We start from the raw sequence: 576716 nt of genomic DNA on the forward strand, positions 1-576716 counted from the left end.
TCCCAGATCATTTTTTATTCTCCAGGCTCACTGAGTTTCTCTAAAAAGCATTTGCTCCTAACCCTCCATCTCTCCTTTCCCTATGGAAATGGGTATATAAGTATCTGCACTCCATTGGGTTTTGGGGCAATCACTATCTTGCATTGACCCTCCCCGCACATTGCAATAAAATTTGTTATGCCTTTTATTTATCTTAATTGAAACTTGACAGTTGATTTTTCAGTGAACCTTCAGAGGGTTGCAGGGGAAGTTTTCCCTTCACCCCTACACAAAACATGCCCGCCCCCAAAAGAAACAGTAAGTTCTCCAGGATTTTAGAGGACTGAGGAGGACTGGCCAGGACTGGCTAAGGCATCAGCAATACAGGTGGGAAGTACTTCATGAACTTAAATGTCCGATGAATACTTCAGAAAGATGAGTGGGGAACACACAAGCAGGATTAGTGCATACATTCACTTTAGCAGACTCATACTGCACAATAGGACTAAAGCCCTCTAGGGGAGGAAAAATTGCTTCCTTCTGCCTTTCTAGGTAGATACTTTGGCTGGTCTACAAATTAAATTAACATAAGACAGATTAATAGGAAAAAAACAATTTTAATTACATATGCTTAGGGATTCCACAAAACTATGAGACTCAAAGAAGCAGCCAGATGATTGAGGCTCATATACCACCCTGAGCCATTCATTTCCTCCCCTCACCATTTCATTTTTGTCTTTACCACCTCCCAGAAGCCACAAACTTCTATTCCTTTCTGGAATGAATGGCCAATAAAGATTACTACATTATGCCCATAAAATCTCTAAGGCGATAAAAGTTGTCCCAAAGTAGCTCTCTTCCTGGTATAGATACCCGTACTAATAAAAATTTCCCTTATAAATATACATTTCTTTATAAATGGGCAACCTTTCAGAGCTTATGTGTCTGCAGTTTCTCAAAATAACCAGCTCAAAATAATCAACATGCCAAAAAGTCATATTTTATGGTGGCATATTCTGGTCTCCTACAGTCATACTTCGGGGTGGTATGTCCTGAGCCCTACTATCTACATGTTGTTTATTATATGAAATGATGCTAATATTTTATATTGGATTATATCACAGTAAAATTCTAGTCAGTAAATTTCCCTCAGAAATTGTTTTGTGGTGAAATCAATTCACAGCTATCAGCCAACAAATATTTTGAGGTTCTTTTAAGGACTTTCTGTGCCTGTAAGTCATACCTACTGCTGTTCCCTTTTCCCCCTTAGAGTCATCACTAATCATTATGACATTCAGTATCATGTAGAAACAAGAAAGAGAAAGAGAATATGGCACAGCGTCTAAGAACTCTTACATTAAGCCCAGACAGACCTCTCTGGCTTAATTCTAACTAGGTTTGAATTCTAACTCTATCACTTACTAGCTGTGTATGGTGTCCCTGGGCAAGATACTGAGGAGGATTTAAAAGCCTCAGTTTCTTTCTTTGTAATAAAGGGGTGATTATAGTGGTTATTGTGAGACATATCCTCACCCATCCGATGCCAAAGGATGGCCGTGGAGACACGAGGTACAGTGAAGCGAGACTTTAAAAATGGCCTTGCAAGTCCAGGTCTCTGTGAATGGGACAGGCACATGGAAAAGGGCTGTAGCAAGCAATTTATTCCCTAGTTCACAAGTCCCTCCCCCCACTTCCTCATTGGCTGAGTACTATGGGATGCACAATCTTCCCAAATGATGCCTAAAATTTATTATCCCCTTGCAAGGAATTCCTTTGTCTGGGGGCTCAGGACAAGCCCACAAAAAAGGCCCACTTAAGCCCTGTGAAAGGAGAAACACCAGGGAATGAAGAAAACCATGGGGTCTAGTAACTAATTACCATCTCAAGGAGAGCTCTGTTTGAAGAAAACAATAGAGTCTAGTAACTAATTGTCATCTCAAGGAGAGCTCTGTCTGTTCAGAGACCCTCAGGGAATGGGCTGGACTGGTCAGACAACTTTCAGGCTGGGCCCAAATCAGTTAAAACACCCTCAGATAAGTCATTTCTGAAAATGAATCACTTAGATTATTTTCTTACAGTTATTCCATAGAATTGCTGTGAGGATTCAATGTGTGAAATTGTGGAAAACATTTAGCACAGTTTTGGGCACACAGTTGTGCTCAATAGCATTTGTAATTTTTATTGTTGCTTTTATAATCTAGATGACTATACAACTTGCAGTGGGATAGAAATATGGTTGAGAAAATAAGATATATGGTTAAGCAAAACAGTATTCCTGATGTTCATTTTAGCTCTGGCTGTACTTTAATTTTTTCCTGTTTTTTAATTAAGACTTTGGTAGGGTTAGAGAATCTATACAAAAATTCCCACTGTTCCCTTAATAGAATTCCAACTTAAGACATGTATGAATTAAGCTGACATTTAAGATATAAAAACAGCATCCTTCAGACTAAAAGATTTGGAGTTCTTGTGGAACCTTGTAGGTTTTATCCCGTAGCCCAGTTTTCCTTGCCTTGGTATTCTTATTAACAGTGGATCAATATGTCATTTTTGTCTTTATGTGTGAACATTTTACTTTCTGAGAGGTAAATGCAATCCATTAGACATATTTTTTTTTTTTCGTGATAGAACCCATCTTTAATTTTATAAAGGAACATTGGAGCTAGAATCAACTTAGTCACCATCTAATCTAACTCATTCATTTTATGCAGGAAGGATTGAAATATACAGAAATTAAGTTGCTTGTCTGTGTCATACAGATTTGCAAAAGATGTTGGTTGGATAAAGAAATAAATGAATAAATGCTAAAATTAGAATTCAGGCCATCTGCCTTCAAAACTGTTGGGGTGCAGAAAGCTGTTATTCCAAAGTATGGTGCTTTGACATGCTGGAATAAAGAAGCAGCCTGGAGGTCTCTCTGATCCACCCCCGCAACACCCCTCCCCATGTCTCAATCCTCTGTCTCTCTCCAAAGCACCAATCCTAGCAAAGAAGAAGACAATTACCTCTGGTCCTTTCCCTAAGTTTTCATTAACTTAAATCATATCACAGGAAGGAAGACTGGAGTCTGTGAACACACTAGACTAACTTTTGTCACAGACTATTATCTTCTATTTCAGTCCCATTCAGTATTTTAATGAGAATCATTTACTGGTCATTGTCTGCTCTGTGAGCAAAGTAGCCTTTGTCCTGGGCCATTGTATGTCCTCCAGGCGCATTGTATCCCCTTAAGAACCATTCACTCGTGCACCCCCATCTCCCTTTTTCCTATGGAGATGGGTATATAAGCTCTGCACCTCAATGGAAAATTAGAACATTACTCTCTTGTGATTTCCCCATGCTTTGCCCCCTTTCCCAGCACGTTAAATAATAAAATTTGTTATGCCTTTTCTTCATATTAATCTAATGTTGTCATATACATTCATACATATCTAATTTTGGCAGTGATTTTTATTAATGAAACTTCAGGGGTAAAGAGGAAGTTTTCCCTTGGCCCCTACAAAACCAATTTTCTTTTGAGTACTTCAACAATAACAAATAAGTTTAAAAATAAATAAAAATTTTGCAGACAGTTTTTCTAGGCAGCATCTAGGCCTTTCAGTGTAAATACGTCTTCAACTTTGATCAGCAGTGACAAATCCAGTTGCACAGAGAGAAAGAAATAAAAACTCAGACTAAAGCCCTTTGCTTTGACCTTGGATCTGTAGGAGTACTCAAAAAGAGACTGAATTTTGCAGGTCGCCACTAGTTGTTTTATTTAAGACTGAGTTGAATAAGTTATCTGTACTTAACCTCAGGTTTTCAGGAGTCTTTTAACACATTTGAGACCTTCTTTTAATTGTATTCCAAAGACTCATGAAAGTGTTTGAAGCTTCCTGACTTTTATCGTAAACTAAGTGTTAAAGAAAAGTGGACAAAACTTTCTCCCCAGGCCGGAGTGCTGGTTACTACATCATGGTGAACTGGCCTAACCTTTCCTACCCATTTTTAGCTCCACGCCCTCAGTACCGGGTGGAAGGCTTTTCCTGATTTATCCAGGCCTGTCACTCCTAACACTTGAAGGAATTTGTGGAATTCTAAGGGCATTGTTATTGGCACCCAAACACAGGGGAGGAAATGACCGTTTTAATCAGGAATTGAAATTAGTTCTCAGACCTTGAGCCTGAGAAAGAAAGAGACCTGCAGACAATTTGGCCTCCTGTGGTTGTTCAGTTCAGGGCTGGCACTGAATTTCTACATTCTTCTATAATTCATGGTGCAAATTTATGGCCATTGTGTTCTGCCTAGGATCAGGAAATTCCCTGCTGGGGTTTACAAGGAGGATTGTTAACCATGGTGATGCCTGATTAGTTTCACTGAATTAATAAAATGAACAAGTCACTAGCCACTTTAGTACTGAGACACTGCATACAATCGCACAAGGGCAGGGCAAGGACAGATGATACAGTCCACTGGGCCATAGCTTTGGTCTTTATTCTGCTTTGACCTCCAGTGCCTACTATTCAGAGCTCCAGACATGTGTTGCCAACTGCCTCCTGAGCCGAATGTCTCCCAGCAAGAACCGTATCCAATTTTGTACTAATTTAAATATATAGAGTGCCTTCTCATTTCGACCCCTCCAGACAGCGGTAATCTATCCAAAATTAAATTCATTTTTCAAAATCTGCCTTGTCTTCTTTATTCTGTACCGTGGTGGTCATGATCTCCCTCTCCTCGCCTTCCCCATTCAATCTGCTCTAAAGTTCCCTAACTTATGGATTCTGAACAACTCTTGGCTACATTTTTCCTGTCCACTTACATTGCCCTGAGCCTTATTCATAGATGTACTAATTTGTATACCTTGTAGGGCCAGGAAGGTGTGGTACGTTTCCTCACCCATCATAAGAGTCACAGCTGACACCCCCATAACAAAAGACAGATTAACAGGAGAAAAGCCTAACAAATTTATTTAATCAAAGTTTTACATGACACAGGAAACTTCAGAAAAGAAAACCCAAAGACTGAGGGAAAACTGTCTATTTTTATGCTTAGGTTTGGTGAAGAATGGACAGCTGTGTAGAAATGTGACAAAAGGGACATGGTCTAATGGTAATAGACTGAGGCGGGAAACCCAGCAAGCCTGTCTGTTCAGTTTCGTCCCTGTGTAGTATGGGGCAGGACCCCTCTGGAATAAGGGTCTTCAAGGGAGGAGGATAAGAGTGACCTTTCTAGGTTTCATGGCTTGATTTGGGGAGAGGAGTCCTGGTTTCTATGACTCACTTCAGGGGAGAACAAAGGGGTGGGAGATAGGAGGATGGGAAAAGGTCAGAAAGACCTTAATTCTGAGGCCTTTCTAATTTCATTCAGTTCAAAGTACTGAGTATGCCAAAGTGCCATACTTTGAGGTATTGTGTGCTTAGCCCCCAGCATTCTGGTCTGTAACAACTGTTTCATAACTGTTCTGCATTTTTCTCCTTTTATCTTATACAGATTTACATTTGCTAATTTTCTGAGTGTTTACTTTTTGCTAAATATGTAAAATATATTTTCTCAATTAAACCAACAAAATCTGGGGGAGAAGGGAACTTTCCTATAGTAACCTGTATTAACCGCACAGCTTAATGGAACCAAGAACTAGAAGTGTCTCTATCAACATTACATTACTATTCTAGGACATTCTCACCCAGGAAGGAAAAGTTATAAATAATGCTATTGTCTAAGAAACTTCCTGAAAATCCATTTATCTGAACAAGAGACTGCACAACTAGCCCCATCTTCAGACAGTAGATGGCTCATCAGGAGTCATAGCCCTTGTGGAATAATAAAAAATATATTTGGTCTTTGTCTCTGGTTCCTGGTACCGAGCTCCTAAAATCCTTGGAATTCCTGGGTTATAGGAGTGTCTTTTGTTATTCATAATAAACTCCTTCCAACCATTCCTGACTATGCTAAGGTGAGGTGGGGAGCCCTAGATAACTTCAGGACGGGGCTGGTCACCAGAGGAACGAACCACATGATTAGAGGGCTGGAATTTTCAGCCTCACTCCCAGAATCTGTGGAGGGGAGAAACACTGGAAATTGAATTCAAATGCATGGCCAATGATTTGGTGAATCATGCCTATGTAGTAAAACCCTATATAAAAACCCTAGAACAAAGGGTCTCAGAGAGCTTCCTGGTTGGTGAACACATAGATGTTCTGAGAGGGTGATATGCCCAGAGAGGGCAGGGAAGCTCTGTGCCCCTTTCCCCCAGACTTTGCCCTATGTTACCTCTTCATCTGGCTATTCATTCGTATTCTTTATAATAATTCAGTAATCGTGAGTATAGCACTTTTTTGCATTCTGGCAAATTATAAAAACCAAGGGAAGGTTGTGGGAACCCCCAGATTTGTAGTTAACCTACCAGAAGCAGGGTAGATTGGGGACAGCCAAGACTTGCAGCTGACATCTGAAGTGGGGGCAGACTTGTGGCCCGGAGCCCTTAACTTGTACGGTCTATGATGACTCCAGGTAGTTAGTGTCAGAATTTAGTTAAATTTCAAGACACAGGGTTGGCTGTCAGATCCTGGTATTGAAAGACCACTTTAAAATACCCCCAAACGTGATAAATATCCTCCCTCATTCTTCCCCTTCTGAGACTGACTTGGTCGAGATGGCGCTTTCTCCTGGAATTAGGTAATACACTTGGCTCTGTTTGATCCATATGTTATTTTGGTGGTATTTTTAGGAAGTCAGCAGCCTACAAATCCTATGAAGAATTATCAACCTTATTTTAAAGTTTTGAAAACTGTGTCACAAATTCATTAAGAAACTTACCCAAAGTCATATACCCAGCAAGTGATGCAACCCTGCTTCAAGCCCAGGTTAATACAGCTCTAACTCCAGTTTCTTAACCCTCCAAATGTGCTGCTTCCCTTCTTGATGCATCCTCTACTCATGTCATAGGCAACTGTATTGTGTGTTTTCTCATATTATGACTTCTAATATTCTAATATTATGAATTTTAATATTAATACAAAGAAAATTTCACTATTTGGATATTAAAAAGTTAAAAAAGAAAAGAGGATGGATAAGGGGGCAGCTGTCTATAAAGATGGTGTATTAGTCTGTTTCCTATTGCTTATAAGAGAATGACTGAAACAGGGTAATTTACAAAGAAATGAAATTTCTCTCTTACAGTTTTTGAGATTGGGAAGTCCAAGGTCCAGGGGGCACATCTGGTAAGGGCCTTCTTCTTGGTGGACACTCTCTACAGAATCCCTTGGCAACACAGGCAATTATATGGCGAGAACGGGGAAGAACATTCTAAAGTGCTCACTTGTTCTCCTTTTGAAGCCATCAGTCCACACCCGTGATAACTCATTAAACCATTAACCCATTACTCCATTAATGGATTAATCCAATCATGTGAGCGTAGTCCTCCCAATCCAATCACCTCTCAAAGGCCCCACCTCTCAACAGTGCCGTCTTGGGAATCAAGCTCCCACATGAGCTTTGGAGGAGATAAACACGAGGACCAGTGTGGGTGGTATAGAGGAAGATGATCTAGCTTTCTGGAACAGGCTATCTGATCATTCGTCACATGACTTGCTGGTAGTTCATTCTCAAAAGGTAGGTGCAAACAGAGATAAGTATTCATCTTCTCCTGATTCTAACCAAAATAAAGGCAGTGTTAAATGAAATGAGCGTGTCAGAGCTATTGGTTTTCATTAGTACTCAGTTTTTTGAGTGCCCAGTAACCATGGTCACCAGTTAGAGTTTTATCCTGCCATTCCAGGTTATATAAGCCATCCTTCTAATAGCTTAAGCTAGCTCAAGTTGAGTTTCTGTCACTTGCAACTCAAAAGTCTTTGACCAATTCAGAAGGTACCAGAAATCTTGAAAGAAATTGATGGTTGGACAAATATCTTGTATTTTTTTTTTAATAACAATCAAAAGGAATTACTCATTTCCATTTTATTTTTATATTACCCACTAGACAAAATGCCCTTCAAATTAACAAGCTCGGAAGTATTGAAAATCCAAAATAGCAAAATGATAATGAGACAACACTCAGTCGCTTTATCTAAAGATAAGACTCTATGTCCAGATAGAACACACATCAGGACTCTGAAAGTAATGGCAGACCTGTTCGTGATCCCATTACCAAGAGCATTGTTTGAACAATCCTGGAGTGAGATAAGAACCTTGAGCATAGCCCGTCTCTTACACTTCACTGCAGGAAAGGAGATTGCAGACATTTCATAGAAAACTGGGTATGCTCCTACGGTCAGAGACTCTAAAAGGGGTGACACCTCAGGAGGGATTAGAAACTCTAAAACAAATTGATTCTGTTTCCATATGCCAAAGTACCTCCGTAGAGAGGAGAATAGAGTTTGATATTAAATTAGAAGATGATTTCGAGGCACAGATCACCTTGTCATTTTTGTTAAATATTTTAATTATTGATCTAAGTGAAGTTATTAGAGACATACATATCAAGTTTGTAGATGACACATAGTTGACATCTTGTCAGCATCTCAGAGGACAGAATCAGGAATCCAACTGACAAGTTAGTATTAGCAGCCCCAATCAACAAGATGATTTAAGATCCATTGCCCACTGCCACTGCCCTAAATCACATCCTCATCACCTCTCATTGGGATGACTGCTCTTCTACTCCTGCAGGTCTTTGCACACACTGTTTCTGTAGCCCACAGTGTTCTCACACCCCTTTCCACCCGGAAAATCTATTCATCCTTCAAGATGGGACTGGATGTCCCTGCCCATGAGGACATTTCTTTGCTCCTTTAGCCTGTTGGTTGGCCTTTCCCTTCTCTCTGCTCCCAGAGCATTTTTCATTAGTTCAGATTTTAGCACTTACACATACTATATCTGTTTTCCTGCCTGCCTCTTGAAGTGGATCATGAGTCCTTCCAGAACATGAATGAGATGATTTTTGTACAACGCAAGAGCCAGACCACCTGGATTTGACTTCTACTCTTCCATTTCCTAACTGTTTGACTTTAGCCAAGCTACATAACTGCTCTTTGCCTCAGCTTTTTCATTTATGAAATGGCAATAATAATAGTGCCTGATTCACATGGTTATTATATGGATTAAATGAGCCAATATGCATCTGACTTGCCAATATGCGTTCAACTTTGCTGGCAGGTCTCCAAGCCCTTCAGTTTCACTCTTTGAGCAAGGGCTTCTTTGAATTTTTTTTTTTTCTGTTTTGTAGGAACTGGGAAGGTGCTAGTGACAAAAAGCCCCCAGGAAACTGGTGAGAGTAGAGAGGAAGAGAGACTTACAGAAAACTTAGAGAGAAGATAGGTAGCCTTGCTATGGATGAATGAACAAATAAATAAATCTCGACAACTAATAGGTTCATGTGCGGAGGAAAAACCATGACACTTTGAGTACTGTGCAGAGTCAACTATTTTGCTTTATAACAATAAAAATAAAAGATTATATATATTGAGCACTTATTATACATAACATCATTCAAAATGCTCTATATTTATTATCACATTACATCTTCACAATACCTCTGTTGCAGATGAGAAAACAGCATCAAGAAGATAAGTAAATTGCTCCAGCTCATACAACTGGTAAGAGTCAGAACTGGGATTTGAACCAAAACAGACTAGACTCTTACAATTCAAATATATGTGAACCATAAATTCATTCGGAAATCTCAAGTGCTTGAGAAAAGGCACAGCTATTAATGAGTAGGTGCCAACCACAAATATGCATTCTCAGGCTTTAACATTTAATGTGACCCCAAAATGAAGCAAATTGCCTCCAAAATTCTAAGATCAAATTACCTGAAATATCAGTAGTCAGATGTGCTTAGAATTTTCTGATGGCCCTTGTGTGTGATAGAGGAAGAAGAAGGCGAGGTGGAGAAGAAAAGGAGGGACATGAGAAGGATTAGCTGTCACAGTATTATAGCTCTTCTGAGTCAATGGCTGCTTCCTACCAGACACAATAATTCCAGTAAGCCTCCAACAAGGCAGCAACTATTATAGCTAACGTTATTTCGTTTCACCAGTTCTCTTCAACACACACTTACTGAGCATCTACTAAGCACAGTTGTACTAAGCACTGCTGATTCAGTAGCATAAAGAAGCTCAGCAACAAGAGGGAAAAGAGATACATAAACACACACATAGCACTCTGGCAAGTGCTTTGATGAACGGACAGGAAGGAGAGGAGCATCCAAAGCAATCTGTGCCCAAGGGAAGCCTTCCTGATGGAGGTGATTTTTGAGCTAAGCCCTCAAGAGTGTATTGATGAATAGAAGAGGTGGACAGTAGAGTTGGGGAGCTGCCTTCAGGGCAGGGGAAATAGTTGAGCAAATGTTTAGAAACTTGGTATGAGCGAAGGCCTCCAAGCTCTGTGATGCAGAGTTCTTTTGCAACATTTGTCATGCCTCGTACTCCAGCATCTGCTGACCTTGCCCTCCATCCAAAAACATCTGCCAAACCAGAAAGGGGTGAGTCCTGTTTAGGATTACTCCCACTTGAACACAGTGAAGAGATATGTATATTATTTTTCTTCTTTTCTCCCTTTTCTGTTCCCTCTTGTGGAACTCACTGATTTATCTTTGTACAAAAGACATATAGAAGAAAATTAATTCTGTGTAAGAAATCTGTGATTTCTATGATTGTATGCCCTTTAAAGTCCTTAAAATATCTATATCATGGAACTACAATTTGCATACTTGATCTGCTTCCAGCACTGTTGAGTGCTGTTTAGGTTTAGCAAATATGCAATGGCTCTGTGCATCTGTTCTAAAGGATTTGTGTCTGTGGTAGAAAACTCTATTCTGGAGGAAATCCAAGGTGCTACTTATCAAGGGATCTTTAGGTGTTTACATATTTTTAACAAAGAAATTCATAATATCTCTTAGTTGTGCTATTTTGCAATCTTGACATATATGTCTATTCTTGTGGAATCCTTTGTTTAAAGTTGAGAATATTAAAGTTCTGGGTAATCATTTGTTTTGAAGTTGGGCTTATTCTATCTAAAGTAACTTGATATCTACCCACATCCACTGAAACCAGTGGCAGAATTTTTAAATGACTAAATCTTTTAGTTTATGAGTATAATAAACATTGGTTGACTGCCTTGCTACCATCCATTTTGCTCATCCGCTTGCATAAGAGTCCCCAGATCTTCATTTGGTTGTCTCTCAATGCACAGTGTACTTGGTGCATAACTGACCCTGTGCCTACCTGTATGGATGGCCTTGACTGTTATAACCCAATCAAAGTGGTCTAATTTTCCTTGCCACCAGAAGCCCAGACTAAGACAGTAAATGTATGACATTCCCCTAGGTAGAAAGATTAATTCTGAATGGAATTATGACCCAATTTGTTCCAATAAAAGATAAAGGAGATTTTCTCGAGACTTATTAGGAAGAGAATTCTTTGCTCTTCTGAGAGAGCTAATAGAAAAGATGCCCTCCTTCTGGTCTGCATGTGATGTGGTTGTGAGATCTGGAACTGCAGCAGCCACTTTGTCATCATGAGGAAATCTGGCCTGAGAATGAAGCCAATATGCTGAGGATCGTAGGGCTGAGAGAACCATAAGAGAGAAATAGAGCTGGTGTCAAACCATGCCTGAAGCCTACATTACACATAACTTTTCACTTTTATGAGTCAATACATCTTCTTTTTAAAAATTTAATTCAGTTTATATTCATAATAAAAATTCCTCAATTAATTACAGATATTGGAAAATGGGATGTCCCATTTAACTGAACGGTAAATACACGAATGTTGGAGGAAGATGGAATGACGGAATGAGGAGAAATTCTCTCCACTCTCCTGGGATAAAGTTTTAAATTTAAGATCTAACTCAATCTCTTCCCCCAACCCCAGGCTTGGTTGTGGAGAACACTTCATTTGGTCATGTTTCACAATGGTTACTCTTCTCTCCCCCTGCAGGAGATTTTTCTCAAATCCTTACCAGGAGAACCTGGTGGGGTTCCTGAAGGGAAAGCCCATGAAAATGAGACTGCCACTTCCAGGCATTTCTTGTTCTCATGTTAGTCCACAGCCAGCCTCCAGCAATTCATCAAAACGTCTGTTTATGTGTATCTACCAGTTTACACCTCTAGCAACTTCTGCTCCAAGTAAGTAGACCTCTCTTGTGACATTTTGGATGTACCTGCCTCACTAGAGTTCAGAGTGGCTATTTCACCTGTAATCTCGGTTCTCTGATGTGTCCAAGGAAAGTCATTTATTTTCAACTTGTCCAGCTTTACTCATTGTAAAAATGGAGTGACAACTGACAAAGATTTTTTGCTCGGCCAAAAAAGGTTCTGGACCTCCCCGTGGGCTCACCTGTGCATTTCCTTGTAAAATCCAGTTTCAGCAATCCCTACTAAGTCAATTTAGCAAGAACTCCCATCCTCGATATCTGATGAGGTTCTGATGCCAGAGGAGAGGGTCTGGGGAGGCTTGATAGCTGGCCTCAGCCCACCCCATCCTCTAACAAGGTTCTCGACTCTGCCACAGGAAAGAATTCAAGGTTAGAGTCACAGTAGAAAGTGAGAACAGGTTTAATGTAATAAATAAGAGATATGGATTTCACAGAGACAGTGTAGCCTAGCTCCAGAGACCCAGCAGGGCCCACACCAAGTGTAATAAAAAAGTAAGAAATACACACTTAAAGTTTAGTACAGAGTATAGACCGGCTCAAGAGAATGAGCAGCTGCTTGCTGAAAGTAAGTTTGATACAAAAAAAAGGACACAAACCTTGGCCATTGCCATTAAAGTGCAGGTTGGCCCCAGGAAAATGTGCAACCACTGCAGCAAGTTTAATACAAAAGTAAGAAATATACATTTGCACACAAAGAGTGGGCTGGCCCCGGAGTGAACGGCAGCCTGCTAAGGGAAAGTTTGATACAAAAAGGAAGATACACCTTTTGGGTGAAGTGTGGGCTGGCTTCAGGGGAGTGACCAACAACCCTGCCTTCTGCCAGGATTCCACTTTCATAGTTTCACTATCTAATACACACTTACACTACTTAATGAATATTTAACTAAGGGGGTGGTTCCCTGTTATGTAACATAGTCTTGCACATGCTCAGTTGGTCTCCTTTTAGGGCATGTTCATTGGTCAAATCCTATCATGTGCACCAGAATTTTATTCAAGAACATTCTGTGCTCTTCAGCACCTATTTACTGAGCATACGTGGCTATTAGGGTTCTATAACCCCTCTCTACTGAGTATGCCCAGCCACTGGATTTGCATAAATCAGCACCCTGAGGTCTCAATTTCCCTGTGTTGGTGCCAAAAACAGGTCCAACAGGCAACAGTAACTCTTCTCGAGGGGAGGACCTAGAAGAGGGGCCTGAGACCTTGGGGAATAGCTTGAAACTCAAAGGAATGTCTAGAAACCTGAACCCATGGAAACTGAGCACCTCCTGTCTCAGTTCCTCATCCTCCACCACACCCCAGGTGATGTCTGATCACTCTGGCCTGTCTTCAGCAAGAATCCTATTAGGTTGGCTTAGCCAGAATCCCCCACACCCCTGATGTTCCCTCTTAGTAACTTTCCAGCCACTGACCCCCCACTTGCCCATGCTGTATTTGAAGTTGAGTCCAATCTCTGTCCCCCATCACAAGACCCCATTTCAAGGGTCCTTGTGCGTGTCTTGATGATCCAGAATAATGTCTTTCTTGTTGTGCTTTTAACAAGTATAACTGAATAATTTTTTTCTTTAACACAACTTCCAAACTTTTCACATGTTGGAGCTGAAGCTGTGAGTCAGAGCTTCCTTTCTCATTAATTAGTATATTTGGGGGCTGAAAAATTGCCAGTCGGTATTCTACATGTGTATGGGTTTACAACACTGAGATTGATGCCAAATAATCACAGATTGGGTAAGATCGAACTGATGACAGACAAGGTGTACTAGGTCTTAGAGAAAATTTTATTGACCAGAAAAAAGGCTTTTATTTAATAGAAATTTCCGTTCTGTTTTTCCTGTCTTTTAGTCTTCTGTTCCATAATAACAACAAGAAATTTGAAGATGGAGAATACAGACATGAAAGTGATTTGTCACTGAGTCTTTTTATTTACTGCATGAACAAGGGTAAGAAGAATCTTCTCTCTTTTCCAGCTTTATTGCAGTATAATTGACAAATAGTAATCATATATATTTAAGGTGTGCAACTTGATGTTTTGGTATATGTGTACACGGTGAAATGATCGCCACAGTCAAGCTAACCCATCACCTCACATAGTTACCATTTTCTTCCTTTCCTTTCTTTCCTTTTTTTTTTTTCTTTTTGTGGTGAAAACACACAAAAGCCACCCTCTTTGAAAATTTCAAGTATACAATACAGAATTGTTAACTGTAGTCACCATGCTGGATCATTAGAACTTATTCATCTTGTATAACCGAAACTTTGTAAGAAATAACAAGATTCTTTACTTTTTTCTTTTAATTGTAAATTGACTAATTATATGTGTATATATTTATGGGGTACAAAGTGATGTTATGATTTATGAATACAATGTGGAATAATTAAATCAAGGTAATTAACGTATTCATCATCTAAAATAATTATTTTTTATGGTGAGAACATTTGAAATTCATTCTCAGTGATTTTGAAATGTATAATACACCATTATTAACATATTCACCACGCTGTGCAATATATTTCAAAGGAAAAAGAAAACACTTATTCCTCCTGTTTAAATGAGACTTTGCACCCTTTGACCATTTATCCCTTCATTCCTGCCACCCACCAGCCTCTGTCACTACCATTCCACTCTCTGCTTCTCTGAGTTCGACTATTTTAGATTCTGCATGTAGGTAAGAACATGTGGTATTTGTCTTTCTGTGGCTGGCTTATTTCCTTTAGCATAATGTTCTCCACTTTTATACGTGTTGTCACAAATGACAAAATTCCTTTCATTTTAAAGGCTGAATAGTATTCTGGTGTGTATATATACCACACTTTCTTTATCCATACATATATTGGTAGACACTGAGGTAGATTCCATAGCTTGGCCATTGTGAACACAGCTGTGATGACCATGGGAGTGCAGACATCTCTTTGACATACCAATTTCAAATCTTTTGGGTAAATACCCAGAAGTGGGACTGCTGGACCACATGGTAATTATATTTTTAGTTTTCTGAGGCACCTCCACACAGTTTTCCATAACGGCTATACTAATTTACATTTCCATCAAAAGTATACAAGAGATGCCTTTTCTCCAGGAAGATCCTTATATGTCTACTTGAAGCATTCCCTCAGTGGGGAGGTGGGGAATGGAAGCGTCCCACGCTCACCGCCTTGCCCATCTCCTTAGTCCAGAAGCAGAGAGCTCACCACGTTAGCTGTCTGGTTGCCTGTTCTCCAGGTTATACAGTTTCCTCTGCAGCTGTCATCCTGGAGAAAAGGTATTTAGGATATGATGCCAGACAGAGGAGAATGTGGATGAAGATTCTGGTTCAGGCTGTACCCAGCTCAAACCTCTCCCTTCGGGACATCCTGGTGACAACTGTGGAAGTTTTAGTAGCTGCTAAGGAGTTCTCTGAGCAGGGCTAGAGAATTAGCTCATTGCAGGAACCTTTCATGAAAGCCTTCTACCTTCCAAGAGACAAGTGAGAGACCAAAAAAACGAAACCTTAGTCCTACCACTTGGACAGATATTAGAAAGGATCTCTCCCTGATTGAGGCTTTTGTATATGCTACTCAGCTCATGCTCTTTCAGCACTGAGAAAGTAATAAATTTACTTATTTAGTAATTGTTCATAAATAGATTTGGCTATTTGAGCTATTTACTAATTTTGACCACAAAAAGTTAAAATGTTGATTATAGCATAGCTGAGCCCGAATATGTCAATTGGGCAGAAAAATGTCATAGACTGTCCTTGTAAATGATAGGCATAAATTCTTACCATGCACAGAGGTCATATGGTTTATGGTAAACCAGAGCATATGACCTCTATTAATTTAATAAAAAATATTACCTAAGGTGGAATGTGTCTCTTGGGCTATGTTTTTACAAAGCATAAAGCCCTGTTCTGGTCACAAAATGACTGGAGTAGAGTTTGCTTAAAACAGGCATTCTCTAATAAAACAAAGTAATGGTTAATATAAATGTGTTCTGAATTTGCATGCTTTTCAAATGTCAGGAATTTCTGGTGCTTCCCACTGCCTGGAGCTCCATCACATGCCACGTGTGCTCTTTAACAGACCCAGTAGTGATGGATGGTCATGTATGTTACCCCCATGTCAGGACAGATAGAGGATTTGGGGTCCAGACTTCTTGGAGTATAAAATAAATATTTTTGTTAATTTTCATGTCCTTGAAGATATCTCAGTTTTCTAAATCTCCACTTACCAAATGGAGAGACTCTAATTTACTTACTTACCTCTGTGGTGCTGGGTTTGCCTGACTCAGGCTATAGTGTCCTCAGGCAACACCCTTGGGTCTCCTATTTGCTGCAGAGACATAGTCACCTAAAACACCCTTGAAATTCTTTGTTTCACCTTTGATTCTAAGAGCATGAATGAGCACAATGAGTGGCCGGAGAACGGTGGTTGTCTTTGGCTGCGGGACCTACAGCATATTGTAAACACTTACATTCCCACTACACGGGGTGACAGGGAAGGTCTTGCAAGCAGGGACAGTGCTGTGTTTACATTTGTAAACCTAGATCCTAGAACAGTGCCTAGCACATAGGAGGTACTCATAAATAGTTGTCAAACCAAAGAGTAAAACCCACCTCCCAGTTAACACCAGCCCTGAGGAAAAAAAATCCTCAACCAATGGTGAAGACTTCAGCAGGCTACATGGTTACCAGAAGGAGGGCACACCAAACCCCCACACCAGGAGCTGGGTGAGGCTGAGAGCCAGCGACTGGAGGATGTGCAAAGGAATTCTATAGTAGGCTCTGAGAAAGGAAGAGAGGAAGGGTTTCCATTCTCCCTGTTCTAAAAATAAAAATAATAATAATAATAATGGCAGTCCTGGTAGTGGATAGGAGAGAATAAAATGCTGAGAATCCACTTCACCATTAACTTCTTGGTGACCTTTAGTTAAGTCACAAATCCTCCCTTCTTTCCTATTTCCTCAACCTACCACCTTCTCCAGGGACTGACAGCCTTCACTCTCGACTGGCTGAATGCTGCTCCTCACTTACAGTTTTGCCATTTATTGCTACTCTTATTTACAGTCCTTCAGTAAGCTGTGTTCCAAGACAATTTAAATTAATTTTGCAAATGAGATTTCACAAGACACTGCATATTATGCTTCAATAGGATCAAAACATATTACATTTACTGTTTATCAAATTAGCAAATTAGCTTTTGCACAGTTTATAATTCATTGTTTTACCTACGCATTTCATTACTTCTCTCTCTTTTTTTCTTAATTGTACAAAGCTTCTGAATTATAACAAGTGGCTGTTGAATAATACAACATCTTCTCATGTTACAGCTCAGTAGAAATTTTTCAGACACATGCCACATGGGTAATACTGAGCTGTGCAATTGTGTAGGAGTTCATTAAAGTCAAACTCTCAAAAGCAAGTCAGAAAGGAAAATCATTTTATATAAAATATATATATATAGGGTTCTGGACTCAAAATCCAGGAGGAAAAAAAAATAATCTTAGGCTTGTAAGAAAATTTTCCAAGGATCTTTAACTCATTTTGACATTTATGACAGCATCATGCCTAAGAGAAAACTGGTTAGTGTCTTATACAGACTCAGTAAAAATGACTAGTATCTGAAACTAAAAGGTGAAATACCAAAGCATGCAACTGCACACAACGAAGCTGGTGCTTGCTGTTCGGCCTGTCAAATTATTGCTGCCACGGAAGACTAAAAAATTAAGCTTCAAAGGGGAGGCAGGCTTCGTGGCTATGATATCTATAGTGACTCTGCTCTATGTGAGCATTTGTGGAATTTCTGAGCATCGTAAATGAGGTCAACGTGTTGATCTCGGTTTGTTAGTCTCTGTGATTACATACAGCCCTAGTTAGCCCTTGTTCTAACTCAGCAATAGATGTGATCTGTGGCCTCCAGGGAAGGGCAGAGAAACTTCCGAGCTTGGCCTTGAACAACTCACTTGTAACCTAGAAAAATAAAGGTGGGTTAGGAAAGGCAGATGGCGTGAGGAGCACTGATGTTTCTCCAAGTTCTTTTTTTGTGCAGGTGTCTATTAACCTGCCAGACAACAGCGGCACAGCTGCTTCTGTTGGCACCTCTACTGCTGAAAGCCAAGTGTTGATAGGGGATAGGATGGTGAAGGAAAACATTTTTACGTATGTGATCTCTTCAGCTTTTGAAAGGTGCTTATCATCAATCTATTCACAAAAGATGCCTCAAAATAACATAACTGGTAGCAAAACAAGGAGGTCTGAATCCCTAAGGAAAACCTGTGCAGGATATGCCCATACTCTCCATCTGGGAGACAGTGTGGTATTGAAGGGGACACCTCCCCCACCAACTTTTTTTTTCAAATCTTGGATTCACTTCCTATTGAAGAGAACCTGGACAACTTACTTAAACTTCACAAGCCTCAGTTTCTCATCCGTAAAGTAGGACTTAGATTACTTGCCTTTCCGTGTTGTTATGACATTTGGTTCACTGCTCAATAGATAATTGTTGCCTTCCTCTCACACTAGGCATCACCAGTGCCAAATAATCAGCCCCTGAGAACCCTCTGTAGTGTATAGGGGAAAAGAGGTGACCGCAGATTATTCTATCAACCACTTCTGTAGCAAGACAGGTTAACTGTTACCCATGTTGCCTGGAGATACAGAAGTAGTTACTGTTCTTAACAAGAACATTTCTGATGAGTGTTTAACTTCTGCAAGATGAGGGTTACCCAAGTAGATGTTAAGCATGAATGTGTTTTTGAATCCTGGGATAGCAAGGTCCACAGGCCACTCTGTTGGCTTCCTATTTGTCCTAGTTATTAAATTATCACTTTTGGTTCCAAACTCATTCTTGAATTCTCTGCTTTGCAAAGCTGGAGAGGGGAATCAGACAATCACATTTCTGTTTTGCCAGCTGGTCCCCTGTTAGACTCTGTCAGTAGCGGGAACTAGAGGAGACTGCAAGCCTGGAAAAGGAAGGAAGGCATGCTCCTTCCTGTCGGCTCCTGGTGGGTTTCCTGTGGTTTCCTTGTTACTGTTAGTGCCACCTCAGAACATTCATCCCTTCAGCAGCAGTTCCTAGCAACAGCTGATCAGTGTTTGGTTTTTGCAGCACTTGTAAAACCAGCTACATCATGCCTCCCTCTGCCCAGAGACAACAGCACCAGCCTAGCTGTACCCTCTCCCTGGAGATCTGGGACTCCACAGGGTCCCTCCTCCAAGTTTCTAATTTTTAGTAATTCCAACCTTTTACATTTGTTCCTTCAGCCCTAGAGGTATCTCCACACAGTAACTATCTCCATGAGCCCTAAGTTTTCCTTTTACCCTTTTAGTTACCCATTACAACTTTATGCCTAGTTAACCATTCTTTACAGTAAATTTTCTCTGTTCAAGTAACCAGTGTGGTTTCTGTCTCCTGACTGGAACCTGACTGATTGTATTAGTCCATTTCTGTTGCTTATAACAAAATACTTGAAACAGGGTGATTTATAAAGAAAAACGACATTTACTGCTTATACTTTCTGAGGCTGGGAAGTCCAAAGTCCATCTGGTGGTGGCAACAGTGACCCAGGGGTCTCATATCACAAGATGGTAGAAGCAGAAAGAGCAGAGAGAGAAAGACAGACTCTCCTCTTCTTTTAAAGCCCTCAGAACCATGCCCCTGACCACCATTTTTAATCCATTCACTACTGCATGGTCCTACAATCCAATCACCTCCTCAAGGCTCCACCTTTCAACTACTGTAATAGTATTTCCCACCCTCTTAACAGTCACGGTGCAGTCTAAGTCTCTAATACATAAAACCTGGGGGACGCAATACAAGCATCAGTGAATTTGGGGGAGACATAATTCAATACACTGATGTACCTCTGAAATGTCATTTTGTTGAACAAACAGAGAGATGGGATGTACCAAAAGTTAATGATTCATTTCTTGGAGTTACAAGCTGAGTGATTCGGCCAAGTCATGTGGTGGCTGTGAGTCATTAGCGCTGGTGGTAGCTGAAAAAGGCCCCAGTGAAGTGTCATGACACCACTTTTAGAAAAGCCTCACAAGTCATATGAGGGTCTTCAAAAAGTTCACAGAAAGCTGTGTGTTATCTTTTATTCTATTTTTCTATGAACTTTTTGAAGCACCCTTGTACAACACTTGGATTGTTCCTTTACTTGCCTGTCTTCTGGACTGAAAGTTCTGGGAGGAGAGTGATGGTGTCTGTACTGTTGATAGTTTTATCCCCAGTGCTAATGCATATTTGTTGAATAAATGAATGAATTTTAAAAAATTAAGCACTTAGTGCAGTTTTAGGTGATATCAAATTTAACAACATGTCCAAGTATTTTCTTCTACAATGCGAGTTTGAAAATCAGGCTATAATGGAAAAGATCCCCTTCAAATATTTAAAAAGATGGACCCTCCATATTTTTTTGTCTTCAAAATCTCTGCCTTCCCTCAGTTTATAGGCATCACTGTGATCTCTTTAGGGCCTTGATTCTTGTAGCACTATTAATTACCTTAAAACATCATTCAACTATAGCAGCCTTGGCAATCTTATTATCTTGGAGGGACAAAGAGCAAAGATTAGTTGTTTTATCATTTAAGTAATGAGAATTTTACACTTCTCTAAAGAGATTTATGAGAGTAATTAGTCTAAGCAGGAGTTTCCAGCATGAGTGTTATTAGGTGTAATAATTAACCCTAGCAGGGTTAGTTACTGCCTAGCAACTTAACAGTCATTGAGGATGGCATAAAATTTCAGTTTCAGGCATTTGGAAATACATACAAATATATGTTACTAATAATTATTTAATAAAACACTAAATTTAATTATAAAATTATCAATATAAAACATTGTGTGTCGGCAAGTTTTATGTATCTAATCACTAGCTTACTTTTTGTGTGTTCTTAAAATACAATTATTTGTCAAAGAAATTAGAAGGCAGCATGCTAGCAGAGCGCTGGTCTAGGAGTTAGATCTCAATTCTGCCATTTACTGGCTCCATGGCTCTGGGTAAGTCATTTGAGTTCCTAAATCTCAAGTTTCTTCAACTTCAAAACGGGGAGTAGAAATAGGACCTAAGGCCCCACCCAGCCCTAGCTATCTATAAGTGTATGACACAAACATTACATAAATGAGGCAGCAGGAGTTAATACCTAGGCCACCAGGCTATGAGGAGTCCTTTATCTCTAAAGAGAAGGTAAAATTAGCATTTGTGAAGTGCCTACTATGTGCTACAGTTTTTCACATGTATGATCTCAAGTGAGAGTGATACCTCTATCGTATAGAAGAGGACACTCAGGAGATTTGAGGAAATTGCATAGTGGGTAAGATTTTGTATGAAACTGAATATGTTCAATACCAGTTCCATTGCCTACTGTTCAACATTTGTAAATGGGGATAATCATAGTTTCTACCTTTGGATTTCTGGAGGGGAGGGAAATGACATTATGCATGCAAAGTTTTTAGCAAAATATCTGGCTCAGAATAAACATTCTGTAAATGTTAACTATTATTATTATCATTATTGTGATTATTTTTTTAATGTTATAACTACAAAATGGCAGCCAAGTTTTGAAACTAGGTCATTTTGATTGTTAACACCATGTGGATTCAATTACACCATCTTCATAAACTATGAGAACTTAGAACTTTTTGTTTTTATCACTATGCATTTTTCTCCCTATTATCTCCCAGCTAATACTTTATGCCTTAATGCATTAACAGGCATTGAATTTATTGTTAGTTATAAAACAAAAGCTATCTCTCCATGCTACTTCCTATTCCATTTGGTCAGATTCTATAATTCATAAAACATTTCCCAAACGTAATAAAGTTAGCACTTTAAAAGAGATTTTTAAATAAATTACTGTAAATCTAAAACAGAACTCAAATTTAATTTCAGTTCTTTGGTTTAACAAAGCCCTTGGTAACACCACAGAAATCACAAGACTTAATCAGTTGGTAGGGGAAGAGACTATTGAGTGTCTGCTGAATGTTAGGCATAGTGTTATCACTTTTAACCAATATCCAAGTCACTTGGCTTAACCTTTCCCATTTTGGATTCCTCATCTGAGCCACAAAATACAGAAAATTATTGAAGTGATTATTTTCTGTGTCTTCCCAAAGGCGATACCTAATTAGAACTACGGAAGATTTTATTTTCCAAAGATAGAGGCACCTATATATCCCATCCCACATGCTTTTATTACAGTGTGACACTCCCCCATTGAGAGATGGGATTTATGGTTCCCTCCTCTTGAAGCTGGGTGGGTCTGTGTCTCCAGCAGAAGTGACACTATGTGACTTCTGAGGCTAAGTCATAAAAAATTCTTCAACTTTCTCCAATTCACTTTTTGGTCTTTATAGAAGCTTATTTGTGGAACCCAACCGCCGATCTGGGAGGAAGCCAAGCTGCTGCAAGGAAAGATCATGTGTAGGTGTTCTGGCCCCAACCCCAACTGAGATCCCATCCAGCAGCCAGGATCAAGTGCCAGACATGTGAGACTTTAAGATGATTCCAGCCTCCAGCCTTTGAGCCACCCCAGCTGACTCTGAGTAGGAACAAGCTGTTTCTACTGAGTACTAGCCAAATGCAGAGACACGAGTGAAATATATGTCCCTGTTTTAAACCACTAAGTTTTCAAGTGGTTTGTGATATAGCAAAGATAACCAGAAAAAGCACTGTTCAGGATGCACTGTATTACCTACAATGGATACCTTAAAGTATTAGGGCTTATTTTTCATTAAAAAGTAGTTGAATGAGCTTTAGACAAATAATGATTGTGATCAAATACATTCTTTTCTTCTGCAGTGGTCTTACTCTTTACATAGATATTCACATAGATATGGAGATAAAAGATATAGACTAATACTGTGTGAGAGGAAAATAAATTCTAAGATTGTTTTTAAGTTGCAAAAAAAAAAGTTTATAAAATGTGTATTTTTTTAAATATTAGAGACTTCCAGCATCTTGTCTTCTTCTAAAGATAGAATGGTGTGATAACATGCAAGCTATCAGTAATTTAACAAATGACCCACGAGGTTCCGGTCAAGATGGCAGAATCAGCGGTTCCCAGCGTCACTCTCTCCCACAAATCAGCCAAATTTACAACTATAAAAATGTAACATCAGCCAAGCCAGGGCCGCTGGAGCTCAGGGGAAGAGGAGAAGAGACCTACGGCGTTCATGGAGGCAGGAGAAACTAGGATGAGAGAAAGAAAAAGCTGCTCTGAGCATTTCGAGCCATGGATGCTTTAAGACTCGAGCTGATGAGCACATGGAGCAGGAGCTGGCAGAAGCCGCAGCTGTGCCCTTCAGATGGAGTTACTTGGAGGCAGCAGGAGAGAAGAGGGCCTTGGCGGCCCCCAGGACAGCAAGACCACTAATAGGGTTCCCATGGACCCATGCAGGAGCGAGGAGCCAGAACAACCAGAAAAATGGAGCCATTCAGAGGCTGGTGAGTCATCGCCAGGGACAGCACCAGGCCGGTCCCATGGGAGGTGTTTGGAGCACTGGCGGTGGGTGAGATGGGAACACCAGGAAAACACTGGGACACAGCAAGGACAGACAACCTGCCCCCCAATCAACACAGGACCGCTCAGAGGAGACTGGTCAGGAATGCAGAACTGCATGGGGTGATGAAAAAATCCAGGCCCAGATCAGAGATTCTACAGAATACAGATCCACCCGGTCTCTGGAGAGCTGGAAGTACCTATAAGGTCAACCATTAAACCCTGAGCTGCACAAAAAGCCTTCCCTAGGGAAACGGCAGCAAAGTAGCAATTTAAACAACCACACATTAAAGTACTGGTTCCCACAGGAAGTTCCCCTGTGTTAGAAGCAAAGGACAAAAAATTAGTTCTGGCCCAGGCACACCACCAGCACCTTGGGGCCTGCCTATGAACTGGAGGCTTGGATCTGGGGACTGGACCCCACTCCCACTTCCAGGTAAACTGTGCCAGTGCTTCGGGGCCAGCCTGAGGACCTGAAGCATGGAGAAGGGGACCAGACCCTCCTCCCACAACCAGGCACACTGTGCCAGCACCTCGGGGCCTGCCCAGGGACCCAGGGTATGGAGAAGGGGACCAGACCTCTCTCCCACAACCAGGCACACCTAGCCAGCACCTTGGGTCTTGCCCAGTGACCCGAAGTATGGAGCCCGGGACCAGACACTACTCCCACAACCAGGCACACCATGCCAGCACCTTGGAGCCCACCCAGGGACCCAGGGAATGGAGAAGAGGACTGGACCTCTCTCCCACAACCAGACACACCACTCCAGTACCTCGGGGCCCACCCGGGGTCCCAAAGCATGGAGAAGGGGACTGGACCTCTCTCCCACAACCAAGCACACTGTGCCAGCGCCTTGGGGCCCACCCAGGGACCTGGGGCATGGAGAAGGGGACCAGGCCGCCCTCCCACAACCAGGGACACCATGCCAGTGCCTCAGGGCCCATCTGGGGCATGGGGACGGGGACTGGACCCTCCTCCCACAACCAGGCATGACATGCCAGTGCCTCGGGGCCCACCTGGACACCCGGGGTATGGAGAAGGGGACCAGACTGCCCTCCCTCAACAAGGCACACCATGCCAGCACCTAGGGCCTGCCCCAGGGACTTGGGGCAGGGAGAAAGGGACTGGACCCCCCGCCCCCAACCAGGCACAGCAAGCCAGCTTCTTGGGTCTCACCCGGTGACCCGAGCCATGGAGAAGGGGACTGGACACACCTCCCACAACCTGGCACATGGCACCAGAGACTTGGAGCCTGCCCAGGGACCAGACACATGGAGAAGGGGACCAGACACACCCCACAACCAGGCATACCGCCAGTGCCAAGGAGCATACCAGAAACAGCACCTCCACGTACGTGGCCCACTGCAGTCTCCACAGTAACCATGGCTGTCGTGAAAGCGACTAGACACCACAAGCACCACGCAAATGGTCATTGACGGAGACCAGCTCCAGTCGAGTTGGGGGTCTTTGAAAGAGGGATGGAGAGGCGGCGAAAATAAAAAACACAGACAGAGGGCCGAGCCCGTGGCGCACTTGGTAGAGTGCGGCGCTGGGAGCGCGGCGACGCTCCCGCCGCGGGTTCAGATCCTATATAGGACTGGCCGGTGCACTCACTGGCTGAGTGCCGGTCACGAAAAGGACAAAAAAAAAAAAAAAAAACACAGACAGAGACCTCCGTTCCTCTGAAGCATGTTCTCACCCTGCGGGCCATCAGCGCTGTCGCAGCCAGAGCAGCTAAAGCAGCTAAAGCAGCCTTTAGACTGAAAACAGCATTTTTATTTGTCACACAACACGGGGGCGGTTAATGTGGGCATTTTAACTACATAAACCTTTAAAATTATTAAACCAATAGTTAAACGGAAACTTTTCTTAAAATTACGTAAGTTCTCATAAAATTAATAATCCACAAAGTTAAATAAAGCTCGGTGGTCAGCCAATTCTTTCTGGTGATTATATCTGTTGTGGTTGATTAGTCCGTGACTCACTGTTCTTGACGTTTTTCACCATTGTGTTTCTTTTTTTTCTTGCCCTCGTATTAACCTTAAACTTATTACTACCAGCAAGCATAAATTATATGTCTGACTCAAAATTGAGACGGCAGCGATTGCGGTTTCAAAGTGTTAAACAAACCTTATATATATTTTTAACTTTGATTTAATGATTCTCATATTTCTATAGGCATGAACCTATTGCTTATTTGGAAAAGGAATAAAGGATATTTGAACAGCTTTATCATGCATGTACTTAATATAGCGGCTGTGTGGCCCAATGTAAAGTGTCAAAGTGCACAGCACCATCCCTCACAAAACCAGGTGCATTCTAAATTCCATCTATAATCTTTATCTTTAGGAGGGAAAGTTGTGCATCATATGTTTTTGTCCCAATATCTTACTAAGATGTTTTTATTTAACTCAGGACACCAATGAGTAACAGGGTTTCTATGCATACTTTCTCATAAACTTAATTCTTTTTATAGTATCTTTTTCCATTAATTCCAACCATTCTCTTACCATTAATATAATCCCCTGTAAATGACGTTTGCCAACTTAAGTCATATTTAGGACGTCCCCTAGGAGGGTGCCAAATTTTTCCTTTTCCCATTTTATAATCCATATAACCATTTACCCAGATGGTGGGAAGAGGATGGGGATTTCTATTGTTTATTAATTTCTTCAGTAAAAACAATTGCTCATGGCTACTCATAAGGTGTTTTCAAAACATCCGTTGGTGTAATAAATTGACTCAAAAGGGACAATTTGGAATTGTTCAATCTTCCAGGATCTTTTGTGGGATAATCTAATTTTATGACAACAACTGTTTGTGTGTCATTGTTTGCATCTTTTGGAAACTCAGGAAACTGCCACGCTGACCAAAACATCAAAAGAGAAAGCGAAAGCAGCTCCACTGTGCCAAGGCAGAGATCTTTACAGTGAAAGCAAGTGCTGGTAGCTGTGGCCCTGCCAGCAGCTCTCCCTCCGGGGCCTTGCCAACTCGGAAAGGGCAGCGCAGGCTATTCTTTTCAAGACCCCCGCCATGGCATGGACCGCAACAGTCCACCAAGCACTGGAGTGCATTCACACAAGGAGAGTCACCAGCAGAGACAAAGAAAAGAAGAGGATGTCTCTTTCCACAAAGCCCATTTCAGAGTGACAGAAGCAGCATCTGCTCTATGATAATATTGGGGGACTTGATCACATCTCTCAGCACTGGACAGATCATCTAGGCAACAAATTAACAGAGTAACCATTATTCTTTCAGAAGGAGAGAAGAAATCTAGGGCAATTGTGGGGGGGAGCGAATCGGGGAAGGGGAGAGATTGGACAAGGGGCATAAAGAATAATTACGATTTGTAACAATACATATGCTAGTAATATTGAGTTGATCAGCATATCTCAATGTTCAACCTCCAAAATATGTATAATTGATTTTGATTCAATAAATAAAATAAATTAAAAAAAAAAAAAATGACCCACAAGATTTAGATGATCTTTGATGTGGACAGAGTCCAGTGAGAAATGTGCTTTTCTTCTAACCTGATGTGATCTCCTTTTCCAACACTGCACTGTGAATTTTCAACAAACCAACCCTCTTTTAGGTATTTCCACTTACTTGTTATTCCTGTTCTTACAGAAAGAACAGCTTTAACATAGAAATTTTTTCTTTTCTTTTCTTTTTTTTTCTCCTTCTTTGCATTCTTATCAGCTTCAATCCTGGGCAAAATTCTTTATGCCTCTCCAAGGCCTGTACCCCATTTTTGTATACCCTACCCCTTTGGGTGCTGTCTTCTAGGTTTTAGCACATCTCCCAAGTTCTTCATTTGTGCTTTTTCCCCAGACTGCTTACACATGTCCAAAAGATTTTCAACCTAAATCTGCTTTCCAAGTCTTATCAATGTTCCAGAACATTCTCTTTGCAGTATTTGAAATGTTTATGCTTTGTAGAGTTTCAGGGAGACTTAAGACCCATGAGGGATTCATTTTGCTCTCAGAAGGGGCTAGAAATTAGTCATTTCTCCTGGGATAAGGCCATGGTGAAGAGTTGTTTCTTTTTTCATCCAAAGTCTTTTCTTGCTGTTACCCAGTGTTCAAGTGATTATGGGTTTCTGAAGGTTCCCAGCACTCATTCAAAACTGAGTGTCACTCTTTCATAGCTTTTTGCAGATAAAACGTGTGTAGTTTCTACCATATGTAACAATTCACTGGGCTCTCACAAGTTGATGCTAACCAAGGAGCCAGTCACAATGCACTTAGACTTTCTTCATTTCCTTTATTGCTAGGTGGTGATATTGCAAAACATATTGCAACCAGAAAGAGTAAGAGAGAAACAGAAGAAAAGCAATTATAATAATAAAAGAAAAAGAAAAGAAAGTCATACATTACCAAATTGCCTGAGCATTAGGCTGCCTCTTCAGGGGTTGGGAGAGTCTTAAAACTATTAGTGTCTCCATCAAGAACTATTTTGATTTTGGAATGACATGGCCAACCCAATAAAAATGATAAATCATCTGATGTTTCTTTTTAATACCCTTATCCTGCCTTTTTCATTGTTTCTTGCCTCCCACATGTTCAGAGTCCCCCCATTATTATAATCCATCAAGCCTCCAAGAGGCTTATCTGGTCAAAGACATAAGGAGAAGAGGGAAAGAGGGGGTTAAATCAGCATTTAATCTCTATAACTCAGCTATGATCCAATAAAATGACATTTTTATACACAATTGAAGAGCTAACCATAGTAACTTGAGACCATAGAATCTTCTGACATATTACTAAAACCCTGGGTGATAATAGAGTACGATGATGGTTAGGAAGTTTATTGGTCTTTAAACAGAAAAATGCTCTGAATACTGATTCTGATTGTTTCTGATTAAGTGTATCACTTAAATATGCCTAAAGGAAAAATGTTACTATAGAGTTTTTATTATTCTCCATGATTTTATTTCTGTATGTCTTTATTTTTAATGTTTTACTAAACAATAATCTCATAAGGATTGTTGTCCAAAATGTAATTTGTAATCACTTTTAAGAGATCTAGTTGTTCTTAGTGACCTTCAGTAGGTAAATCTGCCACCCCCTTCAAGAGGCATGTGTGTAGCTGCTTTTATTTTGGATGTCTCAAATCAGGTAGAATTGTCTGGCATTCCCCATCCCCAGCATCTGATTAAAGTTACTCCATGGAAGAGAAAGAGAATGTAAAATGTGGGCAATATCATCGGGAATTGATCTATCGTCCGCTACAAACAATTGGCTCTGAATAATTGATCTGAAAAACACAGTGATGAGGTTGAGTTACATGGGCCATTCTGAGAGTAAAATGATACACTTTCTGTAAGACACCTCCTGCATAGACACCAGCTCTGTCAACTGCAGAGTACCTAATTTCATCTGCCCTAATTAATTTGGTTACAAAGGTAGATGGCACATCCCAAATGGTAATCGTCTGAACAAATTCAGCAGCTGCCTTTGTTTACAGGCTGGGTACACAAAATCCGATGAAAAGATTCTAAAAAGAGCAGTAAATGGCAATCCACATGGATAATGAACTGGATTAATGTACCAATTAAAGTTTATTAAAATGAAATATTACCCTGAGACAGAACCTGGCCATGATGTAAAAGCTGAGGATCTGCTTACAAAAATTGAGCAAAGGAAATTTAAAGTCTCGAGAGGTTAAAAAGTCTATTGTGAATATGAATAGCCATGCTGAGGCAGCTGGGCTTTAAGAAGTAATTTCAGAAGAGTGAAGCATTTAGAGCAATAATAATTAAATATTTCTCATCTGGAGATAGCTTTCCTTTAGAAAAACGGTGCCAAGTTTTCTGCTGATAAAAGAGTCCCTGGGGGACTAATGTTTTGTTCTTACCATGAGAAAGAAACTTGTAAATTAAAGTACCTCACCTGAAATACAAAAAGCAAAGAAAAATTGTAGCGGAAAAGGGAAGGGAGATGATGTATAAAATATTTTATAAATGTAAAATGCATTGAGAGGTGAGGGAAGGCTTGCAGCAAAGTTAATAAGCCTCATTCTTAGGAGGCAAATCCCATTACACAGATTATACCCAAAACTAAGTGTAACCAGCTCTCTGAATTTTTTCTGTTACTTTTAATTTAGATTTCAGGGGTGGAAGGAAAGTACTCTACAGAGAACAGCAGACAAATTTCCCCAAGTTGTACTATTTCAAATTTGTCAGAGTTTCATTATGAAATTTTCTTCTCTGCTAGAGGTTATTGTCATTGTATCTGGCTTGTTATCAGTGATATAAAAACATGAAGCAGTTTTATTTTTCTCTACTCATCATCCCCACTAATGCTGTGTTGAATCCCTCTTCCTGGCTTGGTGGTAGCTCTCCCAATACCTTATGCAGAAAACATTGACTTCCAAATTCTTTTAGGTCTAATTTAAAACTTCATTGATTCAAACCTTCCCCCACTTGGCCAGATTTGTAGTTTGAGAGACCAGACCTGGTAACGGGGTAGGGCCTGGTTTTTGGTTCCTACTTTCTCATCCCTACCTTGAAGCAGAGAAAGGATTTTGTTCTGCATCTGGAATAGCTCTACAACCACCTCTTACAGAATTTTTTCAAGTTTTCAGCTCTAGCTGCTCATGACCACTATCAAAGACCTTCTAAAAAATATCCATACCAGGGCTCCTCCCTAGTCTCATGCAGGTGAAAAGCGGGTGGCCATTGTTTCAAAACCTACTGATATTGTCCTCTATGCTAGTTTTGACTAGTTCTCACGGTAGCATTGACTGGTGACAGGGTTCAGGACATACCGCTCCAGAATACAGGACCTTGGCATTTGAGAAAACAGCAGAAGCAGGAAGGTCTCTATGACTCCTCCTACTCTTCTCCCCTGCTGCAGGCCATGAAAGAATTCTCTGACCTTCCTTTAAAGTAGGTCACAAGACTCACATTCCAGAGGAGACCTCCCTATACTTGCAAAAAAAGGAATGAAGAAATAGAGATGCCAAGAAAAATCTGAACAAACAGGCCTTACTAAATTCCCCTCAGTTTATTACCATTAGATGATACCCTCTTTTACCCTGACTGTCCACAAAAATGTACAAGTTTCCCTGTTCCTTTGGGTCTTCAATTCCGAAGGTTTTCATGTCATGTAAAACTTACATTAAATAAATATGTTATGTTTTTCTCTTGTTAATCTATCTTTTGATGTGGCGGTCTCAGCCATGAACCTAGTGATAGGTGAGGAAAGTCTTTTCTCCCTTACACTGGCCATTGATGTCCTCTAGGCTGCAGGCAACCCAATGGCGTGGCTGGGGATGGGGGGTATATTTGGAAAGAGTGCCTTCAGCTGACCTCCCCATTACATAGAGAGAAATGAAAGATTTGGTTCTAGCCTGACCTGTTCTAAACCTCCTAATTCCCTCTCCTGATACCTCTAGAGTGCAATCATTGGCCTTTGGCTGCTGCAGTCTCCTTGCCCTAAGGCCAGCTCTCTTGGATGGGTAATTGGCAAAACTGCTCTTCTGTAGCTATCCTGAATACAGGCAAAATGATGAATGGGTGAGCACATAGCCCACTGATGCCCTTTCTCTCTTCTCTGCTAACCTTCTCCAAGTCTCTTTTCCTCTGCTTAAATAGGAGCAGGATGCATATTAGAATAGCCTCTGTATAAGCAGATGAACCACTGATGAGATGCCATGCTCTGCTTTTGGAGCACCCAATCTTTACAACTGGTTTGGTCCATGTCACCTTCAATTGGATAGAAGTGGCATGGGATGTTCATGCCGTTCTTATTCCAAACCCTAATATCTTTTCACTAGGCATGAATGGAAGTAAAATAAAATGAGAACACAGAGCTCAGAAGGAAAATATTGGGAATGTTTAAGGTTAGCAGTCCCACCACAGAAGCCAACTCCAGCCACATCCTTGCCATGTTATAATCTGAGGGGACTAACATTTCTCATTCATTTGCCTTGAACAATTTCATTCTCTGTGTTGAATGAAAGCATGAACCCAAGCAATATTTTTCAAGCATAGGACCAATAGTTAATTTAGGCATGATAAAAAAAGTAGGAATAAAAATTGACTGCCTACCCAGTTACAGGATACTTGATAAAGTAAGAAATGGCATAGTTCCCTGTGCAAATGTACAGGTAGTATAATGGGCATGTCCTTTGGGGGAACTTTAATATGTATGATAATTTGTGAAGCTTCACAAAACCATTAATCAAGTACAATGTCACAGTGACAGGTTCATTCGAATTTGTTTTAAGATAGAAGAAAATTTCAATAAGTTGATTATGAGAAGTTTCATTTACACTGGGAGAAAAATTTCACTGGAGCAGTGTGGCATGGAATTCTAAAATGTGTCCTAATATACAGACCTGAGAAGGATTTCCAATCAACATCTCCTCAGGGAAACAGCAATGCTTTTAACTCATGCAGCCAGTAGAAGGCCTCATGAGGAGGTGATGTGGGTTGAATTGTGTCTCCCAAATTTTGTATTAGAAACTTAATCCACACTGTGACAGTGGTAAGAGGGTGGGAAATCCTATTATGGTAATTGAAAGGTGGAGCTTTAAAGAGATGATTAGATTGTGAGGACCATGCCTCAGTTAATGGATTAATCCACTGATGGTTTTATGGTGGTCGTGGACATCGTTCTGATGGCTTTAAAAGGAGAGCAAGTGAGAGAAACAGCTCTCTCTGCTCCTGCCGTGTTCGTCATGTGGTACCACGTGTCACTACAGAGCCACCACTACCAAGACCCTCACCAGGTGTGTTCCCCAAACTTTGGACTTCCAGCCTCTGAAACTGTAAGAAATAAATTCTGTTTATTTATAAATTACCCAGTTTTATGTATTTCTGTTATAGGCAACAGAAATGGACTAATACAGAAGGTTTTCTATGAGATTTCTATGAGAAGTGGGAAATTTCACTATAGGGATAACACAGATGCAAGCAATCAAAAATTTATGTTTGAGAAATAGGTATTGAAACTATATATAGAATTTCATAAATTAGAATAATTTTTTTAAAAAGTTAGTGAGAGCACTTCTCCCAGTAATGGCAGGCTAGACTATTCAGATCAACTCTGCCACCAAAAACCGGAAGATACAGAGAAAATATTTAAGAATTCTTGGCACATTGGGAACAATGAAGCAGACAAAAATGACAGTGACAAGGTTAGGGAAAAGAAGCCTGTAACTGAGGCTGCTTTTCCCACAGGGGTGCCTGTCAGTTCTGGAGGAAATGGCTGAGAAACAACAATACTTGTGATAGTCAAACAGGGCATAGGGTGAATTTGGAGTTCAGGCCCACCAGGCAGGAAGGATCCCATCAATTCCTCAGGCTTTAGACTGGGACCAGAAGGCCTACACCAATGACTAAGGGAAAACCTCAGGTCCCTGTTGTGATGGAAGCCTAGATTTGAATACTCTCGAAGCCTTGAAATTATATTAAAGTGATCCCAAGTTTACATCTATCCCCAGTTACCTGACCATAGCTATTGTAAATCCTGTATCAAGGAAGATGATATTACCCAGATCCTCAAATTATTTTTATAAATTTTCATGCATAGTGTATAATATATTATCAAATATCAAATCCCAAGCCAAGATACTATAAACAAAACCCAAAAGAAATAACAAATAGCAGAAACACTTCGGGGGCTTTAACTTGTCGTTACTGAGGACCAACTATGCTTACTATGCTCAAGGAAATGAAGAAGAAAAAACGACAATTGGGGCAGCAAATGAGGGATTATTAAAAAGAATTAAATGAAAAGTTTGAAAACAAAAAAAAATGCAATATATAAAATTTAGAACACAATGGATGGGTTTAAAAGCATATTAGACATGGCTGAATAGAGTTAATGAACAGAAATAGAATAGAGATTTAGAGAACAGATAAATACCCCAAATAAAGCACAGAGAGATTAATGAATGAAAATGCAGACAAGAACATAAAAGATGTAGGAGATGGAACAAAAAAGGTGGTGAAAGAGAGTTAAAACCATAACAGGGCTCATAAGGTCAGGGGTTCAGATGCCCTTTCCAGCCAGCCACAAAAACAAAAACAAACAAATAAAAAAACATAGCAACCAAAAGATATGTAAAACTTTTTTTCTCTAACTGGATGTAAAGTAAGGCAAATCATAACTAAAGCCAAAATGTTTCATTATTTTAGTTATACTAAGTTTCCATTTATATTGTCAGAGCTAGGGCACTGACCCTTCAAACCCATTGTACAGACTGGGTCCCTAGACCCCTCACACGCAGGTCCATGCTAGGAAACTGGGAACCAGAGCTGTTGGCAGATGACTTGAGCTCAGTCCTCAGCAGCAGCAGCTTACAGGTCCAGTAGCTTACAGGTCCAGAGGTGGTGGTGGCCTCCGGGAGGGTCCTGGGGGCACTAGCAGCAGCCGTAGTCGCCTCCCCAGGGCCCCCCTTGGGGACATCCCAGAGGTGGAGGGCACTGTGGATCAGAGCCACTCATCCTTTATACTTAAGCCCATAACCCAGGTCACCTGAGTGCATGTGTGCAATTACACTAGAGGATAACCAAGGAACACCTGAGCGCACGTACCTATTTACATCAAATGCTCGGCAAGATTCTGAATATCTGAGGGGCCCTGACCATTTTCCTATATTTTCCCAACACTGGAATAAATCAATTATAAAAAGCCATATTTGAGAATATCAGGGAAAGCAATAGAGGACACAAAGAAATTGTTGTTGATTCTGTTTTGTTAGACATGAGAAGGGCATCAGGGTTAAGTTAGAAAATGACTCTGTTTTTGGACATGCATTATAAGTATTCAGGGGTAAAATGTCATGGGACAAAAACTACAAAATAGAAAGGATGAAGTAAATGTGGCCTAATCTTGGTCTTGGTAATTGTTGAATCTGGATTTTGGATTATGAAGTTTCGTTATAGTCTTCCTTGATATATGTTTGAAAAGTTTCACAGTACATTTTAAGTGAATATATTTCCTGGAAGTAGAAACTCAGAGTGTTATAATAATTAGATATCCATTCAGGCACGCATTCTTGCTGCAGAACTTGCACACCCTATAGGTAAGGCTCTATTCTAGGGTACAGTGGTCAATGAGACTGACCCCCAGGCCTTTGGCCTCACAAGCTTACAGTTTTGTGAGAAGTGAAGGTGAGTGGAGAGGAAGGAGAGAGTATAAAGAGTGTATAGAGAAAACACAGGAAAATGGTCAGAGCTCCCTCACATGTTTGGAATCTTGCTGAGCATTTGATATAAATATGTAACTCTGCATGTGCACCCAGGTGTTCCTTGGGTGTTGTCTTTGGATGCACGTGGGCACCAAGGTGTTCCTGGGTTGTCTGACTCACACTCAGGTGTCCTGAGTTATTGGACTTGAGTATAAAGGATGAATAGCTCTGATCCACAGTGCTCCCCACCCCTGGGATGCTGCAGGGGGGTCACAGGGAGGCTGCTACTACTGCTGGAGGCTGCTGATGCTGCCAGGGCCCCAGGGACCCTCTGAGAGGCCACTGCCATTGATGCTGAAGGCTGCTGTAAGCTGCTGCTGCGGCTGCTGCTGAGGAAGCTGAGGACTGAGCTCGTGTCATCTGCCAATGGCTCCCAGGATCTTTCCCAATTACCTAGCTCATGCACCTGCATGTGAGGCAGCATCGGGTAACACAGCCAGGCATGTGAGGGGTCTGGTGACCCAGGCTGGCATGTGAGGGGTCTGTGACCCAGTCTGTATATGAAGGGTCTGTGGGACCTAGCCCTAACCATACAATTGGCTACATCGGCAGGATTCCAACAATTGTCCTAGCAAGACACACACACAAACACATATACATGTCTCTCAGTGCACCTCAGTTTTAGCTACTCTGAAAGAAAAACTGTATCTTTAAGGTCAACCTCTTTGCGGTTATCAACATGAACTTTGCACATTCTAGATGGTTTACACTTTGAATACGCATTTCCTGAATACACACTTCACCTTCGGATATAATCTACCTAACCAGTTACACATGATGTGGTAACAAACCAATCAACACAATCTGTATTTTCTCTACACAGTTTTAATTCTAACGACAATCCCATGGTAAAAGCACTGATATCCCCATTTTACAGATGAGGAAATAGTTCAAGAAGATTAAACAACTTGTCCAAAGTAATGCCCTGAGATTTTTGTGAACAATATCAGTTATTTACCTTAACCCCCACCAACAACACCCATCCAAGTGTATCCCGTCAGCATAGAGTCATACTTGAAATGGCAGCTGAAACAGAAATTGGGTTTGTAGTTTCCAGTATTAGATACAGGGATATGATAAGGGCTGGTATTCTTAGCTAGTTGAAGACCAACTCTTGCAACATGTCTGGAAGTGCTGGTTGAAATAGAATGTCACCATGATCAGGTACAAGGCAGCTTAAAAGAACTATACTGAGCAAGTTAACTTCTACTCAATTCATGTTAATCTTCCTCATAAAAATATGCCCTGTGACTTCATAATCTAATTTTTAAGGAAATGTATGTGAGAATATCACCCTTCCCTTCTATCTCAGCTTGGGCCATCCCTTATGTCCACTGGACCTTGATTAAACTTGAATCTCCAGTGTGGTCCCTGAATGTGTGGAATACCTTCCCAGATAAATAGACATCCAATTCCCAGGAATGGCAACAATGATTATGTAGTTTAAATAAATACAGCAACAGTAGTTCCAACACAGTCTATTCCCATGGTGAAAGTAATTTAGCATCCCCTGTTCAGACATCTCCTGCTCTCCATCAATTACCACATCAGCAAGAATCACACATTCCAACTGAGCCACCTGGATAATTATAGAAGGCGTCTGTGCTTGTTTAACCCAGACAACTGCTAAGAAAGATAGGGCTGAAAAAGTTCCACTGCAGCAAAACAGACTTAGTCCTATTTTTCTTTAGAAGCCTAATTCTGGTGCAGTGAAGCCAGGAATAAGTGGCATTTAAAATGCAGGAGAACATTCTTCAAATCAGAATTGTTAGTGATATGCTACACCAACAATAGATTCCACTTCAGGGTGAAGCTAGAATATTCTTTATCAATAAAGTAATAGTGTCAAGCAGTTAACATTTATTAAATGCTTACTGCATGATATAGTTTGGATATGTTTGTCCCTCCGAAGCTTATGTTGAAATCTGATCCCCAATGTGGCAGTATCGGGAGGTGTTTTGGGTCATGGGAGTGGATCTCTCATGAATAGATTAATGCCCTCTTGGAGGAGCAGCGGTGAGTTCTCATTCTATTAGTTCCCATGAGAACCGGCTGTTAAAACAAGCTAGCACCTCCCCTCTCCTCTCTCTCTTGCTTCTTCTCGCCATGTGATAAGCTTGTACCTGCCGGCTGCTCTGACGCTTTCCACCATGAGAAGTGGCAGCCTGAGACCTGCACCAGATGCAGTTGCCCCAGAATCCAAATAAACCTCTGTTCTTTATCAATTACCCAGTCTCAGGTATTCTGTTATAGCAACACAAAAATAAGACTAATACACTGCATGTACATTATCTGATGCCTCACAGCAATCTTATCAAGTAGGTTTTTTTTATATCTTCATTTTTACAGACAAAGAAACTGAGGCTTAAGAAGGTTAAGTAACTTATTTAAGTTACTGGGTGGCTGAGCCTGGCTTCAAATTCAAGTGTTTTATTTGACTCAAGAACCTGAGTGCTAAACAAACGTGTTATACAGGCCCTATATGTGGTACTTAAGGAAGACCTTGCCTCTATCACTCATTTAGGATGTGTAAATGCTGAAAGTAGCAGGAAACCCAGTTAGCAGCTTAAACACCAGGAATTCATCACCTCACTTCACAGGCAGTCGAGTTTAAGGCATATCCAAGCTCACTCAGAGGATGCACCCTGTCGGCTGGGATCCAGGTTCCACCCATCCTTCTGTTCTGTCATTACGGATGCTATGGATTGATTGAATTTGTCCCCAAAGTTCATATATTAAAAGCATAATTCCCACTGTAACTGTTGAGGGTGGAAAGTCCTATTATGGTAATTGAAAGGTGGGACCTTGAGGAGGTGATTAGATTGTAGGACCATGCATGAAATGATTGGTGAATGGATTAATAATGGTGGTCAGTTCTGAGGGCTTTAAAAGGAAAGTGCATGAGGAACTATCTCTCTGCTTTGCCATTTTTTCTACCCTGTGAGACTCCCGCATTGCTGAAAACTCACCACTAAAGAAGGCCCTCACCATAAGTATTCCCTGGACTTTGGACTTCCCAGCCTCCAAAACTGTAAGCAACAAATTTTCTTTTTTTATAAATTATCCAGTTCCAGGTATTTTGTAACAGCAACAGAAATGGACTAACACAATGAGTCAGAAGTGCCAGGAGAGTTGCCAGGTGTCTGTTCTCCCACAGCCTTTTCCAGAGGCCAAAAGAGGTAGGAGTAGGGTTTCTCCACACACCTCTCTTTTTTACAGGAAAGTCTTTTCCAGAGGTGTCTTGGAGAGTTCTCTTGTTGCCTAGTTGGCCAGAGTGTAGTCACAGCCCATACTTAACTAATGACTGTTGAAGATCATGACTTTCCTGTGGACTGGCTTAGTCTTATCAAAGTTTATCACCCTGGGTCTAGGGAGAAGACCCATGAAACACATGGATTCCTAATACCAGAAGCAAATTGAAGTCTAGTACCATGGCAGTTCACAGTAACAGGAAGCAGAAAGAGATACTGGATATTCAACAAGTTTACCACCTTCAACTCCTTTGGCTACCCAGTACCCATACATGCCGTTCATTGTGCGTGTGCTAAAATACCAGCCTCACTTACATCACGTTCACTCTTCCCTTTCCTATGGGGAGCATCTGGCTCCAGGTCCTGGACATCTGGGTGATGTAGAGTTTTCTTCATTTATTCCATATGTGCAGCCCTGTGGCTAAAGACAAGTTCTCTACCCATAACATGAATGTACACTGAGAAACAGATGAAGGTAACTGCCATGATAACTTACATTTGGACAGGCACAGAATGAGAAACAATACAGAGCCCCTGGTATGTCCTCATCCCTACCCATCTGGACAAGAGTCCCAAGGACTCTATGCCCAGACAGTGCAGCCACCTATGAGGACAACCAAACTGGAAGCCGAGGTTCTGCCCTTTGAGAGGATGGTGCTTGTGCACAGTCCTCTGAACACCTGGTTCTGCTCTCTGGGCAGCTCGTCCTCCCTGACTGCATCCAAGAAGAGCAATGTAAAGCAGCTTTCCTGCAAGATGCACAGATGTGGATCCCCACTTTACATCGGTGCCGGTATAGAGGCTGCAATTCACCAATCAAGCATTCATAAGCTGTTCTCAGCCAGGGTCAGTGTTTCTTTCACGTTGCAGTAATCACACAGACTTGGCAGACAGTCTATTTACTTCCAGTCAGTTTCATGGGTCAGTAACCACAGCTAAAATTTGTGATTGGACATGGTCACTAATTCTAAAATTTTTGTTCCTCACCCACTCTCTGTCCTGTGACCTCTGTATCCTGACCTTTCCCTCTCCATTGGTTTGATGGCCCCTACCTTAACACCTTTGAAAGGTGTGGACTTTGTTAGGAAAGCACCCGTCTTTACTCAGTCTTTGCAGATAGACTTGCTTTTCTTTCACTTAGAAGTAATTAATAAGGGGTGTATTTGCAAAAGGCCTGAGGCACCAAACTTATTAATTTTATCTTCTGATTAATTTCCTGTTTTCCTGCTGCTTCATAAATTGGCTTTAGCTTGGGGGTAGGAGAGGGGGTAGAAACCAACTTTTCTAACAATGCAAGACTTCGCATTGAAAGATTCTCCGTCAACTCAGTTTCAGCCTGTAGGCATTAAATGCCTCTCTTAGCAAAGTCTTTCTCTTCTCACGTGGGCCACATTCAGATCATTTGTCTGTTTCTTGTAGAACCTTATTGAAGGAGTCTATAAAACAGCAACCAATCCCCCATATACTGAATTTTCTTCTGATTTCTTCTAGAGCCAAATGAGGATGTAATCTGCATCACAAGAAGCAACTGGCAGTCAGATGAATAGTTTGAGACTGCATAACAGGCATCTCCAACCTCCCAGCCTGAGTGATACAATCGTCTCTATTTTCCATCCTATCTAGTTCATTCAGCAAGTTCTGTATTTTAGAGTTTGTTCCTTATAGCATTCAGGAACAAAATTTTTACCATAAAGATGATATAAGCTTTAAATACCAAGGTATCTAACTAAAAGTATTAAATTATATGGGGCTTATTATCTCACTTAAAAGTCCAGAGGCCAGGTATTTCAAAGGTTATTTTCATCATCCACAATGTCATCAGGAACATGTATTTCTTCCATCTTTCTTCTCCATCATCTTCAGTGTTTAGTGACTCTCCTTACACCACAATATGGCTTTCATAGCTCCAGGCTGTCTCCCCTCACAGTTAGGGGCAAAGAAATTAAACAGCCATGGCTTCATGCATTCCTCTCTTCTGAGTGAAAAACTTTCTCAAAAGACTTACCATTTTATCTCATTGACCAGGGTAACTTCTCATGCCAATGCCTGTCAAGTGAATGGAATTATAGTTACGGGCTTGATCTTATCAATATTCATCCTCTTGAACTGGAGAAGGCTCATAATTCTCAAGAATCTTTTAGTTAAAAAGGCAGTGGGGGAGGAGAGGTTGTTGGGTAGGTAACCACATTTTCCAGTCCTCTAAACTCTTTTTTTCAAACAATGTTTCTCAAAGTGCAGTCCATGGATCTGGGCCCCACCGAGACCTAAATGAACAGACTCTCCAGGGTGAGGTCCAGGAGCCTGCATTTTAACAAGCTCCCCTGGTGATACTTTGGCACATTAAAGACTGAGACCACTGCAGAAAGCTTTGGGATCTCATCTGATTCAAACTCATATCCTCACACCTTCTATACAGAATGTTGTTCTTGGCAGATGCTTAACAGAGTTGTTTAATTATTGTCATATTTGAAACTGATTAACATTTTTTTACATTTTTTATTTCTTCTATTTCCAGCAAAAGCCATCTAGCTCCTTTATTACTTCCTATAGAATTAAGTACTTCTCTCTGTTCACTGTGGGAATTCAATAAATGCTAGTTTAAAGGGTTCTGTTATTTCTTCTTTTACTAGTTTTATTCCCCAAAAAAGAAGTAAAAGAAAATATTAAAAACAACAACAAACTAAAAGAAAAACAGAAGCTAAAAATAAGTTTTTATTTCATTTTATTTTTATAATGAAATAATTTTCTCTGTGCTTCCCTTGATGAAAACTGAGATAGAATCTAGATTGGGAGTGAAATGGAGGAAATATCATAAAATCAACAATTTTTCAATGTTAGTCCTTTGATGGCTGCACAGAGCACACTTTTGCAAGGAAAGCCCACTTCACCTGCCACCAGGAGCTATGCAAGTTCTACATCCATTGTGAATGATCAATTTCATGCCATAGGGCAAAGCAATCATAAGACAGAATAGTGCTAACATAGCACTTACCATGTGCCCAGCACTGTCCGGGTGCTGTATTTATATTAACTCAGTTAATCCTCATACCACCAATTTGAGGCATGTATTCTCACTATGTCATGAGCTTCATTTTACAGATAAGGAAACCGAGGCAAAAGAGATGAATGACCCACTCACTCATGAGTTATGGGGTGGGCATTTGAACTCGATGTCTGGCTTCAGAAACAGTTTTTGCAGCAATGATGCTATCACTGCCTCTCAAATGTGAATTACCGATGGCTTGTACTGAGTTCTTAAAATTTTGCAATTAGTTTGAAGCATCTAAAAATCAATAGAATATATTTTAAAATTCTGAATTCTGGCCTTTACTGAAAAATCAGAAGATTTATGCTGGCAATACTAGGCCAGGAACATCCACAGCAACCAACAGCTGTGTGTGAGTCAAAGCTGTCCTGTTTAGATGGGTTTTGAATTCTCTTGTTTGCAACAATTTCCCCACTTCCTATTACTTCCCAACAGTGAAGCTGAGAGCTTATGCTATGGCTTTGATCACAGTAAAGGAAAGAACCCACAGCTCTAAAGAGGCAATGCACTGTAGTGGTTTGGTTAGGCACATTGTTTTAGGAGCCAGGGTGCTTGAATTTAAACTCTGCCAACATGTATGACCATGAGAAGTTACTTAACCTCTCTATGCCTCAGTTACCTCTTCTGTAAAATGGGGGAATAATAACATCCACTCAAAAATTTTTTAAGTTTTATTAAACGAGTTAATGTATATAAAGTATTTAAAACAGTATCTGGCACAGAGTAAGTACCATGCACTTCTGATGGGAAAATAAAAAATGAGCCAGGAGAACCCTATGCTTAATAGAAAATGGAAGAGAGTATATCACTTTGGGTAACTGAAGAATCTTGCTATGTGATGTTCCCTATGCAGACAAGGTTCATGACCCTGGCAAAGGTGGATTGGGTCCAGGTCTACTGCGTGACTCCAGCTAACTCTTTAAAGGCAGAGCAGGGGAAGATCTCCATAAGTCTCCTGGAAGTTTCCTGTTGAACAGGCATTATTTCAAACCATATTTATGTCTGTGGAGCTGGGGCTCAGAGAGCCCTGTGATTCACCTAACATAACACAGACCAGCGATTGCAGAGGCAAGACTCAGCCACGCCACTCACTCCAGAAGCAAGGGTTCCTTTTACCAAGCTTTACACTCTGAAGTCCTACCGCCTCCTTGAGACTTACTGTCAAATGTATTTGGTGCATTTAAAATCATATTTCGTGCATTCTGTTTATTTGAAACTCTAGTTCACTTGTAAGTGACAGAGCTGGATATTTTGAGCTATTTGGCTCCTAGATCCATTTTTCTATCAGTATTTAAAGATGAATTGATTTGCTATGGGGGAATAAACTTTACTCTGTTTTCAAATGTTATACTTTTTTTTTTCAACTTTATCCAGAAGTTTGGAAGCTATCTGGTTATGCCAATCTCCATGTAAAGGTGCTGCAGAAAGTGATGTTGAAGGAGGTCACAGCTCTTTGTGTTCACTTCCAGAATCCACACAAAATGGATAAAATGCATGTCTTTTAGTAGTTCAGACACTGCCATTTCTGAATGGCATATTTTTGCTTGTCCTTTTATCCCAAAATCATCTTAGTTAAAACATTACTATTCTCAGTTTTTTAATATGCTGAGAAGCTAATAACTGGAAGAAAATGTCAGGATCTAATGTACCCTCACAGCATATAAATTTTCCAAAGAAAAAAGTTTGGACAAATAAACTTACAGAATAAATGGTAAGGCCTTAACTTATTGGTTTCATATTTAAGACCCTCCACAATCCACCAGCATACGCCACACTGATCCCCACGCATACCTCACAGCACCGGGCACAAAGGCTCCTTTCCTGTGCTATGGACCCCGCCACCGGCGTTGCTCCCCTTGTCCACATCCCTGATATTACTGACTCCAGGAAGTATTTCTGGACATTTCCTTCCCACCCTCACAGGGTTCATTATCCCCTCCTTTGTTCCAGCTTTTACTAATTACACTTAAAGTGTACCCATAATTATGTGTCCCCCACCAGACCATGAGGCCCCTGAGGGCAGAGACTGTGTCTTCAGTTTCTATTTAAAATTGTTTTTATTAAATTTGTTTTTGTTTTATAATCTGTACTTATCATACAAATGTTCTTTCAAGATAAATCAAAAGACACATCCCCTCAAATCCTCTCATATTGATTAAATCCCTGTGTATTTTCTGCTGGCCTTTCTAACTTCACTACAGGTGTTTACATAATTGCACGATGTTCTGGCACAGTACAGATACCATATTAATAGCTGATATTTATTGAACTTGAACTACATGGGTCAGGCATTCTCTGAAGAACTTAGTATACGTTATCTCATTGATAATGAGGTAAGAGCTATGTATCAACATTCCCATGTCCAAGATGAGAGAACTGGGACTCAGGTGGTTTATACAATGTGCCAAGGCATCTTTGATGGTGGGATAGGAATTCCGAGTCCAAAGCTGTGCTTTCTCACCACTGCTCCACACAGTCTCTCAAAGCAATCTTTGTAATCTGTCCTTTTTACACTTGACGTTGTATCAACATTTGTCATATCACCTAGCTTTTCAGTAATTTTCATTTATATTATTGCAATGTAATCATTTCTAAATCAAAAAAAAAAAAAAAAACCTGTTAACACCAAAAAGCACAAAACCACAAGATCAAGGAATCTCTTATTTTGTTGCTCTCAGCACATAACAATGCTTTTAACCTGAGTCATTGAAATCTGTTAATTTGATCAGCTTAGATTCTTATAGGACAGCACAGAAACCTTGCCTAAGAGGAAGTATTTTCCCAAGGAGACAAAAGCTCCTCAGAAGAGCCAGCAGCATGGTTACTGCAGACTGGATATTGCTCCTTCATGCAACCACTGCAAGGCATGGCACATATTCTTCCTCTAATTCACTCATCCATCCGGCCAAATCAGTCTCGGAAAAGACTGAAATTTTGGACCGATCAAATCGAAACATTTGCACCGTTAACAAACATCATGTATGACTCTAAGAAATTATTTGAAATCACACATATTTGTGACCTTGGAGAAGTCTTATAAACCAGCTTCCTACTGTCTATTGCTACATCTTTCCTCTTCCTTCATGCCATTTAAGGTGACAAGGAAACAAGCTGAGTGCTCTTGGTTTGCTGACAGTGCATTCAGTCATGAGTGTGTTACTCAAATCCAGCTTTATCAAGTTACAAGTAATTACCATGCAGCACATCACCTGGAGTGCCATTATGCAAATTTGCATATGGCTCAGCTGCACAGTTTAGACAAATATTTATCATTGTCCTAAAGCCTGCCTTGCAAAAGAGAAAACAGGCCAAGTGGTATTTTATCATTGCACATTCCCCTTTTTTTAAACTAGAAATGAACTAGGCTGTGCTTATCTCTGACACAAACTCTCTGGAGGAGGTATCCTCTTATGAGTCTTTCATGGAAGAAAGAAGTTTTAAGGAACCTTTGGTTAACCTTAAGAAGAGACAATTCGGAGAAAACAAGAAAGCTGTCTTCAAATATTTGAAGGGCTGTCATGTCGAAGAGAGAACAAACGTGATCTCTATTGTTCTGAAAGGTCATATTGGCATGTGTGGGTTGGAAACTCAGAATTACGAAGAGACAGCTCTCAATCCAATCGAAGGTGGAATTATTTTTTTTAAAACCAAGGGGACTATTTTTGAAAAGTTGGACTTTTCTTGCTGTTTGTATATATGAGGTTTATATACATTAAATTTGTGGATTTTTTTTAAACCAAATGAGTCAGACTTCCAAATTAGTATGTTGCTTTCAAAATTGTCATCCTGCTAGAGTGCAGTCTTTTAACACCAAGGTCACAGCTTCAAATCCCCATACCAGCCAGCCACCAAAAAAAATAAATAAAAATTTTAAAAATAAAAATAAAAAATTGTCTCCTTGCAAGGTTATAAACTTATTTCAGGGAGGATGACCCTGACCAGGACAGTTTTAGAACACCTTTTTGAGAAAAGCCTTTACAGCCTGTAGACTATTTTCTCCTGAAATGCCTCTGCAATGGTAAATCCACAATATTTCATTCTTGAGCAGGTCAAAAGGTATCTAGACCCATATCTCTCTCATAAATAATGTGATTAATAAAGGTGGATGATACTTTTGAGGAATAAGAAAGTCAAAATCAAAGTGTTACTATGAATTTTAAAATGGAGTCACTTAGGTTTCCTAAAAGCATTTATTGCTGAGATGCCTCCCTAACCCTGCTAACTAACTTGAGAATGGAGGGTCACTCGGGCAGGAAGAATTTTCAGTGTGTTCTTTGCTCATGACTCAAACCAAAAATGGAACAAAAGAATGTGGCACCCCTTCCCCTGGATGCTCTATGAGCTCCCAGGTATAGAAAGAGGTACAGTGTGGCAACTGGAACTGGGTTCCAACCCTGGTTCAGCCAGCACTAGCCAGATCACAGGAACTCATAATGTTCTTATGCCTGTAAAATTTGAATGACAGTAAACACCTCAAAGGGTTGTTTTGAGAATTTAGATAATATTAAGCTCTCAAAAGGTGCATTACTATTACCATTGTTAGTAGTGTTGTTTTCATTCTGAGACACCCTTTTCATCACACTTCCTCACCTTGTTCATTTTGCTTTCCCTGATTTTAAAATTAGTTTGCATAAGACATTTTAATTACCCTAATTTCCAATCCTCTATAATCTGCTTTAAGGGACTTTGTCAAATTATGTGTGACAGCATTTCTATACACAACATAAGGATTAAAAAACAAAGCTGTTTTTAAAACACGTTTCATCATCCAATGATATACAGACTATACTAAGTTTTCAGTGCTATCACAATATACAAGCTAATAAAATTTATAAAGAAATTTTTAAAAGATTTGGGACAAGATTGTTGGGTTTCCTGTGAACACAAGACCAAGAGTGCAGACACTGAAGCAGACTCTCTGGGACAAAATCCCCTCATCAGCTCTCTAATATTGGGCAAGTTGCTTAACCTCTGAGTGCCTCAGTTTTCTGATCTTTAAATTGGGTGTAATAATATGAGAGTACTTCAAAAAGTTCATGGAAAATAGAATTGAAAGATTAATATTAATCTTTCCATGAATTTTTTGAAGTACGCTTGTAGAATCTACATTATAGGGTTGGTGTGAGAATTAAATGAGTAAAAACATTTTACCCAGGAGTAAAATGTACTTAGAATAGTGCTTGGCATGTGGTGAGAACTAATAAGTGGTAGCTATGATTATGATTGTTGGTGGCCCATTGTAGCAGAGACGTAATGTTTAAACTTACAGAAGAAAAATAGAATAGTGGATGGCAGATATGATTTCACAGAAAACGGGTCTCATTGTGGTATCCAAATTAGCTCTTTAAAGTTCCCTGCACTTGATTAACTGTGGAATACAATCCAAGGAGTCTGGCACACATGCTAGACAGGGTTGTACACGCCACAGACATGCAAGGCTGCCAGCTGAGTTAGATCCTCAGAACTCACAGCCAAGTCCAACATGAACTACCTTTGAAATCACTTTTCAGCATTCATTCAATATTGTATTAAATGTTTTCCTCAAATTATATTTTTATATATAATGCATGGAAATTAGATACAGGGTTTAGCAATATAAAAAAGTGTTGATTTGTGAGTACAGCAAAGATCGATGTTACACATTTACAAAAAGGGAGAACGTGATGAACGGAGTTCCACAACCTGGGTTTAACCCCCAGGTCTATGAGGAGTTCACTGAGTGACCTTGGCCTAGTTATTTGTCTTTTGGGCCTCAGATTCCCCAGCTGTGGAAAGGAAAAATTAGATGACTCATTGTTTTCTAAACTGTAGTCATCCATAAGAGCCTTATGATTAATTGCCAAATGCATGTATGTATTCACCCTATACAGTACCTTTAAAATCACGGTTGTCTTGTACCATTTAAAATTTTTATAATATTAAGATATTTACCTATTTATACTTTAAAATTAAAAAATAATTCACTCGTGTGCAATCTAGATCATATTGTGTGCTGTATAGGAAACAGAATAGATGATCACTGAGGTCCCTTATAATGTGCAGACTCAGTCATGCTGTACCAGAAAAAAAGGAAAGAAAGTAGGAAGGAAGGATAGTATGCAAGTAAACAATCTTCGGCTTTGCAATGTCTGCATAATTTTTTCATTTTCAGTTAGAGGAGACAGACCCAAGCAGACTATTATCTTTCAATGTGGAAGATTCCACTTCATCTCAAAGTCAATGCTTTGGCCAGCCATATTAGAGACTATTAGATACAGCAAGAAAATTGAAATTCAAACCACAAGACTACCAAGAGAACTGAGTCATCCCCATCAGTCCAAATGAAGGGCAGGATAGCATGACTCAAGTTCAAGCTGGAGAAGAGTCAAGTCTTACGTGACAGGAAAGGCGAGGCGTTTCCACAGAAAGAAGCGAGGAAGATGTAATGTGAGGATAAGGGGGAAACAAAATGTTTGTTCCTTTGCATTCTCCCACTTACTTTTTCTCAATTGTCATCTTTGTCACGTAAAATTTACTGTCTCAACTGAATCAGAACATCGAGTAGGTTGTTAATGACCTTCATAAATCAGGTAAATTAGATATTTTTTTTTCTTACCATTTTTCTTCTACAATGATTGTGATCAATTGACGTTGCCTCTCATCCAAAGGAGAAAGGAGAGGCCCTGCCTTCTCTGTGTGAAGAAAAGGCAAATATAAGCCAAGGGGCTCGCGCTCCCAGAAGCTGCTCTGTCGTTCTTCAGCCTCGAGGTTCCCTCTGTCCATACTGCAGACTGTCCACAGCACCACAGGAGCCAGAAAGAGAAGTGAGTTCCCCTCTGAGAGCTAAGGCTTAGGCTGTGGTCTTGTGTGACATGCAAGGCTCAGCACGCAGGGGTGTATAAAAATCAGGAGAGCAGGAAGGACCCTCTGCTGTCCTGTCTATCTGGTTTAAGGCAGGGGCCTCAAGTTCTCTGCTTCTTTATAGTCTGCGTCCCCAAGCACTGTCAAGTGGGATCCTTGGATCCCCATGAGTTATCTTGTTGGATCTTTCAGAATACTTAAATTATTTATGGCAAGGGAAACTTGGTGAAAAATGTCAGCCTCTACACCAGAGTCATAGAAAATCCAGGGAAAAACTAAACCCACAGCTGGACCCTAAGAAGGAAGATGTCAGTTTCGCTCTCGCTGCTCAGCTGCTGCTGCTTACACAGTGGCCGTGGATTAAGCTTCCCCTTCAGAGAACTGAATGTAAAATTTGCTCACTCTAACATGTGGATTATCAATCTGAAGGACGCTGTGAAGATTTTTGAGTGTACTTTCCTGATGGTTTTCTTTCCTGAAATTAGTCACCACAAATCCTCTAGAGTACAAGTGAAGGGATAATATGCATATTCTGGACTTCCAAGGGTTCCAAGCATTTTCCACATGTCGGGGTTCCCAACACTGTTGTAAGTTATGTTTTAGTTTCCTACAGCTTGAGGTATCCATGGGAGTGTACAGTCTGAAGTACACATATGAAGGTACTTGAAAAAGTTCATGAAAAAATAGAATTGAAAGACAATACAAATCTTTCCATGAGCTTTTTTTTTTTTTTTTTTTTTTTTTGGCTGTTGGTCAGTAGGGGGATCCGAACCCTTGACTTTGGTGTTAAAACAGCACACTCTAACAGACTGAGCTAACCAGCCAGGCTTTATGAACTTTGAGGGCCCCTGGCAGTTGGTGTTAGACCTGTGCATCGTGGAGCTGCCGCAGTGGTGGCTCCTAGTCACCGCTCTCTGCCTCCTCTTCCCCGAGAAACATCCCCTCCTCCCATCCTAGGGAGAAGGATTTACCTACAGACTGTGGGCCTCTATTGTATTTTACTCACCGATGGCTTTTAGACAGAGGGCAGTTGGAGCCTTTGTTTTATAAATGAAAAAATCGAGTCATGGAACAAGGAGAGAAGCCTTCCCCCAAACTCAAACTCACCCAAAAGTTGCTTCTTGCTCTTTGTATGTCTCATGGCTCCTCTGTCCTAGCACTCACTCTACCATGAGTAGCATGAAACTACCATTAGGGTTTAAGTGGACACATCAAATTCCATATGATTCAAGGAGGGGGGGTAAGCTCCAACTAGGGAGAGAATAACATGACAAACATAACTCAATTTTTGTAACCACCATTTCCCAAATAGGCATTGCTGTTTCAAGTTTTCAATACACCATTTGTGCTGTCTAAAATGTCTTTCTCCCGCTCCCTTTCCTATCAAACTCCTACCTACCCTTCAGAACCCAAGTCAATGTTACCTTTCTCAGTGAAGCTCCTGTTGGCTTGCACCTGTGCCTCCACTGCCTTCTGTTAGTGTATCTACTGCAGCAGTAAGACAGTGCATTATAATCTCCTGCCAATATGGATGAGAACCCTATAACACTGAAAATGTTCGAATTTTGTCCTCACTACAGGCAAACAGCAAACCTAAAACCTTATTCAGAAATATGACTCCACCTAATGAACATTTCAACTCATAGTAATCTAGCTGGACTAGGAAGCAGATTGTGCAAACATGCACAATTAGAAAGCCAAATTATACACCACTGGGGATTTGTAAAGTGAATCGTTGTCAATCACTGTCCTCCTTCTCAACAAGATGATAATAAGTACTATCCACAGCTCAGTACTGCTCAGGGAATATATTGCAGAACATGCAAGTGATATTAATTAGGAAAGAATGTAGTATGCCGGGATTTTACAACTGAAAAAGATTCTGGAGGTCACTCTACCTCTTTAACAGGAAGGCCTCTACACTGCCTTGATGAACATACAAGCAGCAGGTTCCATTTTCCACTTGTGAATACTAAAGTCATATTGTTATTTTCAAAGAACTGCACAGAGTGATTTGTAGAGCCTATTTTTTCCTACCCTGTAGTTCAGTAGGCATGAGCTTGCAGCCTTAGGAAAGAGCAGGCTACACTTACCAAACCGTTGCTGCATGTGGAATCCCATAAATAGGTGAACAGCATCCCAGAGAAAGAGATAAAGGATTTATGTGCCTTCAGAGAAGCAACGCATTGACTTGAGGTAACAGGCCTAAGTTATGAGTGGGCACGATCCATGCCATCCCGATGGATGGCTGCCCTGTGAGACCTTTAAGAAACACAGCAGGACGATAAGAAACACCACAGAGGCAGAGCACCAAGGTGAAAGCTGCAGCTTTCCCCTTCCGGCTGTCAGCATTAGTTCCCGCTGTGCTCATGTGGAGCCACAAAACCCAGGCTCTACCCACTGTGGAGAGGATGGTCTGCAGCTGTCATCACTCACGCAGAGGTAATTACCTTTCTCTCCGTTCACTGTCCTGCTGCTCCTGCGGAAGCTCAGCTTCCCGTCGTGATGTACTGTATTGTCCACTCTTGCCCCTCTTTGCTGCCAAAGGCCACTCTCGCTGTTCCAGATGAAACATCTCTCTGTAATCATGGTAACTGGTGAAGCAATATGATCATTAGCCAGCTCATAATCTTAGGCAAATAAGCTTGATGACGTGCATAAGCACAAAAATTGTGGGCTCTTTTAGTTGACAGTGCTAAAAGTTATCCTGCTATGTTTCTTTGAAAAGCTTTTCAGATCATTTTAAAACAGTATGCGGGTAGTTTTCAAAGGCAAGTAGGCTGCCAATATCTTGTGGGAGACAACTGTGAATGCACCATGGTATGGTGGAAAGAATTCACAGTCAACAATCCCAGCTTAGCCCCTCATTAAACTATGACTTTTGATCAAGTTGCTAATGATTTAGGTCCTGGTTTCCTCATCTGTAAAACAGAGGTACTGATACCTTCTTTCTAGGGCTGTTGTGCAAGTAGTTTACATGAAGTTTTGACCACAATGTTGGCACACAATAAATAATAGCTTTTAACATTATTAGTAGTAGTATTACCTCCCACTTCTTTCCCCAAATTTACATCTACATCTAACAAGCCATGTCTTCTTACCCCTCGATTATAGTTGAGTGTATTTGTAAAAGCAGTTCTGAGAATCATTCTAAACTTAGCTTCTAGTAAAAAGCTTCATAATACCAAATTTTATAATCTTGGAATTTTCAATATTAAGGTACTATCTTACTTGTATTACAAATTAGATGGTTAAAAATATAAACCATAGACATAAAGTAGAAGGGAGAAAGACTCCCCCAACAGACCACTGGAAGCCATCAAGGAGTTTTGCTAGCTCCAGCTAGCAAATTCTTTGCAAAGACCAAGAATTGGGAGCTGGAGCAAAAGCTATGCTGGAAAAGTTCTTGGACTTTTCTTATAATATGATGCAAGCAATATAATAGAGACTTTATATTATCCAAAATTTGTGGAGCACCCGCTACATGCCAGATACTGGCACTGGGAATAAGCAGCGAACAGAAACAAGTTCCTGCCTTTATGGATCTGACCTTCTAGTTGAGGGAAACAGACAACAGATAAATAAACGCATAAATGTGTGAAAATAAGTGCTGCAGAGAAGTAAAGCAATGAAATGGGGCAGAGATTCAGTTGTTTGGGGGGTAAAGTTGCTGTCACACGGGAGCCCCAAATCTGAGAGGACACTTGGCGTAGTGTTTATCTGTTCTGAAGAAATCACCCAGAGGTCCAGAGGGTAGAGACACTGGTTTATTAGACTGATGAGAAGCACCGATAGTGGCCAGTGAGAAGTGCACACACCACAGAGCGCACACAGCAGTTATATAGTTAACAGATCAAAGGAGGAATGTAAATCACTTTCATGTGCAGGCCCTCAACCAGCTAATGTAAATCATTTTTACATACTCAGTGTCCTGCATCTTCCAGCATCCTATTTATCTAAAGGGGACATACCTTTCCTTGGGTAACTGTCTTGGCCAGGGGCAGTCCCCCAGGGAGGAGGGAAGGGAACTGTGAGGAAAATGGAGACAGACTGGTCAGGCTCCCTCAACTCCTATCCGGCTGAGCATGGCTCAGCCTGTCTGTTGTAAATTCGTTAATTGTGCGTGTGCGCCCAGGTGCACCTTGGTTATCTCACTCTAGTATAAAAGACAATGGCTCTGATCTGCTGGGGGCTGAGCTCGTGTCCGAATAAAGCATGTCAACCTTGCCAACGGCTCTGGGATCTTTCCAAATACCTAGCTCGCAACCTGCATAGGAGGGGTCTGTGACCCAGTCTGCACAGGATGGGTTTGAAGGGTCTGTGACCCAGCCCAACAGGAACTCTGGTATGCAAGGCAGGGGGGAATAGGGCTATGTCCAGCATCTCCCCTACAGTTGCCATTTTAATATGATCATTAAAATAATCAGGGAAAGCCTCACTAAAAGGGGGCATTTGAGCAGAGACCTAAAGGAATTGAGAGACAAGCTATTTGGATATCTGGGGGGAAAGGGGGTCAGGCACAGGAAATAGCAAATGCAAATATCTTTAGGAAAATTTGAACAGAAGAATACCGTGGTATACAAATGCACTTCAAAAAATTCCTCTGGATGCTCTGTTGAGGGTAGATTTCATGTCAAGTTCAGAAACAAGGGGACCAGTCAGGAAGCTAATCCAGAAAAGAGGGTGTCATGACCCAGAGTGGTAGTGGGAAAGTGCTAAGAAATACAGCGTTTGGATGCATTTCGAAGGGGAGTGTAAAGTTATGCTACTACACTAGCTGTAGGGGTAGGTAAATCATAACTAAAGCCATAACTAAAGTTTCATTATTTTAGTTATATAAGTTTCCATTTGTATTGCCAGGGCTAGGGCTCAGACCCTTCATACCCATTGTACAGACTGGGTCACCTGATCCCTCACATGCCAGGTTGGGTAGTGTCGCCAGACCCCTCACACACAGGTCCATGCTAGGTAATTGGGAAAGATCCCAGGAGCCATTGGATGTGCAGTGTGAGAAAATCATGGTCAATGCTAACACATTAGGCTTATGTATCCAAAAGAGTGAAGGTGCCATCTACAGAGTTGAGGAAGATTGAGAAAGGAGTAGATTTGGGGGGAAGATAAAAGTTCCAACCTAGACATTTGAGAGGCCTGTTAGACATCGCAGTGGGGATGTTGAATACTCAGTTCTTATTCAAGTCTAGAGTTTAGGGGAAAAGTCTAGGATGTAGATATAAATTTGGGAGTCATTAATCTATAGATGATGTTTAAAGCTGTGGTACTGAATGAGATCATCTAGTGAATGAATAGAAAATGGCAAGAGAAGTTTGAGGACTCAAATCTTGTTAAGCAGCCAAAACAGAATGAAAGGGAAATGGGATATAATGAGAATCTCCCCACAGCTTATGTGGTGTGGAAAGGGTTCCAGAACTTCTGCATGCTCTGGGGTGAACATGGAGAGTCATTGATGATGCTGACTGGTCAACCTGTAAGGGAAGGTGACTGCACTAGGAGCAAAGTGGTCCCCAAGCGAGAGCCACAGCCAGATACCAAGGAGACACTCAGCCCAAGCAAGGACCAGGGTGGTAGACTGAATCTTTAGGCTTTGACTCTACCAGGATCTGATTAAACCAAGAAAGAAAATCTCCCAACTTCATAAGCTACAGACTTAACCATCAGATGCCAGCAGGACACCCACTGACCACAGGAAAAGTGGCATCTCCTGGAACTAGAGGAGCCAAGAAAATGCTACAAAGACATAGGTACATAGCTCCAGAGCTGCTCCTCTTCTCTGCTACCGTGAGGTCATATAAGCTTCCTCTCTTATTCTCAGATCAGAGAAGCAGAGATGGGGGAGCATAAAAACAAAGATTCATCCAAAAAGGACTGAATCATATATCAGATGCTACTGAAATTACAGGATTCAATGGAGTGTACTGAATGGGACTAAATTAAGTATTCTCTCCCCTCTGCTACCGAGTAATGAGGGGGCTTCTTAAGATGATTCAATGAATTATATAAACACAGAAGCTGTAATTTCTTTTTATATTTGAACGTGAATGTAAATTTACAATCTGAGAAATTTATAAAAGCATCTTGTCAACTGTAAAGTATTTAGTGTGAGAAGTGTAGGAGTGTGGGGTATCTAGGAAAGCCCCCAAAGTGTCAGACAATGGGAACCCAGAACACATATTTAGAAGTTACTACAAGGCAGTGATTAGATAAAACCACTAATATGTATATTAGACTTCATTGCCTGGGAAGATAATGAAACTAAAGAGAAAATATCTCAGGAAATTAACAGTCACATCAAATATTATATATTACATTAATTATATGATGTGCTTAGGGCTATTCTTTCAGAAGCAAAACTGATTTACAGGCACCTCCTCAATTTAATGAGTCTTTCTAGATCACCTTTACATTGTGTGACATAAAATCTCCCAGAATTCCCACACAGTAGGAAAGAAGAGATGTGCCAAACGTATGGCTCTCGTCCTGATTTACTAATGGAGCCATGGGTCAAAGGGCAGTAAAGCTGTGGTAGTCAGTCTCTTCCTGTTAACCTTGATCCCTTATGGTGTTGTTCCTGAGAACACAACCCAGTAACCCACCTGAACACAAATCTCCATCTCAGAGTCTGTTTCCTGGGGCACTCAACCATGACACATGATTGATGATGTTTTAACTTTAAAAGACTTATCCAATTTTTCTTCCCCCAACTTCATCTTCCATTGGTTGCCCAGATTCTGTGTAGCACTGAACTGTGCAGGGACTTGCTCTTGGACAATAAAAACTTTTCTCCTTAGTGCTTAATCTTTGATCTCTGTGATGGTTAATTTTGTGTGTCAACTTGACAGGGCTAAGGGATACCCAAATAGCTGGTGTTAAATCAAACAAAAAAATTTTTGGCCTCCAATAGCCTCCGTACTCACTCGAGCAACTGCAACCTAAAACTTGGCACATAAGCACATGGGCAAATTGAAAACCTAACTTAGAAATGAGCTTCTGTGCTTATAGCTGAATCCCAGCCAATTGCAGGCAGTCAACTGTACCTCACTTCCTTTTTCTGTACTGTCACTTCCTTTTTCCTGTCTATAAATCTAACTGACCATGCACTTTTTGGTGTAGTCCTTCTGAATCTGTGCCTACTCTAAAGAGTGCCTGATTTGCAAATCGTTTTTTTTTGTTTTGTTTTGTTTTTTTCTTGCTCAAATTCAATTTGTTAAATTCAATTTCCCTCAGTTTATTCTTTTAACAGATCCGTGTCAGAGAAGTGGGAGCTAAAGTAAAACTCCAGCAACCTCCAGGAACATCAGGTGATCAGTTGAGGTCCCTGTGGAGCAAATTATGCTCACTACTCTTTTGTTTGCAACTGGAGGTCACGGGTGAGTTTTCTCTTGGATTCAGAGCTCCACTAATGTTGTGTTCTGAGCACTCCAAGTTTATTTGAGCAATATTTCGACTGGGCCATGTCCAGGGTCGGATTGGATTTGATAATTTAACTGGATTGGATTCAGTTAGAGGTCTCGAACCTTGGGTAATTACCTTTTAGATAAAGGATTCATTTCAATCCAAGCGGTCGGGATTCTATCTTCTGGGACTCCAGCTAACTTTATGTATAAAGATTGTGGGCCTAACATATGTGCATTTTTAGAAAAATGGGTTAACCTTACTAGAGATAGCTTGGAATTAAGATGGTCACAACGGGGGAATTTTAATTTGGACAAAATTGTCTATTTGCAAGGTATATTAGAAAAAAGGGAATCAAAAACTCCACAAAAGCAATGGAATGTATTCTTTAATTGGCATGCAGAGGCATGTAACAGAAGAAATGAATCAAAAATTGCCTCCTTAAAAGATTCTCTGCAAAAAGCAAATGAAAATCGTAAGCAACACACTAAGGACAAGATGAAAGAGAACTGCACTTTAAACTAATCCTAATGTTCCTTCTCTTTATCTGTCTCTACCTAAATACTCTGAATCCACTAAACTTTTTGATAAATTACCCTTTCATCCTGAGGATGATGAAAAAGAAGAGGTTAGAGAGATGCCATGCCCTCCTGCTATAAGCACCTTTACTCAGTGGTCTTAAACTGAACACAGAGTCAATACAAAAGATTTCCCTAACCCAAGGGAAAATCCTCAACAACTTTACTAAGAATTTAGAATCTTGATAGGCACTTACAATTCAGGACTCTCTGACCTTTGCCAATTTATTCACAGAATATTGGGTCCTGGGAAGCTCAAAAATGGATGGCAGCAACAGGTGGGACAATCCTGAGGAGGATATTGAAGACCCTCCAAGCCTCCTCATGAGAAGGGTTAAAAGGAGCTAGAAGAATTGCTTAAAACCTTTTAGATTCAATTCCTAATATTTTTCCACAAAAACATTGATTGGTCCATCATACAATCTTGCAAACAAACAAACAAAAGATGAAACAGTTTCAGATTACACAAGTGCTTAGAAACACTGTGAAACATTCCAGGCTCAAAGCAGAGCACCTAGTGTTTGCTGTGGACTGAAACAAAACTAACTGTGCTATTTATAAATGGACTTCCTCCTGAACTTAGTAGCTTGATTAAAAAGCATAAACTGGGATAGGAAGTTACAGATATGACTGAATTTGGTGGCCTTAGCTGAACATTTCAAGTGGGCTCCAGAGCAAGAAAAAAACCCAGAAAGTTAACAATCTTATGTCTCTCCAATTACAACAGTTAAAGGAGTTGAGCCCAAAGGGACCTTCTCATGCTTATTTTAAACCACAAGCAAGAGGTCTTAGAATGAGAAATTCTTTGCCCTGAGATGTGAGCCTTTTTTGCAAATGGCCAGGACACCAGAAGCATGGCTGTTTCCTTTTACATTAGTCCACCAGTAAGTCTCCTCCCTTTAGGTCAAACTATTTCCCCACTTGCAGCAGCCAAAGAGATTTTATTCCTCCTGATGATAATCAGCATTGACGAAGCTCTGAAGGATTCTCTGGTAAATTGCTCACCATAATACGTTTAAATAAACGTGGAGAAACAAGAGTTGAAATTAATGGGGAATGTTGTACAATATTGGTGGACACCACAGCCACTCCATCTACCAGAAACCCCACTTTAGTAAACCAACAAATCCCTCAGAGTAAAAAGGTCTCTTCTGTGGTGGGAGTTTCAAATCAAGTTCAAGAGGTTCCCACATCTGAACCCATCTAATTGATTCTGGGGCCATTTTCAGAAAAACATACCTTCTTACTATGTGATACTGCTCTGGTAAACTTGCTAGGGCAAGACTTACTTTCAAATCTAAAAGGGCATATAAAATTCTCCCCAGAGGGAGAAATAATCTTAGAGTTTCTTGACTCTGCTGAACCAGAACTGTTATGCTCTCTATAGGCAGAAATTGATAAGATCAAAACTCAGGCCTGTAATACCCCTGACCTTTCTAAAATGCCAGAATGCTTATGGTCTTCTTCCTCAACTGATAGGGGAGGGATTAAAAATGTGGAACCTCAAAAGGTCCAAACAGATCATTCTAAACCTTTGCCTAAATTATCCCAGTATCCAATAAAATCTGAAGCAATTCAATGGCTCTTGCCAATTAGAGAAGATTTAATTAAACGTGAACTCATAATTCCATGTAAATAAATCAAAGGGTCAAGGTTGGAGATTTATTCAAGATTTGTGAGCAATTAATAAAACTGTGATATCAAGGTTTCCTGTGGCCCCAAATCCTAATAATTTATTATCTAATGTTCTGTTGATGCAAAACGGTTTACAGTAATAGACCTCTGCCCAGCTTTCCTTAGCATCCTAGTTCATAAAGAGAGTCAATATGTGCCTTTACTTGGAAAAATCAACGGTACACCTGGACCATAATGTCACAAAGATTTTCTGAAGCCCCTTCGTATTTTTCCCAGGCACTGCATCAGGACTTAATAACCCTAAAGTTTCCTCCAAATTCCACTCTTACTCAGTATGTAGATGACTTGTGCTCTCCCACTAAAAAGTGTTCTGGAATTGACTCAGTTTATCTTTTACAGCAGCTTCAAGGGAATAACTTCAGTTCTCAAGACAAAAAGCCCACGGTTTGGGACATGAGTTCACGGCTGAAGGGATTTCTCTGTCAACTGAGAGAATAAAAACTGTTTGAAGTTTTCCTAGGTCATCAACCAAAAGACAATTAAGGGTTTTTCTCAGACTTGCAGGATATTGCAGATCCTGGGTCCCAAATTTTTCTTTAATGGCCTTGCTATATATGAACTCACTCGAACTGCAATAACAGAGCCTTTACCTTGGGAGGATAGTCATGAGCAGGATTTTAACCAGGTGAAATTGGCTTTACAAGAGCTCCCAGCTTTAGGATGTCCAAATTACTCCAAACCTTTTATCTTGTTTGTTCATGAATGTAACAACCAGGCATTCGGAGTTCTTACCCAAGAACACGTAGGGAAACATACAGCCATTGCATATAGCAGCTTGAAATTAGACCCAGTAGCTAAGGCATATCCTAATTGTCTTAAAGTAGTAGCAGCAGCAGCCATGTTGGTAGAAGCTCCATCTGAGCTGATTTTAGGGAATAAACTTCATTTGCAAGTCCCACATGCTATAGGAAATCTATGAAATTCCAACCAAACAACATTTTTCAGCAAATAGACTAACCTACTATGAAATTCTTCTCCTATCTCTTTCTAATCTTCATCTGAAATGCTGCAACTTAGCCCTGCTACTCTATTACTTCTGACTGATGATGTGAGGACCACAATTGTGTAAGTATAGTATCAGAAATAGTGGCCAAGAGTTTGGATATGTTGCCTTCCCCCCCCAACTCATGTCAAAATCTGATCTCCAACTTGCAGTGTTGGGAGGTATTTGGGTCAGGGTGGGGGGCAGTTATTTCATGAATGGATTAATGCCCTCCCTGGGGGATGGGTAATGAGTGAGTTCTTACTCTATTAGCTCCCATGAGAGCTGATTGTTTAAAGGAGCCTGACACCTTCCCCTTCTCTCTCTCTTGCTTCCTCTCACCATGTAATCTCACACCTGCTGCTTAATAAATTACCCAGTCTCAGGTATTTTGTTGTAGCAACACAAAAATGGACTAATACATGGCCCCTTGTATTGATTTACAAGATACTCCATTGGATAATCCTGAGTTAATAATCCATCAGTTTTTGCTGATGGATCCTACGACAAAAACTCAGAAGGAAAATATCAGGCAGGGTATGCTGTTACCACCCAAGATGAGTTAATAGAGAGGGGAAATCTTCCTCAATTTCAGTCAGCTCAAGCTGTGGAGCTTTTCGCTTTCACTTGAGCTTGTCAAACTCATAATCCTGGGAAGATAGTAAAAACTTAAAGTGGTATATTTCCACCACCTGTTGGGCCATTTGAACATTTACAGATGGACTTCATTAAACCGCTACCCTCGATGGGATTTCAATATATTCTTGTAATAGTTTTCATGTTTTCTAGCTGGGTAGAGTCTTCCCCATGCAGAAAAGTTGATGCCATACCAGTGGCTAAGAAATATTAAAAAATATGTTTCCTCTGTGGGACATTCCTGGAGAAATCTCCAGTGATAGGGGAACTCATTTTACTGTGCAAATTATAAAACAGTTCAATAAGGTGTTATGAACATGATGACACTACCATTGTCCCTGTCACCCTCAGTTTTCTGGAAGGGTTGAAAGAACAAATGCCATCTTAAAACTAAAATTGGTTGTTAGCTTTGTTGATTGTGTTGCCTTGGCCAAAGATACTGCCATTGGCTTTAATGGCAATCAGATCCATTCACACTGGAAAACACAAGTTGATCCCTTATAAAATAGTCACTGGAAGACCTATGCTCCTAATAATAGAACCTTATGGATCTCCTGCTCTCCTAAACTCTGATATGACTACAGACTGCAAGGCTTTAATGCATGATGCCAAAGTGTATTTTCAACAGGTAAAGGGAGCTTTTCTTGGTCCACCAACTGAGGACCACCAAGCTCTTCATAGTTTGGAACCCAGAGACTAGGTCTTTGGAAACATCAGAGAAAGACTGCCCTTGAACGTCATTGGAAGGGATTGCACCAAGTTCTTCTTACCACCCACACTGCAGTGAAGCTTCAGGGCCTTAAAACTTTGGTCCACATCTCACAACTCAAAAGTGCCCCTCCAGACTCTTGGAACTGTACACCTGTTGGAAACTTTAAGGTAAAGCTGACCAGGGAAAATTTTCCTGCAAAGCAGACAGCATAATAGAATTCTATGGCTTTCCCAAGAACACAGATCAAGCTTTCTCTGCTATCACGAAAACAAAAATGACTTTTTTCTTTTTTCTTATTTCCTGTTGTTCTAATCCTTTCCTTTTCTCCACAGGAAAATCCATGGGACCATAATCAGTGGATGGCTTTAGCTCAAGCTTATGCTTTAGCACAAAACCAGAGCAATTGTTGAGTCTGTGCCCTCATACCAAAAAATCAGGAAACAATTCCACTGCTACCAATACCTCTCCATGTTCTCAATGAGAGTCACCCTGAAACTCTAAAGGAAGAGTGGAAAACTATCCTTGATATTCTAAACATCATTGCTACTTGCTTTCCTGCACTCACTAGAAATAAAACTGACTTTTCCAATTAATAATCTGGTTGTTAAAAAATATAGAAAACCTATCCAAGTGATACCAGTGAAATCGAGAGTTTGACCAAAAAGGGGGAATTATTAAATCAAATGAAAAAGTTTTGGCCTCTGAAAGCCTCCATGCTCAGCTTTTATGTACAAATCACAACCTCAGTTAGGACGTAAGCACATGAGCAAATTGAAAACCTAACTTAAAGTGTGCTTCTGTGACAACAGCTGAATCTCAGCAAACTGTAGGCAGTCAACTGTTCTGTACCTCCCTTCCTTTTTCTGTACTGTCACTTCCCTTCTGTCCATAAATCTAACCTACCGTGCGTTTTTGGTGTAGTCCCTCTTAAACTGTGCTGACTCTAGGGACTGCCCAATTCATGAATTTTGTTTTTTTCATTTCTTTTCTTGCTCAAATTAAACTTTGTTCAATTCAATTTGCCTCAATTTATTCTCTAAACACTGGTAAAACATAATTTCTAGGTGCGTTTGTGAGGGTGTTTCCAGAAGAGATTAGCATTTAAATCTGTAGACTGAGTATAGAAGATCTGCCCTCACCAATCAGCATGGGGAGGGAAATCATCCAATTCTTGGAGGGCCCAGAAAGAACGAAAAGGCAGAGGAAGGGCAAATTCACTCTCACCTTGAGCTGGGACATCCATCTGCTCCTGTCCTTGGACATCAGAGCTCGGGTTGTGGGGGCCTTCAGATTCAGGGATTTACATCAGACTGTGGAGTTTTGATGTGGGTTCTCAGGTCTACGCCACTTCAGACAGGGAATTTCACCATCAGCCCCTCCAAGTCTCAGGCCTTTGGACTCACACTGAATTCACCACCAGCTTTCCTGGTTCTCTAGTGCACAGACAGAGTATGGTGAGACTTCTCAGCCTCCATAATCATGTGAGCCTATTCTCATAATAAATTCCTCTTACGTATCTATATAACAGAAACCAACCCTAATGGTTTTGCTTTTCTGAAGAACCCTAAGACAATCTCTTACTCTTTATTTTGCTTTCCAAATGCTTCAGGGAGATAGAATAAAGAACCTAACCCATCTATTTCCAGTTGCTTTTTCTTCTGCCACTTTCACTGTGTCCCTGTTAAAACCTGATGATTAATCTTCCGTAATTCCATATTTGTCCACACCTGAGATTCAGGCTCTTGCTGGTATGGGAAAGCAAAATATTTCAGCCCCCCAATATATTTTTTTCAACATATTTCAAAATGGCTAATTCAGAGACTGGAAAAAAGAGATTAGCTAGAAGGTGATTTCTTTGTGGAAAGAAGTTTACATCTGCACATGCAAACAGCCAGGCTTCTTCTGAGGCAACCCCCTTTGGGCAACTATGTATTTTTTCTGAGCAGCTGTGAGATTACCTATTTTCATTTGCATTCTGACTTCCTTCTTTCACCTGTGACAATACCTCCCCGCAGAAATTCAGGGACACCTGGTTTCAGACCATTGTTATGGGGCTCCTACATACCGCCACTGTCTCTCATGAACACTGGTATATAAGCTTTGTTACTCCCTCTGGAATTTGGGACATTACTCTCTTGTAATTCCCCCATGCTTTGCTTTCTCCCACCATGCTAAGTAACCAAATTTGTTATGCCTTTTCTTCTATTGATCTAAATTTGTCAGTGATTTTTACTAATGAGCCTTTAGGGATGAAGTTTTCCTTTGGCCCTGTGAGAAATGCCCTTGCCCATCCAGTACCAAAGGATGGACACGGAGACACAAGGTACGGCAAAGTAAGACTTTAATTATGGCCTTGTAAGGTTCGGGTGTCTGAAGGGCAGGCACACAGATGGTTATATTGAGCAATTTATTCCCTAGCATGCAAGTATCTTCCCCCAGTTCCTCATTGACTGAGAGTATTATGGAATGCACAATCTTCCCGGATGACGCCTAAGATTTATTACCCCCTCGTAAGAAACTTCTTTGTCTGAGGGCTCAGGACAAGCCCATGAGAAAGGCCCACTAAAACCCTGTGAAGGAGAAACACTAGAAGAAAACAATAGAGCTAGTAACTAATTACCCTCTCAAGGATAGTTCTATCTATTCAGCGACCCTCCAGGAATGGGCTGGACCAGTCAGACGACTTTCAGGCTGGGCATGAAGCAGTTAAAGCACCCTCAGATAAGTCATTTCCAAAAATGAATCACTTAGATTATTTTCTTACAGCCCCTATACTGGTTCTCCCCACTTTAGCTTTTTAGTTCAAATCCAGTTCTCAAAGGGAGCCACTGTGCCAGGATGGCTGGGCCTGCAGGGTGTTTAGGTACAGTCACCAACTGCCAAAACCAAGCTTCTTCTGTTCCTTATATCAGCCAAGATTCTAAAGACAAGTCTACTGGCACCTGCCTTGGAGAGTTTCCTCTTAGGGCTCCTTTTTTTTTTTTTTTTTTTGCCTTTGAACCTCATCAGGAACTTCTAAACTTAGCAGTTTCCTTTAACATTAAGTTTCAAATATTTCCAAAGTAAAAGATTTGGGGGTCTTAAATGCATTTCTCCCAGGAAGTTTCAAGGACCTATATCAATTCACTGATTCCCTCCCCAGCACTCTAGGAAGAGTATTAGAGAGAGAGGAGCCTATGTAGCTCATATTTGCATAACTAAAAGGACCCTGCCCATGACTCCAAAAACAGCACCCAAAAAGTGAGACTGGCAACTTTTGAATGGAAACTTCTTCATTTAAAAACAACTGTGAGGGCTGGCCCTGTGGCTCACTCAGGAGAGTGCGGCACTGGGAGCACCGAGGCTGCGGGTTCAGATCCTATATAGGGATGGCCAGTGCGCTCACTGGCTGAGCGTGGTGCAGTCAACACCGTGTGGAGGGTTGCGATCCCCTTACTGGTCAAAAAAAAAAAAAGAATAAAAACAACTATGAAGTTCATTACCTTACTAAAGACTGAGTTCTGCCTAAAAACCAAAGCTTTAAGTGTCAAATAATAAATCGATTAACTGATCCACTGTTTATGCTTAATTTCAATTTTTTATTTGTGTAAGTCATGCTCTAAGTCTTCTTGGGGAGTTTCCAATAGAAAAATGTGGACTAAACGTTTTTCCTCTGGTGAAAAATTAAAGATTTACAGAATAAAAAAACAATTTAACTAAGTAATAGATACTAATGGCCCAAAATAAACTCATAATCTCATCTGCTAATTACCTTGTTTGTTTGATTTGTAAACAACAGTTAGTTTATGAATGTGTTTAGTATTGTTCCCTGCAGTGGATATTAATCTATCCTTGGACTTTGCTTAACTTTTTCATTTTAAATCACTGAATAAAAACATGGAGAATGATAAATAAATAGGGAGGGAGGGAAAATATGGTAAGAGATTTTGTTGTTGTTGGGGTTTCTGTTTTGAGGCAAGAGACTGAATTCTATCTCCAGCTTCACAAACTGGAACTTTTCTTGCCTTCTCCATCTTGGTAAATAGCACTATTCATCCCAAGCAAGAGACCCAGCTACAATTCTCTCTATCTCTTTCATGCATCAGATCTTTCACCAGCTCTGTGTATGCCATATCCTACAGACTTCATCCATTCCTTCCTCCCCACTCTGCCTTCCTTCAGGCCCTCCCTCCTCCTCAGTGCCCTAGATTATTGCAGTTATTTCCAAACTGGCCTCTTTGCTTCTAATCTAATCTGCCTCCAATCTTTCCTCTACATTGCCATTCAACTGATCTTTATAAAATGCAAACTGACATTGAGATCGTGGGTTCAGATCCCCTACTGAGTACCAGCCAGCTACTGGCTACTAGTACTGCCTACCAGTACTGTCTTTGTCTTTAGGTTCTGACATCCTTAAGGATTGGGGCAAAGTTTTGGTCTTTAACTCCCAATGCTTAGACAGAGCCTAGTATTTAATAATTCCTCAGTAAAAATTTCTACAATAAATAAAGAATGCAGCAAGAATACAATAAGAAGATGTCTGGGTTTACATTACTCATTGCCATCTGATATATTGCCTTTTCGTTCAGCAGAAAACTTGATACAATAGTGAAAAAAATAGGTTGCTGTAAAAATCTTCACCATGAAGGTGTACATATACACATTCTTACAGGTACACACACACAACACAGATAGACTTTCAACTAGGAAAAATAGTCTATCAATGTACAATAGGAGCATATCAGTTAGGAACTTAATTTGTCTGCTAGTTACAAGTACTCCAGTGGCATAAGAAAGTAAAGGTTTATTCTCCTAAAGAAATGAAGTTTGAAGGCAGCCTGTCCAGGGCTAATAGTCTGGGTCTAGTGTAGCACTTCCATGAAGTCAGCAGAGCCCTTGGCTTTTTCTGTTTATCTGCTCCACCATGCATGGTTTCCAGCCTCCAGTTCATCTCACGGAATGAGACAGCAGCTAGAGCATCACCCATTACATCCACATTCTAAGCAGAAGGAAGAAGAAAGGGAAGAAGAAAGCTTTACTCCTCCTTTTGAAAGCATCTTCCCAAATATCCTACTCGACATTTCAACTTATATCCTATTAGCCAGAACATAATAACATAACCATATTAGCCACAAGGAAAGATGGAAAATATAGTTTGTCATTCAAGCACATTGCCCTGGACATCTGTTTTATATCACTTTTAGTAATAATTGTATATTGTTGTTTCCAATTAGGTTCTTGGGTCCCAAAGTCACAGAAATGAACAGTGCACCCAGCAGTAAAGCAAGCAATGCTTTATTAAAAGAGGAGATAGACTTATGCATAGGAGGGGTAGCTACAGGAAAGCTACCCCCCCGAACCCAGGGAGTTGTTCAGGGTCCTTTATAGGGCAAGAGGTTAAGGGGTGCAGGCCAGCATCATCATTCTGGAGAGTGGTCCATTCTGTTCTTCCTGGTTGCATCATGGGCACATGCTCAGTTAGGGCTTTGATCCTTGCACCTGCTCAGTAGGTCCAAGATGGTGGAATTGGTCCTTATTGTCACCCCAGGAGGGCCATTGTAGAGGTCACCTTGAAGTTTTGTGTGCATGCAGGAGTTCCTAAAGGGGTCTTAAGGTTAATCTGTAATTTAATTTTTACAATTATGGGAAACAATCCTTGGGGAGGGGGTTTTGCAACTCAGTGAATATCTGTTCCCTTCTTATCTCAGTTTATTTTGTCAGGGTTTTTATGCCCTATGTCTCTTTCAGTTACTCTTATCAGGGCCATGGGGTAATCATGTGCCCTGGGGGGTCTCCTGAATGAGGAGTAGAAAAGTAACAAAATGTCCTCTACAGGGAAAATGGAGTCAGTTTGGTTCACAGACTTAGCCCTATCCTGTCTCATTATTATGCCCCATTGTGTTACTTATACTAGACATTTAATGCTCACAGCAACCTTATGAGGTAGTTATATGATTATCCTCATTTTTGTAGATGAAGAAACTTAGACATCAGACACAAAAAGGGGAAATAATTTCCCCAAGGTCACACAGCAGATAAATGTTAGAAATTTGAATGTAGGTTTGTACCAAGGAAAGGCATTTAAGAAATTTTGGTTTGTTCCTTGGCTAAGGAGATCTTGATCTCTTATTCAAAGTCTGTGATTATTTCTGGAACAAATATTACTAAACATTTATTATTCTCCAGATTATGTGTTAGGTTTTGGAAAATAGTGAATGTGAGATAAGGTTTCTGCCCACATACAGTATACATTTCAAGAGCAGACAACGAAGAATAAACAAACACATAAAAAGACAATAGATTGTAAGCAGTGCTATACATAAGTAGTTAAGTAGTTAAAATGATTTGATATGAAGTGTATCAGTCAAGATAGGCTAGGAGGTTATGCTACAGTAACAAATAACCCCTTCCCCTGCCCTTCCAACCCCAAAGAAGTTGATTTCCCACTCATGTTACTTGGACATTGTGGGTTAGCAGGGGAGCTCTGCTGAGAGTGACACTATCTCCAATCTCCACAATTACTTCAGCAGAGAAAAGAGTGTCTTGGGTCTCACACTGGCAATTAAATACTTTCTCCCAATATGTAAAGGGGACCATGTTCCAGGCATTGGAAACAAGAGTAGGAGAGTGACTTGTTCTGATGCAGGACAGAAGATGCACTTCTGCCTCTCCATCTAGAGAGTTTGGCCCTTCCTCTTCCTGGGCACCCCTCTAAATTCACTAATGATACTCCTTATCCCTGGATTGGATATGCTGATTAGGGTTTTATTTGGATATTTTTCTATAAACAGAGAAAGGGGCAGTCATACCTAGAATTCACCCAGTCTGCATTCCCCACTTTACTCTAAGGGCTTGTCATTATAGCCTATCAATTCATCCAATAATATCTCTGTAATCTTGGCTCTGCTGGTCTTTTTCTCTCCCTAAATCTACCCATGAGAATCTGGAAGAAGCAATTCGTCATTCTGTCAACTGCTTTTACTGAAATATAGAAAAGGGATTGTCAGTAGTCACAGTGACTGCAGTGGCTTCCTGAAGCTGCAATGTCAATGAAGTTTTGCCTTGTTGTGTGTAGCCTTCACGAGACTCATTGCTCCATTCTGGAGAATATTTTATAATCACCATTTAAAGTTTCATTGGCAGGATGTGTCTATGTTCCTACTGCTTCCTTTGGGTTCAGTAAGAGGGAAATGATTATCTCATTTCTTGTGGGGTATAATTGGCCTATATCAGTAATTTCACTAAATGGTTTCACTACCTGGTAGCTTATTGTATCTTTTTGGAAAACCGTGATAAAATTTATGAAGCCATTCATCTTCTTTTGGTGCCTTTCCGCTCTTTGAGTCTCTAATAGTTTCCATTATTTCTTCCCTTGTGATATACCCTTCTAATTTTTCTTTATTGCTCTGTGCTTACTGGTGCATTGCTGTTTTTGTAAAGAGATTGTGAAAGCTGCTATACCCTACAGGTTTTTGTTCTGATTTATAATCATTTGTATGAAATGTTACTAAAGCAGGATTAATTTGAAATTGGCCAATTTGAAGCATTCCAAGACCCACTTCCTAAAACTGGAATTGGAGCCAAGTATTTCATTTAAAGAAACAGAAACAAATTGAACAAAAATTTTCATGTTCCATTAATGAAATGCCAATGGATTGATTTTGCCCTAAAAATAATTATTTTGTCTTTCAGCATTTGCAGTATGACTCACTTTAGCTGATGCCAGGCTCAGTGATATGGTGTAGCCTGAATGAAATACACATTGTGTGAGACACTGCTATTTGTCTAAACAGCTATTCTCCACTTTTCTCACAGAACCCAATTATGCTCTAGTGGACAATGTGCCCACCTAGGAACTATGTTTCTCAGTTTCCTTTGCTGCTAGAATAGCGATATAACCAGTTTTGTCCAATGGGAAGTAAGTGTTAGTAACTGGACAGGACTTCTGGGAAACCTGCTTGAAGAGTAGGCTGACTCAGACGTCTGGCATATTGGCCCTTGACCTTTTCCCTTCTTCCTTCATGGACTGCAAACATGATGATGATCATAGAGTAGCTATCTTGTGTCCTTGAAATTATATCAATTGCTTAAAGAAAAGACAGAATGAGGCCGGCCCCTGACGACATCATGGAACTGCCATAACAATGATGGACAGCTCACTTCCAGAGTTCTCATTAGATGAGATAAACAAAACAAGTAATTCATTTCAGCTACTGTTTTTCAAGTTTATATTACCCAGAATCTAAAGATCAATTTGAAGAGACCTACCATCTCAACAATATTGAGTCTTCTAGTCCAAAAAACATGGAATGTCTCTTAGTTTATTTAGATCTTTGATTTCTATTAACAATATTTTATAGTTTACCATGTACATGCCTTGCACTTATATTTGTTAAATTTTTATTTCTAAGTATTTCATTCTTTTTGATGCTATAATAAAAGGAATTATTTTCTTAATTTCCATTTTGGCTTGCTCATCAGTAGGCTATAGATATACAATAGATTTAGGTATATTGATCTATTAACATGGAGTATTAAGTTAATTGATTTTAGATGTTTAATTAACTTTGGTGGACAGAATCTTAATATGACCCCCATGATCCCCACATACTGTTGTTCATCATAATTACAATCACATCCTTGTGCAACTCTCCCCTCTTGAGTATGGTCAAAACCTGTGACTTGCTTCTAATAAACAGAAGACAGCAAGTATGACTCAATGTATGAGATTACATGATGACATTCCATAAGATTGTAATGCCTGTCTTGCTTGAGTCTCACTATTTGTTGCTGGCGTTGAAGAAGCAAGTGGCCATGATGAGGAACCCAATGTGGCAAGGAAATACAGGCAGCCTCTAGGAGCTGAGGGTGGCCTCCAGCTCACATACAGTAAGCAACTAAAGCTCTCAGCCCTATAACCATAAGGAACTGCCAAAAACCTGAGTGAGATTACAGGAAGATCCATCCTCAGTTGAGCCTCAGATGAAACTGTAGTCCCAGATGACATCTTAATTGCAGCCTTGTGAGATACTAAGCCAAAGACCCAATTACTGTGTGCCTTGACTCCTGATCTCACAAAACTTGTGAGATAATCAATGTATGTCATTTTAAGCTGCTAAATTCATGGTAACATTATTATACAGGATTAGATAAGTAATATGCCAATCTTGCATTTCTGGGATAATTCCACTTCATCAAGGGGTATAATCCATTTAATATGTTTCTGGATTCAATTTGCTAATATATTGTTGAATATTTTTGTGTCTGTATTCATCAGTGATCTTGACCTGTAGTTGTCTTGTGATATCTTGTTGGCTTTGTGATCAGCGTGATGCTGCCTCAGCGAATGAGTTGAGAAGTTTTTCTTCTGTTTTCTGGAAGAGTTTATGAAACATTGGTATGATTTATTTTTTAAGATTTTGATATAATTCACTGGTGAAACACCATCTGGACCTGATCTTATCCTTTGTGGAAAGATTTGTAATGGCTAATTCAATTTCTTTACCTGTTACAGGTGTTTTGGGGCTTTCTGGTTTTTCTTAAGACCGTTTTAATAATTTGTTCTTCCTAGGAACTTGTCCATTTCATCTAAGTTGTCAAATTTATTGGCATAATGTTGCTCCTTGTATCCCTTTATAATGCCTTTAATCTTTTTTTCTTGGTCAAAGTAGCTTAAGGTTCATCAATTTCATTAGTGTTTTCAGAGCACCAACTTTTGCTTTCATTGGTTTTCCCCATTGTTTTTCTGTTTTCTATTTCATTGGTTTCTACTCAGATTATATTTTTTTCTTCCTTCTGTGTGCTTTGAGTTTTGTTTGCTCTTTTTTTCTGGTTTCTTAAAGTGAACACTTAGATTATTGATTTGAAATCTTTCTTTTCTATAGACCATTAAAGCTATAATTTTTATCTAATCACTGCTTTAGCTGCATCCCATAAAATTATACATTGTGTTTTCATCTTAATTCCACTCATATTTTCTAATTCTCTTGTGTTTTCTTCATTGACTGATGGATAATTAAGCAGTGTGTTGTTTAATTTCCAAATATTTTTGGATTTCACTTAGTGGTCAACCAATGATTAGTTAGAGTTGGTGCCTACGTACCTTGAGCCAGCAAATCTTATCTCCCACCCTTCATCGGTGGGTCTTTGTTTGGGTTAAACAACACATTCAAAATTCAGGCAGTTTTCAAGTCTCCTTTATTTTTCCTGTGTTCAAGGCATCATATTTAGCCAGGGACACATACACAGTCACAGACTTCTTCAGGCTCTTCTGAGCACATATGCAGATATTTGCATGCTCACAGCCTTCCAGATGACCAGGGAGATATAAGAGTTTATTGAAGCCCACATTTCCCTGTTAAATTTTTGGCTGGTCTTTCGGTCTGTTGTTTGGCCTAAATGCCATCACAACCTCAGGCTAGCTTTTATGTTAAATTGTCCTAAATACCATCAAGATACGGCTATTATTTTCAACATGGGTTTTTCCCAGGTAACGTCAGGCCTATCCAGCAGCAGAGCTCCCAGTCCTCCAGCCTGTTCTTCCCTATTAGAAGCACTGTGCCATGGAACTGGGGCAGGGAGGGTGAAGGTAGCACCGTCCCCGGGCTAGAATGGCACAGAGTCCACTGTTATTACCAAGGTTTTGTAGTTGTTCTTAAATAAAATCTTCTTAATTTGTTGTTTGCTTTTGGTCAACATTCAGAGGCCTGAAGTGGTTGTTTGTGCCATTTTTGTTTTATTACTGCTTTTTGGTAAGAGAATTTACAGACTTCTTTCATCAGCCATTTGAGAAGTTGTCTTCCAACTTTTCTCTCATATTTTTGAGAGCTATGTGGTCTCCTTGGGCTACTTTTGGGGAAAATTCCTTGGCTCTATTTTTCAATCTCTAGTGAAGTCCATTCACTTATTCATCCTTTTTTGAGGTTATTTTGTATGTATGCGTCCGAGGGGGAGTGGAAGAGGTGGCAATTGAGAGAGAGAGAGAGAGATAGAGAGAGAGAGAGTGTGTGTGTGTGTGTGTTAAATTTCTAAGATGTCTTTAGTATTTCCCTTTTTATGAAGTCCCATTCCAATTTCATGTTGAAATATCCTCTTGAAACTCTCTAGGTAGAATTTTTAACTTCTGTTTTCTGCACTAACTTTGCTTCCTTGGGGTTTTTATCTTCTGTTTAATCCATTTGCTGCTTCTTTTTTCATACTGAACATAGCTGTCTCTTTCAGTGGCAATAATACTAGTACCCCACTCTATCCACAAGGAAAGGATTTTACTCTTCACCTATACGTCCTTTGCAAATCATGGCACAGGCCCCAACTGCTGCCGTAAGAGTTATTCTGAAAGCCTATAGTGCAAGGACTGATCTCAGAATTTAATGCTGAGGAGCTCCCTGCATAAGCCAATTTTTATGTGGCAAAACTAGTTATCCAACAACTTCCTGGGATCTCTAGGCTTCTCCATTTTCCCTCAACTATAAGTACAATTAGGAGCTACACTTATTTTCTGCATAATTAAAAGGAAGCATTGGTGGTAATTCCCAGAACAAACAGAATAGTCCACTGTTGGGTGCAGAAATTCTTGTAACTCTTTTTTATACTTTCTACTTCTTCAGAAAATATTGTGGTATAGTCTATTTGGGGTACAGTACCATATAAGTTTGCAATCCATTTTTTAAATGGAGCATTTGGGGACATATTTCAAAGAAACTAATATTCTGTGGAATATATTTCAAAGAAAGCTAATATATAGAATATATAGCTATACATTCATGATTTAAAGACTACTACCAAGCATTAAATGATTGCAATATTCTCAATAGTCCAGATTAGATCAAAGGTAGCAAAGTGTTCACCTGCCCCGCCCCCCCACAAATGACTGTGATTTGAAAAATATAATGTCTAGAACAATAACTTTGAAGTTGATTTGCAATTATACATTCATATGTAAACTGCAGGCATTATAGAATGAGGCAGTCTTACATCTCAATTTCTCAGTGAAGGAAAGAAAGCAATTTATAGGTTTTCATGGCAAAGGTATGTTCTGACTGATGCCTGGTAAAATGACTAACAACCATGAAGTTCCATAATCTAAAAGTTAAATTATTCCTTCATACTTGTTTCAAGATTCCAGAATTCCAGAGGGAAATAAAACTCAATTTCAAAAATAAACTTTGCAGTTAAAATGAGAGCCAGCAAGCTTTTCTCTCATGTAGAAAGAGCTATTTCTAAGCTATGGTGAAATTAATCAACTTGTCAAAGGGTGTCATTAATAGTCAATGCAGGACTTTCATTGAACAAATATCTAGGGATGCCTTCTCTGCGTGAGACCCCTAACCTCAAGCTTCTCACTGGAAAATTGCAAGAATAAACTCAAGCAAGTCGTGGTAAGTGCCTTAGGAGCTAGATGCACTAAGGGAAGAGGACAGAACATTTAACTGGAATGAGTAGAAAAAGCATCCTGGTAGAAACAACATTAGAAGTGGACTTTGAGTCACAGCATCAAAGAATCAGGGAATCTTAGGTTTGGGGATCCAAAGGTAGCAAACTCAGATTCCATTCAGGTAAAGATGTAAGCTAAAGCCAAATTACCTGGGAATATTAGGACTTCAGGGAACTACAGGTTGCTTCCCCTGTTTAAAGGAAATAATCTGTTTTTAGCACCATCAATTGTGGCTAAAAGGAAATTCTGGCCCAGGGCTACCATATTTTCTGATCTTTTTTTCCCCAAGAAAAGCAAAATTTTAGATTTTCATGCAAATCTATTGATTCATAAATATCTATTGTAAAGTTGACATCACATAGACCATATTTGTCCATGAGCTACTGGTCTGCTACCGCCACTTTATGTTCACCTGGCTCAACACTTGCACACTTCAGATACCTCAACTTTTCCACCAAGTCATCGTCTACCTTCTGCTTTAACTCCTGTCATGGGAATCTTAATGGCTGGCAAGGCAAGTTGTAGTCACTGAAGCTTTCTTTCCCATATTTGTCCTTAAAATTGTCCTAGTTCTTCCTAGGTACTACAGAGTTCTTCTTCATAAGGTACTTAAAGTACTTAAAAACCGCCATTATGTTCCTCATAAATTTTGTCTGATGCCTTCAATTCTTGTACAACTATTATGGTTTTAAGTTTTTCACCACCTTGGTCACTTTCTTCTGGGTCAGTTCAGTGATTTGTTTTCCTCAATGCATGACACACAGAACAGAAATGGTCTAGGTGAAGAAGGAATATTGCCACTCTGGTTCTAGCTTATTAGAGATTGATTATATCAGTCAGTTATTGTAACAGGCTGAACAGAAGTAACTCCTTTTTGTTAAATTTCTAAATTAAAAAGTTATTTTTTTTTCTTACTCTTGTAACCTGAACTGCATAGCTTGCAGCTGGACATTAGAATACAATGATTCTTGTTCACACAGTTGCTAGAACATAATGATTTTTTGCTCACACTGTACACAGAATCATTATAAAAGAAATTATTAACCCAGGTGGCCACTCTTTACTTGCTTACTAACTAGATTTTTTGAGGTTAACAGGAACTGAATCTGTGACTTGACTTCATGGAGCATGGTCACCATGAATCAGCTCTCACCCAAGAAGTTCTTTGATGTTTATCTGCAATTTTATGATTATGCCTGTGCATCCCTGTTTAGATCATCATGAATCAGCTCCCTACCACTTGTCCTTATAAAATCCTTTGGCAAGTCTGGGAAAAGTGGAGATGGTCTTTGAGACATAAGTCCATCGTTTCCCCAGGCTGTTGGCTTCCTGATCAAAGCTACCTTTCCTTACACCAATGCTTGTCTCTCAATTATTGGCTATTGAGCAGTGAGCAAATTGTCAGTGCATGAAATTAAAATCACTGTAGGCATTTGGGGTAGAAAGAAATTTCCATAATATAAAATCATTAGAAGAACTGAAGGAGAGGGAGCTAGAAGCCACCAATGGGCTTTAAGTTTGAACAACGACCAAACTGTTTTCCAAAGCAAATGCATCATTTTACGTTCCCACTGGCAATGCAGGAGGGTTCCAATTTTACCACATCCTCAGCAACACTTGACATTGTCCACCTTTAGTTTATTTATAATTTATTTATTTAGTTAGTTTAGTTTATTTATTTAGTCATATTTTAAATGTTTCATGTAGATTCCACCATGGAAAGGTAGACAAATACCACTGTTACTCTATCAATATTTTTGTGAGAATTAGTCTGTGTTGAATTGCTGACTTCATTGCCATTACAAAAACAAAACAAAACAGTAACTTGTTTCCTTTCAACCACAAGGAACTACCTCATTCAAAGTTTCGCCCCATCCAAGGGACATCCTTTCATCAAAAACCTGCTTATGCAAACATGCAAGTCTTACTCCCTTTTCCTTAAGTTGGGACAATTCTATTGTTACCCTGGCAACAGAGCTCTCTATAAGACTGACTGTGCCCCTCAGTTGTGATAGCACTGAAAGTTAGCTTCTCCCTCTGCCCAATCCTGTTCTTATGTCCTTAGAGACATGAGAGAGCAATTCATAATAAACCTTATGAACAAAATTTTCCATTTTAGACTTTGTTTTCAAGAACCAAATCTAAAATATTTAGCACTTTCTGTATCTTAACTCATGATTCATTAAAATGAGGAAATAAAACCTTCCCTGCAAAATTACTTTGAGTGGAAATTTGTTACTTCTCTGAATCCTTTTCTAGGTGTAAGAAATTGGTATGGTATAAAAACTGTCTCCCCAGGTAGGAACTGAAAATACTAGATAGTTATTTTTCTAAACATCTTTGTAGTGAGGGTAGTGCTAAATGGTGTCAGCTCTTCAACATCTCACTAATCTCTCAGGAACTGGCAGTGCAGCAGTAGTAACAGAGGATGAAGTTTCTTGAAGCAGAAATGACCAGTAACATTAACAGTGCAAGAAGCTGCTGTAAAGTTCATTTCTAATATAGACATTGATAATGATGTAACAAAATCTAGTTTGTGGCAATAGCTATATATTTTTTTCATCAGAATAGTTTATGTGGTGTGAGTGTGGTTCTAGATCGTGTGGTCTTGAGCCTGATTCTTGAGGGCTCTCCAAATGTTTCTGTGATCTACCCAAAGTGGTAGATCTCTTTTTAAAAACCTTTTCTTTTAAGTTGGTTAGAGTTTGTGTCTGTGTTTGCAACTAAACACCAGATTGATGCAGTGAGGATTAAATGGCATAATGTGTACAAAGCATGTTACATATAGTGCAAACAGGTAGTGCTCAATACACTGCAAATATTATGATTTTATAGCTTTTCTTTGGCGGCTGTGTGGTTTTCAAATCATGGTGTTGGTCACTGTAGGAGTAATTGAATTAACACATGGAAAGCACTAGAACAAAGGCTTGCACATAATAATCATTCAGTACATGTTTGTTATTAACATTATTGCTATTTTATCATAGGATCTTCCACATATACTAAATTGTTAACTCAGGCTAGGTAAGGGAGTTTGAGGCTTGGACTGAGCCAAGATGGCTTTGTCTTGACAAGGTGTCAGAAGTGGGATCTGAGCCCAGCTTTCCTCAGGGAGACCTGATTCCCAAATGAGCAGTGTTCACTGTTTAGCTAGTACTCTGGTGCCAAATTCTGCCATCAGTCTCTATCCTATGTATTTGAAACTCAAATCTTTATAAAAAAGAAAATCAGTCTGTTTACTCTAAAGCCACAAGCTGTAATGTCATCAGGTACTGTGGATGAGATGTAGATGTTCTCAAAGTTCATTTACAAACTTTATACACTTTCTGTGCTCTCAGTGTTGCCAGAAAGAGCTGGGAATTTTTAACATTCTTTACTTACCACCAGAAAACTTATTTAAAATTACTTTCAGGAAAGTTTGTAAATCAAACATTTAGAAGTTATCTCTTTGATGGCTGGTGTCCTAGATTTCACTAAGCAAACTCTTTCTGTTTCCTAGAAAATGTTTTACCTTTATTTTTTCTTCATTGAGATATGAATTTATACAGAGGTAAACTTTGCCAAGGTCAGAGCAACAATCTTTAACATGGATCTTAATCAGAAGGCATGATTCATCGGTCTTCATTTCCAATTATGTGAACAGGAAAAAAAGACCTCAATTAAAACAGAGGAAGAGAGCCTCTCCAAATTTAATCAGCTTGTCTTTGGCACTCAATCTGAGGATGTGCAGAAAGAAGTGATTTTAAGTGTGTTTACTCTTCTTGAAAGTGGAAGTTTTAACAATCAAATGTGTTTTCAGAAATATTAATATACTGAAGTACAAAGTAACTAAATATTTCAATTACATTTTAAGTGTAAGATGTTGCATATGCTTTGAATACAGTATAATTATTTAATCCAGCCAAATTAATTTTTAAATTACAAAATAATGGGACATTCTGCTCTGCTTCCTCCATTTGTTAAGTGACTACCCTGGGGACATGAACTAGGCTTGTCCAGCAATGGTGGTCAGGCTGTTTATCAGGTGTCCAGTATTAAGAAACCCATGGCTGGCACTCATCTAAGGCACATTCAACAACAGTAGTCAGTACTAAAGCTGAAATTTAACCTCCATTTGTCCAACTCTCAAGTGTATCTCTGTTAATTCAAAACTCAAATAAGGAGTAAAGAGTATAATTTTGTTTCCTCCACAAACCCCAACACCAAGGTCCCGGTGACATCACTGAACTGCTGAATTAACCAACCTGAGATATATACTATCTCTGGACCCCTTGTTTTGTGAAAATAGTAAGTTCCACATTGCTTAAGCACTTGAAGCCAAAAGCAAGTGAATGGGTACACACAGCATTCTTCTGTACCTTTCCCCATGCCCTCTTCACTTTCCTACTTTTATAACACCCAGCACAGAATTCCACCTCTCCTACTTTTTATCCATTCAAATATTTATTGAACATCTTCTGTGTTTCAGGCATTATGCTTCCCATAGAATGTTACTTCATCAGCATTCCCCTCTTCCACCTACATCTTTAACTTTCCCATCTCAATGTTTTCTTATCTCGCAGCTTTAAATTTGCTTTTCTATCAACCCCTGAAAATTTCCAAAAAAGGTAATTTGATTGCATACTATACTACACCCATGTCATTTCTCCCTTTTCCTTTAAGGTAGGGCTTACTTTAAGAACTGTCTATGCTCACTACATACACATTCTTTTCAGTCTTAAGGACATTACATCTGAAAAGACCCCAGAGTTCTACTCCAATTGCTCTTCCAGACTCATCAATGGTTTTTGAGTAGCTAAAAAATTAACATCCTCTTTCTTCCCCCTCTTGGCATTTGGCCTCATTGACCACTTTCTGTGTGAAGCTTCTCCTTCCTTGTGTTCTAAGCAAGCACTCCTGATGGTTCTGCTTCCACCCATGAAGTCCCCCCTCAGTCATCCTCATGGGATCTTTCTCCTCTCCTCATTCTGTAAAGGTTGGTGTTACCCCATTTCTACTGTCCACGTTTTCTCTCTCTCCCTTACCTTTTACATTTCTATTAAAATGGGACTAAAAATGCCCACCAAGTCTCCCTTGTCAGATTGTTCTGAGAATCAAAGAGATAAAGTGCTTTCAAGTAAGTAAAGTACCTTATAGACTATCATGGAACAAACACAGATTCTTCATCCATATGCAGGTTCTTTAAGTTGCTTTTTCCCCTGATGACAAAGGGGAGCACATTTCTGAGTGTGTTCAGATGCTAAACTAGTCTATTGATTTTGTGGAGGGGCCCCTTTTATAAAGGTGTATGGTGAATAAAAGCAGTCATCAATTTTATTTTAATTTTTTTAGTTCCTAAGGAGTATATCATCAGAAGACATTCTGGTCAAGGTGAGAAGCTGAAGTAATGTAAAAACATACAATAATTCTGGATAAAATATAACCCCCTCCCTAATTAAATATAGTACTGAGCTCAAAACCAAGAAAGGAAAATTTCCATGTGCCAGAAATATTGTAGTGCCTGAAGAAGAAAATAGAAAAAACAAAAAAAGGGGGATATTCCAAGAGATAATAGCTAAAAAATTTCCAAAATTCATGAAAAAACATGAATACTTAAATTGAAGGAACATGCCAAGACTTGAGCAGGGGGAAAAACGAATCTGTATGTGAACACACAGTAGTAAAAAAGTAAACTCTCAAAGTCAAAGTAATGAAAGTAACTAGATAGTAACATGAAACTTGAAATGCTGATTGTCTTTGCTAATGAAAGTAATGCAAACCAATGAATTACTCAAAAATCCTTCTTTGTAGTTGGTGGTTATATTTAGTATTCTATCAGATTATTTTTAATAAATGAGGAATTTAAAAATAAGTACCATACGCATACTAATTGGCAGCTGGATCTTGGTTTAATCACAAACATGCTGTCCCACTATTTAGTAAAATTCTCTTTGGTCCTTAAAATTGTGCTGAAAACTGAGAGGACCACGTGGTCTTATATAGGAGAAATTTGGTGTCACCCCCGCCCTCCCCATACCCCCCCCCCGCAAAAAAAAAAAAAAAGCCCTGAGCCCCACTGTGAAAGATTTTCTGTACATGAAAGATCTCCCTCAGAATGTCTCCCCTTGAGCTGGTCTTGCCCACAGCCTCAGAACTGTGGGTCCTGATCTGTGGTGCTGCAGGTGTGGGGGTCAGCCTCGCTACTAGCACAGTACGCCTATGTAGTAGGAAGGAGAGAAATGCCACTTCATTTTTTACTTGGAGAAATAATTATAATCAGAGGAGCTGTGGTTCCCAACTTCTGATTGGGGTTTTGTCTGAAGAAGCTAAGTGGTGACTGGGATATTTTCCACCCAAGAGTTAGAAACAAAAACTTGCCTTCCTCCCTCCTTCCTCCCTTCCTTCCTTCTTTCCTATTTTGGAATTGGCAAACCAAAGGGAACATCTTATCGCCATTTTTTAACTGCCAGAGAACACTGCACAGATACAAATCCCTGGACGCCCCATGGCTTCATTTTCCTTTTCCATGTTGCTCTTCAGTCATTAGTATGCCACACGGATCTTCCTAATGTCATTCATTATTCTTGGCCATAGCCAACCCTCCCCCTACCCCTGCTCCCGCTGATGAGTAGGATGTGGAGAGACAGGTGATTTAATTATGTTCTCTTTGGAAAATCTGATTTGGGGAGTGATTTTATGTTATCCCATAACACTACTGTAAAACAAATTTTAGGAATTAATGGGCTTGGGTAGACCCCATTCCCTCCATCACCAGATGGGTTGGGTGAGCTCAGAGAGGATGCAGGGGGCTAGTGATGGCTTTCCCAAGACAGAAAGAGAGGGCCGAGGCAAAAGAGAGGGCCGACTGCAGGGCCAAGCAGTCCTCACAGAGAGATAGAACTTCTATCCTAAATCACCATGAATTGACAGGGAGTTTATACCTTAGTAACTAACCTGCTTGTTTCTTTTCTAACCCATAACCCTCTTCGTGTGTGGAGAAGTGTAAGAATGTTAAGATTGAGAAAGACCAGGGAATTTACACAGGGTAAAAGCCCTTAGTGTAGATAAGAGATTTGAGGCAGAACAGGGATTATTCAAAGGGCAAAAGCCCTTAGCACAACAAACATCTTCAAGGATGTTCTGCTGGATTAGACAAGGACATTAAGGTCATTTCTTATCCAGCTTCACTCCCTTTCCTTTGTTTCTCAAGGTGTTTTCCAGAGAATGCCCCATAGCCAATGTCTTTTCATTCCTTTGATAAATGGTTGATTAAGTTGTTTTTTCTCTTGTATTTCCTTGTCTTTACAATAAAAGCTGAAGCAAATACAGACTCCTTGGGGCTGGTGATTCCTTTCTTTAGGGAGTTTTCTCAGTGCAGCCTCTTTGGGCTTCTCGTTGCTCTTAATGTTTGGGCTCTGAGTAATCTTCGCCTCTCCATCACACAGTGAGAAGTGGCATGCATGAGTCTGATTGACAGGCTTCTGCATCGCATATCACATGGAGGAGGAAGAGGGGTGGCTCTGCCATCAGACTTCATTGCCAGTGGGAAGTGTTCACCTCTTGCTCACCTTTCCTTACACGCTCACCTCTCAAGTCTCCTGGTAAGAAGAATGCTCAGACTTGTCACCGATAACTCAGAGGAAGTGGACAAGTCCTCTGTCCTCTGACAGAGGTCATGGACCGGTGATAGTAAATGTCCTCTTTTGCCTGGGGGCCACCTCTGCGTTCCTAAGCTAGACCTTATTTCTAACAACCACTCGACCACCACCATTCTCTGCAATTCTGTTTTCTGCTTCCCCTGCTATTTTTGTCCCTGTTTCTTCTGCAGCAAAACATAAAAGAATGCTTTACCTAATATGCATTGCCTTGGATTTTGTGATCAGAGCCTTCCTCTTATGTTTGGGAAGTGAGGGAAGCAAAGAGGAGAAAGGAATGGTTTGTGCACATTTCTTTGGTAACTTAGAGAATCTGCAAATATTTAGTGTAGTTAAAGATGCAGAATATAAGATTCACATCAGAGAGATATTGAAGAACAAGAGGCTTAATGCTTCCCAATATGCCCTTTTTTTTTTTTTTTTTTTAGGACAGATGTGTTTGGAGAAAAGTGTCATACCTTCTCAGAGAGATTTGCTGAAACCCAGGACTCATGGAGCAGCTGATAGTGCTGGTATAATCAGTGATGAGCAGAGTTGAGTCCTGTTGAGAGCAGAGGTAGGAAAAATGCTAATGTAATTGCTTTTTGGAACAATACCATCTAAGTGAAAACTCACATCTTTATTTACAGTAATGCTTCCAGCTCTAGACTCCAAGAATATAGCCAGATTCTATGTTGAGATGAAGAAGTATGCAATTTCCTCCCAACTAGCTTAGAGAGCACTCTGGCCATCACAGCTTCCAGCTCTTGGAAATCTGACAATGCAGCTCCAGATTTACCATTTACGAAATGTAATGTTTTGAGTAGTGTTCCAAATGCAATCTTGCTCTTTTCACAGAAACACAATGCTTAAACTTCTCTTGCCTCCTCCTGAGAAAGGAAGGAAGGAAGAACCTCCAATAGTCTGAGGACACCTGGGAAAAGATGCAGCCAAGAAGTGTATGCTGCAAGGAAATTCAATAAGAGAAAAATTGCTCACCAGGCTCACTTCCTAAGAAGTTCTAGCTCAGCAGTACAACTAGAGCTGGCAATGAGCAACCATTTTCTGTCCACACCTCTGGAAGAGATTATCCACTTCCTCCACAGCATCTCACCCCATCACTCCAACCTTCTCAGCCACCAGACTCCTCCGCAACCCAGCTGGTTTAGCTTTTAACCTCCATTGTGTCTGTACCAGTGCCTCTCCATATTTCCAATTGTACCTTATTGATCCATATCAGTGCTGACTGTTTGACACTGAAACTAGTAATTTGTTCTTGCACTCAGTTTTTGTGTTTTTGTTTTTGTTTTCTTTTTCATTACATGTAGTCATTCAGAAAGCTAGACTATAATGTCTCCAAAGGCACGACTCTATTAAGTTTTGCTTTTGTGCCTCTCTGAACAGCGTTGGGCTGATGTAGATGCAGTAACACACTGGTAAACTCACTCTTGGGGAAAAAGGAAAGCCTTGATTCTTAGCATTTGCCAGTCTCTGTGGTGTTAATACACCTACAATAGCTAGATATAAGCTACAATGTGATGTCCCTGCACACAGAGTTGGAAGATGTGCACAATCAGCTTTGCGAGCCATTCCATGCTGGCTCGAGTGCACCATGTCTCACAGGCCGCTTACAGTGACCCTCTGAGAGCTAAATTACTCTATTATGGGAATGTGAGGGATTCACACTCTAGATGTTTTCCCAAGCTCGGTTCAACAGTTTTCTTCCCTTTCTTCATCCCCAACCCTTTGTGTGTGGAGGCCAGGGATGGAAATGGAAGGAAGAGACATTAACCATAAGAGTAGAAGGGATATTAAATTCAACTAATTTCATTTTGCTTTTTCTGTTAAAAATACTACTTTATTGGTGGCAGAGCTGAATTGTAAAGTGATGGAGAATCCATCCCCGAGTCCCTCTTCATCAATCCTATTGCACCCCCTATTTTAAGCTCCAGTCAGGCTGACTGTGGTCTATCACAGATTGTCATAAACTCTTTGACACTCCTCCCACCAACAGATGGGAGCTACATCCCTTGCCCTCTATAACTGCTTAATGTAGAAGAACATGGTACAAGTGATGCTGTGCCAGTTTCTGAGCCCAAGCTCTACAAGGATGGTTCTCCCACTTCCTGGCTCTTGGAAACACTCGCTTGTAAGCCCACCTGCCATGCTGTGAGGAAGCCGCAGCACCCCCACGGACAGTTGTGTGAGAGGAGCCAGTGCTCCTGCCTAGCTGACAGCTGCAATTGGCTGAACTTCCACTCAGCAGCCAGCACCTACTTGCCAGCCATGTGAGTGAGTCCTCTTGGAAGCAGATTCTCTAGCCATGGTTGAACTGTCCCAGCTGAGGCCATGTGAATCAGAGATGAGCTATCTCCAACATGTCTTGCCCAATTTGCAGATTTGCAAAGTGAAGGATTGTTGTTGTTTTAAACCACTAAATGTTGGGATGCTTGCTCTGCATCAATGGATAATCAGAATATTGACCAATCTCCCTCTTCCTCTCCACCCCCCCCATCACCCCACCAGAATTAGCTCATGCAGGGAAATCTGTCTTGAATGCACCTCTTCTCCTTCCCACTCATCTTCCAGTTCCAACTCTAACTTGTATTGATTGTCGTGAGACATCGCAAGTGCCACTGTCTCTCCTCCCCAGCACTTCCCCTCACCCCACCTGAGTTGTGTATCTTCCCTCTCTGTTTTGTAATGCTGAGAGAATCACTTACCATGTTGTGCAGATCCATACCTCTTACCTGAAATCTTTGGGACCAGACGTGTTTTGAAATTTATGATTTTATGTATTTTAAAAAGATGATGTGGTGCATATACTGGATACCATATAGAATTTGCAGTGGGGTCTGCAGCAGCATCTTATAATCAAATACAGTAATACGTCAGCATGACAAATATGTAAATATTCACCTTCAGTGGTATAAATAAAAATTATAAATAGCCTTATGTTAGTTCAGTCCAGGTTATTACCAAGTGAATTATTTTTTTTAAAAAACTGTCAGTTTTCAGAGTTGTCTGGATTTAAGAATTGCACATAAGGTATTTTGGACCAGTATTCTTGATCAGTGAGACTATCTGCCTCCTCCACTGGGCACTGAATTCTTCGAGGACATGTCAATCTGCTAATGATATATTTCCTCTGCTTGGAACACTATAGATTCTCAAAAAAAGAAAAAAATAGTATGCTGCATTCATCACACACACATATACACGCATGCACACATACACACACACCCCACCACTACCACCACCACCGTCGTCGGGGTTATTGATATAGCCTATAGTTGTAAAACCATGTTTGTTTCTGGGAAGGCTGCTGAACCAGAAAACACCTCGTATTTCTTGGACTAGTTTTGATTAATTGCCTGAACTAGCAATCCTCTAGTTAATTTGAATAAGATTTGGTGATGGGATTGGAATTGAGAAGGGAAATGAGATTGTCATAATATACTAATAAAAAGATGAAAATCTAAACCACTAGAAAATATAATCCATGATATATGCTATGGTTTGAATGTCCCCCTAAGCTCATGTTGAAGCTTAATACACAATATAGCATATTAAAGGTGGGGCATTTAAGAGGTGGTTGGACAATAAGGGCATAGTTCTCATGAATGGGTTAATCCATTCATAGATTAATGGGTTAATGGATGAATGGGTTATCATGGGAGTGGCACTAGTGACTTTTTAAGGAGAGGAAGCATGCTCTTGCTCAGCCCTCAGCATGTGAGACCCTGCATCACCATGGGACTCTGTAGGGAGTCCCCACCAAGAAGGCCCTCACCAGATATGCCCTGTGGACCTTGGGCTTTCCAGTCTCCAAAACTGTAAGAAATAAATTCTGTTTCTTTATATATAACTCAGTTTCAGGTATTGTTATAAGTAACAGAAAATGGACTAATACAATATATCTCCAGGATTTTTTGCTTCACATTACATATGCTTAAACTTCATTTGGTAATCATGGTTTAGACAATGATTTCAAATCAATAACTGTGTTCCATATAACTTTGTGCCTCTATAGATAAAAATATCATTGGAAATTCATTGAATAATTCCCTCGAAGTACTTAGATGACAAAAGAAATATTTCATCACCCATCTCTAGCTTGTCTGCTCTGTTTAGTATACATTACCTTAATATTTAATGGAAGATATTGAATTTTTACCATTTGAGAATGGATCATTGCAAAACTCAAGCCCTAGAATTTTCAAGGTCATCAAATCCTTAAATATTGGCCTTATTTGTTCATCAAAGTGAATTCTATTTCCATGTGATTGATATTTGAATTGTTTAGTGATGACCAAAGCTTTGTCAAACTTTTAATTAAATTCATTTTTTAAATTATCTGAAGTACAAACAAGAATAAGAATAAAGAATTTATAGATCCTGAACGTTTGTAAATTCCATTTATGTCTGAGTAAATTTGGAGAATAAAATGGGAGGGGGGACAATGTACACTACCATAATTAAAACAGGTTTCATTTGAGCTTCTTATGACATAGGGAAGATCACAGAGCCAGATTTCTTTTTGCAATCTTTATGGAAATTGCCAGAAAGAATCATTCATAGACCATGCCTGGCTTGCAAAATCAGGTAAATTAATCAGCATCCTGGCACACTGCCAGGTTAAGATACTAATAAATTAACTTACGGTGCTTCATAGAGTTTTTTACTTCATTGCAATCATATAAAGCTCAAGTAGGTTTTTACGATTTAGGAATAACTTCTAAATTACACAAAGTGCTGTCTGTGAGCAGTCTCATTTTTCCATATCAGCTGAATATTCAGGTTTTTGGTTTAGTTCAATTAAAAAAAAAATCAGTCCTGGAAATGGTTTCTATAAAATCATGAGAACCAAATCTCAGAACTTCATCACTCTAAAACTAGAACAGAGTGTATATAAAATTGCACACACAGAGAGAGTTTATAATCAGTCTTCTGTGTATCCCACTCTGTTCTAGATGCTGTACCAGACAAAAAAGAGATACATATAACTTGGGAAACCACAAAGTCAGTGTTGGTTGCTCTTCTAGAAGCTATAATTTGAAGCTGCTAGTCTTCCTATTTATATTACTCTAGAATGAGGAACTGCCTGAGACTGGACATACCCATTTGTCAGCTAGGCCCACTTCACCTCCTGGTTCCCAAAACCATCCTGACTTGACACAGGACATACAGCATAGGTGTGTCCTCTGCTCTCCCTCATCACACCAACCGCCTGGGCCCTGGGCCACTCTTGCCCTATATCAGACCCAAAATCAATGGGCTCAGTACGTCCTTACTCTGTTCCTGAATTCCAATCCCCCAGTGACCAGAAGGGAGACACTGGATTCCTTTCTCATTGTGCCCTATACATGTTCACCCACACCCTCTCAGGCGCTCTCACACACACACACACACACACACACGTGCTCACCCTGGTTCACGCACATGCATTCACACATACCGTCAAACACATGTGTGCTCACATCACACCCCTCCGGCAGTGCTCCCAAGGCATGGGCCTCTTGATCCAACTCCAAGTCATCCATTTAACATGACCTCAGTTAGGAAGATGAACTACGCACACAGAAGTTCACTTTACTCAGCCTTATAATGGAATTTCTGCTCTGTCGGGTCTTTGCAAGGGTTAAAGAGGTTAATATCTGTAAAATGCTTCGCACTATACATAATAAATGCACAAAAGTGGTCATCGTTATTAGCAGCTCTCTAATCATACTTGAGCCTCAAATAAGCCTGTCACCGGCCCCCCAAAATGTGTCTTTGTTCTCTAAGTGGGTTTCTTATTCCATTCCAAAAGTTATTCCCTTTTCCAATATGAGCTTGATACCCAAACTCCTCGGTGAGAAATAGCGTCTTAGTTCTCTAGGACTCTAGTTGGTGGTCTGTTCCCTTGTGGAGATGCTCTCATGCTATCTGCCTATCTTAACTTGTAAATGTCACCTGCTGCCTCTACTGGCAACCTGGTGCACTGGGCCAACATTCCCAGCACCTTCGCCCTCACACAAGAAGGGGAAGGACCTGGGCTTGGTCTCTCCCTGTGACAGTTTCACCTCTCTAGGACCAACCATGAGCTCCCAAATCCTGAGACACAACACCTGCCCTTAATGGTGTAGTCAGAAGAGAACTTGCTATTTCTAAGCTATATTTTTGTTCACTGACAAACAAACAAACTACAGGATTCTGATGAGCAGAAAGACCTGTGAATTAGAATAAATTCCATTTTGTCCAGAAAGTTTTAAAAATGGGATACTCAGGAACATTTCTTTTTAGAGAGATTCCATGCAAGCTAACTGTTAAGTCCCTGATTTTCTAAGAGTTATAATTCAGAAAACATGAAACTAAATCTAAAACTCTATTAAATACAATTATATTAATTTCTAATGATTTAAGAGGTGCTTTGTTATCTTAACCATTGCTTATTATCATTAACCTGTAGATGAAAAACACTTAGCTCAATTGGGCCTAATCCGTACAATTTAGAGAGTATATCAGGTGTTTCCCAGTGTGGTTTTTAGGCCACCTGCCTTAGAATCAGGTAGGCCTCACCTCAGGTTTATTAGATTTGAGCTTCATGCTTATGTAAAGCATTAAGATAATATTGAGTCTGTTGGCCATTTCATTAAATCCCTAAAATAATTTTTTAAGTATTTACTGTGTAATTACTCATCAGTGTGGTATTGGAGATACCAGAGAAACACACAGGTATGTCTTTGGCCCCGTCATTCTAACCAAAGGATCTGCTTGTGGAGATATATTTTTAAGCCCTTTCACATCATTACTCTAGAGAGTCAAACAGAGTAAAGGGAAACATGTATGAGTTATTTAGAAGAAGAAAAAAAATCAACAGAACTAATAACCTGGGGAATTAATGAAAGGAATGAATCAAGAAGTTTCCAAATTGAGCTTAAACATTTACTATGAGATGTATTTATGAGTCTGACATAAAAATCTGAAGAAGGATACAGTTTTATATCCACTGATTAATCTAACATATTCTCTCACAGCAACCACACAAAATGTGTAAGTTGCATGGCTAGAAAGACTCGCTATGAGGGTCCATTCATCTGAAGAATGTGAACTTAATCCTTAGAATCTTAAAATTCGATGTTCTCTGGCCTTCCCCATTGAAAATTCCAGTTGTCTACCTTTTTCTCTATCCCTTTTTCTCTATTCCTTTTCTGCTAAAAAAAAAAAAAAAAAACGTAGCATTAATGTCATGACAACTACCTGACAGTTAACAGGTATAGGAACAAAAGTCAATAGGACGTAGGTTACACAATCACTCTCAGTATAGCTCCAACCTGAAGAACAGCAGACTTGCTCATCAGGACAAGGAATGTGGCTTTTTGATTTAAAGATGAGAGTGACTGAGTTCAGCTATCCTTCTGTGGTTCTGACATTGCATTGCCCTCTATGACATTATAATAAAACAAGCATGGAATTTCTCCACATGTAGAAGATACACAGGTTATTTTCTGCGGTATAAAACAATGTGGTGTGTAGCCATGCCCAGAGCAGTGGCTGCAATGTCGAGGGGGACTGATCACAGCCTTTGAAAAGGACTTCTAATGTAAATAAAATGACTGTCATCATTTTCAAGTTGTTTGGCCTGTGAATTTGTGAACAGTTTCTGAGCAAAAAAATGTTTCCACTTGTTAGGGTATTAGGGTTCTCCAGAGAAACACAACCAACAGAGAGGGGAGAGAGGGGGAGGGGGCGAAGGAGGGAGGGAGAGAGGGAGAGAGGGAGAGGGACATGGGAAGAGTTGTGGGGGGAGAGATTATAAGGAATTGGCTCCTGTGATTATGGAGGCTGACAAGTCTCAAGAACTGCAGTGGATAAGCTGGAGATCCAGGAGAGCTGATATTTCAGTTCTAGTCTCAAGGCAGGAAAAAACCAATGTCCCAGCTCAGGGCAGTCAGGAGAAAATTCCCTCTTACTCAGGAAAGGATCAGCCTTTTTGTTCTACTCAGGCCTTCAACTGATTGGATGAGGCTCACCTGCACCAGAGAGGGCACTCTGCTTGACTCAGTCTACCAATTTAAGTGTTAAACTCACCTGAAAACACCCTGAGAGAAACACCTACCGTAGTGTTTGACGTGAAATTTTGGCATCCCATGGCCCAGTAAAATTGACACATAAAATTAACCATCACAGTTAGTATTTCCATTTGATAAGTGACTTTTGGTAAACAAACTCTTCAGTCTGGTCAATGTCATGACTAGAATTTTTCCATTGTAAATCTGGACATCTGACCCATGATTAGAGTTGGTGAAATGAACTGTCAGCATCAATATTGTGCCTAGGAAGAGCTAAGAGCCCAAGACTTAGGGAACATGCAAGAGTCTATGGCAATGAAGAAGGAGGCAGAAGAGGTAGAGCTCAGGACCCCAGAAAAAGAGAGAATTGTTGCAGCCTCACCAACCCCCTAAGCAAACCAAATTATGCAAAGGAAAGAGAATCTTTTCATGTTTTATATCCACAATCACACTGACAGAAACTAGATTAAGAATCACATATTCTTGTCATATAGACCTGACTCGAAATATTTTCATCTGGTGAGGTTCCAAACACAAGAAACTGAGCATTCTTTTATAGCCTTTACTGAGCATTTACTGAATGTAAGAATGATGTCACTCGAGGAGATTTGTAAGATATCAATGTACCATAGTTTCTCAAGGGGTTTCTTCTCTCCTTCAATAGGACCAATAGCACTGGCATATCTATATCAGTTGTTAAATACATTGATTATTACCCTTGATATGTGGAAAAACAATAGTGGTGACATCATCTATTTATTTATAATGTGTCATGCAAATGCTGCTATACACCAACCACACAAATTAGGCTGTGATTCACAGACTCCTTTTTAAAGGTGAATGTATACAAGCAATTTTCATCTTCATGAAATACTGTATCCTTAAAATATATACAAAAAGTGATTTACTGAAAGTCGAAGAAATCTGTGTGTTTGTGCACACATGCATGTGAGGGAGGTGATTCACATGACACTTAACATTACAAAAGTCTTAATAACAATGCCATAAATTGAACAGATCAGATCATCTAGCCTTCTGGAAATAATCTTCAACATATTTCCAACATTTAGCTTATTTCTAAATTTTAATTTTGTTCCTTTCCTTCATAATTAATATAGTCAGCCAGTTTAATTCATTAAGCATCTAACTGAGGCTAAAAAGCCACTGCTTCAGCTCATCTAATGATTAGGTTGAGTTTATTAGAACTGTGATGTTTAATGCTAATATCAGCACTTTCCTTTTTCCCATTATACATTTATTTTTCTAAAATAAAGGCAAAAGGCATTAAAATATTCAGATAACCACACAAACACTGAGAAATAAAGATGGGCAGCCAAGTGATAGTTCAAGATGCTTATCAGCTCAGGACCAAAGTTTGAATTTTGAAAAAAGGCAGTTGGGTGTCAGTGTGCAATTGAAAGGGCAGGTGTTCAAAAGTCTATAGTAAAGAGGAATCAATGAGCCACTCCATAACCACGACATAAATTAGCAGATCAGACCATAAGGTCTTTCTGGCTGCTGTCGAGAAGAGTATTCAAAGGACTTCGGGTATTTTGACTTCAATCAAGAAAACTTCCTCCAGCCATAATTATTCTGAATGACAAGCATATACTTTAAGAATAAGATCAAAGCTGTACATATTCAGAATATAGTTATCAAAATAATGTATTTATTAAAATAGCAAAGAATAACTATAAAGGCTTCACCTAGTATGAAATCATAAGAAGTAAATTGTTAAAGCATATCTTATTGAATGCCTCATTTGTTAACTGACTGATTCTCAAGTCAAGAGCTCTGGGCTAGCTGGGGATGGTGCTGGGGATGGTGCTGGGGATGGTGCTGGGGATGGTACTGGGGATGGTGCTGGGGATGGTACTGGGGATGGTGCTGGGCACCTCCTTACAGCAACATACCAAAAACACAAGGATGTGGTTGGAGAATGCACACTCTAGAGTTATCTTTGCTTTGCTATGTTTTTAGTTACAATAGCTAACTAATTTGTAAACTTCAAATAACATAACGGAGAGTGTCAGTATTTAATGTTTGCCAAAAGAAGGTTATATTTGAAGAACTGCTGAGAAATACTGCACTACTCCAATATAAATCTCTGTCATCAAACAGTGACCCTTTGGGGGTGCTTCTGAGTTCCATAAAATCTAGGATAGGACAATTTTATGCTATACTGTATAAAGGCAAGAGTAACATATAATTTGTCAAATAATCTACTTTAAAGCTGGTTCTGTCCCCAATATTAGAGAGATACTTTAAATGTACCAGGAATCTTACCCAGGCTTTGGCATGAGGATGAGATTTCCGGGGAAATCCTGAATCCTGATGAGAGGAAATTAGGATCAATTTCATAGGTGCTTTGGTTATTTTAGATGGACGGTGTACTATTACAGTGCACCCTAACCAAAGCTACTCCACATGAGCTGGGAGTGGACTGGAAATAGGGAAGGCTCCATTTTACAAATGCTGAAGCATTACTCCAGAGTCACAAATATTTACATCTCTGTCTTTCTCTTTTCCTGCCCGTCCATCTTGGTTTTTATCTTATTTTTAAAGTTCTTCTTCCCATTTTTGATACCATCCATTTTGAACTTCTAAATCTTAAATCGCGTGTCCTTTCTCTCTGCCCATAAACCGCTCTGGCTCTGTATTCCTCTATACTTAAGATCCCTTTGGAGAGACACAAATGGAACCCATTATCCTTTTCTTTTTTTTTTTTTTTTTCCTGACACACTTCAGTGGAGAAGTTTACTCTGCCCTCATGGTCCTGGCAGTGCCCCCCAACTGTTCACCTAGCTGAAGGCAGCACTCAAAGCCACAGACTTGAACAAAACAGGCCTGACCCTAACCCCATTATGCATTGCACTTGAGGCTGCATTAGCAAAAACAGATGGTCTGGCTGCAAAGCCACAGACGCCAATCAGGTACACTGTCGGCAAACATGTTCTCTAATCAGGATCCTTTCAAATGGCATCTGCTTCTCTCTCCCTGTAGGTATAGGTAATGATTCAAAACCTTCTGCACATTTCCTATTGTGCTTGGGTCTAACAACATGCCCACAGAACATAGTTCCCAGTCTAAGATGGGCCAGCTCACCCAGGCTGAGACAGAAAGGCAAGCAGCAGGGCATTAGCCCAGAGTCTGTGAAGGACACTTAGATATGTGGCCTCTTTCCCTGTGGGCAGAGCTGGAGTCTGGGAGGGGACAGAGTGAAGCAGAGAGGGGCAGTGTCATAAATTTGTTTAACATGGCTCCTGCCTCAGCATCCATCTTTAGCCTGACATAAGTTACTTGAAACCCAGTCATACTGTCACGTTTGGCCTAGTTAAAACGTCCTCTCTCTGTGGGGTTGTTTGCAATGGACCCCACCTGTTCCTCATCCCACAGATCCAAACCCAACACATCCCTCTGCTGCTGGCCATGATAATAGCTAATGGTCAACACCAGAGGCATGTAAATGAGCTCCCCCTTTGCACGTGTTTTCTTTGAACTAGCCAATCAACAACTTAGGAAAAAGCCTACAGGAGATGCCTGTGGACCTTAATAAAGAAACAGTCCTGCAGGTCTTCTCTCAGGCTCCCCAATCACTGGTCGAGCTCTCTGCTGCTTGTGGATTTGCCATCAGCTTCCCATCTGCACCCTTGCCCTCTCTGGGATCTGTAAGTAATAAATGTCTTCTGTTTCATGCGTTTTCTTTTCACCTCCTCACCTCTCACCTGACCTACATACCCAAACCTAACTTTTCCCTGGTCAGGGCTCTCCCAGAGAGTGGCTGTCTTGGCTTATGGCAGCTCTCAGCAGAGAGACCTCATGACCAAATTAAGAAGAAATCATAACAATTAAAATCATAACACAGCAGCAGGGGTTGTTGCTTCTGGTATCAGAGGATGGCCCACCAGCCTAAGGGAAAGAATACAACACTGCTAGACTAGAGGATAATGAAAAAGAATATATCCATTCATTTGTTTAAGAACAGGCAAAACTAATCTACCATTATAGAAATCAGAACAGTCATTGCTTATGTGGAATGAGGGTTGACTGGAAAGGGCATGAAGAACTTTCTGGGGTGATGAGAAGGCTTTGTATCTTGTTTGGTTGTCAAAATGCATCAAATTGGACACATAAAACCTGTGCATTTCAATGTATGCAGACTTTGCCTTAGAGGAAAACAAAAAGATGAGAAGTCTTTAAAATATATTAAAAGAATCTCATCTCCCCCCACAAAAAAGTGAAAAAAGTTATTTTCTCAGAGAAGCTTTTCCCAACTGCCATACACAATCCACTACTCGCCCTTTGTTACAGATTGTCATTTTACTGTATTTTCTTACATAGCCTTATCAAAATTTGTGATATTAATTGCTCATATACTTTGTTTCAGTAAATTTAAGCTTTATGAGAACTAGGACCATCACTCTTTTTCACCATTGTGTATTTATACCTAGCACAGTGTTTAACACATGGCAGATATGTGATAAATATTCATAGGAAGAAAGAAAAGAGGGGAAAAAAGGAATAAAAAAAATTAAAGAAATATCTTTGCCCATCAGTAAAAAAAAGCATGCTATTTGTCAAAACTCACCCCAGCTTCCATCTTTATTTCACTGTATTAGCATTAAAACTTTCAGCCTGATTGGGACAAGCACTACCAGGTAATAAACATATTATCAAACGACCGTAATTAAAACAATGTGTTAGTTACATCTAGATGCTATGATGATGAAAGTATAGACAGCACACTTTTAAACAGACACCATACTTTTAAATCTTGTCAGGAATAACGTCCCTTCCAGTAATATTTCTTTTCTTAAATTTTGATTGACAGTTATATATTTATGGGGTACAAGGTGATGTTTTGATATACATTTACAATGTAGAATGATTAAATCAAGTTAATTAAAAAATCCATTACCTTGCATGCTTTTTTTGTGTGTGTGTGGTGAAAAAACTTCAAATCTACTATCTTGGCAATTTAAAAATATACAAAGTCGTATTTCATGAGTCAGAACAAGTCACATTGTCTAGATTGATATCAGTGATGTCACAGTGACTAATACAGTTTACCACAATACGAATCTTTCAGTGTCAATGTTTATAAAGAATTTATAATGATACTAACAATGTCTTACTGTTAAAGAAAAAGGGATGTAATCCCATTTATCTATTTTTCCTATTGTTGCCTGTGCTTTTGGAGTCAAATCTAAAAAATCATTTTCCAAACCAATGTAGTGTAGTTTTTTCCCTGTTCTCTTCTAGTAGTTTGACAGTTTCAGGTCTTATGTTTAAGTCTTTAAGCCAATTTTTTTTTGGCAGGGGGCAGGGTGGCAGGCAGCTGGCTGGTGCCAGGAACTGAACTTATGACCTTGGGGTTATAAGGCTGTGCCCTAAGCAACTGAGCTAACCAGCCAGCCTTTTAATCCATTTTGAGTTAACTTGTATATGTGGTGTGAGATAAAAGTCCAATGTTCTGTGTGTGGATATCTAGTTTCCTAGCACTATTTATGGAAGAGATTGTCCTTTTCCCAGTGTGTGTCCTTGTCAAAAATTAATTGACTGTAAAAGTGTGGGTCCATTTCTGGGCTCTCTATTCCATTCCATTGGTCTATTTGTCTGCTTTTTATGCCCGTACTGTGTTGTTTTCATTACTATCACTTTGTAAAATAGTTTGAAGTCAATTGGTGTGATACCTCCAGCTTTTTTTTTTCTCATGATTTCCTAGGCTATTTGGATTTTTTGTGGTTCCATATGAATTTTAGAATTGGTTTTTCTATTTCTATGAAAAATGACATTGGAATTTTGATGGAGATTGCATCAAAATCTGTAAATTGCTTTGGGAGGTATGGACATTTTAGCAATGTTAATTCTTCTAATCCATGAACATGGGATATCTTCCCATTTATTTGTTTTTCTCAATTTTTCATTAACATTTTGTATTCCGTGTACAGGCATTTTACCTCCTTGGTTAAATTTATTCCTAAGTATTATTCATTCATTATTTGACGGACACTTGACTATTCAAGTTTGTGCTTATACAAATAAAACTTCCATGAAGATTTGTCTATAAGTGTTTGTGTGGACATGCACATTTCTCTTGCCTCAATACCTAGAAGTGTAATGGCTGGATCATATGGTAGATTTATAGTAAACTTTTTAGGAAAAATGTCAAGCTGTTTTCCAAAGTGATTTTACTATTTTTACATCCCCACTAGCAGTTTGAGAATTCTAGGTACTGTACCATTCTCAAAACACTTGTTTGTTCAGTACTTTTGAATTGAAACATTTTAGTGGGCATCTATTAGTATCTCATTATGGTTTTAATTTTAAATAAGATGCTGAAAATCTGTGTGCTATTTGTCATCTGTATATCTTACTTAGTGAAATGTCTTCACATTTTTTTGTCTGTTTTTATATTGGGTTATTTGTTTTCTTATTGAGATGTAAGAGTTTATTTTTCTAAAGTCATATTCAGATTTATTGTCCAAATGTTTTATCTTAGGTAAAGGTTTGTCACTTCATTTCCATAACATGGCTTATGAACAATAAGAGTTTAAAATCTTTATAAAGAACAAATTAAAAATATTTACTTTTACAGTTTAAGATTTTGCATCTTCTTTACAAAATCTTTGTCATATCCAAGACTACTGAGAATATCTCTTATTTTCCAATAGTAGTTTTGTAGTTTTAACACTTACATTTAGATCTATGATCAATATCAAGCTAATTTCTATGTCCGAAAAGAGGTAAGGGTCAATGCTCATTTTTTTGTACATGGTTGTCTAATTGTCCCATACCATTATTGAAAAGATTTCTCTCATTGAATTGCCTTGAATTTTGTCATATCTATTGACTATATATTTGTGTGTCTATTTCTGGATCTATAGTTTCTTCCAATGATCTCTCTCTATATATATATATTTTTTATGCCAATAACATATTTTTTATTATAGTTTCATAATATATCTTAAATAATGAGTTTCAACTTTCTTAACCTGTTGACTATTCTAAGACCTTTCATTTTCTGTACAAATTTCAGAATAAGCTTTTAATTTCTACCAAAAAAAAAAAGCCTGCTGGTATTTTGATTAAGATTACTGTGTATCTATAGCTCAGTTTGGGGAGAATTGACATCTTAACAATATTGAGTCTTCCAATCCATAAACACTCTAATTTCTCCATTTATTTGGGTCTTCAATTTCTAAGAATACTTTATAGCGTTAAAGTGTCTTACACATATTTTGGCACCCAAACTGTTAAATGGGCATCATGAAAGCCCGTATCCCGTAAGGTTATGAATTCTGTAAGAATATACACATAGAGTGCATCATAAGAACGTAGCAGCCCCACCACCAGCACCACTTGCCAAACAACCAGAGGACATATTGCAATGAAGGAAAAAATCTTAAAGACTGAGTATTTATTTTAAGAACTATTTGACAAAATGATTTAGCAAGTCTAATATGATTCCAAATCTGCTCTTTTAATCATTGTTATTCTATCTTCCAATCAAAGAGTGGCACTCCACCTTATTGTATGCTGTTAGGATTTGTTAGTTAATGACTTCGATTCAGAAATTTAAAATATTTTTGAATATAAGTTAAAATACTTTCATTGGCTTCTCCACTCTCTTACCTCAGAATTCCACCATCACTCACACCTCCCACTCCTTCGTCCCTGTTGTCACATACCATGTTGTACTTATTTATATTAATAATCTTTGGTTCTCTATACAATTACTCTTTCTTTCAAAATAATTCTTTCCAAACAGAAATGCTAACGTATGTGACAGCTTGTAAGACCTTCTTTAACAGACTAGAATAGAATGCTCTTATTCTTTAAACACAAGAAGGTTAAAAGATCTATGGTCATGGGCTGCATAACAACATTTCTGCCAATGATAGACCATGTATATGGTGGTGATCCCATAAGATTACAATGGAGCTGAAAATTCCTATCATGTAGTGACATCACAGCACAAGTTTATTGTTTTCTATAAATTTGGTGGAGTATTTATAAATTCTACAGTAGTGCACAGTAATGTCCTAGACCTTCACAATCACTCACCACTCACTCACTGACTCACCCAGAGCAACTTCAGTCCTGTAAGCTCCATTCATGGAAAGTGCCCTACACAGGTGTGCCATTTGAAATCTTTTATACCATATTTACTGTACCTTTTTTATGTTCAGATATGTTTAGGTATACCTACTGGCCATTGTTACAACTGTCTACAGTATTCAGTACACTTTTAAACGTGCCACACAGGTTTGTAGCCTAGGAGCCATAGGCTATACCATATAGCCTGAGTTGTATAGTAAGCTATACCATCTAGTTTGTGTATACATGTGATGATTGCACAACAACAAAATCATCTGACACATTTCTCAGAACCTATCCTCTGTTGTTAAGTGACCCATGACTATGATATGCTTTGTGCACTGAATTTCTAGCAATATACTCATAACTTAGATGAATTACTATCTTCTATAGTAAAACAGTTTATTCAGAATAATCTAATGCTCTGATGCCATTCCATGAAAAAGGTACATTTTATTCTTTCCTGTGGAATAAATTTTCTCTTCTGCAGATTCCCCAGGGTCTAGTACAACTATAGTTTGTAGGCACACTTCAAAGGCATGGCTTAAATGCATGTTTTTCCATTCTGAACCATTCTTAAAATTTTGTTTTATGTCAAGTTTCTTATCAATTTGTCTCCTAGGTGGATGCTTAGACACCATACTCTTCCAATATGTCCCAAGCCAAGTTTCTAAACAAGATTGTATCAACAGATTGTAGGCGCAGTCGCACCAAATTCACAGAAGATCAATTGAAAATTCTTATCAATGCCTTTGAACAAAATCCTTACCCAGGTTATGCTACCAAACAAAAACTTGCTTTAGAAATCAACACTGAAGAGTCAAGAATCCAGACTTGGTTTCAGAATCGAAGAGCTAGGCACCAACTTCAGAATAGGCACCAACTTCAGAAAAGACCAGACCTTGGGAAGACTTTAGAATCAAGCCAAAGCCATGATCACCTTGAAGAACAGACTCAAAGTAGAGAACCCAGGCGGTGTCGTACCAGTTATACCTCCTCTCAATTACACACCCTCATTGAGGCATTTATGATCAACCCTTACCCTGGGTTTCATTTCAGAGAACAACTTGCCAAAGAAATTGGAGTTCCAGAGTCAAGAGTCCAAACTTGGTTTCAAAATCGAAGAAATAAATTACATGCCTGGAGAAAAAGAGAACTACATGAGTCCTTAGAACAAGACCAGGGACAAGACTTCTGAAATGAAGTTCAAGGTATACAAGGTACACAAAATGGCACCAACTTCACTAGCAACTCTTATTTCTCTGGAGCCAGAACATGAACAAAGAGACAAATTCAGTGTATTTGATATCATCATCCTGGAACCTATATCTGTCTTCCTGGGAATCTACCCTTCTGAGTCTGCCAGCTGAGTTTTCTGGAGATGGTAAACAGAACTTCAGGAGGCAGAGACTGGTACAAGAGACACCATAGAGCCCTACCGACCCAGCCTGGCTCCAGAGTTCAACAGACCTTGAGACAATGAAAATAAACTTAGTAATAATATTTTAGTCATCACAGTCATGATTGATTCAAGCAAAAATCATCAACTGATGTTCAAACCTTAAAGTCTGTCGAAGACATATATACATCATCTCAAAGAATCTCCACACATACCTTTTTTTAAAAGGAAAACTGGTAATTTTGCAGTGACAAAAACTGGGCTCTACCTTAACCAAGTGGCTGAAATTCACTTCCCCAGTAATGGCACAAACCAGCATGAGGTGCCTGCCAACATGATTCACTAGGAAGGACACAAGATGCAATGTTATAACACCAAAGTCAAGGGTTCAGATCCCCAACCCCACCAGCTGCAAAAAAAAAAAAAAAATCTTCTGTGTTATTGACAAAGTAAGCTGAAATCACAAGGAAGCAAGAAGCAAACTCAAATTGAGTGACGGTCTACAAAGTAACGTCCCTGTGCTCTCCAACAATGAATTGAGTAACAACAGAAATGGAGAAAAGGCCAGTTGACTCAATATTTAGAAAGTACATTTTCTGAAGAGCTCTCTTATGCATAGCGTATGCTACCACTTATGTTTTAAAAAAAAATCTGACGTGTTTGTTCCTAAGACTGTGTCCATTTTCCTTAGAGAAAACAGAATTTTTTAAATTGTGGTAAAGCATATATATGACAATTTAATCATTTTCAGTATACAGTTAAGTACATTCACATTGTTAAACCTCACCACCATCCATCTCCAGAACCCTTTTGATTTTGTAAAATTGAAACTCTCTACCTATTAAATAATTCCCCATTGCCCCCTCCCTCAGCCACTGGCAATCACCATTCTTTTTGTCTCTGCAAAGTTGAATGTTCTAGGTACTTAATAAGTGGGCTCATGCAATCTTTGTCCTCTTGGGTCTGACTTATTTCATTTAGCATAATGTCTTCAGGGTTCACCCATATTGCAGCATGTGACAGAACTGTCTTTTTAAGGCTAATATTTCATTGTATGAATGTAATATTTATATGTATTGTACAACACATGGGTTGTTTCCACCTTCTTGGCTATTGTGAATAACGCTGCTATGAACATTGGTGTACAAGTATCTGTTTTACTTCTCTCAATTCTTTTGGGTACTTACCCAGAAGTGGAATTGCTAGACCATATACTAAATTTTTAAACAGATGTTATAAAGCAAAAAAGCTTATCTTGACTGTTTCTTACAAAATAGAAAGCAACCCATACATTCCTGGCAGCTGGTAGCCTTTTGTACTGTTAATATTAAAGCAACTTCTGTTTTAGCTGTTCTAGAAGACAAAATTATTCTTTTCCTCAGTGTTTTCCTCAGCTTTCTCAAGGTAACTTTGCCAGTTTTCAGGCCTCATGAAAGATTGTAAGAAGAAAGTGACCCTCAGGAGTCCACCTTTTAACTTCTCTTACAGTTAGAAATTAAGTCCACAAGGACATATTCTACCCCTAGTGTCTGCTGGGCTTGTTGCGAGAAGCCCTGAAAAGGCCTTTAGGATTTGCTCCAGTGACAATATGAGGGGTCTTCAGAAAGTTCATGGACAGTTTCATATTATCTTTTCATTCTATTTTTCCACAAACTCTATGAGGTGCTCATACAGGTCAGCAGAGAGATGCAGCAAAAGTAACCTTTCTCCAGAGGATTCAAACATTGACTTTTGACCATATAATGTTAACAGGCTTAGAAATTTGCAAAGTTAAGTTCCAGGTAAGCATGCCCCAGGATTCCTGCTGGTGTGCCAAGTGTCTTATCACTTAGACATTGCCAAGGTCAAGAACCAGCTATGTGTTCTTAACCCTTTCTGCCACATCTTCTGAAGTTTTCTAGAACTCGGAATTTACTCAAATGTCACTACATTTTTCACTTGTTCGTTCAGTTGGTTTTCTTTGCAGGGTACTAGGGATTTAGAAACAAGTACGTCAATGTCTTACACTCAGGCATTCACAGCTAGTCGAAGAGTCAGACTGTGAGCAAACAATACAAGCTTGAAATTAGACAGTCTGGATTCAAATTTTTGCTCCATTAGTCATTATCTATGTGACCTTGGACAAGTTCCTGGTCCAAAAGCCAAGGTAAGAATCGTATCTGAGAGGAGATTGTTCGGGGGTGTTTCCCTAGGTCATCCTATGTCACCAGTATATATTAAGCCTTGGTTTCCCCATCTATAATATGGAGATACTTCAAGATCATGCAGTAGGTGATTTCATTAAGGATTAAAGGAGAGGATGTAGAAAAAGTTAATGGCAATACTATGTGTGTACTATTAACTATACAATAGGTAATAAGGGCAAGATAGGTGTGGTTGAACATGTGACTGGGATCAAAGGTGACATTTGAGCTGCAACCACACAGTTTTGGCAGGTAGAGGGGAAGGAGGAAATATGCTTGGCAGGATAGTATTTCTTCTGCAATGCAGCAAAAGGGATGAAAGAGGGCAGTTGTACAAACTGATGCATAGAAGTCAGAAGCCAGAATGAGGGCTTTGAATGCCACGAAATGGAGTCTTAATTCATTAGACAATGGGAAGTCATCAAAGGTTTCTACATGGGGGAAAAGGGCATGATAACAGCCATGCTTAGGAAGCTGAGGCAGGTGACCATTTAGCAGGTTGCTGTAAGAATCTAGTAAGGTAGTAAAGAGGCCTGAACCCAAGTGAAAAATGTGATAACAGAGAAGGGCGATAAAGCTCTGGAGGAATGGCTGGAATCTGAGCTGCTTGAGAGCGGGACCCTGCTTGTTCATCTTGATCTGTCAATGGCTGGCAAATGGGTATTTAGCAAATGTTTACTGAATGAAGGGAAGAGGGAAAGATGAAAAAAATGAAAATGTCTAGGAGTAGTAACATGTGATGAACCATAGAACGGGATCATTCAAAATTAGGATAGACATCTTCCTGCATACTAGGGAAGAAAAAGATTCGATTTCCTGCATCAGTCGGGGTTTAAAATATATACATTTGTGTGTGTGTACACAGGCACTAAATGCAGAGAACACGATTTATAATAACTAGAGAACAAACTCATGTAAATGGTGGTTTAAAAGTCACTCTGATAGTGGTGCATTGACTTCTATTGCATTTTCAAAGACAATATCGGAGCCACCTACTCCTAACGGTCTTAGTGGAATGCAACATCCACCAATTGCACACCCCGTCCAAATTCCACCAAGACCAAACCCACAGAGAAAGGAGTTGTTTCCCTGTGGAGCTTATTCCCAGCCACTGTCATGAGACTGCAGCATCAGGTAGTGGTAAGACTCCGGGCCTTAGCCTGCAAAGACCTAGAACTTCAGCTCTGACAGTTTGTAGCTCTGCAAGCTAGAATAAATCATTTCGCCCTCTATAAAATGGAGATTGCAATCCCTGTCTGGCAGAGTAGTTGTGAAAACAGAGTAGGATGACACTGCAGGTGAAACAGGTGACAATAATCACAACTTCCAATATCACTTCCACACACAGGCTTGGTTCTGTGTGTCCTCCACACACTAACTCTTGTGGCCCTAAGGTAGACGCTGTTTACCCACTCTTAATAATAAATGCTCAGTTAATGGCTCTGATCATGGTTTTTGTGGGTTTTTCCATAAATTTTATCTCCCAGGATGGGTAACTTCTTAGTTTTGCTGCTGCTTATGTCACCACAGTCTGCCACCCCTCCAAGTATAGTGTAGCATGGGACAGGACATGTCTTACAATTGCTTTAGTACAGGACCTTAACTGAGAAAAAATAAAACATAATGAAGATCCTAAAAGCACCCTATATTTTTCCCTTCAATGGTTATTGGAGAGTCTATGTCCTGACTCTAATCTCTAAGTAGAAAGAGGATGATTTGTAGGGGTTTTGTGTTTTTGATGTAATAAAATCAATATTTTACTCATCAGAATTGTAGGGTTGCAGAGGACAGATTAGCTAACAATGGCTTCTCCTCAAATGAAAAGCATCTGGAGCAGAGAAACTAGATTCTTCTTCCCAAGGGGCCTCAATGAGAGTATAGGCTTTTGCAAGGGATGGGTCCGAGCGGGCGCAGCCACAGGTGAGCAAGAGAGAAAACGGGGCTGGAGGCCAGCATGGATGGCGTGTGCTCACACAAACCTGCAGTGACACCTCCCTGGAAAGACAAAAGCTATGCTCCAGGATGACTCTAGGCACGATAGACAATGCCAAGTGTGGAGAGATGGAGAACTGGCATCGAGCAGGGTGAGACTCCAGAGGAAGTCTCAGGGAAAAATCCTTGCCCACTCATTGGTAACTATTAGTGATCTGGGAATGACGCTCCTGTGGAACTTAAACCCCACACACGTGATATTTCAACTTCTTCCTAAAATCACAGGTTTGTGCTTTAGTTCAGGAGAGCCAAGGTTTCCAGTACAACATCTATTCTTTCCATGAAAGGGACCTCAGCCCTTTGTACCAAGTCAGAGTTCACCAAAGACTTATGGACAGAGGAGAGGAGGGGCTAAGTGTTGCTACACTGAAAACGTGGTGAGTAGCCCCCCGAGGGGTCTGCCTTGGCCAGGTCAGTTTTTTACCCCACATTGTCTCTTCTGCTTCCTTCTGAGTTCTGATGACCAGACTCCCTGCCCCAGTGGTTATGCCACCCCTGTACCTGAGGCCAGCTCCTAACCACTGAGAATGGATTCTCAGCACTGAGGAACACAAAAGACAAGGACCACGCAGGCCTGTCCTCTAAAAGCTTATGACCATCCTGTGTGGGTAGAGACGTGGAACCAGCACTTGACTTGGAGGCAGAAGGCCTGGATTCTGGTCCTGATCCTGACACTTTCTTAAAAGTTAGCTTGGGATCATTTATTCAACATTTCCAAACCTCAGTTTCCTCATTTTAAAAGGGTAATTAATCAATTTGCCTCAGATTTATTAAGAGAACCAAATAATACTAGTAGCTGATGCCTATATGGGACTTACTCTATGTTAAGTGCTGCTCTAAGTGCATAAGTCATTTGATCCTTAACCCTATCGTTTAGGTACTGTTATCTCCATTTCATAGATTTTTTAAAACCTGAGATACATAGAGGATAAGTCACTTGCACAAAGTGACAAGCTCGCAAGAGGCAGAGCTGGGATTTAAAAGGGACAGAGCTGCCTCAGGAGTGGGTTTAACTACTGAAAACTGTAGAACAGTATTCAGATGAGGCATCATTGTTTCTGCAAATTGGGATGCGGACAGTGAACAGACGTTAAAGGACCAAATATGAATCAGCTAGCACAAGGTCACATGGGCATATGATGAGATGCTCCCATCCTCAGGAGACGCTGCAAACATTTCAGAAGTGTTTCCATCTTGTGGCATCTCCTATCAGATAAAAGTGGAAAGATCTGGAGAGCACTTTCCTTGTATAAAGCTGTCCTTGGCAAAACAATCTGAGGTACCTCAGTATTTGCCACAAAGGCTCTTTTCCCAAATAGCTTTTCTGCCATGGAAACAGTGCTTTAAAGCTGTGATTTAATATCTACTATCCAAGTAGAAAAAGCATGAGCACTTCCAATTATGTGTTCTTCAGTAGTTTGCAAGCTCCTTGTCTGCAATAGGTGCTCAGAAAATCAATTTGGAGTGAGGCTGAGAAGGAGGCAATTCTTTGAAGCCCAGGAAGGCATTAGCAGGACACACAATCTGAAACAAATAAAGCCTTAGCAAGTTTATCATCAGTCAAGACACATAGGATTTGTTCGTAAGTGGGTTCCAAAGCAAGGCAAGTGAAAGATTCTGGGTAAGACAGTATCTGTTAAATAATCTGTTTTTTAATCTTATTTTCTGGACTATGAGTTGGGATATATGCTTAAATTTACACACCCCCTCATTCGAGTCCTTCTATATTCGATTAAAACGTTCGATTTTGATTGAATTAGCAAGTGAAAAATCATTGTGAGGATGTACAACTTCCGTATGCTTATAAGATACTATGCATTTACAAGGAAGGTGATGTATTTGTAGGTGCTAGACAGAATTCTCAGAAATATCTCTGTGTATGTACCATTTTGTGTAGGTAAAGTTTTACGCAGGGTAGACTTTAGATTTAATCAGACTAGGAACAAAAAGATTTTTGTTTTCCCAAAACACACACACACACCCCTACTGTGTATGAAACGTGAGTCAGGGGAGAAGTGGGTGACGTTGGTTGGTGAGGTCTTGATATAAGTGTCAGTGAGGAGCAGCCTTACTCTCCTCCTGTCACATTGTTTGAAACAAAATCTTTCTCCCTGAACCCTCTGACTGCAATAACCTCGGTGGCAATCTTGCCAGTTCTGATGGAACAAAAGGTCATGACCCTCGATGGCACAGATTTACTTGTCATCTCCACCACTGATTCATTCTGGCCCAGTTACCGGGCTCCAGACATCTGTCATCCACTAATCTACTCAGAATGTCAGGGAAAGCAGTGCTGAAGCCTTGACGTGTGAATCTTCCCTCCTGAACGCTCTCTGCTGGGCTCTGAAGAATCCCTCAAGAGCTGGCAGCTGAGAGGAGTTGGGATGAGCTGTGCTGCTGCGTACCCACTCGAGCTTCAGTGAGACTGTGCGCTGTCAGTCAGCTGTCTCCTGGGGGCCCAATTCTCATTTAAGCTTTTGTGTTTAACGGGAAACTCAGAGTTCTCACTCTGGAGTTTCAAATGAAGTTCAAATCAGATGTAATTTACAGTTTTATGAAGGCTATGGAATATTTTCTGACTCTGGAAGTAGCTCAGAAACGGAATTGCCTTTAAGGATTATAACTTCTCATTCTCAAATTTGCATTAATGTGTGCTGCTTAACTAGATAAAAACATTTCTCCACCAAGCACATCCGTATGGGCATTACGCTCATGCACGTTCGTGTTCCCAGGTACGGAGCTGCTTCATTTTCGATTCTGTGGCTTAACTTCCACTGTTTTAAGGGCAATTTGAATGCATGGGATTCATTGGAATACAGATGTGCTCTCCCCATCTTTCAAAACAATCAGCAGTTAGATTATAACAGGCTGTGATTAATGTCGTGCTTCCATAGAAATGCAAGGCGTCCTGTGCCTAGCGGTTGAGCAACAAACGTAGACATTGCTATGGAAATTAACATTCTTTTTAAGAGCCACGTCAAATATTGTGTCCTGGCTCTACAGGCCACAGGCATCTAGCAGTCCACAGGTACTACTGTTTCCCTCTAGAATAACTGTGCTATTTCAACATAAAAAAGGTTTTTGGTTGGGGGGAGTCTGCGGATTTTTAGCAAGGTCTTTAAAAAGTTTTCAGTGTTGCTTGTCTTACACACACACTGAAATTTAATGTCAATACAACTTAACGACATAAAATTTACCTCTGTATAGAACAATTTCTGTAGAAAAGACGTACTAACAGAATATTAAAATCTGAATTAGGTAAGAGCAAAGAATGTTTATCCTCTCTCTTTAATGGTTTTGAGTACATCTCAATATGTAGGTTTCTGGCTTTGATATTTTGACATCCTCTCTTTGAAATACAGCTGGACTTTCCTGATATCCCTTAAAAGCCCACACCACCCCCCACCTTAACAGAGGGGTCCCTGTTTATACAACTGCTTATATGAGAAGTCAAATAAATATCATAAGCAATTTAGGATCAGTAAGTCCACTCAGGAAAAAAGAAAGCATTCCAGTAGTCATAAGAAAAACTTAAAGAGAATTGATTAAACAGGTAATGGAGAATTGAAACAGTAAAAAAATGAAGACGGAGGCAATGGAGACAGTGACTGTCAAAGGCAGCTTCCACACCACAGGGTCAGGGGGATTAAGGGAAGACGTTGGGCTCACTAGAACCTATTAGTCTGAACCAGGGCCAGCTTCCTGGGCGTGCACCCCATGCAGTTCCATAGCACCCCACACTCAGAAGGGTTTGGCTTATGTTCTGCAGTCCCTGTCTTCTAATTCTTAACCATTTTGAACAAGGGACCCTCATTTTCATTTGCACTGGGCTCCATCAATTATGGAGTTGGTCCTGGTTTGAATCATATGAAATTGCTCTGTTTTTAAATCAAAATCTTCAAATATTGACAATTTTATATGGTTCGACATAATAAAAGCTTATAGAAGGGCCATGTAAAACTGGGACTTGAAATGCCAGGAAGAAGGTGCTGCCTAGCCAGTGCTGAGGGACACATGAGACTGACTGGAGTATGAATAAAACTGAGATTTGAAGTCAGCAGCTATTGAAACCAACTGCCCCTGCCAGGAAAAACCATCGCTGTGGCTGGCAATGACAAGAGCAGGAAGCAAACAGGAGTGAAGTTGTCCCTTCCTCCACTCCAGTCATCCACTCTTCCTCAGTGTCTTTCTATTGCAAAATTGGACAAGGAGAAAAAGGAGTTTGCAGAGGCCCAGGACCAGCCTCAAAAGGCTGAGAAGGGTAGGCTTGGAGCCTGCTATAGACTGAGTGTTTGTCTCCCCCCAAATTCATATGTTGAAATTCTACCACCCAAGATGGTGTAAGGGGGTGGGGCATTAGAAAGGTGAATAGGTCATGTAGGTGCAGACCTCATGAGTGGAATTAGTGCCCTTATAAAAGAAATCCTGGAAAAATTCTTCTCCCCTTCTGCCGTGTGAAGGCACAGTGAGAAGATTCCATCCGTGAACCAGGAAGTAGGTCCTCGACAGACACCAAACCTATAGGTACCGTGATCTTGGACTTTCCAGCCTCCAGAACTGTGAGAAATAAATACCTGTTGTTTAGAAGCCACCCAGTCTATGGTATTGTGTTTTAGCAGCCTGTACAGACTAAGACAACCCAGAGACAATAACTTAATAATGAACATAAAAAAAGGTAGCTTAGAGGACACTAAGCCAAACAAGGACAGGTGGTTCCTGTGAAGTCAGAGTTAAAGAATAAACATGAGATAACTACAGTAAATAGGTAAATAGAATCCTTAAGGTGATACAAATAGAGAATATAAAAGAGTTTCTGGGAAGTTTAAAAAATATTTTTAACTTTGAAAAACTCAGGAGACTGGAAAAAAAAAATGGTCACAGCTGAAAATTGCTCTATTGTTCTGGAAGATCAGAAAGAAGAAATATACCACAACGAGAACATAAGTATAAAGTCATACAAAGCACTAGTGAAAAAATAAGGGCCATAAATGATAGATTCAGAAAATATATGAAAAACAGAAGCTTCAAAGCACAAAAAGACATAGTATATAAATTATATTCGAAGAATAAATACAAGAAAAATTTCTGGAGCTGAAAAATCATGGAGATTTGACTCATTGAATCAAAGGCAAAATTAATGAAAGAGGATACATACCTAGATATGCAAGTGAAATTCCTGAACTCCAAAGAAAAAAAGACAACTTTTACAAGTTTTCCAATCAGGGAGAACTGGTTGCTTACAAAGGTAAGAAAATTAGAATAGCATCAAATTTCTCATCCGCCACATGGGAAACCAGAATGCATTGAGCATGTAGACTTTAGACAGCTAAGGACAAAGATGTCTATTAAAATCAGGAACAAGAGAGGCAAATTTTACTTCTCTGAAGTTTATGTGATTGTATATGTAACAAAATTCAAACAGCTCAGCTAGCAACCTATGAAAGGGGACATTAAAAAAGGGAGACAGGAACCAACCTGAAAGAACTCCCAGAGGCTCAAACGGAACAATTCAAGCAATAAAATGAATAGTATAGCATCATATCATAACCCAAAATAAATACCCATAAGTACATATTTGTATAAGTAAATAAGCAATTAAATAAATGCCTAAATATATAAATAAATGAATAAATAAACAGAAAAGAGCAAAACTTTTTACAGAACCATTACAAACAAGATATGCAGATACTCTCCCTTTTAGGAGATGGAGCTTAACTCTTCTCTCTCCCCTCCCCTTGAGTGTGGGCTGGACTTAGTGACTCCCATCTGAAAAATAAAGTATGAAAAGGAGGAAAAAAGTCTCTTAACAGTGGAAAAACCTGACAAACACTGTTTTGGCCAGATGATCAAGGTTAATATATGACCAGTGATAAATCATGTTGATAACATGTCGCTAATGACAGGATGTGATAAGAGGACCGCTAACCTCAGCCTACTCATGGGAAAACACTGGACAAACGCAAATTGAAGAACAAATCGAAATACCTGACCAAATACTCCTCAGAACAAGGAAAGACTGAGAAACTATCACAGACCAGAGAAGACTAAGAAAACATGAAACTAAATGTGACGTGTTACCTTGGACTGGATCCTAAAACAACAACAAAAAGACATTAGTAAAAAACTTAGTAAAAGCCATATAAAGTCTGTACTTTAGTTAACGTACCAGTGTTAGTTTCTGAGTTGTGAAAAATATGTAAGATATTCACAATAGGACAAACTGGGTGTGGGGCATATTTTCTATAAATCTAAAATTATTCCAAAATAAAAAGATTATTTTTTAAAAACTTGTTAGAATTATTTTTTTTAAATGCTGTTAGCTAGATACAAGAATAAATATAGAAAAATCAAGAGTTTTTATTAATATTAGCAAAAAAGTTTTAAAATACAACAATTTTTAGTGACAAAATGTCCAGAAAAGTTGTGAAATCTATAAAAATGGGAAGATATAAATATGTGGAATATTGTGGCATGTTCTTGAATAAGAAGATTCAATATAAAAATCATTAAGCCTTTCCCAATTAATACATGTTTAATTCCAAAAAGGTTTTTTTTACTTAACTATACAAAATGACAATAAAGACCAAATGTGGTAATCTTTATGAAAGAATTGGCAAGAAAACTTTGAAAACATTAATAGTCAAGGGAATTTATCCTGACAAATATTAAAATTTACTAGTAATTTCCACTAATGAATATAATTCAGGAATAGATAGAAATAGATCGGTGGAACAGGTAAGAATGTTCAGAAACAGATCTAAGTAAATTCCTGTAGAAGAACATGAAATTTCAGTTAAGTAGCCAATTAGTTAAATAAGTATTCAATCCAACAATTGCCTAATTAATGAATCAATTCAAAAAATATTTGTTGCATGCCTACCAAGTGCCAGGTACTAGTCTACAATACAGAATAAGACAGACTATGTCTGTTTTTAGAAAATGTTAATCTTGGTAGGTGAAAAAGACAATAAGCAAATATAAAAATAGGTATACAAAATTTTACCAGGTGACTCTATGATGAAAAACAGAGCATGTTAAGAGAATTGAGAGTAGTAGGGAAGTCGGAATACTGCCTTTCTGGAGGTGACATATGACAGAGATCTGAGCAAAAGGAATAGGTAATCCTTATGAATATTTGGGTGTAGGACATTTCTGAAATAAAATAAAGTACTATAACACAGAGGCGGGTGAACCCTGTCATGCTCCAGGAACAAAAATAAGAACAAGCAAGAACCATAGGAGAGGAGATTGGAGAGATTGGCCAAAGTCAGAAAGTTGTATGCCTTGCTGGCTTTTACTTTGAGTGAGATGAGAAGCTTCTGTAGTGTTTTGAGCAGAGGAGATGTAACATATTGCAAGTTGACCACAGAAAATCAAGAGTGGACCTGGGGAGACCAGTTGGGAATCTATTACAATATAACAGAAGAAAAAGATAATGGTGGCTGGGTCTAACTGTTACAGATGATAAAAAGATAGACTTGCTTAAATGATTGGATGTGGAGTTTGGGAGAAAGAGAGGAATCCGAAATGATTCCAAGCATTTTGGCTTGAGCCACTGGATAAATGGTGGTGTCTTTTTCTGAGGTGGAGAAAATGAGAATGAAACCAGTGTTGTTTTTTTTTAACTAGTAGAAAGGGGTTGGTGGGTACAGTAAGAATCAAGCACTCAATTTAAATTTGCCATGACTTTTAAACATTCAAGACAGATGTTGAATAAACATTAAATATGAATCTGGAATTCAGAAAGTATAAATCTGTGAGTCTTCATCTAAAGACAAAACCAAAGGATTAAGCCTGATATCCGTACATATAGAGGTTGAAAGGAGAAGGTAGATTTATCAGCAGAGGCTGGGAAAGATAGGCCAGTGAGGTGGAACCAAAGCCAGGAGCCTCTGGTATCCTTATGGCCAAGTGAATAGAGATAAAAGGAATAATCAGTGTGTTAAATGCAGCCAAAAGATTGACCAAAAGAGAGACCAGGGCTCAATCTTTGGATCAGCAATGCTGAATGATTTTTCCACAGATATCACCATCACAACCTGTTAATAAGACAAAGCTGAATTTATTGTTTACTGAGTGCTATGGTTTGAATGTTACCTCCAAAACTCATGTTGAAATTTAGTTGCCTTTGTGATGGTGTTAGAGGTGGGACCTTTAAGAGGTGATTAGGTCATGAGGGCAGAATGGATTAATGCCATTATCATGGGAGTGGGTGATTTGTAGAGTGGGCTCCTGATAGAAGATGAAGTTTAGCCCCCTTATTCTCTCTGTCTTGCATGCTTGCTTGCCCTTCGTCTTCTGCCACGGGATAACAGCACAAAGGCCCTGCCAGATGCAGGCACCATGCTGTTGGACCTCCCAGCCTCAGAACTGTGAGCCAAATAAATTTCTGGACATTGTAAATCCCCCAGTCTGTGGTATCTGAAAACAGACCAAGATGCTGGGGTCAAGGGGAGCACCACCTTGCCAGAGTTTGGGGGCACTGTATGTGGTGTGTTTAGGGTAATGGTGGAGGCAGAATCAAATTTTATTAAAAATTTAAAGTTTGTTCAAGGCAGTGTTTTCAGTGCAGGGACTAGATTAGGACTAAGTAAGGATCATGACGTAACTATTCAGGAGTGGTGGAAACAGCAAGGTGAGGATTTTGAGGCAAGAGGCATGAAGAGTCAGGTTAATGCTTACTATTAAAAAGTTGATGGGTCTTCTGGGGAAGTTCCTGCAATTAACAGTCAAGTTATTTGCTGGGAAGAATCCCCTTGATAAAGATATGTTAATGAAGACCACAGAATAGTGAAGTCACATTAGCAAAGACTGTAAGCTGTGTGGCAGGTAGGTGGTTTTGGTCTTCACTGTCCAAGCTGTGTAGAAGGGTGGGTGATTTCGGTTCTGAGCAACGTGTATTAACAACCGATAATCTCGATGAGAGGAGTTCCCATGGGGTGGTGGGCAGGAAGCCTGACTGGAGTGGATTCTAGAGAGAACGCAGGGGAGGGGGACAGTGGTGACTGTGCAAAAGACAATACTTTCTAGGAGTTTTGCTCTAAAGAAATGGTAGCTAAGAGGGGATTTGCAGTCCAGGTTGTTTTGTTTAAGATGAAAGATACAATATTATAGTCATCAGCTCATAGAAATAATTACAGAAGAGAAAATTAGTATTTAGGGAGAATGAAGAGATGATTGCAAGAACAAATTTCTGGAATAGGCAAGAAAGAATGAGGTCAAGTCACAGTTCAAGTTTGGGAATAGATTAACTATTCAATAAATTTTCTGGACACAATTGCCTATTCATCCATAGATTTATCACACATACACATCATACACAAAAATTTTGGATTAAAGCTCTAATTGTGCAAAATCAAACTAAATTATAGTATAATTTTTCTATTAATATAATCTAGGAGGTTGAAGTGAAAAGGGGGGAGAGTAATTCTTAAGCCAAGAAATACAGAAGTCATAGAAGACAATACTAATAAATTTTACCTCATAAAAAATTGAAATTTTTCACATGGCAAAAGACACTGAGCCAAGACTAAAACAAAAGATAGACTGGGAAAAAATTAATTGGAAAACATATGGCAGGCAAAGGGTTAATAGCACGACTGATAGAAGGATTCCCAGAAAATCCTTCATATCAGTAAAAAAGATACAAAAGAAAATCTAGTTTAAAAAAACAGCAAAACAACCTGGTTAAATAGTAGGGAAAAAAATGCACCAAAGAGAAAATGCAAATCTCTAATAAATATATAAAAATGTGTTTAATCTCACTAAAGTCTCTTAGTGCAAATTAAAGCAATAACGACTCATGAATATCAGCATATTTGCAACAGTTGAAAAGATTGATTACATGCAGTGCTGGTGAGGGTATAAGAAAATGGACTATCTCATTTATATTGTTATTAGGGTGAATTGCTATTTTATTTTTGTAAATTAGTCTGGAAGCATCTATTAAAATTAATTGGTACACACAATTTGATTCAAAATTTTAGTTGTGGTTATCTAACTTTAGACAAGTAAAAACATTTACCTACCGTAATATCGTATTGGAGCATTGTTGTTAACAGCAAAAAAATGAAAAAAAAACCCTTGAATTCAATTAACATAAAAATAATAAATTATACCAGATGCAGTCTACAGAATGTTATTTTGCAACTACATAAAAGAATGCACTAGTTTTGTATATAATGACCCATGAAATGTCCATGATACATTTTTAACAGCTTTACTGATATATGAGTATAATTTACATACCATAAGATCCACTCATTTAAAGTATACAGTTCAGTGGTTTTAGTATATTCACAGACTTGTGCAATGAGCGGCACTACTTTCAGAGTATATTCATTACCCTAAGAAGAAGCCTTGTACCCATTAATAGTCACCTCCATTTTCCTACCCCCCCCCTATCACCACCAAGCCCCAGGCTACCACTAATCTACTTTCAGTTTCTTATGGTGTCTTAGTTCATTTTGCTGTAATAAAATACCATCAACTGTGTGGCTAATAACAGAAATTTATTTCTCACAGTTCTGGAGGCTGATTGGTGTCTGGCGAAGGCTTACTTCTTGGTTCATAGATAGTGTCTTTTTGCTGTGTTCTCACATGGTGGAAGGGTGAGGGAGTTCTCTGGGACCTCTTTTATTAGGGCTCTAATCCCATTCATGAGGTTGGAGCCCTCTTGACCTAATCATCTCCCAAAATCCCCACCTTACATTGGGGATTAGGTTTCAACATATGAATTTGGAGGGGACACAAACAGTAGTCTATAGCATATGGTTTTGCTGATCTGGAAAGTTTATGTGAATGGAATATTAGTACATGTAGTCTTTTGTGACTGACTTCTTTCCCTTCACATAATGTCTTTGAGGTTCACCCATGTTGTTGTATCATGTATCAATACTTGGTTCCTTTTTTATTGCCATATAATATTTCATTGTATGAATATACCACATTTTAAAAAATGCATTCATCAGCTGATAGAAAATTGAGTTGTTAATGCTTTGGGGCTATTATGAATAGTGCTGCTATGATCATTTGTGTACAAGTTTTTATATAGACATTTGTTTTCATTTCTCTCGGGTGTATACCTAGGATTAGGGCTGCTGGGTCATATCACAACTCTATTTTAATGTATTAAGGAATGGTCACACTGGCTTCCTAAGTGGAGGCATCATAATACATTTTTTAGAATGAAATTACTGTATAACAAGTTAACGTATAGTCAAACCCCATTTCTTTTTAAAAATTTTAAAAACCATATGTGCAAATGCACATGTAGGTTGATGTATATATCAATCAATCTATACATGCACATGTATAATGCCTGGGAGAGCATAGGATAATCTACCATACTATCAACATAAATTACATCAGGGAGGAGGCATATCTATGAATGGTTGGAATTGTTACAATGGGCATATATTACTGTTGAACAAAGTTTTGGGGAGGCCATTGTTTTGGAGTGGACTCCTGAGCTAGGCCTTAGTAGACCAGGCCAAACGAGAATGGAGTCACTTGTGCTAAGGGTCAAGTAATCATACCAAACTTTGAAATGAGCCAGTTTTACAAAAAAACAAAACAAAAACAGGAGATTCCAGCCAACTGGACTCAGCATAATAAGGAAGTCCCCTCTGTTTTGACCCCATAGGGAAAGTAACTTTGAAACAACCAGTTCTCACTTTTTGTTCTGTTTCTGCTTTCTTCAGCCACCTCCTCTGCTCAGCTCATTGGAACTGAGCTTTTATAGAATGAGGTATTGCTTGATTCTAGAATAACAAAAGCCAACTATGTCTTTAAATTTGTTGAAACTTTCTCTTTTAACATTACTTTTACAGTGAAATAGAAATGTCGTAAAATATTTTTTTATTAAAATCTTAAAAATTTATTTTTCATAATATATTTTTGAAGGGAAAAAACACCTTTAAAAATTACCTGAATACAGAATGACAAAATCATGTCATTGTAATCATCTAAGAGTTTTATGTGTAGGGTGTGAGTGTATGTAGTTCCATTATAGGCTTCTATTAGATAGATTTGTATGAAGTTGTATTATATAAGATCTGCTGATTGATAATGGGCTCAATCAGCATTAATGTACCAAACACCTGCTGAGGCCTATGTCAGACACATGTACACCTCTGATCCACTCAGCCTTGCCTGACTCATGGGCTTTGACCTCTTGTCCCACTGTTTTAGATACGGCTACAGAGACCAACTCTGAATAGGCTTGAACTCACTTCAAATGGCACAACTTGATAGCAGTAGGACACTCCTCTCCCATTGAGATGTCTCTGTTGGACCCAAAGATGAGATAGCCCAAGTCCTGCTTAGTGCATGCAAATGGAAAACCTGGAGTGTGAGCAGTTTACACCTTGTAGGGTATGAATTAATCTACAGTTAATTGGTCAATGGAAGACAGGAGCCAGCAGATAAATCCTCCTCCTTTACTCATCCGCAGGACGGACTATCCTGAGATGCAGCAATTCAAATGGCCTCTTGGGAGATGGTCTCCCAAAATAGAGCAACTGGTTATGATTAACCCCAGGCAATCACCCCCTCAGTAACATACCCTTGTGTTGTCTCTCTCCTTCCTTCCTCAGTGCTTGTCCTCCAATCCCTGCTTCCCTAAAAAGTAGCTGCAAGTAAGCTTTTGCCTCGGGCTATACTTTCTGGGGATGTTCAGGCTAAATCCTTTATCAGTTTTCTATGTTTTAGTGAAAAACCATCCCTAAAGTCAGTGTTTTCAACAACAATTATTATGTCTCAGGATTCTGTCGATCAGCTGGGTGGTCCAGCTTGGGTTAACTCATGAGGTTACATTCAGCTGGTAGTTAAACTAGAGGCTGGATTGGACTAGTTCCACTGAACCAGCCGAGACACTCTCTCCACTGGGTCTTTCTCTCCTGTGATTGCTCTTCCTCTTGGCAAAAAGGAAGGTAGCCAGCTTTGTTCATAAGCTAGTGGCCTAAAAGAATGCAAGCTGAAGCAGCAATTTCTAAGGCTTGGCCTCGAAAATGGATGACGTCACTTGTGTTGCATCTTATTGCTGAAAACAAGTCACGAGGCCAGGCCAGACTCAAGGGAGGGGGGAACAGACTCCACCTCCTGAGGGAAGGAGCAGCGGTCACAGTGCAAGGGGGCTTGGACACCAGGAAGCAAGATTCAATGAGGGACATTAACTAATCTGACCCAAATCCCCTCTCACAAAAACAGGATTTCATTTTTCCCCTTAGCAACTTCTTTTTGGTGAAAGTCGTCCGGCACAAGTGATGATGCAGCTTCTCCAGGAACACATGCAGCAGGATAAGAGGAATAAGGGGAAGTATCACCTGCTTAGATGGTCAGATCAGGCAAATCAATTCTGGCAACAGATGGGACAGGTGCTGTCACAACCATGTAGCCCTAAGCTGCGTCATTATTGTCCATCCTCAAGGCTGATCTCGAGGAGATTTAACAAAGTAGCTGATGTTATTTTTTAAATCTCTTCAGTTTTTAAAAAATGGATGACCATAGTAAAAAACAGAGGGTGCCTCAAACTAGCTTGTAACTTAAAATCTGCCGGGAAGCATTTGATTGACAGTTGAGTAGATGAAGTGGCTGGAAGTGATCGAGACTCTCTGCCATCACTCCTGGTCTTTGACCTGCTACCGAGCTCACTCTGCAAACGTGCAGAGTTTTCCACTGAAAGCAAATTGCTAGAATGACATTTTAAAGCCGTTTTCCCTATGGCCAGTCAGAGCCATTGGTTGCACTGGTGAGAATCAGAGTGTTTGTGACAATTAGAAAGAGGTCCAGTGCAAGCTGGATTCCAGACCCCCTCACCACTCAGCCAGCACAACCTGCACAGTCAGAGGCAATGGCCCTGGCCAGGCTGCCAAGGATTATCAAAGTAACCTAGAGAAGGTGTGAGAGAAAGAGGAATAGCGATCTGACTCCTATGAGGAAGTGGCAGTGCCAAAGAAACGGGAGTCGGCAGAAAGGAATTTGTATGTCAGCAAGTTCTAATCCATTAGGCAGGTTCCTTCATGAAAAAGAACAAAACATATAATCTAATGAAAATATCCATAATCTATTTTCGGGGAGATAGAAAATAGCAGCAAAATTATGAAACAGCAAGAGATGGGGACAAATTCCACAATAAAACAAATATTCATTGAAATCGTGAGTAGCAGAATTAATGTTTCAAAAATGGATTAATGAAACAGAAAATAGACTGTAAACATACAGACTGCAAGAGAAAATAACAAAAATGATAGTTCAAGAGAGGATAACAAAATTATAGCAGACAGTACATGAGGAAGCAACCCAAGATCGATTGAATTTCCTAAAGGAGAATACTGAACAAACAGGAGAAATTTATCAAGAGTGTAATGGAAGAAAACTTTCCAGAACTTAAACAAAAAAAATGCCTAAAAACTTAAAATTGATATCTAGGTTCCAGAAGAAAAATGCTAAGCAGACTCCAGCATTAGAACACATTCTAGTCACATTCTTCATCTTCAAGAAAAAGAAATTCTTCTTACCCTTGAACTAAAAGGAAGAAAAAATAAAGATTTGCAAAAGTGACTTTTTTTAAAAAGGGTACCTTAAGCGGTTTAAATGGCTAGAAGAAACAGGTTTAACGTTACGGATTTATTAGGGAGAGTGTGACACAACAGTTCTGTAGAAATAAAAATTATGAATCGTGTGAAAAAGTGGCAGAAAGACATAGATTTTCAGTTTCAAACAATTTTGCCATCAGTTTTTTTCTTCAGAAAAAAGTGGGGTTACAATCTAGGAAGCAATCTGTTGTTTACCTCCACTGCCCTCCACTGCTTTAAAACATTTTTTCTCCCCAGGAATTCCAAACAACCTCCTAATTGAAAAGCCCAGTTGTCAGTTTTCACTCCAGATTTTATTTGACTTTTCTATGGAAAATGACAATATTGCCTACTTCTTTAATGAAAATATTTTTCTCCCTTGAATTCTGCAACTTTCTCCCTACTATAGTGATAGTCATAAGAATAATCTGAGAAGTTCATTAAAAATTAGATTCCTAGGTCTCACTTCCAAAGATTCTGATTCTGAAGGTCTGGGCTGGAGCCCAGGAATCCAATAAACACCTCAGGTATGTCTGAGCGTGCAAGATACCTTTGAAAATGTGCTTTATTAGTTTTCTTCCTCCTCTATTGCTGCTTCTCACTGTCTTTGGCTCCCTGGCACCAGCCTCCTGAAAACAAGCCTTTAGGATTCTCTGCCTACCCTGCTGAGGCTCTCCATTCTGCATGGGGACTCACCCACTCCCATGTTATCAGCTGTCACTGATTTGTCAGTGATGTTCACACTCTTCCTGAATCCCAGGTCCTTTTTTCCTCTTGTCTTTTGGACATCTACAAATAAATAGACCACAGGCACCTCATAATCAGTACATTCAAAGCCAGGTCATTAATCTTACAGCCTTGAACCTCCTCCTGCTCCTCTATGCTCTGTCCCAGACAGAAACAGCACTCTTCACCCAAGCTGGACACCTCAGTTTCATCCATGCCCAGCAAAACAGTCATCAGATTTTGTTAATTGCTCATAAATATCTCCCAAATCTTTGTCTTCACCCTTCCCACCCGTTAACATTGCTGCCACACCTCAGGCCTCTTTTTCTTTCTTTCTTTTTCTTTCTTTCTTTCTCTCTTTCTCTCTTCCTATTTCTCTTTCTCTCTCTCTCTCTCCCCCCTTTTAAAAAAATGTGAACAAGAAATAAACTATTATTGTAAGTCACTGATATTTGGGGATTGCTTGTTACCCCAGCACAATCAAGTGAAAACTGACTATACAGCAGCCAGTGACCATTTTTCCTCTCTCATATGGAGCACTGATAGGTAGTCTTCTATTTTCTAGGAGAGAGAGAACAAAATAACTACATGCAAAAGTTCTCAGGATATCATGCAAGGTAAAGTATATCAAATGCTTTTGTTTCATTTCTCTTGTTATGAATTATACGTTATTTCCTGAAAAAAACCTGGTTAAGCCTTGCCGTACCGTACCCTCTTTCCCCCCAGCTTTACAGTTATAAAGCATAACTGAGAGATAAAAATTGTAGTGGGTTAGAAATCTTGATTTTCATTTGATTTTAGAATAAGGTTTTTAGGTAAATACATATAGGGCAAAAGTCCTCGGATAAGAGACCAAAGTCTACAGATAGAGGGCAAAAGCCCATTTAATCAATTCTAATTAAATAATGTTGATTCTCATTTGACTTTTAGAATACGGTTTTTAGGTAAATATATATAAATATATATAAATAAATTATACAAATAATTATATATAAATTTATATAAATATATATAACGCCCTCGGAGTAGGAGGCAACGCCCTATAGCCAGAGGGCAGCAGCCCATCTAATCAACTCTAATCACTGCTTAGCTATGGGATTATATATTTGAATGATTTTAGAGCTGACAGGTGGTTGTCAAACCGATACTGTTAAGAATTTTAAGAATGGCTGAAGGAAAAGATGCGAAGAGATATATTTGCTAGGGGCAAGCTGTCTGTTGGGAGAAACTTTAGAGATAATTGTACTTAGATTTTATCATAAGAATGTAACTTTCACTTAAGGAGAGGTCATACTTTTGATGATGAGCCGGTCTGACCAGCTTAGCTTTTCACTAATTGTACTTTGGAATGTCACATTGTTAATTTTACCGATGTCACTAGTTTCCATTGCTTAAGGGAGATTTTGGATAACTTTGTAACACTGCCCATGTCCTTGTGTCCTTTTGTAATGATTTAATCAACTGAATTTTCTTGTGAAACTTCCTTGTCTTTACAATAAAAAACAGAAGCTAACTTTGAATGGGGGCTGTTCCCATTTTCTGTGGGATACAGACCCTCTGGGCTTCTCAACGCATTGATGTTGCTTAGAGTAATTCTTCCGTGTCTCTGTTACACAGAGAGAAGTGTAACAAAAAGTAGTATATATTGAAGTTTTACAACATGAGCATTTGATATATGTATACATTGTAAAATAATTACCACAATTAGATTAATTAAAACACCCATCACCACATATGCCATGAGGGGGTAGGGGGACAAAGTTAGGATCTATTCTCAGCAAGTTTTAATAATACAATATTATCAACTATAGTCACCATGCTTTATATCAGATTCTCAGAACTTATTCATCTTATAACTGAAAGTTTATTCCTTTGACCCACATCTCCCCATTTCGCCCACACCTAGCCTGGGTTTACCACCGTTCTACTCTCTGCTTCTCTGCAACGGGCAGGGGAGTGTGGATATCTCTGTGACTTACTGATTTCATTTCCTTTGAACATATACCCAGAAGTGGGATTGATGGATTATATGGTAGTTCTAGTTTTAATTCTTTGAGAAAACTCCACACTGTTTTTCATAATGGCTATACCAGTTTACATTCCCTTTTCTTGACACCCTCACCAATTTGATATATTTTGTTTTTTGATAATATCCATATTAACAGGTGTGAGGTGCTTGTGGTTTTGATTTGCATTTCCCTGATTAGTGACATTGAGCACCTTTTTTATACCTGTTGTCCATCGTGTGTCTTCTTTGAAAAAATGTCTATTCCAGTCCTTTGCCCATTTTTTAATTGAATTATTTGTGTGGTTTGTTTTCTTTTTTGCTATTGAGTTGTATGAGTTCCTTAAATATTTTGAATATTAACCCCACATCAGATATTTGGTTTGTAGATATATTTTCTGTCATTCTGTATGTTTGGTTTTTTTTTTTTTCATTTTGTTGACTGTTGTGCAGAAGCTTTTTAGTTTGATGTAGTCTCACTGGTTTATTTTTGCTTTTGTTGCCTGTGCTTTTGGTGTCATATCCAAAAATTCATTACAAGACCAATGTCAAGGTACTTTTTCCCTATGTTTTCTCCTAGGAGTTTTACAGTTTCAGGTTTTACATTCAAGTCTTTAAACCATTTCAAGTTAAGCTTCGTATATAGTGTAAAATAAGGGTCCGATTTCATTCTTTTACATGTAGATAACTAATTTTCCCAGAACTACTTATTGAAGAGACTAAGCTTTGCCCGTTGTGTATTCTTGGTGCCTTTGTCAAAGATTAGTAGACTGTATATGTTCGGGTTTATTTCTAGGTGCTTTATTCTGTTCTGTTGCTGTGTGTGTCTGTTTTTATGCCAGTTCCACACTATTCTTTGTTCTACCGTTTTGTAATATAGTTTGAAATCAGCAAGTGTGTTGTCTTCTGCTTTGTTCTTTTTTCTCGAAATTGCTTTGGCTATTTGAGGTCTTTTGTGGTGCCATAAAAATTTCAGATATTTTACAAATACTGCATTTTACATATATCTGTGAAAAATGCCATTGGAATTTTGTTAGGCAGTGAATTCAATCTGTAGATCACTTTAGGTAGTATGAACATTTTAACAGTATTAATTCTTCATTCCACGAATATGGAATATCTTTCCATGTACTGGTGTCATCTTCAATTTCTTTCATTGGTGTCTTATATTTTTCAGTGTACAGATCTTTCACCTCCTTGGTTAAATTTATTTCTAAATATATTTTGATGCGATTGTAAATAAAATTACTTTTTTCTTAATTTCTCTTTTGGATAGTTTATTGTTAGTTTATAGAAACATAACTGATTTTAGTATGTTGTTCTGTATCCTACAAATTTACTGAATTTATTTATTAGTTCTAACAGTCTTTTGGTGGAGTGCTTAGGGTTTTCTATATATAAAATGATGCTGTCTGCATACAGAGACAATTTAACTTCTTTCTGACTTGACTGCCTTTTTCTTTTTTCTTGCCTAATTGACCTGCTAGAACTTCCAGTGCTATGTTGAATAGCACGGCAAGAGTGGGTACTCTTGTTTTCTTCCTGATCTTAGAGAAAAAACTTTCAGCTTTTCACTGTTGAATAAGATGTTAGCTGTCAGCTTGGCTTATCATATATGGCCTTTGTTAAGCTCTGGTACATTCCTTCTTTGCCTAATTTGTTGATAGTTTTTATCATAGAAGCATAACTATGAATTTTATCAAATGCTTTTTTTTGCTTATATTGAGATGGTGGTATGATTTTTGTTCTTTATTTTGTTAATGTGATATATCCCATTAATTGATTTGTATCTGATAAAGCATCCTTGCTTCTCACGGATAAATCTCATTTGATCATGGTGAATGATCCTTTTCAACAGCACATGAAAAGGCTGTTGAATTCAGTTTACTAGTATTTTGTTGAGGATTTTTACATCTCTGTTCATCAGAAACGTTGGCCGGTAATTTTCTTTTCTCGTAGTATCCTTGACAGTCACTGATATCAGAATAAATCTGGCCTTATGGATTTGGAAGTTTTTCCTCCTCTTCAATTGTTTTGAAAAAGTTTGAGATGGATTGGCAGTAATTCTTCTTTAAGTACTAGGTAGAGTTCACCTGTGAAGCCATTTGGTCCTAGGCTTTTCTCTTTGGGGAGGTTTTTGATTATTGTTTCAATCTCCTTATTCATTATTGGTTCATTCAGATTTTCTGTTTTTCATGATTCAGTCTTGGTAGATTGATTATATGTTTCTAGGATTTATCCACTTCCTCTAGGCTATTCATTTTGTTAGTGTATAATTGTTCATAGTAGTCTCTTGTAATCCCTTGTACTTCTGTAGTATCAGTTGTAATGTCTATTTCATTTATAATTTTATGTATTTGAGTCCTCTTTTTTGAGCTGGTTAGTCTAGCTAAAGGTTTGTTGATTTTGTTTATCTTTTCAAAAAGCCAACTCAGTTTTGTTGATCCTTTCTTTTTTTTTTCTTATCTTCATTTCATTTATTTTTGCTCTAATCTTTATTATTGCATTCCACCTGCTAAATATGGACTTAGTTTGCTCTTCTTTTTCTAGTTCCTTGAGGTGTAAAGTTAGGTCATGTATATGAGATCTTTCTTTTTTCTTAATGTGGGAATTTATTGGTATAACCTTCCCTCTGAAAACTGGTTCTGCTGCCTAGCAAATGCTAAAGCACGATAAGAAAGCATCAAACTATTTTCAGTTAACTCAATTAAATCCCAGAACGAAGTCCAAGAATATTTATAGAAATACAGAACAAAAAATCAAGAATTCATAAAGATAAAATTTGTCTGGTGTTTAATCAAAAATTACTATACATTCCAACAATCAGCAAAGTATGACCCATAATCAAAAGTGACAGTAACTGAAACAAAACTGACACAGATGTTAGAATTTGCAGACAACTACATTAAAACTATTAGTATGATTATATTCCATATATTCCAAAATTTAAGTAGAGATATGTATGATACAAGAAAAAAAGACCCAAATCAAATTTCTCAAGATAAAACCTAAAATGTATGAGATGAAAAAGAAACTGAACGGGATTAACAGTAGATTAGCTAATGCAGAAGAAAAGATTAGTGATCTTGAAGATATAGTAATAGAAAATATCCAAAATGAAACATAGAAAAAATAGTGAAAAAATAAGATGAAAGGATTATCAGTGAACTGTGAGATGACTTCAAGCAGCCTAGTATACATATCATTGGAGTCACCGGAGGAGAAGAGAGAAAGGGCAGGACAGAAAAAAATATTTGAAGAAATAATAGACAAAATTTTTAAAAATTTGATAAAAACTGTAAATTCACAGATTCAAGAAACCCTAAGCACAAGAACATGAAGGAAATGACACAAAGGTACATCACAATACAACTGCCCCAAATCAGTGTAAAAGAGGAAATGCTAAAAGAAGCCAGGGGGGAAAAAAGATACCTTACATACAGAGGAAAAAAGATGAGGATGACAGCAAATTCCTTGAGGACAACAATGCAATTGCAAAGATAATGGAACACATCATTAAAGTACTGCGAAAACAAACCCTATCAATGCAGAATTCTATACTCAGTGAAAATTTCTTTCAAAACTGAGAGTGAAAAAGTTTTACAGGCACTGGATTTAAAAGACGGTTTAAAAAATAAAAATATCTCAGGAATACTTCATATTGTTATATATTGAAATGATAAAATATTTGGTATATTGGATTAAATAAAATACATTATTACAATTAATTTTACATCTTTCATTTCTATTTATTGAATCTGTATACTAGAAAATTGAAAATTACATTTGAAACTTTCATTATATTTTTACTGGACAGCACTGGTACATTGAATTTATTTGCTTTCTTTTCTGAAAAAAAAAAACATAGTAGCATTCATTTCTATCATCCTCCAATATATGTTACTTTCTTAATTATTCCTTAAGTATTGCTCATGTTGGTTTGGTACATTCCTCTGTATATTGCCCACAACCTGATTCCAGAGGGCAGGAATTGTTTGAAGCAGGTGAATGAATTCAGAGCATCTTTTTATAAATTCAGTGTTTCTATTGCTTCTAAGTGCTATTACTCCTCATAAATAGTTTGGTCATTGTCTTTAATAAAGAAGAAATAATCAAAACAGGTGTTGATAATTTGCAATCATCTACTACAGGATTCTATAAATTCCAAGTAGTTTTTATCCTCTTTATTCTGAACAGAATGTTAAAAGCCCCTTTTCATTGCTTTTAGTATTTTCCACAAGACTCTAGTTGTAGCCTGCATAGTGCATTTTTAATAAGTCTGTGCCATTCATATTTGTCCATAGTTAATGATGCCTTTTCCATCTTTTGGAAATATTCCTGTTTTGTTTACTTTTATGGAGTTTTTAAAAATCTGGTTTCTAAATAGACTATGTACAGTTTACAGAACATTCAAATAGTACACAAAGATATATTTGAGCTTAAAGGAAAGCTCCTGTGGTAGCCATGGAGGAGCTACAAGTAGTGCAGGGGGCTGACATCTAGTTATTAGCACCTTCAGGTCTAACATTCTCTATTTTTGTAATTCTTATGTCCCTTCTTGAAATCTCTTATCTTCCATAGGTAAAGATAATTAATTTGTTCTCATTTTGGTAAGGGATTTAGAAAATCAAAATGTTATATTATTTTCCAGTTAATGTTTGAAAAGATTTTTTTTTCTTTCAATTGATTTTGTTACATCAACCTCTGAAATTCTATACAGTAGTCCCCCCATATCAGTGATTTCAGTTACCTATCGTCTGAAAATTTTAAATGGAAAATTCTGGAAATGAACAATTTATAAGTTTTACATTGCATACCATTATGAATAGCATGATGAAATCTCATGTGTCCCTCTTCTTCCTGCCTGGGACATAAATCCTCTCTTTCTCCAGCATATTTATGCTGTCTATGCTACCCGCCTGCCTGTTAGTCACTTAGTTGCCATCTTGGTCATCAGATTGACTGTCGTGGTACTGCAGTGCTTGTGTTCAAGTAACAGTATGATCTTACCTTAAGATCATAGGTTTGAATCTATTCTTTTTTACATTTTAAATTGGAGCTAAATGCTGCTATGGGTTGAATGTATGCCCCAAAGTTTCATGTATTAGAAACTAGTACCCACTGTGACAATGTTAAGAGGGTAGGAAATACTTTTATGGTAATTGAAAAGTGGGGCCTTAAAAAGGTGATTAGATTGTGAGGACTGTACCCTCATGAATGGATTGATCCGTTCATTAAGTAATAAGTTGATGGTTTAATGGGTAGTAATAGGTGTGGTTCTAATGGCTTTAAAAGGAGAGCAAGTAACAAGCTTAGCTTGTCATGTGCTCAGCCATTCTCACCATGTGACACCCTCATTGCTGTAGAGAGTCACCACCCACCAAGAAGGCCCTCACCAAATGTGTTCTCTGGACTTTGGACTTCCCAGCCTCTAAAATTGTAAGAAATAAATTTTATTTCTTTATATTTACCCAATTTCAGGTATTCTGTTATAAGCAACAGAAACAAACTAATACACATGCTGTAATAAGCCTAATACTATTGAAAATTATAAATACATAAAATACCAATTATAAAATACCTAAACTTTCCCATACATAATTCCAAATCTTCTCAGAGTTAAATATACATATGCTAGGGAAAATAGTTACATCTAGATACCTGAATGGCATGACCAGAGATTTCGATGACCAGAGATTTTGGCTGAGGGAAAGCCTGGACTCAGGTATCTGAGTGTTTCTGTCATTATCCTATCTGTCACACTTAGCCTTTTATCTCCATCACTATATCATAAGCTTCAAAACTTAACTTTTACACAGGGAGCCCTTGCCTATGAATGCAAGTTATACAAATTATTTTCATTACTATCTATTTTTAAAAGTCTGCAGTTCAACTCTAGGGCTTGATTGGATTTTTCATTACTTTGGCTTTGAGATAGTTACAGGTGTTTTCAGTATAACTCTAAAGACATTTGAACATGATATCTTAAGACATGTAAATTTTCTACTTCATGATGAAGATCAGGTCAAATTAGGGGAGTCCTAAAATATGCAAATGTGCAAAAAAGACCTTTGAACTGACAAATTGTTTGCTTAACAGAAAGAAAAAGCATGTATAGAGCTATAAGCACATGTGAGATTTGGCAAGACGGCTAGCAATCAGGAAATCAAGCAATCATTTCTCAGAAGAATGACTAGAATTAGTAGCAAAACAAATTGTTAGTGAATTTATGATTATACAAAACCTGTGCCTCTACTGTACTTTCTATACATAACCCTTCATTCTAAGCCTAATTTGAGCCTGCAGGCATTTGTTTTTCTGCTTTGAAAGTCCTGCACCAGTGATCTTACCCCAAAACCTATCCACATAGAGACATCCCCAATGTGTTTGTATGAAGCTTTCTGCCTGGAGGTTAAAATACTGCTTAGAGGAAATAACTTCTGCCTAATTGGCATACATGAAGGAGAGGAAAAAGGAAGAGATGTAGAAAGCATAGTCAAGGAAATAATATCTGAAAAGTCACCACGTATGGAGCAAGATGACAGCATCCAGGTTCAGGAAACTGTAGTGGGTTGAATTATGTCCCCCCTAAAACTCACTGAAGCTTGAATTGTGTCTCCCAAGTTTTATGTATTAGAAATTTGGTCCCCACTGTGACTGTTAAGAGGTTGGGAAATCCTATTATGGTAATTGAAAGGTGGAGCCTTAAAGAGGTGATAAGATTGTAGGACTGTGCTATAGTGAATAGATTAAAAATGATGGTCGGGGGCATGGTCCTGAGGGCTTTAAAAGAAGAGAGACGAGAGTCTCTCTCACTCTCTCTGCTCTTTTTCCCCTCTCTCTGCTCCACCATTTTGCAATGTGATACCCTGCCATCACTGAAGTCACCATCAAAGAAAGCCTTCACCAGATGTGTTACCTGGACTTTGGACTTCCAGCCGCTGAAACTGTAAGCAATAAATTTCATTTTCTTTATAATCACCCAGTTTCAAGTATTTTGTTAGAAGCAACAGAAATGGACTAATACAGAAGCTCAGAGGTTGCCAATCAAATTCAGTCCAAAGAGGAACACCCTGAGGTACATCATAATCAAATTAACAAAAGACAAAGACAAAGAAAGGATACTGAAAGCAGCTAGAGAAAAGAAACCCATAACATGCAATGGAGCCCCAATATGTCTCTCAGTAGATTTCTCAATAGAAACCCTACAGGCCAAAAGAAAATGGGGTGATATATTCAGGGTGCAGAAGGAAAAAGACTGTCAGCCAAGAATTCTCTATCCAGCAAAACTAACTTTCAAATATGAAGGAGAAATAAATTCTCTCCCAGACAAACAAAAGCTAAGGGAATTCATCATCACTAGACCTGCCTTACAAGAAATGCTAAAGGGAGTTCTTCAGTCTGAAAGACAATGATGCTAAGGAGCAGCAAGAAAACTTTTGAAGGTGAACAATTCATTAGTAAAAGTAAGCTCATAGACAATCTCAGAATACTCCAATGTTGAAAGGGGGAGAAGTGGTGAATAAACCCCTTACATCCTTAGTATGAAAGACTACAGGACAAACCTAATAAGACAGCAACAAGTACAACAACAGTATAAGAGATAGGCAATATTAAAATATTAACCTGAAACAACAAAATGTCAAAAAGTCAGGGGAAATGACACATAAGTGCAGAGTTGACTTTGGTTCTTTTTTCTTAGATATCAAAGTTAATTTGTTGTTAGTCTAAAATAATCTGTTATAACTATGACATGTTTTTTGTAAGCCCCATGGTAACCATAGCACAAAGACTAATGAGACATACAAAAAATAAATAACGAAATAAAAATAAGTCAGGCACAGAAAGACAAATAGTGCATCGTCTCTTATAGAAGTAGAAAGTAGAATAATGGTTACCAGAGGCTGGGAGGGGAGGTAGATGGAGGGGGTGGAGAAAGGGTGAACTAAGGAGTAAGCAACTAAGCTATCTATGCTAAGTGAATCATTGTGCAGTATATACATGTATTGAAACAACACAGTGCATCCCACAAAATATAAATAAAATTGAAAAAAAAACCACTTAGAGCTCACTTTGTCAGAGTTTTTATTTCTCCTTTAACAGAAATTAATGGTGTGGCATAATATGAAATATATTTGGTCTTTGTCCAGGTTCCTGTCGCAGAGCACCTAAAACCCTTAGAATTTCCTGAGTGATAGGAGTATATTTTGTTATTCATAATAAGCCTCTTTGATCACACCTGAGTTTATGCTAATAAGGTGACTTAGGGTGGGGCTCCTAGATAGCCCAGATGGAGCCAGTTACCAGAAAAGCAAGGTGATTGGAGGATTAGAGGATTGGAAATTTCAGCCCCACCATGAACCTATAGGAAAGAAGTCGGGGAGACATGCTGGAGATGAAGCTCTATAAAAACTCTTGAACAACAAGATTTGATGATCTTCCAAGTTGCTGAACATGTGGAGGTGCTGGGAGGGGTAGCAAGCCCCAAGAAGGACAAAAGTTCTGGGCCCATCCCGCCACACCTTGCCCTGTGCATCTCTTCGTTTGGCTGTTCATCTGTATCCTTTATAATAAACAGGTAAACTTTAAGTAAAATGTTTCCCTGAGTTCTGTGAGCCATCTTAGAAAATTACCAAACTCAAGGACGGGGGTTGTGGGATCCGGATTTATAGCCCATGGGTCAGAAGCATAGGTCACAACCTGGGACTTGCTACTAGTATGTAAAGTAGGGGGTCATCTTGTGGGACTCAGCTCTTGACCTGTGTGATCTGATGCTATCTCTGGGTAGATAGTGTCAGAATTGAATTCAATTATAGGACACCTGTCTAGCTCTTAATCCTGCTCATGATGCCAACTGTAAAGCTAGGCGACCACACTAGTTGTCGCGGCTCTTTTACCCACTGGTAATCCTGTACTGATTGGGCCGATGGTTGAGCTAGGGCTGGGTCTGGAGCTCCCAGACCCCTCAAGCCCATTTGCAGACTGAGTCACAAATCCTTTGCACTCCAGGCTGGGTCACCAGACCCCTTCACACAGGTCTATGAGCTAAGTAACCTGCCACACAGTCCTTGGAAGCTGCAGGTCTAGAAAAAAACATGGCCATGCAGGGCAGGCAGGCACCCGAGGTAGTAAAAACCAGCCAAAGCGGTGCAGCCTTGCAGGCACACTTACTCCACCCACATATACAATGTTACTGAACCACCCTGATCCGGCTCTGAAGCGAGGGTAGCCTGACCAAACTATTCCATTTTCCCAACAACACCTAGTTGGTGTCCACTGGAGAATTGCTTGGTGTGTGGAGAGAACCCCACACACATCTTGCCACAGATGTGCTCAGTGTTGAGTGTGACAACAGAAAGGAAAACTGTTTTTTCCTTCATAAATGGACCCTCGCATTCTTTCATTTTCTTAGGACCACATAATTGCTCCAGATATCTAAAGTGACATGCAACTGAATTTTGGATTTGCACATTGCTGGCTTTATCAAACTTCAGGTTACTGTTTGGGCCATTATACTAATAAAAATCAAAACATTAAATTAGTTGGGAAAAAACGTTGTACATTTTAATGACTGTGCTGGGAGAACATGAACCATAGAGAAAGGCTAAAAAATTCTATTGCATTTGAATTAAAAACTTTTATTCATCAAAAGTCAACATAAAAAAAAATGAAAGGAGACGCCACAAACTGGGAATACGTATTTTAAAAAGCATATAGTAGACAATGCATTAATATATATTTACAAATGTATGTGAACATTTAATTCCAAACAATCAAAAGGAAAAAACAATTCAATAGAAAAAAAGCGGTCAAAGGTAAAATTAACATTTCACAGATGAAAAGTCACAAACGGACAGCAAACATAAGAAAACCTTATTAAATTTATTCGTAATTAGGGAAATGCAAATTAAATGTAATGCCATTTTATACCTACCAGATTTGCATAAATTTTAAGTATTGATGAGGATGCAAAATGACAAGAACTCATACATTACTGGGGGAACGTAATTGGTTCAACTACATCAATAATTGCAATAGCAAACTTACTACAATTATTATTGTAATATAGTGCTTACTAGTGCTAGGCACTCTTTCAAGTGCTTTATATATGTTAACTCATTTAATCACTTGGAAAATAACTTGGTATTATCTCATTAAGTTGATGGTTTTCTTACTAGAGACTCAGCAATTCCAATACCAAGTGTATACCCTACATAAAGTACATCTTGTGAATGCATGTCAGGAGACTTACTAAGAATGTTTACAAAAGCATAATTTATAGTAGTAAAAAAACAGAACAATTAAAGTGTTCATAAAAAACTGGATAAATAAATTGGTTAATTCATAGGTTCATACTGAAAAAAGAAGGGTCACAAAATTTGTACAGTAAGATATCATCTGCATAAAAATAAAAACTGTATAATCATGATGGGGACAGTCCAAGATTGGAAACAAATACCTGTCAAGTTAAGTAAAAGAAGCATGATTTAGGGATTCATTCATATTCAGAAAAACTATGAAGAAATCATCATGGTTCTCCAGACAAACAGAACCAAAAGGGGGTATATGCCACCAAAGCAATCCTTTCTCACTGGTGATGTGAAGCAGACTTTGGAAGGCTGGACCCCTTGGAGAGTGTCTGGCTATGTTGCTGTCCCTCTTGTACCAGGATGAGGAAGGCTGCATGGATGATTATGACGATGAGTGGGAGAATTTTGAGATCAGTGACTGGGATCTCCAGAATGAGTTCAACTTCAACCAGCAGCACCACTGGCAGACCAAGGAAGAGGCCTCCTATGGGGTGATAGAGCGTGACTCTGATGATGAGAGGCCCAGCTTTGAAGGCAAATGGGTGGCAATTTTAAGCCCAGTCAGAAAGGTTTTGCAGGAGGAAAGACCCAAGCAGAAACAAGAAGCAGCCCAAATATTCATACAAAACAGAGAAGAGTTGAAGGCTAAGGGCAGGATTAGCAAGAAGCTCACTGCTCTCCAGAAGAAGATTTCTCAGGTCAACGTCCCAGATATAACAGGCCAGGAGCAAAAAACGTCTGCTACAGCTACAGCCAGATCAGTCACAAGCACAACGTCCCTGACAATGGACTGCCTCTGCAATCCCCACAGCTGCCACAGCCCAGCAAAGAGGCTAAGGTGCCCAGCTTTGCAGTGCCCAAGCTGGAGCACAACCTGCAGCTGCTCATCGACCTCATGGAGCAGAAGATCATCCAGAGTGACTGGCAGCTGCAGTAGGAGGGGGACATGGTGGTCAATTTCTCCCATGAGCTGCAGAAGATGTCTGAGGTCCTGGACCATGAGGAGTGGGTCATTTCCATCCTCACCAAGGTCTTGGAGATAGTGGAGTGCAAACTGCAGATGCAGCCCAAATACAGCAAACCTGTCACCCTGGATGAGTGCTCGCACCTCTTCAAAACCCTCCAGGACAAGTACAACAAGGACTACAGGGTGTCAGACAGTGTGGACCTCATAGTGACCAACCAACATCTACCCTCTTATGAAGCAGTACTTCAAGGAGTGGGATCCCCTCAAAGGCTGCATGTAGACACCAGTTAGAGAGAGAGAGAGAGAGAGAGAAGGAGATTTATTATGGGAATTGGCTCACACTATTATGGAGGCCAAGAAGTCTCAGAATATGCCATCTGTAAGCTGGAGAACCAGGAAAGCTGGTGGTAGAAGTCATTCTGAGGCCAAAAACCAGGGGAAGGAAGAGGATGGACTAGTTTAAATCTTGAAGTCCAAAGGCCCGAGAACCAAGGGAGCTTCTGTATTCAAGGCAGGAGAAAAGGAATGTCCCAGCTCCAGAAGAAAAGAGAACTCATCCTTCCTCTGTTTTTTTGTTCTGTCTGGGCCTTCAATGGATTGGATGATGACCACCCATAATAGTGAGGGTGGATCTGCTTTACCCAGTCTACTTATTCAAATGCTAATCTCTTCTAGAAACACCCTCAAACACACACCCAGAAATGATGTTTTGTCAGCTATCTGGGTACCCCTTAACCCAGTCAAGTTGACACATAAAAGTAACCATCATACCAAGGGAATTATACAAAACAAAATCAGGGTAATTGTTGCCTCTAGGTGGAGAGTGGGAAATGAGATACTGAAAATATATCAGGCAGGTTAAGTGATTTTAGTAAAGTTCTCTTTCTTAAGCTGCATGCTAGGAACAGGTGCTTATTCTATTATTCTTTATACTGTGTGTGCCTCTCTCTCTATATATATATATAGACACACACACACTATATATATATCTGTCTGATATATTTCATGGTGTTCTTTATAAGTGAAAAAAAAAGCCTTGATTTCATTATTCCTTTTATACAGTGTCTGAAAGCCCTCAAGAACCCTAGGCAGTACTGTGCATGCAGAGATCACTCAGTGTTTGGAGTAAAGGAAGCTTTAGTTGATGGTTGTGAGAGCTAAGTTCACAATTCAAAGCATTTTCCCCCTTACTCTCTTCCCAAGGTTTATAGAGGTGACTCTTCAATGAAGATATGTAATGTAACGAGTATCTCGACTGGCACTGTCGATTCATTTTATCTTCTTGCCAGAAGCTCATCTGTAGCAAATATTTGTCAAGATGAAGAACTGATCACTCTGTGGTTCTGAAATATCCTTACTTATTCCTCTCGGCATACTCACTTCCAAGATGATACGTGCTAGAGAATTCAGCTTTGCTGAGTTTGTTCTTTGTGGGGGTGGGGGTGGGGGTGTGGGCTAAAACAGTGAGAGCTTTCTTTCTTGCCACTTTACCAATTAGCTGAGCAAGACACTTAACCAATGTCTCGGTTTTCTCATTAGTAAAATGGGCATTATAGTATGAGATGATAAATGTCTGTCTCTCTTTTTCTCTATCCCTTAGAGCAATGCCTAGCACGTAGTTAACATCTTAGCATTTAAATTCACAAGCAGTCTCAAGATAATGATATAACAATAAATTAAATTTAAATTATACTAGTTTATGTAATATCATATAGCATTTTATTCAATCTTCATATCACACTTCAAAATGGGAATTATAATCCACATTCTATAGGTGAAGAAAACTAAGTTCAGAAGGATCAGATATCTTCGCAAAAGTGATGGGGCCAGATAAGACTGACAGTCTGGTGGCCTAACTCCAAGTCCAGGGCTCTTGCCACCATGAAAGTGTTGACTCACCACCTTTCTCACTTAAGATACTGAACTTTGAAATTGCATAATTTCTGATTGCAGCTATATGCCAAGGTAGAAATGCCATATTTGCTTTTTAATCTAAAATAATTTTATCAAATGCCTGTTATATACAAATACCAATGAACCCCTACTTGAGGTTATAAAAAGTTGAGTTAAATTCTTCAATAGCAACTCATACTACAGATTCATTAGAAAGCTTGCAAATAAAGAGACCCTGACGGGAAGTATCTTGAAATACGAAGAGCCAGCTTCTACACATTCTGTTTTTTAAGTTTACATTTTCTTTAATTTTTAAAAACGAGTGTTTTGTTTGGATTATGAAAGCAATACTTCTCATTATAACAGTTGAAAAATGTAAAAAGCACTTTGGGGAGTGAGGCAGGTAAATGCTTAGCTTCCACATAAGAAGTGCAGTTCTAAAGGTGTACACAGTGTTCCTGGAAAGAGTTTTATTTACAATTTTTGGCTCCCCCAACCAAGTGGGACCTGCATCAGTCAGAGGTCACAGGTTGAAAGTGCCTCCAACTTAGGGTTCCCAGTTCAGTCTGAATACTTGGGAGTAGTCCTTGTTTTTGGAAAGACTGTCTGTGGGCAGTCAGTCCTGTTTGTCCACACCACAAGCCAGCTGTCATTTATCCACCCCACCTAAGATTGCAAAATCTCTCTTGTATAAATGAAGTCCAGAGTTAAGTGGTCCAGGGGAGGGATCTGTATTCCACAAAGTCCCCAAAGACCCATGTCCAAGTTGGCAGTGTCCCTGTTCTAGGCAGCAGAATAGAGGAATAGCTGAAGAAGAAAGAAAATGGGGTATGAACATGTCCTGTAAAGAAGGATCTAGGAAGCTGCCATAGGATATTCGTGCTCACATTCTTTTGGTTAGAAGTGAGTCTCACATGGCCACACTTGAATGAAAAGGAGATGGAGGAATTGTAGATTTTATTCTGAGTATGCCATAGTCAAGTTAAACATTGTATTATTATGGTAATAGTGGAGAATAAATATTGGGAGACAAGTAGCAGTCTCTAACGCAAAAGAGTTGTACTTTATATGTGGGAAGCAACTTTAAAACTACAAACAAGTTAGGAGCCACAGCACTGTTAAGGATACATCCATTACTAGCAGACCCAGCTATAGTCACATAATTCCTATTTTAATGAAAATTTATTTCAAATAGAAACGAAGCTAACTTCTAAAACACATAGGTGTCATTGACTTTAATAATTAAATTTTATATTTAGGCTATAATCTGATTCCATTATTTTTTCTATATAGTTTAAGTTGCTTTCCAATCTTCCCATAAAACTCAAACTTTGTTTTATTCTTTATTCTTACTTTGCTAACCAATAAGTAATCCACTTTTAAAAACGAGGAATTGAAGATTATTTACCCATCGTGTTGCATATCAACACATTTCACCTTCTTGTCTCTGCTTTTACCTCACTAGGGTTCTATTGCCTTACTTCCTTCTGAAATGGTGCTCAGGAACTGGAAAAAAGGGGAAGGATAAATTTAGGCCTGGCATAATCCAAATTTGTAATGGTTATAGCATAATATTTTGGTTTATGCTTGTTTTTCCCTTTTCTTCTGTAAAAAGCAAAACATTGATAGCCATTGCCTACATGTATGGAAAATTACCTTTATTACCTCTATTATTTAGCATACTGTAGGACAGTTTTATGTCTCCCTAGTCAGACTCTTCATTCATTCAGCAAATATTTGTGACACCTACTGTGTGACAGGTACTATTACAGGGAGTAAGGATAGAGCGGTGAACACGACTATGAAGATAAGGACATATTTAATGAATCCTGAACCTTCAGTGCTTAGCACAGTGTCTGGAATATGACACTCAATAAATATGTATTCATTGAATAAAGATAAATAATAGTTGCTGAACACAAAAGCATGTCAGTTCCAATGTATCACCTCTTGACTTACGCTTTGGTATCTGCTCTGCAATAATGCACAGAATCCCTTTAAGGTTTTCCTTTTACAATCAATGAGGAGTATGATGTTAAACATTCTCAGTAGAGCAAGTTGGAGGGACATTGCAGGAGGAAGAGGCTGCTTCAGCTGGTTGCAGAGATTGTAGCAGTGGTCAGTGGTATCAGTGGGAGGACAGTAGAACTTTGTCCCTGCCACACACCCAGAATGTGATTTTTTGTTAATGGTGCAGCCCCAGCCAAGTCTAGTGATCATTTTGCAGCTCACTCACCATAGAAACTGTGTGAGATCCAGTCCTCCTGCCTGCCTTGGAACTCCCACTCCCTTTGGATGCTCACAACCCACCCACACTGACTGTGGCTTGCTTTTGCCTTAGAGGGTTGTTTCCTGCTTTCCCTGCAGTCTGTGACTGCAGACAAGCTCTGGCCTAGGAAAATCAGTAAACTTCTCTGCCATCAGTGGGCTATGACTATATCTTCCTCAATGAAGTCTGAACTCCAAGCTCTGGGAAGTCTCCCTTCCACATTTGTTTTGCCTTAGATACTCCCATTAGCCCTAGGGTACCAAATATTTGCAGAGTTTTCTTAAATCTTATAGTTACCCTTTTGTCATATCTTAATGAATTTCTACATTAAACTTTCCCTGTTTAAATCACAGTGTGGTATTTTGTCTCCCGACTGGACTTGGATGGATACAAATGGTAAAGCATGAAAATTAGTGATGATTTCTGAATCCAACTCGGTTTGCTCATAAACTTTAAAATTAGAATATGAAATATATTTAAGCTTCCAGCCATTACAGAATCTGTTTCTTAGAAACAGATGGTATAAAGTTATATACATGGGAAATCATCATTTTTTACCATTTGATTATTCTTTTTATAAAATTCTTATCCTGGCTTCTGTGCTATTATTTCTCATTTCTTTAGGATTATTTTGAGATGATATTACTCTGAATTAATATTCTTTTTAAAAATATTTTTTTCCTTTTATTTTTTCCTTTGTTTCTCCTCTGAATATATAACTTCTTTTCAATGATATGATTCATTTGTTATAAACACCTATCAAAAATACAGGCCTCAGCTCTTAGAATTTGTTGCAAGGATATAGCAGGAAATAACTTTGTAGGTTACTGAAGAGTTTATCATTCAACTGAACAGTATTTTTGGATCCATTCATTTCAGGGAATCTTGCAGAGATTAAATAGCTCTTGTAAAAAAATTAAAAATATAAAAAAACAATGTTTAAGAACGTAACCAGAATTTATGTTTCCACTATTGTCTCATCAGAATTCTTCATTTATTCATTACCTTAAAATATTAGTTATAATTATACAATATATATTTATGTAATATTATATGTGTAATATATTATATGTAATAATAAATCACACAAGATACAATGTATTATGTATTATAATTAATATAGTATAACTATATTAATATATGTATAAATTATACATTATAACTTGAAAATATAATACATTCTCCAGTTAAAAGTTGTATATATATTAAAAACCATGAAAGACTGAGAAAAATTAATAATCTTATATTTTTATTAAATAATTATGATGTAAAAGTGATAGCCAAAATATTTATTATTGTTTCCTTAAATACAATATTTTAAACCTCTTACCTAAAACAAATTTTTGAGCCACTGGAAAAGTGAACTTTCTCACAGAAATATTTAATGTTATCAAAGGAATACTCAATTTTGACATTAACTACATTAAAAGGTGCACAATGCTGTTATTACACATTATAATAAAAACTGAATGAGATCAACAGAGTAACTGTATGCTAATATTTTGAACTAACATTTCAAATGTAGACTGAGAACATATTTAAAGCTTATACAATAAACGTTCCATTTTGCTAAGACAGACTTTGTTGTCATTCAATTCTACTGATTTTTCAGAAACAGAGCTGCTCCACACTGAATCCACTGGTCTTGGTTGCCCCCACACGGAACATCGATATTGGTTACCACACGATCCCTTTCAGCGCTTGTGTAAACAGGCAAAGAGATGCACTCATCAGGGGAATATGGACCATATGCATCCTGTTTTAAAAAAAAATTGTTTCAAAATACAGTCTTATACTATTTTGAAGCAGATTATTAGATAACCAAAGAAACAAATACAAAACCCTCCAAATAATAAGTTTTATTGAACATTTTATTATTAAATGTTTTAAAAATAAGGACTAATATAATAAACCTCTATCATGCCACTGCAACAATTATCAGCTCATAGCCAATCGTGTTTCATATATAATCTCCCCCAGCCCCAAATACTGGAGCATTTTGAACCAAATCCTGTAATTATAAACTTTCATCTATAAATACTTATATATATATCCCTATAAATAAAATATATACGTTATATATAATATATAGAGAACAATAAAAAATAAAAAAATAACCATAATGGTTTTATCAAACAGGAAAAATTAATAATTCCTTAATATTATCATATATCCATTATCTTATTATCCCATAATTTAAAAAAATTTGTTAAAATTATAATTCAAATAAAACCCACACTTTGCAGTTTGACATGTCTCTTAAGTCTCCTAAATCTATAGGATTTTTCCTTTTTTCCTAGCAATTTATTTGTTGAAGAAACTATACCAAGGAGTCTCTCACATTCTGATTTTTGTTGGTTACGATCCCAAGGTATGATGGTCCTCTGTTCCTTGCAAAGTTCATAGAAAGATTCATATTATCTTTTAATTGCATTTTCTCATGAACTTTTTGAAGTACCCTCATATCCTGTAAACTGAGTCTAGAGGTGAGCTCAGATTCAATTTGGGGCAACAATACTGCACAGGTGGTACTATATATTTCGATCGTGAGGCATACAATGTCTGGTTGTCTTTTTGGATATTAGAGGCTATTGATGATCATTATTTCATTCAAGATTACAAAATGGTAATCTAATTCTACTATTCCTTCTCCATTTCCAAACAGGAATATAAAAACTTCCACTTATCAATTTTTTTTATTACCACAAGGTACAGTTCATATAGGAAAGGCCGGATAAATACTAATTTTCCTTTTTGTGTTTTCAAAATAATGAATTTGTTTCCTAGTATACACTAAAGGTGATCAATGACCACCTTCTCTTTGTTAAACAGCATTATGAACTGGTGGATTTAAACATATTTGATATGCTTCAATGCAATGCGGTTATTATCTTGATGTTCAAATTGTCACTCTTTGCTCAGTGGGAACTCTTTAAGTTGGCTCCTGGGTTTTGATATGTCCCTAGTCATCATTTTCAACAGCTTCCTTGTTTTTCCAGTATGTCAACATGTTACAAGCTTATTATATTTCCTGTCCCCAAAATCAAATTACTCATTACTCCGATGATCCCCAATTTCTTTCAAGAGAAATGGTATGAGAGACCATAATTTGGGTGCTATGATTCTAGGATTTTTCAGTCACTGGAGCTTACAAATACGTATTTTTAAAAGAAAAACAAGTTTAGTTCATAATGATACTTCTAATTCAAATTTAGGATTAGTGTTTTACTGAACTTATACAATTTTATTCAACTAATAAATTATTACTGCCTATTTTTTAGAGTTGAAATGGAACTTGAGATAAGCCAGATCCACTCTAGAATACTATAAGTGATGATTCAGAAGCCTGTAGAGGATTTACCCATGGTAACCTAGTTAGGAAGTGGTAAAGCTGGAAAAACATTTTGGTATATGAATATTATCATCAATAGACTCTGTTATTCTGTTACTTTTCAAAATAGAAGAAAAAGCATTTATAGAAAGATATGGCTTTCAGGCTCTGAAGTACTTAGGCACCTGACCCTAAGTAGCGAACTCACCAAGCATCACTTTCCCTATTATAAAAGGACAAATGACACTTGTCCACCTCACAGGATGTCAAAAGAATCAGATGATATATTAAAGATCTCAAATATAAATATTATTTATCCACATTTCTAATTCTTTGGCCTGCCTTTTCCTTACTGCCTACTAATTCTCAAATCAACTAGAAAAACAACCCTAGCTTTTTAGCACCTACTACATGAGCTATGGTGCTATTACAAAGAGAAATAAAATATTTTCCTTCATGGAAAAATTAAGACAAATATTCTACTTTTAAGTCTAAGTGGGCATTATATGAAATTTCAATTTTCCAATCCTCCTCCTCTCTCTCTCTCTCTCATGCACACACCCAGGAAAATACTGTTCTGACTCTTCTGGTCCTTGATATAAATCTGTTAAGATCCTTTGAAAAATCATTCATCCCTGATATTCCTAAATCTTAACCTGATTTACATATAACAAAATTCATTCTTTATGTAGAATCATTCCCCGAATAGATAAAATACATCATCCATCCTCAATCTTTCTAATTATTTCTGTTTACACTGATGATGCTATCAGTTATTCAGACATTCATTTAACATTTTATATGCTAGCGCTTTGCCTAGAATTGCAAAGGCTAAGCATTTCAGCATATACGCAAATAGAGAAAATAATGATTTTCTTTGAGTCTTAAAATTTAGATTAGAAAACAAAATATGCACACATCAAATACCTAGAATATAGTATTTGGAAAATTTGTACTTTAGAAAATCAAGATAAAGGAAATACTACTCTGGGATATGTTAACCTAACAAGGATTCATGAAGAGAATAAATCCTGAGCTGGGTCTCAGAAAACAATGTAGGATTTTGAGTGAAGAGAATTTTCAATCATTATCAGTCACTGACTAATCTCTTCTCTTCTTCAATTCTACTTAAATGGCAAAGCTTTAGGATTCAGAAACTACCGTAATTGTCATAACTCCTTGGCCAATTCTAAAGGTAATAACGTAGTGCAGGCTTTTTCTGTTGTTGCCTCTAAATTCTTTAGCAAAGAGCAGAAAAACATTACATATTTGCTGGACTGAAGTGATCTGAATCTATGAATGCCAGATCCCAGAAAAGGTCTTAAATTATCTTTTTCTGCCACCTGATATTTGCTTTGCTTCCCATTATTTCTATGATCAATAATGAAATAGAAATATCATATTGAAAAGTTTTACAATGCTATTCCTTTCTAGTCAGGAGGTTTTCTGTATATCTCTTCATTTTAATGCTAAGAAAATTTCCTTTTACATTAGGAACTTAACAATAATACAAAATTCTTTGCATATTCACCATAAATTTACTAGTTTTTGTATGTATTTACAAATCCTTCCAAACCTGCTTTTAGTTGTAGACTTTCTTCTAAAGTGAGGGTACAAATCTTCCTTCTCAAACCTATGATATTTTATTGATTCATTTATTCATTCATTTATTTTCTGGCAGCTGGCCAATATGGCGATCAGAACCCTTGACCCTGGTGTTACAAGGCTGTGCTCTAACCAACTGAGCCAAGCAGCCAGCCCCTACAATGTTTTAAAGCAAAAAACCACAGTGACTTCTTGATATTTTGCTAGTCACTTCCCACAATCTCTTAAGTAATAAATGTTATTACTTCTGTAAAAAAGTTAAATGTACTTGCTCTTAAGTCACTAATAAATAATTGGTCCAAGTAGAAGCAGAGCTAAGTATTTTTGGCATTCTCACTATACTAAGAACACAATACACATGCATATAAAAGTTCCATGAACATTGTTTAACTGAATTAAATTCTTATAACCCAATTCCCTCTTTCATATGTTTATCTTGAGGCAAAGCTAAGACCCTGCCAGGATGAAATATCTGAATGAATCTAAAATTTTATTAATAACTATTAACAAATACATTGTGTTCAATTAATGCAAAGAAGGAAATATATTAGGAAGACTTCAAATAATTCACATTATATTACATGAAAACAAAGTTTTATGTAATTAAAATTTAATAGTTAAAAATCTTTATATTGTGATTACTTTGAAGTGGTTTATGTGTTTATATACTATACATTTATTAAAATACAAACTGGTCTAGTTAGCTTAGTTCAATAATGAGACTGAAACTTAAAATTTTATACTCATTTGGACCAATTAGCTTTTCATAGATAAAAATTGGTTTATATGGACAAGAATCTTGCATAATTTTTCCATTTGCCTAAAGTGTCCAAGAAAAGCCTAAATGTCTCACAAAAAATTAACTTTCCATGCCCTAATAAAGTGACTTAAAAGCACACATGTTCTACAAATAGCAAGCAATATGCTAATATTTGAAAGGTGATAATGCATTTTACAAAGGCAAGATGGTGATATTACATTATCACTTAGCCAACAAACCAAAGAAAGCAACAAAATAACAAAAAATAAAACAAAATTACTAGGTTAATTATGTTAACTATTTGGCTAATGCAACTCAACTTCATTATAATAAAACACATATGAAGGCAAAACAAAATATATTTCTCATTAGTTTATGCATAGTCCAACTAATTCTAACACATATTTTCTGAATGCTTATGAATCAACTCAACAAATAGTTCTTTTTTAGAAAAGGAGAGGATAGAAAATAAGAGCTTTAATGAATGTATACATGACATAATTTAGCAGTGCAACTCTGGAGAAATAAGTATCTAAAAACAGAAAACAAAACAACTTGCCACCAATGAATATTTTGAAAGACTTTGTCAAGAATGTCTAGCTACTCTATAAGATGTATTTTGGAAAAGAGAAACTTCCCTCAAATTTCTCAATAACATGAGGCTAATAACGTTACTTTCACAATAAGTGCCTGAAGAGAAAACTATCACACTGAAAAGACAGTAGTTAAATATTTGTTATTTTTAAGCCAGAACACATACAAGGCAGAGCTTTTTGCACTTATCTTCAAATATACATGACAACAATATTTTAATGTCTATAAACAGTAACATAAAGTAATGATTTTTTTCTGAGTGGCTTGTGGAATCATTTTAAGGTTGTATTTTCTCTTAGAATGAAATTGCTCCTGAAGTTGAACTATCAATTGTGGTGCCTGTTGGAAGGTCAGAACTACTATGTTACTGTAGAGCTGACAGACCCTAACTAGCATTCTTTGCTGAAAAGACAGAACAAAGGTACACTGACTTCCTGTGGAATGCCAGAATGGGGCATCACCTGATACCAGTCTACATCATAAAGCTGTGCTTCCCAAATCCTATTACATGGAATACTAGATCCTGAAGGAGTGTGGGATGTAGGTGCATGAAAAGGTTGTGTGATAGGTGATCTTTGGGACTTATCAGAGCTTTTAATACAAAAATTTCTAAGGGGGAAAAAATACTGTGTTTATTAAATTTGTTTATTGAACAATTTTCTTTTATAGAGAAATACTACGGAATAATGTATAGAAACATGTTGGGAAATGCTTTGGAAAAAAGCTAATGCTTCTTTGGGTAAAATCCCATAGGGAAACCTTAATTTGGACCTATATTAATTTAACCAACAGCACTGAGCCGGAACTGGAATAACTGTTAAGAATCTGCATCAAAAATGAATGAATGTGTAAATCAACAGTGTGAATGTCAGTTATACTTGTATCATCTTAGTACACATAGACAATTGTAAATAGAAACACAGGAAAAATATTTCACCAGCATTTTACTTACTTTCAATTTTCCTTCAGAATTCGTAATTCCAATTTTGTTAATTCACAAAGTACATTGCATTTAAAATAAAAGCAATCATGGAGCTTCCTCCCCCTGCCCCAAAAGAAGTCTTAAAATTTGTTGCTGATATCCTTTTCTAAGTATTGCCACATATTAAAACAATGTCAAAAGTTTTTTTCAATATTTTGTAACCTAAAATGTTCTTCTTTGAAAAATAGAGGCACTGTCTACTTCGAAACAACGTTGTTTAAATGACTGGGTTAGTGGGCAAGTTTCTTCTGGAATAAAGCCATTCCTGGTGGGGAGGGGGGTATTGGGTGTCAGATAATACTGTGGAAATAATTTGTGCCAACACTTTTTAGCCTAAGAAAGTTTAGTCACCAAAGTTATGAACTGTACTATTTCGTCCAAGGTTATTAGAGAATTCTGAACTTTCTGAAACAAAGCAGCTGTAGGACTCAAAGGCAGAAGTAACTTTTTCTGGATTATATAAAGTTGATGCTTGCTTTGCTTTTACATGCTCATTCCTTCCCTCCTAGTAAAAAATGTTTATTAAAAACAGCCAAAGTTGCCCTAAAAAAACCACTTTCTTGAAGAAAATAATATTTAATCTAAGCAGAAGCTGGAGAGTTTAATAGTTTATACAGGGTTGGCAAACTTTTTTCATAAAGGGCCAGATAGTAAACAGTTTAAGATTTGTGGGCCAGATAGTTCTGCGATACAACTACTCAGTTTTGCCACTGTAGTCTGAAAGCAGCCATACACAATATCTACACAAATGAACATGGCTGTTTTCCCCCAAAAATTTATTTATGGACACTAAAATATGAATTTCATATAATTTTCACATCATGAAATATTATTTTGATTTTTATCACCTTTTAAAAAAATGTAAAAACCATTCATAGCTCATGGCTATACAAAAACAAGAAGTATGGTGGATTAGGCCTATTAGCCATAGTTTTCCAAACCCTAGTTTATACTGTTAGTGAGCTCAGTATTAGGCCTAAGGTCTAGGAAAGACCCCTCGATTTGAATCTTTTTTTGTTTGTGTGTGTGTTTGTTTCTAAAATGCTTTCATTTTCTTTTCTTCTTTTTTTTTTTTTAATTTTATTTTGTTGAAATACATTGTGGCTGATTATTGCTCCCCATCACCAAAACCTCCTTCCCTCCTCCCTCCCCCCTCCCCCCACCGATGTCCCCTCTGTTTGCTTGTCCTGTCAACTTCAAGTAATTGTGGTTGTTATATCTTCTTCCCCCCCGACCCGAGGTTTTTTTTTTGTGTGTGTGTGTGTGTGTGTGTGAATTTATATATTAATTTTTAGCTCCCACCAATAGGTGAGAACATGTGGTATTTCTCTTTCTGTGCCTGACTCGTTTCACGTAATATAATTCTCTCAAGGTCCATCCATGTTGTTCAAATGGCAGTATTTCATTCATTTTTATAGCTGAGTAGTATTCCATTGTGTAGATGTACCACATTTTCCATATCCACTCATCCGATGATGGGCATTTGGGCTGGTTCCAACTCTTGGCTATTGTAAAGAGTGCTGCGATGAACACTGGGGAAAAGGTATACCTTCGACTTGATGATTTCCATTCCTCTGGGTATATTCCCAGCAGTGGGATAGCTGGGTCGTATGGTAGATCTATCTGCAATTGTTTGAGGAACCTCCATACCCTTTTCCATAGAGGCTGCACCATTTTGCAGTCCCACCAACAATGTATGAGAGTTCCTTTTTCTCCGCAACCTTGCCAGCATTTATCGTTCAGAGTCTATTGGATTTTAGCCATCCTAACTGGGGTTAGATGGTATCTCAGTGTGGTTTTGATTTGCATTTCCCGGATGCTGAGTGATGTTGAGCATTTTTTCATATGTCTGTTGGCCACTTGTATATCTTCCTTAGAGAAATGCCTACTTAGCTCTTTTGCCCATTTTTTAATTGGGTTACTTGTTTTCTTCTTGTAAAGTTGTTTGAGTTCCTTATATATTCTGGATATTAATCCTTTGCCAGATGTATATTTTGCAAATATTTTCTCCCACTCTGTTGGTTGTCTTTTAACTCTGTTAATTGTTTCTTTTGCTGTGCAGAAGCTTTTTAGTTTGATATAATCCCATTTGTTTATTTTTCCTTTGGTTGCCTGTGCTTTTGGGGTCGTATTCATGAAGTCTGTGCCCAGTCCTATTTCCCGAAGTGTTTCTCCTATGTTTTCTTTAAGAAGTTTTATTGTTTCAGGGTATATATCTAAATCCTTAATCCATTTAGAGTGGATTTTAGTATATGGTGAGAGGTATGGGTCTAGTTTCATTCCCCTGCATATGGATATCCACTTCTCCCAGCACCATTTGCTAAAGAGGCAGTCCCTTCCCCAGTGAATAGGCTTGGTGCCTTTGTCAAAGATCAGATGGCAGTAAGTGTGTGGGTTGATTTCTGGATTCTCTATTCTATTCCATTGGTCAGTGTGTCTGTTTTTATGCCAGTACCATACTGTCTTGGTTATTATAGCTTTGTAGTATAGCTTAAAGTCGGGTAGTGTTATGCCTCCAGCTTTATTTTTTTTGCTCAGCATTGCTTTGGCTATGCGTGGTCTTTTATTATTCCATATAAATGTCTGGATAGTTCTTTCCATTTCTGAGAAAAATGTCTTTGGAATTTTGATGGGGATTGCACTAAATTTGTATATCACTTTGGGTAATATGGACATTATCACTATGTTGATTCTTCCAATCCAAGAGCATGGGATATCTTTCCATCTTCTTGTATCCTCTCTAATTTCTCTCAGCAGTGGTTTGTAGTTCTCATTATAGAGACTTTTCACCTCCTTGGTTAAGTCAATTCATAAGTATTTTATTTTATTGGTGGCTATTGTAAATGGGCAGGCTTTCTTGATTTCTCTTTCTGCATGTTCACTATTGGAGAAAAGAAATGCTACTGATTTTTGTGTGTTGATTTTGTATCCTGCTACTGTGCTGAAGTCATTTATCAATTCCAAGAGTTTTTTGTAGAGGATGTAGGCTGTTCGATATATAGGATCATGTCATCTGCAAACAGGGACAGTTTGACTTCATCTTTTCCAATCTGGATGCCCTTTATTTCATTCTCTTCTCTGATTGCTCTGGCTAGTACTTCCAACACTATGTTGAATAGGAGTGGTGAGAGTGGGCATCCTTGTCTAGTTCCTGTTCTTAAAGGAAAAGCTTTCAGCTTTTCCCCATTCAGGATGATATTAGCAGTGGGTTTGTCATATATGGCTTTAATTATGTTGAGATACTTTCCTTCTATACCTAGCTTGTAGAGGCTCTTTGTCATGAATGAGTGAACTTTATCAAATGCTTCTTCAGCATCTATAGAGATGATCATATGGTCCTTGTGTTTGACTTTATTAATATGGTGTATCACATTTATTGATTTGCATATGTTGAACGAACCTTGCATCCCTGGGATGAATCCCACTTGATCGTGGTGAATAATTTTACGTATGTGTTGCTGTATTCTGTTTGCTAGTATTTTAGTGAGGATTTTTGCATCTATACTCATCAAGGATATCGGCCTGTAGTTTTCTTTTTGGGTTATATCTTTACCTGGTTTTGGTATCAGGATGATGTTTGCTTCATAGAATGTGTTTGGGAGATTTGCGTCCGTTTCAATCTTTTGGAATAGTTTGTAAAGAATCGGTGTCAATTCCTCTTTGAATGTTTGGTAAAATTCTGCTGTGAATCCATCTGCTCCTGCGCTTTTCATTGTTGGGAGCCTTCTGATAACAGCTTCAATCTCCTTTATTGTTATTGGTCTGTTCAAATTTTCTACGTCTTCATGGTTCAGTTTTGGGAGCTTGTGTGTGTCCAGAAATTTATCCATTTCCTCCAGATATTCAAATTTGTTGGCGTATAGTTGTTTATAGTAGTCTCGAATGATTCCTTGTATTTCAGATGAATCAGTTGTAATATCACCTTTTTCATTTCTAATTTTTGTTATTTGAGTCTTCTCTCTTCTTTTTTTTGTTAGCCATGCTAATGTTTTGTCAATTTTATTTATCTTTTCAAAAAACCAACTTTTTGATTCATTGATCTTTTGAATTGTTTTACGGGTTTCAATTTCATTCAGTTCTGCTCTGATCTTAATGATTTCTTTCTGTGTGCTAACTTTAGGTTTGGATTGTTCTTGTTTTTCTAGTTCTTTAAGGTGAAGTGTTAGGTTGTTCACTTGCCATCTTTCCATTCTTCTGAGGTGAGCATTTAATGCAATAAATTTCCCCCTTAATACTGCTTTTGCTGTATCCCACAGGTTTTGGTATGATCTATCGTTATTTTCATTAGTTTCAATAAATTTTTTGATTTCCTGCTTGATTTCTTCTTGGACCCATATGTCATTAAGTAGAATGCTGTTTAATTTCCATGTGTTTGTATAGTTTCCAGAGTTTCGTTTGTTATTAATTTCTAGTTTTAATCCATTCTGGTCTGAGAAAATACATGGGATGATTCCAATTTTTTTGAATTTATTGACACTTGATTTGTGACCTAATATGTGATCTATCCTGGAGAATGATCCATGTGCTGATGAGAAGAATGAATATTCTGAGGTTGTTGGATGGAATGTTCTGTAGATATCTGCCAATTCCAATTGGTCTAGAATATTGTTTAGATCTTGTGTTTCTCTACTGATTCTTTGCCTAGATGATCTGTCTAATATTGACAGTGGGGTGTTCAGGTCCCCTGCTATTATGGAATTAGTGTCTATTTCCTTCTTTAGGTCTAATTGAGTTTGTTTCATAAATCTGGCTGCTCTAACACTGGGTGCGTACATATTTATGATTGTTATGTCTTCTTGATGGATCAGTCCTTTTATCATTAAGTAGTGTCCCTCATTGTCTCTTTTTATGGTTTTTAGTTTAAAGTCTATTTTATCAGATATAAGAATAGCTACTCCAGTTCCTTTTTCTTTTCTGTTTGCATGGTAAATCTTTTTCCATCCTTTCACTCTTAGTCTATGTGAATCTTTATGGGTGAAGTGGGTCTCTTGCAGGCAGCATATGGTTGGGTCCTCCTTTTCGATCCAGTCAGCCAGTCTGTGTCTTTTGATTGGGGAATTTAAGCCTTTTACATTAAGAGTTGTTATTGAAAGGTGTTGATTTATTCCTAGCATTTTATTGGTTGTTTGGTTGTCTTAGGTGTCTTTTGTTCCTTGCTTTCTGATTTACTGTTTGGTTTCTGTGTTTCTTGGTTCCTTAGGTTGTAGATAGCCTTTTTGTTTGTTTGTTTTCTCTTCATGGATGCCATTTTTATTATACTAGTGCGTTTTGATTTTTCTTGGGTTTTTATGGCAGTGGTAGCTATTTTTCAGGAACCAAACCCAGTACTTCCTTGAGGATTTCTTGTAAGGGTGGTCGTGTGGTAGTGAACACCTGCAGTTTTTGTTTGTCTGAGAAATATACTATTTGCCCTTCATTTCGGAAGGATAGCCTTGCAGGGTAGAGTATTCTTGGCTGGCAATCTTTGTCTTTTAGTATTTTGAATATATCATCCCATTCCTTTCTAGCTTTTAGGGTTTGTGATGAAAAGTCTGATGTTAGCCTGATTGGGGCTCCCTTATAGGTGATTTGACACCTCTCTGTTGCAGCTTTTAAGATTCTCTTTGTCTCTGAGTTTTGCCAATTTGACTATGACATGTCTTGGGGAGGGCCTTTTTGGGTTGAATACGTTTGGAGATCGTTGAGCTTCCTGGATCTGATGATCTGTGATTTTTCCTATACCTGGGAAGTTTTCTGCCACTATTTTGTTGAATATGTTTTCAATGGAATCTCCATTTTCCTCCCCTTCTGGAATACCCGTGACTCGGATATTTTTTGCGCTTAAGGTTGTCTGATATTTCTCTCAGATTTTCTTCAATGTCTTTGATTCTTTTTTCTTTCTTTTTGTCTGCTTGTGTTATTTCAAACAGCCCATCTTCAAGTTCAGAGGTTCTCTCTTCAACTTCGACAAGCCTGCTGGTTAAACTCTCCGTTGTGTTTTTTATTTCACTGAATAACTTCTTCAGTGCAGCAAGTTCTGCTACGTTTTTTTTCAGGACATTGATTTCCTTGTACATTTCCTCTTTTAGGTCCTGTATACTTTTCCTCATTTCATCATGATGTCTAGCTGAGTTTTCTTGTATCTCATTCAGTTTCCTTAGAATTATCACTCGAAATTCCTTGTCAGTCATTTCAAGAGCTTCTTGTTCTACAGGATCTTGAGTTCGAGATTTATTAACTTTTGGTGTTGTACTTTCTTGATTTTTTGTATTTCTGGTATCTTTTTTTTGATGTTTATTCATTGTGGCAGGGGGTTTCACAGTCCACCAGTTTGAGACTATTGACTAACTAAGATGTTGCTGTGGTTGCCAGTTTGGTATGGCTACCTCCAGTGACTGCTCAGTTGGCCTCTAGTGCTTTGTGTGTATGGTTGCCTCGGGTTTGGGCCTCTCCGGGGAGTCACCTCTCTGGTCAGCTTGGACTCTGCTGCGCTGCTGGATCATGGGGCCGTAACGCAGGGTGTGTGGTCTCTGCTGAGCTTCCACTTCCCGTGCAGGAGTTCTCCCTGTTGCGTGCGCTCTGGCCCGGGCTGTTGGATCGTCCAGTGGCGGCCCCAGAGGGTGTGTGGTTTCTGCTGAGTCTCCGCCTCCCTAGCTGGACGTCTCCCTGCTCTGAGTGCACTGGGCTGGGCTGTGACGTGTCTTCTGCAACCCTCGTCTATCAGCTGGGCCTTCAAGACCCTGCTTGGCACCACCTCGCCCAGGAAGTCTACCAGGTGTCTGCTAGGCGCAGACGACCGGTCTCTCTGGGTGCATTTGTAGCACTGTGTAGATCTTTCTCAGGACTTATCACCTTCCTCCTGGTATCACGGTTATTTGTGTACTTGTCTTATCTCCCACACCAGAGCGTGAGCTCCTTGGTGGAGGAGCCCACAGCACACGGTTCACCTTTGTATCCCCCCGGCGTGGATAGAGTCCGGTGTTCGCCCGCAGTCAGCTCTCCGGCATGTTCAAGCGGACTTGGGAACTCTCCACCCACACTATTCCTAACCCGAAATCGGTTAGGCGTTTTTCCGAACTGGTGGCCACAGAGATTGTATCTGCCTCCCAGTGACAGGAAGCTTACCGAGGGCCGGAGCCCAGGGTGCGGTGGATTGACAGTCGGCCCCGCCCGTAACTCCTTGCCCTCCCGACGCTGGCCGGGACACCCCACGCCACCAGCCCCGCCAGAGAACCGTGGAGGGTGTGGGTGGGGAGGCCAGCCCACAGACCCCGGGAAGCCCCGCGCCGGGGCAAGCAAGTTGGAAGGCTCAGTGAGTAGTCGAGCCGGGCGAGGAGGCCAGGATTGGCTGAGCCGGGCTGGAGCTGCCACCACCTGAGAAAATCAAGGCAGCCCTCGGGGCGGTGAGTGGCCCGGTGACGCAGGCGGAAGCCAGGCGGGCGTCTGCCCCCCGAGCAGGGCCGGGCCGGGGGTCACTCACAGGGCTGTGCCGGGTCGGGTTGCTCCCTCTCTGCCTCTGCTTTGTCTCCGTCCTGTTCTCGGCCGCCGCTGCCTCGGGCTGCTCAGTCGGTCCCGCGGTACGGCTCGGGCGCTCCCAGGAATCTTCTTTTATGCCGGCCTGAAACCTCGAATCCTGAATAGGGCAGCTAGCCGCCTTCAGCGCGGCCCCGGCCTCCGGGATCCTGGCTGCATCAACACCAGCCCTGGCGCTGCGTTCCCTGTTTAGAGACTCGCTTTTGCAGCTAGGAAACGGTTCTTTTCCTGCTCTGTACTTCACAGCTGTTGCCTGTAAACGGGGCAGCCTCTCCTGCCATAGGCAAAGTGGCAGTCAGCCCCCACGACCGGCCACGAGCAGTGGTCCTCCCTTAAGAGACGGCAAGAGGAAGGTCCACAAGTTTCCCGGCTGCTTAAGGCCCAGTGGCCACCTTTTCCACCTCAGCTACTCTGCGCCAACCGCCGCAGCCACTGCCATCTTGAAGCCCCCCTCAATTTGAATCTTAACTGCCTACCTGTTAACTATATGACTTTGGGTAAGTTACATAATCTTTTAAGCCTCAGTTTTCTTAGTTTAAAATAAAGATGGTAATCCTTATTTCAAAAATTTTTGCAAGTCTTAAATACCTTGTATTTTAAACACTTTGCACAGTGCTCATAATCAGTACAAGTAAATGCTGATTATTATTGTTTAAACGCTAATGCTACCATTCTGGGATCCATACCAAGCAACTTAACCCACCTGATTCTCAGTTTCTTCATCAGCAAAGCAGAGAGAACCCGCTCTACCAAACACATAGGATTGCTATGAAAGTATAATTGTATTTCACCCTGTGCCAATCTATTATTCACCCTCTCACCACTAGACTGATTTTCTAAAACTACAAATCTGATCTTACCCCACTCTTGTTCTAAATTCTTAATGGATTTCAACTGAGTATAACGTGGTCTAAACTCCTTGGCATGGCTACTCAGCTTTATCATACTTGGTCTTGCCTTCCTCTCTGACCATACCCCCCTACCACTCTTCTAGATGTACTATACTCACACTTCCCAGAATAACCTAAGATCTTTCATACCTGCATGCACTCACATCTGCTGTCCCTTCTATCTGAAATGCCTTATCCCCTACCTTTTTTTGAATTTGTCCTTGAACTCTTACTACTCATACCTCAAGTCACAGTTCAAGAGAAGCTGCCATCTCTCTCTGTGAGGTCATCTGACTTTCCCTCATCTGCTCACATATGGCAGTTAAGGCCTCTTTCATCTGCCAGAGCACTTTATATTAACCTCTATAACTGCTTATAATTCAGACTTATAATTCTGAACTGTAATGGTTTCTTTACTTATTTGCTCCTCCAGTCAACAGAATACTCTTTGATGAGAGAAATTTGTTTATCTTTGTAATTGCAGTGTTCAGCATAATATCTACTACATAAAAAACAAGTATTTAATGATAAGTGAAAACACTAGTAAACTATAAAGCACTACATGAAATAAGATAATTATTATCACACCACTATAAAAACATTTAAAAATATTAATATAATATTACTATTATTATAAACAGGATAAATTAGACTTGCCATGCATGAGTCACTGTGCCAGGTAATTTACACACATAGAGACTTATTTAATCCTCAACATGGTCCTAGACAAACATTATCTCCATTTTCAAATGAGGAAACTCACTCAGTGAGGTTGGGTACCCTGCCTAAATTACTTAGATCATAAGTTTGGGAGGTGGAACTGGAACTGGAATTCAGGTCTGTTGTACTCTAAAATTTTGTTTTCTGAAACACTTAGCAATATGTCTCATTGTATTTTTTTCTTTCTTAGAGGATACGGGAGAGACAGTTTAAAAGCAGTAGAACTGTACGGAAAGATGAGGCCCACTGTAAAGGAAGGAGGGAAAAAAGGAAGTAGGGAAGTGGCAATACGCCCTTCCTTTGCATGTCATGAAAAAGTGCAAAAGCCTAAAGGGAAATCCTTATATAAAAACAGTAAAAAAAATTTGTATTACCTTTTAGCTACTTATTTTATAGGCTAAATACACAATTCACCTTACCCTTCTTTACATGAGCTATTTTTCAAATTGAATTATTTTTAGCTTTTTTTAAAAAAAAATTTATCCTTATTTTTTATTTTTGTTTGTTTGGGCAGCTGGCCTTTACAGGGTATCTGAACCCTTGACCTTTATGTTATCAGCACTGCTCTCTAACCAAGTGAGCTAACCGGCCAGCCCTATTTTTAGCTTTTTCTTCCAATTCTGATTTTTTTAAGTATGATAAATAAAATTGGCTAGAAATGATACATGAAGTACATGAAATGTACTTGAAATGATACATGAAGTAAAAAACTGCAAAGGTATCAATTCCTAGTCCTGTAACGTCACATTGCTTTTCATACAACCTCATAACAAACTGTCTTTGCTCATAACAGCATTGAATCCCTAATTTGTACTCAGTTTGTGGTTAATTATGTAGGTATTGCTCCAGGCCATTTTCTCCTACATTTGCTCTCCATGCTCTTATTGTTATTGCTGAGGTTTCTCCTTAAGTGAACCAGTTTATACTTGTCCTTTGCTTCCTCCTCCTCCCATCAAGGTCATTATATGTATTTTAATTTTATTTGCCAGAGAATTAGCACTTCACATAATTTGGATTCATTAGTATTTATTTCTGTCATCACACAACTTTATAGTTATAACCCTTGGCAAATACCAACCTTAACTTTTGTATGTAACTTTTAATTTGGTTCACACATCTAAGGTCAAAATATGTGTAATCCATAATTTACAAACTTTTTGTAGAAATTCCTTATATGAATTAAGAGCAATATTGAAATAAAATAAAGGTTCTTTGACTTCTCTCTTCATTTGTCAGTTATTCTAATATTGGAGAAAATTAAGCTGATATGGGGAAAAACTGGGGGCTTCACAGCTCTTTTAGGTCAGAGGTTACTCTTATAGCTTTCTAAGCAATGACTGCTAATTATTGCTACAGTTTTAGTTAGTTTTGTTAAAAAATAAATACTCTGTTGCTTTTGATTTTCATTCTGGGAAGAGAATTACAATAACTACAAAATTCAATGCACTGTTTTCCAATTTAAAAAATTCATTTTTCTTGTAGTGAGCAATATATGAAGTAGTTTTGTTGCACATTAGATATAGGATCAAAAATTCAAAGTTTATTCACATATATTCATATTTGCATTCTTAAATATCATTGTTAAGAAACATTTTGTGCTTCATCTATGACTATGTCCTATCTTAAAGTCATATATGCCCCAAGATTTACTGTTGAAAGTTCTTACAATAATTGCAGGTTTTAAAAGGGGACAGAGTTAACCAAATAAGTCTTTGTCAAGATTTTCTTCATCTGCCTATCAGCAGCATGACATGATGTGATATAAAGCCATGTATTAACACCCTGGTTCTGTCACTGTCTGTGTACCTGTGGGAAGTCATCTAACAACCTCCGTGGGCACACACTTCCTCATTTGATAATGGGAATAATAATATTAGACTTGCACAGCTTCTCTGAGGAGTATTTGAGGTAAAGTATATAAAGCACCTAGAACATTGCTGAAAATAAGAGGAACACAATACATGGTAGTTCTTATTATCATCATAGGCTTTTTTTCTTACTAGGCTATAAATTCTTTAGAAATTAAACTGTTATTTCTTCCACAGCAAAGTGAAGGTTTTAAATGTCCTGTACATCTTAAATTATAAAGGATAAATATTTTGACTCCAAGTTGTCAAATGCACGTGATAATAGAAAGCAAACAAAAATACATAGGCCAAGCATATCATATTGAAAAGATAAACTCTAAGAGTGATTTGATGAAATTAAAACTTGTGCCTGTTAAGAATGTATTACCTGTGGAATCCAGCCCATAAAACAAGGGAGAACTGATGACACACTAGGAGAATCATGCTGATTTTCAGAAAGTCTATTTCCATCAAAACTGCATCCTTCCAAGAATAAGCCACTAATCTGCCATAGAAAAACATAAATAATTAAAATATGTATTATGTCTTAAGAACAAAGGCAACACTTTCTATTGTGGCTATGTATTCCGAATACTATAAAAACAAAGATTATGGTATTAGAGAATAAAGAAGGTAAGACCTGGGCCAGTGTTTACTGTAAACTTCCTTTAGAATGAATTCTCATTTTTAGCAAATGTTTTAGAAAAAAATACTTGCAAATGTCATCACTTATATAACTGCAGGTGCCTTGGCATTAGATAAATAGAAATGTACCAGCAAAGCCAAAAAGTTATTATTTCTCTAGGAAAAGGGGAAGAAAAGCATAATTAGAGAGCAAATGTGTTCCCTGCTTGGAACTCTGACATCATCTTTCAAAGAAGAGAACGAAGTTCAGAAAGCTTAATGAAAAAAATTCTGACATGGCAGGGCAGAGCTGAAGAAAGAACAAAAAAGGAGAGGAGAAAGAGTTAATGTCTTTCTCGAATGTAAACTCAGTGTAAATTTAAGAAATTCTGAAGATAAAATATAGTTCTTCTGGTAATATTAGCTTCATATTTCTTCTTTACACATGTTCATTCTTTTAGTTTCTGCTGTGTTAATCTATCCCATCTAAAGGCAACAAATGTAGACTCAGTATTTTGCATTCACAGCTCTTCCAACATTTTGCTTCAGAGCCACACCCATATTCTCCTAATTTGAACTTGGTACAAAATAGAAACAATCTCATAAATATTATATAGTACTTTCAAGTTTTAACATACTAAATGAAAGAAGAATTGAATTTAGAGTCAAAGGAACTTAAAGTTGAAAGAATTAAAATCATTTTCAGCTATATTATAGTTAGGGAATGGTTTGGGTACTAGGAGGAACTAAAAGATAGTTTTGAATAATCATTTCATACCTAACTTTACAGTAAGATTCCTGTTGCATGGAAAAGATAAGCAACTTTACTGTTAGTGAAAGAGCTAGGATAAAGTTCAATATTCTTTGTATTATACCACCAATGTGATACATATGTCACTTTAAGAGTTTGTGAAATATTTTGACCTTGAAAAAAAATGCAGAGTCTATATGTAAAATTTAGAGTCTTGCTAATTTCAGTGATAGAGACTCTCCAGGCAAGATAATTATTCTAAGGCCTACTCTAGAAATTTCATCAAGTTTTGAGCTTCATTAGTCTGCACAGAAATATACAAAAGTAGCCCCCACTGACAGTGCCACACTTTGAACAATGTCACATAGACATACTGAGATACAAGCTCATCATTTTCCTCTTCTAACCCAGCCCAGGGATGGCGGGGGGCGGGGGACGGAGACGGGGGAAACTATTCTCTAGGGCCTTATTTCAATAATTGACACTATTTACCATGTAGTTGTCTAACAGACACCAAGAAGACATTTTTGGCTCCTCTCAAACTTCCCACATGCTTTCAATTATCATGTTCTGCCACTTCCAATAAACATCTTCTGAAGCTGTCCTCTCTCCACATCCTCTATCACTACCATAGTCTGGACACTAAAGTTCTGGTTCCAACTACCAAATGGCTTCCTAACAGATTTCCTGGACTCTGATCCTCGGTATCTTCAATCTGCTCTTTACGTTGCAGTCAAAGCATTCTTTCAAAAACAAATCTGATCATGTCATTGTCTTGCTTTTTACAACCCTTCTATAGCTTCCCACTGTCCTTAAGGTTAATCTCCAAACATGACTTAAAACCCTTTGTGAACTGGCCACTGCCCACCTCTCTAGTGTCAGTTTTCCTTTTCTACTCTATGGAGTACTCTAACCTCACTTGGTTTCAGTTCAGGCCTCGAATGCACATGTTCTCTCATCTCTAGACCTCTGTACATATTCCTTCGGCTTTGAATCCTTATTTCTTACCAACATTTCTTGGCTAGCCCTTGCTTATTCTGCAAATCTCACCTTAAACCTTACTTCCCTGGAGATTACAAAAACTGGAGTTTTTGTGTGGATATGTTTTTATTTCTCTTGAGTATATGTCTAGGAGTGAAACTGCTGGATGATATGTTAGCTCTATGTTTATCTTTTTAAGGAATTGCCAGACTGTTTTCCAAAGTGGCGGCACCATTTTACATTCTCACCAGGAATATATGAGGGTTTCGATTTTGCCATATTCTTGCAAGTACTTATTATTATCTGTCTTTGAATATAGCCATCCTAGTGGGTGGGCAGTGGTATCCTACTGTGGTTTTGATTTGCATTTTCCTGATAACTAATGATGTTGAGCACTTTTTTATGCTTACTGGCAATTTTTATATCTTCTTTGGAGAAATGTCTATTCAGATGCTTTGCCCATTTTAAAATTGAGTTGCCTTTTTATTATTAAGTTGTAAGAGGTTATTACAGGTTCTAGGTAGAAATCCCTCATCAGATATATGATTTGTAAATATTTTCTTCCATTCTGTGGGTCAAAATACAATATTTAAAAACAAGTTTAAAGATATTACACCTTCTGAAAAATATAAAAAATAATTTCTGGCCTCATATATATCACATAGGGAAAACAAGATTGAAAAGAGACCCAAAACTTAATTATTGTAACTGTTGGTTTCAAATTTGCAAGATGGGAAAAGTTCCTGAAGAATGTTGTCATAGCAAAGACTGCTCTTGATTTTGTTCATGAAGAATCCATTCTCACTTCTGGTGACAGCTTCTTGACTCCTTTTTTGAACTCACTCCTCTTCCACTGGTGCAGCACTGATAGGACTCTCAGCCAAAGTACCCTCTTCCTAGTAAATGGGGATAGGGGATGTGATCCAAGGCAGGCCAATCATTTCCTCTCTTGGAAAAGAGCTGAATGCAGCTGACTCATTCCAGTGGTGTCCTCCGAGGAGACCGCTCTTTAGTCTTTGCCATTAGAAAAAACTTAAATTCCCAGAGCTGCTCTTGTTCTTATCCTTTTTGAAGCTTGCTTCTTTAGCTTTTCCTTTGGTTTTTGAGTCACCCCAAATCTTTTCACTACAATAAATCCTCTTTCTTAGATCATCTAGAGTTAGTTTCTTTTAACTGCAACCCAATGATACTTTTTTTTTTTTTTTTTCCCAAATCCCCATCCCAGTACCATCTCTCATCAAGCCAAGCACTTGAGTATCATGTACGGAAAAATGAAAGCAAGCTCAGTTACTCTTTGATCCTAAGACATTTTGGTATGAGTCTGAACATTGCAGGGTTGTATTTTTTATCATGTACTTATTTAATTTCTACATACAAATATTTTTATTTGCGTCTAGGTCCAGAGAATTCAAAGTATGGCTCCACTGTTAAAAGCATAGGCTTTAGAATCAGGCTTCCCAAATTTCCTCAGTTTCCTCATCTATAAGATGGAAGAAAAATATTATTTAGCTTAACTGATTATTGTGGAGATTAAATGATTAATAGGGATTGGAATGGTATCAATACATTACACTCTTGTTCCAACTGGAGTTCTGCATTAAAGGAAGGAATAAAAGCAGATAGATGCAAGTGATTACCTTTATTGCTGAGAAAGATAGCTTAGAGGACATAACAGTTATCTAGACAAATGGACTTCCTATTATTAAATGCAAGAATTAGGCATGCCTAATTTCTACTTACAATAGTGCTAAACTAAGGAGAAATTTGCCCTAGGGGCAGAGACTTCTCTGAAGGAGCACAGCAGAATGTCTACACTCAAAACAAAAGCACAAGGAAGGGGCAGTGTTAGGTACTGGGTTCTTTACCAAAACTCATAGCCAGATGAAGGGACTCCTCTGGGAAGGGAGGAGTGAGGGAGAAGGTAGAGAGAATCTAGGAGTATCAACATCAGTAAATATTCCTCCACATATAAGAAAACAAAGAGTGAGAAATAAGAATTCCTCTGTCACAGTTTTTTAGATACTTGGAAAATTGCTTCTTACCTAGTAAGAAGTTAAGTTTTAGCTATTATTCATTTAATCTAATCTAATAATTTTTAGACATTTAAAATTATTTTAAATAGACTGTATCCAGTTAAGTGGAAAAAATAAAGGTACGAGTTGAAACTATTTGGATAATTCCAATCAAAAAAATTTTATCTATAATATTTAATTTTGTAAAATATTTTCCCAATTTATCCCAGATAACTGAGTCTACTCTATCACTTCATTTATACATCAGTCAGGAAATGTGTTAGAGCATGCTTTCTAATTTTATCAATGTTGCACTTTCACTGTTTATTCATCCCCATTAAATGATAAACCTTATTAAAGTGCTATTTATACTTATGTATATACTTATGGGGCATACTTCATACTTTCTGCTAAACATAGAAGTCTGTTTTGCCATTAGTGTCTTATTGTGCATGACACATTCTTTGGATGCACAGAATTATTGAGACCACAGCTAATTTGTTTACATTGTATTAAAAGAATCAATATTGAGGCTATCCCTTGATATCTGTGCAAATATTTTATTTGAGTAGAATATAAATAATTATTAAGTGAAAGGCATCTAAATGTGCATCTCCTGTCATAATATTTCCTCTAGTTATTTTTGTTTTGCTTGTAAATGCATAACTTTCAATTTAGCAGAACAGAATCAGACTAAAATCATTAAACCAAAAAAAATCTGCACTCAAATAATGTTATTCACATTTGAACCTTTGATCGAAGCATCTGAAAACAGAAGGGCAATTACAAAAGTGTGAGAAGTTAAAAACACACGCATTTGGTTTTTGTTTATAGTTTCAAAACCACTTATTCAGGGATAATGTGGCTCAGGCCAACCACAATTGCATATTTCACATAACTACCCACCATGGTCCCAATCTATTTTGGGAGGGCTGTTTACAAATATAAGATCTTATTCCACTCTTAGCTTCTCACTTCAATAGGGGTTAGCAACAGTGACAGTAGTGACTTCTCTAGAAATAGAATTAAAGCCATTAATTTATTTTATAGATGATGCAGAATTTCTTGAATGCTTCTGATCTTAACTTGAATTTCACTTGGATTTGACTGAGTTTTATGTGAAAGTTTTATTTTGATGTTATTATATGGCTTTAATTGCCTGAACTCTCCTTTTAAAAATTATAAAATATTTCAAACATACAGAAAATCATAAAAATAGCTTTATTAGAATTTAACATACAGCCATGTTTCATATTTCTAAGCAAATAAACCATTAGATATAGTTGAACCTTTGTATATATCTCACCTTTCCTGTTCCTCTTCTTGCTCATCCAACACAGTCATTATCCTGAATTTAGTTTTATATAATTGCTAAATATATATGTATCCATAAACAATAGTATTATTTTTCATGTTTCCAAACTATAAAGGGTAATATGTTTTATACACTATTTTGCAATTACTCTTTTCTCTTATCATTGGTTTTAAGGTGCATCCATTTTGTTCTTTCATTTCTAACAGCTGTATATTTCATTTTATTAATATAAAACAAATTATCGATTTTTCTGCTGATGAATATTTATTTCTAATTATCTACTTGTCTTAAGAAATCATGAATAAAGATACTTTCCTGTACTTTTGTTTCTAACATATTTTTCAAAAAGAAGTTTTATTTTTGTAACTGTGCTTTTTAAACCTTTGGAATCAATTTTTATTTATAATATAAAGTATGGGTCAAATTTTATCATTTTCTGGATCAGTGGGCAATTGTCTCAGAATCATTTATAAAATAGTCCCTCTATTCCCCCAATTTGTAATGACTGCAACTTTTGCCATGTGTCATATTTCCATATAGGCATATATCTGTTCCTAGACTTTCTATTATGTTTCATTAGTCTCTCAGTCTTTCCCTATATCAATACCATACTGTCTCAATTACCACAGCTTAATAATAATAGTTATAATGATGATAATGATAATAATACTGTGTCAGATTGAAAAATATGGACCAAAATTCCTCCCATCCTGGCATGCAAACCCCTTTGCAATGTAAGCTTTGAAAATAGAGTTTCTTTTCCATTCCTTGAATTTGGGCTGGCCTCGTAACTTGCCAATAGAATGTGGTAGCAGAACTTTAAGCAACTTCTGAAGCTAGGCTTTAAGAGGCTTTGACTTCTTGGAATGCTGCACAGAGACCACCATGTAACAAAGCTCTTCTAGTCTCTTGGAGTACGAGAGGCCATTTGGACTTCAGACTGAGGTACCCAAGTCCATAGCTAACACCAGCTACCAGATAATGTGAGGCTGGCATGGACCTTTCAGTCTAGCTGACATTGCTGAATGCAGATGCAGATGAGTCTACCTAAATCAGCAGAGGAACTGGCCAGCCAAACCACAGAATGATAAGAAAAGAATAAATTGCTATTGTTTTAAATCACTAACTTTTGAGGTGGTTTGAGTAAATGCTAACTGAAACTTATAAATTTGTACAACAAATTAAAAAAACACTTTGGGATTTTTGTTGAGATTGCATTAAATTTTTAGAATTGACTTTGAGAAGTTTGACATGTTTAAAGTACTGACTCTTCCTATATTTGAGGGTACTTCAGAACATTTGTGGAAAAATAGAACTAAAAGATGATATGAATCTTTTCATGAGTGTTTTGAAGTACCCTTGTATGAACATGATTAATCTTTTCACTACTGAGTTCTTCTTTCATATATTTTTCCATTTCTTTACTCTCAAATGATCTGTGCGACAATGATTTAGATTTATATCTTTAAGCAGCATATAACTTAATTTTATTTTTTTGCCAATCTGATAATCCGTATCTTTTCAGTGGTAGAGTTAATATGTTTACATTTATTGTTATTAAGCATATCATTGAAGTTATTTCTATTATTTTACGATTTTTTCTTTTTTGCTTAATTTTTCTCTTTTTCTGCTATGGGTTGTATATTTATTTACATGTTTAACCATGTATTTTTAAATGCATAACTATGAAATTTTCCAATGAATTCTAATAAGTTCTTGAAGTATTCAATACTCCTGAACATAACATGGATTTTAGCACATTATTTCTAACCTAATTATTGCTGTTTAGAGTTTTGGTTTTAAAGATAATGAAAAAGTTATATTTTATAGTCAGTACTTAAGTTACTTAAATTTAGTTTAAATTATTTAGATAATAAAATTAAATTATTTTGTTAATTTTGTGGTTCACTATTGTTTTTTGTATTCATTGCTTTCTCTCTGTATTTTCTTTTTCCAGAAGTACATTTCAACACTTCCTTTATTGAGGCTCTGTGAGTGATAGGTCCTTGTAGTCGTTGAGTTCCTAAAGTGTCTTTTTATTGCTTTCATTATTGAATAATATTTTCAGTGAGAATAAAATTTGAACTTAATAATTATTTCCCCTCGGAATTTGAATATATTATTCCATTGTCTTCTGACATCTAATATTGCAAATGAGAAGTCCAGCTACAAAGGATAATTAGCCTAACATAGGATTCCCCCCATAGATTTCTGTACTGACCTTTCCATATCTACATACCTACAAGATTTATAATGTCACTTTGGCAATTCTGTTCTGGTGATGTTGGGATACTGTATATCTAGCAATAGATCTGGCAGGTAGTGTGATTCAATGTCTAAAGGTGAGGCTATGTCTTTGTCTTTCAGTTCCTTAGGCCTGCAGATTTCTATAATATCATAGATCACAGATTTCTATAATGTCATAGATCCAGTGATTCTACAACAGCTTTATTCAGCCTCCTTTTATCAGAGAGATGGTGAGCCTAACCCTAGTCCTAAATTCAAGCAATGAGCCTGGTTACAGTCCCATCTCACATACTGCACTATCAATTCCTCTTATTCTAAAAGAGTCATAGCCTCTATTCATTACTTCCTACTTCTGGACTTGGAACTCAATAGAACTGTATTCTCAGCCTCACTCATAATCTTATTTTCTGTCCTGTTCCTGATGCAATGACATATTTACCTTGTATTTGAAGCCAGCCTGTGTTTGTAGTTTCTTTTTTTTTTTTTTATATTTTATCTATCATTATTATATATTTGGAGCAGAGGGGATGAATCATGATCTCCCTGGGCCATCTTCAGCATTTCTCAATTGTTTACAATCATAGTATATTACAAAAGGTAATATGAAATACCAAGAGAGTAAAGGAAAATAGGTAGACATATATGCAAGAGGATATCTTAAATAGATCTCTGATAATGAAAGGAAAATAAGGTTTGTACTAAATATGTTGGGTCTATTTAATTGTAAACGGTATTTTTGAAAAAAAACTGTTGTAAAATATTAAAATTAATCTGTATAATGGTTTCATAAGTATGTTCACTTTTTGAAAATTCATAAAGCTATACTCTGAAGATCTGTGCATTTTACTGTATGATGTTATTTCACTATCAAGGTTCACCCCCGCAAAAAAAAAAAAAAAAAAAAAAAAGGATACAGAGGTCAACATAAAGAAGTTCCATGTATAAGCCAAAGACCAGGAATGAGTACACATGCAAAAGAATAATAAGTGCAATTTACGAAAACATTAAATATATAAGAAGTTCACAATGATACTTACAGAAGAAATGTCATTGAACACTGCCAGAAATAGTGTTATCAACACCATATTTTGAATAGTCCCAGTTCAAGTTTAAAAATTCAACATATATTCTTTATTTTCTACAGAAAATGTATTTCATGGTATCTAGATAACCACTTAGACCTACTTGATGAGCCTTCTTGAAAGAAGAATTCCAGCTAATAAATGTGGAAGGAATAACAGAATTAGAAGAACCAGTATGTAACCTGTAATTAATTATTCATGCAATGATTATCAATGGCTAAAACTATCAGAAGGAAGACTGATGAAAGTTTAAATGAGGAATCAGGCTGTCACCACCAGTACTCATGACCAATGTTAGAATCACTGAAAATAGGAAAACAACACACTGTGTGCCTCATCACATAATGCAAAATGGAGCACACAGTGCCACCTACAAAGTACTCTTGCCCTCTCCCCACAAAAAGTGAATCAAATCATGCCTCTGGAACTAATTTCCATTTATAAAAATGAGGAACAGAAGAACAAAAGTTAAATAATGCCATAAGGAAGCAAACAGATGAATACAGAATGTAGATCATTCTATAGAGAAGTGACCCAGTTTCTATAACAAATAATGGTATAAAATAAAAGGAGGAATCTGATCTACTTGTAAAAAGACATAAGGCACATTATAACCAAATGCAACGTGTAAATTTTGTTTTGACTCTGATTCAAACAGACCATTAGAAAGAGTTCTTTTTGGGACAAACTGGTAAATATTGTTATGGACTAAGTATTAAATGATTCCAAGGAATTATTCTTAATTTTGGTACATGAGATAATAATTGTGTTTAAGAAAATAATGATTTTTTTTTTCAAGAAATTCATTCAGAACAATGGAGGAGTAAAATAAAATGATGCCTGGAATTTACTTTAGCAAAGACAATAAAAAAGACAAAAAGAAGAAATGTTTATAAATCTTAAAACCTGTGAATACACCGATTCATTTTACTATCCTCTCTCCTTCTGTATTTGTTTGAAACATTTAATAATAGAAAGATATTAAAAATTATTGAAAGAACTTTAAAGACCAGAGGAATTAACTTCTCTGTCTAGAGTTACTGTCCAATATGGTACCCACTAGCCACATGTGCTTATTGAGCACCTGAAATGTTGCTAGGCCAATCCTCTCACAGCCTTGGAGAAGATTTAACATGCAGGCTGAACAGGTGCATTTTTTAGTACCAAGTTTCACAACTGCTTTTTGATAAATAATAAATCAATAATAGTAGTGAAGAAATTTTAGAGGACCATGTTCAGGATCTGAAAATCAATATATACAATATGTTCTCTTAAGTAGGTCTAGACGGTTTAAGATATTGATTGATTTGGAGAACTACAGCCTCACTAGCTTAACTCAGTCTAGGGTAGTAGAGATCAAAAAAAAAAAAAAAAAAGAATCAAATTCTAGAGTGACAGTAAACTTCAAGTATAATTCATATCCGAAGTTCTATTAAAACAATCTCAGTTGAAAAATTAGAAGAAGCCTAAAAGCCCCATTTAACTTAGTGATTTTGCCAAGTGCCAAGAGTGAGGGGTTTACAAAGATGACTTCTCTAATGAGTTTTTCTGGAATCTGCAGGTGAGAAGGATAGAAAATGTGCTTTTATAGCTCACATGAATGGACCAAAAAGAGGAAAAATTCTGTTGAATTATCTTAAATCTCATGCATAGAAACGGCATTTTAAATTGAAGTTGTAAACGTATGTGGAAATATTAGATTACCAACAAAAAGACATGATTATTTTCAAGTCATCATACCAAGCTTATTTATGTTACTATATATATATCATTGTAAACTCCTTGAGGACAAGATTTGGTCACACACACACATATATATATATATATATATATATATATATATATATATATATATATATATATATATATATATATATATATATATATATATATATATGTGCGTGTGTGTGTGTGTATATATATACACACACACACACACACACACACAGTGACTATTTTAATTTTTAACAATAAAATATCTTTTAATGAATCCCAAATGAAAAATGAAAAAATTCTCCTTTACCAGATATGGAGAACATTATTTCAAAATATACTTTCATTTCTAATTAAGAAATAAATATTGCCTAAATAAAACCTAATAATATATATAATAGGAATATATATGTGTATATATGAATATATATATATACTCAGTGATCTTTATAATATTTAAATAAATATTTTATAAATATTTAAATCCATTTATAACTAAGCCAAGGCTCAGACAGCTCCATTAATTGATTAAAAAGGCCACATGGCTCTTTGATTGAAAACTAAGAAAAAAATTTAAAACAAATTAAATTATGATTGTCAGCCTTTTCCATCATCTGTAGAACATAGTATATGAGCATGAGATTTTCTGGTTATGCATAACTTTATTCCCATTTTATAAGAACAGGCAACACAGTTCTGGAAATATGAATACACCTTGACAGAATAAAACTGGCTTCCCTTGCTTTTTATACTCCTATATCTGAATAATGATGCTATACACTATGTGTGTGGTTCACAGCTACTTGAGACTAGAGACCACACAACCAGGTAAATGGTTTACACATGTTCATACATCTTACCTGGATTATGCATGTGGTGTGTTCCCTCCCTCTCCTGACAGTTGGGCAACAGTGTTTGACCACCAATAATAGTTAAGGTAGTTCTCCTCATAGACTAGAGGCTAAGGTTAAAATAATAATGCAAAGGGATGAAAGAGAACCTTTCTAATTCCTTCAGGTTTAAGTGAGAATTTGATAGCATTCTATAGAGCCAAAAGAGAAAGATCTAGCTTATTACTACTGATCAGATTTCTGGCATGCTATACCACTGTAACTCATGCTAAGAATTCCTACTATAGTGGCTCTCCTATTGTAGGCTTATGCAACAGCAATTGTTTGAGGCATGTGATACACAACAAAACAAGAAAAAAATTACTACTCTCATAGGACTTACATTTCAGTAAAGTGAGACAGACAAGAAACAAATTATATAGTATGTTAGAAAGTAGTAGTGATATGAAATCAAATTTATTGAACAGGGAAGTAAAACTATATAAATGGAACTTCTGAAAAACTGGCTAAGATTAACTGTGTTAAAGAATTACAGTCTTATATTGAATTTATTTAAAAAATTGAATAACATGCACTATACTTGGATCTGAAGATGGATAAGACAAAGTTTTTGTCCTCAATGACATCATAGTCTCATAAGACAGACCAATATAGATGTAGAGAGATAATCATAATAAGACACACAGTGTCATATTAGCAGTGGAAAATGTGTTAAGAGGACAATTCTATGTGTGGGAATGAGAAAAAGGAATTACCAAAGGGAGTGGTGATGGAAGAAAAACTAGTGATACGGAAAAAGTATGGAGTTGTAGGGGGAATGTTTCCATAATATACTTTTTAATTGGTTTTATTCTTAACATTTGAATGATTATCATTGTAAAACTAATGGATTTAACAGAAAAGAGAGCTGGGAAAATTTATACTGCAAAGGAAATAGATCACCATAGATGGCCTGATTTTTTTTTTTTTTTTTTTTTAACATTTAACTAATGTACTCACAAACTATAAACTATGAGGACAAGATTTGGTCTAATTTTTTATGTATTACATTACACACACACACACTTTATTGTGTAGTAAATATTTATTAAATTGAATTTTAGAGTGGGTAACCTAAAATACTTCATGGTTTATATCATATTTTACCAAAAGTGACATTTTCAAATACTGTACCCCTAAGATTTTATATTTTGCATTACAAGTTGTTTCATGCTAAATCTTAACTTACTTTGATTTTTCACATAGGTAATTTATCTGTGCTAATCTTACTCTATAAAGATAGGTGACTTTGAGATAGGACTCTCTTATCTTAGTTGGTGATAAGTTTTAAACTGTGATAAACATCCGAAATTAGTCTGGTACCTTAATTTGCAGCTTTGCTTCTTGAAGTCGACCTTTCCATGAGGCTACAAATTTAAGGCTATCCACAGAACGACCCATTGCCCTGTAAAAGTAAAGCATCAAATGTCACAAAGAAATAATCCTCAGGGATTAAAATATGAAGAGTAATTGAAGACAGAGATATTCCTATTTAAGACTGAAATATTTCCAATGTGCAGATAATATGCTCTACTATGCATGTCTTAGACTTCACACCAAGTTTATTAAAGTTAACAGTTTATATATCAGTCTCTTCTGCAAAGATAAAAATGTTTTTGTGCAGTCCAAAATGGTAGCCACCAGCTACATGTGAATATTGAGCACTTTGAATGTAGCTAGTGTGACTGAGAAACTGAATTTTTAATCTTATTTAACTTTAATTAATTTAAATTTAAACAGATCCATGTGACTTCTGGCTACCGTATTGGACAGCACAGGTCTAGATAAATGATCAAAACTATATAAGTTAAATTTCATCTTTTTTCAATTCTGATAAAATACATCATAATCAATGCTTTTTTAAACTAAAAGTTAACTGTGTTATTAAAAATAAAGAATGAGGAAAAAACTATTTGGACTTCAACAATAAATTTGACAATCAAGGCAATGTGGTCAGAAGCAAATAAAGCAAAACAGAATTACCCTCAGGGACAAATAAATAAGGTCTTTCATTTTAATTACCTTGCAGTTTCCTGGCGAAGAGCATTAAGAAACGTGTCTGGGTGGAAGAGTTCTGATAGGTCAAGTGTATCAGAGAGAAGATCTTGTTTTTCAGCTTTATCTACCCAGTTCTGGGGAGGGATATAGATATATAAACATCTATACATACATACTCTTAAAAGATAAATAAATCAATGAAAGAGTTATTATGCACAAGTCATTACAATGAGAAAGTTTGTAAAGTCTGACATAGTAATTTGGCATAATATCCCTTCCTCATAAATAAGTTTTCTTGTACAACCTTTTGTTGGTAAAAATCTGCTCAAAATAAAAAGTCTAAAATGTGAAAATTAATCTTATGTATAGCATTTCAGTTTTGGCTAGCATTTCTAGTAATGACTTATCTCTCAAAGTGTGCTCAGCAGATACTGGGTCTAACTCAAGAGTCCTCCAGTTCTCCAAGTCTTGGCAATGCAAACTGAATTAGGGCCCCAGATCCAGATGTGAGAGTGAATATGCCACCTTACTGAATCAAGTATTATGGTGGAGGGTAATATCCAAAAAGAAATAATTCTCTGATAAAAGGTGTTTTTAAATAGTCTTTTCTACTTCTCCGTCATTTTATAAATCAACCTATACTCCATTTGGAGAAATAAAGTATGTTTATGCAATTAGTATTAGTATCCCATTTTATAAATGAGGAAATGGAGGCACAGTGATGTTAAGGGTCTTACCCAAGGTCACATAGTTAGTAGGTGCTGGAGCCAGGAAATAAACTCAGGCAAGCTTAAGTGATTTATTTCTCTAATATTTCCTTCAGGTGCTAATATGACTTAGGAGGTAGATAGCTTACTGATGATTTCTAAATCAGTCTGTTATCTCTGCTAATGCACAGAAATGGTACTACAGTAATGTCAGCTATTAAAAACTTTCAGAATTCTTATTTGCTAAGTAATTCATTTTGTGTGGCTTATATACAGTTTAGAAAAAATTGTTAATTACTGTTGTACAAAGAATGTGTTTCATGTACTATAACATTCTATTATTATCCACCCAAGCATTTACATTTTTCAGTCATGTCTAAAATAGGAGAAATTAAAATCTCCAAAGATACTGTGTTTGCATTAATATCTTAATAAATTTTACTGGTACTCATATCCTGCAGCAAAAACGTTCCTATGTCCTTCCTACCAATGGATAACATATTGATTTTATAAGTAAAAAAGGTTTAAAAAGAAATCTCCTCAACCAACTATAATTATTTCTCTTGGATATTATCTTTTACAATAGTAATACTTCATAAAGTATCTATTTTCAGTAAAATAATTTTATATTACACATAGTGTGTTTTGTTTACTCCCAAATAATTTTTATTGTTATCTGCTTGATTTATCTCTCAGCTAAATATGGTCAACAAATTATGCTTACATGATTTTCATTATAAATAATGTTTATTTCTGTTATTTTGTTATTTAAAAATAATTGTTAAATTCATATTTCCAATTATACTATTATTTCATTAATGACTTAAAATTAATTTTGAATTAAAATAATTCCAAAAGAGTTGTTGCCAGGAATAGATGTACATATGTTCAAACTAATTAAATATTAGAGTGTGACTGATAATCAGATTTTTACTTCACTAAAACCTAAATTAATATAATTAGTCAAGCAGGGAAAGCTCCTTTAGTAAAAATGTTTTTTACTAGTCCATAGGAAAAAATAATTTGTTAGTCTATTAAGCCTAAAGGTAAACTAACGCAAAAGTATTATTTGATAAGATAAAGTTTATATTATAAAGATTATTTTAATGTGTAAAATGTCTTTGAACAGCAAACTTCACAGTGAAGAATCAATAGGCATGTTTAAAAAAAAAAACTACATTCATACTGATTTATAAGCCTGGAAATAGAGAATTAAGTAGCATTATATTTAATAAGCAAAAATATGCATACATGAAATGGGCTTTCAACAAAGTTGTACGCATATTTGCTGGCAGATATTTTTTGAGTAAATTTTTCCTCTTTACTCCTAGTTAAGGTCCATGCCTCTTTTAAAGGGTTAGGTTTGAGATTGAATATAAGACCTCTAGTCTCTCCTATGATTTATAACAAATGTAACTATTAAGATAAGTGAATAAATAGCTAATAGACCTGAACAACTGAATGGACTGCACAATTTCTTGAAATACTATACACACATGCACACACACAAACAGAATTACAGGCAGTAAAACTTCTAAACTGGAACGAACCACAGATCATCTAGAATACTTCCCTTACTATAACATAAATAAAGTGATTTTCCAAGGTGATATGGCAATATTCTATAAAAGTACTGATTATAAAGTAAAATTTATGAATTCAAATTACATTCATTTACTCAGAACCATTTACTGAATGCAAAGAGCTTATCATATAGTTAGGGGAGACGACACATGCATAAATAACTGTAATAAAAGGTACTAAGTGGAAAGCTACATAAGAAATAAATAGTATCTCATGAGAGTTCTGCTCCTTTATGGGCCAATTTATACAAAATTTTGAAGAAATAAGGCTGTTCTCTCAAGAATATTATATCTAGTTAACTTATTCAATTGTCATATAATCAAGTATCATTTTTATATAGGCTAGCATTCAGAAAATATACATACCACCTCTGTATGTTTTTTTAAAAATTACTCAAAAATGTTCAATATTTCCAACTTTTTTACAGATTAATTAAAACTAAGATTTTTAAAGATGTGGAAGTCAGAAAGGCTAAAGCTATTGGCTATAAGCAATGAAATCAGCTAAATGCAGAATTAAATTGAAATGATTATTGTAACATAATTAAATGCACATATTAAACAACTTCTTGAAAAACCCAAAGGGCCAAAAGCATAAAATCAGAAATAACTAAGGACGCATCCAGGTCAGCAACGGAGCCAGCCTATGCCTGGGATCCTGAGACAGGGGCTGGGCCAGCCTCACCCGCATCCCCAACCAGATCTTAGAATGCACTTATTAATCACGTGTGTTTCTTTGGGGTTTGTGACTTATCTGCTCATGTCCTTCACCAAATTTCTGTTTAGATTTTCTACTTCATTTTAAGAGGTTTTTTTTGCTATAAGGATGTTAATCTTTGCGTGTTTAAAAACAACAACAACAGAAGAGTAGAATATGGGTTAACAGAGGCTGGGAGGGGTTACGGTAGAGGGGAAGATTAAGGGTGAACTAATGGAGACAAAACTACGCTATCTACCCTAAGTGAATTATTGTGCAGTATATGCATGTACTGAAACACCACAATGTACCCCTCAAAAATAAATATAAATAAAATTTAATTAAGAAAAATAAAAATAAAAATAAATCAAATGATTGGGAAAATTCAAATATATCAGTTATACCCCACAGGGAAAAAAGTTCCAAGTCTTCACACACATTTATGAAATATACATCTAGACACAAAGATGAAGCTGGCCCTCAGTCTCTAATCTTGATCAAGTAAAACTGTTAGAATTTAATATAAAGGTACCGTCACAGATCACTGGGGAATAAAAAAATTATCCAATAAATGGTGCTGGAGGAAAAAAATTAATCTTCACTTCACCTTATAACCTAAAGCTACGCTACTTAGCATTCAGAGTAGAATGTTATTCCATTGATAATGGGGAATAAAAGAAAATCACTTTAACACATACACAAAGGGAGAATATGTATCTGATCACAGAATGGTGGACTTTCTTTACAAAGAAAAAAGAAAAAGAAATATGTTAGATTATAAAGAATGGTGTATATACAAGAATATTATAAACAAAAATAAAAACCACTAAATCTAAACTGGGAAAAACATATTTACCACAAATATGAAAATGAATTAATAACATTAACACAATGGCAAATTGCTTACATACTTATTGAAACAAGAAAGATATGATCATCCTCAGTAGTTATTACGTAAAAACTGATACGGTTTTTTAGGACATCAGAACAGCAGAAGAAGAAATGATAACGATCATTTTAATGTTAGTAATGTGCAACATGGGCAAAATTTGGTAGGAGTGAATACTGGTACACTATTTCTTTTAAACAATTTGATAAAATGTTTCAAAGATTTTAAAACATTCAAACGCTTTTACTCAGCAATTTCTTTTCATGCAATGCAAATTAAGAAAATAATGAAGAGACTACACATCTTGATCATTTAAAATTATTTGTAATATTAAGAAATTAGAAGCATAATATAATAGAAATTAGCTAATTAAATTATGGCATATCAATACAATAAAAAATTGCACAACCAATAAAAACTGGTATTTGAAGAATATTTAATGACACTGGAAAATGTTCATGACCTACTGTATTCACCAAAGTGCAAACCTGTATACATCGTATAAACCTAATTATGTAAAAACAGTACTTGAATACATAGAAAAAATGTTGGAAGAAAATATATAAAATATATCATTTCAGTGGGTCTGGCCTATAGAGTATTAATCATCTTCATCACATGTAATAGCAATTATGTAGTCTAAAATGCAATGTATTAATAAACTGATGCCATTCCATTTTGTTTTAATGCACTATATTCCTTAGAAAAAGAGTTTAAAGCAAATAAGTTATTTAGGTAATCTTCTCAATGTGCCATCTTTTATATTCCTTCATCTTTTCTTCCAAATTATTCAATATAAATTTAGAGGCTTAGAGATCTGAGAACTAGAGATCCAGAACTAAAATATAATTTATCCAAACTAAAAATAACTACCTACAGTCATTCTTTTGGCTGGAGTAAACAAAACATTAGAAGTTATTAGCATGCTAATAGCCCTGTATAGTTGGTAATAAACTGCAGCTCACTAGCAAGGTATATTACCAGGAATTATTCTGGAATTAAAACCTCAGACTTAATAATTAAAGACAATGAAGACATTTCTTGCTAACAGTTTGTCATACCAACTTCAAGGAATAGTGGGTGTACTACTAGATATCAGCTATTCTTTGAGTCTAAATTTTTCTTAAACCCAAACCTGGACTTATATCATCACTACTGAAATCTTTTGCATTAGGTACTCTAGTACCATTATTAACCACAGGAGAAAACAAAAGAAATTAAGTGCTTTCTGTCAAGTTTAGTAAGTGAGTTTTGATGTAAAATTTAGAATTCAAGATAACAAGATTGAGATGGACTAACTTCCAGGAGCTATAAGCATTTTCAACTGTATGATCCTTTAAAAAATAATTTCTTGCCTCAAGTACTCCATTAGGTTCACTTTGCCTACTAACTTTAGAGAACTGTTTTAAAAACATGTGTGCTGAATACATTAATGTAAAGATTCTATCCTTCAATGTTCTGCCAATTGATTACATTGACTTTAATTCTTCCCAGCATCTTTCAAATTTTAATGTACTGTGTTTTGATTTTTATTCAGTTAATTTCCAACTTCCTTCTTGATATCTTCTTTGACCCATGGGTTATTTAAAAGTATGTATTTAATTTCCAAATGTTTGAGGATTTTCCATAAATCTTTGTTATTGATTTCTAACAATTCTATTGCAGTCAGAGAACATTGTGTGGTCTGAATCCTATTAGATTTGAGACTAGCTTTATGGCTTAGAATGTGATCCACCTTTGTAAATGTTTTATGTGCACCTAAAAAGAATGTGTATTCTGTTGTTGTTGGATAATGTTCTACAAATATCAATTGCGTTACAAGTTATATAAATACCAATTAAGTTTAGTTAAGTGTTCATCAAGACTTTTATATCCTTCTGATTTTCTATCTACTGATTCTGTCAATTATCGAGATGGGTGTACTGAAATTTCCAGCTTTAATTTGGGATTTATATATTTCTACCTGCAGTTCTATCAGTTTTTTGCTTCATCTATTTCTCTTATTAGTTGTGTAAAAGTTTAGTATTGTATGTCACTTTATCATTATAAAGTAAACTTTGTTATCTTCTTTGCTATGAAGCCTATTTTGCCATAATATAGAAAATAATATAGCTATACCAGCTTTCTTTTGGCTAGTGTAGCATGGTATATCTTTTTGCCATCATTTTACTTTTAACCTATTTATGTCTTTATATTTAAAGTGCAATGCCCTGACACCTCATAGCTATCACAGTTGGGTATTGTTTTATCCAATCTGACAATTTTTGCATTTTAATCAGTGACTTTGAAAATATATATCAATTTGTAAAAATGCTACTTAATGTTTTATTTTAATATTATTTGGTGGTAAAATGTGCTTATAATTTGCCATATTTTCATTTCAGGGAAACATTTCAGGGTTTTAGGTTGAGCAAAAAAGAATTCAATGAGTAAAGTTATGGCTTCAAATTGTTTTTGATGGAACTTAAATATAATTTTTTAAATGAAGGAACAAAGAAGATCAGAGAATTGAATTACCTAAATTATGCCTTGTTTATATTCTCGGCAAGATTATTATTTTTTAATTAAACAATATTCTAGTCATATATGATAACAATGACCATAAATAATTTTTAAATAATAATTACCACATATTTAGATAATAATTACGTGATAAATATAAAATTCAGTGTGTGGCTTAGTATGACTAAAGCTCTTGGCTGATTGATTATGTGGTTGAATGTAAGGCAATTTGTACCCTCATTGTTTAAACAATGGATAAATTTAGGGGAAAAACCTGGACAAAAACAGTATTCTTTTGATAACTAGATGGCATTGTTGAGTTTCCCTGAATAGTTGAATCAAACATATTTGATAGATGCATTAAAAATAATGAAACTGGAAGACATTTTGGCAAGGGCCACTACAAATATGAATCCTAACTGTTGCCTTTCCATGTCAACCCCTGTACAGTCTAGTCTTGATAAAGTACGAGTCATTCCAATTCACTCACAATAGAAGCCAATGTCCCTTACAATAGCATATAAGGCCTACATCGTCTGCCCCTGTCCCATCTCCAAACCCCTATACTACCACATCTCCCTAACCTCTGACTTCTCTGACCACCTTTTTCTTGTTTACTTTCCTTCTGTCATACTGGCCTCCCTTTTTCAAAAAACTCTTCTGCCTGAGGGTGTCGCACTTGCAGTTCCTTCTTCCTGAAATTCTCTTCTGACAGATATCTATTCCTTTACCTCCTTCAAGTCTCTGTTCAAATACCATCATATGAGAAACGTCTTCCCTAATTCTACCAGTTTAACACAACTACTTTTTATATTTTTTACCTTTATATCTAGAGTTCTACATACTATCAATAGGAATTAAGAAAGAAAAAAAAAATCCATGCTCAATAGCTATATATTTTCCCCTGGAATTTGGTTACAATTTTCCTAAAATAAGGATGTCATGGTGTTGCTTTTCTGTTTTGTTTTGTTTTTTCCCCCTAGTAAAACTTCTAAGAAACCTAAATTTTCATTTCCCCATTTTCATGTTTTTGGGCAATTAATCTCAATCAACCATCTTTGAAAGAAAGATATAAGTACTGGATTTTGAGAGGAGCTTTAATATTATATATTAATAAAGAAGTTCTGATTATCTTGGCATTTCTTAACTCCATCAAATTTAAAGACAATGCTGAAAGCTGCCTGGACCATAAGAAATCTCTCTCTGCCCTACCCTCTCCCACTGTGAATCTAGTTCTCTTGTAGGCTGGATAAGACTTCTTAACTGTTTACATTTCTCCTCCTAAGGCACAGAAGTCATATTTTGACATGAGACCTTGTTTTTATGGTATTTTAACCTTTGCTTATTCTAAATTCCTTGTGAAGACTGTAACCATTTTGTAGAATGTGAATGCCAGCAGTGGTAGATTTGGAGCCACAGAGAAATGAGATGATATTTTCCTGTGGGATATCTTCTTAGAGACAGTTTTAAGTTAAATAGGAAAATTTCTCCACACACTGATTTATGAACAGAATACGATGTTGATAAATGGTATTGTGAAAAAATATACACACATATGAAGACCCATATCCATTCTGGTGGGAAGCACTATAGACAATATATTAAGCTCCCCCCTTTGCTTACTACTATCCTTAAGCTTAATATCTTAATATTTCTACAGAAAGTTATTGAAGCACAGAATCAGCCTCAACAGAGGTGGAAAATAACATCATTTCTGAAAGATTTTCAAATTCCTAAAGTGATGTGCTCCTTGTTAGCCATCCTTTATAATTTTGTCTTTTGTATCTTTAAAAACTAAGGTTTCTTCTCTCAACATTTATCAAGGAATTGCAAATAATATTTTTAAAATCTCAGTATTTGGGGTCCCACCTTATTGGTTATTATTTGTATGTCAAAAATATCTGGTAAAAATAATTGACAAAAATGTACACAAAACAAAACAAAAACCCAAAACCCAAGTCTTGAATTAACAAAACAGAGAAGGAACAAACCAAAAAACCTAACCCAAATTAATGAGATAACCACAAAAAAAAAAAAAAAAAAAAAAAAACAGTGGTAAACCTAAGTGCTTATAAAATCAAAAGCATTGCTCATTGTTTTAAAAAGCTTGGCTACAATAAACCTTTTAAGAAGAAAGTCTATCCATATGGTCTGGTGATGAATGAAGATTCCGAGACAAAGTAGCATTTAATATAAATTTGCTAACAGTATCACAGATACCTGGAAGGCTTATTTCTTCTAACTCTGTAATAAATTAAAGTCAATTACTCTAATTTTTAAAATCTTAACCACTCTTTGATTGAGTTTTGCTAATGGTCCCTCACATCGTATAGCTGACTGAAAAAATTCAAGCTGTACAAAGGATGACGAAGACTTTAGCCTCCAGAGCTGTCTCAAATGGACTGATTTTTGCTAGCTTGTTTAACTTTAACTTAATAGACATGGTCTTGTCTGCTTGAAAGCAGAAAATATCTTATCTTTTAAAAAAGAAATATTACTCTTTCCCTACCTTCAATGTACCCACCTATCAGAATATTAGAGTCCAACCATATGATATTTTTTAATTTTAAAAAATCCAAAACTATAAAAATCTGGGTTTGTAGACTCCATGTTTGACACAAAGAAGTACTGTTTTTCAACAGAACCTTGTGTAAATATTTCTATTCCCCCCAATAGAAAACTGGGGGGAATAAAATGTCATTTATGTTTTTTTAATTGACTATTTCCCATGACTTTTAAAGACAGGAATAAATTAAGTTGCATGGGTTAAACCCAGACAGGGTTCATGCAGAACCTGAACCATTGTGAGAAACAAGATTATTAGAAATGGCTTTTTAGAGCTTAGCTGCAAAAGCGAGTCTCTAAACAGGGAACACAGCACCAGGGCTGCTGTTGACGCAGCCAGGATCCCGGAGGCCAGGGCCGCGCTGAAGGTGGCCGGCTGCCCTATTCAGGATTCGAGGTTTCAGGCCGGCATAAAAGAAGATTCCTGGGAGAGCCCGAGCCGCGCCGTGGGACCGACTGAGCAGCCCGAGGCGGCGGCAGCCGAGAACGGGACGGCGACAAAGGAGAGGCAGAGAGGGAGCAGCCCGACCCGGCACAGCCCTGTGAGTGACCCCCGACCCAGCCCTGCACGGGGGGGCAGATGCCCGCCCGGCTTCAGCCTGCGTCACCGGGCCAGTCACCGCCCCCGAGGCTGCCTCGATTTTCTCAGGTGGTGGCAGCTCCGGCCCGGCTCAGTCAAGCCTGTCCTCCTCGCCCGGCTCGACTCTTCACTGAGCCTTCCAACTTGCTTGCCCCGGCGCGGGGCTTCCCGGGGCCTGCGGGCCAGCCTCCACTCCCACTCTCGCCACCGTTCTCTGGCGGGGCTGGTGGCGTGGGGTGTCCCCGGCCAGCGTCGGGAGGGCAAGGAAGTACGGGCTGGGCCGACTGTCACTCCACCGCACCCTGGGCTCCGGCTCCCGGTAAACTTCCTGTTACAGGGAGGCAGATACCATCTCTGCAGCCACCAGTTCGGAAAAACACCTAACCGATTTCGGGTTAGGAAGAGTGTGGTTGGAGAGTTCCCAAGTCTGCTTGAACCTGCCGGAGAGCAGACTGCGGGCGGGCACCAGACTCAGTCTGTGCCGGGGGTATACAAAGGTGAACCGTGTGCTGCGGGCTCCTCCCCCGAGGAGCTCATGCTCTGGTGTGGGAGATAAGACAAGTGCACAAATAACCAGGATACCAGGAGGAAGGTGATAAGTCCCGAGAAAGATCTACACAGTGCTACAAAGGCACCCAGACCGACCGGTCGTCTGCGCCTAGCAGAAACCTGTTAGACTTCCTGGGCGAGGCAGTGCCGAGCAGGGTCTTGAAGGCCCAGCTGACAGACGAGGGTTGCAGAAGACACATCCCAGCCCAGCCCTGTGTGCATAGAGCGGAGAGATGACCAGCTAGGGAGGAGGAGACTCAACAGAAACCACACACCCTGTGGGGCCGCCACTGCACGATCCAACAGCCCGGGCCAGAGCACACGGAACAGGGAGAACTCCTGCACGGGAAGTGGAAGCTCAGCAGAGACCACACACCCTGCGTTACCGCCCCATGATCCAGCAGCACAGCAGAGTCCGAGCTGACCACAGAGGTGACTCCCCGGAGAGGCCCAAGACCCGAGGCAACCATACACACAAGGCACTAGAGGAGAACTGAGCAGTCACAGAGGTAGCCATACCAAATTGGCAACCACAGCAACATCTTAGTTAGTCAATAGTCTCAAACTGGTGGACTGTGAAACCCCCTGCCACTATGAATAAACATCAAAAAAAAGATACCAGAAATACAAAAAATCAAGAAAGTACACCACCAAAACTTAAAAAATCTCAAACTCTAGATCCTATAGAAAAGAAGCCCTTGAAATAACGGACAAGGAATTTCGAGTGATAATTCTAAGAAAACTGAATGAGATACAAGAAAACTCAGCTAGACATCATGATGAAATGAGGAAAACTATACAGGATCTGAAAGAGGAAATGTACAGGAAATCAATGTCCTGAAAAAAAAATGTAGCAGCACTTACTGAACTGAAGAAGTTATTCAGTGAAATAAAAAACACAACAGAGAGTTTAACCAGCAGGCTTGTCGAAGTTGAAGAGAGAAACTCTGAACTTGAAGATGGGCTGTTTGAAATAACACAAGCAGACAAAAAGAAAGAAAAAAGAATCAAAGACATTGAAGAAAATCTGAGAGAGATATCAGACAACCTTAAGGGCTCAAATATATGAGTCATGGGTATTCCAGAAGGGGAGGAAAACGGAGATTGCATTGAAAACATATTCAACAAAATAGTGGCAGAAAACTTCCCAGGTATAGGAAAAATCACAGATCTTCAGATCCAGAAAGCTCAACGATCTCCAAATGTACTCAACCCAAAAAGGCCTTCTCCAAGACATGTTATAGTCAAATTGGCAAAACTCAGAGACAAAGAGAGAATCTTAAAAGCTGCAAGAGAGAAGTGTCAAATCACCTATAAGGGAGCCCCAATCAGGCTAACATCAGACTTTTCATCACAAACCCTAAAAGCTAGAAAGGAATGGGATGATATATTCAAAACACTAAAAGACAAAGATTGCCACCAATAATACTCTACCCAGCAAGGCTATCCTTCCGAAATGAAGGGCAAATAGTATATTTCTCAGACAAACAAAAACTGCGGGAGTTCACTACCACACAACCACCCTTACAAGAAATCCTCAAGGGAGTACTGGGTTTGGTTCCTGAAAAATAACTACCACTGCCATAAAAACCCAAGAAAAATCTAAACCCGCTAGTATAATAAAAAGGGCATTCGTGAAGACAAAACAATCAAACAAAAACACTATCTACAACCTAAGGAACCAACAAACACAGAAAACAAACAGTAAATCAGAAAGCAAGGAACAAAAGACACCTAAGACAACCTAACAACCAATAAAATGCTAGGAATAAATCAACACCTTTCAATAACAACTCTTAATGTAAAAGGCTTAAATTCCCCAATCAAAAGACACAGACTGGCTGACTGGATCAAAAAGGAGGACCCAACTATATGCTGCCTACAAGAGACCCACCTCACCCATAAAGATCCACATAGACTAAGAGTGAAAGGATGGAAAAAGATTTACCATGCAAACAGAAAAGAAAAACGAGCTGGAGTAGCTTTTCTTATATCTGATAAAATAGACTTTAAACTAAAAACCATAAAAATAGACAATGACGGACACTACTTAATGATAAAGGACTGATCCATCAAGAAGACATAACAATCATAAATATGTACGCACCCAATGTTGGAGCAGCCAGATTTATAAAACAAACTCAATTAGACCTAAAGAAGGAAATAGACACCAATACCATAATAGCAGGTGACCTGAACACCCCACTATCAATATTAGACAGATCATCTAGGCAAAGAATCAGTAGAGAAACACAAGATCTAAACAATACTCTAGACCAATTGGAATTGGCAGATATCTACAGAACATTCCATCCAACAACCACAGAATATTCATTCTTCTCACCAGCACATGGATCATTCTCCAGGATAGATCACATATTAGGTCACAAATCAAGTCTCAATAAATTAAAATAAATTGGAACTATTCCATGTATTTTCTCAGACCACAATGGATTAAAACTAGAAATTAAGAACAAACAAAACTCTGGAAACTATACAAACACATGGAAATTAAACAGCATTCTACTTAATGACATATGGGTCCAAGAAGAAATCAGGCAGGAAATCAAAAAATGTATTGAAACTAATGAAAATAACGATACATCATACCAAAACCCGTGGGATACTGCAAAAGCAGTACTAATGGGGAAATTTATCGCATTAAATGCTCACCTCAGAAGAATGGAAAGATGGCAAGTGAACAACCTAACACTTCACCTTAAAGAACTAGAAAAACAAGAACAATCCAAACTTAAAGTTAGCAGACGGAAAGAAGTCATTAAGAACAGAGCAGAACTGAATGAAATTGAAACCCAAAAAACAATTCAAAAGATCAATGAATCAAAAAGTTGGTTTTTTGAAAAGATAAATAAAATTGACAAACCATTAGCATGGCTAACAAAAAAAGAAGAGAAAAGACTCAAATAACACAAAATAGAAATGAAAAAGGCGATATTACAACTGATTCATCTGAAATACAAGGAATCATTCGAGACTACTATAAACAACTATACGCCAACAAATTTGAAAATCTGGAGGAAATGGATAAATTTCTGGACACACACAAGCTCCCAAAACTGAGCCATGAAGACGTAGAAAATTTGAACAGACCAATAACAATAAAGAAGATTGAAGCTGTTATCAGAAGGCTCCCAACAAAGAAAAGCCCAGGACCAGATGGATTCACAGCAGAATTTTACCAAACATTCAAAGAGGAATTGACACCGATCCTTTACAAACTATTCCAAAAGATTGAAACGGACGCAAATCTCCCAAACTCATTCTATGAAGCAAACATCATCCTGATACCAAAACCAGGTAAAGATATAACCAAAAAAGAAAACTACAGGCCTATATCCTTGATGAATATAGATGCAAAAATCCTCACCAAAATACTAGCAAACAGAATACAGCAACACACATGTAAAATTATTCACCACGATCAAGTGGGATTCATCCAAGGGATGCAAGGTTCGTTCAACATACGCAAATCAATAAATGTGATACACCATATTAATAAACTCAAACACAAGGACCATATGATCATCTCTATAGATGCTGAAAAAGCATTTGATAAAGTTCAGCACTCATTCATGACAAAGACCCTCTACAAGCTAGGTATAGAAGGAAAGTATCTCAACATAATTAAAGCCATATATGACAAACCCACTGCTAATATCATCCTGAATGGGGAAAAGCTGAAAGCTTTTCCTTTAAGAACAGGAACTAGACAAGGATGCCCACTCTCACCACTCCTGTTCAACATAGTGTTGGAAGTACTAGCCAGAGCAATCAGAGAAGAGAAGAAATAAAGGGCATCCAGATTGGAAAAGAGGAAGTCAAAGTGTCCTTGTTTGCAGATGACATGATCCTATATATCGAACAGCCTCAATCCTCTACAAAAAAACTGTTGGAATTGATAAATGATTTCAGCACAGTAGCAGGATACAAAATCAACACACAAAAATCAGTAGCATTTCTTTTCTCCAATAGTGAACATGCAGAACGAGAAATCAAGAAAGCCTGGCCATTTACAATAGCCACCAAAAAATAAAATACTTAGGAATTGAGTTAACCAAGGAGGTGAAAAATCTCTATAATGAGAACTACAAACCACTGCTGAGAGAAATTAGAGAGGATACAAGAAGATGGAAAGATATCCCATGCTCTTGGATTGGAAGAATCAACATAGTGAAAATGTCCATACTACCCAAAGTGATATACAAATTCAATGCAATCCCCATCAAAGTTCCAAAGACATGAAAGAACTATCCAGACATTTATATGGAATAATAAAAGACCACGCACAGCCAAAGCAATGCTGAGCAAAAAAAATAAAGCTGGAGGCATAACACTACCTGACATTAAGCTATACTACAAAGCTATAATAACCAAAACAGTATGGTACTGGCATAAAAACAGACACACTGATCAATGGAATAGAACAGAGAATCCAGAAATCAACCCACACACTTACTGCCATCTGATCTTTGACAAAGGCACCAAGCCTATTCACTGGGGAAGGGACTGCCTCTTCAGCAAATGGTGCTGGGATAACTGGATAGCCATATGCAGGAGAATGAAACTAGACCCATACCTCTCACCATATACTAAAATCAACTCTAAATGGATTAAGGATTTAAATATACACCCTGAAACAATAAAACTTCTTAAAGAAAACATAGGAGAAACACTTCAGGAAATAGGACTGGACACAGACTTCATGAATATGACACCAAAAGCACTGGCAACCACAGGAAAAATAAACAAATGGGATTATATCAAACTAAAAAGCTTCTGCACAGCAAAAGAAACAATTAACAGAGTTAAAAGACAACCAACAGAGTGGGAGAAAATATTTGCAAAATATACATCTGACAAAGGATTAATATCCAGAATATATAAGGAACTCAAACAACTTTACAAGAAGAAAACAAGCAACCCAATTAAAAAATGGGCAAAAGAGCTAAGTAGGCATTTCTCTAAGGAAGATATACAAATGGCCAACAGACATATGAAAAAATGCTCAACATCACTCAGCATCCGGGAAATGCAAATCAAAACCACACTGAGATACCATCTAACCCCAGTTAGGATGGCTAAAATCCAAAAGACTATGAACAATAAATGCTGGCATGGTTGCGGAGAAAAAGGAACTGTCATACATTGTTGGTGGGACTGCAAAATGGTGCAGCCTCTATGGAAAATGGTATGGAGGTGCCTCAAACAATTGCAGATAGATCTACCATACGACCCAGCTATCCCACTGTTGGGATATACCCAGAGGAATGGAAATCATCAAGTCGAAGGTATACCTGTACCCCAATGTTCATCGCGGCACTCTTTACAATAGTCAAGAGTTGGAACCAGCCCAAATGTCCATCATCAGATGAGTGGATACGGAAAATGTGGTACATCTACACAATGGAATACTACTCAGCTATAAAAACGAATGAAATACTGCCATTTGCAACAACATGGATGGACCTTGAGAGAATTATATTAAGTGAAACAATTCAGGCATAGAAAGAGAAATACCACATGTTCTCACTTATTGGTGGGAGCTAAAAATTAATATATAAATTCACACACACACACACACACACACACACAAAAAAAAAAAAAAACCGGGGCGTGGGGGAGAAGATATAACAACCACAATTACTTGAAGTTGATACGACAAGCAAACAGATGGGACATTGGTGGGGGGTGGGGGAGAGGGGGGGAGGGAGGAGGGAGGGAGGTTTTGGTGATGGGCAATAATAATCAGCCACAATGTTTGTCGACAAAATAAAATTAAGAAAAAAAAAAAAGAAAGAAATGGCTTTTTATATCATACTTAATTTTTAGTGTGGCAAGCCAGGGAGTTTTTCTGTCCACCCTATTTGTAAGTCCTTTCTTAATGACTGATTATTATTTATAATTTATGACTGATTATTATCTATAATTATAACTTATTTTATGAATACTTCAAGCTCCTATTTAAGGCCAATCCTTCCACATGTGCACTGGGACCTATTTCCTCTTGCCTTTCAAGAACTTTACTTTTAAATTTATTTTTCTTGCACCATTAATTTTTTCATTTCTGTTAGACACAGATATGGTACAATATCCCTAAAACAAAAACTAAAACAAAACGTTCCCTTGGCCCTTCTCCCTACCAGCTACCACCCCATTTATATGTGCTACTTCATGACACAACTCCCTAAAAAAACTGTCTATACTCATAATTGCTATCTCAACTTCACTCCTTATCTTCTTTTGACCTCATGACGAGGCTTTCGTTCTTCAAAGGTTCACAAAACTCATCAAGATCACCAGTGTCCTCCATGTTGCCAAACATTTGACATAGTTGATGAATTTGACCTTTTTAAATACTTTCTTCTTTTGGCTTCTTGATCACTCCAGCCTCCCAGGCTTTCATCTATATTCCTGACTAGTATACTTCTTGATCTTAGTAACTGACTCCTCTTCCTTTTCCAGACATCTCAATATTGCAGTGCATCAGGGCCAAACACTTCGGTAATCCTACGGTTTTAAAGACTATCTTAATATGCTGATGGCTGCCAATTTTATATCTCCCACTCCAACCTCTCTTATCAGTTACTTCTCTAACATTTCCACCAAGATGTCTAAAAGGCATCTAAACTTAATACATTCAAATAAGCCCCCTTTTTAAAAAAAACTTCTTTTCCTCTGGGAACAACTCATTTATTTATTTTAATTGAAACACAATTGATTATACATAACTGTGGAGCACAGCTTTGAATATCAATACCTGTGTACAATACATGATCCTCAAATCAGGATAACTACCATATTTATCATTACACAATGTAATCATTTTGGGGGCCCTTTACCAATTTCTTGCTAATCCTCTCTCCCCCTCCCCCACCTCTGGTGGCCTCAAGTTCTGTTCTTGAAAGACCAGTCCCCCACTCCCTAAGAAATCTGCTCTATTACCTGTATGCACAACTCAGTAAACCATTCAATCAATTGCTCAGGTCAAAACCTTGACACCTCTCCCCGATGCCCACAGCCAAATCCACAGGACTAATATCAAAATCTTACCACTTTCCACCTCCACAGCCACCACCCTAGTCCACAATATCATCATAACCTCACTTGGACTACTACAATAACCTTTTAATTGGTCAGCCTGCTTCCATTCTTTCCTCCTATGGTCTATTTACATGCTAAGAGAATAACCTTTTAATCCTGCTCTCAATCATCTACTGACTTTCCATGCACTTAGACTAAATTTAAAGTCCTTATTAAGCCTATGTGGACCGATACATTTTGGTCCCTGGCAATCCATCCAACCTCATATCCAGTAGCACTCTCCTTACGTACATGCTCTAGCCACTCTGGCTTACTATTATTCCTGAGCAAGCAAAGCATATTTCTGTCTCAGGTATTTGCACGTGCTGGTCCCTCTGCCTAGAACTGTTTTTCCCTCAGATACATTCACGGTTTGCTCTCTTTCTTCATTCAAGTCTCTGTTTAATATCACCTCCTAAGAGAGGTCTTCCCTGACGTTTCATACTAAAGTGTTACCTTCCCCAACCCACTCATCTCTAATCCCCTTAATCTACATCATTTTTCTTTACAGCATCCTAATACTTATTAGAAATAAGGCTCAGTTCACCATTAATATCTGGTGAAGATCTATTATTTGCCTTTACCTTCTGGTAGGTGCAACAAACAGATGCCTACTTTAACATTGTCCTGGCATCCCAGAAATGAATAATATCAATATTTGTATAAGCATAGGTGTTACTACCCTACCTAATAAGTGTAACAATGTTAGTAATGCCAATATCAGCAATTTTCAGGAGATGAAGTAAAAGGAATTTTGAGACTTGCCTAAGCTATGGATCTTATGTCCAAGAATCTTTCTAGAAAACATATTACTAAAAAATATTTTCATAAATTATTTTTACTGTATACAAGAATTAGCATTATTGGTAGTATTAGTAAATAAACTACTCAATAATGTACTTCAGTATTATATACAACAGACAAATAAATACACACATAGAGCCAAAAGTCCTTTTACAGTGTGATAGTATGTAAATTAACAACAAAACCAATCACTGCTTTTCTTGCTTGTGAAGAGATTTCCATTGCAAATAGTTAACAACAAAGTGAATCTGATAAAAGATAAATTACAGAATGGAAAATCAGCAAGTGCATGCAATTATCCTGGACAATAGAACAAATGTGGTGAAGACTATGACAGATTTAGAAATCACAAGCCCACAATGTTCTGTTTACAACCTTCCATTGTGTGTTCAGAAATAATAACAACACAGTATTAGATAGGACAGACCTATTGACCATAAAAGAAAAACTGCCAACCACTTTTATCATTCCTCTTTACCAAAGATAAAACTATATGACAAGACATTTTTCAACTGTCTTGTTATATACTAAAAATCTATGTTCAAGCAAGATGTAATAATGGGCCTTTAAATGGCAAAAATAATGCCTACATGAACCAAGAAGAGCCTTGCAACATTATTTTGCAAATAAGGGTACCAACATAGCAGATATTACTAACAATTACTGGTTACTTATAGAGAAAATAGTTTGTTTGCTAGAACCTGCTGATTCAAGAAACCAAACTTGTCATAAGAGCTTAAATATTCTCTGCATGTTTTCTGCTGTGAAGATCCTCTTATTATGCTACTCCAGGAAGCTGCTAATATTGGTATGCATGTGACGAAAGCTGTGATGCAGACAGAAATTCAGGAAAGATTTTATCATGAAAGCTAATTAGGTTGCTATATTGTCACATTTCTAGAACCAAGATTTATCTTCTGCAAGCAGTACAAATAGCATTTTTTGGTAGTATTTCTTCTATAAAACTTCAGATCATCACAGACCATACACTACTGTTTAGTATTCCAAATGTGCAAGATAGTTGGCAATAGAAGGGATTTACCAGCTATTAGTGTTGAGAAATTACTGTCCCTGTACAAAATATGACACTTAAAATTTTATAATACTACTGCTGTGGTAATAGCTATATTTTACTGAATAAAATTTCAGATATATACCCTAAGTTAATTCTGTGATGGTGTTAATCCAACTCAAAGCTTCACTGTATATTAATCCTAAATCTCAGGATTTGAGCCAAAACATATTTTTGGTGTAATTATAATATTAATATCTTTATCGGCTTATTATTTATCTTCTTCACTAAAATGGAGTGATTCCTGTTGGCAGGAATTTCATGTTTTCCCACCACTGTGTATTTCCAGCATTTAGAACAGTGGCTAGCATATAATAGAAGCTCAATAAATATTTACTAAATGAATAAATGAATGAATATATATATATTAACATATAAAAATAAAAAACATTCACAGGTATCTTTTCTAGCTTAGTATAATATACAAAAAATAGGGATGCTGAAGGTTTTAGGGCTACAAACAGACTTTTTCAATTTTGTTTATACAAGTCTTCCTATGAATAATTTTACTGAGTACTCACTATGTGTGAAACACTGAACTGGACTATGAGAGTTACTAAAATGGGTTAGAGAAATAAAGAATTTCCTTTTCCAGAAATGCAAAGTACTGCAGAATCTTCTAAGATAGAACAGGGCACCTCAGAAAATGAATAAAAAATTAACAATGTAATTTGAATAAGAATACTTTTAATGTTGGAGATCTTAAGAGAAAATAAAACAAAGCAAGTCTTCAAATGTTAGACTGTAGAAGTAGAGCATAAAGTTAAACTATAATATTTATTGGTTAGATTTAAATAGAAGTCAAAATCTCAGAAATATATCATGGTACCCCAGAATATATCTCAGGAAATTAAATTATGATGAATGGGAAAGATGAAAGAGATATACATATGCCGAGTTGCTTAAGAATAACCCTATGATTGACTGAATCATTCATTTATTCAACAAATATTTATTGAAAAGCCTACTTGGGTGAGCTACTGTTCTATACGCTTGGATAGAACAGTAAATAGGCAAAAATCATTGCCCTTATAAAGCTTTCATTTTAGTGGAAGAATACGTAGAAAATTTAAAAATAAGTAAAATAAACAATACTAGACGGAAATAGAGGCCATTGAGAAAAATAGAGAGGGTAAGAAGCATCAGGGAATGGGAGAGGTTACAATTTGAAACAGGGTGCTCAGGGAAAGCCTTACTGCCAAGATGACATTTGAGCAAAGACCTGAAAGAGATAAGGAAGCTTCCTTGCAGATATCTGGGGGAGAACATTCCAAGTAGAGGAAACAAAGGTAAATGCCCTCAGAGGGAGTGTGCCAGGTTTGTTCACTGAATAGTAAGGAGACTGCTATAGCTGGAACAGAGTAAATGCGGGAGCAAAAAGTAAGAGAGAAAATCAGAGAGGTAATGGGGACTGACCTTAAAGGAAATTGTAGGACGTTATAAGGATCTTGGTATTCTGCATGAGATAAATTGTTTGGGGGATATTTCCAAGAATGAAGTGTTATAATCTGACTTGTGCCTTAACCAGAATATTTGAGACTGCTGGGTTGAGAACCAAACAGAATGAGGAAAAGGGCAAAAGCAAGATTACTTATGTGGCAGCTGCATTCACAATTTCAAACAAGGTAGTAGCAGTAAGCGTGGTGAGATTGTAGAGGCAAGATGATTTCCAGTAGACTAGATGCAGAATGTAAGAGAAGAGTCAATGATGATTCCAAGAATTTTGGCCTAAGCCACAGGAAGAATAGAGTTGTCATTTCTCTTTCTATGGGAATGACTGCAGGTAGCATGGTTTTTTTGGTGAACAGGAGGAGTTTAATTTTAAATACGTTAAGTTTAGGATCTTTATGAAACATCCAAGTGGTAATATTGAGTGTGCACTGGGATATAGATATCCACAGTTAGGGATGAGGGCTGGCTTGGAGGTATAAATCTGAGATGCAAAGTCATGAGACTGAGTTCACTAAGGACATGAGTACAAGCAGACGTCAGAGGACTATGTTCTAGGATGTCAGAGGACTATGTTCTAGGGAATCCAACATGAGAGATCAGGGAGAAGAAAAGCCAGCAAAGTAGACAGATAAGAAAACAGATGTGGGTGGTAACATAAAAGCCAATTTATAAAAGGTTTTGGTGGGGAAGAGAGAGACCATCTTTTTATAGTGCTGCTGTTATGTTATGATCAAAAACTCTGGCATGTTATTATAGAAAGGGCACTTCAATGTGACTTCTCTCATTTACTGTATAACTTTCACGAACTATTTAACTATTCTTGAGTTTGGGGTTTTATTTTTCCCATCTTTAAAATGGCAATAATAATAGCTACCTCATAGGTTATAAATATTACTAGATTCCATGTAAAGCACATATGTGACATAAACGATATGTGCTCAGTTCTTATAAATGTTCATTTTCTTTTTTTACCTTTGGTTGGATCATTCAAAAAGCTTGAATATGACTGAAGTGATACACTGAGAGAAAAGAAGGTGCTCTGAAGCTCAAATGTAGGCAACTAAGCACATTTTCCACCTTGGGAATTGAGAAGACCTATTTGGATGAATCCAGAAAGGGAGTAATGACACATTTCTAGATCTAGAATTCCAGTATGACTGTATGCCTGAATACTAATTTAGAACAAAAGACAGGAAGTAGCAACTAAAGATAAGAATCTCAAAAAACACAAGAGTAAGGGCAGTGTAGGGGCTGATACCTATACTAGGAAAAACTCTGCTTCCCAGTATTATGAGGTGGAAGGGGATGAAAGCAAGCTAACATAACATTAGCATCTGCTGGTGGAAGGAGTACCACAGCAGTCTAATTCATAGTGCCCAACTGAGGGAGGCCTAATTCAGACTTAATGCAGACCACTGCAAGAGGACCAGTTTGGTGATGTAGAGCAGAAGATAGCACTGACTGGTTCTAGATTCTGGTCCTTCTGCTATTTGCTCGTACAATATTGTACTTCCTTTACTGCTTCAACTGTTATGGCTTATTTAGTTGTCTCTCTTTCCTGATAAGCTCTAAGGACAGTTTATATGTCATGCTGAATGGTGCTTATTAATAATAACAACAACAATAACTAATGTTATTTATTGCTTAGATCTTCTCAGACTTCAAAGCACCTAATAGTTGATATAAACAACAAGATTCTGTCATAAGAAGAAAGGACGGAAAGATTTGGTATTATATCAGTGAGACAGCCACTGGCTTAAGGTTTAAAAAAAAAAAAATTGGGTGGAGTTCAAGGACAAGTCACTATAAATCTTAAAACTAAAGACATGAAACCTAAGCAGAAGCTCAGTCTTTAAAAATGAGCATTAAAACTTGCCATGAACATGTGGCACTCCAATTCTGATTAGCAATAGAAGCATAATGGGGAGATATTCAGGAGTCCATTAAATATTGGGTTTAGAATACTGAGTCTGTTTAGCATATTCAAGCCTTACTAGATACTGGCAACTAAGGTCTCTCTATATATCCTGGCTGAAATAGAATCTAATAGGGAGCTGAGTTGGAACAAAAATTGCAGGAGTAGAGTCAAGGGAGCCAACTATGAGAAGTAGAGAATACTATGACAGAGGAACCAAGGCAAATGCTAACAATGTAATATTTACAAACTGGGTAGAGAACATGTTAGAATTTGAAATGATTACAACAGAAGAATCAGAATACACTGCTGTAAGGAGTATGCAGCAGTCAAAGGGGAAAGAGAGAGTGAAAATCAGAAACCAAAGAAACTCTCAGAAAATGTTATTTCTGAAGAAAAGTCAGAAAAATTTGAAGCCAGGAAAAGAATTCTAAGTTCCCAATAGGAAATAACCTGTCTAGTCCATTCATTTTTTAATTCCTATGGTTCATTCATTCATTCAACAGACAATATGCTAGGAATTGGAAATACAGTGGAATTTTTTTTTAAAAAAGGTACTTGCTCTAAAGGATCTTACAGAGACTAGAGAGGAGTGAATGCCAGTCTGACTGTAAGATTCTCTTTGGCTGAAATTCCTAAGGTCCCTAGAGGTTCTCCGGCTCTCTCTAAATTACCAACATTTGGAAGGGAGGCTGAAAACTTATGCCACCCTGTAGACTAAGTCTCTCCATACTGAAGGTAAAGTGATCTCTCTGAAACATAATCTTGTTCTAAAGCATCCCTCCTTAAAATCCTGCAATGGTTACCTTTTGCCCTTAGGATCAAACATAATTTCATAGTATAGTATCATGATGGGCCCTTCCTGCCCTCCAGACTAATCTCTGAACACCCCTCCTTTTTACACTCAATGCTCTGCTTTAAGTTACTTGAATACACAATACTTACTCTTGACTCTGGCCTTCCTTCTGTCTAGCCTCTTCCTCACTTGGTTTATTCCTACTAAGTTCTCAGCATAAGCATCACTTCCCTTGAATCCCTCTAGGTTAGTACTGCTGCTATGTGCTCCCACAGTACTGTACTTCCTTTATCACACTTACTGTTGTTGTTTATTCAGTTTTATCTTTTCTGACAAATTGTAAGGATAGTTCCTGGGAGACAAGATATATGCCTATTTTGTTTACCACTCTACATTCAGCAACCTCACACAATGTTTGGCACCAGGAAAGTATTAATCACATTTACAGAATTTTTAATTGCTAAAATGAATGAATGAATATGTGAGTGGATGCAAGAAATGTAAACACTGTGAGGCAAAAACTATATGTACTTACTAACCATTGTGTATCTCCAATACTTCACACAAGGAACGAAGTAATTGCTTACATATTTTTGACTGAATGAATGCTACCCTTGCCCCTAATCAGTCTTACCTTATTTTCACAAAACCCCTGTAATGAACTGACACTATATATGACATTCCCAGTAGTTTATTCTAGTTCCCCATATGCTATGCCCCAAAATGCAATGCCCTGGGATCTTAACTATAGCTGAATCTGGGTTCAAGCTGGTAAGTACCAGTTTTGATTCAATCTCATTATTACACTTTCATACGAAAGTTTTGGTTTCATACGAAACCAAAAGTTGCCATTTTCACAGATCCTTGCAAACAGTACTTCTAATTCTCCCTGCCCACCAGATTCCCATCCCTTTCTTTTCCAACTAGGTAGCTACATTGTTCTCTAACCATCAGAAGTGGCTCTGGATATGAATCTGTGAAACAGAGAAGGCACAGAGGAAAACATGGAACCTACCAGGCCCTTGAATAACTGGAAAACAAATTCCAAACATTAAAGGTTTCCTCAGGGAGGACATCTTTGTACATTTATAACTAAAAAAAAATTATGCTACGAAAATAAAACAATATAAAAATTTCCCCAAGTAGTGGTAGAAGGGAGAAATATTGCATATTCCCTGGTTGGAAGAATGGAAGGTAAGCTACAGTCAAGCCTGAGAGTTATGTTGAGGGCTAGGAGGGTACTTTATCATTACAATTAAGGCTAAATGCCTATAAAGCTTTTAAGAGAATCACATAGTGAAAAAGTGTTGAGTTTTGATGGCCAGTATTCAGTATACATGAATAACCATGCCAGAAAAAAATGTAGTACTGATGTAAAATTGTTTTAAAAGATATTAATTCAGTATCAACAATATATTTATCATTATAAACACACACCATAATTATTAAGTGTACTTACTCATATTGTAGCAAATAAAATCAAAAGTTCCTGCCCTTTATAAAAAATAATATAATAGAAACAATACTGAAAAATGTATAAAAGTGATAAATTATACAGCCATGCCATTAAAACACACAAAGAACTTCAGAGCATTCCTATATTTTTCTAGGATCATTGATGGATTATTTGTCCTTCCTTTCCACCTTTCCCATCCTTCCCTCCCTTCCTCCTCCTTCTTTCCTTCCATTTTCTCAGCTTTTATTGGTGGATTATGTCCAGGCATATATACAGCAGATAGAAGGATGAGTAAATCACAGTCCCTGTTCATCTCTACCTGCCAATTTTAACCACATTTTCAGATCTATTACTTTTTCCTCCATTAAGCCTACAACCCAGAGGATTGGTAATAACAGAAGCCAAACAAATATTTAGATGGGTCCTAGTGTCTTCAAAGGAGTCCCATTTATAGGATGGCAAACAGAAAGAAGAGAGATGAAAAGACAGAAGAACAAGGGAAGACACCCCTGGAGAAAGTCTCTAAAGAGATAATAGAATCAAGTACTCAGGTCTGGGGATGAGCCTTGAACAGCAGAAGGTCAACTTCTTTTATATTAGAACAAAGATGATGAAGGCAGCTTCAGACAAATTTGTTTGCTGATGGGAGAGAAGGGTAGAAATTTTTCAAGTGGTCATAGCTCACAGCCTGAATTTTCTCTGTGGAGTAAAAAGTAAAGTGTTCTGCTAAGGGAAAGGGGAGTCAGTAAGGAATGAAGTCTTTTGTACAGTAGCGAAGGTTTGAAACATCACTGTGGAATATATAGGAGCAGTGCTCAGGGACCATCCAATACCGGGCACTTTATATCTGAAGTGTCACTATCAGAGCTCAGCAGCCTGTATATGGACAGAGATTGATTCACGTTCGGTGGTTCAGAAAGGATGAAGCATAAAGAAAAGTGAGTTAGGAAACTGAAGATACTAGAAAGAGAATGGTTAAAGTTATGTGCCATGGCTTCCAGGTTGATTTAACCAGGTTCAGGAACGAAAGTGACAGACTGGGAGAACACTGAGCAGGAGGAGATTGAAAAGTGTATGAAAGACAGCAAGAAATTGAGAGTGAAATATGTTTGTTACCAAATAATGATATGTACACTTCAGGGGTTCAAAGTAAAGCAGTAAGAAGAGATGGCAAAGATATGGACAGGTATGTGAATTACTAAAATACAAGTGTGGATGAAGACTGCTGCCACTAGAAGACACACAACAATTTATTCATATGGTAGGAGAAGTTAACAGAAGGCTGTTTGAGCAGCAGCTGCGACAAGCAAAGGAAGGAGGTAGTAAGACAGTGGAGAAACCACAAAGGAAAAGAAGTACCTTACGTGTGCCAACTAACCTATACTATTTGTTATGCCTTAAGAAATGCACTCTCTCTGCCTCTATGCCATTCTTTATTCAATTTTCCTGAAGTTACCTGACTGGTTTACTCTGAAAACACTTGTTAAAAAAAAAATCTTTAGACTGCAGGTGAGCCCACCGGTACCAGCCAGCAGAACTGCACAGCTCCACGTGGCCCCATCACCCATTGCCTTGGACCCAGGCGGGGGGTGGGTGGGTGGGGGCAGGGGCTCCAGTCCCCACCCCCGCACGTTGAACTGGCACCACACAGGTGAGCCCACAGGGAGCAGCTGGCAGCAATACCAGCCAGCAGAACCACACAGCTCGACACAGCCCCTCATCCCGCCTCAGACCCGAGGGGTGCACCAGCCTAAGGTTCCGACCCACCAAGCTTGGCCCAGCAGAACTCCATGTGCTAGGGGCTCATTCTACAACCACAGAATCTAGAATGGGAACCAAGGTGGTTTAACATAACCACCACCACACCTACTGTCAAGCAAAGACAATTCACCCCGCACAGCAGCAACCAAGGCCATTCCACAGCCAACCTCAGTGTAATAGAAGAAGCAAACCCCCTACCAAATGACCAAGCATCAGCGAAAAAACACTAGAAACACAAACAATCAAGAAGAAATGACACCACTGAAAAGATACAGTAATGCCCCAAAGTCAGACTCCATGGAACAGGGATTCCTTGAAATGTCTGAAAAAGAATTTCGAGCAATGATCTTAAGAAAACTTGAAGAAATAAAGGAAGACTCAATTAGAGAACACAATGACACAAGAAGGAACATCCAGAATATGAAGGAGGAAATCTATAAAAAGATCAGTACCATAAAAAAGAGTGTAGCAGAACTTTTAGAAATGACTCACTCAATGAAATAAAAAAACATGACTGAGAGCTTGAGCAGCAGGGTAGGGCAAGCAGAAGAAAGAATTTCAGAGCTTGAAGATGGTCTTTTTGAAATAAGTCAGGCAGACAAAAAAAAAAAGGAAAAAAGAATTAAAAATAATGAGGAAAACCTACAAGAGATAGCAGACAACCTCAAGCACTCTAACATCTGAATTGTGGGTATTCCTCAAGGGCAGGAGAAAGGAAAAGGTATTGAAAACCTACTCAAGGAAATAGTAACAGAAAACTTCAGAGGTGTAGGGCAAGATATAGACCTTCAGATCCAGGAAACCCAAAGGTCCCTAAACAGATTCAACCCCAAAAGATTCTCCCTAAGACATATTATAGTTAAATTCACAAAGCTCAAAGACAAAGAGAGAATTCTACAAGCAGCAAGAGAAAAGCATCAGGTCACTTATAGGGGAACCCCCATCAAACTAACAGCAGATTTCTCAACCAAAACCCTATAGGCCAGAAGAAAGTGGAATGATATATTCAAAATACTAAAAGAAAAAAACTGCCAGCCAAGAATTCTTTACCCAGCAAGGCTCTCCTTCAGAAACAAGGGAGAAATAGTGTATTTCTCAGATAAACGAAAGTTGTGGGAGTTCACCACCACACGACCAGCCCTGCAAGAAATTCTTAAGGGAGTCTTTCATCTGGAATCTGAATAATGGTGACCATCATCATGAATAGACAAGAAAGAGCAAAACCCACAGTTAAAACAAAAATGCCAGCAAGAAAGAGAAAGGAGCTAAATCATTCTGCCTTAATTCCCAACTCACATTGAAGAAGAGAAATAAAAAGGGAAATAATGATTAAAAGATATTTAAACCACCTAAGCAAGTAGCAATTAAATGACAGGAATTAGACAACACTTCTCAATAACTGCTCTGAATGTGAATGGGCTAAACTCCCCATTCAAAAGACACAGACTAACTGACTGGATTAAAAAGCTAGACCCAAGTATATGCTGTCTTCAAGAGACCCACCTCACCTGTAAAGACACTTATAGACTAAAAGTGAAGGGATGGAAAAAGATATACCATGCAAATGGAAACCAAAAACGAGCAGGAGTAGCTATTTTTATATTGGACAAAATAGACTTTAAACCAAAAAACATTTAAAAAAACAAAGAAAGCCATTATATAGTGATAAAGGGAACTATCCAGCTAGGAGACATAACAATTATAAATATGTATGCACCCAATACCGGAGCACCTAGATATATTAAACAAACACTCTTAGACCTAAAGAAGGAGATAGGACCTAATACATTAACAGTGGGTGATCTGAACACCCCTGTCTCAGTATGGGACATGACTTCCAGGCAACAAGTCAAGAAAGAGACACAGGATTTAATTTACACCCCAGACCAACTGGACTTGGCAGATATATACAGAACATTTCACCCAACAGCTAAAGAATACACTTTTTTCTCATCAGCTCATGGTACATTCTCCAGGACAGACCACATATTAGGTCACAAATCTAGACTCAGCAAATTTTTAAAAACTGAAATCATTCCAACAATCTTTTCAGACCACAATGGACTAAAACTGGAGATAAACAATGAGCAAATCACTGGCAGCTATACAAATACATGGAAAATAAATTATAGGCTCCTGAATGACCTATGGGTCCAAGAAAAAATTAAACAGGAAATCAAAAAATTGCTAGAAACTAATGAAAATAAAGATACATCATACCAAAACTTGGTAGATACTGCAAAAGCAGTACTAAAGGCAAATTTATTGCAGTAAATGCTTATATAAAAAAATGGAGACTACAAATAAACGACCTAATGCTATGCCTCAAAGAACTTGAAAAACAACAATCCAAAACTAAAGGCTGTAGACAGAAAGAAATAATTAAGATCAAGTTTCAAGATGGCGGTAGCTGCGGTGGCTGGCGCGGAGTAGCTGAGGTGGAAAAGGCGGCCACTGGGCCTCAGGCAGCCGGGAAACTTGTGGACCTTCCTCCCGCCATCTCTTAAGGGAGGACTGCAGCTGCTGGCCGGTCGTGGGGGCTGAACGCCACTTTGCCCCCGGCAGGAGAGGCTGCCTCATTTACAGGCAACAGCTTTGAAGTGTGGAGCAGGAAAAGAACCGTTTCTTAGCTGCAAAAGCGAGTCTCGAAACAGGGAACACGGCGCCAGGGCTGCTGTGGATGCAGACAGGATCCCAGAGGCCGGGGCCGCGCTGAAGGGGGACAGCTGCCCTATTCAGGATTCGAGGTTTCAGGCCGGCATTAAAGAAGATTCCTGGGAGCGCCCGAGCGGCGCCGCGACTGAACAGCCCGAGGCGGCAGCGGCCGAGAACAGGGAAGGCGGCAAACCAGAGACAGAGAGCGAGCGCCCGACCTGGCACAACCCTGTCAGTGACCCTTGGCCCAGTTCTATTCGGGGGTGTATGCCCACCCGGCTCCCGCCTGCACCACCAGGCCACTCACCGCCCTGGTGCTGCCTCCATTTTCCCAGGTGCGGGCAGCTCCGCCCTGCTCGGCCATCACTGAGCCCTCCCACTTGCTTGGCCCGGTGCGGGGCTTTCCGGAGCCTGCGGGCCAGCCTCCTCTCCCACTCCCTCCACGGTACTCTGGCGGGGCTGGTGGCGTGGGGCGTCCCCGGCCAGTGTTGGGAGGGCAAGGAAGTACGGGCGGGCCGACTGTCACTCCACCACACCCTGGACTCTGGCCCCAGGTAAACTTCCTGTTACTGGGAGGCAGATACCATCTCTGTGGCCACCAGTTTGGAAAAAAGCCTAACGAATTTCTGGTTGGGAATAGTGTGGTAGGAGAGTTCCCAGGTCCGCTTGAACCTGCCGGAGAGCAGGCTGCAGGCGGGTGCTAGACTCGGTTTATACCGGGGGGATACAAAGGTGAACAAGACCCGAGAAAGATCTACACAGTGCTATAAAGGCACCCAGAGAGACCGGTCGTCTGGGCCTAGCAGAAACCTGGTAGACTTCCTGGGCGAGGCGGTGCCGAGCAGGGTCTTGAAGGCCCAGCTGATAGACGAGGGGTGCAAAAGACACGCCCCAGCCCAGCACAGTGCGCACAGAGGGGGGAGACGTGCGGCCAGGGAGGCGGAGACTCGACAGAAACCACACACCCTGTGGGGTCGCCACTGCACGATCTAACAGCCTGGGCCAGAGCACAAGGAACGGGGAAAAGTCCTGAACAGGAAGTGAAAGCTCAACAGAGATCACACACCCTGCGGTACGTGATCCACCAGCCCAGCAGAGTCCAAGCTGACCAGAAAGGTGGCTCCCCGGAGAAGCCCAAGACCCGAGGCAACCACACACACAAGGCACTAGAGGCCAAGTGAGCAGTCACAGAGAGAGCCATACCAAATTGGCAACCACAGCAATATTCTAGTTAGTCATTAGTCTCAAACCAGTGGACTGTGAAACCCCCTGCCACAATGAATAAATACCAAAAAAAAGATACCAGAAATACAAAAAATCAAGAAAGTACACCACCAAAAGTTAATAAATCTCAAACTCTAGATCCTATAGAACAAGAAGCCCTTGAAATAACTGACAAGGAATTTCGAGTGATAATTCTAAGGCAACTGAATGAGATACAAGAAAACTCAGCTAGACATCATGATGAAATGAGGAAAAGTATACAGGATCTGAAAGAGGAAATGTACAAGGAAATCAATGTCCTGAAAAAAAATGTACCAGAACTTGCTGAACTGAAGAAGTTATTCAGCGAAATAAAAAACACAATGGAGAGTTTAACCAGCAGGCTTGTCGAAGTTGAAGAGAGAACCTCTGAACTTGAAGATGGGCTGTTTGAAATAACACAAGCAGACACAAAGAAAGAAAAAAGAATCAAGGACATGGAAGAAAATCTGAGAGAGATATCAGACAACCTCAAGCGCTCAAATATCCGAGTCGTGGACATTCCAGAAGGGGAGGAAAATGGAGATTCCATTGAAAACATATTCAACAAAATAGTGGCAGAAAACTTCCCAGGTATAGGAAAAATCACAGATCTTCAGATCCAGGAAGCTCAACGATCTCCAAATGTATTCAACCCAAAAAGGCCTTCTCCAAGACATGTCATAGTCAAACTGGCAAAACTCAGAGACAAAGAGAGAATCTTAAAAGCTGCAAGAGAGAGGTGTCAAATCACCTATAAGGGAGCCCCAATCAGGTTAACATCAGACTTTTCATCACAAACCCTAAAAGCTAGAAAGGAATGGGATGATATTTTCAAAATACTAAAAGACAAAGATTGCGAGCCAAGAATACTCTACCCTGCAAGGCTATCCTTCCGAAATGAGGGGCAAATAGTATATTTCTCAGACAAACAAAAACTGCGGGAGTTCACTACCACACGACCACCCTTACAAGAAATCCTCAAGGGAGTACTGGGTTTGGTTCCTGAAAAATAACTACCACTGCCATAAAAACCCAAGAAAAATCTAAACCCGCTAGTATAATAAAAAGGGCATTCGTGAAGACAAAACAATCAAACAAAAACACTATCTACAACCTAAGGAACCAACAAACACAGAAAACAAACAGTAAATCAGAAAGCAAGGAACAAAAGACACCTAAGACAACCAAACAACCAATAAAATGCTAGGAATAAATCAACACCTTTCAATAACAACTCTTAATGTAAAAGGCTTAAATTCCCCAATTAAAAGACACAGACTGGCTGACTGGATCAAAAAGCAGGACCCAACTATATGCTGCCTACAAGAGACCCACCTCACCCATAAAGATTCACACAGACTAAGAGTGAAAGGATGGAAAAAGATTTACCATGCAAACAGAAAAGAAAAACGAGCTGGAGTAGCTATTCTTATATCTGACAAAATAGACTTTAAACTAAAAACCATAAAAAGAGACAATGAGGGACACTACTTAATGATAAAAGGACTGATCCATCAAGAAGACATAACAATCATAAATATGTACGCACCCAAAGTTGGAGCAGCCAGATTTATAAAACAAACTCTATCAGACCTAAAGAAGGAAATAGACACTAATACCATAATAGCAGGGGACCTGAACACTCCACTGTCAATATCAGACAGATCATCTAGGCAAAGAATCAGTAGAGAAACACAAGATCTCAACAAGACTCTAGACCAATTGGAACTGGCAGATATCTACAGAACATTCCACCCAACAACCTCAGAACATTCATTCTTCTCAGCAGCACATGGATCATTCTCCAGGATAGATCACATATTAGGTCACAAATCAAGTCTCAATAAATTCAAAAAAATTGGAATTATCCCATGTATCTTCTCAGACCACAATGCATTAAAACTAGAAATTAATAACAAATGAAACTCTGGAAACTATACAAACACATGGAAATTAAACAGCATTCTACTTAATGACATATGGGTCCAAGAAGAAATCAAGCAGGAAATCAAAAAGTTTATTGAAACTAATGAAAACAATGATACATCATACCAAAACCTGTGGGATACTGCAAAAGCAGTTTTGAGAGGAAAATTTATTGCATTAAATGCTCACTTCAGAAGAATAGAAAGATGGCAAGTGAACAACCTAACACTTCACCTTAAAGAACTAGAAAAACAAGAACAATCCAAACCTAAAGTTAGCAGACGGAAAGAAATCATTAAGATCAGAGCAGAACTGAATGAAATTGAAAACCAAAAAACAATTCAAAAGATCAACGAATCAAAAAGTTGGTTTTTCGAAAAGATAAATAAAATTGACAAACCATTAGCATGGCTAACAAAAAAAAGAAGAGAGAAGACTCAAACAACCAAAATTAGAAATGAAAAAGGCGACATTACAACTGATTCATCTGAAATACAAGGAATCATTCGAGACTACTATAAACAACTATACGCCAACAAATTTGAAAATCTGGAGGAAATGGATAAATTTCTGGACACACACAAGCTCCCAAAACTGAACCGTGAAGACGTAGAAAATTTGAACAGACCAATAACAATAAAGGAGATTGAAGCTGTTATCAGAAGGCTCCCAACGAAGAAAAGCCCAGGACCAGATGGATACACAGCAGAATTTTACCAAACATTCAAAGAGGAATTGACACCGATTCTTTACAAACTATTCCAAAAGATTGAAACGGACACAAATCTCCCAAACTCATTCTATGAAGCAAACATCATCCTGATACCAAAACCAGGTAAAGATATAACCAAAAAAGAAAACTACAGGCCGATATCCTTGATGAATATAGATGCAAAAATCCTCACTAAAATACTAGCAAACAGAATACAGCAACACATACGAAAAATTATTCATCACGATCAAGTGGGATTCATCCCAGGGATGCAAGGTTGGTTCAACATACGCAAATCAATAAATGTGATACACCATATTAATAAACTCAAACACAAGGACCATATGATCATCTCTATAGATGCTGAAAAAGCATTTGATAAAGTTCAGCACTCATTCATGACAAAGACCCTCTATAAGTTAGGTATAGAGGGAAAGTATCTCAACATAATTAAAGCCATATATGACAAACCCACTGCCAATATCATCCTGAATGGGGAAAAGCTGAAAGCTTTTCCTTTAAGAACAGGAACTAGACAAGGATGCCCACTCTCACCACTCCTATTCAACATAGTGTTGGAAGTACTAGCCAGAGCAATCAGAGAAGAGAAGGAAATAAAGGGCATCCAGATTGGAAAAGATGAAGTCAAACTGTCCCTGTTTGCAGATGACATGATCCTATATATCGAACAGCCTAAAACCTCTACAAAAAAACTCTTGGAATTGATAAATGACTTCAGCACAGTAGCAGGATACAAAATCAACACACAAAAATCAGTAGCATTTCTTTTCTCCAATAGTGAACATGCAGAACGAGGAATCAAGAAAGCCTGCCCATTTACAGTAGCCACCAAAAAAATAAAATACTTAGGAATTGAGTTAACCAAGGAGGTGAAAAATCTCTATAATGAGAACTACAAACCACGGCTGAGAGAAATTAGAGAGGATACAAGAAGATGGAAAGATATCCCATGCTCTTGGATTGGAAGAATCAACATAGTGAAAATGTCCATACTACCCAAAGTGATATACAAATTCAATGCAATCCCCATCAAAATTCCAAAGACATTTTGCTCAGAAATGGAAAAAACTATTCAGACATTTATATGGAACAATAAAAGACCACGCATAGCCAAAGCAATGCTCAGCAAAAAAAATAAAGCTGGAGGCATATCACTACCTGACTTTAAGGTATACTAGAAAGCTATAATAACCAAAACAGTATGGTACTGGCATAAAAACAGACACACTGACCAATGGAATAGAATAGAGAATCCAGAAATCAACCCACACACTTACTGCCATCTGATCTTTGACAAAGGCACCAAGCCTATTCACTGGGGAAGGGACTGCCTCTTCAGCAAATGGTGCTGGGATAACTGGATATCCATATGCAGGAGAATGAAACTAGATCCATACCTCTCACCGTATACTAAAATCAACTCAAAATGGATTAAGGATTTAAACATACACCCTGAAACAATAAAACTTCTTAAAGAAAACATAGGAGAAACACTTCAGGAAATAGGGCTGGACACAGACTTCATGAATACAACCCCAAAAGCACGGGCAACCAAAGGAAAAATAAACAAATGGGATTATATCAAACTAAAAAGCTTCTGCACAGCAAAAGAAACAATTAACAGAGTTAAAAGACAACCAACAGAGTGGGAGAAAATATTTGCAAAATATACATCTGACAAAGGATTAATATCCAGAATATATAAGGAACTCAAACAACTTTACAAGAAGAAAACAAGCAACCCAATTAAAAAATGGGCAAAAGAGCTAAGTAGGCATTTCTCTAAGGAAGATATCCAAATGGCCAACAGACATATGAAAAAATGCTCAACATCACTCAGCATCCGGGAAATGCAAATCAAAACCACATTCAGATACCATCTAACCCCAGTTAGGATGGCTAAAATCCAAAAGACTATGAACGATAAATGCTGGCGAGGCTGCGGAGAAAAAGGAACTCTCATACATTGTTGGTGGGACTGCAAAATGGTGCAGCCTCTATGGAAAATGGTATGGAGGTTCCTCAAACAATTGCAGATAGATCTACCATACGACCCAGCTATCCCACTGTTGGGAATATACCCAGAGGAATGGAAATCATCAAGTCGAAGGTATACCTGTTTCCCAATGTTTATCGCAGCACTCTTTACAATAGCCAAGAGTTGGAACCAGCCCAAATGCCCATCATCAGATGAGTGGATACGGATAATGTGGTACATCTACACAATGGAATACTACTCAGCTATAAAAACGAATGAAATACTGCCATTTGCAACAACATGGATGGACCTTGAGAGAATTATATTAAGTGAAACAAGTCAGGCACAGGAAGAGAAATACCACATGTTCTCACTTATTGGAGGGAGCTAAAAATTAATATATAAATTCACACACACACACACACACAAAATCCGGGGGGGGGGGAGAAGATATAACAACCACAATTATTTGAAGTTGATACAACAAGCAAACAGAAAGGACATTGTTGGGGGGGACGGGGGGAGGCAGAAGGGAGGGAGGTTTTGGTGATGGGGAGCAATAATCAGCTACAATGTATATCAACAAAATAAAATTTAAAAAAAAAACACAAAAAAAGAAAAAAAGAAAAAGAAATCAAGAAAGCTACCCTATATACAATAGTAACAAAAATAAAATACCTAGGAAAAAATTTAACCAACAAGGTGAAAGATCTCTACAATGAAAACTATAAAACACAATTTAAAGAAATTAAGGAAGCCACAAAAAAATGGAAAGACATCCCATGCAAATAGATTGGAAGAATCAACATTGCCAAAATGACCATACTACTCAAAGCAATCTACAGATTCTATCCAGTCCCCATCAAAATACCAATGACATACTTTACAAAAATAGAAAAAAACAATTCAAAAATTTACATGGAAAAGCAAGAGACCCTGAATAGCCAAAGCAATCCTAAACAAAAAGAACAAAGCAGGGGGTATCATACTTCCTGACTTCAATATATACTACAAAGTTATACTAATCAAAACAGCATGGCACTGGCACAAAAACAAACACATACACCAATGGAACAGAATAGAGAATTCAGAAATGAATTCACATACCCAAACAACTTATTTTTGACAAAAGAGCTGAGAAAGTACATTGGGGGAAAGGACAGTCTCTTCAATAAATGGTGCTGGGAAAATTGGAGATCCATATGCAGAAAAATGAAACTAGACCCCTATCTCTCACCATATACCAAAATCAACTCAGAATGGATTAAAGACTTAAATTTAAGACCTGAAAGTATAAAAATTCTAGAAGAAAACATAGGGGAAATAATTCAGGACACAGGTCTGGACAAAGACTTTATAAATAATACTTCAGAAGCACCAGGAACAAAAGCAAAAATTAACAAATGGGATTATATCAAACTAAAAAGCTTCTGCACAGAAAAGGAAACAATCAAGACAACAAAAAGACAGCCTGCAGAATGGGAGAAAATATTTGCAAACTATGCATCTGACAAGGGATTAGTATTAAGAATATACAAAGAACTCAAATAACTTAATAGTAAAAAACCAAATAATCCGATTAAAAAATGGGCAAAGAAAATGAATAGATGTTTATCAAAAGAAGACATACAAATGGCCAACATGCATATGAAAAAAGGCTCGACATTGCTAATCATCAGAGAAATTCAAATCAAAACCACAATGAGATATCATCTCACTCCAGTTAGAATGGCCATTATAAAAAAGAGAGAAAATAACAAATGCTAGCAAGGATGCAGAGGAAGGGAAACTCTTATACATTGTTGGTGGGAATGTAAATTAGTATATCCATTATGGAAAATAGTATGGAGATTTCTCAAACAATTACAGATAGAACTACCATAGGATCCAGCAATCCCACCACTAAGTATATATCCAAAGGAATGGAAATCAAGTCAAAGAGATACCTGCACTCCCATGTTTACAGCAGCTCTATTCATAATAGGGAAAAGTTGGAACCAACCTAAATGTCCTTCCATGGATGATTGGATAAGGTATATATACCCAATGGAATACATACCCAGCCACAAAAATAATGAAATTCTGCTATTTTCAGCAACATGGATGAGGCTTGGAGAAAATTATGTTAAGTGAAATAAGCCAGGCAGAGAGAGAGAAATACTACATATTTGGAATCCAAAAAAGTTGATTTCATAGAAGTAGAGAGTAAACAGTAGTTCCTAGAGACTGGTAGGGAGAAGGGGAAGGAGAGATGGGGAGAGGGTGGTCAGTGGCTACCAAATATTAGAGAGGTAGGAAGAATGGGATCTAGGTTCTGCAGTAATATAGAGAGACTGCAGTTGGCAACAAAGTACTGTGTATCTTTGAAAAGCTAGTCAAGATGATGTTGAATGTTCCTAACACAAAGAAGTGACAAATGTTTGAGGTGATGGATATACTAAGCACCCTCATATGATCATTACACACAGTATGAATATACCCAAATATCATATTGTACTCTATAAATATATACAATGATTATGGGTCAATAAAGAAAAATAAATTAAAAAGAGAGAAAAAGAGAGTAGAGTAGTGGTTACCAGAGGAATAGAAATGGGGGGTGGGGGGAAGGGAGCAGGGAAAGGTTGGTAGACTGGTACAAAGTTACAAAGTTAATGTTAGATAGGAAGAATAAGTTGTGATGCCCTAGCATGACAATAGCTAATAATATTGTATATCTCAAGATAGCCAGAAGAGAGAGAATCTTGAATGTTATAACCACAAAGAAATGATAAATGTTTAGGTGATGGATATGCTACCTATTCTGATTAGATCATTATACAATATATGCATGTATTGAAACAACAAACTGTAGTCCATAAACATGTACAATAAAAATAAAATTAAAAAAATTTTTTAAAAAATAATAATAATAATTAAGATCAGAGCAGAACTAAATTAAATAGAGACCCCCAAAAAACAATAGAAAAGATCAACAAAACTAAAAGTTGGTTTTTCAAGAAGATAAGCAAAGTAGACACACCGTTAGCTAGATTAAAAAAAGAAAAGAAGAGAGAAGACCCAAATAACAAAAATCAGAAATGAAAAGGGAGACATTACAACTGACACCACCGAAATACAAAGAATCATTAGAGGCTATTATAAACAACTGTATGACAACAAATTTGAAAGTCTAGAAGATATGGATAAGTTTTTAGACACATATAAATTACCAAGACTGAAACCAAGAAGAGATAGAAAACCTGAACAGACCGATAACAAGCAAGGAGATTGAAGCAGTAATTAGCAATCTTCCAACAAAAAAAAGTCCAGGTCTGGACAGCTTTACAGCTGAATTCTATCAAACTTTTAAAGAGGAGTTAATAGCAATTCTTATGAAACTGTTCCAAACAATTGAAACAGATGTTACTCTCCCAAACTCATTCTATGAGGCCAACATAACTCTGATACCAAAACCAGATAAAGACAACAAAAAAAGGAAAATTATGGGCCAATATCCTTGATGAACCTAGATGCTAAAATCCTCAACAAAATATTTTCAATTAGAATACAGCAACATAGTAAAAAAATTATACACTATGACCAAGTGGGATTCATCCCAGGGATGCAAGGATGGTTCAACATACAAAAGCCAATAAATGTGATACATCCCATCAACAAGCTCAAGGAGAAAGACCATATGATCATCTCAATAGATGCTGAAAAAGCATTTGACAAAATTCAACATTCCTTCATGATAAAGACTCTCAACAAATTATGTATAGAAGGAAACTATCTTAACACAGTAAAAGCCATTTATGACAAGCCCACCACCAGTATTATTCTGAGTGGGGAAAATTTGAGGCCTTCCCCTTAAGGACAGAAACAAGACAAGGATGTCCACTCTCACCACTTCTATTCAACATAGTACTGGAGGTACTAGCTAGAGCAATCAGGCAAGAGAAAGAAATAAAGGGAATCCAGACTGGAAAAGATGAAGTTAAACTTTCCCTATTTGCAGATGACATGATACTACATATAGAAAAACCTAAAGACTCTATCAAAAAACTCCTCGAGCTGGTTAATAATTTCAGTAATGTTGCAGGACACAAAATAAACGCCTCCAAATCAGTAGCATTTATATACTCAAATAATGAATTAACAGAAAGAGAAATAAAAGTAAGCCCATTTACAATTGTCACCAAAAAAATATGATAACTAGGGATCAATTTAACCAAAGAGGTGAAAGACCTCTACAATGAGAATTACAAACCACTTCTGAAAGAAATTAAAGAAGACACAAAAAGATGGAAAGATATTCCATGCTCTTGGATTGGAAGAATTAACATTGTGAAAATGCCTATACTACCCAAAGCCATCTATAGATTCAATGCAATCGCCATCAAAATACCAATGGCATTCTTCACAGAAATGGAAAAAACAATCTTACCTTTCATATGGAAAAACAAAAGACCCCAAATAGCCAAAACAATCCTGAACAAAAAAAAAACAAAGCCAGAGGCATAACTCTGCCTGACTGCAAATTAAACTACAAAGCTCTTGTAACCAAAACAGCATGGTACTGGTATAAAAATCGACACTCAGACCAGTGGAGTAGAATTGAGAACCCAGAATTCACTCCTCAGGCTTATAGCCATCTTATATTAGACAAAGGCAACAAAAATCTACATTGGGGAAAAGACTGCCTCTTCAACAAGTGGTGCTGGGAAAACTGGATATCCATATGCAGAAGAATGAAACTAGATATGCATCTCTCACCATACACTAAAATCAACTCAAAATGGATTAAAGAACTAGGTACAAGACCCGAAACTGTAAAATTACTAAAGGAAAATATAGGTGAAACACTTCAGCAGTTAGGTATGGGCACAGGCATTATGAACATGAGCCCGAAAGCACAAGCAGCGAAAGAAAAAATAAACAAATGGGACTATATCAAACTAAAAAGTTTCTGCACAGCATAAGAAACAATCTACAGAGTGAAAAGACAACCTACAGAGTGGGAGAAGATTTTTGCCACCTATGCATCCGACAAGGGACTAATATCCAGAACATATACATAGAACTCAAGCAATTATACAGTAAAATAAATAAATGACCCAATTAAAAAATGGGCAAAGGAGCTGAATAGACATTTTTTCAAAGGAAGACATACAAATGGCCAACAGATACATGAAAAAATGCTCAACATCACTAGTCATCAGGGAAATGCAAATTAAAACCACATTGAGATACCACCTCCAGTTAGACTGGCTATAATCAAAAAGATGGTGAATAACAAATGCTGGTGAGGGTGTGGAGAGAAGGGAGCACTACTGCACTTTTGGTGGGACTGTAAATTAGTACAACCACTTTGAAAAACAATTTGGAGGTTTCTCAAACAACTACAGACAGATATTCCATATGATCCAGCAATCCCTCTTCTGGGTATATATCCAGAGGAATGGAAATCATCATGTCGAAGAGATAACCTGCACTCCCATGTTTACTGAAGCTCTGTTTACAATGGCCAAGATATGGAACCAACCTAAATGTCTATCAATAGATGATTGGATAAGGAAACTGTGGTATATATACACCATGGAATACTACTCTGCCATAAAAAAGAATGAAATACTCCCATTTGCAACAACATGGATGAACCTAGAGAAACTTGTGTTGAGTGAAGCAAGCAAAGCACAGAGGGATAAATACTGCATGTGCTCACTCATATGTGGGAGCTAAGAGAGAAAGGAAGGTAGGAAAGAAAGACCACAATAGTGCCGTGATCCAACAGAGGGAGAGAACATTCCTAGGGCCACAAATTGGAGTTGAGGGGAGAGGGGGAAGGGGAGGGTGGTTGGGGGTAATTGGGAGGGGACAAAGGATATAAAAGTAATTTCTGGTGATCGATATGCCCCCAGTATAAATCTGGCCCCCAGATCATGGGCAGGAGGGGGACAATCAGCTCTGTATCTCATCAATATTTGTAATAAATGAATAAATAAATAAATAGATAAATAAATGAATAAAAAAAATCTTTACAGCCTAGAGAAAATTAGTCATAGTTATGAATCAGTTTCATTTACCCTCTATATAACACGTCTATACTAAAAGTGTAGATTTTTCTCTAATTCTCAAAAAATTTTAAAAGCCACAGTAAGCAGAAAGAACATACTTTTTTTTAAAAAAGAGTACTGTACAAAACACAGACGGCAGAATAAGAAATTAATATATGGTGCCTTATATACGAAATCATAAGAATTCTCATCACTAGCAAAAAGGTTATTTAAATATGCATGTTTATAATACAATAGTCATACAATATGATTACTAAATAATTTAGTCTTACCTGTATTGCAAGGGCACGAGCTACAAGACCTCTAAGGTATTGTAAGGGATCTTCTGGGCCTTCCCACTTGCTCTGCCATGTGAGAGGACACTGCAATTTAAGAAGGGTCAAAATTAAATTTACATATACCATATTATATATAAAAGACTTTTAACATTACTGGGACAGTGAAAAAAATTTTATCAAAATTCATATTATGTACATCATTAATTTATTCATTAAGATGTCTGTTTTCTCTTGATCTCATTAAAATTAAATGATAAATAGAATTAATGTTTCTCTAAAAGGAAGTTTTTGCTAAAAGCAAAAATTCTTGAAAGAATAAGAAAAACTGGTATAAAGTAGTCAACCATGTTTTCTTGAAACAGTTATTTAGTGCATAATGAAATCAAATTAAATCTGATGAATTCATTTTACAAGTGGTAAATTAAAGAAAAAAAATTAACCGTCTTTGTCCCTACAGAATTTCTTTCAACTGAAAAAAGAGCGATATAATGGAAACTTTATCCCCCAAACCACATTGAGATAATGCTAGTGCCACAGTGCTTTGATTAGTGTCTTCATAATGCCTTGAAATCACAAAGAGTAAGACCTTCTATTTTATTCTTTTCAAAATTGGTTAGGCTATACTAGGTCCTTTGCATTTTTGCAGAAGAAAACATTAGAATCTAATTGTTAATCATTACAAAAAATACTGCAGAGGTTTTGATTGAGATTGTGTTGAATCTATAGGTCAGTTAGGAAAGAAATGACGTTTTAACAACTTTGGGTTTCCTGATCCATGAATATAGTACATCTCTCAGTGTATCTTCCATTTATTTAGGCCTTTAAATTTACTCATCAATGTTTTATAGTTTTCAGTGTGCACAAAGGTTTTACACATCTTTTGTCAATTTTATCCCTAGATATGTAATCTTTCTGATACTATTGCAAATGATATTTTTTATTTCAATGCTTAATACTTTATTTTTAGAATACAGAACTACAATTAATTTTTTATGTATTTCCCTTGTATCCCACAATCTTGCTAAGTTAAACTCTTACATTTTTGTAGATTCCTTAAGATTTTGTAAATAGATGACAACTTCCTCTGCAAGCAAAGACAGGCTTCCTTCTTTCCTTATAATCAGTATGCTTTTTATTCCTTTTTCTTAATTTTTGCACTAACTAGGACCTTCAGTACAATGCTGAATAGAAGCGGTAAGAGTGAACCTCAATGCCCCATTCCTGATCTTAGAAGGAAAGAATACAGTCTTTTAGTATGATTTTAGCTGCAACTTTCCCATAGATGCCCTTTATTTGATTGAGAAGGTTCCCTTCTAATCCTAGTTTGCTGAAGGTTTTTCTCACAACTAGATGTTAAATTTTGTCTAATAATTTTCTTTGTTTAATTTATTAGTCTTTTAATCTAATTTATTAGATTTTTAATTTATTAGTCTATTAATATGGTAAATTAACATTAATTGATTTTTAATGATAACCCAAACTTGTATTCTTGTCGAAAAACCCACTTGGTCATGATTCATTATTCATTTTATATTTAGTTGGATTCAATTAGCTAATATAATATCTTAAGAAGCTTAGTGTCTACGCTCTTGAAAAAAATTGGTCTGTAGTTTTCTTTTATACTAATATCTTTGTTAAGTTTTATAAAAACCATTTTATTGAGGTGTGATGTATATACAAAAAGCTGTACAGATTTAATGTATATAACTTGATGAGTTCAGAGATAAACATACACCTGTAAGATTATCACACAATCAAGGCCATAAAGTTACCTATAACCTCCAAAAGTTTCCTCTGCCCCCTTTATTTAAATTTTTTATACTATTTTCTTTCTTTTGTGGTAAGACAGCACTTATCAAATTTTTAAGTATACAGCAAAGTAGTGTTAACTCTAGGCTCTATGTTGTAAATAGATCTCCCGTTTGTGTTAGGTTTTGATGTCAGGTAATCCTGGTCTAATAGAAAAAGTAGAAAAATATTCCTGCCTCTTCTATTTTCTAGAAGAACTTGTGTAAAGTTGGTATTATTTCTTCCTTAAATATTTGTTAGATTTCACCACTGAAGTCTAGGAGCACTCATTGTGGGAAGGTTTAATAACAAATTCAACTTCTTTAATATTATAGGCTGTTAGGTTATCTATTTCTTCTTGAATGAGTTTTGATAGTAAGTTCTGTTTAAAGAATATGTACATTTCATCTAAGTTATTGAATTTATGGGCATAAATTTGTTAATAATATACCTTTGTTATCTTTTTAATGTCTGTAAGAACTGTAGTGATGTCCCCTCTTATTCCTAATACTGGTAACTTCTCTTTTTTGGATTAACTGAGCAAAGGTTATTTTTCCATCTTATGTTCTACATTGGCTCATTATTCATACCTCTTGTATTTTTATTTTATTTATTTTTATTGTTTGCTTTAGAGTTTATAGTATACATCTTTAATTTACCACAGTCTACCTTCAAGTAATATTAGTAAAATTTTAGTATAGCATGAAAGCCTTATAATAGTGTACTTCCATTCATATTTGCTAAATGAATAAAAAGGACAAGTAGAAAAATAAGGTTTGGAAGTCAAAATCTCTACTAAAAACAGAAAGTATATTCTATTATCTTGTCATGATGATAGCATTAAGCTAGAGATATAGAAGTAGAATTCTGAGAGATTAGAGATTCTGGGTATACACAGGCTCCTTTTGTTCTCACATAAATCAACAGGAACTAATTTAAATTTATAAGTATATATAATCAAATTTTGATTATAAGTGAAGCTATAGATGAAGGAGTCAGGAGAGTTCCATCCCAGTATTTGATAGACATTTGGAGATGAGTATATGGAGTTCACGTCACACAAAGCTGATAATTGCCTCTTATAACAAAGACTATAATTTAGCTGCTTCATCACTTTAACAAAATATCCAATGAGCAATGAAGTGGAAAGAACTCTGACCTAGGAATCACATTAGAATTACAGTATTGTCTTTGACACTTTACCAGGATAGCAACTCCTTACAGCTTTAGTTTTCTAATCCAAGTAAAAGAGGGATGATGAGAGAAACATAAACAATGGAAAAATGCAAACTATTCAACATTACTAATGATTTGTTAAAAATAGTTTGAATATGACTTTTCTAAGCATTTGTTTGCATGAAAGTGGATAAACGATAAAAAGTGACCCTTAAGAAAAGACGGGGTCCTTAACCACATAAGAATGAGCATCTTTTCTTTCCCCCCAAAACCTTAAAGATCACTGGAGGAGGTAATCACAAATGTTGATAAAGTGGACTGAAGATAGACAGAAAGGTGATGTAGCAGGTACTACCCTTTTAGATGGTAATTCTGACTATGTAACAGTGTTTCTCAAACCTTAGCATGCATCAGAACTATCTCTGTGATAAAACAGAGTAAAGTGTAGGACAATACTCTGAGAATTTCTGATTCAATATTTGAGGGTTGGAGGGGGTGGTGGCCAAAAATTCATACTTCTACCAAATTCTCAGGTGATGCTGATGCCACTAGTCTGGAGACCACACTTTTAAGAACCACTGCTATAAAGAAAGCCTCAGCAGAGAAAGGAGTGAAAGAAAAAAACCAATCTAGCAGAAGAGATCTTAACTCAGACATCCTGAAATTATATAATAAAGCTCTGTATGCCTATATATCAACATGTTTTAAGATAGTGCATCCCTTTCTTTCAATTTTCAAAGGTGTCAGTGATCCAAAAACAGTAAAAAAAAACAGTTGTTTGTAAATTTAGTTTTAATAGACTTAGGATCTACTAGCATTTTTGCTATATTGTTGAGGTACTCCCTGGTTTATAAACTTAAAAAGCCATTTAGTGCTACCAACCAGTATGTTAGGATAAATTGAAATGTATAGCCAATATATACATTGTCTTTAAAAGGAGTTAAAATAATTTTTTTAAAAAGCAATACAACCTATTAATTTCTACTAAAATGGTAAATTCAACAAGAAAGATAAAGCAATTTGGCACTGTATCTTTTCAATTTTTGTTTATATCTTTTATGATTTAAAGTCTATGTCCTAACATGTAAGTAAAGAATAATAATACTTTACAATATTATAAGTATTGTGCCTTTAAAAAAAAAAAGGTTTTAGCAGATCACCAGAACTATTAAGGAAATAAAAAAGTCATAATTATCTCTAGGAAAATTCCTACTCCAATTATGTCAAAAACAGTAAAGAAAATATCAAATATTGAACTACTTCCTAAATTACATTAATCATTACTATCACATAATACAGAACTTGTCACAATCAAATGTAATGAAAAGCTAGTTTTTATTCTGAAATAAATGGGACGGTACTGAATACTCAATTTTTGTTAAAACTCACTAAAAAGTAAATGTCACAAAGTATTTCACTGATCTTGACTTAGTGAAAGTCAGCCTAGTCTCATTTGAGTTTCATCAAACATCTCAAATTACTTCCAAGGACACCATCTGTGATACAATTTAAATGTGCTTTATAAAATATTTTTCAACCTTTCAAAGAATTTTAACAAATTCATTTTCATGCAAATAATAAAAATATTTCAAAGGTAGTGATATTTTCTGAGGCTTTAGCTCCAAATTTTAAGTGTAAGATAGAACATATAATTTAGTAAGTTACATATTGCGATTGTGTACGTCCACATAAACACATTTTAATTAAATAAGAAAATACTTAGCATATCTTAATGGTTCAGGGAAAAGAAAAAAAGACTATAAAGAATTAAAAATTTATGACCCCTTTCTAAAATACTTCGATCTTAATCAAGGAAACTGTTTCATGTAATAAAGCCCCCTTAATTCTTTGTTATCTTTCAATATGATCTAATGTAAGCTGCATTATACTACAATCATATTATTCATTTTTTTTCAAGTGTTTATGCAAAGGTTACCTAGATGGTGAACAGCAGAAGTAAAACAAAAAACCAAGTTTGTCAATTACATTTTGTACTTTTTGTTACTATCACATAGGACCCTTTTGAAATAACCGATCTCTTCCAGGTCCAACTACCTCTTACTGAGATGAATATACAGTAACTTACATGGTGGTATTCCACTTATATAAACTCATTTTGTACAATGTTACCAGATGAATACTCCAAAAGCTGCTCTTTTCATAATGAAATTCTCCTCCAGTAACATTAATTTAAAAAAACAAACCAACACCAAAATAAAAACCTAGTGTTTATAGCGTGCTTGCCCTGTGCCAAGCACCTTAGCCATGATTTAATTCTTACAATTCCATGAGATTGGTACCATTATTATCCTCATTTTACAAATGAGAAGAGCAAAGTTTAGAGTTGTGTAAACTGCCCAATGTTACATAGCTAAGTGGTAGAATAGGATTCAAACAGCCATCACTGAGGCCACATTCTTAGGCATTTTGTGATATTATTTCTACATTAAAAATATTCTTATTGCCTACAGCCTTTAATCCAAACTCCTTTCTTTGGCTTTAAAGACCTCAAAATCTGATCCAACTTAATTTTATGACACTTTGTTGTGTGCCAGTTCTATTGGACTTACTGTTTTCTACATGAGTCAGGTTCTTATATCATTGTTATGTTTCTCTTCCTCTTAATTCAAAAGCAATTAGTCTATATCATACATTTTGCCCTTAAACATACAGCTTAGATTTTAAAGAAATACATTCTGAAGAGTATTTACCTTTTGCTATATAAATTTAAACCATTCATATTTATTATGGCAACCAGATGTGCCCAGATTCAAATCCTGTGTGACTCTGGTTAAGTTATTTAATACCCCTCTACCTCATGGCCATCACAGTAAAATGGAGATAACGGTAAAACAACTGGTAGTATTATTGTGGTGATTAAATGATTTAATTAATGTAAAATTTTTAGAAAGTTCTTAGAACCCTTTTCCACTGGTTCCTTCACTATGCCAAGAGTCTTTCATGACTGACAATATATCTACTTCAAATTAAAAATAAATTAGTTGCAATATGTAGTACAATACAGTACTATAGTATTTTGAAAATCACAGTTGATTCAACACAGATAGTAATCTATATACAAATAAACTATTTAAATTCAGTAAACAATGCAAAACTGAGATACTTTTTCAAGGTAAAGGTAGAAGAAAAACAAGGATGCTGGAGTAGATCTTCTTGTATATTTGTAAAAGCACTGGATATTTTCCAAATGTAACTGAGTAAGATGTAGTAAGTTCTAGGAAGGCTATCTTTTTATATTCAAACAGAAAGAACTTTTAGGTTGACTATCAGAGGTTTCCCTACATTGAGTGTAAACAGCATGAAAAAAAGAAAACTCTTAATTCCTATACAGCCTCAGTGAAATCTTTTCCAGATACCAAGTTCTACAACATTTATATTCTCCAAATAGCTAAAATAAATCTATGCAGGACATCTGATACTTTTTTTTTCTATCAAGTAGATCTGAAATACATGAATTTGACCATCTTTTAAAATGGTCCAATTATTTAGCACAAGTTTTAATTTCCCTTTCTGTTAAAAGTATTCTGATTTTCCACTGGGTATCCATCCTTCCCTTACTCTCAGTATATGTGTTACAGATTAAGATGAATCCATCCCCAGCTTCTGGGACACACATTTGGCTGAAGCCCTAGTCAAGGAGAACTTCGCACAACCTGCCCACAGAACTAGTATGCGAAAGGTAGAACACATGAGCCAATCAGTTTGAATCAAAGCAAATCTGAAGATTTTTGCCTGAGTTACTAGGAAACAGCTGTTCTTTCTGTTGAAGATATAAGACTAGAGGTGTTAGAGTGTCAATGTATAGAGGAGCTACCCCTAAAGTGAAATCAACATAGATTTTGTTGTATATGCAATGACTAGCTAGCTGGTTAGATAACATAAACTGGCCTCCTAATGACAATCTTAAGATCCTGCATCAAGCTGACTTAATGCTAGCTACCACTGGACTCTTCAGTTACATCAGCCAATTAATTCCTATCTGGCTTAAACCAGTTTAACTTGGGTTTTCTGTTATTATTAACTAAGATTTCTGACAAATGTATGTATGATGGAATAGCAACTTATAATAATGAAATCAAAACACATATAGTTAGTATTGGCTTACCTTTTGGTTTAATAAAGCACTTGCCAATTTCTGTACTTCTGAACTCAATAAGGTTGTTCCTCTGATGACTTTGCTGAGAGCAGCAAGAGACTGATGAACACTTTGTACTAAACGAATGGCATTAAATTGTTCAAGAACAATGAATGATAATATTGGAGATCCTTGCCGATCATTAGGAGGAGACACTTTCTGATGTATCAAGCTTGAATTCTAAAAGAAAAATATGACATCATATTTACTGAAAAGTAACAAAAATCACTGATACATTAAAACACTACAAAAGTTATTAAAACCTTTTGTGGTACTATTCTGTTCTAACTCTTTTTGAAATGCTTTTTTTTAATAAATGGCCAAATTTAAGTCTACAAATACACAGGAAGGGAATTCTGGAGTTCACCAACATTTAAACTGGTGTGGGGGGTAGAATTGAGAATGGTGAAAGTGGAATAACATTCAGAAGTAATACTAAGTATAGTAGGAAAAGAAAGTTGAAAAAATGGCACCCTGTAAGGCAATGCATAGAGAACAGCTACACTACCACTCCACCACTACAAGGGGAGAAGAAATCATAGTTTTAAAATAAAACATGAATGGACATTTATTTCAATTTTTAAATTACCCACATGTACAGTAGAAAACCACACTAAAGATCTTATGCTCAAGACAATATTATACTTTACTATTTATTTCTATATTTTTAAACAGAGACTAATATATGGAAATTCTGGGTTACTCAAATTACTAATAAAAACTTAAGGAATCCTATTTGTTTCAAAACAGCTTATGTGATTAAGAGAAAAAAATTAACTTTCAATAGTATTCAAAAAGTGTCAAAGAACTATCAAAGGATAACTTTGGGAAGTCCTATTCTCTTACCTGCTATTCATACTAATTTTCATATATTCTGCTTACAGTCCTACTTAAAAATCCCTTCTCTTTGTTCTACCGGTTGACATATTCACAACTGTCTACAATAGCACTGTCTCTTTTTCATCTTTTTAGCATAATAAATAATTTAATAATATGATGACCTAGCATGGTTACTGCCATTAAATAAATTTTATTGGCATAAAATCATTCCTGAAATAGACTTAGACTATGAGAGTAAATGTAGGCATTTTTATTTCTATTACTGTTATATTTACAATGTTGATGCTGCTGAAATCTTTTCTTTGTGTACACAAACATAAATGTACACAAATAAATAACTGGTGGTAAACTCAAAACTGAATCCAGAGTCGAAAAAAATCTAATACTATTAAAAATTAATTAGAATTAACTATTTAAGCCAAAGTATGCAATAAATAATACTTAACACATCTCCAACCTACATCAACTAAGTAATAAAACTTTGAGATAAAATTTGGGTTACAGACTTCTGTAATTCTTTATATTAAAACAGCTTTCCTGGAAGTGAAAAACTTGTGGTACTTAAACATTTATCAATCTTCTACTAAGCAAGATTAGCAAATAATAATTCAGTTTATTAAAAAGTAGATTTTGTGGATTTTAATCCATTCTGTTAGGTTGATATGACACACATGAATATTTTCACTGTCACTTGACAGAAGAATACTCAAACTTACATCATTCAAGAAAGATTCCAATTATATGCAGTCCAAAAAAATAAAAAAACTTAATGTACTGAACTTTTAGTAAGTTTGATTTATGAGAGTAACTATCAAGAACAGTTAAAATTCAACTACAATGAGTAAATAAAAACAAAAACTCAGGTACAGTTTCAGGTAAGCCCTATGGTCTAGAGATTTTTTGGTAAATGTAAAATATGCACTGAATTTCAAAGACAGTATGAAAAAAGGATATAAACTATCACATTAATAATTTTAATATTGATTACATGTTGACATGCTAATATCTTGGATACATCAAGTAAAATAAAATACTAAAATTAATTCCTGTTGCTTTGTACATATTTAAGTGTGGCTACTAGAAAATTTTAAATTACATATATGACTCATTTGTGCTTCACATTATACTTCTACTGCATAGTGTTCATCTAGAGAGGCTATCAGATAAAATTCTATATGTTCAGTAATAAGAACAGAAGAAAAAATAGCATATAGTAGGGTCTGAAGTGTTTGATTAATAAAAGATGAAAAAATGTGGAGAAAAAATGAAGAATAGTAAGGCAAACCACAGTATATAAGCTATAATAATTAATGACTAGAAAAAATACAGCACAGCAGAAAACAGCAAGTTATATTGTAAAACATAGTATAACATAATCCATTTTCCCATAGGCCTTCAAAAATTTTCAAAAAAAAAAAAGGTCAAATAGATCTAATCCTAAAAATAAATATATAGTTATTTTTACAAATTCTCAAAGGGTGAGGAATAAAGATTTACACAGTAGCAACATCTTAGATTGTTTTACATAATATTTTTTCTCCCCCCCCCCCCCCGTTTTTTTGACAGATGGTCGGTATAGGATCTGAACCCTTCACCTTATCATAATCATAAAACTATTAAAAGTAAACTCAAATTAAGTAATACTTATAATTCAAATATAGCTAAAATCACCTAATGAGTAAATTACAACACTTACACAGTATATTTTTGATGAAACCATTGAGGGGTGACAGCCATATCTTCAGTCAATTGATTATTAAAAGATTTTTTTTTTAATGAGTAAATACAATTGACTAAATACTTTTGAAGCATTGCTTTTGACATTTTAAAGTTCATCTTGAATTTAAAAAGCTAAGGGTATTCAGTGAAAATCGTTACTTAATCATGGAACCACTGGAGGAAAAAGGTTATAAATAGTTCAAAACTTAACTAATAAGCAAGGAATGTCTTTTGGGCAAGAAAACTAGTCTAGTTTGGTACAATTCAGGTGTGAATCCAGGATGTTTGTGTTTTAACTGAAATAATTTCCAATGTGGAATACTATAACAGACTTAAGTAAAACAGATGACAGACACATGGGTAGTATTCTTTTTGTTTGTTTGTTGATATTTAGAGCTTTTAGAAAATGGTTCTCTCTCAGAAAGAATTTTTGCTGCCCAAGGGTATTCAAGCAGTAGCTAGACCAGAGGTTAGCAAGTTTTTCTGTAAAGGTTCAGATAACAAATATATCAGTCTTTGTGGGCTATAAGGTCTCTGTTGCAACTACTCAACCCTGCTGTTGTAAAATGAAAACAGAATATAAGCAAATAGGCATGGCTGGGTTATTGAAACTAGATTTATAAAAACTGGAGGCGGGCCAGAGTTGGCCCATTCATGATCTAAAGTTTGCCAACTTCTCAACTAGACTACCATATATCCAAAGTGTTATGGAGATTCATAGATTGGTCTAGATAGCATCAGAGTTATTTAGATCTATGACTCAATGAAAGTAATAAGATACAAAACACAGTCTCTGTTATGTGTTTTTACCAATGGGTTATAAAACAGTAATCAGCAAATGGGTAGAGGTATTTTTCCTGGTCATATGATCATGTCTTTGTCCAAGACATGTTTTCTATGATAAGGAAGGTAAAAATATTAAAACATTCAACAGTCATTTTATAAAGCAAAAAGAAAATTAGAAATAAAAACAAAGGTGGAGTGGCTCTATAAGAGTTATAGAAAATGGGAAAATATCTTCATTTCCATGTAGTAAAAGTTTACTTTTGCCCTCAAGTAATTCTTCATTCCTCTTTAGGTAATAATTTCCTAATATCTCTCTGGGGCAGAAACCTCTCCCGAGTCTTAGTCCATATGAGTTAACTCAACTCAATTCCAGAAGTTAATATGTGATTTGGATTGAAGCTTTGCTAATCCGAGCATTTAATTCTCCTGACCAGTGATTGATTCAGGTATGGTCAAATGACCAAATAGAGAAAAAGAAACGTAATAAAAATTTTGCTGGCTATTCTGATAAAGAGATAACTGTTCCTTTCCTGTAGACTTGAACCTGAAGAGATCATAAGGTAGAGAATAGCCGTAGTCATTTTGTGAAAATGAAAAGAAGCTGTATGAAAAATGGTGCCAGCACAGAGGAAAACAAGGTGTGTGTGTGTATTTGTGTACACAGATATATGCATACATATGATATATACACATATATCATATATGTATATCATGATACATATGATCATGTGATATACATGATCACATATGTATGTACATCAGATCTTTCAGAATATATTAAGTATATATACAGTATATAACAATAAATATATTTTATATACATAGATATAAAATATTTCTGGGTCCTCATAGATCCTAGTGACATGCTTTCAAGTTCCTTGTAACAAGCTGAGTTGAAAACCAGTTTAGCACCTTTCAGTTATGTAACCCATAAATTCTATTTTGCCTACACCAGTTTGAGCTGAGTTTTCCAATCACTTGCAATCCAGAGTCCTGACTGATTAATGCAAGTTCAACAGACTATTGTCCTAAGCATTCACGAAGAGAAAGGTCAAAATCTGACATATCAGCATTAAACTATGTCTATCCAGAAGTGAACTTCTAACAAGATTGTGGAAAGGGGAGGGGAAGGGAATAAAAAGGAAAGAAAATAGTACTACAAGTTTGGTAACGACAAGAGTTGAAAGAGTATAGAATTTCTCACAGTCCATTTCATTGGACAGCTGGTTGCTTTAAGATCTGTTTCATTGTACCCAAAGAGAGTGCTTAGTGGAGAAACAGAGCTCAGATTTCTAAACCTCTTATACCTCATTATAACTATTCCTTTTCATACCAAATTATCAGGTGGATCAAAGGAAACCAAAGCAGTCATGTTTTAATGCTCATTCATTCAATTTAGTTGCAACTAAAGATATATTACTTAACGAGCAAGCAGAGCTCAACCAGGACTAGTGTGTAATAATTACCCCCAAAGCTGTTTACATCAGAAGTGTTGAAGAGCTGAAATAGAAAGCAAAATTGAAGGCGACTAGTAGAGCAAATAAAGCCAAGGCTGAAAGCTAGAGGGGGGTATTCTAAAAGATCTAAAGCACAGAAGCTAATGCTGTAAGCTATTACATCTTTCTAAAGGTGTAATACATCTTTCTGAGAAAAAAGCTAGGGAGCACTAACTCAAAGGAGCTTTTGTTCAAAATATAAACTATTTGCTAATTTTATATACCTTGGAATTTCATGGATTTTATTTAAAATACTATGCTATTAATAAACAAACCCAGTAGTTACCCTTAGGGAGAGATACTGACATCACTGTCCAGGGAACCTTTAGCTTTGTCTATATTCCTTGGTTCTTTAATAGTAATAAATTATTCATGTATAACCTGGGTATGTAAAACTAAATGGCAATATTTTTTAGACTAGGCTATTAATAGACAAGATTGAATATTAATAAAACCATTTGTATTTCTAGGAAAGTATGTTTAATAGGTTATTTGCTCCACAACTTGGCCAGAGTAATAATTCTGCTCTGTGAAGCTATCAAGAAAAGAGGTAATCTAGTAGAATAATAGAGTAACAACACAACCTCACATTAAGAGGTCTAACATAGCCTATAATATTTAAGGGGAAGAATAGCAAACATTCATAGGTACTATGTGCCAGGAACATCAACGCATTTCCATACCGAGTTATTTTGTTACATTTTAACAGTTTCAGGAATATAAAAAAGTGAAAGAGAAAAGTGGGTTATGAAGAATGAAATGGAATGTCATAGAATATGAGATTTTATACCCATTTAGAGGAGCCAATAGGAGGACATTTTGTTTAAAACTGACCTACATTAAGTTTGTCTGTTCTTCCATGTTCTCCTAACAACCAAATGATGTGTATTTTTTCAGGACAATGGAATGTTTTTTGGTGTGCTTTATGTGTATGATGAATCTTAGAAGGGCAATAAAATAGCACAAAATACTTGGGTGTGTGTGTTTTAAAGTCTGAGAAGAGCCAAACTGTTCTCAAATACTGAGCTAGTTTGTTTATAACTTTAAGACTAAAATGAGCAGTCAGCATTTCAACAGCCAGTGCACAGACTACATGAAAAAAATAAAAGGTAATTTCGACACTATATCATTACTGAACAGAGAAAAGAAAGTCTACGAAAACAAAGCATAATCACTTATGAAACACGTACGACTTATTTTACCATTCCTCAAAATAAAAAAATACAGAATTTCTCCTTCTATTTCTAGCGGTACTAGATATTGCTGAAAACAACTAAAAATGTTAAATAAGATAATAAAGGATCTTCTTAAATCATCCAAACATAACAATGAGCTGAAGAGAAAGTAAGGAATAATTACTTAAAACATGAAGTGTCAGGTTTTTAATCTTCATCTTTATCAATTCCATCCTGAATGTGAACACAAGGTATTCTGGAATACAGATTTCTTATTAATTACCTCACAGTAAATAAGTGTGTTGCACACCTACACTCCCCCCCACCCCACCCCAGGCCTTATCTCTGGGGCAGCCAGAGGAAAGCCAGATTATCCTATTCAAGTAGCCAGATAGTGCAATGGCTAGGTACAAGGGGTGGAGGAAGTGGTTTTCTTTGCTTATAAAGAGGAAGAAAGCAGCTGTCCTCTTCTCCTCCAAAGAGGATGTCCTAGGAATTGTCATGTGTTTGAATTCTAACCCAGGTGACCTAAAGATGATTTGAAACTTTAGGGCTTTATTCTTTTTGATATATAAATACCTAAAGAGATAATGCACTAGTCTCTCTAGTATCTTGGGGCTTAACATAGAACCTAGGGCTGTCACCTTTGACCCTTTTCTTCAGGAGATAACAGAAGTTTTATTATCCTTTTTGATCACAGCATTTAACTAAACAAATGGCCACAAATCTAATTCTCATGGTATGTGAGGAGTCATATAAAGCCAGGACTTTTTTAATAGGAACACAGAAAAATATAAAATTTTAACAGTAGACCAGATTTAGTTGAAGAGACAATGAGTGAACTGGAAGACATATCAGTAAAACTTACTCAGAATGCATCACGTAGAAAAAAAGAAATGGAAAATATGGGAAAAAGTTAAAAAGCATGATGAACAGAGAAAAGATCTAACATACATCTAATCAGAGTTCCAGAAAACAGAGAGAGTAAAGCAGAGTCAATATTCAAAGAATAACTGAGACCTTTCCAGTACTGATGACCACAATCAAAATTCAAAAAGCCCATCAAATGCTGTTTTTTTTTTTAAAAAAATGAGTGAATGAAAGAGAGAAAGAAAACAAATCTGTACTCAATCTCATCAGAGTAAAACTTCAAAAAACAAAGGCAAAGAGATATTAAAAGTAGCAAGAAAGGAGAGATAGATCAAAGGAGCAACAATTCATCTCTCAGCAATAACAATAGGATGGCTAATATCCAAAAGACTGAGAATGATAAGCGCTGAGAGGTTGCATAGAAAAAAATCTCTCATATACTGTTGGTGGGGCTGCAAAATGGTGCGGCCTTTATAGAAATGGTATGAATAGATCTACAATATTACCCAGCTATTCCACTGTTGGGAATATACCCAGAGGAATGGAAATCACCATACCGAAGGGATACCTGTATTCCAATGTTTATTGCAGCACTATTTACAATAGCCAAGAGCTGGAACCAGCCCAAATGTCCATCATCAGATGAGTGGATAAGGGAACTGTGGTATATCTACACAACGGAGTACTACTCTGCTATAAAAAAAAAAAACCAAAATACTACCATTCGCAGCAACATGGATGGACAGAGAGAAAACTATATTAAATGAAATAAGTCAGGCATAGAAAGAGAAATACCACATGTTCTCACTTATTTGCGGGAGCTAAAAATAAATAAATAAATAAACACACAAACAAATAAAGGGTGGTGGGGGGAGAAGACATGACAATCACAAAAATTCCCTGAACTTTTTAAGTCAAGTGAACAGATAGTTGTGAGGGGGAAGAGAGCCGGTAGAGAGGAATGAATAAAGGGACATGAAAATCAACTACAATATATATTGGGAAGTAAAATAAAATTTTTAAAAAATAATAAAATAAAAAATAAAAAAAGGAGCAACAATCCATCTCTCAACAATAACAATAGACACCAGAATAGAATTATTCCACCTTCAATATAACAAGATAATGCCTATAAATATAGAATAATATAACTTTTAAGACAAAGGGTAAATTACAGGCATTTTTCAGATAAATAAGAACTCAAAGAGTCTACCACCGAAAGACTCTTTCTATACTGCATGCAGAAGCAGACTGACACCAAACAGAATGTCTGAGATGCAGGAAAAATAAACGACAATAGAAGTGATAAACATAGGGCAAATCCAAATAAGCATTGACTATAGACAACAACAAAGTATAAAACATACAATAATAACTGCATACAAAGTTAGAGATAGGTATAATGTCCTAAGCTTGAATTTTCTGGGAGGTAAGTAAATATACTGAGTTTAATTTTGATAAACTAAACATGTACTCTATAAAATATCTATAATAATCACTAAAAAAGTAGAAAATGTGTGTAACTAGTAAACCAAGAAAGAGAAATATGAAAGAAAATAATCCAAATTAATGTAAACAGCCTAAATGTTCCAGTTAAAGATCAAACAAAATGCAGCTATAGGTTCCTTACAGGAGACATCCATAAAAATATAAGAATTCAGAAAGTCAAGGGAAAAAGTATAAGATATATCTAGCAAAAAAATAACTAAAAGAAAGCTGATGCAGATTTATTAATATCAGAAAATAGGAAAAATATTATAAAAGCTAAAGAGAATTCACTTTACAATGATAAAGTTTCAACATATCGAGAAGAGATAACATTCTAAATTTGTATAAATCAAAAATTGATAGTCAAAAAATCATTTTTTGTGTATGTGTATATATATATATATATATATATATATACACACACATAAAAGTTTTGAACAAAACATTTAAAAAACTTGATCTAAAGGAAAAAAATTGAGAATAGAAGTCAACATCAGAATACACACTCTTTTCGAACACAATATAAAACAGTCTTTAAAACATAATGACATACCAGGCCTAAAGCAAGTCTCAACAAATTTCAAAGATTGGTGTCATTAGACCATATTCTCTCTTCACAATGTAGTTATAATAGAAATCTGTAACTCAAAGATAACCAGAAATGTAACAAATGAATAAAAGATAAAATAATGGAATTTAGAAAATATTTAAAACTGAACAACAATGAAAACACTCATATCAAAACTTGTGGGATACAGTGAAAATAGTACCTAGTAATACAGCTTTCAGTGCTTAAATTAAGAAAAAAAGGAGAGAGAGAATTACTGAATTAAATACCCAAATCAAGAATAAGAACATTAGAAAAAGAAGAACAGAATAAAACCAAATGAAGTACAAACGAAAAGGCAAACCCTATTCTTAGGTAGGAGGTATTATCTCTCAGCTCCAAACCAACCCACCTTTCTATACTGTTTGTGCTTAGCTTTGTGACACTGGGGTCGACTCTGCAAACTAAATTTCTCCTTTCCAGCTGATGTCCTTGTAGGTCTGCCAAATGGGATCTCTAGAGGAGAATGGAAAGCAGGAGTAGGGGAAAAGGAACTTCCTCCTTCCTGTTAGCTTGAGAGTCTTCACAGTATTCTCCCAGCAACAGCCCTTAACCCCTAACAGCAGCAGTTGGCTCCAGGGCCCAGCTGACTTTGGCACCCTCAGAATCAGTCAAGGCACTCCCCCAAAGATAGATTAGTATTTCTGAGGGGCAGCACTTCTTCCTCTGAGATCTAAGCCCAACTCCATGGGGCCTTTCTCCAAGTTTCCAGGTTCTGATTATCTCAGTCTTCCCTTTGTTCGTCTGGCTCCAGGGGAGGTAGCTGTTTCCTGAAAATATCTGTTATCCCACTGTTCCTTTTTTGCTTTTCCAGCTCTCCAACACTTGTTTGACAAATTCCCAATATTAAATTACATGATAAAATACCTAGTGTGTTTGCTTTGTTAATTGGAACTCCACAAGTAAAAAGTGAGTCATTGTAAATTACATAATTCTTGTTATAAAAAAAAATGAAACATATTCATTTTGGGGGGGGTTGGCATGGGGAGAGGAAGCGGATAAAGCTTGAGAAAGAATTAAATTCCAAGGGAAATCTTTCATCTGGGACTTACTGAAACAGCAGATTATACTTGTAAAGTTTATAAGTTTTGGAAAGCACAAAGAAAGCTCTAAGCAAAACTGAGAAATGCTTTCACCCAACAAAGGTACGTATTACAGATATGTTCCTTATCTTAAATTTTCTAAAAACAGACTATAATAATCATGTTTTATGATTTATCTTAACTAAAAGGAAAGAAAATTATATAAGACTTTGAGAGAAAGAAATTACCAATTTTAAAGATAATTTTAGTTAATATTAAGAAAGTACTACTCCTGTTGTTTATTTTAGCACTCTGGACTTAAATATTATTTAACTTCAGTGCATTTTTTGAAATTAAGTTGTTCTCAGTCTAAAAGTTTAATTTGACAGACATGCAAATCTCCTTACTAGTCTAGACAAAGAAATACAGTTCCTAATTCAACTGTTGTTCAGCAAAAAATCCACCACCTATTTTTCTCTCAACAAATTCTATCAGCCTAAAAGAGACTGCTTTATATAATTTAAGTGAGAATTAATGGGAGTTCTGAAGCTATATAAAATAGATGTAAATTAGTCAGAATGTCAGTAATTCTCAATAGCTACCACCATAAAGTAGATATTAAAAATTGCTGGGTGGTAGGTGGTATGTAATAAATTTAAAGCAAGAACTGACCTTTCAAATGCATACATGCAGAATATCAAATGAGATTAGATTCTTTCTGTGTTACACTTGTCAGTATTTTGCTTTTCAAATTATTCTTTTTCAAATTTACTAAGTTTTTTAGAATAAATACTAGGGAAAATGGCACAAAAATGAGATGTTATTAAATTGTGCACCTAAACAATTTAAAAGATATCATAACATATTAACTGAATTAACAGTTAACACAAAGTAATGTTAAAAGTTATAATTATGCGGCCAGCCCCATGGTTCACTCAGGAGAGTGTGGTGCTGGTAGCGCCAAGGCCACAGGTTCAGATCCTATATAGGGATGGCTGGTGCGCTCACTTGCTGAGCGTGGTGCAGACAACACTGTGCCAAGAGTTGCGATCCCCTTACCAGTCAAAAAAAAAAAAAGTTATAATTATGTATTTATGTATATTATATATTTTCCTGGAAAAGATCACTAATAGTCACTGAAAATTTAAAGGTGCAGTCCTAACCTTCAAGCATGAAAGTCTAAATTAATAAAATACCTTGAATATGGCAATGTCATCAACACTGCTAAGGCCTGTCATACCAAACTTTTAAAAATCCACAAATCCATAAAGAAATAAAAATGATAATGTTGAATCAATGAAGAGCCCATATGTTTACAAACTGTATTCACATCTATTTTTTATTTGATCCATACAATAGCTCTATGAAGATTGATTCTACTTTTAAAATATCTCTCTACTCTAACTAATCTGTGTTCACACTACCACAATACTCAAAGTCCCCACCACCTTGCTCTTAGAACATTATAACTTCTTATTTGGTTTTCAAGCCTCTAGTGTCTTTTTAATCTAATCTACTGTTTATACCATCATCAATTTTGCCCTGACTAAACACAAATCTTTTCATATCACCTCCTTCCCCTTCCCCTTATTAGTTTTGTCCTGTCCCCACTGCCTAAAGGATAAAGTGTAACCACTCCAGCATGACATTAAGCTCTTTGCAACCTCGTCTTAGTAAAGTTTTTTTTCACTCCAGTCAGGTTAAAATAACAAACACAGCAGACTTTTCCTTCTCCCTGGAATACTATTCCATCCTTTTTGAATTCCTTACTCATCATGTAACCTCCCAAAAAAGAGTTTTCCCTGACTTTTCTCTCAGCAGAATTAATCAGTCCCTCACCTGGGCTCCCAAAGAATACTGTTAATACCTGGACTTTTTTGTGTATTGTGTATTTAGTGTAATCTTTAGTGTAAATCAGTAACACCGAACATAATGCCTATCATACAGCAGCCCTCAACAGATATTTGATGACTGGATGAATGAGTGAAGAAACAAAGTGAGAGAAGAGGTTATAACTTCTTTTTTACCCATGAAAAAAGTTCAGGAGTGATTTTACAGTTCAGAAGTGATTCAGCTAAGGTCCTGTAACTAGTTAATGGGAGAAGATTAGGATCTGGATGACTCCCTATTCTTTACTTTTCATCAAAAATTCACTTATTTTCATTGTTTAAGTGTGATTCTTCTTTTAAGCTTAGCTAGTAATTAACCATAACCTGATAAAAATAATGCTAATTCTAAAACCAGGATTGTAGCATTAAGTTCTTTCATTAGAAACATTTACACGTATAAAATTTAAAACTCTCCCAAAATAAGAAATTCCTATTTATTCAAGTGCCATACCTTAAATTGCCTAATTTAAAACACAACTTTTATAGAAATTATTATTTAAGTTATAAATTGGTACTGTTGAAACATGGACAGGGAAATGAATGACAGCTGAGAAGGCCTCTGGACGATGTTAAAACTTTATGTGGCCTTCACTGGTTTAGCTTAACTACAGGATTCTAGGAAAAGGAAAGAGCATTTAGAAAGTCCTCACAGACCTAATCTACTGTGGTTTGTTCATATAACATTGAGATCTGCTTTATTATGGAAGAGGTTCAGACATAAGATTGGCTATGGAGCCAAGTTTAAAAAAAAAAGTTTTCTTTAGGAAAATTAATGTGTTTATGATATAAAGGATGCTTTGAAGAAGGTATATACTGGAAGCAGAGTCAAATATGGGGTTTTCTGCAATAACCCATAGAGAAAGACTAGAATCATGGTAATAGCTTTGAGAAGGAAATGAGAGAGAGAAAAAATAAAAATAAAACATTATAACAGGATGAAGTGCAAGATATTTGATTTGGCTATTATGAATTTTATATAACTGAAAATTTTTTAAAGAATCAACATTTTACAAATAAGAATTAACATGGGGTTTAAAAAAGTTACTCTGGTTTCTGGACAAAATGGCAAACTATCTCCCACTTCTGAATCCTGTGTCTGGCAAAACAAGAGGATGGCACAAGAATGGGAAATATCTGGGAGACAGAAGGTGTTTGGGTACTTGTAAGTGGGAAGATAGGATATGGTGACCACCCTGGCTGGGGCCAAGCAGGCTAGGGAAAGATTTTGGCTGCAAACTTTACTTTTCACATTGCCTTGAATTGATCATTATCCACTACGTCACTACTTCAGGGCTAAAAAACAGCACAGATATCTCAGCATGCAGTCCAGTTGGTGTAAGGTATAAGAAACAGGTGGAAAGGCTGGCTTTAGAGTATCAAATAGAATAGATACCCCCCCACCCCCACCCCCACCAAATCTACACCTATACATATTACGGTGAAATTTAAGATCAGAGACAGAATATTCTAGAGGAAAAAAATCAAATCACTTGCAAAGAAATAAGAATTAGGTTAACAAACTTCTTCAATAAAAAGACCAATGAGTAATATTTTCTAAGAGTTGAAGGAAAAAAAATTGGGAAGCTAAAAATGAATCTGCAGCTATACTATCAGTCTGTTAAATGTGAAGATGTAAAAATCTTCAGAAATGTTACTGTAGAAAGAATAAAATTTTTAAATAATGTTTTGAAATTACCTTATTAGAGGTTACTCCCTCTGTGCCAGATACCACTAATTCTTTCTACTTCAATGAGATGCAAATTTTAGAACACTGAGAAAGCAATTAGTAGATTCACATGCTGTTTGTTTCTCCATTATAACAAGCAAAGCCTGAACTATATTTATTTCGTTTTCGACCCTCTGCTTGAAAGTAAAAACCTGAAGTATCTAAGCAGTCCTCACTTGTGGCCTGAGAAGCTATTCTCTACTTACAGTCTCCCCAGGGCTTAACCCCATCAGCCCGTTTTGAGTAAGTGAACTGATTTCTCTTTAAACAAATGGTAAAGCCCTTTCCTTAATTAGAGAAAAGTAAGGCACCTAGTCCTACAATAAAAAATTAAAACAGGGAACTTCATACATATTAACCATCCTCTCAAAAAAAAATGAAAAACAGCAAAACAACTTCTCACATATCTTATTAAGGAATAAGGTTCACAAATATACTTGCTTGTATGAAATAAAAGGTATTTGTGAAGGGATAGGGTGAGATGGGGTTAGAGATGTGGAAAGAATGCTGAGGATTACTGAAGTTGACCATTGTAAATATTTGAATCAATTTTTATTTTTAGTATTTTTTTAAGTATTAATGAAGTTCAAAGAACTTTCTGGATTGCATGTGCCCATCTTTGTAAGAAAAGAATGGAGAAGAATTACCTCCACCCTATGAAAATGTAAAAAGTAACCTCACGTACTATCAGAGTAACTGTTCCCCCCCCCAAATAAGAGGAGAAAAAATTTATTATTTGTTTTCTATATTCATACTGAAGTTAAATGTTATGTGCAAGAATGTAAGAGATTAGTTTCACTGTTACATTTAGATTTTTTTAAAAATGGAATTATATTACTAAGTGATTAGTTTTCTCCTAATACCTATAAATATAATCAAAAGAAAAAGTACTTATCAATAAGAATGTCATTTAATTCTAGTTCATATTACATGTTAGTCTAATCTCTGTTGTACAATGTTACTTTACTAAAAATAGATAGCAGATCTAGAAGTATCAGAGACAATAAGATAGAATGTTAAGCTCAATGAGACCTTCTGTTATATGGTGATTTTGTCACCTACCCAAAAGCAAATAAAATATACTTTATTTTCCAATAATAATAAAAAGTGTCACAACATTTACACATTTATTGAGTGCCTATTATGTTCCAGGCACTATCATAACTACTTTATTTATCCAAGTCTAATGATAATTAATGTTAAAAAGCAGAAGTATTCCTATACCAAAAATTTCATTTTTTACAGTTTTTATTAATGTAAGAATAGAAAAGTAGAATAAACTACTGATAATAAAAACAGTTTGCCAAAATATTAGCAGAAATTACATTTTTAGTTATAATCATAATTAATTTAATAATCAGTAAAATTACCTTTTCATTCAACTTTTTTCTTTTGAATAAGGTAACGAATAACCTAAAGAAAAACCTGGGTTTTCATCTTATATAAATATTAAGTGACCTGATAAAAATATGAGTAGGTGTCCTAGATTTCTGATTTATAAATCTTATATAAAAACTTCTCATAATGATGCATAAAAAACTATCCAAGGTTTTCTTTCAGAATCTATTGATTTAGTGGAAAAATTATGAGACTAACAAATATTCTAACTATCACAGTTATTAGAATCATGAAATACATTTAAAAAAAGTAAAGATTGATAAAGCAGTATACATCACCCACACTCAGATACATATAAATGCATGCAATAAAATATTGTACATCTGAAACACAATAAACACTAAAAGTAATAATGTTTATCCAGAACTGATATATTAATCATTCATTAAAAGTAATGATCATTATTCTTCCTAGAGAAGTTGTTTGTTTAAAACAATTTTATTTTATTCAACTGAAAACTTCATTCATGTGCAACTTAATTAGGATTCTAGAGTGACTCATTATATTAAAGTAGGCTACATTTCTCTACAGACCTATTTTTTTTTTTTACCTAAATAAGATAAGCTTCTTTGTTAATTACATCTTTTACAAAATACTGGAAAAATTATGCTACTCTTCTACATTCATTGTTTAGTTATCAAAGGGAGAGCAAATTTCTAGAATATAGAGAGACTCGAGCAATTTCATCCTAATATTTCTTTAAAATCTGTATTAATAATAGCTAATATTCATTGAGCACTTAACATAGGCTAGGCACAGTTCTAAGTACTTTACAAGTATTAAGAAATCAAAACATTATAACGATCTATTTTTATTCTTATTTCATAGAGCAGGCAACTAGACAGAGAGAGACTAAATGAAATGGGCAGATTAACATCTACAAGTGGCAGAGATGGAATTTTAAATCAGGTAGTGAGCAGAGTTCCATAATCCATGCTTTACTACATTATAATACAAAAGAATGAATGGTAAAAATATCTTATTTCTGTCCTATTTTAATAATATTTTATATTATCTTGCTGATATGGTTTTATGACAATGATAAACTAATTAAACTACAAGTTATATTAAAACCTTTTTCTTATAGTAGAAAAAGTGGGGAAAATTTTCTTTTCCATTCCTAGTGCAATCATTCACATTCCTACATTAAAGGTTCATTTACAGACAGACCTTGATCTGAGTCCTTATATCTCTTGCTCTATTTATTTTCTAATGTTTTATTTTAAAATATATGAATATTATAGACTACAAAATCTGTTTTTAATCTTGGCTCTCTTGCATGTGCTTGCATGATCACTCACGCTCTCTCGCTCTCGCTCTCTCTCTCTCACATATATACCCCGCCCACACAATACCTCTAAGAACTTGGCATTTGGAATTTTGAATGCCAAAGATATTGTTCTGATTCTGTCTTACTAAGAAAAAGTGATTCTTATATTCAATCCCACCCAAAATATTGAGGAAATGTCCCAAACAAAAGATGAAAATTAGAGTTGCATCATTTCTTCCAAATCCATCTTTTTTTTTGTGGTACCACCTAAGAAGACACTGGCTGTACAGCTGCTCTCGGATCCACGAGTATGTTTTATATAAAGGGAAGTTCAGACATGTTTATTAGGGCCTGTAAAGAACTAAATACAAAACAGGTTTGCTGTAGACTAGATGATCCCCCCAACCTCACTGAAGCTTAATTCCCACTGTAACTGTTGAGGGTGGGAAATCCTACTATGTTAATTGAAAGGTGGGGCCTTAAAGAAGTGACTAGATTGTATGACCATGCCATAGTGAATGATCAAAAATGGAGGCCAGGAGTGTAGTTCAGAGGGCTTTAAAAAGAGAGTGAATGAGGAGGTTAGTCTCTTTTCTCTGCCATCTTTGCGATATGATACCCTGCCATCACTGAAGTCACCACCAAAGAAAGCCTTCACCAGATGTGTTCCCTGGACTTTGGACTTACATCCTCTGAAACTGTAAGCAATAAATTTCATTTTCTTACAAAGTATCCAGTTCCAGGTATTTTGTTATAAGTAACAAGAACAGACTAATACAAGAATTTCTTCGCTTGTTCAAACCTTTAGAAGGTCAAAAAGGATAAAATTTCCCTTTATAATAAAGGATTATAGTGCTAAATCTATTCAGCTCTGCCACCTCAATTCTCCTTCTTTAGCTATTAAACAAGATTGAAGTTGAAAACCAATAGCCCAGATCTTTCCCAGTTTCAATCTGATCAACAAATGTACTTCCAGCTCTTACCTGAATATAAGTACATACTCTGTTCTTTTAAGTTCCTGCCTTGTTCAGCCCAATAGGAATGAGCATTAAAATTTCTGCACTTTACATAAGATATTTTTAGGAATTTCTAGCAACCTCCTAATACTAATTTAACTAAACTGAAAAAGGTCAATATATAGTTTTAACTTACTAATCTAAAATACAAAAAAAAAAATCTCAATAATTATTTTATAAAAATGTCATGAATCATGTCATGTCAGGGACCTGCAGTAGGAGGGGCCCCAGGTAGAGACTCTGGGCAGTACTCTAGCTTCTGCCCTCTCCCTGAAGTAAGGGACATTGATTGACCCTCCTCTGCACTGCTTGACCTCTACAGTACTACTGCAGTAACAAGCAGGTGTCCCCGCCCTCTCCCAGCTGGCTCTGTGGCGACAGTGGGTGAAGTCCTGTCATGTAAGACACAAGTGAGGCAGACGAGAACAGCACTGCAGAGGCTTTATAAACTAAACTGACATCAGAAATACAACCCACAAAAGTGAACCAGAACATGCATTCTGAACCTAAACAAGCTGAATACCTGTTAAGAAATAAGATGTAAATAGGAACAAGAATCTTATAAATACTTAAAATATCCAGGATACAGTCCAAAATTACTCATTATACCAAGAACCAGTAAAACTTCAACCTACATAAAAAAGACAATCAACAGATGCAAACACCAACCTGATACAGAAACTGAAATTATTAAACAAAGATTGTAAAGAAGCTATCAAAAAAATGTTCCAATGAGCAATTACAAAACTATTCTAACAAACAAAACTCATAAATCAAATATTTCCCTTGGCCCTTTAAGAAAACAAGCAAAATGAAACTGCTTCTCCCAGTATGGCTATCTCCTTTATTGTGTGAGTGGAACCATTCTGTTTTATTCAGCCCTTTTGCTCAGAATTTATTAGGATTCCTAAATTTTTAAAATCTACTGAAGCAGTTAAAATTCTAACCTTTTAAAAGTCAAGTGTACATACTGACACATAGTATACGTATATACACATATAACTATACGTATTAACATATAGTTAATAGCATTAACACTAAGGAAGGTCAATATTTAAGTAAAATTGAACTATATATTTAGTTTTCTTTAGCCATTTCCCTTCCCTCATTCTAAGTATCTAGAATGGCCAGGCATTTGCATTTTTTCACTAATGACATTTTCTTCCTTGTCTTATAGTAGTCTTGAAAATAAGACTATCGTTGAGAAGTCATACTGCTCTCTCTCATGAGTTTTGTGAGTCCTTACCTTCATGAAAGTAAAACAATGTCCACTGTTACAATAAGCCTAACCGGTCTTTACTTTTTATAAAATAGTTCCGCTCCCCCGCCAAACATAAAACAGCAGAGAATGCATAGTAAAACCAGCTATAGTAACATTCTTGGATGCCTTAGATTATTAGTAACAGTAATGTAGACTTAATTTATATTTTCCAATCCCTTTATTCACTAGAAATATTTCAGGATCTCCAAATCCCAATTTCAACATGATGCTAGTCAACTAGCACTGTTTTGAAGCAGATGACAGAAACATTAAGATGCAATATTCCCTATGTCGATTGCTCCGACCTATGTCCAGTGTCTTCCTATTGTTGATACTCAGAGTTGGTGACTGTCTCCTCCTAGGTCCTTCTGAAAAATGTAGATGCTTTATTTAAATTACGTGATGTTTTAAATTGAATGTGATTTGAGTATAAAGTTACTTGGCATAAAGAATTCCTTTCATATACTATTTTAGATTCCCTAATGCCATTATTTCTTTTTCTAATTTTCCCTAACAGGAAAATCTAAAGTTGTAGCTATTGTTAAAAGGTATACCGATTAAATCCATATCTATCAATATTTCCCTTAAAGGAACTCAAGTTTTAGAAAGAACATACTCAGAACATACATTTTAGATCATGAGTTTACTTACAAAGTTTTTAATGTAAGTATTGATCTAAACGCCCAGTAGCAACTTTAGTATTACTGAATCTTAGAATCTTTAGAACTTCTATATGAACATTCTCTCTCAGTTGAAATAGTACACTAGTAGATCTCTCCAAGTCACTCAAAAACATACCCTAAACCTATAGATTTTCTCTTAAACTAATAGTTCTAATTAAGATAAAAAGGGCGAAGAGGAGAGAAGTTGAGTATTGAGAAAGCTACTTCAAAGTAATTAAACTATTCTTGCATACTTCCCTCTGTTTTTGTTGTGAAAAACCGGTTTGAAAGTTTCTGACAGCTGCAGTTAATACTAAGGCATCTTGTGCAAAATAACTCAGCATAAAAATCAAGCTAAAACTGGACCGGGTACCAGTATATTTAAATGAAATGCCTATTACATCATGTAAAGAGTTAATATGAAGATTAAATTAAGAACAAGGATGTTTAGCAACTTTGTAGCACTCTATTTGGCTGAATAAGCAAAGTAAAAAAAATGTTTAAAAGGATCAGAAAGCTGAAACTTGATTTTCTAAATTGGATTGAAATGTGACATTGACAAGAGCTAAATGGAATAGCTCGGGCTATATCAACAGTTGTAAAAAATGGGAAGAACACTTCATATATCACTGCTGAGCTAATAATTTTTTTTTTAAGCACAAATAATCCTGTAACTGTTGAAACCAGTAGCAAGAACAGAAAAGCATGGCAAGATTAAGCCTTTGAAGGTTTTGCACTATCAAGTCATCCTAAATCTCAAAAAATATATTTTAAAAACATGTGAGCAGGAAGTTTCTATACTTATCATTTACCCTTTGTTTAGCAAAAAAAAAAAAAAAAAAAAAAATTGTTTTCTTGAATGGTTTAAGAACATTGCTTAATTATTCAACATCTTCAACTACTTCCTCTACTGGATCATTCCAGCTAGCATGCAACCAATCTAGTACCTGACATCCTTATGAAAAAAACATATTAGGTCCCATCTCTTGATCTTGTATCTCTACTGTCCTTTATAGCATATTTTATAGAAAAAACTGTCTTTACATACTGCCTCTACCTCTGTGTCTCATATTTCTAGTTAGCCTTTAAATTTAACTTCTAGTCTCCTCATTCCATATAAACTTTTCTTGTCAAGGTCACTAGTGACTTTTATTCTGAAAATCCAGTGGTCAATCCTGTCCTCATTTTGTTTAACCTCTTGGAAGTAATTTGACATAGTTAACAAATTCATTCCTAATGAAAGACTCTCTCCTCAAGGTGTCTGTGATTCCACAGTCTTACGTTCTTGTTTTGGTTTGGTGTTTTGTTTCTATTTCCCCTCATTAATACTCTGGCTACACATTTCCTGACAGTAACTCTAAATGTTGGCATTCCTCAAGGGCTCACAATGAGCCTTCTCTCTCTCTCTTTAGAAGATACAATGCTTTCCAATGACTTAAATGTTCTCTAGATGCTGACAAGTCCTAAATTTATATCACAAGCCCAAACTTCCTTTTGAGTTTCACATCTGTATATGTGGACCTAGTGGAGGTCCAAAATTAAACTCGTGATCATCTCTGAAGCATCATTACCTATTCCAACCCTACCCTTGCAGAATTTGTTGTTCTCTCAGTTTTTCCTAACTTGTAAATGGTGCCACTTCCACCCAGTCACTGAAGATACAAAACCAACACATCCTTTTCCTTTAATCTCCCACATCCAAATCCACGTCCAGGTTCTTTCAATAACACTTCCAATAGCTGACTTGAACATACCCACTTCTCTCCAACTGTTCTGCCACCATCAACTCTTACATGGACTACTGCAAGAGCCAACCGAATTTTCCTTACTTCCTCTCTGACCACTAGGAACCAATTTCTATATAACAGCCAGAGAAATATTTTGAAACTGAAAACTGGATCATACCTACTCCACCACTTAAAACTCTTTCATGGTTTCCCACCACACTTGGAATAAAATACAAATTCCTTACTCACTATCTTAATCATCCCCTGTCTTAGCCGTTCTAACTGCTGTAACACAATACCATAAACTGGGTAGCTTATAAACAACAGAAATTTATTTCTCACAATTCTGGAGACTAAGAAGTCTGAGATAATGGAACTGGCAGATTCAGTGCCTGTGAGTGGCCATTTCCTGGTTCACAGATGACTGTCTTTTTGCTGTGGCCTCACATGGAGGAAGAGATGAGAGATCTCTCCGGGGTTTCTTTTATGAGGGCAGTAGCCCCTCATGAGGGCTCCATCCTCATGAACTAATCACTTTTAGAGGCCCCACCTCTGAATACCATCACTTTGGCAGCTAGGATTTCAACATATGAATGTTGGGGACACAAATATTCAGCCTATAGCATACTCCTTACCTCATTCCACTCTATCCTTTAGTCTCTATACTCCAACCACACTTACTTTCAGTTTTATTGAATGTGCAAAGCCTTTTCTCTTCTCAGGGAATGTGTGCATGCTTAGAATAGGCACAAATGCTTCCCCTCCAACTTTGTCTGGTTAGCTTCTTCTCATTGCTCCCATCTCAGATTCAATTTTACTTTTCAGGGAAGATACTCCCTAAGTATCCATCCCAATATAGGTCTTCTCTGTTATTCTTTCTAACAGCATCTGTGCTTTCCTTTCACATCATCTGCAGTAATTTGTAATAAAAATATTTAGTTGCTTATTTATCTGCTTCATTTTTAATATGTCTCTTACAAACTAACTGTAAACTCCACAGGGTATGTACCATGACTGTTCTGTCCACAAGTACAGACTATGCTATATAGTCTCTAGCATAAAACCACTGAAACAAACTAGGTGCCAAATTAAAATATTTTGAATAAATGATTGAATAATAATGTACTTAAATGAATAATAAAGTAATTTGCTTAGAAAAGGGGCAAATGAAGTAGTGGTCATATATTATAAATGACCATTTATAATAAAAGCACCTTTAATAAAAGTAAAATGAATAGCTCAAAGAGAGTGCTTACATATACCACGCACTATTTAAAAAGTTAAATATATGTTAATTCATTTAACCACCATGAGACCCTATGAGGCAAGTACAATCATCCCCAGTTTACAGACAAGAGAACAGATGCACAGAGAAGTTGAGTAATTGAACTCCATCAGTCTGGCTCTAGAAGCCATATTCTTCTCATTAGATTAGATCAGTGATGAGAAATCAAAACATTCAGCTGCAAGGTCCTTAGGAGCAGACACAAGAACCATCCATTCAGCACAGAGGCTGGCTATAACCTAACGGGATGGCTGTGGTCGTAAAAAAGTAGCTGCACATCAGCCTTAGTTAAACTGCTCAACAAATTCTCTTCAAACTCTTCACCAGAAAAGAAATAGCCAACTCCAATAGCATATAAATAGTTCATTTAGTGGGAAATTTAACAAACTGGATTTAACAAACTAGATTTACCTAATCCAGTTTCCACCTGATCCACAGGCAGAAAAAATAGTTACGTCCTAATAATGACACTATGCAAGAGTACTTCAAAAAGTTTATGGGAAGATTTGTATTATCTTTTAATACTATTTTTCCACAAACTTCTTGAAGTACCCTCATACAGTCACATACTACATAACGTTTTGGTCAACAGCGGACCACACATACAACAGTGGTCCCATAAGATTATAATGAAGCTGAAAAATTCCTATTGCCTAGTGACTTCGTAGTTGTAATGTAGCAAATCACATTACTGATGTCTTTGTGGTGATGCTGGTGTGAACAAATGTACCGCAGAATATGTTGAGGAGGAGTGCCTAGCTTACCCATGGGGTGGCCCTTCCAAAGGTAGCTCAGACCTTTAAAACCTTTAAAAGCAAAGCATTTGATGCATTAGACCTGACCCCAAGTAAAAGGGTTGTTGTCTACTTTAGAATTCTTGCATTTTTAAATGATTTCCACCCATCCCCATGGCAAAATAATAGTTACTAACAGTTAGCTAACAATCACTGAATGCCAGGCACAATCCCTATCTGTCATTTAATTTTCTTCACTTTGAGAGAGTTACAAAATCTTCATTTAACAGATGTGGAAAGTGGGCCCATAGAGACTCAGCAACAACTATTTTCCTATTATCCCTTGTATTATGTTCCCTTTCATAATATACTTTCATGACAACAAAATTGCCTCATGACTCATTTCTCAGAACATACTCCCATTGTTAAGCAACGCATGACAGATAATCTCATAATCCTAACAAATAAAAATGTGTTCTTTATATCGAAAATATAACAATATTTAACTAAGCGGTTTATCTTGGGAATGAAAATTATAATATTTTTCATTAGCAATTCTTTAACTCCTATGTTGCTTCATATAAAGAAATAACTACTAAATTGGAAATCAAAGAAAGGGGACTTCTCAAGAAATTACTAAAAAGAGGCTTCATGAAATAAGGACAAAAAGCAAATAGATCTAAAGTGATCTTTTTAATATATACTATTTCTGTGAACCTACACATTAAACCTTTTGTGAGCTTCTTAAGACACGGAGATGGTTTACTAATCTTTGTTACCACAGGATTTGTACTAGATATCTCTGGAAAGCACAGAGAAAAAGTAGTATTTGTGTTAGACTGTTAAGGATTATAAAAAAGAGTTATCAAACTAAACAGAGAGGAAGGTAAATCTATGCAGAGGGAACCACAAGAACAAATAATGTTTAAAAGGACCTGGTATGTTACAAACAAACAAACAAAACAACAAATACTGTAGCATAGCAAAGACATGAGACGTGGTACAAAGAAGTCAGAATGAAGACAGCCAGCCAGCCTGGGATGAGACCTCAAATGCCCACATTAAGGAGTTGGTATTTTATTTTATTCCTAAGTAACCAAATGAGTTTTCAAAAAAGGTGAATTATATGATTCAGAATATAATTAAGAAGAATGTGGAGGATGAATTGAAAAAGTGTGGATCCCAGGTTTAATCCAAGGACACCTATTTTCAGTAGGAACAACAAAAGTCAAAGTAGTCACATATGAACGGTCCACAAATTACTCCAAAATCTACCTTTTATCCTTCCCTTTGATACTTTGTTTTAGCTTGGGATCCCGGGTTTCCTTCTCCTGTCCCCAGCCCTTTCAGAGTGACTACTCATTGAGAACATCTACTGAGCTTATCAAAATAACTTTTCTCGAGGTGCTTCCACTAAAATAAAATCTTTCAGCAACATATACTACAATCTTCTTATGTACTCCTGCCTACACACCTCAATATTCCCATGATATTGTACTTGACCTTTTTTCCTCTGTTTGTAGAAATGAGGTAGTGAGAGGATGTGTTGATGCATAAATCCAACATCAGAGAACAAATAATAGGCTATATCTACACTGCAAATAAGAGTTTGGAGAAAGGCAGATAACTAATTTGAGTTTCTTAACTTGGGTTGGATCTTAGGAAGCAAATAATTTTTTTTTTCCTTTTTTTTTATTAATACTATTTTTTACATTCTATGATGTTGTTGCAGAGCAGTTGAGGGAAGGGGGAGAGGAGAAAGGGAAAGGAAATGGGATGGAAAAAGGAGGAAGGACGAAGGGTGGGATTGAGGCCTGTGGCACCCCCCTCATTCCCAAGGGGAGACCAGGGGGCTTCCAGGGGTGGCTTGGTCATTGCCAGGCTGGGTGCAGATGGCAGAGGGGAGTAGCAAAAGCCCTCGCTCCCCACCACCCCAGCTCGGGAACCTGGGGCCCTTGTTGCTGGGCTGGTTGCACTTGTCAGGAGGGCATGGCCGAGGCCCGAGGCCCGAGGCCCACCACCACCCTGGCTCTGGAGAGCCTGGGGCAAGGAAGCAAATAATTTATATATACGCCTTCAAAGTCACATGTAGTAACAGGAAAAAAAGAAAACAGAATTACAAAGAAACTATGTATGTGTATTAGTTGGGGAAGAGGGCCAGCAACAAAAATAAGATGGGCCTGATGAACAGAAGCAAGTAGAGAAAGGAAGACTAAACTACATACATCCCAAGAAATTTCACACAGAGGCAAGAGTGAACTGTAAGAATTTAGGAAGTGCCAGGATTTCAAAGAAAGTAAGTCCAAAGGAAATGAGTTAGTAGACCATATACTTGGCAATGTAAGCTATTCCTTGCAACTTTGTAAATGTTCATTAACTACAAAATCACATGACTGGCCAAATCTAATGTGGGGTAAAAACAATATGGCCAGTAAAAATTCAGAGGCAAAAACAGGAAAATTATAAGGAAGCAACGTGACAAAATTATGAAGTAGAGTCAAACTCACCCAAACTCTGGAAATTGGGTCAAATAAGTTCTCCCTGATTTCAGAGAGAAGGAAGGTTTCCAACAGATACCTAGATTATGTCTCTAAAATGTAAGATGAAGTCTTTACAATAATTAGTATTACTTTTACCATTAATTTGCTATTTAATAAGGAGTAACCACTCAATTATTCAAATCATTCAATTTCTATCTTATTCTCTAAGTACAGACTGAAAATAATAGTACATCATTTTCCTCAGAATAAACAGCTATCATATAATACATAAAGTATACATATTAATATGCTTGTATATGTGTACACTTTTAAAGAATTGCATGGATCTGGAAATCTTCAGAACATTCAAAACAGGCAATGTCATTAAAAAAAAAGTTGGAAATTGGGCTCAGAAATTGGTACAAGAAGCTGAGTCTCGAGAAAGAGAACACTACCAAACACTAAGACAGGGAATGTACTGCTAAAGGAGAAACTGAAATTTTGTGACAATTTGGTTATTCATTTAAAGATAAGCAGTCCCTTCGCCAGTGAATAGGCTTGGTGCCTTTATCAAAGATCAGCTGGCAGTAAGTGTGTGGGTTGATTTCTGGATTCTCTATTCTATTCCATTGATCAGTGTGTCTGTTTTTATGCCAGTACCATACTGTTTTGGTTATTATAGCTTTGTAGTATAGCTTAAATCAGGTAGTGTTATGCCTCCAGCTTTATTTTTTTTGCTCAGCATTGCTTTGGCTATGCGTGGTCTTTTATTGTTCCATATAAATGTCTGAATAGTTTTTTCCATTTCTGAGAAAAATGTCTTTGGAATTTTGATGGGGATTGCATTGAATTTGTATATCACTTTGGGTAGTATGGACATTTTCACTATGTTGATTCTTCCAATCCAAGAGCATGGGATATCTTTCCATCTTCTTGTATCCTCTCTAATTTCTCTCAGCAGTGGTTTGTAGTTCTCGTTATAGAGATTTTTCACCTCCTTGGTTAACTCAATTCCTAAGTATTTTAATTTTTTGGTGGCTATTGTAAATCGGCAGGCTTTCTTGATTTCTCTTTCTGCATGTTCACTATTGGAGAAGAGAAATGCTACTGATTTTTGTGTGTTGATTTTGTATCCTGCTACTGTGCTGAAATCATTTATCAATTCCAAGAGTTTTTTTGTAGAGGTTTTAGGCTGTTCGATATATAGCTGCCTCTTCAGCAAATGGTGCTGGGATAACTGGATAGCCATATGCAGGAGAATGAAACTAGATCCATACCTCTCACCGTATACTAAAATCAACTCAAAATGGATTAAGGATTTAAATATACACCCTGAGACAATAAAACTTCTTAAAGAAAACATAGGAGAAACACTTCAGGAAATAGGACTGGGCACAGACTTCATGAATACGACCCCAAAAGCACGGGCAACCAAAGGAAAAATAAACAAATGGGATTATATCAAACTAAAAAGCTTCTGCACAGCAAAAGAAACAATTAACAGAGTTAAAAGACAACCAACAGAGTGGGAGAAAATATTTGCAAAATATACATCTGACAAAGGATTAATATCCAGAATATATAAGGAACTCAAACAACTTTACAAGAAGAAAACAAGCAACCCAATTAAAAAATGGGCAAAAGAGCTAAGTAGGCATTTCTCTAAGGAAGATATCCAAATGGCCAACAGACATATGAAAAAATGCTCAACATCACTCAGCATCCGGGAAATGCAAATCAAAACCACACTGAGATACCATCTAACCCCAGTTAGGATGGCTAAAATCCAAAAGACTATGAACGATAAATGCTGGCGAGGCTGCGGAGAAAAGGGAACTCTCATACATTGTTGGTGGGACTGCAAAATGGTGCAGCCTCTATGGAAAAGGGTATGGAGGTTCCTCAAACAATTGCAGATAGATCTACCATACGACCCAGCTATCCCACTGTTGGGAATATACCCAGAGGAATGGAAATCATCAAGTCGAAGGTATACCTGTACCCCAATGTTTATCACAGCACTCTTTACAATAGCCAAGAGTTGGAACCAGCCCAAATGTCCATCATCAGATGAGTGGATACGGAAAATGTGGTACATCTACACAATGGAATACTACTCAGCTATAAAAACGAATGAAATACTGCCATTTGCAACAACATGGATGGACCTTGAGAGAATTATATTAAGTGAAACAAGTCAGGCACAGAAAGAGAAATACCACATGTTCTCACTTATTGGTGGGAGCTAAAAATTAATATATAAATTCACACACACACACACACACACACAAAACCGGGGGGGGGGGAGAAGATATAACAACCACAATTACTTGAAGTTGATACGACAAGCAAACAGAAAGGACATTGTTGGGGGGGAGGGGGGAGGGAGGGAGGTTTTGGTGATGGGGAGCAATAATCAGCCACAATGTATATCGACAAAATAAAATTTAAAATAAATAAATAAATAAAAAATAAAATAAAATAAAATACGCTATTAAATTACAAAAAAAAAGAAGCTTCATCAAAAAAAAAATAAAATAAAATAAAATAAAAATTAAAATTAAAAAAACAAAAAAACAAAAAAAAAACACAGAAGCCTTGCGATGTAAAGCAAGATTTCTAACAATAGCAAACAACTACCAATCGATAGCAGATCCATTTTAGAGAGCTCGCTCATGGACAATATTGATATATAACTTGGTCCGTCCTCCTGTGAGATAAACAGGCACCTTGATTCTCTGTGAGAAAAACCACATGCAAGAGCCAAGGTAATGTTTTGAAACAATTAATTTGATTATTATCCAGAGTTAATGGATTGGCTCAATATATTCACACAAAACCATCAGGAGAATTGGTCTAGCAGTTTCTTTGTAGCTGCCATCAAAATATATAACAAAATTCAGGAGCTTTAAATTATTACTTTTTACAACATTCTACATCATTTGCATTATAAACAGTGACTATTTGAAAGCTAAAATAAATAAATAAATAAATAAATAAATAAATAAATAAATAAATAAATAAATAAATAAATATAAGCAAAGATTGATTTAACAAAGAGTGGGTAAAAAATACTAACTTCAATATTTATTGATATAAAGAAAGGAGATCAAAGGCCATGACTTCATACTTAGTACTTTGTGCAATGTGATAACTTGTACGGATCAGGTGTAAGTGGGGAACATAGGTTTAGGATGCTGGAAAAAATAAAAGGGAGAAAAAAGAAAAAAAAAAATCAAAAGAATATTTTACTACTAACCTGGTTTAGTTTCTTCCATAGATTGAGGACAGGAGAAAGTTCATTAGACCAGATTTCTCTATCAAATTTGCAACCAGCTGTTACTGATCTGCCCAAGATCCTCAACTGTGAAATAACCTGAATGAAGAAAATAATAAGCAGCAATAAATGAAAGTGTCAGTTAAACAGGGTACAAAAACAGACATTTCATAAAAATAAAAACCAACTATATTGTAAACAGATTTTAATCCTATCATCTCTGTTCATTTGTCTTCATATTTTACTGATTTAAGTATTTTAAAAATAAAAGAACTTAAAATTGAGGGAAACCACCATAAGAATTATATATTGCAATGGCTCTTATTTGAAAAGTGCTTTTTACCCAGAAAGCTCTAAGTGCCCATCATTAATAACCCCTTGGTGTCTCTGTTCACTTCTGAAATCTAGAATATTTGTCAGTTTGACTTAAATTTCAAAATTTCATAAATTAGTTTCTTTAAAAATATGAAATGACAGGAAAAATAGTAAATAGAATAGCAAACACCATATAAAACGTTAAAGCAATTTTATGTAATTACTCATTGGGAAAAAATTATTCATAAATGTAAGTTTTAATGCACGATATTAATTTTAAGTTGTCATTTCAATGTTTCCTCTACTCATAAGGTTTCAATAAAAGTATAGGTCAATTAATTAAAATGAAACAAGATAAATAATTATTCCCTTATCAGGACTTTCACTTCTATAACTTCCATATTATCGGCTTCTTTATTATCATTCTCATCAAAATCAGTTCACTCATTTTCTTTTCTAAAATAGTGTTTATTGGCTCCCACTTTAAGAACATTAATTAGCCTTCTTAATAATTTGCTAAGAATGATCCACAGTATTACCAAGCATGCTAAATATTGGATCACAGATATTGTGTGTGTATAAAGTCAGTGAGGTATCCATTCATTGTTCTTTACTTCAACTAGACATTAAAATTGTGCTTTCTCATTGATTATCTAACATAAACAAAATAAATCCTAAAAACAAGTATATGTTTTCCTAAGCCAGTATTTTAAACCTCAACATTTGCACTATGTTGACTACTTTTCTGTTTTTACTTTTTGAGAGATGTGAGTTGTTTTTCCCTTTTAACATATTGGGCTATATTTCCTATTTTGTTAGGTTCTGATATTAAAAGTTTGCAATAAAATAAGGGCCATAAATCATTCAGAATGAATGTACTATTTAATTGTCAAACATCCACAATCATGCTGTTAAACTTGTTACTTTTAGCTTTTGATTGATTCTCTAATCTTAAAAAATTGTAGTGATTTAGGGTTTGATTTTGTTTGTTTTTCTGATAAATTATTTTCATTTGCTCTAGCTGAACCCTACAAGAGCACCTAATTTATCAGCTTTGCTAGACTACAAAACATCACTGGTTGGTAGTCAGAAGCGCTATTTTAACTCTGGTGACATTTGCTATCACTTATTTGTGTTTTAAATTTGTCAAACATGACAGAAAACAAATAAGAATGCAGAGATGTCTAAAGAAAAAGTGCAAATTATTTTATGCATGATGTTAAAAAAAATTATTTTAAGAATAAAATTTGTAGCAGCGAAAAAAGGTCATGTTTTCTATCCTAGAAAAACAACATGTGAGGCTTGCTTTTTAAAATAACACTATCATAATATATTGTAATTTTTAATAAACAGAACAAGAAAGTCTAAATATATAATATTTTTATTAACGAGGACAGGGCTGTAACTTATAACAATGGACCATTTTTTGTTTTACAAAATCTAACATACATATTTATCATTCTATCAAGCACAAATAATAAAATTTCATTCTATTATTTATGTTTTAAATGAGTTAAAATTACTTTTTTCAATAATACTGCTTTAAAATGGTTCCAAACAGAGCAAAATTTCACCCCATAACACTATATTTACATCAATTCTTCCATGTTCTACTCATACTTAACAGCTTGCATAACGCCACTGGCATACTTTGGGAGATCTGTAAGAATTGTAAGGAAGCCACAGAAGATTTTGTCATTCCTGTTTCACCTGTTCTCATTTCAAAGACCAATGAGAGACATTTCAGGAATACCTCTGCTTCTCCTGAGCAACTGGTGTGTTTTTATTTTAAGACACTAAATCTTATACATAATTGTGTTTTCCTTTTTCCTTTAGATATTGTGAAGCACACAGAATAATTTTTGACCTAACAATACCATCTTCATAGAACCTCAGAGCACATGCTCTTTTGTTTGTTTTGGCATAAACTGTTTCCCTAGTTTTATTTTATTTTTTTCCCATCTTAATTTCCTCTTTCACTGATTTTTTTCAACTACTGATTTTACCCTAGTAGATTATTCATATTTTTCTTAGTCACCTTCAGTAAATCCTTTTTGGAGTGAGAAGGAATAAGACACACATTCCTATTTTATAGATGAGAAAATGGATCATCAAAGAAATTAAGTCACATTTTTGTTGGAGGGAATATAGCAAACTAGATGTCTGGAGAAATTTTTATAACAAAGAACATTTCAAAATTACAAGTAAGCAACATCATCACCAACAAAAAGCCTTCTTAAAATTCATGACTGAAGTGCCAAAGAAATTAAGGGAAGTTATTAAAGGTTAAAGTCAAAGAGGAAAAAAAACTAAGATGTAAGATAATAAGTTAGATTTTTAAAACATGTGGGAAAAATGGGAAGGTTTAAAATATACTTAATCAGAGTTTCATAGGAAGAGTTGGTAAAATGAGGCAGAGGCAACATTTAAAAAGAAACTTTCTTTGAATTTTCTAGAACTATTGAAAGACAGTATTCCTCATCTTCAGAAAATTCAAAGAATCCTAGCCAGGACAAATGAAATCACCTAGTACAGCACAATGAAATTTCAGAACTCTAAAGTAAAAGAGATCTTAGATGAAGCTAAAGTGAAATGATACAATATCATTAAGAAAAAACTGTCAGCTACTTCCCAACTGCAACAATGAAAGACAAAACATGTTGAGAAAAAGACAAGAATTATTATATTATATATTAATTATATTATATAAATTATTATTATCTAGAATTATTATAAACTTAGCAAAATGGTTTTTTGAGAAAAAAATGAAATAAGGATGTTTGGAGACAAAATTAATTGTATACTATTAACAGATCTTTACTATTTAAAACATGTACATTAGGGATAAAACAATCACCAGAAAAAGAAGGTCTAATGGGTAAAAAGGAATGGTAAGCAAAGGAAATACTCAAGAAGTTTGTAAATCTAACAAAGTTGGATCCCAAAACATAGCAGATATAAAACATTGTAAAGTAATCATATATAAGTTGGGATGGAGTGACCAGAGTTAAAGTTTTCTAAATCCTATCATTTAGAAGGAAGGGATGTGAAAATTTAGAATAAGCATCAAAGAAAAAGAATTATAGTGCAAATTTTTCAAAATAGAAAAAAAATTTAATAAAATAGAGAAAATGAATCTAAAAGAATGCAAAGGAGGAGAGGGTAGAAGGATCTCACCTACAAAAAAAGCTAACACTAATAAAGTGAGACAAAGGAAAATATCTAGAGGTTTATCTTTCTATGTTGATACATGCAGGATAAAGGGGGGAGGGAAAACTTTCATGTTTCTCAATAAAAATATTTATGCCAGTCACACACAAGATCAAGTTGTAATTTATGCTAGTGATCTGTGAGATGAGATTTCACTGAAGATCAACAGTGAAATGTACAGGCACTCTACCATATTAAAAACTCACATCATCATTTTTTTTCAGGGCAATATGATATTAAAAGCCTGAAAATAAATCTCAGGATATCTGCCGGCCTGTGCAATTTTAACATAAGTAAATTAAGAATGAACCTCTCCTCAAAGGATGTTTAAATTCATACTAACACTAGCGAATATACCAGTTTTCTAACTTGAGATATATTATTGGTGGTACTAGGCTGAACACTTCATTATAAATCATATACATTAGTGTTTTATATATAACTATGGTAAATCCTAAATTATATAAAATATTAGCTCTGCCTTGAGGAGATATAATTAGGATGCTTTATTGCACTTTGAATAATTAGTGTCTCTAATAATACTACTTAAAGTAAAATTACACTTTTGTTATTTGTGGAAGTACAAATAAGAGACACAGAATATATAAATACACTATATTGTATATGTATACAACCAAACACACACACCTATAAGACCTCATCTCTTTCATAGATTTATTCTTTTTTTTATTTTTTTTATTTTTTTTTAATTTTATTTTGTCGATATACATTGTAGCTGATTATTGCTCCCCATCACCAAAACCTCCCTCCCTTCTCCCTCCCCCCCTCCCCCCCAACAATGTCCTTTCTGTTTGCTTGTTGTATCAACTTCAAATAATTGTGGTTGTTATATCTTCTTCCTCCCCCCCCCCGGTTTGTGTGTGTGTGTGTGTATGTGTGTGTGTGAATTTATATATTAATTTTTAGCTCCCTCCAATAAGTGAGAACATGTGGTATTTCTCTTTCTGTGCCTGACTTGTTTCACTTAATATAATTCTCTCAAGGTCCATCCATGTTGTTGCAAATGGCAGTCCATACTACCCAAAGTGATATACAAATTCAATGCAATCCCCATCAAAATTCCAAAAACATTTTTCTCAGAAATGGAAAAAACTATTCAGACATTTATATGGAACAATAAAAGACCACGAATAGCCAAAGCAATGCTCAGCAAAAAAAATAAAGCTGGAGGCATAACACTACCTGACTTTAAGCTATACTACAAAGCTATAATAACCAAAACAGTATGGTACTGGCATAAAAACAGACACACTGACCAATGGAATAGAATAGAGAATCCAGAAATCAACCCACACACTTACTGCCATCTGATCTTTGACAAAGGCACCAAGCCTATTCACTGGGGAAGGGACTGCCTGTTCAGCAAGTGGTGCTGGGATAACTGGATATTGATATGCAGGAGAATGAAACTAGATCCATACCTCTCACTGTATACTAAAATCAACTCAAAATGGATTAAGGATTTAAATATACACCCTGAGACAATAAAACTTCTTAAAGAAAACATAGGAGAAACACTTCAGGAAATAGGACTGGGCACAGACTTCATGAATACGACCCCAAAAGCACGGGCAACCAAAGGAAAAATAAACAAATGGGATTATATCAAACTAAAAAGCTTCTGCACAGCAAAAGAAACCATTAAAAGAGTTAAAAGACAACCAACAGAGTGGGAGAAAATATTTGCAAAATATACATCTGACAAAGGATTAATATCCAGAATATATAAGGAACTCAAACAACTTTACAAGAAGAAAACAAGCAACCCAATTAAAAAATGGGCAAAAGAGCTAAGTAGGCATTTCTCTAAGGAAGATATCCAAATGGCCAACAGACATATGAAAAAATGCTCAACATCACTCAGCATCCGGGAAATGCAAATCAAAACCACATTCAGATACCATCTAACCCCAGTTAGGATGGCTAAAATCCAAAAGACTATGAACGATAAATGCTGGCGAGGCTGCGGAGAAAAAGGAACTCTCATACATTGTTGGTGGGACTGCAAAATGGTGCAGCCTCTATGGAAAATGGTATGGAGGTTCCTTAAACAATTGCAAATAGATCTACCATACGACCCAGCCATCCCACTGTTGGGAATATACCCAGAGGAATGGAAATCATCAAGTCGGTATACCTGTTCCCCAATGTTCATCGCAGCACTCTTTACAATAGCCAAGAGTTGGAACCAGCCCAAATGCCCATCATCAGATGAGTGGATACGGAAAATGTGGTACATCTACACAATGGAATACTACTCAGCTATAAAAATGAATAGATTTATTCTTTTAAAAAATATTTAGTATACACCACATTTGAAAACAGTCTGGCAGTTAGTTAAAAAATTACACTGTTTGAGGAAGGCATCCTAGGAACTGGTTTTAATTCTTTTTGACAAACTGTGAAATTCACTAGCATCCTGCCTCAAGACAGCTTGCAGCCCACTCTGAATTTTGGACTCTGCAACATCAACTGGATTTCTTGGACTTCTTCCCTGCCAGACAGCCCTACAAAAACTTCCAGGCTGCCAGCTGCTGTAATGTGCTGCAGTGTGAGTGGGCCAATTCCTTCATTTACATTTCAAAAAATTCTGGAGAACTGAGGGAGGGGGAGAAACGGGCGGGATCCTGGGCATAAGTGAGCCCTACTCTGCCCATGCAGAGGGGTTTAAGGGGATCCTGACTGTTCCTTAGGAGAATTATATTGGGGCTCTTCTAACTAGCACTGTTTTGGGCAACAGTGGCCTAGAATTCCACCCTATCGAGACACTGCTATATTCTCAATATATCCTAACTCTTTAACCTCCATGTTATTCCAATAAATATTTGCGTAGTTACCATTGGGCTAACATTGTCAAAGATGGCAATGGAAATATGTTGAGGCTGGCAACAGGCTCAGCCATTGAGATTTACATTTGAAAGGGCTCAGATTCTGAAAGAAGGGGGGCTGGGGGGAGTAGTTTCGACAGTAAATACACACCATTCTTGTATTTGCCCAGTTGTATAGGCTGAACTGGAAACCAGAATCTGTGGGCTAGCAGTCTGCCGAACCTCTTAAGTTACAGGCAAAGATCTCTTAAGCCTTTAGGAATGCATACCCAAATGACTGTGCCAATTACATTCTTAACAGAATTGTGTTGACCTTTTCTCTGCACCTGTTAACTACCCCTCTTAATAAATTTAATAGCCCTTTTAATAAATTTATATTTTTTAAAAACATTAAACATATACCTGTCATATGATTCAGCCATTCCACTACTAGGCATTTGCTCAAGGGAAATGAAAGCATATGTTCACCGATTAAAAAATGGGCAAAGAACCTAAATAGGCATTTCTCAAAGGAAGACATACAAATGGCCAACAGACACATGAAAAAATGCTCAACATCACTAAGCATTAGGGAAATGCAAATCAAAACCAAATTGAGATATCATCTCACCCCAGTTAGACTGGCCATTATTAAAAAGACAGAATAACAAATGCTGGCAAGAATGCAGAGAAAGGGAAACCCTCCTACACTGTTGCTGGGACCATAAATTAGTGCAGCCATTATGAAAACAGTATGCAGTTTCCTCAACTACAGATAGAACTGCAATATGACCCAGCAATCCCACTGCTGGGTATATATCCAAAGGAATGGAAATCATGACACTGAAGGGATACCTACACTCCTATGTTTATCACTGCTGTATTTACAATAGCCAAGAGTTGGAACCAACCTAAATGTCCATCATCAGATGACAGGATAAGGAAAATGTGGTATATTTTATACAATGGAATACTACTCTGTCATAAAAAAGAATGAAATACTTTTTAAATTCACAGCAACATGGATGAACTTAGAGAAAATTATGCTAAGTGACATAATCCAGGCACAGAAAGAGAAATACCACATGTCCTCACTCATAAACGGGAGCTAATAAATAAATAAATGAATAAATAAGAAAGAAAGAAGGATATAACCACAATAATACGTTGAATTTTCAAAAGATTAGAACAGAACTGAGGCCACCAGAGGTGGGAAAGAAGCAGGGGGAGAAGGGTTAGCAAGAAATTGGTAAAGGGCCACAAAAAATTATTATATAATGTTGAATATACTAATTCTGATTTGAGCATCACATATTGTACATGGGTATAGATATTCAATACTGTATCCCACAGATATGTATAATCAATCATGTTTCTTCAAACAAAACATAAAATGTTCAAATGTTTGTAGCAGCTTAATTTTAGGAGCCCCAAACTGGAAACAATCTAAATGTCTTCCAATGAGTGAATGAACAAACTGTGATATGGCATACAATGGAATACTACTTAACAATAAAAAGAAACTCCTGATACATATAACAACATAGATGAATCTTTTAATAATTATGCTGAGTAAGAAGCCATACAAAAAAGATACTTAACTGTATTATCCTCTAATATAAAACTCTAGAAAATGCAACTAACCTACTCTAATAAAAAGGAAATCAGTGGTTGCCTATAGATAGGGGAAAGGAGATAGGAGGAAAGGATTATGAAGTACCAAGAAAAAACCTTTGGGGGTGATGGGAATGCTCACTATGTCAATGCAGTGATGGACTCAAGTGTACACATATGTCAAAACTTATATTATACACTGTAAATAGGTGTTGTTTACTGAATGTCGATTAATCTCAATAAAGCTGTAAAAAGCAAAAAAAAAGATAATTATTAAAACAATGTTAAGTAGGTTCAGGCTCAGTTTTTTGAAACAATACTTTTGGAAAGTATACTTCACATTACATCATATCAGGAGGCTGATAGTGTCTGAATGTCTTATCTTTATGATGCGAAGATTGATTACTGGGTACAGAAGTGACAGCTTATCTCTCTCACAAATTTCTCCATCAGTCTTCCATCTAGCTCACCTTTAATAATAATCACCTGAACCAATTACTTTATTAGGGTTTGTAAAATAGGGATTTTTCAAATTTCATCATTCTTTCCATATTTATTAGAAATATTCCCATATTCTTCCATAAATATTCCATATTCTTCCAATAAAGAGCTTTCTTCTATCAACTTTTCTTTCATTACCATAAAATATAATTCACAAAAGAAAAGTACTTAATTCTTTCCCTTTAATTGCCATTTTCAAAGTAAAAGACATTTTTTATTTCTTGCTAAATGATAACCTGTAAAGTAAAAATTGAGTTAACAATATTAGTAAATTTATTATTTCCATATAAACATTCAAAAGGAATAAATATAAAATCATTTATTTTAAATTTATAAATATAAAATCATTTATAAATATAAAATCATGTGTATATTACAAAATTAAATAGACTGATAATATCCTTCAATCTACCTGCTTTAGTCTTGAATGGTCTTAGAACTCAAAATGTGAAAAGTATTCAAACTCAGATTTGCCCACAATTAGCAGTCAGATTATTATATTGTGTATATAAGTACATACACTTATCTTTTTGCTGATGGTGCTATTAGCAAAGTTGTAGCTAATAAATATGCAGCTAATAAAGCTCCTGAAATATGGGTTAATATATTCAAATAGAAGGACATCAGACAGAAAAAAGTAACTCAAGCTTCCTCATTTTAAAAAATGAATTTACCAGGAACTTTTGACTTCCCTAATAACTGATGAAAAACCATTTGAGTCAAGATAACTGCAGCTGCTGAATATGAGTAACCACAGCTGCTGGGTTCATAAAAGCCATTAAAAGCAATGTTGCTAAAATTATTATGTCAGCAATTAATCATCAAATCTTTGGCAACAGAAAAACCATCATTACATTCTAAGAATAAATATAACATATTTTAAGGATTTTGCCATGAAATTGCTATTGAGTCTATAAAAATAATAAAGATCTGGAACTTCAAAGCCTGATTAAGAAAAAATAAGTGAAAATGTGGCTAGCACTTAAAGAAAAATACATAACTCTTACAGAAAAAAACACACATATAACTTTTATAGAAATAAAGCTAATCAAAATTTGACCAAGAACAATTGCCTCTCAGAATGTGCTACCATTTTTGTGTAACAGCATTAGCTTACTGTACCTGCTTTCTAACTCTTTAAGTCTTACTCCCCCGTTGTCTATTCTCTATAAGCCATATGCTGTCATAGTGATCTAGTTATTTCCATGGCTCTCAAGGCTCAATGTAATCTAATCCACCTCCACCCAAGCTACAGCTCCTGCCTCATATTCCACCACTCTCCCTCTTGCTTACTGTGCTTCAGCCAAATGTGCCTCATTGCTGTCTTTCCAACTGAAAAAGCAGTAATCACCCATAAACATTTGTAAAAATGTTATGTCTTATTAGTAATCACTATTGCTAATTAAGACCACAATGAGATACCATTTTAACCTACCAGACTGGCAAAAATAAAGGCATCTAAAAATACCAAGTACTAGTGGGATTAAAAGAATGTAGACATTACATACTGCTGGTATGAGAGTAAATTAGTACCATCACTAAAAACAATTTGGCACACAATTCTATTAATAAGTATGTACTCTGGAGAAACTCTTGCACGTATATATGCACCAGGAGACATATCCACAAATGTTCATAATAACACTGCTTCAAAAGCCAAAATAGCTGGAGTAATCCAAATGTCCATCAATAGGGAAACGGATAAACAAATTGGGTTTTATGTACAGAATGAAATATTACACAGCAATAAAAGAGAATGAAACTACAGCCAAACACACACCACAAATGAATCTTAGAAAAAGATGATGTAAAAAAGTAAATCCTAGAATACCACATGCAATACACTCTTTTATAAAGCTCAAAAGATAAGCAAAACAAAACAACATACTTTTAGGCACAGATGTGTGTGTGTGAGAGAGAATACATGTAATACAAATACTGAAAAAGTATAAAACTATAAAAAAAAGTTTTAAATAAAACTGGACGGTGGTTCCTTCTGTGGAAAGACAGTGTTAGGATAGAAGAGAATCACATAAGTTGATGTGAGTCACTGGTACAGTAACATCTGTTCTTGGGTTAAGTTATTAGTTCATGGATTTCATTATGTCATCATGCTGTTAATGTTTTAATTTTACATATTAATATATTAATGTTACATATATTCTTTTATAAATGTATTACATGTTGGATTTTGAAAAGATAGTAAATATTCAAAATCAGAAGAATACTTAAAGGTATTAATAAGTCTTACGGAAAGAAATAAGGCAGGTTAAGGGGAATAAGAGCTACTAAGTGTCGAGGGTGTTGCTATCTTATATAAACACTCACGTGTCTGAAGAGGTAACATTCAGAGACCTGAAGGGAGCAATAGAGTAAGCCATGCAGATATCTAGGGTATGAATGTTCCAGGGGAAGAGAACAGAGTGTGATGGCTCAGGCAGAAGCTCAAGGCAAGTGTGGCCAGGGTGGCTGTGAAGGAGTGAGCAAGGGGAAAAGGAGAAGACAAAGGCAGTGAGAGAGCAGAAGGCCTGTGCATGGAGGGTCTTGCGAACCTCTGTAATGAATGCTTTTATTATGAGTTAAGTGGAAAGTGACAGGATGAAAAAAATGAATATTTCTATTACCATCTATAGAATATGAAAATGCTTTTTGTCAGAAAATCTTATTTCTTGGATAGAGTCGGATTGGCCTTAGACTATTAGGAAGTTTTTGTCTAGAGGCCAAGTCTTACTTGCCTATATCTAAAATCTCTATAGAAAGATTTAAGTGCTTGTGTAAATATGGATTAAAATGACTTTTAAAACATTTTTCTGAGTAACACAGGATAACTGACTAGATGCACAAAAGTACTTGCACCAAAATTTCATAGTGTTATCTCACATTGCTCCGGAGACTCACTGATCTCTAAACGTAGTGAGAGAGCCATTTTGCTGAAGACTATTCTAAGAATTGCACTTCACAATTTTCCTAAATTTATTAATTCCATAAATAACAGCTTGATATTATTGAATTGTAAAGTATTAAAGAAGATATTCAATAATATAACAATTTTTTCCTTGTAGCCATGGGACCAAATCATAAACTCAGTATAGGAAAAACCCTTTTTGAGGAGTTTGTCTGTCTTAAATGGAAGAGCAAAACTAGCAGGAACCAAATTCCAGAAATTCCTAAGTTTAAAGCAATTATTTGAAAAAAAATGTTTGAAAGAACTAAATTCTTGGAAATAGCCTGTGATGAGCCAAATCTAATAATTCAAGAAACCTGGGTTATACTACTGGGCCTACTGTTTACCAGTATATGACACTAGAAACTCAATTCCTTCTCTAAATAAGTTTTGAATAGAGGTTATTTCTAAAGTCTGTTCCAGAAGTACAGTATTTTAGTTATTTTTTAATTCTGAGCCTATGATCAAATGAAAAATATGACTATTTTGAACAGATTGTAAAAAAGAATCTGATACACAGATTTCATATCATTTAGAATACAGCATCAAAACAAAGAATTTTCTAGTTTCTCCTAACACAGATGCTCTCAAAATTGAGAGTGCCTAAGAATCACCGAAAAAGCTTACAAAGTACACAGATTCCAGAGCAGACCCCCAGACAGTCTAGTTTTACAGACCTAAGATGGAACTTAGGAATCTACCATTTAAACAAACTTCCCAGATGATTTTTGCTGTAGGTGGCCAACATCACCACACGAAGAGATTCTGCTGAGGGTTTAACTTAGCTGGAAAGGCAATTATGACAGTGTAAGGATTACTTTAAATAGTCTACATCTGCAATTGCAACTTAACTGTCAAATGTAAAGAGGGGGAAAGAAAAGAAAAAAGAAGCTGTAAAGAGATTTGAATCTTGCTTTTACAATGGTGTGGAGACAAATTTAGGAAAAAGAAATAGAAAGCAACAGAGTTGTCTGGATAGTTTAGGGCTTATGGATCTCCTGCCAAGATTTTGAATGAAATGATTCCATAAAGAAGCATAGTATACAGATGGCAGCTGGGTATTACTGGTGCAGATAAAAGCATACAGTTACTGAACACGGCAACTTTCAAAATAACCAATAACTTCTTTGTTTCATTCTGGCTTTAAGGTTTCATCAAAATGGTTAAAGCTTTGTGTTCCTTATTCATCTTATATACCTAATGACCAAATTTTGGTTGGAGTTTTAAATCCCTAACTTATAAACATTATAAGCTTTCTTTCATCCTTCATGTGCTCATATTAACCTGCTTTACAACTATAATTTGTTTTTTATGTCATTACTTTGTTCTTGGCAGAGTGAATCAACACTAGCAACTCCCTGACCTCCACCATTATCGATAGCTAGTGCAGCTGATGAATTTCAAATATTCGAGCCAGGTACTAGTTATGATGACTGCTCTTTAATACAGCTTCAGAATCTAAGAGCTTAAGATATCATCATGAGTTTAAGATATCCAGATACCAACGTATTCAGATCAGTAATGAACACAAATTCTACTTAGTCTTCTAATAAATATTTACCACAAAATGTGATTACACTTTTGAATAATATTGAAGTGGACGACTTCACTAAATACCAAATTATCTAATTATTTCTGCACAAATTTTAGTTGGACATAAACACTTTCAGCCTAGCTATTAAGTAAGGTCAGTGCTCTGAAGGATCTTTGAGGACAGAGGCTAAGGATATGGCTTCATAGGCAGCTGACTTAATTGTAAAATATTTATTTTAATGTCAAGATTCTTTAGGTTTTATTAATCTTGCAAATATTTCATTAATTTATTTCTCTTCCAGGCCTCCCTATCTGTAAAATTCATCAAAATACATATTTGTAATTAAGATTTGACTTTGGTTCCTAGGTCAAGTGATAAAATACGAAAAATACTTTACCAATTACTTTTGCCTAGGAAGAGATCTTTTTCCTTTCTCCATAAAATGGAGGCTATGTGAAAAGTGAAACCTCTATGGAGAAAAGCTACTGAATTTCATAATACAAGAAAGCCCCAAATCAACTATTTACACTTGCTCTATAAATGTGTCATACATGCATGGACTAGTAATAATTAACATGTTTAAATTCCAGTTTAGGAACTTACTACATATGTGATCTTGGGAAAAATAACTTCCCTGGGCCTCAGTTTCCTCAACTATAAGTTCAATAATAACACCCATATCACAGGGTTATTCTGAGAGTTACACAAAGCCTATTACAGGGAACACAAAAAGTATCCAAATCATCACCATCATAAACACAGATGGAGAAGGTGACACTAGTTATACTCTAAAACCTAAAGAGCTGTACGTGGTAGAAAATAAAATCATGATTTAAAAAGAGATCTAACTAAAGCTGTCTGTCTGATTGACATAGCTTGGTTTGTAATAAACAACAGCTAGACCCAGAAACATAGTACTTCCTGTAACTTTAGTCTCATAAAAATTATATTACTGTTTTGAGACTAAGGATTTTTTTTATAGGTTCCAGTTTTAAAAACCAGTTTTCAAAACATATTTTTCTTCTCTCTGCCAGTCTCATGACCAGTGTGCTATGTTTCCTCTACTCCAAACATCCTATTTTTCTCCTTCATTCCTAGTTCATAATTTTCCTATAATTTTTCTTATTTCCATAATTTTTCTTATTTCTACTTTTGAATCTAGTGGAAGCCTCTGTTTGAAACATTCCACATAAACCAGGGTGGGCAGCTTTGTGATACAAAAATGTAAGAGATCAAGAATTGTATAGTCATTAAAGAGACCACAAATACAGGTTATTACTTTCCTATCAACCTGCAAGTTGTTTATTTCTTCTATTTCCTCATCTCTTTTTTTCTCCCTGAGAAAAAAAGAGATGGCCTGTACAGGGAACTGAACCCTTGACCTTGGTGTACAAGGCTGTGCTCTAACCAACTGAGCTGAACAGCCAGCCTCATTTCTTCTTTCTTGAAAGGAAAATATCAATATTGACCTAAGGAAACAAATCATAAGATGCTAAAAGATGCTTTAAAAATACAATATTAGATGCTAAATCAAAGAATTACCATGGCCAAATAAGTGACACTGAAAAATACCTCTTAAGGTCATTTTCCAAAGAGGGTATTTCAATCTTTTAAAGTCCTAATATACACAGTAATTATGGCCAATATATTTTGCTAAACTGAATTGGAAAAAAGATTCCAAATTCTTCAAGGTGAATAATTAAGGGAGATTTGGCTTTTTTGGAGTAATCTCTTCTGTTTTAACAGGTTAATCTTGCAAACAAAAGTTACAGAGATGATCACTAGAAAATACCCTCTCTCTGCAGCACACTGCATTGTTCCACAGCAAATCTTCATGTGGCCTTTTTCAGCAAGCAGCCAGTTCCACATAGATCAAAAATTTTCCTCTACCCTGATTTAAGAAATTTGCTTACCTGAACCTCCAAAATATTTAAATAAGACATTTCTGAGGTAATGTGTTTAACTGCTAGAGTAGATCAAGGAACTTCTTCAAATGTAAGAGTTAGTTATAGGCAATTTATACTGATTTAATATATTAGGTGTTAATATTTAATTTGAATTAATAAGACAAAAGATAATAAAATACCCACTAAAAATTTTTTTGGATAATTAAAAGAGAAAATTTCATTACATGGAATTATTGGAAAGACCAAAAACCAAATTTTACATTTCACAATAACAATCAATATTCCTTATAGCCAAGCTCTGTTCTATACCATCTGTGGCAGAGACCACTAAATTTGGCCCAGTGTCTGTTCTTGCCTTCTTCCTTTACTAGCAGAATCCCCAAAGTTTTACTAGACACATAGCTACCCAGATAAGAGAATAGAATAGATTAGCTTGTTTGCCTCAGACATTAATTAGAAGAGATGGAAACATTTTTTAATTAAGATTTTATTGTATTTCAATTTCATTCAAACTACTAAATTAGTGAGGACATCTCCAAAGCCAAACTTTTCCAAATTTTTCTGACCTTTTGTTCAAAAATAACAAATTTCACATCATTTCTTTCCAAGCAACATGCTGCATGTTTTCTTAGCCTGAAGAATATGCTGTCAATGCATAATTATTAACAAATGCAAACATAAAAAGGAAAAATAAAAATTAAAAAATGGATGAAAGCATAGTGGTTAAAGATAACTGTAGTATTACTGAATTAAAAGAAACTTCCTACAGTTAAACTTATTGCAGGTTTTTTCAACACTAAATTTGCTTTAAAAGAGAAAAAGGAATTTCTGTATGAGAAAAAAGCTAATTTTCCATGGTCCTTTAATGATTATGATGATCATTAAAAATTTCTAATAGCTTTATTCTATTTATCAGATATTTTGACAAATAAGCTAAGATACACAAGACTTAAAATTCATCTTTAGGAACAACTTCTTAGGGAAAACCACCAAATCCATATCTCACATTAAAAAAAAAAAAACAGCCACATGCACCCATACCTGCACCCATATCTATGCATACACTTCCTACCACAGAATATAGGCTTTCCTGTTGGGAGGGCCAGTATAGGATAAAGGGGTTTGGATGACACACCTAAGATTTTCAGAAACCGGTTTAAACATATAATCTTATAATAATTCTATCTTTTCTATACATATAATTTTATAATATTTCTAGATTCACTTGTACCACCTTCTTACTCATTCCCCCCACCTCCTCCCAATCACTGCTATTTGATTTCCACCTTTCAACATTCTATAGAAGATACTCTAGAAAGGGTCTTGAAACACCGATCAACATCCCTGACTTAATTTGAGCTCTAAGTAACCATTCCTTAGCACTTAGTCCTCCTCCCCCACTCCCAAACCACTGCCCACTCCCATCTCCTCAAATTTCTTCTTTAAAGCTTTTCTGATTGTCTTATTCTGACTGCAGCTCACTCTTGCCGAAATTCTTTCAAGGATTTTTCCAGCTCTAAATATTTGCTAAATAGATATATTCCAAAATTCTACCTTTAGGCATCTTTCCTTTCTGCTTTATAAATGCTCTGCAGCAATCTCTGACACCCGTGGCTTCCTCTCTCACAGATCTGCTGCTGCTTGTCAAATCTTTATTTAATCAAATCTATATCTAAATTCTCTACTATGTTAATTTAGTCCAAATTCCTACTAGACATTTCCAAGAAGATATTCCATGTGTACCCCAAATAAATATTCCATGAGCACCTCATATTAATACACCAAATTGATCTCTTCCCCTCCCCACCATCAAAAATAAAACTCAATCTTTTTCTTTTGACTTTTTCCATTTTGGTTAATGCAACATCATCCACATAAAGCATTTACAACACAGTGGAAACGGTGAACGAAAAAGAGAGTGTATTAGCTGATTTGGATGAGTACACTATATGGTGTGTACGCTGCAGCAGGTCACGGGCGGGGGGGCGGAAGCTGGTAACTGATGACACACAGCACCTGTACATAAGTATATCATTAACACTTTGTAGTAAATGACACTTTTGGTTACTGCCTTGCATGAATGTACTCAATTCATTTTAAGCCTTCATATTTGTACAAGTTGGCTATATAACTTTGGCACTGGCCTCTGTCTTTAAAAACCCTAATCAAATAAATACCTGCTTCAGTATCGGTCTTCTCAACCCTGAACTTGAGCTTGATCACTAATGTTTTCTTAATCTACTTGGTGTCAAGTAGATTGACATACTTAGTGTCAAGTCAGACTTTCAAATACAAGCATTGTAAGTGTGTCTCTAAATATGACTTGAAGTAAAAAATCTCTAAATATATGCTTTAAATATAGAAATTTTATTAGTTTAACTACATACATCTTTATAATTACAAAAACAAGATGCTGTAGTAACTGACATATTGGGAAAGTTGTTTTAATAAAAAATATGATAATTAAGAACTTTTAAATAGTTAAATAAGTAGTGGAATAGGTTGACAGTTAAAATACAAATATTAAGAAAGTATATGTTACCAGAAAACTTTCGGAAGAATATGTCATCCTCTTTTCATCCAACAAATACTTATAAATAAAATTTCAATACTAAGGCAAGACAAAATAGTAGAGACCAGATCATATTAAGATAACTTCTGGAGAATATTTGGTATACTAGAGTGAGTAAAAAATAAAATGAAGCTTGAGTTGTCTCAGGACTTCCTGGGGAAATAACACTGCAGTCTATCTTCTCATGCTATTATTTCCTTAGAAATTACAGAGTTAAAATAAGTATGGAATGCTTTATCTGCCTAGTTTGCTATGAAACCCCTGATCCTGGAACTCTTTTAGACTGGGGAGCTGTGTGTTGGTATGCAAGTTTTGAACCTACATAAATAAAATGAGATAGAAGATGGTGGAAAACTAAGGCTATGGCTTCTCAGCGCCAAGATGACCCTCACACCCTTAGCTCTTGTCAATGGCAGCAATACATGGCCCAGGAGCAAAAGAAGCTGTGCACATTAGGTGGCTGTTGGGCCTCCCCTTAAGACAAAGATACTCAACATTCACATTTCTTGTCTTGACTCTTTCCCTAAAGTCTCTAAGGCTGAATCTACTCTGTGTTATCCTATTTCCTTCATTAGACATTCGATCCAAGCTGTGCTAAATCAGATTCCCCCAGAAGCTGAATGATGCTAAGACTAGAAGTTGCAGAAGCCATGTTCAGTTAGTAACAGAGCATTAAAGAGAAGGCTCTTGAACTTCTACTAATGAGGTTTCCAAAGCAAACCCTTTCTTGGATTCTGTGAAATAAACCTTTGTTCTTTTAATGAACTTTTCATTATTTTAACCTTTTTTGTTTAGCATTATAAAATTGTGTGTATATACATATATAGTAAGAATATATACAGGTGTGTATAATACATACATATATGTATATATACATATATAGTAAGTATATATACATATATACACACTTGTGCATTTTAGTAAAAACAAAGAACCTTGAGTTTAAATGTTAAAATAAGCCAGAGAAAAATAAGCCTAGATCAGCAGTGTACTTCTACATAAAATACTTTCAGGTTTACCTCAAATATCAGTAGAATATTTATGAACGGCCAGTGTGTATGTATACACACACACACACACACACACATACACACACATATAATTCTTATATATTATTGGTAGGGGTATTAAAAAATAATTATTTCAGGTCAACTAAAAAGCAAGGAGGAAAATGACTAGATGTAATCCCCTATGTTATGAATCTATGAGACATGCAGAACTTTACATTCTTTCATAGGCTACCTGATGTAACACTTTGTATAAGGAGCAAGTCTTCAGCTGGCATAGATGAAGAGAGGTTAAGATCTTATTTGTTCCAGAGAACATTTATACTTATTTTAATGAATATATGCTCAAAAAAAATTTTTTACACAGATGTGAGAATGAGCATTCAAACTGCAAAACAGACAACATAATTTAAAAAGGGAGAAAACACTGTCAATTTTATAAATTTTGGCTAAAATAACAATAAAATATGAAACTATAGTTAAGTAGGAAAACATAATCTAACTAGAATGCCTGTAAATTACCAATTAATACTAAAAGGTGGTAAGAATTTTCCACATACTGACCACACGATGAACCCTCAGTAACAGTTCTTCAGTCCATGCTCCTGGAATGGTGCACATTACTTAGCAGTGCATTCATGTCTGAGGGGCAGCTGCAGTACATAGTGAAGAGGACCATCTCTTTATTTAGACAATCTGAGTTTAAATTCTAGCTCTGCCTCTTACTGGACTATGGTTTTGGGCAAGGTACTTAACTTTGTCTCAGTTTCCTTACCTGTTAAAAGGGGAAAATAATAGTTCTTACCTCATATAGTCTATGAAGATTAAATAAGTTCCTGCCTATAAAGCACTTACAACAGTTTCAAGCACACTGTAAGAGGCCATTTGATAGCTCTTCTTAATTATTTGATGTTGACAAAATAGAACCTATTCACCTTTCTTTAGATCAGTGAAAAATAAATAAATAAAAATAAAAAGAACCTAGGACATACACTGTTCATGGCTAACGTTTCTCTATGTCTCAATAATTTAAAAATCCCAATTTTTACAATATTCAATCATGAGTTAAACAGTATGAAATATTAAATGTTAATCTTTTATAAGCTAATGCATGAATGTAAATTATATTTCTATATCTGGTACCTGTTAGGAAAATATTAAATATAGTGACATATTCAATTGTATAAATTACATTTAAAGTAACCATAATAAAATAAATCACAATAAAAATATAACAGATATATTTTGGATGAAATTGATATTATTCAATGTTATTTTACTAATTTTAGTAAATATATTAAGATAAAACTATTTGGTACATTTAAAATTTAAGATAAAACTAGAATATGTTTTAAGTGAAATAAAGATCTTAAGTAAAAGCTGTGGGGTCTTTGGTATTAAATAAAATTTAATGTTTTGTCCTTCAGGCTCAGTAGCAACATTTTTTCTAAAATATAGGTCTTTTTTTAGGTTACCTGAGAACTGATCATGCGCTGAGATGAACGAGCAATGTTGGCAGGCAGACCAAAGAAACTAGGTTTGTCATTCTCTGGAAGTTTTTCAATGATAGCACGATAGTCCTAAACATAAAGAAGTGAAAAACAGGTTTTCATTAAAGATTGAATTTATAACCACTGAAATCAGAAAGAATATAGTAAATTTTTAAATTATTAGTTATTCATATTTTATAGGTAAATCTCATTTTGTATATTTGTATGATATCAGTTCTCTATGGAAAATATTCTGTTATTAATACTTCTTTGTACTTCAATTATTTGATATTTTCTTATCCTAACATCCTACATACAATGGGACCCTGAAATGATTAAAACACGCATTTGAGTGGTTATGCCTACTATGTGTAAGATATATTTATTAGTTTTTAGGAAAGTTCTCTAATTTTTTTTTCCTGTAACCTACCAAAGACCAATTTGCAGAATTCAATATTCTAGCAAGGACCTCACAGCTCAGTGGCAGTGCATCTCATTCCAAATCAGAAGGTTGTATGTTCAAATGACTTTGGGGTCAAGGTTATGACCTTTACCCCCCAAAATATGTACAGTCATGCTTCAATTTAATAAAAAATATTCCAGCAATCTTGTTTTTGTACTTAGAGAAACCCTGTAAACCTACAGACATATTCTTGTATGCAAAACACTGCTTTGTAAATCACCTTATCATAAAATAATTCCACAGTTTGCCTTCAGTTTGCTGGTGAGATGTGATGAAATGCATTGATAATCCTATCACTTCATCCTAAGAATTACCGTAAGCACTGCAGAAGCTGAACTTGTTGACCATTCAACTGAACAGTCATTTACTAATGACTTTACATAAAGACCAAGTGCAAACCAAGAGGATTTATTCACTTTGGCCCAAAGATAAGAATTGTTTTGTTTGTATTCATGAAGAGACAAATTATTTTAAGGCAGGTATTGAGTAAGTGTCTAAACTGTGCTTGCTGAAGCTGGGATGGGAACTCATCCTCTGACTTCCCATCATCCTATTTCATCATTGACAGCTGCTCCAGAAGTATTTCCAAGGAAACAGTTGGATTCCAGGAAGCCCAGGACTTGTAAATATGTCAAATTTTGGAAAGACATGCTGTCCTTTGAAATTCCTCCTCTTCTTTAGCTCAACATTTGTAAACTTCCTCAAGGTACTCAATCACAATGTATATATGTATAAATATATATGTACATATGTACATGTACACAAGTATATATGATTGTATAAATGCACAGGTGTGTGCATGCGAGCAAGCATGCATGTATGTTCTCATCCTCCTGGGAAATTTTTGGCTTCCTCCTTCTATCCAACTGAATTGGATAAAGAGTTAAAATAGTAATTCTCATAAATTATCCTATAAGTATAAAACTATTACTTTTGTAGAGTTATATGCTTTGTTCATTTCAAAATAGCTCTGAAATCTTCTCATCTAGACTGGATTAAGTCTTCTGTCTACCCGGCACTGAACATCAACATGCTGACTAAATGACTGGCAGTTCCATATCCAGACTGATTTATCCTCACTTGGACCCAAAAGAATACATACTATATGATAGTATTTACATAAACAATGTATAAAAAAGGCACAACTAATGCAGGCTGTTAGAAGTCAGGAAAATGTACCCCTTGTGGGGGAGGTAGTAACTAGAAGGGAACATGAGGAGGGCTTTTGGGGAGCTGATAATGTTCTGTTTCTTGATCCTGGTTCTGGTTACAAGCATAAGTTCAATGTATAAAAACTCATTGCATTGTACATTTATTATGATGTGCACATTTCTGTATGAATTTTATTTTTCAATTTAATCTTCAAACTATAGAGATGGAAGACTTGTTCGGGTACACTATCTGAAATAAATAATAAATAACTGTGATATACTTTTGTTTGCACATTTACTCTAAGTTCTCCTATTGGAACATAAACTCCCCAGATGCATCACTGGATTCACAATACCTGGAATAGGGACATCATTGAGCTGATGTTCCATGCATATTATTGAATGAATAAGTAAATGAAAGATACTAAAAAACAAAATAGATGGGATAATTAATAACATAGTAGATAAGATATTCAATAAGAGTAATATATTTAATATTGTTTTTAAGCTTTTCTTTTTGGCAATGATGTTACTGAAATAAGGGAATTTTCTTGAAAATTATTTGGATCAGAGAAAATAGCACAAAATGGAGAGAATGATATAATTGAATATATACCTGGGTACTAAAAAAAGTTCATGAAGAGTCATACTATCTTGTAATTCTATTTTTCCATGAACCTTTTTGACGTACTCTAGTATATACCTTTGTAATTCATGAAGAAACATATAATTCTAATACTCTGTAATAAAAACATTTGGATATTTTAACAAATATAGGTTTATGGCAAAACAAACTAGAATTGAAATGTCTGTGCTATATTTGATACTATCTTCTGGAAAAGATGACTGCATTCTAGGAGGCTTTTACGTGATGACTCAAGGCAAAAAGCTGACTAAAATAAATTCACATAAACAAAAAATGTTGCTGTGAAAGACAGAAAAAGTAAATCCCTTTTATATATTTAGACCTGCTTTAAGTTTACAAACCAAAAACTGAAGATGGAGATTTGTTAAATAATATTCAGCTTCTTTCATATTTTTCAATATATCAAAGTATGCTCATACCTACTAGGAAGTAGCATATTCTTCCAATCCAGCTCGACAGCAGTTCTACATTCTTTGTACTTTCTCCCCTCAATATTTCCCTACACACTAGCCTATTATCACTATGATCATCAATTAATCTTTAGTAAGTAACCAAAAGTTTATAGAATACCTTGCTAGAATTTAGAGAACAAGATTATATATTGGCATAACAAATAGTAATCCACACTGTGAGTAATTACTTGTGCATTTGAAAAGAAATAAGATTTAACAACGTAAGAAATAATTCATATATTTATCTGGTAATAGATTGAAAACAATTAATTTTACCTACCAAAATGCTGCAGGATTTTGGTAGAGATATGGAATACGGAAAAATGCTTTTCTTGTTCTTTTGGTTTAATACATCAATTACTGAAGAATTAAAAAACTGTTTCAGGTATGATTGAAGAACTCTAAGGTCAAAATAGTTATCTATACGTCCTCCATAAATAGCATTTTCAAGTAAACCGTGTACAAATTCCCACTGTACATCTTTGGTACCTATAATTTAAAAAAACCTTCTATTAATTTCATTCCCAAAATATTAACTAAATTCTTAACTCCAGCTATATTTATAGGATATAACAATGTATATTTAATATAACTAAATCATTTCTTAAAATGATAATATTAATTGTAATATTTATTGAGAGATCATTTAATCAAGCAAAATTTTCCAAATATTTTATATGTATAAACTCAATCCTCATAGCAAACACAGAAGTATGTAATATCATCCAATTGTGCGGATAGAGAAATTGAGCCATAGGGAGGCTGGGTTGCCAAAATGAGAGAGTTACACAACACCAGAAATCTGAAATGGTAATGAGGTGTTCTGAGTCCAGAGCTGTACTCTTATCTTCCACATAATACTGCCTACTCAAGTTGGAAACTTCTCAAAAGAACCTATCAAAAATATGATTTTATTCAACATTTGATAAAACACTCAGTTCATAAATAATTTGAATAGGAAAACTGTACAAAACCCCTTCACACATTATACTCTTCTAAATGTCTAAATGTAAAATCTATATGATTTTTTACTTAGTCAACCATCCATTTTCTATTCTCATAGAAGAGAAATATAGTATAAAAACCACGATGGGACTTTTTTCTATAAGATATTATTTCATTTTGCAACAGAGACATCCTCGTAATCACAATTTAGTGGTAATGTTAAAATTTAACATTACCTTTGGACATAAGTGATTTAGGTTGCTTCCTGCAGGATAAGGACACCTATACAGTGGGGGAATAATTAAAGTTATTTCCTGCCTATGTCTTACTATCAACAGTGGCTAAATAGCAGAGGACTTTGTCAAGATTCAATTTTCTAGTTTTGCCTTGATATTCACTAAATGATGCATTACTAACAGAAAGGACAGTCATTAATAAGTAGGTCCCTAAGGAACACAGAAACAGTGTACATTTCAATATACAAAATAGAAAAAAGCAGCCATTAATTGAAATATTTTATAGAACATTTATAAGAAAATCTTATTCTTCTAATAACAATTGTTCTCAAAAAACATTTTATGTTGTTCCGGATAAAAGAAAATGAACAGAACTTAAATTATAATAGCAATAATAATAACAGCCAACTGTTATTCATAGCTTCACTCAATATATTAAATGTACTAAATGTTAAATGCTTCATGTGGCTTTTCTCACTTAAACTTCTCGAGAATTGAACAAACTGAGGCAGTCCCTACTATCATTCCTATTTGACAGATCAGGACACTCAGGCCTAAAGATTAAGAAACTTGCTCAAGGTCACATGGCTATTAATCTCTATACAATTACCTCTGACAGAACTTTTTCTCTTTTTTTTTTTTTTTGCATTTAATTCTACATTTGTGGAGGTCCATTGACATCAGGAAATTTTGTAATCATAAGATTATACAGTTAGATTTTTATCATGAGACTCAATATCATTTTAAAGCATCTGCTCTTTATTTACAATTCAGTGGTATGATATATGTAAAAATCACAGGATGCTGTTAATTCTATCACAAGCTTAAAATACACTGATAAATCATTCAAATTCTCTGTGCTTTGGTTTTTGCATCTGCACTAATAATACTTGCCTCATAGTGGTATTATAAAAGTCAGATAAATATTCAAAAACATTTTGGAAAATTACTAAGTTTCTATGTAAGCTAAAGTATTAGTGTATATCCTCCAAAAAATTCTGTGTAAAAATACACACTAAAAACAACAGCTCATGAAAGTCAGAAAAGTAGTTACCATTGCACAAGGTGGGGCAATGTTAGGTCTTATATTAAAAAGGAATAGAGGTAAGGTGCTTCTGGATTACTCTTTTATTTTGGGCTAGTTAGGTTCAATTTATGAAAATTTATTGAACTGTGCATTTATGTGCACTTTTCTGACGTATAACTCAAAAAATTTTTTAAATAAACATAAAAATCACTTAGAATACTATTTGGCATTAACTAATAATGATGAATAAATGCATATCCTATGACCTACCAATTCTACTCCTACATATATACCTAGCAAAAATATGTCTATATATTCACCTAAAAATATAGCAGCATTATTCATAATCATTCCAAACTGAAAACTACCCACAAGGCTATCTGAGGTACATATAATCACACAAGGCATGCTATAGAGAATTGAGAATAAATGGACCACAAATAGATACAACCCTACAGATGAATCTACCAAATATAGTTAACTGAAGGAATTTAAACACTAAAACATATGCTGTATGATTCCAGTTTTACAAAAACAGGCAATACTAATTTATGTAGTTAGGTATCTGGTGTTTACCTCAGGAGCAGGGGTGGGGGAAGCTGGGGGATGATAGCGACTGGAAGGCAACATTACATGGAGTGGAATCTGTGCTATTGATCATGTTCTATTTCTTGATTAAGGTGCTGGCTACATGGACGTGTTCAGTTTATGGAAATTTCATTGAGCTGTAATCTTCTAAGAACTTTTTTGAATATATTATACTACATTAAAAGTTTTCTTTATCTCAGACACATAAAAATTAAACTGGGACTTGGCCATATCCTAGCTGTTCATCCTTATCCTTTTGCCAAAGAGAAGTCACAGAATAATTTCTGATGCTATTAACTCAAAGAATTGAATGCCTGTGAGGGGCTAGACACTGTTACAGATGTTAATGATATACACAGTAAACAAGATGAAGACCTTGCTTTAATGTAGATTACACTCTAGTGGGAAGAGAGCAACAAAATAATGAATAAACAAACAAGAAGATATTACGTAGTACTGATGTATTAAAACAATAAAATAAAGGAATAGGGAATGATTAGAAGATTACTTTAGATTCAGTGGTGAGAAAAACCTTTTCTGAAGAAGGTATCCTTCAGCTGAAAAATGAATGATAGAATGAACAAAGCCATATAAAGTTCCAGGAGGAAAGCATTTCAGACAGAAGGAAGAGCACCTACTAAAACCTTCAGATAGGAGCAAGCTTGGCTTGTTTGAGGAACAGAAAGACAACAAATGTGGCTGTAGGTTTTAAACAGGAAAATTAATACACTTTGGTTTGCTTTTCTAAAAAAATTAATTTGTTTACAGTATGGAGAATGTTTGAAAGAGTGCTAAAGTGGAAGTAAGAAGATCAGGTGAAAAGATCAGTTATTGCTTGGACTACCAAGGCATTAAAGAAGTTGAAAAGAAATGAATAGAATCATGATGTGATTTGCATATGGAAGAGACAGAAATTGCCAAACAACTGGATATTTGAGGATGAGAAAAAGAAGAGAATCCAGGGTGATTCACAGGCTTTGAGTCTGAACAACTACATGAATGGTGGTGCCATCTACTGTAATGGGGCAGACTCAGGGAAGAGTGGTTTCACCGGGTTGCAGGTTGGGGGCAGAGAGACAGAAATTGAGAGATTTGTTTGCAACACTTTTATGTTTAAGATTCTTATCAACGTATTCTGTTCTCTAATTCATCATTGGTCTAAACTCTAGTGTCCCCTTCCTTGCTTTGGCCATTCACAATAAATTTTAGGGATTGGACTATCACTGTCTTCAGGGAGGCAGAGAACTAGAGAGCATAGGGGATGGTCTTTTCTGCTGCACTATTCCAATCTATTGTTTGTACCTTGTACCTTGATTCCTGAATCCTACTTAATAATTCAACTATGACTCCACAAATCCTTGGCACTGAACTTAGTTTTCTATTCCTGAATTTTAACAGTTCTCTTGAAAGAGATCTGAATAACTCAATTGAAGCAAAGAACTTTTGAAGGCCACGAAGTGAAGACAACGTCTTTCTTGCTTCCTGAGAGCTACAGATCAATCAGAAACCTAATAGGTTATATCAAACCAATGACCACAAGAGGTAATATAAGAACCCTCACATACCATAGGCATGGCAGTCAGGACATAAAAAACAAAATAAAAAGCAAAAAGCAAATTTTGTGATAAGAAGTTAAGCCACTTTTGAAGAAACCATATAGTTAATAAGAACTCAAATAAAAATTTTCATTAACATCAGAGATGAAAATTTTCATAGTTAAAACTTACCATCAAAGAGTCTGTCAATGATGTTGTACCCAGCCCGAAGATCAGATAAAGAAAACTCATAAAACTTGGTCCAACCCTGTCAAAACAAATTTAAAGAATAGTAAAAAACTAAGCAGTGTTCAAACATATATATGTATGCACCACTGTTTTACAGTCTTAAAGAAAATGTTCAATATATACTAAAAAAAAAAAACCCCAAGAATTTTTAATAAAATCAATACACAATCTAAAGTGACCAAAAAAATTTTTAAACAGCAAATTTACTGACCTCCACAGCATGAAAAGTACTTTATACTACCATATTAGTTTTTATCATTTAAGTATGTGGCAATAGAGTCAGAGACAGAGAAAACAAATTGGTGCAGTAAATTTTTTATTCTGCTTACTGTGTACACATTGAAATATTTCCTATAATTTTATCCCTCAGTATTATGGATTTTCTCCATAAACACAAAAATAGAAATACTGCGGGGGGGCTGGGGGAGGAAGGCCCTAAAGCATATAGCATTGTTTTCTATACAGTCATTCCTATTGAACCCTCGAAGCATTCATATTGGAACTAAATATAATTATAAAGTATAACTAATAGCTAAATGCTATACAAAAACAACATTCAGAGAGCTCTACATGTGTAAAAAATAATGTAAAACATAATTAAAAATAATTTCTATGTGGCTTCCACTAACTGTCACTAATTAGTTCTATATAATAAAATAAGTTTAAACTAAAATATATTTAGACTTGGATAGTATTTAGGAATACTGACACAAACTTCATTCATCCATCATTCAAAAAATATTTCTTAAATGTGTGTTGTATGTTAGGCTCTGGTAATCTAAGAATAAAGCAAAAACGTAACTAATCCTTGCCTTCATGTAGCTTTCAGTCAAATGTAGGGAGAAGTGGGGTGGAGACAATCACTCAAATACATCTAAAACTACAAACTATAATAAATTTGATGGAAAAAAAAATACCTGGTATAAGAAGGAGATCTGACCTAATCTAAGAAGTGAGGGAAAGTCACCCTGATGAGGGGGTTAGAATAGACAGAAAGACAAACGCAGACAGATTTGAGAACTAGTTAGGAAAAGAAAATAAACAGAATTTTTGTATTAGACTATAATCGAGAGTGAAGACACCAAGAGGAGAGCTGTTAAGTATGACCTCTAAGCTATGGCTTTTTCAAATGGATGGTGGTCATTCATTAATAAGTGGAATACTAAAAAAATTCAATGTTTGGGAAGAAATATGAGATCACTAAACATACGTTTAACAAAACTTTTAAACAAAACTCATTAAACAGAAACTTATGAAGTATCTGCTATATACCAAGCACTGTTTTGGTCAATGACAATATAGCAATGAACAGAAGAGACACAATCTGTGCTCTTAGGAAGCTTATAGTGTACTACCTGATCCAGAATATGTGGATTTTCAGTCATTTTTTTAAACATCCAACCAAATAAGTCAAATGAGTAGTTAGATATAAAAACCTAGAGTTTAGAGAATTGACCTGAGCTAAATGCATAAATTTGGGAGCCAACAGTATATAGAAAATTATTTTTTAAAAAAGAATATTCTGGATATTGTGAAAACAAAAGAGATTTAACTTCTTACTTATTACATTTATTTATTTATTTATTTATATGAATAAAGATCTGCAAAGAAGGTGTACCCATATACAGTTAACAAGATTCCTATAACATATTAACTAAATTTTCTACCAACTCAAAACAGTCTTATTAATAACATTCCTTTTTATCATTCTATTAGATCTTATTTGTGAAAAAGTTTATTTTTTTTTTAAGTTTTTAAATACCTTAAAGATCAGTATTTATCACCCCTCCCAAATTAGAAGACTGTTGCTGTCAATGTTACTTAATATATAATCCCTATGACATGGTCTCTAGCAATTAAATAGTGTTCTATATTTTGTCTCCTTTCACCTCCAATTTAATGATTTTTATGAGAGCAAACTTACGGTGTGAAAAAAATGACATTCTTAAACATTTTTTTGTGGAAAAGTGGATTGCTGTATCCTGTGTGGAAAGCAACTTGGTAATATTTATAAATTTTTTTACAGTACACATAGTCTTTGATCCAAACATTCCAAATTTAGGAAGTGGTCACTATGAATAATTGTTAAATGAAGCAAGCATAGGGATATAGATTATGACGTGTATTTGTAATAGCAAAGGCTGAAAGAATATGTATGCCCATCCAAAAATACAAAACTGATAAAAAACATGTACATCAATATAATACAAATAATAATTTTAAATTAAGCATTAAATAGGTACTAATATTTAACAACCTCTAACATACATTGATTAAAAAAGCAAGGTATAGAATGTGATAGTAATATATACCATTTGAGTTACAAAAAACATAACTGAATATAAATTCATAAAATGTTTGTATATTTATATAATATTTCTGAAGGACACTCAAGAAATGGTTAACAGTGGATACCCTGGAAATAGAAACTGGCTGGCAGGGGGATAAGGAGGGAAGAGACTAAATTTTCATTGCAAACCTTTTTGTAGCTTTCTAATTTATAACATGTGCATGTATCACTTAATACACATTAAAATCTAATTTTTTTAAAAATATAACTTTCCTTTTCTCAGTAAAGGTACATCATTATCACTATTCTTCATCTAATTGATATATTAGTCTTCAGACAGATGTCAGAGAAGTTGGGGCAAATGCTTTAGAGGAAGGTGGGACTGGTCAGTTCAGAACTCCAACTTTTTAGGTGTGATTCCTCGAGTAAATTAATTATCATCGTTGAGATGTATTTTCCCCTTTTATAAAACGAAAATAATAAGTGTACCCTCCCCATGAGCGTAGCATGCAAATTACATAAAAACACAATGCTATTATTACTTACTGTTTCAACTGTTTGACAAATATTTATTGATAGGCTGCATTCCAGTCACTGTGTTAAGCACTTCTAAACAGACACTATTTCATTTAATCCCCACAAAGGTAAATAGATCACTATTCCTATTCTACAATTGAGGAAACTGGTGTTTACTGGGATTAAAGTACTTTACCCAAGGTCACACAGTTAGGAAATTCTAGAGGACTCAAACCCAAGTCTGTCTAACTCCAGAACCTGTGCTCTTATTCTGACATGCAACTGAAATAGAGAAGCTAAAAGGAGGGCAGGGTGAGGAGGGCAGTTTGAGGAGAGATTTTCCCAGCACAAGTGGGCAAAGCTGAAAAAAGAAGGAAAAACTTTGAAGATGGGAGAATGATGCAATATGGGTGAGATAGGCATTTGGCAAGAAGAACAGAGTATTAGTACCAGCTGTGACTGCATGGCAATGGAAAAATGCATTTATTGGTTGTGATAAAAATAATAGCTGAAGCCTATGGTGAGAAAGAGCTTCACGAATTCAATAACTTAAAGGACCGCACTGTGACTGAAGTGTAGATCACAAGTGAGATCAGGGGACTGAGAGAAGGTTGGAAAGACAGGTAGGTCTTTCCTTCTGGACTATGGTAAGAAATTTGCATATTTTTTTCCAAAGTACAGCAGAAAGCCATTTGAAGGGGTTAAAGCAAAATTATGAAATAAAAAAAACTTACATATTAGAAAGATAATTCTGGCTGCTAAATACAAAACACAGGAAGAGCAGTTACAAGGCTAGCTCACAAAGTAGTACGGGTGAGAGGTGATGAAGACTGGAAAAATAGTGAAAAGAATGCAGAGATTTGAATTACATTTTAGAAGCAGTATCAACAGGATTTGATAATAGATTGGATAAGGAAGTTAAGAAAAAAAATAAAACATACCAAGAAAAACTCTTGGGTTTCTCTCTTGAGGAAATAGATGTATATCAATGCTTTTTACTGAGTAGGGCATTAAAAAAACTGGTATGGGGAATTTAGTTTTTGAAGTTTGAAATGTCTGTGAGATATAAACCATAAAAATGATACCTAATACTCATTGAGGGTTATGATGGGTCACAAATTGTTCTTAATAATTTAATTCAGGGCCGAGCCCGTGGCGCACTTGGGAGAGTGCGGCGCTGGGAGTGCGGTGACGCTTCCGCCGCGGGTTCGGATCCTATATGGGAATGGCCGGTGCACTCACTGGCTGAGTGCCGGTCACGAAAAAAAAAAAGACAAAAAAATAATAATAATAATAAAATAAAATAATTTAATTCAATGAAATGTGAAGTATGTAAGTATATACAGTCAGAAGATTAGCAGAATAGATTGGATTGGAGATATAAATTTATGAATCATGAGCCAAATTACAATGTAATCCTAGCTATTCGTACTAAATTGCAAAAATATTCTAATATATAAAAAAAGTAGAGCTTAGAATATGTCCAAGATATGTTCTTACTTACCTGTGGAATATAATTTCTTCTTTCTTGACATGCAGCATGAAACCATGCAAAACTGAAAAGAGCATGAGCTCGATATATATTATCTTTTTTGCTAATTTGCTCAGGAGTCCAAGACTCATAAGTACGCATTAAATTCTTCTTCAAGCCTGGAGGTGACTAAGAAAAAAATTAACAGACACCTTATTGCTTAAAATCCTACAAATAAATATTTACTATATTTGAGAATATATTATAATGAAGAAAAATTTTTACCACTTACCAAGTTTGACTTAAATTATTTTATTATGTTACTTCAAAATGTACAAATATAAAATTCTAAATTCCTTATATTGAACAGTTCATCTAGATTATATGTCCACAATAATTTTTCATTTAAAAAACTCTGGACAGCCAATAATATTCAAAATAATCAAATAAGTTTTATGTGATCATTGAGCCATTTTTTTTTTCCTGAAACTGAATCATCATTTACAATACCAATATGATATTGATCATTAAGTGGCAGGCGTTTGAGTTTTGTATGCCAGTTTTCCCCCAATAATTGCTACTTGAATTTCCATGAGGACTTCAACATTACTGTTTATATATAATGTCAACTAATCTTCCTTGCGCATTAATCTACAAAAGTTAAAGTGGGTATTACCTGACAGTGCTAGGCTCCTAACTGTAAACACAAACCCAGGGACTGAAATTGTGTATTGGACTAGTACTCAACTCTCCCATATCACCAGATCTGTTTATATTATATTTTTAAATAAAAGTGCTAAAGGAAAATTTTCAAATTCTTGGAAAACAAGCAAAATAAAATCCCCCAAAAAGAATTCTAATGTAAAAAAAAATAACATAACACAACTTTGCCCAAGTTATTTTAAAAGTAAAATCTTTCTCTGAAATGGTTTCTAATTTTAAAAGAATAAATATAACTCAAGTTGGTACTTAAAGTTTTCTTAGAGAGAATACCTACTACAAAGGACAGTCATTCCCTTTGCAATCCTTGTTATTTCTTAAAGACATTTTTTATTTAAAAAAAGAAAATACACTATCGAAGTACTAAGTACCTACCAAATTTATATTTTTAAAATGAAAGCTGTTTATGTTTATGAAACAGTTACAAAAAAATCATCATAGACTAGGCCAAATTTTCTGAGCACTATTCAACAAAACATGAATAGTTAATAGAAAACCAAACAGCTTAGAGTTTTTTAAAAGGCACTATAATAAAGATCATGTAAATTAATAAATCATATAAAATTATAAAGAAAATCATACACAAATACAGATTCATGAAAAATAACAAAACAAAAATATATCAAAATTATGAGATAAATACAAAAATACATTCAACTGCAAATTCACAGACAGAATAATTTTAATATTAATGCAAGTGAGTATACAACAATTAAGCATTCAGCTTAAGAAGTCAGAAGGAACAAAGCAAAAAAAAATCTAAAGAAAGCATAATTAAGAAATAATACAGGAAAAAAGGAAATTCAGTGAGTAAAAAAAGAATAAGCAAAAAGTAAATTCATAAGTATGATATCAGTTATTTGGAAAAAGATTTTTAACCAACTATGGCAAATAAACAAAAAAAAAAACTAAATGAAGATTTAACAATTTTTAAAGACAATAATATATATGTGCATGTGTGTTTATATATTTTAGTTCTAGAACATAGATTAGTTGAAGGGTATATTGGTAGAGAAGCTAGAAAAGATTCTGGAGAGCTTCTTTCTTACTAGACCTTATAATAACATTTAATTAACATTTCTAATATTAAATATAATCTTTGCATTCCTGAATTAATCCTTATCCTTCTTCTTCCTTAAATGGGACTAACACCTACACACGAAAAATAGGAGTAGCAGTACTGATCTAAAACAACTAGTTATAAATAGTAAGATGCTATTTTTCTTCAGAAAAAAAATTACGTAAAACAGACATTTCTACAAATTGAGAGAAAATACAAGCAGAACTTCTTTAATAGTTTTTAAAAGTTTTTAATTCAGTGTTATTTTATTTAGGACTTTGACAACTTATAGAACATCATTACAAACATATAGGTTTAGATGAATCAAGTCTGGGTGGGATCTGCCTAGCACTACATGTTAGAGGGATTTATCTATTTATTTAGCCATTTATTCAGATGGATGGATAGATGGATGGAAGGATGGAAGGATGGAAGGATGGAAGGATGGAAGGAAGAAAGGAAGAAAGGAAGAAAGGAAGAAAGGAAGAAAGGAAGGAAGGACTGAAAATCTAATTTAGCTATGTCAAAAACTAATGATATGAAAACTGTATATTCACATGCAAAAGTAGGATGCTGGATGCTTACTTTATACCATGTACAAAAGTTAACTCAAAACGAATTAAAGACCTAAACATAAGACCTGAAACTATAAACTCCTAGAAGAAAATAGGAGAAAAGCTTCATGGCATTGAGTTTGGCAATGTTCTCTTAGATATGACAACAAAAAGCATAGGAAAAAAAAAAAAAAAAGAACAGGAAAATGGGACTAAACCAAACTTAAAAACATCTCTGTAGCAAACACAACAGAGTGAAAAGGCAATCTACAAAATTGGAGAAAATATTTGTGAACCAAATATCTGCTATGGGGTTAGTATCCAGAAAATATAATGAACTCCTACAGCTCAACAACAAAAACAAATAATCCAATTAAAAATGCGCAAAGGACTTGAATAGACATTTCTCCAAAGAAAGCATACAAGTTGCCAACAAGCATATGAAAAGATGCTCAACATCAGTAATCATCAGAAAAATAAAAATCAAAAACACAATGAGATATCGCCTCACACCCATTAAGATGAACACTATGTGAAAAACAAAAGAACCACAAAAAAAAATTAGCAAAGATGCAGAGAAATTGTGCATTGTTAGTGGGAATATAAAATGGTGTAGCTACTATGGGAAACAGTGTGGAGGTTCCTCAAGAAATTAAAAACAGAATTACCATGTGACCCAGCAATCCCACTTCTGGGTATATATCCAAAATAAATGAAAATAGGATTTTGAAGAGATACATGCTCAACTATGTTCATTACGTTATTCATAACAGCCAAGAAGTAGAAGATCTAAATGTCCATTGGATAGATGAATGGAAAAAGAAAATGTGGTATATACATACAATCAAATATTTTTCAGTCTCAAAAAAGGAAATCTTGTTACATGCTAAAACATGTTGAGGACATTATGCTAACTGAAATAAACCAATCACAAAAAGACAAACTCCTAGAAAGTAGAATGGTAGTTGCCAGGGGCTGGAGAAAAGTAGAAATGGGGAGTTGTTCAACAGATATAGAAGCTCAGCTTCACAAGATGAAAAAGTTCTAGAGAACTATAGCACAACATGTGCATATAGTTACCACTATAGTACTGTACGCTTAAAAATGGTTAAAATGGTAAATTTTATATTGTGTTTTTACCACAATAAAAATTAAAAAACAGTTATAAAATAAAATTTGAAAAAAAAAACATTCAAATATATCTTTATAATATGCTATTATTTTTGTGTATCATATTCCATCTAAGCGTAAAAGGAAGTTTTTGGACACTTTGTATAATAGATGGTTGTTCTATAAAGCTTTAGAAAGCATGTATAGATTATTGCTCTCATACAATTAGTGATCTAAATTTAAAATCTTCTTACCTCATATGTTATCTTCAAACTTGACTGTAGTAAAATAGGAGTAAAGTTGGGATGAACTTCAGCAGTGAGCCAAAGACGAAAGGTATCTTTAGGTTGAAGGGTATTCAATTCCTTGTTTACAAAAACAATAAAATTCTACTTAAATAGAGATACATACGTCACCATACATCTACCCAGGCCCCTCATACTATACATTTTAGTCATTTATTCAGATTTTTATGCCTCTCTTTACTCGTGATATTCCTTCTGCCTATATTCTCTTTGTAACCCGACAAATTCTTACTCATCTGTCAAAATACAGCTTAAACATCATGTCTTAGGGGAATATCTTCTCCAACTCTTCACTAATAGAATCCCGAGCAGAATTAGTCACCCATATGATTTTTCAAATTCTCTTCAGTAGTATTCATTGTACCACAATATAGTTATTTATTAATGTGGTCTGTCTCTTCTAAACTATCTAGTTCCTAGAAAGCAGGTACAAAATTTGTAGCTAGCACAATTTTGTACCTGGCACCTAGCACAATTCCTGGCTTTTTTCTGTATTCAAGCAAGTGTCTGTAAATTAAATGAATGAATGAATGAATGAATGAATGAATGACAAAATAAATTTTGATACCTCTAAAAGAGTAAAGTCAAAATTATAATGTCAGACCCTAACATTCATTTAATATCATGTGAAACGTAGAGCTAAGATGGCCAAAAAATGGCAGAAAACATTGTGCTTACTTAAAATTATAAGTGACAAAATGTATTTACACTTCAAAGTCTTAAAATGTAAAATTTGTGTATAATTTTGCCTTGGGTTAGCACATCTAAAAAAAATTTTTAAAGGGTAAATGAAACAATACATTTGTGATATAGTTGGATTTACATAAATTTATACAAAAACAATTCATACTACCTTTCCAAGCGTGAAAGCTGTCAGAATCAAAAGGGAGTCACATTTGTCAAAATCTAACAAAAAGCAAAGCCGAAGGCTGTGAAGGAAGGGCCCGCGTGCATACATGCCTATAATAACAACTATTATTATTACAGACTCCCTTATGCACACTTGTATGCCTGTAACAAAAACTGTTGCCAAGGACTTTTCAAACTGTGACTTGCTACACAAATCACCAGGATAGCTAGCCGGATGTACAAAAATACTTGCCTGAAACCGTTTTCACTAATGAATTGACTTCAACTCCTGAAATAAAGTCCTGTAACCAATGCTCTTTTTGTTTCAAAACAAATTATATGACTTTTCTCTTCTGCTTTTAAAATCCTTTGTCTTACTTTACCTCCCCGAATATGCACATAGTTTACTATATGGCACATGTATTCCCATCATGATGCCCTATTCCTGAATAAATATCATTTTCTTTTAGAAGGCCTCTCTCTGCTATTTAGGTTAACACGAGAGAAAAGAAAATCAATCATTTTCAAACTTTTATAATATAATCCACCCTATATGCTTCAAAAAGCTCTAATTAAGATTTGCTTCCAAGGTAATAACTATAATATGTTTTGCATAGATTAATAGTTATCGATCAACTGTTTGGAACAGGAAGCAGGATTCAAGTATTCACCAGTCTTCTTTATACGTTTTAAAACAAGACATAATTCAGACATGAATTTTCACATTTCATATTTCACAATATTTTTACACATTAGTGATTTTTATAGAAAACTGTAATAAAAGAATTACACGAATGTTCATATATAAGTCTGTTCCAAAATCTATATCTTCTTTTGATTACAATGAATCACCGTGGTCCATCAATTCATTCACTCATTTGTAAACTCATTTAAAAATTTATTGATTACCTATTTTGTGAAGGTGCTGTAATTGCCAATTTACTAGGACTGCACAAATTTTCCACACCTTACAACTACGCTAGGGCCTCTCTCAATCTACTCTATTCTGTTTCGTTTTATTCTGTACACTACTGCCAGATTAATTAATTAATTACTAACTCTCTTGCTAAGGACCCACTTTGGCTCTCTGAGTCCCAGTACAAAAACTCCAAACTCTTCTGCACAGTTCTCAGGGTATTTCATGTCCATCTAACCAGCCACCTAACTCCATTTCACCCACATTTCCCTGCCTGGCCCTTCCAGTACTGTCAAGGACACCTCTTCATTCCTTGTATTAGCATGCAAAGCTCTACCACTGTATTACTACTTGGGCTGCTGGAATTAATCATGATATCCTTTCTTTGCCTATCTTTAGCTAAACCCCATTTAGCCTTAGAGGAACATCTCTTTGGAGTCATTTCTAACTGCCAAAGACCATTTTCTACTCTCTTAAATGAACACTAGACAAATCCAGGTTTGCATTTAAAACCTGTCTAGTGATTTGTTCTGTCTTAAGGTTATTTTCCTCCTCGGGCCATTTGAGTTAAATGAAATGATTGCTCCAGTTTACATTCCAGCTTCCTTAGCACCTAGAAGTTATACAGTTCCTTCTGACTTCCCCTTACGTCTTTTTTCCCTGTACAGGTCAACAGAACTATCACATAAAGAGAAGGTATTGGAATAAATAGGTCTTCTGCAGTCCTTTAAAGCATCTCCCTATTTTTCTTCTGGAAAAATTCTCTAAGCTTCCCTGTCAATCCTAATTAATAATTTTGTGGCTTCCCTTATATGCCTTCTATAGACTTCCTATTAAAAGATCCATCTTGTTGAGCACAAATGTACATATTTAAGAAGAAAATACTTAAATCTAAAATGATTTCTTATCAAATACTGTTTTAAAAACATAATGAAAACATAATGAATAATGCATGACATTTGAATATTGATGCTCTTTGGAGATTACTGGAATTGAGTATATTAAATATTATTTGTACACATTTATCTGAATCTACCTTTTCCAAAACTGGCAGCCAAGATACAACAAGATGTAAGTTCTTCAAACAGAGCCAGTCTCCATTTCGGGCACATTCTTTTAGCATTTGAATTGCTAAGTCAGCTTGACCTTGACCCATGGCAACCTGCAAAAACAAAATCAAAAACCAAGTTAAAAAAAAGCAGATCTGCAAACATGCTGTAACATAACATTATAAGAGATTCAATAATAACAACCCCTAAACCTCCTTAATTGGCTTTAATATTAAGTTTTGAAGAAGAATCAAACTAATATCAGGAATTAATCATCTTCTCCAAGAATATCAAATAATTAAAAATTTATATGAATAGTTTAATATTCTTGCCAAAGTCCCTCTTAACAGGTATAACCTGTAGAAAAGGACTTCCCTAACTCCTTAAGACACCTCATTGATAACTGAATATTGTCCTAATGAATATAATCTACTATAATTGAATGGAACTTCCTAGTTAGCCACTGCAAAACCTGCACAACTAAGCCTAACACCTCTACTATATTGCCATCTTCTATTTATATTCTTACTTGTGAAATGCTTACTTTTCAATTTTTGGTTGCTATGAACTATTTTGCTTTTTTAAAATCATTAATTATTTCCCTAGTGAAAAAGGTTTATTTATTCACTTGTCAAAAATTGAGGGTAAGGCCAATTAGCTCAGTTGGGTGGTGTGTGGTGCTGATAACACCAAGATCTGGGGTTCAATCCCTGTACTAACCAGCAAAAAAAAAAAAAAAAAAAAAAAAAAAAATGAGGTTAAATTCATAAATTTAATTTTCAAGCTTGCATGCTAATTGAATAAAAAGAAAGATGCAATCTGAACAAACAAAAGCTTCTACCTCAGGAAAAAAATATTTACGTATTTACTCAAAACATTTATGTATTTCTTTCCCTTAAAGAAATTGCAGGTAAACACTACTATAATTTATTTAGTAAAAGCATCCAGGTAAAATTTTTAAAGCTATTCTCAAAACTTAGGCAAATATATTAGTTTCCTATTGCTGCTCTAACAAGTTACCATAAATTTAGTGCCCTAACTCAAATTATTATCTTACCAAACTTCTGGAGGTCTCACTGGTCTAAAATCAAGTTTCTGTCTGGGTTTGAAAACAAAGGTAATACTAAATGGCTCTGTTCTTTCTGGAGGTTCTAGGAGAGAATCCTTCCATTGCCTTCTCCAGCTTCTGAAAGCCACCCCATTCCTTTGCTTGTTGCCCCTCTATCTTCAAAGCAAATAGCATAACATCTCTCCTCTCTGACCTCTAGTTTTATCATCATATCTCCTGCCTTCCCTCTGAGTCACCTTCTTCCGTCTTATAAAGACCCATGTGGTTATATTGGGCCCACCTGGATGATCCAGGATAATTTTCCCATCTCGAGATCCTTAACTACATCTGCAAAGTTCCTTTTGCCATGTAAGATTACATATTCATAGGTTCTAGAGATTAGGACATGGACATGTTTGGGGACATTATTTATCATACCACAAAAAAAAAAAAATGTCCATTTCACCAATAAGATCAAGTGTGGCAGAAATAGCAATAGCTGGAGCAAAAACAGCAGGGTAAAATGTACTGACCTGGTGATAACACTCTCCACTTCTTTCAGCATTAGCGAGTTCTTGAAGTTCTTGAGAGGGATCAGCACCCGGGGAAATAATTATTAAGATGGGTTCAATTTCTAGGGTCTCTTTGTATAAACGTTTGAGATTTAGAGGAAGTGGGGACAATTCTTTCAGTCCTAAAAGATATATTAACGAAATTAAAAATAAGAAACAACATGCATCATTAAAAAGTCTATTAAAACTAATTACATGACATGGAAGAGAATACCTATGTGAATTATAATTTCATACATACTAAAGTTTTTCCACTCTAACATCATTCACATACTAGTAATAGCTAACATTTATTGAATGTTTATGGTGCCAAGTATTTTTCTAAATGCTTTCCATGCATGATATCTTCTAATCATTACAATGCTAGGAGGTAACTACCTTGATTACATTTAATAGCTATAGAAATACACAGCCAACACTGTGATCTCAATGTACAATACTCTCCTTACAAGAGAAGTCTGAACATAACCATCCATCTATACGTCTCATTAATACAATTCATTAATTTATATAATAGCTGAGTGCCTACTCTGTGCCATGCATACGGTGAATCACATTCCACAGATCTGGGTAAACAAAAGTAGAAATGAATAAAAAAACTTTAATAAAATTATTTTTTTCAGGGGGAGAATCATGATAAACGCCTTACCATTTAATAAAACACAGGTGACATTCATGTCACTTGGAATTACATGCTACTCCATCCTTTCCACAAAATTCCAATAAAATTATTGTTTCATTTTAAGTAAACTGAGTCTATATACTATATAATCACTGGTTTTATTAACCCAAGTAATTGTGACTCATGATACTATTAGAATTGTCAGTATAAATCATGCAAAACTATTTAATAAAGTTAGAGACCCACAAATGTTAATTGCACTGTGAATTATCACAGTGTAAAATATTTGTAAATCACTGGAATCTTATATTTTGAACATGGTCCTTTATAATAAATATAGTATTTCTTTCAAAAGAAAAAAATACTAATAATAAGTCAGAGAGATAATGTAAACATTTATTGTATTTCATTTTACTCAAATACTGAGATAAAGAAAAATTTGCAGTTTAAAAAGAAGGATATCACTACCGCACTTTTCAGGTACGTGAGTAAAAAAGTAACTGTAGGGTTACAGCAATCGCTAAGTGCCTACACCAATTGTATGGCTGGGGCTATTGTTGGACTCCTGCCATTGTAGCCAATTGTATTGCTAAAGCAATTCATAACTGAAGCCAAAATATTTATTTTAGTTAGTATACACTAAGTTTTCTATTTGTATTGTCAGGGCTAGGGCTCAGACTCTTCAAACCTGTTGTACAGACTGGTTCACCAGACCCCTCACATGCCAGGCTGGGTCATAGACCCCTCACACGCAGGTCCACTCTAGGTAATTGGGAAAGATCCCGGGAGCCACTGGCAGATGACACGAGCTCAGAGCTCAGTGCTCAGCAATAGCAGCAGTAGCAGCAGCAGCTTACAGCAGCAGTAGCAGGAGAAGCAGCCGTGGCGGTGGCCTCTTGGGGTAGGTATCCTGGGGGCACTAGCAGCAACAGCTTGCAGTAACAGCCTCCAGCAGCAGTAGCGGCCTCCCTGGAGCCCCTCTGGGGGCATCCTGGGGGCAGAGGAGGCCCCATGGATCAGACCACTCGTCCTTTATACTTAAGTCCATAACCCAGGACACCTGGGCGCACATACGCAATTACATTAGACAATAGCCAAGGAACACCTGGGCGCATCTGCATAATGCTTGGCAAGATTCTGAACATCTGAGGGGCCCTGACCATTTTCCTATATTTTCCCTACAGTGGCAAATTAATATCAAACTATTATAGGTAGTAAGTATAACAGATTCATTCTTGTTCATTCATCTCATCCTCCCTAATAAAGAACTGCTTGCATCAGATGTATAAAATTACCTTTCCTTTATGTAAAGCTACACAACTACACCAGTTGTCAGGCTCTTTTACCTGCCTATAATCCTGCCAACTGGGCCAACTGTAGAGCTAGGGCTGGGTCTGGAACTCACAGACCCCTCAAGCCCGTTGTCCAGACTGTGTCTCAAACCCCTCACACACCAGGCTGAGTCACCAGACCCCTCACACGCAAGTCTATGAGCTAGGTAACTGGCAAATAGGTCCTTAGAAGCCGCAGGATGGAAAGCATGGCTGCATGCGTGGCGGTGGCTGCCCAAGGCAGTAGTCAGCCAGCCTGCTTCACAAACTCTGAAGAACACAAAAATAGCAACAAAACTAAAAAGACACATTTGTGCACATGAACATGCACACTAACTCCACACACACACACACACACACACGCACACACACACAATTTGCTTACAAAGGACGTGCTGAACCACACCCAACTGGATGTGAGGCAAGGGTCCTGACCAAACCATTCTATTTTCCCCACAATCCACCTCAAGGTCCCTTGCTGTACAATCTACGTGTTTAGAATCTTCTGCAATGTTCCCTTAGCGAGGATACTTACATTCACATATTACACATTCCATCCCAGTCCCAAAAGTCTTTAGTTTGTTGCAGCATTAACTCAAAAGTCCAAAGTCTAAAGTCTCCTCTGAGACCAAAAGCAAAAGTCCTTTCAGCCATGAACCTGTAAGTAGTCAAAAAACAAGTTTATCTACTTCCAAGATACAGTGGGACAGACATTGGGTACACATTCCCATTCCAGAAGGGAGAAATAGAAAAGAAAAACAGGCCCCAAACAAATCCAAAACCCAAACAGGGCAAACAATAAGCATAATGGGGCACCTGGACCCCTAAAGCATTGGACAACCTACTCCTACAGCTCCGCCAAGTGCAACCCATTGAGCTGCCCTGGTGACTGCAGCTTTTCCAGGCTGGCACTGCACACTGCCAGCAGCCTCATGGTTCTGGGCTCCTGGTGGCAGTCCTGCCATCCTGGCTCCACTAGACATTTCCTCAGTAGGGGATCTCTGTGGGGGTTCTGACCCCATTTTTCTGCTTCACATTGCTCTGTAGATGACCTCTGCAGTGGCTCCATTCCTGCAACAGTTCTCTACCTGAGACCCCCAACTTTTTCATACATCTTCTGAAATCTAGGTGGAGGCTGCCATGCCTCCACTGCTCTCACATACTGCTGGCCTGCAAACTTAACACAATGTGAATGCCACCAAGGTTTTTGGCTTTTGCTCTTCAGAGGTATTGAGGCAGGATTGTTCCGGCCAGAGCAGCTGGGATGCAGAGAGCAGTCTGCCAAGGGCAGCAGTGCCCCAGGTCTGCCCTCCAGGACAACTCAGTTCTCCAAGGCCTCAGGGTCTATGATGGGTGGGGCACCCTTCCAGACTTCTCAAATGCCTTTAGGGCTTTTTTCCCACTGTCCTGGTTCTTAGCACTTGGCTGCCCCATCCCTGGCTCTTGAATTACTTCAATCAGCTCGGCTTACACCGGCTATTCACTCAGTCTCAGGCAGTTCTGCAGCATTCGCCCACACAGTTCAAACAGCCACATTCACCCAGTCCATCAAGGAGTGGCTGCCCTGCCCCTGTGCATATCTGCAGCTCTCCTGTAACTGCTACCACCGAGAAAGGCATGTAGTAATGGAGACTAAATTTTCCACCTTTTCACCAGGTGAAAACATACTTGAAATTCTGCAGGGGCACCTGTCCTTGGGTCATCTGCCCATCTGCATGCGGCACTCTTTTATCAGGTTTATACAGCACCCATCTGGCCATCAGGTTTAAGTGGCACCCTCCAAGTCTTTTGCCTTCAGACAAATGCAACATGCGCTTACTATATAGTCTCTAGAGCACGTTATACCACCCACCCCTAGGTCCCACAGCTATAGCAGCCAGGGGCTCTCCCTGTTTCTGCTGCTTTACTATCTCAATTTCTCGTGCACAGCAGGTCATGCCTGGAGACACATGGTTTCCCTCAACTCACCACTGGGCTGGTTGTCTTCCCTGGTGTGATAGGCAGGCGTGGCCAGTCACTGCATGTCATCCTCCAGGACATTTATCCGTGCTTCCAACAACTTTGCTTTCTGCTGCAAATCTCAATCGGTTTGCAGCATAGTGAGCAGGAGCCAGGCTCCAGTCAGCAGAAAAGTGGCCACCAGGCACCACATGCTCAAGGACAGCCACATTTCCTCCCCTTCCCAAGAGGTTTTGTGTTGTAGTATCTGGACTATGCTACCTTGCAGTACAGTGTGCAGCAACCAGATCCTGATCAACGGGAAGGTGGCCATAGGGCAGAGCATATTCAAAAGTAGCCACATTTCCTCCTTCTTTCAAGGACTTTTGGCACCTGTATCTGCTAAGAGTCCCGTTTGTGATGCCAATTGTAAAGCTACTTTTAACATCACAATCCTCCCGACTGGGCCAATTGTAGAGCTAGGGCTGGGTCTGGAGCTCACAGACCCCTCAAGCCTGTTGTCCAGTCTGGGTCACAAACCCTTCACACACCAGGCCAGGTCACCAGACCTCTCCCACTCCAGGCTGGGTCCCCAGACCCCTCACACGCCAGGCTGGGTCACAAGATCCCTCACACACCAGGCCGGGTCACGAGACCCCTCACACGCAGGTCTACGAGCTAGGTAACTGGCAAACAGGTCCTTAGAAGCCGCAGGATGTAAAGCATGGCTGCATGCATGGCGGTGGCTGCCCAAGGCAGTAGTTAGCCAGCCTGCTTCACAAACTCTGAAGAACACAAGAATAGCAACAAAACTAAAAAGATACATTTGCGCACATGCACACTAACTACACACACACACAAACACAATTTGCTTACAAAGGATGTGCTGAACTACGCCCAACTGGACCCAAGGCAAGGGTCCTGACCAAACCATTCTATTTCCCCAACACTTTATTAGAGAGAAAAGACAGCTCTAAAAATGTACCACAAACATAAATAAAAAGAAGGAAAACAAAGAGCCACTACCTAATCAATATACATGTACCAATTAAATGGGAAAAAACTGTTTAAAAAAGGAATAATACTCAACCTTATAAACAAAGTCAAACATTGTGTGGTAAGCAGCATTCTAAAGATATCACTTTCAAGATTCCCAAGTCCTCATTACTCAATCAAATACTAAACTAGGTACTGCTGTGAAGGGACTTAGAGGTAACTAAGGTTAAGAACATTAAAGAATATTGTCCTGCGTTATCCAAGTGGGCCAGTCTAATCACTTGCCATCCTAAAAGTGGGGATTTCTCCAGTTAGAGTCAAAGAGATCCAGCAGAAGAGAGAAGCAAGAGAGATGTGAAGCATGAGAAGGAATCAATCTGCTATTGCTGGCTTTAACAATGGAGGAAAAGAGCTATAAGTCGAACAACACAGTGGCCTCTAAAAGCCGAGAATGACAACAAACAACAGAAAGGGAATGGGGATCTCAGTCCTACAACTACACTGGCTGAACCTGAATGAGTTTGGAAGTGAATTCTCCCCAGAAGTCTCCCAATAAGACTTCCAATGGCCAACATGGATTTAGTCTTATAAGACTTGAGGAAAGAAACCTGGTGACCCAACAGACTTCTAATGTATAGAAGATAATAAACGGGTGTTGTTTTAAGCTGACAAACTTGTGACAGCAATAGAAAATGAATAAACATTTCCTTATGTCCTTCCTTCGTCTGAGACACAGACTTCACAGGACAGATTGATCTATGGAAGCAAGGTGCATGAGATGGGATGATACCATGGATGAGAGGTAGAGGATTATAAAACTAGGAAAGTTGCATGGCTCAGAATACTTTTTGATGGAGAACCTTGAAAAGTTTCTGATTTTTATAGCTATTGCAGCACCTTAGGGGAACATATTACATTTCTGATACCTCAATACACACAGCATAACATCCTGCTTATGATAGTTTTTTTAAAAGTCAAAATTAAACCAGAATTACAACAGTCAGAATATTTGCATCTGGTAAATACTATTTCTATAAAGTAATGTAGTAGATTTTGCCAGTATATAAGTTTTGCTTTGTAATATTATATGAAATGAGGTATGCCTAAAAGTTTTGAAGACTGCTCTACTAAAGTCTTCAAATCAAAACTACTTTCATAAACACATTTTTATAAGTTACTATTTTAAAGTTTATAGATTATAAAAAGGATTGTTAAAACTTAATAAAAATCTTTCCATATGAATGGTGCTTGAGAAATTACATTTGAAATCAAATCTCTAAAATTTGATTAAAAAGAGACAAGTCCTTGTCATTCACCAGCAATTTTGAATTTTTAAAACTTATTCATACAATAAAAACTCCAACTTTACATAAAATTGTACTAATAAAACTACTTGACCAAATACAAACTTATTCAGCCATAGAACAGTATACATAATTTCTCAGAAATAGATAGTATGGTTTTAGAAGTATATTAAACTTTCAAAGCATCTAAATATATGAATATTATGAGGTTTTCAGTTAATGCCATTAAACCTTAATTAAACATCAACTGACCTAGAGATAAAATAGTACCATTACAGAAGTATCCCAAAGAATTGGTAGAGGGTCAAACTACAAAATCATTAAGAAAGGTCATTTACAATGTAGTACAAAGACCTTATTTTTAAATACTAAACAGGTAGGAAAAGGATAAACTCTTAAGAACCTCTCTGAAAACTGTCTTGTTTTACTTGAACTTTCATTTGAAATATAGGAACAGAGAGTAAGCCAGAAATACATTAGATAAGCAAGATATATTACCTAGTAATAAGTGCTATGCCAAGAATTAAAATAGGTGATGTGTTGGTATTGATTAGATGGCCCAGAAAGACTTCTCCGAAAATGTAACATTTTAAGCTAACATCTAACGATACAGAGGAACCATCCTTAAAAAGAAGAGGGAAAGTACAGAGCAAACAGCACACAGGTCCCAGGGCTGTTTTGCCCACTACAGCACAGTGGGCAAGCAAAAAGCCTACAAGATAAGCTCAAAGAGGTAGGCAGGTGCCAGACTGTATGGGGTTTTATAATCTTAGATAAGGAATCTGAATTTTTTTTTTTTTTTTTTTTCATGACCGGCACCCAGCCAGTGAGTGCACCGGTCAGTCCTATATAGGATCCAAACCCGCGGCGGGAGCGTCGCAGCGCTCCCAGCGCTGCACTATACCGAGTGCGCCACGGGCTCGGCCCAGGAATCTGAATTTTATCATAAGTGACTTGAGAAGACTTTGAAGATTTTATGCAAGTAAGATTTGGTTTAGATTTTTTAAAGTTCACACAGCCTTCTGGAGAGAAGGGATTGAAGCAGCAGCAAGAATTGAAGTAGGGAAAACCAATTAGGAAGGCATTCACTGACTTAACAAACATTTATAGAACCTGTGTATTCCAGAAGCTGACTAAGGCATTGGGAACACAACCATAAAACAAAGTTTATGTCTTCATGTGGAATATACTGTAGTTAGAGAAACAGAAAATTAATAAAAAATAAAATAATAAAAAATAAATAATAATACTCATGTCAAATAGTGATAACAGTTCCAGAGGAGAATAAACGGGGTGAAGGAGGTGTTGGGAAAGAATAGGAAAATGGTCAGGGCCCCTCTGATGTTCAGACTCTTGCCGAGCATTTGCTGTAAATATCCTCAGGTGTTCCTTATTACTACTTAATGTAATTGCATATGGGCTCCCAGGTGTCCAGGGTTATGGACTTAAGTATAAAAGACTAACAGCTCTGATCCACAGTACTTCTCAGAACTCTCAGGGAAGCTACTAGGACAGCTGCTCCTAGATCTGAATAAAACCCATTTATTTTTCTATGCTCACAGCTCCTAGGACCTTTTTTTTATTACCTGGCTCACAGACCTGTGTGTGGAGGGTTTGTGACCCTGTCTGTGCAACAGACTCAAGGGTTCTGTAAGCCCTAGCTTTACAACTGGCATAGCTGGCAGGACATTTGAGCAGGTATAGCAGCCAAAAGCCCCTTGGAGAGGGAGGAAATGTGGCTACTCCTGAATATGTTGTGCCTTATGGCCATTTTCCTGTTGACCGGGATCTAGTTGCTGCTTACTGTACTAAAAGTCAGCAGAGACCAGGCACTCCATGAAGCAGTGCGGCCTTGGAGAGCCCCTTGGGAGGGGGGAGGAAATGTGGCTATCCTTGAGTATGTGGTACCTGGTGGTCACTTTTCTGCTGACTGGAGCCTGGCTACTGCTCACTATACTACAAACTGGTCAAGATTTAAAGAAGAAAGCAGAGTTGTTGGAAGCACAGATAATTTGTCTGGAGGACGACATGCTGCGACTGGGTACCCCTGCCTCTCAAACCTGGAAGAACGACAAACCCAGTGGTGGGCTGGAGGAGACAGTGCATCTCCAGGCACGACCGTTGTGCACCAGAAACAAACAATAGGACCAGGTGGACAACCGGCAGGTGATCCACAGGTGACTGAATTCACTACCTATGTCCCATATACCCAGGTTGAATTAGTTGATTTAGGGAGACAGTTCTGGCAGAAACAGGGGGAGCCCCTAGCTGCTTGGCTGCTGCAGTTATGGGACCTAGGGGTGCATAGTGTGAAATGCTCTGAGGAGATGGAAAAATTGGCTTCTATTACCATGCACCCATCCCTGAGGCAGCAGCTACAGAATAGCCGCAGATATGCACAAGGACCATTACATTAATCACTCCTTAATGTAATGGGTGAGTGCAGCTACCCGAACCATGTGGGCAAATGCTGGAGAACTGCCCGAGACTGTGAGTAAATGGCAAACATATACTGACTTGGTTCAAGTAATTTGGGAGCTAGGGAAGAGGCAGTCTATGTTTAATGTGAACACCCGTGGCCTGGACGATGAAAGTTTTACAGGCAGCATGAGAAACACAGTGCTGCAAAATGCCCGTCAACATCCTTTGGGTTACTGATGGCCATACTGGCCCCATACATTGGTCATACTATACATGAGGTAACGACCACGATAGCCAGCTTGGGTGAAGTAGAGGATGGGAGACAAGCAAAAAGGGTCCAAAAGGTGGCTAAGACCAAACCCCCAAGAAATGCCTGGGACATTATCCTGAGGGGACCAAGCAAGACTAGCAGTAAGAAGATGTGGCTTGACTTGCTTGCAGCAGGGGTTGATAGCAAGAAAACTGACCAGCAGCCAAATGCGGTCCTGTTTGCCTTGTGGCAGCAATTGCGCCCTGAACAGCATTTCACTAAATGTCCAGAAACAGGTAGCAAAGTGCGCTCGGTGGATTTTTTGATTGCTTCTGAGGAGGCAGATGAAATGTTCCAGTTCATTAGGCAGCAGGCTGAGGTACTCGTCTTTGAGGCCTCATGTCGAATTGGCAATACATTGGTCAAGGACTAATGTGCAGCGTGTTTTGGCATTGGTAGATATAGGCACAGAATGTAGCCTGATATATGGCAATCCAGATAAGTTTTCAGGGGTCACAGTTCATATAGATGGATATGGAGGACATACTATTGAAGTCAAAGCTGTGTCACTGCCATTAAGCATGGGACGATTGCCCCCTCGTGTGTATACTGTATATATATCCTCAGCTGCTGAATACATCTTGGGTATGGACGTACTTTATGGCTTGCACCTGCAAACAACAGTTGGAGAATTTCGGCTACAAATGCGGACAATAAAGCCTGTGTTACGGGATATGCTAAACGTGACCCACAGGTGTTACCCCAGCCAAGACGAGTAGCTAATGTAAAGCAATATTGCCTACTGGGAGGATATGTAGAGATAGGTGACACTATATTGGAGTTAGAAAAAGTTGGCATTATTCGTCCAGCTCATAGCCCATTTAATGCCCCGGCACGGCCAGTGAAAAAACCTGATGGTACCTGGAGAATGACTGTAGACTAGTTAGAACTAAACAAAGTAGTGCCTCCTTTGCATGCAGCCGTGCCTTCAGCCGTCCTTCATCACGACTTGATGGATCAGCTGACAACTCAGCTGGGAACTTATTACATACTGGACCTTGCAAATGCTTTCCTCTCTATTCCAATCTCGGCTGATAGCCAAGATCAGTTTGCCTTCACCTGGGAAGGGAGGCAGTGGACCTTTCAAGTATTGCCCCAAGGTCATAGCCCAACCATCTGTCATGGTTTAGTGGCTGGGGACCTAGCCAAGTGGACAAAGCCCAGCATGGTTACAATGTTTCACTACATTGATATGTTGTTAACCTCTGATTCTCTTACAGATTTAACCCAGGCAGCTCTAATGCTGCTAAGCCATTTGGAACAATGTGGGTAGGCTGTGAACACAGCCAAAGTACAAGGACCTGGGCTGTCAGTCAAATTCTTAGGAGTGGTCTGGTCGGGTAAGATGAGGGTCATCCCAGAAGCTGTTGCAGACAAGATACAGACATACCCTCGACCCACAACTATAGCTCAGCTACAGACATATTTGGGACTTCTGGGGTATTGGAGAGTTTTTGTACCCCATATGGCTTAAATGGCATACCCACTGTATGCATTAACAAAGAAAGGAGCCCCCTGGGTTTGGACTCAGGAAGTAGAACAGGCTTACCAGGCTACAAAAAGGGCAATACAGCAAGTACAGGCTTTACAAGTGGCTGATCCCACTAAGCCTTTTGAATTAGACTTAAATATCGCCCAAGAGGGGTTAGGATGGGGTTTGTGGCAGGGACGAGACCGATTCCGAACACCTGTAGGATTCTGGTCTCAGCTCTGGAAGGGTGCGTTACACTCCAACAGAAAAGCAGTTAGCAGTATGTATTCTGCCTTGATAGGCACTGAAGCTATCACAGGAACTGCCAAAGTCCTAGTAAGGACAACATATCCCATACTAGGTTGGCTGCACACGTAGACAACCAACCCTAAAACAGGTGTAGCTCAGACTCCTACTCGGTCTAAATGGGGAGCATATATAGAACAAAGAAGCACTGTGTTAACAAGTCCTCTGTTCAAAGTGTTGCAAGCTGTGCTAGGCCCAGTAGAGGTTGTGGAGGAAACTTTGACACAACCCTTACCCATTGATGGAGTTTGGATGTGTTGTCCCCTCCAAAATTCATGTGGAAATTTGATCTCCAATGTGGCAGTGTTGGAAACTGAGTCATGGGGGTAGATCCCAATGAATGGATTAATGCTCTCCCCAGGGGAGGGGGGATTAATGAGTGAGTTCTCGCTCTATTAGTTCCCACAAGAGCTCGCTGCTTAAAAAGACCCTGGCACCTTCTCTCTCTCTCTCTCTCTCTCTCGCTTCCTCGTCACCATATGATCTGCTTGTACCTGCCAGCTGCCTGCCACTTTTCCACCATGAGTAGAAGTAGCCTGAGGCCCGTGCCAAATGCAGCTGTCCCAGAATTGTAAGCCAAATAAACCTCTTCCCTTTATAAATTACCCAGTCTCAGGTATTTCTGTTACAGCAACACAAAACGGACTAAAACACCCATGGAGGTAGAGGCTACACCTTTCCATAAGGGACAGGGATCTATCACAGAACGAACTTGGTATACAGATGGCTCTAGCATGGGACCCTCAGCATTGTGGACAGCTATTGCTGTCCAGCCCTTAACAGATACTACGTGGTATGAAAATGGCACAGGGCAAAGCAGTCAATGGGCAGAATTGAGAACTGTTCAGATGGTAATAAAAAATGAGCCTGGACCATTAACCGTCTGTATTGACCACTGGGCTGTGTACAAAGGTTTAACCCTTTGGATTTCTACTTGGAAATATGAACAGTGGATGGTAGGCCACTGACCCCTGTGGGGACAAGCCATGTGGCAAGAGTTACAGGAATTGTGGCATGAGAAAGAAGTAACCCTTTTTCATGTCACAGGACGTTTCCCCCTAGCCAGTCCAGGAAATGATGAAGCCGATGCCTTGGCTAAGGTAAGATGGCTGGAGAGAGCCCCAGCTACTGATGTAGCCTAATGGTTGCATCAACGAATGCAGCATGCTTGCAGCAAAACCATGTGGATGGAGGCTCAAAGACGGGCCCCTTATAAAATGGAAAGATGCAGCGAATGCCTGTCACGCTTGTCTAGTATGTGCTCAAGAGAGTCCACACCCCCAGTGGGTACCCCATATAGACGGGCAAATAACTCGAGGAAGAGTGCACCTGACTCAATGGCTAGTGGACTTTGTCGGACCACTGCCAAGGTCAGAGAATTTCAGATATATCTTCACTGCTGCTGATAGAGCTATTGGTCTTCTGTCTGTATGGCCTTGTAAGGCCCAAAACCAGGTAAACACTGTGAAGGCATTAAATAGCCTTACGGTCATATATGGCCAGCCTGTAGACATAGAGTGACAATGGAACCCACTTTACTGGACATGAGGTTCATAAGTGGGCTTCCCAGTTGTCTATTCAGTGGAAGTTACACATGCCATATCATCCCCGGGCAGTGGGGATGATTGAGCAATACAATGGCCTCTTAAAAAAGGGGCTAAGGCTATCTACCCAACCCCCATCCCTGAAGGGGTGGACACGGTGGTTAGGGCCAACAGTCAGGATTCTAAGTGAGTGACCCACAAGGGTGGGCCCTCTCCAATGGAAGCCCTGTTGCATAGGGCTGCAGCACCTATACAACTGCCAGTCACTACTAGAAATGAGCTTTTGAAGCCAGGATATGACAAGATGGAAATATTCTCTTACCGGCCCCAATCTGTTTACAATAGGGACAGACAGTACAATGGGAATGGCCCTGGAAAACAAGCCCCCCATATGTACTGGGTAGGCCTAACAGGGCCTTAGGGAAAAGGATTAGAAAATTTACAAATTTCACTTTGGGCGACAAGTACCTGGCCTCCTCGAGTAAAGGTAACATGGCCTGGAACAGATAAGCACTCTATTTCAAAAGGCACATCTGTATTATTATGGCCAATTATGAGTTCCCCTATACTGTTACATGTAGAACCTACAGATCCAACAGTACTAGCAGATAATACCTATTCCTGCAACCATCTTTTCCCAGGATGGCAAACTAGCTTACCAGAGGGGTGAGAACTCCCTCTATTGGTACCAGTAACCCTTCTGTCTTTTTGCCCATAGTGTTCTGGCTACGGGCACCAGAGTCAACTGGCTACATAAATTCGTGTGACCAATGTGTTGGCTTATTGAATATACACTGAACTTCACACCAATGATGACTACTAACCAGACATGTGTGGCTAATAGCTGAAAGAACAAAACTACAGGACAATAGGTTATATGAATGTAAGGGTCATTTATCCTCCCTAAGGGAACATCGTGGAAGATTCTGAACGCATAGACTGTATGGCGAAGGACCCTGAAGGGGTGGATTGTTGGGAAAAAAAACAGGAAAATGGTCAGGGCCCCTCAAATGTTCAGAATCTTGTCGAGCATTTGCTGTAAATATCCTCAGGTTTTCCTTGTTACTACTTAATGTAATTGCGTATGGGCTCCCAGGTGTCCAGGGTTGTGGACTTAAGTATAAAAGACTAACAGCTCTGATCCACAGGGCTTCTCAGAACTCTCAGAGAAGCCACTAGGATAGTTGCTCCTAGATCTGAACAAAACCCATTCATTTTTCTATACCCACGGCTCCCAGGACCTTTTTATTTCTATTACCTGGCTCACAGACCTACGTGTGGAGGATTTGTGACCCTGTCTGTGCAACAGACTCAAGGGGTCTGTAAGCCCTAGCTTTACAGGAGAATACGGAGAGCTAAGGGGAGGGTGAGTATGCTAATTTACACAAAATGCTGAGGGAAATCTTCACTGAGAAAAATGACATTTGAGCAGAAAAGTATGGGAGGTATCAGGGGTAGGGCTCCCTTGGAAGAAGGAACAGCAAATACAAAGGTCCTGATATTCCAGACACACCTGGAGCACTAGAACAAAGAAAAGGATATGTTGGGAAAGGGCTGAGCAAGGGTGAAGAGGGGTAAGAAAGGAGATCTGAGGAGAAACAGGAATTGAAGAAGTAAGTCCCTGTAAGACATTGTAAGTATCCTCAGGAAAATGATATATCATCAGAGTAGTTTGAGCAGAGGACTGATAATGATCTAATTTATATTTCAAAAGGCACTCTTCTGGTATGTTCAAGATAATCAGGAAGTGAGGAAGAAGAGAAGCCTGAATGGCAATAATCTTACTCATATGATGATGGCTTGAACAAAATGGTAGAAAGTAGTAGAGGGGTGAAAAGTAATTCAATTCTAGAAATAATCTAGACAGAGACAACAAATAAAGGCTACGGCAGTATTGAGGTGAGAGATGTTAGATTGCATTATGTTGGTAGTAATGAAGCAAAGTCAATGAATTCAGAATAAGTTTTAGAGTTGGAATCAAAAGGATTTGCTGGTAGATTGGGTACAGGAAGTAAGGAAAAGAGAGAAAAGAATTACCTCTGGGTTTCTGGTTTGAACAACTGAATATAGAAAAATCAAAAGTTCTGTATTGGTCATGTTTAATTTGTCATGTTTATTAGAGATTTGTATGAAAAAAACAAAAAAGCATTTGGACACAAGAACCTAGACTCTCAGGGCTGGAAATAAGAGATATGTTAGTAATTTAGAGATATTTATCAGCACCGCACTCTCCTGAGTGAGCCACGGGCCAGCCCTAGTAATTTAGAGATATTTAAAGCCAGGAATAAGGTGAGGTCACCTAGAGGGAAAATGAATAATGAAAGAAGGGAACCAGGGTAAAACTGCAGTGGAAGAAAAAGTACTCCAACACTTAGAAGACATGCACAGAAGAAGCCAGTAAAGGAAAGTAAGAGAACACCTTACTCTTAAGGTGATGAGGAATGAAAGAAGAAACATAACAATCAAGAGAAGAAAGTGTTTAAATGAGGAAGAAATGGATGACTTTGTTGAGAGATCAGGTAAGACAATATCACAGCCTTACCAAGAGCAATCTTGTGGGACCTTAGTAGGGATGGAAGTCCAAATAGAGTGAATTGAAGACAGAATAAGAGTTGAAATAGATTACTAATAGTCTCTGATTGTGGATACATTTTCAAGATGTTTTGCTGTAAACAGAAGTAAAAAGTAGGATAGTGAAGGGTATGGGATGATTTTTAAGACAGATGAGAGAAATATGTTTGTATGCTGACAGAAATGATCCAGTAAAGAAGGTAAAGTTCATTATGCATAAGGGACAATAGCAGGAAAGAAAGGAGTAAATGGGTTGACCTTTGGAGCAAGGATATTCACTCACAGAAACAAAAAAGGAAACAGAATAATATGAGTACCAATGTAGGTAGTTGGTCAATAAAGAATTTGTCTCGTTGCTTCTACTTTCTCAAAAATGCTAGTAAAAGTCTATTTCAATCAACTAATTTAAGTAGCAAATACAAGGATATCTGGTTTTCATATATTATTTGCCTCGTATACAGTTATTACTCAATATGTGTGTATGAATTTGGGAACATGTTAAATGTTTCTCATATGCATTTCTTAACATGGACACTAGTATCTTTTTTCAACTAATTCATTCTTCAGAATCAAGTTATATACATGTAACTCTTAAAGGAGTTAGACTCTCAAAATGCACTTTACAAAAGGTTCAACTGTCAAATTGCTTAAATATAAGTTAAAAGCAGTTGTAATCTGATTATAATGCATATCTGTTGTTTTCTACCAGCTGCCCTCCCACACTTCTGGTAACTGCCTCTCCCCCATCCAAGGCTTCTTTTGTAGAAACTGCAATTCTATATATCTCTGGAGCGATTAGCTGCAGAGGTGGATGTGTTACCCAAGCTGAGCAAATGATGCCTTTCCTAGGATTTTTGAGGTAAAGTTAGGAGGGGAAACTTTTCCCCTTTCATCACAAGCTTTAAAATACAACTCAGAAGGTCAGGAGCCTTATCCCCAGAGTATGTATGAACCCTTGAGACTAAGAGTAACACACAAGTAGAAATTCAAGTAGAGAATCTAAAAGCAACATGATAGATAAAGACACAGAGGAAAAGGCAGAAACAGAGATGGGGGTGAGGAGAGAGAAACAGAAAGAGAAACTGCAAGGCTAAGATAAAGAGAAAGTCTCCTGATGTTATGAGTCCATGAAAACAGTTGGCCCAGAGGCTCTTCCGTTCTGAATACTGGTTACTTAGGCCAATAAATTTCCCTTTTTCATTTAAGTGAGTTTGATATGGGTATCTGTCACTTAAACAAAGAATTAAGTGGATAAACATTCTGGCAGACATGAGTAAAAATTATCTGGTAGAATCCAGCTGGACGGTTAGCTCACCCAGTAATGCATGCTGCTAAAAGCACCAAGGTTGAGGGTTCAGATCCCTGGACTGACCAGCCACCAAAAAAAAAAAAAAAAACTATCGGGTAAATAAACGCTCTATCAGAAATGAATAAACAGGGATGTTTCCTCTCCATGCATAAATAAAGGAAAGCACGGAGTATGTCCAGACTCATTTCCATATACCCATCCTCAAGTGACCATTCTAAAAGGCAACTTAAAATATTTGTGTATGTGTGCACATGCATATTCTGGTAGGGGGTGAGGCAAAAGACAGGCATCACATGAAAAGCTGCACTGGTAGGTGTTACGGGTTGAACTGTGTCCCCTCAAAAAAGCTATGTTGAAGTTCTAACCCCAGTATCTCAGAATGTGACCTTATTTGGAAATAGGGCCATTGTCGATATAATTAGTTAACTTCAAATGAGGTCATACTAGAGTAGAGCAGACCCATAATCTAATATGACTGCATATCCTTACAGAAAGACAGCCATGTAAAGACAGACACACAAAGAGAACGACATGTGACAATGAAGGCAGAGATTTGAGTTATGCAGCTCCAAGCCAAAAAACACCAAAGTTTGCCAGCAAACCACCAGAATCTGAGGCAAGGCAATACTCCCTTACAGGTTTCAGAGGGAGTATGTCCTTACCCTCCAGAACTGTGAGACAATAAATTTCTGTTGTTTTAAGCCACCCAGTTTGTGGTGCTTTGTTATGACAGCTGTAGGAAACTAATATAGTAGGTTAGAGTGCAGATAGATGTGTGTATGGCACAACTTTATCTAAGGTTTAAAGAGATTTTAATGTTAGAACCTGCCAACAATACCCCTCTAAACTGAGAATTAATTTGACTTTTTCAGTATTTAATAAGAACACAGACTTTGGAGTTGGGTTTAAATTCTGTCATTTATTAGCTCTGTGATCTTGTTTCCTCATCTTTTAATGGATATAAAAATAGCACTTACCTCATAGCGTTGCTGTGAGGATTAAAGGATACGTGTGTATAACACTTAAACTACTACCTGGCATGTAGTAAGAGCTATTAAAGTATTAGCTATGATTATCATCATCATAAACAGTCAAGTTTAAATGAAAGAGTATATTCACTAGGGTAAAACTGATCATCTGAAGCTCAATTTCTCGAAATACCCTGATATAGCTTTACATGCTAACAAGAGAATGATTATTTAGTACTGCAAAGTTTTTCAGTGATAAGATTGGAAGGCCCAGTATTTTTTTTCAATTTCATAAAACTCTGTGCTAGCTTGTTTATATGAGAAATTCTAATTTAGAGAAAATATACATATGACATTAATCCTACTTGATTAGAATATATGTAAGTTACAATTAATAAGTTTCTATAAAAAATTTTACATACATACATATGGCAAAATTAATAGAAATGAAGGATTTCTTGAAAAATTTGTCAGCATCCTATTTTAACTATGCCAGGCTTTTCTTTTCCAACATAACTGTAAAACCTACATTTTAGAAATAGTAAAGATAAATCATTCTTGGATGACACTGTGCTTTAAGTAATATCCATTTCATAGTCTTTCCTTGACATTGTTTTTCCAAATTTTTCTTGTAAAAAAATTATTTCCAAATGGGTGATAACTTTTAATTCTTTAGACAAGACTATCTGAAATGCTTAACAAAAATGTATTGCAGTTTATGATCTAAAAGACAAATCTTCATTTTTTGTTTTAGACACAGCAAAAATAACTCATTTTGAAGGCTTTATTTTGTAAAACTATGGTACCTATGAATAAGTTTTATCTTGTCTAAATTTTGCATTAAAGTACGACTATAGGTGGTACTCACATAATACAGATTTGGTACAAACATTTGATCACCTTCTTTGTAATCCTAATCATGGACAAACATCTAAAGTGTTTTTATAAGAATAATTTTTAAAACCTCAAATGCCTTTACTAAATATAGGATATCAATTATGCATCAAATTTAATACAACATCACATATGATTATATCTAACACGTAGAAATTTTTCTCTAAACCACATAGAAATTGTAAGATAAGTAGAATGAATAAAAAAGAACTTACGAAATTTCTAAACTAAAGTCAGCATAAAATAAAGTATAAATTAAAAGAATTCAGGTCAATGGCCTAGTTCTTGAAAAGTAGTCCACTTACCCAGAGTTTTACATGCAAATAGAGCCATGGCACTTTGCAATCTGTCAGGTCTTAGAGCCTGTACTACAAGAACCTTAAAATAAAGTGCAAGATATTTTTAAATAATAGATCCCACAACTGCTTTAACTAAATAATAGTTAATGTTAACTAATTAAGTAAATGTTTACTAAAATATGTAAATGCTTATCATTGTCCCATTGTATTTACCATGCTTCAAACTGTCATAATTGGTATATATTAAAGACACCTCTTTAATATCCAAAATGTTACTGAAATCCATTTATTTCTTCAAGCCTATCATCAAAATTAAACGCAGGGTTTAGCTATGTCTTCAGGATCTAATAAAGGACTAAATGGCAGGTGAAAATAGTAAGTAGCTAAGGCATTTCTAGTGATAGCACAAAGACCCAGAAGTCCTGCCAAAATTTTCAAATCATTATTTTTATGCTGAATCATGTATATCTATGATATTTCTGGTATTAAAGTTTTCAAATGAATTTTTTCTTTGTAGTTTTCTTTTTTTTTTAAGCATACTAGGTAAAACAGAATTCACTTTGTATGGAGAAAGGGGAAAGATCTCACAGCCAGCAGTCTAGAAAAGAGATAAATGGAAGAGTCAGCTCCTGGACAGCCCTCATACTCTCAGCCTTTCACCAAGCCAAAAAATTGGGTGGAACCTACCACTAGGTTTCATCATTTTGTTTTGAAAGAGAATGGGGAAAAAAAATCCCCTTTTCCTCACCATTAAGTCCTTTCCTTAGATAATACTCTGTGAAATGAGCAAAGAACCTATACAATTTGTACCTTAGCTTCTTTCTGAACAACACATCTTCTATTCCAAGATCCCCTGTGGGTCAGAGGCAGAGGGAATAACACTCTACCCATAAAGTTTGCCAGTGATTTCACTGTCTGGATAAGGGGGCAAAAGCAGAAAGCCATTACCTACATGTGCCATTAAAGGTTATGCAACACTCTAAAGGCAAAACTTTCATTTAAATGGCCTCTGAATGACAAGAGAAACATTAAAAACTTTTCTGCATTTACATAATACTAAATTTTACCTGCTGAAATAAGGAAACTTTCTTTGCAAGACTAGATGGAAACTCTTGTTCACACATTGAATTATGACAGTAAGTACGCCACAAAGCTACATCTTCAAAGCAGAGGGTCTGATAAAGACTGGGGAGAGCAATCTAAAACATAAAAATAACCATATACAGTGAGCAACAAGCAAATATGAGCACATGTATACATATATGTATAAAATTTTTTTTAAAGAAAAACTAAAAAAGCAAATGAAAATCAATTATTAACAGATGTTTATTACTTGTTTTCTACTTTGTGTTGACTTGTCTAATAATTTCTAGGTCAGAAACAGTATGGTTGACTCATCCAATGTTGAAACCAGAATTAAATAAACATTTCCAAAGTAATACTAAATCAATACTCAAAAGGTAACACATCTTATCTCTATGTAAAAACATTTGCACCTAGCTATCTCCACCTTGTGGAGAAAAGAAATGCTGCCATTAAAAATCAAGTGCAAATTTTAAGGATTGCCACAATTGAGTTTCAGGTTAAATTGTAGAAATTTGTCAAATTTCAAATTAATATTTACTCTTTCTTTGACAAAACTTTGTTCAAGCCCCTCTTGAGCTCTTTCTGACTATGCCTCAACCTTAGACTTCATGTCCTTCCTTGTAGAATCCAGTTTTAGAGAGAATTTTAAGTGAGTTTAGTAAGAATCCCTATCTTCAATATCTGATCAAATTCCTCATTCCCCACCCTGCTCTGTATCTGATCACCCTGCTCTGCCTTCAACAAGAATCCTGCTAAATAGGCTTAGCCAGAATCCTCCCTCATCCCTGACATTTCTTCTTAGTAATTTTCCATCCATTGACCCTTACCACTGACTCTCACCCTGCTCTTTGGCTATAATTCGCACTTGTCCATGCTATATTCAGAACTAAGCCCAGTTCTATACTAAAGTCTCTTTTCCTTTATTGCAAAAGATTTTTTAATACAATTTATCTTCACAGCTTTAACTTCTAGCTCTGGTTTTCTGTACTAATATCAAATCCTTAACAAAGTATGTTTTTCTAAGCCATATTCATTTAAGCCCCTATTTGTGAACATGTTGCTTCCTTTGCTTCTAAATGTTCTAAACCTTTGCTACCTCATAAATCTTAATCTTCATCTTAAACAATATCTCAGAGGTTTTCCTAACTATATTAATTCCCTCTACCTCAAACAGTGTTCCCTCTTCCTAAACTTTTTTCAAGAGTGAGCTATAAGATCAGAAATGTAAATATGTACAGATGGATAATTTTCATTGAAAATAACAATGAATTTAGAAGATCTATATCTGTAGTATAGAACTTCATATAATATAAACAAAAATCAAGTATATAAGAACACTATCTTAAACATCTACATTCATATCTAAATATTCCATTGTACTGACCAAATTTCATTAGGTAACTTAACTAAAATTAAACGTGAACAGCAGGAAACTAACTAATTACTAATTACATTTCAATATATTTTTAATAAATGATCTAAGTCTGTTAGGATAAGATTTAATGGTGGTCTGTTAACTTTATTAGGAATTAGTATATAGGGCCCCATCATTACTAATTTAGGTGTGCTACCCATTATATACTTATCATGTACTTGGCCAGAAATCTACAGAGAACATATAAGTTCATTCATGGCAGAGACTTTTAATATTACAAAATATAAATTTGTCATTCCACTGGTGTCAAAGAAAACCAGACAGCAGATGACAGTAGTTAAAGCAATGAAAACAGATTTTATTCAGGACTATTACAATAGGAGAAAGGAGACCTCAGTATAGAACAGGGCTCATTTCTGAATATAGCATGAGCAAGTGGGAATTTATAGTTAAGGAGCAAGGTGGGGGTTGGTAGAAAATTATGAAGAGAAAACATCGGGGTGAGGGAGGATTCTAGCTAAACTAGCTTAACACAGTCTTGCTGAACACAGACCTGGAAGACGGGAGAAGATGAGGAAAGCAATCAGATATTGAGGGGGATCAGATACAGAGGATGGAGAAATTCTGATTAAACCAACTTAGCAGAGTTCCTGCTAAAACTAGATTTTACATGGAAGTACACAGATGGGCCTAGGAGAAGGTTCAGGAGCCTGACTAAAATTTGGTTAAGTAAAGAATCTTTGCTACTAGAATTATGTTGACTGGTAGTAAGAATCAAATAAATAATTTAAAGAAAAAAAAAAACACCACAGTTAATGATATACAGCAGAATCCATTTATTTTACTCAACAAATACTTATGAAATAAAGGCTTTAAAGAGTAGTGGTAAAGAGCCCAGAATAGGCAGCAAGAAGTCCAGTTTTGAATACTGGTTCTTCTTCCGTTCTTCTTCCTAAGTGACCATAAGCAAGTGACTATATCTTTCTGGGCCTTAATTTTCTCATCTGTTAAATGAGGACAGTAACAGTAGCTACCTCATAATATCATTAGCAATATTTTGGGAGATAACCCATTTTAAAATTCTGCACAATGCCTTGAACACTGTAAGCCATTAATAAATGCTAGCTATTCTTATTATTTTTTACATGTGCTACTGTAATGTTGTAATAGTTATAAAGAAAGCAAGGGGGAAAAGAATGGAAACATACATGTACAACACTTTGGCCTGAATAATTAGAGAACATAGAACTGTTGGAAGTTAGGTTTCTGAACTGCTTTTTCTTCCCCAGTGTCCCCATCCTCACAGCCCAACTCACCCTGGGAAGAAAAAGAGTGAAAAACGAAGAAAAAAAAGGAAATGCTATGTTTGGAAGACCTAGATATTAAAGGCATGCTATTTCATGAGTGAAATATTTAATTAATTATTGATTAAAGAACTAATCATAATAATTCTTTTTTTACCAGGGATTTCATGTCTTATTCAGAGAAATATCAACACTAAGTATGAATAAGTAGTACATACAAAGTGTCAACAGAAATAACTCAAATATAGAAAAAAATTAAAACATCCTTCATAGTAGAAAGTAAATACCTTTAGCATTGCCACTGCCCAGCTTCTTTCCTGATCTATCCAAGATGGAAGTTGATCACGTATTCTTTGTTGAGAGTCCTTTAATAAAAGCATATTTTTTATGTATTGGACAAGTTAACATGGTAAAATTCTATGTAACATAAGGTATAGAGAACCACTTAGACAAAAGTCGAATTTATTTTTGGTGTGCTTAAACTTTCATAAAAGTTCAGAAAAACTCAATTGTCATAAGAAACTGTCATAAAGCTACATAATTACATCTTGCATTTCAGACATGATCTAGGTTCTGTGTTATATTTTGAGTGTACTGCTTTGAAGAATATTATCCATTATGTATTCAAATAGAAAATTACTACAGAAAAAGCTAAATTGAATAATGTTATTAAAAGTTTTAAAAAGTAATTTTTTAAATTCAATTATATAAGAAAATTTTTCTAGTTATAATACAAGATTTGATTTTCTTAAAGATTATAAATTTTTTCTTAGAACAAAATACATATACTGAGGAAAAAGAGCTACATTAGTTTCTTAGTATTTAACATTCTCAAAAGAATACGTCTTCAAGGTCAAAAAATAAATTTAAATACCCTTTAAAGAAGGGCAGTAGAGGCCAGGAAACATTCCTCTAATTTCAGCAATTTAAAACTTCTCCGAAGCAAATTATATTTCATAAAGCCAAAGCCAGAACTATTTTCTCTAAGAGTGAAATAATAGGATTTTGTTATTTTTAACTTACAGCTTTTCGCAGCATGTCTCCAACAACCACACCTGTAAATGTATCCCATTCCTATTGAATAAAAATGAGGAACACAAAAGATATAAAAATACTAACAGTCAACAAAATTAGTATCATTTCCCTATAAGATGGCTTACAATGCAGCTTTCTAAAGACACAGGGAAAAAAGCAAAGAAAATTCCTTTCTCATCCTCCTACTTCTTCCAGTACATTAACATTATAAGAATCAATTCATGTAGCAATATAAAATATTAACATAAAATCTACTAGTAATTATTTTATTAAAACAAAATATAACCACATTATATATGTGTGAGTCTCAAGATTTAAACATTTAAATGTCATATTCAATTAACAGTTGTAACTACCTGTTAATTTGTTCTCTCATATGCTATTCCTCATGAATAGATAAGCAGCAAGGTTCACCAAAAACTTTTAAGTTGTATGTTAGGAAAAATTAGAAAAAGTACTTCCATTAACTTATATTTTCCTATGAATTAGAAGAACACCGCCAGCAATCCTTTTTTTTTTTTTAGCCACAGAATCAAGACTATGTTATGGAATCTAGTGCTCTAAAATCTATATCTTCACCCTGGAATCCCCCCAGTTAGATAATAATGGGTGCTACCATACTATTTGTCACACATTAGCCAGTACATAAGCAAAATACATGAAAATGTGAGAGCAATATGGAAAAACTACCAAATCAAGATACTTTCTGCTTCTACCCACACTGGCAACTCACTCTTCCTAATGAAATCATGCAGCCACAAATAAGTTAAATAGTAATTATTACTACTACAATATGTGAGTCAGAGAAAAATATTCTCCTTTCCCAGTGGTAATTTACTTATACTCCAGAATGGAAAAGTAGTGAATATAAAGTCTTATGTTGCATAGAATGTCCTGATCATGGTTTAAACAAAAAATTATATAGGAGAAGGTAAACACATCAAAGTTAACAGAAGAAATAAAAAAATCCAAGTTAATAAATTCAGGAGGAACTACACAAGTCAGCCAGGGCCTGTGGAGCTAAAGAAAAAGAACATAGGCAGAATTGCAAATGGTCTAGGAGAACACAGAAGACAGTTAAAATCTGACCAAGTAGAGTTAAAGGTTACTAGATCAAAGTTGCACTGTCCATATACCATCCCCCGGCACCCTGGGTACTGGACTCTTACTCAATAAAATAATAAGAAACACCACTTGCAAATACATTTTTAAAAATCAGACAAAGAAATATATTCGAATAGCCAATAGACACATGAAAAAGTGCTCAACATTACTATGCATCAGGGAAATGAAATCAGAAACATACTGAGATATCATCTCACCCCAGTTAGACTGGCTACTATCAAAAAGACAGAGAATAACAAATGCTGGTGAGGATACGGAGAAAGGGGTGGGACTGTAAATTGGTGCAGTCATCATGGAAAACAGTAGGAGTTTCCTCAAACAACTAGAGATAGAACTGCCATATGATCCAGCAATCCCAATGCTGGGTATAGACCCAGAGGAATGGAAATCATCATGTTGAAGGAATACCTGCACTCCCATGTTTATCACAGATCTATTTACAATAGCCAAGAGTTGGAAACAACCTAAATGTCCATCATCAGATGACTAGATAAGTAAAATATGGTATATTTACACAGTGGAATACTACTCTGCCATAAAAAAGAATGAAATACTGCCATTCACAGTAAAATGGATGAACTTAGAGAAAATTATTCTAAGTGAAATAATCCAGGCACAGAAAGAGAAATACCACATCCTCACTCATAAGCAGGAACTAAAAAAAAAAAAAAAAGGAAGACGAATACAACAATCACAATAATCTGCTGAACTTTCAAAAGGCAAGAACAGAACTGAGGCCACCAGAGGTGGGAAAGGGATAGGGGGAGAGGGGTTAGCAAGAAATTGGTAAAGGGCCACAAAAAATGATTACATTGTATAATATTAAATATATTAATTCTTATTTGAGCTTCACATATTACACACAGGTATAGATATTCAATGCTATACCCCACAGATATGTACAATCAACTATGTTTAAATTAAAAATAAAATAAGTCATTGATTTTGAAGCAAAAAAAAAAAAAAAATTAGACACAGACCTGAGATATATTAGTTCTAGCCTGAGATAGGTTTATTGAATTTCAAGAGGGGGTTACATGGTAGACCAGAAAAGAGATCACAGACAAAGTTTACAAATTATACATGGAAAGATTAGCCTAAGTCTGTAGGCTCAAGGAAGCTTCTAAAAGCTGCCCACCCTCTTGCTTCACCTGCTGACTCTTGACAAGCTGGTGGAAGTAATAAATAATGTAGTTGTATACTCATTTTATCCAACTTTTTACATTTATCAGTTCCACAGCATAGGGCCAGAAAATAAAAAGGCTGACTCTTCTGGTGCCCTGAGTAAGTGGAACTAGGTTCAGAAAAATTTAGTCAGCTTGGTATGTTACTTAGATTTCATTTCCATCGCTCTAGAATGATAGGCTCACCCAGAGGACAACAGAACTAGACATCAGCATCCTATACTAAATTTCTGACTTAGCAAAAGACTAACAGGTTGACATATAATTTCTAGCATAAAGTAAGATCTTGTTTTAAATGCTTCTATTTATTTTTTCTTTGGTAGCTGGACCAGTAGGGGGATCCAAACCTTTGACCTTGGGGTTATAACACTACACTCTAACCAACTGAGCTAACCAGGCAGTCCCAACTTCTAATCTAACTATAAATTCACCCATTACCAAATTTCTGTGTAACTCTAAAATTTTCTCCTTTAATTCAACTTACGTTTTCTTGAAAAAGTTCAGGATGCATGCCTCGAACAAAATGCAAAGCAAACATCAACTGATCAGCCTGCAAAAAATAACAGATGTTATCTTGCTTTTTCTAAATTTATGTCAATGGAAAAGCACAGTCCTTAAATTTTAGTTCACAAAAAGCTTCAAATTACCTACTTTTATCAATGTAAGAAATGACTAGTCAGATTGCATCTATATAGAACAAACACTTCTAAATGGGGGGGTGGTAAAGTGACAAAATTTTTAGAGAAAGTGCTAAAGATTAAGCAGCATATACATCTCACTAAAAAACAAAACCAAACTTACTTAGCCATCTGAAATACAATTGTGAGGTTTGGATTAGTCATTACTAATCAGACCAACCTCCTGAATTAGCAAATCTTCAATTTGTCTTAGTGTAAGTTTAAACACACGCGTGACTACATGCAATTATCACAACTATTTTCTCCTTACTAGATATTAACTTCCTAAATTAAACAGGAATCTATAGTTAACTACTCATTTTCCACTTAATGAGAAGAGAAATCATACCAAATAAGCCTAAACAACAAATAATTCCATCAATGTGTTTTTTACTTACAAAAAAGAAGCAAAGTTAAAACACAAGTAACTGATTGAGATTAGATAACAGAAGAAACTATCAGATGATTCAACATTTTACAGGTAAAACAAAAAAAAATTGCTATATATCAAGAAATAAGTATATCAAAAAAGATACCAAATCACACAAAATGAAAGTAACTCAAGGGAGAAGGTCAAACCTACTTTATCAGAAAACCAGAACACACAGTATGCTCAAAAATTCCTGAGTAAACAAAGGAGGGAAAGTAGGAAGGATGGAATATAGAAAAGCAAAGGAGAAATTATGATTCAGACTTTCAGGAGCAATCCGAGAAGAAAAATTAAAAGGGAAGAAAGAAGAAACAAACTCAAGGAACACAGGACATGAATTTAATAATTCACCACATATATGCTACTAGATACTGCCAATAGTCTTGGAAGGATCATACTCTGAGTCCAACTGTTTGAAATTAAATAATATATTTACAAAAAATTGGAAAGTAATTGTTTTGTTGTAAGGATATATTAAATTAAATAAGAACCACAAGTTTACACAGGAAATACCAAAATTGAATAAATTAAATTACCTCTGTATTAAAATATAATAAAATGATCTTCTGGTACAGCAATTCTGTGTCAGACATGTATTTTGAAAATAAATTCGATATAATTCTGACATAAGGTACCAAAAACACATCTCTAAATACATGGTACCTATGCAAAATAAGATTTGATATTTTAATATTTTAAATGGTGTGGAAATTAATGACAATTTTTTTACATTTATGGGGAGAATATTTTTAATCCACAAAGTATACTAACTGTACTCTCCAAAAGACTGTGTTGGACTGTTCTCCACTATCCCTAATGCCTACTACAGTAGGCATCTGAATAACAAGTATTTGTTATAAAAATGATCTATTTTAATGGACATTAAGAGCCCACCCAGGTCCAGAATCAGAAAACAGGATACAAATTCCATCTGTGCTATTTTGCTAGTCAGATGACCTTAGCCAGAAGCAAATTACTTCACCTATGTTAACTCAGTTTCCTTATCTGTAGAAGGGGGACAACAATACTACCTTCTTCGTGGCATTATTTTAATATTTAAATTAGGTAATATATATGAGCCACTTAGCATGGTGCCCAGCATACTGTAAAAGCTCCCTCTCCAAAAAGTTATTACCATTTTTATTAGTACCAGTAATAATGAATCAAATGAACCCTACATTTTATTCAATCAGTATTAATGTTTCTGCCCATGAAACAACATACTTATTAACATAGAAAATTAGCATTTGGCCTCTCTGCTCCAGCAAGATAAAAGATGAAAGACTAATTTTTAAAACTTTCCAGCTACAAAAACCTAATATTTTGGATAAAAGATAACATTTTATAACATGTGGCTGAGCTAAAAATATACACACAAACTTACACACAGTATTACTACATTTATTTAGCCACTTCTTCCTTTGAACTGAGGAAGAGCAATGTAGTCTCCAGTGTTAATGGAGAGAAGGAAAGCCCCTGCCATTCTATGATCCTGAGACTATCCAGTGGAGTCAGTAAGCTAATTCCTAATAATTACTGAGACCAAACTCAGTAAAAACATTTTGTTGTCAAAAAATAGGCACGCAGTGGGTAAGGGTGGTTATCCTTCTCCTCGTTTTCTGGTCACACAAGACATTATTACCTTAGGGATAAGCATATAATTATAGTGTTGTCAATCTCATAACACTCCACTGATATTGATACGAGGGGTTACACATGACCTAAGCCAGGCCAATCAGGGTCTTCTTCAATGGTTTTCCGAGCTGCAAATTGCAGAAGAAAGCTCTTTTCGCCATCTGCTTGTCTAGTTGTACCAATATATACTTTAGCCAAAAGTATTTAACAATAATATTATAAGGACAAACAATGATGATTCAAGAATAAAACTAAAAATACAATTTACACAGAGAGAGAAAGAGAACATTTACAGCATGTGGGAACATCACTTCCACTTCCATTAAACTGAAGTAAAATTAAGAATGAACAAATCAAGCTTAAAATTCTTCTGAATACTTGTTTTAAAAAAATCCTGTCAATATCCAAAATTGAGCAAATATTTTGGTATCTTTAAAATCCTTGATCTACTTTGCTTATCAGATCAGAAAAATTGGTCATTTCAATTCAATGTCAATTTATTTCAGTATACTTGAATTCTGTTAGAAAGTATCTTCATATCAAGGGAATGTACAATAAGCAAAATCTCAACTTATCATCTACATGAATAACTAGCTGAATGAAGAAAAATCAACAAGAGATGATAGACCACTGGATGGTAAGTCAGCCACACCTCCCATACCATTACATCACAGACACACTAGTAGATAAAGAATAAAACTATTAAATCAGGATTAATATGATATGAGGGAATCTTAAAGTCAACTTTATAGTTGAGATGAAGTTCACATTTCTAGTGGTTTGTTTCACCTGCATCCCATTAGCAAACTTTGAGCATCAAGCAGAATGTATTTGAATTCCAGCTCCAATATCCTCTAAGTCTGAGTAACCTAGAGAAAGTTTATTAACTCTAAATCTTAGTTTCCACTTCTGCATAATAGTATTGTTGTAGACATTAAATATATATATATATATATATATATGTAAGGCACTTAAAAAGTGTAGGTAATAATAACTATATGGCATGCAGTAAACTGATATACAATGTAATACTGGAAAGAAATTTTACTTCAAAAATACTCCGTAAACCCCATGATTTCCGGAGACTAAGAAGCAGTAGAAAATATAATTCACTCTTTTTATTTCTACTCTGTAATATTCATTGCTTTCAAATATGTTCAATGAAAAGTATAAAGTAGATGTTATCTTACGAAGAAAAGTTCAGTGAAAAGTATAAAGTAGATGTTACCTAATGAAGAAAAGTTCTATGTACAGCATAGAACTTAAGCACTCATATTTCTGCTTGAATCTAAATCACACATTTTAATGAGCAATTCTACATACATTCAACTGCACTTCCAGAAAACTCACAGGTAGATACAAAACTGAAACTTTCAAAGTTATGTAACAGAAGAAAATTATCTAAATTTTCAAGATTTGCTTTAATAGCCACAGTTTATAAAATTTCTAAACATTCGACCAGAGAACTTCCACTTTTCTAATGTAAGAAAACACATTTTGATGGAAACAAAAAATCAGAATCCAAGTTAGATTATTTGTACCGTAAATACAATCAAAAGATGTTATTAATTTTTATTTAAAACCTATACATCTGAATTTTACTCAATCAAACTCACTTGGAAAAGAAGACAAGGTGAGCTGCATAAACATTAACTTTAAAGGAGTTTGCGTGAAAAACTTTTTCTTCATACCCTATAGCTATTCTTTCTATACCATTTCAGATCTCTGAAATAATACTTCCATGAGGAAGGGGAAACAATAAGACTATACTTTCCCAATCCTCCTTTCCAAACCTTTTCTGTACACTTACCCAATATAGTTGGAAACTAACACTCCAACACAAATTTCTGTCATTTTGTATCTATTCCAAATGATAAACTGAGATGAAGAAATGATATGTAAAGGTATATACTTATACATAGTTTTATTATAATCATAAGTTTTGAATTATCCTATAATTATCCTATAAATACTTAGGTAACTGAAATAAAAATTTTTGATCTCTTGAAGAAAAAAGAATGGCATCGCTAATAATATAAACTGAAATTGCTAGATGGCTTTCTCTCTATTTGGTTTAGTTTGTTAAAAGTCTAAATTTTCTGCCACAAAACAAGTCAATCATTTTTCTGTTTAAGGTCAACTTGCTTTCAGTTCAATGTGATGTGAATACTAATAATCCTAGTCTATCTCTATTTCAAGATCTATTGTTGCCATACTGCTGTCACCAACACTACAGCAAAATCAGCATGAGATAACCTTTGGTAGACAGTTTAACATTATACTCATTGCTAAAAACCCAAAAAGCTTTTACTAAAATAATAAATTGGTTCCATCCTAAGTAAGGTTATAGTGCTAAATCTTGAGAAATATATCTCATCTCTTTGTGATTAATGTGCTTTCTGAATTTTTTATTCACCACTGAAATGATGAAATGCTGAATTCATGCTGCATAGGTTTAATTATGCAAACATAAATATGAATTTTACAAAACAGATATTCCATCTTCAATTAAAAACACGTCTTAAGAGAGATAAACCATAATTTTTTTTATGATTTCCAACTGTTCACAACAGAGAAGTATTACTCAAGATAGGCAATGAAAAATTCCAATTGGGTACTCTCCTAGTATAACAAAATGCTGCCTTTAGCCTAACTTACATGTATTTTTAAAAGGTAAAGTGACTTCCAAGTAACCTCACTATACTTCACTGACATGTTAAATCACCTCGGTATTGAGTGGGTATCCTTCCCTAATTACATTATAAAATATATGACATGGGAATTTAAATCTCATCAGTAAATATATGGTATTATTAAAAATAAAATAAGAATATTACACTGAGGTAAAGACATGTAAGTTAGAAACAAACAAGAAACTCCTAATAAGAAAAGCTACTAATATTTGGAATGAATAAGAAGAAAAGTTAATATTATCTTTGACAATAATATTTATTTATAACATTTCCACTTTTGAAAAGGATTTGAGGAAGCTTAAAATAACTGTAGCTCCATAACATTTTCAAAAATCACAGCCTACTTTAGTATAGAGATCTTAGGGAGGAAAATTTAAAAAGCATTAAACACATTATTACAAGATTGACCAAAATGAAACTTTGTAGCTTAATATATTCACTAGAAAATAAAAAAGCCTAAAACTACATTTTAAAAACTACTCATACAAATTCAATAATCTAGAAACAGAAATTCAATGATCAAAAAATAAAAAATTAATTACAATAGATTCATTCTATATAAAGCAAAAGCTGATTCTTTAAGATACCAAGAAAATAGACAAATATGGCAAGGTAAGGGAGGAAGATAAAAATAAACAACTTTAAAAAAATAAAGAGAAGATATAAAATAGTGAGATATTATTTATAAGTATATAACCCTATTACAGAATACCATAAAATCACTAAAAATAATGAAGTTATCATATACTCATGGAAAGATCTTCAGGACATATTGCAACAAAAGAGAAGCTACAGAACAAAATATAGTAAGGAATATTTTTTAAAACTATGTATATATTTATACATACGAATATAAAGAGATAGGAGTGAACTATAAGAAAGAAATAAAACTTTGAACTGGTTTACTCTAATGAAGGTGTAAGAGTTGAAGAAGAGGGTGAAATAAATATGGTTTTTTTTCTACACTTGTATAACTCCAAAAAGTTTGAAGCTCTTTCTGAAATATTTTTAAGTTTTGGGTACTAAAAAAATTTAGAGTATTACATTAGATATTGCATTATACAAATGTTAGAGATAGCATGAAATCTATATCTGATGAAACTCTACCACTATAAAAGTTATCCTCATTTCTAGGATCGTGACATTTTAGTGACAAAAGGGCTTTGAGATCACTTGCTTGCAATTCCCCATTTGACACATGTTAAACTTGAGGCCCAAAAGGTGAGTTTTAGAATCATAGTTAACTACAAGACCTTAAAAGGAAAAATATAAATCCATAGTTTTTATTAAAGAAGGAATTCTGCAGAAATGATCAACTATATTGCTTTGAACTTCCAATAACATTCCTTGTTAAAGTGAAAGGTATTTTGAAAGATGTCTTCTATAAATAAAGATTTTTCTTCTATAAATAAAGGTATTTTGAAAGATTTCTTCTCAAATAAACATCCTCAACAAAATCAAAAAATTATTATCCTATTCTAAAATATACATTAGCTGGGCCGACCCCGTAGTGCACTCGGGAGAGTGCGGCACTGGGAGCGCAGCAGCGCTCCCACCGCGGGTTCGGATCCTATATAGGGATGGCCGGTGCGCTCACCGGCTGAGCGCGGTGCAGCCGGTCACAAAAAAAGACAAAAAAAAAAAAAAATACATTAGCCATACATTTTTCAAGGTTTTCTAAGAAGCTTATATAATTGAATCTATGAGAGTACTTCAAAAAATTTGTGGAAAAATAGAATTGAAAAATACAAATCTTCCCATGAACTTTTTGAAGTACCTTGTATTTCTCTCACTCAGTCCATTGCCTTTACAAAGCTCCTCTTTAACATTACTTTTTTAAAAAAATCCTACGTGAAAAGTCTCTGTTTTCTATAATAATCAAAATTTCTAAATAGTGTCCATTGTATGTTCCTCTGGGATCCCTATAATATAAAGATTTCTCTCATAACTCAGGATGAAGTATTAGTTTACTTCCTAATGCCAGCAATGAGAAACAATTTTGTCCCCCAAACCAGTGGACATTGGGCAATGTCTAGAGACATTTTTGATTCTCACAACTTGGAGGAGGGAGTGCTACTGGCGACAGTTGGTAGAGGCCAAGGATGCTGCTAAACATCCTAAAATGCACAAAACAAAGAATTTATGTGGCCCAAAATGTCAACAGTGCCGACAATGAGGAGCCCTGACTACATAACGAGATACAGAATCTACTGTCGTTCTCTGTTTCAGTGACTACTGGAATGTTCAAAGCTAAGTCAGCTAACCCAATGTTTGCTCTCTTCCTCCCTTGTCATTTTTCCCCCAACTAAATCCCAGAACGCTTTAAGACAATTCCAGTTAGTAATGAATGCTATTCTGGAAAAATATCAGAAATGCCAATTTCAGTAGTAGGTAAAGAGTTATATAACTGTATTAAATCGAGAATCAAGTAGTATTTTTAAATTTGAAAAATATAGTGCTTCTTACCTTAAATAGACAACGGCATATATATTCATAAACCATATGCTTTAATGAGCTGATGAGAGACTGGATTCTCTGTTCCATATTTTCAGAATCCTGTAGATTACAATTTGAAAATTGAAAAACCATTAGGAAATTAATAAACATTTAAAAGGCACCCCATAGTTTAATCACTCTTAGAAATTGTTCCTCCAAATAGAAATCATCATCCCAAAGGGATACCTGTATTCCAATGTTTACTGCAGCTCTATTTACAATAGGCAAGAGCTGGAACCAGCCCAAATGTCCATCATCTGACGAGTGGATACGGAAAATGTGGCACATCTACACAATGGAATACTACTCTGCTATAAAAAAGAACGAAATACTACCATTCACAACAAAATGGATGGACTTGGAGAAAATTATATTAAGTGAAACAAGTCAGGCACAGAAAGAGAAATACCACATGTTCTCACTTATTTGTGGGAGCTAAAATAAATAAACACACAAACAAACAAAGCAGGGGGGAGGGCTTGAAGACAGAATAACCACAAAAATTCCTAGAACGATTTAAGTCAAGTGAACAGATATGATGTTGGGGGGGAGAAGAGAGGGTGTAGAGGAACAGGTAAAGGGGCATGAAAACCAACTACAATGTATACTGAGAAGTAAAATTTTAAAAATTTTTAAAAATAAAAAAGAAATTGTTCCTCCATACTAAAAGCTGATTCTAGGACAAGTATCTTTGCCAATAAAATTCAAAGGACTAAATAAGTGCATTAAACTTGTACATTAATGCAATAGAAAAAATTTATATATTTTTCTTTAATGCACAGAGTTAAAACTTTCAATAAATGAAAATTATAATTAATTCCCAATAATACAACATAAGTTGAATTTCACCATACCACTTTGATTCCTACTGGCATTAAAAATACTATCTACATGAATCTGGCTTAAGACTATTTAAATTACTTGTATTATAATTATCAATCCAGCACCAAACCAATATGACCAGAATGACCTTATAAAAGAATTTTCTCATGCTCAATATGAGAACCTAAACAATCTTAAATCTTGCCCTCCAGGTTGAATAAGAATGAACAATAACTTTGAATTGATGCAAAAACCTTTGTTTTTTATCTAATTTTGTATTTCCATTGTACACGATTGCCATGATCTGAAAAGATATTAACAGCTATTTCTTTTGATTAAAGAAAAATTGTTTGGGATAGAAATACAGATGGAGTTTGTATGGGCTAGCCTTTTCCCTAAGTGTGATATAAGTTTTACATCTCACTTCAAGGACCATTTGGAGAATACATACCTTGCAAAGTTCAATTCTGGTATAACATTTAAACTAAATTTGCTTGCTTCCCCAATGTTCATCGCAGCACTCTTTACAATAGCCAAGAGTTGGAACCAGCCCAAATGCCCATCATCAGATGAGTGGATACGGAAAATGTGGTACATCTACACAATGGAATACTACTCAGCTATAAAAACGAATGAAATACTGCCATTTGCAACAACATGGATGGACCTTGAGAGAATTATATTAAGTGAAACAAGTCAGGCACAGAAAGAGAAATACCACATGTTCTCACTTATTGGTGGGAGCTAAAAATTAATATATAAATTCACACACACACACACACACACACACACACACACACAAAACCGGGGGGGGGGAGAAGATATAACAACCACAATTACTTGAAGTTGATACGACAAGCAAACAGAAAGGACATTGTTGGGGGGGAGGGAGAAGGGAGGGAGGTTTTGGTGATGAGGAGCAATAATCAGCCACAACGTATATCGACAAAATAAAATTTTTTAAAAAATAATAAATAAATAAATAAATAAATTTGCTTGCTTCCTTGTGATTATAACTAACAAGAAAAAAAAAACCCAGTGAAATAATTTTAATGGCTTAGACAAATACACCCAGGATCGGCAGTGAAATTGGTATAAAACATTATGAACTGGCACTCAGATGCATCAAACCTAGGCTTTTGGCCTTGTTAGTAGTATGTTCTAACCAGGAGAGTTGATCATTCATAGTTCAGATGGCAACTGCTCCTTTCTATTTCACTATGTAACAACAAAGATCACATGTGAAATCAAGACTTGGATTCACTAAAAGGCACTCTATTGTAAAATGCAGTATAGTACCTACAAGATCTAATACATTTTCAAAACACTGGAAAGCAAGCTTTTACTCTACATATTTAAAATTATATTACTTCTTAAATTCAAATGTGCACACAAGTATACACACACAAGAGTAAATGTTATTCATTGGCCATATTATCAGCAAAGTATTGTTACTGAGGAGATTATGAGTTATTAGCTTCTGTAAAGAGTAAAAAATAATGTTCTTATTAAGTTTAATTAAACTTCTAACCTACTTATTAGTTCTCATGCCACAGTTTATAGAGTTACTGACTTTTTTAATATGGAAATATGAACTTATCACCTTACACTTTTTAATTTACAGAAAATGTTTAATGCAAAAATGGTAAGTATAAATAACTATCTTTAGTTTTATCTGGTGACATAGTGAATCAGAAATATGATCAATCATATATTATGCAACATCTCTCACAGACTTTACATCATTCTGGTCTTTTTTTTTTTTGTAAAAATGTTTCTACCAGCACAATATTATAAATAGTTTGATTAAAATTAACATTTTAAAATTCAAAAATATTTTTTAAAAATTAAGGACCAAAACAACAATTATTTTTCAGCTTTTCCACCCCTCTTGAAATCTAGTATTCATTCAAAGGACATTACAAATATACATTAAAGAAATGCTTATCTTGTCTACCATGACCGAGTAGACAAATTTTTGCTAACAAAACCTACTTTCAAAGCACAAGCTCTTCATTAAGTACCATTTTATTTCTATTTTGAATGTAAGAACAACTTCAAATGAGATACTTGAGTGGAAAAGAAATCAGTAAAAATCTAATCATTATTTATGGTCAAATAAACATGTTATGAAACAACTCATTCCTGAAAATATTAACTAGTCCATACCAATTAAGACAAGGATTTTGTGTGTGTGTGTTTTGTTCTGTTACATACCCCAAGCACCCAGAAAAATGCCTACCACATAGTAAGTCTGCAATAAGTATTTATTGAATTAATCATTTTTCATCAGAGACAGATTTAAGTAAACCTACTTGAAAATGAAATTTTGCTCCCTAATTTTACTAAAAAAAAATTATTCTTCCAAAAAATACTTTAAAAATCACCCATATTAGTATTTTACAAACACAAAAAACATAAAGAATAATTTTGATGAATTTGGTTTCATAAAAATATTTTTGAAATGAAGTGAAAAGGAAGATAATAAACTCAAAATATTTGGAAAACATGACAAAGATTTAATGTCCATAATAATATCAGGGTCTCTTACAGGTCAAGTTTTTATATTAACACCATAAGAGAAAAATGGACAAAGGATGTAAAAAAAAAAAAATTCACCAAAAAAAAAATACAAATGTGAAATAATACTGTATCTATTTGTCTTACAAGTGATTTTTACCTTACAAGTAATCAAAGACTTGAAAAAACAATGAAATATTTTTCAGTTGCCTAATAGGACAATTATTTAAAGATATATAATATCCATTGTTGATTAAGATGTACATGGAAAAAGGCTCTCATTATACCAGTTTAATACACCAATAGCATATATTTCTGAAGAATAATTAGACGATATTTGTCAAAAGGCTTACAAATGCACATTCTTGCCGCAACTACTCAAATCTAGGAATTTAACTAAGAAAATAAGTGGAAAAGAAAAACACTGGGGGGAAAAACACATACATGTCTGTAGCTATTTTTAAACATAACCCCAAAATTCTCTGGCACTCCTTCCTTCAAATAGGCAAGTCTATTTTCCATTTCCCTTGAATCTGGGAAGGCTTGTGATTGCTTCAGCCAATACAATACAGCAGAAATGACACTAACCTAAGGCTGGGTTATAAAAGGTGATTCCATTTCTGCCTTACTCACTGCAATACACACTTGGCGACCCAAGCTGTAATACAAGAAGTCCATCTATACTATGTGCTGTGAGGAAGCCAAGCCTCCTGAAGAGGTGCTGCAGTCAGCAGTTCTAAATCCCCAGGCACCAAACAGGCAAGTGAAAGGCCTGCCCCCACCCCCACCCCACTCTCAAGTTCTCCCAGCTGAGGTACCAGACATTTAAAACAGAGACAAGCTATCCCTGCTGTGTCCTGACCAAATTTCCAACAGAATCCATGAGCATAAGAAAATGGTTTTAAACTGCTCAGTTTGGGGGGAACGTGATATTCATCAGAGATAACCAGAACAATGTCCATATAGGAGGCGGTTTAAATATAGTATAGCCTCGCCGTCTTCTAAAAATATTGTGTATATTTGTATTCATTGACTTGAAAGTTGTCCACAATATACTAACACATTTTTTAAAACACAGTGTGATATCTTTTGGTTAAAACAATTTGTTATCTTTTAATATATCCTTTGCTCCAATAGAATACAAGCTTGATGAGGCAGTGTACACTGCTATATCCTAATATCTAGAACAATACCTGGCACACATTACAGCCTCAAACAAGGATATATAAAGAGACGTTAGATGTTCTTTTCCCCGGGTAATGGAATTTTGTGGATAATTTCTTATCATTATACCTTTCTGAATCATCAGGGCTTTTTTAATGATCGTATATTACTTATTAATTTATACTCACAAAATAAATCATTACCATTAAAAAGATTGTCACATTGGGACAGTTTGTTAAGAATATAAAAGGCAATTAAGAAACTAGTTTCTTTTTAAAATAGTTTAAAAGTGTTACATGTGGTTTTTTGAAACATAATTCTATGTAAGTTTTCTCAAGAAATTATTATAAATTAAGTACCTAGTAAAGTGATCTTTCTAATTAAGTTTCAACTACAGAGCAACCAACAGCTTACCTGTTTGTTTTGCAGAGCTCTTTGGAAAAGTCGGAGAAATGCAGCCAAACTAAAACGGTACATGTTATTAATTTTGGAAAGGTCAGAGATAATGAAGTACATCTTGCTGGCACTCTCAGCCAGAGGGAGATAGGCATCCCGCTCCTGTGGATCATGGGAGGGGGAGACACCTTAGTATTCATTTTTTATTGCCACCAACAGACCACTATGCACATATCTAGGACATCCTTACTTTTCTGCATACGTACAAGAAATGAAGATGACAAATCATAGAATTTTGTAATTAAAAGGAATACCATAATCTAGTTTTTCTTCTTCATTTTTATAAAACTAAGGAGAATATATGTCTTAGTCTGTTCAGGCTGCTATAACAAAATACACTAAACTGGTTCTGCTTATAAACAACAGAGATTTATTTTCCCTATTCTGGAGGCTGGGAAGTCCAAGATTAAGGCACCAGCTGATATGGTGTCTGATGAGAGCCCATTTCCCAGTTCACAGAAACAGCTGCTTCTTGCGTCTTGCTTGTCTCCACATGGGGAAAGGGGCAAACAAGCTATCTTGGCCATCTTTTTTTTTTTTTTTTGGCGATTGGCCAGTGTGGGATCTAAACCCAGTCTTGATATTATAACACTGAACTCTAACCAACTAAGCTAACTGTCCAGCCCTGCTCTTTTATAAGGGTACTTAATCCTACTCATGAGGTCTCCAACTCATGACCTAATCACCTCCCAAAGGCCCACCTCTTAGTATTACTGTATCACATTAGGATAAGAACACTTGTATTAGGGGAAAGAGGGTAAGATGGAATAGTAAAGAGTTGCAATCAGAGAATACATGATGCAATATTACATTTCAAAAGAGAATCAGTTTAGGTAATGCAAGAGTGCATGGCACTACCAGCTTATCCCTGAAGTAAAGTTCAAACTATGTGACTACTGTATAGCACTGGTGCCAACAAGAACATGATGCAACTAGAGGTAGAGAAGATGACTACAACAGGTGTGCACATTAGGATAGCACTGTTTGATGTGAGCATAAAAGCACTGTTTGAAAGAGCCAATAACTATAGGAGCTTTCATTTTGACTGAAGGTAAAGGATGATAGAAAAAAGAAGACCATAGGATTAAATGGCCTTAAAGTTCTAAATGAGACTCTGAGAAGTTTCTCCACATCATTATGATCAAAGCATTGGAATTGCACATATGATATGGGTAAAACTATGTAGGTGACTTAGCAATGTCTGTTAAGAAAGAGAAAGCACAGAAAGCTCAAAATCCTTTTGGTAGAAAACGATAATTACAACATCTGCAAAATTAGCTTGGTAGGGAAGGTGGGGTAACTGAACTGAAATCAGGCTATAAATTTGTTCTTATTCTAGTTTTAACAGAGATCCTTCCCAAGTAAAGAAAGTAGTAACAGATACATGCAAAATTTGAGCAAGGGCTGAAAAGTACTGAAAAAAAATTTTGGAAAAGTCATTGAAGGGAATGGAAAAGTCATTGAAGGATGTCAGTGAGGTTTCACATCATGCTGGAGCCGGGGATACCATTGTAACATCAATTTGCCTGGTTGTCTGATTTTCTCCAGCAAAGCTCAATCATAAGAATTAGGAGAGGAAAAGATATATTGTACTAATATAGGGCTGGAATTTTGATAAAGAAAATATCAAAAGAATAAAGTAAAAAGGATTTAAAGCCATTTGTAAGAAAATAGTTCAGATTATCACTCTCATGGGGTTCAGAATGAATAGTAAAGAAAAATGTTTTTAATGGAAAAATAACTTATAACCCTTTTAATTAGAGTATTTAACTTTCCTTAAATTAAGTATCAAGAATGGCAAAGATGTTCTCTAACACTCATTTTCAATTTCAGTATAAAACTATAGCTCTATGTTAGATAATATTATGCCAGAAATCAGTAGAACCCAACAGGGCATACTGACCAGCAGTCCTTATCCTTGATGTGCCCAACATCTTAAGTCCCTCACACTAATAATAAGAATCAGACCCAAGGCTCTGGTGGTTTTGAATGGGTTTCTTTCCATGACATCATCTCTCCCCTGAAAACCTGATTTTACACTTTCTATCATATCAATATAAATGTCGAAGAAAACATGACATAAAATCACAAAGAAGAAAATAATTACGTGATCAAGGGAAATTTGGAGTTTGTAAGATTCTTCAAGTGACTCTTGAATGAGTGCACTGCTTGCTTTTGTCTGATTCAAAGATTCAATCAGATCTTTATTTTCCAAAATATTGCCTTGAGATGTGGCAAGTGTCTGTAGAAAAAATTAACAAAATAATATGAAAATTATTATACATATTAAAATAATCAATTAAAAGATGTCCATATTAACTATCATTAATTTGATGGTGTTTAAGGGAACGTACATTATTTTAGAAGAATTTCAAAACTTTATAGACTTCTTATATCAAATGATATAGTAAATTGTTATATAATACCATATTATTCTCAAAGCATTACATACGTATTAATTTTACCAATCTAATAAAAATAAGAACTACTTAAAGATTAAATCATGATATGCTAACTTTTAATGCTTCTTGAAATTCCAGCATAAAATAATTAATGAAACAATGCAGTATAAAGAAATTATTACTTAAAAATTACTCATCTTAAACAACACTCCATAAGATCTTGTATTCTAAAAGACATCTCCTTTTTTCATGTTTAAATTTTGACTTTAAGATATATACTAATATGCCTTTGAAAAAACAGAAAACATTCTGAAGGTAATACTAACTTTAAAAAGAAAGTTATTTATATTCATTAAAGAAAAAAAGTAACATTAAAAAATATCCTGAATAGCTAAATTTTACCTCTAAAAGAGATTCCTCAAGCTTGGCTAGCTGTATTTTCTTATCTTCTTCCTCTTGTAATAGTTTTGTTTTCTGTTCCTCTAAATCAGGTTTCTCATGCTGAATGGTTAAAGCCAAAAGCTTAAAAAAAAAAAAAAAAAGGTAAATTTTAGTAATAAAGTTTAAAACAAAACAATATAAAACAAAAACTTCCCACAAGCAGGCCTTGTCTTTGAGCAAACATTTACAAGTAGTGTGAAATTATGTTACCTCAGTTGATTCTTCGTAATTAAACTTGAAACAACTCACAACTATGTCTTACAAAAAGGGACAAATGAATAGTTAAACTGATCAATAAAATGTTAAATATTATAGGAGAGCTGCAAGAAATTGAAGTACTTAACATGTCAATATGTAACATTTAGTTCTAAAATTAGATCAAATATTTCAAAATTATGGATGCTCGTATTTTTTAATGGTTAATTTTTCACATTAAGAAATAAAAAATGTTACTTAAAATACTCTGTCATCAAAACTACAATGAGATACCACATCATACCCACTAGGATGGCTACAATTAAAAAGATAAGTAACAAGAGTTGGCAAAGAGGTGGAGAAAGTTGAGCTCTCCCACACTGTTGAGGGGAAAAAGAAAATAGTGCAACCTTTTTATCTGTTAAGCTGTTAAAAAATGCCATGTCAGATTGTTAACTTCAAAAATTAAAATAGGTAATGAATGACACTGACATTAAACATATAATTCAAAATCTGCTGTATAAGCACCTTCATTTAGTTCTTGCTAAAGTAAGACTTGCATAGTTCCTTTCAATAATTACTGTGGAGATTTTTTAGATAGAAGGAGCAATTTTATCAATTAATTCTGCCAAGGTTTAAGTGATGTTACATTGCTTTATTTATAGGAAGTATCATCAAGTTAATCAAAATATATTGTTCATGAAAATTACACTCAGTGAGTCACATGGTATGGTAAGAAAAAATACTTTGAAAGGGCAGTTTTAAAAATTACAATAAAGTAAAAATTGCAGCAAATATACATATATATTTTTATATACATATGAATCAATAGAAGGAAAAAATCTGTTGTCAGATGGGTAAAATATAGGGTGATATTCAAAAAGTCAATTGGCATTATATCATTAAAGAGGAAAATCATGAGTGAGGAAATATATAGGTAAAAGTCTGGACATAAAAAAATCATTTTGAAATTCATGCAACGATTATAAACTGTAATGAGCGTACACAGATAAATTGAATTCAAAGATGTACAAGGGTACTTCAAAAGTCCATGAACTTAAACAGTTCATGGAAAGATTTGTATTATCTTTCAATTCTATTTTTTCCATGAACTTTTTGAGGTACCCTCATAGGATCCATCCAATTCTCAAAGACTATAAAATTACAGTTATATTAGAAGCAGGAATTTAACACTAGCATTAAATGTACAAGTCTAATACAGACGATAAATCAAATAAGCCTGAATGCTTCACTCTAACTTGCAAGTATATTTTCAAAATCATAAGTTTAAATAGTAATCAGTTTAACAAAATATCTTCCTATTCAAATATGTAATAAGTATACAAAGCTACAAAAGATTCTAAGGCAAATTATGATTGTCTATGTATACCTGCCCTCGTAATCCACTTCTTGTTGTAGTAAAGTTAACTTCAGTAACGATCGAAGCTGCGTCAGGAGGAATAAAGGGATTTGGGTTTCTTGTTGACAAAAAAAGGCGGAATTCTTCATTGTAGTCAATAATTTTGTCACCTATTTGTACCACATAACGTGGCCCTATTTTTAAAAAAATAACAGAAATAGTTGGCCTGAATCTTCTGTATTTTGCTACATACTATTTAAAAATATAATTTTCAATATGAATATATTATAGGCTTTTCAACAGAGTACAAAAGACATTAAAAGTTAAGCTACTCAAGATACCATGAGCCAGAATGCTCTATTTATCAGCACTTATGCAAGCAATGATAAATAATATTCACTAAGATGAGCCCAGGCTACTGAAGCATCACAGGAATATCTACTTATATTTAGTATGGTTTTAATTATCATATATGTTTCATATTCCAAATTTTTCTGAGTGGTTGAATATAGATGACAAAAATAGAAATCCTCAATTATATATTATTATTATCTATATTATCCATATTATTATCTATACCCATATATATCCCATAACATCATGTTGTATACCTTACTTAATAAAATTTATTTTTAAAAAAAGACCAACAGAAAAGTTGAAAGTGAAAGAATGGAAAAGTATAAACCATGCAAACACAAGCTCAAAAAGGTAGTGTAACCATTCTAGTACCAGACTCTAAAACTTGAGACATTTCTAGGGATAAAGAAGCACATTTCATAATTATAAAATAACTGAATAGGAAGATATCACATTTCCAAATATGTATGCATCCAATAACATAGCTTCGAAATACTTAAAACAAAAGTTGACAGAACTAAAAGAAAAAGAGAAAATTCAAAATCATAGACTTTAAGATATTTATCTCACTACATGATAGAATAGAGAAAAAAAAGTAATGATATAGAAAATCTGAACATCACAATTTTTTAATTGACCTGTAGAGAAAATTAAACCTAACAAGAGCAAAATTTGCACAATTTTCAAGTGTAAGTGGAACATTTATAAAAATTAACCAATTGCCAGATCATAAAGAAAGCGTCAACAGAATTCAAAAAATATAAATACTTTAGAATAAGTTCTCTGACCACAGTGGAAATAAGCTAGATATTAATAATAAAAAAAAAACTTAGAAAATCTCCAACTGCCTGAAAATTAAACCACAAAATGGTAAGTAATGTTCGAGTCAAAAGAAATTGAAATTTGTGGTATGAACCTGAAGAAGGGCACAGAGGGAAATTTATAGACATAAGTGCATACATTAGGAAAAAAGAAAGATTGAATATCAATATTTTTATTTTCCATGTCAAGAATCTAGAATAAAGAAGGCCAAATTAAATCTAAGGAAAGTAATAGGAATAAAATAATAAAAAGCAAAAGTGAATTTTAAAATACGATAAAGAAAATCAAAATTAAAAGATAGCATTTTGAAAAGATTAGTAATATTAATGAACCCCTATCGAGACTGACCAAAGAAAAAGAGAATAAAAATTGTCAATATCAGGAAAAAGGGAAAATCATTACAAACCCAACAAACTTTAAAAAGAATTAAGAATATTATACGAAAATACACACCAATACATTTGACAATTTGGATGAAATGGACAAATACCTAAACAAAATACAACATAATCAAAGCTGACACACACAAAAAAGAATACAAAAAAAAACAAAATAAACTCAACATTTATAAGGGCTGTAGTTCAGGTTTACCAACTCTTTGCAATGAAAGACAATATCACAGGAAACTGCATTTTGACAGTAAAGGTATTAAGAGAGGTTGTTATAGGATTTGGGCTTCTGTTAGATGATTTGAAAATGGTTCCAGGAAAGTGCGATTTTGCTGGGGATTGCATACAATCAGAAGGAACAGATAAGTTTTATGATTTGGTATCTTAATAATGTTTATCTAGGAGGTGAGAGAAATGGAGTGAGATTAAGCTGTGATTGGTAAAGAAGCATAAGTCACTCATATTAGCTAGGAGGGGAGAATGTCTGGTTATTTGGGGGGTATGAAAAGTGCTTTTGTTTTTATGCTCAAACATCAACATGATCACATAGTGACCTGTCTGATGTTATGATCAACAGAAGAACACTGTGGCAAAGCTGTTAGAGCCAGGACAGCTCCCAGTCCCCAGTAGTAAGTTGCTGTTTTTTTCCTTCTCATTTATGCAAACTACAAAACTAAGCAAAACTTATCTATGCTGTTATAAGTCAGAAATGTGGTTATCTTTGTAGGAGTGGGGGTGGTCCATAAGGGGGCTTCTAGAGTGCTAATTAATAAAGTTCTCTGTCTTGATCTGGGTGCAGGTATATTCAATTTGTAAAAATCCACTAGCTGTACACCTATGTATTCTTTTCTTTGTATATTTATATTTTAATAAAAAGTTAAAATTGAAACATAAATGGTTTTCTCTGGTGAGTAGGACAAGTCATGGAGAGGGGAGGAACAGAATGCTGCTGCTATTTTGTACTATTTGATTTTGCAACTCATGCATGTATTATTTTTATATAAAATTTTTAAAATATTTTAAAGTATATGTTTTATTGCCTAAAAAAGACCTTTCAATATAAGTCCCATATCCTACTCTTAGAAAACATCAGATGTACAACTATAAAGTCCAACACAGTCTTAACTACATGAAGTGTTAATTTATGTTGGAGTTAACCTACGATGGAGTTAATTTTTACTACTTTTTTCCTCTAACCATAAAAATCTGTACTGTACTTTAGAAAACTGTGGAGACAGAATGTTGAGGTACAAGTACAAGATTTGGTCTTCTGCTTCTTCCCCAGAGGAAGTCCCAAATTACATGGCTACTGTCTTGTAGTCTGAACCTGGATCAGACTTGGGCATTTTGTTTGATTTTTTGGTCAACATGTATAATAGATATGGATATGTGAGGTGCTTAGATGTATGGATATATTAATTGATACATTCCTTGTGATGCCTTTGGTGACTTCTATAACAATTAGCCAAAGATTCAGGCAAGACCAACCTATAAGGTGTACCCAAACCCTGCCAATATTTCCAGTTGAAAGAAATGCATCATGCCAGGAAATAAAAAGGAATTCATATTTTACACCAGGCAGGGATGCTACACAATTTTATTTGTCTGGATTTTGGAAACCAATGATGCTTGAAGGTTTACTATGACCACTAAAACTTAAGCCAGGAAGTGGCCACCATGGCTTCCACAGTGCCTGACATAATAATGACTAAAAAAATTGCTGCCATAACTTATATTTGGTATGCAGACTGAGATATTGTTAATGATTACTAATGATTTCTTTTTTTATATTCCTTTGGAAAGAAGACCAAAATCAGTTTATCTGTCATATGCAGTTGATGGGGTTTGGATGTGTTGTCCCCTCCAAAACTCATGTGGAAATTTGATCTCCAATGTAGCACTGTTGGAAACTGATTGAGTTGTGGGGGCAGATCCCTCATGAATGGATTAATGCTCTCCCTGGGGGAGGAGGGGTAGTGAGTGAGTTCTCGCTCTATTAGTTCCTGCAAGAGCTGATTGTTTAAAGGACCCTGGCACCTCCTCTCTCCTCTCTCTTGCTTCCTCTCTCCATGTGATCTGCTTGTACCTTCCAGCTGCCTGCCACTTTTCTGCCATGAGTAGAATCAGCCTGAAGCCTGTGCCAGATGCAGCTGTCCCAGAATCATAAGCCAAATAAACCTCTTTCCTTTATAAATTATCCAGTTTCAGGTATTTCTATTATAGCAACACAAAACAGACTAAAACAGAAAATTGGTACCAAGGAGTGGGGTGTTGCTATACAGATACTTGAAAATGTGGATGCAGCTTTGGAACTGGGTAATGGGCAAAGGTTGGAGAAGTTTGGAGGACTAAGAAGAGAAAAAGATGAGGGAAAGTTTGGAAGATTTTAGAGATTGGTTAAACGGCTGTGACCAGAATGTTGATAGAAACATGGACAGTAAAGACCATGTGAATGATGAGGTCTCAGATAGAAATGAGGAACTTACCGGCAATTGGGCAAAGATCACCCTTGCTACACTATAGCAAGGAACTTGGCTGCATTGTGTCCATGCCCTTGGACTTTGTGGAAGGTGGGACTTAAGAGTTGTGAACCAGAGTATCTGGCGGAAGAAATTTCCAAGCAGCAAAGCATTAAGGATGCTGCATGGGTTATTTCTAACAGCCTATGCTGAGTTACGGCAGAAAAGGCATGACGTAAAGCCAGAATTTTTTTTTTTTTTCTGTCTTTTTGTGACCAGTAAGGGGATCGCAACCCTTGGCTTGGTGTCGCCCACACCGCGCTCAGCCAGTGAGCGCACCGGCCATTCCTATATAAAATCCGAACCCACGGCGGGAGCGCCACTGCACTCCCAAGCACCGCACTCTCCCGAGTGCACCATGGGGCCGGCCCAAAGCCAGAATTTTAAAAGAGAGCAGAACGTAAAGATTTGGAAAATTTGCAGCATGGCCATATGGTAGAAAAGCAGAGAGCATGCAATGGTGCGGCCCAGTGACCATTAGCTAAGATTAGTACAAAGGAAAAGGATTATCAAGAGAAGGAGGAAAAGGCCCTGAAGGCATTGCAGAAGCCTCTGGGGCCAACTCTTCCATTTCAGGCCCAAAGGCCTAGGGAGACAGAATGGTCTTGGGGAACAGGCCCAAGGCACCCTCCATGGGTTCGCTGCCCAGAGCCACCTTGAGATGCTGCTTCCAGCACCAGCACCCCAGCTGCTTTGGCTGCCAGCTGTGACTAAATTGGCCCCAGGTCTGGCTGGACTCACAGCTTTGGAAAATACAAGCCGGAAGACTTGGCGGCATCCATGTGGTGTTAGGTCTGCAGGCTCACAGAATGCCAGAGCTGGGAAGGCTTGGGAGGCTCCACCCAGATTTCAAAGTATGTATGGAAAAGTCTGGGGGCCCAGGAAGAGATCTGTCACAGGGGTGGAGTCACCGCAGACAACCTTCACTAGAGCAAAATGCCGAGCAGAAATGTGGGGTCAGAGTTGCAGCAGAGAATCCCCAACAGCGCCATGCCTAGTGGAACCATGAGAGCGGGACCACCATGGAGACCCCAGACCTGTGGAGCTAACAGAGTGGAACACCAACCTGGGAGAGGTGAAGTGTGGCCTGAGACTAGGAAAGCCATAGGGGTGGAGCTGCCCAAGGACTTGGGGACCCAACCCCCACACTAGTGTGCAGAGGCAGTCAAATATGGAATCAAGGTACCTGATTCACCAGCCTTGAGATTTAATGCCTGCCCTGATAGGTTTCTGACTTGTTGGGGGCCTGTTTCTCCTTTTCTTGGCCTATTCCTCTCTTTTGGAATGGGAATATATACCCAATGACTGTTCCACCCTTATATCTTGGCAGTAGATAAACTTGGTTTTGTTTTTCAGGTTCACAGATGGAAGGACTTTTGCTTTTGGTCTCAGATGAGACTTTGGACCCTGGACTTTTAAGTTGGTGCTGGAGCAAGCTAAGACTTTTGGGACTGTTGGGATAGTATTTTGTATGTGAGAGTGACATGAGTTTTGGGGGGCCAGGGGCAGAATGATGAAATTTGGATGTGTTGTCCCCTCCAAAATTCATGTGGAAATTTGATCTCCAAGGTGGCAGTGTTGGAGACTGATTGAGTCATGGGGGCGGATCCCTCATGAATGGATTAATGCTCTCCCTGGAGGAGGAGTGAGTGAGTTCTCGCTCTATTAGTTCCTGCGAGAGCTGATTAGTTTAAAGGACCCTGGCACCTCCTCTCTCCTCTCTCTTGCTTCCTCTCTCGCCATGTGATTTGCTTGTACCTGTCAGCTGCCTGCCACTTTTCTGCCATGAGTAGAAGCAACCTGAGGCCCATGCCAGATGCAGCTGTCCCAGAATCATAAGCCAAATAAACCTCTTTCCTTTATAAATTACCCAGTCTCAGGTATTTCTGTTATAGCAACACAAAACGGACTAAAACAGCAGTACACCATTACAGGTCCATACTCTTCAGAAATATATTATCATCTGTATTACATAAACCCAGGTATCCTGTGAACTGACATATAGTTCCAAATTCCATTGCACTATATAGATAACATTTTGGTAATGGCCTCCACTGAGAAAACTATTCATATTGCATTGCATACCATTTGGGCATAACTAACTCAAGATGAATGAGACTTAAACGAAGACAAACCTAAAATCTTGCCACCCAAATGACCAAATGGACATTACCCAAAGAGACATACCACGGCCCATTAAGGATAAACTTCTGGCTTTACAACCACTAAATACAAAGAAAGAGAACAAACATTGAATACCCTCTTGTCCTATAAGAAGCAGAATATTCCATACCCGGAAATTTTAGTACAGCGTCATTATCTGGTCAACAAACGTGTGGCTAGGACATTTGTGACTAGGAATGGCAGCTCCTGCAAGAGGCAGTTTGGAAGTAACCCAAGCACTTGTAAGTCAATCTTTGCTTTTGGTCCTTATATCCTTCAGATGCACAGAATCACAGATGTCTACAAATAATCTCACACATGAACAAATCCAATGCAATGCTATATCCATCTACATAACCACTGGCAATCTATAGCACTGGATATTCTGTACGATAAGGTGACTTCGAGAAGTGCTCTTGGCTATAAAGTATGTTGTTCTGAGACCAACTGAAATATACCTGTACAGAGACTCACGGGTCAGAAGAAGGGAGCTAGCTTAGGGTTTCCCAACCTCAGCACTACTGACAATTTACACTGGAAAATTATTTGTTTTGGGGAAATGTCCTGTGCATTTTAAGATGTCCCTGGCATAGATTCCCTGCCCCCACTACTTGTGACAACCAAAAATGTCTCCAGACATTGCCCAGTGTCCTCTAGGGGACAAAATAGCTTCTGACAGGGAACCATTGGTCTAGCAATCTTCAGGGCATTGAGTCACCCAGACACAATTGGGCTACCAAAGACAACTCCATATGAAGAACAATCCTCTGGAAACAGATACAACAATTAATCACAAACTTAACCTTTTGTTCCTATACATATGCCTATCTGAAGCAACAATGCCTAAAGGGAAGCATTTGTACTAAGAGAACCAACCAAGAACATTCAGCTATCATCTCTAAGTCCTAGTTCCACGCTCAAACCCAACATGCATATAAAATAACCATAAAGGACTCAAATGATTAATGAAAAATACTTTTGATGTCTATTGTTAGTAAAAAAAAAACCTATTTGCCAACTATACCAGCCTTTCCCTCAACAACTTCTACATAGCTAGTTGGTCCAACTGTCTTCAACTATTTACCAATTGCAAAACACCACATCTACCTTCTGCCTTGGCTGAGCTCCTAGGCACACAGGAATCAGGAAGTAAAAAAAATTTTTTTTTAAAAAGAGAATTTAAAGAGGAAATATACCTTGCTCTTTTTGATCAATACATAGTTATGGGGATTTCTGAACATCATAAATTTGTGGAAGAGAAGTACATTCTATTCCTATCATTTGTGTCTGCTCCGACCTCCGTAGGTAGAAAGGCACTTCACACTGCTTAGGTTAAGAACACTAGGATGTAAATAAACTCAGATACAGACTTTGTTTTATGTGGTTCTGAGATCACCATCCTTTATCCCCAGAGGTAATGTATGATGACAAAATGGCAATTCAAGAGGAACTTATCATTCTGTTAAAGGACTATCTGGAGTGCACCTAAAAGGGATAACAGACTAGTGTGACATGAATACATCCGACCTTGAGAAAAAGATGGAGAAAGAGAGTCAGTGATTAATTCTCTTGTCCGAATTCTGACATGAATAGATGGACCCAAACAGCCTTGTACAACAATCTAGAACAATGGTTCATAATGTGAACCAATCACAATATAGAATATATCACTCTTTAACAGATCCAACTTTAGGGAATCTTGTCACCATCCCACTCCCAGACAATATCACAGATACTGCTAAAACCTAATACCTACCAGAACTCATGGAGATTTATACTTAATGAGCCCTCCAGGACCAAAACATAAAATGAAAAATGTTAAATCCAGGTGGCCCTAAAAGTTCATTTCCACCCCCTATAAGATAGCATATCAAGAAGGTGGCTCAACAGATCTGAGTTAGCTTCAACAAAAGAACACAGCGAGACCAGAAACTGAGCTTTGAGAGGCAACCTTTTTCTAGCAAGGTCTCTTTCTTGATGAGAAAGCTTCTATTGTTACATAGTAGCCTAGATATTCCCTCCCCTTTATCCCCATAAATATATTAAGGGGACAGTATTATAAAGGCAAAGGTCCCACTACTAGAGTTCTTTTCACAACATAACAACTGCTGCTAGGCCAAACATACCTTATCTGTGGGATAATAGATGATCAAAGAATAGTGCATGCTTTGCTATTTCTCTGCTTTGACCCAATAACTCCAAATTTCTAGTTAAATCTTGTACTACCAATGTATGTGGTATAAGTATGTATATGTATATATGTATATGTACATGTCTACATATGTATATGTATACACTTTGCACTACACACTCTTAAAGTTTCAGGGCATCACTTTCAAATCTTTGAAGTCTGGTTGGGTGCTTGTACAGAAAAGAGTCAACACAGCAATCCTGAAACTGCTATCCTTAGAAAGGCCTGCCTGCAAACTTGGCCCATAACCAATATCTGGGAACCTGGACTTTGGGAGTGTTCTTATCATTCTCAGAAGTAATAAAAGTGGCTCTCTGCGCCTAAACTATTTGTACAAACAGTGTGGTTAATGCTGAACACCTGCTCTACTTCAGGAAGTCTAGAATTGTACTATGTGCTAGGGAGAGTATGCTTACATAATCACCCCCCAATAAAAATTCTGAGTACTAAGTGTATGAGCCTCTCTAGTAGATAACATTTTACACGTGTTGTCACAACTATTGCTGGGGGAATTCAGCACTTCTTGTGTGACTCCATTAGAAGAGGACTCTTAGAAGCAACCTGGTTTAATTATTCTGAAAATTTTAAAAGCAGGTACTCTCTGGAAACTGTCAAATATTTACCTTGAGCAACCAGATCTCGTCTCAACAATGGATAAAGAACAGGCTCTACACCGTCCACTTCTTGTATAATAAGGGTTTTCCCAAAACGCACTGCCAGCTCAAGAGCTGTAATAAAGTTACTATCCTAACAGAATAAAAAAAGTATACATATTAATTCCTTTATTACCTCGATATTTATTGAGGTCCTTATAGATGATGAATGAAGATATTAACAGGAATAATACAAACATTTAAAATTTCAATATGCATGTTAATAATTCAAATTATTTATGACTGCTTTTCTAGTTATAAGTACTCAGTGATAAATTACTTTAACTGAGTAAAATATCTAAAAAATTTCATAACTTAAATGGATACATAAGAAAATAAAGACTTTAACTTTTTTTATTGTGGCAAAAAAAATCCATATACCATAAGATTTACCCTCTTCACCAATTCTTAAGTGTATCGTATCGTATTATTAATTATAAACACAATGTTTTACAGCAGATCTCTAGAACTTTTTCATCTTGCATGACTGGAATGCTATACCCACTGAATAGCAACTCCCTATTTCCTCTACAATACAAAAGCCTTTCTTCAATTTTCTACCATAGTTTCAAATTGTTACGAAACAAAATTTTAAATTGTATATACAAGAATTTGTAAAAAGACACTTTAAACAAAATTTTATAACCAATCAAGAATTTTGAGGCTTTCTGGTTAGGGAAAGAGTAGTTTTAAATATAATCCCAGGCTTCCATCTGAAGGAAATATTTGGGGTCATAATTATTAAGATCTCATAAGGCAAACTGTAAATGATATTATTTTATATATTACCTAATTGACAATTATTCTTACCACAGACAAATGAGGTTAATACACCCATTTTACACATAAAGTAAGTTTTAGAGGTAACTTTTGAAACACCTGAAGGATATCAATGAAACCAATCATATGCTAGGCCTTCCTAAAATAAGAAGAATTTGCTCAGCAAGATAACTAAGACAGTGAGAAATCACTACTGAAAGAACTATGGCTACATATTACTGACTAATATGTGAAATCTTGGGCACATTAAAGAGATTTTTTGGTGAGTTGTGGTAATAGGAAACTATAGGAGGCATTCCGAGTAACCATAAAAATGCTAAAAGACATGGCTTTTCTGATTTTCTAAGCTAAGTTAGTAACTCTTACTTCTCTAGCATTCCATACTTGTTTCATTAATCATAATTTAGTCTAAATGCTTATTTAATTGCCTCTCTAACCTACTAGACTGTCATCTTCATAAGGGCAGAAACTGTGACTACCTCACTCACTATCAAATTCCCAGAGCTTATATCAACACCTAGCACCAAATAAATATTTGTATCCCTTTTTTACAATTTACAAAACTGAAGCTAAGAGAGTTACATTTCTTTCCTCAGGTCCCACACCAGGTAAGTTACAGGCCCAGTCTTGAATCTATGTTTTCTGATTACAGATCCACAGTTTTTTTCATTATTAAGATGCCACTCCTAGTTGATATCTAAATTATAAGTAATACATACCTGCTGATTAATAACTTCCAAACGCGAGTCTTTCAAATGCGTCTTTAACCATTCTGTAGCTTGGGAAGAAGGGTCTATAAGAAATGGGCATACTCGACTCTAGTTAAAAAGAAAAAAAAAGGAAAGGTAACATTTTAAAAATAATTATATGCTTTTATTTAAATGAAAATAATTTCCTAAAAATTATGAATCAATTACTAACTGAGCTTTTCTTTTAGGCTCTGGAGAACACAAATATACAACTATAAGAAGAAAAAAAAGGTACAGTTTTTAGCTGCACCAGAAGCAACTTTAATAAATTTCCAGTGACCAGAAATTAATAGTAGGTAATTAAATTTCAACACAGTAAAGCTAGTACAGTCTTACTTACCAAACAATAACAAAAAAAAGTGTATATTAACAATATGACAAGCAAGAGCTCTACCACCATGCTGATACCATTTGCACCATTCTTTTTGGCTTTTAAAACTCACAAGAAAGTTATTCTCTCACTTTATATATTCTTTGGATAAATAAACCATAAAGGCCTTACAAAAAAAAGTATGAGCTAATTTAATTATAAAATACTGCTGAAATATAATCAATATAATTGTTTACATTTTAAGAAATTTATTCTTCTAATGCAGTATATATCATATGTTACAAAAAGATTGTCCTACAGGAAAAAACAGCATAGGTTATCAGTTAAGATCTAATGAACTAGAAACTCAATTTACTACAGAATGCTCTGAATTAATTAAACAAATAGAAAGTTACAAACTAATGAAAATGCCCTGCACACACAGTTGGTACTTAGCAGATGAAAGAAAGCCAATTACATATGTATAAAATATATATCATATGTATGATAAATTTAAAAGTCATCAAATAACCATTGCTACATAGTAAATCATATTTAACCAAGGATTGACCTAGTTTTTATTTTTCAAATTTTCACATTTATTTGATGAGTGTACTGCAATTGTGGGCTATAGGGATAAGAGAACACATATGAAAGTCAGAGTAAAATGAAAACTTAGAGTTGGGGTGTATCCATAAATATATATGCACCCAATGTTGGAGCAGCCAGATTTATAAAACAAACTCTATTAGACCTAAAGAAGGAAATAGACACTAATACAATAATAGCAGGGGACCTGAACACCCCACTCTCAATATTGGACAGATCATCTAGGCAAAGAATCAGCAGAGAAACACAAGATCCAAACAACACTCTAGACCAATTGGGCTTGGCAGATATATACAGAACAGTCCCTCCAACAACCTCAGAATATTCATTCTTCTCATCAGCACATGGATCATTCCCCAAGATAGATCACATATTAGGTCACAAATCAAGTCTCAACAAATTCAAAAAAACTGGAACTATCCCATGTATTTTCTCAGACCACATGGATTAAAATTAGAAATCAATAACAAACAAAATTCTGGAAACTATACAATCACATGGAAATTAAACAGCATTCTACTTAATGACATATGGGTCCAAGAAGAAATCAAACAGGAAATCAAAAAATTTATTGAAACTAATGAAAATAATGATACATCATACCAAAACCTGTGGGATACAGCAAAAGCAGTACTAAGGGGGAAATTTATCGCATTAAATGCTTACTTCAGAAGAATGGAAAGATGGCAAATGAACAACCTAACACTTCACCTTAAAGAACTAGAAAAACAAGAACAATCCAAACCTAAAGTTAGCAGACGGAAAGAAATCATTAAGATCAGAGCAGAACTCAATGAAATTGAAACCCAAAAAACAATACAAAAGATCAATGAATCAAAAAGTTGGTTTTTTTGAAAAGATAAATAAAATTGACAAACCATTAGCATGACTAACTAAAAAAACAAGAGGGAAGATCCAAATAACACAAATTAGAAATGAAAAAGGTGATATTACAACTGATATATCTGAAATACAAGGAATCATTCGAGACTACTATAAACAACTATACGCCAACAAATTTGAAAATCTGGAGGAAATGGAAAAATTTCTGAACACACACAAGCTCCCAAAACTGAGCCAAGAAGACGTAGAAGATCTGAACAGACCAATAACAATAAAGGATATTGAAGCTGTTATCAGAAGGCTCCAAACAAAGAAAAGCCCAGGACCAGATGGATTCACAGCAGAATTTTACCAAACATTCAAAGAGGAATTGACACCAATTCTTTACAAGCTATTCCAAAAGATTGAAACAGATGCAAATCTCCCAAACTCATTCTATGAAGTAAACATCATCCTGGTACCAAAACCAAGTAAAGATACAACTAAAAAAGAAAACTACAGGCCCATATCCTTGATGAATATAGATGCAAAAATCCTCACTAAAATACTAGCAAACAGAATACAGCAACATATGCGTAAAATTATTCACCACGATCAAGTGGGATTCATTCCAGGGATGCAAGGTTGGTTTGACATATGCAAATCAATAAATGTGATACACTATATTAATAAAATCAAACACAAGGACCATATGGTCATCTCTATAGATGCTGAAAAAGCATTTGATAAAATTCAACATTCATTCATGACAAAGACCCTCTATAAGTTAGGTATAGATGGAAAGTATCTCAACATAATTAAAGCCATATATGATAAACCCACTGCCAATATCATTCTGAATGGGGAAAAGCTGAAAGCTTTTCCTTTAAGAACAGGAACTAGACAAGGATGCCCACTCTCACCACTCCTATTCAACATAGTGTTGGAAGTACTAGCCAGAGCAATCAGAAGAGAAGGAAATAAAGGGCATCCAGATTGGAAAAGATGAAGTCAAACTGTCCCTGTTTGCAGATGACATGATCCTATATATCGAACAGACTAAAGCCTCTACAAAAAACTCTTGGAGTTGATAAATGATTTCAGCAAAGTTGCAGGATACAAAATCAACACACAAAAATCAGTAGCATTGGGCCGAGCCCGTGGCGCACTTGGTAGAGTGCTGCGCTGGGAGCGCGGCGACACTCCCGCCGCGGGTTCGGATCCTATATAAGACTGACCAGTGCACTCACTGGCTGAGTGCCGGTCACGAAAAAACGACAAAAAAAAAAAAAAAATCATTAGCATTTCTTTTCTCCAATAGTGAACATGCAGAAAGAGAAATCAAGAAAGCTTGCCCATTTACAATAGCCACCGAAAAAATAAAATACTTAGAAATTGAGTTAACCAAGGATGTGAAAAATCTCTATAATGAGAACTACAAACCACTCCTGAGAGAAATTAGAGAGGATACAAGAAGATGGAAAGATATCCCATGCTCTTGGATTGGAAGAATCAACATAGTGAAAATGTCCATACTACCCAAAGTGATATACAAATTCAATGCAATCCCCATCAAAATTCCAATGACATTTTTCTCAGAAATGGAAAGAACTATCCAGACATTTATATGGAATAAAAAAAGACCATGCATAGCCAAAAAAACGCTGAGCAAAAAAAATAAAGCTGGAGGCATAACACTACCTGACATTAAACTATACCACAAAGCTATAATAACCAAAACAGTATAGTACTGGCAAAAAAACAGACACACTGTTCAATGGAATAGAATAATGAATCCAGAAGTCAACCCACACACCTACAGCCATCTGATCTTTGACAAAGGCACCAAGCCTATACACTGGGGAAGAAACTGCCCTTCAGCAAATGGTGCTGGGAGAACTGGATACCAATATGCAGGAGAATGAAACTAGATCCATACCTTTCACCATACACTAAAGTCAACTCAAAATGGATTAAAGAATTAAATATACACCCTGAAACAGTAAAACTACTTAAAGAAAACATAGGAGAAACATTTCAGGAAGTAGGACTGGACACAGACTTCATGAATATGACCCCAAAAGCACGGGCAACTAAAGGAAAAATAAACAAATGGGATTATATCAAACTAAAAAGCTTCTACACAGCAAAAGAAACAACTAACAGAGTAAAAAGACAACCAGCAGAGTGGGAGAAAATATTTGCAAAATATACATCTGACAAAGGTTTAATATCCAGAATATTTAAGGAACTCAAACAACTTTGCAAGAAAAAAACAAGCAACCCAATTAAAAAATGGGCAAAAGAGCTAACTAGGCATTTTTCAAAAGAAGATATACGAATGGCCAACACATATGAAAAAATGCTCAACATCACTCAGCATCCGGGAAATGCAAATCAAAACCACACTGAGATACCTTCTCACCCCAGTTAGAATGGCTAATATCCAAAAGACTGTGAATGATAAATGCTGGTGAGGTTGCATGAAAAAGGAACTCTCATACATTGTTGGTGGGACTGCTAAATGGTGCTGTCTGTATGGAAAATGGTATGGAGGTTCCTCAAACAATTGCAGATAGATCTACTATATGACCCAGCTATCCCACTGCTGGGAATATACCCAGAGGAATGGAAATCATCAAGTCGAAGGTATACCTGTTCCCTAATGTTCATCGCAGCACTATTTACAATAGCCAAGAGTTGGAACCAGCCCAAATGTCCATCATCAGATGAGTGGATACGGAAAATGTGGTATATCTACACAATGGAATACTACTCAGCTATAAAAAAGAATGAAATACTGCCATTTGCAATGACATGGATGGACCTAGAGAGAATTATATTAAGTGAAACAAGTCAGACACAGAAAGAGAAATAGCACATGTTCTCACTTATTTGTGGGAGCTAAAAATAAATAAATACACACACAAAAAAAAAAAAAAAACGGGGCAGGGGGGAAGAAGACATAACAATTACAATTCCTTGAAATTGATACAACAAGCATACAGAAAGGACATTGTTGGGAGGGAGGGGGGAGAGGGGGGGAGGGAGGGGGAGAGGGAGGAGGGAGGGAGGTTTTGGTATATGGCACAATAATCAACCATATTGTATTTTGACAAAATAAAATGAAATATAAAAAATAAAATAAAAAAATAAAAATAGCACATATCCAAAAAAAAAAAAAAAAGAATTGGGGTATATCCAATAAGAACATATATGTTATCTCAGTGGCATACCAAGAGGAAGGGCAATGGTGGGGACCATGTGCCCTGTAGGTGAACATCTTTCTATCACCAATGTTGTTTAGAATTGCTAGCAGTTGGTGACGATAAAGAGGTGGCTGGCTTTAAAACAGCTTTATTGTTCTAAAATTCTCTACAAGGGGCTGGCGTGTTAGCTCAGTTGGTTAGAGCATGGTGTTATAACACCACGGTCAACGGTTCAGATCTCCAGCCAGCCACCAAAAAATAAAATAAAATTCTCTACAGACAAGGCACCCATTTTTGTTTGCACTCAGAGTAGATTACTCCTACCACACCTCCCCTTATGTTACAACCCTGTATGATCTTTACCCAGCATCTATTTCTAGGGGTTTCACTCAATGAACAAAATGGCATGGTTAGTAAACAGGCTCTTAAGTGTTATCATGGTGCTACACATAGGCATTAGATCTAACTTTATGCTAGCATGCAATAGCAAACATTTCATAATTCTACTTGATTTTGCCTAACCATGAAAGCAATTATTTTAAATTTTTAAAAAGTTCTTACCCATGATTTCAAACCAATGATCTGATGCCGTTAAATAAAAGAAAAGAAGAAAGTAATGTTTCAACACATCATGTTTTAGCTAAGAAAATATACTTAAGAATTTCAAAGGGTACTTACAAGTTTGTTTCCATCTTATTTATATTTCTACAGAGGGATTTAGACAAGATTTCTAAGGTACAATTTATCTCTGTGTTCCATAATTAAATGTACTAAAGTTCTACATTTAAAAAATTATAATAGATCCAGAAATGCTGACCTTTCAGTCATTCATTTGTTCACTCATTCACTTATTCATGCATTAATTCATCTACAATATGTTGGATAACAACTACAGTAAGGCAGTACAAAGGGTACAGAAATTAATAAGATACATTCCCTCACCCTCAATGACTTCACATACAATAAAGAAGCAAAAATGAAAATTCCATCATCCAGAAGTGCACAAGGTACTACAGAAGGATACTATGTGGAGTTAGGATAAGCCTCTAGGAAACAATTCAAGTCAAACTAAGCAAAGAAAGATTAGCTAGGCAAATAAGTAAAAAAAGCATTTCTGGCAAAAACAACAGCACGATAGAGAGAGGAATAAAAAAGTTGGAGCATTTGGGAAACTTCTAGTAGTTTGGCATAGCTGAAGTAAAAAAGTGTGGGCAAAAATGATGCATATGAAATGGCAAGAATAATCTGGAGTCTGTCTACTCGTGAACTTTTTATGCCATGCTGAAAGAGAATGAAATTTTTAATACTTCAGGCAATACGAATTCACTGAAATATATTGAGGCAATATTATGATCAGATTAATGTTTTTAAAAGATCACTTCAACAACAGTAAAGGAAGTGATAATGGGGGCAAGATACCATCTGATATAATGATGTATTTATTCAGGAATAAAATGATGAAGGCATACATGAAGCCACCAGCAGAGGATATGGTCAAAACAGGATAAATTCATGAGACATTTGAGAAACAGATTTAGCAAGAATAGTTGAATAAGTAACTGAATGAAAAATTAAAGAGACATAGGAAGAATGAGTTGCAGATTTGTAGCTTGCATTACTAGGCCAAGATTGTGATAGCTCCAATGATAGGGAATACAATAAATGTTTTATACTTCAGGCAATGTGAATTCACTGAAATATATTAATTGAGGCAATATTATGATCAGATTAAAGCTTTAAACCAGTGACAGGGTGTTGGAGAAGAAGATATAGTGGAGAGCTGCCTTGCCTGCTCTCCATGCCCATTCAGTGTATTTCATGGGGTTATCAATAACCTAGCATTGCACTCAAGAGATGAGCAAGCAACACAAGGTAACCAATCAGAATCCTTTTGGAAGAGGATTCTAGGGAAAAGAGGGGAGTGACACATCTCTAGTCCAGAAATATAACCTCTGATAATGGTAAAGGTGGAGTCACCAGTACATGGAGTCACCAAAGGCCATTGTTAATGAAGGGTGCAGAGAACCTATCTGAAAATGAATCCATCTCTTAAGATGAAGAGAGAGATGTCATGGTAACATCATTTGAATTCTGAAGTTAGCCCTAACCTTTTAGACATCTCAGTTATTTAAAAGCATAAATTGTTGTTGCTTTTTTTTCCCTCTAAATGTGCTGTTATTGGCCACTGAAAGATCCTTATTTAAAAATAAACAAACAACGGTGACTTTAGTTACAGATAAAGCTTGAGCTGCCTACGAAGCTCCAGATAAAAATATCCAACAGGTAGTTGGAACTGTAGGTCAGGAGCTCAGAAGAGAGGTCAAAGGCTAGAGATGCACAATATCTATTTCAATTCTTCTCTCCTTGGGGAAAAAAGAAAAGATTAGGCAGGAGATATTTTTTGAAAGAGATGATTTTTAAAACATCTAGAATGCTATGTAATTTTATTTCTATTTTTAATACCTATAAATGTGATAAACGCAAAAAACATTTTATAAATAAAAGTAAAGCCTATCTCTTGATAAGCTAAATAGAGTTACATTAACAGAAATAATACAAAATAAATAAGGTTAAAAACACATACTCATACTCATATGAGAGTATGTTTTAGAGCATAGATTGGGGTTAGATGGTCTGCATTTGAATCCTGGCTCTACATCTGACAGCTATGTGACCTTGGACAAGTGCATTAACTCTTCTGTGCCTTAATTTCCTTATAATACATGTATCTACGACAGTCAGGTTGATTTGAGAATTACATGAGTTAAGTGTGGCTCTACCTAAATAGTAATACATGCATGACATAGTAAGTACTACATAAATATTGGTTAGTTGTAGTAGTAATCCTTATTTTGGAATTGCAGAACTTTCCCCTATGCGATTTACCTTTAAAACTTTATATTCTTGGTGTTACAATACTGTACTCTAACCAACTGAACTGGTCAGCCCTGTAATTTTATATTCTTAGACTAGTATCAAATTAGTTTGCATTTTCTCAGCATACACCAAATGGTAGGAAGGAAAAAAAATCTCAGAAATTTTGAGCGATTGAAAGAAAACCAATTTGAAACTGAACTGTCCATAAACAATAAAGCACAAATATCTTATAGGTGTCTTCACAAAAAAAAATTATATGAAGTCTGAAATTTAAATTAATCATGTTTCCATCTCCTTTCTGGATACTTTTCACTCACACCTTCTCCATAGTTTCCAGTACAGTTATACTCTTCATTATCCATTGAGTCACCCAATATTAAAAAGATCACACAATTTATCGCCCAAACAAGGATACTTTTGAAAGTGAAAGGAAAACTACTGATTACTAATAATTACATCAGGTCTTCAGTTGTAAACCATAGCCCAAGTAATCCAGAAAATATGATCAACATGGCCAAATTTTTCCCTGTCCCTCAGAGACATAGGTTATATGAGCTTTCTGCTAACGTAATAAAACTAAATCTTGCTACAAGGCCAAGGGCAGAATAAGGATTTGACTATTTCCTCTCCTAGACAATACATGCACTTCAATAGTTAGCTTAATCTAAATATGAGAATTTCAAACATCTTTGTAAGATCAACAAAAGAATAACATTGGATACAAAAGGATTTCCTTGGCATCAATAAAATTGAGTGACTGACTACAGGCCTTGAATCTGGAAAAACCTCCACTGAGAGGGAGAATCTCTGAAAGCTTTACTGTAATTAATGAGGAGATTTGATATACCTCTGAATCAAAAAACATATCTTATTTATCATGCCGAGCCATTTTTTCTCAGAGAAGACTTCCCAGAAGCCCAACTAGTATGTATTTATAGAGATTTAATTTTACATACATCACATGGTAATTTTAATGAGTAGGTGTTATAGGCATGTGCTATCCTATCATACCGTTAACTACAACAGCTTATTTTAAATCTAGTCAACCTAAGAATTGAGATAGAGTGTTGACCTAATGGCAAATTTATTTCAACAAAATAACTAAATACTCTAACACATTCTTCAAAATGATTTTTGTTTTGTCATAAATGCAGATAAGTATCCAAAAAGAACGTGGCAATATTAAATACAAAGTCAATCTAAGCTCATTATTAAAATTAATTTGAAAGGCTATTTTCCCACACTCATCATGCAAGATAATTCAGAATACAAAATTAAGCATTTTCAATTAATATCGGTGAAAAATAAAAATTATTCTGATAAATATAGTTTTTTCCAAAGGCTTACCCCCCTGGTTTTTCATGGAATTAAAAAAAAGAAAATAAAAAGAATTCTTAAACTAGTATTTGTTTAAAGTTTGCAACAACTGCTTTCTTGGATTACTGAAACAAGAGGAAGAGGCGATTATGACACCTTGGGGAAGGAATAACAAATATGATAAAGAACATATAGTTTGCTATAATGCAATGAATTTATTTACATACATATTTAGAGTTCCAGATGTGTGATTCCTGTGTGAAGATAATGATAAAAACCGTTTAAAAAGAAAATTAAAAGACAGGCCAGGAATGGGAGTTTCAAGATGGCGGCGGCTGCGGCGGCTGGCGCGGAGTAGCTGAGGTGGAAAAGGTGGCCACTGGGCCTCAGGCAGCCGGGAAACTTGTGGACCTTCCTCTGGCCATCTCTTAAGGGAGGACTGCTGCTGCTGGCCGGTCGTGGGGGCTCAACGCCACTTTGCCCCCGGCAGGAGAGGCTGCCTCATTTACCGGCAACAGCTTTGAAGTGTGGAGCAGGAAAAGAACTGATTCTTAGCTGCAAAAGCGAGTCTTGAAACAGGGAACACGGCGCCAGGGCTGCTGTGGATGCAGCCAGGATCCCGGAGGCTGGGGCCGCACTGAAGGCGGCCAGCTGCCCTATTCAGGATTCGAGGTTTCAGGCCGGCATTAAAGAAGATTCCTGGGAGCGCCCGAGCGGCGCCGCGACTGAACAGCCCGAGGCGGCAGCACCGAGAACACGGAAGGCAACAAACCAGAGACAGAGAGCGAACACCCGACCTGGCACAGCACTGTGAGTGATCCCTGGCACAGCTCTGTTCGGGGGGTGGTTGCCCACCCGGCTCCCGCCTGCACCACCAGGCCACTCACTGCCCCAGTGCTGCCTCCATTTTCCCAGGTGCGGGCAGCTCCGCCCTGATCGGCCATCACTGAGCCCATTTGCTTGGCCTGGCGCGGGGCTTTCCGGACTCTGCGGGCCGGCCTCCTCTCCCACTCCCTCCGCGGTTCTCTGGCGGGGCTGGGGGTGTGGGGCGTCCCGACCAGTGTTGGGAGGGCTAGGAAATACGGGCGGGCCGACTGTCACTCCACCACACCCTGGACTCTGGCCCGGTAAACTTCCTGTTACTGGGAGGCAGATACCATGTCTGCGACCACCAGTTTGGAAAAAAGCCTAACGAATTTCTGGTTGGGAATAGTGTGGTAGGAGAGTTCCCAGGTCCGCTAGAACCTGCCGGAGAGCAGGCTGCAGGCGGGCACTAGACTCGGTTTATACCGGGGGGATACAAAGGTGAACAAGACCCGAGAAAGATCTACACAGTGCTACAAAGGCACCCAGAGAGACCGGTCGTCTGTGCCTAGCAGAAACCTGGTAGACTTCCTGGGCGAGGCGGTGCTGAGCAGGGTCTTGAAGGCCCAGCTGATAGACGAGGGGTGCAGAAGACACACCCCAGCCCAGCACAGTGTGCACAGAGGGGGGAGACGTGCGGCCAGGGAGGCGGAGACTCGACAGAAACCACACACCCGGTGGGGTCGCCACTGCACGATCTAACAGCCTGGGCCAGAGCACACGGAACGGGGAGAAGTCCTGTACAGAAAGTGAAAGCTCAACAGAGATCACACACCCTGTGGTGCGTGATCCACCAGCCCAGCAGAGTACAAGCTGACCAGAAAGGTGGATCCCCGGAGAAGCCCAAGACCCGAGGCAACCACACACACAAGACACTAGAGGCCAACTGAGCAGTCACGGCGGGAGCCATACCAAATTGGCAACCACAGCAACATCCTAGTTAGTCATTAGTCTCAAACCGGTGGACTGTGAAACCCCCTGCCACAATGAATAAACACCAAAAAAAAGACACCAGAAATACAAAAAATCAAGAAAGTACACCACCAAAAGTTAATAAATCTCATACTCTAGATCCTATAGAACAAGAAGCCCTTGAAATAACTGACAAGGAATTTCGAGTGATAATTCTAAGGAAACTGAATGAGATACAAGAAAACTCAGCTAGACATCATGATGAAATGAGGAAAAGTATACAGGATCTGAAAGAGGAAATATACAAGGAAATCAATGTCCTGAAAAAAAATGTAGCAGAACTTGCTGAACTGAAGAAGTTATTCAGCGAAATAAAAAACACAACGGAGAGTTTAACCAGCAGGCTTGTCGAAGTTGAAGAGAGAACCTCTGAACTTGAAGATGGGCTGTTTGAAATAACACAAGCAGACAAAAAGAAAGAAAAAAGAATCAAGGACATGGAAGAAAATCTGAGAGAGATATCAGACAACCTCAAGCGCTCAAATATCCGAGTCATGGGTATTCCAGAAGGGGAGGAAAATGGAGATTCCATTGAAAACATATTCAACAAAATAGTGGCAGAAAACTTCCCAGGTATAGGAAAAATCACAGATCTTCAGATCCAGGAAGCTCAACGATCTCCAAATGTATTCAACCCAAAAAGGCCTTCTCCAAGACATATCATAGTCAAATTGGCAAAACTCAGAGACAAAGAGAGAATCTTAAAAGCTGCAAGAGAGAAGCGTCAAATCACCTATAAGGGAGCCCCAATCAGGTTAACATCAGACTTTTCATCACAAACCCTAAAAGCTAGAAAGGAATGGGATGATATTTTCAAAATACTAAAAGACAAAGATTGCCAGCCAAGAATACTCTACCCTGCAAGGCTATCCTTCCGAAATGAGGGGCAAATAGTATATTTCTCAGACAAACAAAAACTGCGGGAGTTCACTACCACAAGACCACCCTTACAAGAAATCCTCAAGGGAGTACTGGGTTTGGTTCCTGAAAAATAACTACCACTGCCATAAAAACCTAAGAAAAATCTAAACCCGCTAGTACAATAAAAATGGCATTCATGAAGAGAAAACAAGCTAACAAAAACACTATCTACAACCTAAGGAACCAACAAACAAAGAAACCAAACAGTAAATCAGAAAGCAAGGAACAAAAGACACCTAAGACAACCAAACAACCAATAAAATGCTAGGAATAAATCAACACCTTTCAATAACAACTCTTAATGTTAAAGGCTTAAATTCCCCAATTAAAAGACACAGACTGGCTGACTGGATCAAAAAGCAGGACCCAACTATATGCTGCCTACAAGAGACCCACCTCACCCATAAAGATTCACACAGACTAAGAGTGAAAGGATGGAAAAAGATTTACCATGCAAACAGAAAAGAAAAACGAGCTGGAGTGGCTATTCTTATATCTGACAAAATAGACTTTAAACTAAAAACCATAAAAAGAGACAATGAGGGACACTACTTAATGATAAAAGGACTGATCCATCAAGAAGACATAACAATCATAAATATGTACGCACCCAATGTTGGAGCAGCCAGATTTATAAAACAAACTCTATTAGACCTAAAGAAGGAAATAGACACTAATACCATAATAGCAGGGGACCTGAACACTCCACTGTCAATATTAGACAGATCATCTAGGCAAAGAATCAGTAGAGAAACACAAGATCTAAACAAGACTCTAGACCAATTGGAATTGGCAGATATCTACAGAACATTCCACCCAACAACCTCAGAATATTCATTCTTCTCAGCAGCACATGGATCATTCTCCAGGATAGATCACATATTAGGTCACAAATCAAGTCTCAATAAATTCAAAAAAATTGGAATTATCCCATGTATCTTCTCAGACCACAATGGATTAAAACTAGAAATTAATAACAAACAAAACTTTGGAAACTATACAAACACATGGAAATTAAACAGCATTCTACTTAATGACATATGGGTCCAAGAAGAAATCAAGCAGGAAATCAAAAAGTTTATTGAAACTAATGAAAACAATGATACATCATACCAAAACCTGTGGGATACTGCAAAAGCAGTATTGAGGGGAAAATTTATTGCATTAAATGCTCACTTCAGAAGAATGGAAAGATGGCAAGTGAACAACCTAACACTTCACCTTAAAGAACTAGAAAAACAAGAACAATCCAATCCTAAAGTTAGCAGACGGAAAGAAATCATTAAGATCAGAGCAGAACTGAATGAAATTGAAAACCAAAAAACAATTCAAAAGATCAACGAATCAAAAAGTTGGTTTTTTGAAAAGATAAATAAAATTGACAAACCATTAGCATGGCTAACAAAAAAAAGAAGAGAGAAGACTCAAATAACCAAAATTAGAAATGAAAAAGGCGATATTACAACTGATTCATCTGAAATACAAGGAATCATTCGAGACTACTATCAACAACTATACGCCAACAAATTTGAAAATCTGGAGGAAATGGATAAATTTCTGGACACACACAAGCTCCCAAAACTGAACCGTGAAGACGTAGAAAATTTGAACAGACCAATAACAATAAAGGAGATTGAAGCTGTTATCAGAAGGCTCCCAACAAAGAAAAGCCCAGGACCAGATGGATTCACAGCAGAATTTTACCAAACATTCAAAGAGGAATTGACACCGATTCTTTACAAACTATTCCAAAAGATTGAAACGGACGCAAATCTCCCAAACTCATTCTATGAAGCAAACATCATCCTGATACCAAAACCAGGTAAAGATATAACCAAAAAAGAAAACTACAGGCCGATATCCTTGATGAATATAGATGCAAAAATCCTCACTAAAATACTAGCAAACAGAATACAGCAACACATACGAAAAATTATTCATCACGATCAAGTGGGATTCATCCCAGGGATGCAAGGTTGGTTCAACATACGCAAATCAATAAATGTGATACACCATATTAATAAACTCAAACACAAGGACCATATGATCATCTCTATAGATGCTGAAAAAGCATTTGATAAAGTTCAGCACTCATTCATGACAAAGACCCTGTATAAGTTAGGTATAGAGGGAAAGTATCTCAACATAATTAAAGCCATATATGACAAACCCACTGCCAATATCATCCTGAATGGGGAAAAGCTGAAAGCTTTTCCTTTAAGAACAGGCACTAGACAAGGATGCCCACTCTCACCACTTCTATTCAACATAGTGTTGGAAGTACTAGCCAGAGCAATCAGAGAAGAGAAGGAAATAAAGGGCATCCAGATTGGAAAAGATGAAGTCAAACTGTCCCTGTTTGCAGATGACATGATCCTATATATCGGACAACCTAAAACCTCTACAAAAAAACTGTTGGAATTGATAAATGATTTCAGCACAGTAGCAGGATACAAAATCAACACACAAAAATCAGTAGCATTTCTTTTCTCCAATAGTGAACATGCAGAACGAGAAATCAAGAAAGCCTGCCCATTTACAATAGCCACCAAAAAAATAAAATACTTAGGAATTGAGTTAACCAAGGATGTGAAAAATCTCTATAATGAGAACTACAAACCACTGCTGAGAGAAATTAGAGAGGATACAAGAAGATGGAAAGATATTCCATGCTCTTGGATTGGAAGAATCAACATAGTGAAAATGTCCATACTACCCAAAGTGATCTACAAATTCAATGCAATCCCCATCAAAATTCCAAAGACATTTTTCTCAGAAATGGAAAAAACTATTCAGACATTTATATGGAACAATAAAAGACCACGAATAGCCAAAGCAATGCTCAGCAAAAAAAATAAAGCTGGAGGCATAACACTACCTGACTTTAAGCTATACTACAAAGCTATAATAACCAAAACAGTATGGTACTGGCATAAAAACAGACACACTGACCAATGGAATAGAATAGAGAATCCAGAAATCAACCCACACACTTACTGCCATCTGATCTTTGACAAAGGCACCAAGCCTATTCAGTGGCGAAGGGACTGCCTCTTCAGCAAGTGGTGCTGGGATAACTGGATATCGATATGCAGGAGAATGAAACTAGATCCACACCTCTCACCGTATACTAAAATCAACTCAAAATGGATTAAGGATTTAAATATACACCCTGAGACAATAAAACTTCTTAAAGAAAACATAGGAGAAACACTTCAGGAAATAGGACTGGGCACAGACTTCATGAATACGACCCCAAAAGCACGGGCAACCAAAGGAAAAATAAACAAATGGGATTATATCAAACTAAAAAGCTTCTGCACAGCAAAAGAAACAATTAAAAGAGTTAAAAGACAACCAACAGAGTGGGAGAAAATATTTGCAAAATATACATCTGACAAAGGATTAATATCCAGAATATATAAGGAACTCAAACAACTTTACAAGAAGAAAACAAGCAACCCAATTAAAAAATGGGCAAAAGAGCTAAGTAGGCATTTCTCTAAGGAAGATATCCAAATGGCCAACAGACATATGAAAAAATGCTCAACATCACTCAGCATCCGGGAAATGCAAATCAAAACCACATTGAGATACCATCTAACCCCAGTTAGGATGGCTAAAATCCAAAAGACTCTGAACGATAAATGCTGGCGAGGCTGCGGAGAAAAAGGAACTCTCATACATTGTTGGTGGGACTGCAAAATGGTGCAGCCTCTATGGAAAATGGTATGGAGGTTCCTTAAACAATTGCAAATAGATCTACCATACGACCCAGCCATCCCACTGTTGGGAATATACCCAGAGGAATGGAAATCATCAAGTCGAAGGTATACCTGTTCCCCAATGTTCATCGCAGCACTCTTTACAATAGCCAAGAGTTGGAACCAGCCCAAATGCCCATCATCAGATGAGTGGATACGGAAAATGTGGTACATCTACACAATGGAATACTACTCAGCAATAAAAACGAATGAAATACTGCCATTTGCAACAACATGGATGGACCTTGAGAGAATTATATTAAGTGAAACAAGTCAGGCACAGAAAGAGAAATACCACATGTTCTCACTTATTGGAGGGAGCTAAAAATTAATATATGAATTCACACACACACATACACACACACACACAAACCGGGGGGGGGGGGGAAGAAGATATAACAACCACAATTATTTGAAGTTGATACAACAAGCAAACAGAAAGGACATTGTCGGGGGGGAAGGGGGGAGGGAGAAGGGAGGGAGGTTTTGGTGATGGGAAGCAATAATCAGCTACAATGTATATCGACAAAATAAAATTAAAAAAAAAAAAAAAAGAAACGAAAAAAAAAAAAAAAAAAAAGACAGGCCAAATCAAATTAAAAGAAGGTAAGACTTTCAATTTGTGGTCAAGTAACTTCTCTACTGGTAAGACACCAATGTAAAGAGCCAAAATATGGTCAGCTGATTAATAGGTTTAATAACAGAACAAATTATTCAGGAATAAACAAGGCCCCAAATAGGAATTTTATAATATGGTTTATGCTACCTAAAGGGGAGCAATTAATATTCATGCTTTCTTTGAGACTATGGAGTTATAGAACAAGAAAATGGTATGTGGGCAGGGAGAAGCACTACTGAAAGGAAAGAAAATACTGGTATTATGAAGTATAAGCTATTAAGACAGTAAGAACAGAAAAAAATTCACATTATCAAGGGGGAAAACTTATTTTCTAAATTCTGTGTCAGAAAGGTAAGCCAAAAGTTAATGGTAAAATCAAACTTTATTCAAAGTAATGATTTTTTTATGTACATGGCTTTAAATTTGGTTTTCATATTCATTGACAAAAAGGTCATGATATTTTTCAACTTAGAAGAAACTATCCAACCAAATAAATCAGATATCCCAGAAATATTTCTATTACCATTAGGAAGTTCAATTTAGAATAGTTTGCCATCCAAATAATGCCACTTTAGCTAATACATTTATATTAAAGTAAAACATAAATTACATTGAAAATTACACATTTGCGAATTGAATCATAAACTAATTTCCACTAGCAAAAATTTTCACTTTTATGTAACTAATAAAAAAATAACTGAAAGCCTAAAAATTTGAAGAAAGCAGTTCCAGGAGCAACTTTCAAACATTTCTAATGAGAAAATTTAAATAATTTAATTACCTGTAATATAACAAGAGCATTTTCTATGGAAAGGTCATCTGATGGTAGGCCTTCACTTTTCCAAATTAACTGTTCACTTTCAGTACAAAGAAATCTCCTCAGATCAAATTCTGGAATGTTAAAAATATCAATAATACTTCACTACAATGATCTTGCACTTGACTAATAGAAGGGAATAAAGCTATTTAAAATACAGTGAAACAAAAGTACTGCGACAATTTTTAATTGATCCATTCTTCCACATTTACCATCCAAATCCAAGGGGAAAAAACTTAAAAAAGAAAAGTGCAAAGGAATGGAACTTAGTTAAATTATATTTTTTCTATTGAGTGAATGTTTCACAACTATATTTTGTGAAAACTCAAAATTCACAAGGAATTTTGAAGTCCTTACATCTCATCTTATGATATTAAATTATTGTAAAAATAAAAGTAATAAAATGTTTACCTGCATTCATGCAATATCAAAAATAATTCAGTGATCTCAGTTTATTAGAGTGATTTAGGAATAGACAAATCATAATAACAAACAGTTCTTAGGACATTTCTGAAATTCAGCAAGCCTAAAGTAGCTATGGTATCCCTGTAATTTACAGAAAATTTTCCCCATTTATAAAAAGTAAAATAACAGAAGTCAAAAGGTACATTTTTAGTACACTGAAATTTCAGATTCATGAATACAAACTTTCAAGACCAGCTGATTTGGTCCACTCTTCCAAACAGGTTTTTCTCAGACATTCAGGAGCAGCAGAAAGATATGTAATAAACGCAGCCGCTAGCTGAGCTCTTTTAGGAAGAGTAGCTAACTCCTCTGTTATCTCCACAACCTGGCCAAAAAACAAAAGAGAGAGAGAAAGGTACGTATGGATATATTCTAACATGGAAGAAAATGACAGCTTTAGAGAGTTCTGACTGTGGGAAAAAAATTATACATTGGTTTAAGTAATAACCATTTGTCTTGAATACAATGGTCAAAATATAAAAATATCCATAAGACCTGAGACCCTGCTGTGATATTTCAAAAAGCATGAAATCCTAATATATTTGTAGAAACAAACATATTTTGTCATTGAAAAGTTCCTAATGATTATAAAAAGCAAAACTTTCATCCTGACCACAGTTAGATGTGAATTTGCATCACTCTGTAAAATAAGATTAAGATATAGAGTATAAGCAAAGGTATAAAACAAAGATAAAGCATAGAGACTCAGTGAAGGGCTTAGTGTGGATAAACCATAAGAAAGAGCAGAAGAAACAGTGATATAGAAAGGATGAAAAGAGAGGTGGAGCTGATTGGGGACAGGTTTTCCCATACCGAGCAAAGGAGTTTCTTTTTTAACCTGTGTCATGAGCCATTGAAAGTGTTTAAGCAGGCAGTGAGAAATGTAATTAAACTGGGTTTTAAAAAGATAATTCAGTTGATAAATGAAGGATGAACTAATTAAAGGATCAGAAAGGAGGAAGACAAGTTAGGAGAATGCAGATGAGAAAAGAAAAGGATTGTCATTAAAAATGGAAGATAAATATGAATACTTGCAAATGAATATGATAAGTAAGCAAGGAAGAGTCTAAGACAACCCACATGTTTTTAGTGTTGATGCCTAGAAGAAAGATGCCTTCAGTGAAATAGGAAATAATGGAGACTTTGACTGAGAAAAAGCTAAGTTAATTTAGACATGTTGGGTTTGAGATGAGAAACAACTAAATGTAAATATCTCAAATGTAGTTGAAAACAGGAATTTAAACTCAGCAGTCTAGCTTTGGTCATCATCATGGTATGAGTAATGTTAAGACTGGATTAGATAACCCCAGAACAGTTACAGAAAAAGGAGCTGAGGAAGAGAATACCGAAGACAATCAACATTATTGGGTGACAAGATAAGAATCAGGTGAGGGAAGGAATCTAACTGGTTAAAGAAAACAAGTAAGCAAACAACAAAGAGACAAGATTGACAAAGTCGAAATATTAGAATATCCTAAGAAGAAATAAATAGTCAACAGTGTTGAATCCTAAAATTACTGGTCTGGTGAAAGTAAATTCAAAAAACTCTCTAAGAACTACTAATTTTCCATGAACTCATTTTTGTCCCTGCCCTTCCCCTCAATAACACGTTAACTAAAAAGGGGATAGGTTGTTTTGCTTAAAATCCATTCATTGAAAGATACTTTGCTTGAAGATTAACTCACATAATGGTCATTTATATCTAGGTCATTTATCCTGAGTCAGCTGCAGCTTAATGGACATTACATTATAGGTTTCCTGTGTTTTAAAGACAGACTCTTTATGACCCCACCCTCAAACAAACCTGTGCATTCCATCTCTTGTGCTCTCTATTGAGCTGATTAATTAAAACTTCTGCAGCTTTGATTGTTTCTTGTGCTTTGCTTACTTCAGCTTCAAGTTTGGCAGCTTCTGAAGTCCTGCTCTGAAATCTACAAAAACACTAAATTTTACTTAAAAGCAAAAAGGATTTAAGAGAGATTTAATGAAATTACCCTTAAGTAGTAAAATAACCTTTTATTCCAGAATTTAATCAATAATAATATTGATAATATTTGTATACAAAATATCATTAATAAAACGGACAAATATACCAACACGCAAAAAATTCTCTACCCCAAAAAACTTGACAGGGTCTCCATGCCCTACTATATTATGTACAAATTTATCAATATAGTATTTAAGTTCCTAAGACTGATCCAATTTATCTTTCTAGTTTTGTTTTATTTTATCCCAGTCTAGCAAAACTATATGTCAATATTGAAAAATTTTACTGCTTAGAAAATGCCCTATCCTCTATCTCCTGTGTTCTTAAAGATATTCCTTTTGCCACTTCCAACCACTTCCTTATCCCTATCTCTTCCCTGAACCTAATCCCATCAAACATGTATCTACCTACCAAAATAAAAACAAAATTTCAATATCCAGTCCATTATATATAATCTCTCCCTACAGGCCCATTTGCCAAAGTTCATAAACTTTTAAATCTCTTTTTAAATTATTTTCTTTGAAAAATACTTATAATTTTATTATTTTATTAAATACAATAGTAATATTCTACATGATCACTCAGTCATTCAAGAAATATGTAAGTGCCTAAAATATGCCCAGGATTAAGCCAAGCATTAAAAAAAAATAAAAGAAAGAAAAACAGCATGTCATTTAATTCTCAGAACAATGGTTCATAATAATACAATTCTCATGTTGCAGACATAGAAACTTAGACCCAAAGAGGTTATTGCACAATGTCTTACCAATAATTAGTACAGGATCTAAAATTCATATACAGGTGTGTCTGACATTAAATTCCACGCACTTTACAGTATATCTCATTGTCTCTCTAAGCGCCTTCCTTCCTCTCTTAGACATAAGACTTTAGAATTGAGCTGTCTATATGGTAGCCACTAGCCACATGTGGCTAGTATAAAATTAAAAATTCAATTCCTTAGTCATATTATACACATTGCAAATGCTCAGCAGCCACATAGGACTATCACTACCACATCAGATAGCACAAATTATAGAACATTTCCATCATCGCATGAAGTTCTACTGGACAGCAATGCTTTAGAACCTGGAAACAGAAAACTACATCTTTATTCACCCGAACAATTCATACTACATCTTGTACATGGTTTTACAATAAATATTTGTTGAATTAAATCACCTCTCATATTTCTGTATAAGTTGTATAAAAAATGGCAAACATCTTAATTTTGCCAAATTAGAATTTAAAAATTGATAAATCACACTTGTTTTTCAATTTCCTTATTCTTTGTTGATACACAAGAAAATAAGATTCACTCACAGCTTAAAATCAATTAGACCTTAATTAACGGTCATCATACAGCATGGTGATCAGCATTAATTCATTCTTAATAATAACTCTATAAAGGAAAACGTAACTTACCTCTCTTTGAGTTCTGATACCTTTTGACCAACAGAATTAAGAAGCTCTTCTAGTTTCCTTTTTCTGTCTTCAGTTTTCTTCAAATTCCTAAAATACAACTCAATATTATAAAAGTCATTTTATTTTAGATACCAACAATAAAGCAGCAGCACCTTAAAATGTAATCTTGCAGTAAATACATGACAATGAAAATCATCAGTAATTAAATACTGTAACACCTTTGCTTAGGATTCAATTTGAAAAGCAATGGTAAAAAGTAAAAGTGTATCCTTTGACCCAACCATACCACATCTAGGAATCTCTATTAAAAAACACTTGCGCATGTGGATTGCTGGATAAAAATGGTAGACTAAAAATATTCATTTATCTTCTATACTTTCTAAAACCCCACTAAAATTAAACCAAGGGCATAAAAAAGATACATATGTGCAATGATAAGGAGAATGAAAGAGAAAAGTAAGGCAATGGAGAAATTTCAATAAAACTTTGAAAAGTAATAACTGACATAACCAGAACTCAAAAAGCCAAAAGCTAAATGCTTACAGGAAGAGGAGCTGAAAGAAGCAGAATTCCAAAATGCTCAGGAAATGTAGACAACTGGTATCTTTGAAGGTAACAATAAAGCTTAATACAGAGGCTTGTTTAATAGTTGATATTATAAAGAGTTTGATCTCAGATTCCCTCCTCCACTAAGGACTGTCCTCTTAACACAGCCCAGAATGCTGCAAGTCTAATTTATGCCCCCAGCCATTTCTGACCACCCTACCTAACACCCTACACAGAAGATACGAGAATTCTTCCAGAGAAAAATGACTGACACCGTCCCCCAAAAAAGTGCCCACAAATATTGAGGGTTTGCCATCAAATAGCCAATCAACACTTGATTACGTACAGTGAAGCTCAGCAGCTGAGGAATTCAGGCCACACACTTAGAGCTCCCAGTCAGATTTCCAATACTTCACTATTAATTACTAACAGACAGTCAAGGGTCAGACATGCCAAAAAAGCTTCCTAACTTGAAACAGACCAGAAAATACAAATCCAGAAAGGAATACAGAGAGAATTATCAAAGCCAGGAGCAAGAGTAAAATTTTTTAAAAAACAAAACTATAATAGTCTCAGAGAAATGGAGAACATATTTCATGTAAGAAATAAGAAGATGCTCTCTTTTTAAAAAGTAAAATTCAAAGAAAATGATAGAACTTTGGAAATTACAAGTATAATAGCAAAAATATAAATAAAATACTACAATGGTAGGAAGATACATCTGAGAAATTAAAACAAAAGACAAAAGAAGTGGAAGTTAGGCAGGGCAGCATTTGTGTAATGCATGAACACTTGACTGAGTATCTTCCCAGAAAGGGTGCGTTTTTCTATTTTGCACAAAGGCGTCATAATTGCTAGCAGAATCCTGACATTAAAGAACATATGAGAACACAGTAGAAGATTAGTCCGAGTATTCTAATAAAAGATGAACATGCATTTCAGATAAACAAAATGAAGGCAACACTTCTACATGCCTATTCAGAACCATTTTCTTTTTCTAGGAAACTGATAGAGCCTCTGATTAGTCCTAGTGTGCACCCCTTCCTCACCTAGATTGGGTAGATACTAATCGGCCTAATCGTGATAAAGAGAAAGCAAGGGTATGGGTATATCTTCTAAGAGTCTTCTTAGAAAGATTTCATTGTTCTTAAAAAAAAGGTACATCCTTAAAAAAGGTTAACAGGGAAGAAATAATCCTTTTCTTTCAACTTCATACATATTGTTTTGTCTGAATAGAACTTTAGCGGTCATCTCGTGTCCAAGGGGGCAGTTAAGACAAATGAAGAATGTCAGAAAATGAGTAAAGAGATTAATTAGCAAGTCTTTGATGGCATTATGAAGGTACGTAACTAACCACGCTGGAACCAACCTACTTCAGGACTTGCCGTTTAGAATATAATCCATTGCTTTATTTCTAAATCCATTTTAAGTGGTGATTTTACTAACCTACAGCCAAAAGTATTCCAAATGATACAAAGGTACAGAAAGGGATTATCAAAGGAATAATGCAATAAACTTTCCCAGAATGGACACACATAAGTTTCTAAAAGTGGGCAGTATCTACCACAAGAATTGTAAAATTTCACAATGCCAGAAATAAAGATTCTAAAAACTTCCCAAGAGAAAAAAATATGGGATAAAATACAAAACACTGGGAGTCAAAATGGTATTTTTAAGACTTTTCAAGAACAACACTGGACTCTAGAAAAGAGGAGAGCAGGGGTTGTCAAACTTTAGTGTGTATTGAAACCACCTGAAGGGTTTGTAAAAACGCAGATTGTAAGGCCTGCCACACTTCCCCATGCCATATATCTGATTCAGTAAGTATGAGTGGAGCTCAAAAATTTGCACTATTAACAAATTCCAAGGTGACGCTGATGCTGCTGCTCCAGAGACCACACTTTGAGACTCACTGCAATAGAATAAATCCTTCAAAATTATGAGTTAAAACTATTTCCAGCCTATTACTCTAAACCCAGCCCAATTATTGATCACATATAATGATATAATATAGATATTTCTAGACATGCAATATCTCAAAATATTTCTTATCCCATATACACTTTCTCAGGAAGTTATTGTGCAGGATGTGTTCTAGAAAAATGAGAAACCAAGAAGGAGAAAGACAGGAATTCATAATAAAAGGATACAACACAGAAAAGAGGCTAAGGTAATTCCCAGAATAATGGCAAAGAGAAGTCCCAAGATAGCATCTGTAAGTAACAGAACTAGGGAAGAGTTAATCCAGATTGGAACAGGAGGACAAAAGGCTCTAGCAGCGATAATGCTAAGAAAAATAAAATAGAATATAAAAATACCAAATATGTTTTAAGATTCCGACAGACTGTAGAAAAACTTGTGATATGAAAACAGAAAAAAATAATCAATCAAAAAAATGAGGCAATTACTACTATTAAGAATAACAAAAAAGTGTACAAGAAAGGAATTATACTCATAAAACATGGTATGTCTCACCTGTGAAAAATATTTACATTGTCAAAATAATATAAACATGTAATATGATTTTTTAAATTTCATGTAATTATACTGAGAAAATTAAGAAGCTAACAGAGCTAAAATCTCCTTGTCCAGAGTAGGAAGTTAATAGGTAATGTCAAAAAATTAGCAATCAAGAACATAACAAACCTCTTGGTCTGCATTTAGAACAAAAGAGATAAACTATATGCTGACTTAGTAACAATATCACATCAGAACTGTAAGCTCCAAAAGTAAATGGTTAACTCTTCCCCCTACTTGCTCAGACACTGTTTTAGAAAATATATCCTAAACATTTCCCAAAATGTAGAATGTGAGAACAAATATAAAAGCTCTAAATTCCCAAAGCCTCTTTTTGTACTATAATATTATTCCTTTATAAAACTATGGCTCTTTCTAAAGGAACTTCGACTAATTTGTATTTCCAACAACATAATAATGATAGAGAAAAAGTGAGTTGGTTCTGTTATCTACCTCCTTCTAACTGCTTTCTTTATTTGATCTTTTTAATTTGTATTTAATTGACTCATTTTATGTTTTAATATTGTCAGCTGCCCTTTTAGAAATAGAGAAAAAAATAAATAAATTCTAAAAACAAACTCATCAAATTGATTAATATAAAGGTTAGAATTGTTTATATTTTATACTTCACTTACGATTCTAAACCTGCTTGTTCAGTTTCCAAAGGCTGAATTCGTTCCAAGACATGGGAATACTGGACATTGGCTTTAACCCAGGCAGCCAAAGGTGCAGCTGCAGTACTGGCACGCTTTGCATTCTGAAAAATCCATTATAAGTTATCCAACTTCCTGACTTAATTTCCAACAAAAGCAGAGTTAATTCTAATACATTTTATTTAGGCATTTATTTAATAACTTGACCCAAATAATAAAGTTTTTGGTTTGTAGCTAAAATAAAAATGTAGTGACCTGCTATTTTGATTAAGAGAAATACACATTAAATCTACTTTTTGCTTAAAAATAAATATTTTTGAACCACATAGAATATTTAACATAAAGATATTTTATCAACACACTCTGCCAGTCACATTTATAATGAATACATGTGCCATCCGCAATGTTCAAGCATGAACTATTTTTCTTCTATGTATATATGATACAACTTTATTAGATAAGAACAATTTTGAAACTACTGTTATTGGTGTCAAAAAAGATGTACATAAATTTTGAATAAGGGATCTAAAAAATACCGGAATCATGAAATTTAAACTGTTCAGTGAAATTAGATACAACTGCCCTAACACAGATATCTGTTACTATGTGACAAGTACACAGGAAAAAATAAAAGCACACAGGAAAGCTGGAAGTAAAAAAATGATAAGCTGGGAACTTAACATTAACAGCAGATACTAAGATTCAAAAACCACTTATGATAATAAATCTCCCCCTGCTACCTAGATTCTAGTTTACTTAACTCTACTGGTAAATGTTTCCTGACTATAATAACCACAACTTATTTTTTCTTAATTTTAATTTATAGGTGATCTAGACAACTGATAATGACAAGTCATCGTATTTTTAAAAGCAGAATACTATATTGTATGGAAAGGGGAACTTATGGCATAATTGTTAAAAATTACCTTTGGATCAAAAGATCCTTTATTTTTAAAAAGAAGTTCTTCAACACTCTCTCTAATTTCCTTTGGGATATTTCGTGCATCAAATGTTGCTATGTCTTCTCTCACACCTCTTTTTGCAAGGAAACTAAAATTAAAGCATATTATTTCAAATGAGAATAAACAAAATTTGCTATTTCTGAAAAAGATATCAATTTAACAAAAGGGTGCATGTAATACTTTTAATCCATTAGTTAACAAAAAATAGAGTAATAAAAAATGTAATCTTCTAATGTACTATCATTTTTTACAGGTAACAAAGACAAATTCTAGGAAGATGCGCATCAGTCTTTCTAATGTTCTATGAATAAACCAGAGCAAGAAGTGACATGAAAGAAACACAGTCCTGTCATTCTACCCACATCCTTATATCTACCCACATCTACCATCCTAATTGGGTATTCACATGTTCTAAGACATACAAAAAATTTTTCTGACTACTTTCTAAAGTTGTTTTAAAGTGCTCCTGAACCTCCTAAACCTCTCCTATCTCCAGATATAAAAGGGACTCTTTACTATCAACCTACATCCTAACACAGAACTTAGTATCAGCACAAACCATTATTATAATGTGAAACCCAAAGCTGCACGGTTCTATATTTAGTTAATACTCACCGTTTTCCCTTCTACTTTACATCTCTCTTATATTATTTATGGGTCTCTCTCTTCCCCCAGCCCCCAAGAATACAAGATTCTTCTGAATACAGTGACTGTATTTTCTCCATCAGTAAATCACAGTAAAATCACAACAATCTATGTAAGCACCAAATTATTAAATTTGAGATATTCATAAGGATTCTAAAGCATACCTTTTCTCCTCTTTTGACACTTTTAACAATCACTGTGGAGAACGGATATATAGATCCTGATATATGATTACATAGAATATCTTGAAATTTCAGGGCAAAGTATGTAATCATGTATTGAGAAACAATACAAGAAATATTAAAAACTATGAAAGAATGTGTAATTCATTGCTGAAATAACATTTTTCACAAAATCAAAAACTTACCTTTTCATGCTCACCCAAGACGTATCAAAGATACCCATCAACCTTAAAACTCCTTCCAGAATGTCTCTGATTACATCAGGTGGCATGCGTAGTGAGCGTATTTCTGAAAGAGATTCTGGCTTAATGTTTCCAACAGCTAGCTTAGCTTCACTAACTAGAGGCTAAAAGAGAAAAAGGTCATTTTTACTCTCAAAATATACATTTTTTAAAATCACTAACTCTATAAATTATCTAATATTTATTGTCATTTTACTCAACATGACTATAGTCACTAATGTTCTCTCTCTTCAAATATCAAAATACCTTTAAACACACAAAGTAAAAAATGTTCAAGTTGAGAAAGGAAGAGTTCTTGCCACCACAACTGCAAAAATTTTATTTGTTTTGAGGCAATTTGCTATGTTCCAGAGGCTCTTTATACTTTAGAACTAGTTGGCTATTTTAGTCAAGCCTGGAGAAAATGAGCTTAACAGTTTCTTTTAGTTTATCTATTAATACATTATTTTCCTCTACAAACAAAACAACACAGTCACAGAAAACAAATATTATTTTTAATTACCATCATTTAATTCACTTAGTTTGCCTTGATGGTTTTCTTTCTTGCTTCTCTTTTATAAGTAATATTCTGGTTGAAAGCCACATTTAGTAACACTTATTAAAAAATAACTTGAGCTACAAATAAAGTTTAAACTCCTACATATAACTGGTAGTCAAAAATGTAAATGGACCTTAGAATTTTTTTAACTTACCTGTACTTCTTTTAATTCATCATCAATTTTATTTTTTCTTTCTTCAATTTTAACAACTTCTTCTGCTATTTTGTGCTTCAGTCTTTCAAGTTCTGTCTTTTGTTCACTCGCATCCTACAGGAATATTTTAGTGGCATTCCAATCAATTTTAATGCACTCAATATTTAAAAGCATGATACCAAAAAATATAGCATTTTAAAATAACATTTTCTTGTTTGTTTGTGGTTTTTTTGGTTTTGTTTTGGGGGTTTTTTTTTTTTGGTGGCTGGCACAGGGATCAAACCCTGGACCTTGGTTTTATCAGAACCACACTCTAACCAATTGAGCTAACCAGCCAGCCTTAAAACATTTTCTATTAAGTTTTCTTCTTCTAAATTATTTTTTTATATATTTTTTTCTAAGTTATTTTTTTCACAGAAAAAAAATATTAATTTTGAACCTATGCCACAAGAATTTCCAAAAATGCCTGGGAAACCAATGATATATTTTACCCTATATGAGGGTAGCTCAAAAAGTTTATGGAAAATAGAATTAAAAGATAATACAAATCTTTCTATGAACTTTTTAAAGTACCCTGGATTTACTACCAGAAAAGTTTCTATGCTTTATTTGTTTTAATTTTTTCTGCTTAGCAAAGTAACACATTTTTTAAATGATCATAATAATACACATTTAAGACTTGAAACAATCCAGGAAGGTCAGTACTCTTATGGTCATTTTACAAATGAGGAAACTGACAATAAACGTCTTTTATAATTCTAATACAATAGAGATTATTAATTCGTAGAGAAAGATTAATATATTTGTACTTCTAAAAGGAAAAAAATTGATCTTAGAAAAAATTTTTTATTTTTATCTTAGAAAAAAATTCAAATAAGTGGCAAATATCTAAAACAAAATGAGTGAAAATTCAAACATTAATTTATATATTAAAATCATATGACCTCTTCACTCATAGTGGAGAAATCAAGAGCATTAGATCCCACATATATAAAAAGTGTTTGAATATTATAAATGTATGTATTTGGTTTATCTATACTAATTGAAAACCAAAGAAGAAATTAACCAGGAAACCTTTCAAGAGTCCTTACAACAACAGTTTTTCTCAACTATATTGTAATCATCTGGGGAACCTAAAACTAATGCCTGATGTCCTACTGACAAGGATATACTTGATATACTTGATCTGGGTGCAAGCAGGGCACATAAATTTTTACATCAGGTTTTTCCAATCTGCAGCCAAAAGTGAGAATAACTGACCCAACCAACTTTTCCTTTTACCCCATTCTTCAGGTACCTTACATATTAGCGTAAGCGCATGTTTCTCACTGCAAGCATTTCTACCTCTGTACCTCTGCTAACACTCTTCAAAAGAGAAAGTTATTTTCTCCATCTCCACACATCAGAATCTTCCTTTATGGCCCAGCTCATATGTTTCTTCTTTTATTAACCACCTTTTCCAATTTTAAGTTATTCTTATTGTGAGTTTTTATAGCATTTAATTCATACTTTTCTTATGCCATAAACCTAGAATTGCATGCTTTAGAAATTGCATGGTTTGGTATTTAAGCTGTCTCCAGATAGTACTTTTTACAAAATATCAAACAGAAATATCTGCTACTCATAATTAAGCAAAATTATTAACTTATAATATGAGATGCACAGTTATTATTCTTCTGGGTCTCTGCTAGGTAATACAATCACCTACAATCTTAGAAACATCCCTTCTCAGAACAACTCAGAGAAAAGAGTAACACAGCTCTCAATGTATGTCACTAATGTGCACTAGCCTGAGAGTATACAAAGCACACATGCTGCTGAATATTTTCCTTTCACAAACACACAATTATCAACAGTGTTATCTTTTACATACTTTTACTTTTCTCATATTTCAAATTACTCTTTTAAGGGAAGAATTAATTAGATATTTTTAACAATAAAAATGGCTGGCTACTTTAAATAAATATTTATATTAATTTGTTTCCAAAATGCCTTGAGACAAAAGTTATGCTACAGTTTTACAGTAGGAAAATTACATTTGCATGTCTGATGTATTACTTATCAGGTCACATAATCACTAATCTGATTTCTATCATCATAGTTTGGCTGTTTCTACAATTTCATGCTAAGGAAATTATACAGTATGTAATCTCTTGTGTCTGGCTTTTTTCACTTAGCATAATGCTTTTGAGATTTATTACAAGTTGTTTTCATTTCTCTCAGCTAAAAACCTAAAAGTGGGATTGCTTTTTGAAAAGTGGCTGTAGCATGCTGCATTTCGTCCAGCAATTATGAGTTACAGATGCTCCACATCCTTGCTATTCTTTTGTATTCTCTGTCTTTTAATTTTAACCATTCTAGCGGATGTGTAGGGCATCTCACTGGGGTTTTAGTTTACATTTCTTTGATGATTAATAATGTTAAGCATCTTTTCATGTGTTTACTGGCCCTTCATACATCTTCTCTCATAAAGGGTCAGTTCAAATCTCTTGTCCTTTGGTAAACCAAATTTTGTGTTTTACTATTACTGAGTTGTAATACTTTTTATATATTCTGGGTACAAGTCCTTGATCAGATACGGTATTTCCTCCCAGTCTGTAGCTTGCCTTTTTATTTCAGAATTTATTTCAAAGAGCACAAATTTTTAATTTTGATGAAGTCTAATTTGTTATTATTTTTTTCTTTTCTGTTTTGGTATCATATCTAAGAAGTATTTGCCTCACCTAAGGTTGTAAAGATTTTCTCCTATGTTTTCTTCTTAAGTTTTATAATTTCATGCTGTACACTTAGATCTATGATCCATATCAAGTGAATTTTCCATACTGTAAAGGTCCAGAGTTTTTTCTCTCTCCACACGGAAATCCAAATATCCAGCACCATTTTTGAAAAAGGCCATCCTTTACCTATGTAACTGGAATTTTTGTGTAAAATCAATTGACCGTGTATGTATAGGTCTATTTCTGGACTCCACAGTATGCCAGTGATTTCTATGCCTAACATTATACCAGTATCACACTACCTTGATTACTGTAACTTTATAGTGAATCATAAAATCACAAGTCCTCCAACTTTGTTAATTTTAAGACTCCTTGTATCATTTAGTTTTTATTTGAGATATATATATTAGTCTGATAAAAAAGTTAATTTTAATAAAAGAGGCAGTAGACTAGTGACTAGGTAATAATCACCAACATAGAGCTGGAAAACATATTTGAGAAATAGTCAAGGACGTAAAACTGACATAATTTAATGATTCGTTACATGTAAGGGTTGAGGGAACAGAAGTTCAATATGATTTATAAGTTCTGTCTGGAATAATAAGCTATATTGTAATGCTATAATCTAAGAAAAGAAATACAAGTGAGGAAAATAATGAGTTCAGTTTTGAACCTGTTTCATGAAACTTCCAAGAAGACATGTTTAACAGATATTTGGATAATTGAGTCTGAAGCTCAACTGAGGGGTTGGGGCTAAAGGACAAAAAAGATGGATTTGGTAATCATCGTATATTGTTGGTAGTACAGTACAAAGCAATGTAATGGATGAGAGCATCCTGAGAGAGCATGAACACATAAAAGAATACCTGGGCAAAAAAGAACTCAGAAAAATCTTCTTTAAAAGTGTTCAACAAAAGAAGAGCGATGCTAAAAAGGGATATAATCAAAATATAAAGTATTGTGAAAGTCTTAATAAAATAAATAAAAATTTGTTTCATAAATCTTTAGAATATTAAAGGCAGGGAAAACTCTCAAAGCACGAAGGAGAGAAATTTAAGAAAAATAAAAAGAAATACAAGCAACTGGCAAAGCATAAACAAAATCAGTTACAGACAGAACCATACCAATTTAAAATATAAAAAGGGTTTAGATATACTAGCATATTGTCAGTTGAAGGGACTGAGTTATGATTCTAAATAATATGGGAAAATAGTATACTCTTCCATAAAAGCTCAAGTACATAATACTATCAGTCCGACTCAGTATGAACAAGGAGTACTTTTAAAACCCGCATAACTAAAGATGTTATTTTTCACATTGGTTGACAACCAGACATAAATGCTGACTTTATTGTTTGCACTTCTGTGCTCACTTTTAAACATTACCTGCATTGATACTGTGATCTCTTGAAGGGCAGCATCTGCTTCCTCTTGCTTAGTTTTAAGTAATACACTTTGTTCTCCAGCTCTTCTGTTCAGTTCATCCACAAGAGCTTTTGCTTCATTTAGTTTAGATACACCAGCCTACAACAATAAAATATTGATTGACCACATTAAAAAAAAAAAAAAAAAGGAATTTTACATATAACTCAGTTAAGTAAAGTCCTATAGGAAAGAATTGAGCAAAAGTGTTTACATACAGAACAGTAGCAAGTAGACTTAAGTTTCTTTTCTTATTGCTAATTATAATGATTCATTTAATGTTATACCAGTTAAGATGTAATAAAAGACTTCATAGAGGTCATATAATTTTAAAGTATTATAGTAAGGCTTAACAGACCAACATACCTTCGGTAGCTTAAACACTGGGCTTAAACATTTTTTACCCATTTTGTTAGATGAGAGAGAAAATAGAAAGCAAAGAAAAACTCAGTAAACCTTTTCCAATTTTCAGTCTCATTGATTGGGCAAAAGAACTCAAGGGTCACTCTTTTTTTTATAGTGGACATGACTTGGTTTTGTCTGTACAGTGCCCACCCTTCCTGTAAATGGATCCAGTGGGCTGACATTCAAAATGCCCTACCTGCTCTTGGGTGGGCATTGGACACTGGCCTGGCCATTATGATACCCCATCCCACTGCCCATGATTAATCCAAGAAAAGAACATGAAAAAAATTCCTTTTCTTCTATAATGCGACTTAGGATTTTGTCACCTAACAAGATTTGGGAAGAGAGTCATGGCAAAAAAGGAATGTAACCAATATTTATTGAGCACCCAACATAGAGTTCAGGCATCAAATTAGGTTCTTTCTACCAAATTAAACTGCAACTCAGAAAGTCTAAGTAATTTACCCAAAGCACTACAGAGAACTAAATCAGGAAATTAGCCCTCTCAAAAGCTTGTACAGTACAGTTAGTGGCTTAAGTGAATCATTAAAAAGAAGAATAAATGTAATTATTTCCATTAAGATGAATCCTAGTGTATTACCCTAACAAAGAGAAGCTAGAACTTTGGAGAGGAAATGCTCTCTGACAACTTCAGAGGCTGGCATTCTAATGTCACATTCAAGTTAAAGCTCTAAAATTAGAGAAACATAGAAAGAAAACTATTCAGAATGTACTAAGTATAGTGACATGAATAAGAACATTATAGTTTTAATTATAAAGGTTATTATAAAGCATAATCTTGCATATTATGTTTTAATTAATAATAGGAATTTCTACATTTCTAAAAATGCTTTCATGTGAATGAGACTCTTTAAGGTAGCACCATAAGCTATCAAAAGCACATCAACACCATCCCATTAAGAAAAGGAGTAATAATTATTGAAACAAAAAAATACAAATCATTACTATAATCTAGTCGGCAATATAGATAGGGAAGAGAGACTGTTTTCCATGTTTTTAATACAGTACATTATTTATACTAAATGCATGCCACAAGGAACATGGTGTTGTGATTTACATAATCCTTGTTTCCTCTATATAAATAAAATAACTCAAGATTACCAATATTTTACCTGCAAATGACTTTGTCTTTTTAGTAATTCCTTTTTCTTGCTGCTACTAATGGCAGAATACACATGTAAAAAGGTCATATATCGGCTTGGTGTAGCACCATATACTTTACAAGACTCGTGGATTAACAAAAATGATTTTAGAAAATCAGGATCAACTAGAAAAAAAATAAAAATTACTTAATATATGCATGATTCATTGAGAATTAGAAAAAATAATTTTAACTACATTTAGTTCATGTTAGATACTTCCACTCTATATAATTGAGACATTATCTTTGTTTAAAGATGCATAGGCATCCCTACACATTTATTCAGAATGCCCATCTTCTTCATGAATTTTGAATTATCTAGTTTCAATGGTATCCTTCCACTGTTATATATTTTACCGGGACATTTTTAATGATGTGGAAGAGATATAGCCACACGTCTCATAACATATAAGTTAATTGGAATTACATAATACATGTAATTCAAAAGCAAGATCAATAAAAGCTGCTTGAATAGAAAAGAGATACCAAACCAAATTAACCGCTACCCACTCCCATTTAATACAGAAACAGGACTTCAAAAGCCAAAAAGTTAAGAATGTGTCCACATTAGATTCAGTATATCCATGATCAAACACATTATCTTCCTCTCACTGACTCCATTTCCCTACGTGTTCCCTACCCCAGTGAATGAAATCAACTCTTAATGAATTTCCCAAGCCAGAACCCTGAAAAGCATCCTTGACTCCTCCTCTCCTCTTTCCTTATATGCCAAAGCCATTATATATTCAAGTCCCACTTAGATTACCTCTTAATAGACCCCAAATCCATTCCTTCCTCTCCATTCTTACTACCTCTTCTTTTTCTTTTTTCTTTCTTTCTTTCTTTCTTTTTTTTTTTTTTTTTTTTTGGTGGCTGACCTTACTACCTTACTGCCTCTTTCTTATGTTCTTTATTTCCTCTTTCTTGGCTCAGGGCGTCATCATTTCTCTCTTAGAGTACAGACTTCTAAGTGGTCTAATTGCCTTTGATTTCTCTTTATACCAATCTATTTTCCAGTAACTGAGGAAAGAGATGGACCTGGAGATTTCTGCTTCTGAAACAAGACTCTAGTTACATTCCTATTACAGTCTCTCAAAAACCCCAGATCACCCACAAGTTAGAATCCTAACTCCTTAGCATAACATGGAAGGCTCATCATTACCTGACTGTGCCAACCTTTTCCTCTTCATCTAGTACTCCACTGTTTATACATGCTATGTTTCAGCACTTTAGGCTATTTATAGTTCCATATAAATGCCTGTTTTAGTTCTCTAAGCCTTTCCCAAGCTACTCTGACCAGAATGCCCTTCCCAAGCTGCCTGTAAATAGGGCAATGCCTATTGCCTATAATATATGCCAGATAGAAGTTTCACTTTTTAATGCACTTCATATGAACTTCTACTATCACTTACCTTGCTATATTAGAGTTCTATGTTGATATATAACATAATTCTTGCTGTTACTAGACTATGAGCTATTAAGTCATCTCTAATATTCAGCTCAATAACTAGTACAAGTTTGACAAAAATTTGATAAGATGATTAGATAAATAAATGAATAGGCTATGGTATAAAGAAAAATAAAGACTACATTCAAAATTAATTTGGAGTTGGAGAAAATAACGGAAATATTATAGTAAGAAAATATGTTCATGTTCAAAGAATATAAAATTTTTTCACGTATGAATTGAGTTCTATGACATATCTAAGTGATGAACTAATGTGAAAAGTTTAGGCTACTAGTCAAAGACTTTACACAATATAAATAGGTCTTTCAGATCACTCGAGTCATAAATATAATTTTTTAATTTCTTAAATTCAAATAATAGATATTCTGTTGGGTTTTAAATTAAATGACATAAAACTAATTTAAAAATAAAAAGGGCTTCAAAACTTCGTTTGCATTATAAGAAATCTGTTACATTTAGCATTATTTGAATTCATAATCATTAGGAATCTTTAATGGATATGTAACATTAGTAAAAATGGCACATTACTTCATACAGAAAAATCAGATAAAATTGATTTCACCTGAATTTTTTTTGTTTTCTTCTTTTCTTTTTTTGTCGCTATATTTTTCTTCATCACTTGTTTCACTGAATAACATTTCAGGTATCTAAAATATGAAAAGTATTTCTATATAACTTAAGTATGAGAAAGTTAAGTAAATCTAGTATCCTAGGTTAAAAACCTTTAACACAAAAGAGACAGTATCAATTGCACTTTTCTTTTAGGATTCATTCCAGGCTAAAAGAAAAAAAATAATATATCAATCTTTAGAAGGCATTATTTCCTAGACAACATTTTGACAACTACCAACCATTAGTTGGTTGCAAATTAATGGCACATAGGGAAAAGCTTCAGCAACTCACTTGACAATGATTAGACTATACAAAATGAAGAAAATTTCAATATGAATTGAATTAGAAAATAATCACAATGCCACTTAAAATCATACTATAATAAAAATAAAATGTTTTATTTGGCATCGAACTGATAAAATGCCTTCTTGGTGCAACAGGGTAACAAAGATTCTTAGCTTTCTCAAATAAGAAGTAACTAAAAGTAAATAATAATTTCATAATTTTATAGTTGACAATAATTTCATAATAGGTAATTTTAAAAACTATCTAGTTTTTAGCTGTGGCTGGTTTTTGGTCTGTTATTTTCTCTGTCACATCCCCAACTTATAGAACAGTGGCACACATTTAACATTCAATAATTATTTCTTACTGAATGCCTCTTATTCACGTGGCCTCCTCAGACTAAAATAATTTTCCTCTCCTTTATCTACTTACTGAAATCTAACTAAAATACAATCTCATTTGTAAAAACCTTGTCTATTTATCGAAAACTATACTCCTTACTCTGAATCACAACAAGCATTTATTTGTATCCCTATTACAGAAAAATAAAGAAATAAGTGATTGAAAATATCATTCAAAAAATATTGAAAATTATTTATTCAAATGAAGCAAAATAAGAGGCTTCCAGATAATATGTGGCTATGTGTTCCCACTCGAAACTTATCCTCCAAACACATAAACAGCAATAATAAATTTTCTTAAAACAGATTTTTTAAATTTTTAATTGTTAAAATTCTGCTAAGGTTTTTTTATTCTAGGCTAGCCTATGATAGACTAGATAATTAAAGGCATAATTTAAAGTATGATAATTAGCTCTCTGGTGCTTAATGAAGAACATAATCCTCACCCTAAAATTCTGTATTCCATTAAACTATCAAACAAGAGTAAGAAGAAAATAGAGATATTTTCAAATGTAAGAGATGTTCAACTCCACAATTAAGATAACGTTATGACTAATACATAAGCTGTGAAAACCAATAATTTCAAAACTAAAAAGTGCTTTTTTTCATTTTCATATATAAATGTTAAACTTACTTTCTTCATACTGCTATCTGACCAACTCTCCATCCAAATCACCTGGCATTTTTTATGCAAAGCTGGATTACTCTCACAGTTTATTACGAAGTTTAAGTTTGATGAATCCATTATCAAGACAATATGCAAGTTTTGTTGAATTCCTAAAATATATATAAGAAAATTAAAATAATGGAAAATTACAAAATAATAATGGAGTCAGGAAATCTATATATTGTCTGGTTTGAGATTAAAATTTTCTGAACTGGAATAATAGAAGCTGTTTAACAAAAAGAGCAAGCTATGAAACAATATTAGATATGTTTTATTTTAGTTAAAAAATACTTGTGTGTGTGTGCACACTAAGAAAAAAGATTCAGAAGAGTATTTATTAAGGATATAAGTATAGTATAGTCTGGTGGCATGATTATTGCCTTAATTTGTACTTATTTCAATTTTAGATTTCTAAATGCACATAAAACTGTTTCTGTGTTAATAAAAGTTTATTTAGTTAAAAAAAAACCTATAAAGTCTGTAACAATTTAAGTAATCCAATAATTCTCTAAGATAGGAAGTACTAAAGTGGCACTAATTTTGCCACATGAAAATAAGAAAAGGTAAATATTCCAAAGAACATCACCACACCTTCATCATTCCCCTTTGCTAAAATTTTGCTCACATGTTTTTATTCTAGGCTACCTATATGTTACTGTTTAAAAGCTCCAGAGAAAAGAAAAAGGCACAAATTACCAAATGGACCCAAGAATTAAGGTACTTTTGCAATCTAATGAGAAAATAAAGTAAATTTAATGGTATTTATTTCACATAAACCAGAGTTTGAACTGATTAATGAATTCTATGTCTCTTACTATATGTGAAGTAATTGAAGACTGGTCCAAAAAAACCATCCTGTGAGGCTTGATCTTTAAGAGGCAATAGCAAGGGCTCTAATTCTTCCACAGTATAGAGTCCAGGAACTTCACCTACAGAAAAATATTTCATTTCTTTTTAATTTTGGCTGTATTACACTAACTGAAAACACATTTTAAATACACAATGCTTTTTTAATTTTTGCACTAAATAACATTCCCTTATTCAATCTTTCTTTCCAAAAATACACAAACCCTATCATGCCACATGACTCACAAATCTATATCTACAGCCTTCATTTAATAAAATTAAACTCCTAAAGAAGCCATTCAAGACCATTCGTAATCTTGCCATCTATCTGCCTTTACAGGTTCTTTGTCCACCCTCCCCATGAGACCTTGTAGCCTCAATGAACTTCTTTGTGTTCCATAAACATTAAAAAAGTTCTTCCTGAAATGTACATCCACAATCCTCCTCTTCTCCTATATTTCCAATAAATTACTGTTTATTCTTCAAGACACTACACCCAGGAGCCTTTCCTGACTACCCATATGCTAAGTAAAGCATTCTTTTCTCTTTCACATACTATTCAAACACTTATCGCATCATTTAATAATGAATTAATTACTTCCCTTTCCTGCCCAATTAGACTCTGAATTCCCAAAGAACAAATATTTGAAGACATTCAATATTTAACCCCAGGACATTCTTACCTAAATATCTGGAACATAAACATTTGTTAGATAAATGAATGAATGAACAAACGAACTTGTACAAGAAATCAGAAGCCCTAGTACATGGCCTGCTACTATGCAATAGAATGATGAAAGGCAAATCAAAGTTGATTAAGACTACAAACATTTGATAGAGGGCCTGGACCATGTCTTGCTCAACACTATAAATCCAGTATTTAAAACTTGGCCCCATACATAAGAGGTAGTTAATAAATATTCATTAAACCAATGTATTTACAGTTAATGAGAAAATATAAGATTAAGTAAAAATTCCTTTGCTACATATCCGAAGCATTGCATTCATGTACAGCCGATTACAATCTGATTCCTACTTTTCTTTAGGCACAGCAAATAGGCACCAAACCACCCCAAGCTCCCCAGCTTGTACAAACTGGAACACATGCACACACAAATCTGCTTTATATGTCTTTCTTTAAATTTCACCCATATCAAGATATTTCTGATTCCTTAAATTTTACAAAAAATGCCAGCTCTACTTATATCTTATACACTTTAGGGAATAAGAATTTGAAATAGAAATAAAGAGACAAAGGCCTACTGAATACTTTCTCTGAAAAGAAACTGCTAAAACTTAACTTTACCTGTGACTTTTGCAGTTATATCTCGATAATAAAGACCAATTTATCTTAAAACAGTAATTACTGGGTTAATGCTTATCTGGATGTTCACTTTCACAAAAAACAAACAAAACTGTGTATGTGGTATATCAGCTTGTCAGCCGAAATGAACAAGATCTCCATCTAGTGACAATTTAAGCAACACGCAGGAATGTAATCCTTAAAAATCAAAAGACATTATTCTATAAAATGGCCACAAACACTACTCAAGTAATTCCACTTTCACAAAGCCATTACCCCTCAACTCTTTAACAGAAATTGATCTACCACTTGTTTAACTAGAATGAGAGTCTGTATTTCTCACTTGGGCACTAATGTGTACACACCACATATCATAAAATAAATGTTTTCTTTAACCAAAGGTGTTAAATTCTGAAGAAAATATTATTTCACCTCAGAGCCTAGCATGATACAAAACAGGTGTTTATTAAAAACTGAGTTGAACATAAGCTTCATATTACTTTGTCCTTGGGACCCTGCAATGAAACCATAATACAATTGAAACTAGTTTTTTTTTGTTTGTTTGTTTGTTTTTTGTCTTTTTCGTGACCGGCACTCAGCCAGTGAGTGCAGCGGCCAGTCCCATATAGGATCCGAACCCGCGGCAGGAACGTCGCCACGCCCCCAGCGCCGCACTCTCCCGAGTGCGCCACGGGCTCGGCCCTGAAACTAGTTTTTAACAAGGTTTGTTTTGTACTTAAATAACAAAACATTCTTGGCCCAATTTTAAAACTAAGCTACCTCGGAACAACTCAACTAACATTTATTACTCATTAGAAAAAGATTCTAATAAACTTTATAAATTCTTCAGAAACGAAAGAAATATAGGAATTGGCATGTATCATCCCCAGGATAACACCAAAAAGACCAGATGATTCCATACACAACAAGGGAATACCATGATGTACAGAGGATTAAGTCATGGAAGAAGAGTAGGTAAAGCTCAAGAGGTGTTCAAGAATAGGGTAATGGGGCCCCGCTGGAGAGGACCGAGATCTGCAGAGATCACACACCCAGCAGTGCCAGCACGCGACCGAGCAGGTAGGCCTCGCCACCACCAGACTCCATCCCCAGCCCAGCCGAGTGCGTGCCGACCAGAGAGGCGCCTCCCTGGAGAGGCCCAAGACCCAAGGCGACCATGCACCCAAGGTACCAGGGGGTGACTGAGCAGACACTGAGGCTGCCATGCCAAATTGGCAGCCCCAGCAGCATCCTAGCCAGACAATAGAGTCGAACCAGTGGACTATGAAATCCCTTGCCACAATGACTAAACATCAAAGGAAAGAAACCAGAAATATGAAAAATCAAGAAAGTATACCACCAAAGGGTAGTAACTCTCAAGCTCTAGATACTATAGAAGAAAAATCCCTTGAAATGTCTGACAAGGAATTTCGAGTGATAATTCTAAGGAAACCAAATGAGATACAAGAAAACTCAGCTAGACAACACGATGAAATGAGGAAAAGTATACAGGACCTGAAAGAAGAAATGTACAAGGAAATCAATGCCCTGAAAAAGAATGTAGCAGAGCTTGCCGAGCTGAAGAATTCATTCAACAAAATAAAAAACACAACAGAGAGTTTAACCAGCAGGCTTACAGAAGCAGAAGAACTTCTGACCTTGAAGATGGGCTGTTTGAAATAATACAGGCAGACAAAAAAAAAGAAAAAAGAATTAAAAACATTGAAGAAAATCTAAGAGAGATATCAGAGACCCTTAAGTGCTCAAATATACAAGTCATGGGTATTCCAGAAGGGGAGGAAAAAGGAGATTGCATTGAAAACATATTCAACAAAATAGTGGCAGAAAACTTCCCAGGTATAGGAAAAGACACAGATCTTCAGATTCAGGAAGCTCAAAGAGCCCCAACTGTATTCAACCCAAAAAAGGTCTTCTCCAAGACATGTTATAGTCAAATTGGCAAAACTCAAAGACAAAGAGAGAATCTTAAAAGCTGCAAGAGAGAAGTGTCAAATCACCTATAAGGGAGCTCCAATCAAACTAACATCAGACTTTTCATCACAAGCCCAAAAAGCTAGAAAGGAAGAGGATGATATATTCAAAATACTAAAAGACAGAGATTGCCAGCCAAGAATACTTTACCCAAAGGCTATCCTTCCGAAATGAAGGGCAAATAGTATAATTTTCAGACAAACAAAAACTGCAGGAGTTCACTACCACATGACCACCCTTACAAGAAATTCTCAAGGGAGTACTGGGTTTGGTACCTGAAAAAATAACTACCACTGCCACAAAAACTCAAGAAAAATCAAAACTCACTAGTAAAATAAGTATGCCAACAATGAAGAGAAAAAAGAAAAGTTTATCTACAACCCAAGGAACCAACAAATACAGAAGACAAACAGTAAATCAGAAAGAAAGGAACAAAAGACACCTAAGACATTCAAACAAAAATCAATAAAATGCTAGGAGTAAATCAACACTCTTCAATAACAGCTCTTAATGTAAAAGGATTAAATCCCCCAATCAAAAGACAGAGACTGGCTGACTGGATTAAAAAGGAGGACCCAACTATATGCTGCCTTCAAGAGACCCACCTCACCTATAAAGACTCACATAGACTAAGAGTGAAAGGATGGAAAAAGTTATACCATGCAAACAGAAATGAAAAGCGAACTGGAGTAGCTATTCTTATACCTGATAAAATAGACTTTAAATTAAAAACCATAAAAAGAGATAATGAGGGCCACTACATAATGATAAAAGGATTGATCCATCAAGAAAACAATCATTAATATATACGCATCCAGTGTTAGAGCAGCCAGATTTATAAAGCAAACTCTATTGGCCCTAAAGAAGGAAATAGACACTAGTACCATAATAGCATGGGACCTGAATATCCCACTCTCAATATTGGACAGATCATCTAGGCAAAGAATCAGCAGAGAAACACAAGATCCAAACAACACTCTAGACCAATTGGGCTTGGCAGATATATACAGAACAGTCCCTCCAACAACCTCAGAATATTCATTCTTCTCATCAGCACATGGATCATTCTCCAGGATAGAACACATGTTAGGTCACAAACCAAGTCTCAACAAATTCAAGAAAACTGGAATTATCCCATGTATTTTTTCAGATTACAATGGATTAAAATTGGAAATAAATAACAAATGAAATTCTGGAAACTATACAATCACATGGAAATTAAACAGCATTCTACTTAATGACATATGGGTCCAAGAAGAAATCAAACAGGAAATCAAAAAATTTATTGAAACTAATGAAAACAATGATACTTCATACCAAAACCTGTGGGATACAGCAAAAGCAGTACTAAGGGGGAAACTTATCACATTAAATGCTTACTTCAGAAGAATAAAAAGATGGCAAGTGAACAACCTAATACTTCACCTTAAAGAACTAGAAAAACAAGAACAATCCAAACCCAAAGTTAGCAGATGGAAAGAAATCATTAAGATCAGAGCAGAACTTAATGAAATTGAAACCCAAAAACTGATACAAAAGATCAATGGATCAAAAAGTTGGTTTTTTTGAAAAGATAAATAAAATTAACAAACCATTAGCACAGCTAACTAAAAAAAAGAGAGAAGACCCAAATAACAAAAATTAGAAATGAAAAAGGTGATACTACAACTGATACATCTGAAATACAAAAAATCATTAGAGACTACTATAAACAACTACATGCCAACAAATTTGAAAATCTGGAGGAAATGGATAAATTTCTGGACACACACAAACTACCAAAACTGAGCCAAGACGATATACAAAATCTGAACAAACCAATAAGAATAAAAGAGATTGAAGCTGTTATCAGAAGGCTCCCAACAAAGAAAAGCCCAGGACCAGATGGATTCACAGCAGAATTCTACCAGACATTCAAAGAGGAATTGACACCAATTCTCTACAAACTATTCCAAAAGACTGAAACAGAGGCAATCCTCCCAAACTCATTCTATGAAGCAAACATCACCCTGATACCAAAACCAGGTAAAGATACAACTAAAGAAGAAAACTACAGGCCAATATCCTTGATGAATATAGACGCAAAAATCCTCAATAAAATACTAGCTAACAGAATACAGCAACATATATGCAAATTTTACAACATCATCAAGTGGAATTCATCCCAGGGATGCAAGGTTGGTTTGGCATACGCAAATCAATAAATGTGATACACCAAATTAATAAAATCAAACACAAGGACCATAGGATCATCTCTATAGATGCTGAAAAAGCATTTGATAAAATTCAACACTCATTCATGATAAAGACTCTCTACAAGTTAGGTACAGATGGAAAGTATCTCAACATAACTAAAGCCATATATGATAAACCCACTGGAATAACTGGATATCCATATGCAGGAGAATGAAACTAGACCCATACCTCTCACCATGTACTAAAATCAACTCAAAATGGATTAAAGAATTAAATATACACCCTGAAACAATAAAACTTCTTAAAGAAAACATAGGAGAAACACTTCAGGAAGTAGGACTGGGCAAAGACTTCATGAATACGACCCTGAAAGCACAGGCAACTTAAGGAAAAATAAATAAATGGGATTATATCAAACTAAAAAGCTTCTGCACAGCAAAAGAAACAATTAACAGAGTGGAAAGACAACCAGCAGAGTGGGAGAAAATATTTGCAAAATATACATCTGACAAAGAATTAATATCCAGAATATACAAGGAACTGAAACAACATTACAACAAAAAAACAAGCAACCCAATTAAAAAATGGGCAAAAGAGCTAAATAGGCATGTCTCAAAGGAAGATATACGAATGGCCAACAGACACATGAAAAAATGCTCAACATCACTCAGCACTCAGGAAATGCAAATCAAAACCACACTAAGATACCATCTCACCCCAGTTAGGATGGCTAATATCCAAAAGACTGTGAATGATAAATGCTGGTGAGGTTGTGGAGAAAAAGGAACTCTCATACTTTGTTGGTGGGACTGCAAAATGGTGCAGCCTCTATGGAAAATGTTATGGAGGTTCCTCAAACAATTACAGATAGATCTACCATATGATCCAGCTATCCCACTGCTGGGAATATACCCAGAGGAATGGAAATCAAAGTCAAAGGTGAACCTGTTCTCCAATGTTCACTGCAGCACTATGTACAATAGCTAAGAGTTGGAACCAGCCCAAATGTCCATCATCAGATGAGTGGATACAGAAAATGTGGTATATCTACACAATGGAATACAACTCTGCTATAAAGAAACATGAAAACTATCATTTGCAACAACATGGATGGACCTAGAGAGAATTATATTAAGTGAAATGAATCAGGCACAGAAAGAGAAATATCACATGTTCTCACTTATTTATGGAAGCTAAAAATAAATAAATAAATAAATAAATAAATAAATAAATAAATAAATAAATAAATAAATAAATAAATAAATAAATAAATAAATACACAAATAAACTGGGGGGAGGAGAGGGAAGAAGACACAACAATTACATTTCCTTGAAGTTGATATGACAAGCAAACAGATATGAGGTTGTTGGGAGGGAAGAGGGAAAGGGAAGAGGGAGGGCAGTTTCGGTAATGGGCCACAATAATCAACCACATTGTATAAAAAAAAAAAAAAAAAAACAAGAATAGGGTAATGGTTCCTAACTCAAGCTGCAGAAAACCAACTAGCCTTAATGTTTAAGTACTACCCTACCCCTACTTCCAGAGATTCTAATTTAATGGGTTTAGGGTGGTAGCAAAGAATTCATTTTTAGTTTTTTTAATTCTCCAGGTGATCATATTGTGCAATTAGGGTTGAAAAATGGTGGAGAATAGAAGTGGATGTAGTGCTTGGTATAATGTTTCAGGGAAAAACAAGATTCAAGTCAGTAAGGCAAAATGGAAGTAATGATTTCCAAACTATAAAAAATCTTAAAAAGAAAAAACAATACTTCTACAACCCACAAAATTCCACAAATATAGAAAGCTCACTTACTAGCTATACATTTCTAGAAAGGATTTGTTCTAATATAGTTCTCTTTCAAAAGATATTTTTCTACTACATAGATGCAACATAAAGTACTTAAGTTCCTTTTTTCCTTAACAATACTACTTGATTTGTCCTATTCGACTAAAGAAGAAGAATGTGCATTTTTCCACGTTGATGAATATATTCCATATATACTCCAGATATATGAAATGTGGGCACAAATGTATAAAATTCCGTGGAATTTCATATAGTGGAACGTATCTGTATTCAGATACACATACTAAGGTCACATCATAATTAGTCAACCATTCCATTATTGATAGAGAGGTAGGTTCTATCTAATTTTTTGTAATTACAAATTATACCACATATTTTCTTACATATTAGTTCTCTTATTTCTGTGGGTTAAATTCCTACAGATAATAGAATGCTACATCAAAGGGTGCGGCACAGTTTTTAATATAGGTACTGGTTGATAACTTTTCCAAAGGTTTTGACAGATAATAGCCCACCAAAAGAGTATGAGAAGGCCAACTTTTCCATACATTCACCAATATTCAATATTAATAATAATTTTTTTATAATTCCTTGGTTTAGTAAAAATGGAGTTCCTGAATTCTCCTGCCATGAGCATGGACTCCATGTCATCTAACTATGAACTATGCCAAAAGTTCTCTAAAACACAAATAAGTTTTACACAATTTTACTTGAATAATCCTTACATTAACTTTTTTTTTCAATAGAAACCATTCACTTGCCTGAAGACAAAAGGCTATTGATCATCTCCAAAAATGTAGGATGTACAAACTGGTAATCCTCAAGAAGCAAAACTACCTGCTGTGCTTCAATTCCTGCAAGATGCAGTACCTTCAAAATAACAAAGTATTTTTTAATACTCTTCAAGTATTTTTGGTTCAGTTAAAAATTATTACTCTATATGTAAAGTATGTCACTATCATGAATTTATTTATTTATTTATATTTGAGTAATCAAAATTAAAAATCAAACTTTAGCCATACAGTTTGGAAAGTAAATCCAACCCATGAATAAATACTACTTGAGGGGAATTTTAATTATTTTACAGCTAGGATGTTAAAACAAAAACTAGAGAATCATTTTTACGTATACCCACATATTTCCTACATAAATTCCATTCTTTTGTTTATCATTCACATCCATCCAACATCCCATATTCTGGGGTACCTAGGACCTAGAAATGCTAACAGGAATCTCATTCCTATCTGTAGATAAAAATATAATTTTCTAATAATCATGGGAAAAATAATCATCAAAATTAAAATAAAGATTATGTTGTATTTCAGAAACTTGAAGGTCTTAAAAGGCTTTTAGAATAACAATGGTGATTTAAAACCAAATAAAGCAAAAGACTGTGAGCAACTCACATGTTTGAGATCATTTTTAAACTGCTTTAGTTCATATCCTCTGGAAATCTTTGGAGAAAACAGCAGTGCTCCATGCATATGACTGACTAAAGAAGTGATGGTCCGACGACCTACACCACTGCGTCCTGCTAATAGAAGTGAACCTCCAGGGAAACTCAGCACTCTATCTATCCTAGACATATACTCCAGGACTTCTTGGAAAAGTAAAATATCTAAATTCTGGTTATCTCGTCCATAATGAATAAGACCCTTTTTGAAAAATCACAAAAGAAATTATAATTAATATAAGCTGTAATTACACAATAAAAATGTTACTTATCTTAATTAAAATATTATACTTTTGATACATTCAAGAAAAGCGGTGAAGTAACTACATGTCATCTCACACCCAACATTTTATCCATCCAGTAATACAGCTTTACAGGCACTCTAAGAAAAAACTCCCATAATGTCAGACAAGTTCAAGGGTCCACAAAAATTGCTTCTTTTGGACATTAATACAACTAGTAAAAAGCAGCATGAGATAGCAGGTTAATTATAAAAACTTTAAAAGCATTCAGATTTCTTTAGTTCTTATATTGATGCACATAGACCATAAGACAATCCAAGAATTCTAGAAACCTAGTCTAAAACAGCTTTTGTGAACTCTTGTTCTTTTGCAGTGCTTAGGAATGAATCGAAAGCCCACACAGGTACCATGCTCTGTGAAGACTAAGTGATAGAGTGCAGGAAGAGAAAAAGGACAATTCGACCCCATATACTTAGCCTTCAACATTCCCAAACTTTACAATATCCATTCCAGGCAAATCAATCCATTTGCCAGACCATGAACAAACTTTTCCTGATATAAAATCCACACTATTTCAATAAATTTTAATTATTGAAGCAATCATATGTAATACTGTTTCTTCTTTATTGTAACTAAACTTAAAGAAAAGAAAGAAAGCCTCTATGACAGTGCTACTCAAAATTTCAGTGGACCAGCAGCATCAACAGGGAGCTAGAAATTCAGACTCTGGGCCTCACCTAGTGAATCTGACTCTGAGTAGGGGACCCAGGAATCTGCATATTTTCCAGTTCTCCAAGTGATTCTGATGCTTACTTAAGTTTGACAACCACTGCTCTAGGATGATTTCCCAATTAATACTAGGCTGCATTAATATTTCCAATATCAGATGCCTTCTCTCAAAATGTATCTTAGCAATTTAACACATATCTGTGTAAGTACATGGGCATCTAGTTACATCTGCCACAATGGACTAAATTCCAAAAGATAAGAACCAGCTTTGCCTATTCTATGATCTTCCATTTCTATGACCTCAAAATGTTTACAATAAATATTTTTTAAATGACCATAACCATAACCAAATCCTAGTTCAAATTCATGATTCATATTATACCTTTTTAATAACATCCTTGAGATCTGCAGAGTTTAGTTTTCCAAGCGGTTTTCCATGTGGAGGCAATGGTTGTCCTGGGGCTACCCTTGGTCCTGAAATATGTCGAGCTCCCCATGTAACATAGAAATTATCTGTAGAAATAAAGGATATTTTTGTTTTATATGTATTATTTGTACTAGGAGAATCAGTAAATATATTGCTTATTAAATTATTTTAAAATTAATCAGTCCATATACAATTATACTCCGAAAGGCAAAGGTAAATTAAAGTGTGGCTTGGAAGATCAGTTAAGAACAGTTAAAATACAAAGACTTTAAATTGCAATATTGAACTCTACCTGAGAACTGACTGGCATATCCTTATTCTGTATTTATCCCCACTTTTCTTTCTCCCCAAATGAATTGGCTTCCTTCTACCTTTCTCCTATTTTCCTTTATCTACTCTTAGTTTGCCCTATTTTCCTTTTCCTTCTCCAGAATTTTTACATAAAATTTCTAAATTGAAAATAACACATTAAATTAGCAAGTAAACAATATGAAAACTCTCCTCGAGAAAGAACACAGATTTATTAATAAAAGCCCTAACATCTAAATTTTTTTAAGCCAACTTTTAACCAGAAAATAAAAATCTCCCAAACATTCCTTAAAATTATCTATAACCATATTCCTGTTACCATACAAGAAAAATCTATTCACCATTCTATTGAACCTTTCCCCTCCCTCTTCCCCTGTGGGTCAGTTTCGTCAAGGATCCTCCATGTCACACACCCAGCTCTACATTATCCTAAAATAACAACAACCTTACCTTCCCTAGACCCAAACTACTTCATGTTCCTCTCCTTTCCTTCATCATCACATTTCTTACATTATTTTCTAGGTATAGAGATCACTATACTAAAACTCTTATTTGGGAAAAATAATGCTGCCCCAATCTCCAAATCTAAATTTTCTTTGCAGTCATTATCCAACATAACCTTTGTGCATGTCTTTCTTGAAGCTTTTTTCCTTGCAGCTGTATGACCCTACTCATCAAGCCATAACCTCCACTTCTTTTCAGTTTTCTGCTTATCCCTTATACAAGGGGTCTTCAAAAAGTTCATGGAAGGATTTGTATTATCTTTTAATTCAACTTTTCCATGAACTTATTGAAATACCTTCACAAATTGATGTCTTCCAGGATCCAAATTCAGCCTTTTAGTCTTTTAATTCTAAACAGTCCCTGTGAATTATTTAATATTTTTCTGTGTATTAAATTATCAATTATTTATATACCAAGAACTCACCCACTACTTATCTCTAGGCAAGTCACCAAAGCTCCAGTCTAGTCCCACATTTCCAGTTGCTTAATAGACATATAATTCACAATTCACTCACTCAACGCTTATCTATCGAGCACCTGTGTTTAAACATTATACCTTCTGCTTGAGATAAAGTAGTAAATAAGACAAACATGATTCCTACCCTCACAGATGATAAACTCCATGTAGGGTTCTAAAAGACCTTCAAAAAGCTTGCAAACATTCAAATGCATGTATAAGGCTGAGCCCACTACCATCACACCTCATCATTTCTCCCCTGGACTATTTCAGTATCCTCTTACCTTGTATCCCTGCTACAAGTCTCTGCCTGCTCACATATATCCTCACTGCTAATAGAGTAACACATATAGAAACAAAACCTGGTAGTGCCACACCATTCTAATATTACATATAGCTTTCCACTCTCAAAAAAAACACAACCAAACAAAACAAAACAAAAAATCCTAATGAAGGCCCTGTACAAATCTGCCACTTATAATTGCTCAAAAAAATTGAAAACTTAAACTTAGGTGTAAATCTAACAAAACAGATACAGGAATTGTATTCTGAAAACTATGCAAGACTGAAGTAAGAAAGCAAAGATGTAAATAAATGAAGAGACATACCATGTTCATGAGTTGTAAGACTCAACATAGTAAAAATGTCAGTTCTCCCCAAACCTATATAGAAATTTAATGCAATTCTTATCAAAATTTTGCACTATTATTTATAGATATAGACAAGATTATTCTAAAATTTATATGGAAAGGCAAAGGAGTGGAAATAGCTGAAACAATTTTAAGAAAGAAGTATAAAGCAGGAGGAATCAGTTTACCCAATTTCAAGACTTATTATATAGTAGCTACAGTAATCAAGATGGAATGGTATTGGCAGAAGCAAAGACACATACCAGTGGAACATAACAGAGAACCCAGAAATAGACCCACACTACTAATTTTTTCTAAAGGTGCAAAAGCAACTCAGGCAGAAAAACAGACTTTTTAACAGATGGTGCTGGAGCAAATGGGTATCCATAGGCAAAATAATGAACCTTTGAACTAAGTCTCATCCCTTATACAGAAATTAACTCAAAATGAACCACTGACTCAAATGTTAAACATAAAACCATAAAACTTTTAGGAAAAAAATGTAAGAGAAAATCTTCAGGATCTAGGACTAGACAGAGTCCTTAAATTTGACACCAAAAGATCCTTAAAAGGAGAAATTGATAATTTGGACTTCACAAAATTAAAAACTTCTTATCTGTGAAAGACCCTGTTAAGAGGATGAAGAGACACAGCTACAGAGTGGGAGAATATATGTGCAAACCATATATCCAAAAAAGGACTAGTATCTAGAATATGTAAATATTTTCAAAACTCAGTAGTAAAAGACAACAATACAATTAGAAAATGGGCAAAATATATGAAGAGACATTTCACCAAAGAGAATATACAGCTGGCAAATAAGCACATGAAAAGATGTTCAACTTCACTACCCATTAGCCAAATGCAAATTAAAACCACAATGACATATCAATCCACAATCCACACTTACCAGAACGGCTAAAATAAAAAATGGTGACAATACCAAATGGTGCCAACAATGCGGAGCAATTGGATTACTCATACATTGCTAACGGGAATGTAAAATGATACAGCCTCTCTAGCAAACAACTCAGCAGTTACTTAAAAAATGAAGCATGTAAGTACCACACCACTCTGTAATTGCACTTCTGAGCATTTATCTCAGAGAAACAAAAATACATGTTCACGAAAAAAAAACTTTATGAGTTTATAGCAGCTTTATTCCTAATAGACAAAAGCTGAAAACAAAAACCCAGATGTCCTTCAATAGATGAATGGTTAAAGAAATGGTGGTAAATCCATACAATGGAAAACACAGTCATCAATAAAAAGAAACAGACTGTTGAAATACACAGAAACTTGCATGTATAGTCAGAGGATTATATTGAGTAAAAATAACATTCTTGAAATGACAAATTAAAGAAACAAATAACAAATAGTTGTTTCCAGGGAATGGGAAGGAAGATGGTATGGCTACAAAAGGGCAACATGATATTAATCCTTGTGGTGGTGTAAATCCTCTGTATCTTAACTGTAACAAAGTCAACGTACTGATTGTAAAGTTGTACTATAATTTGGCCAGTATTACCACTGGGGGAAATCAGGTAAAAAATACGTGTATTCTCTCTGTGTTAGTTCTCACAGCTGCATGTGAATTTACAATTATCTCAGAAGAAAAAAATTTATGTAAAAATGTTTTAATGTAACTTCTTCATACAAGAATTAGTCTCTACCTCTTCTACAACCCTAATATCTTGCATTTATGCCAAACATACTCAGAAAAGTTATATTAATTATAAAACACTTCATGCTCTATTCTAATTACCATTTTAATCATCCACATCCATAAATCTTCATGGCATCTAAACACAACAGCAATAATTATTATTACAAGCAAAGATTTTCATTTCTGTTTTTGCCATTAGATTACAAGCTTCATGAGGGGAATATAACTAGTTTATTTTTATGTCTCCAAGATTAAATTTTTCTCAATAAACTAATATTTCATCACGTGAAAATGCTAGGTGCCTAGATCTAACATATAGGCAAACCTGTATTTTTAAAAACTACAAACCTCCATTAAAGAATAAAATACCAAAAAAAAAAAAGGCATATATTATTTAATGAACCTTACCTAGGGGGCTCTGAAAGATACCACCAAACTGTAGAAAACTCAGACACCCAATAAGGTGCAGATACTATCTGCTATCCAAAGGATATGTTACTCTCGGCAAGAAGAGACACTACTGACAATTTTCAGACTGAGAAAGATGGCATCATTTGAACCAAAGTCTTTCTTCACTAGGCCATGAAAGCTACAGACCACAATAACATAAACCCTCACTCAAAATTAAGCCAGCTCTGAACTATTATCAGCATTTCATCCTGCCTCAGGTACTCCTGAATTCATTTCCTTATTCCAAAAATCAAGCAGCACATAGAAAATTCCTTCTGTCAATCTCAACATCCTTCCTACCCCACCTTCAAGATTCCCTTTGGTTTATGTAATTACGGCCCTGAGACCAATATCAAATCTAGAAATATACAATATGTAGAATGTATTACATATGAAATATTTTTGAAGCCTCCCTTTATACTCTGAAAGAATAAACACTTTTGTAGCTGGGAAGAAGTTTTATTAGAAAACTTCTATCAAAGGCCCTCTCACCATGATGATTTTCGTAAGACATGCATTACACCCACAGCAGTTTTCAAAGTGCAAATTGATTACTAAGCAGTAATAGTTGCAAATGTAACACAGCTGCTTTGACTGAATGGTGTTACGCTTTGTTTTCCATAACAATGGATGAAGCTGGTAAGAATATGTGAGAAGTTCTGCGTTAATGACATTATAGGTAGTGACAGGAATAAGAATGGCCACTACTCTTAAGAAAAAAGGTCTTTATAATCAAAGATGGATGTTCTCAATGATCTTTAAGTTTCATATATATATATGTTTCATATATATATGTTTCATATATATATGTTTCATATATGTTTCATATATGTTTCATATATATATGTTTCATATATATATGTTTCATATATATGTTTCATATATATATGTTACATATATATACGTTTCATATATATATGTTACATATATATGTTACATATATATATATATATATATATAGCTGTTAAAAAAAAAAAAAAACCTTTATTAGTGAAACTCCTTAGGAAAAATAACTGCATTGCAAATATAAAACAGTATGGCCTCAACCCCTTTTTGCCAAGAAAACAATTATTGTCATTATATTTTGTTTGGAACATAATTATCAATATCTAGCAAAAAAGCCTGAGCAGCCCCTTATGGAAAAAATAGCATTAAAAATATCCAAAGTTTTTATTTATTTAGACATAGGAAGTCATGCTACAGGTAAGAAAAATAACTTTAAAGTTCTCATAACAATTATATATTTACATAAACTCTATTATTACCTGCCATATTGTCTAATATATCTGAGCCCCAATCTCCTTGAAACACTGCTGTTAAAATGTTGTCAAATAAATGAAGTTCCTTTGCACCAGCAATTTTGTCACGAAATAAGCGCCGTGCTTCATAAGCTACAATTTCTAACATATAATCTAGTGGATGGTTTGTGGATCCTAAAAAAAGCAAAAAAAATTTTAATTGTAATAAAACGCAAATGATTTTAAAATGGTCTGTTTAACATAATATTAGAAAGAAATAGGGAGTGGGAATCTACATACCATAATTTTGGCATCAGATAAATAGAAGAAAAGAAAAAAAAGTTAAAATTCACTTTGTTGATGATCTGGTATGTTTTTGTGATTACTTAAAGGATATATTAAACACTATCTCTAGTTATTCAATAACAATATCAATTCCAAAAAGCATATTAAACATGCTTTGGCTACGAAGAATAATGATTTTATTTTTCCCAAAATCAAGTTTTATTAGTGACAATAATAAAATGCTATAAAGGAATATAATATTATTATTTTAATAGTAATATTCAAATTTAATCATAATATTTAAGTGTAACATGAATATTATAATTTTAACTACAACTTTAGATCACTGTTAAAATACTCATTTAATGTATCTATTACAAATGCAAAAACAGCATAAATGTACACAAACATAACAGCAAAACTTACCTCCTTCTAAATCATATCTGAATAAGCCAAGAACCCACTGAGTAAGAATGCAAGGAGTAAAAAAATAGTGACTGTAATCATCAACAGTAAATTTAGCCCGCACCTGAAAAAGAAAATATAGTAAATGATCTTTGTAATTCCTTAAATATATAATCATGCTATAAATTTTTCAGTCATCTTAGACTCACAGGAATGCCAATTTCTACCTATGAGTGGAAGTGTATTTCAGTATAGTAATTGGTTTTCTTGGTTATCCTACATATATTATACTTTATGCATTTAAACACACTATTCAATGAGGGTTTCATAAGCCTCAACAGACTTCCAAGGGTTGTCCATGGTAAAGAGAAAAAAATAAATAAATAAATTTTATATATATATATATATATATATATATATATATATATATATATATATATATATATATATATATATATATATTAGCTCTGCTAAAGAAAGGAATTCAAGAAAAGCTAACCTAACCTCCCTAAAATGATGGTTTGCAATTCCAAGGAACTCAAGGGTCTAGGTAAGACCCATTTTCTAATGGTGGGAAGCACAGAGATATCTTATGTTCAAGAAGTCATTGAACAAATCAAAGTACCTCTCTTCAATACACAAGCAGTAAAAAGCCTGTCCCTTTCTCTCTCTGGACAGAGCCATTACTCTTATTCTGAACTTGATCACTTAACATCTGAATTATTTTTTTTTTTAAAGAAACTTTTTGCTTTCACATTTATCTTTTTCCCCACTTGTACTTCAACACTATAAAAACCATCGTCCACAAACACTTCCATAAGATGCACATGCTATCCCTTTACCTAGGAAGACCTTCTTTCATCTCCAGCCACTTTTCAAATTTCTAATTATTTTTCAAAACTCATTAAGTTTCACCTCCTCCTTAACAACTATCATACACAACAAAGTTGTTCACTCCCTTCTCTATGCTACCTTTGTAACTTGGACATATTGTTATTGTAACATCTATCATACTATATTAATAACTTATTTATATGACTCAGTCCCTCAGTAGACTATGAACGTCCAGAGAAGAGAAACTTAGTCATCTTTGCATCCCTGAGACTACCATTGGCAAGAAAAGGTACTCAGTAATTGTCTTCTGCATCCTCAATGCCTATTTTCAAGTATCTTCCCAATTTTATCAAGGAAGGATACTTCAGACATTTCTCCACAGGCAAAAGGACAGAAATAAACACTGAAGACTACTCTCAGGTTTGAATCCTGGAAGACAGAACTGACAGAAATCAAGAGAAAGATCTGGTTTTGAAAAGAAGATGAACACCATTCTAAATATGCTAACTTCGAGCTGACAGCAGAATAACCACCTACCACTCATTTATTCATTCAACAAATACTTATTTAGTGCCTATTAGAAACTGTGCAATGGGATAAAACAGTGAATAAGGCACACATAGCACCTGCCCTCACAGAGCTTACTCTGTAGTAGAAAACTCAAATAAACAACAGGAAAGTAGAGCCTGGGCATCAACACAGACGTCAGGATTAGAGGTAGTCCTTTGAGAATGATATCAATAGACATGTAAACTACAATACAAATGCATATATATACCTGTTCATACACTTGTACCATCGATCCTGCTAAGAGATAAATTTTTGATGAAGAACCCCAAATAGAATGATTCTTTAGATTTTTATGTAGAACTGGTTCTAAATATGCTCCATAAATTGTTTGTAATTGTTCTCTTTCAGGGTAACTAAAAAAGGGCATATAAGAAAAAAGAAAGCTGAAATAAATCAATATTCTAAATTATTATTTTAATGTTATGTTACAGTAGTGGTTTTCAGACTGTGCTGCTCTGAGACCTAGATATCTCCGGGCTCAAGGTCACTATTCTCAATTCAACCAGACTGGATTCTTAAATATCCTATTGTCAAATACCAGGAGTTCTGGTAGAGAATTACAAAGAAATAATTTTAAAATATAACTGTTTTAAAACCACTAATCATTAGAGAGGGCCAAAACACAAATTTTACTTAAGAAAAGCATTTTGGGTTAAGTACAGCCTGTACACAGGGCAATAATCCACCTCAGAAGTATAAAAGTAGAATACAACAAGTAAAATCAACCTGTTCCCCCAAAACCAAAATTTGTTTCAACACAGCTTAATTGGTGGCAGGAACATTTCTGAAAGAGGAATATTTATAGATGGGGTATAATTAGCCATTAGCATTAAAGTATTTAAAATAAAGGTTTTGCAAGGCAAAAATACAACAGAGGAGACAGTGCCATACAAAAACTTCAGGAGTTGTAACAATAATGAACCATGGAGATAAATTGATCTATTAGGATTGATGCCATCAGTCATTAAAATGACCTAATTCTCCTTTGATCAGACTTAAATTCTCCTTTCAGTAATCTTCATGAAATCTGAAAGTATTTTTGTTTTATGAAACACATAAAACATTTCTTTCTAAAACCCACCATTCAGATTCCTGATATTAACATTTTGGAACAGAGCCTATATGAATCAGTTGTTTTATTTCCTTATATACTTCTAACAAATAAGATGCTTTGATTAAAGCCTTTATCATCCTAAATTATTGCTTATATTTTAGGAAGGGTGGGTAAAAAGTATCAGAGTTTAAGTTTGGTGATTTTATATTCTACCTTTTGAAGTAGTATCAGTAATGAATACCTTTAATAAAATGTAATAATATACGATGTCTCCCCAATAAAAAAAAAAAAAAACTTAAAACACTAATATACATACTCTACAGCACAAAGACGAACAATAGAAGTAAATCTGGTAGTAAGCTTATGTCTTCCCAGTCTTCCTCCAGCTGACATAGAAGCCACAATTTGAATATTTTCTAGACCAACCCATTCCAAATTTTCATCATAAAATCCTTGATATGTCAATACCTATTTGAAAATAAATATATTTTAAATGTTTGATGCTTACGGTTTTCCAACCTAATCTTCCAAAAGATATTTTTGTCTAAATTTCAATTATTTCCAAATGTAATCATCATCCCCCACCTAACACAAAAGTTTAAGACTGAAATACATTTTAAATTCTCATATCATTGAAAAATAATATTGTTCAAATCTCTGTGTTCAATTAATGTTAGCTGAATTATCCTCATTATTAAAATGCTTTTGTGTCTAATAAACATTAGAATTATAAATCTACCAGCAATTATCCAAAAAAAGTAAAGAATCAGAAAAAATATAAAGAAAATATTTTGTTTTTTTCTATTAATATTTCAGCATATTCTGCAGTTACACAGTAAAGCTAAATTTGAGCCTACATAAATAAGCATAATAAGCTCTAAGAATTTAGAGTTTCTAATGTGATGTAAATAACAGGAAGGAAAAAAATCTTCCACACCAACTGAGAATGTGTAATCTTGAATTCTTACACAGGCAAAGAGGGAGACTAATGGGCTAAAGCAGCCAGAAAGACGCATGACTAAGTATAACGGCTATCAGAAGAATGCATACCTAAAAAAATGAAGCAAAAACTTCCCCAACTCCAGCACCATCCCCAGCTTTGCTTTCCTCCTGGTTTTAGGAATAAATGACGTGCAGAGTAAAAGGTTGCTTTTACTCTCCCTGTCATATACCATCTTGATGTAATATTAACTTCTAAAGGGAAGCAGATCAAAGAAAGTAGACGTGGAACAAGACTGAAATGTTTCAGGAGTTTAATTTTCATGATACATGTTAGATAAAACTGGCCGAAAAGGAAGAAAGCAGATTTTCTATCTATAAGAAAAGTTAATGAAATTAAACTGTTCCCAGTTATATCAAAATACTTCAAGTGATAAGACTTACCTGTTGTAGGAAGGCTACCAAAGTACTGGTCCCCCATTTATCCAGCTTGGGTAGGTTGATATCTTTTAAGTACAAAACAAGTCGTTCACAGTCTTTTGGTCTATAAACTCGACCAGTATTAGTACTGATTACCATGCAAGTCTGGCTCAATTTCTGCAGGAGATGTCGAGAAGTAGTTTGTGCACTACAATGAACTGTAGCAATTTGAGTGGATCGGAGTTGGGAAAAGGAATACCTGAGCAGCATCCTATGAAAGACATATAACATTTGACCTTGAAATGCAATCAACAAAATACTTTTTATATTTAATATAAAATTTCTACCATATAAGTATTTCAATTTCTAAATTATGTATGGTGATATTTAAGGGGAAAGTGGTAAACATGGACATAGTTTCCACAACTATCAAAGTAACTTTCTAACTTTCAGGCTGGAAAAAAATAAATTCACATTTTAAGGCATTCTTGGGACTCTTTTCAGCCAAAAAAACCCAAATTCCTCAGAAGTAATTTAATTTGATAAAGTAAATATAGAATATATCAATCCTGTTTCCTCACAGAGGAAAGATTTTCTTAAGTTCTCCTAGTTAAAAAAAAAATTACTATGATTTTATAGAATTTTTTAAATTACTACTCTCCCACTAGAAATGTGAAACTAACAGTCCATGGCACCTTTATTTCCAGAATCTATACCCTGTAGAAACAAAACTGGGCTGAATTCCAATGAATTAAAAGTTATTTTTAAATAGAAAGCTAACTTCAAGAATCAACTTTTGTAACTAAAGCAAATGGTAATTTGTGAGTATATCTAAGGTATTCATTTTTTGTTGTGATTATATACACAGATTTCAAGAGTATCTTCTCAGGTTTCTCTTTCCATCAGAAATAACACAACCTGGTGGAGAAAAGGACACATTCCTACCCACAATCATTATTTCTACACATGGTGACAATGAAAAGAATCCTCCAGGAAAGTGTAAATGCTACTTTAACCAAAAGAAATGTAACAATAGCTGTTACATCATTGGGGGAGAGGGGACATAAATCCACAACATGCACCTCTGTCAACATTTTTCTTACCCTTTGCCACATCCTTCTGGTCCTATGAGAATAAACGGCTGTTTAGTATCAGAACTTAACCAAGGTTTGAAATAATCTAGACCCCGTTGCATATCAGGAGTCTGAATTACTGGAAGAGTTTGGCCATTATTGAAATCCTCAGCAGTCAAGTTTTCTGGCTTCTTCAGCACATAAGATGCTAATCGTCCTGTACTCGAGTCATAGTAGGTGTCCATTGGCTTATGGGGGTCTGGAGGAGACTGTCGTGCCCAGTTAAAAACCTTAAGAGGAAAAAATTGTGATGAGTTTTCACATATTCCCAACAGAGTATGTGAATTTTTTTTAAAGGCCAGCCAAGTGAAGCAGTGGGAATGGAGAAGAAATGACTGATTGTGATCAATTAGCGTAAACACTGTACTCAGACTTGCAAAGTGAGTGAGATTTAAGTCTTCAAAGTAAATGTCCCAAAAGTGAATCATCTTAGTTCAAAAAAAAAAAAAATTCACAGATACTAACTAAACCTACTTTATACTTAAGGTAAACTACTTTATCATTAAAATAACATTTTATCTTAAATATTTTTCTCTAAATAATCATTTAAGCAAGTAAATAAAAGCATATATAGAAAATACCAACTTGGTAGATATTTATTCTATTTTTAATGCAGTTCTTATGAACATAAAATCAAAAATTGCTGAATGTAGGAATTCTAATGCCCTTCATTTCCACCATATTCTGGTACTGCCCATTCCAGTGTTACCACCACTACTCTCAACCTATTATTCTTCTTTCTAATACTGAAAACTATTATCTGTGAAGCTATAAAGAGTAGCTCCAATGTTACTCTTCAACACTCTTACTCTGAACTTTGGCAAGACAGTGTCTCACAAAAGTAGCATACAGTATGGCATTAAGTGGTAACAATGAGAAGCATCTAGTGACAGAGGCAACATTAAATATGCATTACCTCTTTGGTGAATTCCAGACGTGATTTCATGTTCAGATTTCCACCAAGTCCCCTTATGAGATTAATAATAAATTGATCATGATCTTTGCATCCATGAAGATGTGACAGACCATTCATCACAGTCCCAACCAAACTTGTTTCTACCACATAGTCATTCTGTTGATTAAAATCCATGGTACAGACAGACAAAAGATAAATGTTAACTAGTAAACTTAAAACCATACAAATTGATGTTCACATATCTTTTCAAGAACCACCTTTAAATTCATCCCTCTATTCAAGCTATAGAACGTTTGGATTTCATTAAATTTATACATATACTTTGAAAATAAAAAGTCATCATTAAAAAATTACATATCCCTAGCTATAAGTACTAGAGTCCTCAAATAGATATATTATTTCTTTACTCCCTAAACCTGAAGAATACAAAAGAAAAGGTAAGTCACTGAGGGAGCACTGGTCCAAAAAGAATAGATGTTCCTTTCTTCTAGCTGATTAAAAGCAAACTAGAGGCAAGAGCTAGATTGATAGTACTGGAAAAGAAAGGCTAGGAAAAGCAGGCTTAAATGAAAAACCATTTGGAGCTTTCTCTGTAAACAGAATTTTAAAATAAAACTTTTTGACTTAGGTGGTATAGATGGTTTTGATCTATAGTCCTCTGGGGCCTCTGGTAAATGCTGCAGAGTTCAGAGGAAAAAGCGTTCTCATTCTTTCCATAAATATTTACTGAAAACCAATCATGCAGTTGGATCTATATGTGGCACTAGGTATAAAAAAAATAAGGTTAATTATAAATAAGTTCCATCTTCATGCAACTGAAGTGTAGAAGAGGAAATGGTTAACAAGTTACGTTAAGGACTATGGAGTAGTAGAACAGGGTATCTTAAGAAAGGGTAACTTTGATTGAAAGTTCAAGGCCCCTTTGAAAAAGGTGACATTTAAGCTAACATCTGAAGAATGAGATCTATCTAACCACACAGAGAATACAGCACATGTAGAGGGAAACTTAGTGCAGTTAAGTAATTAGAAGCTATGCCTGAGTAAGCATGAAAACAGTGGTTTAAGTCAGAGAGGTACGCAAGAGCCAGAGTGCAGAATTTATAGGCTATGGTAAGGAATACAAATTATATTTTCACTGGCTTTAAAGTGTTTTTCATAAGAAAGTAAAATTACTCAATTTACATTTTTAAAAGATCACTCCGCTTATATAACAAACATTTTTGGAAGAAAGAAGAAATGGGGGGAAAGCAGGAAGAAGGTAGAAGACAGAAATCCAGCTGGTTAGGTCAAGCTAGGAGTTCTAGATTTTAAAGGCAACATAATGGAAACCCACATATTTTCTTCTAGATTATCTTATCTGCTGAATTAATACAAGAAAGCAAAGTTCTAGTTAAATGTAAAATGTCAACATTTGACTATAACAACAATTATGGTATATCTCAAAATCCGAGCATGGTGTTCAAAATGCAGGATAAGAGGAAGGAACACTCAAAACCATTGAAAAAAAAGTTCTAATAAAAACAGAGAACTGTTCTCAAATCAGTTTATTTTTTAACTCAATCTTTGGTATCCATACTACAGTTTAATAATCTTATCCCGTCATAGTTCCTACAGTACAAACCCCTTTACATACATACCCAAAACTATTCCACCTAGTGTTAAATTCTTCATTCTAACAATCACACAGATATAAACAGCATGCAAGTAGATGACTTTAAGGTATCTTCACTGGAGACCCATATGTTTTATAGTAATGAAATAACATTTACTGAAAAGGTACTATAATGTAGGCATCAGGGATTTAATTAAGCACATTACTATCATTCATTCAGTACTCTGTGAATACCATACTTGGTTCTGAGAGAACAATAAGGAGTATGATAAGGTTGGTCCTTGCGCTCAAGGTGCTTAAAGTTGAATGTAAACAATTATAATATAGTTGGTAGATGTAAGTTGCTATAGAGGCACAAAGGAGGAGACAGCTCAGTCAGACAGATGGCCAGTGGGAGTGGTTCCTTTCCTGAGGCCTCCAGGAAAACCTACCTCATTTGCATCATTTCCTTACAAATCCCTATCCCTCCATTTTCATTCTTACAAAGTCAGAAAAAAATAAAATAAAAGGTTGAGAAAACCAAAGCAAGCTCTCCATTTCTCTATGTCTTGTTCAATCCCAAAGTACTGACCTCTAAATCAAGTTCAAATGAACAGTCAGATACTTTCAAAAAAATTCATTGCTACTTATTCCCTCTATTTTGTATATGTTTTTGTCTTCATAAAAGTAATGACATAAAAGAAAACCAAGAAAAGTTTTAAAAAATCACGTGGAATATCTTTTTTTAACAATACTTTGACCTTTTATTTCTAAATACAAAGCTGCCATAAAGAAAAAGGCTGATATATTTTGTGCTGATAAATTATGCCACCTAGAAACTTAAATCTTTTATACATCAAAAAAAGAGAAAAATTTAAAGAAAAATGACAAACTAGGAGGAAGTGAGAAAAAAAACAGGATTAACAGTTTAGTATATAAAGAGCTCTTGAATAGAAATACAGATAAAAATATAAATAGATAATTCACAAAAGAAAAATTATAATAATCATTGATACTGTTCAATCTCACGATAATTAAAGATATGCACACTAAAGCAATGTAGTCTGAATCACCTATCAGGTATAAAATATAAAATATTAATGGTAAGCTTGAAGAAACTTCCTGGAGAACAATTTTTCAATATGTTTTAAAAACTTTAAAGTTTTTCCCATACTCTTTAAATTCCCACTGAAGAAATTTTTCCTTATCCTAAGGAAAAAAGTGGAAAACACACAAAAAGAAGTGTGTTCAAAGATACGTGCATCAGAGCATTTTTTTTTTTTGATTGACACATACTGATTGTACGTATCTATGGGACAGGTACAAAGTTATATTTCAATACATGTTACACAATGTATAATGATCAAACCAGGGTAATTAGCATATTGTTCATCGCAAAAATATATCATTTCTTTGTGATGAGAACATTTCAGCTATTTTCTTCTAGCCATTTGAGAATGTACAACAGATTATTGTTAATTATAGATGCTAGCACTACTGTAGAGCACTAGGATTTATTTTTCCTACCTAGCTGTAATTTTTTTAATCTGTTAACCGACCTCTCCCTACTCCTCCCAATCCCTCCCAGCCTCTAGTAACCACAATTGGTGTAGAATATCTGAACACCCTCCATGGTCTTCTTTGCATGCTAAATTTCTATTCATGCTTCAAATTCAAAATCAAGTGTGATCTCCTTTTTAAACCTCTTCTAAAAGACAGCGATAGTCTTTTCATCCAGTTGTATTGGGATTATCTGTTTACATGTTATTTTCCTCCACTAGATAAATGCTTCTTAAGGAAAGGGATTATCCTGTTCATCTACACCTCTCAATGTCTTTCTAGTATATACTTGGTATATATTATTCAATACATTTTTGTTAAACAAACAAATATTTTCATCATTATTGCAGGTAACTCACTATCCTTTTTCTACTTTAGTATGAGCTTGACATTGTTTTCAACATGATATATGTGTAGGCATTTATTGACATATCAGTAGAATGTGCTAGCAAGATGATTTTGTAGTAAATATTAGAAAGACATTTTAATAGTCAAGATTTTTAGGTAAGCAGTGTGAGGTATTATGGATGGGAGAAGTAAGATGTTTTAAGACTAACATAATAAAAAGTTATGCTAAGAGGTATAGAGTGACAGCAATGACGACATCTACCTCTCACTTCACCCCCTTTTCTGTCAGGTTCTACCACAAGGCTGCTAAATGTAAGCATCACTCTTAATCATCATATTTCTTGCTTCAATAACTAATTACAAAATACTATGGTTAACTTACCTGCTTTAGAACCCATTGTAAAGCTTTTTCAAAATAATCTCCAATCCAATTTCCAAGATTATTCCTATATTTAACAGGTTGATTCCTTAACCAGGATTTTATCAGAGAATTAAGATCTGTTTCTTCATCACTGAAACAGATTAATACAAACATATAAGAAATTATTTATGAAAAAATTGTCAATTTACTTTCAAATAAATTTATGTTCCAATAAACATTATTCCACCCATATATTTTATCTGCTAGCATACAAGAACTGGCTTTAGTTACTTCTGTATGTATGTGTATGTGTATGTAATATAGTTACTTCTGCATATATACATACAGATAGGTATATATATATATACACACACATATATATAGTCATTTTCTGTAAAATAAAGCAAATATATTTCATATACTTTATTATAAACTAAAGAAGAATTACATATCTACAGGTTAGTCTAACGTAGTCTAAACCCTTTCTACTCTGAGTGGTATGTTACTTAGAAATGCAAAATCCCACATCCCACACCAGACCTATGAATCAAAATCTTAATTTTAACAGCATCCCTGGGTGATTCAAATGCACAATAGATTTTAAGATGCTCTTGTCTAAACTGTAATGCAGATCTTTAAAAATATTCTATTTTTTATCTATCCCATAAAAGTCCAATACCTAAATTCCCATAACACTATTAAAACTTGAAGATCTTCCTAAAGTAAAATTCTTTTAGCAAAGCACTTAATTAGGAGTAAAATCCAATGACTTAAATTACATATAACATTCACGTCTTATTCAAAATTATATCTGACATAACTATAAAAAATTATAGAAATACGTTTAAGTATTATGCCAATAAAAAATTATTTTTTTTTAAATTACAGCAAAAACAACTCTAGTTAATAATTTTAGAATTGACAAGGGCTCATGATACTGTCATTTTTCCTATCTTCTACCACTGTTTCATAGCAACACTAGTAAATAGTGAGTCCTTGAATTTCTCCTCTCAAAATTTCTATCCAATCTAATATAAAGAAGAAAAACTGAAAGATCAAAGATTAATATTTAAATTACATTAGTTGGCTCAAAGCAGGCAAATCAAAGACTCTAAGCTCCTTCAGAATAAAAACTTTATCAGTGCATCTCCTCAATGCCTACAGTGACTACCTATCTGAACTCAACTATAATATTTAAATAAAAGTAATGGAAAAAGAAGAGAACAAATTAAATACTTGCTATTTCACTTAAACAAAAATATTAATTATTTAGTAATTGTAATACAACTAAGCTGCTGAAATAATTAAAATGCAATAAAACAGGAACTCTCTGAATGAATTAAAACCTAACCAGAAAAAGGAAATTAATCATAAATGGGAAAAATAAATATTTATATATTATTCACAGTACATTTATTTTACTTAGCTATAAAACCAAAATAATAATTAAATATTCTAATATAATGTATGGAAATGCTCTGTGGCTTACCTAAGAAAGATCATTCCCATTCTAGATATTGTGGCTGGTGAAGCACAACTTAAATCATGAGTTTCAAATACAAAGTTAACATTTGGACCAAACTGAATCCTTTCTCCACTTGGCATGGTGAGTAGTCGATTATCATCCAGAACTGAATTCAGAGATTCTATCCATTCAGGGTCAATATCACCATCACAGATTATCCATGAGCTGACATCTATTTTAAAACCAAAGTAATGAGTATAAAACAGAAATATATATGCCTAATAATAAGGAATAAACCAATTATCTCTTCTTATTTAGAAGTAATTTCTATAAGCATTACTTTACATTACTGAAGTTGAATATAAAAAACAAAAAGTCAAACAAGGTGAAAACGTTCGTGTGATTGCGCAAATCACAAATGTGCTAGAGAACACATGGGCAATTTTGAATCAGCTGGCCAAAGACTCAGTTATATGCCATGTGATAATGCTTACCTATAAACATACAAAATTGGTAATCTTACTAAAAAAATGTGTGTGAGTTAAGTAATTCTACTTCCGTGAGATAACTATAAGATATTCTTCAGACTTCTGTCTTCTACCATATCATAAAAATGTACAAATACTTCCTATGTAATATGTCTTTCAGAAAATATAGGAAACCCAATTTTTAGTAACCTACGTAAAAGATAAAAAAAAATCGCCACTGTCAAAGTTTTTTGATATATAAAAAGGTGACCTCAAAGAGGAAAAGCAGTGACCAAGTTCCATATACAGTCTTACCATGAACAAACCTTTTTTTTTCATCCTTCCCAAGATGGGAGTCTTTCATGTTATACTTAAACCATTGCAACAATTCAAAGAGGCAAATGTCACCAATAAAAGTATGAGAAATAAGTGAAGGTAATATCTGGTCTTTATTTAATGTGTGATCATAGAGAAAATGAGGAGACTACATTGAAAATCCTTTCTAATATCTTAGAATTCTAAACCTTTCACTCACTGTGTTAGAGAAACTATTAATTAAATTACGACCTGGCAAAATGTAGCCTATCTCCTCTGATTCTGACTAAAAATTCTCTTAGAAACCAAGTCAATAAATTCAGACCAGAAAGTCTATTGTTTTACCACTTACATTTCCAAAATTATTCAAAACACTGTTTTCATACTGATGAGTGCACACATACACCAATTTTAACCCCAAACAAAAATCTGTCATCTTGCTTATTAGTGAGGCATTATAATAACAATTCTGGAATCAAAGATTTTATACTTATTTAGTAAATTAACCTAGTTTTGAATTACAATTCACCAAACTTACTCTGAGTTTCTATTATATTAAAAGTTGTTATAGAGTGTACTCAAAATGAGATAGAATATCTGAGGACTCTCCAAAGTAAAATATCTAATGTACATCATTTTAATGCAGTTTATGGTTATGTTTAAGCATTAATAAGAACAGCATTATAGACAGGTTCTATCGTTCTCTAAGAATTAATAAGTAAAGGAATGAATTACAGAGACCAACCTTGAGGCTCCCGAACCACTTGGCGAGCACTATTTGTCAAAACACCATCAGACCATTCTCTTGTATCCATGTCAATATGGCCTAATAATTGATGTCTAGGCATAGCTTTAGGATTCATAGTATATTGTTTTACCACTTTGCCAATTTTACAAAGTGCCGCCTTTAACATTCTCCAAAGGGTTGATTTGCCAGCACCACTTGGACCAACAATAACAACTCCCATCCTCTGGCGTAACTGTTCATACAATTCTAAAGCCTTCTTGATCTAATAGAAAATAAATACATTCATATATGACTGATTATGTACAATCATTCAGTTCTGCTTTCATTTGTAACGGTTGTTCTATTCCAAACATGTAAATTAAGTCTTTGATTTCTTCAGTGCAAGATAAAGTCTTAAATAGAACAATACCTAAATAAATCTGAACATATTTACTAAAAGAAACAAGGACGCTTTCCAAGTATTTGACAATATGTTCATTATTTCTGTCACTCATCAGTACATCTAAATATAATATATTCATTATTTTATTCAGTTATTCATTTCATTTACATTCTATCTCTCTTCAAAAAAAAATCTAAGGGAAAAGCATTCATTTAGAACAAGTAGTTTCAAAGTGAAACTAAATCATACATAATCAATTATTAAACATATATATAATGGCCCCATATTGACCAGTCAAAAAAAATTTTTTTTTTAAAAACAACATATATATATATATATATATATATATGACGGATCTATTATGTGCCAGGTACGACAGGCACTAGGAATAAAAGCAAAAATATATGTGGATGCTGCCTTTCATGCAGATCACTATCTGGTGGGAGAGAATCAATATTAATAAAATACACAATTAAACATTAAACAAGTATATATGGTAAGAGTAACAAAAGCATATAGCAAAAGGACCTAATCATGACTTGAAGATCAGAGAAGGCTTCCCTGAGAAAGTGAGATTTAAGTTGAAAGACAAAAGATAAGCTGAAAAATGAGGGATAAGGATAGTTAATAAGGAATTAACCAGGAAATGGTATTATAAAATATTATAAAATATCCTTGACAGTTACCTGATTAGGTATAATTTCATAATTGGCCTCTTCAAAGGCTTGCTTTAATGCAGCACTTAGTTCATCATATTCTACTTCTTTAAAGTCAATTCCAGGAAAGACATCTTTAATCAGTGCATCAAACCGGGTGCAATCAGCAAATGTAAACTTCGACATTGTATTAAGCCTCAATGCTTGTACCACAATATGACTTTCATTAGCTAGAGAAAAAGTTTCACTTTTAAATAACTTGTTATCAATTTAATGACTATAAAAATAGTTTTTAAGCGTTCTATAACCTTGATATGCATTATTAATCATTAAATGGTGCCCTAGAATTTAGCAACATTTAAAGACATATTATATCATGTGAACTGGCAATCTTACCTTACTGTCTTTTGACTGCTGAAAAATAAGTATCACTAAGTAGAGTTATGAACTCCTTTCTATAGGATTTGAATCCCAGGGTACTCAGACTTTAATTAATAATAAAAATTATTATCACTTATATTTGCATAGTACTTTGCCTTTTATATTATATGATGTGATCCTGTGACAACTCTATAAAGTAGGTAAAAAAGTATTACTATTATTATTCCAGTTTTACATATGAGAACTTTAAGGGTTTAAATGACTTGCTTGAGAAGGCACAGAAGTAAGTATCACAGCTGGGATTCAAATCTAGGTAAAATAAATCTAGATTCAGGTATCTCTCCAAATATACCAATAATGCCTCCCAGAAAGATTATGTCCTGAAACTAAAAACTAACAAATTGAACAGCAGTCTTTGATCAGCCTTATTCTAAAATGTCTCCTAAACCCATTCTTAAATGGAATTCAAATATTAATATCACTGCCAGACTCTCATTTTCAAGGATATCAGCTGCTGACTGAAAATATATACACAAAGGCAAAGAAACTACTTTTAGCCTGGTATTTCCTCTATAATGACTTAAAAATTGCTATGTTTAAATATACATAAAGAGGCTTGGTGCTCTAGAGTTTATTTCAAGCAATGAACTCATAAGTCATTTTTACTTACTATAGTTGTGGTTTAAATATTAAAAATTACCAAAGCTAGAAACTTAAAAATAGTAAGTTAAGTACTTCACAAAATAACTATATCTACCCTGACTTATGCCAACCTAGTAATACAACTAAAGTAGCTCCCTTTTTTAAGATGTATACTTTGATCATTTAAAGTGCCAATAGGTAATTGCATGTAGTCCTTTCTTTTTATGCTTTATCTAATTTTCATAGTGTTTTGACTCAGTTTTTCATAGCAACCTGAAGAAGCTGAATATTCAGCTTATATCCACAGGTGGGGGGGAATCATTCATTTTATATAAGTGAAAAATACATGAGCAAAGTATAATATAAATATAATTGAGTCCATACTGATCTAAATAAATGATTTAATAAATATATAAATGAGAGAGAAGAGACAAATCTTCTTTATAGAGGAATTTCAAATAATATATGCAGATCCTCCCCCATCTAAGGGATGGAGCATAATTCTTGCTTCCTCACTTTGAGGGTGTTAGATTTAGTAACATGCTTCCAAGGGATAAGGTAAGGAAAGGGAAAAATTATGACTTTACAGTACAGAAACCTGGCAAACACTACCATAGCCAAGTGATGAGGGATAACATCACCAATGATGTCATATGTTTAGTATGCACGTACTCATTGATATGATGTTATGAGAAAGGCACTCCGCCTCTGCAATTTTCTTTCCAAACATTCATAACCCAGTCTACCCATGGTATACTATCTTTTGTAAGAGAAAATCCCCATGTGTTTCTTAGGTTTCTGTTTTTGTTTCAAGACTAGACAAACTCTCAGGCTCCTCTCCCTATCTATTTAATCAGGAACTCTGGGGGTAGGGTCCAACAATCTGTGTTTTAATAGCCAAAAGATGATTTCAAGGGACATTCAAGTTCGGGAATAAGTGGACTAGACTACTCCTTTACATATCACAACTACTTAATATTTAATGCATATTTAAAAGTTATTATAGGACATCACATTAAAAACTAGAGAAAATTCGAATACAGTATGAACTTTAGTCAAAAAACAACCAATCAAAATTGGTTCACTAGTTATGACAAATGCACCAAATGTAATGTAAGATGTTAACAATAGGAGAAGCTGGGGGAAGAGTATATAGAAATTCTCTATACTATATCTACAACTTTTCTGTAAATCTAAAACTATTCTAAACTAAAACTTATTTTAAAATATAATTTATTATATTTGGAATAATTAATCATACCATTCTGTTTAATGCCATTTTTCTTCAGCTGTCTAAGGAGATTTCCGCTTCCTCTCAGAACTGTCTTCAAAGCTCGCAAACCCCAATCATAATGTTGCTGAGGTGTCAAAAGTTCCCTGAAATAGACATGGAAATCTTAAAGCAGCAAATAACTACGAGAAATTCTTTTTATCATCACATCCAAAAAAATACAAAATATAACTACACATGGAAATGAATAATGCTATTCCATTTAATTTATACAAGGGTACTTCAAAGAGTTCCTGGAAAGATTCAAATTATCTTTTAATTCTACTTTTTCACAAACTTTTTGAAAAGTACTCTCATATAAGGGAGACAATCACACAACATGATCATTCAAGTATGATGTGAAAGATAGATGGCTCTCAAGGATCAAGATAAACTTTCTATGAACTGGCTAACTATGTTAATGAAGATTGTAAATGACAATTACCGGTTACCTTTATTCCTAAGGTCTTTAATCAATCTATCTTGCTCTCAATCTCTGACAGTGCCTAATTTCCCTCTATTGCTTAAGTGATATGAGCCAGAATTCTAGGTTATCCCAAAAAACCTAAAAGTCATCCTCTATTACTAGAATAAGACATAAGAAAAATTGTGAAAGATTTCCTCCAGAGAACAGTAGCTTTTGAGTGGTCATATGGTAAATAAGTTCAGTAAGAATCATTTAACTGGAGTACTCCAAAATAAATACATATTTTTAAATTGATCATATTAATAATACTTAATAAAAACTAGTACTTTGGGGCCAGATGCTTTTATTGTTCAAGCTAAAATCTTTCGTATCAACACCTTAAGTACAATAAAATCACCAATATGAAAACTCACTAAATAGATAAATTGGGAAAACACAAACACGGTCACTAATCACCATAATCAATCATTAGAAATGTATTTAAAACAGGAAAGCTAGCCAGTTAGCTCAGTTGGTTAGAGCATGGTGCTGATAACACCAAGGTCCAGCGTTCAATCCCTATACTGGTCGCTACCAAAAAAAAAAAAAAAAAAATTAAAACAGGAAAACTCACCTAGATAGATTAAAAATAGATACTAATTTTCTGCCCAATACTTCAGCATCTTTAAAGCCTTCTGAATAGAGAATAACTTCTGCAATAAGCTCATTGTCTGGACGAGACATAGCTACTGGCCTGAAAAGCTGTTTAAGATTATCAGGTAGTTTTTGTCTTCCTCCATAACCTTTTCCAGCAGGATTCATAGTGATGAAAATTCCAGAATTAGAATTTATTTCTACCTGAAATATTAATTTAAAATATAGGCATCAAAGATTTAAAACTATAAATATAAAATACATTGCCAAGAGAAATTTTGTGACATATTCTACACATAAATCTAATACCTTACCAAAAAATAACCTCCAATGTGCTAACCATCTCCTTACTCAACTGATAATAAACTCCTTCGGAACTATACTGCTTCACAGAAGTTCTTTATAATCCATTTCTTTAGGTTGAAAATTTAAGAGATGATAAATAATTTGAAAGTCTACTTATGAATTCAACATGTGTTTACTGAAAGCCCTCTTTGTGCTAGGCACTTTGTTCAGTATGCAGAGACAACTCTGAACTAAAGTCAATAATAGTTAATGCCCTTCTGGAGCTCATAGTCTATCTAATATTACAAAGAGACAATCACAGTGGGATAGAAGTATAACAGGGATGAGTAGAATGTCATGAGAGCACCTAGTAGGGAACATTTTCAACAAAGCACTAAGAATAGAAGTTAAAATTAGAATGTGTAAACAATGAATGAGTAATTACTAGGTAGAAACACCTACAGTGGTACAACCAAGAAATCCGGCTATAAAGGAAAGAAAAGAGAAAGAGCAGGGGTTGAAGGAAAAATGAATCAAGAGTCTTGTTTATGTTTTAATTATTATTAAGATGAAAACAATGTGATTATGTTTAAAAGCTAATAAGGAATCCACAGAAAAGGGAATAACTAAGAGAAGGCCCCTGGAAAGTAGATTCCAAAGCATAGGTGAAAGATTAGTACTGTTTGGGAGAAAGGACAACTCTTTCTTTGTGAGAAGAACAAAGGGGAAAAAATGAATGTGGAAAAAAATAAATTTTGATGTGTGAAAAGTAATTCTTATTTAATAGTTTCTCTTTTTTTGTCAAGAGTTAAAGCATCACATAAATCACATGTTAACTATGTAAAACTGGTGTTACTTCCTTGGGCTACCCAGAAAAATTTGTATTACAAAAATGTTATTTCGAATAACATGATAATTCCAAAGTTCTTAGAACTTTCAGTGTGCTCAGCATTGTGTATTATATACAGAAGTTTACATTTTTTATACAAATAAGTTTACATTCTAATGACATAAATGTATATATATATCTCCTATGGGGAGACTGAGGAACAGAAGAGTAGCTAAGTGTTTATTGTTTTAACACTCATATAAAATAATGATTTAAAACATGTGCTTCAGAATTAGACAGTCCTGGCTTCAATTTCTAGCTCTACTACATACTATTACTTATCAAGTCCTGGTTCTTCATCCATAAAGTGCAAAAAAAATAACAGTACCTAACTCAAGGGTGTGATATTAACTAAGACAATATATTAAAGCACTATGTACAGTGCCAGCACAGATAATATGACAATATATGTGATATATAATAATATAAATACTATTATAACTGAATTATTCAATATTGAAAGTTTAAAAATGAATGGTAAAAATGGGACTAAAAAAAGGGTAAGAAACCTCAGAGACATTTCACAGATAAAAAGGCTTAACACACTGGTCACAGATTAGAAACAGAGGTGCAGAAGAAATAAAGAAAGAATAATGCCTGAGAATGAGTAATGTCAAGTCTTAGAAATATTTTAATTCTTTAAATTCCCAACATATTCAATACCTCTTTGCCAAGCAGTTCACATACAGTTCTATGATTCTTCAAGGCATCTTGAATTGTCTGAATTTGCATAGATACTGCTGACAGTACAGCTTCTTCCAGTCTGTTGAATTCATCAAAACAACCCCAGGCTCCACACTTCACCAAACCAACAAATATTCGCCCCATTGACTTCACATCGATGCCCTTAAAAACAATGACAAAAATTATATTCATTTAAAAATAATTAAAATATCTAACAATAATTTGACATTTGATGTCATTTATTAATAAATTCATCATTTCACCCATTTATGCCTCTTTTGCTCTTCTTAAAATAGGGATTAAGTAGCTATTCTTTCAAAATCCAATGTGGTTTCAAGGAATAAACTAAATAATGTGTATGAAAGTATTACGAAATGTACACAGAACTAAACAAATGTAAGATTTTGTTTTAGAGATTAAGTCAAAATATAAATCTTAGACAAAACGCTTTGAAAATGGTAATTTAAAATGAATTTAAGATTTTTCCTTTTCTATTCTGAATTCTCCTTACTAAAAGCATTTTTCTACAATGAAACATAAACCTCTACTCTGTATTTAAAATTAGTTCTTCGCATTAATTCTTCTTAGAAAAGTTTTGGGACTACACTATGTGCGTGCAACCTCTCTCCACTTTACTTTTCAATTAAAACAAATTCCATCTTCAAGTGATTTAAAAGTAGAGTAATTTTAAAATAGAGTATTTCATATATAAGTACATGAAAACTAATCCAAATATGTTTAACACACTATTATATATTTTGATAATTATTTATCCTACCTCATCACAATTAAAAACTAAAACTTGTCTTCCAAGAAGTCCACCTAAAGCCTTTACTGATTCGGTTTTTCCAGTTCCAGCTGGTCCATAAGGATTTCCTCCAAGTCCCATCTTGATGGCTTGAGTAAGAGTTAGGTAGCACTTGTCTGTCAATGGAGTATAAACCAGCTTGGGAGCATTACCCTGTACAAGGCAAACATAAAGTCAGAGTACTCATGTTTTACTCAACATTTACTAATATTTATACAGTGTGAGATTCTAGTTAAAAAGCTAAAAATGCAACAGACAGGTTAAACTCTTTAACACAGAAAATCATCCAAAATTTTTATTAGTGAAAGAAACTTTCTAAAGCACAAACTGTAATTAAACGAGTTATTTCTCAAGCATATATTTCATTCTATCCACAATTAATATAGTGGAACATTTTCAAATAGTCTCTCAATTTTTTCCCCCACAATAATGTCAGTTTTGATAATGGCACAAAGATATACTTCTAAGGAAAACAAATCCAAAAATTTACTATAATCATTCCAGTTTGTATTTTAAAATTCATGTAAATTCTTTCCTTGAACCTTACGATTTCCACAAATAAGAACTACTTTGAAGACCTCAAAGTGTAATTAATTTGAAAAATTCCTTATGAAACTAATAATTTTAACTTATCAAATAATTCTCAAAATTTCTATTAAGAATATAAAGAAAGCAGATTCCAATTCCAGCTGCAGTTTACAGGGTTTTTCTCAATTTAGGTAGACAGATTTGGGTCTCAAAATACATTTCTTTATTGAAAGAGCCAACTAATAGCTCTCCTAACATATGCTTACTAGCAAAATTGTCAAATATTATGATGATTGATTCACTATGACGGAAAAAGGCAGAGAGGATATAGCTGGATTTTTTGAGAACAAGTTACATGAACTAGTACATTTGTTTAACATTCTTTTACCTTACAAACTGAAAACACTTAGTGAACATATTTTAGCATATTTACAATTGCACTAATTTTGGCCTTGTATGAACAGGAGGCACAAATCAAATTGTTTCCATTGAAGATACATACATTCAATTCTCCTTGGATTAAAGATATATTTCAAATTCTATATAAATGCCATTCTAAGATAAAGGTACATTTTATAGAATTCAATATAACACTGACAAGATTTTAACTTTTTTGTAAATATAATGTTTTATTTTTTCTTACATAATACCTTTTTAATTCTAATGAAAAAGAAAAAAGTTAATATAAAAAAATTATTGAAGTTACTAATGAAATAAAAATAATTCTTTCTTCCAGTAACAAATTTCCTTTAAAGTAAATAATTTCTAACTGCAAAAATAAAACACTTCTGTCACAAGTCATACCTGATACTCATAAGTGTACTGAAGTTCAGAATCCACCATTTGAACATAACAGGTGTGATCACTTTTCATATAGAATCTAACTTGTTTTTTCCAAGCCCAGTCTTCAGTTGTATGAACTTGAACTTGGTTTAACTGCTTCACCACATCAATATTATGAATAATGTCAAGAATTAGCGCTTTAAGTTTAAGCTCCAGAATGCCCGATTCTGTGCACAAATAAAAATTGGAGAAAATGTTAGCCTATGACTAATGTACTCTGTGATTATGTATTCAAGTGATTTCTGAATGAATTTAAACACTAATTTCATTAAACGTTTGAATGGTACAGTAATATAAATCAAAAAAGCCAAAATATGTCAAATCCACCAATAATTAAGAAATAAAAATTTTGTATATAAAAATTAAGGCATCAAAATTCAATGACATAGGGGTTCCAGTTCCTTACTGAAAGGAACAAGCACACTGTACCTTATTTCTCCCTCTACATACAGGTATAAAACCTGAACAAGATGCACTGAGGACTGCTATTTAGGACTCTGAAAAGCAAAAGGAAGTGGGCAAATTGGGGAAGAAGATCACAACTAGAAGTGCCACCAAACCGGTGGTAAATTTATCTTTTTTTTTTTTTTTCCCTCTTGGTATGCCCAGGCCTGTACCCAATGGAGCCAGAAACCCAGACTGGTGTAGACAGACAAAACACCAAGAAGTGGACTCTAGCTCAGGCTTGAAGAGCAGAAAAAAAGTTTCCTGTTAGCTACAGTACCTGCAGCTGAGACCCAGAATTGCCTAAAACTCTGGGGGAAGAGAACCTTCCTCTAAAATAAGAAGAGCTGCAATCCCAAAAGAGTAGGATAAACCCCAATTGCTCTTTTTGTCTCTCTGTTTTCCCATGAGTTGGCCCAGGACATGGGTGCAGTCACAAAAAGTGTACAAGAGTATAAATTACATGAGACTCCCACCTTTCTGTCCAGAGGACCAAAAGAGAAGCCCAAGTGAACCAGAAATTACTGGGAAGATCATGGAGAAGGAAGAAATTGAAAAATGACACCATAAATTTGTTTATGAACTCCTGAGCTCAAACACAAGTTGTGATGAGTAAGTTTCATTCTAACAGCAAATCAAAGATTTAGAGAACCGGCCACTAGGTGGCACACATGTGGGACAGATACAAACAGCACTACAAAGGTTTGAAAACAGAAACTGACACTGGAACCACAACCCACAGGAGGCTGGCTGAAACTTGTGGCCTGAACCCAACAGGATCAGTTGCTAAAACAAAAATATCATCATTCTTCTGTGGTTTTAAATAAGACCCAGACTCTCCTAACATAATATTCAAAATGTTCAAGATGTAATTCAAAATTATTCAATTTGCAAAAAAACAAAAAAATCTCAACTCTCATAAGAAAAGACAATCAGCAGGTTCCAGTGCCAAGATGACACAGATGTTGGAATTATCTGTAAAAGACTTTAAAGCACTATCATAAAAGTGCTCCAAGAAATAAAGATCAACACTCTTGAAACAAATGGAAAGACAGAATGTCTCCTCAAAAATACATGAAGAAATAAATGGAAATTTTAGAACTGAAAAAACATAAAAACAGAATTTTTGAAAAATCACTCGATGGGCTCAACATTGAAATGGAAATAATAGAGGAAAGAGTCAGTGATCTTGAAGACAGAGCAATAGAAATTATCCAGACTGAAGAGACAGAAAAAAATATTTTTTAATAAATGAACAGAGCCTCAGAGACATATGGATCAATGTCAAAAGGTCTAATGAGAAACTCAGAAGGATAAAAAAAAAGTATAATGCAGAAGAAATATTTGAAGTAATAATGGCTGAAAACTTCCTAAATTTTGTTGAAAAACATAAACCAACAGATTCAAGTTCAGAGAACCCCAAACAGGATAAAGGCAAATAAATCCATGGCCAGACACATCATAATCAAACTACTGAAAACCAAAGAAAAAGATAAAGTCTTAAACGTTGCCAGAAAAAAACAATACATTACTTATAGAACAATGATTTAAATGATTGTGGATTCCTCATCAGAAAACATGGAGGTCAGAAGGAAGTGAATCAACATTTTAAAATGCTGAAAGAAAAGAACTGTCAACCCACTATAACCAATAAAATATTCTTCAGAAATAAAGGTGAAATAAAGACATTCTCAGATTAAGGAAATCTATGTGAATTCATAGCCAACAAACCTATTCTAAAAGAAACACTAATGTAGGTTTTTTAGACAGAAAGAAAATGATACCAGAAGGCAACTTGGAGCAACAGGAATAAAGGAAAGGCAACAAAAATGGTAAACATCTAGGTATATATAATATTCTCCTCGAGTCTTTTAAAATATGTTTGATGGTTAAAAGTAATTCCTAGAGTAACCACCAAAATAGATGGATGCACACATACATACATATATATGTATAGTCAAAAACACAACAGATGAATTAAGATAAAATACCAAAAAAAAAGTTCCAAGAACCCAAAATCAGGCAGAAAAGGGCATATTTTTTCCATACCAGTGCTCCCTGGATCCTCAGAACTTGTATCAATATTAGTATAGTGCTCTAATTTATTCACTAGTTGTGTTTCAATCTGGTGAAGACTATGATCTTTGATAGCATTTTCTACATCTTCAGTGAATTTAATCTGCTCCGCCAAGCATAGTATCTATTGAATAAAGAGAAAAATCATTTTTAAAGGTGAATTTACTTAGCAATATTTTATAAATTTAAGGAACAATACTTTTCCAAATTGCCAACTGTATATTGTATCTTTACATAAATGTTATACTGGCACCTCAAATATTAATAGAGCAATAAAGCAGCAGAAAAAGCATTGTGTGATACAGCCAAGCCTACTTCTCAGAACCCATCTCACACTACAGTCTCCTAGAGGCCTATTTTCTGGTCTTAGAATCCACCAAGTTTATTGTAACCTTAAGTGCCTTCGTACTTTTTTCTCCTGACTCTCCTCATAAATGGCTTCTCTTTGACCAGTAGGATGCAAAGATATCAAAGTATGAATGCATCCTATTTAATAAAAGGGCAATCTTCCAGCATTTCAAAATAATCTCTCAGTATTGAAGTCTACAATACCAAAATTCCAATTTTATCTTAAATTAAAATCTATCTTAATTTTTAGCCATAAACAAGAACTAGCTATAGATCAAGACACATATCTTTATATAAAACACAAAATGTTAACACTGCCTGAGAGACTTTCTGTAATGGTATCAATAAGGCAAAGAAACTGATAAAACAAATTATTAAGACCAGCCTTTGAAAACTTTTATCAAAACAGTTTGATACAATTCTTAGATGAACAAGGAAAATCGACAGTCTCCTTAAAACTAAAGACACAATCCACCATCATATGAAAGCACTACACCTGTTGACCAATTATTACTGACCAAATTATTTTTTTCTGATACATACTTTTCAGCATCCAGATGAATATCATCAAATGCTTCTATTTATCAGATTAACTCATTTAGTTATCTATACAAACATTTTACAACATCATAATAACTAAGCTGCTGTCTTGCTCTAACTTAAAACATTCGGAGTATCATATAAAGGTTTTTCTATGGGAAAGAAAGCCAATTAGTAACTCTTTCCTAAAAGTCATCTTCCACACTTTGTGGTACAAAACTCACCAGCTTATTTAATTAGGCATATGGTAGAGCAGATCCAAATATGCTTTTTGAGAAGACTTTGCTCATTAATTTTCATATGAAAATGTTCACTTACCACCTCCAAAACTAATACCCAAACATGTGGACTTCTTTTCAGGCTATCATACTAAATTTCTGTATTATAAATGCATATCAGTAATCTCAGTTTTTAATAGTCTGCTACATAATTTCCACGACAGGCTAACAGAAGTGATAGTCAAGACACAATCTTTGTTTCTCAAGTCACCTTATCATTTAGATATCTGATCAGGCACTAGCATTATTAATTACTTAAAATGTGATGGTCACTAAGGTTGCAGTGCAAACATTTTATGACATAACCCTCAAAATGTCTTGGTGATGTATATACGATTATACTCTTAACTGAGTGTCAAAATATATCACTCAGAGAATAACTGGCAAAGGCAGCATTTAAACCAAAGTCTGTCACATTCTTTTCACTTTACCATGTTGCCCCCCTCCGAGACCAGAAAGTGCTTTCTCTACTTTATTCCAGGTCCTTACAAAAAGATAACTAAATTACCAGCACATAATAGCCTGTACCAGACATGATGTAACCAGTTATAACAATCAATCCCCTTATATAAATGCTCTTGAGATAAATTTTTCTTAGCACAACTGCAAACAAACTGGAATTCTTTGTATTGGTAGATAATGAACTATTTACATTTTTAGTACTTCACATTTTTTCTTGACTGCTCAAGGTCCTAAAAGTAAGCTTCAGGCTCAAATTCAGCAAATTTCTTTAGCCTATATCTCCCAATAATACCTCCTGATATAACTGTCATTTCCCTAACCCAATCATTATGCAATTCTTGCTTTTGTGGATTTTTTCACATTTTGTCTTTTCTTCTAAACCACTTTGAATCCTATCTGGAAGTTGGCAGAGTACTAGGAAACATTTTCAGAGGTAATAAAGAAGCTTAACTCTGATTCTGCAGTGACATTGACTATTCAGTGATGATTACTTTTATTTTTCTCTACAAACTTAACAAGATTTTTTTAAACATATTTTAGTTTGCCTTAAAATGTTAAAAGATACAGAAGATATTTATGATAAAATAGCTCAGAATCTAAAATGCTCCGAGCTTCCATACTTTAAGAGAGCCAACATAAAAACCTGTCCCAGTAACTACAAAATTTTTTAATCTGAAAAGAAAGTAACTTTGAGAGATGCTGGGTAGACTCTCCTATGAGAAATCACAGAACATCTCAATGTCTCCCTTCCATAGTCTACAAGAACTAAAGCTCCTGGTGAACTACATCTGTAGTATCAATCTGGCCCAAATCCTGAACAAGGCAGAACGTTTAACACAATTCTTAGTGCTACACTTTGATAAGGCCTAGAATAAGTTTTGTAAGCAACATATCTAGTATCTAGTGTTCCAGAGATAAGCCCTATTAACACTGAGCTGCAGCAATCTCTTTAAGCCACCATGTGACCTCTCAGATTCCCTGCCAATTTTCCAGTTTGGTATTGTGACTGTATTTCAGAACTATGCTAACACCCTGTTAAGGTACTGCCAGGTCCAACCTCTTAGATGATCCTATGGGAGGGGTAAAGGGGTAGTGCTATAGATCTTGTGCCTCTCCATCAATGATGGACTAATCATCTGAAACCAGGAAGCTATTACATGTCTGACTCTCCCCTCCCCATCCTGTTCACTGCTGGCCTGGGCTGCTTAGATCTCAGCATGTCTTCTGCTTGAAATTATCTGAATTATAGCAAACTAATGGAGCTAGAAGAAACTTCACTATCATACACTATCATACAATTCATCCCCCACATTTTACAGTTGTGGGAACTGTGACCCAGAAGTTAAGCAATTTGTTGATGTTAACTGTTAAATAAAGAGAGAACAAAGATTCCAGTTATCTGAGCCTCCTGACCTCTAGGTCAGGGATCTTTCCATGATACCATGCCTACCTATATTCCAGACATAAGCCACCTTACCTGTGAAGGGAACAGAGATGGGTCAATTGCACCTTGAGAACTCTGCCCAGTAGTAACACATTCCTCCAACAACTGTTTCAAAGTTTGCTTCATTTCCAAGGCCAAATCATTCAACCAAGCCTGAAAATAATATTAGAAAATAATATACACAAGACAGAAAACAAATATATAATATTGACTGACACTATTCTTTTATTTCAGGAGGGTGTAATTTCTTACTCATACTCCCAAAATGTGTTAAATAGCATATAATTATTCATTTTATTAACAAATGGCTTAAATAATTTGAAGAAAACAATTTTTTCACCTCTTGGGATAATGGTAAGTGTGAAACTCATAAATAGCTATTACTATCATGACTATATCTATACAAACCAATATAATATGAACATTTAAAAAATAACCCATTCATTTTATCTTTAAGAAAAATCAAACTAGATAGTTGGGCCAATTAATCAGGGTTGAAATGGCTGGCTAAGTCACCCGGCTCATGTTGTCCTAGTGATCTCACATTCAGAAAGTTGCAACCATAAGAAGAGATTCCTTCTTCATGGTGAACTATAGTATTTGAGGGATTTGGTTACCTCATTAAATAAAACTAATTTTGTTTTCAAAGTCAAAACAATACATCTTCCACTCACTAGATCATAGATAAAATAATAAAAGTAAACAAAACTTAAAATAAGATTAAAATATTCTGGATCCCTATACCGGCCAGGTACAAAAAAAAATAAAGATTAAAATAAAAATGATGGTTGATAGAAACAATAATGAATATTTATGAATCACTAAACTTTAAATATGTATCATTCTCAATAAAATATAAAGGCAAAAACTACTATCAGTATTTCCTTATTACATACTTTTTTTTACCTATTACAGCTTTTTTTTTAACCTATAGAGTACTTTCCAATATTAAAAATAACATGAACCTTGGCCTAGCTCAAAAGCCACTGAAGCTAAAGAGCAAGAATCTGTCTCTCAGTGTGAGACAACAAAGACAACTACTCTGCTAATTATCACAACAGCTTCCGGAGTTTCAGCTTTTCCTTTGCTGGAATAACTGCTCCAGCCCAGTTGCTAAAACTTAATCTCTTGCTCTCTCTGTTGTCCCAACAAAACTACGAGAAAGTAAAACAGCAACAGCAAAACTCTTAACCAAACATGGGAGCTACTTAGCAAAATGTCTATGCTTTCAACCACCTGATTTATACACCCCGCACTCAATAAATTGTTGTGGCCTAACCTGGACAGACATTCTGCTAGGCTGTATGGATATGCACATGATAAAGTATGGCCCTTGACTTCTAGTTGGAAGACAATTTTGGAACCTGAAAATTACTATTGAATGTGATGCAACCTATTGCTGTTTGGTTTTAGCTGTATGCCTATAATGGACCTTTGATCACTTCCGGTCCTGTAGCACCAGTTAATCAACAGTTGTTCTATAAATACACTAGTTTCAAGCTTACTTGTTCACCTAAATCATCTTACACAATTCACATTTTAAAGAGTAAAGAGAACTTTAGAATTATTAAGTACTTATGTCCCAAGCACTATATGGTATACTTAAGCCAATTATCTCATTTGATTTTCAATAGAAAGTCTTTGTAACACATATTAAGATTCCCATTTTACTTATAAGAAAACTGATACTCCATGTCACATAGCTAATAAGTTGTAAAACTAAGATTAATATTCAGATCTTTTTGACTCCAAAGTCAATGTTACCTTCCAAAGACTAAAATTCCATATTCGTTATAAAATCAAAACACTCCGAACCTAACAAAACATTGGCTAAATTATTTTTGATACAAAGTTCATATAGTTAATTCTTTTTATTTGCATACTTGAAAATGAATTGCTTACCTCTACATTATTTGATAGAAGAACTTTATTTTTAAAAGGTACAACTTCTCCCTCTAAAGATTTCATTGCAGTTATATGTTTGGATTCCTCATCAAAGCACACACTGTTAATACCTGAAATATAAAAGCAACAATTTAAATGCAAAAGAACTGAAGACATAATTATTAGATATGATATATATATCACGTAATGTATAAATATATACACAATAATATATATTTTAAAGTAATAGAATTATAACATATATCATAAAATGTATATAGTGTTCCTAGTATTTAAATACCCTAATTGAGGGGAAAAAAATCATTTTCTTGATGGATATTCTTATCACTAATCTAAAATATTTCTTATCAATATCTAACTATACAGGACATGCTTTGCTGACGGTCTTACTGTTTGTTAAGATCTTTGTTTATTTATTCATTCCCACCATCTTTCAGAAAGTATTTTAGGCAACTTAATCAATTAATGCATATCAATCAGTAAAAACTGTCCTAACTCTCATACATTCTTAGTGAGAATATAAAACGTTACAACCTCTTTGAAAAATGATTGGCAGTTTCTTATAAAGTTAAACATACATGTACTATATGACTTAGCAATTCCTCAACTAGGTATTTACCCAAAAGAAATAAAAACATATGTCCACAAAAAGATTTGTATGGATGTTTACAACAAACAATTATATTCTTAATGGCCAAACACTGGAAATACCTCAAATGCCCATCAAGAGTTAAATGGATAAACTGTGGTATTTTCAAACAATGGAATGCTATTCAGCAATAAACATGAATGAAATACAGTTGTAGGTATCTTGAAAACATCACACTGAGCAAAAATGCCAGACACAAATGATTTCATAGGAATACCTACTGATGATTTCACTTTCACAAAGTTCTAGAAAGGGCAGGAATTAATCTATAGTGATAAAAGTCAGATCAGTTTTTGCCTGGGGCACAATGGAGCGGGTGGGAACCGGGGAGGGAATGACTGAAAAGAGGCTTTAGGGAACTCTCTGGGCTAATGGAAATGTTTTACACCTCAAACAAACTGGTTATACAGGTATACACATTTGTCAAAACTCATCAAACTACTTAAAATATAAACAATGTATTAAATGTAAACAATATATCAATGAAGTTTATTTCTAAAGTAGTAAAAAACTTTCCTAGATGAGGCAGTAATAGCAATCATTACAGATAATATTTAGATATGAGACAAAAGATAAGAGGAAAGGAGGAGGGCAAATAAGACTTCTCTTCCCCCAAATTTGCACATCACCTTATACTATATAAAAAACTTGAACACATTACCTCATCTTGATCTTCAGAGAAAACCTTTAAGTTATTATTTGTAATATAAAGGAGGAAACTAAATTTCAGAGAGATAAATTAATAACTGACTAATAAACACTTGTAGTAGATATAGAGCTTGAATTCAAGCCTTCTGATTACAAGAAGTATTTCTACTATCTCCCATAGCCTAAATCATAGTTACATAAAAGCACCCTAAAGCTTCAGATACACAGGGGTTGGAAAATATTTCTGTAAAGTGCAGAGTACAAACATTTTAGATTTTACAGGCCATATGGTCTCTGCATCAACTACTCAACTCTGCACTCATAGCATGAAAGTAGCTATAGGCAGCATTGTAAACTAATGGGCATGGCTATGTTCCAACAAAACTTTATCTAAAAAACAACAGGCAATAAGCCAGATTTGGCCCATAGGAGCTAGTTTCCTGATCCCTCATTATAAGCGAATATGAAAAATGTACTTTACTTCTTAAAGTTAATTTGAAAAATATGCCTCCTTTCCAAACAAGTATTTTGAAAAAATATCATCATCATTTTTTTTTTTGTAACAAACCCATTCCATTTGCCACTAATAAATACTCAACTAAACTGGCTCAACAACATTGAAGCACATGACACTAATTACTCTAAACTTTTTCCCAAGTAACCTAACCTATTCTCTATAGCTTAATTATCTCTACAGGGATGACTCCCAATCCCATATCCTCATCCGAAGTCTCTCTGGTGACATTTGTCTATTGAGTATCTCCACTTTGATGTCTTTCAGGAGACCTTAGACTCTATAATGAAGGGGTGCATATTCTCTTTCACTTCTAGGCCTTTGCATATGTCTTCCATCTGACCATCTTTCTTCTAACTAAAGCCTATACATTCTTCAGAGCTCACTTTAGATGTCACTTTCTCCACAATATCTCAAAACTGAGCCAAATGCCCTCACAGATGCAGCTACAGAACCACATACTTACGTCAATCACAGGAATTGTCACCATGTATTACATTTGTCAACCTACTAACTTGTCTCCTCCATTAAACTATAAGTTCTTTGAATGTACAAACTATTTTATTCTATAGTCTACCTGAGAGTGTAACATTATGCCTGGCAGATAACTGAAACTCAAAAAATATCTGTTGAATAAATGGTGAATCCTACCAGCAAATAGCTTCTTAAGATGAGACTGAATCACTGATGGGTTAGTAGACTGGCCCAGTATTTCTAATAAGTCATCATCACCAATAAAATAAAATCTTGGGAATGCTGAGCGTTTTTCCTAATAAAAATAAAAACAAAAAGAATAGCTTTCTCTTTTCAAATAATTAAGATATTAAGTACTTTATAATTTATTATATATAGGTTTTTTTTTAAAACATGCCTCCAAAAATTCATTTAATGATTTCTGACATCTCTGAAGCTGATCAAGTATTGTTAGTAGAGAATTTCTGATTCCTGCATGAGTAGTTAACGTTGTGACTCTATTGTCTTTCCGGATGTCAGTCATTATTGATCTACAAAAGAAAAAATTAATTTCACATCTATTTTATGATTTCTTGACTAAGAGAAACATTTATTTTTTGCCTGCTTAAAACAAACTAGAGGTAACACTATTGTAACAGTAATATATCATGCTTCTAATAAATAATGTTAAAAACTAATATCTTATTACCATTTTTAACTTGCCATTGCAAACTCCCTTATTTCATGTATTTACCAAACACATATTAAGCCCTACCTCATGGAGCTAATGGTCCAGTGACAGAGACATTAAACAATTTCTCAAAACATTTAAATGAAATTATGATAACTGCTAAGAAGAAAAAGTATGAAGTATTATTTTTAAAGTGGCTAATAGGGCAACCCATAAGCTAGGACTTCTTTGAGGAAGTAATTAAAGCTGAGAAATGAATAATGATAAAAAGCCAGTGAGTAGGAGGGAAACAGCTTCTGGTAAAGATGGGAAAGAGGTATGTCTGAGAAACTAAAAGCTAGAGTAACTAAAGCAAAAAGGAGAGCAGCACGAGAAAAGGCTAGAGAAGTGGACAAGGGGCAGATCATGCTTTCTCCTCAGAGCAATGGGAAACAATTTTTAAGTTTTGCTTACAGGAATAAAAGAAAGTGATAAAACTATATTTTTAAACAATTACTCTGGCTGTTATGTGGAAAACTTATTGAAGAAGATAAGAACAAGTCAGAATATTATTGTAGTAATCCAAGTGAGAGAAACAGTACTGTGGAACATAATGGGAAAAACAGAGATATAAAAATATATTAAGAAATATATTAAGTGGGTTAGCATCAACAAAATTTGGTAACCTAATGGATTTGAAAGTGGAGGGACAGGAAGATATCAAAGATCCATCATATTTTTGCTTTCAGCAATTAGGTGGGACCATTTATTAAGACAGAAATCAGAAAGAGTAAAGATTTGTGGAAAAAGAACTGGGGGGTAAGCTCATAAATTCAGTTTTGACTTGTTGATTGATAATGTTTAGAGTTTTGGAACTCAGAAGAGAAATAAGGGCTGTACATATAACAGACCTCAGCAAATAGAAGAGAACTGATGCTAAGAGTGGTTAAGAATATATAAGTAAAGAATATAGTGTGAGGAAAGAACTGAAGGCTGAGGCCTCAAGCATGTCTACGTCTAAAGGTTTGGAGAGGGACAGGAACTAGGAACTAGAAGTAGAACCAGAGAGACAGTAAGAAAACCAAAAGAGGACAAAATCATAGAAGCCAAGGGAAGAGACTTTCCAAGAAAGAAGAAGTGCTCAACTCTGTTAAATACTAGTTAGAGATAAATAACATAAAATAAGGAATAAAAAATTTAAACCAGAAAAGTAATTGGTGACTTTAGGAAGTACATATACTAGGTAGAGGGGTAAAGACAGAGATCAAACCAAAATGGCTGAAGACCTAAAGGCCTGAATGAGAGAAAATAACTTCTCAGAAGGATCCATTAGAGAAAGAGGTTGAGGGCTGGCCAGTTAGCTCAGTTGGTTAGAGTGAGATACTGCTAATGCCAAGGTTCAGGGTTCAATGCCTGTACCAGCCAGCCATCAAAAAAAAAAAAAAAAGAGAGAGAGAAAGAGGGTAGTAGATACACAGAAGATACCAATAATGGAAAAGTAATCAGCTCAAATTAAGCATTTCACAAGATAAATGAATTAAAAAGCGCCACATGTCTATGTCGTATGTAGGTGTACTGACCTAAAATCTTCATCAACTCTATTGAAGCGTGTCTGTTCTTTTGGCAATGCTCCTCCTCCAAAAATGGGTTCCAAATACACCCACTTTCTCTGAATATGATTTAAATTCTGCAGGTACTCATCTAACTCTGCAAGTTTTCTTTCCCAAATTGACACTTTATCTTCAAATCCTTTATAATAAGGAGAGTCTTTTAAAGATTGAAGAAGGCATCTATTATCTCCAACCTGATTTACTATATCTTTCCAGTCTTTAATCAGCTTGATAGTTCGACTTTGGCTGTCTTCATAATCAATCAATGTAAATACTGCTCCAACTCCCCAAAGATCAAGTTCACGTAAAGCTTCTCTGATTGTAACTTCACCTTGAGCCCGACTGTTTAAATCCTATATAACACAAAATATTTATATTTGTTATTTAAACATTAATTATAATGTAAATAAATTATAAGAAATAAACCTAATAAAAAATATTTTTTATCTGACTTTTTGTCATAAGGTAAAAAAAAAAAAAATTAAGTGGCTATATTTTACATGTAATCCAAGAGAATTACTGGCCACTGTGCCAAGGCATATCAGATACTAAGTATCCAGGTTCACATAATCAAGGTATATACAAAGTTCTGCCTTATGCTTTTTACTTCTATAAAAGAAAAATAGAAAATTCAAGCATCCATTGCAAAAGTCTGGCTTATTTAAAGGTTTGCAGACCAAAGACCAAGATTTGGGAGAACTGGACTTCAGAAATCTTATTGTAATCTTACTGTAAATTCTGATACTTCTAAAATGACTATCAACTAATTATCTCCCACAGCAGTCATGCTTTATAATTTCTAATGATAATCTAAACATGTTCCAGGATTATTAACAAACACAAGGGTTTACATTTTGGATAAGAAACAAAACAATTTGATATCAAGAGTCCTTATATTTTTATACTGAATGGCCAGAATGCAATGTGACCTTTTCTAAACCTTACTAGCAAAATGCTTCTTGGTCTAGCTCTCTGAATTTTTATATCCCTTAACTTCTATTTCTAACATACCACATGATTTTAAATGTATTTTATGTAAAATGATTTGTACTCTTGTGTGTTTACTTTTAGATTAAAGCTGACTTCCTTCTTAAAGACATTTTTTTTGTATTTCATTTTTTCCTTCTCTCAAAGAATGGGTTTATATTATTGTTTCTATACACCTACCATACACAGCACTTGACAGATTCAGATGCATTACTAATGAAAGAATAATGAAATAAAACATTGTCACTATTTCAAGGAGAGGAAAAAATCTAACCTGCTGTTTTAACAACAAAATACATAGCAAAGTTGTATAATAAAGACCAGAGTTATGGGATATTTATAAAAGTCATTATTACTTTGAGGTCTGAAGCTTTGGCTACAATTGTATCAGCTACTCTGAGCAGATCACCAAACAGTAATTTCTCTAGACTAGTCCCCCTAGGAAGGCCAAGTAGACGAAAAAGGTCAAGCCAGTGATCTGGAGAAAGATGCTCCCCTCTCACATATTTTAAGATAGGAATTGCGATCTGTTAAAAAAAGAAGAAAAAGAGCATATGTACACCCATATACATATATTAGCAAAATACAAATTATTATTTGCTTTTATGGTTATTAGCTATCAAAATTTTAATTATTGTCTTATTTAATAATCTTGAAATCATATTCTTAAACAAAATTGTATAAATTTTAAACATTTCTGTTGATAAACATGCAAATTTCCCTTTGTTGTTCGTTTAATATATTTTAAAACATGACATAGAAGACTTCTACTTTTATTATTTTAGGATATGACCTATGTTGCACTAGGCTATATAAACATTCTAATTTAAAACTTTAACTATAAATCTTAGTTGTAATTTTTTTCCAATTGGTAGCAAAAATATCAATAATTTCTATGGTTTACTCTATATTTCCTATTTTTTCATGTAATGGAATAATTTGATGGAAAAACATATAACCTAAAATTACAGTTCAGTCACTAGGTAATAAAACGATAAATAAAAGCTCCAAACATCGTTTCTAATTAGGAGAATAAGTAAAACAATCTTACTTTATATTTGTCAACTTCTGATTGTAATTTCACTGTCATTACAGAATGTTCTTCAATCTTCCTTAATCTGTCATGCCAATTCATCAAAAACTCCTCAAACAGATATGTCTTAGTCCTATAAAATACCAAAAACACATTTTAAAATTCACATCCCAAAAAAACCAACCAAAATATGAGTCTAAATATTGTTTTTGAATCAAACCGAAAAGTAATCCAATCTTCATTGGCCATTTCCTGAAATCCTTGCTCAAACTCTTCATAAAGGGCCCAAATTTGTGCACAGCTCTCAATGTCTTTAGAGATACTATGTGCCAGAGAGAAGTTAGGCTCTTCTAGTCCAAAATGATGGCAATCATCACTAGAGAAACAAATATTGAAATATTAAATTTTAAAATTAGAAAAACTGCTAAATATCAAGAAGTTACTTAACTGCATTCTGTGTGTGTGTGCATATGTGTGTCAGTGTTTGATAGTGGAGATAGTCAGTGGGAAATTACCTACTTTAAATGAAAATTTTATTTTAACTACTTATATATGGGCTCTACTAAATTCATTAATATGCATTTTTTTCCAAAGGAGTCAAAATGGAGTTAATACATATAAAGAGATTTTTATATATATATCATGTATATATATAAATATTCACAATTGTGTAAATCTATGGATTAATCTGAGAAGAAAAGTCTTCTCAGTTGAAAGGGCTGGCTTGCTTCTAAAATATAAGATATGCTTCATCTAATCAGTATAATGCATTTATTAAGTATGGTACTAAAAACCTCCACTCACTTATGAAAGCAAGTATTATATGGACACATTTTTCTAAATAGACCAAACCTAAAACAATGCTCAAAGGTAATACTGTATATTATTATAAGATAAACTGACAACCCATTTTTTTCCTTTGAAGTCTTTTTCTACCACTTATTTTGCTAGATTCATTTTTTTTTCCCTCAGAGGCATTGAAAGTAATTTTTCCAAAAACATTACATTTTCCATTTTTAAATAGGATGAGATCACAGAAAGTGAGTATTCCAACCCCCAAGTATAACTTTTAAGTAAATTTAATTTTTTACTCTATTTCTAGGTCTTTCTTGAAATTTGCTCTCTCTTGATATCTTTATATAACCCAACTATAACCCCTAAGACAGCAATAACATGAACCATTATTATTTGTATTTTAAAAACTGCTGAAGTCTATGAGGAAAAGTATTAAGACAGTGGATATAAGAAAATTACTACCTTGATATATAAATATAAAACTTTTTTTCAAAATATGCACTATCAATTTTAAAGAAAAAACATACACCAGCTTTTTTCTTATGACTTCAAGATCATCGAACTCAATTTTTTTCTCTTTTATTGACTTCGCACTTTTATCAAGAGTATTATGTTGGCCAGCTTCAATAACATCATCACCAGGCTTTAGTTGGTCCCAACGAGCTTTAAATTTTTCCAGTTCTTGATAATAGATCTGAAGACGTGATTTCACATTTCCTTTCATCACTTCAATCTATAAAACAACAGAGTTTTCACTTTATTTTCACATTTTTATTTCCAATATTTTGTATTTAAAAGTGAAAAAATATCAACACTAACTTTTCAAAGGATTATTTTCATTTTAATTATTGATTTCAAGTGCAATAAAATAATTCAAAGACAAAATTAGACCATAAATGTACAATAACAAGACCCTTCAATTATCATCATTTAAAAATCATTCACGTGATTAACAGCATCTACTACGACTATCAACAAAGGTGATGTGATTAAAAAAAAAATGTTCAGTTATAACACTAAGGTCACAGGTTCAAATCCCCATACTGGCCAGCCACAAAAAAAAGAAAATGTTTGTTCAATGACTGTTGGTTGTTCTACCTGAATATATAGGTGCTTAATAAAAGAAGGTATTATTTCCAGTCTCCCATGTAGCTAAGGGTTGTAAGACTAACTTCTGATCAACAGGATATGAGTGCGATAGTACAATAGTTGTGAAAACTTCCAGGTGCCCTTAAAAGACTGATGGTGCCCCTTTCTTTTTCCTCATCCCCACTAGGTAGCAAGTGGATGTGGTAGTAACCCATCTTGGACAATATCCTAGGGATGGTAGAGAAAAAAAATTGAAGAAACCTGGGCCCTAGACAAAGTCACAAAGCAGCAGCACCACATCAGTTTGCAGTCTAACTTGAGAGAGAAACTTAGGCTATAATTTTGGGGGTCTCCATAAAAATAGCCAAACTGATATCTTAAATTTAGTAATTAAAAATAACATGAATTTCAGAAATCAGCTTAAGCCATATACAGTAGGTAAACAGTAAATTCATTCACAAGACTGAAAATAATGTTACATTTCAAAGGAAATATTTTCTTCTTGATATGGCAGGAAGTGAAAGAAAAACCAAGTGAAATGATCATGATTTATATAAAGTATTTTACTATAAAAGCACTGAGGGAGGTCAATTTTAACTGCAACATTAAATTCTTACAAACTTGAGCTATAACGGAATAAATATAACCAAGAAATCTTAAGTGAGAAAAAATTAAGTTTCCATTTTAATAAAATAACTAAAAGAGTCTTACCTGATCTTTAATCATAAGTTGGTGACTTTCCATCATCAACTCAAATTTATCCCACTTAGCTTTCAGGTTACTAATTGTTTCTAAACCTCCACCTGCCACAGTTCGTAAAAGTCTGTTTTTATCTTCAGCTTCTTGAAATAAGGGCAAAATCTAAAGGTTAAAACACACATGTGAAAAATAACTTATTTTATCAAATCTCTTAAGGTTTCACTTATATTTTATTTTTTGTTTCATGATTTGGTTTTTTAAAATCAAAATTTTTACCCTTCAATAATTTGTTAAATTCCCAGATATAAATTTCTAATGCTTACTTCTTATATACAAGCTCACCTAAGGCACTCTAACATCAGAGGTTAAAAGGAATAACAAAAGTAGTAATATTAAACTGAGTGAAACCATGAATCCATAAAGACAATACTATAGCTGTTCAAACTAAAATTCTCATTATAAATGCCTGATTCATAAGAAGATGCTAAAGAGACTTCCAAAAGAGCTAAGATAAGTGATTATCTAAGAGCATGTTAACAAAATTATCCTACTTCATAGAGAAGAGAAAGCCATGAAGAAGGTATTTAAGAAATGGACAACTAAAGAAGTGAAATCAAACTCCTGAATTCGGAGTTTCTAACTGAAATGGTCTAAGTTGTGGTTAGTTAGCAGTTTGTTAAACAGTCTGAATGTAGGTCGACAGGTGCTCAACTGCTTGAATTGCTTCTGAGCCTTTTAAAGCACTGTAAAACAACAGTGTCCTGTAATTAATACCTGTACTTTTACTACTTAACAAAGCCATAAAATCCACTGAAAGATTTTTAAATATCACTGTGCATATATAATAAAGCAGACAAAAAAGAAATTCAAATATATCTCAATGATCCCTGGGCAGGATCGGTTTCACTTGAAAAACAGAGAAAAGCCAACGGAAAAACCAAAAAGCCATGCTGTACTAGGAACTAAGAGAAATAATAAGAAAAGAGAAAAAATAGAATTTTCATTTCCTACATGTAGACAAAACTTAGGTTAGCCAGTAAAGATATTACAGTAGTTTCCTAGTCTATCTGCCTCCAGTCCTACACCTCAAGTCCACATACCAACAGAGAGACATATCAAAACAGAATTCTACATTGTCTTACTGCATAAAACCCAGCAATGACTCCCCAATGTCCAAAGAATATAGCCTAAGATCCTTAATGTGGCTCTTATGACCCGGACTCTGCCTGGTTCTTTTATTATCTCATGCCACTTCCTACCTCACATGCTACCTCTTATAATACCTAACTGCTTCCTGTTCCTAGCATACAAATTCTATTTCTCCTCTCAGCTTTTGTGATGCTACACATTCATGTCTTCCTTCCCCCTTCATTCTCTATCTCCTTTGCCGCCTCCTCAAATGCTTGAACTCTACAGTTTGCAAGGCTCAGGGTTGTTTGCTATCTACCAGATGGTATAAGCCAATCCCATGGCTAAAATATCATGGATAGAAAGATCTCTTTCAAATTCATATCTCTAGTTCTTACCTTCTACAGACATCTAAATCCCTGCCACTTCCAACCTCCAATTCCTTCCCTAGTCATCATCATGTCAGGTAATGGCAATAATACCTCCCCAAATGCTCAAGCCAAAATCCTAAGAGATATCTTAATTTCTTTTTCTCTAACCTCCCCTTCTACCTAATAGATCAGATGACCCTTTTGGTTCTAACCACAAAATATATCATCAGTCTTTCCAGCTCTCTCCATCTCCACTACTACTACATGGTACAAGCTTCCGTCATCTCTCACCTACCATTATTGCAATATCCTAACAAGTAGTCTCCCTGCTACTCTTGTCTATCTCAAATCCATTTTCCACACAGCAGCAAGTGTCATCACTTCAAAGTGTTAACCACGTTGTATCACTCCCCTGCTTAAGACCATCTAAAAATTTTCTACTACACTTAGAAAAAATTGAATTCCTTACGGTTGTCTAAAAATGCCTTCATAATCTGGACCTTGCCTACCTTTCCAATTTTACCTCATACCACTTTCTTCCTTGAACACTATGCTTTCTTGATAACTAACTTTCTTGATAATATTCACATCTATCTGTTCCTTGAGCATGCCAAGCTCCTTCTCTACCTTAAATCTCTGATTTGCTGTCCATTCTTTTCTGAATGCTCTGCCCCCAAATTTCAGAATGGTTAGCTCCTTATCTTTCAGGTCTCAGCTGAAATGCTATCTCTCTGAAAAGGTCTCCCATGATCACTTACCCTAAGTAACATCCCCTAGCATACTCTTTCTCTCTAACTCCTTTAACATTTCACTCTCTCATTCTTTCTCTCTCTCACACACACACATACATACACACACATACAAATGCACGTTACATGAGAACAGAGCATGTTCACACCTTCTAGCACAATACCTGGAATATATCAGATGATCTATAAATATGTCGAATAAATGAATGAATGAATACTTCTGTGTTTTGGCACCTCTTTTTAATGTTGAGATTATATATTTTTAAATAATTACATAAAATTACCTAATTTAGACATCTCTAGTACAGTAAAAAAAAAAAAGTAATAATAATAACTTTACTTTGTGAGTCTCACCTCTGGCTTCTGCTCTTGTAGCTTACTATACTGTAAATTTACATCACCTATTTCTTCCACAGACTGGGGCATAATTGTTAAGACTTCCATAGCCTCAGTAACAAATGTATTGATTTCATGTAAATGAGCTGAATAGGTAATATTGAAATATAAGAAATATTATTAATAACACCGAAAATACTCAATTACATAATTTATATAAATCAAGGAGTATTAAAAGAAATCACTACATGAATATATTAAATCCCAAATTATTATTTGCTTTTTCATATAACAAAATTTCAAAATGTAGAATAAGCAAAGACATTTCTTCCTATGAAAGTTCGTTTCATATTATACTTAAAATTACTGAGAAATAAATTAAACTGTATTCATTTTTAGTAAATTTTACTGAAAATTAGGAACTTTTACAGTTTTTAAACAATATGCTAAAACATCTGTTTAAAGGAAAAAGGAAACAATGCAGTGTTCTGGAAAATAGTTTTAACATTTGGAGAGATAAGGAAAAATACATTATACAGAACATATGCAACAAATTTTCTCAGTATCCTAGGCAACAACTGATACTGGCTCAGACTGCAAATAATAATTTCAATTTTTAGACCTCTTAAGGATTGAACATGGACTTTCCTACTTTTTAAAAATTATCATTTTGAGCAAATTTTATTTCATAATACTTTCTAGTTTAGTCTTGATTTTTAATCATCCCTGAGATCCATAGTTTATAATTACCAAAGTACATGCCTCTACATATAAAACTAAGTAAAAATAAAAATGAAAAATGTCTTTACCCTGGATGGATTTCTTCAAAGAAAGAACAAGCATATCAAATAACTTCTGGATGAGATCATCAATCACAGTCTTCACAGGGCTGCAATTAATATTTAAACAATCCACCTTGACAGCACTGAAAAACGCCAATGAACACACTTTGAGATAAAAATGACCAATTAGAGGAAGAGTATCTCATTATAACATTGTAATGATTTTGTGTAATACATTTTTAAATGTACACAAAAGTATTATTGTGATCTTTAAGCACATTTAGATTTAATTTAGCAAAAATGCCCCATACATACCATTTTGAAGTTTTCCATTGAACAATAATTTTGTTATAATACTACAATTTTTAATCATCTAATGTACCAATTTTTTTAAAAAGGCAGCACATTATGAATTACTAAAGTAGCAACAGAATATATTTAAATATTTACAAGCTCTACTTGTCACAACATATATTTATTTAAATTTTATAAACTAAATTCACTATCCTGCAGCCGAAAAACATACAATAATGATAAAGGAAAGAAAATAAATATATAGAAAGTCGATATAGATTTTTAAGGCACTAAAACAATAAAACGCTATTTTATACCTATCAAATTGACCAAAAAATGTAATGAATGGTTAATTCGTATCTTCAACAGTGTGAGCAAATAAGAATGCTCAGAACTGTTGGTCAGAGTTTAAAATAATGCAACCTTGGTGAAGAATTTACATATCAAATAATTTTAAAATAGGCATATACTTTTTCTTAATAAATCCACCTTCAGAACTTATCTTAAGAATATTTTCAAGGTAGATTTATATATAAGATTATATACAAGAAGCTTCATCAAAACATTAATTATAACAGTGAAAACTTGTAAACAAGCTAAATTTAAAAATGGCTAAACAAGTTATTACATTCCATATAATTTAAAAAATCACCTTTTTGAGGAATAGTATGTCAAAATACTAATGAGATAGTGTTAAATAAAAACAGCAGGATACAGTACGATCCAAATTTTGTAAGTATATGTACTAATATGTTTAAAACATCAAACATAAACAGCAATGGTCTTTGTACTTTTCTCTATTTTAAAAAATTTATAAAATAAACAGACTATTTTAATAATCAGAAAAAAAGGCATATAGTTTTAAGAAGACTGATTCTTTCTTCTGAGGAACATCTCATATTTATCTTAAAAATTACACAACGTTAAAAAGATATGATTTGGAAATCTTGGCCAGAAAGATTATTTATATAGCTACTTGCCCTTTTTAAAACATACAGCCAGGGGAGATCCTTAAGAAGCAAGTTATATATGTTAAGTACTCACAATTTTATAATAAAAATATAATTTTCTCTTAATGCTTCATTTATTTATTCTCAATCACCCACTAGCTGGTGAGTTTAAACTATGGTTCTTAACCATCAAAGGATATGAGTCAATTAGTCTGATAAATGAAGTTATATAATTTCTGAAATTCTGACACATAAAAAGGTATTATTTCTGATATTTGATACATAAAGACAGATAATTTTAGAAAATCTAAAACATTTTATACTGCATTTTGCTAATTAATTAACATAGAGTGACATAATTACAGCAAAGAAGTTGTACTTACTATCAAATGCTATGGACAAGACTAACATTCACCTTTCATTTGAAAATACTGATAATATGCAACTGAGGTTCCATTCAGCCACAGATAAAGTGGGAAGAGGCCTCATTGTATATGAAGGATGGCTACCCCAAAATTATTTTCTTACTACACTATCTGAAATATATCATTAGAATATGGCTTTTCTAATCTTACAGCATATTTCCAAAAAGTACCAATAAAATAAGTATTTGTGTGTGTTTGTATGTATGTGTGTGTGTATCAACTCAGATGAATGTTAATTTATTAGCAAGAAATAGTGAAATGGAAAATGTAATGTGGCACAGGCATTCTTTTTTTGTTTTGTTTAACTTTGGCAAGGAAGCATAAATCGGATTGCTGTCTACAGTAAGAGACAAACAAATGGTAGAAGCAGCAGTAGAGGAAGCACTAGAGGTCCTTGAACAGTCAGGTGACAGCATAAAGTCAAAGAAGAAAGGCAAAACCATAGTAAAAAACAGGACCCAAAGAGAAAAGAAACCCCAAATGAAAGTAAAACGAAAGCACTACCTTCTTCTTACTTCAAACTAATGTTACTGGCACTAGCATTACCCCAAACACCCAAGCTCAGACCCTCAAGTCAATCTGTCTCTTCTCTATTCTTTGTCCCTCATCCTCCTCCAATAAATAAGATCTCTTAATTCCTCGTAATATTCCCTCTTCCCCATTTTAGGTATCAACTATTAGCTTCCAGGATCTCTTTATTCCACCATATAACTCATTTCCAGATTAACCTTCCTAATGTACAGTTTTGGTACTGACATACTTCCGTTTAGAAATCTTCAAAAGCTAACCATTCTAAAATGAATATAATCCAAATTCCATATTTTAGAATATAAGATTCTCCCATATCTGAACCTTATCTATTCCTTTCCAAGATCCCTCTAGTCCCTAAAAAAACATTAATTGTAATTGAATTCTAAATTAACCAACTCCATATTTTCAGCATACAAATACCTCTCCTAAGACACTCTGCTCTAACCTCCCATTCTCATTTCTACCTGCCAAAATTTTAGTTCAATTGTTACTATCCTAATAAAGCTTTCCCTGATTTTGCCCCAAACAGATGAGATGTCATCATCCTCTGAATCCCCATGGTTTCTGTTGAGTTTCTAATATGGAATATAGGCTATCTATCTGGTATTAATAATAATAATTAAGCTTCCAGTCAAGATGGCAGAATAGATGGTCCCCAGAGTCACTCTCTCCCACAAATCAACCAATTTACAACTATTAAAAGTCAACAACAGCCAAGCTGTGACCGAAGAGGAGGAGAGACCTACAGAGTGCATGAAGGCAGGAGTAGCCACGAAGAGAGAAAGAAAAAACCGGTCCTTCCGACCATTTGGAGCCCCGGCCACTTGAAGGCTGAAGCTGCTGAGCGCAGGGATCAGGAGCTAGCAAAAGCTGCAGCTGTGCCCTTCGAATGAAGTTGCTTGAACGGTCAGGGGAGAAGAGGATCTTGGTGGCCCCCAGGCCAGCAAGACTATTAATAGGGTTCCCATGGACCCACATAGGAGCAAGGAGCCACAACTGAAAAAAAGGAGCCACTCAGAGGCCAGTGAGTCATCGCAAGGGACCCATGTACAGCCCACCCCACGGGAAGTGTTTGGAGCACAGGCGGTAGGGGAGATGGGCCCACTGGGGGAACACTAGGGCACAGCAAGGACAGCTGATCTGCCCTCCAGTCAGAGTAGGACCACTCAGTGGAGACTGGTCAGGAATATAGAACTGCAGGGAGTGCAGTTTGCTGAAGGCACAGGCTCCGAACAGAGTTTCCACACAACCCAGGTGTACCGGATATCACAAGAGCTGGAAGTTCCTATAAAGTCAACCACTAAAATCTGAGTTGCACAAAAAGTCTTCCACAGGGAACCAGCAGCAAAGCAACAATTAAGCTCAACCACAGAGCTCAAGTACCAGTCCACACAGGAAGTTCCCCCATTTTAGAAGTAAGCAAAGGATTGCAGATTGGTTCTAGTGCAGAGTTTAAGTGGTAGGAACAGCAAATAATCCAACACAGAACTGAAAGAAAAAAACAAAATACTCACAGACCAGAAACAAAGTTTGATATTAACTACTAAATGTCTCACATCACCAAAGAACACCTATAAAACCTAAAAGGAGTAGAAGTTCCCTGAGATATGAAGTTCCGAGGGCCTTGGCCCTCGGCCCCCCAGCCCTCCCCCACCAACACCCATAACCAGCCAGCAATGACCACTGAGCTGCCACAGGAAGTGCCCTAGGCTCTCCCAAGCCGAGGTGGTGGTCTTTGCCTCAGCCATGCCCCCACAACACCCGCAACCAGCCCAGTGATGACTACCAAGCCACCGCAGGAAGTGCTCTGGGCTCCTGAGCTGCGGTAACAGGGGGTCAAGGGCTTCAGTCATACCCCTCTGACATCTGCACTCAGCCCAGCAATGACCAAGCCACCGCTGGAAGCCCCCTGGTCTCCCATGCAGGAATGAGAGGGTGCCACAGGCCTCTACCCTACCCTTCCTCTTTCTCCCACCCTATTTCCTTCCCCATTCCCCTTCCCCCCCACCTGCTCTGCAACAACATCATAGAATGTAAAAAAATAATATTAATAAAAAAAATTTTTAAATACCAATACTAATAAATACTAATAACTAAAAACAACCACAGAAACCAAGGTTCACAATTTAAGTGACTGTCAAAGTCATGCAGCTGGTAAGAACAATCTAACTCCAGAGACTACTCACTTAACCCCTACGTATACTTGGTTTAATCATCAAATACACTTGTCTTATTGCACTACCAGTCAACTTCTCTATCTTCTTCATCTTTGTACTCCTATAGCACATGGTTGTACATATTATAAATGCTCACCAAATATTTATTGAAAGGATAAACAAATGAATTAATAAAAGTGATATTATCCTTTATAACATACGCACTATTACACAAGGCCTTTCACAAGGCCTCTTTAGCTTATTGCTAAAAGTGGTTCCAAGTGGTAGGAATTTCAGAAAGCAAGGGGGATATATTCTCAAGTAGCTAGGTTATAAGACCCCCTCAGAGGCTTCTGTCTACATTTAGGGCAATACCTAATACAATACTATGCTGCATACATTCCAGGGCATTCTGAAAAGAAGTAGAACAGCAGAAAAGTAGAGTCAAATATCATAAGCTTTATATTTTCTAGTATGCTCTCATCAGTAGCTTCTGATCATACTGTGCTGATGCATATCAAATATTAGCTCCTCATACTAGATCTGGATAAAAGCTTCTTCCACCAGTCTATTCTACCCAACTAAGTCTCAGCCAGCAGAACCTTTACAAGGGAAATTTCTTTTATTCTCTGTAATGCCCTATGCAGATGGTACTCAAGTGTCATAGCTGAGATAAGAGGAAATAAGAAGCTGATTTAACTTCAATACCACAGAGTAGAATACCCTTACTATCCATGTCAAAAGCTATTATGGTACGTAAGTACTGCATTAGACTCCAATACCTTGGAAGTCGTTCTACTTCTTTCCCTTTTATTTTCAGTGCTTTGAAATTTTTCTCCCAATCATGTACAGTAAAAAGGTGCTTTTCCACCAGGGCTTCCATATCAACTTGCCCAATTACAATCCATTCCTATTTTAAAAATGAAAAACACAGTATTAAAGAAATAGAATAACATTTAAAGGATTAAGACTCAACTATTAAGACCAATAAAAGGGGGCAAGTGTGGGGTATTCAAGTAAATGTCAATTTAAATATGTAAATGTAATCATTACCACATAGCCTACAGGATGAACAGGAAAAAAAGATTTAATATGAAAATGTAATTAGCATAAACTTTTTAAAGCAGATAATAAAAACCCTTTCTTTAGATTCTCTTCTCAAATTAGATGAACACAAAGTACAAACACAGAATCACTTCTGCAAAGCCAAGACCCACTAGGGGCTACAGATCTGGAAGTATCCAAATTCACCCATTCAAGTCTAGAAATTTATAATGCAGAAGCACTGCAGTGGCAATCAAGGAATTGGTCAAATTCTCAGTCATATGTCTCAGGATCAGTACAAATGAGCAACACAAATAGGGTTTATATGTGGAGTTAGTTGGGATGATACATTTAAACAGAAATAAGTAGTTAATTCACCTTGATTTCATTACCATTTGAGGGCTTCCCCTCAAATTATACTCTCTTCAGAAGAATAAAATTGAAATGACCGTCATGTCACATTCCAAGTTGACACAACAATTTAAAAAATCTGGTTTCTCAATCTTCACAAAATAGACAAAAAAAAATTTAGGACAACTTTTTTCTCATCTGCAGCATAAATCTAGATTATATGAGGGTACTTCAAAAAGTTCATGGAAAGAGAACCTTTTAATTCTATTTTTCCACAGACTTTTTGAGGTACCTTCATATAAGAATCCACCAATATGGTTCTTTGCCATATTTTAGTTTTATGCCACATAAGATAAACTATTAATTTGTACATTTAATGTTAATTCAATCTGGTGAAATTTTGCAATGAAAGGACGGAAAACTATGTGTTCTATACCTTATGTTGGTGTAAAACAACTGACAATCTTCTAAATAAATCTTCTGCTTTGCTGAAAATAGTCAGAAATCCACTTGCATTTCTATCAATCATAATAGAAAAAATAGATTCATCTCCTGCCTCACCCACTCCCTTAAACTGATTTGGAATGCCGATGAATCTCTTCATTTCTCTGTAATATTTAGCCCGAATTTCTTCAAAAGGAGGCCTGAATTGTAACCGTCCCTGTCTGAAAGCAAATAAATAACTTTAAAATATAAAGTATTAGAAAATTATAAATTAAAAATTAAACTGGGGTTTAAAGCCATCTTACTTGTAAGTTAAGTCTATATTTATTTCTGGCAGATTTTCATTAAGTGCTTCTAAGCCCATCTGATACTGATGCTCCAGAGCTTTGTACAGTTGATGATTCCAGTGCTGTTTCCACGCATGCATGTCACTTGCTTGGAATCCCTAATACGTTATATTCACGTTTTTTATTTAAAAATTAGGTGGCAGAATGGATTTTTCATTTAATACTTTCATGTCATATAAAGCACAATTATAAGAAAAAAAACCCTCAGTTTAAATATCTTAAAATATATAACTCTTTAATATGAGTTTATACAGCATCAAATATGAAAATCTCTAATCCTCATGCTTATAAACAGTACACAAAAAGACGGTTTGTTGTGTAAAACTCTTAGTCCTTTTTCAAAAGTTTCATCAAATACACCTCTTCTCTTCCCCTTCCACTCCCTAAATAATCCATTAGATATTTTAAAAACATGAGAAATTTAAAATATTAGAGTGCTCAGGATAGTTAACATATTTTTTTGCTTCCATACAATCATAAATATATCAATTCTAGTACTTTTGCTTTTTCTTAAAATTATAAAAACTGAAAAATATATGTAAAGGTATAAGACACCTAACTAATATTCAACTAAGATCCCATTACCACATACTATGTAGCTGGCTCTGTGCTGGTCACCTTTACGTACGTTATCTTTTACATCAAAATGTGAATAGAACTGAAATTTTACCCAAAAGAAAAGAAAAAAATTCTGAAATAGAGTTATTTCAATCATTAGGCTTCTACCTACAACTAACTTTATGTTCTATGGATGTTACAATCACCTAAAAGAAAACTAACAAATGACAGATATTTAAGCACCAAGTCAGAAAAAGTACAAACTCTGAGTTGAGGAATTTGACATTCCATAAAACAAACAGAAACTTATTTTTACATTTTCAAATGTAAATTCACTGTTGATTTATAATCTTTAAATATAATTCAGTCAAAGAATTCTAAATATACTAGGAATTTATTAGTAAAAATTTAAAGACATTTTCTCATCAATTCATATATTCACATTCTGAAAAGGTCAAAGGAGAGACACAAAGTAAAACACACTCTACCTGTGCTTCTACACTTGCTAAACCAGTTCTCAATTCTTGTAATCCATCTTTCCAACGCTGTTGCTGCCGAAGCAGATCAATATTCATAAGAACAACCACCTATTAAAAATTGAGCATAATGGTCTCAAAGTATCACTGGAAAAAATTTAACTATTCAGTGAAGAAACAAACATGCCACACACTGCCTTAGCCAAGTGATAAAGTTTAACTCAACCGATAATAGAACATATCAATGGCTGTCTAATGCACTCAGAAGGACAAAATATTAATTCTGTGGTATTCCTGCCAAAATTTTATAACCTTACCATGAGAAAACATACAAATCCAAGTTGACAGATATTCCACAAAATAACTGACCAGTACTCATCAAAAGTATCATGGTCATGAAAAAGGGAAAAGACTGAGGAGGAGACTACAGAGATGCAACAACTAAATGCAAAGTGAGCTGCTGGATTGTATCCTGGAAAAGAAAGAGAATGCTAGTGGAAAAAGTTGTAAAATTCAAAAACTGTCTATTTCCTGGTTATGTTAACTGTACTATGGTTATATACAACTTGATAGCATTAAAGGAAGCTGGGTGAAGGGTAAATGTGAACTCTACTATTTTTTCAACTTTGTCTCAAATTATTTCAAAATAAGAAGCTTTTAAAAATTACAACCTAATTAATTTTTAAGTAATACTACTCCTAGTTTATTTAATTCTGGAAACAAAATATACCTTTTCACAAAATGTAGTGTGCCATTTTCTCAGTTTTCTGTTTTCAGTGGCAAGTCGTTCAGCAGCCTTTTGGAGTTTTTGGATGTAGCTTTCTAATTCTTTAGGATTATCCCAAGTAATTTGTGACTTTCCTCCACTTCCTGCTTTTGTATTCTATGTTACAATAAATGAAATTTAGCATTTAGATGCATTTCTTTTTTCCAAAAGATTTAACATTCTACATCATAAGTTCAGTTATTCTCAACACTGACCTGCAATAAAGAAAACATATAATAAATTACCATTTCATAAATGGTAATGCAGACTGGTCAAGATTGAGCAACCTCATTTCTTCCAGGTTCTCTCTCTTACAGCTAAAAAACTCTGGACTTAAGACAATAAATAAACATAGGAAGACTGAAAAGAAGAATAAAAAAAGCAGCCTAGAAACCTCAGGAACTAAGAAATGATACACCTGGATTTCCTTATTGTCTTTTACATATCCAGGACAGGCCACTGAAGAAGACTCTGATCTGGAACCACTCACAGGCACAAACCAAAAAAGCTCCAAGAGAAGACTTTTTCCTAGCCAAAGTACCAGGAAAATGGCAACCTAACAAAGGAAAATCTTTTCAGCAATACCAACTCTATTCTAGCCAAACACCAATGGAAATACTGTTCTTTTCTGCAGTTTCAGTGGGACAAAGTGGACAGCTGATCTTTCATCCCCCACTTAGCAAAAGTAAGCAATGCTCCAATTCCCCTGCCAAGGTAATGTCGCCAGGACTGAACAAGAAGCTGAGCTTCCACCCCTACTTTGTAGCAACAGAGGAATATGAATCAGCCCTCAATTCCTCCCTTGCTGGTGTCAATGGGAGCCAGTAAGGACCTGAGCTGAAGGCAACATAACTCTTGCCTCACTTTCACAGGAAGGTATCAGGAGGGCAAAAGGGTGCACTGAGCTCCCCAATCCACTCATCTGCAATGAAACAGTCTGAGTCAGTGTGTTCCACTTTTACCAGGATGGTATCTGCAGCAGCCAGAAGGAAACTCAACATACTACCCACCCAGCCCTCATGCTATACCTCAGCAGAAAAACTGTTTTCTAAAATATGAAGAGTAAATATTGTAGTGGATTGAGACATATCTCCCCAAAACTCCCTGAAGCTTGAATTGTGTCCCGCAAGTTTTACATATTAGAAACTTGTCCCCCACTGTGACTATTAAGAGGGTGGGAAATCCTATTATGGTAATTGAAAGGTGGAGCCTTGAAGAGGTGACTAGATAATAGGACCATGCCACAGTGAATGGATTAAAAATGCTGGTCAGGGGCGTGTTTCTGAGGCCTTTAAAAGAAGAGGAGAGTCTCTCTCGCTCGTTCTGCTCTCTCTGTTGCTCTCTCTGCTCTCTCTGCTCTGCTTCCCTCATCTTGCAATGTGAAACCCCTGGGTCACTGTCACCACCACCAGATGGACTTTGGACTTCCCAGCCTCAGAAACTGTAAGCAATAAATTTTGTTTTTCTTATAAATCACCCAGTTCCATGTATCTTGTTATAAGCAATAGAAATGGACTAATACAAATATTATCCAAAATATCATAATATCTAAAATGACCAAGATATATTGAAAATCACTTGTAATACCAAGAACTAGTAAAATCACAACTTGAATGAGAAAAACAAGCTATAGATGCCAACACAGAAATGAATCTGATGTTGGAATTTTCTGACAATTATTTTATGGCAACCATCATAAAAATGCTTCAGAAAGCAATAACAAATTCTCATGAAACTAGTGAGGGAAAAAAGAAAAAAAAAGACAGAAAAATTTTCTCAAGAAAAAAACAAAATTATAGACAGAAAAAAATGGAATGTATAGATCTGAAAACTACAAAAACAAACATAAAAAATTTGCTGGATGACTCAATAGTAGAGTGGAAATGTCAGAAGACAGAATCAGTATATTTGAGGACAAATCAATAGAACTACCAATCGGAACATAAAGAAAATAGAAAAGAAAAATAAAAATGAAGTCTCAGGGATCTCTAAGACAAAAGAGCTAAATATATACTATTGACATTCTCAAGGAAAAGAAGTGAAAAAGACTGAAAAACGTATTCAAAGAAATAATGACAGAAAACTTCCCAAATTTAGCAAAAGATGTAAACATACAGATTCAAAAATCTGAATGAAACCCAAATAAGAAAAACTTTAAAAATTCCATGTCAGGCCACATAATAATTAAACTTCTGAAAATAATAGACAAGGAATCTTTGAAATCTTGAAAGCAGACAAAGAGAAAGCAGCCAAATAAAAATTAGAAAAACTAAGAGAACAAAACTAATAAAGGAAATAATAAAAATAATAAAGGAAAATTAAGAAAACAAACATAATAAAGTATGATCCCATTTTCAAAAATGTACATATATTTTCAAAAATACATATTAAAAAAAAAGTTTAAAAAAATAGACAACAGACTGTTAAAAATGGCCTTCTCTTTGTGGTATGATTATAGGACAATTTTTTCTTTTTTTTTTTAATCTGTATATTATAAACTTTTTCCATTAAAAACTCATGTTAATCTTTGGCACTAAGAAAAAAAGTATTTTTAATAAGATCTGTAATATGAGTTACATAACTTCTTTTTTTTTTTTTTTTTTTTTTTTTTTTTGTCTTTTTCATGACCGGTACTCAGCCAGTGAGTGTACCGGCCATTCCTATATAGGATCCAAACCCACAGCTGCGCTCCCAGCACTGCACTCTCCCAAGTGCGCCACTGGGTCGGCCCTGAGTTACATAACTTCTAGTAAATTTTAAGCCTGAGAACTTCTATGCAGAAAAGAGTTAACACAACAGGTATGACTGCTTTTCTTTGAAAACCCTGCTTTAAAGAATGGCCCTTAGCTGGCATCTGGGAACTTAAGATTTTGGAAGGGTTCCCAATACCCTAACCGGTAAGAGTGGCTCACTGTACCTAAATAATATGGTTTATGCTGAATACTTGCTTTTCTTCTGGGAGACTGGAACTTTGGTATCAAACTAGGCAGAAGATGCCTACGTGACCAGCCACCAATAAAAACGTGGGTGTGTTGAGTCTCTAATGAACTTCCCTGGTAAGACATTTCGCACGTTACAATTCATTGCTGAGGGAATGAAGCACACCCTGCGTGACTCCACTGGGAGAGAACTCCTGGAAGTTTGCCCCTGGTTTCTTGGTACTTCACCCCATGGACCTTTCCCTTTGCTGATTTGGCTTTGTACCTATTCACTGCAAAAAATCACTGCTGTGAATACGACTGTACACTGAGTCCTGTGAGTTCTTCTAGCAAATCACAGAACCTGGGGGTAGTCTTGATGACCCTAACACAACTAGTTATCCACTGTCAAATAAAAGAATAAAAGAGTATATTCCTCTTCTATTTATTTTTTCAAATATTTCATGTCTATAAAGACTAAAAATATAGATCTCAAAAAGTTAGTAGTCACACAGTAACATACACTTTAAACCCTATTGTGGGTTGTCCTAATTTCATATACGTGGACATTTAAATAAGCACACATAAAGAGCAAATAAATCTTAAATTATAAAATCAAGAGATGGTTGGAAAAGCACCAAAGAACTTTTGAATTACAAAGACCTCAAACTTCAGTGTATAAATAAATATAATAGCATATAACACAAACTGTCTATATTAATGTAATTGATCAAAATCAATACCAAAATATGTAAAATATTATAACCATTTAAATCAACAGTTGGAAAAAAATGTTACTTGTTAAGAGTGAAGGAAGTCATTGGGGATCAAAATAAAGTGTAGATCAATGGTTATGTTAAGCTGAAGGGTAAACCAAAACACTAAGAAATAAGAAACACATATGTAAAATCTAAATATAATAACATAGAAAATCAATTTACCTTAATTATTTGTTCAAATGCTAAGGCAGATTGTAACATCATTGGCCTCTGACTTTGAATCATTTGTTGATCAATAGAATTATAAAAATGTGCCACCTATAAAGTAAAAGTCCAATTGCAATAATCAATAAAAAATAATAAATTTCATTTTTAAGTTTTAATTTTTCATTTTTAATTGCTTGAATGGAAATATTAATTTTTCTCATTCCTAAGATTATATAGAAAATGTTTTTCATCTCCAATACAACATTTACTCACGTATTAATATACACAATCAACATATATATGTTGAGTTCCTGCAATTTGCCAAGTCATGTCCTGAGGGCTGATTAAACAGGATTATAAAACCTAGCCCCTAGAATCAAAAAGTTCATAGTCCCATAAGGAAGAGAGAAACCTAATAAAGCATGTTAAGTGCTAAAAAACTGAATTCCTAATTCCTGTACCTCTCCGAGCCTGCTACTTCCTTATTCAGTATATATAAAATGATTTATCCATTGCTCAGAACAAGAATTCTCTGAGTTTTCCTTAACTCTTTTCTGACATCTCACATCAGCAAAAGCCTATTGCCAATACTTTCAAAATATATCTTGAATCCAACCACTTCACCTCAACTCTATCAATCCCACCCTAAGCTGCATATTCTCATCTCTTGGCAAGACTAGTGCAACAGTCTCCTAACTGGTATCCCTGCTTCCAATCATAGCCTTCTGTAGTCTATTCGAAGTGGTCTTTTTTAAAACATACATCACATCTCTTTCTTGCCTACACCAAAACTACTAACTTCCCAATACACTTGAGAATAAAATCCAAACCCAAAACTCTTACCTAAAAACTTTCCAATGGTTTTAAAAAAGGAAATGATAGGATAGCAATGTGCAAATAGGTAGACTGAGGAAATGACTAGAAACAGACCAATCTATTGGCCTGATAATCCTCTAAGAATCTGCCCCTAGAAGGCAGGCAGAGGACCCTTTAATTAGAAGGTCCTTTAAAACTCTTGGAAGTAACAGAAAGAAAGAAAGAAAAAGGGCGGGGGGAAGAGAGAAAGAAAGAGAAAGAGAAAGACAGGAGGGAGGGAGAGAAGAAAGAGAGGGGAAGGAAAGAAAAGAAAAAAAGAATAACATTCTATTTTTCCTACCTAATCCTTTTAGAATAAAAAGCAGTAAGAATAATACCTTAAATTAATAAATTCCTATATAAGTTACAAAGCAAACTTTATAATGTAGTCATTTAGCAAACCATAATTTCAGAAGAGTTAACAGTGCTATTCTACTAGCCTAAAAAAAATCAAAAGTAGAAAATAAAACCTTTAACATATTCTAGTTTAATGTAAGGAACTCAGAATAGGCATATTTTCAAAAATATAATTTCATACTTGTTTAAGAATAATTGCTTGCTTGCAGAATTTCTGTGCAATGTTTGCAACTTGCTGTATTTTGGCAGGAATAACAAAGCCAAGTGCAGAAAGCTGACGAACTTCTCTCAGAAGAATCACCAAACGATCTGAATAATGCACTTTTAATGATCCATCATTAGGATCCAATTCCATAATTCGACTATTAGCCTCAATACTACAAAATAAAATGAGTAACCTGTTAAGTTTCTTGTTTTCTATCTTTTGACTGATGAAAAACATAATAGTTTTTATAACTTTTCTGTAAATCTAGTATTTAACTCAAAGTAAAAAAAACTACAGATTTTTTAAATTGTGCTTTTTTTCACATATTGCCTTACAATTCATATTTGAAAACAAATTGCAATATCCAAAATATATCATCACATTACTATTTCAACCAAACAGCTTTAAAGTCAGAAAAAAATCAATCTCTTAACTATCAGCTGAGACTCAAAATTGACATCATACCCACCACAAAGAAAAAAGGTTTTGATTCATTTTCTAAAGGCACCTTAGATTTTTTTAAATCGGTCTACTTGTTTCCTTAATAATTTTATTAAAGGATCAATAATAAAATCAAAGTGGTCGGACTAAAGATATTCAAATGTTTTATTCCTCTACCATTTGTTTCACTAAGGACTGTGCTTTCTGCCTGTTTCTTGCTAAGACTATAACAGTAAATATTACTTTGGAGCACTCAAGTCATCATGGATTATGAAAATTCTGAGCTAAATTAAGCATAAGGCATTATATTTTCATCACCTTCCTTTTAGGATTAGGTTTATATAATGCTCATTCTTTCAAATCACTTTCACAATTTAAAAAAGTACAGGTCTTAGAAAGTAACCTACAGAAAAGCAATTAACAAATCTATTTAACATACTTAAAAGCACATAAAACAAAGCATAATAAAAAGTAGATGCTTTAAAATGGCTTAAAATGATGATTTAGCTCAAACTTCCTATATGCACATAAAGCCTGTCAGAAAACAATAATGGTAACCCTTTTTGCCTTTATTTGGGACTGATCTTCAAAATTAGTTTGTATATACCAGCATTTCCGAAAATGTGTTCAAAACACACTGATGATTCTACAGGAAATTAAGAAGTTTTACACCAAAAAAGAAGAGATGGGGAGTTTCATGGACAAATGGGAAACACTAGGTGGAACAAAGCTTTATGTATGTATTCTACCATACATAAAGTATTCTTTACTGGAGCTATAATGGTGACGTATGCAAATTTTCTGAAATTAGTTGACTAAAGCACCCTTTTTTCTTTTTTTTAGCTTGCAGCATTTCTCATGTTTTAGGCTAAGAATGGAAGGGAAAGAGTTAAATAGCATAAAGTTACGATCAATATGCCCTAGTACCTCTGGTTCCTCTATTCTTTCTCCAGAGCCAGAATTCTAAATAAAGGAAAAAAAGTATTAATCCAATTTAAAAAGCACCGCTTTTGGTCTAATTATCTTTTGTAGCCATATTGGGGAAATAAACAGAACTTCATATCATGGACAAAATTACTTTAAAAAAGACATAAGTTTCTAAAAATATAAGCAATAATATGCTGGAGAAAGTTGATCTGAAGTACAAAGAAACAATGGTTTTTCTAGACCATCCACTTTAAATCCCTGTTAGAACAACAAGACTAATCAATTAATATATTCAAATAGCTCAAAAAATATTTACTAAAGCCTTACTATGTTGGGAACCATGAAGAAATACTCCCTGTCTCAAGGAGTTTAAAATTAATATAATTCACAGTTTAAAGTGTGTGTGTGTATGTATATTTATAATATGAATGTAAAAAGATAGAAAAACATACATGAGTAGCAATAACAAAAAATCGTGAGAGAGAAAGTCTAATTCCACAGGAAACAGACATGAGAAGCAAGGAGGAGGCAGTCAACTAACTATATCATCAGAGTTTCCTACCCTAATGACTTAAAAATGTTGATGATCAAAAGCTAACAAACAAAAAGAATTAAAGGAGAAGCAGCAAGTTTGGAGAAAGGAGAAAGATGATAAATTCCACCTAACCATTTGGGTTAATAGCATATAGTTTTGGATTTTATAGTTTAGTATATTTATACTTACCATAAACCGGATCTGGAATCAGACAAACCTGACTGAATATCCCTGGACCAATCATCAAATTGTTCCTGTTCGTATAGTTTAAACTGGTCTAAGAGATCTGCAGCACTTCGATGAAAGGATCGAAATCCTGACAAGTCAGATAAAAGAGCTTCTGCAATCTTGATAGTATCATCTACCTTAAAAAGTCAAATTACAAGATATACGATATTTAAACTCTAACATAAAATAATGAGCCCCTTTCCCTGATCTGTGATTCAGAAATTATTTTCCCATTCATCTACAAATAGTAAAACAGATTTGCCAGAGATTTAAGAATATCAATTCCTACTTTACCTCTGAATTATACAACCTCAAAATAGCAAAATACAAGAGGATACAAGGCATAACTTGAAGGGTAAAATAAGGGAAAGTCAGGTCTTAACATTTTTGTGCCCCACTGATTTTCAAAGGAAATTCCGAGCACTTCAGCAATACTCCTAAGTATGCTCAGGAGCTACATGCTTAGCTAAATGCTCTGATTTATAGCTCAAACAATAGTTAGGGCAATTTGAAATTCAGCTGAAAGAGAAGTGCCTTTCCTCCACAACTGTACAAGAACATTTTAGTGCCCTTGAAAGCTGACAGAATCAAGCAAAATATTCCAGAAAATAAAACATCAAATGCAAACGTGAATAAATAAAACTGCCAAGTATGCTAGCTTTTATAATAATACTCTATGTCTTTTTGCTCTTGATTGCAGATTATAATCAATCAATATTTATTGTATGAGTCAAATGAAAGATATTTTACGAGTCAAATGCAAGATACTGTACCACATATTAATTAGTAAGTCCACAAGAGTCCTAGGTCAATTTTGAAAATATTAAAATATTAAAATAATGATCTTTTAAATCTATAAATTCCTGTCCCTACCTCAAACAATGACATAATTACCTTTCACATTTACTTTAACTTCCTTTAAATCTAAGTGATTTAGTTACATAAACATACTTGCAGATAGTCTTTGCAACTACCAAGACTTCCAAATAATATTTTTTTAATTAAGAGTAAAGGATGCTTTCCTCTTGAATAATTTTTTTAAAGACACTTGCCTGGAACAACTGCAACTGGAATAATAAGTGCTTTAATAACTATCTCTATCCAAGGAATGAATAAAACCATTAGAACCTGTTCTACACTTTTTCAGACTTCTACATTTTACATGAAAATTAGGTGGATTTGCCAAGAAAAACAGAATATTTCACTACAGTTCTAACGTACTTTCCACATGCTTTAATTTAGCACATTTTACCATTACCATTCTTCAACTTTTATTAGAAAAAAAAATACCTTCAATTCCAACTGGCGAACCCAAACTATATTATTGACAACTTCTGAAAGATTTTTGCCAGAAAGGGGTCCTGATGCATCACCAGGAATTCCTCGGCACCGATTCTCAAAGTCTAATCGAAAATCTATAAAATTTAAATCATATAAATGATTAAACAGATTTTGCAAAGATTTTCTAAATGCCTTCCATGTACCAAGCACAACGACAAACGTTGTAAATAAAAAAAAAAATAGTAAGAGTTGGTTCTTACTTTTATAGACCTTACCATGTATGACATGAAACACAGAAAGAAAATAACCTGTTATAACAGAAATGAGTAAGTTAATCTTCAACATAAAAATGTCAGAATATGTAGTCTTAATCCTAAATGGTGTGCAACAAATAAAAACGAAATCTACAAAAATATTTTCTCAAGCAAACACTATAAGCTCTGATAAACTTTTACCTTTAACTGAGTCCTCAAGTCTTGCCAGTAAAGTTTCTCTTTCTAACATCAATTCTTTGCTTATAGTTGGACGCTTCACCAAATCTTTATATTTCAGAAATGCTTGAAGAAGCTAATATAAAACAAAATGAGTATATGTTCATTCCAATGGATCAACTTAGTAAAAACACATATGTCTCTTAAAATAACAAGGGAAATATTAAAAGTGAAATACTTCAACATTTTACCTGCTGTGGACTGTCTTGAATTTCTGAAATATAATTTTTTAATTTTCCTGCTAGTCTTCGTTCAGCAGGTGCAATAATTTTTTCATATTGAGACACTGCAGCTTTCCACAAAGGCTAAACACATTAATAATATTGTTAGATTTTAATATTTTTTAAATCTGCCTTTAAAAAGAACAATACAAACAGGAAATTATATATATAAACACATATATATTCAACCTCAGTATATGGATTATATTGCACAGGATTCAGGCCAGTAAAAGGTTCAAATACTCGAGCCAGGCATGTAATTTCCTCTTCACCGGCAGGTAGAAACTGGAAAAGTTTCTCGTGAATTGTTCTAACAGCCAAAACCTAAAAGATAAAATATCAAAACAAAAAAAATTATTTAAATTTTTTAAAATCTACATAAGTAGGTCTAAAATCTAAAGATGTTGGGCAAGAATTTTCATTAAGGTAGGTTCTCTGAAATTAACAATAAAACTGAAATTATAATCTGACAATTACTATTCATCAATAATAAAAGTGATGCTCAAAGACATAACTGTATCATCACTCTAACATTAATAAATGTGCTCAAACCTAGTGAAAATATATAAGATCTAAATATCTGTGAACTATATTTAAAGCTCCCAAGTAAATTTTTAGTCTTCCCTTAATATTGTAAAAACTTCTGATTTTCATTATTCTTCAATAAATTGCACTACTAATAATGAAATGACATATTAACTGCCCTATTATTTATAATTTACAAACAGCTGGAAAACAAATATCATTGTATTTTGAACTGAAAATTTCCACCAACAATCAAAAGGTAATCAAAACGTTTAAGTAAAAACATTATAATTTCCCATTTGAGTTGGAAATAGCAGTATAAACTCATGATTTATTTTTTTCCTCCTAAAAAAAAAAATACCTATTTAACATTTCTATGTACTGAGAAGGCCTAAAAGCATTGATAATTAAGTAACAGTTAGCACTTCCCTAACCACGTTGTTACAATATACCGTTTCCCACCAGAAAGAACCAAGCTTCTTGGAGAAATAGCTAATTCCAGGTACGAGAAAGAAAATGTACAAAACGGGCTGGGGTAGGACATTTGGGGGGGCATGAAAATTATCAAAGAAATATTGAAGTCACATCAAAGTTACACAAGAGCCAACTTGAAGGGGCAATCATTGCCCAAAGATGGAACAATTTGAGCATAATAACAATGGACTGAACCACATAAAATATAAAAATCTATGAGTTCATAACGACACTACTAAAACACATTTCATTTGTTACCTATAAAACTTATTATGACACTAACCTATTGTTCATTGTCCTGAAAAGTGATAAATAATAAGAAAGAAACAATTGTCTATACTGCCATTCCTATACAAACTATATTTCAAAGTAAAATGTTGATTATAAAAATTCTTCCATATAGAAAAATCATCACTAGTAAATGCAGAAGGAATGACAGAATTAGAAAATCACCATTTTGCAACACCTCATGATCATCAATGGCTGTGGATCAAACGGGCTGATTGTACCTGAACCTACAGGTCAAATTTAACATCACTAAAAGTGGGAAAACCAGACACTACACGTCTCCTGATGTAATGTGTAAGAGCCATAGAGCACCACATATAAAAGTATGCTTACAAAAGAAAAAAAAAGGAATCAATCTAATCAAAGCTTTATAGCTAACTAGTATTTAATAGAAAAAAAATGGGAGAGACAGGAACATGCTAAATAACACAATATAATCAGACAAATTAAAAAGGTGGGAAGTGCTGTCTGGCATGAAAAATAGAAAGGGGAAACTGTTTTAGATTAAAAGTGACTTAGGAGACATATTAACCAAATACAACATGCGAGCCTTGCTTGCAACCTGTTTCAAGTAAACCAACTAGAAAAAAATTCTGATACAACCGGAATAAATGAACACTGGCTAGATATAAAATGACATTAAGAAATTATTGTCATTTTGTTGGGTGTAATAATGGTATTGTGGTTATTTATTAAGGGTGGACGCATATGATATCTCAGCTTTAAAAATACTCCAGCCAAGAAAAAATAAAAAGGAGGCAAGGAAGACAAAGATGGACAAGAACTGAGTAACATCAATGACTGTTGAAACTGAGTGATGGGTACAGTGGCATTCATTATACTATTTTACTTTTGTGTGTGTTTGAAATATTCCATAACAAAAATGTTAAAAAAAATCCTAACAAAGAACTATGGTTCCCTTAAGCATAGAGTGAAAAAGTCAGCTTTGCAATGTTCAAATAATCTCATTTTGCCTGTCTCTTGAAGCTAAATATAGAAGTTCTATACTGAAGATCATAACTTATGTGAATTAAGCAGCTGTTTCAAATATTTCCACTGAGTACTCCCTAAAAAGCTGTCCCTACTTAGAAACAATTTCAATAGCCAAGAGAATGTCTGAGAGCTTCCATACATGGACGAGTGGGTTAATTATCTTTTTTACAACACAGAACAAAATAGAAGTTCACAACTAACCAGTCACACACTAAAGAAAAAGAAAGGAGAAAAAGAAAGGAGGCAGAAACTAGCACTTAGTGCCCACTGTGCACCTGACACTGTGCCAGATGATTACTATAAATTATCTCACATGAACTTTAACTCCTATTCTCTCCCTAAACTTAAATAATTTCTATTAGATGTGCAATGCTTATTGATTATAAAATACAATCACGAAAACAAATGAAGACCTATTTCACACTTAAAGACAAAGACCCAGATAATCAAATTGATACCTCTTCAAGGCGTTTGCCAAGTTTGTCAAGTGTTTCTGGGAAATATTTTTCATTTTTCCAAGGATGAGGAACATAGCGGGGCCACACCTGAGCTGTTAGATGATTACAGACTATCACCCACTGTTCACAAATTGAAATACCAGCTTTCAGATTTTCTTTTACAAGATAATAAGGATCTTCCCATAGGTTCAAAGCTCCCAACTTTTTCTGAACAAACCTTCCAAATGAACCACCTAATAAAAGAGCAAAGATTTTAATGAAAATAAATGTCTTTTTACAGAATAATTACAAAATGCATGTGTTATAACAAAATTTTAAAAATATACAAATTAGCAAACCAAGGATCTATGAAATACCACATGAATATCCTTCAACTATCTCTGACAATAACAAGTATTTTTTTAAAAAACACACATTCACACAACATTAGTTTGCATTTTTGCATCATTCAGTGTATCATTCAATGTATCATGTACATCTTTCAAGTGTAAAAATATATATACAATTTTTTTAAGGCTGCAGAGTCTACTGTATGGATGTAGAATTACATAAAACAATACTCAATTCCTATTTGTTTCTACTCTTTTATTATAAACAATGCTATAATAAATATCATTATACACACACCTTTATGTATTTATCTAATAATATCCTTAAAATAATAATGAGAAAGGTAGTTTCAAAAATTGACAGTTCAAAAATTTTAATATTGATGGATAAGTCAATATATTTTAAGTAATTTTTTGGTTCATTTCAAAATAAAGTCCAATAATATATGCATAAATAGTAAATATTTATGTAAATTTAGTTCTATCAATGGTCAAAGAATTTAACACACATGACCGAAATTAACCAACTATATACAGGTATCTATTTAAATAATCCTGCATAATTTGTTTTAAAAGTTATTTTAAATAGCAATTATTAAATTAAGGAGCATTTTAAGTAAGGGCTTAAAAGAAAAAAAGAAAGTAAAATAAGACAGGCTTCCAAAATTCCAAAAGTTTATTTCTTTACTAGTACCTATGATGTCTAAGAGATGTAACATTCGTGACTCAGGATAATGATCATGTTCTGTTTGTCTCCACACATCATCTATCACATCCCGAGCAGTCTCCACTAAGTCAACAACTTCCAGTAAGGATAGACTGTCCAAGTTATAAAACTCCTAAAAACAAAATTCATTAATTTTTAAACATAATCATATTTGTACCTTGGGTAATATAATCAAAATTTTCCCAGACTTTGTCAACTGCTAAACTAATATTTACCAGATTATTTTCTCCTCCTTTTTCTACCACATAATAATTAATTCTTTATGTAAATACCCTACAAGCTCCTCCACAAACATAAACTTCATGAAAGCCAGAAAAAAAAAGAATTGCAAAAAGTCTATTCATTTATTTACACACTTGGCCTAATTTTCTTTAACTTTGGATTCATTTCTTTTATTCACCCAATGGAGGTGGCCTTAACACCATATACACTACCCATTGTAGTTAACATGTCTTTATTCATTCATTTATTGTGCTGTGTAATGCTATGAGTAACAATAATACAACCATAGTACAAGGTTTATCCTATATTTCACCATGGTTACCAAAAAAAGCTTAAAACCATTCCAAACACTCCATTAAAATAATATTATTAAAATAAGTTGAAACAAGTAGAAAATTACTATATATTTGCTTTGAAAAGAACCTATTTGTACTCATATTTAAAACGGTCACTTATTTAATCTCTGTGTAGATACATCAAGGAATAATCACTCAAACCGGCATAAAACTAAGACTTTTCATCTTTCAAATTACTTCAAAATGTTAATTTGAGTAAAGCGAACATTATTTCAAAAGAACATATCTCTACATGAGTAAACCTCTGCTAGTATACCGGGGTTTTGTTTTTCACTACGTACCTGCAGAAAAGTAATTTTGTTTTTGAGAAAAATATTTACTAGAGATTAGTAACTAAGTGTTGGTTTTCTAAGCTGTATTCACTTTAAATACATATCTTAAGTAAACTTTGCTACATATGAAGAATGTATTTTGTTCACAACCTTTAAGTAGATTTTAAAACAGAGGAAAATAGTAAAAATTGAATCTTAAATTTTATAAGAAGCCTGATATATAACTACATATGAATCACATACTCTTGCAATTGTTTCAAATAATTCTTTAAAATAACTGGCTCTTTCTTTACTACTCTGTTTATTTCCACGATGAGCTTGTTCTATCCAAAACTGGAACTCATCACTTGGTGTAAGAATACCTGCAAAAGTGAAGAGAAAAAAAAAAGAATTATCAATGGAAAGTGAAAAGCCAGAAAGTTATGTAATTCATTTACTGATTTTGGTTATGTCTACATACATGCATATTTCCTAAATCTAATTCCAATACCATCATGCTATTAAATATCATCGAAATGAAAATAATTATAATTTAACCAATACTTTTTTAAATTTAATTTAAAAGTATAAAAAAATTTAAATAGTTTTACTTTTAAATTTGTTTTTAAATTTCTCAATGAACTGTACAATTTCTAGTTGCCTAATCACATGCTGAAAATAAATGCACTATTCTTCTTGGTCTATGGACTTCAAAAAGCATCTAGTTTATTATTCAAACAAAACATAAAATTATATCCAATATTTTAAAATAATTATTTGTATAAGTCATGCATTTCATATTAATTGTTCATATGAATAGTAATCTATAGCCACAATAAAATTATAATTAGACAGCTTCACATAAAATATACTTTAAAATAAAAGTTGATGGCCTATTATCTTTGCAAGGTATATAATCAGAGTCAGTCCCCATTACTTGCATATTCTGTAACAGAGAAGCAAAAAATTTGAGTCAACTGACACACATTCCAGCTGAAGTCAAACAACACAACAATATTCTTCCTTCTTCTTTCCTACCTCATACTGTAAACAAGTATCCTTTTCGCAGTCTATTTAGTTTCACATTTTTGTGCTTTTTCTTGGTCCCTTTCTATAAGGTCACTTTTTAAAATAGGTCCCTAAGCATAGTGCTGAAGTTCTGCCTAGTGTTCCTAAGCACAAGAAGGTTGTGATGTGCCTTACAGAGAAAATACATATGTTAGACAAGCTTCATTCAGACATGAGTTATGGTGCTGTTGGCCATAAAGTCAATGTTAATCAAGTATATATATTAAAGAGTCTTTAAACAGAAACACAAAAAATAAGGTTATGTATTATTGATAAGTTGATGAAATGTTGTAACCAGAGGCTCGAAGGAACCTAACCCTGTATTTCCCCTAAGAACAATGGTTTAGTATTCACTAATTCAATGTTCACAATGATTTTATAAAACATAACTACTGTGAATAGCAAGAATCAACTGTATTTTCAACAAATTGCACATTGTTAAAGTTTACATTTTTCTTTGCTCCAAATCCATATAAATCTATTCATTTTTTAAAAGCTTATATTCAGAGAAGTTTCAAAAGTGTGAAAAGAAATCTGTGAAGAAATATGTTCATTTACTAACGTACTAAAGAAATAATCATGTTGTACTTTCTCTGATTAAGCTATGATTATATACCTCGTGTGTCATCTTCCTTAAATTTTAATTTTGATAAAGTATTGTCTGATCTTCGTAGAACTATACCCAGCCCAGCTTCTAGTTCACTCAAAAGACTCTGAAGTTTGGGATCAAAGTTTCTGCTCCATTCCTGATCCTAAAAAATAAAAACAGACAAGAGCAACCATTAACCGAAATCTGCCAATCAAATTGGCTTCCTAAAATACTGTCTAAAGAACTAACTCCAAATACCCCTGTCTCATTTTTAAAGCTTCCAACTACCTCCCTTTCATAAGGGGGATAAAAAGTCCTCTCAACAGTAAACACTTTATAAAAATCATTTACTATTTAAATGTAAAAGCTGATGTGGATTGCATTTTATACCTTTCTCCATATTTGTCAACAAAGCTTACTCTAAAATGAAAGGTTAAGAAAAGACATTTTAATTAAAACACAAAATACTGATAACATTAATAGTAAATAAAATAATAAATATTTATGTTTGTATTTATGAAAACATTTATCCAAATATCCAGATTTTAAAAAAAAAATAGCATGACTATACAGCTACTTTACTTACCTTTAACAACACTGGTGCAAATACTTGCCGTACTGCTTGGTAAAGGGAATTAATAGGAGACTCTAACATAGATGAAACAAGAATGTTATTATGTAGATTCTCATCGGTAATTACTTCAGGTCGAAGCTTGAAAAACACCAGTACTTTATCTTTTGTGTCACCAAAATCAATCTAAAGTGATAAACAAGTGATTTTTAATGTTATCTTCATAAAATTTAACATTTGAAAGAATGGTTTCTCTAAAATGTTGTGTTGCTGTAAGTATATCTCAGGAAAAATAGTTACATTCTTAAAAATAGTTACATTAAAAATAAATATATTAAACCAATCTAACCCTGATTCTTATGAATACTTGGGTTTAAAAATGTAGTTACATTTACATGTGATTATATCATAAAGCTACTTTGATAGTGATTTATAAACATAAAACACCGTAATTATTAAACACACACTGCTAACTATTCCACTCCAGCCAGATTCAGTAATACTCCAGATCAAAGCTGTATGCCCCAGGTACACAATATTGAGTAGTGTAGGCATAAGGATGAACACAAGAGGACGAGGTTGAAAATAAGTCTATGATTTAACTTGCATCCATTTAGTGAGTCCCCTTTACTGTGCCAGGCAAGTTTCTTCTGTTCTACTTCGTGGTGTATATGCCTTTGAGGTATATATACTCATATACATTATATAAGGAAATATACTCATATACAAGGTACATATACTTATATATATATGAGTCCTGATGGCAAATGCACCAATTTTTAAGCAATCATGCCAGTAGAAGCAGTGCAATACATCAATACATCACATGTTGTCCACCAAAAAAGAATTCAAACTTTATTTTGGAATGTATCATATCAATTAGTAAAAATTTAAATTCCTAACCAAACTTTCCCTTGGGAAATATTAAAATCAGTGCATAACTCAAAAAAAGATACACTAGAATTTACCTCATATAACCTCCAAAGAGAGAAGAAAAAATTTAGAATAACTAAATAAGGTAAATAATTTCTTTTTAGTTATAACCAATCTGTAATGTTTTTTTCTGTTGTCGTTTTGCTTGTTTTTTAATTAGAAAAAGACTACAATTGTTTCTATTCAGATGTATAGACAGGAAACCTCCTTCGATCAGGTGGGAGGAAAGCTTGGAAACTACATGCCAAAATACGAAGCCAAAGCCGCATTAGGCCAACGAGGGGTGGGGGAGGCGCGGGAGGCGGGGGGAGGGGGGAGGGGGGCTCCTGACTAGGATCCGTCAGGTAAGGCCAAAGAGTGACCGCACATGTCTCTGGCTAGGCCTGGCGACGTAAACGGAGGTCAGGCAGAGGTGCAAGGAACCTTACCGTGTTGGAAAAGGAGACTCCGGCGTCGGTTCGCTGCACCCTGAGAAGCATCTGGTTCCCGTCATCCAAGAAGTTGTTGATTTCAAGACAGTTGTACATCAGTGGCTGGTCCCAGGGTTCCGACATCAGTCCGAAGTAATTCTGGGTAGTAGTGAAGATGAAGAGCTTCCGAACGTCCCCGGTCCCGCCCGCCATGATTTTGGAGAGTGGGGAGAGGAAAAGGAGGGCGAGAAAGAGGGAAGGAAGAAGAAAGGTCGGGGGGAAGTGAAGGGAAGGGCGAAGTTCTGCTCACACGCGAAGCCGGCCCGCGGACCGCAGAGCTTCGCGGTTGCCAGGGGCGGTCACTATGGTGACGGAGCGCTACGGGCGCGCACAGCGGACGTGTCCGTCTCGGGAACGCGCACGCAAAGCTCGCCGAGGGGATCGACCATGTCGGGGCTCCTTACCTGCTTCTTGCGGGCATCGATTGTAAGGTTTGTGGGCTGGTTTGTGTCGGCTCGCAAAACCTGTTTAATTCTTCCTACTAATTTCTTACAACGCATAATCATAAGATATATATCCAGTCTTCAAGTACAGCAGCGTGACCTGGATTTAGGAGAGCTGGTTTCTAGTGCTCTTTCTCTCCACGTGCACCCGTGAGCGAACCGCTCTGTCTGCGTCAGGTTCCACATCTGTGAAATGGGGAAATACTATCTCACAACAAAGGTTGTAGTGAGGATTTTAAGAAATAACTATTTAAAAATCGCTTTCTAGAAAGGCTGATAAAGAATAGGAGTTTAATACAATGTTAATTTACTTTCTCAGTCTCCCTCCGCTCCTTTCTGTGCTGGTTAATTTTCCACCATTATTTTGATGTTTTTCTATACCTTCTTAATTTAAGAAAAATTTAACCGCCAATTTTTCATTACATTCATTACCCGAACACAAGCATATTGGTAAAATAGCCAAAATATACAATAATACTTGTTAGTTTATGTTATAACAAGCACAACTAAATACTGAAGAAATACAGAGATGGAAGCCGACTTCACCATTTTCTACTCCATCACTATAAACTACTAACTGCTGGTCATTTATCCCAACATTCATCGAAGACTCTCTCAATTCAATAATTCTCTTCTAAAAATATTTACTACATGCCGAGTACTGAACTAGTAGGCCCTGGGAACACATTTCTGCCCTCACGGAGTTTTTGGTCTAGTCATTCATCATCTCAGCACTGATTTGACCCCTCTTCCTAGGGTACATAAACGTATGCAGGTGTTTTATTTTGTTTTGTTTTGTTTTGTTTTGTTTTTATTTATTGAATCAAAATCGATTATACATATTTTGGGGGTTGAACATTGAGATATGTTGATTAAATCAGTATTACTAGTACGTATATTGTTACAAATCGTAATTATTCTTTATGCCCCTTGTCCAACCTCTCCCCTTCCCCCATTCGCTTCCCCTCCCCCCTCTAATTGCCCTAGATTTCTTCTCTCCTTCTGAAAGAATAATGGTTACTCTGTTAACTTGTTGCCTAGATGATCTGTCCAATGCTCAGAGATGTGATCAGGTCCCCAAATATTATCATAGAGCCGATGCTGCTTCTGTCACTCTGAAATGGGTTTTGTGGAAAGAGACATCCTCTTCTTTTCTTTGTCTCTGCTGGTGACTCTTCTTGTGTGAATGCACTCCAGTGGTTGGCGGACCATCTACGTGGTGGCTGTGGCATCTAGCCACTTTTGCAGCAGCCAAGGTTATTGGGGTGGCTGTGGTGGGCAACCCATGTGGAGGTGCTGTTTTTGGCATGCTCCTTGGCACTGGTGGTATGCCTGGTTGTGGGGTGTGTTTAGTCCCCTTCTCCATGCCTCTGGTCCCTGGGCAGGCCCCAAGGCACTGGTGCCATGTGCCTGGTTGTGGGAGAGGGGTCCAGTCCCCTTCTCCATACCTCAGGTCCCTGAGTAGGCCCTGAGGCAATGGGCCTGGCTGTGGGAGAAAGGTCCAGTCCCCTTATCCATACCCCAGGTCCCCGGGTGGGCTCCAAGGTGCTGGCATGTTGTGCCTGGTTGTGGGGAGGGAGGTCTGGTCCCCTTCTTCATGCCCTGGGTCCCTGGGTGGGCTCCAAGATGCTGGCATGTTGTGCCTGGTTGTGGGAGGGTGGTCTGGTCCCCGACACAATACCCTGGGTCCCTGGGTGGGCCCCAAGGTGCTGGCTCAGTGTGCCTGGTTGTGGGAGGGTGGTCCGGTCCCCTTCTCCATGTACAGGTTTTTTTATTTGCTCTCAACAATCACAACTTCCTCCTAAAACCATATTTATTTAAAATTAAAAGGAGGGTTCTTCTATCTGCTCAGCACCTTGATTAGGATTTGGGAATGGGAACTAAGAAAGCTGAATTGGTCTAAATCATGAAGAGAAATGAATTCAAATTCTTATGAAGTATCCAAGAGGTGGAATATGGGAGTCTGGCCACTGGATGGGAAATAATCCAAAGACTGTGGTAGATGCTGACCACTGGGAGGGAAAAAAATTCAAATAGGAAACCAAAGTGATTAAGGCTAGTATGGATACACAGGTTCTTACTGTGCAATGGGCATTATGACCCTTCCCAAGATCTTCAGGAAAGTTTCCATTACCTACAAGTGCTTAGTCTGGGTGAGTTGTCTTTGTGGAAACATGTGAAAAGGCCCAATTTATTCCATGGCAATATGGTGAGTAAAATGGTAGCAAATGTAGGAACATGAGTCTAGAAAGCAGATGAGATCATGAGAATGTTATTCTCCCAGAAATTTTTATAACTCTTCAGCAAGCTTTGGACTTCCATGAGCTATGAAATTTGAATGTTTGAATCAAGTTTAACCTCGATCTCAAGAAACATGGAAGCTCCATTTGGCATGTAAACCCCACGAGTATACAGATTTTGTGTATCTTGTTCACTGCTCTTTACACAGAATTAGGCATAAAGTAGAAAACAAGAAAGATAAGGACCCTGTACTCGAGAACCTTACAATAAAGAAGAAAGAATTTCAGAGATTAAATAACTTACACAAGGCTAGAGAGATGGTAAGTGACAGAACCAAGATTCATATCAAAATCCAATTCCAAACCAATCTGTATATACCATGTCACAGTGGAAGACAGCCAGATACCCACAAAAATCTATTCTTCCCTTCCATAGTGAAGAAGGGGCTACCATCCAAGTGTGGCCATCTGATTAATTCTGACCAATAAACTGAGAAGTAATATGTGCCACTTTTAGTGCAAAGTTTTTGAAGTGAATATACCTTTACCTTTTGCCACCTGGATACAGATAACGACAAAGAAACAAAGGATGGCAAAACCATAAAAGAGTAGTACCCTGGGCTCCTGAATCACAGTATGGAAATAAAGCCAGCACTTGTTAGATAACCAAGAAATAACCTTTGTTGTATTTGAGCCATTTTGCATTTAACATGTGTGAGTCTATTTTTATAGTAATCTAGGCTACTCTAACAAAAAAAAAAGTCATTTATGTCTTTAGTACAGTAGTGTTTTAAAATTTTTTAAATGTGGGGCATTGACTTAGCAGTTGTTTGGCAGGTGACATAAAAACAGGTAATGTTAGCTGCAGGACAAGGCATAAATCCTTTTTAGCTGAGGTTTACTAACTGTGTTCTATATTGGCATTTCCCAAACATTTTGGTTTCAGGAACTCTTTGTACTTTAGAAAATTATTGAGGACTCCAAAAATATTTTGTTTCTGTGGATTATTTCTATCAATATCTACTGTAATAGAAATTAAAACTGAGAAATTTTTGAGATATTTATTCATCTATTTAAAAATAAGAATAATAATAATCCCATTACTTGTTAACATAAATAACATTTTAATGAAAATAATTACATTTCTCAAAAAACTAATTTGATGAGAAGAGTGGTATTGTTTTACATTTCTGCAAATCTCTTTCATGTCTGACTCAGTAGAAGATAGCTGGATCCCCATCAGCTTCTGCATTCCATCTCTTGCAATACAGTTAGCCCTCTGTATCCACAGGTTCTGCATCCATGGATTCAACCAACATCAGATCAAAAATATTCAAAAAATAAAACAATAAAAAATAACAATACAATTAAAAATAATACAAATAAAAGCAAAACAGTATGACAATTATTTACATAGCACTTACATTGTATTCGGTATTATAAGTAATCTAGAGATGATTTAAAGTATACAGGAGTATAATTTAAAGTCAGGTAGTGTTATGCCTCCAGCTTTATTTTTTTTGCTCAGCGTTGCTTTGCGTGGTCTTTTGTTATTCCATATAAATGTCTGGATAGTTCTTTCCATTTCTGAGAAAAATGTCATTGGAATTTTGATGGGGATTGCATTGAATTTGTGTATCACTTTGGGTAGTATGGACATTTTCACTACGTTGATTCTTCCAATCCAAGAGCATGGGATATCTTTCCATCTTCTTGTGTCCTCTCTAATTTCTCTCAGCAGTGGTTTGTAGTTCTCATTATAGAGATTTTTCACATCCTTGGTTAACTCAATTCCTAAGTATTTTATTTTTTTGGTAACTATTGTAAATGGGCAAGCTTTCTTGATTTCCCTTTCTGCATGTTCACTATTGGAGAATAGAAATGCTACTGATTTTCGTGTGTTGATTTTGTATCCTGCTACTGTGCTGAATCCATTTATCAACTCCAAGACTTTTTTTGTAGAGGCTTTAGGCTGTTCGATACATAGGATCATGCAAACAGGGACAGTTAGACTTCATCTTTTCCAATCTAGAGGCCCTTTATTTCCTTCTCTTCTCTGATTGCTCTGGCTAGTACTTCCAACACTATGTTGAATAGGAGTGGTGAGAGTGGGCATCCTTATCTAGTTCTGTTCTTAAAGGAAAAGCTTTCAGCTTTTCCCCATTCAGGATGATATTGGCAGTGGGTTTATCATATATGGCTTTAATTATGTTGAGATACTTTCCATCTATACCTAGCTTATAGAGGGTCTTTGTCATGAATGAATGTTGAATTTTATCAAATGCTTTTTCAGCATCTGTAGAGATGATCATATGGTCCTTGTGTTTGATTTTACTAATATTATACTGCAAAGCTATAATAACCAAAACAGTATGATACTGGCATAAAAACAGACACACTGATCAATGGAATAGAACAGAGAATCCAGAAATCAACCCACACACCTACAGCCATCTGATCTTTGACAAAGGCACCAAGCCTATACATTGGGGAAGAGACTGCTTCTTTAGCAAATTGTGCTGGGAGAACTGGATATCAATATGTAGGAGAATGAAACTAGACCCATACCTTTCACCATACACTAAAGTCAACTCAAAATGGATTAAAGAAATATACACCCTGAAGCAATAAAACTTCTTAAAGAAAACTTAGGAGAAACACTTCAGGAAATAGGACTGGGCACAGACTTCATGAATACAACCCCAAAAGCACAGGCAACCACAGGAAAAATAAACAAATGGGATTATATCAAACTAAAGAGCTTCTGCACAGCAAAAGAAACAATTAAAAGAGTTAAAAGACAACCAACAGAGTGGGAAAAAATATTTGCAAAATATACATCTGACAAAGGATTAATATCCAGAATATATAAGGAACTCAAACAACTTTACAAGAAAAAAACAAACAACCCAATTAAAAAATGGGCAAAAGAGCTAAGTAGGCATTTCTCTAAGGAAGATATACAAATGGCCAACAGACATATGAAAAAATGCTCAACATCACTCAGCATCCAGGAAATGCAAATCAAAACTACACTGAGATACCATCTCACCCCAGTTAGGATGGCTAAAATCCAAAAGACTCTGAACGATAAATGCTGGCGAGGTTGCGGAGAAAAAGGAACCCTCATTCATTGTTGGTGGGACTGCAAAATGGTGCAGCCTCTATGGAAAATGGTATGGAGGTTCCTCAAACAATTGCAGATAGATCTACCATATGACCCAGCTATCCCACTGCTGGGAATATACCCAGAGAAATGGAAATCATGAAGTCGAAGGTATACCTGTTCCCAATGTTCATTGCAGCACTCTTTACAATAGCCAAGAGTTGGAATGTCCAGCCAGCTCAAATGTCCATCATCGGATGAGTGGATACAGAAAATGTGGTATATCTACACAATGGAATACTACTCAGCTATAAAAAAGAATGAAATACTGCCATTTGCAACAAAGTGGAAAGTGAAACAAGTCAGGCACAGAAAGAAATACCACATGTTCTCACTTATTGGTGGGAGCTAAAAATTAATATATAAATTCACACACACACACACACACACACACAAAAAAAAAAAAAACCGTGGGGGAGAAGAAGACATAACAATTACTATTCCTTGAAGTTGACACAACAATCATACAGAAAGGACATTGTCGGATGGGAGGGGGGAGAGGGAGGAAGGAGGGAGGTTTCGGTAATGGACCACAATAATCAACCACATTGTATATCGACAAAATAAAATAAAATAAAATAAGTATACAGGAGGATATGCGTAGGTTAAACGCTACACCTATTTATACAAGGGACTTGCATATCCCCAGATTTTGGTATCTGTGGGTGTCCCAAGACGAATCCACACAGGAGCAGATACTGAGGGACAACTGTATGCTGTTTTCAAGTATATGGAGAAAATGTAGCCTTAGACATATGTGTAGTTAGGAAGTGAAGAATTGTAATAGCCTTTTTGAATAATTGCAAATATTCTTTGATACCAAACTAAAACTTCACATTGGTAGCTTCTTAATGGATAGTTGAAATTTAGAATCTGGATTCATATCAATGAATATTTCATATTAGTTACATGAAAATTGGTTGTTTATCTTGCACTTTAAATGGATCTTTTACCCACATATAATTTTATAACATCATGCATTCTGGTCATTTACAAAATATTGGTTCACTAAGCTATGAAGATCTTCTAAACACTGATACATTTCATTACACAATATCAAAAAAATCACATTAATGTACCACTTACAAGAAAAAGTCTTTATGTATGGGAAAGTTGTCAAGGTTATGTAGAGAATTTAAGTTTTCCAAAATTCTAATTTTTGCATAAAAGCTTGAATTTTATCATTGGCAATAGTGCCAGTTGCTTTCCTTGAAGCAATAGGCTCATTTCATTCATTTAAAAAAAAAAATTTCTGCCAAATACCTAACTCTGAATAGCCATAGATTTTCATTCTTTTAAGTAAAAATGGTCTTCCATGAAAAACAACAGCTATTTAGATCACAATTTAAATAATCACATGAGTTATTTTCTTTGAGGCAACCATTATACCTCAGTGCCACATAAGTGCTTGATGGTATTTCATTTCCTCATTCAGAATATTGAAATAACTTGTACTCAAGATTTGAGATTTAATGAAATTAATAAATTTTATTCCACAAGGACATGCTTAAATGAAACTGGAATCTTTTCTTTTTTTGTCATTTTTTCGTGACCGGCACTCAGCCAGTGAGTGCACCGGTCATTCCTATATAGGATCCGAACCCGCGGCGGGAGCGTCGCCGCGCTCCCAGCGCAGCACTCTACCAAGTGCGCCACAGGCTCGGCCCAAAACTGGAATCTTTTCTAAGTGAGTGCATGGAAGTGAAGAATAGATATCTATCAGAACAGTTTGGTTCCCCACCTTAATTTGTGCCAAGGTGCCAGCAGTTTCAGCCACTGTATTAGTTTTCCATTGCTGCGTAACAAATTACAACAAATTTACGGCTCAAAAGAACACCCATTTATTAGCTAACAGTCCTGTAGGTCAAGGAGCCAGGACTTACGTGGCTTTGTTCTCTGCTAAGGATCTCACAAGGCTTAAATCAAGATGTCGGCCAGGCAGCATTCTTATCTGGAGCTTAGGGTTCTCTTCCAAGCTTTTGTGGTTAAGGCAGAATTAAGTTCCTCGCAGTTGTGAGACCGTCTTCCACATTTCCTTGGTGGCTGAGAGCTGGGGCCACTTACAGCAACTAGACACTACCCACATTCTCTGCTCCATCTTCAAAGCCAACAACGGAGAACTTTCTCACATCAAATCTCTCCTGTACTTCAAATCTCTTATAACAGGAAGGACACAGTTCCTTTTAAGGGTTCACCTAATTAGATCAGGCCCAATGGATAATCTCCTTTCTGATGATCTCAAAGTCAACTGATTAGTAAAATAACCGTGAGAATGATATCCCACTATTTTCACAGATTTCTTCCACAGTTAAGGGGTTTTATAAAGTTTACGTACCAGGGAGCAGGAAACTTGGGGCCATCTTGGAATTCCACCTACACAGCCACCATTGCTTTTGCATCATCAGTGTGAATGTGAAACACAGTGTAAGAGGTACATACGTTTTACGATTTTTGTAAAAAATAGTTCTGACCTCGCAGATCCCCTGAAATGTCTCAAGTTGCTCCAGAGGTTTGCTGTTCTAGATGATCTCTAAGGTATCTGCATCTACTCTATGAAATTGACTACAAAAACAGAAAGTTTTTTTGTTTTATTCATTATGTTTAATAAATATTGAGCAAATTATATTAAAGATATATATTGGTTATAAAATATTGCCCCAGTTATTAAATAAACTCTTTGTAATGTTATTCAATTTAAAGAAAAAATACCAGTTAACTTCACCGGATTAAGGTATACCCAGATAGCTGATAAAACATTATTTTTTATTATTATTTTTTTTTTAAAGATGACTGGTAAGGGAATCTTAACCCTTGACTTGGTGTTGCCAGCACCACGCTCACACAGTGAGCTAACCGGCCATCCCTATATGGGATCCGAACCCATGGCCTTGGTGTTATCAGCACCACACTCTCCCGAGTGAGCCATGGGCCAGCCCTGATAAAATATTATTTCTGGTTATGTCTGTGAGTGGATTGTCAGAAGAGATTAGCATTTGAATCAGTAAACTGAGTAAGAAGATAGCCCTCACCAATGTGGGCAGGCCTCCTCCAATCCATCAAAGGTTCAGATAGAACAAGAGGGCAGGGAAAAGGGCGAATTCACTCACTCTTCTGGAGTTGGGACATCCATCTTCTGCTCTCAAACATCAGAACTCCATTTCTTGGGCCTTCAGCCTCCAACTGAATTACACCACCAGTTTTCCTGGTTTTCCAGCTTGCAGATGGCATATTATGGAACTTCTCAGCCTCCATAATTGCATGAGCCAATTCCCACAATAAATCTCCTCTTATCTATTTATATATATCCTATTGATTTAATCAGTTGTTACTATTCGTGGACAGTGCTGGGGGCTGCACACGAAAGAATGTCATTTTAGAACCTCTTCAGACTCACAGAAGCTGGAACTTACTCTAGGATACGGATTTTACAGATTTATCACCAGAATAATGAAACATACACTTGCTATGATCTGAAAGTTTGTGTGCCCCCAAATTCATATGTTGAAACTTAATCCCCAGTGTGTGACAGTATTAAGGGTGGGGCCTTCAGGAGGCGATTAGGTCATGAGGGCTCTGCCATTATGAATGGGATTAGTGTCCTCATAAAAGAGACCTCAGGGAGCTTGTTCACTCCTTCCATCATGTGAGAACACATAAAAGTCATCATCTGTGAGTAACAGGCCCTCACCAGACACTGAATCTGCTGGTGCCTTGATCTTGGACTTCCCAGCCTCCATAACTGTGAGCAATAAATTTCTATAGTTTGTAAATTACCCAATCTAAGGTATTTTGTTATAGCAGCCCAAATGTACTAAGGCAATGCTGTAATATGAAATTTGATGTTCAACTCAAATACTTAAATATATTTATCTCTCCATGTTTTTACGTCTCTGCATAGAATAAAAGGAGTTCTACTTCTTCTGACTCTGTTCCTAAGTAAGTGAATAGTTGTTGACTATTACTTCTGGGTCTTTTAGGAAGCCAATTTTTCCTGCAGTCAATTGCACTGAAAATACACCGGGAGAGAGGAAGGAGATATGTAAGCAAAGGAGTTAGTATTTATTAGTTTGTAACATATAGCTAAAGACATTTCTTACATCTGCACTCCTGCTACCTCCCTCTTCCAACTAATCCTGGATATGCTTGAAGAGGTGGGGAAATAGGCCAGAAATGTGATAATATGGGGATGATTTTCTCCCATCTCTACTGACAAAGGGTACCAGAAATAGACATTAGAAGAGAACAAAATCAAATTGTGGAATTTCTTGCATATAATACTTCTGTGTATCATTAGGAACATATACAGACAGTATTGAATAATTTAAATAATTGTAATTAAATAATTTAAATATTTTGACTCCTATCAAATATTAAACATTATTTATTTGAATGCTAGTGCTTCATTATATTTTAAAAATTAAATATCAAAGTTAATTTTAAATACATTTTAATATTAATGGTAAGGATTTCAGGACATATGGCAGAGACTCTATTTTAAAACCTTTTTTTTGGGGGGGTGGCTGGTCAGTACAGGTAACTGAACCCTTGACTTGGTGTTACAGGGCTGTGCTCTAACCACCTAAGGTAACTGGCCAGCCCACTAGAACTGTTTTTTTAAAAATATATGTACACACACACAAAAAAAGTGTAGCATTGTGATGCCATGTAGTTCTCGGTAGAAATTGTTTCTACTTCTTGAGCTTTGGTTATAATTACCTTATATAAGAGTTCTCTTAAATAGTCATAATTTTTTTTTTCTTTCAACCAATACCTCTTATTGGTATTGAGGGAAAAGAGACCATGTGGCAAAGCACATACTAGCTCCTAAAGTTTTTGCACATTACTTTTATTCACATTTTATTGGCCAAGCAAGTCACATGATCACATCTAAATGCAAGTGGGCAGGTAAGAGCAACCATACCTTGTGTGCAAAATGAGAAAGCTGTAGAATAGTTGAGAATGGTCCTAATGACTACCGCACCTTCTAACGTCTTTCAGATTTAAAAAAATATTGTTTGCACGAAGCAAAAGTAGCCACATATTTTCTTTTTCCTCTGCCACAGTAACCAGTAATATTCCAGATAGTGGCTGCTCTAATGACAAAGAACAGAACCCCCAGCTGACCCCTGACATGTAGTGTGGCAAAGTTTTGTTGTCTTAAATAACTGAGCTATTGGCTTCTTTGTTGCTCTGGCTTTATCAAGACCATCCAGACTGCTGCAGACAGGGCATGCAGATGTGGTTCAACCGTGGTACCCACCACCCCCCATGTCTTACACCAGTCCATTTCATTAATTTACATGACCTACCTACCCTGTTTTAATAAAATTTGTTGCATCTATACCAATTTATGTGATAATCATTCATCTGATAAATATATATCTTTTAATATTGCCTTTCTGGATAATGAAGTATGCTAGCGAAACTACTGTTAAGGCCCTTAGTATTAAAAATTTCAAAACATATTAATAGTAATCTTTTCCTCTATGATGATGCTAATTATGCTTTCAGATGATTTGATAGTGCTTTCTTTACTGTGTGCTTGATCTAGCTTATCTTCAGTTTGCAGGAAACAGTCTTGCTTTGACTTATAACTGAATGCCCTTTAATGTTATTAAAAAAAATACATACCCACTGATGTAAAATGCTGAAGGGAAAGCTTTTTTACATCATGGCAACTATTAATAAAAATGTTCACATAATGGTTGTTTTGAGTCTTTTTTCTATTTCTATTTCCATTTTTATTTACATAAAATGATTGTTAAATAACATGCAATTAAATCAGAGCTTTTTGCTTCACCGCCTAGCATCTTTTTTTGGATAGATTCTGTGATAAAATAACTCCCTGATATCACAGCCTGTTGCTATGAGAATAGAACATCAAAAAATTGGCAATGTCAACTCACTTAGCAAGGTAGCTCAGGATAAATTTAAAGGAAAAGAGGCCAAGTTACAATTCCCACTTTTCAAGCATTGGCTTGCACCTTTAATCCCTAAAGATATCTAATTAAATATGAAATTTGAGATTTTAGAGCATTAAGGAACATATTCACTGAAACTACTGCGAGTTATTTTTATGAAGTATCTAATGTTCTTGACAGGAATGGGGCTATGAAGTGAATGAAGACACTTTTGGGAAGTCCTTTATCAGAGAAAGGAGAGGGATCTAAGATCTCCATGTGATGCACAGTCCTTTCCATCAGGCTTAAATGTGGCTCCTTGTGGTCCAGCAACATATAAACTAAAAAGATAAGTTATCTGAACTTCCTTTTGGGGAAACTCTGGTAGCTTGATGGTTGTTCTAAGGCTCAGACAAACTCCTTTTTAGGCAAATGGTTTCTTTAACAGTATAATCCCCTTAAAAACTTAGTAGGCTCTCTGATGTATTTGCTTTTAGTTCCATATTCTAAATATGGATATTCTAGTTCTTTCCTATATATAATACTTAAGAATTATCTATTTCTTTGCTTCCTCATACCCATGTCCCTCTCTTCTCAACTTGATGGTTATCTTGAGACTATCTCTAACAATAGTTTTGGACGGTGAGGTTAAAACCCTTAGTATGATCTTTGCTCAGATTGTGTCACTTTTCTTTTTAACTGAGAGATCTTTTAGTGCTTTTGTCACTTAAAACTTTTTTGGTCTTATCTCTTTACTTAGGGTCTAGGAGCAGTCAGCTTCACTAACCCTGAAAGGTCTTTGATCTCTAGAAATCCTTAATACCCTCCTATTCTTTCCAGAAAATCAACCAATTCTCATCTGAGCTCATCTATTTCTTGTAATATCTTGCCAAAGGCAGACAACTCTAGCCAAGGCAGATTATCACTTTGCCTCCAACTACTTTCCATAGAGTTAGAATCTCAACTAGGTTCATGGTCTGTCTTCTACTTCTCACTGGGGACAGATTCACTAAATATTTTAACAAGGCACACAAGGGCTTTCCAGCTAACCAAACACTAATCTGTTTCTTTGCTACCTGCTGCATGACCACTAATTCTATACAACATATTTTAAGTTTCTGTATGCAGCATCTCCCTTCCAAACACCAACATCTGTATTCATGTGGTAGTCATTACTGTCATTTAACAAATATTTCTGGGTTTCCTCCTTGGCATGTAATAATACTGTACATCTCTGCTCTTTTTAAAAATAAGTTATGGCCATATGATTTGCTTTGACCTTTGGAATATATGTAGAAGTGTTACAACTCATATGCACACAGTGTATTAGTCTGTTTTTGTTGCCATAACAGAATACCTGAGACTGGGTAATTTATAAAAAAAACAGAGATTTGGCTTATGATTCTAGGACAGCTGCATCTGGCGTGGACCTCAGGCTGCTTCTACTCATCGCAAAAAAACGGCAGCCAGCGGTGGGTACAAGCAGATCACATGGTGAGGGGAAGCAAGAAAGAGAGAGGGGAAGTGCCAGGGTGTTTTGAACAACCAGCTCTCACAGAAACTAATAGAGCGAGATCTCACTCAGGTCCCACTCCCCCAGGAAGAGCATTAATCAATTCATGAAGGATCCACCCCCATGTCTCAAACAGCTCCCAACACTGCCACATTGGGGATCAGATTTCCACACGAGTCTTGGCAGGGACAACACATCCAAACTCTATCACACAGAAACCTTAAAAGTCAACATATAATTTACCATAGTTCTTTCTTTCTGCAGTGGTGATCATGGCAGTATAAGTAAGGATAAAGTTTTTATCAGCCTATGAGCAGCTATGATGAGTTTAGTCTTCTTCATAACCTCCCATGAATAAGAAATAAACTTTTGTAATGAAAAGATATTGATATTTCGGTGTTATTTGTTATAATATAGTCTAGCACTGACAGATAATAGTCAAGTTATGGCAAATGGTACAATAAACAACCCAATATTTCAGTTGCTTAACATAAGAATTTTATTTATCCTTCATTTGACAGTTCAAAGTGGTATTTGGTAGGCAGTTTTTCATGTGATGATTCAGGGAACTAGACTACACTGGCTCCAATATCACTAGGACTATAGAATTTTCTACTTAGTCATTTCAGTCTGGCTGACTGACAGGTACAGAGTAAAGTCTCATGCAGGAGATTTTTATGGCAATTCCTGACTGCATGGGAGGGCAGGAAATATAATCTTAATGCATACCCTGGAATAAGGCAGAATGACTTTTAGTCAACACATAACACACTCCGACACAGTGTGCTTTACAAGCCTGGTACTCCATTAAATGAACCTGTTGGTCAATCAGGCCTTGACTTGCTTTTAAGGTATACACAGGCAGGCTTCATGGACATGCAACCTGTGCAGTCTTGCAGGGCCTCGTGCTTAGAAAGGCCCTGCCCTTATTTAATGCTCTGTTCTCACACAGCATTAAATAAACTTTGAACAAGGAGCTTTGGGTTTTCATTTTCTCTGGGTCCCCCAGCTAGTCCTAAGTATAGGTTATCCGAGGAGGATGTGCAGATGGAAACCTTAGATGTGTAAGAAGTGTGGAAGAGTTCAGTAAAGATTGCCTAATAATTCTCTGGTTGTTTAGCCTATAGAGAGATAATATCTTGAAAGAATTTTTTGTTTTTCTTTTCTGTACTTTCTTGCCCATGACTTTTACAGTCAGTGTCATTCTCACAGCCTCAAGGAGAATTATGACTGTAAAATCAGAAATGAAAACAAGTACAGTTGGTTTCATTTTTTACCTTAAAAGTATGCTCTTGAAACCCTACAATATTTTTAAAAATACTACTGAAAGTCAAAACTTCTGATTTTCATAAGCCATGTTTTCTTTAGACACAGGAAGGCTCTTACAAATTAAAACTTCAGGCCCTGTGGGCTGGCTGGTTAGCTCAATTGGTTAGAGAGCAGTGTTGATAACACCAAGGTGCAGGGCTTGATCTCTGTTACCGACCAGCCACCAAAAAAAAAAAAAAAAAAAAAAAAAAAGTTCCAGCCCTGAAAGAAGCAGAGCATAAAGTTTATGCCATAACAATTAAAGGTCCTTGGCTAGAAATGGGGTTCAAGAGTTGAAGAGGGCTTGAACTTGGAAGGGGTCTCTGTGAGGGTAAAGGTGAAGAAATAGATCTCTGATGAACACATAATGAGGAGCAGGATCAGCATCAAGAGACACCAGCACTGTCATTGCCAGTGAACAAAGCAAGGTGGGAGCCAAGTAAATGTCAGACTATTTGCAGACCCTCTCAGAATCATTCCTTTGCTGCCTTTGCTGAAGAGTCATGTGAACTCATCTTCTCTGTGTTAACTGGTCCTCACCTATGGCCTTCAGTATCTGCTCACATGTCACCTATGGATTTTCCAAGGACATGATGCATAACCATAGCCCAAGAATTTGGTGAATCCCATTCAAACTGCCCTGGGTAGACAATCCTATTTTTCATGACTGAAAACATATTTAAGATTGTTGAAACTAAAGATGGAGTCATTGACATTCAAAACGGTAGTCATGATACGGATAGGAAAGATCCATACCAGAATTTGGGCAGAGATGGGAAACAGGACAACTCACTCCTTTCACATGACTCCTTTGCAACTCCTTCCTTTGATTCTGTCCACTACTTCAAATAAATTCTCTCGCTAGATTAATAGAATTTGATTTTTGTTGGGTGTACCCTAACAATCACAACTGATATATAACTGTGTACCCCTCAGCAGTTTTGATAACACTGTCACATATATTTTCCTACTTCTTCAACAACGCAATGCCGTGATGTCTAGACAAAACAGATATGATTATTTTAACTTACAGATGACAAAACTGAGTCACAACATGATTAAACGTTTTACCAAGGTTGCAAAGTTAAAAAGGCAAATCCATTTTAATAGTGGTTCTTACTTTAAGAAGCGCTTTCCAATATTAATTTTGGGAAGTGTGTAGTGTGACAAAAATATGAAACCCACCTAGCAGAGACCAAAATTATGAAAACACTTCTAAGAACATATCTAATGCTAGCTGTCTGCACTCACTTTTGGTCTTCTCTACTATCTCATCTAAACAAAAAGAGTTCTCTGCAGCAAGTCATCAAAATAATGTCCTCAGTAGTTTTGGTTATGTGAACTATTTTTCTTCATTTGGGGTACATATTCACATGCTGGAAGGCAAATCAGGTGTGCTGCTTAATACAATTTCTCTCCTGAACATGTGTTCTTAGTCTTCCTGATGAGGTTTCAAGTTGAAATTGCTGTGTCCCTGGCCACCTGATATACAAGACATTGCTTTCGACCTATGATCCCATATCCAGAATTTTTATTTATTTATTTATTTTTGGTGGCTCTCTTGTGTTATTACTTTCTTTCTTCCTCTACCTCACTATTTTCTAAATTTTATTTATTTTTTATGTTCACTGTGACTTTTCAAATAATATATATTTTTTATTTTAGGAGAGTTTTAGATTTGCAGAAAAATTGCAATGATACCACAAAATATTCCCATATATCTCACACCCCGTTTCCCCTCTTATTAAGATCTTACATTAGTATGGTACCTTTCCCACAATTAACAAACCAACAAATATTTATTTATTATTAGTAACTAGACTTGGGTTTTTTAAACTTAACAGTTTATACCATCTCATAAAAACAATATGAATTACTATTTAAGTCAGTGATTCAGTAAAATTCTTTTTTCTTTTTCAGCTCCCATATATGATTAAGAACTTGGGGTATTTCTCTTCTTGTTCCTGGCTTATTTCACTTAACATAATTTTTTCCAAGTTCATCCATGCTGCTGTGAATGGCAAAAGTTCATTCTTTTTTATCATTGAGTAGAATTCCATTGTGCATATATACTGCCTTTTCTTTATCCAATCATCAGTTCGTGGACATTTAGGTTGGCTCCATATCTTTGTTATTGTGAATAGAGCTGCAATAAACATGGGAGTACAGATATCCCTTTTACATGATGATTTCCACTCCGTTGGGTATATACTCAGTAGTGGGATTGCTGGGTCATTATGGTAGTTCTATCTGTAGTTTGAGAAACATCTACATTGTTTTCCATAATGGCTGTACTAATTTACAGTCCCGCCAACAATGTATAAATGTTCCTGTTTCTCTGTCTCCTCGCCAGAATTTTTTATTTTTAGTATTTTTGAATAATAGCTAGCCTGACTGGAGTAAGATGATATTTCAATATGGTTTTGATTTGCATTACCCTGATGATTAGTGACATCGAGCATTTTTTCATATACCTGTTAGCCATTCGTATGTCTTCTTTTGAGAAATGTCTATTCAGCTCCCTTGCCCATTTTTTAATTGGGTTTCTTGGGTTTTTTTAGACTTCACTTTTTGATAGAGAATGGCAAGTTTCTACAAGAATATGTGGGTCAAGAGATATTGTTGTGATCATATTTGGAAAACACAATCTGCCACCATGAGGTATAAGCAGAAACGAATCTTATGCTTTTCTCTACTGCCCCTTTAAAACTGCTCTGTGAACTCATTCTTCCCTGCACCTTGAATACAATTTTAATACAATCCTATACTGTAGTAGGCTGTATTGACCTTTATTTGGTGGCTCTCTCTGCAGTAGAATTACACATTCCTGCTCTGGTAACCTCAGGTGTAGTCATATAGACTTGAACAAGAATATGTGTCATTTCAGGGAACTTTTAACAGCCAGCATGGGTTTCACTATATTTTCCTTCCCCTCTATCATGATGAAAAGCAATATTCTAGACAGTGGCTACTCCCTCAGTCCAGGTCCCAGAGCAAGCCACAATCACAGCCAAGTTACAATTGATGTGGTCTAGCACACTGCTTTAGGATGTGGGGGTAAAGGGACGTGTATTACATATTCTGTACCTCCGAGCCTCTCTAAAACACTAGGAATTCTTGTAGGCTTTACTGAAACACCAAAACATGAAACCTTGTTTTGACCTCCCATTTATACTGTTCTCTTAGAGTCATCTTTCTCTGGGCTTATGTGTATGGAGATATTCCACAAAAATTTGAGCTACAAGGTTATTTTGAAAATCAACATTAATGTATGGAAAAAGAACATTTGTATAGATCCAGGACTACCATAACATGTGGCATCCCATAGATCATTTAATATCTCTGTTGGTTATTTCTCTGGCAAGTTAAAAAGTCCTGTTTTAAAGAGGTATTATAAAAAAATAACCTATGTACAGAATATATAAATTAACACATCTTACTGCACTATTTTTGGTTACCTAGATACAGATAGAACTATAGGTTGAGCATCCCTAATCTGAAAATATGAAATCCAAAATACTCCAGAATTTAAAACTTTTTGAGCGCCAACATGATGCTCAAAGGAAATTCTCATTGGAGCACTTCAGGTTTCGGATTTTCGGATTAGGGATGTTCAACCGGTAGGTATTCTGCCAATGTTACAAAATATGAAAACATCTGAAATATAAAACACTTCTAGTCCCAAGCATTTCAGATAAGGAATACTCAACCTGTATTTAAAAAAATCTTTTGCATGGCTTTGTTCTGTAACCCTCAAAAGCTCAGGGATATGTGTATGACCAAGATGCCAAATAGATTATGGAGCTATGTCTCAGTCATTTTGCCTACTTCCCTATTCAGCATAAGTATTAGGTCCACTGTCATTATAGATGGATATTATTTAGGTTTTTTTTTCATTCTTCTATATAATAGTAGAATAAGATAAAAAATAAAGGAAATTATGTGCTTTTCCTAAAGTCACTGAGTGTCTTTGGTAAGGTAAATACTTTATCCCTTCCTTTCCTTCTCATCATTTTCATAAAAAAAAAAAAATTCTACTGCACAAGGAACCACAGTACTCTCCATTACAGGTACTTTTCTGATTGAAAATGCTGCACTTTCCATGTGTTGGTGAGTAGCAGAAAAAATTAAACCACATAACTAGGCATTTCTATACTGCTCACAGGTAGTGAGGCTATTAATACGCCCCTTTTGTGAGAGTAATTCGGATGATGAACAGCTGAATTTTGAGAACGGAGGTATGGTGGTGGCAGTAGGTACTGACCAGACAACGCAATGAAGGGGTAGATGGGTATAAATGGTGTACATGACCCTGGAAATTGCCATCCTTTTAAAATCATTGACAAGCACAGATTATTGACCTTATTCTTTATTCATAAAGTTCTCTTAAATACAGATATCCTACATCTATTTTCCCCTCCAGACTGTCAGCTCCATGAATGCACGAGACATGTCTGACTTTTATATCTTTAAACCCAGTACAGTTCCTGGCTTATTTCAAGCGGTTATTAAATATTATTTAAATAACAGGCTGACTGAATGAATACATTACATAGATCCAGCCTTTTATCTTTTTTGCAGAGAATTATATGGATGCAAATAGACTCCTATCCAGTCACTGCATTCAGCTCAATGTGCAGATTCTCCAGGAGTGGTGGAATGTTCTTCCTTAGATCTAAAAGTGATTCCTTATGGTTCAATGACTTACAAACTAAGAGGCAATGATCTACTCCCCAGTCTCACCCAATAAATAATGGTGGAAAAAGGATACAACAACCACAATAAAAATTCCTATTTAGAAAAGAATGGAATATGTGCAATGATCATTGGTCTACAGCAATGCTGGTATCCTGCTAGACAGGCGCTACAAAGTTCCTTATCCTATAATTAGGCTCTGATTATACTCTCTGAAGTACATCCTTTGAACATCATACTCTGAGGTCTTTGTCCCCATCTTTTCAGTTTTATTCCATTTCCTTTGTCCTCTTTTGGGAAAAGGGGCTGTTTAGCTTTGACAGCTAATTCCTTGAAGAAACAAGTTTAGCTATTTCTAACAGTGTCCTGTCATTATCATTTATTTTGTGTTTTGTTGTTTTGCTTTGCATGTTTTATATTAGCTTTATTAATAAATAATATTCATACAATTAAGGGCATCCATTTTTAAGTGTACAGTTCAATGAATTTTGACAAGTATATATACAGTACCTCAATCAAGTCATAGAATATGTCCATTTAACCACAAAATTCCCATGTACTTCTTGGCAGTCAATCTCCCCCCACAGTCTACCCCATCCCAGGCACCAAGTGTCACTGCTATGTTGTCACTATAAATGTTTTACATGTTCTAGAATTTTATCAAATATCCAGCCAGTATTCACATTTCCACTTATCCTGTACATGTCATATTGCTTAAATTGTTTGAATCAAAGTTCAAATAATAATAATTGAAAATGATTGATATACCCTTTAAATCTCGTTTAATTTCCTTCTCTCTCCTGTCTTCTTAATAATTTGTTGCAAAAATCTGGGTCATTTGTCCTGAAGATTTTCTGACAGTCTAGACTTTGCTGATTGCACTGGGTGTCTAACATGTTCCTCTGTCCTCTACTTTTTGTAGATGTTAGTTCTATTTACAGACATGATCTGATTCAGATTCCATCTTTTTGGCTTCACTTAAATGGGCTTAAGGATTACAGACTTTAATATTCTTTTCGTCATAAATAACAGAGAATTTAACAGCTTATGAAATTTATTGGCTCACATAACTGAAAATTCCAAGGAATATCATGGAGTCAGGGCTCATATCATGCAATATAACCATGTTTCGATTTTTTTTTTTTCTGCTTGATTCTGGTCTCTTCTGAGTTTTGGCTTCATTTTGCTTCCCGATGGTTCAATTTCGTGTCATTGGCACTCGTTGGCCTGGCTTAATTAATTATTTGGTCCATCCTGAACCAATTAATGGCACCAAGGAAACATGATACTCTGGCCAAATTAGGGTGCCAAGGTGGAGGTACTCTCACCAAAACCACATCAACTGTTATTGAATTTAAAAAGATTTTTAGTCCTCTACCATCACAGTTGGTATAAAAGGTGAACTTATTTACATACACAGTGTATTTACTAACGACGTTCTGTTACATACTCTTTACATACAATAACTCTTACCTACAAACAATATTACCACTGAAGCGGAGGTAGAGTGTTTATAGTGTGTTTTGAGTAGTAAGTTATAGGGGGAGGCCTTTTAGAATTGTCCCCCAAATTCCTCTCTACTAAGTCAGCGACCACTTTTCTCTTACCTGAGAAGTGAGCTTTGTAAAAATAAAAACGGTAGAGCTAAATTTCAATATGGGAGAAAGTGGTAAGCAGATCATTAAGGATGAGGGAGAAACAGGGGTGGGGGAATGGGAGACTGATCGCAGGCTTATAAAGAAAACATGCAGGACACTGGGTGACGATGCATTTAAGGTTGGGAACACTTAAAGGGAGGTTACCGTGTGGAAGACCTCAGAGGTGAAACTTGGTCTACTTTTCCAGGTTACGTATTTTTAACGCCAACTGCAGAGTACTAGAGGTTTCATAAAACATTTCTTGGCAGTGATTACCAGCGTTAGGGCGGGGTGGAAGCTTCATGAGAAAGGTCAGGATAGCCTGGACAGGATACCGAGTTTTGCTGGCGTTCACTCGGCCAACACAGCTAGATTTCTTCACTCGCCGCGGCCTGACAGCGTCACTCCGCCTGGCCTGCGGATAGCCCCGGCCAACCAGGGCCACGCCCCTCCCGTCGACCAGCTCTGCGTTTGCGTCACTTCCGGACCTGGGCGATTCTTGTCCGGGTCACGCTGAGCTTCTTGCTCTCTCTGACTGGTGGAGGTGCCGCGCTGTCCGCGTTGTCTCCTCCGGATGAGATCGAGCCGCAGTGTCCACCGGCGAGAAGCCACCAGTGTCCCGGGCAAAGAAAGACGAGGAGGAGACCAGGGAGCGGGCGGCTGCCGGACTGGGCCGCACCGGTGCAGGCTGGCAACTCTGCTGTTCTGCCTGCTGCTGTCTCTGGGAACCGGGTGCTAGCGCTGAGGGGCCCCCAGCAGACAGCGACCCCCCTTCCCCGGCTCCCCTGCCCACCCTGCCGGGGAGGGTGGAAGATGCCGGTGAAGAAAAAGAGAAAATCCCCTGGGGTGGCAGCGGCAGTAGCGGAAGACGGAGGACTCAAAAAGTGTAAAATTTCCAGGTACCGCCTTCCCCCCACCCTTCAAGCTTTTCTCTTTCCTCCTTTGCTGGAGAGGTGGAGGGAAAAGAGTCGGGCCCGACCTCCCGGGCTCGGCCTGAGAGAGGTGAGGCCCTTCTGATCAAGCTAGGCGGTAGGTGCGGAGCACCGCGAGTCTCCGCGCGGGACCCGACCTCGTGTTCGCGAGCGTGCGCTCTGGCGTTTTTGGAGGAGCTAGACGAGTTGCCCCACATTAGAGCCTACGTGCCCTGGAGGGTGGGGAAATATGCCTATGTAAATTGTGCTCTTTCCCGGTTCCCCGCTCCCTTAATCCCTCCCCCGCCTTTTCCCCATACCTGGAAGTGAGTACAGATCCGCGAAATAGTCACTTCTCGAATTTCTTTGTAGAGCGTGAAGAAAGGAGCAGAACATAAGGAATCTTGACAACTGCCTTGGGAGTGGTAGAAAGGAGAACTCCTATGTTATAACTGACCTCCAGATTTAGTATTTGGAGTGGCCTTACCCGGACGATCCCAGCAGGAATCCTTTTAAATTTAAGGAGCCCCGTTTTCTGGAAGTATAGTGCTTCTACCTGTACCAAGCCCTTACGTGTAGCGTTGGAATGGCCCTGCATGCTTTTTGTTTTCTAGCATTCAGGACGCTGTCAGTATAAATATTAATAATTTGGGAGCTATTGTACTCTGTATTCTCCTGGAGAAAAAGAAGACAAAGCAGTACTATGGTTTACAGCTCTTTGATCCCGTTATAGCATATCATTGAGGCATCACAGCAACACTGTACGCTGCAAAAAATATCATTGCAGTTTAGGTGTGAGAAGTGAGATTTTTTTTTTCATCCCCTTATTGGGTGTCTTTCTATCAGTGGTTGGCACTTGATGTGACCACTTTAGACGCTACTATTAAAAGAAGACAGTGGCTAGCATTGTAAGGAAGAAATAATATAGAGCTCTCTTTAAGAGAGATCTACTGTTTAAAATGTGAGGTAGGTGACCTATCTAGTCTGCATCTTCCTTTTGGTAATTGGTTGATTTTTTTTTCTTCATTACTATGTTTTGGCAAAGGAGCCTAAGAAATATTTCTTGGGCTATTAATGTGAAAGATGATATAATTTTCCAATACCTCTTGGTAGCTAACGTTAGAATTTGACATGGTTACTTTACTAGCTTATATTTTTATGAAACACAGGCAAATTAGTTTCTTTATTAGTTTAACTTTTGGCCATCTTAAGTGTATAATGTATCAAAATTATTTAAATTAAGCACATTAAAATAGCTGAGCAGGCGGTATTATTAGAACGCAGATGATACTTTGCTCCATCAACCTAAATTTTTAAATATGGTACCTTTTTTTACATTACTTTACTCAATTGCAGAAGTTCTAACATTTCTGTATCATTGTGGTAGTGTAATTATTTGAATTCCTTGAGAAAAGATTCTCTGAAGTCCATTAAATCCTAGAGGCCATTTTGAATTTCCCAGCTTTTAATGATTTTATAAAAAATGATGAAAATTATTTTATGAAAAAAAATTCTGGAATTAAATAGCATTGACCCAATTGTTTGGACCATTATGTACTTTTATGGCATTTTTTTTTTCTTTTAAATTTGTGTAATTTGATGTACCCTTAGGTCCTAAGTCATTCATCTTTAAGAATCTGTTTAAGCTTGGTAGATGACAAATAAGCAACTCTTAATATATCATTTTATTTTGAAATATTGACTCATTCAGTATCAAAATATACTTTGTAAGATTTTTTTTAAATGTCTATCTATCATACACAAATACAATTTCCACACAAATCAGCAGAATCACAATAAAGATTTATACTTTCTCAGCTCAACTGCCGATCCTGTACTGAGTCTTAGGTTGAACTTATGTGTAATCTTTTGACATGTGGGGAAATAATTTTAGTTGATATTTTTGGAATTTGATAATGAGCAAAGTAGCATTTGGGTTTTGTTAGCTAGAAATTTTTATGTATAGAGTACTATTTCAAATACTTAAATCTTATTTTTTTCCTATAATGCCAATTGTAAAAAAATACTTTGTTTAATTTGGATTGAAGTAATTCATATTGAACTTAGTTTTTCACTGAGAGTTGAGACTTTATAAAAATCTTAGGCATTTGTGTGTTTTCTAAGCTATTGCAGATCCCAACCCCCTGCTAGACTAATAAGTGGAGAGGAACATTTTTCAAGCAAGAAGTGCCTGGCTTGGTTTTATGAGTATGCAGGTAATGAAATTAATATAAGAAGATATCAGTCATATGATTTAAAAAGTCTTTTTGGTTCATTCATTTAACAAATTATTTATTGCAGGCCTTTTATGTGTTAGTGCTATGTGCTGGGATCAGGGTCAAGTCTAAGGATTGTGGGTAGGTTAAGAATTTGGTGCCATTTCAAGCTGATATTTCTTTAAATACATATTCAGTATAAATTTAGTGGGGGAGGTGAGAGACATTTACTATTAATAAAATTTGTAAACTGAGACAGATTCACTTATTTATTTACATCCATTGGCTAAGTAGTATTCTATAAAACAGAACATAATAAAACATTTTTCTAGTCAATATTTTTTTCTTGAAAATTTTCTGAATTAGAAACTAACATTTTCTGAAACTTTTGGGGAGACAGTAAAAGATTTAAACCTCAGATATATCATTGCACAACACTTTTACCCTTTAATCATTGTTATTTAATCATTCACTTCTACTTAAAGATACAGTAATAAGAAAGTAAATAGACTGATATTAATACAGTGTGATAAATACTATATTAGGAACAAACACTCTTGAGAGTTCATAGGAGGAATGTATAACCCAGCCATGACAGTATCAGAGGAGGCTTTCTGGAGGAGCTAATTTAACCTCAGCTAAATCTTGTTAAGAGGTGGATGGAAAGCTTCTAGGCCCAGCATGGGACCGTAGCTGAGAGGTGAAAGTCGAAGCCAGCCAGGGACGAGGCTGTAGAGTTAAACAAATATATGAAAAGGAACATTTGTTTCCCATTTATTACTTTTTCCCTGAGAATTGTTTTGGTCATTTGGAGTTAATAATTTTAAAGTTTTACTTCCCCTCACCCCCTTTTTTCTGTTTCTTTTTTCTTACCTGCTTCCCTGCTTTTTGTTTATATTTTTTCCCTCTTTATCACTATCATTCTCAAATTCTGTTTAAAATAAAAGTGTATATGTAGCTATTGCTTTACATGAGGGTACTTCAAAAAGTTCATGGAAAAATAGAGAATTGAAGGTTAATAACAGTCTTTCCCTGCACTTTTTGAAGTACCCTTGTATTTGGTGCTAACTCATATTAAGGTCTAAAGTGTACTCTGAACTTTGAGGTATAAGGTTAGGCAAATTGTATGGAAAGGGAGACTAGTTTGAAAGCGGGGCAGTAACCTCACTGTTGGGATCAGCCGAGTGATTCCCAAAAGTATAATTCAAAAATTGTTTAGTAGCAGAACAGATTATTTCTAGACCAGAAAAAAAAATGCTGTTACTGGCATCCCAAGATAACTCCTAACCCATTTTAAATGAAGGGAATCCATTTTCTCACTGACCTCCATTTAGAATGGTGACCCATTATTCAAAATGCCAGTTTTACTGGTATGCATGATATAGAATCAAAAGGTTACTAATCTTATTTCACTTATAAAGGTTACTAGATACCATAAACATAATTAGTAAATTTTTTTCTTTCATGTTTACTTGTTTTACCTCCCCTAAGAATTTTCTGTGTAGCATAAGATTCTAATTAAACATTTATTTTGTATATTAGCATTTTTGATAATAATTTAATAATAATAATTGTTATCATTATTCCAGGAATTGTTTTAAGTATATCATTTTTGCTTCTGACCATTCTGTTAATTAAGTGATATTATCCCCATTTTATAGATGAGAAAACCGAGTCTTACATTAAGTAATTTGGCCAAGTTCATATAGAGACAAGAGCCAGGATTCAAATCCAGGTCATTCTGACACTAGAGTCTATGCTTTTTAACTACTACTGTCTTATAATGTTTATATTTATTTAAGTGTGTACATGACTGTGTACATGGCAACTGTTTTTCACCTTTTTCAAAGAAAATATTAGTAAGTGCATTCGACGTTAACCTATATTTTGTCGTTTACTCAGTGTTTGAATAAATATTTATTGAGCACATATTTATAAGTCAGGCACTGTGCTAAGTGCTGAGGATAGAATAGTGAATAAGTCAGAGATTCCTGCCCTCACAGGACTTGCCTTCTAGTGAGGGTGACAGTCAGTAAACAGTTATGTAGGCAAGATAATTACAGATTGTGGAGGGTTATAAAGGTTATATATATGGTGAGGTTTAGGAATAAAGAGAAAGGAAGGGCTGGATGGACTTTCAGATAGAGTGATTAAAGGAAGGCCTCCCCATGGAGACTACTTTGGGCAGAAACCTGCTTGTTTGCCAAAATAAACAGTAACTGTTATGTCTTAAAATGGGGATGTCCCTTATTAAAATAGAGATAATTATTGTGCCTACTGACAATAATACTTGTAAAGCCCTTAGTACAGTAAGTATTGTGCCTACTGAGAATAATACATGTAAAGCCTTTAGTACACTACCTGGTATATAGTCAGAGCTCAGTAATAGTAACAGCATCAGATTTACTGGTTGTGTATTTTTTACAGTATTGTCCCAAAATTAACAACTGCTCTTACATAGCTCATGTTGAAGGTGCTGTGTCACTGAGTACATTTCTTTTTTTTCCTGAGCGTCTGTTATGGTTGGCATGGTATTAGGCCTTGCAGATGTAGCTGAGATCATTTCTTTACGGTTACAAAGAAGTTAGAGGGGCTGTCTGGTTAGCTTAGTTGGTTAGAGCATGGTGCTAATAGCACCAAGGTCTAAGGTTCTGTCCCTGTATTGGCCAGCCGCCAAAAAAAAGGAGGGGGGGCAGAAAATTGATGGTGTTTGTTTTTCTTTTAGTATTGAAAATATCTCTAATTTTGTTATTACAGTATTGTAGGTCATGTTTGATAAGCATGATGATTTCGCCCTTTCACAAGACCTCTCATTCTTGAGTGATTTTTAAATTAACAAGGATTCAGTAATATACTGGTCCTGAGGTAAAAATATGGAAAGTGAAAGGGCACTTTTAAAGTCTTATAAAGAATCAAAAAATAAAGTTATAATCGCATAATCCTAATATAGTACCCATGGGTAGAGTGAATTAGTAAAGTGAACTAAATCATTTCTGTAGCTTCTTAAATTGAGTGGGACCTAGTTGCCTGAAAGATATAATTAAATTCAGCTCCAGAGGTTTTACCCAGGGAGTAGTTTTATTGGAAGAGTATTGTTTGAAAAGTACAATTAACATTTTGCAATTGGGGGAAAAAAAGCATTGATATACACTTAGATTTGTTACTATTTTTGTTGCTTTGGGAAAGTCACTTAACATATATAGAAGGTCTTATATATATCTTATATATCTCTGTATAACCTAATTTAACTTGATTCTAGTAAAATTTTAAACCACTAATCACCAACTAATCCCTTAGTTTCTAGGGATGCTGTATTTTATGACAATAGCCAATATTTCTTGACATAACTCTTCAGCTTTCTTTTCTAATCACTAATGGCAGCTTTGGCAAGTCTGCTTTCTTGTTCCATTAAAAAATTTTAGAATATCCTATCATGGTTTTAAAAATCCCTCTGCTTTCTTGTTTTCCTCCATTAAATTTTTTTTTATCTGATTTTTGTGTTCTTCCAATTATATGTAAGGATGCATACTCAGTTACGAGATTTTTTTTTAACTCTTTAACAGCTTTATATGTATGCTTTTTAAATTACAAAATTAACACATTCTCATTAAAACAGTTCTCCAAATATGTGCTGTTAGGAAGTGAAAGTTTCCTGTAATTACCATCCACTTCACGTTTTAACACCTCACTGCATTGTTAGTACTTACTTATAAACCTAATGACATTTACCATTTTACACACACAAGAAAGGGTTTTGGTTTTAGAGCATGTATTAATGTCATCTTAGTAACCTGGATCTCATCTCAGGCAGCAATAATATATCAGTCACATACCAGATGGTTACATTCTTCTATTAAGGAAAGCTCAAGGATGTGGCTTTACATTGTACTTGTAATCTGATGGTGGTGCTGTGAAATCCACCTCAGCAGCCTTAGTCTACTCTGGTTTATAAAGCTGGAATATTTTTAGTCCTTTAAGAAAGAAAAATAGAGGCTTCTCTGGGCTACTTTAACAATAATATTTCAAGACCGTACTCATATTTTCAAAAGCACATAGTGGTAAACACATTTCTATCATATTTCATACTGTTACAAAATTTGTTGTAGTCTTATCAAGTCACAAAAGAAACCTAGTGATGATATAATTACTATATTTGGGGAGTCTGATAATAAACAAAATATGAGAATTGATGTATTGGCTTATCTTTAATGTTGCTAAGGGAGTTAAATAAGGAATAAGTACCATTAATATTTGGACAAATGATAGACATAAGCTAATTAAGAGATTTCAACTTTTGTTTCTACGTTAAAGTGACGTAACTGATACCTTGCTGTTTATTTTAGAACCAAGATGATATGGAAAATATCTGTTTCTGGAAATGGAATGTAGTAATTACCATAAGTCGTACTTTCATAATATATATATCTTATTCAAGAATTAAATTATGTATGAGTATATTTCAAAAGGGTAATGAATGACCTTCTATTTTAGTAAGTAAGCAAATATTCTTCTGATAACTATATTAAACTGCGCATTGGGTCTGACACATTCTAATAGATTAAAGCTCTGGCCTTTTTATGCTTCTTTATATTCCTGCATTGCCGAAAGTTTTATTCAAAGTAGGCTCTCAGTAAATGTTATTTTAATAGATGTGTTCCAACTTTTGTACAAATTACTGATTAATACTTAATGGAGTCTTTCTCTACTGCTTTTTTATTTCCTTAATTTTATATTTTAATGTGGTGTTCAAAGAATACTTCAAAATTATAAATTTTAAATCCTGTAACAAATATTTATACTTTATCAAAGCTATGCCAAAATTCAAATTCAGTTATTGCAGAGTATTGTGGTATATTCACGGATGCCTTTAGCATAATGGCTTATGTTTTATGTGGATATTAAATTATAACAATAAAATATGTAAATTATTTTTTTCTTTGAAGGTCCTGATGAAGTTGTAGGGCCAGAAGGAATGGAAAAATTTTGTGAAGACATTGGTGTTGAACCTGAAAATGTATGTTTTATTTCTAAGTAGAATGGAATATAAGTGGGGTATAGCATATTCATAAATTTCTAAAAATTGAGACGCTTTAATCTTGTATGAAGATTTTGTTTCTTCATGTTTAATATTGTAAACGTGCATTTAGGTTATTTTTAATTAAGTTGGGCAAGTATCCTTGATACAAATGTCATTTGTAACAATAAGAGAGATTCTACCTTCAGAAACTATTAGAACTTTTTACTTTTAAGAAATTGGCACATCTCAGTTTCTTTTTAGTTAATAATTCAAGAGGTTGTACTCTTTAATAGTTGGAGGATGGAAATAGTTGTATAAAAATGCTCTCCATGATAAATATAGACATGATTATCTCTATGCTGACTTTTCCCCTATCCTTTATGTTCTGTTCTTTCCAGATTATTATGTTAGTTTTAGCGTGGAAATTGGAGGCTGAAAGCATGGGATTTTTTACCAAGGAAGAATGGTTAAAGGGAATGACTTCATTACAGTAAGACATTTTTTTAAAAAACAAATTTGATGGGCTGTTTGAAGATCTTAATTTATATTTTGTGCTTCATAATTTTCAGGAATAAGGTTTCACAAATAATCAAATCGGTTTGATCTATAACAATCAGGTTGGAGAATGACAAAATTATATTGTGGTCTTGGCAAACAAGTAGTTACCCCATTTTTCATGTTCTCTAAAAATTTCAGTACAGTCCTATTAAAATTAATTGATTCTCTTGTTGAGTGAATTAGAAGTCCATGATCGAAGAGTTATTTATTTATAGGTTGTTTGGGTAACAAAGGCTTTCCCTTTCTGAATACAGAATCATGTTTTCTAAGGAGTTTGTTGTTGGGCAGTCTTAAAGTCTGGGACCTCTTTTCTCCCCTCTATAATTTTATACTTCATTTAAAAAAATTGATGATAGAATTACATGACACGTTCACGATTTTTTTTTTTTGTCAAATGAATCTCATAAAGAACAAAAGTAGAAATGTTGTATGACTCCCATGCAGTCTTTAGCCATTTTGTAGTTGTATACTTTTAGTTTAAGATACTGCCTTTAAACATTTTTATAAGCTATAGAATTGCTGCTTTTATAAAATTAATTTGATTTTGCTTTTCAAAAATAGTGTTTAATTTCAGAATTAATTAGTAATTATGTGTTAACTTTATGTTTTGTCATGTTCCCTGTTCATGCAGGATGTTACCCAATTATCAACATGCTAAGATAGAGGAAGCATTAATTTATAATATTTTTGAGGCAAAAACTGGGCCTTAATTAGCCATGTGATTTTCTGTTGTGATTATGCTTTTATTAACAGTTAACTTCCTTTATTCTTTGTTTGCTTGTCCTTAAATTTTTTTTAAAGAAAGTATATTTGTTCATGTGGCACTTAAAATTTTTATATTTGAATTTTCAGTGTAATTCTTTTTTTTAATGAGCATTAACATATAGATACTTTTTTTTTTCCCCTTGAGTAAAAACCTTTGCTCATATGAACCAAATCATAATTTCTAGAATAGAACATAAAGTCTACCCTCCCATTTCCATTACTTACAGATAAGGAGTCTGAGACTCATAGAGGTTAAGAAAATATTTGGCAAAGTTTACACAGTCCCTTAGTGACAGAATTAGGACCTAGAATTTAAGTTTTCTGATTACCAGTCGACAATATTGCACTTCATATTGTATAGTTCTTTCATATATAAATTAGCATTCTTTATTAAATGGAGGGCTGTTATTAACTTTTTAAATCTTAGTATTTGCAGCTGACTGAATTCTGTCATACATCTAGGTATCATAATATGCCCAGTTAAAATATACTAGTTCTGAAATTCTTTGGGCTATTTCCCACCATTTAATAAGCATTTTAGAGAAAGATTAAATAAAATGTACAAAAACGTATGCAAAGAATATAAGCTAATTTTTATATCACTCTGTCTGTTCTATTAAAATTTATGTTGTAACATGGCTTATTAATTGGTGTTATGAGTGCTTTTTCTTCTACTACTACAGCTTTTTGTATACTGCTTTTTTGGAGTATTCCAGCTAACAAGTGGTTATATATTTTTGAACTGAAAAGTTTCTTCTTCTTCTTCTTTTTTTTTTTTATTACATAAGTTAATATAATATAAAGAGTCTTTGTATAATAAAAATGTGTAAACACAAAGCATTTCTAATATTTTATTCCTGAATAATTAGCAGCATATGATTTTGGGTACAAGAACAGAAGTTAACTGGCCCATGAGCATGGTTTTTTTTTTTTAGCACACCTTTCCTATAGAAAGTTCGTAGGGTTTACAAAATAAAAGCAATTATTCAGCACTTAGAACTGCCTCAGAGGTTTCTCTTTCACTCATTTATTATCCCTTGCCCATCACCGTAGAACTATATACTGTAAAGCCTTGAAGCTACTCAAATAAGCAAGTACTCTTGACAAATAGTTGTTTTTTTCCCCATGATCTAGATTGCTAGATGAAGTACAAAGTGTCTTCCCTCATTTGGCCAAGTCTTATTATTCCCTGAATCTTGTGGAAAACTTGCTAGGAATAAAATACTTTGAAAATTAAAACAAGAGAGGTGAAAGAATCTGTATGTTTTAATTTCAAAATTTATACTTGTTTAGTATACTTGGTTTTATATAATAAATATAATCATAAAATATAAAACATCAGTCTTAATTCCTTTTATTTTTTTGTATTTTTAGGGTTTAATTTAACTTGGGCATAGTTTATCTGACAGTCTTTAAATCATCATCAGATCGTTATCAGTTGTTTCACTAATAAATTTTAATGCATAGAAAACTTCAGTAGAATTATGCTAAAGATTAGAAGTAGTCTGATAGTTGATACATATACTGTGGTGAAGAATAGTATACTATAATAATCATGATTAATTATAATCTGTATTATGTATAATGCTTTACATTTTTCAGAATGCTCTATTTTACATTCATTTGTAGAGTTTGTGTGTAATTGGATGAGACTGGCCATTTTTTAAGTTTCAGGATGACATTGCCATATTCTTTTCAGATATTTTGCTCCATGTAGTTTTCATCTTTGTTTAATAATAGTCCAATTTCCCTGCAAATCAGATTTAATTTTGTAGATATTTATATTAAATACCTATATTATGTAATGTACCATGCCACTTACTGGTGATTACAGTGACGCATAAGACAGAGTTCTTGTCCTTTAATTATATTCTAATAGGACAGGAAAGACATTACAATACTATAACCATAAATCCAGGTGGAACATGACAAGTGCTAGAGTAGAACTACAAAATACTATGGAAGCGCAGATGTTAATAAGGTTAATTTCAGCTCAGTAGATAGGGAAGTCTTTATAGATGTGGCATTTGAACTGGAACTTGAAGAATAATTAGGATTTTAATGGTTGAGGATATGGGAACATGATTGTTTCAGAAGAGAAAAATTGTGAGCAGGGCCTCAAGAAAGGAAAGCATATGTTTGAAGGAGGTAATATGGTTTGGTAGAATCATGAGATAACAAAAAGAAAATTGCCAGGATTGGTTTAGAATTTTAGATAGTTCAGATAATGGCTGTAATGTGGAGGGCTTTAGCTAACGTGGTGAGAGATTTTAAACCATATGTTTATAGATATTGGGAAACCATTAGAGATTTTGGGGATAGTTTTTGGTGAGCAGTTTTTAATGTTTTAAGGTCATAAATTCTTGAGAATCTTATGAAAACTGGGGACCTTGTCCCCAATAAGATGCACATTTACTGCTACACACACAATTTTGTTTATGCTAGGAGGTTACAGATATAAGGTTCCAAGGATATTTGCAAGTTTTTGTCTTGGCATATTTTACTGCAGTGAGTGGAGAATTTTCATGTCTGCTACCTGAAGTTTGGTGTTGGAGCAAGGATAAAATACCATGCTGGTGGAGAAAACTGTGAACATAAACCTTTGATAAAGGACTGTGCTTTATTATGCTAATGAAAAAGGGAAAGGGATAGCATCTACAACAGTAGTAGTAACCAAGTTGCCTGCCAGTAGGTTACATCTTCTGTTGTACATCTTCTGCTGTCCTTATTGAATCCTGGACATAGAAGATGAAAAGGAATGACTTGGTTTGACTTTCTTTAAGAGAGAGAGAATGGGTAACATTTATACCATTTTTTGATGGGGTAGAAGAATAGGATAGATGGGATGCTGTGGTATGTGCTGTGTGACAATCATTCAGTTTAGCATTTGGGGTCCAACTACTAATTGCCATTAGAATCCCTCCCTTCTGCTCTCTCTTAGAATCATCATGACAATTTCAAAATGCCACCTCTCCGCATTTTCAAATACCCTTTGAGGTAGACTGTATTGCTCTGGTTGATAAACCTGATTTAGAGGAAATTCTAAACCTGAACTTTGTGCTGAAATTCTTTGTGTTACACATCAGTGTGTCACAGCACACTTATTGGAACTTTCTGATTAGAAGACACTCACTTAGATCTAATATATGAATGGGAATTCCTTCTCATTTTAAAGGTCTTTGATGAAGCAGACATTTCAAAGCCTGCCTTGGTAATCAGATACTGAAATACTGAAGAAATTCCCAAGTTGTAATGTTAAAATCTAGAGCCATTTCTTCCCATTCTAATGACCACAGTGGCTTGTGCCAGTGTTCCCTAAAATCTGTGTAGTGCTATTTGGTACTTATTGAGAAAACTTTTTCTTGCTTTCCATGATATGCTTGTTGTTGTTGTTCAGGGGAAATATTCTTTCTAAACTTCCCAAGTTAAGAAATAATTGATGTTATTAACTCTTGTAAGTTTATTTGGGGGCTAGATTAAATATAAGAATTGCATTGGTGTTAGTGACTGCTTGGGTGTGTTTATTGGTTTTGCTAGGTTTGTTCAGTCTTTATGACATTGGTAATAAATGTGGAAGTTTGTGCTCTTATTCTTTTTTTCACTCTTCTCTAAAAAGAAAACAGTTAGTTCTATTGGATTCTTTCTCTGTTCAAGATTTATGATAGACCATTTTGAATGGTGTGAAATAGTTTGGACAGAGGTGTGTAGTGTAGGTGATTTTAAATCCATTTGCTTCAAAAGAAGTATATCAAGCTAAAAAATGTGCTAAGCAATTAAGACATGTGTTCTCATTTTACCTTTATGGTTATCCTATGAAATTATCATCATTGTTATTGTCATTTTAAAAATGAGGAAACCAAGGCTGAAAAGAGTTGAATAACTTGCCTTATGGTTATCTTATGAAATTTTTATTGTTGTTATTGTCATTTTAAAAATGAGGTAACAGGCTGAAAAAGTTTAAGTAGAAAATGGAGAAGTTGGAATTTTAACCAGAGTCTGTTTTACTTGAATCTTTGCTTTTTCCTTCACTTTATCTCTCTGTTTGAAGTTATTGAGATCACATAATAAGCAATATTATTGCTGTGTGTTCCTATGGAATGTAAAATATTTGGAAAAGATTGTAATTTCTTAGATTCTTATCTCCTTTGTATGTGCATTATGATTTTATTTGATCTACAATTTCCCACTAACTTTGCCTCAGACAGGAATTTTGTAACTTTTTATATTTAAATAAGTAAATCACCTACTTTGTGGTTTATTATTGATACTCATACTTTTATTTAACAATTATTTTTGGAGTGCCTCAATATGCCAGGCGTTGCATTATGCTATGACAATGATTTTCAGTCTGGTGGTAGGGAGAAGACAACCTTGCAGTGTAGGGAGGCATCCTTTATCTTCTTTGCCTTCCTGAATCTTAAGTCTGTTAAGATTCTGCATGAGATTTTCTGTAAAAAAGTGACTCACGTTGCTAAAAAAATATGTGAAAGCCATTGTTTTCAGAAGCTACAGATATAAAAGATGAGGCCCCTACATAAAGTAGGTCATGGGGGAGAAAGGATATGTGTATCAAGGCACTATAGTACCCTTGAACATTTTCAAGTGATCAGTCTGAAGATCTTGAAGACTTCATCTCCAAATTTTGAAACAGCATTATAGTAGCATGTAATCTGAGAATTTGTTTCTTTTGCATATCTCCATGGTAAAAGTTAACTGCATTTTCAACTTTTCATTAAAGTTTTATTTTTCACATAATGAATAATTTTTGCACTAATATAAGCCACTTACTGAAATAGTAAATAATGAATTTCTAATAATTAGTAAGAGTAAATTTTTCTTGTTTCTTTGTGAAACATATTGTACACTCATTCATATATAATGAACTAGGCCCCTGAAAAATTAGATGGTTAGTATATCCAAATTTTGATTTCCATTTCTGGCAGTATAACAGACAATGTGCAAAGAAGCCATTTTTCATGTAAAACACTTAAATGCTGGATAAAATATAAAAACATTTAAAAACCATTACTTGGGCTTGCCTTTAAATTAAGGAAAATAACAGAGGCCAGAAATGATGAAAGATGGTGACTCCTTAGGGATCTAAGGAGCTGGCATCTACCCTGAGAACACCTACCTACTCCTAGTTACAGGGTCTGCTGTTAATATGTCATGCATGTTGAGAGCAAATTGGAAGGCCTGAGTAGGATGGGAATCAGATAAAAAATTCCTACATAAAGCCCTCGATGACAAACCTACCTGGTAAGTGGAGATTTGATTACCTGTGCTTGGTTCTGCATAACTGGAGGTAAAAAGCTTCTATCCAGGAGAATTCCTAGTCCTAAATTCTTTGTCATGCAGGTTTCGGACTGGAATTCACTATTTGTATGACGCAAGACAAAAGTGTGTTTTACAGTTATCCCAGGAAAATAGGACTCTCATGTTTGTAGCGGAAGCAGTTCTTCTGTAGAGGAATGTATTTTAAACTGAAGCCTCCATTTCTGCAGAAAAAGATTCTTTGAAAATTAATTTACAATCAGAAATCACTAAACATTCTGGCAAATCAATTTTAGTAAACAGACTTCAGAACCTTTAAGACTAGTTTTTTGAATTACCACAATTTCAAAATAAAATAACTATATGTCTAAAGAAAAAAGGGGAATGTCTCAGATGATTAGATTTCAAATATTTAAATTTCTAAAAGTGCAAAATATGGTAGATTAAAAACATAGTATATGAGATAGAAAAGAGGTACAGGTAGTTGAAGTAAAAATCAGTGAACTATAATATCTGAGGAAATTAGTGCAGAGAGGCAGAAGGCAAATGGGAAAGAGGGTAACGGACATGAGGATAAATATTTTGTTATTGAGTTTTGAGAGTTCTTTGTATATTCTAGATATGAGTCCTTTGCAAATATTTTATCCTCTTCTGTAACTTGTCTTTTCATCCTCTTTAAAGGTTTTAGGCAGAGCAAAAGTTTTTAGTTTTGATGAAGTCCAGTTTATCACTTTTTTTTTTTTTTATGAATTGTGCTTTTGGTGTCAAGTCTAAGAATTCTTTGCCTGATCCTATATCCTAAGAATTTTTTCCTATTTTTTTTTTCCTGGACAGTTTATATTTCTACATTTTACATTTAAGTTAGTGGTGCATTTTTAATTAGTTTCTGTAAAAGGTGTGAGACTTAGATCTTGATTTATTTTTTTGCCTATGGATGTCTACTTGCTCCAGTACCAACTGTGGGAAAGTGTCTTTTATTGAATTGCTTTTGTGCGTTTGTTGAAAATCAGTTGGGCATATCTGTGTGGGTTATTTCTGGGTTTTCTATTCTGTTCCATTGATGTGTGTTAACCTTCTGCCAGTACCACACAGTCTGGATTACTGTAGCTATATAGAAAGTCTTGAAATAAGGTAGACTGCTTTTTTTTTCAAAATTGTTTTAGCTATTCTAGTTCCTTCGCTTTTCCATATAAATTTTAGAATAATCTTTATGTCTACAAAACATTCTTGCTGAGATTTTGGTTAAACTGCATATGGATTTGGGGAGACTAGACATCTTTACTATTTTGATTCTTCCAATGCATGGAAAATAAGATACGTCTCTCCACTTTTTTTGGTATTTAATTTCTTTTGTCTGTCTCGTATAGTTTACAGTATACAAGTCCTGCACATCTTTTGTTAGAATTACACCCAGGTATTTCATATTTATTTTGAGCCATTATAAATAGTGTTGTATTTTTAATTTCAGTATCCACGTTTATTACCAATATATAAAAATACAATTAATTTTTGTATGCTTATCTCATATGTGACCTTGCTGAACTCACTTAATCTAAGATTTTTAAAAAATATATATAATCCTTGGGTTTTCTGCATAGATGATCATGTCATCTGAAAATAGGAAGAGTTTATTTCTTCGTTTCTGATCTGTATGTTTTTTGTTTTCTTTCCTTATTGCATTGGCTAGAACTTCTACTGCTATGTTGAATAAGGGTGGTGAGAGTGGACATCCTTGTTCCCCATCTTAGAGGGAAAACATTTAATCTTTCACTGTTAAGTATGTTAGCTGTAAGTTGTTTGTAGATGTAGATCAAGTGTTACCCTCTATTTTGATTTTTTTTCCTTTGAGTTTTATCATGAATGAATGTTAATTTTTTTTAATGCTTTTTCTACATTAAATGATATAATTATGTGTGTGGTTTTCCTTTTTTTGGTATTGTCTTTGACTTTGCCAGCAAGGTAATACTGGCTTTATAAAATGAGTTGGAAAGTTTTTTCTTCTCTTTTATTTTGAAAGAGATTTTGTAAATCTTTAAAGGTTTGGTAGCATCGTCCAGTGAAACCATCTGAGCCCAGTGTTTTCTTTTTTGGAAGTTTTTAATTTTGGAGTTATAGGACAACTCAAATTATCTACTTCATATTGTGCGTGTTTGTGGTAGTTTGTGTTTTTCGAGGAAGTAGTCCATTTTATTTAAGTTGTCAAATTTATGTGTGTGTAGAGTTGCACATAGTGGATTTCTTTATTGTCCTTTTGATATCTTTGAGACCGTAATGATATCCTATTTCATTCCTGATGTTGGTAATTTTTGTCTTCTCTCCTTTTCCTTGTGTCAGTTTGTTAGAGACTTGTCAGTTTAATGACAGAGAACTGGTTTTCAAAGAACTGGTGCTTTGTTTCATTGATTTTTCTCTGTTATTCTGTTTTTTATTTTACTGATGTCTGCTCTTATTTACTTTCTTCTGCTTGCTTTGTGTTTATTTTGCTCTTATTTTCCCTAGAGTCTAAAGGTGTGCGCTTAGATTTTTGATTTGAGCCTTATTCTCTTTTCTAGTGTTTTCATTTAGTGCTATAAATTTCTTTGCACTGCTTTATTTGTATCTCACTAATTTTGATATGTTTGTTGGATTTTCATTTTATTTAGTTCAGTGTATTTTTTGGTATCCATTGAGACTCTCACCTATGAATTATTTAGGAGTTTGCTGTTTAGTTTCTAAGTGTTTGGAAATTTTGTATTTATCTTTCTGTTTTTGATTTCTATTTTGATTCTACTGTGGTCAGAGAATACACTCTGTATGATTTCAAGTTATTTTTAATCTGTTGAGGATTGCTTTATGGCTGAGGATATGGTCTACCTTAGTTTATTTTCCCTGGGCACTTGAAAAGAATGGGTATTCTCTTGTCATTGAGTGGAATATTCTGTTAATGTCAACTAGATCCTGTTGGTTGATGGTGTTGAATTCTGTATGTTTGCTGATATTCTGCCTGGTTTTTCTGTCAGTTGCTGAGAAGAGGGATGTAAATCTTCGACTATAATTATGGGTTCGTTTATTTCTCTTTTCAGTTCTAGTTTTACATGCTTTTCAGCTCTGTTGTTTGGTGGACATAGGATTACTTAGGATTGTTTAGGATTTTTACATTTACCTGATAAATCTCCCCTTTTATCTCTAGGTATGATCCTCACTGTTCTGATCATTTTCTTTGCTCTTAAGCCTACATTAGCTGATATTAATAGGTGACTCCTTTCTTTTGATTAATGTTCCTGTGATATGTCACTTTCCATTCTTTTCCTTTGAACCTGCCTATATTATTAAACTTGAAGTTAGTTTCTTCTAGACAGCATATAGTTGGGTCAAGTTTTTTTGTTTTCGTCCACTCTGTCCATCTCTGTCTTCTAATTGGTGTATTTAGATCACTTATATTTTGTGTAATTATTGTTGTGTTTGAGCTTAAATCTACTCTGTATGTTACAGTTCAGAAGTTTTCACTTGGTTCTTACACAGTAGTCTCCCTTATCTATGGTTTCACTTTCCACGGTCAGCTGCTGTCCAAAAATATTAAATGGAAAATTCCCAAAGTAAACAATTTGTAAGTTTTAAATTGTACACCGTTCTGAGTAGTGTTATGAAATCTCATGCTGTCCAATCCAGGACGTGAATCATCCCATTGTCCAGTGTATCCACACTGTATATGTTACCCACCTGTTAGTCATTTATTAGCATCTTGGTCATCAGATTGATTGTCGGGGCATTGCAGTGCTTGTATTCAGGTAACCCTTATTTTACTTAATAATGGCTCCAAAGCATAATAGTAGTGATGCTGGCAATTTGGATATGCCAAAGAAAAGAGTGCTTCAAGTGAAAAGGTGAAAATTCTCAATAAGGGAAGTAAAAAATTGTGTGCTGAGACTGCTAATATCTACAGTAAGAATGAATTATCTATTTGTGAAATTGTGAAGAAGGAAAAAGAAATTTGTGCATAGTATATTTAGGGTTTTGAGACTATCCTCAGTTTTCAGGTGTCCACTGGGTCTCTTGGAATAAGGGGGGACTACTGTAATCTTTCCTTAGACTTTCTCTCTTTTTTGCTGATACTTTTATTTTTTCATTTGTTTTATTGTGTTCTTAAATTGTTTGTTGAAGAATTTTTATAGCTGCTTTAAAATCTGCGTCAGATAATTCTAAACATCTATCATTTTGGTGTTTGCATCTATTGATTGTCTTTCTGTATTCCGTTTGAGATCTTGGTTCTTGGTATAAATGATTTTTTTTTTTTTATTGAAACCTGGACATTTGGGGTATTAGGAAATTCTGAATCTTACTTAAGCCTTCTGTTTTAGCTAGCGTCCTCTAATGCCACTATGACAGGAGAAACAGACTGCTGCCTTATTACTGCAAGGTGCAGGTAGAAATTAATTTCCATTCTGTGTCCACTGATATCCCAGAAGGGATGCTCTTTTTTATTGCTGGGCAGGGGTGAGAGTTCTGGGTCCCCACGAGGCCTCCACTGATAGCTTCTTGTATGAAAGGGGTAGGAGTGACTTTTAATTTTTTACACAGCCTCCACAGACAACACTGGGGTGGTGGCCTTGTTATCACTGATTGATGGTGAAAGCCCTGACTCTTCACCAGGCCTCCCATATACCACCCCAGGGCAGAGGGAGATTGGCTGCACATTGCTACCTGGTGGGAGTGGAATTTCATTTTCCCCATGTGGTTTCCACCAACACTGCAGGAATTGAGAGAGGGACCTTGTTGTATCCTGGTGAGGGTAGACATTATAGATCCCCCATTCGGTCTTTGCTGGCATTGGGGGAAGCTGGGCCACAGATTTTTGTTGGTGATTGATAAGAGTGTTTGTTTTCTAAAAGTTTTCTGTCTCACTAGGCTGCTCCTTTTCTGGTCTTTTAGCTAGAAAAAGAGCAGGCTTTCTATTGGGGCTTTTTTGCCTGCCCTTCTTGATGTTTCTGGTATGCTGGTTTCTTCAGCTCCAAGTCTGGAATATATGAGACCAAAAGAAACCCAGGGAACTCATCACCATGTCCTCACATCTCCACCTTTCAGAGTATTCTTATGTTTGTTTTATATATGATATCTGGGTATTTTAGTTGTACTTAGCAGGAGAGAGAGACACAGAGAGAAAGAATGCTTACTCCATCTAACAAGAAGCAGAAGTTATTTATCTTTTATCACTTAAAAAGGAAAAAAAAAGAAAAGCTCTCTGACTGCCCCCCCCCAGTCAAATTAGTGCTTCTTTTCTCTGTGCCACTTTAGAACCAGACTGTTTGGAAGTGTTTTTCTGTATTTATTTTTTCCCCAGTTCCTCTCTTCTCATTGTCTCTTAACCCTATTCCATTAAGATTTTTATCCCTACCACTCCTCTAAAACAGCCTCCTGTCAAGATGTCATTTATAAGTGAATAATAAAAGCAGTATACTTATCAAAACTTGTGGTTATAGCTAAAGTTTTTTAAGATGGAAATATATATCCTTAAATTCTATATTAAATGAATTAAATTCTGGCGAGATTGATCAAGAAAAACAACAAAAAACCCAAAAATAATGTTAATGTATATTAGAAAACATTATAAATAATTCTGATCAACATATTTTTAAAAGTTATATGTGAAATAATCTACCAGAAAAGTTTAAATGACCAAAAACAGAACAGAAAGAAATAGAAAATCTAAATGGTCCTATAGCAATTAAAAATGTTGATCTAGTGTTTAAAAGTCTTCCTTTCTCTCAGTAAAATGTCCCAGATGGTTTTTCATCTGAGTTTGGGCAAATGCTAATTCGAAGGTTACATAAACTTTTTCAGATAACACAAAAAAGGTAATGATCCTTATTTCATTTTCTGAGGCTTATACCATAAGTTTATTATAAAAATTAGCAAAGAGAATGTATGAGAATGAAATTTACATGCCAGTCTCATTTTAGAATATAGAAGAAAAAAAATCTAGCAATGTGTAAAATAGGTAAAATGACCAAATTTGATTTATTCCAGGAATGTAAGGTTTAATTAACATTAGAAATTTATCCAAAATGTTTACACCTTAATAAAATAAGTTACTACACATCATGAACACTCACAACATTGATTAGTGTAGTCTTAGTTAAATCTGAGAATGTCAGGTGTCTGTAGTGCATGATGAGTAATAAAATTCAAATTTTAATGGAATAGTGTGGGTCACAGTAGATGGCACAACTAATTTGATTGAGAGCAGTCAGATGGTCTTTCAGAGATGGCAAAATGTGTTAGGTCTTGGTGAGTAATACTTTGTCAGAATATTGGAGAGAACAACATTTCAAGTAGAGGAAATATATGTGCTAAAGCATAGCTGTGGCATTTGGGAATGGTAAGTGAAATATAATTAGAGCATGGTAAGGATATTGGGAAGTAGCAAGAGATGAGACTGGAGATTTGTGCCAAATTGTGAAAGGCCTTTTCTGCCTTGCTTCTTGCTAAGTAGTGGAATTTATTAACCCAGTGAGAGTGAGAAAGCCAGTAAAGATTTTTGAGCATTCCATCTATTTAGTTGCCTATAGTTAATGTCTTGTCTTTAGAAGTAACATGTGTAACTCGTTGTTTGCATGCTTTTGCATATGTACCCTACTTGAAATTAGGTGCACCCATTGATTGACCTTGACTTTTTGTTCTCTAAAAATGTAGGAATCTGGATTTATAACTGGACCACTTAATATATGTATTAATTTCCTCTGTGTTATATCCTAAACTTTTAAAAACCGCTCATGGCCAATCTCTCACCAAACTGTTGCCTGTGAACTTTCCAAAGAAATATGTGACCGTGGTCTGATTAATTTTATTTGCTCTGTCACTGTTTTTTAGCTTTATATGTGATAAGAGCATGTTTTAATACATCTCTTTTAAAGAGATATTTGTGATTTTATTAGAATTTTTTATTAAGTTTTTTAATTAATTTATTTTTTAGGAAAAGTTATAGGATTGAATTTTCACTGATTGTCAGATTTTTTCTTTTTTTCCCTTTTTTCTTTTATTGCATAGGTAGATAGAAGGCAACAAGTTTGTTTCTCTAAATTTATGAATCAGAATTTTAAACCTGAATTAACTTCATAAATGCACTCACTTTTTTCTTAATGCATTCCTTCTTCCCCCAAAGATGCTTTTATTTATTTTCTTGCTTATATAATGTTTGATTTCTTTTTTTTTAATTTAAGGTGTGACTGCACAGAAAAATTACAGAATAAATTTGACTTTTTGCGCTCACAGTTGAATGATATTTCGTCGTTTAAGAATATCTACAGATATGCCTTTGATTTTGCAAGGGTAGGTGCACTTTTCACGTTTAGTTATTTTAATAGTTTTTCATCTTGAGGCCACACTTAGGAAAATTTTTTCACTTATATTTTAGGATAAAGATCAGAGAAGCCTCGATATTGATACTGCTAAGTCTATGTTAGCTCTTCTGCTTGGGAGGACATGGCCACTGTTCTCAGTATTTTACCAGTACCTGGAGGTATGCATGTGTTTTTATTTTGAAAATACTATTTTAAAACTTAATCTGGGGTCAACCCCGTGGCACACTCGGGAGAGTGCGGCGCTGGGAGCGCAGCGACACTCCCGCCGCGGGTTCGGATCCTATATAGGAATGGCCGGTGTGCTCACTGGCTGAGTACCGGTCACGAAAAAGACAAAAAAATAAATAAATAAATAAAAAACTTAATCTGAATGAAAATGTACTTTTAATTGAAGAAAAGAAAATAGATTTTTAATGCTGCATTTTTAAAAAATCTGAATAGTGAAACAATTCTGTTAAAATGTGTATTGTGTATGTATCTTGTCATTGTTAGATACAAGTTCATGTTCATTAATATATTCTGTACATAAGATTTCCCTCCCTGCAAAAAAAAAAAAAAGAAACATCCAAAAATATATTTTAGCGTAGACATTCTCATGTAAATTAGTTTCTTGGGCTTTTGGCAAGAGATAATTGATGCTAGCACGCAAATTTGGTTTCCTTCTGTTATAGAGTCTTAGGCTGAAAAGCACATGAGAGAACTAACTAATAAAACTTGCCCTTTCTACTTAGGCTGATTGTATAGAAATAGAATAAAACTTTAAAATTTTTTGTCTACAAATATAAGAATGGCTATATATAATAGTACAAGGGCACTTCAAAAAGTTCATGGAAAAATAGAATTAAGAGATAATATGAATCTTTTTGTGAACTTTTTGAATACCTATGCATACATGTATTGATTACTAAAAAAAGGTATGCTGAATTAGAGAAGTGACTGTTCTTTTAGGTTTATCATAGCACCTTCTGTAGGCAATGGTTCTAAGAAGGTGTTATCCTTTTTTCCATTGCTTTCTTTGTCTAGCTTTAGATCTGTTTTTGTGCCTTTAATTTTAGGGGGGGGGGGTTGGTATAGTTCTCACCATTTTTTGAGTACAGATACTCTTTCCTTTTGAAATAATTTCTCATAAAACTGATTGCTCATCATAACAGGTAGTTTTATTTAAAGCTTGTGATAAGAGACAAAGGTATAAAAGGCCTTATGTGAATGAATTTTTTTTTTTTTTTTTTTTTTTGTCGTTTTTTCGTGACTGGCACTCAGCCAGTGAGTGCACTGGTCATTCCTATATAGGATCCGAACCCGCGGCGGGAGCGTCGCCGCGCTCCCAGCGCAGCACTCTACCGAGTGCGCCACGGGCTCGGTCCATGTGAATGAATTTTATGCACAATTAAATCTTTAAGCCCAATAAAGTACATACTTTGATAGATGGATCTACCTTTCTCCCATTAGTGGTTTTGCGTAAAAATAAATTTAAATGAATATAAAAATATTCACCTCTATGGGGAGCTGAGAAGAAGAACTAATTATTTTCAAACACTTGTTATGTGCACACTATTTGGCATAAGTTACCTTTTTAATCTCTTTAACAGCGTTTTGAATTAAGTTTTATTCCTGTTTAACCAGGAAATGGGTTCTGTTCTTAAGTACCTTTACCAAGGTCCCTCAAGTTAGTGGCAGAGGTGATATTTGTTTTGTTTTGTTTTTTTTAATTTAGAAAGAAAACAAAATTTATTGCTTACAGCTTTGGAGGCTAGGAAGTCCAAAGTCCAGCGAATACATCTGGTGAGGGTCTTAGTGATGTCAACAGTTATACAGGGTATCACATTGTGAAATGGTGGAAGCAGAGAGAGAGCAGAGAATAACCTCATTCACTCTCTTTTTAAAGCCCCCAGAACCACACCCCTGACCACCATTATTAATCCATTCACTACTGCAAGGTACTACAATCCAATCATTGCAGAGGTGATATTTGAACCCAAGCCTGTACTCTTTCTACGCTCCCCAAAGATGCCAGCGTCAAAATGTGGCTAAGCACTGTCCCATGCAAAGTAATGATTTGCCAGGAAGCAGCACAAGGGAACTTACTGAATGTAGGAAATGTTCTATATCTCGATCATGGTGGTTGCACAAGTATGTACATATGTAAAAATTCATTGAGTTTTATTCATACTATTAGTACCCTTGATGCTCTTATTATTCCTCAAACATGAGAGAATAATAAAGGAAAAAAATAGATGACGTAAATATATTGAGGATTCTCTTGGAAACACAAATAATTTAATTAAAAGAGGAATAAATGTTTTGGAAAAATGAAATCACAAAAAAAAGTTAAAACTACATTTACTAAACTCAAGCCCTAATAAATAATGTTTGTTCTGTAATCCAATTATTTACATTATTTTCCACAGCAATCAAAGTATCGTGTTATGAACAAAGATCAGTGGTACAATGTATTAGAATTCAGCAGAACAGTCCATGCTGATCTTAGTAACTATGATGAAGATGGTGCTTGTAAGTATAATGTAACGTGTTTCTATGAAAATAAAGTTCCTAAAAATATTAAATGAGAGTATGCATTTGTGTAGTATTAGCATAAAGGTTTTAAACTTCCTAACAGTAGCTTTTATTATTTAATCATGTGGGGGCATAGGGGAGATAGCTTAGATTGAGCATTGTTATAAAATATGTGCTGGTAAATGAAAAGCTTTCAATTCCTCAGTAACCAAAGATTGTGGCTAAATTTCAATTATAATTTTTGCATTTAGAAGCTAAATTTCTGCTTTGTTCTTGCCTTTCCTTGCATTTTTCTGTGGAAGAAAGGTGCAGTCATAATTTTAGAAATATGAAAGCAAAACAATCAGCTGCAATAGAAAAAGTTTTAAAGTTAGTATAGTACCTCACTAACAGTAATGTTAAAATAACTTCCCTCTGAAAATTATAGATTGATAGAAATATTTTTAATTTTCAGTCCTTCAAGTTAAAGTATCTGTCCATCCTATTCAGAGGGAAAGCTAGGATGCCATAAAACAGAATTTTGAAGTAACAACAAATTAATTAGATAAGCCAATTAATTCTCTAGAACTATAAATTAGGTTTTCATTTCCTACCACCACTTTGGTTGCATGTGTTGTTTTAACGTTCAGAAGGGTTATATGGAAAGGTACATTCTTATAAATGTAAAATGAAATTATTGTGCTTGCTCTACTGTTTTTCTCACACTAGAAAAATATGTCTATCAAAAGCAAGAGAAAAAAAAAAGACCACCAGAGGGTTGTATGTTTTTACAAAATAGGACAAACATACAAGGGTACTTGAAAAAGTTTGTGGAAAATTAGAATTGAAAGATAATACAAGCCTTTAATCCATGAATTTTTTGAAGTACCCTAATATTTCTTTGTAGCAATGATTTTTCCTACATTAAACAGAATAAACACTGAACTTATTTAACTTACTTATCTGGCTTCTCTAGGTAAATGAGTTCAGACCACTTGCATTATAAAAATATCTTTTTAAGCATAGTACTTAGTTTATTAGTCAGGTATGCATTAGGCACTTGCTTTGTATTCAGCTTTGTTTTACATCCTGTTACTGGAATAAAATAAGTCTGTAATATGGCCTGCTTCCCTCAGCAAGCTTACATAATTCTTGGGGAGGTAATACAGATATACTACTTCAAACACTTTTCAGATGGTTTAATAATTAAATGCCAGAATGTTATGGGCACTTAGAAAAAGGGAGAGATTAGTATTTACTCAATTATTAGAGGGTTCATGAAACACATCTTGAGAAGGAAGCTGTTACTGATATTGTGAAAAGTCCTTTATGTCTTTAAGAGTGAAAAAGAAAAGGCTAAGAGAGCACCAATGGACAGAAGAGGGTGGTCAGAAGCAAAACACATGAAGGAGGGAAGGGTCAGGCCCCTATCATTACAGAGGTTGTGGTGAGTTTATTTTATAGCTGGAAATGTGAATTCATTGAATTCTAACAAAAATTGTATCTTTATTTCTAGGGCCTGTTCTTCTTGATGAATTTGTTGAGTGGCAAAAAGTCCGTCAAACATCATAGCAAGAACTATTGTGAAGAAAATGTAAACCTTTTGGTTTCCACGTGCATACAAGCTAATGAGATGAGGGGAAAAACATCCAAAGGCTGCATTTTCATTCATATGAAAGACTTCTCATAGTATTTTTTTTTTTCCTTTTTTTAAAGGAGGGTTTCTTGTTACATGTGATGGGCATTGAGCCACGCCTCTTCTGAGACTGAATATTGAAGTTTTTATTTTGAGTTATGTTTATAACATTTCAGAACAATAAAGATTCAGATTTGTGACAAAGGCCTTAAAGTGAAGATGTCCCTTGAGTGTCAGAGTGGTATTTATTTTTCTAAATTTGAATTCTTGAATTTTTGAAGTCCTAATTCACTATGAATTAGTGTAATTTTAAGGATTTTAAAACAATCAATATTTGGCAGTGTGGTCTGCTGATGATATGGTTCATTATATTTATGTCAGCACATAATATTAGGAAGAATATTGGCCTTGATTTCTAGGATAATGATTTTCTGATGTAGCTAATAAAAAACATTTCTAGATATTGGAAGTACTCCCACTTTCAGCTCTGGGTTTTTATAATAGCCGCCAAGGTCTTTTGCATGTATCTCATCTGAAGAGTTTAGAATTGGACAGATTATATCCAGTTATTTTGTTTTCTAGTCATTAAATAGTATTGCCAATGAGCATAATGGAGCATTGCATGTATATTCTTAATGTGAATTTTAAGTTTCTGTATTTCTGTTAGTTAAAAAGTTCTGTTTATATTTGAAAGAGCAAGGTTAATATATTAATGGTCTCAAAATCAGTCTTGTGAGAGGACCAATATTGAAGTTGTATCATCATCAATATTATTATTGTCATATGTATTATTTTTTTTAACTGTCATGATATAGGGAGTTTCTTGAGAGCACTATTTTTGCCTTAAGAGAACTTTAGCTCTGATATTATAAACTTAGCTAAGATACACATAGGAAAAGAAAATAATAGAATAAGCAATCATGAAAGAACTCTGGGTATAATTATGCACAACTCAACAGTCATTTAGATTGGTAGTTCACAGTATTGCAGATTATCACAATTTTCTGATTGTTGCCAATAAAGTGTCTTGAGGAAATGGCAGCCTTTCCTAATTCATGTAAAAGGCACCTTTCAGACTAGCAGAAGGTTAGTTTGTATATTCCTTTTCAAACAATCCAGTGTCCCAGTGATATGAAAACTGTTCACGTTCACAGTCCACTCACAACTTTAACAACATTCCTAGTTTCATTGTATGAATGGAGAGAAGTAAGTAGATTATTTTTCCATATTAAGAAAATTTCTTTTGAGATTTAAGGCAAGGGTTGAGTTTTGATAGTGAATTTGTTTAATAAGTGATTTTTCAGTATTGATTACTTAAGGGAGAATGGCATATTAAAGCTTTTTATTGTTTGCTTTTTGGTTAATGATCTGGTAGAAAATGATTGCCAGTGATTTACTTGACTTTTTAGTAAGAGTACTTTGTACAGTTTTGTAAAACACTGATACAGTAGTGGGAAACAATTCTTTTTGGTTTGGGGGTTTTTTTTGGCGGCTGGCTAGTATGGGGATCCAAACCCTTAACCTTGGTGTTATAACACCGTGCTCTAATCAAGTGAGCCAACTGGCCAGCCCAATTTTTTTTTTTTAAATGTCTTGTAGATAAGAATAATTTTCCTGGAATGCTCCTCTTAAGTATTAGGATCACTGAATTATTAGAACTGAGTATACCAACAGTGTAATGATTTTTAATATCATGAATGATGTTTTAGTATCGAATTTATTATAAGGAACGAATTTAAACTTTCGGACCTTTGAATTTATAACTTAATTGACTCATCTCTCAAAAGCACACCTTCTGAACTTGAAAAATATTGTCCATTTTTGTTTAATACCAAAACATAATTTAAGTGAAATCTTATAAGTTGTCAATTTACAGCTTGAACAAACAATATCTTTGTCATCTTCATTATTTGAGTAAAATAAGGAACACTCAGAACTTATAGATGAACTTTAAAAAAATCAAATATATGAAAATATTTACTTTGCTTACATATCCAAAGATACCTTTAAGACTTCAAGTCTGAAAATGAAAATTTACTTTCTCTTTTTCCTTAAAGTAAGCAGTCTAATCCCACCCTGGCCGTGCTTTTTTTACTCTTGCTCTATTTCTCTTACCTTGTTAAAGTCATAACATCTGCCCACTTTGGAGGTAGATTTACTCTGCCTAATTCATCAGTCAGGGTGTGGGCTGTGTTCCTTGACTTTACTTTCTTAATATATATTTGAACAGCATTTAATTTATTGGGAAACTTATGATGAAGATGTTAAGTGATATGAGCAAAGAGGACAGCATTAAAGAGTCTGCAGTACAAAAAAAAAGTCTAACTATTGTTGGTCCTTTTTTGACTCTCTGTAAGTGCCTTCTTAGGAATCCTTTGTAAAATTTTCAGAATTATTTCCTTTGTATGGGATAAAGTACTCTACATTGCTTTATAACATGTAGATGACTTGTTTCTTATAGAATAGTATAAAAATGTAATACCACTGGAGAAAAGTAGATAGGTGCTGATTCTCAACTGTGAAAGGATGGAGAGGTTGTCCCCCACAATCCCTCAGGGTCAATAATTTTTAACAAGGTATGATATCTGTAGGAAATTGCCAGGGATTCAGGTAACAGTGTGCTTTTAAAAAAAAATGGTGTATTGTGTTCTGATCTGAGTCTGTGTTACTATATTTGTCTTTTATTGCCTAATGATTTCTTGTTTTTTAAATGCTGCTGATAAAATTCTTGACATTATACATTTGTGGTGGTAGTAGTATTTTTATGTATAATGTATAAGTTGTGTTGATTTGGTTTTTGCTCTGAAGTACTCTAGTGTTTCTTGAACTGGAATTTGAGGGCCTTCTATGGGGATATTAGATTGACTTTGAGGAGTATTTCTCTTAAATACAAATGCCTTTTCACCTAGCAAGCCAAAAATTTATCTTAACAATATTGAATGCTATCACTTTGTGTGTTGGGGGTGCAGAGGGCAGTGAGAGAGTAGAATTTTGAGATAATTCTAGAGTTTTTAAGACATACAAGGTATGTGGAGTAGCTCAGATTCAGAACACATGAATTATGTTGCTAATGGAACATTTCACTTTGAGCTAAGTATTTTTTCAATAAAACATGTCCCTTCTGCCTACTTGCTAATGTGAAATTATGAAAGGATGTGTTAAATACATTATGTGCTCAGTTTGAGGAGCAAGTAGGAGTGCTCACTTAATTTGTCTTACTGCTTCCTTGAAGAAGTGTACTTAAAACTGTCATGGTAATTCATCATCTGATAAAACTTTGTTTTGACTTTCAAGGCTCCTGTAGCCTATAGTTTTATAGCATATCTCTCACGTGCTTCCCAAATGTCTAAAGAATCAAAATAATGGCTTTTGATACATAATATAAATGCATTTCTTTGTTAAAGTCAGAGTAAAGGCAAAAAAAAAAAAAAAATTCTTCTTAATCTTATTCCTAGAGAGGAATTCTCCCTTTTGATGAAGTATCACTTCTTGAGTGATACTGGAAAACATTGCAAGGAAATATTTCAAAGAAGGGATCATTTCTCTGCAGGAGGAAAGAGAAATAGCAAAATTTTATTTATTTCCTCAGTAGGAAAGGCCAGTCTGAATTATTAAGTATTCTGGATCATTTGATTTCTTAACGAATGTAGTTTTATTACTTTCATGATTATTTGGTAACAACAAACAGATTGCCTAAGACTCGGTCTTTTTTTTTTAGTCACCTCTGAGTAGTACTGTGGAAACCCCAAAAGCATTCTGACTTTTATGTTAAACTTTTATAGATTGTGGAAAGATGAATTTCTGCCCCAAACCTTAGGTGAATTTTCACTAATATTTAATTGCAGAGATTTTTCTATTGAACTTTTACTTCTCTGTAGCATTTCTTTCAGTCTTCTAAAGCACAATTTATTTGCCTTTTCCCAAACACCAGTCTTAATAAAACTGTTTATACATTTTGCTGTGTCCACCTTACAATCCCTTGTATCTCTTAAGTACAGATAGTGTTTCCTTTGCTCCTTTGCCCAACCAGTTGTTATTGGGGTGACTATTTTCTTTTTAAGATGGATGAGACATTTTGCTGTGTGTACGTCATAATGTATTAGAACCTTTTATAATATGGCACATTTTGACATTGGTTCTGATTTTACCATGTGTTGAATATTCTTTAATATTCAGTAATACTCTCTTAAGGTTAGACTTTGTGAGTATTGAATCTTGTCTTAAATTGACAGTTTCATTAGAGCTTTGTTGTATTTATTTTATGGATCTATAATGGGATCCATAAATGGGAGTTATAGCAAAACAAGGTTATTAAAAATTTATTAGCTTTTCAAAGTTACGTTATTTTGAGAAAGTTTATTCTTCTGCTTTTTGGCTTTCTCAGTTTTAAGGTATTAATGGGTTTTTCCACGTCATGGATTTGGTTTTAAGTATTAAGTTAAAATTGTAGATTTTTGATAGCTAATAAATACTCAAAATGAGCATGTATAAAGCCAGATTTTCCCAAAACTGGGGCTTGGGGAGTAGGGGTGAGGGTGTGTAGAATTGAGTGTGTCATAATTTATTTTTTTTATGTAGAAAATAGATCATGGATAAAAGTTCTTCACATATTTTGAAGGTCAAAAGAAAATTTGCTTTCATATGATTGCTATCAGTTGCGTTTGAACCATGAGAGAAGACTAATCCTTTTATTTGAACAACTTGTCATTTGATACTTACCAAACTTAGCAGAATTAATTTTTGTGAGCATTGAATTAAGTGAAGTTAATTTACATAGAGTTCATTACTTTACCTGTACTATTCTATTGTGCAAATGAAATGGCTTATAGTATGTTCATACACATTACTCTTATCTACAAATGTAGAAACCTCATCTGCTTTGGATGAAACTACTTTGAATATGGAGAGAGAGTTTATGGAAGTAATATCTGAGAAACCTGAGTTTGTCTTTTTTTTTTTTTGTGATCCACCGGTAAGGGGATTGCAACCCTTGGCTTGGTGTCATCGGCCATCCCTATATAGGATCCGAACCCGCGGCGGGAGCGCCACTGCGCTCCCAGCGCCGCACTCTCCCGAGTGCGCCACGGGGTTGGCCCAAACCTGAGTTTGGTTTCCTCTTTGCCACGTCCTTGTAATGTCACTTTTAGACAAGTAATTTGACCTCTGTCATCTTCAGTTTCTTCTGTAAAATAGCCATAATAATAATAATAATAATACCTACTAATATTAAGTTCAAATGGGACCCTATCTACACCCTTAGTAGATGTTAAATGAGTACACTTTGGCACTTGAACAAAAACCAATTAGTTAAAATAGTTCATTTTTTTCCTAACAAATTTTACCATCCTATATAAACAGCCAGGATTTCCTGTTTTATTCTACCATTTCTTTTTATAAGAAATAAATTTATTCATATTCCTCTTAGACTAAATGATCAATTCAACAAATCTCAAGCATCTACTATATGCCAAGAAGTGTTCTAGGCCTGAGTGTTCAGCAGAGTACAGAATAGACAATTATCTCTGACCCTTACAGGGTTTTCATTTTAATCAGTAGGTAAAACATATTGTTTATTATATGGTGACAAGGTTATTGCAGAAAATAAGTCAAGGAAGAGGTCTGGAGAGTGGGTGAATATAAGGTTGCTTTTTTAAATAGACTGTACACTGATAAGTGATGTTGAACAGAGACCTGAGGAAGTGAACCATTGAGCAATATGGATATCTGGGAGCAAAGAATTCCAGGTAGAATATTATATGCTAAGGCCCTAAGCTAGTACAGTGTGCTTGGTGTTTTCAAGAAACAGCAAGGAGTTCAGCATGACTGTAATGAGCCAGAGTAGAGTATTAGCAAGGTTTAGAAAGTGAGGTTAGAGAGATTGGGAATGGTAATTGAGTCAGATTGTAGGTAATTGAATAGGTCATTATAACACTTTCTAAAGACTTAGAATTCTTTTGAATGAGGTAGAAAGCAATTAGGATTTTGATCAAAGCAAGGATGGGAGTGGGTAGTAGTAGGAGGATAATAAAGTAATCCGGGTGAGAAATGTTGTAATTTAAGGTCGGCAGCAATGGAAAAAATAAGTGGTCAGATTCTGAATGCATTTTGACAGTAACATCAATAGGATATGCTGATGGATTGGATGTGGGGTATGCGAAAAAAATGACTCCAAGGTTTTTGGCTTGAAGAGCTCTAAGAATGAAATGGCCATTACTAAAGTCTTGGACATAAAGATTCAGAGGAGCAGGTTTGGGGAGGGAAGATTGAGAGTGTAGTTTTGGATGTGTTATGGTAGACATGCCTATTAGGTGTCCAAAGCGAAATGTACTAGGCAGTTGAATATTTGAATAGAATTCAAAGGAGAGGTCCGGGCTGGCAAGAAATATATTTGGAAGTCATCAGTGTGTAACCCTATTTTAAGTCAGGACATGGGTGAAATCATGTAGACAGTAAGTGTAACCAGAGAATAGAACTGAATTGAAAACATGGTTACTGAAATTTAGGGCCAACTTTCATGATTTATTTGAAGTGGAAATGTAATGTGAACATTTTCTACCACGCACATGCAAGCGCGCGCGCGCGCACACACACACACACACACACACACACACACACACACACACACCATTACTTTCTATAATTTTATAGAAACACTCAGATTTAACAAGCAAGATTGACAATAGTTACCAAATACATAAACAAATGGCAAATTAAATCGAAGAGTAAATGTCTTTTTTATTCTCAGAATGAAGCTTTTTGTTTACTGCTAATTCCTTTTTCTGGTAGTTGGAAATAGCTGGGGTTTTTTTTGTTTTTTTTTAAATTTTATTTTGTCGATATACATTGTGGCTGATTATTGTTGCCCATCACCGAAACCTCCCCGCTCCCCCCACCAATGTCCCCTCTGTTTGCTTATCGTATCAACTTCAAGTAATTGTGGTTTGTTATATCTTCTTCCCAGCTGTTCTGATTCAATTTGACAGTGGTAGCACTAGAGGGCAGGCTTGCTTCTTGATCGTGAAGAGTTATAAGTGAATTAATTTAACCAGACATAGTACCTACATTCAAACCCAATTTTAATGAATGTGCTTGTTTCTCAAGTGATAGGTTTACCATCTACTATATTTTTTCTATTGCTGGGAAAGCTAAAATAAGGCTAATGGTTGATTTTAGTATACCTAGGACTTTAATAAGTACTAATATACATTTGCATATAAAGTGAGGTTAGAGAGATTGGGAGTAATGATTGTGCCTGATTGTAGGTAATGTATAGGGCATTATAGCCCTTTCTGAAGACTTACAGTTATGAGTGAGATCGGAAGCAGGTAGAGTTTTGATCAAAGCAAGGATGACAGTGGGTAGTATTAGGAGAATAATACAGTAATCCAGGTGAGAGATGGTGAAGTTTGAGATCGACAGCAATGGAAATAATAAGTGGTCAGATTCTGAATGCATTTTGATGGTAACACCAACAGGATATACTGATGGATTGGATCTGGGAAACTCAAGTGTAGCTTACTACAATTATATTCAGATTTGATATAGAGAATCCACCTCACACATACGTGAACATAAGAGAATTGGAAGCCAGTCAGAAGAAATCTTGGACGTGCAGATTTTATTCAAGAAATATATTGGGCTATTACTTGCTGGGCATTGTGATAAGATTTGGGGCTACAAAGATGAGTAAAATATGGTCCTTGCCTAAATAAGCTTTAGTGTGGCATCATACAGCACTTAATACCTGTGCTGCATCTATTTAAATGTCTTTTTTCCCTTTTAATAATAGAAATCCTGACTCATTTATCTCTGTTACGTCCAAGTGCCCATTACAGTGCCTGATTTAGGTTAGTTCATAGTGTCTGAATAAATGAATGAAGAGACAAGGAAAAAAGAAAGAACAGAGTCAGGGAATTGTGGCTTTCCTCTCTGTAAGTTAATATATGTTAATACATATCTAAAAGTGGTTATGGAGATGATTCTAACTCCCTGTTTGCTCCCACCCCTGTTTCTAATAGTCTTTATCTGTTCCCATGATCAAGAGCCATTAATAGAAATAACCTATTGGCAGCCATAGATGTGGAAGATGGGTGGCTCTTTCTATCTGACTTGTATCAGTTCAAGAAGTTTGAAGTGAAACAACCTTCTGGAATTAAGACACCCACTTTTTTACCTGCAAAGTTTTCCCACATATGGCCCTCTTGCTCTCCTGGTCTTTTTTGGGTCCCTACTTCTACATGCTAGGTCCTTGATTTCTTTGTAACATGAGAATGATAATAGTCCTAACCTAATATAACTTTTTTGATGATGAAATGACACCATGCAGTTAATATTAGCTACTCTGCTGTGTGGAAAACAGATTAATTGGACTTTGTAGGATGGATTTGTGTCGATAAGTGTTAATAGTTTTAAAGTAAAGTCAAATGGGAAAAACAATCCACTAAAAGATAGACACATTTAGAAATGCAAATCTCTTAGGAAATGAATCTCTATAAGGTCAGTATACAAACTAACATGTATTATTTGATCTATTAATGTGGGCAGTGTAGTGAAATGGTTCCTCAAAGGGATGTTGGATGTGACTAAATGAGATGATTAATTTGGAGTTCACTTGGCACCACGTAGTAAGTACTTAGTACAACAGCTGCTATTGCTGTCTTTAAAAGTGGACCAATTTGACTTTATAGGAAGGACTCTATTTTCTTAAAGAAATATTAAAAACTATAAAGCCAAAAATACTATAATGTCTTATTACATTGTTTGATTCTCTTAAACCATTTTTAAAAAATATTTAGCAGTACCCTTTTCTAAAAGAAGTTTTACCTAGAAGCAAAATATTTAAAACAGAAAACTAAAATGCTCTGGTTGAAATGGAAAGCTTCCTGCCCTCCCTACTCACCACCCCACTTCCGTATCACTTCTGAGAAACCTCAGAGGAACCTCTAGCTCTCTGACTGGCATATTCTGAACTACTGCTTGCACATTTGCACCTTGGCATGTCAAACGTGTGAACAAATTAATTGAGAAAACTTTGAATTTCTTTTTCTTTCTTTCTTTCTTTTTTTTTTTTTTTTTTTTTTGTGGCTGGATGGTAAGGGGATCTTAGGCCATGACCTTGGTGTTCTAGAGCTGTGCTCTAATAAATTTCTATTTAGAAATTTCTATTTCATTCTCTCTCTAAAAAGCCAAGAAATGGCTTACATTATTTTAGTCTAGAATAAGATGGGAAATATCTCAAGTACCATTAGGAATATTTATACTAGAACTATGAAGTTTATGATAATTCTGTCTTAGTTTTATTATCTAGAGATGGTCTAAAAGAGGGTGGATATGTAAGAACTACCAAAAGAGATTTGGAATAGATAAAAGAATGAATGAATGAATGTCTATGGGGCAGGGCTTCACTGTGGCCCCTTATTACATAAACTAAAAAAAGAATATATTTCTTAGTCTCTACCTTTGAGAATTATGAACCTCAAAGAGGAAACAGCTCTGTGAGCAGAGACCTTGTTATTCATAGGCATTCCCCACTTTGTGATCACCATAAAATAAGGGGTTTATTGAATAGATGTTTACTGAATGAGTGAAAAAATGTACATGTCTATCTTTTGTCCTAAACTATAAGTTACTTGAAAGACAGGGATCATGTTTGATTTATCTTTTTATGCCTGGGACCAGCACATGGCCAGCAAATTAAGAGTTTGCTTACTGAATTAGCAAATCAGCATATGAATGAATGACCAAATTTACACATACACAAAGTGTTTACATATCTACATTACTATTAGACTATGATTCCTGAGGATAGAAGCCATGTCTTCAGATCTTAGCATCATGCCTTACTCATAGTAGGTTGTCAAAAATGTTTGCAGAACTGAATAGAACTTAAGTTTGTGTAGTGCCAAAGTAGTCTCACATAATCTGGCACAGTGTCTTCTAAATAGACACTAAAATTATTTCATGATTAAAGACAGAGATCCCACTAAGCATTTTCTGAGTTAGTGCCAGTTGAATGATACGAGCAACAAGCCATAGGAGAGTTCAGAGGAGGATGAGTTCTGTGGACTGAAATGGTGAAGAAAGCTTCTCAGAGCCGATGAGACTTGATGAGGGCCGGGGTTCTTTGTTGTTTTAAGAACATTACTTAGACAGTTGGAGAAGGAAGCCTAGGAACAGACACCACTAAGGAAGGCATGACATGGAAAGAGCCCTGGGCTTGGAGTTCACAGATCAGTATTCAGAGTCCTTGTTTTGTTTCCTAGTGGCTTTGTGACCTTGAGAAGATTACCTCAGCTCCCTTTCCTCTTCTGGAGGTAAGATTGATGTGCATATTGATATTGTACTTAAAAGTGTTTATAACATGCTAAGTAAAACCTAATGCTATGCTTTGAATGCAGTGGGTTCCAAATATTTGTTGAATGACAAAGAATAGATGATATTGACTAATGAAAAGATAGAGCCACAGGAATGTCAGCTCTTGCCTCTGCCAGTAAACCTATTAACTGTTATGGAAAGAAAATAAGTGAAGCCACCAAATCTCATAATCAGGAGAAAGACTTTTTGGATCAGTTGGAAATTTCTATGAGACTCTAAAGTTGTGTCAGATGTGAATAAGTCATGAGCTTTGCATGCTGACGTTCTTTCTAAGGTTGCTGCCTTGTTGAAGGAGGCAAACCACAAGACAAACTACGCAAAAAAATGTTTTTTAAAAAGCTTCCTGAAGGATGGATGCTTCATTTGCTTTAACTGTTTGCCACTTTACTTACTAATGAATCAATTTTTTTTTTCTTTAAATGGTAATTTGTTTTAAGTTTGGTCATAAGATGGTTACATTGACTAGTCTAATGTTACAAAATAATTGAAAAAAAGTTAACGGGCCACTAGCTGAATAAGGGAAAATCTGATTCTTCTTGAACTTAGGATGTATGAATGAGTAATAATAACCTTGGTCTTTATGATGTAAGATTGGATTTATTAAAACTTCCCCCTTATGTCCAGAAGTTGCAGAACCTTTATTTGTCTCTGGTATAACCTGTATCTCAGCTGCCTTCTATGCTCGTTGAGGGTCCCCCTGCCATCCCTTATTCTGGGTCTGATTATTTTTAAAGAAACATCCTTTCCTTTCTGCTCATCTTTGAGACACTACTAACTTTGTATATGCTTTTATTAGAGTGTTCCTAATGCTGCTTATAATGGCATACTTATTAACTGTTTTTTTGTTTAACTAAACTGTGAACTTTTATTTCTCCAGTGCTCAGAACTATCCACCATATAGAAGAAGCACTCAATAAATCAAACAAATGAATAAATGAAAATGAACAGATAAATAAATGGATTTTGTTTGTATAAGATGTCTAATGATCTTTTGTGTATTTTTTTTTGTTCACTGTATGGAAGACACTCTATAGTGTCTAATATAAATAGTGCAGTCCTATTTTAAATACTGATCTTCTATTAAAGTAAATTTAAATCAAAACAAAAATGCATATTAAACCAATTATGACATTTTTGCCTCCCAAATTGGCACAGATTTTTAAAATTGATAATACCCATTGTTGATAAGGGCATGGGAGACAGGAATTATACTTTGCTGAAAGTAATATAAATTGGTGTAGCCTTTTCTGGAAGGCATTTAGGAAAATATATTCAAAAGCCTTAATAAGGCTTATATTTGCTTATCTGGCAATTCTATGCCTAGAAATTTATCCTACAGCATAAGTTAAAAATTGCAAAAGCTTTTTATCATAACATAGTTAGAAAAAAAGGATATGACCTAAATGCTTAGCCACAGGAAACTTGTTAAATCATAGCATATTTATACAATGGAGTAGTATTGTGCTGCCTTGAAAAATTCATGCTATATTATCAAAAGGGGAAAAACTGGTTTTAAAGTAGTACGAATAATATGATACAATGTTTTAAAAATGTGTATGTATAGGAAAAATACTGAAAGGCTATACACCAAAATATGAAAAATGGTAACTTCTTGGTGACAGAATTACCAGGAGTTTTTATTTTACTTCATTCTCTGTATTCTGTAATATGAGTATGTATTACTTTTATAACATAAAAAGTCAATAAAAGTTATATAAAGAATACATAGTTTCTCTTTTGCTAATTATACATATCTTCCCAGTGAAAGAAGAAAAACCAACATTAAAATACGAATTTTCACTTGGATCCTGCGTAGCAGACCATTTTACCTACCTGTTCCATCCCTGTTGCTCACGGTGGCCCTAGTATACAGTGGAGGCCTATACAGAAGTAGCACTGATTGACTGATTAATTGAGGAAATATTTGCTGTGGGCCTGCTGCGGTCTAGGAACTTGGGATATAAAAATAAGTGTCAAATTCTTGAAGGCTAATTGTATTTTGAAATTTATTTTTAAAATAGAAACTTTTAATAAAGTCCAATCCTGTTTTTGGAGACAGGGAAAAATGGATCCCAGGGAGATTTGCCCAAGATTGAATGGATAGTAAATGGCACGTCCTAGACTTGAATACACAAATTCCCTTTCTAGTCCACCGTTCTTTCTGGTGAGTGGGCCTCTCATTTTGTAAAACCCTCATCTGTATGATGATAGATTCTAAAAGAAGAAATTTTGTGCTTAATGCTTGTATTTGTTCTACGATATCTTTGATTAGTAGCTTTAATTTGCTTCACTTTGTCTCATAGAATTTGTGGTTAATTAAAGCTTCATATTAACAAATTTTCCGTATTAATCATTGTTAAACTATTTCTCCCTCAAGTTTTACTTTTGCTTTATTTTTAACCTCATAAATAAAATTGGACAAAGCCACTTAAAACCTTTCCTCCATTTACATCAACCTGTTGCTCTTTACTCTTTGGGAGAAACTATATAGCCAGTCAGTAATCCATCTATCTGGTATATTTATTTGTGTGATGCATAAAGGTTATTTGTTATTTAGGTTTTGTCAACTGCTGAAATAAAAATACAGTATAATTACAGCACAACACTACATTACCTCCAATTTACCAAATGAGCTATTCCTTTAAATGCTATTTATATGCTACTTCCTCCACCTTGAAAAACCTCACCTGGCTAATTCTCACTCATCCTTCAATATTCTTAATCCCAGCATAGATACCACCTCTTCTGGGAAGGCTTTCCTCACCTACATCCACTTCACAACATCCTTTCTTACCTTTTATAGCATTAGACATGTTGCATGGTATTATTCTGAGCTCCTTGAAACCAGAGACTTGATCTTTTATCTTCCTGATGTGCTTAGCTCATTGTGAAACCCATAATAGGCGTTAAATATATCTTGGTTGATAAGATGAAGAAATGAATGATGGAATAAATAATTTTTTTAACTTGTTAAAAAATAAAAGTTAGTTTGGAATGAATTGCTCTTTTGTGCTGGTGCCTTGTCGTCACCTCTTCTTCCTATTTACTGTTATTCATTAATCTGGTCTGTATTTTCCTGGATTGATGTAAAAATCATTGATCGGTAGTTTGAAGAAGCTGTCATCTTTATATTGGAAAAATCAGGAAAAAACGTGCCCATCTACAGTTATCTAGTAGCTGTGCTTCTTGTTCTTGATTTTTTTTCCCTTTAACATTACAGATTGTACTTAGGTTATCATATCTGTACATTCACTGAGAATTTGGGGTTTAGATATTTGGATTTATTTCAGAGCAGCACTGTGATATGGTGGAATGAATGACCACCATACAGAAAATCGAAGATGATTCTTCTCCAGATGGAGCACTGACTTGCTGGGTGACCTTAAGCTAGCTATTTATCTTTCCATGGCTTCAATTTCTTATCTGTGAAGTGAAAACATTGGATTCAATAATCTCCTACGTCTCTTTCTTCTCCAGTATAATCTCAAATCCTAGTGTGCTCTCTTAGAATACTGCAGCCAACTCTCAGCTTTCAAAGAACCCAAAGAATTGGATTTTAAAGGTCAGCGCTCAACCCAGTGTAGAAGTTGCCTCTGTAACCTGACTTGTTCAGGCTCTGCTTGAATATTTTCAGTACTTGATGTTACTTCCACAAAAAGCATCCCATCTGTTTAAAACAATTTTCATTGTAAGTTTTTCTTGAAACCAACTCCAGATATGTTTTTCTGTAACTTCCCTGGATTGATTCTGATTTTGCCCTATGGAGTGGAAATCCTCTTTTCCACATGGCAGACTTCCAGATATTTGCAGACAACAATAATTCCCAGCCATAAGTCTTTTATTCTCCAGGTTTAAAAATTCTGGTTTCTTTAATGCTTTCTCATATGACCAAATTGCTCCTTATTCCTGATGCAGCCTGCTGGTATTTTTGCACCTCAGTGACTTTGTACATGCCATTCCTCTGCCTGGAATACCTTTCTTTCTTCATACACTGAATTACTCATTCGTCAAAACCCAATTTGAACCCTTGCTTCTTCCAGCCAAATGAGTTATTTTGTCCTTTGTGCTACGTAAGTGCTTTACTATGGTTTATATACTTTTTACGATATTTTATACTTTATTTTAAGATTTTTTAAAAAATGTATCTGAATACTCTGTGATAGCAAGAACCTTAACTGACTTGCTCATAAGTGCGTGGAACATAATAGATTTGCATGAGTAAATGAATGAGTGAATGAGTAAATGAATGAATGATTCTATTTTCTAGCATATAATATGAAGCCTGGCATATAGCAGGTGCTCAAGAGTATTTATTGAAGAATAAATGAATTCGTGGATGAACAAATGAATACAGCATTGTTCTTTTTTTTTTTTTTTTTTGTCTTTTTTTCGTGACCGGCACTCAGCCAGTGAGTGCACTGGCCATTCCTATATAGGATCCGAACCCGCGGCGGGAGCGACGCGGCGCTCCCAGCGCCGCACTCTCCCGAGTGCGCCACCGGCTCGGCCCTACAGCATTGTTCTGAGGTATAGTCACGTGTCGCTTAACAATGGGGATATGTTCTGAGAAATGCATAATAAGGTGATTTTGTTGTTGTGCAAACATCATAGAGTGTGCTTACACAAACCTAGATGGTATAGACTATTACTCCTAGCCAGCATCATCACAAACACGTGAGTAATGTGCATTCTGCTACCATGTTAAGATGGCTATGACGTCACTAAGCAATGGGAATTTTTCAGCCCCGTTAAAATCTTATGGGACGACTGTTGTACATGTGGTCTTTCCTTGACCCCAAACGTCATTATGCAGCACATGACTGTTCTTCAGGATATTTAGAATCCTCTTAAAATATTGAACCTAGAACCAAACATAAAACTCTAAATGTGATACAACCAGTACAGGGTGTAGAGGGTCTTAGACATTTTTGAAATTATTTTAATTTCAGATTACATTCACATTAAGAGAAGACAAAAACTAAACTAAGACCTGAGTAATTCTGTTTTCTCTCTATATTCAGTGTGACATTCCCCAGCAGTAGAACCATGCCTTATCCATTCTCCTGTCCTGGACACAGCTAAAGAAGACCTCAGCCTTTTCCACATCCTGCAGTTTATTCTGAGCTTTTGCCTTCTGGCACCACTCAGCTCTCAAGGCATTCTTGCTTTTGTCTTTCACTTTCATGTTTCCTTGTGTCTTTTATGCTGGTCTATGTAAAATATGCTTTCCTCTTTTGTGTTTATATATAATATAAATATTTATATATATAATATCTGTTTATTACATATATTATAAATATGTATTATAAAATTATGTATATTATAAATAGATATTGTATATAAATATTTAAAGATCCTGCTAACATTAGTGAAACATTTTTTTCTTAATATAAAAGTTAATTATAAGATTTGAAGAAAACTGATTATATGGAAACCTTCTGTTATATCTTAAAGTATCTAAGCCTCCTTAAAAATAAATTCTTTGGTTTAATGCAGTTCCCAGTATGGATATATATGTAATTGCATAAATTATATAGACTTTGCCCTGACTACTTAGAATGGGTTTGTGTGTGGAAGTGATGGAGAAAGACAGAGAGAAGTGACAGTACTGCTACAAGTGCCACAAGTTGTCCACCTCATTTCTTTGATTGAAAAAGTCAAGAAAAAAAGCCATCAGGGTTAACGGAAAACAAGAAAATTGTTCAGACTTCTTATATCTGTATATAGACAGAAGAAAAACAAAACAAAACAGGAAGTATTTCAGAAGTGTAAACAAATACTTGTGTTACTTTACTGGAAAATTGTGTATTCGCCACAAGCCAAGTGCAGAGTAATTAAATGGAAAAAATGACAACTAGGAAGAGGAAGTCATGATGAACCGGATTCTAGTCATGACACAGCCTTCAACTACTTAACATGTGGATTTAGAGAATTACTCAATTACTTTAAAAATAGAAATGTCAAGAACAATTCCAGTAATATCTTAAAGTAAATCAGTAGAATCAATATTTTAATCAGTAACTACTTCTTTTACATATAAAACTCTGCACACATTCAGGGAGAATGTCCTGTGTTTTTATGGTGGATGAGATAAATATATTAGGGGAATTTGTACATCCACTTTGTAGGTTTGGTCTGACCGTTCCAAAAGTCAAGCTGGAGAAAACTAGCTGACTATAAATTAAAAATGTGCCCCTTAATAACAGTTCTCTGTGTTCTTTGCCATTTCATAACCCCCGTTTATTAGCAGTAAAAAAAAGTTCTGAATTAGAAGTTAGATGATTTCCAGGGCTGTCAAGTTTCAATAATATAAGGCATGGCAAAGTGTGTTATAGAATCCAAAGTGCTATTTGGTAATTTCAGATGGTATTAACAACATCGAATACCACAATGATTAACTATGTAAAATGAATATAACTAACTATGAATTTATAGAATTACAAAATTATTGATTGTTAGATGTGATTGGAAACTAGTCCAATAAACATGTCACCTTAAAATTTCTTGCAACTGTAATTAACACATCACTGACCATTTAACGTTTAAAGCCACTGAGTGGTTTCACACCTATTCTGTCAACGAAGAGACAGCTGCTTTGGTATATGTAGAGAAAACAATTTCTCAGGAAGGCATTCTTGCTTATTTTAGAGGGAAACTTGTAATTACTGAACAGGAATGGAATTTGCATTTAGGTTATTAATTTTTGCCCATTAAACTTGGGAGAAGATCAGAGTTGTTTGAAATTGTAAACATTATCCCAAAGAGTCACCCTAAAAATCCCAGTTGCAAAAAAATTTAATAAAAATCGTTGACTTTTCTGAACTGCTGGGAAGTTTAAGCAATAGAAGCTGTAATTCTTAAACCCACCTGACTTGTTACTGATAGAACTGAGCTATCCCACAAATGCAAGAATACAGTAGATACAATTTTCCATTAAGCCACTAGTTTCCAGTTTGGGCTTGCTTATTAAACTCTTAAGTGGCTCTCTTCTAATATTGTCCTCCATGCTTCCTCTGTTCCATGTTAATTGACTTCTCATTCTCCTAGATTGAGGTATAACTTTATATACTTTATTTCTCTTCAATACTAATCATTTTAAATGTATATATAAAGCAAATAAATGTAGAGTTTCTATTAAGCATTCAATGGGAATTTACTGATTGTAACTCTTAAATTAACATTTTAACTGATCGAATATACTGTTCATGGAAAATAAAGGATACTTTCTAAAGCAGACTTTTTAGATACATAAAAATAGGAAGTATTGAAAATGACTAAATAAATCTTTCTTTTAAAAAAATTTGTTAATTGATAAATAATTGTGTATATGAGGGTACTTCAAAAAGTTCATGGAAAAATAGAATTGAAAGAGAATACAAATCTTTCCATTAACTTTTTGAAGACCTCTTGTATTTATGGGGTACACTGTTATGTTTTGATCTATTGGTATGGTTTGAATATGTCCCCCAAAGTTCTTGTGTTGGTAACTTAATCTCCAATGCACCAGCGTTGAGATGTGGGGTCTAATAAGAGGTGATTAGGTCATGAGGGCTCATAATGTTATCAGAAGAGTGGGTTTATTATAAAAGCAAGTTGGGCCCCCACTTCCTCTCTGGCTCTAGGCCTGTCTTGCTCTTTCATCCTCTGTCATAGGATAACCCAAACAAAGGCCTTGCAAGATGCCGGTGACTTCCCAGGCTCCAAAACCTTGAGCCAAATAAATTTCTGTTCATTATAAATTATCCAGTCTGTGGTATTCTGTTATAGCAGCACAAAACAGACTAAGACATCTATGTATACGTTATAGACAGATTACATCAAGCTAATTAATCTTTGATTTACAGGGTCATGAGCTGTTAGGAATCTTGACGATCTAGTGAAAGCGCTCCCACTTTATACAGTGTTCTTGGTAAATTAAAGCAATTGACAGATGGAAGTGCTTGGACTAGTGACTGATACATGATAAATGTTCAATCAATGTTTCCTATTTTCTTCTGATTATTACTTTAAATGAAGCTTGGGGTATTCTGTGAGGAAATCTGTTGCCTGCCTAATAACCGAACTTTTTCTTCTTTCTACACTGGGATTTATTTTCTACTTTATTTTTCTCTATCTTGTTCTCCTTGCGCTCCCTGCCATTCTTTACTGGTTTTTATTATTGAAAAGCTAAGGCTGTGGTTTGGTGACCCCAAAACAAAAATTCAACCTGATCAGTTTAACCTAACCACTTGTTTAGCAGCCTGGGAGATAAAACAGTGTGCTGTGCTTTTTGGTAATACTGCTTTCCTCTTCTCTCTAACAATCCAAATTCTCTCTCTCCTCCAGGACCCAATCCTTTCTCTTTTCCTGGATGGGCCCAGAGCACATTGATATTTGCTGAACTAAAAACAATGCTTACTCTCTATACCATATATTTGTTTCCTGTACATAATCGGTTGTATGTTTCATGTGCTTTTGTACTTTCTCTTAAGTGGGTTTCTAGGTTCCTCTTGGGCTTAGAACTCACCGAGACAACAATCCCACCCCTCTTCCCAGGTCATCAAGAATACACATAATGGATGTATCCACATAGTGCTATACACATAATAGATTCTCCTTAGGAAACATGTGATGAGTTGAATCGTCCTAACTCATTCAAATGGTTGTTTTGATATGGAGTTATTACCTACGTATACCAGGAGAGAAAATTCTCTACTCTATTATAATTCATTCTACCATCTAAATGATACTCTGTCAGAAGTTTTCTCTTAGAGATGATCCTAAATCATTCCTTTTGCTGTTGATATTACCATCTGGATGAAAGGAAGAAATATGATAATGATCATGGCTTAATTACTTTGATTTTCAAAACAGTTATTTCTTTCCTAGAGTTCTTTTTTAAGGAATGTATATGTTTTTGTTCAAGGGGGTTTAAGTCTTAGGAGTCTGTGATTGAAAAAGCTGTATCCTATTATAATTTTTATTCTTTTGGTAGTATTTATTCAAAATGAGATCTGTGCAACATCTGCATCACAGAATAATCATCTGGGTTGTTTATTTAAACTGAAAAGTTTAGTACCTCATCTCAGACCTACAGAACCAGAATATCTTGGTGTGAAACTGGACATCTGTATTTTAGCATGCTTCCAGGTAATTCTTAGATACTTTAGAGATGGTAATTGATTGGTACTTAATATGCTGGAAAGAGAGTTCCTGTTTTGCATTCCTTGTTAAATTTTGCATTATGTAATTTTCAAGCTATCTGGGTAGGATATTGCTTAGCTCAATAAGAAAAATTTTTTCTTGAGAGATAGAACCATCTCTCTTTTTCTTTCCCTGTGTACACAGACCTATAATCTTATCTTGTCATAGCTTCCTGATAGTTCCATGCTCCTAAGCTCTAATGAAACCCATCTTACATTATACTGTTATTACAAGTTTTCCTATATCTGACACACTCCACCTCCCCCAGATTATGTTTCTCAAGGATGGGTGTACATGCCAAATAATAGGTTAGGTACACAGTAAATGTTTGCTGTTATGAACATCAAATACATTTTATATTGTTATTAAACCACCTCATGTGTATTAAATGTATATTCTCAACATGGGGGAAAAAAACTAAGCATAGGTTTGTCGTATATTTCTTTGCTATCTTTTACTCTTCTGGGAGGAGATAACTGTGAGTAAACCAGTTCCATATTTAATAGGAATTCACAGTTTTTGTTAATAGTTTGATGTGAGAGCTGAGCTAATACTTAATTTCTATTTTAAAGCAAAACAGAAAAAAAACCAACCCTTCACCTGGTGTTATTTCTGGAAGAATGGCTCAGTTGCTTACAAACCTGGCTCCCACAGCTTGGTGAGCTTACATACCAACCCACAATCTTTCTTAACCTGCTAAGTAAGCCATTGTCTTCTGATGTTTTCTTATTTCTGGCAGAACATGAAGTTGGCAAAATTATCCAAAATACCACATCCTTAAACCATTCTAGTTATAGTCAAGATTTTTGAAACAAATATGTAGCTGTTAAATCTACTGAATAAAAAGTTTCTTATTTTTAGGCAAGTGATTATTTTTTCTCTCTGACTAATGCATATTCATGACTAATGTTTACATGAATATTGCACTATAAAACAAGGTTCTTGTGTCCTTGTCATTCATAACAGTATTCAACAGACAAATATTTTCTTTTCTCCAGTTCTGTCTGAGAATAAGAAACTAGTACAATTTGCTCAACAGTGTACAAAGATCTATGAAAAGAAGGAAATCTTAGATGGAGAATTTAAACTCAAATAAAGCTCCAGAACATTCTGTGCCCTGAGCTTGTGAATTAATACATTATCCTCTTCTTGTAAAGTTAAGTCCAAGTGATGTGATCACCAGGAGATGTTCTGCTCACAATTCCACTTTCTTTATATCCAGATACTGTCTTATTGTCATATTCAGTTCATACAAATGGTCTCCTAGGAACTTCATGACAACTGTTACAATTAAAGGGGGAGAAAGGAACTAATATTCCTTAACCCCTGTTATATGCTTAGTACTGAAAAGATATGCAATCCTTATAATTTGAGATGAATTTTTATAAATGTCAGTTTACATATTGTAAAATTTAAGCTCAGAATATCATACAGATGATAACTGAGTGAACCAGTACTCAATACCAGGATTTCTATTTTCACAACTGGTATGCTTCTCAATATTCCAGGACTTAGTACCACATGGTAAGTGGTCAGTGATTCTTTGCCCAAGAAATGAATGAACTCCGTGGATGATTCATGAATACCAACCTGAATCTCTCAATCTTCTCTTTCTTTTTCACTTATTTCTCTTTTCTCCAAAGTGAATGTTTGTTCTAATGGATTTGGGGATCACCTGATTCAACCTCCTTCATAAGTAGGAGTCTCCTCCAGAGTTTCCCAGACACAAAGCCCTCCAGTCCTTGTTTGCTTTTTTCCTAGAAAGAGACCATTAATTTGTGAGGCACTCTGTTTCATTCTCATGTGCTCATTATTATTAGAAGGTTTTCTTGATACTGAGATAAAATCTGCTTGTAGGTAGAAGAATGGCATGGTATTGTGGGAAAAGCATAGGTCTGGTCTCAGAAAATCAGGATTTGGACACCAACTCTTCCACTTTGGGCAAGCCCCAAACTTTCTGAACCTTAGTTTCTCCACCTACAAAATGGTGGAAATGGTAGTGCCTGCATTGCCTAATTCTCAAGGTCATTATGAGGACCAAATGGAATAATTCATAAGACAGTTCTTTGCAAAGAATAAATCTCAATAGAAAAGCTACTTGTTCCTATTTCACCCTTTGTTAAAGAGAATAATGGCATGTCTCTGTACACCTTCTTTTCTTTGGGCTAAAGTGCCCTTTTTCCTTATAATATTATTTATTTCTTGGCAGCTGACTGGTACAGGGATGGATTCTTGGACCTTGGTATCATCAGCACCATGCTCTAACCAACTGAACTAACTGGCTAGCCCCTTATAATTTTTAAAAAATATAAAATGGAAGGGTTTCATACAAAAACTAGTTACCTCCTGCTGGATCCTCTCTACTATGTCAAACACTGCCTTGAAGTGTGTCCCAGAACTGGACCCTACACTGAAGAATTATTCTTACCGGTACAGAATATCATTGTGTCATAACAGTTCTTGGCCTGGATATGCTGCTTTGATAATTCAGCCACAAGTCACACTGGTGTATTTATCCATTACATTTCACTGCTAAGCTATGTCGAGTTTGTGTTTGGCCAAGAGTCAGGTTCTTTTTATATTAGCTGTTGTCAAGCTATATCTTCCAGGTCCTGCATTCATGTGGTTGTGTTTTTTTAACCTAAATACAGATTGCTGCATTTATTTATATGTAATTTATCTTACTGGTTTTAGGCCATCATTCCAGCATATTGAGATTTTTTTTGTACTTATTTTTATCTACCAATATATAGCTACAAGTTTTATATCTGAAAAATAATAAGCAAATCATTTCTGGCATTAGCCACATTATAGGTAAAAATGTTGTATAAGATTAGGCTTGGGAAGAACCCTTTGAGTGTCTTTTCTTCTCACTAAAGACACTCCCAGTTTAATCTAGATTATTGTTCTCATAGTTACCTAACAGTTTTTCACAGTGATTTGTGATAACACTGCTTTTCCCTAATAGATTGTGAGACCATAGTTTGGTCTTAGTATCCCTAAGTCTTCGTGTAATGCCTGGCAAATACTTGCTGCTTAATAAGAGTTTATAATTGAAGACTGAATGAATGAATTGACATAGATCTATTAACTAATACGCTTTGGGAATGGTTATTTAACTAGATATATGCCATCTAACTTAACTAACATCATAAGGATATTACCAGAGGTTTTTTCAGATATAGCCTAAATCCATGGAAACATTCCTTTGATCTACCAATTTAATCACTCTGTTGTAGGAGGAAAATAGATCCGCTAAGATGACTTGTTTTTAGTGAACTCATCCATACTTCTTTATATTTAGCACCTATTTATTTCCGGAGCATTCACTGTTTAATTACTTTTGTTTAACTACTTTCTCTGCACTGTTGCTTCGTGATATCCTATGTGTCCTTCCCCATGGGATTTACAAATGTACTCGCTCCTCCACCATCTTTTTCTTCCTTGTTTGCTCCTTTCCCTGCTCAATCAATCTTTTCAAGGTAAACAGGTTTTTTGTTTGTTTGTTTGTTTGTTTTTAGATGCATTATTGACAATAGACTCCTCTTTATCTTTACTTCTCCTATACTTATTCCTTTCCTTTCTTATCTGGCCTCTTCCCTTCTGAACCCAAGTTGAATAAAAATATATTTCTAACTGTGTTGAATACAATTTTGTGCTCCAAGACCCTATTTTAAATAACAGCTGAAAGAAACATATTTTCTCTACCTGAACAACACAAAATTTCTCCAACCAATAAAATTACATTTTATTTAAATTTCATTGACAGATCTGGCCAGCTTTTCAGTGGTTAGAGTGTGGTGCTGATAACACCAAGGTCCAGAGTTCAATAAAAAAAAAAAAATTCATTGATAAATGGGTGTGTCAGTGATCCCCAAATGCAGAGTCTTTTCCTTCTAGAGGATTTATTGTAATTTGGGTAATCAAAAAGGATCCAAGTAGGAACCTTTCTGAATAATTATAATTTGTAATAGTTTATAAGACAGGTTCTATTTCCCTCAGAAGGCTTAGGAGAATATTCTATTAAATCATTGCTAACTCTGTCTTATTTACCATCAGAATTTAGCTCTTGAGTCACAGGTTAGGTTTTGTCATAAGAGAGGGCAGATTTGGCTTATGCTAGTTTTCTGGGAATAGAGTGAAATGAGGCCATTGATCAGCGTTTATGTTTGGCTTAAGAAAACTTCATCCTCTTGTTTGCTGAAACCATATACACAATCCTGTGCTATTTCCTGTCTTTTGTTAACCAGTAATATTTTCTGGGGTGGAAAATATGAGTATGTGTCACTGTTTTAAAGTATGCTATGAATTGAATTGTGTTCCTGCAAAATTCTTATGTTAAAGCTCTAACCCCCCATGTGACTATATTGGTGATAGGGCCTAGGGTCAGAGCTTTGATCCCATAGAACTGGTGCCCTTCTAAGAAGAGGAAGAGTCACCAATGCACTCCCCACCATGTGATGACACAGCAAGAATGCAGCCTTCTGCTAACCAGGAAGAGGAGCCTCACCAGAACCAGACCATACTATACTAGCACCCTGATTTCAGACTTCCTGCCTGCAAAACTGTGAGAAAATAAATTTGTTGTTTAAACCACCCAGTCTTTGGTATTTTATTATGGCACCTGAGCTAATACAAAGTCTTAATGTGATCTTAATCTGAAAGTAATTAGTAGCTGCATTTCTTCATATGTTTTCATAAGCTTTACCATAAGTCTACCAGTCCAGGGGTACCATTAATAGTATGTAACATTTTGATTTGTATGCCAGCTTTTTCAAAAGTTCATCCATAATCTTATCCTTTACACTTGGTATGCTGCTTTTTTTTTTTCCAGTTAAGAAATGTATGCATTTACACTTAGAAAACTGGCTTACCCCATCTGATGTTTGCATTAGGACAAGATGAAATCTCTGAGTCTTCAATTAATAGAAAAAAATAAATCATAAAATCCAGAAAGAAATGTAAAGGAAAATTTAAATTGCAGTCCTGCAAGTTCTACCTCAATAAGGAACTAAATTAACATATGACTGTGTCTACTCCTAGGCACACACTTAGGATCTCAGCTAGTACTGACCTGACACACCTCAGATAGATGATAAGTGCTGTACTTCCTCTGGGCTGCCTCTAAAGCTTTACGAAGTTTATTTATTTGTATTTTCTATTAGACTGTGTATTCCTTGAGTGTAGGGTCTGTGAAAAGTATTTATAAGTGAATCAGAGTATATAAGAGTCTAGCCTAAACAATGCCTCTAACTTTGGAAAACTAATGTAATCTTGTAATTTGTGTATCCTTGGAAAGTTAATCCTTTGATATCAGTGTAATAAGCTATAAAAGAGGAATAATAGTATCCTTTTCTGTTATTATCATTAAGATAAAATAATATAGAAAAAAGTAATTGAAGTAATATGAAATATGAAAGTTTACACCAAAGGAGGAAGCATAGATGAAAAGACTTAAGTGTTTGACTATAAACAGCATTAATGTAAATGAAAACTGGGCAAAAATATTAAAGGATTATTCAATACATAAAATACAGAAATGCAAATATACTATAAATACAGAAAAATTTTAAAATATTTACAATAGAACCAACAAACATGAAATGCCTATGTACAAATCCAACAAAATGCATGCTGAAAATTACAAACTCTGATGAGAGAAAATTTTTAAAAGACCTACATAAATGGAGAGATACACGGTGTTCAAGGATTGGAAGATAATTTTGTTAAGATGAATTTTATCACAACATTGAGTTACAGACTCAATTCAATTCCAAACAAAACCCCACATGCTATTTTTGTAAAAATCTACAACCTGATTCTAAAATTTGTATAGAAAGGCAAAAATACTAGAAGATCCTTCTGAAAAAGATAAAAGTTGAAGTATTCCCACTACTTGATTTTAAGTCTTATTATAAATAGCGAGTAATCAAGACAGTAGGGTATTGGCAAAAGGAAAGTCCCACCCATAAATAAAAGAAGAAATAGAGAATCCAGAAATAGGTCTATATACATATGGTCAACTGAGTTTTTACAAAGGTGCTAAGGCAACTAAATAGAAGATAGTTTTTTAAACAAATGATGCTGGAACAATTGAACATCTATACACACATACACACACACAATGTACCATGGCTCATTCCTTACATTTTAGGCAAAAATTAGCTGAAAAGGTATTACAGACCTAAATGTTAAAACTTCTAAAAGAAAACATACGAGAAAATTTTTGCAACCTTAGGATAGCAAATATTTTTCAGTTAAAATACAAAAAGCATAAATCATAAAAAATTGATCTAATCAAAAATTGCTCTTTGAAAAGATACTATTTGTCTTAGTCCATTTTCTGTTGCTTATAAAAGAATACTTGAAAATGAGTAGTTTATAAAGAAACAATATTTATTTTTTATAGTTCTGGAGGCTGGGAAGTGCAAGGTCAAGGGACCATATCTGGTGAAGACCTTCTTGCTGGTGGGAACTCTGCAGAATTGCAAGGTGGCACAGGGCATCACATGGGGTGGGGGCTGAGTGTGCTAGCTCAGGACTCCATTCCTCTTCTTGTAAAGCCACCAATCCCTCTCCTATGATAACCCATTAGCACATTAATCCATTGATACATAAATGGTCTAATCCATTCACGAGGGCAGAGTCCTCATAACCCAATTGTGAGGTCACATTTCAAGTACCAGAGTCAGATTTCTCACCCTCTTAATACTGTTACAATGGGTATTAAGTTTCAAAATAAGTTTTGGAGGGGACAAACATTCAAACCATAGCACTATTGAAAAAATGATCTTTGTAGAGATACGCTCTTTGAAAACATACTATCAGGAGATTGCAAACGCAAGCCACAGACTGAGAAAAAAATACTTGCAAAACATATATCTGATAAAGAACTGGGCACTCACAACTCAATAATATGAAAACAGACAACTTCATGTTTAAAATGTGCAAAAGATTTAAACAGACACTTTACTAAAGAGCAGCAAATAAACACATGAAAAAATGCTCAACATCATCAGTTATTAGAGAAATGCAAATTAAAACCACAGTGCAATACCACCACACACTTAGTAGAATGGCTAAAATGAAAAAAGAAAACAAGACAGTATCAAGTATTAGCAATGATGTAGAGAAACTGGAACTTTCATACCTTGTCAGTGAGAATGCAAAATTAGACAGTCACTTTGAAAAATAGTTTGGCAGTTTCTTACAATGTTCAATATAAACTGACCATGCTCATAGATATTTAACCACAGAAGTAAAACTATATGTCTCCACAAAAACTTGCTCTTGACTATTTATGGCGATCTTATGTTTTTACTCATAATCACCAAAAACTGGAAACAATCAAAATGTCCTTCAACTGGTAAATGGATAGAGAAACCATGAACATTTGAGGAGAATGGAATACAGCTCAGCAATAAAAAGGGAAGAAAAACTAATTTCAAAAGGCTACATACTGATGATTTCATGTATATGACATTTTGGACAAGGCAGAACCATAGGTACAGAACACATCAGCGGTTACTAGAGAGTAAGAGTTGAGGGAAGAGGGAGCATGGGGAAATTTTTTTGTAGTGACAAAACTATTCTATATTTTGATTATGTGATGGTTACATGACTGCATGCTTTTGTTAAAACTGCCAGAAAAGTCATGTTGAAGGGATACCTGCACTCCCGTGTTCATCACAGCTCTATCTACAATAGCCAAGACGTGGAACCAACCTGAATGTCCATTGACGGATGACTGGATAAGGAAAATGTGGTATATGTACACCATGGAATACTACTCTGCCATAAAAAAGAATGAAATTTTGCCATTAGTAAAAACATGGATGAAAATTGCATTAAATGAAATTTAGAGAAAATTACATTAAATGAAATAAACCAGACATAGAGAAGTACTGCATGTCCTCACTCATAAGTGGGAGCTAAACACCATATATCAAAATCAACTCAAAATGGATTAAAGAATTAAACATACATCCTGAAACAATAAAACTCCTTAAAGAAAACATAGGGGAAACACTTCAGGAAGTAGGATTGTGCACTGACTTTATGAATATGACCCCAAAAGCACAGGCAACCAAAGGAAAAATAAACAAATGGGATTATGTAAACTAAAAAGCTTCTGCACAGCAAAAGAAACAATTAACAGAGCAAAAGGACAACCAACAGAGTGGGAGAAAATATTTGCAAAATATACATCTGACAAATGATTAATAACCAGTATATACAAGGAACTCAAACAACTTAACAGCAAAAAAACAAGCAACCCAATTAAAAAATGGGCAAAGGAGCTGAATAGGTATTTCTCAAAGGAAGATATACGGATGGCCAACAGACACATGAAAAAATGCCCAACATCACTCAGCATTCAGGAAATGCAAATCAAAACTACACTGAGATACCATCTCACTCCAGTTAGGATGGCTAATATCCAAAAGACTGAGAATGACAAATGCTGACAAGGATATAGCGAAAAAGGAACCCTCCTACACTGTTGGTGGGACTGCAAAATGGAGCAGCCTTTATGGAAAATGGTATGGAGGTTCCTCAAACAATTACAGATAGATCTTCCATATGACCCAGCTATTCCACTGCTGGGAATATACCCAGAGGAATGGAAATCATCAAGTCGAAGATATACCTGTAATCACATGTTTATTGCAGGGCTATTTACAATAGCCAAGAGTTGGAACCAGCCCAAATGTCCATCATCAGATGAATGGATACGGAAAATGTGGTATACCTACACAATGGAATACTATTCTGCTATAAAAAAAAATGAAATACTAGCAGTTGCAGCGACATGGATGGACTTAGAGAAAATTATATTAAGTGAAATAAGCCAGGCACAGAAAGAGAAATACCACCTGTTCTCACTTATTTGTGGTAGCTAATAAGAATAAATAAGTAAATATACAAATGCATGGGGGAGCAAGGGGAAGAGGATACGACAATCACAACAGTTTCTTGATCTTGTTAAGAAAAATGAACAGATAAGATGTTGATGGAGGAGAGGGAGGGGGATAGAGGATTTTATAAAAGGACATCAAAATCAACTATATTGTATATTGATAAATTAAAATAAAATATAAAATAACAAACAAAAAAATTTAAGAGATGGGAAAACTGAAGCTCAGAAAAGTTAACTATCTTGCCTAAAATCACATGGACAATAAGTGGTAGAGGCAAGATTCAAACCAGTTCTGCCAAAATAACATAATTCTTTGTTGGTTTGGAGATACCTATGGACTCTGTTACACAGAAGAAGCTTTCCATTGTTAATTTTTTTTTTTTCTGGGTAAACAGTATTTAACAGAGTTAAATTTAACAAGGAATAATTGTAGGCATATCACTTTCCATTCTTTTTCTAATAGTTTTTCTCTTGAGTAAAGCCCCCTACCCCCTTTTTTTTCATTACTGTAAACAGTCATCCCTTGGTATCTGTGGGCAATTGGGTCCAGGACTTCAGGCAGGTAACCAAAATCCACGGATGCTCAAGTCCTTGATGTAAATTGCAGTAGTATTTGCATATAACCTATGCAATCCTCCTGTATACTTTAAAACATCTGTAAATTACTTGTAATAACTAATACAATGTAAATGCTACATAAGTAGTTGTTATGTTGTATTGTTTAGGAAATAATGATAAGAAGAAAAAGTCTGTATGTATTCAATACAGACAACTTTTTTTTTTCCCAAATATTTTTGATCCACGGGTGGTTGAATCCATAGATATGGAACCCACAGAAATGAAGGGCCAACTGTACTTGGTCCTTTTGCTTCAAATAGTGCAGTGACTTCTGCAGACTTTTAAGTGCCAGTCAAACCTAGACAAAATATCCCAAGATTTATAAGTTGTGTAATCTAAAATGCCATTTCTAACCAGCCAGACTCTTTTCCCAGTCATGATGGCCTATGTGGTGGCAGTGGTTCTGTGTTTTATTAGGGGAGCAAGAAGGTGGGTAAAGAGGGAGGAAATAGTAATGGTTATCTTAAATAAACCTAAGGACAGGTTAGGAAAAGCTTTAGAGGAAATCTACCCTTTCCCAACCTTCACAAGGGCATTGCATTACTCTGATATGCCTGAGAAAACCCTGGAAGAAGCTTTTCTGGGTCCAGGAGAGTGATGAGTATCCCCGATTCTCACTCACACATGCAGGGACTTCCAGATTGTGCTTGCCCACTCTGATCCCTTCCTGCTTCCTCTGTGCCGTGTGGTCCTCCCCACTCCACGTTTTCAGATGCACGATGGTAGATTTATTTAAAAATCTCTGATAACACCAGTGTCAAGGGTTCAGATCCCCATACAGGCCAGCTGCCAAAAACAAAAACAAAAACTAAACTAAACTAAAAAAATCTCTCACCTCCTCAAAAAGCTCATCTCTTTGTACTTTTTATAATCTGTGCTAGAAAACTTCAAGGCATCTTTGACTCTCTCCTGATGCTCTAATATCTGCTTAGTCATTAAATTCTGTCATTAGTAGTTCTAAGGCTTGTATTAAATCTGCCCCATCCATCCATCCTTCCGTCCATCCTTACATCCATCCAACATCCATCCATCCATCCATCTATCCATCCATCCATCCATCCATCCATCCATCCATCCATCCATCCATCCATCCATCCATCCATCCTGTGAGTGCCTACTGTGTTCCAGATGCTGTTCTTGGAATTCAGAGGTGATTGAGACATGGACCTTGTTTTTGCTTTCAAAGAGCCCACATTATAGCTCAAAACACAGGGCAAATCCCATTGCCTAAATAATTAAGTACGCACTTCAGCGTGATTGTGTTCAGAGCCCCCCACTATCAGCACTTCTATGGCCTCTCTTGCCTCCTTTTCCACACTGTTCTCTACCCATGTGCTATTCACATCTGACTATTCTGTGACCTTCCACATCTCCACCCTTTGCTCATGCCCAGACTATGCTTTCCCTCCTGTTTTATCTAGTGAAAATCCTACTCTTCCTCCAGAGTTCAGCCCAAAGGCCAGCTCCTCTTTGAATTTCTCTCCATCATCCATGCAGAATTAATCATTTCTGTCTCTGAACTCTCACAATACTTATGCCTCAAGACTAGGATATATGTCATTAGCCTGGGATAAATGCTTAATATTTATAACTGTTGTTCCTCTATTAGATTATAGACTGCTCTAAGGCAATAACTGATTCATTCATCTTTTAATTCTCTTACCACTTTACATGGTAAGAGCTCAGTAAAGCTCCGGTTGGTTATGAGACTGCGCAATAAAGAAAAATGTGTGTGTGTGTGTGTGTGTGTGTGTGTGTGTGTGTGTGTGTGTTTGTGTGTGTGTGTGTGATATTCATATTGAATTGTCTGGTACTGTCATGCTCAGTGCTCATTTTATGTGATAATACTTTCTCTGTAATCATGTATTTCCTTTACTTCATTCTTCTTCTGCCCTCTCTCCCCTTCATTTTGGGTGTACACATTTGTTCCCATAAAGTAAATCTGTTAAGAAGGAAATATTTGCCTGACTGCCATTGTTGCTCTGAAGGAGAGGTGCCACATACGCTTATGTGAAAGACTGACTCAGACAGCCTTGATTCAAATCCTGACCTGTCGTGTGACCTGGAGACAGCTAAATTACCTTCTCTGTTCCTCATTTCCTCAATTATAAAAATAGTAGTTAATAAGGCTTACCTCATAGGTTGGTTGCAAGAATTAACTGCTATACAAGTGGAGCACATAAAATAGTATGAGCATATAGTGAGCACCTGGTAATACAATATAATATGGAAATATATAATAATGATATATAATATGATACAGTTAGCTCTAATACAATTTCCCCCCAAAATACTGTGATGACATTTAGATTTTATAAGAGCACAAGGCAGAATAATAATGATTTAGTAACTTCCTTTGAGTGTGCCAAAACATTTCCTGGATTTGTGTCTTTCAATTAGTAAATCATTTTTTGAATTTATTTTCTCAATATGTTACACTTCAAATGAAATGTTACACAATAATCATAACTTAAAGTTTGAAACATTGTCACTAATTTTCAGGCTTATTAAAAGACCACTTACCTACTTTACCCCCTTTAGCTGCTCTCCCCTCACTTGGCTTTCCCATTAATGTCTGCATGCTTTAGCTATTACCCTGGTGCAAAGCTCTATACCTTCCTTCACTTAAATCTGTTTTCATCACCTTTTTAACAATCTGTTCAATACTCCACTGCTCCAAGAAGTCTTCTCTGATTTCTACACTAAGTGTGAGGGCTCAAAGGATGGAAGCGCTTTGGAACATGCACTGGGTGTCACAATAATTTAGAATTTGTTAATCATTTTCTTCATCAATATTTTGTGTCTATCTCATGTTTCTGTCTCTGCAACCAGATATCCAGTTCTCCAAAGGCTCGATCATTTCTCCAACCCCCCAGACCCCCCAGGATTTTCCACACCGCTTTTTGCAAGGGGCAATATTTGATGAAATTCCAGTTAAAAACAGAAGAAACTAAAAAGAGTTATTATTAAAATTAAAAGGAATGCGAGAATTCTATCACACAACTGTACAGTTCGATGGATGCTAAAAAGGTTTCTCACCAAACACATTTGGCTCATGTATGACACAGAAGTAGAAATATAGACTAAACTGAAGATAGAAAATGCAAACCAACTCAATTCTTAGAAGCCAATTGTCTATTGTATCCATACATTTATTTATTCATTCAGGATTTTTTATGATCATAGGTTCTATGGAAATTCAAAACGAGCAAGGCATTGTCTTTACCTTTAAGAAATTTGCAGTTGAGTGATGATGGGGAAGGGGAAGAACGACTAACAAACCACAAACCACTAGGCAGAATGAAATAAACACTATAGGAAAGGTGTAAAAGGAGGGACTTTTAGGCAGTGGGGGCTGACAAACTCCCCCGGTCCCCAAACCTGCTTCCTGCATTTGTGCCCATATTCTCCGGCTTCCATTCTTGCTACTATGGATAATTTATCCATGTTCCAATCTAAGCCCAGCCCCTTCAATGTGTAGCATATCTCATCTTCTCTTGCCTACTCAAAGACAGGACTCTAGCAATTTTCCCCCTCTCTTCTGCATCATTAATTTTTTAACAGCTTTTAAAAAAATAATTTTTTATTGTGGTAAAACATATATAACATAAGGATTGCCTTTTAAGCATTTTTAAACATACAATAGCATAGAAGTATGTTTAAAAACATTCACAGTGCTGCGTGATCACCACCTCTATTTCCAAAACTTTTTCGTCATCCTAAACATAAACTCTGTACCCATTACGCAATAACTTCCCATTATTCCTTCTCTCCAGTTTCTGGTAACCTCTAATCTACTTCCGTCTCTGAAATTATTTTTCTTGTTTTTTTTTTTTTTTTTTTTTTTTTTTTTTTTTTTTGTCGTTTTTTCGTGACCGGCACTCAGCCAGTGAGTGCACCAGTCATTCCTATATAGGATCCGAACCCGCGGCGGGAGCGTTGCCGCGCTCCCAGCGCAGCACTCTACCGAGTGCGCCACGGGCTCGGCCTTATTTTTCTTGTTAATTTATGTTTTCTTAATCAACCCATGATAATTGTAGATATTTATGGAATGCAATGTGATATATGGGTACATTTAAACAGTGTGTAATGATCATGTCAGGGTTTATAAAATATCCATCCCCTCAAACGTTTGTTACTACTTTGTGTTGGGAACATTCAACATCCTCTCAACTAGCTACTTGAAGTTACACAGTAATTTGTTGTTGACTGTAGTCTCCCTATATTGCTACAGAGCACTAGATCTTATTCTTCCTCTCTTTCTACAATTTTGTATCCATTGACCACCCTCACCTCCTCCCTTGCCTCCCCTTACCAGTCTCTAGTAACCACTATTCTATTCTCTCCTTCTGTAAGATCAACTTTTTTAGCTTCCACATATGAGCAAGAACATGCACTATTTCTCTTTCTGTACCTGGCTTATTACACTTAACATACTTTTCCCCAAGCTCATCCATGTTGCTGCAAATGGCTGATTTCATTCTTTTTATGTTTGACTAGAATTCCATTGTGTATATATAATAAATTTTCTTTATACAGTCATCCTCTCATGGACATTTAGGTTGAATCCAAATCATGACTTTTGTGAATAGAGCTGCAATAAACATGGGAGTGCAGGTATCTCTTCAACATGATGATTTCTATTCCTTTGGATATTACACAGTAGTAGGATTGTTGGATCATATTGTGGTTCTATCTGTAGTTTGTTGATAAACCTCTATACTGTATTCCATAATGGCTGCACTAATGTACATTCCCACCAACTATGTATGAGTTCCCCTTTCCCACATCCTTGCTAGCATTTGTTATTTTTCGTCTTTTTGATTGTAGCCATTCTAACTGGAAGGAGATGATACCTCAATGTGGTTTTGATTTGCATTTCCCTGATGATTAGTGATGTTGAGCATATTTTCATACACCTGTTGGCCATTTGTATGTCTTCTCTTGAAAAATGTGTATTCAGCTCCTTTTAAAATCAGATTATTTGTTTTTTTCACTATTTAGTTGTTATTGTTCCTTGTATATTCTGGATATTAATCCCTTGTCAGATGCATAGTTTGCAAATATTTTCTCCCACTCTGCTTGTTATCTCTTTGCTATGTTAATTGTTGCCTTTGCTGTGCCGAAGGTTTTTAGTTTGACATAATCCCATTCATTTATTTTTGCTTTTGTTGCCTGTGCTTTTGAGTTCTTATTCATAAAATCTTTGCCCAGTCCTTTCGGCAGTGTTTAGTAGTTTTTAGTGTATAAGTATTTCACCTCCTTGGATAAATTTATCCCCAGGAATTGTATTCTTTTAGATGTGATTGTAAATGGGAGTGCTTTCTTAATTCCTTTTCAGATTGTTCATTGCTGGTGTACAGAAACATAACTGATTTTTGTGATGATCTTGCACCCTGCAACCTTGCTTACTTAGTTAATTAGCTCCAGTGGCTTTCTTGTGGATTCTTTGTGATATTCTACATATAGGATCATGTTATCTATAAAGACATCCTGACAGTAATTTAAGCTCCAGGAAGGCAAGAATATATGCCTGTTCTTTTTTTGTTTTTGTATTTTCTTTTTACTCCCGTATCCACAGCACCTAGGATAATGCCTGATACAATAAATACATGTTTGTTTAATTAATGAATAAATCACATCCTGGTAACACGATGTATAATAAACTTTACTGTTTCTGCTAATGATCATTTTCTATCCCTTGCTTTTCACCCAATTTACTAATAACTTTATTCATTGTTTAACTCCACCATTTTACAATTGGAGAAATTGATGCTGGGAGAGGATAAGTGAATTACTTAGGGTTATGGGAGGATCTCAGGACAGAGCCTGAATTGCAGGTCAGGACTCTCTACATTTACCTTCTAGGTGGCCTAGGAGAGGCAATCATAACAGAGCAGAAGCCAGAGAAGAGACTGAGGAGTGACAAGCCATTATGTAACTCTTTCCCAAACTGCTTGGCTTCTAACCTCGAAGAGGAAAATCATTTTGGTTTAACCATTCAGACTCACTGCTCTGGCATGATTCCTCACCCTCTGTCTTCTTTCTGTGTCAGAGTGATGAGTTTTTCAGGCCACAATTAACAACAGACCCATCTTTATATTTCTCAACTGAGCATGAAACTACTGCATGGTCTGCTAGTTCCCAGGAACATTTAGGCAACGCCAGGCAGGACTGTTAGATCCTGGGTCATTTGGGATCATTGAACTGCCAAGTTGGAAGAAACCATGGGGCTCACCCAAAGCCAACCTTGTTTTACAACTGAGGATGGGGGGAAGAGAGGTGAGATCACACAGGTCTCCTCACTTTCTGGGTAGTGTTATTTCTACTAGTTAAGCTTCCTTCCAATGATCATTTTTGTACTTTTTTTGTCTTAGGTAATAACTGAATCTCTTTTCAAACTAGAAACTTAATTTTTTATATCCAACAGCAGGTTATAAATTTGTTATCTAGGGAAACAGGTTTTGTTTTCCCTGAGGTATTAGTATTATGATCAGGTCTTAATTAGCCAGAAGAGTGCTTTAAGAGTTCTGGGGTTTCCTATGCTCCTCAGACCCCGGGGTACAGGAGGGCTGTCCCTAGTGCATAAAGAGAGATGCAAAGACAGTATGCTGAGGGGCCTGAGTAATTGGGTGTGAGCAAGCCCCACCCTAAGGTCGTCCCAGAAAAAGATACCACATGACCAATTTAGTGATCATAGGACTTAGACTTGTGGAGCACTTGAGAGTCTACAAAATGCATTCACACGAAGAATCATTTGATTTTCTTTGCAACTCTGTGAAATAGGTAGGAATGACAATATTAATTTTATGAAGATGGTGAGAAAACTAAGATCATGTAAGTTTCCTAGGGTCATTTAAGTAGAGAATGACCAGGGTTTTTCTCCAGTTCAATTTTCTTTCCACTGCAGTGAAATTGTGACATGTTTTGAACAGAATAATAGCCAGTTACTACAACTGGTCAGATGACTGCAATACCAGTTGCGCTTGATTGTTATGGACACTCATTCAGCCAAATTTATTACATACTTACTGTAGGCCGAGCATTTGCTAGGCACTGAAGACATGAAATGGATGTACTATAATTCTTGGCTTTCTAGCAATAATAGACAACACAGATATAGCAACAAATAAAAATAGCAATATGGTAACATGGTATCTATTATAACAGAGAAATTGTGCTAAGGAAAGCCAGATTTTAAAAGAAAAATGATCACTTCTATAGATGAAATTAAGTGAGGATGGGCAATAAATGGGGAGGAGGGAGTACAATCCAAACAGCAAGAAATGCATATACAAAGACAAGGAGGCAGAGAAAGCCTGACATCTTAATAGAATTATATGTAATTTAGGTGGGAGTCCCACAGGAAGGTGATGAAGAGTTAGCAGAAGCTAGGTGCTTGAGGAAGTTAGTTGTGTGGTATGTCACTGAAGGATTTGCAGCAAAACAGGGACATAATCATTCTACCCAGGCTGGAAGATAGATGGAAAGTCCTGTAAAACAGAGACCAGGAGAAGGTTATTGAAATGACCCACAGGATGACGTCATCTGTTTGACACTATGAGAACAGTGCTGAGGATCTATGATCTTTTCTAAGACCTATGAATAGGTCTGAGAATTTGAAAAATAAATTATGTCCTCTAAAAGGAAAAAACTGCAAAAATTAAAATTGATCTGCTTAATTAAAATCTCTATCATATGAATATTGTGTCGATTTAATTAGCTATTAATTGTTATAGTGACAAATTTTATTGGTTTTTTAAATAATGGAGTTAGTTTTCTCACTTTGCAAGAGTTGCAAAGAATGTGGAATTATTGCTGGGAAATTATAGCCAGCCAAAAATTGTTACTCCATGCAATAATTTCAAAAGGAAATTACCAAGAAACCCTTTGTACATGTAAAGTATTTTTACAGAATTATGTGTGCATTTTTATGTGTGTCACATGGTATGGGATGGGGCCCTTGAATGTTAGAATGCTCAGGATTTCCAAAGTCTTGGGCAGAGGAGCTACAGAAATATGAATAAAAGAGACGTATTTAGGAGGTAGAATTGGTAGTGCATGATGATGGAGAAGGTTTTTGGTGTGGTGTTACTGGTTAAAGAAGAAAGTCGGTTCAGGCAGAAAGAAAGCTGAACCAGGCATTTATATTTGTGCTCTACTTTCGGTTCTGTAACTGGCTGGCAGTGATCTTGAAAAACCACTTCACTGTGCCTCAGTTTCCTCTGTCAAATTTGTGGTTGGTCTAAAATCAGCTTGCATATGGCCCACAGAAATAATTGGCTGACACAATGTTGTTTTTTATTTTATTTTTATTAAAGTAACACATACATTCAAACTCAAAAGTCAGATAATACTTGAAGGCTTGTAACAAAGAAAGAAAAGTGGTCCTCTGGCTTTATTTACCCCCTCTCCACCTTTGAGTTCTGCTTCCAAGAGGCAGTAACTTTTAATTCCTTTAACAGTTTCTTCTGGTAGTTCCATTTTTAAAAAAGTAACATGTTTACTCTATAATTTCTTCATTTTTAAAATTTTATATCCTACCACGCATGATATTTATGGGGGTGCCCCAAAACTCAATAATCAAAATAAATAATATTTTAGTGCAACATTTTAAAAATCAAAATTATGCAAAAAAAAATCCATGATGACCAAAATATCAACTTTTTTTTTTTTTTTTTTTTTTTGTCCTTTTTTTTTCGTGACCGCGCTCAGCCAGTGAGCGAACTGGCCACTCCTATATAGGATCCGAACCCACGGCGGGAGCGTCGCGGCGCTCCCAGCGCCGCCCGAGTGCGCCACGGGCTTGGCCCCAAAATATCAGCATTTTAAATAAAGGTGAGATCCATCCAACAGGGTTGGGATTGGAGTAGAGTGAGTGAGGGCAGTTTTGCCAGGGCAGGGTTAGAGTGGAGATTGGATAGTAGGAATTCCTTCCATACAAATTAGAATTTAGCTCTCCCACACCACAGGCTGGCCCCTTCTCCTGCTCTTCTGCCCCCCTCCACCTAATGAGCAGTTTTCACAGTGTTGGCCACACATTGGAATCACCTCGGGGACCTTTTAAATTTTTCAAGGCCTGTTTTGTGTCTCAAGCCAATTAAATCAGAATTTCTGGGGTTGGGTTACCATCTTAAATTGTGAACAACTGCAATAGAGTAACATCACACTTTTTGGTTGAGTATAACTATAAAGTGCTTACATCATTGGGACCCTGCACATCCTGTTCTCAGCTGAGCCCCGTAACATGCTATAAGTGTATTTTGATACTATACAACTTTTTTTTCCTTGCAGGTAAAAAAAAAAAAAAAAAAAAAAGCATCATTTTTACATTTGCTTAATTTTTTATTTAAATCATTAACTTATCCCAGAAGTGTCTGGAAGAACTCTCAGGTAACTTATTGGTGGCATATATTTTGGAGAGATGCCCTCTGGAGTCTGCTCTCGTGGTCCACTTTGGCCAGCTGTGCAGTCGCCATCCTGAGATGTCCCTTTCTTCCTTTCCTATATTAAGTCCCTTGTTTCCTGGATCCCATGTCATCTTTATGCTTGGTTTGCTCATGTCTTTCTGTTCTGGAACATTTCCCTGTATTATTTCTTCGATAATTTTCCCCCTTCTCTCCCCCACCTCAGAACTGCTTTTTATTTAGTTTTCAGATCTTCTTGTTTGATCCTATAATTTTCTTATCTTTTTTCTTCTAATTTTACTTTTTGTTCTATTTTCTAGCAAACATCCTCAACCTTTTTTTTTGTTTTTTTGGAGGTCTTCTTATTACAAAAAGCAGTTCCTGAACAGTTAACATTGTAAAAAGATATAAAAATCTAGGGACTCTGAGCTTTCTGAGGAATTTCCTGACAGTCTGAACTAAGGCGGAGAGATCTCTGGGAAGTTGGGGTCAAGGCCTGGGTCTCTGACCCCTGCCCTGGGCCTGGGCCCTCTTTTCTTTCCCATGAACCCATGCTCCAGGGGCCTGCGGCAGGGCTGGCCAGAAACGAAACAAGGGCTCTCCCTGACCCCTGGCTTCAGCTCAGCTGCTCTCAGGGAGGACCTTGTACACTCTAAAGTGGCTCAACCCGGGGGGTTGAGCTGAGATGGGGCCCACAGGGAAGCCACTGTGAACATCCTCAAATTTTCCCTCTCAATACTTCTATTGATTTTTTATTTCTAGTTTAGTTTATTTTTATCTCCTAATTTTTTCCCCTTAGTGTTCCTTTTTTTTAACATCTACTCCTTTTTCAAATTTTCTCTCTCGATATTTCTATTCATTTTTTATTTATAATTTAGTTTATTTTTGTTTCCTTTTTTTCCTCCCTTAGTGCTCACTTTTTCTTTTTCTTTTCTTTTACATCTACTTCTTGATGCAATAATAACTGCTCCCACATTTCTAAGGATTTTAATATTTTAATTATAATTTTTTAAAAAGTTTTCTTCTGCATTTTCTCTGTTTCCTCACTTTTTTTTTCTTTTCTCATTTGTAAGTTATGGTCCCTATCTTTCACATTAGACCCTTTCCTTAAGTATTGGGTATTGGGTAATTATTGGCTTTGGGTTCATTTTTAGGAGTAAGGAAACTTCAAACAGGGTTCTCTCGGTGAATTTAGGAAACCTTAGGAAATCATAACTAGAGATCTGGACATTTATTTTGTGTGATGGCAGGGACTGGTATTGCCATCAAGGGGTGTTAACCTGATTTGTTGTGCCTTTCTGCTTCAGGGACTCTACATATACAGTAGTCCCATCTTATCCCCAGTGATTCCCATGATTTCAGCTACCTGCAGTCAGCCACAGTCTGAAAATATTAAATGGAAAGTTCCAACAATAAACAATTCATAAATTTTAAATTGCTCACCATTCTGAGTCGTGTCATGAAATCTCATGAGGTCCTATCCATCCCACCCGGAACGTGAATCATCCCTTTGTCCAGCCTATTTGTACTGGGGATGATCCCTGCCACTAATCACTTAGGGGTCGTCTTGGTTATTAGATCAAAAGCACATAGTATATGTAGGGCTCAATACTATCCATGGTTCCAGGCATCCACTGGGGGTCTCGGAATGTATTTCCTGCAGTTAAGGGGGACTACTTTATACATCAAAGCAATGCTGCTGGAGAAACACCCATAATGTGGTCAGACTTTTATTCTCCAGCATCCTCACTGGTCATCAGAATCATTATTCTATATTTTCCCAAATCATGCCATATGGTCTATTGATATTTTGAATTCATCATTTCCTAATGATATTTTTTACCTTAATCTTATTGGTTGTATATATATACAAATCATCATCTGAAAAAATTTCTGCAGAAAACAAATCTCATCGATCGCAGTTTTTGCTCTTCTCAGTTCTCAGTGGTACTTCCTTACCTTACCCTGGTTTAAGTGCCTGGGCTCTCTCTACTTACCACACCATCAACCATAATAGGATCCTTGATCTCACTTGATAGCGTCAGTGCCAGGCACAGGGTCCAGCCTGGTGGCCCCTTTAAGAGGCCTCTCCTGACTCAGACAAGTGCTCCAACCCATAACCTCTTTGAGGAACAAGTTCTACATTGCAAGAACCCACCTCACCCCTCCACCTTGAACTTTCTCTTTTGACCTTTTGGAAACTTTCTCAGTTCTCTTTTTGATCACTGACTTCACTCATCTTGACTGGCTGAAGGGCAAGGTAGTGAACAGGAACAGATGAAATCTGTCTTCAAGTGTCAGGAGAGACCTCATCATGGAACTCTTGAAGTGTGTTTTGAAATTGTATTTAGCCTCAAAACCAATTAGTCAGTATATCAGAATTCACATGGTGAGAATGGTCAGGACAACTGTATTAGTCTGTTTCTGTTGCTTATAACCAAATACCTGGCACTGTTTAATTTAGAAAGAAAATGAAATTTATTACCTACAGTTTCAGAGACTCAGAAGTCCGAAGTCCAGGGAACACATCTGCTGAAGGCTTTCTTTGGTGGTGACTTCAGTGACCGCAAGGTATCACATTGCAAAGTGGCAGAGCAGAGAGAGAAGTGGGGGAGGTGCCAGGGTCTCTTAAACAACCCGCTCTTGTAGGAACTAATAAAGGGAGAACTCACTCACTATCATCACCCCCGAGGGAGAGCATTAGTCCATTCATGTGGGATCTGCCCCCATGACTCAAACAGCTCCCCACACTGCCACACTGGGAATCAGTGTGGGGGAGCAACACATCCAAACTCTATCAACAACCATCATAAAAAAGTAGTCCTGTCATCTGTGGGTGAAGCATGGCAAATGCAATCATTTGCTGGAAGCATGTTGCTTGCCTGCACTGGAAGGCAGTGACTTCATCATCATTACTAAGATCCCTGGGTTAAGATACCCAGAAGAAAGGGGAAAAAGGTATTTCGTGGCTTAGTAAGTAGGAAAAGTCATTACAACTTTCCCAGTAAGGAAATCCTGTGAATTTCAGGTTATGCAATCTCCTTCTCTCTAGTGTTTCTCTTCAGTTGATCAACCAGCTGCTCGCTTCACTGCTGTGAATCTGTTTTCTCATCTGTAAAGTGCAGGGGTTAGATCCCAGACCTGTGCTGCCCAGCATGGTAGCCACTAGCCACGTGTGACTCTTGAGCATTTGAAATGTGTCTAGCCTTAATTGAGATGTGCTGTAGGTGTAAAGTATATGCCAGATTTTGAAGACTTAGTACAAAAAAAGAATGTAAAATACTGTATTATATTTTATTTTAACATATTAAAATTTTATTTTATTCATTAATATATTAAAATTATAGTATTTTGGATATATTAGCTTAAATAAAATATGTTATTAAAACTAATGTCACTTTAAAAAATGTTATTACTAGAAAACTTAGAATTACGTATGTGAATTTCACTGTAGATCGCATTATTTTTCTATTGAACAGCCCTGTCCTTGATGGTATATTGCTCCCTCTTAGCTTCCTGATCCTTTGGCTCTGAATGTTCTTTAAGTACTGATTCCCCGCTAGTTACTCAGGAGAGGAAATCTAATTCAGAAAATGCTCAAAACAATTCTTGCCTTCAAGAAGCTCAGATTCTCACTATAAAGGTTATAGTTAGAAGTAAATTTCAATTTTTTTTTTTTTAGCATTGGTTATCAATTTCTTTTTATTTATTTATTTTTTTTTTTAACTTTTATTTTGTCGATATCCATTGTGGTTGATTATTGTTGCCCCTTACCAAAACCTCCCTCCCTCCTCCCTCTCCTCCCTCCCCCACAATAATGTCCTTTCTGCTTGCTTGTCGTATCAACTTCAAGTAATTGTGGTTGTTATATCTTCTTCCCCCCACCGGTTTTTTTTTTTTTTTGTGTGTGTGTGTGTGTGTGTGTGTGTGAATTTATATATTAATTTTTAGCTCCCACCAATAAGTGAGAACATGTGGTATTTCTCTTTCTGTGCCTGACTCGTTTCACTTAATATAATTCTCTCAAGGTCCATCCATGTTGTTGCAAATGGCAGTATTTCATTCATTTTTATAGCTGAGTAGTATTCCATTGTGTAGATGTACCACATTTTCTGTATCCACTCATCTGATGATGGACATTTGGGCTGGTTCCAACTCTTGGCTATTGTAAAAAGTGCTGCAATGAACATTGGGGAACAGGTATACCTTCGACTTGATGATTTCCATTCCTCTGGGTATATTCCCAACAGTGGGATAGCTGGGTCATATGGTAGATCTATCTGCAATTGTTTGAGGAACCTCCATACCATTTTCCATAGAGGCTGCACCATTTTGCAGTCCCACCAACAATGTATGAGAGTTCCTTTTTGTCTGCAACCTCGCCAGCATTTATCGTTCAGAGTCTTTTGGATTTTAGCCATCCTAACTAGGGTGAGATGGTATCTCAGTGTGGTTTTGATTTGCATTTCCCGGATGCTGAGTGATGTTGAGCATGTTTTCATATGTCTGTTGGCCATTTGTATATCTTCCTTAGAGAAATGCCTACTTAGCTCTTTTGCCCATTTTTTAATTAGGTTGCTTGTTTTTTTCTTGTAAAGTTGTTTGAGTTCCTTATATATTCTGGATATTAATCCTTTGTCAGATGTATATTTTGCAAATATTTTCTCCCACTCTGTTGGTTGTCTTTTAACTCTGTGAATTGTTTCTTTTGCTGTGCAGAAGCTTTTTAGTTTGATATAATCCCATTTGTTTATTTTTCCTGTGGTTGCCCGTGCTTTTGGGGTCGTATTCATGAAGTCTGTGTCCAGTCCTATTTCGTGAAGTGTTTCTCCTATGTTTTCTTTAAGAAGTTTTATTGTTTCAGGGTGTATATTTAAATCCTTAATCCATTTTGAGTTGATTTTAGTATATGGTGAGAGGTATGGGTCTAGTTTCATTCTCCTGCATATGGATATCCAGTTCTCCCAGCACCATTTGCTGAAGAGGCAGTCCCTTCCCCAGTGAATAGGCTTGGTGCCTTTGTCAAAGATCAGATGGCAGTAAGTGTGTGGGTTGATTTCTGGATTCTCTATTCTATTCCATTGGTCAGTGTGTCTGTTTTTATGCCAGTACCATACTGTTTTGGTTATTATAGCTTTGTAGTATAGCTTAAAGACGGGTAGTGTTATGCCTCCAGCTTTATTTTTTTTGCTCAGCATTGCTTTGGCTACTAAATTTCAATTTTTTTGATTGATCTTTGAATTATTAGCACCTGATATAATGCCTGATATATCTGTCTCAATAAACAAATGTGGAGCAATTAGAAGACAATTAGTTTGGATCAGTTCAGGCTAACAAGATGTAAGTAAAAGCAAGGTAGCCCCAGGTGAACTCAATATTTCATTTTAGAGAAATTCTTAATGTACCTTAAATTTTAAGCATTTTTCTACCAAGAAGGTGAGATACAATTTTTGTCCCTGCCTTTGGCCACTATATAAAGCTGTTGGCCCACATGGTGTCTACTAATTGAGAGAAGAAAAATAAGGGAAATTTAGAGACATGCAAAATACTAATAAATTAAAAATGTGTAGAGGATGAATTAAATTTAACCTTAAAAAAATTACAATATCAAAAAAGCATAACTTTAGAAATTTGCCGTGGCATCATGGAATTTTCAACATTCAAATATTGAATGACCCAATTTATATTTGGGGGGGGAAGAGTCAGAAGAAAAGTTATCTATATAGGCATCTCAAAATGACTGACTCTACATATTAAATAATAAAGTGAGATGTATAGTAAATTTAGACTCAATTAATTTCTAGGCAACCTTTTGGATTTGCTGTTGAAAACTTCAAACATACATTTTATAGATGTGGCAGATTTCCTTAGTTTGAAATTTCTCCTCAGAAGGTAACAAAAATAAATGTCATTGCTGCAACTGAATAACTGAGCTGGATTCTTTCATATAAAAGAAGGAATGTATTTGTTCATTTAGGTGATGACATTCAAATCACTTCATTCTCTTTAATCATCTTCATGTTAGCATGTGCAGAGCAAACTGCAACTGGCTTCTTAATAAGCAGGAGAAAAAGATATTAACGTCTACTCCAAAGTGAAAAGAACAACATATAAGCCATGCCCCTATTCAAGTGAGAGAATTATCGTCTTTAAAGAGCCCTTGGCTCCCACCCTGTCCATATCCCACTCAATGACTGTAAGTGATCCGGGAGGAAGAGTAATGATGTGCAGTGTTTCTCTTACAGTTTAGGATACCCACGAGTTCTCCTCAACCTCTCCCCTGTGATTGCTGAGCTGGGACCCTTAGCACACCTTCACGTTGACTCTTCTTGGATTATACACCTTCTCCCGTGGGAGAGAAAGAGCACATGTTATTCCCAATAAAAGTGTGGTTATTCCCAATAAAAGTGTGGACTCCTCGAGGCTAGGAACTCATTCATATTTTCAGAAACCAGCATAGTGTTTGGCAAATACAGAATTTTCTAAATCATGAATAAAAAGATAATTTAATTTTAAGAGTTTTGGGATACAGTCACTATATTTCCTTGCATGAAAGCTATAAGGTAGATATTGCTGATTAATAACTAGTTTATATGAAGGTTTAGAATGAATGGATAAGAGTTAGGTGTTTTCTAATACTACAAGCTTATAAAGACATAGCTGGAGAGTTGGGCTATTTCAGGTCCGAGTTACTTAAGAACAAAACATAAACAGGAAGAAAGTAGCCAACTGCCCTTTCGCATGTTGCAATGACAGAATTCAGACATCACTTAGAAAAACAACTGACTGCAAATATTCTTCTGAATAAGCAAGAATGGACGCTGGGGAAAGCTTCTGAAAACACTTCATACTGGGACTTTTCACAGCTTTCCCAACCTTGGGGGGTTTTAAGAGAAATGTTTTATGTGGTCTTTGGTTTCTGCTTACAAAATATGATAGCCTATTCTTGAATACAAAGAAGTGTTTCAGGATATCGGTGAGTGAACAGTGGTCTTCCTTCTTGACTTTTCAAAATATATAAATGTAAGTGATCATGAAACAATTTTTATTTTCAGGGGTTAATAATGACCTATTCCTTAGCACTCTCTTCTCTAGTTTCTATTCTTTCAAAAGGCAAGAACAGTATTCTTTTTTTTACCAAATACAAAAGCCCTGTCTTTGTCTTTGTTTCCCATGACCTTGTGTGACCTCCACCTGACATCCCTGACCACCTGCTCCTTCTTGAATTCTCCTCTGTTCTGATTTCTAAGACATCATGCTATTCCAGACTCTGACTTAACTCTTTGATACCTCCTGTTTCCATCATAGCTTCTCCTATTCCTCTGGACCCATTACTCCAAGTACTTCTTCAGGCTCAGTTTTGACCTTTTGGCATCTTCTCTTTCCAGTCTTCCCAAGAGAGCTGGTCTACTCAAGCCTCTGCCCTCCCCTCTGGGCTATGAGAATGCTCCCAAATCCATATTGCTATTCATTGCACACCTTCACAGGACATTTCCCCCAGTCATCTCTCCCTCAACTTGACTTAAGTCTAAAGCAGAACTCATTGTTTTAACCCCTAAACCAAGATCTGCTTCCAGTAGTTCTTTTGCAGCACAGGGAAATTATTCTCCTGCTACTAATTCTTTCCCTTTATTCTTCATAATCAGCTGGGCACCCAATTCTGAAGAGTCTTCCTTTGAAATGTCCCATATCTCTTCCTGCCTCTTGGTATGCACCACCATCACACACATCACACCTGGGATATTGCACCAATTTTCTGGCTGATCACATAGGACTCATCTGATCCATCAATACATCTAGTCTCCTTCTCCTTTCTGGCATACTTGCATCATGGTACACACCTGATTGAATATTTTTACTGACTTTATTTCCTTCAATAGAGAATCTAAACTCCTTTGTGTGTTTAATGGTGAGTTGCAGGGACTGAAAGTAGTTGGTTTAGCAGGATTACAGAGGGGGAGAGGGAAGGAGTGTGTACACAACATGAAGCCAGGGAGGTCGTAGGGAACACAAGGGCCTTGCTAAAGATTCTTATTTTTATCCTAAGGAAAATGGAGGAGCCTCTGATCTATATTAAGAAGTGAAGGGTATAAGTGTAGCATGATCAGTTTGTTTTAAAAATACACTTCAGTTGCAGGATAAAGAATGGGTTGCAGGGTGACAATGGTGGAAGCAGAGAAACAAGTCAGGAATCTCTTGCAATAGTTCTGGGAGAGGTGATGATGGCTTGGGCAAGGGTGGTGGTGAGGGAGATAGAGAGAACTTGATGGATTTAAGCGTTATATAAAAGATACAGTTTCAAGGCAGAGTGTAGAAAGAGATACCGACATGAAAAAAATAGGCCATATAGCGAGGAAGGGCAGAAAGAGGCACATAAAAATTTCATCAGTGGGACAAAGGAGGGAGTCATCAACTGTAGTTCTGGTAAATCAGAGAGGGTCCCATAGAGGAGGAGGCTCCTGAACCAGATCTTTAACATGATTAAATAGGTAGAATCAGAAGGGAAAGAATATTCCAGGCAGAGGGAAGAGCACTTGCAAAGATACAGGGGGACAAAGCATCCCACTGTGTTCAGGAACCTCTAAATATTTAAATTTGGCTGGCACATAGGGTGTAATAGTAAAGGTGATGGCAAATGGCTGGACAAGGATTAGTGTGCATGTCATGAAGGACTTGGTTTGTACTTTATCCTGTAGGGATTGAGAGACATTAAAGGGTTTGGGACAGAGGGAGGTCATCATAAAATTTGCACTTGGAGCCATCACTTCAGTAGCAATGAAGAGACTAGGTTAGGGGAGGGGCTGGCTGGAGTCAGGGAGACCAGCTGGGGAGGCTCTTGTGGTGGGCTGGGTTAGAGATGATGAGGACAGGAATTAAGGCAGTCTCAGTGGAGAGGGTGAGGAAAGAACAGAATAAGGAAATACGTAAGCAATAGAGTTGACAGATGTTCTGAATGATTACATGTGGGAATTGAGGAGAGGGAGAAATCTAAGCCCCATTCCAGGTTTCAGGTTTGGGTAAGTGGGTGGGTGATGGAGCCATTAACCAGAACAGAGATGCACTTAAGGGCAAAGAATGAATTTCATTTGGGTCCTGTGAGGTTGATGACCCTCTAGAACTCTACATGGAAATGTTCAGTAGATGGTCGAATAAAACCATCTGGAGCAGAGGAGGAAGATCTGGACTGAACACACACACACAGAGACACACACACACAGACACGAGTTATCATGGATGCTAAGTGAAGAAGTTATCTGAGGTCAGGAGCCCAGCTCCTTCTAGTAAATCCCCTTGTCTATTCCTTTAGTTGTTTATGTATATGGTCGATATTTAATAAATGGTTAAATGATAAATAGATCTTACTTGTATTCATCTGTTTTCTGTTGCTTATAACAAGATACCTTAAACTGGATAATTTATAAGAAAATAAAATTTACTTCTTATAGTTTTGGAGGCTGAGAAGTCCAAGACTGGGGGAGCGCATCTGGTGAGGGTCTTCTTGGTGCAAACTCTCTGAAGAGTCTGGAGGCTGCTGCTCAGGGAATCACATGGCAACAGATCAAAAGCACATATGAATGTGCTCAGTTACTCTCCTTATAAAGTCACCAGTGACTCTTCCTTAATAACCCGCTCATCCATGAACCCATTCATTTGTTAATCCATGGATGGAGTAATCCATTCACGGGGACTGTGTCCTCATGTTGCAATCACCTCCCGAAAGCATCTCAACACTGCCAATTGGGGATCAAGTTTCCACATGAACCTTTGAGCAGACAAGCAATCAGACCATAGCAATCCTGAATATTTAAGAGTGAATTAGATGAATACTTCAAATCTGAACGAGGCAGATGAAAGCTTTTTATAATAGCAACTCTACTGTTATCACTAATTTTTCTTGCCTATTTTCTTCATCAGATTATAAATCCCTTAAAGTAAGAAACCATGTCTTATTCATTAAACCCCCACTTACTAGATTACTTCTTAATAAAGAACACTCATTTAATAAATAGTTTTTATGTAAAAGAACAAATAGAATTTAGTCAGAAGATGTGAGAAGGATGTGTAAAGTGAGTTCAGGTAATTACCTTTTCATGAAATATTTCCTGATTACCTTTCAAATTGCCTTTAGATGTGGAACTTGAAGAACATTCTTTTTAATGTGCACTACTCTGTGACGTAGTGGTTTAGACAGCAATAACAAGCTAGACACATTATCATAAGGTCAATTGTTTTATTATCTCTCTTGAGTATTTCCTCCCCCAAAAGTATTTTATAGGTTTGTTCAAAGACATTTTAAAGTCTACTGTTACAATATCATTGTGAGAGAAGTTTCCATGTAGATTTTAAAGCACTTGAGGACAGTATCAAGTACATGGTAGAAAAGGTAAATTGGCTGTCCAACAAGTGGGGTAAACCCTAGGGCATTTGAAGTGCAGATATAAGCTTATATTCCATGAATGCTCATCAAGTTTCAGAGCACTGGATGACAGACTCTCCGGGGAGAACAGTTGGGTTTTAAAATTGTTCATACTTGCTTGACATTTGCACTGCTGCCTTATCTGTTTATTGTATACAGTGAGTGACTGTCACCATGACTCTAAAGGTCTCAGACAAACACCTTAGCAAAATCGGAACACATATGTAAAAGAAATAATCAGTCCCTTGCTTCTGACTCTGCTTGGTGGATTTTGAATGTCAGACTCACAAGATTAGGGGAGAATATGCACATTCAGATATGTAATCTCAGGACTGGATTTTCAAGCATGAGTTTATATATGGACCACATTCCACAAGGAGATTTTTCTAGGGCTCTTGGACCTGGATCCATAATAAGACCTCAGTATGGTGGTGGTGATGGTGATGTATTTTTTTCATTTAATTTTTATGGTAACCCTATTAGGTAATATTTATTATGATGTCCATTTATAGGTGAGAAAATCAAAGTGAAGAGAAGCTATGATACATGCCCAAGGTCACACAGCTAAGAAGAGGTGGAGAAAGACTTAGAAACTGGATCTGTCTGATCTAGGACTATTAATAAAGTCATTCATTTGATAAATATTTATTAACACATACTATTTGCTAGATACTGAGGTGCAGTGTTGAGCAGAACAGTTGTGTTCCAGCTTTTATGGAGCTTACTGTTTCATGAGGCAGAATGGCAACCTAATTATATAAAAATATGTAATTATAGTAAATGCTATGAAGAAAAAGTGCTCTAATGCATGTAAAGATCTACCATAGTACTTGCCACTATGGTGTTATTCAAAATATTTAACAACCAGTGCAGCTGTGGCATCGACCAATCAGAATGGATGTATGGCCATCAGAATGGAGCCAGCTGGTGCCGTTGTTCTGGTGTGTAGTGGCTGAATATCTGTGATGCCTGGCACATGCAAACTATAATTGTGGTGCATTGCCTGATCAGATTCAGTCTTCATCCCATTCCCCTAGTGCAAAGCCTCGTACTCAACAAATACCAACTAAACTACTGAGCAGGCAAATGAATAAAGTATTTTAATTCCTGGAGCTCTCCCCACTTCTACTATAAAGATGAGGAATTTTCTCATCAAAGTTCTCTTTGCTTTTATCCATATTCTAACAAAGTCTTCCTGGACTGCAGAAAGGATCTGGCTTCCTGCAACAATCATTTTGTGAACCTGGCCAATTCTTGGAGTTAGAGATAATTATCCAGTAGTATTTGTATGAAATGCTGAGAACTGTGCCTGCCATATAGTAAGCACCATGTAAGTATAAATATTATTATTGCTGTTGTTACTATTTTTTATTGTTGCTATTATTATTATTGCACCAATACATACTGTGATAATTATGAGTATTACCCCAAGAACTATGAAATGAATCTATTATCTGTATTCAAAAAAATGTATTAGGTAGCCATCTGGAAAAAAAAACACTTGATTTTCCACCTCCACTTAAGTAAATTCTGGATGGTGCAAGCTTTTTTTTTTTTTAATTAAAAACAAATTTTTTTGGTGGCTGGATGATATGGAGCCACCTTGGTGTTACAAGGCTGTTCTCTAACCAACTGAGCTAACCAGCCAGACTTTTAAGTTTTATTATTATTATTATTTTGTGTGTGTGTGCAAAGATTTAGATGTGAAAAACAAAATTATAAAAATACTAGAAGATACATAGGATAATTTAAAATATCGTCCTGGAATAGTTTTTTTAAGTTGAAACCAATCTCTGAAGCCATAAAAGGAAATATTGATATTTTATTTAACTGCATGAAATTAAAAAATGTCTCCATGAGAGAAAAACATAAACAAAGTCAAAATACAATTACAATTTGGGATAAAATTTGCAAGTCTTATCAAAGAAATGGCTAATTTCCTCAATACGTAAAGAGACCAAATTAATCACTAAGAAAAAGGCAAACAAGCCAAGTATATTTTTAAAAATTATAAAAGTGGCTCATTAACATGAAAAGATATTCAACCTCATTTGTAACATGAGAGGTGGAAATCAAGTAACAGTAAATATCATTTTTTACCCATCCTGTTGGGAAACATAAAAAATAAAAACACTGTGTTGGGTTATGGGTAGAAGGTGAGGAGAAATAGATATTCTTAACATTTTTAGCAAAAGGATAAATTGATACAACTCCAATGGAAAGCAATTTGGCAATCTATCAAAAATAAAAATGCAAACCCTTTTGATTCAAGCAATTCTATAAGGTAATTTATTCTAATTACAATTATTTTCACACATGCAAAATGAGGAATTAATAAGTATACTTGTATTTACTATAGCACCTTTTGTAATACCAAAAAATAGAAACAACACAAGTATTCATCAATAGGTGTCTGGTTAAGTAAATTATAGTAGTTCCATACTATGGGATACTGTACAGGCTTTACTAAGAATAAAATTGGTCTCTGTGCACTGATATAATCTGTAATCTGTAAAATAAATCTTAAAGTGAAAAATGCAAGATGCAAAATGTTGTGTATAACAAGCTACCATTTGTGTGAAAATATATTATAATATTCACTTTTATATACATAGCATACCTCCGGATAAGAAACATTAACAGGGTTACCTCTGGGGAGGGACACTGGATGGCTGGGATACAGAGATGAGGGGAAGACTAAGTTCCACTTTGTTCCCTTTATATCTTAAATATTTCCTTGAGAGTATTTTACTAATTAAAGTTAACTAAAATTTTGTAATCTCCATCAATAGGTGTCTGATCGGGGTTTTTTAAAAGACAGAATTTTAACCTTAAGGGACTTGGAGGTTATTTCATTCAATCTCTTTTATCGATGCTCTCTCTACCACAAAAGCAGCAGATACTCTTTTACTTTCTTGAACATTTTATTAGTGGGAAGCTACTCCTTGTTGAAACATCCTGTTCTACTTTTGGATAGGACTAATTCATTCCTTCACTGATTAATTTAACCAATATTTACTAAATACCTAATAGGCAATGGGCATTGTGCAACTGTTATAATTCCTTCATTATATAGACCCCAAAATGCCTCTTTGGCATCTCTTTATTTTACTTTTGCTTTCTAAAGGATTACATGGGTATCCTTCAGTAAGTGAAGAATCCTTATTCTGTGCTCAATGTATTCTGCTATCTATTTGGGTCCTTATATAAAATACGGAAATGGTTTTCAGACCCTTGCTCAATCATGGCAAATTTTATCTAATTTTTGTGTGTGTGTGTATACCTTTGACACTGTGGTGCTCTGAACTGATTTCAACATTGCAGAGTGATCAGATTAGCAGAGAACAGATATATTTTGTTTTGGACTCTACATTTGTATTAATACAGCCTAATACTGTGTTAATTACCATTAGCAACATCATCAAAAGTCTCAAGGTGATCTTACAGTCAAGAAGAGTCAGTAAAAGTGAAAAGACAACCTAAAGATTGGGAAAAATATTTGCAAATCATATATCTGATAAGGGATTTTATACAGAATATATAAAGAACATGTGAAATTAAATAATAAATGGACAAATAATTTTAAAATGGGCAATAAATTTGAATAGACATTTATCCTAAAAGGATACACAGATGGTCAATAAGCACATAAATATATGCTTGGCATCATTAGTCATTAAGGAAATGAAAATCAAAACTATGAAATACCACCTCACACTACTAAGATAGCTATAATAAAAAACAATATTAAGTGTTGGAGAGGAGGTGAAGAAATTGGAACTTTTATGCATTGCTGTTGGGATTATAAAATGGTGCATCCACTTTGGAAAGCAATCTGGCAGTTCCTCAGAAATTTAAACAGAGAGTTTATGACCCAGCAATCCCACTCCTACATATTTTCCCAAGAGAAATGAAAAAATGTGCACACAGAAACTTGTACATGAATGTTCACAGCAGCATTATTCGTAGGAGCCCAAAATGGAAAAAATCCAATGTTCACCAACTAATGAATGGATAAGCAAATACGGTATACCCATATAATGGAATAGTATTTGACCATAAAAACAAATAAAGTACTGATATATTCTGCAATATATACAAGCCTTGAAAACATGATATTAGATCACATACCATATGAGTCCCTTTATGTGAAATGTCCAGAATAGGCAAATCTATAAAGACGAAAGTAGATTAGTAATTGCCAAGTGATGGGAGAGGGTAATGGGGGATGACTGCTAATGGGTATGAGTTTCTTTTTGGTGTAAAGAAAATGTTCTAAAATTTTATTATGCTGATGGTTTCACAACTGTTAATATACCAAAAACCATTGAATTTTACACTTTGAAAGAGTGAACTTTGTGTACACGAATAATACAAGAGTACTTCAAAAAGTTTGTGGAAAAATAGAATTAAAAGGTAATACAAATCTTTCCATGAACTTTTTGAAATACTCATATCTCAAAAAAACTGTTTTTTTAAAAAAGAAGAACATGTAGGTCAGGGGTTCTTCCCTATTTTGTGCCATGAATTTCATTGAAAACCTGATGTATCTGTTCTCAAAATACTTTTAAATGCAAAAACAAAATACGTATGACTACAAATGAAGGAAATTAACTGAAATACAGTTTTATTCTCAGACCCTTTCCCCTTTTGAAACACTGTCAAATTCTGTTTCCATAGTTATTGTCAATTTTAAACTTTAATGCAGATGAGATCGGGCGCATTCAGAGTGCTATGGCCGTACACAAATGGGTAAAGGGTCATGAAAATCGACTATGGTGTATATTCAGATGTTAAAATTTAAAAAAAAATTAAATTTTAATTTTAAAAAATGCAGAGATTTATATTTATTTTTGTTTTATTTCATCTTGATTGCTTTTTGTCTCTTCAGCCTGTCAAGATCTTTTTGATATCTGCCATTGTCATTTCACATATGTCCCTTTGAACTTTGTTTAATAAATGTTCCTCCTTTCTCTCCACTGGAATTGTTGATGGGAATGTTGAATAACATAAGGCTTAGTTCAGACATTATGGCCCTCAACTACAGACTTTCCTACAGTTTAATGTTATTACATGAACCCCCACACACTTTTAATAAAGTTACTTACCCGCAAACAAACAAAATTTCAGTTACTCTCATTTAGACCATGTACCATAATTTTTATCTACAAAATGTCATTTATTCATTTATTGATTAAATATACATTGGTTAAACACCTGCTATGGGCTAAGACCTTTGGTAGATGCTGGAAATATAATAGTAAAAATGACATATTCTCTATGCTCAATTTTGCTTGTAGTTTAGTGGGGAGACAGATACATTTAGAGTGACGGGGAGCCATGGGAGGGGCAAAGGAGACTGTTGAGATAAGTCAGGGGCCAGATGACAAAAGGTCTTACATAGCAAACTAAATATCAGGGCTGGTTGGTTAGCTCAATTGGTCAGAGCATGGTGCTGATAACACTGAGGACCAGGGCTCAATCCTTGTACTGGCTGGTGGCCAAGAAAAAAAAGAGAGAGACAAACTAAATACGACATATTTACATATTCTGTTAGACTTTAGTGCTTCCTGGCATTTTTCTGATCTTCCAATTTAATAACCCCATTCAAAAAAAGAGTGTGACAAATTTGGCATAATTTTTGCCTGTAAACCGATTTTTGTCTCCCAGTCAATCCTTACCTCTTTAGGCATCTCTTAGTAATCTCTTAAATAATTTTCCAGGAACTTGGATTGAAAACCAGAATAAACTCTGAGCAACAAGAAAGAAGAATGAAGCCAACTCATCGAGAGAAGTCAGAAGCGGAAGTAGAGCTAGGCCAGGTGAGTTCCAGTTGTAAGCCATTCTTGGGCTCCATGAGACAGTGTGCTTGCATTGAATTCTTTTTTTGCTTAAAATGGTTTGAGTTCTTTGAGACTTGTTATTGAAAGACATCTTGCTAATATAGATATATTGCCTTCTATACTTATCGGAGAATGTGTATGCCTTGTTAAAATACAGTGTGACTGCCCCCTTCTCTTCAGTTAGTTCTGTTTCTTTTGAACCAGATATGTCTTCCATTTCTATCTGTTTCTCCTTTTTTCTTTTATATTGTTCACTCCATCTGAAACACACACCTTTCCAAAATTCTAATAATTTTTTAAGACACATCAAATAACTAAATAAACCACCGAGCCCTTTTCTAAGACTGCCCAATAAAATTTAATGTTTGTCTTCTTTGAACTTCCCTGATATTTTATTTGTACTTCTTTTTTAACCCTCATCTTGGAAGTAAATATTTTGAAGACCAGGCATTGTGCCTTCTTCATTTTTTAATTCCATCCCCACCTCTAACAGGCCAGACCTGGTTCTTTGTATATACTACTTGTTCAGTATATTTTTTTGCTAAATTGATGAATTGAAATGATGCTACTGTACACCTTTGTGATGCAAATAGTAAAAAATTGGCTCACAAAAATTATGTGACTTACTCTAAGACAAACAGCTATTAAGGAGCAGATAAGGGACTAGAATTTATGCCTGATTTTTAGTAAACACACAACAAAGATTGTTGAATAAACTCATTCTTTTATACCACAACTACTTATTGAGTCCTTACCATGCATCAGGCACTGTTCTAGGTGCTAGTGATTCAACAATCAATGAAATGCAAAACAATCCCCTGACAATATGAAGCTCACATGCAAGTTGTGGAGGTAGGAAATAAGTAAAAGAATGTAGTTTTATGGAGAAAAATAAAGCTGGGAAGGATGGATAGGATGCATGTGAGGAGGAGGATTGTGATTTAAAAACCAGGTCATTAGAAAAGTCTTAATTAGCTGCTAACATTTGAGTAAGACGTGAAAAAGTTAAAGAAGCAAGCCATGATATCCTCTGGAATATCCTCTGGAAGCATGTTCTAGGGGTAGAGGGAAAACCAAGAACAAAGAACCCAAGGCAGAGGCATGCGTGCTGTGCTCTAGGAACTGAAGACTTGTGTAGCAGAGAGGGGAGGTTATGGCAGGGAAAACTGCAGGAGATGAGATCAAAAAGATATCTATGGGCTAGATCAAGCAGGGCCATTTAGTCCCTTAAATACTTTGGCTTTCATTCTGGTGAAATGGAAAACCAATGGAGAGTTTGAATAGTAGAGTTTTGTGTGAGAAACTTTTAAGGATCCCTCCAAGCTGCTGTACTGAGTGAATAAATTGAAAAGGAGACAAGGGCTAAGTTCGGTAAATCAGTTGGAAGTCTATTGCAGTAATCTAGGCAAGAGAGATGATAGAGGCAAGGTGCAGGGTAGTAGCAATGGCAGTGATGAGAAGAGATCTGATTCTGGATATGCATTTTATGGTAATTGCCCCAATTCCCTACCCTAAGGTAGCAATTAAGCAAATTAGAAAATTCAATGGAATTGATGCTAAATAGCCCTTGTAAATTATCCATATATATATAGTAATAACTAATATATATATATATATATTGTAATTTCTAACATCAAAGAATTTTATTAACAGATAGGAACCCCTTTCCTTCTACCTGAATGGCAAAATGGGGATGGTTAGTAAGATTGATCTACTGCTTGTAGAATAGACATGGACTTTGAAGATGGGTAGACCTGGACTTGCATCCTATTCTTTCATGTACCTTGTGACTCAGGCAAGCTATTCAAAGGCTCTTTGTTCTCATGTGTAGGAAAGTTATGATGATGGAATGAAATAATGTGTAAAGTGTCCAGTATAGTGCCTGGCACATGGTAAATACACACTCAAGTTATCCCCCTTTCCTTTCTCCCCAGTATAGCACCTTACCTCTGTCTGGGAATCTTTCCCATAAACACAGTGGAAAACTGAAATCTTAAATGTGCCTTTTGTCACTTTTATAATGGTAGGAAATGTATTTCAGAAACAGGAGAACAGAAAGTAAATATTTTCGTGGTGTAGTTTCCTAGGAAAAATGTTTGAATCTGATAAGAACTATTCTATCTAGTTATTGAGGTCTGAGTGTTATCAAAACTATTAATTTTATTAGGATTTTAAATGGAAATACTCTACTCTTTTCTAATGACTCAGAAGGAGCTGTCTTCCAAAAAGATTCATAGGGTTATATTAATTTTATTCCCCTTGGATAGAGATCCTGCTCCTGAATACTAAGATTGCAGAAAGGCGAAACAAAGTTTAAGGAACTTGTGATGCATTTGGAAAGTTAGACTTGGTCGTTTTACTTTCTGGGAATAAATTAAGAAAATATGCCAGCCATCACTTAAAAAAAGAGCCAACCCTATAACACACAGACCTCAATAATTTCCTCTTACATTTATGTACACACCACATTTTGATCTCTCTCTCTCTCTCTCTTTTACCTACACCCACGCCCACGCCCACACACTCAAAAGCGTGGTCTGAGGAAGCGTAGCTCTTATATCCTAAAACATTTTTTTCGTTTCAGGTGGTTTTCAGAATGTCATGCCCAAACAACTTCCTATTCCAGACTTTTCTGTGTCAAGGGCTCCTGTTCCATAACAATGTTCCTATTATACCAGGTAACAAATTAATGCATAAAAAATTAACTTATCTAATCTTTTTTGTCTGCACAAACTCAGAAAACTTGTTGAATCAAGATTTTGCCCCAATTACTAATTTTTTGGATATCTACACATTGCCTTCAAGCTTGTTCACCACTGGGTCCTTTTTTGACTAATCACACCCATTTCTTGCTGTGATGGTACTTCCCGCTGCAGTCAGGGGACTCTGCTCTTTATCTTGTGCACATGACTCACCTACTCCTTCCTTTTAGTCATTTTCCTGACCATACACTAGCCTGAATTTTTCCCTTATGTCTCTACTTCATGCTATTTCCTTTCTTGTTTCAAAACACTCCTCAAAACTCCATGTGACCTTCCCACATCAACCTGCCCCTAATAATTTCAAAGATGATGTTTCTAGCAGAGAATTTGGGGCTGAAATGCATTGCAGAAGTTGTCTAGTGTAATCCCCTCATTTTCTAGATGCAGAAAAGTGGGTCTAAAGATTTTAACTCACTTAGGACCAGAGCTCCAGTCTCCTGACTCCTAGCCCAGTGTTCTTTCTACCACTGCATGCTCTATTGTATAGTTACCTTCGTCCCCAGTCCAATTATTTTAATCTGGTTACTACCACAACTCAGCAAACCATGTGAAAATGTTAAGAGTTTTTGACTTCCATCACTTATTTGTTGCTAATATGTGGAAGCTATTTAACCTCTTTAAAGTCTCAGTTTCTTCATTTGCGAAATGGGGACACTGATAGTACCTACCTCATGGATTCATTGTAAGGTTTAACTGAGAAGATCCATGTGCCTGGCATAGAGTAGATGCTCAATAAATGTTAGTGGTGGTATTGATGGTAATGAATATAGTGGTAAATACAAAATGATATTTGTACTTTGTTGATTTTGTTTGTTCTTTGCATGGTCTATTGGTTCTTCTCCTACCCTTCTTAAACTTTCTTCCTTCTGGGACTCTCAAAAATGGCAATTTGCATCCTCACTTTCACTTGTTGAATGAAGATCCAGAACAAATGAAGCCATCAATATTAGGATTAGCCACATACACAGAGAATAGGTAGGCACCATATGGCCAAGACGATGATAGAAAAATGAGTGAGACTTGATTCTCACCTTCAGAGAGCAAGAAAGGTAGTTGAAAAGTCAGATCTAAAACCCCAAGAATAAAATATAATTAATTATTCAACCTGTAAGTGACTTGAGCTGCAGCAGCTGGTTGAAGAAAGAAGAGCTAAGCCTGGACTAGAGTGATCAGGGAAGACTTCTGGTGACAAGGGACTTGAGTCAATGCCTGGGGTCTCAGGTGGCAGAGAGGAGGAGAGAACATCCTTCAGAGAGTGGGTACTTGATGGAACATTTTGAGAACTCAGGGAAGAGTAGCTTGGCTGGAAACAGTGGCATCACCGTTCATTTTCCTCTCACTATGGTGCAAAGCTTTGGCTCCACCTCAGACCCTCCCTTCTCTTGCATGTGTTTATCCAATCAGCTACTAAGTCCTGCCCTTCAAAGTTCTTTTTTTTTCTTTCCATTTCCACCACTATTTCCTGCATTCAGGCTCTCATCCCCTCTTGGTTGAAGAGTTGCTCAAATAACCTCTGGCCAGTTTATCTCTAGTTTCTCATAACTTCTGTCCACTCCTAGCACCACTATCAGGTACATCTTCCTAAAACACAGTGCTGATGGTACTAACAGCAGTCACAATGCACTGAGCACAGAATCCAGAGGTAGCATTATTTATTGCCTTTATATAAGAAGGGTTCAGACTTAGAGAAGTTAAATGACAGGCCACAGGCTGCCCAACTGATAAAAGTTGGACCAAGGACTGAAACCCCCCTCATTATGACCCAATGTCCATACATTACCCCAAACCATATGGCCTACATTACTTCAAATGAACCAAGCACTGCAATTTCATAACAGCTTACTTGCCTATTGTCCCCTGTCTCTACCCTTGCATGCTTTCTCTCTTCTGGACATCATCACTGAACATAAACCCATGCCCCTTTCCCAGATTACACCCCACCTATATGTGCATGAATGCACATGAATGTGCACACACAATCTACTCACACACCGACCAAGCAACCAAACATTTTATGAGCTTAGTGAGATCTGAATAGTGACTAGGAGTTTCACAGTAAACACTCGCAGCTTTCTGCCAACTTCTGGCTTCCTTTTGCTCTCTTTCTTATTTCAACCTTAAGTGTGTACCCACCCCAGTCTTGATTCTAGAATTAACAAGAAATTTTCTTCCTTGTCTTGCACAGATCATTGCTGCCCACACTTCGGCCACAATGTGTTCTATGCTTCGACCCCAAGAGGAATGTTGGTGAACAGCATTGCCTCCCTCTTCCTACATTGGGAAGGACAAACCACTCTACAACCCCGAGGTTATCGTTCTGTAGATAGAGTTACAAGTAGGAAGAAGTATCAGACTTCGCTCTAAAATATAACTACTTCCTGTATTGACAGCCTTATCTTTAAATTAGTTTATTTGAAAAGTTAGACAGAAAATGTGCATGGGGATATGAAGATGAGTAAGTTCCTGTTCTGCCATTAAACAGCTTAGTCTTGTGAGGAATGTAGACATGTGCACAGATAACAAATAATACTACAGTGTGCTATGTCCCACATTAGGAGTACGTGAAGAGGAGGTGACTTGAAAATAACTTGGGAGATCAGATGTCTTGGAAGTGGTACCCAAGTTGAGCTTGAAAGCTATTTAGAAGGTTGCCAGGCTTAGAAGGATGGGAAATACAATCAAGACAGAGAAAACAGCATGAACACAGGCAAGGAGGAGTGAAATAACACATGTGTGTCAGGAGGAAAATATTAAGGGTACAAAGAGGAACACAAAGACGTGGCTGAAGAATCCAGCAGGCGTCAGGTGTTGTTTGCGATGCTAAAAGGCTTGGACAATGTCCTAGAGAACATGGAGAGACAGTGACGTGTTCTAAGCCAGGAATGGAATGGTCAGATTTGTAATTTAGGTTTGTCAGATTCAGTCATGGTCTCTGATGTGGAGGAGGGATTTGAGAGGAGCAGGACTGTGCAGGAAGGTCTGGAGGCTAATGCAGTTGGGCAGATCAGGATGGACTTGGGACTAAAAGATAAGTCAGAATTTTCAAAGAGGAAAAGTTGGCAGATCTTGTAATAGACTGAATGTGGGGGCTCATGGAAAAGGACAAGGTCAGGATGACTTGAGGGACCAGTGTGTACTGGTGCCTTTCACTACCCAGAAAACACAGAGTTCCATGATTCTCATCACTGAAAATAAAGATGATGAGTGTTTTGAAACATGCTGAGCCTAAAGTGCCTTTGGGCATTCACTCTCTCACTTCCTTGAGGTCTTTAATCAAAAGTCACGTTTCAGTGAGGCCTTCTCTGCACACCACTCACCCCAGCAATGACTATCCCTCTACCCGTCCATGCTCTTTTCTCCATAGCACTTACCCCCATCTATCATACTTATTGTTTTTTATTATCTGCATTCCATCACTAAAATATAAGTTTATCTCCTTTTCTTTTTTTTTTTTTTTTTTTTTGTCTGTCATGTTTGCTCCTATATCCCCCTTACCTAGAAGAATGCCTGGCTCATTGTGGGTACTCAATAAATATTTGAGAAGTGAATTAAAGTATGAATGAATAAATATCAGTAAACATAAGCAGTTAATTTTATGAGCTGTTCAGGGGTAGCTGGAGAGCTATCTACAGTAGTGACTTCTTTATAAGTATCCACTGCCTGTCACCTTTAATCCATTCTGATTCCTTCCCTTTCCTCTCAAAAGGAGCACATCTTCTTGCTTTCCTGACTATTTGGTTTCGTAATTTTACAATGACTGTGGTTCTGATTCCTGGCAAAATCAAAACCTCTGGGAGACTAACCTATAGTTTTCTAAGTGCACAAACAGTCACTCTGGTCAACTCTTGGTTACTTTATTTTTTCACAGCTAGGCCATATTGGAATTAAATAAACAAAAAAGTATGCTGTTTGTTTGGAATGTGAGTGATTGGTGTGAATATTTTCCACCACAACCAGTGAAAGAGAACAGCCAATTTTTTAAAACATGCAAATCTAAAAGGTGATATGATTATCTGTATCTTTACTTGTGCTTGTTTATCTTACCTGTTTCAGCAGAAGTGAAACTGCTTTTCCCAAAATGAATGCTTCTACCTGTGCACTTGATTCCGTTCCCTCCTGACAACTCTGTGATCCTCTGATCCTTTGCCTGGGCTGTTGTAATTGCTTTGTGACTGGAGGCCTTGCCTTCAGGCTCCATTCCCTCTCCAACCAGTACTGACTTTCTGACACACCATTCTGATGTCACCCCAAGCCTCTGTTTACTTGTATGAAAATTATCTGTGTATTTGTCCATCACCTCGATTAGAATGGGAACCCTTGCAAGGCTAGTATCATTTTATGCCAGTGACTAATATGGCACCTGTCACTCTACTCAAAAATCTCTTCTTGTTTCTCATTTTCTATGTAATAAAGTACAAACTCTCTTAAATGTTATTCCAAGTCCTCTGTAATTTCACCCAACCCGCTTTTTTTTTCTTCTTTTAATCTACATACTACCCATCACATGAAGCACAGTATTCTAGACAAATCTATTTTCAAAATGGCCACATCAGAATGTTAGTCAATTTTTAAATGACCAGGTAACCTGAACAACAGATATCTCTGCCCTCATGTTTGGCACTCATATTTCTAATTGAGTCTACCCTAACCTTGAACTTCACCTTATCCTGAGACAAGATGGAGCACATTTGCATACTGCTTGATAGTTTTAAGAAGTTGAAAGTCATTTGCATTTTAGGCCAAGCCAGAAACCTCCAAATCAAATTGGTGTCATAAAATGAGCTGACCATGCTGTTGGATCCTTGCTGTTCCCTGAACTCACCAAGAATGCTCACATTGGCACCTCAAGTCATGTTGTCCCCTGTGCCTTCCCTCCACCCTCACCCCACTATTACATTCCTGATCAGACGTGTCCAAATCCTACTTATCTTTTCAACACAATTACACAGCTGCCTCCTCCATACACACTTTACTGCTCTCTCTGATTAGCATCGATTCTTTCCTTTATTGTGTCTCCAAACGGCATGTTTACACCCATTTTAGAACAGCTATCACTGTCAGAGTTGAGGTATGTGGTACAGAGAGTTCTGCATATGTCCCATTGGGGGAGAATGTCTCTTTTCCACTTCTGGTTTCCATGAGAAAGGATTTTCCCTTAAAATTCCTGGCTTCTTGCTATTCCCCTTATTACTCCCCATAGAGCAATTCCCTGCTTGGTGGTGACAGCTTTTGGCCCATGTTTCTTGACTGGGTGAAGTTAACACATCAATGGTCCTGAGGTCACATATTTGGTCTCTTTCCTTGTTCCCTCTCCATTTTGGCCGGTGCAAGGTAAGACCTGAGTTGTGTGTCTACTTTGAAGACTCAAACTTTCCCTCTGCTGGGCTGTTCCAAGGTCTAGACGAGGTGTAAGGGAAGAGGAAGTCAATGTGGTGTTCACACTACACTTGTTCTTCAGCCCAGTCTCTGTTAGTAACGAAGTTGATATATTACCTTTCTATTTCTGTTTTTTATCTTATTTCTCAATTTTTTTCAGAACCGACATTGAGGAAGAAGATGCTGATATATTGTGTCTCTTTAACATTGTCTTCTCTACATTATTTATTGATCTTTCATGGCTGAGACCATATCAAATTCATCTTGTATTTCTTGCACCTGGCTCAGGGACTAGCACATGGTAGTTGTTCAATATGTATTTCTTGATTTGAATTAAGCCAATATGCAAATGAGTAGATTAAAACCATGCTGCAACAGAAAAATGATGGATTGTCCTGCTGAACAGAGCCAGAACCCACATTTAGTTGTGTGATTTCTTGTATGCTTTTGGCATTAATTAGCATTAATGAGTCAGAAATTTACTCTGAAGCAGTCTCTGTGTGATAGTCAGGTGTTCAAGCTGACAGCTGAACTGTGGAGTTCTCTAGTCCAGAGAGTTACAGATTTCACATAAACCTGAAGGTCCCAGGCTTTACCAAGTTGTGAGAATATAAGAGGCCACATTAATATTTGAATCTCACCAGCACCTGGTCCCTACCTGCTCCCTAGGTATAAATGTCCATTTTCTGTTACTTGTAACAGAATATCTAAAACTGGATAATTTATAAGAAAACAAAATTTATTTCTTACACTTTTGCAGACTGTAAATTCCACGGTCCAGGGGGCACATCTGGGTGGGGACTCTCTACAGGGTCCCCTGTGACACAGGCAATCTCATGGTGAGGATGGCAAGAGCTCTTTCATGTGCTCTCCTTATAAAGCCATCAACCCCATGACAACCCACTAAACCATTAATCATTACTCCCCAAATGGATTAATTCATTCACAAGGTCACAGTCGTCATGATCCAGTCACCTCTTAAAGGCCCCACCTTTCAACACTGCCACAGTCTGATTTCACACCCTCACACTGTTACAATGGGATCAAGCTTCAATGAGTTTCTGGGGGACATGCAGTCCACAGCACTAGGGATCCAGTCTCCTAATGTTATTTTGTGTATTGTCCAAGTGGTTGGATATCACATATACTCAGGGATAAGTCCATTTTGTGTGTGGTTTTTTTTTAATCTAGCCATATCAAAAGCACCTGGACCATTTCCTCTGCTGCCACTGCTTTGCTTGAAAACACCTGCACTGCTGTTGAGGGTGCTGACCCCGATGCTCTCAAAGTTGCTAATCCTTGAGTTGCCAGAGGAGCCCTTGGTCCTGTGCTGCATTTTGTCACTAGAGATACAGTCAAAAGAGCTGAGGCCAGAAGACTGTCTGAACCTTGGAGAATGCTTACACCTTGTGAAGAAGAGGAGGAAGAGGAAGGAGGATGACTGGTGGTAGAGACCAACTTGATAAAAGTTTCCAGAGCTGGTTTAGTGGAAAAGCTCAAACATATTTAAAATTACTTTAAAAAAAATTTTTTTTAGCAATTTATTTTTAGAGATAACATCAGAGATTTGTGCATAAGAGTGTTTATTCCAACATTATTTATATGAGTCACTTCCAGAGTGCAGTTTTGGTTGAGTGGTGGAGGCAAAGTTCAGATTGCAGCAGTGAGTGAGTGAGAAGTAAACAGAGGCAGAGAAATTGAGGAGAGAAGTGTGACAGAACCTTAAGGACAATATTCCAGGGCCACCATCAGAAACAGAAGGGAAGCCAATGTGACTAAGCAGAGTGGAAGAGGGGGTGGCTAGAGATTAGGTTTGGGCAGGATTACACAGGACTTTGTTGGGGTTCAGAAAGTGACACCCTAAAGTGAAGGCTTCCGAAGCAGCCTCAAAAGCAAAGATTTTCTCTGACCTTCGCCTGTCCTCCTGTCTCCCTTTCTCATTCTCCCCTGAGGGAAGCCCTAGAAACTAGAATCCCTCTTCCCCAAGGCCAGCCATAAAGGCTAAAATTATTCTCTAATCTCCCCGCCTTCCCCTGTCTTTCTGTCTTGGAGATGGCCATAAATTCCCAGACCTGCCTTGTTTGATGGTAAGTCATAAGACCCCCCATTCCAGAAAGGGTCCTGCCCCATACCCTGGAGGAATGAATGCTGCACAGAGAGGTCGAGAAGAATCTAAACAGGTAGGCTTTGTTGGGTTTCGCCACTCAGTTTATTGGCATTAGATCATTCTTTTCCTGTCTAATCAATCACATTTCCACACAGCTGTGCCTGTTTCATAGAACTTAAGCACAAAAATGGACAGTTTTCCCTATATCTTTGGGCCTTCATTTTGAAGGCTCCCATGCCAACTAAAACTATGACATAATAAAATTTGTCATGCCTTTTCTTCATACTAATCTGTGCTTATTAGTTGACTTTTCAGAGAATCTTCAGGGAGTTGAAAGGGATGTCTTCCTTTGGCCCCTTCAGTTTCTTAAGCCAAGATAGGGAGATGGGTTTCATTTTGAGTGAGATGGGAAATAATTGGAGGACTTTAGCTAAGGAGTGAGATGATCTGATTTTCTGTTGAAAAACATTTACTTGGGCTATTTAGGAGTATTGTGAAGGATAAATTTTAAGACAAAAAAAATGACGCCAGTGGAACTGGTTATTAGATTATTACAAAAGATTGAATAGCCAACAGTCTGCTTGTGTTTTACTACAACTATATATTTTCCCAATTACACTAATACTGCAATAAAACAAATTTCACATTTCAGGTTATTCTCTTTAGAGAGAATTCCTGAATTAAAATGACTGAGTAAACGATATGATCTTTTATTTATTTTTTCCTTTGAAGGTAGTCTGTAACAGCACTATTCACAATAGCTTAAAGATGTAAACAACCTAGATATCTATCAACAGATGAATGAATGAACAAATCATGGTAGGGAACATTACTTTGCCATAAAAAGAACTGAGTGCTGATACATGCTACAAGGTGATGACCCTCCAGAACATTAACGCTAAGTGAAGAAAGCTGGACACAAAAGATTGCATCTTGTATGATTTCACTTATATGAGTTACCCAGAACAGGTAAATCCACAGAGACAGAGAGCAGATTGGTGGTTGCCAGGGACAAGTGGGAGGAAATGTGGAGAATTAGCAGGTGCTTAATAGGTCCTCGGTATTCTCTTGGGAAGATGAAAATGTTTTGGACTCAATGTAGGTGTTGGTCGCAAACATTGTGAATGCACTGAATGCCACAGAATTGTACACTTGAAAATGGTTAATTTTATTTTATGTGAATTTCACCTCAATAAAAAAATCGTTTAAAAATGGTCTGTATATTTCTTAACTTTGAGAAACCTCATTTGTACCATTTTCAATAGTGCTTTCCAAAAGGCTGTTAGCAGTTTACCCTAGTGCCAGCAAGGTACAAGAGCGTGCGTTTCACTGCATGCCAACAGCATTATATTTGCAAATAACACTTCAGTTAAAAATTCTTTGGTTATTTGTTTCTCAACCACATTTTCCTCTTCTAAAAATTTTCTCTTTTTGTCCTTTACTTATTTACCCATTGAGGTCTTATGCTTCTGGTATTTTGTATGTGCCTTGTAAAACAAACTCACCATCCCTTTTTTGTTCTGTTTGTTTTACGTATTTTTCCAAAGTTTGTCTGCTTTTTTTAAATCTACAATATTTTTTTTTTACATTTTTATACCATCATGCTTATTTGTCTTTTTCAATTGTGATTTCCTTTTACCTCAAGGCTGAGAGATTTATCCTTTTCAAGAGGTTGTTAATACTCAAATTGCGTTTGTTCGTTGGTTTTTTTTCCTAGCTTTTCTATGGTTTGTTCCATCAGGATTTTGTTTTTAATGGTTAAAAATTCTTTTTAAGGTTTCTAATAGGCAAATGAGAGTTCTAACTTCTTGTTCTTACCAGAACAATATAATTATGAGCATGGTTTCTTAAAACTGAGCAATACACAGCAAATTTTAAAGGAAAAAAAATCTTGGACTTTAATGACAAATTATTTTTATTATATAAATTCCTGTTATGGGTTGAATTGTGTCTCCCCAAAATTCATATGCTGAAATCCTAACCTCCAGAACCTCAGAATGTGACATTATTTAAATATATGGTCATTGCAGATGTAATTAGCAAAGGTGAGCTCATACTAGAGAAGGATGAGCCCCTAATCCAATATGACTGGTGGCCTTCCAAAAGGGGAAATTTGGACAGACATACACACAGGGAGAATGCCATGTGAAGACTGGAGTTTTGCTGCCACTAGCTGAGGAACTACCAAAAGCTAGGATAGTGACCTGGGACAGATCCTTTCCTAGCTCCTCACAGGTGCATGGCCCTGCCAATGCTTTGTCTTGGACTTTTATCCTCCAGAGCTGTGAGATAATAAATTTCTGTTGTAGAAGCTACCCAGTATGTGATATTTTGTTACAACTGCTCTAGCAAACTAATACTTATACTTACATATATACAAACTAATACTAGCTATACACTCCATAAATCTACAGTTCTTTTATAGCTATCAAAGCAAAACAAATGTTCAAAATACATACATTCAAAATTATAAACCCAACAACTTTGAAATGAACTACATTAGGTTAATGGGACAATCAATTGTCCCAATTTTGTTGCAACTAGATTATGGCTCCCAATGTGAATATGTTCCTGACTGCCCTTATTTATGAAAGGGTGTAATGCAATTCTCTCATCCTTCCTCTACCCCAGAACCTTCCTTCACACAATGCCCATGACATCATTTCATTTTTGCTTGTCATATTCGGCTCCCCCTGCTCTTTTTTCAGTAACTCTTTTTCGGTACTTTTAGGGCAAACATAAGCCCTGAAATCATGCCAGAGTTCCTGGTTACAAGGTGGCCGTACAAATAACCCAGGGTGTGCTTATGTTGCTTACTTTTAGATGATCCTGAAAATAAAAACGCAAAATAAAAAAATTCTCATGGGAACCTTGCAGACCCCTAAGAACACATGAACAAATTACCAAACATTTGGAAACCTCAGTTTGCCCTGGGAATGGCTCTCCTTATTCCTTCCTTTTCAGTTGACGAACTGGATCATTGGGGCAGAGATATTATCCTGATGACCTCACTCTGGTTTGCTTTTCTGTGTTACAATTGACTTCCTCACGTCCTGTTTCACTCTCTGAGAATCCTGAAGATGCTGTGATTGCGTCCCCAAAGCCAGTTTCCTGGTGCCATCAGTCATGAAAAATGTAAGCTGTGAATAGAGTTTAATACAATGTTGTTGTGACCTAGTGTAAAGCTGTTTTTTAAAAATTAACTTCAGTTCAGCCAAGAATGTGAGCTGAAAACAAACCAGTCAAAGACCAACAGGAAAGGATGAACTAGTATAAGCATTTACTTAAAAAAAAAAAATATCCAAACAAGTAAATCTAGACTGCTGTGGTCTTACTTCCCAAAATGTCCAGAGCAGAAACAGGAAAGCCAGCAAACCACTTCTCACGCTCTATAATTTGGAAGAGGAGAGAACTAGATTTCACAGTGTTTGGACACCTTTGCACAACTATATTACAAGCACATTTTTTTCCTTCAAAGTTCTGGGAAACCCAGCAATCCCCTAAAATAAATGCAAGATTTTGCCCAAACCTGAGCCAAAACAAAAAAAATGAAGAATTTATTTAAGGTTTCCTGTAGAAATACATATCGCAATCATTGAAGCAGTCAAAGTTAATTTCACCAATGCTTGCTAATGGGATAAGCAGACATGGAACATGCTGACTTATTCCTTTATACAGTGCCACATCCTGGGACAGGATGAGAAGAGTGATGTCTGCAAGCTTGAGAGCACTGGGCTGATCTCTTCCCAAGGCAGCTTTGAAGTCAAGATGATTCAGCCAGTCAAATAGACTCCACCGTGGAGAGACTGGAGAGAGCATGTAGCATGAGGAAAGAAATCTGTTTGAATCCTGGAAGACCTTAGGTAGACAAGTTATTATATTTTCTTAGTTCTTTTTCATGTATAACTTGAAGAAATTGACCTACCTTGTAGGATATTGTAAATATTAATTGAAGTAAAATATGTAAAATGTTTCTGCCTGGGACACACACAAACACATTATATAATACATACACATACTCAAACACAAATATTAGGTGGAATCATTTGAAATTACCAATACTGATTATTTTTGACCTATAAAAATGGCATTTTCATATGGTTTGACTAAATATGTATGTAAAGAACTATAAGCAGTAGCGAAAAAGTAAGGAGTACTACCTCTTTGGGTTAAAGAAAGCACACATGATGCTTAAAGTATGAAGCACACATACCTTAAGACATGATGGAAGGTGCAATAAGACATATAGATGGTGCAGTGGGAGAGAAAATGAAAACAAAGAGCAAAAGCCATGTGCCTGCCCCTACTGCATCTATTGCATGTAGGAGAAAGGGAACAGGAAGAGAGCTGAACTAGGCACCAGGCCCATTGTGACACACATGCTGTGCTAACACCAATTCCTCAAAGAAAGTAATTTGTGAGCTGAAATAAAGAATATGCCCAACCTTCCAAGTAAAAATGCACCTTGACATTGTTTTGATATTTATTTTTTTTTACTTAATTAACCTCTAGATGTTGTCCAATGTTGATGCAAGGATGTGAGTCATAATATTTTGCTCATTAGCTTTTATTTGCTATCATAATGGAATGGGCTAGCCCCAAGACATGCAAGATTACAGTTGTTTTTCAGCTTTCCAGACTTGCAATGAGCAATGTTCTATTAATTTGCCACCCCCATGTTCCGTCTCCCACCCCATGTTCTGTCTCCTGCCAATGACTTACCACTCCCAGGTTTTCTGTTCTGATTCATGGTTCAGATCTTGACTTTTCAGCTAAGTGAACTTCCTACCTGGTGGCTGTGGATCCCTGTGGCTTTGTCCAGTGAAGAGACAGGATGACCACTAATAGGAATTGGACCAAAAGGGTGAAAATTCAGGTCAAGAGTGGTTTATTTATGGTAGCCAGAAGGACTAGAACAAGGGTCAGGAGTTCAGTCTTAGTGGCTGTATTGGAGTCTTACCTTCTGGGTTTAAAAAAATGAAAACCTCAAGAAATGTAGTTTCATGGGGGCTGGGATGGAGATGAACTGTCAAAAAGGAGAACTCAAGGGTGATTTATATTCCTATTTCCATTAAACTCATGAGTTCTTCTGGAATTAGGATTTCAGGGAAAGCCTCCAACAGTTTAGCAAATTGAGAAATTTCATCAGGTTTCTTACCAGACAAACACAGACCCAATGCATTGCTCAATGTCTGTATAGTAAAATTATATGCCGTGGTATATGCAAGAGAGGAAAAGCCTTAAATAAACAATATTTCATTCCACAGCAGAGTGGTGCGATTCCAGTTGGTAGCACCACTGTGGCTTCCAGTAACCTAAAGAAAAGTACTATTTTAAACTATTTCTTTAATGTGATGCATTTTCTTCAAAACAGAAACTGCGAAATGTTTGACTCAATAATGATTATTCTAGATCTTATAAAGGGATCTTCATGAACTTTTTATTAATTTTGCTTGTTTTCAATCTCTTGTTTTCTCCTGGTTTGCTTATTGTTGGTTATTTTATAGAGAATAGGATCTGAGTAACAAGCCCTTTTTATTTTTGCTTGGAATTTTTTTCTGCCCAGCTTTTGAGAAACTCTGCCCCAGTAACTATTTAGGACAGGTTACCCAAAGGCTGATGAACATTAATACAAATCACTATCCAGTTTGGGATGTTATTTTTGATCTGCATAAATGTGGCTATTCTATAAGACAAAATCTGTGCTAGTAGAGGCATAATCAATTTCAGAATTACGCAACACAATTAAATGCACACTTTGTTTTCATGATGCCTATTCGGTGATTACTATAAAGCTCCTTAGAGTGTATGAGCAGGTGAAAAGTACTGGCGTAACACCTTACTTAGGAAATCACATGAGACTGGGGCAACTCTCCTTTTCTCCTCGGGGTCAGTTGTTGTTTGCTGGTGACAGATAGCAGAATAGGCCATTGGCATAAAGATTATTTTTTGAGCTGAAGGCAATTGAGAAGAAGCAGATACAAGACAAGCTCTCTTCCCTCCCCCTACTTGTCTAAAAGCGTGACATAAATTGGTCAAGGTGTCCTCCCTCCCCTCTCTATCAGGAAGGACAGAAGTTAATCACTGGGGTCAACTCTAGACCTTTATCAACCTGGAGAATCTATACGACAAGTTTTACTAACTAGCCATTATCTTCCTTTTTCTCCCATGTACTTATCTTCACACAGTGAGCAGCTCTAGAAACTCAAAGTCCTTTTCTTCTGTCTTGTCACTTTTCTAAAAATTTATCGTTCCTTTAAGATGCTGTAGAACTCCAAGTTCTAACACCCCTTTGAGCTATTCATTGCTGAATGCTCAGTGTAAGCTCAACACAAGTGTTGATAAACTTCTGTTAGATTTTCTCTTGTAAATATGTCGGTCAGTCTAATTGATAGGGCCCCAGCTAAAGAACCTAGGAGGACAGAGGAAAAAAGGTTTTTTCCTCCATTACTCTGGCCTAGGTCTTTCCAATATTCTCAAAGCAAATTCTTGAGTTACCAGTATATACTGTTAATGACAAGCAGAAAGTAATTCAGCTGATTTTTGACCCCAACTAGATTGATGTCATTGACCAAATGTTATATAAAGGCCTTCTGAATCTTTCAGTCTTGAGTGTTTGCCTCTTTATATTTCCCCCCCTTTGACCTTTAGTTTCAGGTTCCTTCAGTGGGATACGCCTCTCTCTCCTTCTAGCTTTTTTCCCCCCTCAAACTCTTTTTCTTTTTAAACTGAGAAACTCTATAGGATAGTACTGAAGTCCGTAAACCTTAGTGCCAGAAATAGCTAGATTTAAGTCCTGCACTTACTGTTTATAGGTTGTGTAACTTAACTTCTCTGAATTTCGGTTTCCTTATTTGTTAGAAGGAAATAATAATAAAATCTGGTTAAGTATTGTTACACAATTAAACGAGATTATTTAGCCAAGTTTGTGAATAAGTGTTAGCTATTATATCATTCTTCTTATCTAACTTCTATATCAGTGTGTATAATGCAGCACAGTTGTATAGGGGCAAATTAGCGAACAAGAAAATTCCTTGGTATAGAAAAAATTAATTTATGGGATATTCTTTTGGGAATTGTTAATTTTGACTACTGCTTCTCCCTCTTTGTCCATCCTGTTATTGGGGCTCAAAAGTCAGCACCTCAAAGTGAAGGCCTTAGAAGCAGCCTCAAAAGCAAAATTTTCCTCTGATTTTCTCCTGTCTCAGCCTCATTCTCCTCTGAAGCAAGACATGGAAACTAGAATCTCTCTTCCCAAGGTGGGTCATAGAAACCAGATCTCCCTTCCCCAAAGCCAGCTATAAAGACTAAAATTGAACTCTAATCTTCTCCTTTCCTCTGTGTCTTAAAGCTGGCCTTAAAGAAATATCTGCTTAGATTCTTCTTGACCTCTCAGTGTAGCATTCATTCCCTCAAGGTATGGGGCAGGCCTCTTTCTGGAATGGAAGTCAGTAAACTAGGTAGGTCAGAGAATTTCTGGTCTGATGGTAGTTTACTGATCTCTACCCAAATGGCTTTGCCCTTTTCTCTGCCAGACCAA

The 576716-nt window shown here is 35.8% G+C and overlaps 3 protein-coding genes across 8 annotated transcripts; 2 read left to right on the plus strand and 1 right to left on the minus strand.

Moving 5' to 3' along the window:
* Positions 1–96778: 96778 nt before the first annotated feature.
* Positions 96779–97324, plus strand: LOC134374621 (double homeobox protein A-like). The gene has a single exon (XM_063092469.1). The coding sequence runs from the start codon at positions 96779–96781 to the stop codon at positions 97322–97324; it is 546 nt and encodes a 181-aa protein (XP_062948539.1).
* Positions 97325–136005: 38681 nt separating this feature from the next.
* Positions 136006–457268, minus strand: DYNC2H1 (dynein cytoplasmic 2 heavy chain 1). Of its 2 annotated transcripts, XM_063092855.1 has the most exons (90): positions 457019–457268; positions 455673–455843; positions 455114–455249; positions 453694–453812; positions 452568–452712; positions 451545–451777; positions 448996–449130; positions 448777–448890; positions 448550–448661; positions 448104–448228; positions 446775–446950; positions 444659–444854; positions 443281–443376; positions 439386–439538; positions 438668–438766; positions 437580–437719; positions 437267–437495; positions 436218–436345; positions 431107–431222; positions 430316–430443; positions 427726–427875; positions 426453–426658; positions 425351–425506; positions 425149–425263; positions 424454–424624; positions 423081–423463; positions 421249–421381; positions 421029–421146; positions 418564–418676; positions 416695–416814; positions 413563–413713; positions 411031–411236; positions 409669–409851; positions 408870–409052; positions 407013–407236; positions 405964–406079; positions 403710–403909; positions 402639–402903; positions 401136–401343; positions 399668–399797; positions 395787–395942; positions 394841–395100; positions 393762–394008; positions 392695–392846; positions 391533–391677; positions 389942–390044; positions 389258–389425; positions 383933–384063; positions 382533–382781; positions 381888–381996; positions 373800–373913; positions 372952–373094; positions 371582–371666; positions 369523–369677; positions 367949–368086; positions 363847–363960; positions 363098–363258; positions 362050–362173; positions 361106–361227; positions 357408–357494; positions 355803–355929; positions 354182–354323; positions 353498–353607; positions 341944–341964; positions 336403–336501; positions 334874–334997; positions 325840–326003; positions 324216–324335; positions 323519–323653; positions 321370–321513; positions 316420–316509; positions 309003–309068; positions 306198–306248; positions 305462–305539; positions 302477–302608; positions 301416–301488; positions 283087–283247; positions 281493–281618; positions 278641–278751; positions 274976–275131; positions 270609–270684; positions 266366–266574; positions 263359–263463; positions 243434–243550; positions 214694–214903; positions 207598–207687; positions 166325–166434; positions 165626–165707; positions 153076–153192; positions 136006–136202 (listed from the first exon to the last, which is right to left on the minus strand). In XM_063092855.1, exons 1-90 carry the CDS (start codon positions 457211–457213, stop codon positions 136044–136046), a joined length of 12945 nt encoding a protein of 4314 aa, XP_062948925.1. In that variant the 5' UTR covers positions 457214–457268; the 3' UTR covers positions 136006–136043. The 2 variants fall into 2 exon arrangements, with proteins under 2 accessions (XP_062948925.1, XP_062948924.1); XM_063092854.1 differs by lacking the exon at positions 341944–341964.
* A 21190-nt stretch (positions 457269–478458) lies between these two features.
* DCUN1D5 (defective in cullin neddylation 1 domain containing 5) lies at positions 478459–505950 on the plus strand. Of its 5 annotated transcripts, none has more exons than XM_063093273.1 (8): positions 478459–478861; positions 480998–481089; positions 486033–486103; positions 486505–486596; positions 499900–500008; positions 500094–500198; positions 502449–502551; positions 504050–505941. In XM_063093273.1, the coding sequence occupies exons 1-8, from the start codon at positions 478776–478778 to the stop codon at positions 504103–504105; spliced, it is 714 nt and encodes a 237-aa protein (XP_062949343.1). In that variant the 5' UTR covers positions 478459–478775; the 3' UTR covers positions 504106–505941. The 5 variants fall into 5 exon arrangements, with proteins under 5 accessions (XP_062949343.1, XP_062949346.1, XP_062949345.1 ...); XM_063093277.1 differs by lacking the exon at positions 478459–478861 and adding an exon at positions 479343–479414 and having other exon boundaries at positions 504050–505944; XM_063093274.1 differs by lacking the exon at positions 478459–478861 and adding an exon at positions 479424–479839 and having other exon boundaries at positions 504050–505944.
* The last annotated feature ends 70766 nt before the right edge of the window (positions 505951–576716 follow it).

This window comes from Cynocephalus volans, chromosome 4 (genome assembly GCF_027409185.1).
Source record: "Cynocephalus volans isolate mCynVol1 chromosome 4, mCynVol1.pri, whole genome shotgun sequence".
NCBI classification, from domain to species: Eukaryota; Metazoa; Chordata; class Mammalia; order Dermoptera; family Cynocephalidae; genus Cynocephalus; species Cynocephalus volans.

What these genes read in the sequence shown, in the direction of transcription:
- LOC134374621 (XM_063092469.1), top strand. Translation starts at nt 96,779, where the DNA reads ATGTCCCAAGCCAAGTTTCTAAACAAGATTGTATCAACAGATTGTAGG.
- DCUN1D5 (XM_063093273.1), top strand. Translation starts at nt 478,776, where the DNA reads ATGCCGGTGAAGAAAAAGAGAAAATCCCCTGGGGTGGCAGCGGCAGTA. An exon ending in TTGGTTTTATGAGTATGCAG is followed by an intron (nt 481,090 to 486,032) that starts GTAATGAAATTA and finishes TTTTCTTTGAAG; the next exon opens with GTCCTGATGAAGTTGTAGGG. An exon ending in CTATGATGAAGATGGTGCTT is followed by an intron (nt 502,552 to 504,049) that starts GTAAGTATAATG and finishes CTTTATTTCTAG; the next exon opens with GGCCTGTTCTTCTTGATGAA.
- DYNC2H1 (XM_063092855.1), bottom strand. Translation starts at nt 457,213, where the DNA reads ATGGCGGGCGGGACCGGGGACGTTCGGAAGCTCTTCATCTTCACTACT. An exon ending in AGAGTTGATGAAGATTTTAG is followed by an intron (nt 421,382 to 423,080) that starts GTCAGTACACCT and finishes TTTCTTTTGTAG; the next exon opens with ATCAATAATGACTGACATCC. An exon ending in CAAATCAGCTGGTCTTGAAA is followed by an intron (nt 353,608 to 354,181) that starts GTTTGTATTCAT and finishes TTAACATTCCAG; the next exon opens with AATTTGATCTGAGGAGATTT.